Source organism: Erithacus rubecula, assembly GCF_903797595.1.
Source record: "Erithacus rubecula genome assembly, chromosome: 5".
In the NCBI taxonomy this organism is placed as follows: Eukaryota; Metazoa; Chordata; class Aves; order Passeriformes; family Muscicapidae; genus Erithacus; species Erithacus rubecula.
In genome coordinates, this window is record NC_136687.1 from 36,956,642 (window position 1) to 37,533,357 (window position 576,716).

General features: G+C 37.4%; 9 protein-coding genes and 1 long non-coding RNA gene across 25 annotated transcripts; 4 read left to right on the forward strand and 6 right to left on the reverse strand.

Moving 5' to 3' along the window:
• Nucleotides 1–241: 241 nt before the first annotated feature.
• MSMO1 (methylsterol monooxygenase 1) lies at nt 242–8,786 on the reverse strand. Of its 2 annotated transcripts, none has more exons than XM_079307469.1 (6): nt 8,668–8,786; nt 6,732–7,041; nt 5,580–5,728; nt 4,560–4,686; nt 2,705–2,859; nt 242–1,199 (listed from the first exon to the last, which is right to left on the reverse strand). In XM_079307469.1, exons 2-6 carry the CDS (start codon nt 6,984–6,986, stop codon nt 992–994), a joined length of 894 nt encoding a protein of 297 aa, XP_079163595.1. In that variant the 5' UTR covers nt 6,987–7,041; nt 8,668–8,786; the 3' UTR covers nt 242–991. The 2 variants fall into 2 exon arrangements, with proteins under 2 accessions (XP_079163595.1, XP_079163596.1); XM_079307470.1 differs by lacking the exon at nt 8,668–8,786 and adding an exon at nt 7,496–7,587.
• A 786-nt stretch (nt 8,787–9,572) lies between these two features.
• KLHL2 (kelch like family member 2) lies at nt 9,573–63,226 on the reverse strand. Of its 7 annotated transcripts, none has more exons than XM_079305715.1 (16): nt 63,017–63,226; nt 62,350–62,457; nt 60,040–60,165; nt 55,730–55,836; nt 51,111–51,232; nt 29,327–29,489; nt 22,427–22,536; nt 20,949–21,065; nt 19,806–19,955; nt 18,792–18,909; nt 17,973–18,170; nt 17,118–17,219; nt 16,033–16,161; nt 11,615–11,755; nt 11,326–11,469; nt 9,573–10,690 (listed from the first exon to the last, which is right to left on the reverse strand). In XM_079305715.1, the coding sequence occupies exons 1-16, from the start codon at nt 63,037–63,039 to the stop codon at nt 10,662–10,664; spliced, it is 1,887 nt and encodes a 628-aa protein (XP_079161841.1). In that variant the 5' UTR covers nt 63,040–63,226; the 3' UTR covers nt 9,573–10,661. The 7 variants fall into 7 exon arrangements, with proteins under 7 accessions (XP_079161841.1, XP_079161842.1, XP_079161840.1 ...); XM_079305713.1 differs by having other exon boundaries at nt 10,396–10,565; nt 63,017–63,181; XM_079305716.1 differs by lacking the exon at nt 62,350–62,457 and having other exon boundaries at nt 9,573–10,565; nt 63,017–63,200.
• A 9,676-nt stretch (nt 63,227–72,902) lies between these two features.
• TMEM192 (transmembrane protein 192) lies at nt 72,903–90,847 on the forward strand. 4 transcript variants are annotated; one of them, XM_079307204.1, is made up of 7 exons: nt 72,903–72,924; nt 73,043–73,131; nt 76,691–76,837; nt 80,783–81,047; nt 82,976–83,110; nt 86,780–86,882; nt 89,237–90,847. In XM_079307204.1, exons 2-7 carry the CDS (start codon nt 73,090–73,092, stop codon nt 89,358–89,360), a joined length of 816 nt encoding a protein of 271 aa, XP_079163330.1. In that variant the 5' UTR covers nt 72,903–72,924; nt 73,043–73,089; the 3' UTR covers nt 89,361–90,847. The 4 variants fall into 4 exon arrangements, with proteins under 4 accessions (XP_079163330.1, XP_079163331.1, XP_079163332.1 ...); XM_079307205.1 differs by lacking the exon at nt 82,976–83,110; XM_079307203.1 differs by lacking the exon at nt 72,903–72,924 and having other exon boundaries at nt 72,978–73,131.
• Nucleotides 90,848–93,580: 2,733 nt separating this feature from the next.
• APELA (apelin receptor early endogenous ligand) lies at nt 93,581–98,653 on the reverse strand. Its single transcript, XM_079307471.1, has 3 exons — nt 98,477–98,653; nt 97,953–98,062; nt 93,581–95,812 (listed from the first exon to the last, which is right to left on the reverse strand). The coding sequence occupies exons 1-2, from the start codon at nt 98,550–98,552 to the stop codon at nt 97,974–97,976; spliced, it is 165 nt and encodes a 54-aa protein (XP_079163597.1). The 5' UTR covers nt 98,553–98,653; the 3' UTR covers nt 93,581–95,812; nt 97,953–97,973.
• Nucleotides 98,654–219,626: 120,973 nt separating this feature from the next.
• MARCHF1 (membrane associated ring-CH-type finger 1) lies at nt 219,627–449,616 on the forward strand. 5 transcript variants are annotated; one of them, XM_079306659.1, is made up of 9 exons: nt 219,627–219,725; nt 294,723–294,801; nt 355,439–355,578; nt 402,321–402,371; nt 414,407–414,486; nt 414,782–415,513; nt 427,055–427,235; nt 443,081–443,228; nt 445,433–449,616. In XM_079306659.1, exons 3-9 carry the CDS (start codon nt 355,477–355,479, stop codon nt 445,732–445,734), a joined length of 1,596 nt encoding a protein of 531 aa, XP_079162785.1. In that variant the 5' UTR covers nt 219,627–219,725; nt 294,723–294,801; nt 355,439–355,476; the 3' UTR covers nt 445,735–449,616. The 5 variants fall into 5 exon arrangements, with proteins under 5 accessions (XP_079162785.1, XP_079162789.1, XP_079162788.1 ...); XM_079306663.1 differs by lacking the exon at nt 414,782–415,513; XM_079306662.1 differs by lacking the exon at nt 355,439–355,578.
• On the reverse strand, nt 445,725–452,515 carry LOC306802429. The gene is made up of 3 exons (XR_013774358.1): nt 451,283–452,515; nt 450,224–450,353; nt 445,725–445,794 (listed from the first exon to the last, which is right to left on the reverse strand). It is a non-coding gene; the product is annotated as an uncharacterized lncRNA (long non-coding RNA).
• A 3,240-nt stretch (nt 452,516–455,755) lies between these two features.
• TMA16 (translation machinery associated 16 homolog) lies at nt 455,756–470,629 on the reverse strand. Its single transcript, XM_079306664.1, has 7 exons — nt 470,577–470,629; nt 469,770–469,882; nt 463,400–463,437; nt 462,662–462,746; nt 462,075–462,223; nt 457,371–457,413; nt 455,756–455,998 (listed from the first exon to the last, which is right to left on the reverse strand). The coding sequence occupies exons 1-7, from the start codon at nt 470,577–470,579 to the stop codon at nt 455,827–455,829; spliced, it is 603 nt and encodes a 200-aa protein (XP_079162790.1). The 5' UTR covers nt 470,580–470,629; the 3' UTR covers nt 455,756–455,826.
• A 25,735-nt stretch (nt 470,630–496,364) lies between these two features.
• Nucleotides 496,365–498,225, reverse strand: NPY5R (neuropeptide Y receptor Y5). Its single transcript, XM_079307512.1, has one exon. It carries the CDS (start codon nt 498,015–498,017, stop codon nt 496,686–496,688), a length of 1,332 nt encoding a protein of 443 aa, XP_079163638.1. The 5' UTR covers nt 498,018–498,225; the 3' UTR covers nt 496,365–496,685.
• An 11,103-nt stretch (nt 498,226–509,328) lies between these two features.
• NPY1R (neuropeptide Y receptor Y1) lies at nt 509,329–514,013 on the forward strand. Of its 2 annotated transcripts, none has more exons than XM_079305721.1 (3): nt 509,329–509,407; nt 512,162–512,993; nt 513,111–514,013. In XM_079305721.1, the coding sequence occupies exons 2-3, from the start codon at nt 512,295–512,297 to the stop codon at nt 513,567–513,569; spliced, it is 1,158 nt and encodes a 385-aa protein (XP_079161847.1). In that variant the 5' UTR covers nt 509,329–509,407; nt 512,162–512,294; the 3' UTR covers nt 513,570–514,013. The 2 variants fall into 2 exon arrangements, with proteins under 2 accessions (XP_079161847.1, XP_079161846.1); XM_079305720.1 differs by lacking the exon at nt 509,329–509,407 and adding an exon at nt 511,880–511,901 and having other exon boundaries at nt 512,063–512,993.
• Nucleotides 514,014–555,417: 41,404 nt separating this feature from the next.
• NAF1 (nuclear assembly factor 1 ribonucleoprotein) lies at nt 555,418–574,961 on the forward strand. The gene is made up of 8 exons (XM_079307167.1): nt 555,418–556,548; nt 558,209–558,341; nt 560,187–560,280; nt 563,217–563,299; nt 564,228–564,388; nt 567,458–567,509; nt 571,734–571,836; nt 574,235–574,961. Exons 1-8 carry the CDS (start codon nt 555,494–555,496, stop codon nt 574,672–574,674), a joined length of 2,121 nt encoding a protein of 706 aa, XP_079163293.1. The 5' UTR covers nt 555,418–555,493; the 3' UTR covers nt 574,675–574,961.
• The last annotated feature ends 1,755 nt before the right edge of the window (nt 574,962–576,716 follow it).

The following is a 576,716-nucleotide window of genomic DNA, read 5'->3' on the forward strand; positions in this document are numbered from 1 at the left end:
TCTTCCAAAAGGTGTTGCTACATTGAGCAGTTATGTATCCAAGTCCTTCAAAACAAAAACAACAGAATTTACATGTTCTCAGTTTCCATTTCTTACTGCCTCTAAGTAGTTTAACAGATGGCACTGCTGCAAACCATCCTAAGAAGTAATACTTCTTCATTAAAGAGATGAAAACCCTATATACTGCATGGTTTTATCACAGCTTTGTGTTTAAAAGCATATGGAAAGTACAATACACACATCAAACCAAACCACGTTTATTTCATCAGTCACAAGTGCAAATATAGCAACAAGTCAGATCAGCAAATTACAACACATAGAGAAGAATGTAATGTAAATGCTAAGTACACTGACAGATCAACTTCAAGAGAGCAGCAAAAACAGTGTCTTCAAATAAAAACTTCTATTCTTTTTACCTGTAATTTAATATAACATAATAAATCTAGATCAGGAATGTCTCTGATAATTCATGTTTAGCCAGGTATTCTGTTATTAACAGTTCACATTATCCAGTGTGCAAAAGACCTGTCCAAGCTTCTTAGTAACAGACATTTTGGTTTTAAGCAACTTTTACCCAATATTTAAATAATACAGTGCTGATGCTTGTTAATAACTTCTGCTATTTCATATTATAAATTTAAGAATATATCTTTAAAAAAACTAAGACCAACTTCAGTGTACATACATAATTCTACCTGGATCCAAAAATGGGCAACGTTATAGATAAACCAATTTTTTTCTTGTCAAAAAAAAAAAAAAAGAAAAGATAGACAGAAGTCATCTCTGTTTTTTCCATCATCTTTAAATCTGTAGTTAAAATATATGCAGTACTTATGTACAAAATAGAAAACATTCCCATTAGAAAGATACTGCAGTTCAATTAGCTGTTTTTTTCCCTTCCTCTTAATAGCCAGGGAACAAGATTTATGCTAAACACCCAATCACTATTTTGCTTTACAGAAAAGCAAAAGTTGACTTTTACACTGGAAATTTAGTTAGCCTTCTTCTTTGCTATGCACTGTTTCTTCTTCTCCTTTTCTTGATAGGCAATGAACTGAGAGTCTGTACCGAAGAGCCTGTCCCACCACGTGAAGGTCGAGGCGTAGTTGCCAATAAAGTTCATGTGATGGAAATCATGGAAACGGGCCCCAGCATAGAAAGGCACCAAATGAAGAGGGTTCAGAGGGACATCGTAGCCACTACAGGGCAGAAAAAAAAAAAAAAAAGTAAAGCCATGTAAGCCAGGGTAAGGGTTTTTCTGAGATATAAACAACAAAATGCAGACACTAAATTGTAATTTCGATGAAAGAAAAATATTATATAGTATTCTAAGGTCCTGGGGTAATCACTGTGATACTGGCTTAACATGAAAACAAGTTCCCTCCACTCCTAGCCAAATGACTCTGTAAATTACCCCACAATGGCTTTGGCAATTGCTTTTCAGCTTAGTTCACCAGGCAATACAAAAAACAAGTTTAAGCAGGTAACTTTAAAAAATCACAGTGACTGCCTTCCTGCTGGCTTAGCAGTTTTAACTAAGAGTGACTTTAGGAAGGAGGAACAAGAAGTAATATTAAATGCAAGCTATGGCCATCAGCACAGCAGCTCATCAGAGAGCATCTAAAATTGACAGTCATTGTATGCCTATTCTTATTTCCAGCTTACTGCAAGTTCTTCAAATATTTAAAATCCAAATATATGATTAAAGTAAGATTAAAAGCAGAACAGGGTGCTCTAGAGGGATTCTAACTCCTTTGCTTCGTGGTGCTGGAAAGCCTCTTACCACCACCTAGTGGGGAGAGTGCAAGCAACTCATTATAAACCCCTCATGAGGGGAACAAACTAAAATGATAATAAGAAAATTGTATTTTGTATCAATGAGTTTATGGTATGTCACAACATACACTTTGGGAAGTATACAAGAAAAACATGACTAAACCTGGAATGCCTTATACCACGAATTTACTGGTAGCTTATATTCCACTGAAACACTTGACACTCAACTTGCAATAAGACACTATTTACAAATACAAGGTCAATGTTAATACTATCATTTCAAAAGAAACCTCTTAGCAGCCCTGCCTCTTGAACACAGGAACTCATTCATTTGTAGATGAACTAAACTAAGCCTATTGGGATTTGCCCTAAGATTTTGGAGCCAAATTTGAAATAAATCAGTTATACCACAGAGACAACAAGTCTCGTCCTTTTTATAAATAAGGCATAAACAAACAAAAAAAAAAAAAACCAAAAGGAATTTATGCATTTATTTTAAAGAGAGTCAGTGCTCACAGAGCATAAAGTTTCTCTTGAGCAAGAAAACAGTATGACAAAATGTTAAACAGAAAGAACCCTTGGCTGGAGTATCACCTTTTGTAATTGATTTTTGGTGTTCCAATATGCATAAGATCACTTGCACACCAAATATCAATAGCCAGACAACCTGATCAGGTGCCTAGCTTCTCCAACCCTCCTTGAGATGCTCTAGCTGATAGTTCACACTATTTTAATCAGCAAGACCTGCTGCTATCACTACCTCAAAACAGAAAAGAGTGGTAACTTCCCAGGTTGTCTCCTTCTTTGTAAAACACAGAAATGCATTTTAGTGCAAAATTAAAAGTACATCTCAGTGACAGGGACAGGTGAATTTGAGACAGACGTAAGGACAAGAGAAAAAATTCTTAAGAAGCACTGAGCATCTCACCTGTGTACATCGATGGTTTCCATCAAGCGACAGATCACCCATGCCCACAGGAGAACCACATGGTTACAGAAAATAACAATGCCAATAAAAAAGCCAGCTCCCAGGATGAGTGTTTCCAGAGGATGAGCATATTCTGCTTGCATTCCAAATGGAGACTAGAAAGAGATAACAGACAGGGAACAGTCACCATTTTCAGTTGTATGTATTCCCAAATCAGAAGCACCATTTTGCAATACTCTCCCTTTCCCAACTTCACAAGACTACAACAGGACAAACAGGACAATGCTGTGGGCAAAGGGAATGGTATGATGGAGAGAGGACCATGACACACATATTTAGCTCCTCTTTGGAAAAACAGTATTCCAAGATCATAAGGATTATCACTCTGTTAGTGATTCCAAACACTTCGCTACTATTTGAAAAATTTAAAACTTTTATTTGGCTTACCATCACCCCAGGTCAAAGCATTATTTCAGGAATATTAAAAGTGTTTGGCAAGCTCCTATCAGCTATACATCCAGTCTTGGAAGCAGAAGAAAGAAGGAAGCCAAAATACTCTCAGAAGCAGGATTCACTTAGAAATTCATTATCAAAATAAAAATTAAAAACCCCTTATCTTTGATCATTTTATAAAATAAATTTGTACTCCTCAAATGTTATTTTGAGATTGATATAAAACACTTTTTCTCGTATACATACACACACACACACCCCAGTCATTCCTACATTTGGTTTAGCAAAAAAAATACATTCCAAAAAGTTTTCAGTCATAGAACACCATGCACAGAGAACAGTTTAAAAAATTTTAACCTAATGCTGAAGGTTATAAATAAGAATCAGAAAAAAAATAAGTCCACTTTCTCTTAAGGGATACTTTAAAAACATTTCTTTTTACTGTCAGGAGAAGTTTTTAGTGAAACAGCCATTAGGCTACAGATCACTTCTGAGAGAGCTGCTAACCACTCTTAAGAATAATGGCCAAAAGCTGCTCCAGCTAGAGACCTGAGGGGCTGCCAAGAGCAAGAGAGCAGCTGCTGCTGCAGATGTCTGTACATATGCATGCATCAATCCATATCAAGCTCCTCTATTGTTGGCAGCATGCATAAAACATCCCTGACCCAGCAGCTTGCAATTTCCTTTTGGCACAGTCTAGGTCATACACAGCAGCACAGAAACACAGAGACTCCTGGGCTCCACAGGCAGTGCCACCTAAACACAGCAATATCATCTACAAAGTGCAGGCACTGCTGGATCCTACCTGGCTCCAGCCAAGTGTGGTTCATTGCCTGCTGTTCAATGCCAGCTCCAACCCCACTAAATGCAGAACCACCCAAAATGTGTGCTCTCCATGTATCTGTGTATTTGAATTCCATAATGGGCCATATTAACTCCAGAGACCCTTACCCAGAGCTGCAATCCCTTCCTTGAATCAAGTACGTGAAGCACACACCCAGGTTGTGCAAGAGCTGCCTGTCTGATCATGTTCTGGGGATTCACATGCTCTGGGTAACAGCCCATGTGGTGGGGAACTGATGGAAAACCAAACCCAGACATCTACTGTTTCCCTTCTCCTAGCAATGAGACCTATATGTGCATTTTAAAAAGTCCACTTCACTTTGCTCATAGATATGATCAAACTTTAGCAAGAGTGTAATCTTTCATTTCACTGAAATGAAATCAAATTACAGGAGATATTTTCAGAAACAAAACCAATGACTGCTCTTGACAAAGGGCATCTAACCACACTGTCAAAGGAATACAAAATTCTTAGGTCTTGCAAACAAAATGCTTAAGTAAGTTCTATGAAACACATACTATAAGCTATTATTAAAGAAAAAAATCAAGTAATACATACAACAAACTCATGGTGAACCTTATGGATATACTTGTATATTCTCTTGTGATGCAGCAATCTATGCAGAAAATAGTGCCAGGCATCCTCAATCACTGCACATCCAAAACACTGGGCAACCAGAACATACCTTCAAAAAGCAGAAGATCTATTAGTTATAGAAAATACTAGCAGACATATGTTCCTTAAAGAGAAAATAGTTTATATGCTAATGATGGTCAGAAATGTTTATACCTATTACTGACTGAACAACAGTCTGCATTTTTAACATGCTAAAAACATTAATTACCAGGTAAAAAGGCTGTGGAGCTCATCAGCTCATCTGTTGGTATGGTGAAGTGAGTTAGCACACATTAACACACTTCAGTTAGTGTTAACTCACAGTTAGTATAACAAGCTGTCATTTCAATATTACAAACACAGTCTACAGAGAGCAACCAGACTGTGTCAGACCTTGATAAAAAACATAGAGCTGTTTCAGCCATCTACACCAGAGAGCAAACAGCTCTCCAAGGAAGATGACCTTCTGTGATAAAAAACTGCTGTTGGTATGGGAGGTGGGGGCACTTGTAGCTAATCCAGCTTTGTTCAAAAACACATCAGCTCAGCGCAAGAAAAGAAGACTGTGAAGGTGATACATTCTCTCTTTTGAGGAACATTCTAGCTCTATGATATAAAACAAGGTGGAAGGTAGAGACACTTAGGAGCAATTTAAAAAATTAGATAAATAAAACCCCCAGAAAGTCCAACATCTGACTCACTCCACCAGGAATCTTGCTTTGCTTCCATAAACTCCCTCCTAATCCCCCTCTCCCCTCAACATTAGGATAGCCTGGGGCCATTTAAAGAAATTTAAAATTTTCTTATTAGCTCTTACAACAGCTAAGCATCAAATGAAGGATGATCAACAGTTTGCATTGTGAAAAAGTTATTTTCTATTAAGAGCTGACAACACTACTTGTCAAATATCCCGCCTCCAGCTGCATGTAACTCAGCATCCCCATATCAGAAAAAGCTACATACCATCTCGGCATCTCTTCCCACCCATATGGGATGTTAAAATATTCCGTGAAGTAATAGGTACCACAAATCAGGGGAAGCTGAATGAAGAAGTGATTGAAGAGGAGGGTTTTGAAACACTTCCACTGCTTTTCCCATGTTTCTGGTTTATCCTAAAATGAAGCAAGAAGAATTGATTGTATTACATGTTTCTATTGCACACAAGTGAAGTGCTCCAAAACTTCACTTTGAGTCAGTTTAATTTCACCTTGGAAGACAGATAACATGCCTTCCACTAATACAGATTAATTCAGGCAACACAAATAACATAGGACTGGATTCAGCTTTATCAAAGCCTCATTCTTCTAAGCTAGTGTTTTAAAATAAGCTGTCTTGTCAGTCACATCCAAACTATTTTTGTTTTTCCAGTGTTTATAGTTAGCAGGAACATTTCATACTCAACAGTTTAACATAACCCATGTTTGCTTTCCTTATTCACACCACAGAATGCATTTCCATTGCTAAAATAATACAAAGAGAGGCTCAAGAGACAAGCTTGTAAAGAAATAATTGTCTTGTAAACATTCAGTTTTTGCAGGAAGATATTCTATTATCTACTGCACTAAATTCAGAAGTTGTTATTAATTTCTAATTCAAATTAAAATGAACTAAGGGAAAACAACGATTTTTAGATACTGGATGTGCCTTTGCCTCCAATTATGAGTGTGCAATCCATCCCAGACTTTCTTTATTGTCAAAATATTTCAAAATGTGAAATAGAGGTACTTTGAAGAAGAGCACTGCTATTAAATAAGCACACCATGTAATTATTTTGTAGAAGATACACTTCTAACACCAGATGCTAGAATTCTATCCACCTTCCCCTGCTGATATAAAAACTATGTATATAAAATTTAAACAGTAAGACTGACACATCCTTTCCCCTCTATAGCACCATGGTGAAAAGCAAAACCCTTCCTCAGGAAAAAAACCTTTTTCTTCCCTAAAATCCACTTGTTTTTCTCTCCTCATAGTAATTTTACTTCATTGTTTCCAGGATGTCCAAGTGACAGATGAAATGGAACCATATACACTGATAACCAGGATACTGTGACTATATGCTCTGCCTGATATGTTCAAAGATAAGTCAGTGTATACTTCATAAATTTCTCTTACCTGTTGAATTTTATACTTCTGCATGTATGGTATAAATTGAAAGATAAATCCTGGTACACAGAGCAAAAAGTATGAAACTTCATGAACTAGAAGTGATCCCCAAGTTGCAATCTGGAACTTTGTGTAGTTATCCAGCATGTAATTCCAGGCATTTTTGAAGGGTTGCTGCAGGGGATTGTCAGGTAAGAAAGAGTCTATATATTCCACTGCCAGATAAGCAGAGCTCAAGATATTAACGCTGTCATTCATGGCCATGGTTCAATCATACAACATCACAATTACAGTTCTTCTGTGGCTGTCTGTAAGCAACCTGTAAATACTGAGAAAAATTCAATAAACAGAAGTTAATCTTCAGGAAAAAAAACCAAAAACATTACGTGATAATAGTAATTTATCTAGTTTTAATGTAAAAGCTGAGAAAGGACAGGAAAGACAGATTCTCTTCATACAGAATAGCCTAAAAGAACAAAGCTTTAGATTGGTGTGAGAGGCAAACCGATTTGAGAGGCAATCAGCTGCTAGGTTTTGAGACCATGTCAAGGGAGCAAAAGGATAACAAAGTATTAATTATTAGCCAAATTTATTTCAAGGCTTTTGCAGGATAATCGCATTCTGTACTAAAAGAGCAATGCAAAAGTTGAAAAATTATTTAACAGATTAATTAATTGTAATTTGATTATCCATTCCCATTTTTCTCATGGCTGTGAATCAAAATCCTTAAAAATTACATCAACATTACATCAAGCTGGCTTGAGGCAATCCACCTTTTCCTGAATAATGGACTTTTCCTCACAGCTCCCAAAACCACAGAGGCTGCATTCCTACAGGTGCCCTGAACTCATACCATTTCCACAGACTAGGCTCTGTGTTGGTTTGGCTTGGAAGGGACCTTTAAACATCATTTACAGTCCAACCCTCTCAGGATGGGCATGGACATTTTTCACAACATCAAGTAGCTCAAAGCACCATTCCACCCGGCCTTCAAACACTTCCAGGGATGGGGCATACACAACTTTTCTGCTCAATCTGCTCCAGTGTCCCAGTACTCTCATTGTAAAAAATATCATTCTTAAGCCTATCTAAATCTAAACCTACCTATTTTTCATTTAAGAATACCACCCTGTACTTTGTCACTACAAGTTTTAGCAAAAACCCCCATTATCTACCACAGTATGGCGTCCCTTGAACCTTCTCCTCTCCAGGCTGCACAGCTCCAACTCTTCCAGCCTCTCCCCTCTGGTGTCCTCTGGCCATTTCCAGTGCCCTCCTCTGGAGCCCTCTGACAGGTCCCTCTTCCACTCTCACACAGGTTTGCGACTCACAGGCCAGAGAACACCGGTCCATGCCCAGCTGGTACACTTGGGCTAAGTCCCACACAAGTCACAGAATCCCGGGCTGGAAAAGAGCTCTGAGATCCTACGACTGTGACCCACCACCACCCTATCAACTAGACCACAGCACCAAGAGGCACATCCAGTCTCTCCTTAAACACCTCCGGGCAGGGTGACTCCATCACCACCCTGGGCAGCCCATTTCCCTGTGCAATTACCCCCACATAGTAATCAGCATACCAAGCCAGTATCCAACAACATCAGCTATCGTTTTTCCTTCTTAGCAACAGCATCGGGATGCTGCCACTTCCTATTAACAGCAAAAGCGCCGCAGCAGACGCCAAGGCAGCTGACAGGCCGAGCTCCTGGGCAGAAGGACGCGCAAGGCAGCTCACCCACCGCCGAACTCCCGGGGAGCCTGGGAGCCAGCGGCCGGGCTGCACCGGGGCTCCTCCGGCCCGCCCGGCCCCGCCAGGCGGCGGAAGCGCCACCCACGCGCGGGGAACGCCACGGAGAGATGGGTTCCCTCGGGGGGCCCGCACCCGGGACCCGCACCCCGGACCGCGCCCGCCCTCACCCCTCGGTCCTCAGCCCTCGCCCCTCACCTGGCGGCGGCAGCGGCGGCAGCGCCTAGTGAGCAACAACAACCCCCGGGCCGCCCGCGCCACCGCGCGCCGCCCATTGGCCGCCGGCGCGGCCCCGCCCGGCGCACTCCCATTGGCCGGCGGGACCAAACGGCGCAGGGTCAGGCGGGCGGGGGGCGGGGCCGCCGCGGCAGCTCCCGCGCGGCCATTGGCTGGAGGGGTGGAGTGAGGATAGTGAGACCCCGGCGCGCGGCCAATGGGGCGGGAGCGCGGCCGGGTGACGCGCACGACGCCATGGGGCGGGGCGCGCGCGGGCGCGGCGCGGCCGGGGCTGGGCAGCGCTGCCGTGCCCCGCGCCCCGTTCGCCGCTCTCCGCCTCCCGCTCCGCGCTCTGAGCGCTCCCCTGCCGGAGCGACGCTGCTGCGGGCGGACCCGCTGGCACCCCTGCAGGTGCCCGTGCCCTCACCCGCTCCCTGTTCCCGCGTTAATGGAAAGAGTGAAGCGCACAGGCGGCGGTGTTGTCATGGCAACAGCGGCCCACAGCCGCATTCACGGGTTGGTGTCATGCGGGTGAAGGTGCACAATTCAAATAAAAGGTTCGCGTTCAAAGCCTCTGCCTCGCCCCACCGTGCGTCACACCGCACACGGAGCTGGGGCACCTACGTGACTCCCAGCCCTGTCACCAATGTCCCAGTCAGGCACCAGGGAAGCCGGTGCGGCCCTTCCTGCACTCAGGGACAGCCGCAGCCTTCAGGAGCAGACCCGCGGCAAAGCAGTGATGATGTTCACGGGACTGGCTCCTAGACCTTAACAACCTCTGCAAAACCAGCTGCTCCCGGCTCCTTCCCGCCGCCACCCCCCCGCTTTATTCGACGGATTTTTTGGTTTGAGACTTGCATTGAGAAACACAAGTTTTAAGCGACCTGTTGGCATTAGTAAACAATGTACAAACTTTTATTTGAAGAAAATGTCTCAAATATGACAGTAACTTTGGTCATGTTAAAAGGAGGCCATCCAAGAACAAATAAAAATGTGCTGCTTTATAAGCATGGCCATACACAGTATATTCAGATATTGGCTAATAGAAGCTGAAATTACACGCATAAATAGGCCTTTGTACCATGCAAGTTCAACGCGATTGCATACATTCACTATAAATTTTCAGTTATTTTCATGCCAAATCACCTTTTGGATAAAAAGGTAAAAAAGAAGTAACATCTAAATGTGACCAAAATTGAACAGGGAAAAAAAAAAACCAAGTAAGTACAGACAACATTTTTATTAAAAAGATACTGAAATTGCACCTGCTCAAGAAGTGTTATGCTGTCTCTGATCTCCTTCAGTGGGAATTAGTGTTAAGCATTGTTACATATCAAAAAATACATCTCTGTTTTACAACATAGTACTGACATATTCAAAGTACTGTGCCATATTATAAATAGTAAAATCAGGTTTTGAAGAGTTTCAAGAGAGAGCAATTTATGCTCACACAAACATATGCACATAGTATAGTTATGTAACAAAAGTTTTATAAAAGGAAACAAATTTACCCCATGCCAGTTTGAATTACTGAGGTGGGATTCAATACCTACAATGAAGACTGACAGTTCATTTCCTTAAATATATTTATTAGTCTCTGGAAAAAATAAGACAAAAATTTACTTTCACCAGAATACACACCATTCTTCACTCACAATCCATTTCTCAGTCATGACTGACAGAATCGTTCCTTATGAAAGTGTTGGGGTGTTTTTGAAGATCTTGCAATAAAAAAAAAAGTCCACCAGACTTCAAAAGTTCAATCAGCTTCTGCTCAACTGCAGAATAATCCTACGAATTGCTTCTACCTCGAATAATCTTCATCATCTGTCATCTGTAATTGTAGACAGTCACATCTTCCACTGTGACTCAAGGTGCAGCTACAAGTAGAGAAGTGCTTAGATACTCAGTCACTTCAAATATGCTTGTAGAAGACTGCTTCTAGTGCATAATCAAGTTGAAAATCCCTTTACTGATCATAATGGTTTGTCAATAACTGTAACACCTAGAGGGAGGGGGGAAAAAGGGATAAATCTTTAGGCAGTATTTTTTTTTAATCAAGAAAAGAATTTAATACAATACATTGCAATTAGCATTTAACTGTGCACCAGCAACAATTAATACATTTTCCCCTAATTTCTTTTGGACACAAAGCTGTCTGAATCAGTGCAAAGTTCTGAAAGTTTCTGTGACTTGGAAAAACCTGCGACGTCTCAAAGTTTAATTTTCCTATCAGAGAAATATATCCTTAACACTCACTTAAATGGCTCATTTAAAAAACTGCAGTTGTTGAAGGAAAAGATTCCTGAAACAGCTCATATTCTAAATATCTCATATTTTTTAGCTCATATTCTAAATCCCAATGAATTTTGAAATTGGACCTCTTAGATTGAGACACATATTTCTTGTTTAAAAAACTGGTCATACCAGAATCATCTTTGTGAGTCACACTTACGTGCTAAATCCTTCTTGAATACACTTTAATCCCCCTTTTTTTAACTTGTAGTGAATAATTTTTTGAAGTCATCATTCAAAATGTGCAATCAGATTCTTCCTACCCATTTTATCATCTTAGGTTTTATCATAGACAAAACTCTGTTATCCTTTAAAAAGTCTATTAAAAATATCTACATGCCTTACCTGCATAGCTCCTTCCTGTACTCATACAAGATGACACAACTGTCCATTTATCAGTTGTTGGATTATAATACTCCACTGTTGATAAATTACAGGAACCGTCATCTCCTCCAACTACATACAAGAGACCATTTACAGCACAAACACCTAAAAAAGGGCAGGAAATCAGAATTAAAATTGGTAATTGACTTACACACTCCCCAAAAAGCATGTTTTTTATGAAAGCAGCAGAAATCCAGATACATGCCATTCACAATTGACATGGGCACAATTTATTCATGGTTGAACATACCTGCATTCCTTCTGCACATGTTCATGTCTGCAACCTGCTTCCAGGTACTGGCAATGGGGTCAAACACTTCAACACTTTTTCTCACCAAAGGACCATCATGTCCACCTACTGCATACAATAAATTGTTTAACACACCAACACCTGTAAACATATGAAAATATGCAGAATTAACCAGAGAACTATTTGAATGATATAAAGGAGAAACAACAAATATGTCAGCTAACATAAATCCTTCATTAAGTCAATGTTGGAAACTATTTCAGAAAACATTTGGGTCAGGATGCATTAAAGCAGAGAGACAGTAACTACAGCAAGACACTGATAAAATGCCTTGCATGCCCATCTACCATATTGCAGCATACAAACACCAGAGCTGTTCTGCAACAGAAGATTTAGAAAATTTTGGACAAAAAATGACGTGCAGGAAAATGAGGCTTGTTAAAATTTAGGACTAATTAGAAGTGACAGTAAATGAGACAATGTTCTCAGCCAGCATAACAGAAATCTGACAAGATGATAAGGTGTAAGTGAACTTTTAGAAAGTAAAAACTGCACAATACAGAGGATAAAAGCTGAATGGATAGACATTATACATAGGGATGTTTCCACTGAAGTGTTGGAATACCTTGTAAACAGATGGAACAGAAGTAAACAGTTAGCAGTGAGTACCTTCTCTGGGATTTGAAGAACACCAAGCGTCTTTGAACCAAGCTTCAGTTATCAAAATATCCAAAAGAATATTAAAGGATGTCCTTTAATCCTAAGGTCTCCTTTACTTTACAACAAAAGTTTATCAATCTGTCAGCTTGGAATAAAGGCGTGAGTAAAGCTATTTCTATCTAGTTTTATTTGGACTGCATATATTGAAAAGATGAAAATGAGGGAAACAGAAAGAAAGGCCTGTTTATTTATTCCTCCCTTTATAATGCATTATTAGAAACCAAACATAATAAATTTCAGAAATGTAGGAGTTTTTTTTGCATTAAAACTTCTGAGTGATGGACCATAAAGACAACTAAAAAAGCACTTCTATGAAAGTATAGTGGGAAATCTAATAAATGCCACATTTAAGACTATGAAATTCAAAGCAGAGATACAGATTTGCAAATACAGCTCATAAAGTATTCCATGGAAAAGGACCACTTTAAATCTTTTTAAAGGAAAACAACAAATATGAATGTGAAAAATCAGATAACTTCCTCAAAGGAAAAAAAAAAAATATTGGAGGGGAAAAAAAAAAGGAGCGAAAAAAAGGGAACCCCAAGACCTTAACAGTCAGCTGAAATATCTTTAAAAACACATCACTAATCTGTATTTAAGAGCCATTTCTATATGTGGAGAGAAATGACTCCTACTGAAATGACTAAACTTTCTTATTAGAGACCAATTTTAATTGTTAAAAGAAGAGAGGAAAGAAACATGGAAGCTAATTAGTACTGTAAATCTGAAAAATAGTTTCTTGATAGGACAGTCTTAGAAATCATGCTATTTAGTGTTTTATCAGTGATATTTACTATTAGCATTTCCCCATATCCTTCCCAGTTAATTTAATTCCTCTTTTACTGCTATTATTTCTAGCTATCATGCCACAGTACAGTATGACAACTTTTCTTTCTCCCACCCCGATCACACTTTGTTAGACAGAATAATATAACAAGCATCTTATGTAGAATTAAACATCACAGAGCTAGAAGGAGGGATATGATTTTCAGTTTAAATATGGGATGTGATATAAATCCCCCCAGCCATGCTTTCAATTGAGTTACTGGCCTTCCTATTCAGTGTGTAGAGCTTTCCCTCTGCTACATTGCCACTTTTTTCTTTCATAGCTCCTTATTTTTAATAATGTCCTCCATTCCTCTATGTTGCTTCATTTTCCCTTAATCCCACACCCAGTTTCCAGGTCCTACCTTATTTCTTGCTCCTTCCGTCTGTATCCTCTTGTTGCCGTCTTCTGACTTCTCCTTTCTTTGTTATTTTTCTTTCCTGCCCATTTTTCAGGACCCTGTCTTATATCTCTCAGCCCTCCCAAATGGCCTATATCTGGATCTGAAGTTCCTCCTCCCAATCTGTTGCTGGAAACAGATCTGTCCCCGCATTGATCAGTGAGAAGCAGTGGGTACTAAAGAAGAGTAACTGAGGGTTAACCTCTGAAAAGCTGCTTTTGAGTGAAGCTGAAGCAGTAGGAACAGAAGAGATGAGCTTAAGTTCTTTGAGATGACTGGACATCCAAAAGTTTAATACAGGAACAAAATTCTCTTTAGTTAGCCCCCATAAGTCCACCAGGACTGATTGCCAGTTGAAACGGTTCTGGTGGGTTTGGCTATTTGGCCTCTACAGCCAAACTCAATCAACAGTCACATTACCACCCACTCCTCTGCCATGCAAAAATATAATTTTTCATGTATTTAATAGAGTGGCACAGAAGAATGTTGATTATTTTACTCAGTTATAAGAATCTCGAATTAGTGGCTACGTTTAGTTTTCCTCTCCATTTTTTTTAATCAGTGGACCGGGTCAAAGGCATAAGAGAGTTGAGTAAGCAAACACAGGGACAACAGAAGAGAGGGGCAGGAAGATCCCAGTAGTTAGTATGCTTAAGGAACTAAATTTCAGAGTTGTAGAAGAAATTCAACATTAAAAAAAAATCTGAAAACATCTACTGTATAAATAGGCTACAAGCACAACAACAGTTTGCAAAAACAGAGTATCAAAAAATAAACCCCAAATGCTGAAACAAAATGCATGTGCAGGCAGACTGCAAAATGAAACTTTGTCATAACCCACCAACACTATCTGTCTTTATAATCATACTTATAACTTGCCCATTTTATTTAAATATTTTCCTGAAAACTTGCCAATATTTGACAGGAATATTTTCCAGTACCCTTGCTGCAACTCTGTCCAGTTTTTAATCCAGAATTTATTTCCAAGAAGCACAGACTAAGTTACTAGAAGTTTCACAAGACAACTGTGTTTTCTTGAGGTACAGTGTATCCTGTTTCCTTCATTAACATCAAAGTTTTAGTTCAGAAATACAATTGAAACATTACTTATAGTAATAAGAATTATCAGCTTGCTGATCTTGCAACGATATGATGGAAGTACCACAGACAATCTTAATTTTAGTAACGAATTTAGTACTTTGATAGATTTCTTTTGAAAATACTTGAATTTAATTTAAGCAGTATTATATAGGTAAAAACTGTTCAGAGTTAACAAAGAATAATGGAAGGTAAGATGAGAGAAGGGGTAATTATTAATCATGTACTGGGCACACTACAAGTCCATTCAGATTTATTTGTAGCAATATCTCTTCCTGTTATGAAGCACATTAATGCAATCATCAGTAGATACTTGAAGGGTATTGCTAAAAACCACCATTAAGTACTTGGCAAAAAAAGTGACTTTACTACTAAAAAATAAATGTAGAAAATAATATCATGGAATTTGACTTGAAAAAGTCCATGGGAACGCATCTAGAGAAATAAAACAACTTCTGCGAGTTGAAAAAACCTGAAATACCAAAAGACAAATAGAGGACAGTGAACAGTAAATGAGATTCAAGTCCATAATATTAATAGATAATGAAAATGCTAAAGTCAATTTGGAGCTGTGGGAGCATCATTTCATTAAACAAAAGTGGAATACCACAGGCACTTTTAAAGATGTCTTTAAAGAGAAATATACACACTCAGAATTGCAAGAAGGGAAAAAGAAATCCACCAAAAAAATATTTTTAAGATTATATAGAAATAAATGGAGATATCTTGGCTAAATTATAAATAAGGATAACATGTAGTAGGCTGTACATGTACAGAGGATGTAAACACCAGGTGATGAGAAGAATTACTGGAATTACTGAAGGTGAAATAAAAGGTACATAAGTGAAAGTAATAGGATGAAACCAGTAATACAAACTTAGGAATGAACAAGGACAAAATTTCCTGCAGTGAATCAGAATGCAGAACAAGTCCTCCAAAGAGATGGAAACCTAGTCACAGTTCACACTGAAAGTCAACCTGAAAATGCTGTTAGAATAATCAGCCCTAACTGGCAAGGAGATCTCTGTAGAAAAGATATTTTTTCATCTTTGCTGTATGGATTTTGATACTTAAGAAATGAGTTGATAGTGATTATTACAATCCATGAGTATTAGTCTGTATGTTAAAAAACATCAGAAATTGTGGGAAAAGGAGGAATATGAAAGTATGAAAAAACAAAGAGAGATTTTACTCTTAACAGACTGAATCTTACTCTGAGAAACAGTTTTGTTTTTATAACCTGCTGAGTATCAGCCATCTAGGACTAGCACATTCCATTAGATTCAGACTTTAGCTTACCTTTCATATTTTAGATACATTTTAAACCTACAAAATTTGCATCTTTGCAAGGACAGCTGACCCGTGTGCACTCACCTGCTCCGCTCCGCCTCGTGCTCATTTCTGCGACATAGCTCCACTCATTGGAATTGGCATCATAGCATTCCACTGAACTAAGGCACTGCCGTGAGGCTCCATCGTAGCCACCAACAGCATACAGCTTCCCTGGGGGGAACCAAAGCACCTGACAATTGCTAATGCACATCGGCAAAGAAAGGCATTGCTCTCCCATTAGCTACTCATCAGCACCTGTCAGTCATTTACTGAGATTCTATACTGCAAACAGGTTAAGTTAGCATGCCACAGCTCCTGTCATTTTTAGGAGGTAGAAGGTACCCAGTATCTAACAACAGTGCAAGTCAAAAGATTTTAAATTGCCTAGCAGAAATACAAAGGTAAGATTTTTAATTAGGCATTGTTCAAAAGCAAGCTATTTCAACTATGTTCAATACTGGAAACAAACAAATAGGCTTCCTAGAAATATCAGAAATTCTGATGAAAATCACTTATACAGTCTTCATGTTCAGATTAGAAACAGCACTGGTCCCTATGCAGTTAAAACACACACCCACCCCCAAAACTATTTTAAAACCCAAGAGCCAGGCCAGACCTTCATTGTGCAAGTGACATCCAGGCTATTCACCGCCAAGCTGACTGGAAAGTCAGCAGTTTTGCTGTCACTGCCCTTGGGATTGTCCCTAGAGTGAAGCCAGCAAGGTCAGTCACAGATAACAGAGCTGACAATACAGCAATGTTACATCACTACAGACCAAATGATAAGGTCATCACATCAGCCCTCTGACTTTGCTGACATACATAACCTAGAGCTTAGCAAGGTTTTCCTCAGTTGGCCTCAGGCACAGCTGAAACTCCAAAAAAATATTTAAAACTACTATACTAAAAACTGGTGAAACCCAAGTAGAATGATTATATATTGTTCATATCATTTGAATTACAACGTTGAGCAAAAACATAAATCTCATTACATATTGTTCATATCATTTGAATTACAACGTTGAGCAAAAACATAAATCTGAAGTATGTTTCCAAAAGTAAGAAAAACTAGTAGGGTAAATGATTGCATTTTCCTCCATTCTTTTTAATGTTATTTGTCAGCTTACCTCCAACAACACCTACACCAACACTACTTCTTCTTGTGTTCATTGGAGCTACATGAAACCACTCATTAGTCTTTAAGTTGTAAACTTCAACTGATGACAAACCTATGAAAACAATATAACATTTTCTCTATAAATCTAGGTGCAACATACTGTCCAGCTTTCAGGAAACTCTTTTTATCTGAAAATTCAAATTATTTCATTTTAAGGATTGTTAAATACTGAACAAAAGCACAGCTTTTTGTCCTTTAGATAAGCATTTACAGTCAACCCATTCTTTATGCCTGAAAATGGGCAAATTACTGAAAACTTTTGTGGAGCTGTGAAAAATTCTTTCCTGGATTTTTTTCTTTCTTTTTAATTAAGTCACATTCTTTCTCCTACATATGCTTCTATAACAGTTATTCAGTAAAAAGATCACTTCTGCACTAACTGTTTAATGTGTCTAAGTAGAGAATGAATGGTGTATGTCTAAAGCCTCCTCAAAGGTCAGAAAAAGCCATTTATAATCTTATTTACACTACATGAAAATGCAGAAATAAATTTCTTATGCAAACAGGACAAAACAGACCAAATAGTTTTTCATCTCGTATCTTCCACAGGTTAAGGACTATGACTATAAAAGGAATACTGGAAGTGAAGTTGTCAAAACTTTACTAGTCTTTAAGCCTGAACTCTTAGGAGCTGTCCACTGTTCAGGTAAGGGGATGTGACAACTTAAGCACATTCCACATCATGAGATGCGAGCTACCCTCATGCTTGTTTTAACCACAAGTACCAGCAAAAAGAGGTATAAAAATTGATACAATTATGTTAAGAGTACTCAAAATTATTCAGAAGTGTCTAAGGCAAACATACCTGTACTCCCATCAAATCCCCCCACAGCATAAAGAAGGCCATTTAATACAGCTGCTCCCAGTGTGCTTCTTCTGTCTTGCATGTTAGCAACACTTGTCCACTGGTCCTTCACTGGATCATAGGAATCTACTGTACGAACTCTCAAAGAGCCATTGAAACCACCAACAGCATAAACCATGCCTCCCATGTACACCATTCCTACAGCAGAGAAATGGGGAGGAAAGATGGGTCTTTCAGTCTCTCTGCCAATTAACTCTATTCTGTACTAAGTAGGCAGATACTTGACACAAATTACAGTATTCACTACATTTGTCATGCTTTTGACAGTCCCCTGGAACCACATTTCATTCAGATTAAGCCCTAAAATTTCTGACACTTTTTGCTCCTAACAGTACAAATTCCTGAATTTGTACCATGCTTGCTGTATTTCTTCTTGCTTAAACCACTCAGCTGCTTTAAGATCGCATGTTCATGTCTTTAATAGTGGATGATCACTTCCTCACATTCTTTATATCATTTAATAATGTTGGGGGATTTTAATAGAAAAATTAGTCATTACTACAATGAATTAATATTTAAATTAATTTATCCCTTGTTTCTGTGGGAGGTAATAAAGCAGTTTATTCTACAGATTGCAAACTGAAGCACCAACTAAGCACAATTGATCAAAGTTATTCCAGATTAGCAAGTAATTCAAATGATCTGTGAAGTCAAGGTTTAGCCCTTCTTAGATAAGTATTTCAAGTACTGTTCCAGAGAACATACAATGCCTAAATTCTGAAACATTAGCAACCACAAGAAAATATTAGGCATCCTTACCTGCTCTACATCTTCTGGAAGGCAATTCAGCTACCTGATGCCAGCGTTCTTCTTTAAAATCATAGCATTCAACACTGCGAATTGCCTTTGGTGCCTGTCCCCCAACTACCATCATCAACTAACAGGGAGATAATAACAATAATAACTGTTAGTTATGTGCATATATGAGAGGACCTGAAAGATCAAAAAAAGTGTTAAAAATAAAGCAAGCTTCTGTACAATAAATAATTAAAGGATGTCTCTCCTACAGAAATTTGAGTCTTGTGAACCAGGCAAAATTATTTGTTGGGTATTTTTTTAAACAAATGTAATTTGTAGTTATTTTGTCCCGAGGAAATGCCAAGGGTAGAAAAGCAGAAAGCAGTCAGAATCTTGGTAAAGTTCCCATGAAAGAGGGAGACCCTGCTGTATCTTCACATCCTACCGTGATCTCAGGTATGAGAATTCACCATCTGTGATGGGTAAGGAAACTGACCATCCATCACGTAACAGCCTTAGCTTGTTCTTCTAAGAAAGATGTGCCAAGTCTGTTGAATTGAATCTCCTATTCCATTATTGCCATTTTCACAACATTACTATAAGAAAACTTCTTCACTTCATTCTAAAGGAGAAAGTATCTAATGTTTGTTTTTTGCTAAAATGAACAAAATATTAAATAAAAAAATCCCAACACAGAAGCTTCAGTCATTCTTTGTTTTGGTTTGGGGTTTTTGTTTTTGTGGTTTGTTTGTTTGTTTGTTTTTAACAGGCCTACTTCTCCATAATTGTATATTTCTCAAAAGCCAAAGCACTTAATAAAAAATGTTTTCTGGGAGGGCAGGAGGGATTCTCTGTGTAGGTAGAAGGCTAAAATATCTGTACCATAAATAGGATGGAGTGTAAAGGTAATAATTTGTTGCATTTTTAGGATAAATAATTTTTTACAGGAATACCCCAAGACACAGTCATGTTCTCATGAAAGCTTTTAAAATGCAGTTTGAAATACTAAACACATTGGAAAAACAAGGCTCTTACTTTTGGAAGGCTAGCAGGTGTTCTCAGTTTTGTCCGTGTGCTTTTCATCAATGCCCGTTGCTCAGTTGGTAGCAAGTGATACTTCATAGCTTCAATGAGGTAATCTTTACAAGCACTGCTGTTCTTAACCAATATTTCCTCTTCAACTCTCTGTTTATTAATAGAAGTTTAACAAGGTCTGAGCACATTAAGGAAGTAAAACAGAAATTATAATCCAAAGTGTAATAAAGCCTATGATCTATCACACAAATGCAGATCAGTCTAACTTTTAAGATTATAATTTAACCAGTAGGACACAAATTTATGTTGGAAAAGTGCAGTCACTAAAAAAATAAAAAATCAAAATATGCTGATTGTTAATTAGCAAGTGAAAAAAAAACAGTGATAGGGAAGGTAAATCACTTTTCTTACAATTAGGCAAATTACTTGAATTTTTTAAATACAGACAGTACAGAATATTTTAAGGCAGGAGTAGCAGAGAATAATTTAACAAACTAGTAAGCCATCCTGCAACAATAAAAACCACAGCAGAACACAACAGCAAAAAAAACCCCAAATCCCCCCCAAAACAACCCACACAAAATTGGAGATTTGTATCACAAAACCAGAATTTTTAAAACAACACCAACCTACTAATACTTACTATCCAATGTTAATACTGTCAATCCTAAATATTTAGCCTGACACCAAAATATCCAAATGAGCTTATAAAATCTGAAAACATGTATTTTATCTGAACCAGGTATAAGAATGCTTCCTTTGTCATTAATTCCTAATTAGCTTAAACAACAGATATAATTCTGAAGTTGAAAATTCACTTATGAGAACAAATCCTTTATCAAAAGATGGTATTACAAATGAAACCTAACCTGATCTAAGTGAATTACATCATTCAGATTCCTGGTGTGGTCATGCAGTGAGCCAAACAGATAAATTACTTATGTAAGTCATCCTCTGCTGTGGCAATCCCTCACCTCAGTCTTTGTGTGTGCACACAAGTATGTGGTAGTGGCTGTTTGTTTACTGTTAATATCACTAACATGCTAATGACTCTGTTGTTGAAATTTAAAATTATCTATCTGGCATTAAAATAATGAACAGAAATATTCACATGCAGAATAATTAGTATTAGTTTTTGCTTACCTGAACTAAATACTCTCGGGAAAGCAAAGGCAGCCGAACATGCTCCATCAGACGTGCCATTAACTCCTGCCTTACATCTTTGTCATGGTTTACCCAGGCTATCACTGCTTCAAATACCTTCCAGAAAACAAACAAATCAAGTGCCTTGACTTACAAGCTCATAAGCATGAAAAAATCAGTCTGCCTCCAAAAAGGAGGAGATGACAGTAAGAGCAGATAACAGTGGTTACAGCTCCCATTATTTCCATATTTATCAACAACAGCATTGTGAAGGTGCATTATGTGGTCTCTTTTTATGTCTACTCCTCTACTGGTGTTTCAAGGATAGCTGTGCTACACTGACAAAATGCACACAGTGACTTCACTGATACTGAAAACTAGGCAAATAAACAATACAGCAGCAGGAATATTACAGTCCTCATACTTTTCTTCCTTTCTTGGAGAACTGACATGCCACATCACCATTCAAATGACTTATCATCACTGAGTCTTAGCAGGACAAATGATCCCAATCCTGGTTTTGCCTCCATTGCACAGTAGCTCATCATTCACTAAAGCATTAAAACCTTAATTATACTCCACAAAAGAAGCATCACGTGTATTTAAGTGATAGATCCAGACCTTCAGGGTATTACAGGAACAATAACATAGCTTTGCTAGCTGCTGTTTAAGCAGATAGTTCTTAGATTCAAAGTTTCAAAAAGATTTGAACATAATTTAGTCTCATTTGAGTACAACTATAAACTTCCAGAAAAAAGAAAACCAATATATTTCAAATAGATCATAACTGAATTTAAAAAGCTCAAAATGAATAAATCCACAACCAGAAAACCATCAGAGGTTTACAGAGACAGCCTGGGCTCACTGAAGAACACTGTTTCAAAAATGGCTTTAAAAGATTGAGATCTAGGCTAAAGGTGAGCTAACACTCATTAAACTCTGGTTAGGTAATACCAAGCTGCCATGTCACCTCTTGTGCAACCCACATGTGTTCAGTTAGGCTAAACAGTTCACTTATACACACACAGCTTTAATGCCTTTGTGGGACTGCTGATGTTAAAGTTAGTAAATGGCATATAATTGCTCTTCAAACTTGGAATTATTTATCTCTTGGTAAACCAAACTCCTGTGGATGTGACTCAGCATGTGTTCTGATTGTTCTGCTTGAAAATGAGAAGAAATTGCCATTTAATGAAGTTTTGTCTTTTGGTTTTTTTCCCCAAAGGACAAAGAATAATGTGATTTATTATAGCTTTAGGATTTTTAAGAGTTAAGACTAATTTTCAACACCAGACTGACAACACTTTTGGGAAAAGTCCTTTAAACCTGAGCACAATACCTGCCTAATTTCTCTAAGGAAACACAGAACACATCCAAAAAAGTGCACAAATCAGTAGGAGCAAGCTCGCTTTTTCATAAAAGGATATATATCCTCTTATAAAAGGATAAAAAGAATAATGGGATATAGATTGTCTTACCTTCTCCTCTGAGGCAATTGTGAGTTTGTCACTGGATATCAGACTGCACACTTGCTCTACACCAAGATTGAGGTATTCTTCACTAAGTACAACATCAGAAAAGTGCTGTTCTGTTTGGAGCAAAAGAAATTCAATAACATAGAGTGCAACGCATCTCCACATATATAACAAGCATTAAAGCAGCTAGATGTAATACATTGACTTAAAACCTCTTCTATAGGTTAAAGTTTGGTCTCACAAATGGCTTTTATATTTAAAGATTCTTTAACTGAAATATTAAAACACATTATAGTAAAAGCATTGTAGCAATTTTCAGTTGCTTGCTTCATCTCAGGACTTGTCCTTGAGAATTACCTAAGTCTCATTTTGCTAAATTTGTACACAAAAATACAGAAAAAAGACTCCAGAGTCTGCATACTCTGTATGTCATTGACAAGCATATTTTATATTTATAGTTTGACAAGAACATTGGTTGATTCTTTAGACCCAATCAGCAATGTCACACATGTCCTGTAGAATCTTTCAGAGCTTCTCCAAGATCATAAAATATTGCATATTGCAATCCCTACAATGTGCAGAAGGTATGTAGTTTTTCCTAACTTTTTTTTAAACCTCAACTTAAATAAAATTGAAAAAGTTTAATATTTCCAAGTTGTAATTCAGTTATTCAGTTGTCTCTTCCCTTCCTTAAAACTGATTTTTATGGCATTTTTTTGCTTTAAACGTAGTTCAATTCAGCTAAATTTTTTTCCCTTCTTCTACTATTCTTAACAAAATTTAGAAGGGACAACTGTTACTAAGAACTTAAGAATTCTCTCAAAATTACAGTAAATAAAAAGAGGCCAGCAAATATGGCAAAGAATATTTTATAGCCCTTTCAATCACTTTATTACTGCTGTAATAGACTGCTGTAACTAAGACTCCATATTTGAGAAAGTTGTCCAAGCTGTAAAAAAAATTAAAGAATGCTGAAGGCTTAAGCTGAAGAAGTTTGATTTTTCAGTTCAGCTTTGCAGGGTACAAGAAAACAGCTGTTTTAGATGTAATCATCATTGGTACAAGTCGATCTAATTCTGCAGCATTCTCTTATGATGGACAGGTAGTATTTTCTGCAGTACTTCAGGCAATGGGAAAGAAAAGATGAGAGGAAATACTATTGATTTTTATAACATCCCCATTACTTTTCCACTCTACAAATCTTCTTGTATCTGTTTGCTTTTCAGACAAGTATGCAATTTCTCAAGATAAGTATCTGATGGGTTTTATTGTTTGCAAATAGAAATTGAGAAAGGTAATTTGTATAGATTATTTTTACAATAAACTCCAAATTACAGGTGACAGTGACACAAATCAGTGTGCCTCACTCTACTGAGAAGCTGAGTTCAGAAGCAAGCAGAAAGGGGAAGCAACATGCATCCAACTCTCAAACAAATCTGAGGTTTTAAAGCACTGTTCATCTTTCCTTGAAAAATAAAATGCAACAGTGGATCACATCCAACAGGATATATTTCACAAATTAGAAATAGCTGGTTGTTTTTATAGACTCACATACAAAAGTCTTGCTTTTTAAAAGTTTAGATTTATGTCATGTACTAAGTAGGAAGAGATCCACCCTCTAAACCAGGAGAGATGAAAGTTGAGAATTTGCAAAGTAATACAATAAATGTGAGGCTGTCTCCTGTTTTCATGCTAAACATAAGAACATAGAAGACAGTCCAAAAAAAATCAATGCTTGAACAAACACTGTTTTACTGGATGTCAGCCTCTTAAAGCATAAAACATGGCACAGTCAAGAGAAGGAGTGAAAAAAGAAGAAACACTAAACAAAACTACTCAATCAACAGCTACAGATCCTCAGGTGAATGAATTATGGACAAAAAAGAAATAGAGGAGACTTCTACATAAATTTTAGTTGTCAAAAAAGAGGTAAGATGAAATAACTAGTCTCATGAGAATCAGATCACTTGTTGTCTAGGAGACCATGGTATCTGATTGATAGATAACATTTGGGAAGAAGCCAATTGCAAGAATAGCTACATGGATTATTTAAAATAATTAAAAACTGAAGAAGAACAAGGAAATATAAAATCAATTAAATCCACCAATAGCAATTTATATAATACTAGTGAAGTGTTGAAGACAGAAGGCTTCATTATATATAAAAATTACACTTAGGAAATTCAAACTTTTTTCATCCTTTTAGCAAGAAGGATATCAGCATCTCCAAAATAACATGATTCAGTACTTAAATTTCAAGAAATCACACTTAGATCCTCTTTCCCCAATAACAATGAAAATAGTACTGGAAATGTGTGGATTTTTTTGCCTTCTGGATTCAGATTTGTATTATCTCATATTACTGCTCCCATCCTGAAAGCTTTGATAAAATCTCAAATTATCTTGGTTTTTATTTATTGCATTAGGGAACATGCTTCTTTCTTTATGAACATCTCTTAGAGAAGCAAAGAGAGAACTACCCAGATGGAAGTTTCCATGAGAGAATAAAATAATTATTTTTTCCCAAATCAGAATTTTCCACACAGTATGCATCTTTGACAAATTTGTACTGGAATCCTGTCCCACTTCTTCCCTCTTTACCCAGAAACTGAAGCCAGCTGGCTCCAGTGTCTGGCAGCCTGGAAACAAGCTGGCTTAGGACCTGCAGAGGCTTGGGTTCTAAATTCCCACTTCCTAAGCAAGTAGAGTCCTACTTCTTTATTATCAAGACTAAACTCTGTCTTAAAAAAAAAAAAAAAAAAAAAAAAAAATCCATTTTACGGCATTTCTAAAATATCTGTTCCAATTGCATTTGAAAAACAGATTTTCACATTTTTGCAACTGAGTCATTTTCTATCTGAATAGCTAAAGATCTGTCCTTGTCTGCCCTGTGGCAGTAGGGTAAGAAAAAAGGAAGTCTTTACCAACATGAAAGGGGCTAGTAACAAAAATGTATGGAAGTATAAAAAACAATGCCAGAGTGCAGAGCATAGGAAGAAAATAGGAGCTGTAAATATACTGCTTTTTAGTATGTGTTGTTCTGAGTCTGAAGCTATGTATCATACATGCATATGCAGCAAAAAGCACTTGATACATCTATCCAAAAGTCATACAAGTCTAAGCTATACAGATATTGACATTAACTTTATATTTTCCAATTACATAGGAAGAAAAGCTACATCTGAAACCTGTACAGGACATTTTATGCCTTAAAATTTTATGCATTCATTCACAATGTCACATAGATTTTTTTTTTTTTTTTTTTGGCTTGCTACAAAGGGCTTTTGCTAATGGCTATTTTAAGGCACTGGTCAAACAGGAACCTCAGCTTTGTTGCAGAGGGATAGACACAAGCTCTGCCAGTTGAAGAACCAGCAGAAGTTTAAACTGCAGAATAACATTTTTTAAAAAAAAACCTGCTTTATTTGTCAATTTTATGCTTAAATAACTGTTTTTTAGAACACCATGAAATTCTGAACAGCCAAGGCAACAGCAGCATAGCAACAGACGTTGCTACTCAGAATAGAATCATAGGAATGATTCTGACAGCCCCATCCTTTCCATGCCAGGCATACGGATGTACACAAGAACAGTCTACAGAAGACTTGCATGCTTCCAAGTCTTGCCAGGGCTCAAGTTTTAGACTAAGAGCACCAGAAGTAAGTATACTGTTATCCCACAGTCAAATACAATGCAGCAATTTTTGCAGCACAACATAACTAGGATTCCCTAACAAAAGAATCTTCAACAACTCAGCACAGTGCTTAAAGCCAAAAAGGTTCATGTGCCAAGCCTCAAAGGACACCTCTGCCAGAGGTCTCCCAAAGTTTCCAATGCCCTATGCAGTGGGTAAAATACATTATTATTCTCTGATTAAAACTAAGAAATGTGTCAGGACATAAGCACTGAGCAAGGTTCTCTCAGGTCCAAGATGGCACACCCCTCTTAATTAAAAGGCTTCACTAAATTATCTCAAGTTGCACAAAACATTAAATCACCCACATAATTCCCTGCTTTCTCAGGAGAAATTGCTATTTTGTGAACATCCTTTAACATTATGTAAGATACACCCCAGACCAAAACTGAGGACAGACTAGCACTAGTGTTCATGCCACAGTCTCTGACTGTGAAAGTGTAACAAGACCCAGAGCAGGATTGCTTTCTGGAACATCAGGTGGCATCTCCAAGTTCAATTGCAACACAAGCTCATTCCAAGTAACCTGTACCAATTGTCTACTATTTTCAGATCACAGGTGCATATAAATGACTCCCCTAGAAATCTTGCTCTCTGCACAAAGGGCCAACACACCACAGGAATACAGAACTCCAATTTTAATGGAAGTTGTGTTTTCATTCCCACTGGAAGGAAGTTCTGGAGGTTTCATTTTTCTAATAACTTCTGATCCATTGGCATCCATTTGTTTTTATATTATCATTGTCTATGAACAGAAGTATCTTGCTTTTTTTTCCCTAAATCTAAAATAGCAAGTGTAACAAAATCAAGATTGGGAGAAGTTACAAAATAAAATATTTTTCATTTTCTCTAGCAGGGAAATATTTTCACTTCTTTTTTAAATCTAATAATCCTTTTCTGTACTCATTCTAATTTCTGAAGCCTTAATCCCAAAATATGTGCTCTGGGAGTTAAGCTGCCTGTGCTACAAAGCTTAACTCTGAAATGGCACAGCCATGTATTTTTGACTCAGACTTTTGAGAATCTTTTTCATTTGTAAGAAAGCTGTGACAGAGTACAAAGAGCCATTTGAGATAAGAATAGGGGGGGAAAAGAAGCTATGATGGCTGAGATACAGACAGTAAGTAGCCTGAAAATTCAAGAAGAAAAACACTGACCTGAAAAGGTATAGAACTGTAAGAAAGGAAATCAGGGAGTCAGCAGACAGAAATTCAGCAAGACTGATGATCAGCCAGTTCCAAGGAGAAACGAAGGCAAATGCTTCCTCTCTGAATCCTTTTATCAGGAGTACTGAGTATTCTGGTGCTCAGCCTAGTATCTTTCATGTCCCAACTGGAATCAACAAATAGCTTCCCTCCCCTTTTCACTTGTCTGTGTTCTGCTTGCAGACACTCTCTGAGCACAGCAAAGGATGCCTGAACAAAACTATCCAGGGAAGGAGAGTTAACAGGTGGACACAATTCCTGTGCTCTCAAAACACATTTAAGCAATACTGCACTCGAGGTCTTGACAGGATCTTAGAATTTGTATTTCTAGAAAGTAATCTATATAAATATTAGCTTCAACTACTAAACTGAGCAAAGATTGTTTAGAAGTAACTGAAGTAGTTTATAGGTTTAATTTAGAAGTAAGGCCCAGTCAGAACAGAAGTTGGAAAAAATAAATTAAAATTCAAAATTAAGTAACAGCTGTATCAAAACAGGTTCCCTAAAACAGTAAATATCTGAATATTAATTACAGTTAATAAATGTAGGACTAGTTTCAGATTGCACAAAAGGTCAAAAATGTAATAGCTTTTTGGATTTGATATTGTAATACTCAAAGACAAAAGGATTTAATTAAAACCTTTTGCATAGATGTCTAAATAGAAATATCACAGAGTCAGTCATGTACACATCACAACTTCTGAGTAAAGTAGGCATCACAAAAGCTAGTACTTTCAAAAACAATCTGAAAAGCTTTTGAATTTTTAAAATTGATATATCAATCATTCTTGATAGAAATACTATAATCTTCTGTAAGTTTAAAATAAAAAACTATACCACAAACCAGGATTTCTAGGAATGAAGACAACTGAAAGATTCATCAAAGTCCTTCCCTTTCTGAGATCTAAATTTATTCAAGGCAATAAAAAGAGTACTATTTGGACCTGAGTTGAAGCACTTAGTGCTCTATTTCAGGAAAATCCTCAATTTTAACTCTGTACTAATTGTTAATTATGTTAATTGCTCACTGTACATTTTAGGAAAGTTATGAAAAGCAATGCAGTCATATGTATTTTTTTCTACAGCCTTATCAGGCAATTTAATTTTTAATTCTCTTTTTTGTATTGCACTTGTTCTACGCCTGACAGTGCTAGGAGGAGAAAGGCAGAGCAGAGAGAGGACCTGACTGTGCACCCTGACTATATACAGCATATTTATCTCAAAAGTAAGAACAGACTGTGCATTGCTCTAAAATCCACCCCACAGACACAGAAAATACACAGTAGGAGTTGAGCTGGCAGCTTGTCATAAAGGCCAGCAGTAGTCCAAGAATATGATGACAATAAGGGAAGCTTTTGGGGGGAATGGAAGGTGGTTTGGTTACAGAGAAAATGCAAGGTTAGTACCAAGCATAAGAAAATAGGAGAGCTGGAGAGACAGATTAAATACAAGATTCAAGTGGATGAGACTATAGGTACCCTCTATAGTAGGAAACTTCAAGTCTTTGGCTAGATGAGCAGGATTTTTAGAAGATAAGTTGATAACATAATACCCAACATGACATTTCTTGCTTCTTCACTAGTGCAGTGGAGGACTACCCCTTCTCCCAATAACTTTTTATTTCTTCCCCTATGTAATTCCTACATACTTTGACTTGTGGTAGTTGTCAGAAGTTTAGTTCTTCTTTCCTGATTTCTTCCTCTAAGTGAGAGTGCAAAATTTTAAACAGGAAGCTAGCTTCTTTCTGGATTAAAAATGGCTTGGACCCTGCAGACTCAGAATAGTCTGTGAAGATGATGATCCATTCAGCTTACATATAACTGTGGGCCAGCCAGCACATTTTATTTCTCTTGAAGACATTCAGATCAAATGTAGTTTTCCTTAGGAGATGCATGCCTGCAATAACGAGGATAAAACTCGGGTTCCTCTGGGTGGGGTTGGGTGGCATGGAACCCACCCACACTGACAGATCCCAAGCTGCATGCTCTGCTAATGATAACTTGCCTGCATATGTGTTGGCCTTGCTCAAGAGGTCTGTGCATGCGTGCATGTCAGCAAAAGCACGAATCCCCAGGCAGTTGATAGGATGAAGCTGGGATTCCAAAAATTCACAGCAAGTCCTCTTCACATCCTGCAGTTGCAAGAGACCAGCTGCTGGTAGCAGTACCTGAAAGGAAAAGTAACAGCTGGTTAATGTCCCAATTCAATTCTGATGTTATACAAGAGTATTGTCAATATTAAGAAAACAAAATAAACTATTTAAAAACCAAGATTAAAAGAAAGAAGAAGATTTCAGCATTATGCAACTGAAGAAGTTAAAACCCAGCACGAGCACGATTTTACCTTCCTACAGATACCATTTAGAATAACAAGCAACATCTCTACCATTGTGTTCACTGGGGAAGTCATTCCACAAACTGTAATTCATGCTCTATTTAAATTCTTCCCAATACTCATTCACAAGTTCCCTTCCAGCATTTCATAATTACATCTCATTTCCAAGCCTTCAGTGTTGGATATTTTTAAAAGGAAGTTTCCTAGACCATGATAGAACATGTAAATTTTATTTGCATGCAAGTACTGGACACTGTACCAGTTTTTTGTTAGCATCAAAAACAAACGTATTTATGCAAGAGATTCCAGTAAGGACAGAATTCAGCTTCCCCAGAAGTCTGTGACCTTCTTGGAAGAATGAAAATTCAAGACTGCCTAGCAATCAATATAGGCAGGAAAAATGAAGGATCATATATTTAACAAATGTTTGATTTGAATACCAACTGTTAAGGAAAGAGAAATTAAGAAAAAACACAAATGTGATTGCACTGAGATACACAGACTATTGCTAAGTAAAATACTTTAAAAATAGTTTAAATCTTAGATAATTCTCAAAAATATTTAATAAGTCTAACAAAGCAAGTGGAAAAGATGTAGTAAGCATAAAATTCAATGTCACACAATTCAAAACAACTTTAGTAAGCTTAAGGGTTATTAATTACAAGGTTAAAGCAGTACAGTGAAATCATTTTACTTTAGCATATGGTTAAGTAAATGTTAGATAATATTACTAATACAATTTGTATTACCAAAACACAGTATGATTAGTTATAAGAGTGAGTAGATAAATTCATTTGATAGTTAATTCTATGATAAGATATAATCATTAACTTACATTGCAAAAATCAATGCTAGAAATCTACTACAAGTATTTATTTACACAACTTGTACCAATGAAGCAAGCATTTCATACTTGTTCACAAACTCGGTAACTAATTCAAGGACAGTTCTAGATAATTTTAGACATATTATAAGTATAGTTGAGCAAATAATCTGAGAACAAGCCTTGATTGCATAAATGGGTGCAGTAGAAAAATATGTAAAATCATCATCAAATCAGAATACAAAATGGAAAGGTGAAATCTGAGAATGGTGTGGAGAAAATAATTTCATATTTGTATGCACAGTTACCCTGGCAGACTTATATGAACAGTAAAGGAATGTACAAGAACCAGATCACTCTTCATTATGGGAAATTTACATCAGTTCTGAGATCACTGTAACTTGAGCTTGCAAAGTTAAAGATTTCAATACATTTTAGTAATCAGAAAACAAAACATTCAAGTCTGAACGTATTTTACATTCTGCTGCTAAAAAGGAAAAGAGAGGTAAAGTGCATCAAATTTATCTTGCTGAATTACACATTGGGCTTTGGTTACTAGGCAACAAGAGCAGTGATAACATCTAGCTATTTTCATTTGTACCTATAGAACTGTTGGTCTGAAAGCCAGAACAACCTGCATTCAAAAATACAATTCCATCACAGTCAGATTTACTCTGTTGAAGCCAGTGACAGAACTAAAGGGGGAAAAAATACTAAAACAACCCAAACTCCTCTCAAATCCATAAGAAAAAAAGAAGAGAAAAAAGGAAACTACATTAAAATTGTGGTACAGATTAACTGCTGCTGACTCTAAATTGGTCAGTTATAGCTCAGATTTATTTCAAAAATAGCCAGTAGAGGGTATCATAACTTTCCTTTAAAAACCAAAAATACCGTAATGCGCATACTGCTTTGTACTGCAAGAAATGCAGAGCTGAAAAAACAAATCTCAGATTTCTTGTTGTATGAAAATACATTCTCATCATGGCTATCCTTCTTAGATAAAAGAAAACTGAATAAATTATTATTACAGATGGCAAATAAGAAATTATGTTTTCTCTATTTTTGTGTCAAAAATGTGGTGACATATCTCAGAATGACTGCTAGATTTCCGAGAGCAAATGATTTAACCCTTATGAGCCTATAAGGCTCTTCCCTGGTTATCTCCTTTTGGTTCTCCTTCCCACAGTGACATGCCTATTCACAAAACTCTGTGCACATATCATGCCAAATACATCTTTCCAACCCCATTGAGACAAAGAGGTCTGTGACCAGGCGCAAGTATTTGTTTTAAAATCCACCTGCAATGTCACCTGCATAGTCAGGAGGGATCCGCTTAAGGCCTGGAACCCGCGTCCATGTTCTCACTGGAGTAAGTTCAAGCCCTTCACAACTCAACTAGATCATCAACCTGCAAATGAGGCTGCTGCCCTCTCTTGGGGCCCTTCAGGTAGCTGCCTGGAGTATGTCAGGGGCTGAGGGTACTAATGATGCAGGCAGCTGTTCTCCCTCATTTTTTCCAACAGCATTATGACTCTGTTCATCTTTGTGCAGCTGGACATGTTCACCTCACATGACTGGAGCAGCTGGTACAGGCAGACATCTCTCCAGGTTCTCACAAGCCCACCAGCTCACCAGAAACACATTTACAGCAATCCCAAAGATATACAGCTTGCCTGACTGGTGAACAAACCTCTACAAGGAAAAAAGACTCAGGAGATGGGCAAGGGTGATGAACTCGTGGAAGAAATGCAAGAATGAGCATCTGGTGGCATAAAGAAAATCCACATAAGGGGGACTGGAGGGTGACTTTAGATATATGGCTGTACCAGTAAGTCATCAAGTTATGCAAACAGCCTTTTCTAAAAGAATTACTAGCATATAAATTCTCCCCCAGCTAGCCAGGCCAGCAGGGGGAGAACTAACTATGTGTCAGGGCTCAGTCCCACAAAAAGTGTGAAATCAAATTACCAACAGAAGGAGCTCTCAAGAGAGCAGTAGTCTTGAGAGGGCTTTAGCCCACATATTCCATCCTGGTGAACTGGAGATGCCCACCATCCTGACAGTGGGCATATATAGATCAATAATGGGCATCACTTTTGCATGTTGATCTAAATGTATATTTCAACTGCTATGTCATGCTTGTGTTGTGATTTCAGCATATTGCAGTATGTCTCTACTAAATCAAAACATAACAGCACGTAGTACAAGTATCTTCACAACAGTAAAATTCATGGCAAACATTAAACCCCCTCATGAACTAGCTAGAAGCAGCTGGTCAGAGCAGCTGCCCTGGAGTGCCTCCATACTAGACAAGAGTGTTCATCCTGCCTGAGGGCTGCCAGATGCCCTGAGAGGCACAGCCCTTTGATTGGTACCCCTTCTTGGTCACAAGGTTTTAGTTACTGCCCTGCTAGTGGAGAATGGGGGAACAAGTCCAGTGGAAGGAGCCACCAGGATGATCAGAGAGCTGGAGCATGTGATATTACAAGGAAAAGCTAAGAAAACTGAGTTTGTTCAGCCATAAAAGACAAAAAGGGAGACCTTATTACAGTGCACAGCTATCTAAGTGAGGGTAGAGAAGAGTGAGCCAGACTGTTCTTTAAGATGCATAGCCATAGCACAAGGAAAAATAAGAGCACAGCAAAATCTAATCAGAAAAAAAAGGAGTTAGGTTCCTTTCTCTGTTTTACGTTGTGCTTTGTTGGATATTTTTTTTAAATTATGAGGCTGGTTAAATCCCAGAATAGGGTGCCCCAACCAGCTGCAGATCTCCATTCCTGGGAGATATTAAAAATTCAGGGAACAGGCCTCTCAACATACTTTTTAAAAGCTGAATAAAAAGTAAAATTTAATTTATTAAAGCTTTCTGCCTGTTAATTTAAATCAATTTGATCCAGTAATTTTATATCCATCCAAGCTGTCCTCTTTGCACTCCCTTCTGTACCGTGAGGTTCTCCTAGACAGACCATGTTTTGACACATAACATATGAAGATGCTTAAGACAATATTTTCTTCTCTACTACTTTCAAATTTTCTGTAATTATCTTAAAATTTCTGCCAGGAATATTTGCTCAAATTCAAATTGATATTCACCAAAACCACATTAAGGATCAGTAAAATGTCAATAGGAAAATAGTGAAAGATCATATTGCAGGTTTTAAAAACAAGATCCAGTAACATAAACAAACCCAACATTTCTCAGAACACTGAAGCACTTTTCAAGCAAATAAGTCAATAAAAATCAGAGCAGTCTATGCCAAGAGAATTGAATAATGTGCTGTCTAAAATAGAAAAACTCCGTCCTTTATTGCATGGAAGGAAAGAAAACAGATCTGAAACATTAGGAAAGACACTCATCTAGGAAAGTAGATGCATGAGAATCCAAACACACAATACAACATAGAAACATTGGAATCATAGCAAGTTCCATTCTTGCCAATCACAGATATTTCATATTTTCACTTACAACATTAAAATGAAATAAATTTCAGAGAACAGCAGTTATGTTAGTGCCTGTAATAAAGAAATCTTGAGGAAATAGATTAAGGTTTAACATTTATTTCTAAGTTTTAAATAACCATTTCAGTAAACCAAGCTCCTTCATTTGCTGTTTACATTATCATAGCAAGGGGAAGAAGGAAATTAACATAGTGGTTAAATATACCCCAAATTATCTTATTTTTTTATTCTCATCTACATGCATCTGTGCCATAATTAAAACTGTGATTTGTAACTGAAGTGTAGTCTAAATTCTAGTGAAATCCTTCAGCATGGCATTGAAATTATGCTATCTGGGAGTATGCATACAAAAACACTAAAATAGACACAAATATTTTAAGGCATCTGTGGGATAAAATGTGGAAGTTTCAATTTTGGAAAATTCAACCCTGCTTGAATTTCTGTACGAACAACATGTGCATATTAAGGTGGTGTTCCAGTGTTAAAATATAAAAATAAGAGGCTGCACTGGAATTAAAGATGTGCATAAGCTGCAAGTTTAGAACACAATGTCATGCAGCCTATAAAATATACCTTCTGGATATCTTAACATCCTCAAGGCTATTGCACAATGAAGACAGGGATGTATTAATTTTTCCTTTAGCTTAATGAGCCCCTTGCAACCAAAAATTAGATGCGGGTGGCAGTTTCATAGTATCACAGGAAGGAATCAGATCACAAAACAGTCCTATTCCTTCACATTCCCCTTGTACTACATGCAAATTGGTAAAGCAGCACTTCAGTAGAAAATGATTGAATGAAAATGTAGTATTTTAAATTATTGACATGATCTACAAAATACTGAGCAGCTCCCAGCTTGGAAATCAGTGTGATAAATTAAAATGGAAAAAGTAACTGTTTTACATATCTGCTTTTTAACTTGCATCATAATCTGTACTTAAGAGTCCACTTCAGTGAGTGACATGCAATTGATAGGGAGTAACCAATTTCCTCAAAAAGCAGCTTTTGAAGACAGCACCTTAGAAGATTATTCTGAATGGACTACAAATTATTAATAAAAATGCTAGGCATGGAGGTGGGTTTTCTATTGTTTTCTTGAAGTTTTTCTGAAGGGGATAGTTGTGGAAGTTTTCAGAGGGATTTGGGATGCAGTTAATGATTGCTGAAGTGCAGAAACAAGATTCATGAAGCAAATTAAATTACAGAAGAGTCACTTATTTAAATAATACACCATAATGAGGGGCATCCATCTGATCTACAAGGGAGAACCATGCAGCCTTGCTTGGCTTCAGGCTACATCTTGGCTACATCTTCTCTATCAGAACAGTGCCTTAATCACCACACAAAAGTGCATTTTGGCATAAGCTTTCACACAAGAGAGACAGATTGATTTCCTAGTCTGATGGTTATTTTTGTTAACAGTCATAAGCTTGTAGACATTTTTATTTTATAGGAACAAAGTTCTTGATCTGAAGTTTGGCCACTGAATTTAAGTATGTGTATAGTAAGTAACCTAAAATGAAAGCTCAGAATCCTTCATCATACTTTAATTAATTCAGTGTTTTGAAGATTACACAGCTGCATAAAAACACCATCATATTTTCTTAGGGACAGCATAATTTAAGGGAGACTAACTCAGGTCTGAACAAAGCTACTTCTGATATTGTGTCATTCAGGAACCGGACAATTTGTTCTTTAATTATGGCACTAGAAATGCTCCCCAGTCAAATCACATAAATAGCTACCCTGCCAAAGGATTAGAAGAAGCTGAAAAGATTAAGAAGGCAGGATAACATAACTCACACTACATGGTCTGTTTTCCTCCTGTAAAGGCTGACCCACATAAAGAATTGCTGCATCAGCTGCTGCTCTGAGCTGTCAGTGAGCCTCAGCATGGGACTGAACTGCAGCATCTCAGCCTCCAGCACCAGACCACCCTCAGCTCAGACCCCACTGACACACACAGTCACTTTGGGTATACCAAAGATTACTGTGATAGAAACGTTTTCAAAAGATTGCCTAAAACTGAAGATGTAAAGGGTTGACCCAAAACCAAAAATGTTCATCTGATGTTTCCTGAAGTATACAAAAAACCTTTGAAGAGGCATGGAGAAGGGATGGAAAGAATTGTTGGTCTGCTGGGGTTTTTTGTACATTACAGACTGACTTGTGACAAACAAGGTTTGTTCTCCTAATACAACTGAGCATTTTCTGGGAATTTAAAAGAGAGGGCTTGAAAAGCCATTTTCAAACCCCTAAACCTGGGCAGGAAACAAACAGAAGCATAACTGGGATAGTAGATTGTGAACCTTTTTTTGCTCTATTATTTCATTCTCTGGTACAGAAGATGCATCTATACTGTCAAGTCTTAAAGTAACAGAAAACTAAGAACTAAGGATAACAGAAATAGCATGAAGTAGAAATTATTTCTGTGCATGGTGTTTATCTTCAATACAAAAATTATATCAAGATTAACATCTAATATGTAGTAAATGGTCCTTCAGTGGACTCAAAACACATTTGATTACTTCAAGCCTTTCCCATAATTATGTTTTTGTAGTTTATTAACATAATCTTTTACTTATCATCCAGTTTCCTGCAACAGACCATAATTATATTCTAGAAATGTCACAGAGGATTTCTTAAAAAAAAAAAATTAGGCTTAGTGACAAATTTCATAAATGCTTTAATCTAGATGTTGTGCTTGAAAAATTCAGGTATGTGGAGACAAAATTCCCAAAATAAATAGCATCTACTGCTTCCCATTTGACTTTTCTTTGCAGATGCAGGTTTAGTACACACATTTCATGATTTAAAGCACAACCAATATCAAGAAAACAGGAGCATTTCAAAGAAAGCCTTTATGCAGCTTCCAAAAATTTGCCTTATGTGTCAGCATATCCTAAACCTACTTGCAAGTAGAGTCTCTTTAAGTGACTTAATTTACTGATAATAAGCACCTTGAATTTTGCAGGGAGGCAGACATGCACACATGCATTCATTTGAGCAAATGACCTCTACACTTCAAGTTGTCAAGTACTACTTTTCAGGTTTTGCCACAGGTAGCTTTATGGTCATACAAAGAAAGAAAGACATGGATGTTCACAGTATAGGTTGTAGCTGAGACAAAAGTAGCTGCTTTCATCCAGCTTGACATAGAAGCATATCTAGCACTGCCTAGCAGTGTGATGATTTAAAAGGCTCAGAAAAGTTGTACAAACTTTTGATCTGAGAAGGCAGTTTACACACCTTCAATATTAATGTTTAGCTAAAGGGCAACCACATCCTAGCAATGCAAAATGAAGGCATCAAGTTCTAGAATAATAAAACTTGTGTTTTCTCCTTATTACTTCTGATTTACCCAATGGTCACAATATCTGACACTTTTTTTTTCTTTTTTTTTTTCCCCTCTTTTTTTAAGAATCATAGAATGACCTAGGTTGAAAGGGACCTTTAAGATCAGCTAGCTCCAACCCCCCTAGTACAGGCAGGGACACTTTCTATTAGACCCAGCTGCTCAGAGTCCCATATAACCTGGCCTTAAACACTTTCAGGGACAGGGCAGCCACAGGTTCTTTGGACAAATATTCTATTCAAGTCTGTAGACTCTTTTAGGCCACACCATACTGAAAGCTTCTTGTAATACTGCTCAATGAAATCCCTATCCCAGGTGACCCATAAAACAAAGAGTTAAAAATATTTTCCAGGCTAGTCAAGAACTTCACCATTTTCCAGAAAAATGTTAAAATAATAGGTAAAATCCAGGCCTTCTAAAAAGAAAAACCAACACATCTCCCTAGTCAACTGCATGAGAAGAAGACAAATCTAGAGGAATAAGAGAAACCTAGGATGGAGAAGATTAGAACAGGTGACTCAGCACAGATCTGGACCTCATATGGTCTCACCTAGCTAGGGATGTAAACCTTAACTGGTGAAAATACCTGCTTTGAAACACTATTCTAATCTTTGCTTTGCCTGATGCTTTGAAAGTCTTCTATCTAATGGTAAAGAGGTATCATTTTCAAGGTTCACAGGCAATCATTTCCAAACCAACCAGCACTAGAAAGCAGCACTGCTCACCTTGGGCATCCTAGGCAGCTGCACTCATGTGTTTTGCAGCAAGGTGTCCTATTCATTTAGGCACTCACCTTAAGAATAGTAACATGTAACACCTACATGGTAATATGTACATGGATGTACACATATGTTTTTGTGCACTTCTCTTCAGGTATTCTAAAGAAAACTTTGTTATCTTTCAGCATAAATTAGTAACTCACCCTTTTACCCTTTACAAATGTATGTAGAGTTTTTGAAACAAATAGAGATTGGAAGAAAGAGTCCTATTTTAGTCAGCTCACAGTTAAACTAGAAAAAGGCCTGAATTCCCTTCCTCTCTCAAATGACAGTTTTTCCATGCCTTTAATGGCTTTAAGCCTTCCCCCAAAGCATGCTATTCCTGTCATATTTTAGATCATCCAACAGTGTTCCAGCTGATAATGCAGATTTCTACAATGACACACAGATACTGCTGTGCCATTTTTTATGTTCCATTTTAAAGACACTATTTTACAATAGCAGGTTTTTCTAAGGTGACTACAGTATGTTATTCTATACTAGGAAAAGCTGTTAATGTAAAACATAGCAATATGTAGGAGCAATTCAATTTTTTTTCTTTTCATGCATTACTTTACACTTTCGAACATTAATTCTGGTCTGTGGTCATGATAGCCTGACATCTAGCTTAGCTAGAAAGCAGAGAGATTTTCCATTTTTGTCTGATCTTGAAAAAAACTACTTAAACCAGTTCTTCACCTACATCTTTTGCTACCTACTTTTCAAAACTAAAGGAAATAGGTCCTTTGGAAGCCTGAGACACATTATAATCACTTTGATACAGCAAAACCCAACTACTTATTCCTATTTGTTCCTTTCCTCCCTAGGGATTTTTGATCTATTTATTACTCATCATGTGACAATTTAGGAGGGACTATAACTAACCTGACTCTCACAAGCCTTTGATATGGTTATTTCTGGACCACTTTAAGAATTAGAAGAGGATTTTACCAGCTAGGCAAAAGTCATAAATATAATTCTAAAACATATGGGAAGTTTGCACTTTCCTTATCTCACCTGCCTCTATCAAAAACCAAATCCTTGATACTCTCTATAATGCTCAGGATCACTAATGACATTGTGGTGATTTACTAAAACATGAGCTGAAATTCCAAGGAATAACCAGCTGGAGAACATAACATTTTTATACAGTCTCAGTCACCTCACTTCCAAAGTTCATTTTCTGTGGGTATGCAAGGATTATTTTTAGAAAAATATGTCTATAAAATCCTATTTGCTCTAGGGATCGGATGTTTTCATTCATTTGCTTTTGCACTTCATCTTTTGACCCTCTCTCTAAGCCTGTCCTTGATCTGTGAGAGGATGCACCTTGCACAGTCTGTTGGCATAACTGGGACTTTCTACCTTAATTAGTTTTTGGCACCTTTCTCATGCATGGCTCTGACAGCCCACACGTTCTTCTAAATCACTCATTAAAGAAACAATATGCAGGAAACGAATAGATGTTATATTTAGAGCTGCAGTGCTGAGTAAAAGTGTTTTATTCTTTTTATCATTTAAATTAAACATGCCTGTTTAAATCCCTCGGTGACTTCCCATTCACCTCCCACAGTAATCAGAATCACATGCTTCTGAAGTACAGGATTACAGATCAGTATCTCTTCTGTAACACACTCCTTCCTCAACCCCACTTCTCTCTCACCCCATCACCTCCTCCAAGAGTTTCTGATTCATTCCTTGGCTCTTGCTTAGACCATGCTGACATATCCAAGCTACAAGCCTCTTCACCGCCTTTGCCCACAAGTCTCTTCCAAATAAGCAGAAACAAGTGGTTTCATAAACCTCAACCCACATTCCCCCTCCCACAAAGAAAAAATAAATCAAAACCAAAACACAAAAACCAGAACACCCAAACATCTTCTGAAGGTAGAGATTTTGAGACAGGGGAAATCTGATTCAGTCCACAAGACAACAGTGTCTCTCTGGAAGAAGTATGACTCTCTGCCTCCTACACACACTGGCACTTGATAGTCCAAGACAGTCTTTTACAGCCTTGGGACATTTTTAATTCACTCCTCATACCTTTTGGTCCACATTTTAGATTAATTTTCTCTCTGTTACTCATCCTCAGTTCTGTTTTTCCCTTATATATTTCTCTTTGGCACCTTCAATCCAGTGTACAACAGCTCAAATGTCCATGCAGGTTCATCTTTTTATTCTTAAAAGGCTCATACCCTTCTGCCTACTCAATTTGCTTTTTGAACAAAGTTCTTGGATCCCCATTCAGCTAGCCAAAAAAAAAAAAAATTAAAAAACATCATTGGAGATAATCTTTTGGAGAGCAGAGAGAAAAGCAGTAAGGTATCTGCAGAAGAGAAAGAGGGGAAAAAAAAAAAAAAAAAGAAAAAAAAAAAGCCAGGAACATAAAAACGTGAATACCTCAGGAGAAAGTATTTGCCATATCTGTGCAACATCTGCTTCTTCTGGTTCTGGTGGTCCTGCCACCATTTTTCCCTCTGCCTTAACAACAGCTATAGCTGTACAGGCACAGCAATTGCTTTCTCTGCAAACTCCTTTTGCTACTTACCTCATGAACTTCACCGTGCTCTGTAATCCAGGAGAGGACATGGGAAAGACTTTTATCCCTAAATGAAGTACTATGAATTGCATTTATTCAGTTCATCTTAACAATACAAAAGATAATGAATAGACACATCCAAGAGACTCCTTAGAAAGACAGCCCAGATCAAGAGAGAATCGACATCAGATGAGTGTTTCTGCCCACATTGATCTGTGGGGCTGGCAGTATGTAGTGTACACATGTGATTGTGCATGTACCTGCTGCAAAACATGCCCAGCTCACTACCAGCCTGGAGCTTGGAGATATGGAGCTGCAGCCACCTAGTTGTTATCAGGCTACCAGTTTCAGCAATGAATGCTTAATGCTTTCCTCATGCTGAGCACACATTGTGATTTCCTCCTGTCACACCAAGGAAGCCAGATTAGAAACAGAATTCCTTTAAGAGAGCATCAAACATCTATCAAAAAAGTGTGAGGCTTTGGAATACATTTTCAGCCACATCAAAAGGCCAGTTCCTCAATTAAAAACAAACATAGGGGAGTGACAATACAGCAACCATAGCTGTTCTGCAGTGCACATAATAATAATGCACTCCCAAAAACCAAGCAGTTCCACTTTGCACATATATAATAGCTTAAATCACAAAACATAGGCTATAAAAAAAAAGAGAGAAAAATACATTTTAAATTGTCAGAGAACAAAATATTAAATTTTCCGGCAATGCTGTTTGCTTAGTATTTTGGTCAGCAGCTCTTAGGTGAAGCTTACTCATTTAAAGTGCAAATTAATGAAGTTTATATTTGTCATAAAATACGTCTGTAAAAAGATCGTGCTCCTCTTTTCTCTTCCCTCCTACACTTGTTCTCCTGACAGGCAGGCATATATAAGCAAATGAAGAATGCCTACTAGGATTATTTCACTGGAAAAAATGAGATCATTTACTGTTGCCTGACATGTCTTACAATGCATATTAATTCAAGGAGTGTGCCACTGTCTCTCCTCCAGCTATGCCACATATTAGTTGTGCCCTCATATTATTAAAATCCTTAAAGCTGTTGTCATAAATACAAAAATAGGTCAAAAGGAGGTAAGCAGATGGTTGCTTGAAGCCTTAAGTATAAATTACATGCAAATAGCAAAATACAGTGGTAGTCTTTCTGCACACAGCCAAAGAGTACATTCTAAGGCTGTTTAGTCCAACATTAAGTTCTTGCCCAGTAAGACCTAAACAGGTTTTTATGAATAGGGTTTGTAATGAAATTCATGTCAGCTTGGATTTAAGTACCTCTCTGCAGTGTCAGCAAACCCCTAATATTATTAGAACTGTGCTGTCATAAAAGAATAAAAGTGAAAGTTTGATTACCATGTGGTTTTAACACACATCAGAATTTAAAAACATCAGTTAATCCTGTTTTAATCATTAACTCATTATGATGCACCAGCTTTATAAAGCATTTTAAAATGAATGACTCTGAATGCAACTTCCAAATTTGCCAAAGCTTTCAGAATTTAGTATCTATGCCACCACAGCCACAATGGAGATGAGCAGAAAGGCCAAAGGCTTGTTTATTTTTAAGGCTTTATAAGATCATCCAATAAAGAATTTCATCTCCTCCTTAAGCTTTAATAATATTTGTGCCAGGGAAATAAGATCACCAACCGCCAATAGTGTCTGACACTCCAACAGCACGATTACATAAAACATTTTTTGAAAAAGAAAAGGCTTTCAAGAACTTGTGCAGTTGTCTGAAACCTATTAAGAAAAAAAGAAGTGAGTTTATGGACAGAACATTTAAGGTCTTCATGAAGGCAAAGCAAAAAGTGATGGTAAAATGAAATATGATGGTGGAAATATGGTGGTTTCAAGATTAATCTGAGTCTAGAAAAAGCCAGGATATGGAAGATAAGGGAACCAAAACCCATGAAAAATACTTTAATTATCTCAGAAACAAGCAGGATTTTAACCTGTTACCTCAGGGCTCAATAATTAGCACATTACTTATGATATATTTAAAGCAGGAAGCCAAATCTGTCCAAAATTTTATAGGAGATCATTTGGGAATCAGAATTCAGTATCAGTGCATTAAAAAAGCAACAACAACCAACAAAAAAACCCCTCACATCTATATGAACAGCTTAAAACACAGCTGTACAATTTTAATAAAGATTTGGTCTGTCTAAAATTACATATGCTACACTGGGATACTTTGCTGAGAGTTTCTGGCAAGTTAAATTTAAGTCACTGAAAGAAATTCACAGATTTCACCTCTAAAGATACTATAATCTAAGTTTATGTTAAAGTAAAAGCTATTTTAATTTTTTAAAAAAATCTACTGCAGCTATTGACAGGGAAAACAGTGCAACAGTGCTTCACTTTTTAGGAACAGTAAGAGAAACAACTTACACTCATGTACCTAAAAAAAAATTATCTCTAGAAAGGGAAAAAACCAAACCACAATCCTGTTATATTCAACAGGATTGGTATTATCTGACCTAACTGCATTCTTCTTTAGAAGCATGCAGACTTTAGCAATAAATCAGTTCAGAGGAATACTCACATGGTCCAATACTCTGTCCCTAGTACCTAACATGTAAGCAGCCATGTACTGCAGGAAGAACTTTGGAAGCTAAACCAAGATGGAGTGACTGTCTAGGCACTGTGGAGATGCAAGAGGAAACCTGCACAAAGAATCGGTGGGGATGGGGGATGCCTTAATGACAACCCACTGACTTAAACATACCTCAAAAATCTATTCCATTAATAAATAATATAGTGATGATTTTTAAATGTTTTTATCAGGAAACTGTGGTTAGTAAATAGAGGAAAATGCAAGTAAATAAAAGGCCTTTATCAACAACCAGTCAGCAAACTTCAGACATGCCAACCTGATTAGCTTGTGGTACAGCAGTAACAGTTTTATAAAGTTACTTGCATCTGCTAGAATGCTATGACTGCTTCTAGCTAGAAAAACTGCTATCATGACCCATGCTGTCATCACCAAACTGCACTGTCTAGAACATCATCTTCCATTTGAAAACAATTCAGCGATTGCTGCTAATTTAGAATAAACTCTTCTTTAGGAGCTCTGCATTTTAGTAGAGTGCACTACTTGGGACATACAGGACCTATATTAAGTATCTGTTGGTGTCTTGGTGACATGCAAGGCGTTAATCATGACCAGTAGGGATGTAATTGCCTAGATCCAGCCTACCAGCACCCACTCTTCTCAAGATATACATCTATTTAAGCTGTTTCACTTTCCCTGATCACCAAAAGCTTTTCAAAGAAGAGGTAGCTAGAGGCACATCTGTCAATGCATCAAGATCAGACTTACTCCCTTCCTTCCCCTTTTAGGTTTCTAAGTGTGGCATCTTTTTCCACACATCTTTTTCTTAGGCTCCCTGGAGGAGAACAGCCAATTCCCATAGAAGCAATTTCAGCACTACCTTCTCTCAAACCAGTTTCATATATAAAATATGTATTTTATATTTGAAACAGAACCTACTGCATTATAAGATTCAGTGAAAGCTTCACAGGATTCAGTTCAGTTGAATAAATATTTCTTTTATCTCTTCCACCCACTTACACAGCAGCAGGCATACTTCCAGGACACAGAATGCATATCTCTGTTCAAGTACTGAATTCAACTCCCTTCTCTTACAATGCCCAATCAAACACTTGTAAAGAACCTTTGCAAAGTCAGCCTTGGATTCTAAAAGGGAAAAATCTACCCCAATTAACATGGAAAACTTCCTATATTCATAAAGAAAATATACCCCTTTGGATATAGTCTTTGAAAGGGAGGGACATCTTTTTGATCCAATAAGGGAAAAGAGAAGTTCTGTAGGGTTTGAAGGTATACTTTATTGGCAGGCCTCACAAACTTTTGAGAAACATTCCAAGCTAGAGATCTAAAATGTAACTAGTTCCAAAAAACATGCTTTATGCTTTTCACACATCACAGTGTTGCTAACTCATTAAAGACACTCAGTTTAGTCACCTGTTCACATACACAGAACACTTGTTTTCAAGGATAAAGTTTGACAAGTATCACAATATTCCTAGGAGTATTTTGACTCTCAGCTCAGATACAAAGACAGTATGGCCCTGAAGAGTACTGGAATATAAACTCTGTTAATTTGATCATGGAAATGCTCAAAGACTGTGGCAAATATTAAGTAAAGAGAAGAGTCTTATAAACTGGCTTATATTCAGTCATTCAGTATTTTCTTCAAGCTAAAAGCATGCACAACTAGCTGCTGTTGTTCAGTTGATGTGCAATGGTAAGTTGTTAAAATGGATATTCTCTCATGATCCTGAACTCTCTTTTTAATTAAACTCCTGCAAGCTGGTGTACCTTACCCTTCATAGAAAGGGTACTGAAGGAGAGAATCTGAGACCATCATAAGACAAAGGTGTGAAGGAAAAAAAAAACTCCATTATCAAATCTGACATTCTGGTTATGCAAGTTTCACAACAAACTCAAAGCCCCTAAACAGGTAATTTCATATCCTAACTACATAAAACTGCATAGGGTTCATGATAAACACACCAATTCTAAGTATAGTACAACAATTTATTCTGCATATTTTTATCTGAGTTTATTCTAGTGCTTAGCAGAAGAGCAAATAAGGAATGTTTCATGCTGCACAGAATTTTTTTTTTGCCCTTAAATTAGTATCCAGTGAAGATTAGGCATGGTAAATGCAGACCCTATATTTGCATGGACTTCATCTTACTGATCATACATAGTTTTCTACATTTTATTGAAATTAGTATCTACTCCTTGCTGTCATGTTGGAGGATTTTATCCTCCTCAACACACACAAGTCTGGATTGTTCATTATTTTGCATTCGATTTTGTGCAATGCTCTCTTCTACGTTTTTCTTTCCGTTTTAAAATGACTTGTACATATCTTGCTTCTCTCTTGCCCTTCCACCTCTAAAACAGATATAATTTCACAAGGTTTTCAGTAGGCTATTTTTTCTGTTATTGGTGAATTTTAAAATATAATTAAACATTTCTCCAAAATGAAAATAATTAATTTCTTTTTTTTTTTTTTTTCTTTTTATAAAACCAATTTTAACACGTGGTTGTAGTCTGGAAACAGACTTGCAAATTAGCATCTCTCCCTAACAGAAGATTTCTGGTGTGAACCTGAAGTCTTGCCCACTAAACTTACTGAAATACATTCTACTACTATTAAATCAGATGATGACTTCCACTGGTTGCAGTTTTGGTTGATTAGAAGTATTATGCTAATAGGCATAAATGTTTAAATCAACAAATCCTTCAAAATGGCTTTTACCAAAATGAAGAGGTGCCACAATTTCTTTCTCCCACTCTATGATGACCATTTTAATGTTCTCATTCTTACTGTCTCTACCAGCACAATCATATAGTGACTACTAGAAAAAATGTCTCGTTACCAGAAAAATTGATGACATAAAGAATCAAACGCTGTATTTTTTATTCACAAAATAATAGTTTCACTCTTGTCTGCAGTAACAAGGCCTTAATGGACCAATTTGGTCATTGCATGTCAGATATGTAGATATAGGCAAAATGGAAAGAGTCTAGAAGAGCAAGAAGAATGATAAAAGATTTAGAAACTATTGTCTCCAAAGAACAGTCTATGATGTTCAGCCTAAAGAAAAAAATTCAAGTTTATGAATAAGAACAGTCATTCAATACATGAGATTTTTGCACCAAAACAGCAACAGGTAATTCTACAAGATGACAGAAGGAATTAATTAGTCTAATATAGACCAGGAACATTTAAGTCAGATACTACCAACCTTTTGAAGTAGAAAAAAATATTAAAGCAAATGGAATAAACCACCTAAGGATTATTATCCAGTTTTCATTGTTAGATTAAATCTGTTCTGCCAAGTCTTGATACAGTCACTGTTTCACTTTAGAGAGCTCTGTAGCAATTTTCTTTCACCCTATTCCCTGTAACATCACATTCCTCCTCCTTTGTGCTCCTTGAACATACCCTCAGACCAACTTGTGGCATGATCCAATGCTTGTAGGTCATTCCACAAATAAAATTCAGAAGCTGACCATCTTAAAAAGCACACATCTGTTTTCTGAAGCTGTGGGACTTCCCTGGGTTTTGGTGTGAAGTACAGGCTCATTTTCAACCTTGAGGATTTTTCAGGATCCAACAACACTGCACCACTGATCAGCTAGAGGGGATGAGGTGCAGCATGAATAGTCAAAGCCCATACTACCAAACATGGTATTGTAGAATGTCTGCCTTAGTAAACAGCTAGGACAACATTAGGAACCTTTATTTTGAGGATTTCTTGGGGAAATCAGCTGCTTTTTTGGACCTTGTTTTGACAGCACCTTAAATCAAATGTGCTGTCAACTCTTATGCCCACATCCCATGACACCATACAAATAGAAGCATCTCTGTTGTACTTCTAATGGCAATTTGTGTGAACTGTAAGAGTTACAAAGAAAAAATACATACATATTACTGTTCATAACAAGTAAAATGCAATGTAAACACTGTTCTTGAATGATTTCAGAAAATGAGCAGAAAAAATATACTTCTGGAAAATGACCCTATTCAGGATTCTGGACTTCATGTTTGTCCCAACAAAATTCTTTTAAGGAAGAAATATGGTAGGACCCAGCTATACAATTGTAAAAATACAATTTTTTGCAATCTTCTCTTCTACTATCTCTCTCATGCACTCTTCTTGTCCAAAAGTAAGACAGCAGTAGCAGCAAAGTGAAACTACATGTAATGTTTGCCCCAGGCTGCAGGGAAACATCTGCTCCCAACACTCGTGCAAGTTCCTACACTTCAATACACTAACCTCAAGTATTGGGTTAAAACAACTGATAGGGCTGTGATCCAAGTTAAGAGTAACTCAAAAATCCCCCAAAAACCATGTGAGGTGGAAGTGAAGATACAGAGTGTTATGTTGCCAGATGTTTTTTTGAGTTCAGTGATCTGCTTTATAAAAGACTCCAACAAATAGTTGTACCAGCACAACAGACACCTGTAGGAACAGAGACCTGTAGCGGGGAATCAGAAAGGAACCCGATCACCTAACTTGTGTCCATTCAAACAAATCACGTTTCACTCAGCCTGTATCAGCCTGACCTCTAAAGCCCATAACATATCCACAGCCTGCCAACAACAGCAGGAATTTGTCCCCCAGTACATTTGTGCTCAGGAGAGGCCCGAGGTGCACAGCTGACTAAAAAGGGACTGCGATGCATGTGCAGGGTGTGGGAGTTACTCACGCATGAGCTTCTTATAGTAACCAACGCTCCCACATTGTGCACTGCATGTAGCTAATACCTAGATGGATATCGAAAAATTTAATATGCAAGAAAGTTGATTTGCCTTCTGAAAACATTAACTTGAGAAAGATATTTCTTTCTTAAAATATGAGATATTGCACTAAGTCTGATATCTAATTTCATTTAAAAAAAAAAAAAACAAAAAAAAAAAAAAAAAAAAAAAAAAACAATAACCCAAAGGGAAAAGTAAAGAGTTAAGAATGCAGAAAAATGTGACATGATATGTAAATACAGCAGAAACATTGGTATGGCATTATGCAAAGTGAGTACCACTAGAGATGAATTACAAAATAACTTGTTCTAAATGATGGACAAACACTAAAGCAATGTACACATTCATATACCAGCTGTCTTATTGTTGCAGGCTGGGGGGAACCTATTGAACCAAGAACTGAAGAAAAGAGCAAGTGTTCTTTTGTATTTAACTAATGTGGTGATAACATCCAGAGTTGAGGTCCTCTCATGCTGATAGTTTATGGGCTAAATGAATGTGGTTTTCTCCACAATCACTGACTTACATTTGATTTTTCTACCTCTACACCTGCCAAAACCATGCATAAGGTGAGAACACAACAGTGGGGAGAAAAAAAAATGGACAGCTCTCACTGAGAAGCCACAAAGGCACAGTCAGGAAGCACTCTTCTGTCCACATCTAGATCAAGTAAGATTCTAGGGAAAGAGGCTCAAAATTAACCTGCCCCTTGAGAAAGGCCGATGAGCTGGGCTACGATTATGCATTCCTTTATAATTACTTTTCATAAATATACAATGCAGCTATTTTAATACCAAGAACTACTTAGTAATTCTACATTACTTAAACATGAAGCTTGCACATCCTCTTCAAACATTGTATCACGTATTAGAAATTAATTCAATACCTATTCTTACTATGTATAACCTGAAAAGATGGAATGATACACTTGAAATCCCATAAAGGGTATCAGAATAAGATTCGTAAGCAGCTGCCTAGAAGCTGATCTCCATTTCAACACATTAATACAAATATAAAATGTCATCTTGGGTTTTCAGGCTTCTGTATTCCTACAAGATAAATTCCTAACCACTACCAACATTTCACAATATCTTCTAGGTCATATAGACAAGAAATTGAGAGCTAGAATTAATCTCAATAGCATGCAACATGCTTATGGAGAGAACACATTTTTAACTAAAGCCTGAAAATCTGAACTAGGTTTCTAGGTTTCCAGAAAGTCGCAGAAACATTTTGGCTTTCAAAGCTTAAGGAAAAGAATTTGCATCAGCATATTTATTTTTATCCACAGTGTTTATTTCTGTTGTAATGCAAATAAACTCTACATATTTAGTAATAATAATGCAAAAAGGATGAAAGCGACAAAGTAAGAACAAATTCACAATCAATACAATCATATTACAAGTATATTCACCATCAGAGTGCAACTATACTGGGAAAAAAACAAAACCCAACTTAGAAGTCTGACTTTCTTCTCTCAGTACTCAAGTAACCACAAACTTGTAATCCAAGCCACATTATTTATATTAACATGCCCAGGATCATCAGATATCTATCTTCAGACAGATACCCTAGAGTCAAGAAAATTAAAGCCTATCAGACTCATGAGTGTTAAACCTGTGGATTTCTGGCTTTCAGTGATTCCTGTATGAGGAAGACATTTAAGCTTTTCGTCCCCATTAACATGGAAAGGTTAGAATTGCCAAGGGTGTGCAATAATGCCTCCTACTAGGCAGCACCTACAGCCAAAATAGAGTAGGACTGCCTGTTAAGTCCATTCCAAGGTTATGGATTGAATGTATAAGATTAGGGCCATTAAGCTCTGTCAGCAAGACAGAATATTCTACATTAAGGATGAAAAGTCAAGCAGCAAGAGGTTTGTTAGGGAATCTCTCACATCTCTGGACTTGCTCAAGGTCTTCCACAGTGATACAGAGATTTGGGCAACCATCAGAATGGTAAAATACAACAGAATTTCAGCCATTTTTTTTCACTATGTACATTCATCATCAGGCCAGAACAATTCCTTAAACAGGAAGATTCTTAAGTATCAAGTCATTAAGAAAGACAAGAAATTAGTTTTGCAGAATGACTTATGAAATTACCTAGGATATGGAAGTCTAAGCAGCAGGATAATTTGTTTCAAGTATTCCTCATTTTGGGAAGTATTCAATCAAGCATGGCTAAAACAAGCAGCATCCCCACTGGATTCAGCAGCCAATAAAATGCTACAAATTTCAGCCTAATGCCCAGTAAAAGCAAGCAATTTCAGAATACATAGTTGCAACAGAAGTTTTCAACACCAAATACAGCAACATGGTTTTGCACCCTGCTAAAGCAGAGAAATAACTGCTAATAACCAGTTATTTGGCATTGGGCAAGAGTAGAAAGAAGGGCATAGGAGTATGAAGAAAAACATGAGAATTAAATGTATCGCCCCTTGTGCAACTAGTTTTAAACTTATCAAGCCTCTAGAATAAATCTCAAAAGACACTGGAAGGAAAATCTACCCTGTCCATCTTAAGTCATCTGCATTTAGAAAATATTAAATACAGGAGGCTACATTTTCTAAGCTTGTGTTTGTTCTACTCTACTTGAAGCTTCATAATAATGTACAGTCAATTGGAAAAACTTATTAACTCTGTGTGGGATGGACAAAACCTTCATGATAGATACGGGTTGACTTAAAAAAAAAAAAAAGTAGCTAAAAATTTCTGCACAGTTGGTTACTGGAAAGTTACAAATACTGAGCAGGAAGAAGTACTTTATTGTGCAGATTAACAGGGAAAAAATAAACAGGACAGCTTAGTTGGACAACATGCTTTGTAGGATGTTGTTGATGCATGTAGGAATAAATCTAAGTTGCTTATTTAAATTTCACTTAAATATTAGAGAAGGGGTGGTAGAGGTGGCTGACAGCATTAATTTTAGGCAGAGTAGACCATCTATTTTATTGCATTACATAAGGTTTGGTTGCAAAGCCCACTAAAGTCAACCAACTATTCAGCTACTTAAATTGTCTTTGAATTTGACCCAGAATTTGACCAGCATGACTACTTGCTTTGCAAGCACAAAGTCTGAAAAAATTCCAGTTTACAGATGAGATTTCCCATGTTGGAGTTGAACCACAATGATAAAATAAATGACACTGCACATTGCATCTCATTTGTTGCAGAAAAAATTCTCACTCTTACCTGTACATTTTCTTCTGTAACTTGAATTTCAGCAGTGTAAATATAATCAATAAGCATCCTTAGGGTCCAGCCATCAACTTCCTTTATTCGTACTTTCTTTGCTCGGCTTTCACTCATCTCACCTACAAACACAGTTTATCAGTCAAGTAAGTAAGACAGAAATACAGCACAAAAGTAGAAGTTTAATAGAAGCAACAATTCTGTGTATTAACAGTTGTGATAGTAGAAAAACTTCAATATTAATAATATAATTTCTTTCTTTCCTTCCCTCCTCCAGTAAGGAAGGAAGATTTTGTTGTTACCATCATGTAAATGCTATCTGGATTAATACTTTTAGTGCAGGTGACCTATTTTTTCAGTATCAGGAAAATATTGTTATTAGACTTAAATGACACACTTCAAATGCATACAAAAATATTTAGCTGGGAAAGCAAGATATTAAAATAGTCTAGCTTTATTAACTTCTTAATTCAAGGAGCATACCAAACACAGTCTGGAGTAAATTTATTTAGGTAAGAAAAGTTATATCTCCACAGAAGAATTAACATACATATTTCTTTGCTTGCCTACTTATTATTCCCTTAGTAATTTCACCTCTTTTACAGACCCAATTTAACAGCTCAAACTCAAGCTAAGACAAAATGGTAAGCAAGGGAAAACTTGTTGGATCTCATTTTGTGGAGGCTGACACGTTGGCCATATGCCACAACCAATCTTCACAGAAAGGCATGCAAAATAATTTCCACCTTCCAAAACATTATATTTCTCAAAGTGCAGTATTTTCTTAATGGGTGAAATGATTAACCAAATATATATTTTGAAGTAATGACTATGACCCTCTTCATGACTTTCAGATCAGGTCATCTCAGACCTTTAAAACCTCTTGCACTGACTTTCACTGAAGAACAAAACATGAACTACAAAAGTTGAGTTGGAAGATATATAAAATTTTACTTTGAAAGAGTATACCCCAATCTCTGAGTACATTATTTTCTTATTCTTCTGTGTTGGTTATAATTTCTTTTTCTTAGGCATAGGCATCTAGAGATAAGGGTATTGATGATATAATAAACTGAATGTATACAACAAAAAAGCAGAAGTGAACAAGAACATGCTAGCCATTGCTGATACTTACTTATGAAGTCATACACATTTTTATTGGTTGTTACCCTCTGGTCTCTAGGGTTAGTGTCAAATAATGCATTTTACCCAGTGCTTTCAGCAAAGGGATCATCACTGAAAAATCTGTTACCATTATTCATTGCACCATACCTGGTTTTGAGCTGAAGGGTAAAGAATGGCATTGTAAATCAGCCCTTTAAGTGGAAGGTGGTTCAAAAGACCATCTACCCACATAAAAACCAGCAAAATTCAGGCCCCATAGAACTTCATGTTCTCACCAGCACTTCTGAAACATTCCCCTACACCTTTGAAGGATGAGTGGAGCACGTTCCCTGCAGGGCCCTCTGTATTCCAATTTTCTACTTCTAGTTTGACACAGATTAAACCTATTGATCTTCAGAGCATGTAAGCTGCAACTTATTTATTATGCAAGCTGCTGTGGAGGTGGTCCTCTGGGAAAATTGTGTGTGTGGGAGAGCAGATTTTGATATTCTGCAAGCACATTAGATTTGTTTTCAGATTTTGTGTCAAGGCTTTTGAGTCATGGATAGGCACCTTCTCTGTTTAAAAACCAAGCCCCAAATATAAAAATAAAAGAACTTAAATAAGAAAAAAACCAAACAAAACACCCCACATCCAAACAACAAGAACAAGAAAACACCAAACAAAAATAACCCAATAAATACTTGCTTCCAACTTTTACATGAACTACACATGCAACCTTACTTAAAATCTAGACCAACCCATATCTGTTTGATAGATCATACAGTGGAAACCACAAATGCATTCAGCAGGCAGTCTCAGTCTAGAATTCAACTTGCTGAAGAACTCTGTTTATGACTGAGAAGCAGCACCACCATGTCTCCACAGAGTTCTCAGTGACAGAAAAGTATATTGTGAACAGAAAGAAAGCACTGAGCTGATCCAAACTCCCAAACAGCAGAAGCAAAGCACCAGCTGAGTTGAAGATACTGAAGGGGCTACCTAAAAAGGTTACATGGTTCCTCACAAAATAATGCAGAGAAGGCTTTTTCTTCTTTTTTAACCCAAGAATTTTACAAACTGAGAAAGGAAGTGAAGAAAGCAGGTAAATTCCTAAGAGTAACTGTCATTGCAGAAAAGAAAACTAAACTCAGGTCACCCTTGTCTGAACTCAGATGCTACAGCCACTGAAGAGTCCCTTCTCTGATCTTTTATAATCAATTTGTCTAAACATTTAGGGAGATTTAAATAATATTTTTAAATAATTCCACTGTATAAGAAGAAAGAAATATTCCTATTAACATAAATTAAATAGCAGGGACTTTCTTCCCTCCTCTTCTCATTGGGCAATTGTTACTAATTTACCATATTTTATAACTTTAAAAGACAGCAACTTTTTCTTTCTTGATAATTATTAGGGCTACCATTACATGTATAAATGGGTAAAAGGAAAGGAAAAAAAACAAGCAGAGAGTTTGAACCCAGTTAATGCCATATCCCAGCCTGCACTGCAGTAATATTTAATGACTCAGAGAACAATGGAATCAACCTGAAAACACATGTCTGAATATAAGCTTCTAATTTCTAATCAAAAAGTAACACTAAAGCATAAGAGTGCAATTTTTTTTTTACTGTCTTTTCAGTCTGTGTTTTATTCTGGATAGAAGAAGATACTTTGTTTGGTTGTGGATGGTTAAGGGATCAAATTTGCTTATTTGAACTTGCAGATTACTGGATGAGAATAAAAATCCACCAAAGAAGTGTGGATTCCAGGCTTCATGGAGAGAAAGAAATTCAGGATTTTTTGTGGGGCATGGCTGAAATGCACCAATACCACAGCTGGGCCATGCTGTAAGCAAGCTATAAGCCTGCTATAAAACCTGCTGATAACTCAAAGCCACAGCTGAATTCTATTAAAGCTCCCACCTATTTGGCTCATCAGCTACACAAACCTTGCCACAGATCTATTAGTTAAACACTTCACACCCATTACTCAAGTGGGCATTCCCACCTCCTGCACCACTGGGGTTAAAGAACATCTACATTTAAAGACATAAAACTAACAAAATAATTTAAAAGGGGCAGAAGCAAAGGAAGAGAAGATTTCAGTAACTCTATCTGGAGAGCAGCTACAGCTACTGCTACACTGGCACTCTGAATGGGTAATAAACTTCCTCACAGAAATGGCAGTCAGGGCAAGCAGAGATGTCTTAATCACAGAGAACATAATAAAAAGCTATACTCTGAGTAAATGTGATAGTCAACAACAGAGCTAACATAAGAGGCTTGCATTTCTCTGCTACTAAGGTGATAAAAAGGAACTGTAGAAGCAGCTTTTTCAATTCTAATTTTATAGACAGCAGTAAAAATTAAGAAAGAATTTATCAGTCACCCAGAATGTTTGTCTCAACCACAAATTCAAACATAAAGAACTGCTTGAGGAAGAGATATTTCATTCTACAAGCAATTTTAAAACACTGTAGAAGTTACTCTACCTCTGGCCTTGAATATGTCAAAATATTTGCCTATAAAATCAAGAATGATCAGCTGCTTTCCCAGAACACAACAGGATTTCAAATTTCATCCATCTCATTGCATACAATTAAAATTATTAAAACACCAATCTGTTTGTATATGGGCAGGCCAAGAGTCACATTTCTATCTCCATCTGAGCTGGTGATCAGAAGCAATGGATTACAGAGAAATCTTTTAATTTCAGACAGTTGGTATTAACTATAAAGCTTGAACAAGACTTGAGGAAGAACATACAAAACATCAGAAGTTAATTTTAACTTACATTTAGTAGCATTCTTACTTTGGCAATGAATTTCACATTATTTCAATATGCTTTACAACCATGATGAAATTAAACCCACAGCACAGGAATTTCAGCTGGAGGCTCCTATGAACCTGAACCTATATTAGCCTTGCAAGCCCTCCTCATTCCTACTCTAGCAGTAAAGGAATAACTTGGCCAGCATGGGGTGAGCAGAAGTAGAATCAAGCCTGTACAGAAGAGTAGAGGCAATGATGCAGAGTACATATGTCATGGAGAATGACCCTAAAAATGCTGAAACATGCACTCCAGCTATAGGCTGCCAAAGCCACAGAAAGCTTTCATATCTACTAGCAGCCTAGAGCACTCATGGGATGAAGAATGTAGCAACAGTAGTTGTGAAAGGATATAATTTACTCCAAAATTCACATGAAAGTTATTGTAACCTTCTTCTGGACAAGTGAGATTACTAGAGGCTTAAAGTGTATAACAACTTGACTATTGCTGGCTTACTTAACATCTAATTTGTTTTTTAGTTAAGGAGACTTCTTTAAGCATTCATCATGCTAACAAAGGCTAAGTTGACAGTATATACTTAGACTGCAAAAAAAAAAAAAAAAATCATTAAGAATCCCCAATGTTCTTATTGGCTTTAGATCCTAAAAGCAAAAGCAATGCAATTTTATTCTTTATACAGTTAGACTGGATAACAAAACAGTAAGTATTGAAATATTGGTACCTGTAAACATGGCATGGAAGTACGGGCTGCAGGCGGCTAACACAACTCTATGCGCTGCAATTTCCATGTCTTCAGCTACTATCGTCACATCACACAGCAAGTTTTGACTATTTAGAAATATCAGAGAAGGCAATTTCACATAAGTGAACTACAACAGAAAAGTATATATGATATCACACACAATTTCTTTTCCCATGCCATCAAAAGAGGCAGGCAGACAATGTTGATGAAGCATTGTTTTTAAATGTGTTACACAACCACATGGCTTTTACTCAATCAGATTACGGATGGTTCTTGGGTACACAAAGCTATCTAAAAATCAAACAACTGAATTGTGACTCATTGCACAGAAGTTTTCTGCATTGAATAACCACAATTTGTACCAGCCCAATTTATAAACATTATCTCTGGAATTCTGGACCCCTTTGTGCAACCATAACAGAAAAAAAAAAAAAAAGAATTTAATATACACAAGCATTAAAAAAAAAAAACCAACCCAAAAAAAAAAAACCCCAAACTTCAACTGAGAAGCCTCTGTAATATGACACTGGAAAGTGGTGCCTACTTAATTGTTCAAACCTACTACTCAATCTTCTCTATATTTACTGTTTTCCAAGTACTTTTTCATATTCAGCCCATGCAGACAATAGCACTTTTTTCCAACCTGAGCAGTTTAGAATTTATTATGGTTAACTTCATATCTTGACTGACTTTGTATCTTCATTACATTCATTTACATTCTTGTTCTTTGTGACTGTAACATATTTCCTCCCTGTTCAGTTGCAATAAAGTATCATCTCATTCATAACAATTCCTAACATAGGTGTTTCTAACAATTTACAGCTATTGGCTATAGTTCTTCCACTTAAACCCATACCATGTGTACTCTTCATAATACAATTTTCCAGATTGAAAGAGGAGGGAGGGGGAAAAAAAGGAAATACATCACCAAAAGGCTGCAATTTCACAGCATCTAAATAGCCATAGTTACAGTCACCTTTTATTTCCTGTTTATGCTAGCACTGTCCCTGTGGAGGTAGTATGGAATCCACAAAACTCAGAGCCAAGGCAACAGAGGGAAGAGGGAAAAGTATGACTTAAAAGAACATATTCCTTAGGGATTGAGCTAGAGCTGTACACGAATCCAGTGATTTCTATTCTCAGTACTTTCAAAAAGAGAATTTTTTCTTACCATTCCTGAATACATATTAAAGATTTTCAGGCAGTTTGCAACTACCACACTGAGTTGTAGCAAAGACAGGTGAGCAGTTGCATTTTGCTTGGAAAGAACTAGAGCTCTCAGCAAAACTGCTCATATATTCACCTCAGTCCAAGAGAAAACTCTGATCTCTCAGTTCTGCAATAATCCAGTTTTTAAGAGCCCAGTCTCAAGTAAAGTGGCTTTGCAGAGGTCACACACCAAAAATTTTGGTGTCCACAACTAACCTTAGGGGCAATACTGCAATCCTCATATAATATCATCTTTCTGCTTTCAGCCCTTAATACCTACAGCAACTATGTAAATCTTGTAAGTTTAGCTTGCAATATGGTTATTATCAAATAATACATACAGTGTAAGGTAATGACTGTACCAGACGAAACACACAATTCAAAGGATCTTGAAACAACCATTACATTTATTATTTTAAAAATGGAAACAGAAAGCTTCACATTAAAAATGGAAACAGAAAGCTTCACATAAAAGGGCGTCAGATACCCAGCTTTAGCAGACACCTGCATTTATCCTGGTAACTGGAACAAAAAGTTTTATACTTAGTTGCACAGGAATACTAAAGGTAACAATGAAGCCAGAAGGAACAGAATTGTATCAGTGCAGGACTAGGATTAACCAATTACATTGCACATACAATAGACATAGTAACACCTCTACTCTGGAACTGCATCAGGGGAATGAATATGCTCTGCATTACTACAGAGCTGACAAGCTAAAGAAATTACTGAAGAAACGAGCTTAAAAACTTAATCATGTACTCTGCTGCAAGCACCTTGTGGCTTCCACAGCAACTCAGCACCTTCATTTCATGAGGGCACATCAATTTATTTCAGAAAGGGTTGTGTTTTGAAATTTGCTTATCTAGAGTGACTGAATGAATAGAATTGTGGGGGATACACCATAATGGTACAGAAAATGAGAAGAAGGAGTAAGAAAGTATGCATTTAAGAATAACTGAGGAACTGTTCACCAGCTTGCAGGCTGGTAAATATTCTTCATAGGTTCATACAGAGAAAGTTCATTAGACCCATCTTCAGAAGGTGTTGATGAAGTCTTGTTTGTAAGAATGAGAATTTTAATAAATACAGGTAACATCAAATTCCATTGTGATAAAAGCAAATTACAATAAAGTGAAAAGATAGGCATCAGAGTGTAATTTTGTCATATGTCAAGAACTAATTAGCTACCCTAATGAGCTTTCTACTCAGTGTTGAGGTGATGGTGAGCAATGAAATGACAAAAAATACAAAGGACAAAATTGTTAAAATTTGTCAAAATTTGAAGGCACATAAAAACTCATTAAAAAGCTACTAGAGCCAGACAACTTGACAGCAGCCAAAAATTTAACATAAGCACACAGACTCAAGCATTCAAACCAAATGTATTTAGATGCATAAGCAAATGATTTATTCACTACTATTCACTTCCTGGAGAATATACCTCTGGCAAATATCTGTTTTGCTACATTAATGAAAAGCACTGACATTCACTACATTTTTAAAGTTGTTTCTAAATGAAAAATATCATTTACTGGATTAATATTACATCTTTGTTTAGAGCAATGAAGTCTGAAACATTTTTAAGATTTTGTGTTTATTATTTCAAATGAATGAAACTAGAAATGTTTATATTTTATTTAATTACCACTTACCATCTTAAAAGCTGTACTCCGCTTAAATTGCAAATACTGTTGCATCAACTACCTTATTAAATGAGAACTAGTTAAGGTTATATGGCACAGCTCCTGTTCAAACTTTAAGTATTTATACATGCAAGGCAAAATTGCTCAAATTGCTTCTACAGCAATTTGAATTTAGGTAACCATGGAAACTAAAGTATATTCTGAAAATAATCCATGAGCTTCAAAAATGCACTCTGTTGGAAGATGATGAATCTTTTACCTGCAACGCAACAAAATGCAGGTCAGGTTTCTGACTTCTGAAACTATTGTTAAGATTAATTCTGGGAAGCTTTCTCCATGTAAAATCTTGCTCATCCATAGGAATTCATTGCTACTGGCTCTAGTCAGGCTCCATTATGCTCCTTGAGACGCTGCACCTAGTTACTGGGACACTTGAAAAAGCCAAGGGCATAACTTAGGTAAAGCAACAAGTGTCAGTCTATCCAGCACAGAGTTTTAAAGGTTTTACCTATGGAACAGCAAAGGTCAAAGGCAGAGGCATACTTTAAAAAGGTATCAGTTGTTGTATTTCTTTTTGGTGAAGCTTCTCCAATCTTTAATTTTATATGGGAAATAACAAAGAACTACAGAATTTTCACAGCCTCTGGTACTCTCTCTGCTAGAGAATATTTTTATTTATTTAATTTCTCCACTGTTGCTGTAAGTTATAGCACTAAATTACTATCAGTGATAGCTGTGAGTCCTGATTTCCAGAGCTCAGTTGTGAGCTCTAATTACCAGCTGTCACAGTTTTCAACATCACTTCACCTACTCATATGTAAAATATCAATCAATATGGATGCTAAGAACACCATTAGCACCAGACTCCCAGTTACACCGAAACTGATGATATTATCCCTAAAAGTCTTACAGAACTTTATTAATAAAAGTTACCTTCAACATTTTATTTGGGAGTTCATCAATTTTTCCCAGGGACAAGCAAATGATAGCTAAAAAATGTACAGTTGCTCTATACTGTGACCTATGTCCCCAGACTAGAAAATTTTAACATTTTTCTGGTTCACAGCCTACCACAAAAATCAACAGCAGGCACACAAAGAGCCTAAGGCTAAACCAGAGTTACTTTTCATCTATCCAGGATCAACTACGTACAAGAGAGGATCAGTAGCTGTAACTCCTTAAGTACAACCTGCATGTCTCAGAAAACTAGTTTTGTCTAATTTACAAGGCACAAAAACATACTGCATACATTACAGCTACATCTCAAGGCTATCATTCAGCCATCAATTCATTGTATATTTAATCCTTCTCCTCAGCTATACTTCGGAAATCACATGTTCTTAATAAACAAACTATTATTATTAACTTAACAAATGCAAATGAAAGTAAAAATAAACTATGGACTCCAGGCAGGTGTATACAGTGAAGTAATACCTTCTTAATTCATTCATAACTTTAAAAGCTTTCTTCATGTGCCATGGATTTACTGTAATAGGACAGTGAATTTCAGTGTTATCATCTTTCAGATCCAAGGGCTTCTGATGGCAAAGTTTGGTACATCTGGAAAGAAAGGGGAAAATAATAAAGTTAATACTTCTGTCTAATCTCCAGTGCTGTCATTTATTTTGTTCACCTTCATCTTGGGGAGAATAAGAAGATTCGTACTTGAAACTTCTTTACTCCAAGCAATTTTGGTTCCCCTATTACCAAAGGTGTAAAGGAATAGGTAGAATTCCCATGGAAGTAGTAAGTTGGTGACTAATGCTAGTGACATTGACAGAGGCTAACAATAATCTCCACTAAAGAAAACATGAAGATGTTTTGTGAATATTATTTAGTGGAGAAATATTCTAGAACATTTCCAATAAGCTCCAAAGTGAGGGCAGAATTAGAGTGTTGGGAACTTTTCACCTAGTGCCCATACAGATCAATGGCAGAAGGCAGCAAGTCTCTTAATGTCTTTGCTCCCTGACAGGTAAGAGCTCCTCTCTGCATTTCTACCAGGACCTTAGTTACTGTTTCACACAGCTCCTAGTTCTCATCTGACAGGAAGGAGTGTACAGTGTACAATGACTACTGTAATTATCCAGGCTTTCCCTAGTTGCAGCATAAGACACAAGTGACAGAAAAATTGTCTAGTTTTGTAGATTCACTCAATGTTTTGAAAACCATAATGTACTTAAGTGACCAGCCTCTAATTTTTCTTACTCTGAAAACTCCACTCCAAACAGCAAGAGAAGAACTAGGCAGTGTGAAAAATCATCACCTCTAGCTGTAATTAATTCTTTCTGTAAAACATACCCAAGTTCTATAGACACTAACTTCTGTAAAAAATTATTATATACACTACTCAGTCACTCAGACTGTCCAAACAGGAGGCAGACTTTCCAGGCCAAACCAAATCAATGAGTTTCCTGTTGACAGTCACAATGTTGTTCTTACAAAGCAAACTGTGTTGCTGTAGCACTTAGAAAATGCTTAGCATCAGTGATGCTTTATTCTACAGTATTGTAACTGTATTCCTGAACCTCTAAGCTGAAAATAAGCAAAGGCATTGAAGTAATTTGGTGAGGCCACAAACCCTGGTACATCAACCATCTGATTTCAAATGAAAATTCAACCTTACTAGCATTAGGTAAGCACAGTCAAACTGAACATACACAGTGATTCACATAATTGCAACCTCTCTTGTACTATACCTGAAACTTTTTAATTGGGCATGTCTAATAAAGCCTAAAACAAAAATCCAACAGTAATTTACGATTTTAACCTAGAACTCTTGAGTTCTGTGTACTAAATAGTGCAAAACCAAGAAGCTGACTTTTTTTTTCATTATCCCAAACCTAGCTACAAAATTTCGGAGCAAAGCAATACAAACTTGCATCAAGCAACAAAGGAACATAAGAAGTCTCTGTAAAATGGACCAAGTAACACTCATCCAAAGAACCCTAACTATTACCAACTTACTACAGTGTACCATGAAACTGATATGAACAAAAAGTTTCCTATCAATTTTGAAAATTATGCAATTCATTGCTGAGAAAGGACAAATAGCAGACAGAAATTCCATATCAATCAAAAAAACCTACAAATAATTTATATGCTAGTCAGCATACACATATGATACTTCTTAGAGAAAAATAAAAAAAAGGCATTCTATTTTGTAAGCTCCTTTAGACTGAAGGTTACTTTTCTACATTATGCGACATACATGGTAATCAGAATTACAAAAAACTATAGACAGAAATCAATGACTGCAGTTAACATTCAATACACCAAAGACCTATAAGGACCCAACTTTTAATTATACTACTGACCTATCAAGTCCAAGATAAAACACTTCCATTGCAACTTTCTACACCCCAAAGCAATGCATCAGATACTGATGCCTATTTATCTGCATGCATATACAGGCTATGTACACATCAAATACAGCTATGCAAGGGAAAAAAAGGGATCAAGTTGTCCATAAAGAGCTGCTAAGCAACCTGGATTAGATGAAGGAATTCACATGAAGGGCAAATTAAGTTGCTTAAGTCTCATTAATTTGTCACAAAGGGTGACTTTGTTTTAGGGCAATGAACCCTACAAAACCATATGCCTTCTGTTTTGGGAAGCGCCAATCTGCCTGAAGTACTGGAATCTCTCCTACCATTTCACCAGTTGGGTCAGAGCACTCTGCAACTGGTTTCCTTCGGTTTGTTCTCAAGAACCTCACCCACAGCGTGCCCAAAATCTACCTACCGAAGGCAAAGGATGAAGTTGCACTGAACCGGAGCCTGTGAAAGGACTGAGGCCAGCTGAGGTGCAGCTGGAGATGGTTGCCTGGTGTGCATTGCCTGGGCACAGTCGCTAAAAAAGATGCTTAACTAAATAACCAGAAAACCGGGAGTGAGATAAGCACGACTGCTGAGTCAAACAAGGAGTAATTTGGGACCACATATGGAGGAAGCAGAAGGAGTGAGGGGGAGGAGGGAGAAAAAGCCCGCCTGTGCCCGCAAGCTGGAAGGCGCAGGGAAGGCGGCGGGGCGGGGGTGCCGGCAGCGCTGCCCGCCCGCGGGAGCCCCGCGCCCGCTCCCCGCCACACGGTGCCCGCACCCGCGGCGGCACGGCCGGGCACCTCCGAGCGGGGCAGCGCCGGCCCGCGAGGCACCGGCTCCGCACCAGGTCATCGCCGCGACCCTCCCGCCGGCGCTGCCCCGCGGCCGCTCCCGAGCGTCCCCCGGCCGCCGGCGCCGCTCCCCACGCTGCCGAGGGCCCGCCGCGGCATCTCCGCTCGCTGCGGCGCGGCCGGGCCCGCCCGCCGCCCCAGCCCACGGACCGCACAGCGCGGCGCTCCGCACCGCCGGCCCGGCGGGCTCCGGGCGCACGGCTGCCTCCCCGCCCGCCCCGCCGCCGCCGCCGCACTCACACGGGCGGCAGCAGCATCTCCATCGCGGTGCAGCTCGGGCTTCCTCCGTGCAACGCGGGCGCGGCGAGCAGCCGCCAGCACCATGCCAGCTGCGCTGCCCCGCCGCTGGTGCGGGGAGCGGCTGCGCCCGCCCGGCCGAGCCCCCGCCGCCGCCGGGAGCCGCCGGCGCTGCCGCTTCCGGGTGCCCGCCCGCGGAGGGCGCGGCGGGGACGGGCCGCTGTGCGCAGGCGCGGCGGGGCCCGGCGCGGCCCGTGCGGTACGTCCTGCGGGGATGGCCGGGCTCCGCGACCTGCGCTGGGCAGCGGCGCCTCGGCGGTGCCTTCCGCCCTGGAGGTGGGACAGCCTCGGCCCAGGGACTTAGGAAGAGGAGGCTGAGACGCCGCCGCCCTTGGTGGAAGAAGCGTGGCCTCCGATTGGGATGAGCCAGGGTCTGGCGCCCAAGTGCGCGTCTCCCGCTTCCCAGGGAAGCGGTGGCTCAGGGCAGGGCCGGGAGCGCCCGGGTCAGCGCAGCCTGAGCGCCAGCGAGCATGGCTTGGGGCGATCGCGTGGGTACACACAGGCGCTCTGTCTCACGGAAAAAAAAAAAAAAAAAATTAATTAGAGTGGTCCCAGGCGTCCTTAGTGAGGAAATCCACCAGCACGTACACGCCATGAGGTACATGGGCACTTCTTGGCAGGCCGCCAAGGAGCTGGCCCGACACCAGTTCATGCAGGTGGTTCCTGCTCGAGCCGGGGCCGAAGGGAAGAGCAAAAGTGCATCGGGACGGAGGAGCTGAACAGGCTCTAGCTCGCTCTGAGATGCTGGATCTCGTCGGTTTTTATTTGATCAAGTCCAGCAGGAACCCTACCTCTGAAACAGCTGGCCACCTGTGTTTTGCAGACGTTCCTGACTCATTAAGTACTTGAGTTGTGTTTTAATATTTGCTGAAGTAACCTCTGTGATGCAAAATGGGGAAAAGAAAAATGAACAGGGATCTATTTCAAACGTGCCTTTGTAAGCAACACTAATTCAAGTAATGATCAAGAATACATTTAGCAACTTCAGACTTGGGGCACTATAGAAGATTTTACTGTATTTAAACCTCTCTAAATTACTTCCAAATCACTGAAGATTGTGTAGTGGAAAATTAGTTTAGCAGGCTGAATACAATTCAGGTATTTGTGATTGTGTCTGTGAAATTAAAATGCTTCTTCATTGGAGTAAAAGATTTTAAATTGGAATAGTATGTCTAAACTAGTAAATCTACTAATATCTGACCAATACTATTTTTCTCATAGTAAGAAGAGTTTGAGGGCAGTATATTTCCAGTAAGACAGAAAAAATGGCAGTGTTTTGGGTGAAGACTGTTATAGATGAATACTGAAAGCCTTCACCAGTGTTTCTAATAAAATCACTGGCTATTAAAACTAAATGTATTTTAATCTGTTATTTTCATTTTTGCTAATCTCCGATAATATTTCTCACTTGGAAAATGCCATTTTAGTTTTCTCAGTTTACCAATCCTCTTTCACTACTGTGATGTTTGATTTGGGAGCACTTCAAAATTTTTTTAAGTGAGTTACCACTGGAGGTTTTTCTAAATTAAATAATCACAATTGGCAGTGCCTGTTTTTATGAAGTCTGTGCTTTGTAACTACTGAATTTGTCTCTTCTCATGAGACAGCTAGATTTGCCTCTGGGTTGTATTGGAGAAGACAAGGTACTTGCTAAAGATTTAAATACACAACAAAGCCTGTTTGCTGGGAAGTCTGCTGCAAAGGAGCCAGCCAGAAATAATGCTCTCTGAAGTGGTGGTTTAAAATTCAGCTGGCTCCTTCATGACCCAGGTCTGAGTTCATAAGCAGATGTGGCTGGGTAGATCCGAGAGTGGATGATGACTGTCATATCACACTTCCAGGTTTCTGTAATTTGGAGTAAACTCCTGGACATGTCACTTTATAAGATAAAGATTCCAACTTCAACTGATCTGAAAGACCTAAGTGAATTCTACTGTTTTGTGTTTAAGGGTCCACATGAGACCCTTGTAAACTGGTGAGCTAGTCTGGAATCTGAGGGGCTTTGTGCAGTCTTTGCATACAGATCCTGCAAGTAGATAGGCAGCTGCAGATTCTGCAGATTCTGCTCCATGCTAACACGGCAGAACTGTTCAGCAATGTTGTTGTGGTTTAACCCCAGCCAGCAGCCAAGCCCCAGGCAACCACTCGCTCACTCCCCTAGCAGCAGGACTGACAAAATCAGAAGGCTACAAGGTAGAGAACTCGTGGGACAGTTTAGTGGAGAAAGCAAAAGCCACACACAAAAGCAAAGCAAATCAAGGAATTAATTCACTGCTTCCCATGGGCAGACAGGTGTTCAGCCATCTCCAGGAGAGCAGGGTCCCATCACATGCAGGGGTTACTTAGGCAAACACATCACTCCATATATCCTCCCCTTCCTCCTTCCCCCCACTTTATACACTGTCATGATGTCACACGGTGTGGGAATGTCCCTTTGGTCAGCTGGGGTCGCCTGTCCTGGCTGTGTCTCCTCCCAGCCTGGCCATATGAAAAGCAGAAATGGCCTTGGCTCTGAGCAAGCCTTGCCCAGCAATAACAAGAACATCTCTATATTATCACCATTGTATTCAGCACAAATTCAAAACACAGCTTCATACCAGCCACTGTGAAGAAAATTAACTCTACCCCAGCCTAAACCAGCACAAACATTTATTCTTAAGTGAACATCAAGCATTTCCAACCTGAGATTTCCCTCATTTTCTTGCAGTGTTGCAAGTGGCAAAGTGGCTTCAGAGACAAATGTTCAACATCAGTTCAGTTAACTTCTTTGATGCAGAGCATTAGAAAGAAATGAATAGGGTATTCCTTTAGGTAGAGTAAAATTCAATAATTTTTTCTGAAAATTGTATCTTTGCAATTCAGTAATTTCAAGAGGAATCAAAGGAAAAGCTGCTTCATCCAAAATACATTATGTGGTTATGGCAAAATAACTTGTATCTCTAACCACAAGAAAACACATCCTTTAAATTCAATGCCTAGATTTTTATGGGATTTTGTTTGATCCAATACCTCTTCTTAGGAAAGAACTTTCAGAGAAAAACTTATTTATATATGTCTGTGGGTGTATGTATGTAGTTTGGAAAGGAAATGGGCTATGTATTTTATCTATGATGAAACAGCTGTCATTTTTGTTTATGGTGCAGCAATTCAAATTACTGCATTTACTGAGAAAATTCCCTGACATGTTTCAGGCTGTCCCTATAATAACTCTTAGCGCTTTCCCACTTGTTTTAGTGAGCTACAAAGGAACGTGGCCAGCACTTACTTAGGATCACACAGTTCTTCAGATCTATTGACACTAGAAATACTTTACTGATATAGAAACCCCAATACTATCCATCAGTGAATTGCATCCAGTGAAAATGAAGTTATGCTAGCAGAGCTCTGGTTGCTAGCAGGATAGTCCCACAAGTTACATAGTCCTACAAATAGAATAACTATGTACTTTTATGTTCTTTTGCCTAAGACACTAGCACTAATATCAGCATTAATCCAGCATTGCCTAATCTTAAAAGGCTTCACTCTAGTGGAAGAGACTCTTTTTCTTGCTTCAGAAGCATGAAATATTTAAGATTTCAGAGAACCATTGAGCTAAGGACATGAATGCAGTTGAGAAGAGTTACACTGAAAAGTAATGTGGAAAGGAAATGCAAGAAAGTGCATGCAGCAGACTAAGAAAGGGACCAGATTGCAGAGGAATATGTACTGGAGAGTAGGCAAAGAGAGAAAAAATAAAACATGTAAATTGGGACTGTGAAATAAGGAATAGCAAAGCAGCTGCTATCAAAGAGAAATTGTACTGTGACTAAAATCAGTTAAATACAATTAAGCATGGATTAAAATATTTAGTCTTTTCTAGCATTTGTTCTCCTGTGTGAACAATTGCTGAAGCACTAAGAATGACATGTACTTAATGAAAATAGGTGAAGGGAGAAGATTTATTCTGAAAAAATTCATGGACCTTATAATGATGATGATGAAAATTAGTAACTATGAACTGTTTTTTCAGTGTTCAAAACCAGATATAGTTTAATTTCCAAAAGGACTTGATATGATACACAATCTAGTAAACAGACTTTGAGTACTCTAATCCTGTTTCTGGAAAAGAACAGCGGCATAAAAAGAAAATGGTTTTGAATTCTGCTTGATGGAGAAACCAGGTCCCTGTGCTTAGTGATGTGTTCCTTCTAGATTACAGCTTCCAAAAGGAAGTCCTAGCTGAAGAGTTATGAGTGGAAGCAAATGTAGGTCATAGCCATGACTCATATTTGTACTGCAAACTACCATGCTGCAAAGTAGAGATCTTGTTGAGGAGATCTAAAGCCCAGTGCTGCAAAGGCTGGGATTTCACATATGCTGAAATGACAGTGAAAGAGGTGGACTGGCTCCTGCTCTCATACCTGCAGACTTGTGTTGCTCCTGTACACTGAATAAGGCAGTCACGTCTCTATACTGAGTGGGTTCCATTCACCAAACCAGAAGAAAGCCCATAAAAAATTACCAGATTTCACCTTGTAGCCGTGTTACCACTTAGACGGGATGCCAAGGAAGCAGCAGAAACCTGCAGCGAGGATGTCTTGAGAAATGTTGGACCATCCCAAACAGGAATGTGCAAAGCTGATGAGGAGTTTCACCCTTAACACAGAATTATACATCATTGAAATAAGTTATGCACTGTTTTTGTGTACAGCCTACACTAGTGAAAAAAATACTTTTCTGCAACATTTAGTTTTTAGCAAACAATTCATCATAAGCAGTCATTGGGGATTTTTCCTGATTATTTTACTTTATAAGAGTGTAGAAAAGACTTTTGTTTATTGTTGTGTTCTGTCATTGTTTAACTTATCAAAACACTGTTTTATTGAAAATGAAGCAAAAGTCATTTTCTTCATAAATAATAACCATAAGGTACCTATTATATGCAAGCCCATCAAAGTCTGTGTAGTTCTCCTCCATCATATTCCCCTCTCTAACACAGTATTGTGACATAGTCCTAATCAGGTCAATCAACCAACATGTCCCTTTCTCAGAAGAAAACGGCTACGGCACATTAATTAAAATTACATTTAAACAATTGATGTACTGCCATCTAGTGCTGCCTGAATGCACGGCAAGACAGAGAGATGGACTTGTTTAGGTAGTTCTGAGTATCCAGGATTGGCCTGTTGCAAACCAACAGTTAAAATCATCCATTTCCTCTAGTCATGCCTCATTGTGAGCTTACCTGAAAACAGCAACTGGCAGCAATTTACACTGTGAAAAGTGACATAGTATGCTAAAGTAATCAAACTGAATATTTGCTGTTTCATATGCATATAAACAAGACAGGAGAAATAGTATTTGCAGTGTCTACATTACTTGAGGGGACATTCAGAGAAAATTAAAAATGCTGTAGACTGGGAAAAAGCAAGTGGGATATACCCCACACATTGCACAGATTATTTTGTTGTACAAAGAGGCAATGAAACAAAGACATTAAAATATTAAAATGTTGTATTCAGGGAGGCATAGCAATAGCAATCTCATAGGTCTAGTTACTGCCTGTAATTTTGCAAAGAGGTTGTTCATAGAATGGGACAAGCATATCATGCTGGTGTTCCAAAACTGAGTTAATCTTCATTTGAAATAGCCTTTTCTGTATGTGTAAGAAAGACTAGAAATACTACAAACTCATTGTTTAATAAAATAGCTCAGGATCAGTACTTGTAGCTATGCAGAGTGTCTGTTAAAATTGGACTCATAGTAAACTGGAAAAAAAAAAATTAAAAGGAAATTTAAATTAAAGATAAAGGCATGAAAAGGTTTAGTCCACTAATTCTGGTACAAGCAGGTGCTCACAGAACGAGTAGTTTATTATGGTGTTCCTGGAGTGGAATTTTCACTAATATCAAGGAAAGTCCCTTGCCAATATGTCTATGCAAATAAAAATTGGAATCTGGGCTAATATACTCAGGTAAAAAAAAAATAGATAACTTCATAATTTAAAATATTCAGAAGAATATTTGTTGGAATGTTAATATTTAACCATACAGCCTAAAAGTTAGTTTATGCAAACTAGTTCTTAACAAGTTCATTTTAAGATTTTCAGACAAAGTATTCAGAAAACTGAGAGAGAAAAAAAATCAACTGATTTTTCCTTGAAATTCAATCTTCTGTCTTTATTTCAATTTTATCAGTAGTTTTCCCAAGGTGATTATCTCAAACATTTCTCTTTTTTAGAAAGTCACCCGAGAAAGTATGTAATCAAAACTCAAATACTTTCAGAAAAAGCTCTGTGTATCCCTTTATACAGTTCAAATAAATGCTTATCATATTGTGGCAGCTTTATGACAGAATGTAAACAGAAATGTGATTTTGAAAAATCAGAAGAAAGTGAAAAAAATTACTCTGAGAGCAAGTACTTTTCATACTGCAAATTAGGCATTTGCTTAAGTGCTAAACCACTTAAAACACAAACTCATTTTTAGCACAATTAGGATACATTGCAATACTTAATTCTGAACTTTTATACTTCTAGTGTATATTTTTAAAACTAGATATGAAATTGAAAAGTTGCATCCTTTCTTCAACCTCAATGTATTTGCTTTTCAATATATCTAGGAAATCAGTAAAAATTTCTAAAGTAATCAAGAGTGCCCATTCTGGTTTTCACACTTTCTCTTTGCTATTATTTTGCTCTTTGTCTCATCTGTATAAAGCAGTCCAAATTTTCTCCCTACAGCCATATTATCTACCCATTTTCATCAGTCCGATCTCTGGACTTTATTATGGACATGTAAGACATTTTGTCAAATGATTTGTACTAATAGATTAGCTGAAGTAACCCATGGTCACACTAAGCCTCCAGCATTCAAATTTGTAAATTAATCACTGAAAGACTGAAAGAGTTTTTAGCAATACCAATGTAATGCTCTTCTGTTTTTAACAGCTTGCATTTAAAGGCCACAGAATTTTAAATGGGCATTGTACCTAGGAAGCCACATCTGCATAGCAAGTGGCAGGTTTTGATTACATGATTACCATGCATAAATAGCCACATGCTGCTCAACACAAAAAGTTGACACTCACATGATGTGAAAATCTCAAACTATACATGGAGTGAAAGGTTCCTTTGTATTAAACATATTTAGCAGTGAACTGTTTAACCTTTTAAAAGTTAACCTTGTTAACTTTTTAACCTCCACAGGATTTAAAAAATTTACAGGAGCTTGAAATAAAACAAGTGATTCTGAAGTGTCTGTATGAGTCTAGAACAGAGGCTGCACTTACTATGGTATGGCGTTCAGGATTATTACAACCAATTCATGCAAATAAAATTTTCTACTCTTATTTTTACCTTTTCACTTCCTATTTGTATTTTAAGTAATGCTGGGATCTGTCACAACCCCATATTCTCAGAGCAGAGACTGTATTCCTTGCATAGAGCTGAATATAGCTTAAGTACTAATTGTACTTGTAGTATGAAAAAGAAACAGTAATGATAATTATATCTTATAGCTGAATGTGAAAAAGTTTGTGAGCCCAATCCTGTTTCCATTCATGCCAAATTTTAAATGAAACTGAGAGGAGGAAAAGTAGATATTACGCCTCTTTGTGAGGATACAATTGTGACAACTAGTCCCCACATATTATAATCATTACTGATATGGCAAAGGTAATGCCTACTCTTCTGTATCTATGTCTAAATAGCTTTCCCTGAGGGCAGCATAGCATTGTTGGGCCATGCCACATCTTTTTATCTTACCCTTATCAGATACCTTCATCGTTACTGATGGAGTTGCAGTGGAAATAAGAACAGGCCATATCTTTATCTGTTTTAGACTGCCCAGCATTAGGTCATCCTTCAGGAGCCAGACTTTCAAGTTTGTGTGTACTAAAATGACAATGGAAAATTTGATGGAAGATGGAACAGGAATTGAGCAGAAGAGAATGTTACTTTATTAAAACCTATCTGCATCACTAAAACCTCTCACTATAAAAAATACTGTGGATCTAGTAATTAAAATGATATATAAAAACCAAAACAAAGACTGAGTGGTCTAGTAAGAACAAGAGTAGACTAGTACTATAAAGATTACATACAAGTTTTACATAAACCAGTTGAAACTGGCAATCACATACTTATATATATGTTGACTGGTGTTGTATGCAGTTAAGTGTTTATGCATTTCAAATATTTAAACTTGTAATTTTTTCCCTAACTGCATTCTTCAGTAATCCACTGAGAACTCTTCGTCTTCCATTCAGTAGAAACAAGGTTTACAATTATATATAAAATTAGAGCTATTTAAATGAGTGCTAATAAATGTAAATTTACTGTGACTTTAGGATTTTAAAATTACAGTTAGAAGAACGTGTTATTTTGATTTTATCTTAAACACTTGTCTAATGGCATGTCTCACACACACTGCACATATGTATGCAAATTATGGTCTTCAATGTCACTGAAAACTTTTGTGATCTGCTTGCTAATCAGTAGGATTTATGTTCTTGTCAGCAATTAAAAAAAAAAAAAAAGCACAACGAGGAGGAGCAAAAAGGAACATTTAGGCTGAGAAACTGGAAGAGAGCACGCTCTTATCACAGGAGCTGGACTTTTATCTGAGGCAAACCAGCAAGTCTAAGGCTTCTTTTTAATTTAAGATAGTTGTCCAGTTCATTAAATGTGTGCATCTATCTGTATTAAACAACAACAAATGAATGCAAGTGATGAATGTAAATACTCTGGGTGGGAGGTTTCAGTTGAGTATTTTTTCTAGAAAAAGATAGCCAGGAAAAGTCACAAAAACTGAGATAAAAAATTTGTAACTTCTCTGAAGAAGCTCTTACCTCAAGAACAGTTTTCACCGCTTGGCACTTCAAGATGCTTTCAAGAGAGACAGAGTCACTGCAGCCATTCCGGGTGACAGTCCTGGCTTCTCATAAATAATAGGACTATAACAATTACAACCTGGAGAGGATACAATCTTACTTGTCTTTCAGACCTCCCTTACAGTTTGATGCTCCTCGGAGTCCTCACTAGCATTGAAGGTTAATGAATGTTTATATAGAACGAGCAGTAGGCTAACAAACACTAGCAGTTGAACAGGGCACATAACAGATAATAAATGTGATGCTTTGGATATTGACACTTTGCACATGCTTGAAAAGTGTGTCATTCTGATCCTTCTAATTTCAGAGACGTTATAGCTGAAAAATGTAAGAGAGGCTAACAAAAGTAACCAAATAATAACTAAGCATAGTTTTTGTGATTGACGACTTTCCAGAACACACAAGGCTGCCGATGTCAATAAGACAGAGGTCCGTAAGGGAGAGGTCTGGACACTGTGAGTGGCCGCATTGTGATCACAAAGGGTTAGAAAATGAAATCACCAAGCACACGTTTTAAAGAAAACGTGTTTCTTCCCAAAATATACAACAGGGCCAGAAATATCTTGGGAAATGTATAAAGTGCTTCATAAATGCTAAAACTTTTCGTGATCTGAAGGGGCGACCAGAACCACTGGAAACAGCAACTGGTTCCCTAGACTCCACCCTTTCCTAAATAAGTTCCTGCAAGACCAATTGGAGGTCAGAGATTAGTCTGCATGCAAGCTGACACCAACACTGGCTGCCTTTACCCCGCACCTTGGCTAACCTGCTGCTGGGGTACTTTCCCCTGGCAGCGCTGCCTCCCGAGCCACCAGCCGGCTCTAAGTGGTCTCGGCTTTGAATTCAGTGGCGGGATGCCCAGAGACCTGCACCGAGCATGGCCCGGCGGGACGCGGGGCTCGGGCCCCGGCCCGGCCTCAGCCCCGGGCTCGGGCTCAGCCCCGGCCCCGGCCCCGGCCCCTCGCCGGCAGGGCCGCGCCCCAGGGCGGCGCTGGCGCGGCGCGGGCCCAATGGCGGCCGGGGGCGCTGCCGGTGGGGCGGAGCGGAGCGGGGCGGCGGCGCTGCCCGTGGCCAGCCCGTGGCGGCGGGGCCGCGCCGGGGGCACCCATTAAACGCCGCCGGGGCGGCTGTGGCGGGAGGCGGCGATGGCGCTGACGGCGGGGAGGCAGCGGCAGGACCTGGACAACGTGAGCGCGGCGGGCGGGAGCGGGGCCGCGGCCGGGCTGCCGCTGAGGGCGGGCGCCGCCGGGCGAGTGCCTCGTGTTCCGTCTCTTCCTTCCGCCTCTTCCCGTCTGTTTTTCCGTCCCGGGCGCCCGAGGTTTTATCTGCCTCTTCCGGGGGGACCCGCCGGCCGCAGCGCCTCCCCGATGGCCCTCTCCGCAGCGAGGAGGCCGCCGCGGCCCCGCGCTGCCCTTCCCCAGCCGGGCTTGAAATATCTCCGAGGCATTTGGGCCTGGGCTTGTTTTTAATCGAGATTATTAGCCTCTAATCGGGGCTGCTCGTGTGGTTCCTTCAGTTTTTTCGGGGCTATTTTCCCTGTCTGTGCCATCTCTGTATTGCGTGCTGTTCGCTGGCATGACCGCGGCGTTTTTGTGTTTGTTTGAATGTTTCTCCCCGCCCCGGCTGGAAGCCTGCGGGGGCGAGGCTTGCTGGCGATGGCTTGTTCGTGCTTGCCCTCCTCCTCCTCCTCCTCCTAGCGCTGGGCTGCTGTGCCTGCGGTCACATGCTGGAAATGGATCAGGGAGCCAAGAGGCTGAAGCTTTAACCTGTGCTCAGCAGCAGTGCCAAACAAGGCTGGATTTAAGGCATTTGGGCTTTTGACAGCTGTGGTTGTGGCTCATCTCAATGAAATTAAACTAGTGTTTGCTCCAGTTGGAGCACTTACTGGATTTTCCTTATGTCCGATTGATTGCATGGGATCACCATGTCCCATGTTTTAATTCCCGTCCTCTCCATGTTGTCTGTAATGAAATCTATCTGAGGAGATTATGTCATCTAGTGCTTCCTAATGCTAGTTGTATTTTAGGATGCAAAGATGGACTGTAGCCAGTCTTGTGAGAAAGTAGCATGGTCAAAGCTCTGATAAAGCTTTGTGAAGGAGTGCCCTGACCCCTCATGGTATTGCAGAAATGGTGACTCGTTTGTTCCCATGAGACGAAGGAGATTTTCCTAAGGAGAATTGTTGTGCTTGTGGGAGATGTGAGCTGTTAAACCGTTATTGATTCTGTGATCATGGAATGGTTTGGGTTGAAAGTTTTTTAAAGATCTATTCCTAATACCTCCCTGCCATGGGCAGGAACACTTTCCACTAGACTGGCTTGCTCAAAACCCCAGCCAGCCTGGCCTTGAACACTTCCAGGAATGGGACATCTGTAGCTTCACTGGGCAACCTGTTCCAGTGTATCTTCACCCTCACAGTAATGAATGTTTTACTGATGTGTAAGCTAAAGAATAAGGTGAGATGCCTTGGCTGCTAGAGTGTTGGTCCTTGCTTTCAGAGCTTAAAATTACACCTGGCCCATGAAAACAGGCAAACAAGGGAGAGAGGCCATCTTTGCTCTCAAGGTTCTGAATTTTATATCAGTGACATAGGAGGAGTGTCATTTGTAAACATTTAGGTGTAGCGTGAAAGGTAATCTTACCAGGCAGTTATTTCAGTAATGGTCATTTACAGTCAAAGACTGGGTTAATTAAAATATATATAATATAAAATATATAATATATACTATGCATATATATATTAATATATATCAAGTAGCTGAGGTGGTCTGTTCACAGACCTTCTGTGATAGGGCAAGTGTAGTGTACATGGTTCTAAAATAAAACTGATCATTGACTGAAATAACCCTTGATGGCTATTTCCTTCACTGTAGGCAGTTGTCTGCAGGTGAAGTGACACTGGGGAGACAATCTACCTTGTACTCATTGGCCTGAAGTATAGATTTGGGTCTAATCCCTCTCTTCCTGTGCTAGTATCTAGAATAGCATGCCTCATTTGTCTTCGGTCTAATGCTGATTTCCCTCATGGCAGAGAAGTCTTCAGTTTGTAAAACAGTTAATAGCCTGGTGAACCCTGGCATGACTGAATCGTTAGAAGTTTGGAGTGGGATGGGCTCTGCTTTTGTCTTCTTGTTCTGAGCTGTGGTTGGTATCACGAAGGAGAAGAGCAGTCAAAACATGAGTGGAAATCTTGAGCTGCTTTATCTTCTGAGGCAAGGGATGTAACAGGATGCTAAGAGAGAAATTAGCAGTTTTCACCATCACAGTGCCTGTGTATGTGTATTGAGTTATGTGTATTGAATGACCTTGTCTTGGCCTCAAAGGAGCAGGGATGCACAGCTGTGGGCAAGTTCCTTGTCCGAGGCTTTTCCCTTCATCCATACTTAGTTTTGCCTCCTACTTAGTAAAAGACACTACATTTGAGCTGAATGTGAAGTCAAAGACCTAATACTTGGCTCCAGCATGACAAGAGGGCAGGCTGCTTTCTCTCTAGTGTAGGGAGAGAATGTGTTGTTCAGACTTGGTAGCATCTTCTTCCCTCTGAACTGCTGCTTCTTTCCTGCCCGAGTTCAGCTCTAGTTACTGCTGCAGATGTTTTGACATGTCAGTAGTATGAGAAGCTGAATACTCAGAACTGTTACTGTTGCACTGCAGCTTTGTTGTTGCCTCCAACAGTAGTTGGACAAAAGTAAGAATAACAACAAAGAGTTTTGCAGCACCTGTATAAAGCATGTGAGAGACTTTGGTGCTTTTCCTTGTAAATACAGGCTTCTGTGAGATGCTTCTGGCATCTCTCAGGGTTGAAGCTCAGATACTGTAATACATTTTAAGTTCCTGAAGGCTTAGTGTGATTCAAGGAAGTAGATGAGTGTTGGATTCCTTAGGGGGTGAGTTCTGACATAAAGATGTGATGAAAGTTTACCTATAGTTTAAGAGCTTGCTCAAGATATTAACCTAGTGGGATTTTTCCCCTGTCCTGCTTTAGGGGAAATTTGGGAGAAAACCCTCTGAATGAGGTCTCTTTAGGAAACAGATTCAAGCGGTCCCTCCCCCAGCTGGTTCAGGAAAATATTTCTTTGGAGAGAATTGGAAAAAAGCCCTGTTTATTTAACAAGCAAAGCACTTCCCAGTACAGAAATGAACAATACTATACAGCAAAACCTCTTGTCGCTCCAAAGAGATGACAAATTCAGAAGAGTCCCTTCTGTGGGTTGCAGCTTGGCTCACTCAGGCTGTTCTCAGTCCCTCCAGTGCTGGGAATGCCATGGCCCAGGCCAGGCCTGGTGGGCCACTGGTGCAAGCTCCTGGTATTCTTCTGGGTTTTCAGTCCAGAGCAGGTTTAAACAATTTCAAGAAAAAGAAAAAAAAACAACCACAAAACAACACAGTCCAGAGAGCTTCTCTGTCTCAGCTAGCCAAAAACTAACCAAAAGCAAAGGAGAGCTCTCTTCTGCTATCCACTGCAGACAACACAGTGTCTTTTCTGTGTAAAAGGTGGGGGAGCAAGGGCATTCTCTGATAATAAACTCTGCACCTCTTCTTTCTCCCTTCACTCCTGGAACCAGTGTTAAAGCTGCAGAACTCAATATCCAACACAGAACAGAAGATTGGGGATACAAGTATCATAAAGTCACACCAGGACATCCCCCGTTGAGGCTTGATTTGATAACAGAAAAGTCCTAAACTTTTCTACTTTACTTTTAGAGCTTACCTGCTGCTATTGTATGACCTCTTCTTCTGTTCCAGGGTTCCTTGGAAATAACACAGAGTTTGGAAGATGATCCTCTGCTGGATGCACCACTCATTTCTTCTCATACATTGCATTCCCAGCTGAGGCCAAGATTTCATGCTATCCCAGCAGTTCTCCTTGCCAATTTCCTGTTGCTAATACATGTAAGTTTAAGAAGCATAATTTCCCTAAGAAAACTTGCTATCTTTCCTCTGAATCCTTCAGAATCCACTGTTCATGTGACAGAATTCTGTGATATGATAGTGAATTGCATGCACTGGCTGCTGTTCCGAACCAGTGAGGTGCCCTTTGCCAGTACATTTTGGTAGGGTATATGCTATCAGATACTGGCTGCTTTCTCATTCTGGTTGTTGGTGCTGTGATGCATCTTTTTAGGAGGAAGAGCATTTTAAGTAGTAGTTCTTCTATGCTGTTGGACATGTACCTTAAAAATAATATTATTGCCATAGAAGTTCTGTACTAGTTATAGAGGGCTGAGATAATTTTGATGCCATGCTTTCTGATTGCAGATAGAAGGTAACTAAACAAGTAAAGCTGGATGTGCTATGGGGCTGTTGCATGGTAGTAGATAAAGAGAAATTAATCCAAATGTTCCTGCTCTCATTTCTGGAGGCTAAGAGCAAACAGCACAAATACAGAACAGTATCTAGGCATTTATGGGGGCTGGTAGACAGAAGCAGAGAGAGTCCTGCCTAGTTACGAGTTTTTCCTTGATAAGCTGAATAAGCTCGTTGTTGCTTGTGAGTATGTGGCAACCAGATATGAAGAAGGAAGGCTGAAGAGCTCCGAGCCTAAGATGTCTGAAATGGCACTTTCATGTCATGTGGTGGGTGTGGTAGTGTTAAGTAAAGGGGGGACTTGGTCATCCTAAGGGTCTTTTCCGATCTAGATTCTATGATTCTATAGTACCAGTGGCATGAGCTGTTTTAGAACTTCATTTGATCTCAAACAAAAAATACAGTGCCCAGTGCTCCTGAAAACATGCTCTCTGCCAGGACTTTAAAAGCACACACCAACCTCTAAGGTTTCTCTTTGGGCAACTGCATAAAGTTGTTAAGTGTGCTTTAGCCCTCTAATTTTAGGAGTAGGTGCTTTGTGGGCCTTGTAGTAGCATCAAGAAATGCCTCTCTGGCTGTCAAGAAAGACCTCTGCTGAGTAGACTGCCAAAATTCCCAATGGAAACTGTGTGTCCAGCCTTATTCTCTTCCCCTACCAGAAGAACTATGCCATTCCCTTATAGAAGGCACTTGAAGTGTGCTATGGGTAATAGAGCAGTGACTTTTTCTGCCAAGCCTTGGGGCTTTGCTATCTTCTACCATAACTGATGCAGCTAAATGTCAGTCACCCAGATCCTAGGAAACTGCTGCCTATTCTCCTTCCACCTTTTCCTCTCTCTTGCTAATGGAGAAAAGTGTGGATAAGTGAAATGGGAAAACTTCTGTGGCATCTGTCAACACGACATTTTCACAGGTTAAGTCTCATTGCTATTTCTAAACCTGCTTCAGTGACCAGTTGGTCCTTGGAGCAAAATGGAGAAGTTTCCTTTTTGGTTGGCAAAACAGCATTATAATTGCTACCTTGAGTGGCACTGTCTCTCTCACTGAGCAGATGGATGGGGAAAACAAACTTAGTGGATTTCCTTCCCCTGTGCTTCTGCAAACGTACATTAACTTGTGGAATGTGGAGAGAGGCCAGGTTAGCTTCTGATGCACAGCCTGCCAAAGGGGTAAATGTCCTGGAGAAGTTAAGCCATCATAGTATTATGCAGTAAAGCTGTAATGTATCTCTAAAGCAATTTGTGTGTAACTTGGAGTATTTCTTCTCCACCTTCCTGTGCCAAGAAATGGAGTTAGGTAGCAAAATAGCTGCTGTGGTGCAGCTACCTAGTTACATACAATTCTGGAAACTGTGTAGGATATGCTGGACTGTGGTGGGACTAGGTTTTTGAGTGCCTTTTCTTTTGCCAAGCCTTACTTTTCTGAAGGCCTCCCATCAGGAGGTTGGAGAGCAATGTGAAGAGTACAGGCTAGAAGTAATTTTTTCATATTAATCCTGTCTTTCCTTAATTCCCTCTGTGTGCACATACACAAAATTGAACTGAAGTACTACTCTTTATAAGAATAACTCTTTGTATGTAAAAATATGTGGGGGGTGAAACACTTATTGTTGTACTACCCAACAATGCAAGCAAAACATATTTAATAAATACCACTCTAAATGCCAGCTTCCTGTTTCCTCTTGTATACACTGCTGGTGTAGTTTAATAGAGATGCAATGCTAGGTCATTCCTTCTTGCATCAGTTTAATATAGCCATTTCTGCATTCCTAACACTTGGAAGGAGTAGAACTAATTGTATCACTATTGTAAAATGCAAACTAAGCACTAAACAGGTCAAATAAAATACCTGAATTATTCTTAGTTTTGTAAGAAAAGGAGGTGGTAAAATAATAGATTAAATGAATGATAAACCTTCCTCTTATTAACTGCTTAATCTAGCAATTTAATCTATCTCAAGATAATATGATATGTAATTTGTATTTGAAGTAATAGCTTTTATGGATGATGTGGGGTATACTCCTAATTTAGTTTGTGTTTCTTTCCTTCAGCTTTATGCCATCTGTTATCTGTAATGTCTTTTTTAGGTATTCACAATTGTATGAACGTTATTCCCCTTTCTTGCTCCCTCACCAGTTACCTAACTCTGGTCACAACCAGAGTAAGCTAAGGGCAGTTTGTCTCAAAAGTAATCAAGTGGTTCTGAAAAGTTAATGTCTATGAAGTGTGCTGCTTGCGAAAGTAAAAAATAGGAAATATAAGTTCAAGAGGGTGGAAAGGGGGTGATGGGATCTTAAATACTCATAAAACTAAGTATAGAAACAAAGGCAGCAAATGAAAATTGGGTACTGTCCCCTATGTTCAGTTCTGATGTGCTGTTTCTATCAGTTATGACATGCAGAACATCTGACACCTTTTTTGAGCTAAATGTATTAGAACTCATTTGTAGACTTGAGGCAAACTGATTTTTATTTTTTTTATGTTCTGTCTATTAGTAGCTTTCCATTTATTTCTGTATTGGTGGGAGTTGCTTTTCTTTACAGTTCTGTTTTTAAAATATTCCTGTTCTATAGAATGAACCAGGATGAGAAAGTATAATATCGTTCTTGTTCACCGAATGAACACAATAGAGAAAATATTTTCTCTAACAAAACTCTATAAATATTGAAAACCCTGTATATTATAAATATGCTACAGGTAATATGCATCCACAGCCTTGCTTTCTAGTTGGCCACAAGATTGGTCACTGTTGATAGAGAAAAAAATTGAAGAAGTGTCTAGAAGTAGGCAGTAGTCTGAAAGGATAAGTATATATACAATCTGACTATACATGCAATCTAACTGACAATCTGTATGTTTTTTCTGACATAGTAAAAAGGAAAAATCTCATGGTAAATATACTAAAAAATGATTACCAATTGGCAAAGATGCCTACCCAGTGTTAATAATTCACTTTAAGTTACTATGATGATTCACTTTTCTAATGTCAGCCTGGAGATGATCTTCAGTGGCTGTAGGAAAGTGTTGATTTTCACTTAGGAAATGTCAATTTAAGGGAACATAGACTGTACCAATAAGATAAGAGCCTATCCCACAGAGCAGCATTAAGTGGAATTGAATGAGTCTAAAAGATGTGATTTCTCTTTTATAGGAGCATAAATCAAGTTTTCCTTAAAGTAAAAAAGCATAGTAAGGAGAGTCCAGAAATGAAATAAATTCTCTATGAAGACTCGAGGAATGGTGAAATTGATTTAGTAGAAATTCTGGGAATGGTGACAATTATTAGCTCTGTTCTGCTAGGTGGCTGGTTGCTTTCCTGGAAATCAATCTTGCTACTAAGCAATTTCGGTCATCTTTGTGTTTCTAGAGTGACAGGTGGTAGTTGTAGCAAGTTTCTAATGTTTTATATGTTACTTCAGCTCTAATAAAATCAATTCAGTAAGTAATGCGTAATGAATTAACTACATAATCCTGGTTTTGTGTTTTGTGAATATTGACTTCAAAGATTTTTCTCCCTTCCTTTCTCTTCCAGGTTGCTTTTGTTGTTCTGGCATTTTTAGCAGCTATGTTTTGTTCTTACCCCAATCCAAACCAAGATAAGTGCCCTGGAAACTACACTCACCCACTTAAAGTACAAACTGTCATAATAATTGCAAAAGTAATCCTGTGGGTTCTGCATATCTTTTTTGAACGATATGTCCAGTACCACCACAGCAGAGTCAGAAGAGGAGGTTACTTCTCCATATATCGATCAACAAGGCATCTGAAAAGGCTTCCACTGCTCATACATGCCACAGGTGAAGTGAACTTGGGGATTTTTTTCCATCTAAAGCTTTAAACTGTGACACAATAAAAGAATGATCAGTTTATCTATAATTGTGTATTATAAATTACAAACTTTTACAAACCTGCCTATGAGTCCTTACAAATTATACTTCAGTCAGAAGTCTGTACAGTTCTTTCTGGTCTGCCAGGTGCAGATTGTAAGGAATTGTTTGTAGTGCAAAAATGCTCATGACTGTACTTGAGTAAAACATTTAGTCTTCAGCCATGAAGTATTAAGTCAGCAAAGTCTGTGTTTGACTGCTAGTGATCTTGATTTGCATATTCATTTGTCTGGTTGGATGTGTGGTAAGATTGCTAGTCCTTCCAGGAAGCGTGCTGCTCTTCTCTTTTCAAGCTCTGCAATCCACATAGGAATAGATTAATTTCTTGTTGCTCAATAGCTGTCTGAATTCAGTGAAGTAATCAATTTTCTGACCTCATTGAGGATTTGTAGCATGCAGCTCTATATCTGACTGCCCTTTTCTACTTCCTGTGGGCAAAAGGTAGTGTATAGGAGTGATTTAACTGTATTTTTAAGTTGTATCTCTGGCCTTACAGTTTAGCTGTGAAGTGTTGGTGCAATTAACTGGTGAAGCTTTTCTACAGATCACTTTAAACTGAAATCCCATCTAATTTAAGGGGATTTTCCACACAAATAGCAGTGGAAAAGCGCAGACCAATGGCTTTTATAGTATTTTTGCCTCTTATAATCTTGCCTTCCTCCTGGAGTAGATCTTTTTTTTCACCAGAATAAGTGAAATGTTCCTGTTCTATATAAAAACCTAGCTTTCTTTCCACTCAGTCCCTAAAAGAGCTAGTCAGCTCTTTTTGATAAATGTGCAACACTTCAGGCTCTGGCCACTAGATAGAGCTCTGAAGATGTAGGAGTGTTTGGAGTGCAGTGACAAAAGCAGGCTACGGGAGGCTAAATGATGTAAAAGGATTATTTCTGCCTGTTACAGTGTAATCAGCAATACTTTGCCCTGTCTTCAGTCTTGGATAGAGCTCACTTCTCCCCTACTAGACAAACCCTGGGCATTTGTGAGTGTTCAGATGCAATCAGGTGTGTTCTGTAGAATTTTGATCATCTGCTGTTCAGAAGGTAGTTCTTCCATTTCTGCAAGCTTCCTGCCATGGTAATGAGTGCTGATGCCACTTCCTTCACTTGACTGACACAGTAGGAAAGAGAACTGCACAGTTCCCTAGCTGCGTTAATGGTCTTTTTTTTTAGTTCTCTATCCAGACACTGGTTATAACATTTTTGCAGGAAGGACCACTTCATACTTGGTATCAGGAAAGATTTTTAGGCCTGTAACTCAGTATTTTTTCTCCTTGACTAGTTGTACTAATTTCAATTAAACTTTTAATAATGTTCAAGTACTAAGATAATAGCTGGGCAAGTGGAAGCCTATGCAAGTAGGCTTTGAAAAGACAGTGTTTAGGTTTTTTTTGCTTTGTTAGCCTCATTTTAATATATTTAATATATTTTAAATCCACTACTTGAAGGAAAATACCACCTCATTTTCAGATGACTTATGTGATCTCTTAGGAATTGAAAGATGGCTAAGATGGATAGCATCAACAAAGCCACAAACTGTTTAAGCTCACGTAGCTATTTTAGGTATTTCTGGTGTGTTTCTTTCACTCTTGTTTTTTAAGTCTTAAGAATCTATAAGGAAACTCATAACTGTCTACCATTACAGGCATATGCTGAAATGAAACCAGCAGGTATAAGCTTGCACATTAAGGAAATTAGCTGTAGGGGAAGCATGATATGAAATGGAAAAGCATTACTGAAGTGTTGCAGCCTAATGCAGATACTGGGGATGAGAAAGTATTAATTTATTTTAAGTAGCTAATAAAATTAGTAAATCTGTAAAATATAACATTTGTTTTCTAGGTAATACAGCCCTGCTCTTGATTCTGTCAGTGCAGCATTCCTTTCCTGATCACAGCAAAGTGTACCTGTATCTTATCCTGGGAGTCCTGAGTCTGGAGATGATCAGTTCCCTGACATGCCTAGTGATTTACACAGGTGAGAGAGGCAGGCTTTGCCTTCTTGTGTGACATTCATTATAGCTGGTACTCAACTGTTTTGTTTGCCCTCACAGGAGTTCACTTGAGGTACCCCAAGGCGTTTAACTACCATTAAATACAAATATAAATACAAAATGATTCTGTGCTTGTAGAAGGAGAGCTAAGGCAAATAAAAAACAAATTGGGAAAGGCTTGATTTGCTTCCAAGGGCTGCTAAATGAAAGCTCCATGTTATCTCAAAGCTGTTAATCCAGTGAAGTGGCAATAAATGCCTAATTGTTTCAAAAAGCGTTGTGAACAGGTTTGTCTGTTTATCAGTGTTTCTCAAATGCATGCACCACAAGCTGTGAAGCAGTAGGAGCTGGCTGGCTTAGTCAGAACTGCCTCTGGGATTTACATGTGGGGTTTGCATACCTGATAGTGCCTTATCCAGCCTCTTCCTCTTTCCCTGGTCCTACCCCAAAGACTTCAGTTTCACTTGGACACTAAAATGGAATATTCCTTCTAATGAATATTTAAAACATCCATGGTTTTGGAAGCTGTGATCATATCAAAACACTGTAGTTCTTTATAAAACTCTGAGGCTTTGCTTTGTACTATCACTATTGGTTTTCAAGGTTGTCTGCTTTAGGTTCGATGTAACTTTTGAAGACTTGCAACTTTGCAAAACTGTCTAAAATGTTGATAAATGCTTAAAAGAAAACTTTGGAGTGCTCATAGTAATGCAATGGCACACAGAGAAATACTGCCAAGTAGCTAGTTCATCTAGGAAATAAAACCTATTCTTTACTCACCTGCAACAGCATCAAAAATGCAACAAGAAATAAGGTCCAAGCCCTAAACTATGTGTTTGTCTTACAAGTGTGCAGAAGCCTGAATGCTGCAGGCTTGTCAGGCTTTCCCCTCAAAGGCCCAGCATGGCTCAAGTAGACTGACTGTCCCCTGGAAGAAAAAAGGCAGTGAATGAGGGAATGCAATCATGGCAGTCCTAGAAAAGTATTCCAGGAATGCTAGAGATCATCCCTTCTTTGCATACGCATACTTACTTTCCTAGGAAACTCAGGGAAATTAGAGATAAATTGTAAAACTTTAATAGAATGTCAGGAATTCCAGAGGAAATGCTATTTCTAGCCCTCAGGCCTGCTGGAGCTCAGAAAGCTACATAGTTTGATGCTTACCTTGACCAAAAAGATTAAGTGCAAGAAAGATGACTGGCATAGTAGTAAGGTCTGAGCCAGTACTTCTGTAAGAACTCTCAAACTATTTTTCTGCTTATTTGTCACCAAAAGGGTATTGTTTCCTGACTTGAACTATGCTGGTTCCTGTGACCTTCAAATTCATTAACCAATGTACACAAGGAAATTGTAGAGTGCCGTGTTCTGCTTTCCAGCTCAAAGTGGCTTGAGGAAGGGTCCAGTGAATCCCCTGGGAAGAGGAAGAGTTACATTGCTAGGAAGGAGTAAGGCAATGTGTTCTACCAAGCTACCTTGTCTTCTGAGCAGCCCCAAATCAAAAATTCTTTCTCTAAAGTGTACAAAAAAAGGTTTTAGTTTTTATGTGACTTTACACCTGCTGCAAGATGAGGAAGACTTCCAGTCACCCTAAGCTGCTTTTTCCAGTGGGTAGTGTAATTTGTTTTCTTTGTTTTAATCCCAATGCTTGTTGAGGTAAGCTGAGAGACTGTTTGCATGTCTGTCTTACCTGTAGTGGTGGGTTTTAAGGTTTTTCAACATTTTAATATCAAATTAAGGCTGTACTGAGGTAAGCAAAATGTATTTAGCCAATTTTGAAAATACCTTGAGAATCTGTAGTAATAATAACATTCAGATGGGTTTTTTCTCTCAGACACAGAAGAGTATGTGGGTGAGTGGAACCATGAAGCTTTTTCAATAGGTTAGTTTTAAGGGCAGCCTTCTGCTGAGTTTTAGAATTTAGAATTCCCTTCTTCAAGGTAAACACTTAGCGGCACACTGCTAAGATAGTATCATCTCAGCAACAATGGGGAGACAAAGGTAAATTTTCACTAAAAACTGCTGGTCCACCCTTTTTTGTATTAGCATGTCATTCCTGTATTGGAGAGAAGGCAGCACCAATTCACATATTGTTTCTTCACAGTGAAATAATTATTTAACTATTAGAATGAGACATAAATGCTTATCTGTAGAAAGTTTATGTACCTGACTTATTTTCTGTAAAATAATTCTGTCTCAAAATCAGGAATATCTGATTGTAATTTTAAATGCTTCCTCTTGCTTGTTGGAGCTGTTTATGGATTGTATGATAGACAATGTCCTGTGAAGGACTACTGCCTTCCTTAAAATTATCTCCATGCAGCAGTGTGTGTATACAGCTGTAGGATGCAGAGGCAGAGATTCAGAAATCTGCAAGGAATTGCTGTGATTGACCTATAATAGACTTGACATATATAAATCCTTCAAATGAGGTAAAAGTGCATGGAATGAAGTATGATACAGACAGCTCTAAATGTCAGCTTACTATTCTAAGTTTTTTACTGCTAGAATTGGGAGTAAAGCTTTAAAAGATTTACTAAATATATGTATTTAATTACTTTCTCACGTACTTCTAATATCACTTGAATAAAAGATCTACATTCCCACAAACAACGTATGTTGAGAATTCCACATCCATTCCTTTGTGGTTTTATTTGTAGAGAAATACCATCATAGAAATAACTAACCTTTGAGCCTTACTCTTGTTAACCTCTGGAGGGTCTTGGCATTGTTTTAGCAGGATGGCCTGTAATAAACCCCATCATAGTACTTATGTGTAAGGACACTCCCTCTCTGCAGTAGTGTGGATTTCTCACAGAGCTGCACTGTAATGTTTTTTGTGGCATTAGATGTATTGTTTCACAAGCAGCCTTAACTGCAGAGTCCAGAATGCATACTCTGGATATTTTGATATTTTCTCTGAATCAGGATCTGAAATTGAATGGCTTTAAATATTTTCAGCTTCCTTTTCGAAATAATGCAGAGGGTGCCTACAACTTTTCCCACCCATCCCCATTTTATGTCTGTTAAATTTAGCCTTAAAACTTTATTCACAGGTGCCCAGGAATGACTTCTGGGTTTGATAGCCAAGACTGCTTGGTTCACAGTGGCTTTCTGTAGCAAGTCTGCCCTAGTCTGAGCAAGCAAACAAGTCTAGTTAAACTAGTATTTATTGAAGAGCTTAAGCTAGAAGTTCTGAACCAGCTACCAGTACAAAACTTCTTAAAATTTTTTTATGTCACATTGCTTAGTTTTGCCTGAACTTGCAGACTGAATCTTGGTACTCTGTAAAAGGCAACTAAGGTTTCACCCACTTAGGTGGCAGATTAAAATTTGCAGATACTAAACTTTGCAGTATGTTCAAGCTTCCTGATTCAGGTCTTTTAAACAGCAGGATTGAGGGGAATAGAAAAAGCGAACCAGCAAATAAATCAACTTGCTAAATTATCACTGACTTATAATCAAAGCAATTACAGGAATGAGTAGAAGTAGATTCTGCTTTTGTTTTTCCATTTCTCAGATTCCTTTATTGTCTTTTCCATCTTCTATCCTAAGGTAATCTTAGGATCATCTGTTACAGTTTTTTTATAACTTGGACTCTGGTATTAAAACTTTTTTTTTTTCCATTTTTCAACTAATTTATAAATTTCTTGTAGTGAAAATAAGCAACTTCAATCGTGCCAAACCAAGACCTGATATAATTGAAGAAGAAAAGATGTATGCCTACCCTACTCACATTACCTCAGAAGTTGGATTCAGGTAAGAATTCTGCATTCATTTTTTTCCATGTTTAAACCATGGTGTATAGGTAACACAAATGAAACTGTGCTATTTCCTGGAGACTTCCATGCGATCTCAAACCTGTCAGCTAAACCAGAGGTGGGAATAACAGCTCTGAAGGAACTATGCATAAGCCTCCCATTTTAGATGCACAGATGAGATGCAGCAGTCTTGTACTTTCTCCATAGTAAATGACAATTTACTATAATACAGAAATCCTCAGACATAAGGATGGAGATGATTTGACCATTTATGGCTGGTTACATGAATCTTCAATAAAAATAACCGTGTTTAATCTAGTTTAATTAATTTTATATTGGGTTTGAGCAAAACTTTTGTCTTACACTGTTATTTAAAGTAGGCCTACAGAAGCCTAGCTGTTTCAGACAGTTTTTTTCAGGGAAGGAAATATATTATGGGTGTTGATAGACAAAGAAGAAAACTTAGTAGCTCTGTTCTGTACCAGCAGTTGGACATGAGATTCTAGCAATGGATTTGGAATGTGTTTCAAGTTTGGGAAGGAACTTTTAAGGTGTGGAGGGCACTTGAGGGGTAAGTAATGTCTCAGTGAGGGTTGAAGCTGTCCAACAGTAACTGAAACTTTCACATGCACTAAGACTTATTTTTCGTTTGTTTTTTGTGTACTTGCCAACTGCTCAAACATTGTCCAGTTGCTGAAAACAGTTTGATATGACTTAATAAAAACTAGTAATTGCAAGTAACATGGATTTCTGTGTAAGAATTGAATTAGAGATTTTCTAATATACTGTGACTTGCTCCTATATGTGCTGCCTTCAGCAAAGGTTGACTAATGAGAGATGACTAATACTTTGGGACTTCCCCTGGTATCACAAATGCAACATGCACGTGCTTTTATAAAACTTGGAAGTAGATGTCCAGGATACAGGAAGGATTTAGAGTTGTCTTGAATTTTGATACTGTGTCTGACTTCCATTTTGATATAAAAACCATGATGATTGCATGGTGAACCTCATTTTTTTTCTCGTTCATCTTCTCCCCTGAGAAATTCTCAAATGCCCAGGGAATGTGTCTGCAACAATGACCAGCTGAGGAAAAGACTCTGCTTATTTTTGATTAAAGAGTGCAAACTTCCTGTGAGAACTGATTGCAAAATCGTTATTTTAATTTAGCTCTATACAACTCTGACTCTCTTTCCCTTGGGAGTTAAGGTCTATTGAAAAGTGAATCCTGTCAGCCCTTCAGTTGACCTTGTTATAAGAATGGTTTTTGAACATCATGACCTCTGCAACCTAAGGTAGTGATCAGGAGCCTTAAGTTGGTAGTGCAGGTTACTGGTTAAGGTTGCAAGTTTTCTGTTTACAAAACTTGTGTTCTTTATTTTCCCCAGTTTAGCTACAGTAGGTTTTTAATTGGAGCTAAGCTTTTTTTCCACTCAATGTCCTTCTCAGGACTTTCTAAGAACTATGAAATAGGAAGTGTTCCTCTACAAAATGCTGTAAGACTGAGGAACAACTTTCTCAGAACTGAGATGCTCACAAGTGTACTAAGAGAGCAGATTCCCAAATCAGCTGAGGAGAAATAATTACATGAGGAGAAAGACTTACATATAGAAAATAATATGTAAGTACACTACACTCTTGAGCATTGGCACTTCATCTTGCTGTACCTTAAAAATTCCTAATTAGATTTGACAAAATTCTGTACTTTTTTTTTTCCTCAATTAAGTGAGCATTGTTTAAATGTTGCAGTGTTAGTATTGGAGTTAAAATGAGAGATATCTGAAAGCTGGATATGTTTTATGGGAGAAAGGGTAGTTGTACATGAGACTGTAGATCTGAAATAGCACAACACTTTGGTACTGATGTTGCTGACAGATATTGCTGTTTATAGTAGCATATAATGTATGCTACTACAGGTTTATCAAGAGATTTGTCTTAAACAGCTTATGATCTCCCACAGCTGAACACCGATATTATGCCTGCTCAAAACAAGCTTCCTAATGTGTGTGGGAAAGGTTCCATGGCTCTTACTACAATTCCAGCATGTTGTCTGTCTTGGTTTCTTAAACAGTAAGGTCCTCACTCTTAACTGTCTAGCAGGAAATATGTAGCTCAGTTCTGTATACATGGCATGAAGTTCAGCCAAATTTTCTCTTCCTACCTTCGCATGCAAAATGAAGTTAGACATACAGGTGTTGTAGATTGCTTCTTCCATCAACAATTAGTTGATCCCAGCAAAAGTGAAACTAAAGGAAATAACTGTTTAAATATGTGTTAATTAGCTCTGACATTTCACATATTAGAAGGCTACTGTCATTTACTGGATCTCATATTTACTTTTGTTACTTCAAGGGAAAATTCCAGTTTAGAAGAGATAGTTGAGAAGCAAGGAGATGTAATAGAGTATCTTCAGCGACACAATGCACTGCTCAGCAAGAGACTGTTGGCGTTAACATCTCAGCAAATCAAAACTTAACAGCATTTGGAAAACTCTGGAGCTCTGGAAGGGAACATGAAGTAATGTAATATCCAGACTGATTTGTACAGATGTGACTCTTCAATCATCTTTCATGTTTTGAAATAGAAGTTAAGTTGGAAGGATAAGCTCTGCATACACTGTAAACCTATTACAACTGGACACTCTGGCTCTCTTCAAATCATCAGTTCTGGAAAAAAGTTCTGCAGCTTCAAGGATTTTTAATTCCTCCTAAGTTAAAGTTGGACCTGAGTTAATGGTTTAACTTTGCCCAGTTGTTTCTATTACTTTGTACTGCTGTGTAACCTTTAAGCTTTAGGCTACCAAAGTATTTTATATTTCTGGAATACAAATTTGTTCTCTAGCAAAATCTGACTTTCCAAGGGATGTATATGCAGTTCCTATTGCTGAAGCTGAGACTAGATGTGTTCTGTCACTGATTCCCTTTATTTCCAGTTATAGAGGTGGTGTACTTCAGTTATCCAATACAGATACTTGATTTCTAGATGTCTCCTTTTCTCCTTGGTCACATAAGTGGAGAAATTTGGCATCTAATTTAGGATTATAAAAAAGTGGTGGATGCCCTAAAACTGTAAATCTCACATACAAATTTGTGGTACAAAAACCATGCCATGATAAGATATTGTTCAGAATCCTTTTAAAATTCTTGAGAGATCCTCAGGGCTGATGACTACCCGGTTACTAGGAGTTTGTGTTAGTAACAAGACTCCTGCTCTGCCAACTGAACTAACAAAGCAAAAATACTTGAGCATAAGCTTTTCCATTGATCTGGTAACTAACTTCTGTTGAATGCTTTTAAAGCTGCTGTCAAAATTGCCTCTTACATACTTGCTGTTCATTTTGGCCCTTCAAAAAAGTCAACATTTTGATTCAAAAGCTGAAATGGTGTATGTGGGGAAGTGGAAAACAGCAGAAGACAGAAAGATGTTTTAGAAGTTGAAGAAACAAGAATTCTTGGTTTTAATTTATGGTGAATTAAGGCTGGTGAAAGAAACGTTTTGTTCTGGGTACTATTTTGTCTACCAGTGTAGACAAATAATTATTTTAGAAGCCAATACCTCTGTGGGGATAAGGTAATCACAAATCAAAACTGGGAAGAAGACTCTCAAGAAGAGTGGTCTTATAGTTGAATATAAGAAAGGAAAATTAATTCATCCTACTTTGGTGTTAGGGCACAACTTGAGAAGTACTTAGATAGTTTAGTGTGCAACAAATATGGGGTTGTCTCATTCCAAGGAAAGCAATAAATATTGGAGGTTTTGCTGCTATCGAACACTAGACTGTTCTCCTTAACTGTTGTTTCTTGAAAATGCAGCCAGAATTTTATAGTATACATGTAAGAAATAAAGTTATTTGTTTTTAGAACTCAGGTTTTGATGTGATTGCGTACGTCAATTTATATCATTTGTATGAAAAGCAGTAAAATGTGACTGTGAAATTCATGCACAATAAATGCAACCAAGGAAGAGTGTGAATTCAGTTATTTCCAAGCTCATCTGGTTCCAAAAGTCAGTCTGTGCAGATTTTTCTGTTATGCTGCAGTTGTCACAGCACTGTTGGCACTTAAAACTAGCCAAACAAGGATAGCTGTGCAGCTGTTTTGAAGCTTTAAGTTTAGTTTTAGTCCCATTTCTGGGTAATGTTTTTTTCTGTCATGCTTCAGACTTCCTCTGCCACTTGTGTTTCTTTCCAAAATTGAGAAGGAAGCTGCATAGTGTAGTAGAACAGCTTTCCTTTGTTTTGGGGTCATTACTCAAACCTTCCTCTTCTCTCTGACTGCTCAAGGTAAACCTTGAGTGTTGCTTTCTGTGGAACATGGTAGCTGGAAAGAAAAGCAAGTCTGGCTTGCTGTGTGCACATATGTACATCTTCTGCCCTTTAACTGTTACCTTTCCTAAATACACCAGTGATAACAAAAGATAATTTAACAACCATTGCCCCAGTTTTGTCTTTATCATGCTTGCAACTCTATTTTGTTTTCTTAGTATCTTTAAGCTGGTTTGTTTTTTGTTTTTTGTTTTTTTTTGGTCAGGGTGGAGGCTTGTCCCATTTGTATGGACTCCAAGCAGAAGCTGGTAGTCTTTATTCCTCACCCTGAGCACTTGAACCTCTGGCCACGGTAGAGCTACAGTGAATTGTCAACTAGAAGCTGCTGCTTCTAGTGTGTGTGGCATCCCCAACCCCTTGTCTTCAGCAGATGGGCCAAGGCCAGCCTTGTTTGGAGGCAGAAATACTTCCCAGCTGTGTCCTGCTTATTGGACACCTCTGCTGCTGCAGGGTTGGGTGCTGGGGTGGCCAGTGCTGTCCATCCCAGTGCTGCAGCCTGGGTGCTTGTCCCTGCAGTGCCAGCACCTGCTCACAGGCTGGATTGTACTGCCTGAAGTAAAATCCATGGTGTGCTGTGCATGCAGTAAGCACTGGAGCATTAGGTCCAAGTTTCACAGGGAGAAAAGTGATGTTTTGTGAGCACAGGGTTTGCACGTGCTCTGCTGCAAAGCTGTGCTTTGCTAACCACCAACACAGCCCTGCTCTGGTGAGGTGTGGCAAACCACAAATCCCACAAACCTCTTACTATGAACAGATGAAGTGATACCCTTTATGTAACTACAGCTGCTGAAATGAATCGGTATTTGCAGGTCTTGGCAAGATCTGCTTGATTGCTGCTGGGGCAACAAGAAGATAACAAATGTGAAGGAATGCTTCCTAATATGTGTTATAACTGTACCTCAAAATAAAAATTAAAATAATGTATTATTATTTTATCCTCTTCTTTTATTATTCAGTCCTTACCCAGTAGTTTTTTATTTCTGTAGAAAATCAATATGTATGTTTTTTAGGTCTGAGAAAATAAGTATTTTGTACCACCTGTGGAATATATTGGGTTGCCTGAGAAATGTTCATAGTGTGGGCTTGTAATAATTTTTAGATGAAATGCTGAACTGTGCTAAATATGCTTTACACATGAAAACATGTGATGATCTCTTGTGAATGTACATCTTACACGAGGGAAAACTGAGTATTCCTGTTTTGTCTTTCCAAATAAATCATAGTGGATGTTCTGTATAAACTCTTCAGTATTTCACTCCACCAGGGAAATCACTTAATTGTGAAAAATTTTGACAGGATTTTCCTGCTTTAAGGTTCTACACTAACAGGTAAGTAACTAACATGGAGTTAAGCAGGCCTACTCTACTGGAAGTCAATCTACAAAACAAGGTGGCAGCAAGGACCACAGACTTGGGCCAACAACAGTCAGAACAGGTAACTGGAGATCTGAACAAGCAGCTTCAGCCTTGGAATGAGGTAGGCTTATAGGTTTTCTTTGTAAAAGTCATGTTGCCTTGTTTGTGTGGTTGGAGTGTTTCCTGCTTTGCCCAAATATTTTGCAGCTGATTAATAGCAAGAAAGAGAAAGCCAGTGGAAGAGCAAGTAGTGAGAGATCAGTGGGCTAATTATTCTGATAGTCAAACATTTGAAACTTATTTGCCATACTAGTGTTTCTCCTGATTGATGCAAATTTAAAGCTTAGTGACCCTTAGTAAAATTCGGCTTTGTGTAGACACTGAGATATTTATAGCATATGTATGTGGCATAAGGGAAATATTTCCAGTCTTTATTCTCTTATAATTTCCTTTTTTCCATTCTGGAAAGGGAAGAGGTGAATTGTTTGTTATCCTTTGGGAACATGCTAAACTGCTGTTTCTCACCAAAGCCTTGCATTTACCTCCGTTTCCTGCTGACCTGCTGTTGCAGGACTTAATGAAACGTACTTCCAAATTAAGTTCTCATTTTTCCCATATTACAACTATGTACAAAACACAGAGTTAATTCAGTGTTTTAGAAACTCACATTTTGCCTTCCAGAATTTGAGGTCTTAATCTGTCTTGGGGATCAAGTCATGTTAGATTGCATCCATGCAAACATGAATTCTGACTTTGAGTAGAAGCAATTTGTACTTGTGCAAGCTGCCTTTAAATGTACCTGGGGCATGCACAGGGAGAGCTCAATCAGTTTGGTTGTTGCAGCACCCTGTCCAAATACTTCACATACATAGATGTGATCACACTGTTATCATGCAAAGCTAGTTTTTACCACAAGCCTTATGTTATGCACATCAAATGGAAACAAATGGTTTCAACAAAGTCAAATGCAAATCTGACTTGAATCAGAATTTTGCAATTTTAGAAAGACAGAAAATATCAGGGAAATTTTGTCATTTATTTGTGTCAGAAATTGAATAAAAAATTTCAAACACTGGTTCTATACGAATCCACAGGGAAAACAGGCAAGTTCTCAATTTTCTTTAGATGCATTGCTTTTGACAGCTGAAGAATACAGCCTTTGAGAAGTGTACAAAATTTATTTCAAATAAGATGTTATTTGAAATGCATACTATCTTTTTACAAAATATACAATTAACCAGCTAGTTGATAAACATTTCTATCGAAGTTTACAATCAATGCCTTTTTCAAAGCAGATCTTAGAGTATCAGAATGCCTTTGAAGAACAGATATTTAGAATCTGACAGAGGGCTTCCTAGGATGCTGGTTTATTTTTACTTCAGTGAAGGACCATGCATTTATAGCTTTCTGATAGACACATTATGTATTTTTTACTATTTTATCAAAGTTAATTGAATAACTGTGGTTATATAAAAGATCCAGTGCCACAATAGATCCATATACTCATTCATAAGACATAACTGTTAAATAGCTACTCTTCACCTTTCTTGCTTTCCCACATTCTATACCTGTACTTCTAAACAGAGATAGCCAAGGTTATATATCAAAGCCAAGTTAAATAAATAACTTTTAAAAATATATATGTGGTAGAATACCTCTTTGGGAAGCTGCTTTTTTTTTTTTTTTTACACAACTCCAGAACTGGTTCTGATGTTGCACTTTAACTTTTTTCCATTTGTAACTCCTGTTAAACTCTGCCAGTATTAATTCAAGTAAGATTTCAGGTTCTAAAAGATAAGGGGTTACATATGCACACAGATTAGAAAGTTTAAGCTATCCAGTTGTTTTGATTGCTGTTCTTTCATTAGAGACTGTGTTGTAAAAAAAAAAAAAATGTAATGCCAGATTTAAACCACAACACTTCTGATCTTTGATTGTCTTTATATAATTTATAAAAAATGCTGACATTTCAAGTCTAGTGCAATGATTTAAAAATCTGGGTATATTTTGTTTTCAGGTTGTTTTTTTTATGCTAATCAACGAGCTACCACATTTTCCTTCATATGCAGGTAGATAATTTCTGCTGATATAAAAGGCATATGTGAAGCATGTATTTTTAAGAACAAACCTCAGACTGTAAGCTCAAGGTATTCTTGACCTCCAGTGCTGAAAAGAACAGCCTGTTTTCTGTTTGAAGTCTTCATTCATTGTAGTGCTAGGTTCAAATATCCCATTCATTTAAATGACAGGAATAGAGTGCTCGGGCAGACCAAACAAAGGTTTCTTTTCAATGGTCTATTTTTATGCTCTATTTATAATACTGTAGCAGGTATTTTAGGAAAACTACTATTAAGCAAATAGCTCTATAGTACTGAATTTTCATGCTAGTTTTAACTGTCTGGTTTGGCAGCCCAGTTTAAGAAAACAAATGATAGACTTTGCAGTAACAGCTCATTAGACAGGAGGATGGGCTTGACCTTAAGGCCTGGCTTGAGAGATCTGAGTTACCAGTTTTGCATGACCCTTGGCTAATCTCTTATCTCTGTGTGCTTCAATTCTCTATCTATAGAATGAGGGATAACACTCTCTTTGCTTTCTGATATTGTAAACTCCTACTATGCTTACTACACATGAAGCCAGTGGGACCACTAGTGTGGTGATGACTTTGGTACTATTATAGTAATGCATTCTATGTTATTATTAAGGTAATACCATAAAGATGTAATGTTAGATGTTAGAGCATATGTATATATTATTAATATATAAAATTATAAACAAAAAATAGGACTTTCATAATTCCTTTCTGGAGTCTGATACTATTTCATCCTAAACACTGTCTCATACACAGCCTGAACTGGGTAGTCAACAGCACTTTCAATTTCACTCAGTTTGAACATTATATAGCATCAAGAGTGCCCTTGGACAGATCCTTCTTTCTTAGTGCCCCTGGAAATCTAGCTCAGATCAATATCTACCTGATGTTTGATTTGATCTTTAACTTTCACTACTAATTGTGAGATCCAAATAATTTGCAGGTAAGTTCATGTACATTGCCTGTCACCACAGTTCTTGCCCCCACCACAACTGGGTGTGAGACAGCAGCCTTTAGTCCAGGTCCAGTAGAATGTGACAGACAGGACTGCTGAGGATGGGACTGTGGTGGCTATCAGGTCAGCTGTTGTTGATCTGGACTTTTGACAAACTCCTCTTATTAGTTTAACTGTTGCTCCTTCAAAACACTGAAAAGTCCTGTATGAAGTTGGGGAAAAAAAGAAAATGAGTGAAATATTAATGAGAGATTGAGTAGTCTAAATAAGTCTCATACAAAACAGAATACATTATTTATGAAACGTGGATGAAATTTGGAATATTATTTCTTAATTCGGAAATTTCAGCTACAAAGTTGGAGGAAAAAAGACAAAAGCAAGAATGCTGCTAATATAAAATTTTCTGCCTTTTTTTTTGTCCCATGTTTTGTGTATGGAACTGATGAAAAGTCAAACTCAATCTTCTCATTTCAAATGCTGCAAGAGGCTGCTGTGCTCATTGTAGTTTCCAACCACTAGTTGAAATTCAGGCTTAAGGGTGCATCCTGTTTGCATCTGCAAATGGCTTTATCCATATGTACAACTCCACTGAGACCAATAAGATACTCATGTGAGTCAAGCAACCCAGGCATGTAAATATTTGCTGAATTTGAACTAAAACTGGAAGGGAATGTAAACGTAGGTGGTAAATCCTACTTAAGATAAAGGATAGCACCCACAATGAATGAAGTTAAGAAAGTTAGTTCAGGTGCCTGTCTCCCCTTACACCCTTGTAGAGGTTTACTGAGTTCTAAACAGCCTTATAAAGCAGAAGGATCTTTAACTAAATATCTACAAAATGTATTGAGAATTTGTAAGTTCACTGTTTTGTTTGGTCATTGACTTTCCTTACAAGAAATCAGCTCCCCAAAGAAAAGGAGATAACTCTGAAAATATCTTGATATTCTGTGGGAAAAGGAATTCCAGTATAAATGCACATGTATAATGCAGCTACTGCAGTCTCAAGCAAAATACATTAGTTATATCAGGCTTCAGAGCACATTACAGAAAATGTAGATGCTTTCTACACAATTTCCAGGCATGGATGCTGAATGGGATGGAAAGGGGTTAAATGTACTCTTTTTAGGAACTGAAGCAAATAATTCAGAATTTATTCACAAAGCCACTGGGTCTAAATTCCTCTAAATTCCTCTCTCCATTCATTCTCTGCCTGCTGAGTTAATCGATCCAATTGTTTATCTTTTTAGGTTTATGCTTAAATTGATGATGGAATATAATTTAATCTGTCTCTTGTTTAAATGTAGCAGTGAGGAGACATGGCATTCAGTAGTAAAGCATTCCTCTGGCATGTCTCTCTTTCTACTTGCATCTCAATTCTGCCAATCAGTATGCAGCCTGAGATTCAGTTTAAGATATGACAATCTTTTTTTTTCAACCTCACAAACTTGCCAGTTTACCATCCCATACGCACTGACAAGATTCTTGGTATAGGGTTGTTAAAAGTTTTACTTTAGTCTCCTTTTCACTGTTAACCACTTAGTAAATCAAAATATCTTGGTTCCACAGAGTGTAGATTCTACCACCATTTATTTAGGATCCAGTCATGCCTGGGGCTATAACATTAATTTTAATATATAATGAGTTTCAAAGATGCAAAACTACTGACTGCATGTTTTATTCATTCTTAAATTGCAAAGAGCACCAGGTTTCCTTTTGATGCCTACCATATTAGCATATGCTACCTGTGTGCTTCTGCAGTCACTTAGTATTTGAATGTATCTGCCCTCATCAGCTATAAAGCATTAATGTTTTGCACTTGTATAGCCTTTTATGCAAGGAGCTGAAAGTCTTTTGCTGACAATGATTAAGAATTACAGTCCCCTTTGAAGTGGGTGAGTGCAGCTACCTCCATGTTACTGACGGGCAGAGCGAGGTGACTTCGCCCTGCATCCAAGGCGAGGGAAGTGCCAGCGCTTGCAGCCCGGAGCATCCCCTGCCAGCGCCGCTCTGTCCAGCCTCTGCACGAAGGCCTCTCTCTGCCCCGCAGCTTTGCCAACCGCCTCGGAGGGCAGCGTTCGGCCCGCTAGCGGGCTCAGGTGTTATTCACGGCCGCACGGAGGCATTTGGCGGCGGGGGTGGCCTGGAAGGGGGACAAGGCGGGACCCGCGCCCCAGCTCCGGGCCAGCGACCGTGCCGCCGTGCGCAGCTCCAGGGCGCTGTTCCCAAACCGGACGAGGGGAGCCCGGGTGCAGCCATGCCTCGCGCACTGTTCCAAAGGCAGGCGTGAATTTCCAGAGGTGCTCCCTGCGCCCCGCGGGCCCGGCCCACACGCGCGGATTTACCTGTCGGCCCTGCGCCGGGGCTCAGGGGAAGGGCACCCTGGAGTGCAGCGGCATGCAGCGCCGGTGGGAGCAGCCGTGCCGGTGGAGCTTCCTGCGCAGGGCCAGGTTGGCTGCGGAGAGACAGAGAGGGAGGGAAGCGCGGTGAGAGGGGCTCCGGCAGCGCCTCTCCCGGGACGGGCCGGCCCCGACGCTCCCGAAGCTGCCGGTGCCCCCCCGTGCCGCCGGGGCTTGCCGGCAACAAGTCTGCGACAGCTGCCCGCCTTGGGTCCCTATCTATTCCTGCGCTTCCCCGCCTCCCCGAAGTTGCCAGACTCCTGGGATAGGCAAAGCATCCTGTCCCGCTGCCGCTGAAGTAGGCATGAAGCGCGCAGATGGATGCGCCGGGTGCAGACCCGTCCCGGAGGGCACAAACCGCGTGTCGGACGCGGCCACACGAACGCGCGGAGGTGCCCACGGCAGGCACGACACCCCGGCTCCCGCCCCGGCACAAGCACCACCCCGGCACAAGCTGAGACATCGCCTACCTGGCCGCTGTCCGTAGGCTGGGAGGAGGCTAGCCAGGAGCACAGCCACGATCCAAAGCAGCAGCTGGAGTCTCATGTCTGCAGCGAAGGCGGAGGCGCGCTCTGGGGTGTGTGTGTGTGTCCCGGCGAGGAAATGGGTGCCCAGCCGCCCGTGAGGGGCTGTGGGGGCTGTGAGGGGCCGTGGGGGCTGTGAGGGGCCGTGGGGGCTGTGAGAGCTGTGAGGGGCCGTGGGGGCCGTGGGGGCTGTGGGGGCCGGCAGCGCCCGCAGCCGCGGCCCGCTCACACGGGAGCCCGGGCCGGCCGCCTCCACCAGCCGGGTCAGTGATCAGGCAGGGCCACGGCTCAGGGGCTGCGCGGCTGTCCGGGCCTCCCTCCCTTCCCTTCTCCCTTTCTCTCTTTTTCTGTCACTCCCCCTTATTTTCCATAAGCAAACAGCGCAGGAATGAAAAGCCCGTGTAAACAGCAGCTCCTGTCAATGCGTAGGGGCAAGGAGCCTCTCGAACAATGCGGCCACTGCACTTTAAATTCAACCCGGCCAGGAAAAAAACATATGTAAAACAAGCCCCGATGTTCCCTCCCCCATTTGCAACTGTTTAAACTTTGCATTGCCCATATTGGTCCCACATGCAGACACCAATGGCAGGGGCAGGAAATGCCCCCCCGACCTTTGTTCCCCCCAAGGCGGGGGCAGGGAAGCCCCCCAAGCATGGCCCTTGTCCCAGCTCAAATGCTTTCTCTCTTCTCCAAACTAGCCGCGAAGTTGTGGCTATTCAAAGTGAAACTGGCAGTGCTTAAGGCTAATGAGTGTCTTTTGTACCGTCAACTATTTTAAAATGATCGGAATATTCAGGAATTAAATGGTGAGCTTTTTTTACTGTGTCGGGTAAAATAGATATATCTGTTCCAGCGGTGCCAGTTTGAGGGCAGCAGTTTTGGATGGGACATCTATTTGCATAACCCACCTGTACATTGCAATATATTTATACTTGACTATGATGAGATCTCGTTTTAACAAACCACGCTGAAACCAACTGATGCAGATACCCAAGCCTGAGGAGAAAAAAGGCAAAACCTATGGAATTTGGGAGCAGCAGTGGTGGCTTTGAAATCCAGTGATATACTAGCAGCAGTTGAAATTCTACTGGTCCTTTTGTTTTTTCCAACTTGCTGATTTCTTGTGATGAATTAGCACCTAGTCATTTGCAAAAAAAAAAAAAAAAAAATTTGTTAATTTTTGGGAAAAAATCTGTTCTAAAACCTGTGGGAAAGAGTACATTTCTATATAAGTTACACAATACTACTATTACTAGGTAACTATTATAGAAAGTTGGATAAAGTTGTTATTTGCCTGTTTCCTATTTGCCCATTTCCTGTTTCCTGAAAGAGTGGAATATATAACTGGTTTGTTGAGAGTTTTTGGGTGTTTTTTTTTGTTTTTTTGTTTGGTTTTTTTTTTTTTTAATTCAGTTGCCCCTGTATCATTTTCCCTTATTGTGAGCTTTCCCATCATGTTTAAATGCCTGTTTAATTCAATAGTGCACACTAGTCCCTCCTCGTAGAGTTGTACATCATTACTTGTTTACCTGATTTGTCTAGGTAGAGTATGCCCATAATTGCAGCTTGAATATATGGAGGAAAATTATTTTTGGTATTGATTTGGTATAATTTTAAAATTATACCAAGACTGCTGAGGAAGGTGTCTCAGACAAAACAGTAACAGAGGAAATCCTCTGCTGGTTGATCAGATTTGACTGTCATAACAAGGAGATGTCCCTGTGTTCTTCTTTGCAGCTTGGTGGTCATCACGTTTTCTCTATGTGATTTCTGGCCTTTGAAGTGAACTTTTTAAAACATTATTGCTACTAGTTCAGCTGAAATCAGGGTCCCATGGTGGCAGTGACAGAATTTTCTTAAGGGTATTATAAATTCAAATACAAATGAGGTGGAGTAGGAGAGGAGTGCTGTGACCAGATAACTCAATGAGTTTGTAACAGAGCCAGGATTGCATCCTCAATATCCAAAATGTCACTCTGGCTCCACTAGGAAAAGTGTAGGGTTGTGTTCTCCTGTTCACCATGAATGAGAGCACTCTGGCCCCCTCATTCATACAGCCCTGCAAATGACCATCACTTTCATTCAGCAGGTAAGGTTCAGGCTCATAACCTTAAGGTGGAAAGTAGTACAGACTTCAAAGTGATAGGGACTCTGCAAAAAGCTAAAAGGCAGAAAGAATGCATGGACCATCACCAGTCCCTCCGGCTATCTAGGCCTCTTCTGCACCTGAATGTGGTGAAGTTTACCCACATTCTGAGGTGACTTTAAGTTTAAGGGACTTGAGTAAGATGCTATAATTAAGTGCAATATTTATTGGGGTTTTTTCCAGTTTGTTGATTCCACTGTTAATTCTATGCCAAAGTTTACAAATGTTTATTTATCAAATAAAATCCAAGTCACTATAACCTGCGTATAGAGTTGTTATACTTTTCATGTAAGATACAGTAATAATTCTATGCTTCCCCACTGAAAAAATTTCTAAACTGTAATACAGCCCCACTCTAAAGTTTGTAGTTCTTTTGCAAGCAGCTTTCCTTCAGGTACTTACTTTTATGTGGTGTTGAGCCGCTTGAAATTAGGCACATAACAACTCAGTAGAATGTAGTGATGTAATAGTTCTGCCTTTTTCACTGTTAGCTGGTGGGTTTTGTGCTGGCTTAAGAGGAAAAGGAATGTAAAGTGAGTAGGAAAGCTGGAAGGCTGTAGATAATGGTTTATGAGCTAGAAGAATTGCTTCTTTGAATCAAAAGCTTTCCTTCTCTCATAATCTAAAAGGAACATAATAAAGCAATGAGGATTGCAGCATTTATTACCTATATCATTGCTACTTCTCCAACAGACATTCTCTTCCCTTTTTCCTCCTTGATAGGATCAAATAGTCAGTTATCAGTTTACATCCAGAAAGTGAAAAAAATAGGTAGTATATTGGAGAAATAAAGTGTTGAATAGGAAATGCCTTTCCTGAATATCAAACATTAACTGTAAGTAACACGTGACATCATCTTTTGCTTAACACATTTCAGTAAGTACTGTATCACTTCACTGGTTATTAAAAATTGTTCTGGGTGATTTCAGTACAGTGACTGCTTCAATTTGATTTGGGGAAAAAAAATTGAAAACATGTTGCCATTTCTAATAATAAATTTGGAAGAAATAAGCAAAAAGTGTCTGAGGGAATATCATATCATTTCATTCATATATATTCATATCATATCATTTTTTAGAAGAAAAAAATTTATCTTGATAAATGAAAAACAAGTTACTGGAAGAACAAAATGTGAACTAATGTGAGGAAGCAGTAAAATGCATGGTATTAAAAAACAGAAAAAGCAGAGTTAGATTATTACAATAGCAGAGAAAAATAATTGGGTACCTCCTAGTATGAAGTAAGAGATTAATTTGCACTCCCTATTGCTCTGCTAGTCAGAAATTGAATACTACCTTTGATTTGAAGGCCAACACATAATTATAAACAACTCTAGTCTTTATCATTAATATTTGAAGAAAACTTTCAAATGCCATCAGTATCAAATGTTAAATGAAGCTTCTAAAGTACAGGAATTAATTGTTATATATAGCAATGCTAGTTTTAATCCTGATATCTCAGATGTCCTTTGGATAATAGCACTTCCCTTCTCAGAAGCCTGTAAAAGTACATAGAACATTGTGGATCCCTCCTGTTTCATAAGAAACCATGCTGAATGCTCAGCAGTGATAGTAAGTGATAATAAGAGAAAATTTTTGTTTATTTTGACTTGAAAGTGTCAGATAAGATATAATACCAGAGTTTCTACTCACATTTTCTAACTTTGTTTTTCTGAAATTAGTCCATCCTGATCCAGAGTAATTATTTCACTAACCAGACAAGATTTGTGATAAACATGATTACTGATCAAAAGAATTTTGTGAAGCACATCTTTGAGTCAAATTGCAAACGCCACTAGGGAAAGTTCTCAGCTGTTCCTTGTTCTGTTCCTTCCTGTTACATTGCAAGATGGTAAGTGTGATGTGCACAAACAGAAATTTTAAAAAAGTGCAAAATGATCATGTGAGTAACCGCTTGAAATGAAGAAATTGGCCAAGAAATGCTCAAAGGGATAAATGTTGAAATGTTGTTTAGGTGTCTGTGATTTTTTTTTTTTTTTTTTTTTTTTACCACAAATTTCTCTGGGATTATTATCTCATGGTTTTATAGGGTCTATGTGCCTGCCATGAATATAAAGGATGTTTTCTCTTCAGCCCAGGATACAGCACCAGATGCCAAATAAAATGTTTGCCTTCTTCGTCAACTATAATCATGAAGACTACTTTTGCTAGGCAAAACTCATTACCTTGAAAATTATGATTTTAGGAGAAAATTATGCACTCTATCCTGATTTTTATCTGTGCTTGGAATTGAAAACCTACCCAGAAACCCTGTTTGCCATTTTATTTTTTTCTCTGGAGGAAAAAAAATTCCACTTCCCTGCCTATTAGTGCTCAGCTGCCTTTCCTGCCTGGAGGGACACAGTGCTCCGGAAGAAAATGGTAGTCAGCAAGCAGAAGGAATGTGCACTAGTAACATGACACTGGAGACAGATGTGCTCAAGGAAAGGAAATGGGGATGGATCAGACCAGGCTAAATCTTGTATAATTTTTTTTAATGTTTTCTACGTGTGTTGCAGAGATGCATAACCTAGAAAGTACATTTTCTTTAATTTCAATCTGGGAAGAAAGTATTCTGTGTTCCTGCCATCGTGTCCAGGTTCTCACTGCAATACAAGTCATAACTACAATTATTAGAATAATGATAGAAAGGTAAAACATGTTCTGATAGACTTAATCTGTCTTACTTCTGTGTCCCTACAATCTGTGCTGTTGATTTTTTTAAAATGCAATGAAATACCAGACCTGCTCCTGAATAATAAATTTTGAAGTCCTTCTTAGACAAGCACAATTTCATCAGTTACTCATGGAACTGTATTGCTGAATTTCCTTTTTTACTTAAGGAAAATACATTTACATGGGTTCCAAGGTGCTCTTATTTCTCTGTTTCCTTCCATTCCTTAGTAACAAATTTAATTCTAAGATTAGTCTAGGAAATACATACACATATTTCTTCTTAATAGGAAAACAAAGAGGTGAACTCTGGAGCAGCAGTGCCTGTGGTCCCCACCAGTGCAACCACATGTTCCATTTCAGGCAACCTATTTGGGGTCAGATTCTTCTCTGGCACTGGTCATAATTTCAGAGCTTTTTAAATTTTAATAGTCATTTATATTGTCTTGAATAAATGGTGTTCAAGAAAAATCCCACAATTCTTGCAAAACACAAGTCTCTATAATAAATTTTTATTTGCTGGTTAACTTTCAAATATGTAACTCCCTTACACATCCAGACCCTTCATGCCCTAGGTTTCAACAGGGAAAGTATTTTTAAAAGTATGTTTTTCACGTTATGAAGAAAAGTCTCATAAGTTATCACGTAAATAAGGCAAACATATTTGTACCTTTCTGCTGCATCTTTAACACACACATTTCTGTAAGCTTTTCAGACAGACAGAGTTAACTTCCTGGAGATAATTTTCTACATAACTGATCTTCTGTTTTGGATTTGGGCAGCCACTAGCCACAGTAAAATTTTAATGCAGGAGGTGTTAGGACAGGCTTGGCAAGCTCTGTAACAATTGGCTGAGTGAATACTTGAGCAAGAATTTCAAATTAACCTCCAGCTCTTTGCATATTTATATGTTTGACTTCAGGTAGTAAATTTGGGTTGCGCCTTCAGTAAATCCTTTTTGTGTGTTGCTTGTATGTTACCACTAGAGATATGGTGTCTCATGAAACAGCTCTGTAGCAAGAGTGAGCACAAGTGCCCATCAGGGAGTCTAGTGTGATGTAAAGTTTTAGTATTCCAAATAGCTCTCACCATTAATGTTAACACTCTGCAAGCATGGTCACCATCATGCAAACAGGTGAAATGTGTGCTTTAGGTAAGGGTTTTCTTACAAGACTTTGGACCTGTATAGTACAGGAATGAAGTCTCCTGGCAGAAAGCTTGCAGATCTGCCTTGCTCTTCATCAATGTCTGGGCTGTGATACTGCCTTTTCAATGTTTCCTCCCTGAATTATTTCTTTATCTGGTGTGATCAGGAAGGTCAGCCTTGCTGTGGTCAACACAGCTGGTGAGAGGTGCAAAAGAAGGTAACTATGATTTCTCTGCTTCTCTGATTATCAGACAGATTGAAAAGAAGGAACTGCAAGCTTGCATTCAAATAGAATATATGAACACAAGAAGAATGGAAGCAAGAAAGTCAAGCTTATATTTCTCATTGAATTCTTATATTGTTTGTGTGGGAAAGGCTAATGTTTTCTGGTTGCATTATATATAGTTTTGTTTATTTGAAAAAGTTTGTGGTGTTTACTCTTAGGATAACAGCAACTACATGATAACTAGCCTTTTTGCTAGCTGTTGTACATGTTGCATTCTTCTAACTAATAACAGATTTTTTAAGGTATAAGATTCACATTGTAGACTTCTGAGATCTTTCTATGCCTGCACCTTCTTTTTTTTTTTTTTTTTTTTTAATATAATTGCATATGCTGGATGATTGTGTAATGTGTGGTCACAAATGTGTATAACAAAGTCTGCCAAATTGAAGAGATTGCCTTGGAGAAGCCCTCAGTGCTTTAACCCAGCTCTTGCTGGGTGACAGCTGTGATCAATGCTTGCTTTGGATCTCACACACTAATGGTCTTACCATTTCTCCCCATTGAAACTGCACTGATAGGAAAGATGGGAAATTTTGAGTAAAAAAGCTTAATAATTAGTCTGTACAACACTTATAGCTACACAAAATAAGATCCTGGAAGTGGGTTTTTTTTGTTTGTTTGTTTGTTTGTTTGTTTGTTTTGGGGTTTTTTGTTTGTTTTTTAGTATAAAAGTTCTTTATTGATGGGAAGACCAAAGACTAAATTAGAAGGGATGATGAAATATTCACAAAGCCTGACAGTAGGACAGGATACAGAGAAGTAATATCCTGCAGAAGCTGAAGCAGCAAAGCATTGGTCTTGCTTCTGCAATACCAATTAATGTTAAATAGTAATAATGTCCAAGATAAATAAAAGGTACAAAGCAAAGCTCAAAAGTGGATTTTGTTGATCTAAATGTTCCCCACAAGAATTATTCTGCTAAACTCTCGAAGAACATCTTGAGACTCCAGACTCATCAAAGTTTTGTAATGGATACTGTACTCCCTCAAAAATAGTTGAATCCAGGAAACAAAACAGCAGCCCAAACCATCAACCCTCAGACAAAATACATGCTTCATGGAAGAGAGGTTACATTAGGTTATGTGCAGAACTTAGCTGTTGTCAGGAAATGCAGTTCATGAAATGTGTTGCATCATTGCCTTAGAAACCCTCAGTTGAAACTGGCGGTGTTTTTGTTTGCTTTTGAGGCTAGTAAATATTTTTAGCTTGCAAATTTCTACAAAATAGTAATAAATGTCTGTTACCAGATACCCTGACGAACTTTTCTTTTGAAATGTGCTCTTTAACAAAATATGTTGTTCTGTCTCTATTCAATTTAATTCTCATTGCAGCATTTGAATATGTTGAAAATACAAAGAAAATACCATTCTAGATGCAGAGGTGAATATGCTAATATATCAGGTCTGCAAAATTTCATTCATTTTGAACATTTCTTTTATTAGGTAATAATTGTTACTTTTTTTCTCCTGTGTTGTTGTTGTTTTGATGGAAGTTTTGTTTGTTTGGGTTTGTTATTGTTTGTTTTATAGTATTTTGGGTTTTTTGTTTGGTTGGTTTTTTTGCTGGTTGGGGTTTCTTAATTTTTTTTCTTTTTTTTTTTTTAATGAGCCACTAAGGTGAGTAGCAGATAACTAGCACTGGACTTAACAGGATATACTTGGAGCCAAAGTGATTTGTACCTTTTTAATTGAATAAATTGTTTTAATGATTTTCTGGATGATACATGCAGAATGGAAAAACCACAGCATGAATGTCATGGTTCAAGTGTATATATGATGCTGATAGGAAGTAAGTCACAGTTTTTAGTTTTCACAAAATATAATACAAAACTTCCTTTGGCCAGTCCATAGTCCTTCCCAGCACAGCAGCATGTGGTAGCATGTGGTTGTCAGAGCTCTGTGGGGCTCCTTTAGCCTAAGTGGCCACAGTGTGTGCCACCACTGTCCAGGCATCTCGTGCAGCCTTTTCCTAGTTGTCTTCACTATTGGGAAGGACCAGGAGAATACTAGCTGAACTAATTGGTTTTCTGTCAGCAGTCTTGATTCTGCTGTCTTTCCTGAGAGGCCCTTTGCTTTTGCATCTGTTGTATGGTAGTTGTACAGTTTTCACAAGGTGTGGAATGGGTGTCCTGGCCTGAAGGTTGGGAGAAGCTGAGAACAGGCTACAAGCTCCATAGCTTGTTCTGGCAGACAGAAAATGTCATGTAGGCTGTAGCTTGGATAACTTGCAAGTGGCATTTCAACTGGAAATCCCAGACTTTTATCACTGCAGGGGCTTACCTATAGCAGGTTTCAATGTTGCAGTTCAGGTAACCATGGCAGTGTAACAGTGAAATAACCATGCTCCTGAGTGTTTGCTCACATCCTTTGATGAGTTTACGACTGTCGGTAGGGCTGTGCTGCCATGGTGACAGGGGTAGCCTTCCTGAGCTAACTGATTTGAGGCCATCATTCAGCTGGTACTAATTTCAGCATCAAACCCCAAAATTAAATACCATGTACTTAGAGAAATTTAAAAAATAGTGTGAGGAATAGCTATATTCATGTATAAATGCATTCACTTGAAGATCAGCTGCCTACATCTGCTGTCCATCACTGGCATATAGCAAAATAAATAGATCATAATCTATCCTTGTATGTTACATTTCTTTATACCAACAGCAGGGTTTTGTGGTTCTACAGACTTACAATAAGCATATAAAAAAGTGTTTCAGAACTCAAGCAGAAATTAATTGCAATCACCTTTGGAAAGCACATTTGTTATTCTTTGTCCAGTTTTTCAAAGGATTAATGTGTATATACTTGGACCTTTATCATGGTATAATCCCAGATGTCCACTAAGCCCCATACCACAGCTCCCTCACACTCCCATGGTGGGATAGGAGAGAGGATTAAAAGAGTAAAAGTGAGAGAATTCATAGATTAAGACAGTTTAATAGGTAAAGCAAAAGCTGGGCATGCAAGCAAAGCAAAATAAGGAATTCATTCACCCCTTCCCATGGACAGGCAGGTGTTCAGTCACTCCCAGGAAAGCTGAGTTCCATCACATGTAATGGTTATTTGGGAATGCAAATATCATTACTACAAGTGCCCCCCTGTCCTTCTTCTTCCCTCAGCTGTATACACTGAGCATGATGCTGTATCTATGTCTGGAATATCCCTTTGGTCACTGGGGGTCAGCTGTCCTGGCTGTGTCCCCTCCCAGCTCCTTGAGCACCTCCAGCCTCCTCTCTGGTGGGGTGGGGTGAGGGGCAGGAAGGGCCTTGGATCTGTGCTAGCCCTGCTCAGAAATAACAAAAACATGCCTGAATTATCAACATTGTGTTCAGCACAAATCCAAAACACAGCCCCATACCAGCTAGTGTGAAGAAAATTAACTCTGCAACAGCCTAAACAAGTCCAATCTTTTATTTGAATCTCAAAAGCAGCAAATTTCGTTCACAATTTTATAGATAAAGAAAACACTGTATAATTTTTTCAATGTGTGTCAGTATTAATCCCAGGTAATGGTAAGATAAGGTAACCTTTTTACTGCAGATATATTTTTTCCTGTTTTGTTTGTATAAGAAGACCTGAGAAGAACACAAATAAAAATTCAAGGTTTATTAAACTCTAAATTGCACTTAAATTATTTACAATGTCATATTTATAGAACTGTGACAACACTTTTTATATAGAATTTTTGTAGAGATTTTAAATAGATCTCAGAGATTTACAGCTGTCTTCTTGAAATACATTATTTTCAGGGTTTGTTGCAGTTGTTACACATTAACTTACAGTGTGCTAACAGCTAAGTAAATGTTTGGCAACTGATCAGAAGTCCTAAATGAGGTCATAACATATGGAGAGGTGCTGAGAGGTTACAATTCCTGTGTATCTCAATTAATATTGTAGCTAGTAAGCATTCTTTGCAGCTCATAGGCTCTGATCCAACAGTGTGCTGGCATGGAAGTGTATATTTAAGCCAACAACCCAATAAGTAGATCTGTCAGCTCCACTAAGGGTGCTCATATGTTTAGAAATATGTTCAGGAATGAATACTTGGTTGGGTCAACTTATCTTGGAATAAATAAATATTTGTTGGGAAAGTTTCAGTACAACAGGCTGAAAAACTTGAAAAACATCTTTTTCCTGAATGCTAGTTGAGAATCCATCGATGCATGTGAGCAGCAATAGATTTCCTTTATGAAAAGTGCTATTTCTATGTGATTGCAGCTCATTTAAGCATAAACACATTAATATACTCTTGCTTTTTCCTTGCCTAGAAGCTATCATTGTAGCTGACATGATGGAAGCAGAACTGTAGAAGTAATGACTTTAAGCTAATAGGCATATTCCTTATGATGTCAGGCTTTATTGAAAGGCAGTTATTCAGCCCAGTATTTCAGAGGGATTAGTTTATTTTCCTTTCACATCATCTCTCACTGTTTTGATACCATTTGGATCGATGGATTGACTGTATTGCAGTGGCTGCTAACTGACATGATAAGCACAAATGCATAAAGAAGGAAGCACCTTCATTTATTTTTATAAAATAATTTTTATATAAAATAAATTTTATATAAAATACCTGGATATTCTATAGGAAAATATTGCCTGAACGATTTCACTGTAAGTAGAGAATATCTCAGTCTTTGCAGTTTACAGTGGAAAGCTGGTGACCAATTATTTAGACTGAGCAAACCTAAGAGAAATGAAAATGTGAGTTATTTGGACATTTGTATGAGCTACCTCTTTGACTCTGTTGTAGATACAGCAAAAAAATACTGTTAAGAAACAAAGAAAAGGAGAAGTATTTTCTTGAATTTTTCCTGACATACTATCAGTTTATTTAGAGTTTCATTATCTCTTCTGTTATCAATTAGGAAATCCTTTCTTTGCTTTTACTGCCCCTGAAAGGTAGTCTTATCAGCCAGCCATTCTTCACATGTGGCTCCCCAAAGTTTCTTCCACTTCTCGTATCTCACAGAGCAATTAGCTCTGATAGAAGCATGCAGAACTAGCCTGTGTTTAGCACTTGTACACACCACTGGATATTTTATTTGTGTGAAGACAGAAGAGATTAGTCCTGACTCACTGAGGCTGATTAAAATAGTGGCCTGATTTTCAGTTTGTTCAGGATCTCACTTACTGAAAATATAATCATTACTCAGAGGGGATCTTGTCTTCAGAGAGGCCAGAAACAGTGTTTAATACTATCAGTTTTATTGTAGTGATATACCAATGGTATTATTAGTTGCACAAAACCTACTTACCTGAAGTTACACATCTTGACCTGTAATGATTTTGAGAATATGGTCAGTTTTTTGTTGAGTTTTGAGTTTGGCTTGGGGATTCTTTCCAGTGGTGGTGGTTTTCTTGAGGTGGTGTCTTTTCGGTGGACAAAAAAATTGTCTTAAATTTAGGACACTCTTTGAGTCCCTGTTTTCACAGATCTTATTCCAACTGAGATTTTGTCTTGTCATGGAGATCCAGAATATGTTTTGAGGTTTTTTTGTATTGTTGGTTTTTTTAAATGAAACAAGAAAATTTCCATTGACTTTAAAAGTGATTTTTTTTTCAACAACATAATTTAAATGAAAATCCCAGTAACCTTTATTCATAACTAAATTCTCCCAGGATCAATCCATGGATATAATCCCACACTAAACAGCAACTGTGAGCAGTGCAGACTTGAAGGATGAAAATGAAGCTAAATCCTCATAATAATTTTGTCAGGGGCTTTAACAGGTAATGCTCATATTTTTTACTTGTTTTTAGCTCCCTTATTCATGTAGAAAGGCCAGCAGGAATAGAAAATCAGTCAAATGTGAGGTAGATCTTGTACTCATTGACTTCTTTAAGACTCCCACTTTACCTGAAGGAATATGTGCTATTGTGATTTTACCAATAAATACATATTTTACTTTACACTTGAAAATTGCAAAGTACCTTATTTGGGTAAGAGGGCATAGTTGTGCACCCATTGACTTGGCATTTAGAAGCTAGCTTGTTCAGTTTTCAAACAAACAGCAAAGCTTCAATTATTTTCCTGATTTCCCCCACTCTCCTTGGTGTTCTCCTTGTCTATCCATAAGCCCAGTGGGTATATTTAGATAGCATAACAAGTTTGCTTCTGTTTTCAGTTTATCCTGTAGATGTTTCCAGGTGATGAAAGCAGACTTCTTGAAAATTGCATGTTCCTTTCTTTTTTGTGAAGTGATGAAAAGCACACCATGATGCTGACAGAGGCTGCTTTTGTCCCGTTGACATGTATGCATAATTTATACAGCCTTATAAATCTTGGCTTTATGGGACCGTGTGTCTTAAATGAGATGAAGGGTGTCCCTTTCACAGTGGATTTGTTAAAGCTGAGAGAGGGGTGTTCTCTCCCTCTAAACTCTTGGCCACCCCCTGGTAAAATAGCATAGGTTTAGAGTTAATTGGCTAATTGCATGTACAGCAAACATCTTCATTTTCAAAGTCAGTGCAAGCTGATACCTGTATTCTCCTGTATTAAAAATAAAGTGGTATTTCAGAGAAAATAAATGGGGGAAAAAAGGTTGGTAGGGCAACTTATACAGGAAAACACAATATGCTCAACAGAGCAAACTTTGAAAGGCCTTTTGAAAGGTCTATGTTCATATCTGTTATCATAGTAACAGATGATTATGGGTGTAGTAGATATGAGACAATTATATTCCTTCTAAATTATTTAATAACTTTTTATAAATGTTTCCATTTCTTGATAATTTTTAAAGTTTTTATAAAGGGTAGCTTTGAACCCTAGTATTTTGGAACTATTCTTCCCCAAACTAGCTATAATATTTTAATTTTTATTTTACTCAGACCAATTTAGACCAATTTAACAAGCATTCTCTGAGGAGACAAAATTTTCCCAGATGACAACATATTTTTCCCCTCTATTTTTGTTGAAAACTGAAAGAACTCAGGTATCCATTCATTTTAATATTTCACAGTTTTTTGGGTTTTTTTTTTTTGTTTTTTTTTTTTTTTGTCCAGAATTGTCTTTGACAAAATTGGGGGATCCCAGCACAGCATATTGAGGAGAATATTCCAGCTGCTGAAAGAAAACTGTTTTAAATTCAAAATGCGTACATTTATTTTTTGTTACAAAGGATTTAACATTTATAGGTTAAATTTCTCTCTAAACACCTACGAACTAAAAAACCTAGTAAAAGACCTTTCCAATACTCTTTAGTAAATCATCAAAAACTGCTAGAGGTGAGCTACCTCCAAAAGAGTAAACATAAGTGAATATTTGATGTCCTGTGTAAATAGAAAGTTAGAAAGAAACAAAAATGTTAAACACAAGTTCTATTGAGAAAAAAAATACTCAAAACCCAACTAAGTAATCAAATTCTAATTATGTATTAAAGGTTAAGATTCATTGGAAAAAAGACACTTTGATTCCTTTTTCTCTATCACTTTTAAAAAAATGAGTTTGCTACAGTACTGCTTCAATTGGTTTTAATTGCTCACACACAGCTAGAGAATATGTTCATTTACTGTGATCCTTGTTTATATGCAGGAATTGTGCTGATTTAATTCATTTAGATTCTGCTGTAAATTGTCACTGCTTCTTTTATAACAATAACAGATAATTCAATGTTTTCTCATAACATCTTAATGCCAATTAGCTACTAAATTCTTAATGCTATTCCATGTGTTTAGCATTAGATTAGGCTTTGATTTTTTGTCATAGTTATTGGACCTTGACTACACAAACCCAAAAGATTTTGTTTTTAGAAGGTGTAACAAAATCTGTAAGAACCCTACCTCTTGACAGCATTGGTCCATCTAGTCCTAAATTCATCAAAAGTTTATCCTTAATCTGGAAGGTGAATAAGTAGGAAAGAGGTGATTGATGAAAAAGATGTATGAAAAGTACAGTATATACAGAATATACAGAAAATATTCAGTGTGCATCAGGAACATACTTGCTCTGGTGTAGCAGTTATGCAAGCTGGGACAAAGACAGGTGAAGAGGTTTTTATACTGTGATAAAACCTCATTCAAAACAAGAGCTCCCATCAAGGTCAAAATTTCTGATGTTTAGCAACCTAATACCTCTTCTGCTTAATATTTTCTGACTGGCTATTGAAATGTGGCTCCTAACCCCTTGAATGGCATGCAGTGCTGATCTCTAAGTAAATGAGATAATAAGGACTAATGCAGCTGCACACAGCCAAGGCACACGAGTGCCTGCCTGGCCCTTCCTGCGGTTCATCTGGGGCTGCTTACTGCCGAGCCACCGGCTAGAAGTGCCCTCAGGGGAAGGGGTAAAGGAGTTCAAACTTCTCTGGCTTCCAGACAAGTGCATTCTCTTTGAATAGATAAGGCCTCTTCCTAATCTGTCCTCACTATCTCTAATTCATGTCTCTCCTGTTACAGATTTTTCACAAAGTACTCTTGGCTGCCTCCTTGTTTTCCTTTTTGCTTGCTCCTTCTGAACTGCTCCAGATAGCAGTAAGATAACAGTAAAATGTGGGCATTGGCAAATTTTTGCAGTACCTGCTGAACACTTTTCTGTACAGCTCCTGCAAAGTGGTTTCTAAGCACTTCAGATATTAAAAATTAGGGGGGAAGCTACTCTATAAAGCAGCCCTGCCAATATTGCCATAGTCCATGCCAATATGTAAAATGCTTTCTTTGAAATAATTTTTCAAGTAGGGTAGGAATTGCTGGCTGTGTCATGAACTTTTCACATGTGTCTGACTGGATACTTTAAACTTTGGATTTTCAGTCTAAGCATTTTTTTGGTGGTGGTTGGCAAATAAGAAAAAAAAATAATTGTTAGAACAAATTGTGTATACAGTGTTTTAGACTTTTAGTTACCCAGACAAAATTACAATAATTCTGTATTCTGTCTTTTCTATATTTTATCTGACTGGAGATAGGGCTGAAATGTTCTAGATGCTTTTATTCCTACTCCACACAACTGGTATGTATTGAAGAACGCAGATTAATATAGAGATACATGAGACTGTTGGTAAGCAAAGAATTGGGATTGGAGCTTGTTGTTATGCAAATGGATAGAAAAACTAAATTTTTCCCACCAAGTAGTTTTGAATATATTTCATATATGCTTGAGAAGTCAGAGAAATAGTGACACATGCGAAAAAAGACCCAAACATTTGTAATGTCAGTCTGAAAAACATTATACATGAGTATAATGACTGGATATTTTAAAGTAATGAAAAATGTTAAAATGCACAGCCTGAAGGGCAGAGCAGAATTAAAGCTGCTGTTTCACAATAATATATGATAATTTGTTCAGGAATAACTGGACATAAAAGTTAGAGTCCAGCAGTTGTGGTCTTTAAGACAGAAAACATGGCCTTTTTCAGCTTGTGGTATGCAAACAAAGGAAAAGATGTTTGAAATACTGTAAAACAAAGGATAAAACCAGTCAATAAGCTGTATTAGAATTCTAGGAGAAGGAGTGACATTACTTAGAGGTCCCCAGCCATGTAAAAAAATCCAACCAAACAAAAAACCTGAGCTGTGAAAGAGTATTATTAGTGAGAAAATAAAGACACCCTGATGTGTGGAAGTCTACAATTTCAAGTCTATGTACACCAGCACACCAGAATAATCTAGAAAGTCAAGGGCAGGATTCTAGTTTATTCCTTTTTTGGTTACTGCTTCATCATGAGTTGCTGTATTCTCACCATTGAGGTGACTGAAGGCATCAAAGCAACACACTATAACCTAACTCATTTTTGCTGTTTCTGAGCACTGTGATTGTCTTAGATTCCTCTTTAAAATATTGTTAATAATTCCCATAAGCAATTCATATGTATAATTTGTGAATATAAATGGAATCAATGTCTTTATCCTGAAATTCTTGGTCTGTTGCAACTAGAAGCTGCAGTTCAACATATTCAAAAATCCTATGTCTTTAAAGCAATCCTTAAAAACCTAAGGTTCACAAATCAATGACTCTTTGAACTCAATGTTTGCAAATGGAAGAAGTTTAAAATAACCTGTTCCTAGCAAACAGAAGTAGAGCTTGACTAAAAGTAAAATGCATACACTTCCAAAAGTATCTCAGTAAGTGTTCAGGTACTGAACTTTATTTTGTCATTGCATGTAGCATCACATTTTGGTGATGGCCACTGCATTAAATTTTTTAAAATATAATTGTGTATTCTCTCTTTTGCAATCTACTGAACTTTTTTTGGTTGATTGTGTTTGTTGGTAGTTTATAGGTTTTGGGTTTTTTTTAATGTTCAACATAGACAATCAGTTCAGACAAAAAATACTAGCAGATGAAAGTCATGGCACTTCAAAAAGAGTCTAAAGGTAGAAAAACAATTTCAACCAAGAAAGTTTACCATTGAAAATCTAAGACTTCTGGAAATCACCACAATTTCAGTTTAGAGATGCAATATTGTCATTGCCATAGGAAGTGTCCAGCATGAGTTGAATTATGATTGCTCTCAGCCTCCTTTCAGTGAGCTGTCCTTGCTCTGTAAGACACCTGCTTAACACCTGTCCTGTGTGAAGACTTTCAGTCTGGGTCTACATTTACTTGATCTTGGTAAGGTTTTGGCCAGTCCTAATTCCCTCTGGTGGCAAAGTTAAGGAGGCATCCTATGAACTTGTTAAAATCAAATAGATGACACAGGTTCTTGTGGAAGACCCCTTAAGGTCTGTGCACCTGTCAGGTTGTCACTCTCCTGGTTAGTAATGCTTTCAAGTAAGGGAATAGGGTTCTGTGAAGAAAAACAGTGACACAGGAGCTTAAATTGGAAAAGTCATATCACAGACTGCATGAGACTAAACTCCTGTTCAGTATATTTGTTATCTACAGCCAGTGAAGCTCAGCAAATAAATACTCATGCTTTAGTGGGACCACCTGTCAGCAAAAGCTATCTTCCTGAAATAGTACTGATTTTTAGATAACCACCTGAACAAAACCAAATACTTTAAAAGCAAACCACACACGAATATGAATTGCTCACAGCAGGAGGTGTGGACAACCACTTTCCATACAACATTGGCACTGGTAAAGACACATAATGTAGGAAAACTAGTTGAGAATTTCCATTTATATTCCTCCTGCACTTTTTATGTCCTTTCCCACTAACAAAATCAATATAAGATACTTGGGAGGAGGAAGAGAAGTGTAAGGAAGAGATGTTTTGAATGGAAAAGACAAAATAATTGATGAAAGGAGGTAACTAAACAACACAGAGGTGCCTTTTTATTTTTTTCCCAAAAGAAGAGGGAAATAATTAACTAACTAAATAAATAAATGTATAAGAAATTTAGATAATTTGGTCAGTACTACAGAATGAGAGGATGTTTTACTTTCTTACTTTCTTCAAGTACTGAACTTTCTGCTCTATGAACAAGCCGCAGTGTATGTTGATGCTTACACCAGCTTTTCCTGAGCACGTAGAATGTGTCCATAAATTGCTTTTCAGGAGGGATATATTATCTTCTTCTGCCTATATTTCTCTTTCTTTTTATAATGATTTTTTTTTTCTATGCTAGAATTCTTCCTCCATGTTTTTTAGTACTGCTGAGTGTGTGTTCTTGGACTTGTTTGGCTGTGTTCATGTGACAAAAAAAATTGTACTTGGTACTATTGTACTTGCCTGTTGTGCCTTCTGGCAGTGTTGGGAAGGAAATGTTATGCCTGTCTGAAACTGACTTATGAAAAGCAAACCAAAATAGCACAAAATTTTTCTGCTACATGTATTTAAGGGCAACTGTTTTGTTAAGGATGGTTGTACAGATATATCATTGAAGCCTTTAACAAAAAAAAAGAATTCTAAGGGTCTAGGGATACAGACTAACAGACAAGTTGGAAAGAAAAAGTCTTAAATATCCAAAAGTCATTTGAGTGATGCAATTTGGAAGGTAGTCCTTTTACTAAACAATTACAAGTACTTAAATATAACAGCTGCTTTTTAATGCAAGATCAGGAGTAACTGATTAAAAAGGGAGACAATTGAGTAAAATCTGTTCAAAATCTATTTATTTCTTGCTTTTCTGCTTTTTTCTTCATTGTGTATTTTTCTTCCTTTCCTAATCTCTCTATCCATAATTATTTTTATATTTTTCTCTTACTCTTACCCTTCCTCTGTTTTCCTCATTTTGTGCCCCAAACTCTCATCCTGCTTCCAGACCCCATTCTTTTAGTAGTGCCCTTGTTTTCTTACAGTTTTCTGTAACTGGTTCTAGTGTGCCAAGGCCACAGAAACTACAGTGTTAGCAGCTTATGTCATCTCCAGTAATCAGCCTCAGGTTTTAAGAGGAGAAGTAAACCCAAATCTGTAACTCTGTGTCACTTTTGGGCATGTGGCTACGCAGAGTTTGGTTCTTCATTTGGTGTTCATTTTTTAAGTTCAAGTGTTATCATTCAAAGATAAGCAGTGTTATATTTGTCAAGTAGGAGGGGAGCTTAAAGAATGTTCAGGAGGAGCCAGCTTTGGATTTTTTGTTTTGAATTCAAGTCATCTTTGACTTTTTGTTTTCAAATTTACAACTAAAGAGCACTCAAACATAAAAATTAGTTTAAATCAAATAAATGCTGACTGAATGCAAGTTACTTGAATTTCAATAAGTTTTCTTCTAAATAATAAATTTATCAGATGTAATTTATTACAATTTGAAACATTTTAATAAATACAGTAGTTGTAACAACTCTAAAACTTACTATTTTTTTCTTGTACAAAAATACATAAATTAATTTGCTTTCACTACCTGTTTGGATCTTAAAAGGATAAGATTGAGTTACCCTTTACTATCATTCAAGCTATTCAACCAGTGTTAACTCGGGGATCTGGATGCTTTTCTGAGGCATCGGTAGAAGAAAAAATAAAAACAAAATACTGTTAAAAGAGGGAAGTATTTTCCCGAAGTTAGAGATTCATAGGTGGTCACAGAGCCTGTGAGTGGGATTGAGATGGGTAGCTTTGACTTCTACAAGTACAAATGTATCTGACTGAAGACTTCAGGCCTGAAAAGGAATTTCTGCATATGCATGCATAAGTGGTTCAGCAGATTATAATGTCAATAGAGGTGTTTTAAACAGGTGGTAATGGGCAATTTTAGGAGGAGCTAGATGTTCTAGCATGGTAAATGTGCAGTATAGAAAAAAGCATGTGTATTTGATGTAGAGAAATCTTTGTTTCAAATACCACATTTAAGCAGAAATTCTAAGATGCAAAATGATAAAGGTGGCATACAGCAATTCAAAGAATGGCAAGAAAATCCACACTTTTTACTTATGAATTCTAAAAAAGTACATTTGCAAGACTAGAGTAGCAATTAAAGGCTGATAAAGTTATATAAAGGGTCATCTTGGCAAAGTTAATATTTTCTATTAAATATATAACAAAGCAAAAAAAACACTGCAGTTTTTCTAATAAGCTTTGTGAATAGTGAAAATTTTAGTAAATTATAAATAAGATGAATCCCTGTTGATTGGAAGAGGAGGACAAGCAAAGAGTGGAAAGCAAGAGGAAGAGGAGGAGACAATTTATGGGGTGCCCAAAAGCACCTACCCCTACCCACATCATGACCCTTAATACCTTTGTAAATGTGGTTTTGTTTCCTTCATGTTCCTTGCAAGCAGATCCCAGCATTCTGTGCTGTGCCATTAGCGTTGTACTTTCATCTCTATGGGCCTGGAGCAACAACATCACAGAATTTATTATATCTGTATCTTTGTCCCTCAGGTCTGCTAATCTTCCTCAACAGGGCTGTAAATAGCATCACTCAGATTCCCTTTCAAATAAAAAACTCAATGAAAAAGAGAGAGGGAAGATCTGCAAATAACTCCTCCCAAGGCCATGACCTCCTCCATCTATCAGAACCAGAGCAGGTAGATAAGGAGGTTTGATATGAAAGCATCCTTTCTGAGAGACCACATGTTAAATCAACCTGCAGATGGAGCTTTGACAGCTGCTGATAGGAAGGGCTGGCAGACCCCACGTGAGAACTGTGTGCTACTTATCCATTGTTTTCCTGCTTCCCAAGGGTATTCGGAGAAAGCAGAAAAGATGAAAATCTCCCATCTCTGTAAGAAGTTCTTCACTCCTCTCTCACTAAGGTCTGTGCAGCTCTTCTGAACCATAATATTGTTCTGAAGCCATATTTCACTCCAAATCTTTTGCTTGAGAAAAGAGAGACACAGGGACATACAGCTAACATCTGAAGAGCTATGTTTTCATCAATTGTAATTCTGGTTGTTACTTTGGGCTTGCATCCAAATGTAAATTGCTAACATTTTATGTAGTTTCCACATTTACAGATAGTTAAATGTTACATCTAATAAATCAAAGATAAATTTATTAAATTCATAAGAGCTTTTCTTTGATATACAGTACAAAATTTTCTACGCTTATTTTTTTCTGGTATATTGAACCAATATGACCTTTACCACAGTCATCATCCCATTATTGAAATGAGCAAACACGGGTAGTAATAAAAGAAATTCCTTATCAACAAACCCTGCCACCCAGAAAAAAAAGTCACGTTTTACATCTGTTTTGCTCAGTTGAAGGGACCATACCTTGGAATCTGATATATTATGTCTTTGTAGAAAACTTTTATGAGGAACCTTATGGGTAGACTGAAAGAAAAAAAAAAAAGAAAATATACATCAGAGAGTAATCTTAAAGTTTATATCCGCAGTAGTGGGTAAATTGAATATGTTCCAAATGGAATATGCAAATAGAGTTTTAAGTTTCCAGCATGACTGCTTCCAGGACTAATTTGAATTCAATGCTTTAGAGTCAGAATATGTGAAACAGAGTAAAATGTCAAATTTTAGGGCTGAGTACTTTGCCTGAATTCCAACAAAGCAAGTCAAGATATTAAATTTCAAGTTTTTGTGCCACAACACTATTATGTGCATTCATAAAATCACACCCTGTCCAGGTGCTTGCTCAATTTGGGATTTATATCAGTAGTGCACTTTTACAGTGGATATCCCAGTCATTCCCAACTACTGTACTGTACTTGGTGTCATTAAGCGGTGTCAGAAATTGCTAACTGCCTTCTTTGTGACCTAATTGTGGATTGAAGATGAGCACAATAGATGCAGTCCAACTGTTAAGGGACGTTCAATGCACAGGAGCTGATTATCAACTAGTCTGAGTAAACACACCTGAAACAAATGGAGTTTGGGTGTTGCATTCTTGGTACCTACAGGTTTGCTCTACAAGTTTTCTCCCATGAGGCTGAAAAACTTGCTTATGCAAGTCTTCTGAGTTAGAACTTTGTCTTTTTGCAGTCAGCCTGCAGGCTGTTGGGATTGAAGGATAAAAGTGGGCATACTCCCTTGTAGTCCACGGCAGGTGAAAAGTGAGCCTCAAATAAAATTAGAAATAACAAAGAACCCAAGTACATTATAGGATAAGAAAATCCCAGACAGGGTATATATGTTATTTTGTTTTTTATGCAATACTCTTTTTGTGATTGGTCAATCTTGGACAACCTCAAAAAATTGTACAGGTTGTAAAGTTTGAGCTAATGACCCATATGTGCATATGTGCACATGTGCATATATTGCATGGCTTCAATATCTGTACTTTGTGTGTTACTAGGAAATGAATGAGAATATATCCTGAATTCTTTAATTTAAAAAATAGGTGAATGCTATTTTTAGCACTTTTATATGACCTTTTTTTAGAATATGTAACCATATAGTCCAAATTTACATCTGTCAATTACCTTTTAATAAATACAAGATGTACATGTAATATCTAAAATGGAGAAAAAGGCTAGAGTGTGTACCTACATCTTCCAAATAATTTGCTCAGATCAACACACAAGGTTTGGTTCTTAGCTGAGCTAGATATACAATTTATGTCTTTATGCTATCTTCTTTTGTGGCTTTTCCTTCTGTGTTCAGTTACAATGTCATCTTTGAAGACATTATTGCTGGAATTAATTACTTTGCCATATACCAGAGCAGTGGCATCCTGAATTTGTTACATCAAAGGATATTGGCTGAGAAGACAAATAATTAAATGACCCGTAACACAGGTAAATGATACTCCTGGGATCAAAGGGATGCCCTAGGAATACTGTGTGCTCCTCCAGCTCAGCCAGTCATGGAAAATGTTGTTGCAAGGGCTGTAGGCAGCTTTTGTCAGTCCTTCAAAGTAAGGGGTTTCCAAACACAATCTTCCTGTTTGTTTTCCTTGTTTGCAAATTGTTCAGAAAATACGAAGATGAATGTAAGACTTGGGCAAATACCAATTCATATGATGTGAGTACTTTAGTTCTTGGGGGCCAGCCTTCTGAGCCCTTTCCAGTGAAAGAGAAGACAGTCAACAGTAGTCTGTCATGGAAATGAATGTAGATGGCTAACTAAGAATTTGCTGTTGCAAAAGGTATTACCTTCAAAACTTAAATTAAACCAAGACCATTATTTTTAGTCCTATAAATTCTATACTTCTGTAACGATAATCTGGAATGATCAATTCTTTATGCAATCTCATGTAAAACAGTATTCACACAAGTTTTTTTATTTTTCTTTCTTAGTGTTCTTTTTATTACCTCAATACCTCATTTTTATTTCCTCTAAGCTTATGTCTTAGATCCACACTTTTGGTGAGGTACTTTCCATTGCTTTCTAAAACTAACTTTCTAAACTAATCATACTCTTTCTTTTCTGCTTCTCACTACTAATAACCTGCTAGAACTTAGTAAGGAGGAAAACAATCAAAAGGAACTAGACTTCTCTGTCAGTGCAGAAATAGTACATTTTATGAATTCAACTAAGGAGCAGTAGCCACTAAATATCACAACAAGAAAATAATTACTTCACCTCTGTGGTGTCTCTTGGAAAGGATTGCTTGCCCTATGGGGAAGTCACTCTAATGGGAAATTTTAATAAAATATTAATTTACTTCAGCTCTGAGGATGTGGCCATTAAGCTGGACAAGACACTTCCAAAATTACAGATCTTCTTCCCTAACTTGTGCCATGAGCAGGAATGGGCTAATTTTCTGACTTCAACAAAATCAGATTCACATTATAAGAGAGACTTAAGCTAGGATTTTTGTTAGGGTTTACTACAGCTGGAAAACTTTGCCATGTGTCACATAAGAAATGGTTTTAACATGGCAGGAGAAGGAAGAAGAAATTGTCTGCAGGGAAGTTTACAGCTTCAGTATGGTAGGTGATGTATTTCCATTTTGTTCTTAGAGAACAAAATGAAGCATATTTAGAACAGTGTCTTCAAATTGTGCATAGTGACACAAGACAGGACAGAATTTTAATCTGAGAAAGTACAACTGTATTTTGCTAGTAAAACATCTGCCTCTTTACTGTGTATGAATAGCTGCTTCCTGTTTCTTAATGTTAGACAAGTAATTAGGTGAGGATTCTATGATACATTCAGTGTTCCAATGTTTATACCTACAAATCATTAAAATTTGGTTTGTTGTGAGTGGGTAATAATGTAAGAAGTGATTTTGTCTCCATATTTGGGATTTGCCAATGTGTCTGTGAAAGACTCATCTTTGCCTGTATAAGAAGGCTGAGTTGATTTATTGTGAAAAGTTTTTAAAGTAATACAACTCCTGTGTGGACATTCTTATTTCAAAGTAATTTCTGCACAGTTCGTCTTAAATGGGTTTGCAATCAGATTCTTAACTAAGTGTATGATGATCTGTTCAGAGGGTCTCCTCATTTGGGAAGAAATTTATTTGTAGTATTTAATCCTACTTTTTGTCTTAAGAGAGTCTCTGAAAAATCATCTCCACCTAATGATAGCTTCTATTTGCAATAGCAGTTTAGTAATAAGAAGAGTATTTTTTTCACACTTATAACCCTTTTCATTATATCTATGTCCCTATATACTGTCCCCTTTCAAAGTGGGATTTTACATCTTCTTAAAGCCATGATTCACTTAGCATGTAAAATAGGAACACAGGCCACTGAAAACATGGATTGAGATTTAAAAAAAAAAGGAATGCTGTAATTTAATTAGTACACATGACAGTTTCTAATACATTTACTGTACTGTGCAGTTGGTCCTGTACATGTTTTATTGGTTAAAAGAAAGTTCTCTTTATTTTTGCCCAGAATGTATGCAAAAACTTGAACTGTAATTCCCAAGAAGGACTTCATGCTTCCAAGCCACAATTCTGAGTTAAGCACCTTCTTATCTTGTGTCAATGCTGAAGTTTTTTTCCTGATGTATCTCCCTACAAACATGAGTTGTTTTGAATGAGAACATTGGATGAGAAACAGTGGTTTCTTTTTAATTGAAATAACAAATTTGTAGATTAAATGTCATCAAAACAGTAATAAAAATTAATTGAACTCCGAATAAACTAAGTTTACAAAGAAATACACTTTGTTTTTGCTCTGAAATAAAAATAATTGGAATATGTATTAGTATATGTGTTAGGTTCATTCATCCTGGAATGACTTGCAATCAGCTCATGGCAAATGCCTATTAGAGCACTTTCTCTTAGAAAGCTTTGTTTACATAGAGATCTCCCATTAAATATGGTTATATGACACCTTTTTGAAGATAAAAAGAATTATTTCTTCTGTTATGTTTTATGTCCATGCTTACTGAAGTAGTTTTGGGTTGAAGGAAATTAGTAAAAGGGTGGGCTTTTAAAATACAATTCGCCTGGTCTATGGGTGGTTTATTCACTATATTGTTTATGTTCTCTGAATACATATTTGCAAAAATAATTTGCTGTTTACACAAGGCAGACAGTATTTGCAGAAAACACTATTTCAATAATCTTTAAATTTTGCTACTTTTTAAACTTCATATTTTATTTTTTCACTAGTTGGGCCATGTTTTCAAATACCAGTAACATTTAATGAGCTCTAGGAAAACTAAACCAAAACTAAAAAAAAAAAAAGCTAAACCAAAAATAATGAAGACCAACCCCTGAACTTCTCTTAACAATTGTGTGTATGCTAATGGAGACAGTTTCAGGGATTTTTGTTACCAAGACATTTAACACAATGTGAAGTACATTTTATTTTTTTTTTAATTGAGAGAACTTGGCTAGAATAAAGTGGATTATTATCTCAACTGCTATTTAGGCTATAGAAAAAGGATTAAAATACAAAGCTCTACAAGCTACTTCCCTTGAAAGGCAGTGCCTTCCAGTGAGGTCCTGCACATGCCACAGGCATTTCCATGTGCAAGAGTGGAGTCACTTCTGAATGGTGATTTTCTTCCAGTTCAGAGTTAAAGAGGCGCCTGCTTCTGAGATGTGCTTGCTTAATACAAAAACAGGGGAATAATGTATTTTTCTATGGGAGGCTTTGACAAGGGCTATGTTGGACAAAGATTCCTGGAGTTGTCTATTATTACCAAAAAGCAAATGTAACTCGGATATGAATTTTAATAATGAATTTATTTGCTTTGGGAAAATCATTTTTGTGCTAGCACTGTATGCACAGCAGTATTCTTCCAGCAATGGCTCTAACATTTACTTGGTCATGGATTAATATGCAGATTGACTATTTTTAAAATTACTGGTTAATATCAGAAGAAGGCATCCATTTTCCTGAAGAACACTGACTGTCTGAAAGCAGTGCATTGTAATTAGGCTGCTCAGCTATCACCATCTGAAGTTTTGTGATACAACAGGATAAATGTCATGATATTTTTATTCATGTCACTGTGGTGAGGAAAAAAATTACTTTTTTCCTCTGCATATTACATCTTGTAGGCCAGTCTTGAGCTCTTCCAGTTGTATTCTAGTATGCAAAGGGGAGTTTTCTAACAATTAGTCTATGAGTTTGTCCTTCCCTTTGCTGCTTTTTACTTGTGGAGAAAAGCAGCAGTGTGGGTGTAGCACTGGTTGAGACCTAAGGGAATGAATAGGATCCAAAAACTGCAGAAGTGCTTTGTCCATAAGGCAAGAAAGATCAGTTCCAACCTCAGCCTTAGAAGTTCAGAAGATCTGCTGGGCTTCAAGGAGGAAGAGGTATTGCTTCATTAGTTATATCTTCTCTGTGAAGAAACTGAAGATTTCAGTATCCAGACTGAGTGAGGCACTCTGCAAAAGCAGCAAATCAACCTGATTTTAAAGCACACTATTTCTAAATACTTGAAATCAAAGGCAATACTTGGATATACATGCCATGGTACTGGAGAAATAAAAAAACCCTACATTTGCCTGATAGTTTTCAGTCAGCCTCAGCAGCTTATTAATGCTAATGAAAATTAAATAACTATTAGAATAATATTGTTTTATTGTAAGAAAAATGTATCTTCCAGTTCTGGTATTCTGTTGATTGAACATGTAGAAAAGTAAATACATTGCTGTTAAATATTTATAAATTACTGAAAAGTAGTGAAGAAACTAAAAATAGCTTCTGAATATAAAGTATCTCCTTTGGGAATTTAGAGCAGATGTGCCCTGTAAAATAAGCCCTGGTGCTTTTATGAAGGCCATGAAGAGGGGCTATAAAAAGGTGCTGAAGCAGCTTCATGGGTCGTGGTTCATTAACTCTAATTGTCACGTCTGGATTCCATCTGATGGATGACCAGGTCCTTCCTTTCTCACATCTGTTTTCTCACTGTCTTCAGGTGACCAGCTTCCAGGGATACCTCTTTCAGAAGTGTTTCCAACAGTGGTCTTGGGTAATACTCTAAACCACTTCAGTTGTATTTGAATGCTTTTTTTTCTTGTTGGATTTTCTCCTTTTCTTGTGTTCTTCCTGCGTGTAGCTTTTCTCTGGAGAGAATAAAGCCATCATTAATGAAAAGCATTTTAGATTTTGAGGGAATATGTTACAGATAGGTTTTCCTAATTGACGAGACTTATTTTTGAAGATCACAAAATTTTCACCCACATTAAAAATGGAAAATGTAAAAAGCCTCATCAAGCAGCATTTCAGGCTTGCTGTAAGGGAGTGAAGAAGCAATGTTTTACATACCAACCTCATAAGACAGCCACATAATTTATAGTACGGGGCCATCTGTGTGTTTCCCAAGTTCTTGGTTTTTTATTAGAATTAGCTCTGAGCCAAAAGCAGAACATTAACTCTAAGGGAGAGGGAAAGATGTGAAATAAGTAAAGAATGTTCCTCCCTTTATTTCAGGCTATTTGTGACTGAAAGTTGTATCATGATTGTTTAGAAGAGGAAGGAAAATCAGTTAACTGAGTTAATGAAATTAACTGAAGTAATTAATGCTTTCAGACAAATGTCAAACAGCATTTCTCTTCTTAGCAGAGAATGTATTTCATATGTACATAAAACTATCTGGTTTTCCCACTAAAAATAGTAAAAAATTTCAGAACTTGGTAAATTTTTGGCAAGTGCAATTCCAAAGCATAACCAAAACCTCATATCATGGTAACCGAAAGAATAATCTTTCATTATTATGGAAGATTACAATTTGATTGGTTTTCATCATAGTTTAAGAACTTTTCTGTGAAAAAATTAAATAAATGATGTTGTGGTTTTAAGGAATAATTTCATTAGCATGATTTGTAGAAGGGAATTTTCTGAAATCAAGAAAAATAAGATCTGTAAATCTGAACACATTTTCTGAGTTTACAAAATTAAAGTCTAACATTTCAGATTGTACTTTCTTGGCTGCTAATATTGTCATAAATATTCAAACCATCTTTAGTTTTATATCCCTGCTATGCTGTGCCAAAAAAACCCCCAAAAAACTCCAAGCATGATAAACAGTTGCAATATTTAATGTATAACTTTTAAATGTATCAAAAACATTTATATATATATGCATATATATACATATATATGTAGCTAAAGTCTTGAAAAAAATTCTTACAAATCCACTTCACAATTAATGGCACACTGATAACTTTCTAGAACTTCCAATATTAAATATCTGTAAGTGTATTTATTTTTACTTTTTTTCCAAGTATGACTTTTGTTAATGATTTTTTTTCCCTCAGAATGTCACCATCCTAGGGCATATCTATCAGAATTGTCTCATATGATTTCTCAAAATCCTTTCAGCATTTATATTTCTTTTAAAGTGTTTTCTGTATTTTAAAATAGGAAGAAATATCACTGATAAACTGACTATCCAACTTCCTACTTCTGTTAACTTGTTAAAAGCTCACTTTAGGTATTGATAAATGCACTTGCTGTATGAGGAATTTATCAGTGCAACCACAGTATTATCCAATTTTTAGGGGTGCATTACCTGAGCAGAGTTTTAATATTTTTAGTTTCAATTCTAAAGCAATACAACATGCATAACAATTAAAACCAGCCTCTCTTATGTTTCAATATGTCTTGTGACTTTTAGTAAAAGAACCTTCCTGTTTTCTAAAACAGTCTGGTTCCACTCTACGGCATGAAGTCACTACTTCATTCTGGCCTCTATATATTTATTTAATTATTTTACAGCTCCCACTTTTCATTATTTATTACAAGTTGGGATCAAACTAATCCTGGTTCAGCCATGGCATACTAAACTCATTAATTTTTAAGTCCACAGTGTTCTCCGAAGTGTCCATGTGCCAGAGGGCATTAAGCAGAGATGAAAGCTGGTGGCTTATTCAATAGCATCTCTGGTCTTTAGTTTGAGCAACTTTTGTATTTTTATTGCTTGAAAATTGGCTTTTTTTTTCTCCTGCTTTTTACCTATAGGTAAGGAGCTCACTGACTGTTTTGTTTTCACACTGCAATATTAAAACTCAGCCTGTTGTGGGCCCTTTTGAATTTTCTCTAATAACAGAAGGAAATGAGAGGTGCTTAAATGTACACATAAACCATTTTTATGCAGACCTCTCATTTCTTCAATCTCCAGTGTTAACTTTTTTCTTTGGTTTCCACTTTTCCTTTGGGAAGCTCTACTACTTTTACTGTTTCATATGCATCCCAGTCTATGTTTTCAGATGTTTGACCTTTATTAGCTGTATAAAAAAGAACATAGTTTCTGCTTTGATAGCATTCAAATCCTGAAATTTATCATTAGGGAGTTACTCCATTTCCAGCTCTTTTCTTTTGAACCACCTCTACTGCGGTCTTTGAATAAGCTTAACATACTTTGATATCTGCTCTATACAATCTGCTATCAAAGAAAACAAGGCAAATATATATATTTGACCTGTTGCAAAAATTTGCAGCAAGGAAAAATATTGTATTTCCTGAGAAGACTGCTGGTGCTTTTAGATATTGTGACGTCCGGTTTGAATTTCTTTCTTTTCTCTTTTTTGTTATTCTCTCCTCTCCATCTATTCCTCCATACTTCCTCCATAGCTAATTGATCCTGAAGTCCAGGCATCTGTGTTCTTACCTTTAAAATACATACTTTTATTTTTGCAGCCTTCCAAAGAAAAGTTATTCAATACTTAAAGTATTTGTCAAACCTGCTCTTTAACTATGTTCTCCTGTATTTTAACTGTTACTAGATGGAGGTCTTTGCTCTGGTTTTGGTAATTGGCTCTTTAGAACTAGCTCAGGCTCTCTAGGATTTTTCTCTCAATATGGACTCGTGAGACTCACTGGTCTTAAGCTGTGGCCTGAATCAAGCACAGCAAAGCAAGCTCCAGATGAGCCATCCTACCTGCCCATGTAGAAGGGGATTGCTTGGGATAACCTAATCTCTACTAATTTCTAAGGACTTTGTTGTTAATTGTCCCACATTGTTTCCATTTTTTATAAATATTTTTGTTATGAACAGGTTGCTGAAAAACAGCTACTCTTTCACCTTAAATTTGATTTTGCATATTTACTTTTAATCCTGCCTCACCGGGAGCTAGTATTTCCTCTTTCTCCTTCACCTCCTGATCCTTAGGTTATCTTCCATTGAAATTACAATAGCAATCTCTTAGTGTTGTTGTTGGTTTGGGTTTTTTTAGAATTCTGCCCTGTTCCATCACATTGAAAAGTATTTTTGAGGTTCTGGAAGTCAGGAGCATCCTTTTACATGAAGCAGAGAGTAGAGAAATCTTTAAGTTACAGGTTAGTAGACTCCTCTCTGTATTTCAGTGAAAGTTGCACGAAATTCAATCACAATGAATATATTGCTTTATATCTTAAAATACTTTTATATTTTTAAAACATCTTCTGTAAGTAATTTTTTCTGCTTAACCTTAGGTATCAGTCTTAGTAATGAAAATATCTAGAGAGGAGGAGATTTTATTTTTAAGCAATGCAACAAAACTTATCTTTGTTAAACCCAGTTTGAAGATAGAATCATCACTTTTTTGCAAAAATCTGCTCCCACCCTTTCTTCCCACTCCACCAGCTACAAACAAAATGTCTATCAAATTCAAGGCTATATGGTGAAGAATACAAAATACTAATTAAAACAATTTTATTTTGAGATATATTTGCAAGATTCCAGCCAGGTCAGGCAAAAGCCTGGCTAAGGTCACTCATCCATGTTTCTACAGTTGCTGGTCTGCTTCACAGGTGCAGCCAAGCACCAGCCTGAGAGAGCTGAGTGGGGTCAGTGCAGACAGAGGCAGAGTAAGAGCTCAGAGGAGCAGAGAAGAGCACAGGGGAGCCAAGCAGAAGCATGAACTAATTTCAAATTTCACTCGCCCTTTATTTCTATATTTTTTTAGATAATGAATTCTCCCGCAGACAGAGAACTACTTGCAAAACACAGTCCTCAAAAAGTCTTTCCTAGGGGTGTAAGAGTATCATATTTTTAAGGGGAAAATAGAATTAGAGAACGGGAGCTGGTGGAGTAATCTTATTTATTGCCTTCTTTGAACCCGAACTGTTATTTTTTTAATCTGGGAAGGACTACTTAACCTCTCTGGCACTTACTTTGTTTTATATATGTGTATATCTGTATCAGCAATGTTTACCTCCCAGGGAAAGAAAAACTGTTGCCTACTTCTGAGTTTACTAAGAATGTCATCCAACTCATGAGTGTTACTCAACATTTCAAAAGCAATCCTATGACAGCAATAAGAACTGAATTTAGTCCTAAAATAATATATGCTGGCTCCTTAGGGATTCCTGGGAAAGTCTTACTGTTCAACTCCAACTCCCACATTATTACTTTGAAAACACAGGGCTGTTTTTTTTCTTTCTTTTTTATCCTCCCCTGTAGGGCTTTTCAAAGGTGACTTATTTTCCCTAAGTTTTGCCACTGAAGGGAGTTATTGAACTTTAAACTTTATATGACGGGAGGCAAAGGAGTGACAGGAAAGCACCCTGGGTAGTGTTTTTGTATGTGGGAAGACTTGCTGTAGGCCTATTAGGTTTCTCAAAAAAACTACAAAAACCAAGACAATAAAACTATCTTGCTCATAAGGACCTAGACCCCTTGAATTCAGTATTTGAGGTCGATACTACTATCTGTCAATACCTCAGCTTCATTCTGATCAGCACATGGCATCTCATGGTCCACTCATCATGCCTTTTTTGAGTCCAAATAATGACTTCAATCTGCACTTGATGGAGTAGGAGCAGATATTTATGAATGAAAGTATCTCCCTGGTCCTTACACTGAGTGAAAGGGAGGCAGGGAATAAAAGCACTTGTTCCTAAGGGGTTTTCTTCTTGCCAGCCAAATTATAGAACTTTCACTCTCATCCACCTCTTCTTTTTCTGGCTTCTAGACTATTCATTTTTGCACTCCTAGCAACTAAAATTGTTTATGAAATACTTTCAGACAAAGGTATGGGATGAAGACTATAAAAGACTATGCCTATTTCAGATTAAATACATTATTTTGTTTTATTATTCAGCAACTACCTGCAAGTTTTCACCTCTAAGACCATGCCTCTGTTGCCACACAGATGGTTGCACTTCATCATTTCTTGTAGTTCCATCCAGCCAAGGTGCTACTGTCACTAAATCTCTACAACAGAGGGCAGCTCTATACATACTCTGATTTTTTAAATCAGAGTAAAAGGCCCTAGATTTTCATTATGCAGTGGTAGTCTGGCTTTAGTCATACATCTGCAAATTCTGCTGTAAGCTATAATCTTTTCCCAAAACCTCCACGACCTTTAAGAGAAATTTTTATATGTGCAAATACATACAGTACAGAGAAAAATATGAAACACAAAAATTGTCCCACAACAGCGGGTCTCATTATCTATAATTTTCAAATATTTAATAATGAAATTCAATGAAATAATGAAATTCAAAACAGAATTACAGCATCATCTTTTACTTTCATGTCTTCAAAGAGTTAAATATTTGAGTTGCTTAAATTTTGAGAATGTCCTGATCTTGCATTGGTCTTCTATTAGGTGTAACACTGGTCTTAAGTACTTTTGCTATTTTGGCTTTAGGGCTACAAGTTGTTTTTTTGAGCATGAATCACATACAGTTTTATTACAGTTTGTAAAAGGAGCATTCAGATCAACATAAGCTGTCTCTCAACTTGAGAAATTGTAAAATGCATCCCAGGCTTTAAAAAACTTATTCAGAGGGAAATCCATAAGGAATCTCTAAATTATAAAGGAAGAAATGAGGAAAAGCTGGAATGGACCCACATCCTCATATATATATCTAAGGATGTCATAGCTATTTTCTTGTGCTCTGATAATATTCTTAAGTGACACATGCTATGATTGTGGTCAGGCATAAACATGGTTCTGAATGGATCCTGATTCTGAAACCCAAGTGACTCTTTCCCACTGCAAACCTCATTGTTAAGAATTGCAAGCAGCAAAAGGAACATATGGCACATACCGAGGGGTCTTAAATGTTGTGGTGATTTCATTAAATTTAAAAACCATGATTAAAATATCTGCTGTGACACCCAATATTTCTGAGGTCCATAATGCAGTATAAAAAGCAGCAGAATTTAAAGCAGTTATAGAATAATACCTTTCTTATTTTACTATTATCAGGCACGATGCTAAGGAGCTCACAATAATGGTTGATTTAAAACAAGGAATATAAATTCAAAATTCTCTTAATTTCTTTAAATTAATTGGAATTTTACTCAAATTAACTATAATCTCACTTAAGCAGGTAGGATACTTCTGAATAATTTATAGCACACGTAAATTTTGCCCTCTTATTGGAGAGATACACAAAGCATTTTGAACAGTATTCACACAGGGCAAGATCAAACACTAATGACAGAAGGAACACAGGTGTTAAAAAGAAGTGCTGATTGTAGCAAAGCCTGAAAAATACTAATTACATTATTCTAAGCAGTGACACAATCTTTAATAAGATGTGAAAGCAGCCTGAAAAGAGTTAGGCAGCAGAGAAAAAAAAGCACATTAAGTGATTGCAATCTCACAGTCTTTAATGTTATTAATTATGCCAACCCAAGGGGTGAACATGAAGTCCCAAACTAAAGAGCCTAAACCTGATGATTTTGCTGGTTTAGAGTTTGAAAATACTGACCTCTAGAGCAGAATGCACTAAGTGTGTGAATTGTACTATTGCACCTTCTGATGGAATGAAACTGATACTAAATTATCAAATCAATGCTGGTCACTAAGAATTGTCCCCAAGATGGTGAAAAGTGTCCCTTTGTGACTAAGGGAAGATTAAACATTTATCCTCCAGGTTTCCTCCTGCAGATCTAACCCTGTTGTTTGTTCTTTAGTTTTCCCTAATAAGAACAGGTGCATAGCCAAGGCTCTTTATTCCTGAAATTGTATTTTCTAGCTAGCATACAGGTGAAGATTGATTCAGCTGGGATGAAAATGTGTAGAAAACTTTATCATGTCATGCAAAGTTTTTTATTCAAATTACAGGAATTCCTAGAAACCAGTTACAAAAAATTGTGTTGCATGATTACATATTTCTTTTTTTTATGGTATTTTGTTCTCCAGTGTAATTAGATTTATTGACTAGCAGGGAGCAATGTTACTCTCTTTCTAGCAATATTCTTGAAGTGGCCCATACACATTTCATTCTGTGAAATAGCTGATATACAACCTTTATTGTTCCCTTTGGCTTGTTTTAAAATTTTAGCTGATGTAATTTTTATAGATATAATCTGTTCTTTGTAAACATGTAGTCATTAATTTTGCTTGAGCCTTTCTTTTGTATAAGAAAAAGAAATAGAAGGGGTTTTGTTTGAAGATTTGTGTGTTTGCAGTATTCTGTATGACTCCATGGCCTCACAAAGCTACCAGCAGTTTGTGATCAAAAGAAAATATCTTCAGAGAAGTTATGGAACTATTAAACTTTCCTAATATACAACATATTAAAAATATTAGAAGTCTTTTAAACATCAGAGGATGCAAGCTCTTGAGTGCACTTACTGTTTGTACTTATCATTGCTCAGTGTGTCAGTGAAAGACACAAGAAAACTTCAAAGTGATCAGCTCAGACACCTCAGTTTTTAGGGTCACTATTCTTAAACATGGAAAAATTTAAGCAAGTAAATATTTAAAATACTGGTTTAGTGTAGGCAACCCTTCCTTTATTCCCACTATAGTTTGTGGGATTTTTTTCCTGTAAAAAAGAATATAGATAAGGAGAAACAAATGTTCTGGGTATCTTCCTTGCTGTCTTACCATTTGGATTATGCTGTGTAAGTGGAACAATAAATTTCTTCCACTGAAATTCAATTTAGTGCATATGAAATCAAGTTTCCCTGAGGCAAAAATCTGCTAAGTAAATAGAGGAACTCCCTTGCCTGCACCTGTGTTTGGAATAGCTTGTCATGCAATGGAGATATGAATGGCAAAACAGGCATTTTAAACATCAGACTTGAGATTTCAATTCTAGCAGACAATGTTGAAAGCAAAGCTTTGAGGGATTCAAGTGCTGTTTCTGGTCTTTGGAAGATAATTCTTCTCCAAGTACCAGAGCTAGTGGCTCACGGTGACTAGACATCTCCCTCCAGTGGGAGATTGATTGCATAGACTCTGCTTGGAACTCTTCTAATGACTGTCTGTTCTTGGCAGCAAATACATCACAAGTCCTTAAAATCTTAAAATCTCACTCTCTTTTACCTTTTTACAATAAATCTGTCATCTTTTATATTCCTTAGAACAAAACTCTATGAAGCACATTGCACTTTGCCTCAAGGAGCTGTTGTTTGGTTCCTGACAGGGGTACTGGTCAAACAGTAAAAGGAATTAAAGTCAAGGCTTATGAGCTACACATAAGAAAGAATCCTACAAAATCAGAAGACTGCTTCCTCACAGTTATTCCTTATATAAAAGAGCAACATGAAAATGATGTTTAATAGACGTTGTGACAGTGGGTTTAACCTCTTCTAAAAGGGCAGCAGGAAACACGTGTTGCAGCCTCCTTCAGAACATCACACCACTACAGATTTCCAAACTTCTGCTCTAATCCATGTCCTGCAGTTTGTGCCAGACACTATCCTGTTGGTATCTAACTGCAAAGAACAAAATGTAATGCCAGCAAAACAGGTTTTATATAACAGGCGATGAGTATATTCTTGATTTTACATTTAGGTTTTCTGTAGGCTTCTGTACTTATGCATAATGATACATGCCTATTTTAAATTTAGCTTTCTGAGCTAAGATTCCTCATGACAAATCTAGTGAAACATTTCTGTGTTTTTCAGTAGTGTTCTACTTGTTCAGTGCCCTTCCTCAAATATCTCAGTTGTCACGTTATCAGGAGTTTCTCTCACTTCCACCACAATTAATGAATAAATGCTCTCAGATTTCTTATTTTTCTTCCTTGAACAAGGGAACATTATTCCAAATATTCTGCTTCTCTTCTTCAGGTAGATACAGACTTTTGAAGGATGACATTCTTTACATTTGCATGAATCATTGCATTTGCTCAAATGTAGAATAATCTTACAGAACATACCCTAATTTTTTCTGAGGGAGGAAAATGCTTATCTTTTAGTAGAAGGTAAGCATACTCCTCCTCACTTCCTAATTACTCTATTTGATTTGTCTAGTTTGCCACACTTGGCCATACACACTCTTCTCTCCCTGTCCCTTTCCTCCACTGAAGTGGCAAATCTGAACACTTTTTTTGAGCTGGAACTGGAACAACTTTGCATTGTATCCTCTGCTATACACTACCATGGTAAAATACTGTATTATGCCGTGAGATTGTTTTTTTAGAACAGTTTCCCTCAAAACTTGCCTTAGAAGCTTGAGAAATACAGGATACTGTTTCAATTTCTCATTTCCTTAATCTAAATAAGTATCTGAAAAATACACACTGTGTTCTGTGTTGTGGGAAAAGCAAATGATGAACAAACTTTCTGGCCACAAGAGAAAATAAAACAGGCACAGTCATATTCCCACAAAAAAGTACAATTACCTCCTCTTAAGTAACTGAACCTAAATAACTGGAATATAAATCAGAATCCCCCTGTAGCCCTCCTTTTGTGTTCAGATAACTTACAAGAGGGCAATCAAAGGATACTTCTTCCAAATGTGAGTAGAATGTACTGACCCAGTGTTGTATGAGTGTGTTATAAGAGCAATGAATGACAGCACCCCACATAAACATTTCACTTAACTTTTCTAACCAAACATCTGCCAATGTTAGTGCAAAGAGGGTGTATGGTTTTAATTCTCCTGTTGCCATTGTAACTTAGACAGCAGGCTTTTTATACATTCCCTGCTTGCTGGTCTTCCCTCTAAATGCAGAATTTAAAAAAACATCATAGGAGAAAGGCATAAACATGGTTACAAAGCTCTGTTATTGCAGAGGGTTGTTGCCTGAATTCAGAGTTATTTAACTAGAATAGTAAGCATAATTTGTTCTCACAAATTTTCTGTGCAAAATCAATGCATACAAAGTTCTTTGAATGTAATTCTAATTAGGAATGTGACAACTAGGCCTGCTGAGGACACACCAAGGTTTTTGAGATATTTGGCACTGATGAACTTTTAAATCAAGATTCTGCTCTCATATAGTACTCAGCACATTTAGCTTTCACTTTGCAAACTGAAGTGTGGTTGTGGTGTTATAAACAGGACAAGTGAGTCCTCATGCAGTTTTTGACACTAAAGAGATGCTGTCAGAAGTAGCCACCCCACAACTCTGCTGTGAGTTACTGTGACAGCCATAAGTTTAAAATCAATACAATTCTATTAAATTTCCTTTTTGATCTCATAAACATATCTCAGGTATAGACTGGTGAAACAGTGTCTCATTTCCAAGTTCCTGCTTATGCAAAATTTGGTTGCCACCAGGATTGCACACCTTACAGCACATGCTTCCCCCATCCTCCCCAAAACATGAGGAGTGGCTGTCCTTGCCATGTCAGTACAACAGACTTCTCCCAGGAAAAACTGCTTGTGTCCACAATGTCTGAATGAGGTCAGTTCTCATAGCAACCACATTTGGTCACACAAATGTGCATTGTTTTCAGGCACTTTCCCCTTCTGTCTAGAAATGATGTAAAATCTGAGAAGAGCAAGAAAGAAACTTAACTGACATGCAAGCAGGAAGAGCTGCCTTATCTTTCATGCTATTATCTGTTGTTTGACAAATTATTAGGCAGGCCAGAGTTTTACTATATGAGACATACGTTCAGAGCACTCCATTAGGGATGCTCATAAATAGTCCATAAAATAAGTATCTTATTTTAGACAGAAATCAAGGTAACACAGGATTCGTTTCAATCAGATATGGCAGAAACCAACAGCTCTATTGCTGTGTGCCTCAGGAGTTTATTTCAGTCTCTTTCTCCCTTTCTCCTTTCCTCCCCCCCTTCTCCAGTTTGAGGAAGCTTAGCAGGGGGAGGGTGATCCCAGGGGAAGCTGGGAAGAAGAGAGGAACTCCTTTATTGGTAGGGATGGCCAGAGCTCCCTCCTCCCACTCCACTCCAGTAGCCTGGATGATACTCCTGTCAGCAAGAGATTAGATGGCATGAGGGTGGCTGTGACAGCACTACTGTAACACTGGTGAATTCACTGCTGATGGTGTAAGGTTATGTTAAATCTCCTTTGTAGAACCAGCAGGGGATCTGGTTGGGGTTTTTTCCAGTTTTCAAAATCTTTTGAATGGGAGAAAGACACTGTCCCGTGCTTTTAATGGCATTTTCACTTTCTTAAAAGCAGCAGATTCTTGGCTTCAGCCTGATGAAAACAAACATTTACCTCGATTACAAGAACATCCTCAGCTTTGCCAGCCTAAGCACTTTATAACTGCTCAGACCATGAAACAGAACTGCTGCCAGGGGAAAATCCTCCCCTACCGAGAACAGAGGGTGCTCACAGTGCTGATCTCAGCTCTGTGGCACAGCTCCTACCGAGGGCACAGACCCAGCTCTAAAAGGTCTCGTTCTCACACCTTACACAATTTCTACACTTGCGACTTTTACTGATGCCTTAACTTATTACCCTCTGCCCCATCGTATGGTATTCCTAGGGCTGGCGTCAGGTGCTGTAAGACTATCGGCAAGAAAAATCGCACAACATGTAATTAGAGTATTAGTTAGTAAAACCTGTAAAGTACTACATTTATTTCAGATCATTACCTTCTTTGTTGTCATGGGAGTCACTGTAGATAGAAGCCAGGGTAAACAAGGTGAAAATGACAAAAGCCAGCAAGATGAAAGCTACTTCAAGGTTTGTGAAGGGCAGCTCCATGAACTGCTACTGCTTCTCCTAGGAAAAAGGGTAAGCGTTTATTCATCGGGCTGGCTGTGGAAAAGGACTGCTCTCGATAGAGTGGTTAAGGCTTTACTCAGGAGGATGCTAGATCCTGGTCAAACTGGTTAAGTAACTTTGGTGGTTAGGAGGGAAACAATGCTGCTGGCTCATGCAAGAATGCAAACTCAAACCCTTTTTACCGAGGAGTCAGAATGTGCTGTTGCTCTAGAAGACACTTAGAGCAGGTGTTTAAGCAAAATTGCACTTAACCCAATGTGCAAATACGTCTATATGCTATATTTATTTCATATGTTTATATATTTATTTTATATGTGCAATGCATTTAATGACAGAAACATACTTGGACTCTAAAAGAGTAATAAAAACACACTTATTAAAAATAAAATTATCTATAATGATCTGGAAAGCAAAGATTTTTCTTAAAAGAAAAACTGCTAGAATATAAAATCCCCTGCCTTCTCTGTAGTGGAAAGCCTGAACATTACCACCAAATTGCTAATCAAATTCCAGTCAATAGTCCAGGAATTTTGAAGTCAGTGGAAGTTTAAAGTGTTCAGTTGCCCAAAGGATTTAGCTTTCAAAAGCACTTCCCCAGAAATCTCAAAACCAAGGCGTCCAATGGATTTCTAAGGAGTTTTGTGGGGAGAAAAAAAGAAAAAAAAAAAAAAAAAAAAAAAAAAAAAGAGGAAAAAAGGAAGTAAGTAAAGAAAAGCTTGCACTTACGGATTGCCAGCGATTTGTGCACATATTCCATTGGGTTTCCTTCAGAAGCTCCCAGTTCTATGAAATGGGCTGAGTTAACCACCCAAAGCTGGAAGGATCTAACATGACGTGATTCCCTGGTGCTTTCCAGCTGCTGCCTTGCTCTTAGCAGGTCCAGTCCACGTCAGACCCGCGGGTGCTGAAAGTGGCACAGCCCAACTCGTGTTTCTCCTGTACCTGCCTGCAGGATGCTGGCATGTGAAAGCAAACTGAAGGCACAGAATTTGTAGCAATGCCTTTGGGGCAGTCAAGACTGAAGTTTGCACCTTGTCAATCGTGTTGAATTTTAAGCCCTAGCGAAATATTAACATGATTGTAAACAAGAATAACAAGTATAAGAAGGAAATCCAGCTCAGAAAAAAAAAGAGCTTTGAAATGTAGGTCCATAGTGATATAAGCAATAATTGTTAGAATGATATCATGGCATCAGCAAAAATAAAACCTGTATAGGTGCAACTTATTTGGAGTAAAGATCCTTTTGAAGGACCTTTCTGATCCATTTGTGAGGTTTTTTCCCTGCTGAGACTTGAAGAACACAAACAGCATTTATACAAACTAAAGCATCAGCCACCTTGGATTGCATTAGCTACATGTTAATTAAAAGGGATCTCTAAATTATATTTTTAAGTATTCTGATTATTCTCTTACTTTAAAATATAAAATATTTTGAAATTGCTATTTCTGATCTTCTGTATCTCAGCAGGAATATTTACACAGCAGGCAAAAGAATTATGCTTTTGAAACCTCATGTCAATACATAAAAAGAGAATACATAAAATAGAAACACTCTTAAATTAGGAGAATATGGACATGATTTGAACATTGTCACATCCAATGTATCTTTTGCTAGATCACCTTTGCAACAAATATTTCATCAGTAGCTATTAAAAATCTCTCTTTATGACTTCTGGGAGTGAAAAGATAGTAACACATACCTCAACTTCTCTGTCTATACGATGTACTGGTTGCCCCATTTTATTAAATGAACTAATCATTACCTGTTCTAGTCAGAGGAAATTTTCATCTGTGTATACATTGAAAAATCTTTGATTGACTGTATTTATGCTTTCTTTTTCTTTGCATCAGATATTTATATAACTGCCTGAAGTTAGATGTGAATTCAAGACTTACAGCTTTTCCTATAAAGAGAACTAAATTCTTCCACTTCCCTTATCTCAATAAAGCTGCTGAATCTTTCACGCTCTGCTTAACTAATAGAAATAAATTTATGTGCAGATAAAGAAAGGACCTGTTTCCTGAAATCATGCTACAGTTGATGAGAGGTTCTTTATATAATAGCCTGCAATTTCTTTAAGCAAAACTGATGTATTTTGTATTGCTAGGCATATGTGTCGTACATTCATTTATATAAATGGGTATTTCACATATACATCATTAAATAGTTAAATATCAGTCTGTCCTGGTTTAACCCTAGCCAGCAGCCAAGCCCCAAGTAATTGCTTGCTCACTCCACCACCAGTGGGATTGGGAAAAGAACAGTAAAAGGAAAAAAATTTGTGGGCTGAGATAGAGTTTAACAGGAAAAGAGCTGCACACACAAGCCAAGCAAAACAAGGAATTAATTCACTGCTTCCACAGCAGACAGGAGAGCAGGGGCCCATCACAGGTAATGGTGACTTTGGAAGACAAACAACATCATTCCACATATCCTTTCCTTCCCCCTTCTTCCCTCCACTTTATACACTGAGCATGATGTCACAGTGTGGGAATGTCCCTTTGGTCACCTCGAGCCTGTCACCTGTCCTGGCTGTTGTAAATTAGTGTCATTTGATAACTTAGAGCTGCTGGAGGACCTGACGAGCAGCTTCTTCAGTGAATTATAACCTGATCAGTCACGTGCTGTGGAAATAAAGGATCTCCTCTAAGTGATTGAAAACTTCTTAGCTATTTATGCAGCATATATATGTGCCTGCTCGTTAGCTCAAGAGTGTACTGAAATAGAAAAAATTAATGAGATATTGTGAAAAATGTAAGAGAAGTGCTGTGGAAGAAACAGCCAGGGAAGTACCAGAAGAAAAAAAATTCACAAATCAATAAATGACAGCATGTATAGAGTGTATATACCAAAGAGAACATAGCCTTTGGACTTACATATCTGTATCTTCCTAGTTATCTCAGTATATCTTAAGTTCATAATGAGTATGTTCTAGATTCTTGTTTGTTGAATCTGCTCATTTATTCAAGACATTTTAATCTTATCAAGGCATAACTTAAGTATGTTAGCTGTTCGAAATGCAATAAGGTATAACTTTAATATGGTATACTGAAAAATAACCAGTCCCATGTAAAGACATCTATTCACTTCATAGGATCTATCCTTATTAACAATTACGTAAAATTATATTATATTATAGAGATAAATTTGACTTTCTCCCTAGGCCTTGCTGCTCCTGTGGTTAATGATTGGGGAAGCTAGACTGAGAGCATACATCCTTCTTTGTTATCTCAGTAAGGAAGTGAGACAACAGTGCTAGTGAGTCAGCAAGGAACATAAAAAAGCTCTTGCTAAACAGTAATAATAAAAATGGCAGTTGTATTGTTATAATGCTTTTACAAAAAATGTTGACATTTCTCTAAGTCTATCTTTTTCTTGCCTATGTCTGCAGCAAGACCATTTTCAGTTCAGGGGCATTTTCTAACTGCAGAAATTAGAAAAAAAAGTAGTTTTCCTAGCTACCCTTTTGTGAGGCTTTTTGGGTCGGTTTGTTGGTTTCCTTTTTGTTTTGTGCTTTGTTCTTGCTGTTGTTGTTTTGGTTGGTTGGTTGGTTGGTTGGTTGGTTGGTTGGTTGGTTGGTTGGTTGGTTTATTTGGGCTTTTTGTTCTCCGGATGTCATGGCCAATGTCTGATGTAAAATTAACCTATGTGACTTTAACTTTGCTCTTCACATGTTCCATGCTTTTACCCACCTAAGAAACTAGCACAGATTGAAAAGTGAAAGATTCTGCTGTATTTTGTACTTATTTCTGTGATATTGATGGGTTAATAATAGCAGTGGGATGATATTTTGTTTGAAAAACTGAACCTAACATTGCTGATGTAAAGAAACAATTCTAAATATGAGTGATTATTTTTGTGATTTCTTGTTAATAACAGCTTGAAATTCTCATAGGTCAGAATGCAGACGAGTTCAATGTAAAACTTGATTGCTTTTGTCCTGGCTCATATTATAGCTGTACAGGTAGTGCTAAGCAAAACTTTATAATTTATTTCATAATACTTGAAGACATTTTCTGTGCAAGAATATGATGATAAATAATTAATACGTATTCTATTACAAAGAAAAGGCTTGTTCAGTGAAATGTGATCATGTAGCAGAACTTCTGGAGTGGGAGCAGGGCTTTCCTCTAACCAACATAGGCTTGAAATTGCTGGGGTTTAAGCCATTTGAAAGAAAAGATTTGTCAAAATGGAATTTTCTATATGCCAGTGACAGTCACATATTGCATAAAATTTTGGGAGGGGCTTCTACAAGCAGAGGATGGATCAGCTCAGGGCACCTCAGCTCTGCAGGCCAGGAAGGTGCAGCCCATCCCTGTGCATTTCTTTCCAGAAATTGTGGTAAACCAGTGCCGAGTCCAGGCTGTCATCATAGCCTGGGATGTTTAGCTGGTTTTACTCCAGGAAGAATTCTGAAAGCTCTACAACAAATACGTGTGAAGGGGGAAAGAGAGGATTTTTCTGTCCTCTGTAACAAATAAAATTGCAATTTTGTAATAATACATGCTTTAACCAAAGTGAAGAGTGGGACTGTTACTTTGTGTGCAGTTATATTGAATTCATATGGAGTGGTATTTCCAAAAGTATATATACCAAACATTCTTTCTTTTAAAATACTATGAACAAAATAGCAGACAGAAGACATCTCTTTCAGGGAAACTTTACCTTTCAAACTTAACTAGGCTTAATTGGTCAGAGTTTTCCCAATTTTTTTCTTTTTTGGCACTAGCAATACGGATATATAAATAATCGTATTATTTAGCAAAATAGTAACTTTAGATTAAATGAATTATCAGGAAAGAACGGATTCAATATGTTCATCAAAATGCTAATTAATATACAATATTTTGTCTTCATTCACAATCTCGACTTAAAAAGAAAAAAGTGATTAAAATGTTTTTAAAATCTCTTGGTTTTATCTTATTTCTTTTTCCTTTTTAGCAATTATTAGAAAAACTCTCTGCCCATGTGTCTAAGCATCTGGATGGCTCTACTTCAGTGACTCACACAGCCTTTCTAAGAGAAGATTGATGATTTTTAATAAGCTATGTGTAAATTGTGGGATGCAGGATATACCAACAACTGAAACCCAGCAATTTGCCAATTGTGAAATTTACAGTTGTGATATTGTTGAAGTGTCCTCTCTCCAGTGTCCATTTATTTGGTCCAGCTTTTTTTAGGGTGTATGTATCATTCCTTATCACAGTACATTAGTCATGTGCTTTCCACTGAACAGCAGGACTGCAGCACATCCTCTGCCCCTCCCTTGATTAGAGGTGAATTACAGGTCAGCAGAGCCTGGGTAGGACTTTGGTTTGTCCCTTTTCTCTGTAGACATATTAGAAAATATGTATTAAGTACATGATTCTAGATTGTTCCTTGGGCAAAAAAAATTGATAAGCTGTAGGGAAGTACACTTGATCTCTTCAACTTACAGAGAGACTAAACTGAAAATTTTGCAAATGTATAAGGACAGCTTTCTGAAATCCCTTCAAGATCCTATGTGTTGGGTTTTTAGGTTTTTCTTTTATTTTAATAGAGACAGAGAACTGAGGCCATATCAGAAAGTATTCATATTCTATCTTGTGAGATATTAGAAGCCATAAAGGGGAAATACAAAATTTTCTATTCCAAGTCACTGCTAACAGCTCAATCCTTTCAATATGAAAGTTAAAGAATATAGAATTATTACCTCATTTCTCAGTGTAGGACACTTCTTGCTTAAGCTGTATGAAATGAGGCTGTGGTGAGGTGGGCAATTGGCCTTGTCTACCAGGCAACTAGCAACAGGCCAAGGGGAAATGGCCTCAAGCTGCACCACGGGAAGTTCAAGTTGGTGTTTAGGAAATTTTTTTCACTGGAAGAGTGATCAAATATTGAAACAAGCTCTCCAGGGAAGTGGTGGAGTCACCATCTCCGGAAGTGCTCAAAACTATGAGTAGACATAGCACTTCATTACATGGTTTAGTGGCCGTGGTGGTGCTTGGCAAAGGTTGGGCTCGATGGCCTTGGAGGTCCTTTCCAACCACAGTGATTCTGTGAATCTATAATAAGAGCTGGTGCTCATCACTTTATGGGAAGCATGACTCACTTTCCAGTAAAAAAGTTTTTTCAACATAACTCATCTGGATATGAAGTTTTATGGCCTGTACTATCAACAGATAATCTTTACTTTGAACAGATAATCTTTGCTTTGCTGAACCAGGTGACTGCCTCTCTGCTGACATGACTAGGAAGATTATGTTTAATTTCCCATGGCCAGATTATTTATTTGTGTGGGATGTGAGATTATAATTGTTAAGGTTGTTAAGGTTTGTGTTTTACCAGAAGGTCTTGTAGGAAGGCACAGCTGCAGGCTGGATGGTTGGAAGCTGGTTGGTGGGTGAGAGATAGTCATGACTTGTGGACAGCAGACTGCAGCTGAGCCAGCCAGTGCCCTTCTTCTTTTATGTTTTGGTTTTGTCTGGTTGAGCTAAAGGTCTAAAAGGGGGGAGGGTGATTTCTGTAATAAAGTGATCTCCTTCGGGTGCATCAAGGGGGTTGTGTCTCTTTGTTCCCCGTTGCTGCAGTTTGTGCAGCACCTCTTGTCTGCAGAGCAGTTTCCTGTTTGAAGCCACAGATAAAATGAAGTTGTGACTTGAAAACAGCAAGTTGCACTTGGGTTCCTTTTTTCCCTTCTCTGTTTTCTCACAGTTGTCTAGAATTTGATTTTCTCTCACTGAGATTTGGAACTGAGAACACTTCACAGCATGGAGAACTCTGCAAGTTTTTAACCACTTTGAATACATAGCATTTACAGCTACATTTTTGTATTCACAAGCATATCCATATGCAATACAAGTGATGTGTGTGTAGTACATAAAAGCAGTATTTGAGTTAGTAAGAAATGTGTGTCAGCTTTAAAGCTCGTTGTATCACTAAAATGATAAGGTAAAAAAAAAGCCTGGAAGGTAAATTTTCTTCAGAATGACAGAGGTTCAGTTTGACTCATCTGCTTATCTCAGGGGTGTGGAAAAGATATAAAGTAGCTGGATATGGCCAGTAGTGAACACTTCTATGCTGTCAAAAGGCAGTGGAAAGAACATACTGCTTCCATTATTTCAATAACCAATAATGGGATATGCATGCTGATATGATCTTACAGTTCCACAAATATTTCTTCAGTTGAATCCTCCCTTTTATAAAAAATTGTTCAACCTGCCAACACTTTGATGTCTTATAACCAGCTCCAGTTCTGTTAAAGCTTAAAGGAGAAATTTTGGAAACTTGTTTAATGCCTTGCACTACATGGATTATGTAGATTTTACCTTTCTGACTATTTTAATTTTGCTGGTAAATAAATATGAAGGGGGCATTATGATTTATCTGCTTCTCTGGATGCTTAAAATATACAAGGATGTGAATCAACATGCTGGATTATCTACTCTCCTTCATTTACTGCCATTATCCTAGGAACAATAGGTAAAGTAATAGTTGACATAAACATATGCTTCATAGTTTTCTCATAATGTTAAAGAAGCCTGTAATCCTTGGTATAATTCAGTCTTGTGTTTTTATATATATTTTGGTATCTCAAAAGGAAGTCAGTCTGCCATTTCCCTCAACTGAATGTTTTAAAAGTTCTCTCCTATATTAATTTATGGTACTTTAATACAAATACATGGTATTTGTTTTCAAGGAGTTTGGAAAAGCCTATCAATTTGGGCTCATTGATAAGCAAAGCATCCCAAAGTTAATGTATGCATCGAAATAAGTGAAATAAAAATAGAAGCAGCACCAACTATTTTCATATCCTGTGTCCCTTTCTTACCTCTTTATATTGCATATAGCAATATGTTGTGACCAAAATGCTTGTTCCTGGACTGAAACTTTGCAGCCATAAGAAACTTGGTTGAGATAGCTGAGACTTCAGATTGGCTCCAGTTTTAGCTCAGCTGCTGAATCTCAGATGGCAGATTTGTTTGGAGGTGCTGATCTCTTTCTTTTTCGTATCCGACTGAATAGATCCTACATACATTGTACAAAAATACATAGCTGGTGATGCTTTTATGGGAAAATTACTACAGGCAAGTACACTTCCAAGGTATTTTTTAGAAAAATCTGTCTCCATTTGACCCAGTGATACCAAATAAGCTACAAGAAGGAGTGGTAGTAGGATATATATGTTGGAGAAATAAACACCTTCATATTTCTGTTGTGAGAAATAACTATCTAGATCTGATGAAAACCATTCTTTTCCTTGAAGACAGGATAATACCAATGTTAGCTCATTTGAAGGAGGCAGATCAATAATGACACAGTGTAAGAACTACATTTCATGCAGCCAGTTTAGATATTATTTAAAAAAATCTGTGGTATGCAAAGCTTCTTGACACTGACCAATTCATCCAAGTTGCTCTGAGCTGTCTGTATGTATCCTTTCAGTTTAGTTTTTGTGCTAATACCTTAGAGTTCATACCATATGCATATAAACCTGTATTTGCATATAGACATATATGCAGCTATAATTGCAAGTGACCAAACCAAAATGGAAAGGAGTAGTAAACCTTGTATTCCTACAGTTACTGATTTTGTTTTCCATTATCTTTACTTAGGGAATTAAATTATCTTAAACAAATATAGTGATATTTTTCTATTTGCTGAAATCAGAGAATGGAATTTAAATTAGTTTTAAAAGTTAAAGAGACAATTTGTTATTAATTAAAGGATGTATTTATTGCAAACTTAGTAGAAATAAGTAAGTGCAAGTGGTAAGTGCATGAAAAGATAATTGAATTGAAATAGAAGCAGTTGTTTAAAAGCTCTTTCCATATATAAGCACTTTGGAAAAAATTCCAAACAAAGATATTGTCATTAATAAACCCTCATAACTACAATTTTATGTATTTATTAAAATGTAACATTCGTGTTATTGATAGCAGGCTGACCTTACTGATTGATTTTTATTTTGTGTATTGGATAATTGTTTTATAAATGTATAGGACTCTTCTCAATTCTTGCAAAAATCCATGCTTATGTGAACAGTCATGTCATTGCATGTGTTTTTCTTCCTAACTTCCAGATTCTCTGAATTTTTGAACAGTTAGGACAATTGTACACATCTCCAACTTCCAGGACACAATCCACCTGACATTCCCTGTGTGCTTAGTGAAGCATTTGCTCATAAAATAAGGGTCCTGTCTAATGCCTCTAAATGAATCCTAATTCAGTACAATATCACAAGAGGGAGCCCTTGTTAACACCAACAATTTGCTATCTGATTTTATAGAGCTGTATGAATTATTTTCCAAGTGAAATGTGGATTCTGTGCATTTGCAGTGAAAGTAGTTTCACACTACAAGAGAACCTTCTAAGACAGGTTATATACAAATTGATTTCTTACATGGGAAAAAGGACAAGAAATTATGGTTGAGCATTTGAATAAATTTGAATTATGATTTTTAAATTACTGCTTTTTCTATTTTTGGGTAGGAAGGGATATGAAGCTAGAGCATTATCACATTTGTTTTTAAGAATGTTACTTTTATTCCTGTGAAAATTCAATGTTACCTGTGAGTTGCAAATTATGAATGGAAATTTAATCTTCATCAGTTTAAGGGATTAATACATTCTGAATTATGTTTCTTAAGAAATTTTATTTAATTTTTTTTCCTATTTTAGCCACTTCTTTGCAGGGGAAAATATTCAGAATAGTTAAAGTTTAATTCATTTGCTTTAAGTGAGAAAATTACAGGTCTTACAGTGTTAATGGTGCTATCATAGTGAAATTCTAGGTGATGTTGACTGCAGAATAACCTGAAAATAGAAAACAAAAGTTTTAATTTGAAGGTTTCTTAAATATGTGCATCCAACCACTTTAATAAAAGATTTATATTATATTATACTTTATATTTATATTATATATATTATATTATATATTATATATATTATATATAATATATATATTATATATATAAATATATAATATATTATATTATATATTATTATATATATTATTATATATATTATATATATTATATATATTATATATTATATATATTATATATATTTATATTATACTTTATATTAAAGATTTCAGATAGATTCCAAGTATTTTACTGAAAGTCAGAGAATTTCCAGACTAAATTATTAATGATTCTGTGTGTCCTCTCTCTGTCAGTAATGTTTCTTCACCATTAAATGCTATTTTTCTTCAGGAAATTAAGGTGAGGTTCCTAAAGAAAACAGTGCTTCATCTTTCTGAATATTTTATTGCACTCTCTGTGTAAAAATTAACAAAATTGAAGGGAAAAAAGGAAATGCTCTCCCGAAGTCCAGAGTTTTAGTTGTTTTTGTTGTTTGCTTGCCTGTTTTTTAAAAATAATGTTTCATTTAAGGTATCTGATGGAATTTTCTCACCTAGACATGCTTCAAAATCACAGTAATGGTGAGTGGATGAAAATGTTGGTGCAAAAATCATTGACAATGGAAGGCAGTGGCATAGAGTGAAACTGATGCATTGCAGCAGCTCCTGAGAAGACATTATGCTGCTTTCTTCTCTGTTTGAGGAAATGATGATGCTATATGGTTACAACCTACAACGTAAATTTAAATAATTTGAAGTGTTACTCTGTATATACAGTAGAAAATTTAGTTTAAAAACATTGATTACAGGGCAACTTCATTCTCCTTTTCACACTTTCACACAATACAGGCAAGTTTAGAGAGATGACTTTAGTATTAAATATTCATTCTGAGGTAAGGAGATTTAGTTTTCTTTTGCTATTTATGGGAGATTATGTGGTTAACCCCTGTTCAGGTGTCACAATTAATTTACTTTTGTGTTTCTGAAAGGATCATTTTTAGTCTAGGAGAGTTAAAGACTACAATTCATTTAATTGAAAAGAGAAAGAATTACAAGTGACTTCACTTGGAGATAAAAAACATTTGGAGAAAAAATTGTTTTGACATTCTCAAAGAAATGCTGAAGCCAAGTAAATAAATAATAGACCATTTTAGCTAAGCTTCTTGTGTGCAATTTTATATTTTCTCCTTCTTTTTCAGAAAATATGTTATCAGTTTTTTAAGGTAGGACTGTTCAGATGTAGAATCTGATTCTTGCAGGTGATTGAGGTTGAATTGCAACATTAAAATTCTTTCACCTATTTTTAAAAAAATTGTCCTCAATGGCAAATTTATTACAAAGATGTAGAGCAGAGACAGATATGGAATAGGCAGCTATTGGTAAATCTTTTGCTTCTTCCCTCCCTTTCCCAGGCATGGATTTAATAATGTGCATGGCTTTTAGGCATGGCTGAAGATTTGCATGCTTTGGAACCCAAACATTACCTAAGTGTCTAATTTCCTGCTTTCAGATGGGATAAAGTAAATTTTCTTTCTAGTAGCTGGCACAGTGCTGAGTTTTGGATATAGGATGAGAATAATGGTGATAACACACTGCTGTTCTGGTGGGCACTGAGCAGTGCTTATTCTAAGTCAAGGTTTTTTCAGCTTTTCATGCTGCCCTGCCAGCAGAGAGGGTGGGGAGCACAAGAAGCTGGGAGGGGACACAGCCAAGACAATTGACCCCCACTGACCAAAGGGATATTCTGCATCATGTGTCATTGTTCTGAATGATAAAACTGGGGGGAATTGGCCAGGGGTTGGCAGCTGCCTGGACATTGGTCAGCAGGTGGTAAGAAATTGTGTTGTGTATCACTTATTTTGTATATTCTTTCATCACTTGTATTATTTTAATATCCTTTTCTGTCCTGCTACACTGCCTTTCTCTGAATGCACAAGTTTTCCAGTTCTTTCCCACCTTGCACTGTGGGGAGAGAGTGAGCAGCTGTGTGATGATTGACTCCCTGCTGGATTAAACTGCAGCAGCAGACTCAGCAGAGTTGTAGGTTGGCTTTTAGCTGTATTTCGTGTCTTCCTGCCAAGAGGGACAGAGCCTGCCCTAACTCCATGGGAGTGCCATATTTATCAGACATGGTTTGCTCATAGCACAGGCTGCATGGAACAGGGACATTTCCTCAGCACCAGGTCCCTGGGAGCAGCTCTGCCACCAAGCAGAGCAGTCACTGGGGGCTCATTGAAGAAGTGGGTCTCAGTCATCCTCAGTTTGGCTCAAAATCTTGCTTAGAAACAAGACTGGGCCTTCTGGTGGAAGTTTATGATTGAAGAATACATATGAGGGAAACTGGCTCTGTGTGCTCAAATCGAGCTCATGATCTCAGAAGCTGGGATCCTGCAGATCTTCCTCTAGTGTGGAAGAGCAGAGCTGTTTGCCCTGCTCACTGGATCTTGATGGGGTACATGCAGAAGAGCAGGGGGACTCACACAATCTGTGCCATTGTCTCAGTTCCACTAAAGAAATGTTTGCTTTGAGCAGTGAGAATCAAGAGCTTGAGCTGATAACTTCAAAGCTGCCTAAGGTCTCCACTTGTCTCTTTACTCCCACACATCATGATAGTATTTAAAGAAACAGAGGTCTACACCTTGCTCTTAAAAATTACCAGTTTTTTTCATGAAGAGTACAAATTTTTCATTTGCTGCAATTGGTGGAGTAATGATATTCTGCTATCATATGTGCACCAAAAACACAGAGAAGGAAAAGTGGTGAAGTTCCTAACAGAAATATTTTATATTTCTTCTTTATATATGTGTCTCTGTGGAGGAATTTTGCATGTGTGGGAGATGACAGAAATATAATATAGATGTTCAGCTGAAGGGCCACGACCAAACAAAAGGAACATCACAGAAATAAAATAAAAAGATTAATAGTAGCAGAAGGATGGAAAGGTCTAACCATTGTTATTGTAGTTAAACATGAAACATTTTTCTCTCAGGTTTCTGTTTTCTGAAGACAGGGATGGTAACTCATTCCCTAGCCACTGTCACACTGGATAAAATGTTCTTTTTATCAACTTCAGATTCAGCCAGTATATCTCTTGTAAACTTGCTTCTTGTTTGTGCTCTGCACAAAATTATTTTCCAAAAGAATGACTTCTGGGAAGATCAAGTGGGAGTTGCTTTTTTGCAAGCCAGGATCAATTCAGCCATCTTTTGGTGAGCTAATTCAAAGTCATACTGTGAAAAACATCCCTTTAGAAAATGTAATTTTTCTTTGGACAAAGACTTAGTTAAAATTTTAAATGAGATGTCTTGTTCAGACTTACAAAGTACTTGTCAGAAAAAGGCAGAATTAACTACATTGTGGGCCACCCTTCCATTTGATTACATTTGTGAATTCCATGTTGTGTATTTACCCAAAATGAGGGAGTAAGTTGGATTTGTCCCAAAAGCTGTTGATTAAAACTCTTGCAAAATACATACATATAAACCACATGTATCCATTTATTTTTGGAAAATTGTTTCCAGTTTTATAAGCACATCAACTACAATAAACGAGCCTGAATAATGTCTCATTATTCCTATGTAAATCAAAACGTTATGTCACTAAATTCTATCATTTGCCTATGGTAGCTGGTAAAATAACTAAGATTGAATGAATTTTTTACTTTTCTTAAATTTTTTCTTGGTTTTACTAATATAGGTTTTGCAACTTATCTAATTTTTACTATTACACAAAGACATGAAATTTCTTTAACACTAATGAATTTAATTGAAGAATTACAACCACTTTAGGCACCAGAGAGAGATTTCAATCTCTTAAAATCTTTGGATGCTTAGTTCTGTTTGGTTTTCTGATCTCTACCACTGCAATACCATTCACATCCCATATTACTATAGTTCCAATTATCTGACTAATTTTGTCAAAAGACAAAAGGGGGATTTTAGTAGCTGTGGGTGAATCTCTGAACTTTATGAATAGAAAAGTAAATTTAAATTTTTTTATGCCGCCACTTCAGTTGTATTTTCACTGTAGATTCCAAGTGTAGCAAGGCAACAATTTTAATCACAGTAAAGATAATGGCTGCCATTTGTAGTCAATATGAGGCAAACCTATAGTCTTTTGAAAAATGAGAACTAAAAATGGTGTTTACTGTATAATTTTTGCCTTTTTAAAAAATATTTAGAGATATTCACAAAAATTAGAAGTGGTACCTAAGCTTTTATATTAATCTCCAATGATAAATGTAAGCTAGATCTTAAATGGCTGGGTGCACACATATATACCTCAGGGTATATAGAACTTCAAGAAATTATTTTAATACACTCCTCTGGCACTAAAATATGGGTCTCTAAATTATATATGAGTCTCTAAAACTCCTCTCAAAATGACCTGAACATCTGACTGTACTCACCATCTACTAGTGGAGCAGAGATACATTGTATAGCCAGGCTTAGTTATTAAAAGAAATTAATATGATAGAACAGAATACAATTTCTTTCCTTTGATTCTCCCCAAATCGTGACTGGTAGTAATGCAGAACCTTTTCTTCTAATGAGCATGCTCAAATGTTTCCAGGTTCCAAAGAATTGTTTTAAAAATAAATAGTAAGGGAAAGAAAAGGAATAAAGATCTGTTGAGTAAGACATGAAACAAAAAATGATTGAGGATAAATTTCCCTGCCCACTGAGTCCTTGCAAGTTGGTACCTGTCCTCAGTCCAGCAGCTTTTCATGAGCTGCACAACCCTCACACAATAGGTCCTACAAAGAGCTCCTTTATGCTGATTCTGGTCTGTGAGTTTTCCCATGCCAAAATTAAGCTATTTCCTGTCAGGAGGATCCTAAGCCCAATTCCTGTTGCAGGTACCCATTTATCTTTGCTCCACATTCCAGAAGTGTCTCCAAGATGTGTATACTCTTTGTTTGGTTGTCTTGTTGAGTTATCCTGTTAATACATTTGGTTTATCAATGAACTGTTGGGCAATCAATTGAACTATTGCACAACAAGATGGATTTTGTAGACTCTGATCCTGAAGTGAGATTCTAAAAAGACATTTAGAAAACTGTATATTCAATTACTCCATGTCCTGTGCTTACATAGAAAGGAAGGTACACAGATTAGGTAGGTTAAGGCCAAATAAATGGTGGAAGTATCAAATCCCTTAACTGAGGTAATATCTTAGCCACTGTCTTCTATATGTGCAAGGAAGGGCTGATAAATATAGCACCTTTGGCAATTGAAAAGGAATTATTTATTCCTTAACAGCCAAATCATAGAAGGAAATAATGCTTTCCAGTAGAGGACAAAGTGCTTCAGAGAAACAAATACAGAACATAGTCCAGATTCCTTCCAATTATTCAAAAAAGGACAAGAGTCTCTGTAAGAGAGAAACTTGCAGTACTATATTCTCTTTCTAAGAAAGTACTATATTCTCTTTCTAAGGGAAAGGGAGTATGTATGACCTTCCCCTTTCAGCTGTTCCTTTGCTGTTTGTGTCAAATCATTAAAAGAAGCAGAAAAAACCCCATGAGAAACACCTTTCAGAAAGAAAGACACCTTAAATCTCTTATTGTGATGATTGTTTTCCTTGATTTACTTTTCTTATTTGCCTCTAAAGGTTTGAGACAATGATCCTAGCATGTTAGAAGTCAACTTTGGAAACATTTTTAACTCTAATGCACATGGATGCTCTTTATTACCATGGAAGCAGATAAAACCATTGATTGAGAATATCAGCAGTTACCAGTGCAGCTACCAGCCCAACAAGAGAGTCAGATAAAGTAGCCAATGGAACCAAAGAGCAGTGGTGCATGATGCTGCAATAACTGGTGTCTGATTTATCCCCTTTTTCTCAGTTGCTCTAACAGATTTCAGGGAGTTTTCTCCAAAAGAAGAATTATCTTTTGCAAAGTCAGTTGTTATAAGTAATGGGCCTTTGCTCCTGAGGACATATGTCTTCCATAGGAACTCTTGATTCCTGATTGTAGCCTGGATGATAGAATCTGAGGTTAGATTAAAGGAGCAGTGAAGATGTTGCTGCTGTACCATATGGATACCTCCAGAATCCTTCTTGAGTTCTTGTCAGTGTTGAAGTGCTAAACAAAACAGATGTGTGAGGTGTTGGGGTTGGGATATCTGAGGCTAGGTAAATACATATTTTGTAAGAAAACAGGTTTAGATTGTATTGTGTACATTTACAGGCAAATGTGACCCAAGTCACACAGACACTATGGTTAACATAAACATCTAGTTTTGAGAGGTAAAAATATTTTATTAAGATTAGTGATGGTTTTCAGGGTTTTTCAGGGCAGGAATCCAAGGTAGGCACATCTGGATTTCTGCATTAAATCCTGAGTGAGGTTAGTGCTAGAAGGTCATTATGGTGTGCCATAACTTACATTTTAGTATGACTTTGCTTCTTGAATGCTTAATTAAAAATTTATCAGTAAAAAAAATCTCTGAAGGAGGTAATAATGGAAAGAGGAAATTGAACAAAGTAGAATAAGAGAAGTTTGAATTTTAAATAAAGACAGATTCTCATACTGCTGTCCTAGCTTCTCATTTCTTGTTTGTAAGATAATGAAGATGTCAAAACTTTTCCTTGAAGACAAAATGTTCTTTCTTCCCCATGGAAGTTATAAAAATGTCAAGAAAATCAGAAACTGCTCAGAGCCCATAAAATAGGACTGATATAAACTCCTTGACACATTTATGAAGATAATTATTTATTTAAAATATTTATTTTGGCTCTAACAGTCCGGTTTTCACTCCACATGTGATATTACAGCCATTTTTTGACAATTTCTGCCTTAGCCTCAAACAGTAAGGTCCAGAAAAGCAGTTACCTTTTATCAATGGGCAGCTTTTGGAAATGGGAATTCAGTGGCCTGGGTAGGTCAGGATCTCATATCACAACATGCTGCTAACATGGTAATGGTACAATGCAAAATGAGATTTCCCCCAGCTGCAGAATCAACCCCTAAATTATTCTCCAACTGGGTTGACTCTTGTACTGGGTTGGAGCACAGCTGGATGCCAGGATGCCCACCACATCTGTTCTGTCATTCCCCTCTCCAGCTGGACAAGGGAATAAAAGGCACAATGAAAGGCTCATGGGTTAAGGGCACTCATCAATTACTGTCATGACCAAAGCAGACTTGACTTGAGGAAATAAGGTCAATTTATTACCAACCAATTCAGAGCAGGGTAATGAGAAAGGAAAGCCAATCTAACAAACACTTTCCCCCCAGCCATCTTTTCTTCCAAGGTCTAACTTCACTCAATTTTCTCTATCTCCTCCCCGTCAGTGGTGCAGGGGGACAGGGAATGGGGCTGCAGTCAGCTTATCACACATTGTCTGCCCTGTTCCTTCCTCCTCAAGGAAAGGACTCCTCATATTCTCACCCTGTTCCAGCTCCCACAGGAGACAGTTCCCTACAAACCTCTCAAACTCAAGTAATTCCCACAGCATGCAATTCTCCATGGATTGCTCCAGCATTGATCTCTTCCACAGGGTTCAGTCCTTCAAGAACAGGCTGCTCCAGAGTGTAACCCACGGGATCCCAGATCCTACCAGCCTTCTCCAGCATGTGCTACTCTCTCCATGGCTCCACAGTCCCACAGGAGCCTGCTCCAGTGCAGGCTTCCCACAGGGTCGTGCTCCTTTGGGCATCCATCTGCTCCAGCATGTGAACACCCATGGGCTGCCTCACCCGGGGCTGCAGAGGAACCTCTGCCCTGGAGCCTGGGACTCCTCCTGCCTCTCCTTATCTGCTGACCTCAGTGTCTGCAGGGCTCCTCTCTCACTTACTCACTCCTCTTTTCACTGCCTCGAAGTGCCATTTGTGCAGCTTGCTTTCCTCTTCTCAGATCTGTGATCCCATGGTGGGCTCTGCCCTGGCCAGCACTGGCTCCACCTTGGAACTGGCTGCTGTTGGCTCTGTCAGATGTGGGAGAAGCTTCTGGCAGCTTTTCACAGAAGCCACCCCTGCAGACCCTGTGCTACCAATATCCTGCCACATAAACCCCATACAATCCTTTAGGTTTTAAACCAGCCAGCTTATATCCCTTGAGCTGTTTGGTTTCTCACTTAGCTGGATTTCATTAATGGGGTCTCAACACGTGTGGGAGAGTGTATTCTGTTCTGAGATCATCACTTTTAATTGTTTGTGACATGTAAGTGGAACATCAGTGACATCCTGTGGCAGCACATAGACAAGCTATGTTCTGGACACCTTGAGGGATGAGTTTCATGAATTTGTCTCTGTTTTCTTATGGTTTGGCTCAAGGTCTGCTCTGGAGAGCTCAGGCATATTTTAGCAGAATTATGTTTTCTGCCTTAATAGTAGGTGAGCAAGGTCTTCCTACAGAATAATTTAACAAATAGTAAAGGATAAACAAGATTAATCTCAAATATCAGATGCCAACTCAAAGAATAAGTAATCTCATATACAGTGTTGTGTCATCATTTTTTAATACTTTTTTAATACTTGAGCAGAATTTACCAGAATTGTTCAGCAATAAAGAAATTAGTTTCATGGAGTGTGTAGGAAAGCTGGTGAACTATGTAAGAGCTAAAGCATTTTTTGGCAATACCATTTTCACAAAATGTTTTATTTTTTTAAGGTGACAGAACTTAGAAAATTGAATGCAGAGTATAGCAGCGTGCTATTTGAAAAATCTGTATTACTTTAAGAAACAAATTTGTATGTACTTTACCAGACCATGGAGGCCACTGTAAACATTGCAAATCAGTAATTTAAATTATCTTCTAAAATAAGAAAGCCACAAAAAATCTGTCATTGAGCATTTAGGTATGTACCCTGTTGTGTCTGCCTTTGGAGAAGAGCTGATTATCTACATGCAACTAAAATGCAGTGATGCTGTCCTGTTTTCATAAGGAGATGTCCATAGTGCAGGTAGCAAGTCAGGACTATCACATTTTCCTTCTCAATAATTTAATCTGAATATTGTCACTAGGACTGGACTTGTCTACTTTCATTATGAATTATTTAAAATTATTTTTGATTCCACTAGAGTAAGTGAAAATAATGTGGAATATGCCTAGTAATTCGTGGTTATTTTGCTCCTAAATTTTTCTATTTTCAGCAAATAGGGAAATATAACACATTCATTGTACTATGAAATACTTTATTTTCAGTTTTTATAACTACATATGTGTCACAGCAAGTTCAGACATATTAAGATTACTGATTTTTTTTTTTTTTTAGTTGATGTCAGGAAAGAACACCTACTGTTCTCTTGAGTCAATGCAAGTTTTTTGATATCAGTGTAAACAAGCAGAAATCCTATGACACCAGCATTAGATTAATGAAAATGAGACAGCTAGAAGAAAACAGAGAATACTATTTAACTAACATAAATTTTTCTCCAGGAACTGTGCTCCAACTCAGCAACAATTTGTCCAACAGAAAAGATCAGGAGATATTTCTGGTACCTAGAGGCTGTTTCTCTTCTCAGTGATGGAAAATAGTCTCCACCCTTCATTCACTGAATATTCTCTTTACAGGGGCGACTCAAAAATTCAAAGTTTTTGCTGTTCCAGTTGGGAGGAAAAAATAAAAATGACAGTTTTACAATGATTAAAAAAATGGGTAAACTAGACTATTTTTATGTTGCCAGAACCTTTTGCTGATTCTAAAATAACTTGCAAGGTACTTCATAGGTTAATAAAACATTTAGAATAAATGGTGCTGTGTTGGCCAAAAAACCTGTTTGGCTGACATTTTTCTTGCTGTGCTTGCACGTGGCAATGATGCAGGCAGCGACCAAATCACAAATTTCAAGGGAAAAAAGATCAAATTGGTGAATTGAATATAAATTAGCATCTTTTTAGATATCAGGGTAGAGATAAAGGAAAAATGCCTAGAAAGAAAAGTCAGAGTAAAAATTAAACACCATATGTTTTTTCTGTTTGCTGTTTATATGGCAAAAATAAGTAGAAGGCAAATCTAAGAAACCAGCTCCATTTTGCTAGAGATACAAGCTGATACAAAGGATGGCTGCAGTGTGTAAGATAAGGTGAATGAATGAATGACCACAAAAATGGACAGAATAGTTTTATAATATTTTAATTTTTATCTGAGCCAACACCCTAAAGGAAATAAGCCCATGAAAGTTAATTTCTGATTTCTAAAGAGAATTCATGGTCAGATTTGTTCCATGTGTGAAGATAAATTCCATTTTTCTGTGACAAATTACTGTTTCTGTTTATAGGAAAGGAAGATGGAGTCAGAAGAAAAATTCTGTTATAGCTGTATTTGACAGGCTCCTTGTTTAACTCAGATTTATTTGAAAGAGTGGGGAAATAATGCCTGATAAATCCATACAAATATGATATTATGCAAGGATCCAGACAAAAAATCCAAACCAAACCCCCAAGCAACAGCCAAGTATGATGCAGAGTGTAGCAGAAGTTTCTTTCAGGGAGTAGGGAGTTCATGAAAATATTTACTAAAATCATTATCCATCGTATTTATTTCACTAAACCAAGGAAATACCTTTTCATTTTCTTGCATGTAAGGAGAAAATCTTTGAAACACACTTGACACATCTACTCTTCTAACTGATTCATAGCTTTTACTATAAATGTCTAGCATCTTATATAGTAAATTTTACACTGTCACTGTGATTTCCCTGCTTATTTCCACCACCCTCTGCTGAATCAACCTATATATATATATATATATATATATATATATATATATAAAAATAATTTTGAAGGGTTCATTATTGGTACAACTTAGTTGCTCACTATATAAGAATTCAACTTCTAGAATTTGCATCTCCTATTTTGCCAGAGTGATTGCCCAGAGACATTGTGGACTCCACATCCCTGAAGGAGTTCAAGGCCAGACTGGATGAGTCTCTGAGAAACTTAGTCTAGTAAAAGGTGTTCTTGGCCATGCCAGGGTGGTTGGAACTACAGGATATTTAAGTCACTTTAAAACAAAGCCATTCTGTGATTATGTAATTTTGTTGGGTTTTTTTCAGATTCCTATAATTTTTTTAGTTCAGAGCATGACTTGCAAAATCCATTTTTGAGCCTTTTAAAACACTTTGTTTCTGCAGCCATGAGCTCCTTTGGACCTTGTGACCCAAGGGGAAAAGGCTGATATTGGTCATTTCTTCATGGAAAGCATTCAACCTCCTTACTCACACAGCAGAACTGAATTCCCTACATTTTCCTAGGTGAAGACAAGCAATACCTTTTACAGCTGTTACAAATAAGGGCACCTGACTACATTGGTGAAGAACAAGTGGAAACCACATTTTAACTCCTTGCTCTTTTTTTAGGTGTAAATCCCATTTGAATCTTCTTATGCCATGTCTTAAGTAAACAAACATCACACCTGGAATGTAGGAACATTTTGCTTCCTGTAGGTGCTCTTCAGGCAGGAAAAATACCACCTCTGGATGCTTAATAGCACAGTGTCATGGGATTTTTGTATTACCCAGGTTCTGCCCCCATGTTTAGACATAGGCTGTTAAAGTTATTTTATAAGCTTGAAGTATAGTACAGGCAAATATGTGCACTTCGTAAAAATAATGACAGATGCTCTTTATTCTGAAAATTGGAAAATATTCCTTAAATATACAAATTCCAGCTTCTGAGATGTTGTGAACTATTTATGGTTTTTTTGAGTGACAATAGAGTCTCCCTGTAGGTAAAAGAAAATACTTTTGTTAGCAAATAGTCAACCATAAACTGAAAAACAGAGGTCAGAGTGAACTAAAAATCAATTATAAATCCTTTGGGAAATATCTTAATTTATACTTGATTGTAGCTCTTTTCTTTCAAAGACTTAAGTAAAGAATTGATTGGAGAACTTGTTTTCATTTTAATCCACCTAGCCTCCATCTGTCTGTAGATATTTTTAGTAAAAGATGGTTTCTTTGCATGAATCTGTAAAACTACTGGTCTGCTGTATTTCATAAGCCTGACATTTAAGATATTATTCTGCAACTTACTGTCTTCCTTCTAATGTTAAGTTTTTTAAAAATAGCCTTTTAGTCAAAAATAACTTTTTGAAATGTATTCAAGATGTGTTTAATGTTAGGTGTATGATTGCTGATAGTGAGCAAGCTCTTGTTCAAGAATGTAGGTGCTGAGCAATATTTCTGTCAAAGTTGTTTCTGCTGACAACTGTAGCAAATCATGTTACTGAACACTTAAAAACAAGGAGGTGTGTTCCCTGCTTTTATTCATCTCCTTAAATCTTGCTAGAGAAAAGGCCCTTTTATCATACTGCCATAAGGAAGAAAAGAGCAAAACGGGTGAGAAGAAAGGTTTATACTGACAAAAACACCATAGGATGTTAATGGCTTAGTGCAAAACAGGTCCTGTGAGTAGCCTGTGCTAGGAAGAGAAGAGCTGAGATGTTTGGGTTTGGAAGCAGGAATAGGAGAAGCTGTATGTCCTGATTCAGAGATGGAAATGAGAGATGTTGAGACTGGAGTAAGGAATCAGCAAAGGAAAAAATGTTCAGAAAGGGCAGAGTCTGGGTTAAAAGCAGCAGAAAGGCTCATTACTGCATCCAGTATTCACATCCAAAACCTGTGTGTAGCCTGAATTTTCAGTTGTTATTTCTTCACTCCAAGAAAGTATTTTATTGTATAGAGAAGTAGTTCCTCATCTTTTTATGACTGGTTTACAGTAAATAGTCTAGTACTGTAAAACCAATAAAATTTGCTACTGTTATATGTTGTTTTATCTGATCAAGTAGGAAAGATCTGTGCAGTGGTTTTAAAAGTTACATACATAATATTGTAATGAAACATGAAATAATCTGAACTTTCAATATAGTGTTTTGTAACATATATGACAGAATACAAACTTCATTTAAAGAACTGTTAAGACTGTTAAGGCAAACATTGGAAAGCTTTGAAATGCAGAACTCAGCATAAATGTTTATTTTCCTCTCCCACTTTAATTATAATTACATAGCTCCTCCTCAGGTCTCCTTCTTTCCTTTACTGGCAGGAAGATGAGTCTGATCATAATTCATAACTGACTTTGTGAAAAGAAAATGTTCACTGAATCACACATTTATTGCAGAAAAGGTAGGGAAGAGCCCCTCCCTTAATATTTCTTAATTTTACTGATAATGAGGAGACAGAAAACATGTGTGGTAAAAAACCCCAGCTTTTCTGATTCAGCAGATCATGCTCCTCCTCATTCAGGACAGCCAGTGCAGTGTTTAAGTGACCAGTATATTCCAGCACTGCCTTAAGTAGTTCATCCTACAGAAGACACAGACTGCAATGTTTTGCCCGTGTCACTGAACACAAGAGTATATGTCTGGATTATTTTTCCTGATTTCAACCCATAAGATTATTCAGAAACCTAGCCTAGATTCAAAGCCTTCATGTTCTGGGGCTGACACAGAAACTTGACTTTCCTGACCTCTTCTTATGCAGATGAATGATGTTCCTTATTTACCTCGCCCTCTGCAAGAAGGTATTTCTAAAGGCACACCTCTTGGACTCCAGTGTTTCAGAATGTGACATACACAAGCTTCCTTGTAGTTAAAATTTGCTATAAAATATTAGAGTTTAAATTTGAAACAACCCTAAAAGATTTAAAATAACTTTCTTCTGCTTACCATGAGCCCTATTCTAGTCCCATCAAAGCATGGCAAAGTGTCAACGATTTCAGTGTCATCAAGAGTGAGATCTGCATTGGCTTTAAAAACCATATTAGTGCTATCTTGCACCTATATGGCATAAAGATCCCTCAGATCCCACAGGGCTTCTCTGAAAGAAACTTGTTTTAAATACAGGTGTGAACAGGGCAATATGATACATAACCTGCAGAGCTGAATAGAACAGATCTGAGCAGAACATGCCAGTACAATGGTGCTCACAGCTTGCAATTTGCAGCAGATACTGCTACTCCCATCGAGAAACACTGTGGCTTTCTCTTCAGAGAGCACAACACCAGCACAGAACAGGAGGCTGCCACACAGTCCTCCTGCAAGATGAGGGGACAGTGGCACTGAATAAAGCCAGGAGCCACAGGAACCTCAGCAGTCATGCTGTGAGCAGCAGCACTGCCTCTCAGCCATGGATCTACACCTTCCATCAACTCCTTGGGAACCATAGCACATTTGAAGGGTCATGATTTTGTGGTGCAATATATTCAGAGAAGATGAAAATTCCTAATCCTAATTCAAAACTTCGAGGAGTATGGATGTGGTGACTTTCACTGAGAGAGACAGGTTTTATCTCAACTGAAATAAAATGGTGAAAAGTAATGGAAAAATCTCATAGAGAAGAAATCTCCAAAGTTTAATAGTTTTTCAGTATAAATAGAATTTTGGGGAGATTGCAGAAGGGAAGTGTAGATATCTCAAACTTTCTAGTATATCAACACTCCACTTTTTTTCTTATATGTCCATCACATGAAGTGATGAAATACAGTTATGCTAACCCAGCCACTTTATAAATGCATAAAATTTTTTAAAAAAGTAAAAAACCAAACAAAAAAAAAAAAGTATATACATATGTCACTTCTATAAGTGACTTATATAATCTATAATTCACTTCTATAATTCACACAAGGTGAATTAATGATTACTTGATAACTAATACTGCAGCCAGTTCCAACAATATGTATTCAGAATATTTTACAGGCCAAGTATTAAGTTAAAGTTTGATATAGTGTGAAATCATAAATAAGGGACAAAATAGAAAGTAGCAGATCAAAATATTAATTCAATAACTTTGGTTGTTTACATCACCCATGAAAACACATTCAGGGCTAAAATTTCTGCATTCAGGTTAGAACTCCTCCTCTGCTATCATTTTGTTTTGTTCTGTAGCAGATTTTCCAAACTCAGAGTATTGAAGCAGAAATGGATGATTGTCTGTACTGGTGACTTGGACCTATCAAGGTACAGACACAGGGATTTCCTATGGGATGAACCTGACAGATAAAAACTGTTTCAGTTACTGCTGCAGGCTCTTTTTCAGGGAATTGTAATGACTTTGCAATGGCAGGGACTTTGGATAGAGTTTTCAGAACAAAGCATTATTTATTGATCTTTAGGAACATAATAAGCCTGAAAGATGGTTAAGTAACAAAAGCAGATATTTGTGTTGTCTTAATTAAATTGTAGCAGAATGGCTTATCTTAAATATATTTGAGCAACCAATAGTGGGACTTAGAGGTGCATTTTCCTCTGCTGCATGTTCTTTTCAAGACTGACTTCTTATTTGGAGCTTTGATAAAGCCATCCCTTTTGAACATGTTTTATCTATCTCAAGCTCTTTGCCAGAAGGTTTTCTAAGGTCCTGATGATTTTTTAAAGCTGGTCAGACTGTTTTACACAATTGATTCAGATGGGATATAAAAATCTCACGGTATTAAATCTTCTTTTTGGCAACTTGGATAGCACACTCTTTAAATAGCCACTGCTAGTTTTCTGCATAATCTAATCTTCAGATTAAATTCTGGAGTGTAACATTTGGATTCACAGAGCTAGCTGAACAGAGACATTCATTGCACTAGTTTGGATTTAAACCATCTTCTAAAAAAAAAATAATAGCAACTATTCACTCAGAATCCTAATCATGTTCCTCACTGGGCTGAGACACAGCCCTGAATAAAATTCTTCATAGAATCCATGAGAGAAGACCTGCTTATATTATTGCTTTGGTGGATCTTTCTGAATCAGTTGTCTGCATGGCACCAGTCTGCCTAACTAATGCCATTGCAGTCTGGCTTTGCATCCTGCTTCCTTAGGAAGCTGGGAACACTTTTCACTGCAGCAGCATATTTCTGAGCCTGAGAAGGAGGCAGATACATCAACTTTAAAGTAAGAATTAGTTTGGACAAATTAAGTCTCATATCTTAATGGGTTTTAGCATCAAAATCTTATTAAAGATTGAATACTGAGACATGCAGTTCACAGATTAACTTGAAATTACCTAGGTAAGGCAAATAATTTTTTTTGCTCTTTGTTGAGAGAGAATCCCCACCATGCAAAAGCCAAAACTAAGAACAGACTAGTTAAGCAGCAGTTAAAATTTTCCTTAGAAAAAACGTGACAGAAACTTACCCTAAAAACAAATATTGCTGTTGGCTCAAACTTGTCCCAGAGGGCTCTGGCTAAAATAACAGAGCTGTTTAATTATTCTGAAATTGATTTATACACAGATTTATGCAGCTGGGAATTTTGCAGGGCTCTGCACCATGACAAGCAGTTGAATTCTGAGTAATTACTTCTCTATAACTAGCATTCTGAAAGAATTGGGTTAATTTCTCCTCAGTCTTAAATGAATGTTTATACAAGTATATCTAATATTTGAGATAAAATTCCCATTTTTAAAATGGAATACCAGAAAAATAAAATTCACATGGCAAAAAAAGTATCTTTCAAAAACTGAATTACATGGAGAAGCTCATTGCACTTTTTAAATTTACATAATTTTAAGTATACTGGATAGATATTGTAATTTCTGATAAAAGGTTTGCCTGGTGTTATATTGGTGTGTATTGGTTGGGTATTAGTAAAAGCTTCTCCATGAAGTGGGGATTTGGGCACTGGAACAGGCTTCCCAAGGATGTGGTCACAGCCCCAAGCCTGACAGAGTTCAAGAAGCATTTGGAAAATGCTTTCAGCCGCATGGTGTGACCCTTGGATTATCCTGAACAGAGTTGGATTTGATGTGAGTCCCTTCCAACTCAGCACATTCTGTGACCAGAACCAAATCAAATTTGAAGAGTGGAAGTCCTTTATTTTTGATTGTATTACTGCAGTGAGCTATACTTCATCCCTAAAGTTAAAACAGAAATATGTTTTCACCATATTAATTATAAACTAGGATAGAATATAATTGTTACATGTAACATGAGTCTTACATATAACATATCCAGCAATAGATTACCATCAAAACCCATAAAAATTAGTTTGTAATAAAGAAGCAGCTTTGATTCCACAAATAGATTAATTCTAAGTGTATGCATATACTGATCAATAGTCTCTGCATGCCTACATAGCCAAAACACCCAACACTTAAGTGTGTTAAGTTCAACACACACTTTAGCAGCAGTTTGTTTAAAAATGCACAGGTGGAAGACAGACCAACAAAGGTCAAATGAATTGAAGCACTTCAAGTGAGGAGTTAAGGACAAGAAAACAAATGTTGCTTTTCAATATGACCATACAGCAAAGCAATGTAGGGAATCCAAGATTATCCAAAAGGGCACCTGCTCTTATGTCAGTGTGTAGCTCATTTTTACATTAAACTTAGCTGAAAAATAACAAAAGACCACTTACAAACTATTACAGTGCATTTAATGGATTGTATGATGCTGAAAACACTAATTTTGCATACTAAAAATAGATAGATAAAAATTCTATAAATACTACAACACTGTTTAAGTAAATTTCAGGGACAACATTTTAATTATTTTAATTAAAAATAAAAAGAACACTTGGCTATCTTGAGAAATGGATAAGCTTATGGTTTGACTTGTATAATCATAACTAATTGTTTTGACAACCCATAATGCCATTATAGGAACACAGTATTTTTATGCTCATCACATTAAATAGATGAAGATGTATGTGGTCATTTATTTGGATTATAATTTTCCCAAGTAGCACCTAAATTTGACACATACAGACTTTGAAAGTGCAGATCTGTGGTAGTGAATTTTGTTTATATGAAAGTCACAGAAGGTGAGTTTGGTTTAAATACTGGGCACATTACCTGAACAACCCCAGGACACATTAAAAGAGTATTTAACAGAAACATGGTTTGGTAAGCAGAGTAGAATCTGCCTTGTCTCTTCCCTCTCCTTTTGAATGTAGAGAACAGTTTGTTCTAACAAAATTTGAAATATCTAAATCTTGGCACACTGTTGCAGAAAAAGGAATCATTCACTGTGCATTTGATAGAAGTAGCCCTCCTGTTATCTCTCATGTGAAATCCCTTCTATTCACTCAGATATAAACACATTGGTTTAGTCTGCATCTATCCTGCTAGACTGGGAAAAGGTGACAACAAAAAGAAAAAAAAAAAAAAAGAAGGCAACAGAGAAGGTACAGAAGTCTAGAGCAAAATCTGAAATTGAGCTGAAGTTCATCCTACTCTATCTGTTACCTCCAGCATTTTTAGTAGTCCCCTACATACTCTTCCTCTTTCTTTATTTTTTTTTCCCCTTGACTGCTCCCTTTGGTATCTATTACCCTTCCATAGTCTCTGCATCTCTATCCTGCCTTCTGTACCCATTTTGGTTCTTGCTCCTCTCTCACTGATATCACTAACCCATACTGCCCACTCTACTTTCAACTGCTCTTTTCTGTTGCCTCTCAGTTTTCTCATTTCCTTTTTCTTCCTGGACTTTTGCTCTCTTCCTCGCTCTGATTTTTCATTCTCTGTTTTTTGTATTGTGTCCTTATTGCTTGTCTAACTTCTTCATCAAGTTTCTGCCTGTTACCTTCCTTTTATCTCCTTTATCAACACTTTTTGTTTTTATTCCCTGTTGCCCTACCATTCTCTACCAGTAACCACGTTGCTTGCTATCATCTTTTCCCTGTTATCTTCATTCTTCAGTAGAAAACATCATTGAAATATAGGGCAGATTTTATCAGCACAGTTATGTTGCAGACCTGGTCCCCTCTGTTAAATAGTAATTTCCATTTCAGTGTATGTAGCCTTTTACTACTGAATCCTTTGAAGTGTGAAATCTATTGTTCTGCTAAAATACTGGAGTAATGCATTGTGGGGGAAAAAAACTATCTTTAATGAAATTTTAACTCTCTAAATCAACATCACAATGTCAGACAGGTATGTAAATAATGAGTTATTTATACTACCTGTCACTCTATCTTATCTAGAAAATAATTCAGTAGTTCTTACACACAATCATGCCTGGTATGTATTTTGATGTGTGATAACTGTAAAACATTATCAGTGTCAGGAACTGTGCATATTCACATCGTTTTTCACTTTAATGGAGCTGAAAATGCTGAGAACAAAGCCTCACAACTGATGCAAATCTTGATTAACACGAAGTTTGAAGGATGTTGTGCATGAGAGAGTCTGGCCAGCCTTGTTTCTGTAAGCATCTGAAAATGAAAAGGGAAAAATATCTTTAGTGTTTTGGAATTGATTAGGCCTGTATCCAACTGATTGCAGGTATTCTTTGTGTGCATTAAAACTGAGCATTGAGAGGATGGTAAGTATACTTCAGCACTTTGCTAAATATTTTTTGTTTACATTTTCTTTCCTTCTATTTAAAAAAACCCACCCTAATCTAGACATTCTGACTCATTTTTAATATTTGTAGAGACTAAAAGGTTCCTGCATTCTTGGAACATATGCTCAAACAGTTTTATCATCTACCCCTGGTTTTCTTCTTTCCCATGTCCATTTGATTACAAAAGTTGCCCACACTAGGGAAGCACAAGGAGACCTCTATTAAACAGGCCATGGAAAATGATAATATCAACTTTCAAACTGTGACTGCATATGCAGGAAGAGATCTTTATGTTTGCCAGTGCAAAGAATACAGGCTATCTTGGCTCATTTTGCCTTTGCACAAGAGATGAGGTAACCAGGAGAGCAGTTTGTGCTGTGGAAGGATGTGCTGGATGAGTTCCACATCCACTTTCTGGTATGAGCTGCAAAGCCTGCTCCACATTTCCTCTGCTCCATGCTAGCTGAGATGCTGTCACTTTTCTCCAACAAGCACCCATAAGAAACAGGCTGATCAGGATGTGAAGAGCTAATGCAACAACATCAGGGCTGCAGGTTTCTGCTAAAATTTAACAGTGAGCTGAATGTTGAGTGGAATGGCAGAATGGAATTCCCATGAGCTGTTGTCTGGTGCAGGTCTTCTCTTCTTGCACTGCCCATTTAGAAATATCCAAATGCCATACTATCGACATAGAATCTTAGGAATTTTGTGTATCTCAGGGGATATATGGCACACATGCAGAACCTTGGGAATGCTACATATCCCAGGGGACAGGATGGAGCTGGTCCAGAGTGCTCTGAATCCCGTGAGGTTTTCTGGATGCATTCTAACATCGATTTATAGAGGTAAGAACTTTACACAAAGTAAAGGTTTTTATTTAAAGTAATTTATTTAAAGTATTTTAGGCATCCTGGTTGGATCTCTTCTGTGACCCCAACTACTGTGCTAAGATTGTAATCAAGCCAAAGAATATAACCAGGAAAAAGATAATAGACAAGATATTAAAATTATAATTCTCTTGAACAGCAACAGAAATTTTTGGCTTCAGTATGACAATTTAATCCCCACTTCTTATTTTGAAACACACTTCTAAGCTTGTTTGGGGCTTTCACTTACAAAAGTTGAAGTATTTATTCAATGAAGAATTGTTTTTCTCTTAAACTTTCTATTATAATGGGAATGACACAGGAACTTGTGTCAACCCTCTACAGAGGTGTATTAAAATGAAGTTTTCTGATATGTGAAGCATTTTTGAGATTTTGAAAACTTGTTGATTTGCCTTCATGTTTTTTCTCAAGAGATGAATGAAAGAAGAATGTCATTTTAGATTAATGCAATTAGTGGCATGGCAGGTTCCCACTATCTCAGCTACCTATGGAAGAATCAGGTAGGGCAGAGATAAAAGATTTACAAGAATGCACTAAAACACATTTGGTTCTTTAGTGTGAGGGCAGCTTGTGAACAAACAAGAGAAGTGCAGCTACATTCAATGGAACTATAAAAAAAAAATTAATATTTTGTTTCCCAAGGTCTAGTCTTGATTCTAGCCTGCCTTCTCTTGAGTAGGTGTGTAATCCTTTTCATGTAGGTATGTGTCCTGGTTTGGGAAAAAATGAGGGGAAAAAATCCTGCATGGCCCACGAGAGTGAGCAACTTACAGAGTGCACAGGGTCGTTCTTCTTTCCCTTTAAGTATCTTGTGTCTTTTTTTGCCTCCAGTCTAACAAATCTCCATGATAATACTTCTATAGATAACTACTGTAAGTTTGTGTGTCATTGTTTTAATTCTCCCAAGCTGGGCTTTTTCAAAACATACGTAAGTCAGATCTTTCTCACACCATTTTCACACTCATGCAGCAAAATTAAACAGTCACAAAATGTTTTTCTGCCTTCTCTGCTCTGAAATGGAGAACTACATCTATTTCTCCTTTCATCTGTTGCGAAGATGCAAAATACCCTGAGGTTCAACACAGAGATTTAAACCCATAAGGAGTTTCTTGTGAGCTCAGAAATGGCTCTATGTGTATGAATGTATATATGCATGTGTGTAGGTGCATCCTGTGAGAAATGAACCTGAAGGAAAAAGCTTAGCATGGGATTTTCTGGGTTAGCATCTGTTTTGCACAAAAGGGCAGCTTTTTGCACCATTTCTTGTTTTACCCAGATGCCTGTATGAATTCCCATGCTCCCTATGGAACAAGGTCGTGATGACAGTCAGCTCCTTGTCAGTAAATCTCATCACTTCACATTTTCACCTTCTTCTGCAATACTGCCCTGGTGTTTTCCAAGTGCCTTCTGCTATGCACTAGATAACACACAGCATTAAAGGCAATAATTTTGAACTCAATGGCTTCTTCCTACCATTTCATTCTGCTTGAGATAGGAGAGAGAACTGTTTTCATATTCTCCTGACTTATTGTCAGCTGAAGTTGAAGTTATTATTGGCACCTCAATGAATGTACAAATGTCACTGCTGTATTCTCCCTGTTCATATGAAGTACCAAAACCTAGATATCCTGGGAGCACTACTTTTGTTTGTTCATATTTAGAGTGATGCAGAATTAGCATGATTGGCTTAAGTAACACTTATTAGGAAATATGTGTGTGAAAAGTCATCTACTGTTTTCTTCATCTGTGCAGGATGAACTCTGCTTTCCATGATGAATCATGATGTTGGTTTGCAGTTTTTTCCCCATATCTCACAAGATCCCACGCAAGCTTTAAAAAACTCACCAACAAGAAAAAGAAAAGCCAATTTAAATAACATACCCAAGGCTTATTTTCCTCCTCCATTTGCAATGAAATCCCAGGAAAGAAATTATGTATGAGCAGTTTTCTATAAATCTAATGCTAACTAGCTGTTAAACAAGAGGATGAGATTCCTAAGGATGAGAATATGCAAATACCCTAAAGAAACTACTTTGTTCTGAGGGATCTTATATAGTTCAAGAAAACTTTTCTAAAGTTCCCAAGTACTTTGAGACAGAATATCTTCTTGAAGTGTCCATGCTGCTGCTAGGCAGCAATCATAAATTGCAGAAGGCATAGATTTTCAGTTCTCACACCATTTTTATGTCTGACAGAATAACTCTATCTGTTATATCTTGTTGCTACCCAAGAAGATTTACTGAGGTGAAAAGTATTGTATCCTTACTGAAAGAATACAGAATACACTTACTATATATATGCCCTATCTAAAGCAGTTTATATTTTTGCAGGAGGCTTACACAGTGTATTTTTTCCTGACTTGAGTGATAAATTTTTGAGAGTTCCCAGGAATAATGAACTAGAAAATGTATTTTCCCCACAAGGCTCTAATATTTTTTTTAGCAGGTGTTTTCAGGATTCTATAAATAATACACATTTTTAGCAGGTATAAAGCATTTTTGGAGACTGACTGCTAATGGCAAGCTAATCCATGCACCAAAAGAAGAGGTAAAAAAACCCAACATATTTTTCCTAAATTTTTAGTATTGTAATATTTTGTAGAGGGTCTGAAAACACAATGCCTTAGAATATTACCAGGGAAATGTGCCTTAGATAATAGTAAATTTGATGACAGTAATCTGCACCAACAATATAAGTTTCTATGAAAGAAATGGTTAATCCTCTTGTGCATTACAATATGCAGTGAATAAATCATTGTTCACAGCTGTACCTATTCCTGCCCTTTCCTGTCCCAATAAAGGTGACTAGAACTATACATTTTGGGAAGTCAAAATAACTAAAACTAACTTTTGATTAAAATGTACAGTATATAGCTTGTGCTGGTGTTGAGGTGGTAAATACAGTTAAGTGACAAATAAGAGCTGTGACTTTTTTGATTAAACTGTTTTATTTTAAAAATGAAGGGAAATATTTCCCCACATTTTGCAACTTCTCCTACTGTCTTTTCAAAGCAAATATACTTCTCTGGTCTAGGAGCAAACCCTCTTGTGAAGCAGCTATTTAGCATAAACTAAAAAAAAAAAAATAGAGAAAAGTAATTGAACAAGAAAAATTAATATTTCTTAGTTTTACCACAGTTGTCTTAGCTATTAATGTAGATTTGCCACCATCCCTGGAGGTATTTAAAAGTTGTGTAGAGCTGGTGCTTAGGGACAATATAGTGGTGGTCCTGGCAATGTTGTTTATGGTTGTACTTGATCTCCAAGGTCTGTTCCAACCTAAATAATCCTATGTATCCTCCTGTTTAGAACTTATTTACTTTTTTTTTGTTGTTTTTCCTCTGTGCACACCCTAAAAATCCCCCAGCTGTTGGGCAGCATTTTAAATTTTATGTCTTCTTCAAGACCTGCTTGCTCTCATTGCTAAGGTACAGATTTTGTTATATAAAGCATAGTTTTATAGGAAATACTTAAAAAATTAAGTGACAAAATGGTCTTGAAGGGATGACAGTTTTTCAACTCGACAAATGTGCTTTCTGCATTTTTCCATCTACCTCTCTGATGGAAAATGAGTGTTAAAAAGCAGTAAGAAAAAAGCCATATGGAATAGCTGCCTTGAGAATTATTCTTGAAGAGTTTTGTCCTGATGAGGTATTTCTTCAGTGTATCCAAAAAATGCATTTTCTCTGATATAGTTGCTTTTCACCAAATGCTGCATTCCAGGAAGTACCTCTGTTTGGTTGCAGCTGAATGATTTGGGGAGTAGGATGTTAGTAGATAGGCTACAGAATTCTCCAGATTTAATTTTTATAAATATGGTTGATAAGAAGGCAACTTTTTGAATTTCAGACACAGTCCAAGAAAAAGCATATAAAAATTTAGATGATCAAACCATTTTTTCATATTTACAAAGCCACACTCGGCATACATTACTCCAAAATAAGTTATAGTGAGATGAAGTCAAAGACAGATCTTTACAAGCCAGTTATTGCTTGAAGAATGATTTGAAATATTAACTGAAAAAAAAAATCCTACCTGGCCTTTTAAATATTTTATAATCAAAACATAAATAGATTTTAATACTTTAGGTAAAACTGAGGCTGCATTTCAAATGGCATATTATACTGTGTCCCAAAAGAGGCTCTGGCTGACTGAGGTAATTAATACAGATTTGCTCAAAGCAACCTGATGTACTACTGATGTTTTAATTTAGTAATGTCTTACTTTTATAGCACAAACCAGAAGCAATGTTTCGTGCTATAAAATTACTTTACTTACAATCAATTATTTACAATTAATCTCTTTTTGATTTCTCATGCTTTCCTTCTTCTATATTCACACTTTTCCCCTTACAGCTCTACTGCCTTTTCCACCAAATTAATGCCAATCCTATCCCAGGCATGACCTCTGTTTCCTATTTTCCTAGCAATTCCACCTTCCTGTATGCAGCTAGAAATTCCCACATGATATTAAAACATGTACTTAAGGACTGTCAGGAAATGAACTTTCTTGGTTTAGAGGATTAGTTTATCAAACAAAGATGCTTGATTAGTCTGTCACAATACAGCAATGAAAAAGTGATAAAATATTTAATCCTTTTTTCCTATTTACTTTTGTATCTAAAATTAATGTTGCTCCACACAATATATCTAAGACTTGTCTCTTACTAAGGTCACATTACAAGATGTGCAGCAGTCTGGATCACAATTTCTTTTTTCAGCTCAAATTTCTGTGCTTGTTGTTCATTAATTCTGTACCTGATTTGGTAGATTTATTATTAGCCTTAATAGGTGATTTAAAATTATATTAGATTAATTTATCATTGTGAGATGGAGAGTCTATTGTATAGTCAGGAGACTTAAAATCCTCTTCAGTTTGATTTTACTATATGATAACTTTGTTTTCAGTATTATTAAATTATTTCCCCTTGCGCCTTTGACACCCCATTGGACACCACAATCCTTATAAAAAATTGATACAAAGTTTTCATTTCAATCCAAATCATAAAGTGTCACAGCACAGCTTGTCTGTAGCTGGGCAATTAATTCAGCCATAAATAAGAAACCCAGCTGGGTTAGCCTGGATCGACAAACAGGTGCCTGGTGAGCAATCACAGGTTAAATCTGAATTAAACAGAGACCTCACCCAGTGGTGCTCATTCCCCCAGTGGTAAGACCCACCCAAACACCTGTCTAGCCTGGCAGTTTTGAACCCCAGTCAGGAGGCTGCCATAACAAACCCTTGCTGCTGTCACAAGGACCTCTGAGAATTTGTGTGGTTTCTGTCTCCAGACAACCACCCCATCATAACAATAAACCTCAATTAACTTCAGGTTCTAGGCTGTCTTTACTGAAAAAATGCCCCAGTTCTTTTTTTCTTGTTATTTTCTTTAGTAAGTTGAACACTTTCTTTCAGCTTCTCTCACACAGTCCAGTTTGAGCTTGTTCTATAGTTATTTTCACTTTTCATGTTCAGACTTCATGGCACACCCCTTTGAAATTTTTTAGTATTTTTTTCCATTTCACTGTCCGTTTGTTGAGATTTTCAGACTTCATTTAAACAATTTTTGATTTTTAAAATATATGCTTTGCAAATGTAGATGTTCAATTGATGATTTTTTTTCCATTCTTTATTGTGTATATAAGAGTCAAGGAACAAAATGTTTGTATATTTTCAGGTAGGAATGTAAAACAAATAACTGAAGAATGTGTATTTTCCAGATGCATAGTAGATGGCAAAGGTATTAAAATAATGAAGAATCACTTTTTCTTCTTTTCCTAGTAACTGTTTGCTTTTGTTCCCCCATGAATTATATATTTATGATACTTTGACACCATCATGGGAGAAAAAATTCAAACGCTTTAGATCTATAAAATTTGTTTTGTTCTATATGTATCCTGAAAAGTATTAGCACTGTGTGCTATTATTACTCTGCATGTAGACACTAGGAATCTTTTACCTCCCCTAGGTCCAAACAACTTACAAATAATGTAATGAAATTAATTAATCACTTGCCACTGAAATAAAGATAATGGAGACACACCTGGGAATTTTTAGTATTAATATCTGGGCTTGGATCAGGACTGTGTTTTGAAACACATCTCTTGCTCATTCTCCTCTATTAAGCCTTGGCTTACATCTCAGAGGAACCTTGGACCACATGCAGTGAACCTCTTTGGGATAAAATTAAACTGGAAGTTGTGATCTATGAGTCCATGTAATGCACTCCAGCTACAACTGGGCATGCAATTCATTGCATGATGTCCAAGATAAAGCAGCTCTGGTGTGCAGAGCACAGAGCTCATCTCTTCAGCTCCATTGCTCTCTTCCTGCTGGCCTGCATTACCAGCTAAGGTAGACAGAGCTGCTGGTCCTTCTGAAATCAGAAGTACAAAGCTTACTTTAAAAAATTCATGAAGACATTTTATAGGAGACTAAAGTGTTCAGTCAACCTTGTGGCCATATTTCTGTTCTTCCAGAACACTAAGCTGCTTTCTAAGGAGTGCTATAGGGCTTTCAGAATTATTATTTTAATTCTGGTCTTGTTCGAAAAAAATGGAACTTTCCCAATTCTGTTGAACAAAAATATTGGCAAGTGAGGTACTTAGCTGATACCAGTAGTATTTTCTGCATTAGGTTTAATGGGAACCAGTATTTAATTTTATGCTCTTAAAGCAAAAATGCTTTTTCAGATTCTTCAGGTCAGAGAAAGTGCAGGAGTGAGTAGAAGAAGGAAAACAAAATCTGTAAGTGATATGTTTAAAACAATCCCTGCATTCTAAAATCTCTGTATCAACATATTACTTTAAAAATGGAATCTAAGAAGCTTTTTAATAATAAAATTAAATTAGTTAATTTAATTAAATGCATGTTAGTCTAGTTATAAATGGATGAAGACCAGAACCATTCCCTCTGAAAGGTATTTGAAGCCAGAATACAAATGTTTGTAGTTCTGAATTAACAGAAGTGTGAGATAAGTACAAAAAACCAGTAAAAACATAATCAAGAAGAGATTTTTTTTTATACATAAGATCTTTTCTAGATTGCCAGCTTTGTTATTTTCCAAATGAAGGATTGGCAGCTAGAGAGTACTGCCTGAACTTGAAAGAGATTCTATCATGGCCTAGGTAAAATCTTGATTATATTGCTATTTATTCACATTATATGCCTATGTCTGTATCAGTGGCAGGCATGCTGTGAGAAAAAAAATCTTCACAGACTAGAACTGTAACCTGCTGCAGGCAATAGATTGCTTTCTGGATTTTTGAGATGTAATATTTTAGGGCATTTCTATAACATTATTGACTGAACTTCTGTAGGACTACTGAGCAATGTACTGCAAGATCAAAGCAACTTTTTATATTGATTGAAGTTTTTAATTCTTCAGAGTAATTTGTCCTTTGATTGTGAGTTGTGCTTTTCTTTCTGTCATGGGTTTCACATGTTTACTAGTAATGGCTGAAGAAGTCTACAAAAACCCCTTGTAAAGTTGCAGTGATTATTTGTAACATAAAATCTTCAGCGATTATTTACAGTCTTCAATTGTTCAAATGTGCACAAAGTGTATTATTTATTATTTCTGTTGCTCTTCTGAGTGCTCAATGGTCTTCCTTACTGACCACCATCTATCAATGATCCTGCACTTTATTTTCACCACCTTCTAGATGATGAAAAGGATAACTGACAGCACAATCAAGGCCTGCCACTGCCACTTTGGGCAGAGGTGAGGGGGTCAGCATGCCATGGAGCTGCCCAGGCAGGGAGCAGCTGCCAGAGGGCGTGGGGAGGGATGGGAATCTTTGTGGAAAGGGAGGACGGCTGGCATAGCTGGAGGGTCAGTGAGAGACTGGGGGCATGTGGAGGAAGCCTGGAGACGTGTGACTTCTGATCAACAGAGGAGCTGCTTGTCTGCCTGCAGACCTGTGGCTGCAGGATGGGCTCAGGGAAAGGTCCAGGGTGCAGGAAAGGCTGCAGGCTTGGGCTGCCCAGATTGGAGCCATGCACCAACACAGGGAGCCCTCCCTCCTGGTGATGGGGCTGGGACCTGGACCTGCAGGGACTCTGCAGGCCTGACCATCCAGACAGCCAGGGCGGGAGGATCTGAGATAAGATTGTAAGCTGAAATGCAAGACTTGGATGGAACAGATAGAAAACCTTTCCCTTCATGGTGAAAAGTCAAGCACTGGAATTGGTTGCCCATAGAGGTTGTGTTCTCTGCACTGAGGTTCTCAAGACCAGAATGTGTAAGGAAAGCCCTGTGCAAACTTGTCTGACCATGTAGTTCACTCTTTCTGAGCACAAGATTGAGGTCCTGAGGTCCCTTCTAGCCTGCAAGCCTAGGAGTGAATCATGATCCTTTGTACTGTGTAGGAGTAGTTAAAATAAAATCTCTGAAGTGCAACAGGATAGAGATGATCTGGCATGCCAAGTGCTGTTAGCTTAATCTGTCATGTGTTGTCATATCACAATGAGCCATAAATAATATGACTAAAGCAATCCAAAGGTATCTACAATTTGCCTCACAAAGTGATAGATTTGAAGAAAAGTATTAAACGTGACTGGTTTTCTGCAAAGTGGAAAGCATCTGTAAAAAGCATCATCTATGTTAACACTTTAAAAACAGATTTACTGTAATAAGAGAAACCCCTGTAAGCCTTTGTATTTTCTGCAGGATTTAAGTTGCAGCCCTCCCCAGTGTAATAGTGCTGGTGGACCTTCTGTCATAAAAAAATTCTGCTCAAATATTAAGGATGTTTTCAGCTGAATGTTTTTTTTTTTTTTTCTGACAGGAAAAAAGAAACACTTATCACAAAATAAAAGGTTTCTCCTAACTCTGTGAGCAAAGCATTACATAGGTTAATATTTGGGCTTCTGTTGCGAAAAAAAAGCTTAGCCCAATTTAACTGGTTTCACAGGAATAGTTTTTTAGTTTTTTTCTTTTAATGTTCCTGTTGAATCAACATTGCTCTGTCACCAGAGTTGTAAAGAGCAGACCTAGTACACCACCCGAAAGTTACCATAAATGTGTAGTATTGAAAAATTATTTCTTTCTTGCACTAAATAAATGTCAAGGTGATGAGTTCAGGTTCTACATTAATGTTTAATTTTGTTTTGTTTGGGGAAGTGAAATCCTGACCAATTCAGTAAAGTCTGTTTGGATCAATGAGGACCAGTTTAGGACCAAGGCATGGAATTTTGACCTATGGATGATTTCAGCTTTCCTATAGATAGACCAGAGTCCTCATACCTGCCTAAATGATAAATTCAACAGCTGCAAACCAGCTGGCCAGTTACACTGTGCACTCACAGCATGCCCACCCTCTTCTTTTCATTAAATGAATAGGAGAGGCTTTGGCATCTGAATGAGGTAAAGATCTTCTGTGCCTGTCCCTTATAGGCAATGGAAATTGAAATTTTGTGCATTCTTGGATGAGTAAAGGGCTAGTCAAAATATTCCATGGTCTTGAGTGTTTCTAGATGGTAGAATGAACTAACTGAAGTTGCTATGAGTTATAATAACATGGAACTTGCCTCAGCAAGTTTTACTTCTTTTTGTGATGGTGGATGGATGTGTATATCACCTGCATATTGTAACTTAGATATAATAATTGCCCAGATAAGATTATGCATACAGTAGTCAGACTTATCTGTTTTTTCAGGAAACAGCTTTTATGATTCAGAGAATCAATGGGTCCTATATAGGTCTGCTCTAACCCATGCTCTCAGAGGTTTAGTCCACAGTCTTAGCTAAAACAATTAGTCTATGCATTAATTTTCTTGTGTTTATGAGCAGAAGATAGTATAAGAGTCCTGGAAGTTTCCAAAGCTATTTGTGCTCAGAATTTTATTTATTCTTTACTGATTCCACTGTACATACTTTAACACTCAAGGCAGGAACTTGTAGTAATCTCCTCTGATTTTTAGATTTCTAGAGACCACCTCACTCAGTAATTCAGACTGGATTTAGCAAGAGCATGCCATATACTGTATATGGTGTGTGATATATGTTTTTTTATTTATTATAATTCCAGCTGTCTCACACAATTCTTTGACAATCTCAGAGCACCCACTCACCCTTTCACAAAACCACATACAAACATTATTAGTCAGTAGCTGTTTAGTGTAACCACCAGAAATATTAATCCTTCCTTCTTTGCTAGATACCTGTAACATGCTAGGAAGACCAGTTATTTCCATGATTTGAATGACTAAACTGTCTGAATCATTATTAAAATGTAAGGTGACCAAAGACTGCACTTCTATGTTTCTCCTTCAGTTAGACATGCATTTATTTTTCAAAGAGTTGCTAAGAAACAATATGTGCTTATTGATTCAGAAGACTTTATTTTAATATTTATACAAATACACTGACAGGTTCACATAATATTATTAAGAGAAACAGATAACTTGGCATTTGTTTTACTCAATTGGAGAAGCTATTTAGAGAATTGCTTAAAACTTTTTTGTTACCATCCACGGGACTTCAAGTGCTGGGTTAAAAATATTTTCCTAGTGCTGGGTATATATGAAGGAAAATTTCAGGAACAGCATGACTGATATATGCATATATACATTATTATGGCAGATACAGTTACTAAGGCATAGGTGTGATGCTTTTGTCAGTACTTCACATAGCGATCAGCTGGAAAATCAGAATGTGGTGCAGCTTGTGGCTAAAAGAATATGCCACATTATGGGAATTTCTGCTGAAGTCCCTTGTTCATTTAGAGCAACAGCTCTGTCCTGTCCTGCTGGTGAGTGGCACAAGGCAAAAATGGTTCTCCTACAGTTGTGCTCTCCACTGTGATGCACAGAAATAGGAATCTGAAAAAAGTGCAAGACTACAGGGATATAAAGCAGCAAATCTCCCCTAGGGTGCATTATCAATTTTTTCCTCTCATCCCTGTTCTCTCTTTCAGTACTGATCAGACCAGAATGCTTTTAAATCACTCTGTCAATCCTGGCAAATACTAGAGTTGGTCTCTCAATGTTAACATTGACTGGGGAAGTGTTTGATGTCATGAACACTAGTTCTTTTTAGAATATACAATCAGGAAAGATTTTTCCGAAACAGTGTATTCACATTAGTGAACATAAAGTGTTCTGATTAAAGCCAGTTTAGAACAACACTGAAGAAATACCTTCAAAGAACCCTGGAAACATTGGACATGCTTTTGTTATGACACTGGAAAGGGAAATTTAATTCTCTCATAAAACTTCCTGAATACATGCAAATCTTGATACAGAGTTACATGATTATTAACAACTTGAAAACTGAAGGCCATTGTTAAAGTTTGTATTTGGAAAGCATTAGGGGAGGAGAATTTTGCATGTTCTTGAGGCAGGATATGAAGTTCGTTCAGTAGATGTTGTAATTATTATGAAAGAGAGTGTGAGAGTTTAATCACCAAAATTCCTGAACAATCTAGTTGAAAACTGTGAAGAGGAGGGTCATTCAGAAAGACAAAATACTGTGGGACATTTGTAGAAGGTCACTGTATGAAATATTTTCTGTAACACTAAAAACATGGTATTTATCAACTTTTCTACTTCTAATTCCCCTAGTCCATGAAAGCACCATATTAACCTTGAGTTAATTAGATATTTTAATATCTTATTTGTGATCGATTTTAAGTCCTAACAAATTGTAAGATTTGCTTTACTAGAAAGTTACATCATGTGATGGAAAGAAACAAGGCTGAAGTCTCAATTTAACTGTAAAATCCAAAAGTATTTGCAAAAGAATCTGTCAGAAATACATCTTCACATTTTTTTTCTTTTTACAAAACAAACAGGAAATATATGTGGGTGTTTAATTGGAGGATTTCTCAGGATTTACTTTTTAGTTAAAAGCAGAACAAGGACCTCAGGGAACAAATAACTACTAGGATGCCTACACAAGGATTACTAGAGTCAAGGTAAGATATTCTGAATAAACATTTTGAGAATAAATTTCCCATTTTTCAGATAAGTGTGGTTATCATATTGTCTAGTTGGCTTTTTTCCTAATGAAGGAGTTTTGGAAGGACACTCTTATTTTGGTGTGGAACAAATTGTAAATCAACTCAGCTGAACTTAAAAAAACAGTTCTGTATCTTCTCCCCCTGAGTATAACTCCTCACTGAAAAACACCCAGTGCTGGAGCTGCCCCTGTGCACCCTGGCTGCCTTTCAGCACACCTTGACTCAGATGTTTCCAGCACTTTTCTTTTTCCCTTCAGCCCACACCTGAGGTGCTGGGAGTCCCCTGCCTGCATGTTCCCTGTGCTGTTACTGGGGAGAGCTGGGCTGTGAAACCTGTGCTCTGGCTAGTGGCAATCAGCCCAGCCAGGGCTCATGCAGTGGCACCTCTGGACCTGATGAAATTTGAATGTGACTGGTCAGTGGATTTAACAAGCTTGTGGATTTTTAATAAAAACATTGCTGGGATGTTTCTAAGCAAAATGTTTGGAATCAAGTAAGACATCTTTGCCAATGGAGATGATCAGGGGATTGGAGCATCTCTGTTATGAGGACAGGCTGAGGGTGCTGGGCCTGTTCAGCCTCAAAAGGAGACAACTGACAGGGGACCTCATCACTGTCTATCAGTATCTAAAGGGGGGTACCACAGGGATGTTTCCAGGCTCTGCTCAGTGGTGCTGGGCAATAGGACAAGAGGCAGTGGGTGAAACTGATGTGCAGGAACTTCCACCTCAACTTGAGGAAGAACTTCTTTACTGTGTGGGTGAGTGAGCAGTGGAACAGATTGTCCAGAAAGGTGGTGGAGTCTCTCTCACTGGAGATAGCCAAGAACTGTGTGGACACAATTCTGTGCCATATGCTCTGGGATGACCCTGCTGGGCAGAGGGGCTGGACCAGACTGACCCACTGTGGTCCCTTCAAACCCAACCCATTCTGTAATTCCATGATCCTGCCTCCTGTTTATGCCAACAGTAAATGGGGAATGGTCAGAGCTGAAGAACAGATGAAAGAGCAGGCATGGTTCTTTACACACATGTGCACTAACATTCAGTTTATGGGGGAAGCTTGCTGTGTTGGGAGGAGGAAAGAGGAAGTGGTGTTTTCCAGTGTAGGCTTGTAGCAGGTGAACAGCAACAGTTTATTGTAATGGGCAATTCAATGGACCTGCTCTGGAGCAGTAGCCATGGCAACCCCTTTTCACTGGACCAGTAGCTCTAAAAACTGTGAGAGCTGAATGAATTTATACAGGACATTTGTATGCATTTGCTAAATACAAGAAGATTTCATTTCATGTTTCAAAATTAAGTTTCTAGTATTAGTATTTAAACACAGTCAACCATATAAATATAAGGACATTATGTATTTTTAATCTTATTAATCTAGCTCTAACACTTTTTCCCAGCAATCTATAGTCTGGTATTTGTTAAGTTGGACTCTGTTATTAACTGATTTTGCATTCAATCTGTCAAGCAATTGAAAAAGAAATACAACTTGTAATTTTCTGAACCCACCTCTCTGTGTATGACTCCTTGTGAATCCTTGTCTCAGAATGTCACTTACTGGCAGCCACCATTCAGTATTGTCCACGACTTCTGTCATGTGAAATCCTTATTTGTCCTTATGATCCCCTGCCACACGAAAAGAAAATTACATTAGTGTTGATGCATGCAACCAACCTACATAAAATCTGCCTTGTTCCTGATTGCTAGAGCTGTCATTAAAAGAGAAGCCCTGAAGTGAATGAACAGAAAGTAGTTTTATTTTTCCTGCTGTTGTAAATGTAGTGTGAACAAGGGACTTGTAATTTTCTGAATGTATTAGTTCTGATAATCCATTTCTTTTACATTATCTTCCTAGTGTTTTCTGTTTTGTGCAGGAGGTAATCAGCAAAAACACTTCTGTATTTTATTTAATACTGACAATTACCACTGAAGGAAAAAAAAAATTGGTGTCCATTGAAAACATCCCCATTTCACTCCAAAGACAATCCTTGAGGTAGGATTTTATTTTTATGAGACATATTCCATCTTTTATTCTCCTAGAGTCAAAGAATCTTCAACACACAATAATCTTTGTCACACAGAAGTAATTTATATTTAACAGGAATATTTAGTTACTTTATTGCTTAAAAAATAAAACCCCAAATCAAATATAGTGATTTATGCCTAATCTGCCTGGAAATTTTGCTCATTCCCTATTATGAGCTAGAGAACAACCACTGTTTGAAATTCTTAGTTTCTAGTTCATTTTTTATTTTTCTAATATTCTTCAATGGTTTCTACTGCAATCAAGAAATGCAAAACAATTGAAAATATTTAATAGTGGAAACTCCTGTAGTTTCCTAGGTAAAAAAATGGAACTTTCAGAATCCTTCATCTTGCCTCTGAAGTAAATATACAACAAAGTTTTTAGTTTACGATTATTTTTCTATACTTATGCAATATCTCATTTATATTTTTATTTTACTTCCATAGAAATTTAGATGTTTTGCCTTCAGAAAGGTGCATTCCTCACTCATGCATTCAAGTGATAGCTGTATGGAGCGCCTGATTTGGAAATGTAAGATCTCAGCAGTTGCCAGCAGAAATAAAAGGTCACCTTTCATTTTGTGAAGCAGGATTTTGAGGGCTAAAAATGTCTGTGGTGGATATCAGGCTGTGTTTCCTTGTTTGTTAGAGCTTATGTAATGTGAAATCACTTGCTTTGACTGTTCCTAACATGTTCTGTGTGATGTTGATCACAAAACCTTCCAGGATATATAGGGGAAGAGAATGGGTGGGGAGACATGCAGAAAGCTTCTGCTGATTGTGCACCTTCACCAGTCAGCATCTGTTAAAAATAAACCAGCCCCAAAAAAAAGCAAACTTGAAATGGGATTCTAACTCATAAACAAACTAATCTGTTCGTGTGTGCTCATGTGCATATCAAGTAGGGATACCAAGTTCTTCTTGAATCTGAAAAACACCATGAATTGGCATGCAAAGGAAGATGACAACTAATTAGTTTAGTTGATATTTGTCTTACAATCGCATAGAAGACTCCCACATAGGAGTTACTGACAGATAATACAATGGAATTCCTATCCAAGTATTTTATGGATTAAGTACCAGCTTGTGGGATAGCTCCATAGCTCCTGAATTAGAAATTCAGCATAGAAAGCTTTGTGCTATTAAAAAAGCATATGCACACAGGGTCCATGGCTTTTTCATGTGATAAAAGTCAAATCCATCCTCCATGTCACACTTTTATATCAGGGCCTCACAGGATTGTCCTGCAGGACCACCAACATGGCATGTTTTGATCATTTGCTTCAAATTTGTAACAGCTCCTGTGGCCACAGTAGCTACTGCCTTTATTTTGAAGTTTAGTTGCAGGAAGCTGCACTACACTTCAGAGTATATTGTAGTAATGCAAGTCACATTTTCTTAGCATCAAAATTATTTACGCATTCCTTTTTGACCTAACCTGGTTTTGTTTTTTATTGCATGTGAATGAAACATTCTGATTTGTTATAAACCATGGTAATACATTGGAGAGACTATGCTGAATAAACTATTTTACACAGAGTTAAACCCCAGCAGGTTTAAAGCTTTTGTCACTTTGGTTTTGATAAAAAATAATTATGTATGTCTTCCTTGATTTTTCTGTCACAATGAAGAACTTGGATCTTGAATTTGCTAGCTGGACCCTTTAGTCAGACTGTGTCAAGGATTGTATTTGCCACTGTGATTGAAAACTCTTTCTTTTCTGCCTCAGGGCTTCTATGCATAATTTTGACAACTTGCTCTTTATCAAACAAATTGTGTCAATCTTTAAAACTGCTGTTTTCCTTACTTACTTGCAAGGTTTGAATATCCAGCTCCAAGAGGAAAGGAAAAGCCACATGAAAGAAAAATGTCAAGGTAATTTAAAACCAAAGGGAGGAGGTTTATACTTTTCAGGTCTTTACAAGCTTTGCTCTGCACTCCTGTTTTGCTTTTCAGTTACAACCCTTTGTGTTTTCTTTGGGCTGTGCTGATGCAATATTCTCAGCACTCTACCTCGTGTTTCATTTGGTTCCACCAAAGCAAGAGGAAATCATTACCGTGTTTCATATGCATATAATCTCAAATCCATCATATAAACTCCTTATTTAGTGGGTTTTCTCACCAGCCTCCTTGCTTAGGACTCATTGACTGCCTCATTACAAAGGTTCCAGTGAAGCTAAGAGTAATATTTTTGATCTTAAATATCTTACTTGATCTGGAACCCCATGCACAGTGGTGTAATTAATGCTGCCAGTTTGTAATTAATGAGTAACTGGCTGGATATTCTGTGGTGGTAACTGAGAAAAAAGGTGTATAATGGTCCTTAAGTTGAGATCTTTGAGAAAGCATTGATTTATGCACTGAACTTTCATGGATTGTATTGGAGAATTTCCTTTTGAAGTTAGGATTTGTTCCTGAATCAGAGTGACTCCTGTTCTGAAATTGTTCAAGATCTGGCAACCTGTGGCATCAATGATATGCTGATTTCTCTATAAAAAAAAAAAGACAGCTTGCCAACCACAAGTATTCTCAGTCATAAATTAACCATGGCTTGTATGAGTTAATTCACTGTGTATTTCAGAGCACAAGCATTGCATAGTAAATTAGCTTGTATGGAAACCTAATCTGCCACAGACTAACTGGTTTTGATGCCCAAACTTGTGGTTTAGGAATGCTCCTTATAAGTCCTTGACCTTCAAGCTGTACTTCAAAAGCAACTTAATGGGAAGGCATTTGTGGGAGACCAAAATGCAGAAGTTTTCTTCAAGGAAGCAGTTGGGTGTCTTCATTTTTGCATCCTTTTGGTAGTGTTCCTGTCTTATGAAAGATCTGAAATAACATTGCATGGTGATTGGATTTGGTTTTGTAGCTAGGAATTTATTTCAACAGATGTCAGATCACTCTAGGAATTTTAAACATAAATTTAAAACATAAATAAAACTGAAATCATTATAAGGGAGAACAGACAGTTAAATGGTAGCAACTTTTCTTTGTTTATTGGAGTAACTCTAGAAAGTATATAATGAATTTTATATACATCCAGAACTAGCAACGTCAAAGATTATTCTGTATATGAATTACACAGTCCTTGTATATGAACAAATATATAGTCCTTGTTGTAAAAATGCATAAGTAAGTGCATAAGGCAGCTGTAGAAATAGTGCAACTCTTTTTCCCTTTGCCAAGCAACAATGGAAACTCAAGAGACTGACTCAAAGGCAAATACTTGAAGAGAGTGATACTGCTAATGAAACTTTTTAAAGTCTGTATTTAAAATTTCCACATTCCCTTAGGCATGTACTCATCAAATTCTAAATCTGTTGAGGAGTATATTATAAACTAATAAAAACCTGTAGTTCTCTTTCATTTTTGCAGTTTTTCCCTAAAACTAAATTTTTTATAAAGACTAAATATATAATACATATAATTCATACAGACTAAAACTAATATCTTAAAACTAATAAAAACTATATATTTTTCTGTTGAAGGAGAAGGGATAGGAAAGAAAAAGAAGGTATCAGTGGTACTAAGAACAATCTTAGAGAAACTTATTTTAAGTTTAACCACTTTTAAAGTATCATCAAATTAGACCCCATATCTTGATGTCGATACCATAAACCAAAACATCCTTGCATCATCAGAGTGATATCAGAAAGCTCTAGAATTTTCTGCAATCTGAGTCTGCTCATGCAGTTGTGTTCAGATGTTTCCTTATTTCTCTTTGTGTCTGAGTGTGTGTGCATGCCCATGAATGTTTCTGGGTTTTTCACACTAGTGTCAGCTCTAAGAAGAAGAGCTAATACCTGCTCTCCTGGAAAAGAAAGCTTTTTTTTTTTTTTTTTTTCCCGCTTTTTGTGATTCAATTAAAAAATTCACATTAATATTAAATGAAATTCTGAATATGTTGTTTTATTTTACTTAGCTCTTTTCATAGTCACTATTTAGTACCCCCTGCATTATCTAACTGCATGCACTGAATCTTCTCATTGGTATTTATCACTGTTGATTTATTAGAAGGAATTCAAGGTTAGCCATTAGCAAACACTAGCCATACTATCTTGCTGATACAGTGTGCAGTTTTCAGCAGAGGGAGGAAAACTCCCTGACAGAATTGTCTGCTCTTCAAATGCTGCCCATAGAGAGGCAAGAGGGGGAGAGAGATTCTCTGAACAAAAGAAGCGAATCTGCTTTGACAGCTGCCAGTGTGGCAGTGTAGACCAGAGCACTTCAAAGCCGTGATGCTCCCTCCCATCAGCATCACTATCAGTGCTGCTGGGCATTCTCTGGTCACTCCACAGGGAGTGGATAAGCACCTGAATTCTCAAGTATTTTCTACTATTCTCACTTCCTCCTGGCTCAGGTGAAGACATGGTGCAGAACTGTTATCTGCAGTCCTCCTCCACTGACACAGGCAGGTAAATTTTTAAGCCTGGTCTGTTAGCTAGTGATAAAGACTGTCTCTGGGCAGTCAAATAAATGACAGGTCCAGGACATAAACACTAATAATGCAAACATTTTTAACCAATATAGCTGATGTCAATAATAATCTATATTCAGCTACCTAATAGAAAACATTATTTTTACTGTGAAATAGTTGTAATTTCTGTTGTTCTCTTTTCTTTATTATGTCAGGAGAAAAAATGTTTACTGGCAATTAATTCTTTGAGTGACTCTCCCAGTCTTCATAGCTGTGTAAGGTAAGAAACTACAATGCAAGCTGCCAAAATTGTGCACTGAGCCATGTCTACTGGCTTTTTAAATCCTTGTAGTGAAGTTATCAAGGCAGAAGTGAAAAACAACATAATGTCTTCTGAGGAGCAAACACTGCAATGAGTTCATATTACGTCACTGTCATGTTTATGAAATATAAGAGAGACACAGAGCATTTGTCTCTTCCATCAACTAACTCAGCTCTCAACATTATTGGTGGCATGAAAGCAGGTTGAAAAAAAAAAGAATAACTGCGACTGAATTTTAACTATCTGTGTGGCTGAGCCTATTCCTGATTTTTGTCAGGCCTGAGTACTTTCCAGTATAATTTTTCAGTATTTTAAACTCCATTGTGAATAGGTTGGCCACCCCAGAAAAAGGAGATCGATATGGAGGGGCAAAAATAAGGGAGGGAATGGCTCTGATCCAGAGTTTGTTATTACTAAGAATACATATGCAAAAGTGGGGTAAGTTTAACTGGCATATTACTCAGATTGTGGAGGGCAAAAATGTCCCTCATTCATTTAGTGGCAATAGCTGAGAAAATCCAAGGTGATCTGAATTCCCTTCTGTGAGATATGCCAGTAAGTAGATTAAATATTTAAAAAACCACATATCACTGCATGCAATATAAACACAGAATCCTAGAACATTTTGGGTTGGAAGGGACCTTTAAAGGCCATCTCTAGTCTAATATCCCTACAATGAGCAGGAACATCTTCAACTAGAACAGGTTGTTCAGAGCTCCATCCAGCCTGACCTTGAAGTAAATATGAATAATGTGAACAGCCTGAAACTGTCAGTACCTGGTGTCTTCCACTTTAGTGAAGGACTGCATAGCATGCCTCTTCTGCTTGGTGCTTATCATACTATCAGAAATTTAGGTTTGTAAGTCTCCCTATATCAGCTTGCACTGGATCCACCCTTGGGTGGAGCAGTATATCCTGGTTTTCCATGTAGGCTTGAGTATGCCTGCACCATGTTCCTCCTGCCCTTTCAGTTCTAGTGTTAATGACAACACCTTCTGTCTCTGTGCATACTAAATCAATATATGTCTCTACAACCAAGCTGCTGACAGGAAAATGTAACTACACTTGACAGAGCCTTCCTGTGTTCCAGTGCTCAGAGGTTTTACTTGGAATATGGATTACAGTTACTTTTTTGTTTGATGTTAATAATGACTTGGAAATAAATTGTCACATGCAGTTTATTATAAATAAAAATGTATTTCCCAGTATTCAGTATTACCCATGTTTTCTAGATCATTAATATTGGAAAAAATGTTTGATAAGGAAGAAGAGAGTGATTTCCTGTAGAAAAAAAGGAATATCTAAGGAAAAGTTTTTTCTTAGCATGACTGGAGGGGTACAGTGCTGTTTGTTTCTGTATAAAATGGTTATGTTTGTATTGTGGTTTAAATGTGTTTTGAATTGAGTTTAATGCATCACATTCTGTTTGGAGTTGTGCTGTGTGTAATAGCAAAGTGACCTGTCTGTGCAGGAATACTGCCTGGGATTCTCTTGGGGCTTATGAAATATTCTGAGTTTCTGAATTTATTCTTTTAAGCAAGCTAGCATTTTTCTGCACTTTGCATGCTTACAATGTGTAGAAAGAATATTTGACATTTGACGTGTAACATAAATAACCTGTTAGTAGATGTCAGAATAGTGTGATACCGAGTACAATGGAAACTGAAAAGGTACAACTTGGTGATCCTTTTTTTGGCTTAGGATTCAGGAGATGTAGGTAATCTTGGGGTTTTCTGTTTGGGCTTTTGTTTCTCTGTTTGTTTTGTATTTCATATATTATCTGTGTGCCTGACTGCTGCTTTTGAATCCAGGACTTGTTTTAATACCACCAAGATAAATGCAAGTGTTCATGTTACCCTGGCAGGGCTTTGTGCTTAAGCCTTTTATCTGTGAAACAAAGATGCTGAATAATGGCTCACCTTGTAGGCATTCTAAGGACAAATTCTCCAGCCTTTGTGAGGTAGAGGTACAGGGATAACTTCAGGTTTTGGTTGTGAAGTATTTTTCAATGTTATGTATAATGAAAAGTTGTTTGTCTTAAACGCCATTATTTGGGGAAAAAACATTAGTGGTTAAGAGCACAGAGTTAATCTTAATTTACATCACCCTTGTATTCAAATCTAAAGAAATCTGCAGCTACAAAGTGTAACATGGTTATTTATGGTGCTGTGACCAAAACATAGACTTGGGACCAGGCATAGAGGATGAGCTGCTGGGTGTATGGTTAAACACAGGAACAGAGGGGGGTAGGTCTGAATTGCCTCTGGTCAGCTGTAATCAGGAACAACTCAGAGTCCTTTCCTAAACACAGTTACCTGTGCTACCTCTTTCTTGGGACCATAGAGGGACAATGGATTGTTTCAGCTTCAGCAGATGGGCCCTGCAAAGCTCCCCACTGGTGACTACACTACATGATTCAGACTGCATTTCCAGCTGTGTGCTCTGATTGCTATTGACTGAATCACAAACCTCACCTGGTTAGTGGCTGAGGCAGGTTTACCATAGAAATTGATAAACTGTGGATTATGCCCCACAGTACAGACACAAGTAAACCCTCTCTTCACCCCCACCAGACGTGCAATTTTCACAAATACATATTTTTATCTTTCTAGAATTCTTACATCTTGACATATGAAGAGAGAACATCAATCTCATCTCTGAAAATTGTATGCCAAGAGAAACAGCAACACACAACCTCCTGTTCCTAGCCCGAGTTTGCCATGATTGTTTCAAAACATCAAATTCACCCAGAAACCAAAATATATGTCTATTTTGTGAGGAAAAGAAAACATAATCCAGTTTTCTTTCAAAGCAAAGGAAACTGGTCTAAGTCATGATGGCATTTTCTTACTTTTTTAGACTTTCATTTTCACTATTTATGTATCCAAATTCTAGTTGTGGCTGTAGTACAATTAATCAGTAGCTGGAGACAAAAGAAATTGCATTTTTCTGATTTTCCCAATTTGTTAGAGCACTTTTGGCAGTTACTGTTAGCTGAGCAAGAACTGTATTCTCAAAAATTATTCACTGGAGTATATTCCAGTTACAAAGATGAAGTCCTGGGTCATCTAAAGGGTGTGCTGAAATGAAGTGAGGGAAGCTTATAAAAGTTGCTGCTGAAAAATAAACTTACTGTACCAGAATTAATGTGGTGTTCAGAAGAAGGTTTTTTAATGTCTAACTTTAAACATTACTTTCCCATGGATCAATGACTGCTTTAACAATATAACATGAAATAACATCAGCTATTTTTTATTACTTAATGAAAAAAAATATTTCATAGAAAGACTGAAATTAATTTTAAGGCACCAAATTTTTTTTTAATTTGTAAACTTTACTGATCAATATTGCTATTAAAATTATACAAACTAAATTTTATTAATCTACTAAACTGTGGAGGCCATCTCTCTTATTTGTGTAAAAAAATATATTAATTATCAGTAAGATTTTGCCATGAATTTGATGACATGTAATAGGTGTATATATCAAAGCATGGAAATCCTCCAGAGAAAGAATCTATGAACTTTACTTTCTGGGTCTTTTTGATTGTTTTGGTTTTTTTTCACTGGATCCTCCTTTGAATTTTTCAGAGTTAGAATTAATTGATAACTTTTAGGGCTGGATTTTTAGTAGTACAAGAGTCTAGAAATCTTTCCTTTTAAGAATATGACGGCAGAAAGACTTAAAATTTCCTACAAAAAAATTCTATACTGTGTAAATAATTCTGACTGCATGTTTACAAAAGGAGAACCACAATAAACTTGAATTTCTTTCACTTTGCAGTCTATTTTCGTTGCTGAAACTTGTTGCTAACTGCCTTTGTGTGCCAACATTTCATTTTGTGCTGCAGGAAGAAAATAATTTGCTACAATTGAAAAGCACCTTAATACATTGTACAAACTTCCAGCTTCAGGTGGAACTCTGTGCATTAAACAGTTACATCACATTTTAATCTTTGTCCCTTGCCCATGACTTCTGAAGAAATTGCAATAATTCATGCCCAGTTTGCCATGGAATACAGAATATTTGATAAATTCTCTTTCTGCATCCAGCACAGATATATTCTGAATAGATGTTGCAGTAAGATTAGTGGTCTAATTATTGCAATCCACACATGATGATTGCTGTACTTCCTTTTTCTGTAGAGCTGTCCACAATTTTCACAAGTTCTTTGGAAGTGCCTGAATATGGTGCAATATTCATGAAGTAAGGCAATTTTAGTCACTACATCTGTAGTACGAAAGAGAAGTTCTTTATTTGGAGAGCTAAAAACTGGTGTTTGTGTTGGGCAAGAAGATGTTTTCATCAAAGAAGTTTGATTTCAATCTCAGTATCCTAAAACAAGTGTCTGGGATCTTGAGGTGATTCACAAAGTCTCACTCAACAACCTCTTGTTGAGGAAATAAATATCAATTCCAAAGCAGGAGATGAAAACTTGTAAGGAAAATGTGAGTGGGGTATTGCACAGATTAGAAAGCACTCAATGCAAGCACAGAATCTGGAGGACTCTAAATTTCAGTAATCATGTGAATCCTTTTGTTCAAAAATAAGTAGCTCCTGCTGCAGTTTGTGGATCAGCATACCTTGCTGATCTGTATTATTTTGCCTTAAACCACACAAAAAGAAACAGATTCTAAAACTAGAATGTTTTGAAGTAATGCTCTAATGTGTAGACAAAAATCAGCTTTGCTGGCTGAAGCTCCTCAGTCTTACTTTTGATATGAATACTTGGAAAAAGTAAGATCCTTGTTATAGTATCATTTTTTCTTTCAGATCCTAAAGATTTATAGACAAATGTTATTACATCTATCAAAATTTTGTGTTTTCACATGTGCAAGGCCTTTATGTGCTTGTTGCATTTAAAAGCCATGGACAATAGAAAGGTATTTGAAGATATTTCATATTAGGTTGATTTTACAGCCTCTAATGCTATTCTGAAGGTTTGTCTTTGACAGAACTTTTGCTAAGTCTTTTTGCTGGTTTTTTTTGCCCCATGTGGCTATCACATTCAGATTTGCTCAAAGCAGTCTTTTCTCCCCTTCATTTACACTGAGTGAATTTACAGGTTTTGTAACTTGGCTTTAATAAAGGCAGTAACATCTGGCCATATTTATTACCACTGTTGGCCTGTCTAGGAATTTTGGAAGCAAAACTTCGTGCATATATTTCTGTCTAACTTATATTTTTACATAGATTTCCTTTCACTTTGGAGGGAAGAATATTCTTGTAAAGTTTCAGGGAATCCCTGGCTCTGCTATAAGCTTTGCCTTTAAATTCATTAAAGAAATATTACTGAACAAACTTAAATTAGTCTATATGGATGAAATACAACTGACAGCTTCCAACAAGATCTAAGATATATGCTAATTATGCAGTATATTTTAGCCAGTAATAATAAGGCTGTATATCTTAGTAAGTTTTGTAAGAGGAATAATAAGATCAAGTCATTTCTTTATGGCCCAAAGCAGGGAAAAAAAAATAAAATTCTTAAATATAAATATTATATTCTTCTTCATTTCTGCAAGATAAATGTTCTTATTTTTTCATAAATAAGAACAAAAATGGGGTTTTTTTGGTAAATATCTGGTGTCCTAAAGGTACTTTTGAAATTAGCTACCAGATTACCATATAACATAAAAAGTCAAGTTTATTTAAACTAGCAAAGCAAGTCATCACAGTAAGAAAGAATGATTGTAGGGAATATTAAAAACAAGACAATTTTCAAAACAACCTTTATGAAAAGTTCATACTAAGAGCACATTACATCTGGATTCCCTGGATGCTGTAGAACTGATCAAGACAACTTGGATACTAAAAAGGAATGAGATTTTTTTTTTTCTCTCTGGTGTAATGGATGGATAGAAACAAAGGAGAGAGAAGAGGCTTACAAGGCAGGAAGCATTCCTTCTTGACAGGAGTCAGGCTGTCTGGGAGCCAGCATTCAGGCTTCTATCTTCAATGCCCTGGTGTCTTGGGAATGCAAAACGTGGCAAAACCTGGCGTTTCCTCTGTTCTTCTGTTCTCACAGATAAGACACTCTTCTGTGAGGAATTCTATCTCCTGTATATTTCCTACTTGGAGATATGATCTTAATGTATGTACAAAAATTAAGTACTGTAGACATCCACAGGCACTGAATGCACAAGATGAACTGGAATAATTTTTTAAACTAATCTAGGCTAAAGTCTGGACATTTTTGTATCTGTTCTGCTAAAGGCTTTTAGAGTTTAAAGCAATGGTTTTGATTTTGTTCACATTTGTTGTTTGTCACACTGGGCTCATGACACCCTGTGCATGGACATGACAATCAGTTAACAAAATTGCATTCTTACAGAGATGTAACATAGTTCAATCTTCATTTTCACTGTCGCATTTTTAAGGGATGATCTATCCCTGTGCTGATTCTGTTATCTGAAGGCACCTGTGTGAGGTCATTATGGATGGCAATTTTGCTTTTACCTGTTGAATCAAGTCCTTCTCTAGCCATATTAGTAGGAAAATCACAGACAGAACTCGGAGCAACAAACTATAGCAAGTAATTTAGTAACAAAGCCAGAAAGGAATTTCAGTAATTAAAGCTAGAAGTATACAACACTAAAACCCTCTACAAATCCACAGGAAAACCTCACTTGGCTCTTCAACCTACTGAAAAGCAGACTAATATTTCACCTGTCTTTGTCAAGAAATTAAAATATTTATCTTTATTTATTTGGATATTAATGGACATAGGGCACTGACAAAATACCTCTATCTCTTAGATTCTTGAAATTCTTACAGATTACAGATCATGAAGTGCATTCCCTTGGTGTGTAGATTTATGGTAAGAAAAACACATAAATGATTCATTACATGGCTAGTGTTTTCTTTTTTTCTTTCTTTTTGAAAGCACCTACACTACTTAATGTCTTTTACTTTTCAACTCTTTTTTAGGTTAACATTTCTTGGAACAACCACACTTAGACTGTTGGCATCTACACTCTAAGTTCCATGTAGCATGGGTGAATAGGTTTCAGCTACTGTTTAGGTAATTTTTTTTTTTTTACCTGCCAAATGGTCTTACATTCATTTCAGTTAGCTATTTGGCAGACAGATTTGATCAGCTATGAACCTACCATCATTGCTTGTGTCAGTATTGAAAGGCTTGCCAGGGCTTTAATACCACTGATTCCTGTATTTTAGAATTTACTGGATGGCAGCTGTCCTAAAGAACGTTCCAGAATCTTGCAAGGGAATTGTTTTGATTTACCATCTTGGCTTAGTGCAGATGATGCTTACTATGTGGGAACTGGCAGATGTATGTGAGAAGGGACAACTTGGCTTGCCAAACAAGAGTTTAGAGCTCTTTACTGGGTAGGGATACAGTAGGTCTGTGTGTGTGCCACCCAGCCCAGAAACCAGGCTAGATACGACATAATGCCCTTAGGAACAGTCTAGGTATGACACAAGTGGGTTTCATTCAGATAAACCTTTTGTTCATTTCAAAAAACAATAGTGAATTTTTAGTATCAGTTTTCATTCCTGGATTAAAATGGAATTACCAGAGAGTTTGCAGTAGGATGGATTTATTACAAATGCTTTTGTTGTTAATTTAGGATGGTGAGAGATTTCAAATCCAAAGGGGAGCTAAACATCTCTTAGTGAGAATGACAAGATTTCCAGAATCTGATGTTATCAAGTTAGTTTCCAGATTCTTGGGTACACTTGGGCTATGAGTTTTCTCATATTATGAGCAATTTAAGGTAGAAATCCCTTCTGGTAAAGTTCTTACAAGTGTTTAATATTTAAATACACACCCTCCAGCCTATATAACAACTTTGCAAGCTAGTGGGCCAGAGAGTTCCATCCAGGGGTCCCTTCCTTGTGTGCAAATGCCTGGTAGTACTGCAAACTGCATCACCATGAAACAGTTTTGGCTGCAATGAGCCAATCTGTAACCATGTCATTAGACAGCATTTTTGTCTCAAATTCTGGGGAACTAATCCTACATATTGGATTGGGGGCTAAGATTTTAGTCTACATGACTTGGGCAGAAGTGAAGGAAGGGTGTTATTAGCAGTGCTGCTATCAACTACCACATCCTGGTGCTTTGATCTGCACTATTGTTTAGGCCAAATCTATCTGGAAACAGGTTCAGCTTTGGCAGATGGAAGCTGATGCATTCTCAACTCTGCTGCACATACTCAACATTGCTGCACATTGTGGGAATTTAATCCTTGACCAAATATTTGTCAAAAACAGTCCGGCAAAAAATTCCTATGATTTTGGGAATGGGGATGGAATGGAATGGAATGTAAAATTTATAACCAAATGCACACTTGGTTTTTCATTTTAGCAGCCATGCATGGTAGCACTGCAATTTAATATTGCAGTCACCAATTATTAAGTTTGAAATTGATAACCAGAAATAAACACTAAACACTCTTGGGTTACATGCAGACTGCTATCAAAGAAGCTATTTATGCAAATACACATTTTATTAATTCTTTAAGAGTGACCATATGAGACAGGGCATACCTTCCAACATTCCCTATTGCTTGAGTTTTTCATACAGCTGAAGTAGAAAGCTTTTCCCTATTCTCAAAAGAATACAAAACTCAAATTTCTGAAGTGTTCCAAGAGAAGTGAACCACAGGAACAATAGTTATTTTGTATAAATTTGATATGTTATTACTTTAAAATCACTTTAAAATTAATATTCTTGCAGGAGTGACTTTTATTTTGAGATCAGATAGAATAGCTGCTTCATGAAAGTTTCATTTGGTTTTGCATGTAGCATTGTGTTTCACATGTAGCATTTTTAAAACCTTCTACACTAATAGAATGGAGTTATAAAATGCTTGAAAACAAAAGTGATCCCTGAACTTGTAAACAGCTCTACTGTCAAAATGGTTTGAAGATTGTGAAGTGAATCACCTCACTTGATTTAACAATTGAACTCAAGATTGAACTTAAGCCCATCATGGGTTTGTAAGACATAAAATATAGTACAAGGTACAAAAGTTTGCTTTTAGAGGACTTAACTTATAGGTCAACAGCTGAAGGTCTGAAGTTATTGGAGGACAGAAATAATCTGTGTTCTTGGGTTATAAAGCCATAGTAGTACTCTTCTTTTCTTGGGTGCTTACTAATAATTTGGCACGCAGTACCACTAGTCAGTGCTCTGGCCTGTAATTTTTTTGTCAACTTGCATAAAGAGAACCCATGGAAAAGCTTCTCTTCCACCAGCTGCAATGTGCATTGGGTTAATGAATTTTTGTCCTCGTAAAGATGTGTGGTGGTGCCTATAAAACTTGGCAATGTTATGTGAGTTAGACCATTGCTTTTAACAGATGCAGCATCTGCCTTCTTTTGCCTTGGATAAGAGCTTTCAACGACTGAGTTTTCTAGTTGTGAATTTTTATTTTTGGGAGGGGTACTTAAAGATAGTTTGTATTTCCCAAGATGATCTGTACCATCAGATCACAGAAAACCAACTGTCAGTATTGATCCTAATTCTGGTGGGTTTTGTTGTGTTGGTGGCTTTTTTTAAATTTTTTTAATTCTGATAAAATGTCAACAGTGATGCATATCCTGAGTAAGTTGGCTGTATGAGTATAGGCACCTATGCACCTGTTTCTCTCAAGAATGTTGTGCAAGAAAAAGATTTTCTGTCATCTGTGGTTGCTCAGCAAAATTGTCAGAGTGTTGTGCAAAGTTGGTTACAAATTACTCCAAAGTAAATGATATAAAGGTTGCAGAATCCAATCAGTAAATGTCAAAACCTAAGGACCAGTTTGAAATGAGATAAATAAAGTTAATTACCAACCTCATTTATTCAGGTGATTTTAGGAGGATTGTCTCCATGGCAATGCAGTTTGTGAATAATTATAATGATTAATAGATTTGATGAAAATACAATGTTACAATGTTTTGCCTACCTTTTATTGGCTACTGCAACAGTGATTGGTGCCAGTCTGTGGTTTTAAATTGATCTGTGGATTAACCATCAAGCAATTAATAATTCTGTTAGGTATCTATCACTTTTATTAGATTCAAGACCATTAAATGAAAACAAAAGATCATCAGTTTCAAGGGAAAAGAAGGTAGTACAAAACTTTTGCCATGGCATCCATTGAGTTTTCAAATCATGGGTAACATGACAGGGAGAACTGAGATGCATGTTGAGGAGTAGCAGGACTGTGGTTGATATGAAATACAGCTGAATTACTGTCACATGGTTGACAATCTGATGGGTTGGTTTAGGATTTTTCTAGTTACCTTGATATCCTCTTTATTCTTTTCATTACTGCCTGAAATCCTAGTTCTGGCTGTATCAAAAGCATAGGATGCTAACCTTGTGTGCCTGTGCTTTGGGGATAAAGCTTGTTGTACTTCAGCAAGAAATCCAGTAATGATGGCCTCACTGTGCAGACTGGCAGAGTGTCTGTCTGTCCTTCTGTGACCTTCTGCCTTCTCTTTGAATGACAGCCCTTTGTTCCTCCTCTTTGCTAGATTCATTCCTGAGGGAAAACACTCACACGCTCACACCCACACTATTGTGAGCGAAAAAAGGGAAGAATGGGGAAAGAGCAGTAGCCCCAAGAGCCTTGTCCCATCACCTGATTATGTGACTATGCTAGGAGGGGAAAAAGAAGTATTAAATGTGATTCTGCAGCCAAAATGATCCTTCTCCTCCTCCATACCATCTGCATCATCTGAGAGCCAGGATGTTTTGAGTTACAGAAATTTGAATTAACTATCTCAGATAGTGCTTGTTTTGAGCCTTCTGAATTGTGACAAAATTTCTCACTTTAGCAGGCAAAAATGATAAAAAGAAGCACAAAAATCTGGCTTCCAAAATGTCAGAAAAAGGGAGCAAATACTCTGCCAGGATTTCAGTCGGTTGAAGAGGAAATAGTAAATCCATTGGAGTAGTCAATATTGTTATGTAGGATTTTTTTCACAGACCATGTATTTGACTCACTCAGTTCTGGTCAGTAAAAGTAAACAAGAGGATATGAAGTCATTTGTCCAGATGGGGATAATATTAGCTCAATGTTCACTCAATCTTTTGAGTGAACCACCAGCAGTAGCTACCTGTATGTATGCATTTTCCTTGTTTAAAAAGAAGAGAATATGGCTACACATTTTAACACATTTAATGTGGTTTTGGGTTTTTGGTGGGGTTGGTTTTATTTTGTTTGTTTTTATATTGCCAGAAATTTAAACTGGCTGGCCTGACTGTGGCTTCTTTCCAGGTGTTGGGGCTGTTGTGGCTATTTACAGCCTTTGGGAATCCTCTCTCCTTTCCCTCCTCATAGCATTGCCCATCCCCCACAAACAGGCTCAATGCCAGTCATTGTATTTTTATGTATGTTATATCTGCATACAAAAAGATGAAGCCACAGATCTGTGAAATGGTACTGTGAAATTTCTTCTTGATATTTTTATTCCTGAAAAATGCCATTAAAATAAGCATTTTTAAAAGGTTTTATCTTGCCCAGTTCCAATCTCAGTAACTATCTTGTGGTGGAAAATATTTTGGGAGATTATCACAAGATGAGCATTCAAACAAGAATTTTGTGCAGGTGTCCTCCCATACTAGTGGAAATTCATAAAGTCATGATTAGTCCCATGTTAGAACACACATTTAGTTTGCTGTCATATGTTGCAGAGATTTGAATATAAAAAGGAATTGTTTTTTTAACAAATCATAAGTGCCCATGACAGTAGCCATGTGCAAGACAAATCGAGCATAAATGAATATAAGTGAGGTTTATAATGGCAGTGGTACTGGTCACTGATAAGAATTTGAAAGTAATAGTTGCTTTTCACATTACTAAATGCAAAAGGTGCCCCTAAAACTATATATAGGCAATGGCAGTCCTTAAAATACCTTTGTCTAAGAGGTATTCAGAAGCAGAGATATTTCTATCCATGTGGCAGTAACTATCAGGCCTAGACTATATAGTCCAGGAAGGAAAAATAAATCCTATGAAATTTTCCCCAGGGAACTCTGAGTTAGAAAATGTTATCTAAAGAGAATGACTAAGGAAAAGAGACTAGTTTGACATAGGGCCCTCTGTAATCCCCTATACAGTGGACTTCCACATATAATAGTGTGTAGTAAATAAGGGAAATGGAGCATGTAGTATATTGATTCTTTTACTAAAGTAACACCTTGAAAAATTAAAGTTCCCTCTGTGATACTTGGAGTACTTTCATGAAAGGTATCTAGCAGATAGGTAGGTAGATGCAAACTCTGTATGTCATAGGCTGTAATATACACCAGAAGGGTGCTAAAGACTAACCAGAAGTCTGATGTATCCTAAATTTTTTTATGACAAGATAAATCATCCCTAGTTTCCCTGTAAGATGCAACTATCCTAATTAGGCAATTTAATACAAGAAACTAAATCTATTCACATCTGGTTCAGCTGCTAAAAATGTAACTGGTAAATTCTGCAGATCTTCTGACAACTAGGGAAATATTCTGACTGTTAACAGGAGGATCTGATTCATTTCAGGCTCTCAAAAACATAAATACTTTTTGAATACAGGAAACATCACAACTTCATCCTGTGTCTAGAAAATTTGAATCAGTGTCTAAAAATTAGGTTAAGCAGTATAATTAAAAATGTGCTAATTACCAAGTGGATGCTATGCAAAAATATGAAGTGAATTTTTCTGCAGGAGAAGGTGAACTGTAGCTTCAGTTGAAGCCTTACAGAGTGTTTAACTGAATGGTGAGGTGCATCCCCTATACAATGAAAGCTACAGCTGGAGATCATGTTAACATTTCTGCTGGTCTTTAATCCTTTTCTCTTGCAATTGTCTGTGTTATGCTGTGATACAAATTAGTTACAAATCAAAGTTAAATCTGAAAATTCATGTTTGTGTGTGTGCACACATGGTTTAGGTACCAAGTGGACTGCACTGCTATGATGACATTCATTGCACCATGGAACTGAAGCACAGTGTGGAAGACAGGCAAATATGCTGTAACTCTTGACATATTTTCATCTGGGTAGAAGCAGCCAAGGAAAAAAGTTGAAAGACTATTTTAGCATCTATGTCTCTCTTCCCACACTTCTTCAAAATGTTGGGTAGAGAGCCACAGTGTTGGAAAAGTAATCTCTGCAATGCCGAGGTACAAACCTTTGCACATATCAAAATCCTGCAGTACAACATTCTGATCTGTAGTGGAATAAAAATTTTCATTGGTACAAATATTTGGCAGAGTACAAGATGTTTATAACACTAAAAAAGTTAAAAATTCAGCAAATTGTGTTCTTAAGTACAAGGTGGTATGATGATATAAGCATTTGACATAATAAGCAAAAATAAAGTGCCTGTAGGATTAACAATCCAGAAACTCTGTAACAGAAATCCAGGAAATATAACAATATTCTAAAATAAAGTTTATTATATTTATTAGATAAAAATCTATTAATATGCCTATATACTGATATTTATGCATATTTAACAATAATGTATTTATATTCATAATTGATTTTTATCTCTAGATGAGAACACCTTAATTAAAATCTGTAACACAGGAAAACATCTGAAAATGAAACATGCTACAAAAAGCTTTTGTTGAATCCAGAAACAGTAAAGGAAAGTGGAATTTAATAATCTCAAAATCATGTTATTTTCCACCTATTATGTTCTTCAAAATGACTGTGATGAGCAACTATAATATTCCAATGTCCAGAAGCCAGTCTGAGCAGACTGGATTTATCCATCATCATTTTGTGGTTCATTAGATTTTTATATACTGTAGCAGCCAATAAGGAAGCATTGGGAACTCTTCCAGGAGTTATATCAGTGCTTCATTGGTTTTAAGGCCACCTTTCAGCCTCATGCTTACTTGTAAAAATAAAAAAAAAAAAATCCTTATTTTTTGTGGAGTAATGAAAGAAAAAAGCCTCTTATCTTTACAAGGTTGTATTTTTTATTTTTATCCAGTAATATATTATCTTCTGAGATGAAACATACAGAAAATTGTGGCTGGTTGGAATTCTGTGTGTCCAGGTTATGGCCTTAAATATAATGACCATTAATGTAATTGAGGTGTTGTTATGAAACTATCAAAACAAACTTCCATCCAGAAATGGCAGTGGCATTATAATAGTCACTATTCTTGATGCACAGTTAATGGTATTGCAACTTACTGAGAGAACATGCACAACTGAGAAAATCACTGTCTGTGAGCACCGTGCACACTTCCATTGGGAAAGAAATTAATGACTCTCCTTCAGCAATACACAGTGAGGTGCATGGTCCTCCCCACTTCCCCCTTCTCTATCTCTGGCCTGCCCTGCACCTCCTCTACAGTTTCAATAATCTGTTATCAGGTGCAGGAGCTTGGTGGTGAAGGGTGCCTTGGTCGTACTGGGAGCTCCTGCAAGGCTGAGGCACCAGCAGCACTGACAGTACCAGGAGAGCAGCATGTGCAGCACAGACAAGATGGGACAGGAGAGCAGGAATGGCAAGAGTCATCCCCTGATAGCTTTGGAACATTCCTTTTCTTAATTGGAAGGGACCACAGTGGGTCATCTGGTCCAGCCTCCCTGCCCAAGCAGGGTCATCCCAGAGCACATGGCACAGGGTTGGGTCCAGACAACTCTTGGCTATCTCCAGTGAGGGAGACTCCATAACTCCCTGGACAATCTGTTCCACTGCTCACTCAACCACACAGTAAAGAAGTTCTTCCTCAAGTTCAGGTTGAACTTCCTGTGCATCAGTTTCTGCCCACTGCCTCTTGTCCTATTGCCCAGCACCACTGAGCAGAGCCTGGCACTGTCCTCTTGTCAGCCACTCTTCAGATAGTGGCAGACATCAACGAAGTGCCCCCCTCAGTTGTCTCTTCTTGAGGCTGAACAGGCCCTGTTCCCTCAGCCAGTTCCACAGCCATCTTCATTGCCCTCCCTGGACCTGCTCCAGGAGCTCCCTGTCTCTCTTTTTAGGAGCCCAGAAGTGCACACAGCACTCCAGATGCGGCTCTATGCCACTATGTCACTATGGCTGAGTAGAGTGGGATCCCTTGACTGATCAGTGCCCTGAGGGCAGCACTATGTCTTAGAATGAACTCTGGCTCAGAGGCTTTCAAATTCTGAATAGGCACTGCCTCCCTCCAACTCCTAAGGATGTGACAAAGTCCACCAACATTTGTTAAAAACAATTTTGAACAAGAAATAACTAATCTGAGATCCCCCTTCCCTAGTTTTTTTCCCTAATGTTTTGGAGCAAGAAAATCTGCACTAAGAATTCCCTTCATTCTAGGGAAAATTTTGAAAAAAAACCCCAGGCAGCAAATATAAAGGCTTTATCTATTGAGTTCTGCACTGAAACCCAAATATCAGAGTAAAAACTCTGAAGAACATAAGTTTCCACCCAGTACATCCCCAGCAATTTTTTGCCCTTAAAATTCACCTCAATTTTGCAAGCATAATTAAATGGTATTGTCTCTCTGAAAAAGATAATCTTTATACTTTTGTTAAAGTTTACTTAAATTGTCACTGACCTAGTGCTGAAATATTTAAATAAGGCAGTCAGGGTTTTGCACACATGCCTCACAGTATATTCTATCAAACAAGAGAAAGGTAATCATGACGATTAGGCATGTCTGGGTAGAGCACTTTTCTGATAGCTAATAGTGTCAGAAATATTTCACCATGACATGAGTATAACTGTCAACTATAATTTTCCATTTTGTTTAATGTATTTGGCTCTGAAACAGTGATGTAACCATTTCAGAAAGATGCTGTCTTTATTTGGCCAGCTATGTGCAGAACCCTCATGGATACCAAGAGGCTGTGTATCACAAAGTGCTGTAAATTCATCTTTGCATCCACAGAGTGAAGGTCATTCTGGTGGCAGATAAAAATAACATTGTTCTGATCTTTTTCTCCTACAAATATATGAAAAGTTGTTCTCTTTACTTCACTGCAGTTCACCTCTTTAACTGAGTTTCACTTGAAAAATTATGAAGAGCAGCACACAAACCTCCAAGTTTTCACAGAAATAGTTAGCATACAGTGTAATAGTCTTCAGCTTCTTTGATATGGGCTCTGTCTCACTGCCAACATACAGGCTCATAAGTCTTATTCATTCATATGTGTCTTGCCTATTCTGTCAGGGAATTTTTTCCTATGGTGCTCATTTTAACCTCCTGAACTTATCTTTCTAGCCAACAAAGGTATCACATTTTATTCCAGGTGAGTTTTCACATCTTTTGATTTTGCTGAAAGCCCGTGTACAATTAAAGCCAAAGGTACCATTTAATTCGTCTTTAAAAACACACACATGTACACCCCAGGTTTTTGCTTTATGGGGGAAGATTTTCTTTCCCTTTGACAAGAGGTTTTCTTACTTATTTTGCTGCTTTTTATTCAGAAGCTAGTACTTAATACTGATAGTTTAGATACTGTAATTCTGGATAATGTCTGTTTTCTTGGTGAGATGGGTCATATTCAGCAGGCCTGTGCATGGGTTGCTGTTGACTATAGAATATAGCTGCTTACCCACCTATGCCTGTCAAAGAACTAGTGAATATTTAATACTGTTTTAATAGACTATTACAGGTGTGAAATGTTCTGTAAAACAACCCCTTCAATTGTCTGTGTTCAATGGCTTCAGACCCCACTGATGATTTTATTTGCCTTCTCCCAGTCCCTTTTTTTACCACAGATTTTAGCCCCCTTTTTGGCCTCAGCTCCTGCTTCTCCTGTGTTTATCACTAATGGAGCAGTATCTTACAAAAATTGAAACATAATTGAAATATTATGTATATATATATAGATATATATGATGGATGTGGGGCAACTGACACTTCAGACTATTTCCTGTGCCAAGACAATGCTACTTTTCAGGAATTCAGCCTACTTTTTGAGATTATGCTCAAGAATATTCCTGGTTGCATTCTCATTCTCTGAGCCACATCTTCCCAATTTTCCTAGATACCTTATCTTCTTCCTGTAAGTAAACAATCTTCTCTGGCAAATGACATTTATAGTATTATATGCAGACCATTATACAGCCTTGTAAACAAAAACTGGCAAATTTGTAGCATTTAAAGGGATTTACATTTAACACAATTGAAAACTAGGCTCCTACAATGCCCACATACCAGTTAACTTATAAGACTCAGCACCTAAGTAGAATAAATAATACAAATTGCCCCACTTTTAATCTTCAGAAAACAATTTAATGAAAAATGTAGTTCAAAAAGAATGTGAGGTGCCTCTGGTTTTCTCTCTAAATGTTTTAGATTTTCTTGTTTTCAAAGATAGAGTATGCTTTTTATTTCAAAGTAAAACTTAGGAATGTAAATTTGTCTATGTGCTGCATATCAAACAGCAATGTAACACTTGCTAATTTCTCAAATGTTGGGAGATTTATACAGTTTTTCACTGCTCTTAAGTTGCAAGTATTTGCATTACAAATAATGGACTGAAAGCACACTAAGCAAGAGTTTCTCAGAACAGATGCCCTGCAAAATGCAGTTGTACAAAGGGAATGAATTGGTTTTGTTGCTACTGTGTTCTACAAGGTGAAGGCACATTGCTAGAGTGGATTGTAAGGGGCAAGGAAGTTTTTCTTCACAGGCAAAGCGTTAAGCTCCTCTGACCATAAAGATGCTTTTCTTATTGATAAGATTTAATCCAGATCTTCAGGTGGCAGTTTTGGTTTAATTTAACATGAGATATTTGAAATCACTTCCTAGAAAATAACCGTGGTATGGTAATTACATAGAGGAGTGAAAAGACAGTTGCTGCCTCTGTAATTGAACCAATATAGTCTTTGTCAATTTTCATGCTTTTAACTGCTTTCTTTTTAGATCTGCAAAAGGGAGGATCATGTTTTTCAAAATGTGGCCTTGAATTATGCACATGTTAATTCTGAAATAGACTAACTTGAATTGTTCCCTGTGGTGTCATCTCTTTGTGCAATTTACTGAAAGCAAGTAGTTTGTTTCTATAGATTTTATTGTTTATATTTACAAAAAATAAAAGCTTCAAACAAACAAAAGTGCAAATATTTTAAAGAATGTTATTCACATACAATTACATGCCAGTTCTTTTTGAAAAATATGTCTTTTATGAGGTAGTGTTACTTTTCAGCACCAGTCATTTCTGAACCTATTTAATAGATAATATATACTCCACTCAAAAAATATAGAAAAGTGTCCAGTTAAAGGAAAATATTATCAGATTTTTTTCCTCAGGTTTCTTAAACAGAAGAGAAATAGCATAATATCTAAATTTAATAAATGATTGACCTAAATGTTTACAAGATAGAAATTTCATGCTGTGTGTTCACTCATTCCTATAACCCCCTGGTCTTTTTAATCAATACATGGCATGGCCATTAGGAATCCAAGGAGATTTCTTGATTTAGATTTGCAGTTCAGCTTTTTATATCTACCACTTGTGATAATTCTGGTTTATTCAGGCACGTTTAGATAGCATTTGGCAAAGTGAGAAATGTGTGCAGCACATAAGGTGTCTCTCAGACACAGTAAGTACAACTGGTTTCTGGACCTCCTGTGGTAAATTTTCAGACGTGTTGTAGGGCTGCCTTAAGCTGGTGGTAAATTGATCAGGCTGACAGAGAAAACCACGAGCTGGACCCCTCAGTTATCTTGTACCTGGCTCAAGAAAGGCTGGACAATGGAATGTGGAGGTCTCAGTGTTGGTTCAGTTGAGGCACAGAGGAACACCCACAGCTCTGTACCAACCATTGGCCTTGTTCTTCCTTCATCCTTAAATACAAGACTTGTTCCAAATCTGGTCCTTTAAGAAGACAGGGATGTGCACAAAGGTTCTGGCAAGGCAGTTTTTACTGCTGTCTCAGTGGATGGAGGAGGACCAAAGTGTTTATTTTACCTCTTATATAAACTGTAAATTCAGACTGAATGTAACCAAGACAGTCATTAAGGCCTATTTGCATATTACATTTAACACCCTTCACAGTGCAAACAAGGAATAAAATGAGACATATAAAACATGTTTGACTAAAGTCACCAAACCCCACCTATAAGATGTGGTTGCTCAATCCAGTTGGGAAGGGCCAAAAAAATCTATAGTAGGAAAAGAAGGGAGGTTGCAGGGCAAAAAGTGAGTTTTCTCTGAATCAGTCAGTGGACTGTGTCTGTCCTCCTCCACTGTAGGAATGCCTTCAGGTGAGCTTTGCATACCCAATGGCACTGGAGCAGACCTGGGAATATCCATTTATACATATATAGATGTCTGTTGCTATACCTCCTGCTGCAATGCATATTAACACTCTTTAGCTAGCACATTTATCACTAGCAATCCTGAATCTGCTCTCCTGTTCCTTCAATAAACCATCCTTTTTGTGAATCTAGAGTGAGTAAGTTCTGACTGAATTTAGCCAGACCAGTGACAGATTGGCAAGATGCAGGTGCAGGTTTTGGCTGGGGTAGGGGTAATTTTCTTCACAGTAGCTGCTTAGGGGCTGTGTTTTGGATTTGTGATAGTATATGGATGCTTTTAGTTTTGCTGAGCAGGGCTCTTTCTGCCTCTTGTACTGTCCACCAGCAGGGACTTGGGCTGCACAAGATGATGGGAGAGGACACATACAGGACAATTGACCCCATCTGACCAAAGGGATATTCCAGGATATATTCAGGATATAAGAGAGGAAAAGAAGGAAGAAGAGGGAGATGTTCAAAATTATGGTGTTTGTCCTCTCCAGTAGTCATTACACAATGGGAAATGGAGAATGAATTGCTTGTTTTGTTTTGCTTTCATGCCCAGCTTTTGCTTTATCTATTAAATTGCCTTTATCTCAACCCATGGGTTTTCCTCCTTTCCAGGTCTCTCTCCCATCCCACTGGTGGGAGAGTAAGCAAATGTTTGCATGCTGGGGTTGAGCCACACCACCACACTCTTTGTCAAACAGTGCTTGAGCAAGTTCTTATTGAACTCAGGACGATAAAGTCAAATTGACCATAATTAGAAATTAAGCCAAGCTACATGCAGCTCCTCTCATGTCTGAATGCAGTTGGAATGCTCAGGGATTTATTTTCTGCCAAAATTCAATAGCCTTAATGCAACAGCTCCCCTGGGTGCACTTTGGAGGGTCTGTTGCAACAGAGGGACTACTGGGCTACGTGAACTGCTGTGGCCCATCCTGCACAGAGGGACTGCTCATGTTTCCCATCACCCAAGTCTTTTCCTCAGGATTTATGGCTTCAGTTATTCAGAGATTTTGAAACGTGAAATGCAAAGCATTAGGAAAACTGCTTATGCCTAGTCTAAGCACTATTTCCTCAGCCCAAGAGCAAAAAAAAAACAAATAACAACCAGTATTTGTTTAAAAAAACAAAAAAAAGAGAAAAAAATTAACAATTAGGACAGGATACAAAAGAATCCTTTCCTGTAAATGAAGGAATCTGATTGACAAATATGAGTAGTGTAATCAGAAGATAAATGAGTTTATCATCTCAGACACTCTACAGAATGAAAATACCCCTGATATTTTGTAATGAAGGGTTTGTTAAACCTCTGGTGTTTCTTTTTAATATTAGTGCTCATGTTGTTATATTATGGTATCTCAGTGCTGTTTCTGACAAATGTAGGGGGTGCAAATTGATAATAACATTGTAAGTTAATAACAATTTAGTTGGAAGGTAGATAAATGAATTGGCTAAGAAAAAAAAATAAAAAGACAGCTAACGTTAACTTTTCAAAAGAAAAAAATGTTCAGCTTGGGTTTGAATCAAGTTTGAAACAGTTCTTATATTTTAAAAAACAACTGTTTTCTATTCACCAGTTTTGCACAAAAGGGAAAAAGATTTTCTGTGATGAAATATAGAAAATCTTCCATATTATTAATTGAATTTATAGCACATTAAAAGGAAGATGTTCTAATGAAAATCATTTATTTGCTTTGAAGCTACTGTTCAAGCTGATACTGGAAATAGATGGTAATAAACAGGGAAAACTTATCACTTTATCACTTTATTCATGAAAGAACTAATTTATCTTAGCAATTAGTAATTTCAGGGGGTGGCTGTAACTCATATAACTTAAAAATAGTTTTATTTAAATATAAATTGGTTGGAGGGAGATAAGAGTATTTTTCTCCACACTATTATATCCCTTATTCATAGTCAATATACAAAGCAAACATAGGAATTTGGTTTTTTCTTTCTTTCTGAGAAGACTGTTGTGAATTGATCCCAGCCATCAGCTGGGCACCCCTGTTCACTCCACAGCTGTTCACTCCCCCCACCCCAGCAGTAGTTGGGGAGACTGAAGAGTAAACTCAATAAAACTCCTGGGTTAAAATACAGCCAGTTTAATAAAACTTTACCAAGAGTTTTAAGTTCTTCCTAACAAGAATGTGGTGATGGTCCCTAGCTGAGTATAAAATGACTGTGCTCTGAAGTTTTGTGTGACGGCTGTACTATCATTCCCAAATTTTTAAAACTTGAAAAGTATTATAAGTGATAAAACAGCCCTTGATTTTAGATGTAGATTAGACAAGCCATTTATTTTGATGTTGTTTTCCATAAGGGGGCAAGAGAGAGTTTCTATAGGCTTGTAAGACAGCATATGAAGTGGGGGCTGGATATGAAATGCTGTATATTGCTTGTATGCTATACATTTTCCAAGTGAAATGCGAAGTTAACTGGCACTTCTGACATTAATCTTTTTTCCTCATCACATACCTCATAGAATGGAGCAGCATGAATGTGCTTCTAGCAAAATTTAGCATAAAGAACAAAGACAAACATATGGAATAAAGTCTAGAACCATTAGTCAAAGCACTTCTCTCCTTCTCATGCCCCTTAAACTTTGATTCTATAAGTGTTTGCCTTTTTTTTCTACTTTTAAGACCATAGGCTGAAAAGAATATCACCCCACTCAAAACAATTTGCCTTACCTTCAACAAAGATCATGACAGTAAGTGGCCCTCTTACAGGAGTGTTGATATAGGTCATCCTTTTCAACACAAATGCTATGAGTGAGGAATTATTTTAAGTGGAAAGGAGGGCCTGGGGTAAAAGACTTGCCCCCTAATACAATTCTAATTTGCTTTTCAACACAGTCAGAGGCAACCTTGGACTGAGATGCTTCCCAGCACTGGATCTGAAGTACAGCAATTCTCTAGTCTCTTGTTGGGGGACAATGAAATCCCACACTGTGACTTCTGCTTCTACGGTAGTTTTATGTATCATGAAAAAAATTTGTGCTTGAGCCTGCCATCAGGATTGTGTGGTTTGCAGCAGTTTGGTAATCAGATGACTCATGTCAGCATTTGTTTCATTTCTAAATCTCTGTTGTTTTGTTTAATTGTAGATCTGTTGAGTTTTGATTTTAAGTTTTTCATCCAAGACTCAGTTTCATTATAGGTCAGTTTAAAATCAACAATAAAACTCCATTTGCTGACAGGAGATGCAGGAATTTCTTTTGAACAAGCTATGTTCTGGCCAGGCTGCACAACAACTGTCTTACTCCTGTTTGGATTTGAACCGTAGTTGTCATGCTGGAGCTCCTAATCAAATGGTTTTCAAAGACAAAATGAACCCTGTCCTCAGGAATGTCTTTGGAGCAGGCAAATGTACAGCAAAAAAAGGTACATGTTTCACCTTTGCTTGTGAAAATGAAGTTCTCCCTCTGCCCATTATCTGAACAAAAAGATCTCATTTCTTGGGCTATTATATACTACACAGGTTAAGCATGGAAATGCATTATTACCAGCCTTCATTGTATATATGGAGAGCAGTTTTACTTTTGCACCTTGATAGAAAACAAAGGAGATTGACCAAAAATACAGTACTGCATGAATAATTCTTATTTTATCCATGTGCATTGTTTCAATTTTGTAGTGTTTTCTCCAAAAGGACTGTGGTATTAAATGCTACCCAAAGTAAGTACAGATTTGAGAAAATAACACTGGAATATAGTTCATCTGAAAAGTTCCCACATAGTTTAACTGTTTTTTTTTTTTTTAATTACTTTAAAAGCCTCCCACTCATTGTAAAATGCTTTTTACATTAATTATGGGGTCTGTTAGACAACTGATTTCCCCCATACCAAAACAAAAGGAATACTTCTGAGAACATGAGACAGTTTCTAAAAATCAGTATCTGTGCGTATCACTTGCCATGCAAACTAGTACTATTGTACTCTGGCAAAATCAACAGGTAATTAACTAATTAGTGTTTGCTTCTCAATATGCATGAAGCACATGCATAGGAAGAAAACTGGCTACAAAACATTCATAGTAGCATGTGCAATGTAATAGAAAACAAGCTTTGAAAAGTTTACTAGTCCAGAGAAAGAAAAATGCTTTAATTCATGCCATGACTGTAAGTCTTTTAGGGTTGTTTCTACACAGACCTTTTCTAGAGAAAAACTGACTTTATTAATCCTTCTGTCATTAACTCTTTATATCTTTTGTCATAATGTTATTGGCATATCAGTTGTTCTCTCATGTATTTTCAGTACTTCATTTTTAATTCTCCAAGATGGAGCTTCATTTTGTTGCATATGCTTCAGGCAATAATGAAAGTAATTATACTTAAATTAGACTATATTAATTGTACATTATATTAAGTATAATTTAATTAGATTCCTCAATCAAATAAGACATTTAGATCTCATTGGTAAGAATGGTATGCATTACCTACATGGAGACAACTTGCTGTCAGAGAGTAACTATATTTCTGTTCATCAGTAATATATTTGCAGGTAATAAGATTCAAAATCCTCTCTACACGCATAGGGGATGGCTTGGCATGACTTCTAAATTAAAGTTCTGCTGGGCATAGGCTCTGTTTTGCATGCCCAAGAGTAATTACATGTAAACACCCACCACAGTGAAATTGTGAACACAGAAACACGATGAATACTAACAAGTGAACACATTATATAGTTTTTAAAAGTTTTAACCTTGTAGTAAGCAACACAGAACCATGAGATATGAACTGGATCCAATATGCTTTCATATTAAACAAAAAAAAAAAACAACTAAAAAAAACCCAAAAAGAAAATAATTATGGAAAAGTTTAGATGCAGTGATACATCTTTTAATTGATACGCATAAATTCTAGTTCCCTTTGAATCAACTGGAAAAAAAGAAAAGTTCTGGTTCCAAGAGGCATAAATTATGTCTCTGCATCTTTTGAGTTGACTCTGCTGTTTCTTTATAAAATGTATCCTTTAATGAATTTCTGAATTATCACTACTGCATTAAGAAAACCTGTAAAACTTTAAACTGTGTCTAACTGTGGATCCCATTAAAAACCATATCTTTGGGCCTGAACCCTATTTCCTAGAAAATGTAACAGTGCTCCTTCCCACAATTCTGCAGGATGGGTAATATCTCTGCTTACATCACTTTTTTGCAACCTGCTGTGCACAATACCTGCCACATCATTAATTTCAACAAGTTTTTGGGACCTGGATTCTGGAGCAGGTTCCCTTCTAAGGAGCCTTACTGTGATGAGTAAATAAGATAAAAGATCTCAGTGTATTCCAAAATATTTTTGACTAGGGAAGGAAAGGTTGAAGAAAATGTTTCCTCCAAAGCCATAACACACATCCTTTAGTAATTTCTAATTATTGGAATGAAAAAGAAAATGGACATTGTACACAGTGAGGATATTTTTTGTGTTCTCTGCATGAATTATTTTGTGTTCTCTGCATGAATTATTAACTAAAAAGATATTTCTAAGAATACCTTCGACATTGCCACAATCACAATAAAAATGCCTTACCAAAGAAGCTACAAAATTGGACAGTGAAATATTTATTTGGGGATAGTTGCTCTAGCTTTCAAAGAATTGAATGCAAACCAATTCAAGTATCTGAAAAATTCAACATCTTCCCAGTGGTCTTCAATAAAATTCAGGTGTAGTAGACCAAGAGACTGAACAATGAAGGTGCTACTCACATGATCTTTATTCCATTCTTTTTGAGTATTCCTTTCTGTGTCCAGAACTGTTACAGTCTCCCAATCTTTGATTTACAGAGACAAAAAACACCTTTGAAGGAGTAAAATACAATAGCCATTCCTCAAATGGCTCTGTTCACGCTTTTCCACCTAAACCTTCTGCTTACCCCTCAAACCCTAAGGACTTTCACCATTGCTGGAACACCATTGAATAGCCATTGAGTAACTTTTCTCTCAACTACTGAGGTTATCTGTTTCCATGTGGGTATTGAAATGGTGTGAGGATTGATGTGTTCTACTTAAGAAGGTGGTTTTGGTTGTTTGTTTATTTTTAATGAATTGTTGAAGTCGGCAAAGCTGAACACTACAGAGCAGTAATTTTTCTGAGGGTTTTCACTTTCCCTTTGATTGAACTGTCATTGTGTATTGAAATAACATGTATTTGCAGTGGCTAACAGTGGGACTGTTGAGAAAGAACACTCACACAGCTTCTTTTCTAAAACCTGAAATCTTCTTATGTGATATTTGCATTACCTAGAAGATGCTGTGTGTCTGCGTATAATTAGACCTGAAACCAGGAAGAGAACTTTTTTTTTTAATCAGCCATGTATCTAAAGGCACTAGAACTCCTGGGCACTTAGTGAACAAAATTTTTTCCTAAGTACAAACACCCTCCAAGCTTTAGCTTTGTTTTAGGACTTTGGGGAGAAGGAAGATTGCAAAAGATTGGGGATCCGTGTTAACTAGTTTACATGATAACAAACAGTTACTAACTTATTCCTGAAAACTCTAAGGTAATGATAATAGCAATTATGAAGTCATCAAGAGCATCAGAAGTGACAACAACAGCAAAATTGTTTTGAAAGCTAACTTGTTTTTAACTAGGTAATTTAGTACATGGTTATCCCTATAAACAAAGCCTGATATATGAAGGTTGGTTTGTGGGTATCCAAAGCCACAGATGCCATATTTAGACTTTGTGAAATAACTCCTGCTTTGATGTATAGGGTGATACCATAGCATTTATTCTTCAGCATGAGCATATGTAGCTTCCTAGAGTTGCTTGTGTGAGTGATATTACAGCAATCAAAGCAATGAATGTGTGGCAGGTTCACTCTTCAGATAAATTGTTATTATAGATTTTTTTATAGGTTTCATTGTGGTTTGAAAATGATTGTCTTCCACTGCCTAAACAGTGGATGAGTCTTGTCAAGTGTGGGAAGAAAACTGATCTTTACACACTAGTGCTCACTACAGGCAGACCTAAATGAAAATACACATCTGAGCATATTTGAACGAGTTATTGACTGACCTTTCCTTTCTTTTCTGTATCTTGCAAACTTTGGCAGGGAGTTCTTTTTCATGTAGTATTGTGTTGTCAGTCTTGGTTACATTTTCACCAGCAGGTAAAGATAGATGCTATAGTTTTTAAATTAAGAATTGTACCTCAATTATCTTTAATCAATTCAGAATAAATTGATTAATTGATTTTCCAAGACCCTCATTCATAGATTATCCTGAATTAGAAGGGATCCCAAAGATCATCAAGTCCAGCTCCTGATGAAGGACATGCAATATCTTCTTAGTTATATCTAAATTAGTCATAGTAACATGAAACAAAAAGTGATTCTGGCTATATCTTTCAGTTCTGGAGTTGTGAGCAAGTCAGATTTATGATTTCTGGGTGATAGGCTATTAGGCTTCAATAAGGCATGTAAGTTACTAGGCTTCAATTATTACCTTTCTTAAAATGAAATGAGAACAAGGTGTAAAGGAAAATATTACTTAAGTTACCTCATCAGCAAGACACATATACAAGAAAGACTGAAGGGGTTTCTGTTGCCAAAACAATCCTTTTAATTGAGGAAAACAAATCTAACGAGAATCCAGTGATTTCAAGTATAGAATCATAATGAAATGCAGTAAATGTCACAAATTGGCTCCTGTAGATCTAGTAATATTCAAGTCAATAGAAAGGAAAGCATCACAAACTGTGAATGCAGTAACAGCATTCAACAGTCTAAATAAGAACAGCTCACTCCCAGAGTTGATAAAATATCTGCTTTAGGGGACATTTATGCATCTTCAGCTCAAGTACAAATGTGAAAACTAGAAACCAACCAAGTGAAATACACAGAGATATGTAGCCCATCTGTGCACAGGACAGTAATTCCAAATTAAAGTTCAGTGGCCAGAGTTTTAAAGTAGAATTGATCTTCCACATCTGAATGAATGGGAAACTGGAGTATCCAAATAAAGAGACTTAATCCTGATAATGCAAGTGCCTGAGAGAACAAGGTAGATGTGACATTTGCAGATGAAATTTGGGCATGCAAGCATTTAGCATCTCCAGCATAATGACAGCCAATGAAGGTCTTGTAGAGCATTAATTTATTGTTTCAACAAAAGGACTGCTGTTGATGAATTCATGAATAAGATGTGGTTGTAAAATACACTTTTTATAGGGACTGAAACTACTTGGTCTGATTTAATATGAAGAATGAAACCAATACAGCTGCTGTGGTAGTCTCCAGTTATACACTAGAGAATATACAAACTGCCACATCTTTGGTAGTCAGGGAGTGGAGCAGTGCCTCCTTAGAGGAGACATCCTCCTCCATGCATGGATGGCATATATAATTATACGATCCATATATGATTGTAAATCTTTCTCTCTTTCCCCATGAACAGTGGAGTCCAGGGCCTTCTGAGCTATTGTGCACAGCAGTGTATTGCACAACAGGAACCCCCCTTGAGCAGGAATGACTCTCAAGGTGATCCCTGAGGCTGAGGGATTCCTTGCTGCAACAGTCTTAGTAAGTGATTAATAACATGCTAAACTTCTTTGAAATCTTAAAAAGGATCAATTTTGCATATATAATTTTACAGTCATAAGTCACTGACCAAGCCTGGGACTAGCAGTGGATCTGTCTGCACATAGACTCCTCCCTAAGAAGGAGTTTGGAACTCAAGGGACTCCTTTCTGAACCTCATTACTCAGCAGAAGGGACTCAGTTTTGTCCGACCCTGTCCCCTATACAGTAAATAATCAAGCTTGCTGTTGAATCTTCATAAACCACTGCCGCATTTACCACTAAATTTTGTTTTACATCAATGTGTTCAGAAATCTTGATAATTAAAACTCTCTACTTATACAAAAAATAACACGACTGACTAGACAATACACTTCAATCTGTTACATTAATTGAAGCCACTCCTCTGAATCATAGTTTAATTCTTCCCCTTAAGCTGCTAAATACGATGTAGAGGACAAACAACTCCCTGGGTAAAAATCAGTACAGCATACTGGATATCTACCTTACCAGGAAACCAAGAAATGAAAGCACTTACTAGTAGCTTTGGTAATGCCTAGCTTATCCTTTCTATTACATCATAAGTGTTGCTCAGGAGCAGAACATTCATCCTGGATTGTCATGATAACTATTTCTTTTTTCAGTTTTGTAAAATCTGTTCCTTTTTTTTTTTTTTTTTTTTCTGTTTATTTTCTTTGTGAAGAAAATGCACATTATGGAGTGAAAGTTCAGAAGAGGGAAAACAGTAGAAGTACCAAAGTGTGCTTACCTTATAGCATTGTTTTGTTCAATATCTTTTATTTTAAAAAAATGAAATTATTGCTTGTTTTTGGTGATAAGTAGCTTTTTTATACCTTTTTGTTGAAATGTTCAGTGTTTTATAGAGTTGGTCACCTTGAGTGAGCTACCAAAACACCATTATATTTGCAATCCTTGAGCAAAAGCTCAGAGAAGAACACACTTGGTGCAATATTGGTGATGTGAATTCTGGTATGAGAGCAGAGAACAAACTGGCAGCAGGAATAGCCTGAGGGACAAGGAGGTCTCATGCCTTCTTAAATGTGAGTAACAGAAATTCCACACACTTGTTAGTGGGGAACCAGTGCAACATCTTCACATGGTGCATAGAACATGAAGATATGCAGGTCTGAGCTAAAATTGTATGAGAAGCAATTTGAAGTGCAGTGCTTGTTGCCACGGTATTTCAAGGATGAAAGAGGAGGGCAGCTAGCAGTAGACATGATATTTCACACTCATGACTCTAAATTACCAAGATGGTTTTCCTGTCAGAAAATCCTTACATATGTGGGTTTACGTGTGCTGTGTTCCAGTAGTACATTAACATTCATACTGTATCTTCTTATTGACATGCTTTTCAAATTGCTAATTAGGACACTTCAGCAGGTAACATCTTCACCTACAGAACTGCATAAGGTACAGATTTTATATTAGCACAACAAAGATGACTCAGTCCTCTTCAGAGCAGACCTTGAATTACTACACATAGCAAATATTTCCTTACAGCCATATATCCTCTAGTCCTCAGTTTGAAGTGATTTATTTCACAGCAAAACAATGTTTTTCGCATTTTGGCCCTTAGGGTCTCAGCAGACATTTGTAAAGTGAGGGAAAACAAATGTCTGGCTTATACAAAGTTAATAAAACCAGATGCTATTAAGAGCTCACTGTATCAGTATTCCATGCACCAACATAAGCACTGGTTTATATTGTTTCAAGAAGAAGAAAAGGAAAGAGCTAGTGTTAGGACGGAATGGAACAAAATGCATAAGTGGGCATAAAATTTAGAAGGTTTATTTAGGAAAAAGATAAAAAATTATTTATTTGTATTAAAAACACTTTGTGTAGAGCTGTCTCTATTCCAAGAAGCACTGTGAAGAAACCCATCAATCCTTCACAGGCACAGGACTATGATGGTGATCACATACATGAGGACATCACCTGCATAATTTGTCAAAATAAAACTGGCTCATTAATGATCAGTAATCAAGGTCAAAGTGAGAAACCAGAGCTATGCCTTAATATTATCATCCAGATAATTGGACATTCTCTGTTAACATGGTGAGTTCAGGCAGTGGGCAATTTGCTTTTCTGATGTTGAATGCATAGCAGGAAACATGACATGAATTTGGTAGAGTTCTCAATTTGGCAGAGTTTTTACTCAGAGGAGGGAGAAGACCAAAGAAAGCAGCCTGTGTCTTTCCCCTGTAGACCCTCTGTGGCCATTCTTTGTGATGTGCAATAGCTCAACCTTTCTGCCTTCTCTCTTCCTTCTTCTTCTTCTGAATACATGTAAACTCAGGCTTTAAACCGACCAGCATGGCACACAGCAGGCTAGGGCAGCAATCCAGAAAAGTTGGAATAAATGGCTGGCTTTTAGGTTGAGGGTTTTGGTTTAACAAACACCTTTTATAAGTTGTATACTTACCCCTTTTATAGGGATATGTATTACCACCACTGTTTCACTGCGCTTAGCTTTTACCCAAAGTCCAGTCAGACCTTCAACGTGAACAAATGACATAATTTCTATCTCATCTTGAAGAAAATCTTCAATGTAAAAGTAATTACAATCGAAACGCGACATTATTTTTCTAAACGCACAAATTGAAAAGTAATGAAAATTATGATGTTGCAAAGTTCTTGTAGATTCACTAAATGTCAGGACAACTTTTTTCTCTCTTTTTACCTGTCACCTCTGTGACTAACATGCTTGTCCAGTGTAAACCTTAAACTTAAATTCCTTTTCCTGCCTGAAGGGATTAAAAGCTGTGTTCCTCATTTTAGCCTAACTACCAGGGTGTGGTCAGCTCTAAGACAGCACTGGCTTAGTCCTTCCCGTTTTGAGACATTCTCTGGGAAAGCAGACATGGTTACCAAGATAACTGTTTTCAACTTAGTGAAACAAGGAGAAACAGAAATCAAGAGAACTCTAAATCTTTGCCAGTGGGGTAGCTGCTTCACTGTATGTGAAGCTGTATTGCAGCTGCCTTGAGTTAGTATTGCCATACCTCTGCTGGAAGGTTTCCCCCTCTTTTTTTCTCCTCCAGACTGAGCTGAGCTCCTGCTACTCTTGTGAGGACACCAGTGATTGGTGACAGCTGGAGAAGGGGGTATACATATAAATTTATAGACCATCTAGATCTGTTTGCAGTCTAATAGGTAAACTGATCTTGCTCACCACTGTAATAAATACAGTTATGTATTTATTAATGCTTATACTGGGAGGCTTGGGAATACCTGAAAGAAAAGAGGAGTTACTTTTGGTCAGCACATCTTATTGAGGTGTGAACTGGCAGCATACCACGTTCTGGCTGTATGGCAACAGCTCTTACCATGATGTTTGTTACCTTTGCATCAAGGAGTATGTTAGTTTTTAATAGAATTTTTTTTTTTTTTTTTTTGCTGTCTTCATTTCATGAACCAAGCCTGCAAAATCTGATTCAAATTTATCACTATCTTTGGGAAAGTTAATGTCATATTGTTATGTAAATTTGAATTTTATTTTAAAAAAATATAATTAACTACTCATTGTAACTTTTCCTACTTTAATTCTGTAATTGTATATTTTTCCTTAAATAATGTGCATACCATAATTTATTCTTTCTTCTCTTTTGCTTGCCATGTCCTCCATGTTAAATGTGGTTTTATGTATCTGTTCTCAAGCTGAGAATTTCACAAAGAATAGTTGTGACATGTAACTGTAGATATTTGTTGCTCACATAGAAAATGTTTGTAAATACAATATTAATTTTTGACATTTAATTTTGACATTTTGACATTTGACATAAGCCAGAAAAGTTTACTCTTGTATTTAAATTCTGTGGTTCTGAACTCATAGAGCTGCTTTCAGAAGCTTATTCATCACAAACTCTTCCTCAGCTTTAAAACTCTAAATATACTAGCTGCAAATAGACTGGATATTGATGTCCAAATAAAAAATTCCAGTAGGGTAAGTAAAGAACTCAGATGTGTTTGGGCATAATAAATTACTCTGGTGTGTGGTTCTTGGTTGTGTTAGCCATGTGGAATCACAGCAGCTGTAGTTACAGAGTTGTTAACATCCTTAAGATGTAAAAGAATCTAAAAATTTTGCTATAGAAAGATGCAGCACCTGTGAAAAAGTATTTCTACTGGTGCCTAGTGATACAGGAGCAGCATTGTAACTTGTCTTTCCCACTGACACACTGATGCTCTGCTCTCCTGAGGCATTCACTCTGAAAAAATTGCTCTGCAATGGCAAACTGAACTCATTTTTTTATATTAACTCCTCTGAATTAATTGCCTACTCTGCATCTTCTCTTTAGTGCACATCTTTTTCCCAGTTAAACATTACTGTTCAAATGTCAGCCTGCCCCTTGGTTTTTGTTGGTAGCAGCCTCATTATTCACTCAGTATCAATTATCCGTGTAAGTCTGAGGCGTTTTTTTGTGTTTTCAATTTTGTGTTCCACTGGACTCATGAGGTCAGTAGCCTTTACTAGACCCTGGTGATTAGCCCACTTAAGCAGAGCAATGAGCAAAGGTTTCATATTACCTGCCCCTGCCTGGGACTTCAGGATCCTAGGTGGGTTGAAGAGTTTTGTGGAAGGACAGTCTTCATTCCTGCATGTGTGTTCTTACTGATCCATTTTATGAAAAATAATTTCGCAGATAACAAGAAACCACACCCAAATACCTTCTTTGAAAGGGAGGAAGGGATGTATTTTGATGTGGTGAGCAGTCATGAAAGTGTGTTAAGATGGTGAGGCAAAACAGCAATTATTGAGGCTGCTGTAGCTGCATTTTCAATTTTGCATTCAGGGTAAAGAAAATTGTGTTAGAAGCCTGAATAGGTGAAATCTCAATAAGAAAAAATAAAAAAGATTAATAAGGCAAGATAAAAATTGCAATGAGTGAATGTACCTGTGTATAGCTGAGACTTAAGAGAATTTTTAAACTAGTGCCAGAAGGTGAGAGAATTTTGAGCAGCTTTATTTCCTTTTAATTATTTATCAGAAAAAGAGAAGAAATATATAACAAGCAGATATAACTTTAGAAAACCTCTCCCATTTTGATCTTCAGGTCACACACCACGACCCAGAAAAAGAAAAAATAGTTTAATCTGCTTGAGTGAGCTCCATAATACAGAGATATGTGCTTAATGTTTTGATCGTGGTGAAGGTGATGCTTGTTTAGACACTTGCCCTTATGGAAAGACTTGATGGTCTTCAATCTTTACAGTGCACCTGTCTGGAGGGGCCTGAGGCTTGTGCTACCACTCCCTCCAACTGCAGCTCAGGCTCATGTTTTCTTTAATTTCAAGACCTGGCAATTAAGCACAACTAGTTAAAAAAAAAAAAAAAAAAAAAGTCTGTATGTCCTCTTTCTGCTCTTAAGACATTGAGGCATTATTTAAATCAACCTGGCATGGTTTATTCTGGTCATGAAGCCTGTATCAAGATAGGTAAATAGCAGATGTACTGTGGAAATTTGGTCTAATGCTTGTTTCATTTTGTTTTGTCAATCTCACTCTGGACCGCTGCCTCAGGACCTTAGTTTGTTAAGCTGTCTATGGCGCTCAAACTCAGACTGGATTTCAAACATGAAACGAGAATCGGGGCACAACGCGGATTCCAAGCAATGGAGATACACGTTGCCTGTGCCCCCTCCGTCCCCCGCCCCATTCTCCGCGCTGCACTAAAGGCTGACAGATGCCATTCCCGCACAGCTCTCCGGGCGGAACGGGAGAATCCGGGACACCCCTCCGCTTTTCAATGCGGGGAGAAATAAACGCGCGAATAAGCGGCCCGCCCCTCCTCGCCCGGGGATTCCACGCTCGGGCTCTACACTTGAAACAAATGGATTTTTAAGACTGTTCCACGGGAAAGGCAGCAGGCAGGGGAGCGGAGAGCGTGGACGGGGCCGCGCCTCCGCCGCGGCTACCCGCGCTGTGACGTCATGGGGCGTGGCGGGGGCGTGCCGCGGCGGCGGAGCCGCGCCGGGCGGGCGCGGGATGGGGCGGGGGCGCGGCCGGACCCGCCGCCCCGGCTGCCGGCTCCGTGAGACGCTCGGACCGCACCGCCGCTGGTGAGTGCGCGGGGGGCGGCAGCCCTGTCCCGGTGGGGATGGGTGATGCCTTTTATTAGATTTTTATCTTTTATTTATTTTTTTTTTTTTCCGGTGGGGAGGAGCGCGGGTTGGGTTTGGTTGTTCGGCTGGTTGTTTCGGGGTTTTTCGGGGGAGAAGCGCCTCAGGGCGCCCGCCCGCTTGGGCTGGCGCTGCCGCCGCCGCTGCCTCGGCCGGAGCCGGGCACAGGGTGAAGGCTCCCGTCCGCTCCCAGGGGCCGGCGTTTGCCCGCGTCTCGGCGGTTCGCGCCCTCCCTCGCTGAGCGCCGCCGCCAGTGCCGCTCCTGCAGCGAGCAGCGGTTTCCGAGTGACTGTGGCGTGTCGCGACAAGGGGGAATCCGGGATAGAAAACCCTGGCGTGGGAACGCAGGCGAACTTGGCCTTTGTGTGTAATCATGTTTTAGGTAATTTCTTCCGTAGTTGATGCTCTGTGTAGTTAGAAGGTAGTTAGAGGCACCAGTCCTTACAGAACGAGACAGTAAAAGCTGTGGAAATGTGAACGAAGTTGTTCAGGTTCCCGCTGCTGCCGGCGTGTCTCTCTGACCCTGTCTGGCCAAGGTTTCTCCTCACCTGGCAGTTCTCGCTTCTCCTCTATCCCATGCATTTTGTCCAGACCTCCTGAAAGCACAAGCGTCAAATACCTTCTCTCACTTCTTACCCGTCTTCTTCTTTCTTGTATTTGCAAACTGTGGGCAGGAATGAATCAAAAATAAGGAAACATAACCTTATACTTTAATGCAATTTAAATTGTCTTCATTGCCTACTAGAAAGGTCATGAACTGCCTTGTATTTCTCCTCCTCATTTCGAAATACTGCAAAGTTCATTTATCTTGTGTGTATGGAGATGTGTAAATCTGATTGTTACTCTTGTATCTTTTCTTAAATCCCTCTGACGGTGCATAGATTGAATTAAGTAGACAAACTGATGTACTACCTGAGAGAATGAGTTTATCTTGCAGAGCATTTCCTTTTCAATACTGAACAGCTAATATGTACTCTGCCATAGTACTTCATTAGAAAGTTGGGTGCTAATTAGCTGTTTCTTACAGCTACAGTTCCCGATTTTAATTGGAGTTCCTGTCTTTAAGTTTAAACTGATTAAAGCAGTGCCAAAGCCATTCTGGTTATTTTCAATGTTTGTTTTAAAAAAAGAGGGGAAAATGAGTAATTTTAAACTCTTTGTACTTCATGTTGAAAAACAAACACTTCTGTTTGGGGTTCTGTCCCTGATTCTGTTGGATGGAGGGTGAGATGATAATTTTTATCTTGTATTAGAGTGAGGAAGGAAACTAACTAATGGCACTGAAACCTACATGCTTGTCGCTCAAGGGCTATTGATTTAAATGGGAAAAATCACAATTTGAGAAGGAAAACTAGAATGTGTTAACTAACAAAAGTGTGGATGAAGAGGGTAACCTGTGAGCACTCAGGTGGATTTCGCAGTGCTCAGACCATGTATAGGGGTCTCTTTCGAGACACAGTGATGGCGATTCCTGTAATGGTGAAAGCTCTGCTGCTGTCTAATATTATGGACCAAAAGTCTCATCCAAACTTACATAAAGCTGTCATGGTTGTTAAATATTACCCTCCATTATGTCTTCTATTAATCTCATGTGTATACTTCAGACTTCATTCTGCTGAAGAACAGTTACTTGCATTAGACTTAAAAAAAAAGGGGCAATCTATGGTTTATGGGCTTATTCCTTGCTATATTTTAAACTACATTTTAAACCCTGTTAGGGGTTTGAGAGATTTGCAAATTGATAATTCCTGAGGGAGTTGTTACGCTGATAAGACTTACAGTGTCTTTATTCTGAATATTTCACAGCACTCTTGACACTCTTTATGGGAAGAGTTCAATGTTTGTTGCACACTGCTAAGCGCTTGTGACAAGAATTAGCAATTGGCGCTTTTAAGTACAAAAGCTGAAGTTTTGGAAAATGCACTGCTAAATGAATGGCACCCTTTTAAGGTGTATGGATGGGACTAACTAGCAGTGCTTGAAGCTCTCTTGTAGACTAACAGCTGACCTTGACTTTCTATGAACTTGTTTGCTTTCGGTATTTGACCAAGTCAGCACTGTGATAATACTCATGACAGAAAGTTTTCTTGTCTTTTCTGACATTTAAAGGATATTGCTGTTTGTATTATTTCATTGGGACTGAATTATTTGCCAAAAAACTTATTTGCAAAACCTTTGGTGTTAATTGGCCATCACTAGATATTTGCATTCAGTGTGCTTGGGTGCCCTGTTGTCAGGTATGCTGCCATTGAAACCTGTATAGTCAGATCTCTAAGTAATCGTGACTAATTTTTCCATACTATGATTTTCCATATGTTTGGTAACTGCAGAGCACATTAATTAATATGATGCCAGCATGGATAATGAGGTAAATCATCATCTGTTTTTATGTTTTTATATTTGATGTGGGATGTTGATATGTGACTGCTGCAATTTTTTATATTCTTGGAATAACTGTCTTAGACAACTGGGTTTTCTCTTGTGGGGGAAGCAAGCTTGCATACTAGGAATACCTATGTGCAAAAATTAAAGCATTAAGTAGATACTTAGAAGGAAGACTTCACTGGTGAGGCAGTTGTCTATATGACCTAAGAGCAAAATGTCCCAAACATGTATTGTTATATAGAAGTCTGGAATCATGGAGTAATTTGGGTCGGATGGGAGCTTATGGACCATCTAGTTTAAAACCCTCTGCCATGGTGAAGGACATAATGGGAATTGGAAGTGTCTGTTTAGTCTGTGGATTGTTACTGAAGTGGTCCAGCTAGGAGTAGATACGTCTGCTGGTAGCCTTTTCCCAAGTCATATCCATCTCCTTGTAATTTTGGTCCTGTTCTCCTTTTTCAGTTCTTTCTGGTTTCTAGTGCCACAGCTATGCTGCTGCCAGATGCCTTTTTGCTGTTTTTGCTGCCTTTTTGCATTGCTGCCTTACCCCTTCTAGTTTTTCAGTTTTGGTTTTGTTTGTTTTTTTTTTTTTTTTTTTTTTTTTTTTGTATATATGTAACATATTTTTTAATCCAGTAGATGTGCTAATTGTGTCCCTGCCCATGGCATGTGGTTGGAACTAGAGGATCTGTGTCCCTTCCAACCTAACTCATTCTATGATACAGGGTACCATACAAGACAATGAAATTATATGCTTTGACTTGAAAAAAAAATTAGGATCTTTAAAGAGAAACATCTTGTTATATGAAATTAAACCCAGAATAGTCTCATCATCTTAATAGCAGTGCAAATTCAAATAATGACTTAATAAAGGAACTTAAACCTTTAATGTGATGAGAATAACCTTGTTAATTATCAGGGTTAATGAGGTGCATTTCTTTAAAGTGAACAGAGTGATCACAGGCCAGAAAAAAGGATCTCTCTTCTGCTGGGTAATAATTTTCCAATTCATTGGTAATTGAAAAGGAGATTTTGTTCCATGCAAGTGTGTGATAATACAGCAACTTATATTGGATTCTTCAGAAAAGAGGAATAAACACCTATCTAAAAAGTAGACTTAATGATACAGTTGAAGCAATAATAAGTAGTAAGCTAACATTTTTTGTTGTTTTCTGTGCCATTTTGATGCTTCAATGCCTTTTTTTTCCCCAAAAAATTTGTTGGAAATAGGCATACACTGAACCTTAAATCTCATAGATTAGAGTTTCATGATTTGGAATTAGTAGGGAGCTTGATAGTATTGCATTAATCAGTGTAATTTCACTGCTTCTTTGGGTACTTCTGTACGGCTTCTAAATTTTCTTTATGGAACTATTTTTGAGATACAGAGGCACTAAAGGTGCTTTGGGTGATTGTACTGCCACAGTCCTGTCCTGTTGGTTTTAGGACAGGTGTCTTGTATTGTGAGAGGCTTTTGCAGCACAAAGGTATGGACGGCTGTAAAGTAAATTTCAGACTAGATGACTGTTGAAAGACAAAGTTTCTGATTTTACAGCGAAGATGATATTATATTTATGGCTTTTTTATAATCTTATAAAATGAATGTTTTTTCATGAGGTGTGTGTCTTTCAAGGTGTTGAAAGCTTTTCTGCTACCTTGTGTTTAGGAAGAGTTCTAGCATTCCTGCCTGGATTTTGTCCCATTAACTTTGCTTGTCCATTATGACATTTCTTTACAAGAATGACTTCCAGAATTGTCTATACCTGTCCCTCTGGCATTGAGCATGCCTGCTTTGGGACAGTGGTGGGAAGTACAGCACAGTGGGAAACCTCAGCTTGTTAGCTGCTACCCTGTACTGGCTTGGCTGAGCCCTTAAGTGAGGTAGAACTTAGTCACAACTGAGTGCATTTTTGCAAAGGCAAACTTCATGATATCAAGTTGACTCTTTCATTGGTAGCAGCATGGTTGTGCATTGTAGACAAAGAATGATAGTACAAACCCTCAGATTTCAATAGAATAAAATATATAACTTGAGTCTGGAAGGTCAAGAAGGATATGATATACTGGGACTATTTCTACAGTTGCCCACCAGCAACTGAAATCCAAGTTTGGTCTGTTTGTACCTCCAAGTTGACTTCCACATAGACAAAATTAAATGTCAAACGTGATTTCTGCAAAAATGTTATGTTCAATTTGACTGTATTAAAATTGTGGGCAATTTACTTTAAAAACTACTTTAAACCAATGAAAAGTTTCATTACTTCTAATCTATTCAGTAGGTGAGTTTCACAGTCTGAAAACCAGAGGCTTGTTTCATTTGTGATTTAGAACAACGTTCATCCTTGCCTGTTTATCTTCATTGCAGAATGAAGTTCTTTAAACAAGGTAATGATCACTGACTAATTTTCTGTAAGGCTTTTTATTTTTCTTATAGGAACAGTTTCTCTATTTTTTTAACATCTTCAGAAGTATTGCAATTAACTGCTCCCTTGTATTGTGTTATATTTTTCACTCCAGCTTACACAGCTGTAGGGGGGACACACTGCAGGAGGGAAATGGCACCATGGTTCTGCAGGAACTTGTGGAAATATAATCATTGTGGCATTGTACAGTTGGGTGTGCCAGTGAGGAAATGCGGGGAGCAGCTTCTGTGCATGTCAGAGTTGTTTTGGTTATGCTGGGTCATTGAGTGAAAATGGTTTTTGAGGTCAGTAGCTTACTAATCCCAGTTTTCCAGTTTGTGCCTGTTAGCTCTCTAAAGCAGAGAAGACATTCCAAGCAAGAGCACAATGAGGGAAAGCCAGGCCATCTTTGGTGTCATGGGAGCAGCTTCCTTGACCCCCATGGAGTGTGGTTTACATTTTGATGGCTTGATGACTGTGGGTCTCATAGAAGATAGGTTTCTCTCTCCCTTCCCCAAGGTCATCTTCTCTGAAGTCTTTTCCAGAAGGGAAAAAAAAAGTGATGTTAAGGAACAAAGGGATTTGTTTAGCATGGAGGAAAAGTTCAAAGCAGAAATTATTAATATTTCGCTTCAGAAGTGGAACTGATGTAACGTGAGCCAAGTTAAATACATGCCTAACCTAAGGGACAAAATTTTGGCATGAGATAAAGTAGTAATAAAACAGGGCCTTTAAGATTTCTGGCCAGTGGTGATATGAACTTTTGGAGTTACCTTCTGCCAGGATAGGGGTATGCCTTTGTTTCTAAAACTTCATTATAGGAAGCAGAGGGAGGGTCAGGCATTGATCTCTTCTCTTTGGTGACCAGTGACAGGACCTGAAGGAACAGCTTACAGCTGTGTGAAGGGAGGTTTAGGTTGGATATTAGGAGAAGATTTTTTTTCACCCAGATGGTGGCTGGTCACTGTAGTAGGCTTTCTAGGAAAGCAGTCACAGCACCAAGTCTACCAGTGCTCTTAGGCACATGGTGTGGTTCTTGGGGCATCCTGTGCAGAGGCAGAAGTTACTTGATGATCTCTAGGGATCCCTTCCAACTCAGGATATTCTATGTGGTCAAAGTTTTGTTTGGTAGAAGACATTGTAGGACTTAATAAGTGTGATGAAAGGAGACTGGGAGAATAACATGGAATGCAGCATTCATCATGGTGTATTGATGGAAACCATGAGCTGATACCCTTTTCTGTAGCAAAAGGACATGGGGTGAGCTCCAGATCTCTGATTTTTGGAGTTGGCTGAGTACAGAGGCAGCCATCAAATGGAGTAAGGAAATGAGGAAAAACCCTTGCTCAGAGGTAGGCTGAAGAGTGAAAGTTCTGCATCCTAGCACAAAGCAGTGTGTAACAGGATGAAATCTAATCATGCTTCCCTGGTCTTGGGTCATCATAAGAAAAGGATGATTATGGTTCTCAAGGGAAGACCTTTGTACTTCAACATTTCTAATATGTGAAACTGGCATCAGTCCTTGCTGTGTGATCTATGAATGCAGCCACATTGCTCTCCTGTACTGTGGTGAAAAATGTGCTGCTTTACCTCATTGCTGCTTTAGGTTCAGAGGGTCTGTGCTGCTCCTTTGGAGAGAAAACTAAAGCATAACTTCTGAGTGCCAGCTTCAAAAGATGTCCACTGCTTCCTCACAGTGGTGTGATCTATTTAAGGTCTGTCTGCCAAGTGCAGCCAAGCATGGGTCAGCTAATGTGACTGACTTGTTTCTCTGGTGAGTACTAATAATTTCAGTGTCTTGTAGAAAATTTATTTATGTAATGACAGTATCAAATTGTCCTTGTCTGTGCCATTAGAGAGCCAGCTGATGGGTATGGGTTTTTGTGGAGACAGATGCTTTTCCATAAAGTTGATAAACATAACTCTAGAGGATTGAAAATGTTTGCTGTGAAATTTCCTTGTTTGTGTTAAATATCAAACAGTAACATCAGTGCCTTAGGTTTGTGGAAGTCCTAACAGATATGTGGTGTTGGCTGGAAGATGACTGACCTGCAAAAAGGCCAAATTAATTCCATCTCTACATGCCTCTCAAATGCTGGTCTTCACAGCTAATGGGATGCAGTATGCTATGGAGTTGGGAGGAAGGGACCGACTGTCCACTGGAGGCAAAATGCATCAAAAGGGTAAAAGTCTTTGATAAACTCTTGTTAGAGTGAAGAACTGAATTCAACTCTGCAATTTTATGAAGGATATGCTGAAGTTGATAAGGTGGATGACTTAAGGTGGAGCAAAGCCTGAGAAATTAAATTCTATCAAATTCTGTTCTCCAACTTCACAGAGTGGAGGAGGAGACAGGATATAGACAAATTGAGTGTTTTCTTGGTAATTTTGTTACATGAACAGTCCCTTGCACTTTGTGAGTAACTTTTTTTCCATTTTTGGTGCCTTTTTGAGCAGCATTCGTAGTAATAGTCTGCTGGTTTTATTCTGGCTTCCTGTTCCGTCTGTGTTTGAAACACAGACTTTTATTTAACTATGAACAAGAGGACTTCAAATGCATGTGTTTTGCTTTGAAAGAGTGCAAGGCACTGTTACAAAGAAAGAGTTTTGGCAAGCGGAAAAATGCTGAAGAGAAGTGACAGGTAGTGTAAGGAGCAGTTTTTATCCCTACTGAAAGGGTGATTGAGGAATTTAAAGAAGAAAGGATAAAAAAAATTGTGGAGGGGAAGATAGAGGTAAGGTTTTTGGAAATGGAGAAAGGTCTGAGCAAGGTAAAGGAAAGCAAACTGCTAAAATCTGTGATGGTATGGGGTAGAAGCAAAAAGGAGGAGAGAAAATATTTATAAGAGAAGATTGATAGAAGTGAGTGAAATTACCAGAGTGGAAAAAGGAATAGAATGAAAACATAGAATGAAGGATGATGATCAATGTGTATGCAACAGGAAAAGAAAATTTTTATTTTTTTTTAAACATGTGCTGTGTTGAAATTTTCATCAGAAATCTTTTTTTCCCGTGTGCTAAGGGAAAATGTTGGGCCAGTTTTGGCATCTGGGAGTGGTGAGACTGCCACAGGCCCATGCCCCAGTTCCAGCCAGCAGCCAGGCAGGGCACATCCTCCCAGCACAGTGGCACAGTGATTGTGCTCCCACACCTGCTCCACGTGCTGCACTGCACACAGGTGTTCCCATGGCCCAGCTCAGGCCGACACTTTCACCCCTGTCTCTCTGGTGCTTGGCAGTCAGAGTTGCTGCTCTCAGACCCCTGTGCACACATGCAGAATGAGCAGAGCCACTCAGCCAGAAAAGAGCTGGAAAGGGTTTAATAGGCATATAGGACAGACTAAGCTGATCAGGGCAGCACACGACCAGGCAAGTGAGCCAACCACCAAAATATTTGCATGCAATTGGCCCTTTTTATCCACTTACTCCTCTGTTACCTCATGCTTGTTCTTTCCGAAATCCAGTAAATCCATTCCTGCCTTTGGTTTCCCCTGTAAACATCGCAGAACAAGTCCTGTGCAGTCCCCAAATGCCCCTCCCTTACACCCCATAGTATGTCCTACATCTGTGAGCAGTTGTGATGGGTTTCAAAACTGAACAGTTGTCATGGTGTGACTTGGATTTGCCAATTTTAATATATTTAGTTTCCTTTAGAAATAAGATTCAGGAGCAGAGGCAAAGCAGGCTTAAAATTTAAAAGGATATAAACAGAAATTTATTAATAACACAAAAAGAATTTAGAATAAGATTCCTAGATTGTTTCCTCCTCCCCCTCCCTTCATTCCACATTTCTTAACAACAACATACAGAAAACACTTCAGTCAGTTATCTACTTAAATAATCATTTCACTTTACTCTAGAGAAAAAAGTCCTGTTTTTGATTTAGGCTTAGGGGGTGTCTTCATCTTCACAATTTGCATCTGCCCGGGCCTACAAAACCATGAATTTCCTCCCATTCCCACAGTCCTTCCAGAGCTGTGCTGTGGGTTATGATGCACACGTGGGGTACTACTTTTAGAGGCAGGCTGCTGAAAAACAAAATTATCTTCATCTCCTTCTCTATCGAATCATATTCTAGTCCCAAAACAGACAGCTCAATTTCCCCGAGGCAAAAAGTCTTCTCAAGCACCAAAACCTCCCCAAGTATATTTCACAGTTTAAAGGAATTTTAATGTAGTCACAGCCCACAAAAAAGGTTTTCAGCTACTCGTCAGTTGCATCTTTTCAATCTCTTCCCATCAGGAACTTTATCTTCATTCCACTGACTTCTGTAGACTCCATGCTTTATTTCTTCTCATTCAGGTGAGCTCAGGAGATCGAGAATCTTATCCAGGCATTAAAAGAGTTAAAATTGCATCCAGAAAGTGAAGAAGCCTCGTGGTCAGCTGGAGGCCTCTCCTGTCAGAGCAGAGGGAAGGGAGAGCCTTTGGTGGGGCCAGCAGAGCCGGGGCCGCCCGGTGCTGGAGCGGAGCCGAGGCCACCCAGGGATGGACCCCGGGGGTTGGCTTGGCCTTGCGGCCGGAAGGCCGAAGAAGACAAATTAGCCTTAGCAGTGTGATTTGTGAAAGCAAAATAACTTTTCATTGGCCACCTGGGATAGCAGCCACCGGATCAGCCCTCTGCCTGGTCCCTGCATTCCACAGGGAAGCTCCCAGAGACGGGACAGCCCCTCTGTCCCCCCGGCGGCTCCATCCCCCAATCCTCCCACCTGCAGCCAGCTCAACAGTGCGACTGGGGTGTCTCGGGACTGCCCTGAGAAGAGTCTGGATGGGGCCTCCCCTCCTCCCTTAATCTGTGGCCCTACTTTCTTCCATACTTTTCTGTCCTCTAATTTGTGCCATTCTGCAGCCCTGTGGTCTTCTGGCCTTGGGACCCCCTTAATGGGCTGATTGCTCTTGGGTTGGTCCTGGAAGAAGATAGGCAAGGTATAATTTGCCACTGTCTCTCTGTGCTCGGTTGTTGGGGTGCAAGCGAGCTATTATCATATAGTCTCAACCATATAAAACCATCTTAATTTGCTATGGAAATTTTAAAGAGTAAAATTGTGATTAAATTACTTTGTTAAATAATATGTAGGAATGAAAAATATTTAATTGTTATGAAGCACATGCTTCTTGCTTCCTTGTTTGGCTTTATGCGATGGAATATTAAATACAATGTATGACCTGTGAAATCTAGTCAAGTTAAATGTTTGTTTTGCTTGAAAGGGTATATTGTTCAGCTTAAGGACTAGTTGGTAGCAATAAGCTACAGCACAGGTTACAACACTATTTAAGCATCTGTGAGGAACCCAGGTAATGGTAATTGTTACAAAACAAAAACTGAGGGAGTGCTTTGATTGCCTGTGGTGATGTTGTACCTAATGGAATAGAACTAATTTTTTTCCCAGAATTGCCACCAGCATTTCTGTATATGCCTTTCAGAACTTAAGACAACTTACAAAGGCTGTAACCACTATAATTACTTCTTTTTAAACCACAATTAAACATATGTGTGTTCTGAAAAGCTGCCATTAAGATACCTTTGAATTCATGAAAGAATGATTGTGTTCATCATTGCAACTGGGTTTTTCAGTGCCTTAGGACTGAAGACAGGTTCCTGCACAGAGAAACTATCAAGCTGAGTTAGACCCTGCAGAAGATGTTGGAGGCAGGAGCACAAAGTTAATCAGAGATGTTTCCAAGAATGGGAATGGGAAACACTAAAATTCTAGGTTTGTTTAAAAACTTCATCAAGTGCCATGTTTTACCCAAGTGATCCAGTTGCCTTCAGGAAAAGGAATAGAAGTATGGAAATTGAAATTAACATGGAACTTGAGTGCAGATTGGCTGTCAAGTGAGGTGTCTAGCTAATTAGGCATTAACAGGACAGTGTGCTTTTTTATTTTTAAGGGGCAAAAACTAATCCAAGGAACTGCAGGATTGTGGTTTTGACGTCAGTGCTAATCAAGTTCTTAAACTGCTTTTGTAGGAAGGGATATTTCTGTGCAAAATGGTAAAAGAATATTAGAAAAACGGGCGTTAGGAATTTACCAAGGAGAGTAGCAGTGCAAGGAAATGTGACAGGTCAAAGGTGCCTTTGCCTCAGCTGTGCTTACAGAGCTGTTTTCATCACTAAACTCTACGTAAGAAAATTTTTGTTTTTAAGGAACAAAACAACCTTTTTTGACTTGAACCATGTGGTTACTTGGAAGCTTACCTTTTTCAGCAAGATGAATTTTATAGAGTAAGTGATCTGTAAATGTGTACGGATTATCATTAGGAAAGTATTACCTGGAGTAAGACAATGCTGATAGGAGAGCAAATAACTATGGTGGCAGTGTATAAATTTATTCTAGAAATAGAGTATGGTTTCTAATCAATAGAATAACCTCCCAGTTGAAGGAATTTTATATCAAGCCATATCTTACTGCATTGAAATAGTGTCTAAGAGATTTCTGAAGAAGGTTCCATAAAGATAATGAGATACCTGTCAGAGCAAGAAACTGAATTCATGGAGCATGGGCACTATTTTCTATAGTAATCTCCTAAAACAATGTTCAAAAAGAAGTGAATGCAACGATACCATAAACGTATATTTGACAGCAGATGCTTGTCTCTGTCCATGGTGGTACGGAGAAGGGTTTTTCCAATAGAAGCAGCAACTTTCAACAACTACAGCAAAATGAAAACAATTTTGCCCGAACATTTTCCCTATACAAGTTATTTCAACATGTAGAAATTTTAAATTGCTAAAAAAAGCTAGAAAGGAGTTTTATTGGGTAAAAGTGCTGAAATAGATAGTTGAAATCATAGTTGAAGAGTGTGATGTGATAAATTATGAATACCCTTCTTTTACCCTCATCATCTATTTAAAGTCAGCTCCTCTTGATATATGACTTTGGTCATTGTTACTTACACCTTTTGCTGGGCTTTAAACTCGCTGTATGATGTCTTCCAGTCTTTTGAGTAGAAATTTTTGAAGGTTTCAGCAAGGTTAGAGAGCAGAGCTGGCGAACAGAAGATAACTGTCAAATGCTTTTGCAAACTCACGGACACCGCTGCTTCAGTATAGGGGCCTTGAAATAAAATAGATTGATTCTCATCCAAGGATGGATTTTTTTCCCCTTCCTCAGAAGATTTATTTGCTTGGGAAAAATAGCAGACCTCAAAACCACCTGTTTTTATGCTAGGAAGAGTTATATTTTATTGGCTAAAGCCTCTGTAACATTTAATGGCTGGGCCAAAAGAGGATTACTCTGAAATCACAAAAGTGAGTCATTAGGATTGTGGGACATGAGGGTGTGAGCAGCTGAACTGGCACTGCCCAGGAGCTCGGGGAGAGAAAGCTGCTTAGAAGTGAACGTCCTGAGGAAGCAAAACAAGGAGGAGAAAATGATACAGGAGGGAACAAACTCCAGGAGATGAATGCTTCAAACCTGAGAAGTCAGATTGTACAATGGGGAGGAGATATTTAGAGTCTAGGCTAGAAAAGTGACTTTCTAAAAATTAAAATAAGAATTTGTCTGGTAGGACGTGATTGAGATGAGGATACTGACGAGAGAGGGTGTCAAGGAGCTAGTTAAGAACAACACTGCTGTTTTTTGAGATGTGAATGCAAGTGTGCCCAACTGAAGCCAAGTCGAGGTGCTAGCGTGACAACAGTATAGACAAAATGTAAATAGATTTGAATTACTGATCACAGGGGTAGTAACACCTTAGCACTCTTACCTGCTTTGGCTATTACTGCAGACCCCAGTTACTCCACAGGTTTCTTTGGTGTATGTATGTCTTACAGCTGCATATAGTACCTTTTTCCATACTTTTCTGTCCTCTTTCTGTAGAACCATTGCTCAAAATTCTGATGTGCTGGGGATAAATCAGAGCTGTATGACATTTTTATCTATAGAGCTCTAACCTCATTTTATAGTGTATGCTGAATACACAATAGGGGAAAAACGTTTTTTGTAGTTAGGCAGCTAAATGTTACCCTGGAGATATGGCTGATATGGCTTATGGCTTCTTTACCTACATAGATCCTGTTTGAAGCTAGAGCTTTTGTGGGTTTTTTTGTTTGTTTGTTTGGTTTATTTTTTTTAGAATTTTTTTATTTGCAGGTGTATTTTTGTTACTTTATTTTGTTATTCTCTCCTTTTCTGCGCGCCCTATCTCAAAATCAGGATCTCATCTGTAGAAGAATTGAAGAATTAGATGATTGCCTCTGAAGCCAAATTTAGTGCTTTAGCAATTTTAGTGCTTGCTTGCTTGCTTGCTGTAGAAGCTGTACTAGCTCTACCTGCTAGTGTCTGGAGATATTTCTGAACCAGGTATCCTGTCTATATTTAGCAGCATTCAGTATTATTCAGAAAATGATATTATAATAAGTACCTTTTTTGTTTGGCAAGTTCATAAGAGAGAATTCTGCTCTTACTTGTAATATTTTAGTCTCAGACCTAACTTCCTACTTAAATATTACTGGGGAGCAGTGCAAAGCTTACTCCAGTTCCCTTTCTACTTTACTGCATGGTGTTGTGGTCTGCATAGGACTGCAGCTGTGTGAGTTTTGTTTTTATTCCCTTGAAAGAGTCATTCTAGAGCTGGAAGTTTGTCCATGCTTTACTGCTGTATTGGCTGTGCAGTTCCATGGTGGTGCTTCATGCTTTACAGTGGCTGTAATTCCTTCTGCAAGCATCACAGTTCTTGCTGCATCACTTTAAATGCACAGAGAGAATGCAGATGCTTTACTGGAAACAGAAGAATTAATCTACATTTTTTTCTTCAGATATTACTTTTCCATTTCACCTTTAGTTAAATAAGAATTGAAGCCTGTTTTGGATCTCTAAATTACAACTTTATTCCTCTACAATAATACTGTTGAAGTGAAGAAAACTGTTATTGCAAGGCCAGTGAATTACACTCTTCTGTGCTGACAAACTAGTAAGAATTGTGATAGGCCGTGTTGCTTTTTAGGCTAATAAGAGGATAGTTTCATTATTTCGTGAAGGAACAAATAAGAGACATCTGAGAACATGATCATTAATATTCTCTGAGGGAAAGGCTTCCTTTCTCGATGTTAAAAAAATAAAAATGGGAATGAAAATACTGTTCAAAGTATAATTAATATCCTGTGTGTTATTTGCATCTTAGGATGATTTAGATCACTTGCCAAGGGGGAATGCCAAGAAATAAAACAGATGATGGCTTACAAAATTGGCAGAGAAAGCAGGCAACTTCTGGTAGTGTTTAAGTGGTAGTATTCTGAGAGAGCAACAGTGAACCTAATGGGATCCCTCAACTTCACAGATATTCAGATGGAGTGACTGTTAACATCTCAACAGCTAAAGCCTGCTCATTGTTCAGACCTTTTATGTCTATTGCATTGCAATGCAAAGAGATTAATAATCTTTTGTGATGACAAAATATGCTGTAGAAATAACGTAATTTATGGTAAGATGTTGTGGAAAAACATATTCTGTACTTTCTTAAGCTACTTATAATTTTTTCAGGGAAGATTTTTGAAAATAATTAAATTACATTATAAGAAAGAGAATATAGGGATAATGTGAGTTTATTTGCCTCGGCTATAAGATGATGAGATGAAACAAAATGTATGTTCCCAAATCAGGCACATTTAACTTAGAATTCATATTCTTTTTTCCTTTTGACACCCCCCCCCCCAACTGCAATTATTCACATATCATGCATCTTTTTCCCTCCCCTTGGTTGAATGATTTCTGCAGTGTGTGTTGCATAGGCAATGCTTATTTATAAGCCAGGAAGTTTAATGAAATATTTACATGAACACTTAACTAACAGACATAACTTTTAAGATTTAACAGACCACCTGCTCAGCAACTGAAATAGAGCAGTGCTGTTTTCAAAACTAGTTAGTTATTCATGGCCAAGGAAATATCCTGGTAGAGCTCCCAGAAAGCTGTTTTCTCATCTCATTAATTCTTTTAAGAATTAAAAAACCCAACCAAACAACAAATAAACCCAAGAAAAACTTGACAAATCACAAGGCTAGGAGAGAAAAAAAAAAGAATGGAGGTAGGGAGAAGAAAGAGGAACAGAAACTGGTGAAGAAATGCAGTTTTAACATCCAAGAGTGCTTTCTCTTAACAAGGTCAAATCTTTCAAATCTCTGCCTTATTTTAGTACCTGGCTAGTTTAACATGTAATCCTTTTCCCCATATCAGAGCTGTCTGTGCTCTGCCTTCAGTCCAGAAGCTATATAATGCTCTGTTACTGTAAGCATTGCTTAATTTGTTGGTTCTTTTTCACAGGCTTGATTAGATAGAGCCCAGTTAGTGCTGATTCTGGAGCAGTTTGTGTGCACTTCTCTATGCAGATGTCTTTTGGGTACTGGAGGGGCACGTGCTAAACTGAAGTAAGTCTCAGCCATTGCTGAGATCAGAAATATAGTAATTTTTCTCTCAGCTGTAGAAATCTAGGAGTAGACAGGTATATCAAAATATTTGTGACTATATCTGTTCTAGCATGGACTTTATCAGAGTGAAATAGACACATCTTTCAAGTATAAAATCAGATAGCAATTAAATGCAACATTTTGCCTTGCAGGGGTGAGGGTTCCTTGTCAGACACAGTTGCTGTGCTTCCATTTTTGCAATTTAAGTGGTTATCGAGTTTGTTCAGTCTGTGACAGTGGTATAGCCAATCCTCTGTGCTTGTGTCTAGAATGAGATCAGATACATGGACTTGGAAGTCAGTGCTGTTTCCACAGCTTTTCCACAGCATATGCCTATTTCTGTATTATTTATTTATTTATTTATAATTTATTATTTATTTCACCTTCTCAGACAGGCAGAGAAGAGAAGACAAAACTGTAGAGGAGCTTCAAAATCTGTATAGTCAAATGAGTTGAAGGAATCCAAAGAATTAAATATCCAGGTATACACCCTTGACAAATTTACTGTTAAACAGTAGGTGTGGAATTTATTTTTTTTTTTTTCTGGCAAACAGAAAGTGATTGTTATTAACTAGACCTGAGAGGGTTGGTCTTTCTCATAGGCAAGAACTGTAAAATAACTTCATGGCAGTTAAATTTTTTAAAATGCTGAATCAACAGAGAACATGTTCTCCATTTTTTTTTTAAATGGAGATACCTAATTGAAAAACTGGTTATCTCTTCTGTCATATAGCTACCATAGCAGTACCACATATAACAGAAATTATGTGAAAGTAGGGACAAGGGTGTCATTCTCCACAGGAGCCTACAAGTCTCAGTCAGTGCTAACAAGTGGTTGCTTTTCCTCTTAGTGGACACGTGTAGCATTCTCACCAGACAATCACCTACCTCAGCTTTAAGTCTGGAATAAACAGGCATGAGCACTATGCTTCTTCCAGGACATGATTTGAATGTTTCCTATCTTGGACTTCATGATGCTAGAAAGGGAATATTCTGCCACAGCGCTCATTGGAATGCAAGCAGAATTTGGTTTTGACAGTGTTAAAGTTGAGCTGACTGCTTATTTTTCACACAATATTCAGACTGTTAGAAATCAAGCCATTTTCTCTGGCATTTTAAGCTTAGGCTTTGTGTTTTGTCCTGTGACAAATGTTATAAGGATTGCAGAACTGCTGGTACTGCAAATACTTGGAAATAACAGAGGTCATTTCAGGTCGCAAAACATTTCACAATTGTGAGCATTTCTGCCTGGAAATGCTGCTCAATTCCCATTAGGGAATGTTCTGTAACAAAAAGAAATAGCTTTATGTTTAGTTGGAAATTGCTTGATTGACACCGTACCTTGTAAAGAAAGTAATAACAAATGGTTAACTTAAGACTTTTTTGAAAGGCCACACTAGTGGTAGTGGTCTGACCCGCTTTCTGCACATCAGCGTTTATTTGCTTATGAGAGGATTTTAGAATCAGTTTGATGTTCATTGAGACTTGCCTACTTTTGCCTTCATTCTCTATTTCATCTTTCTCCAGTTACTTTGTCTTAGCAAACGTTCTCCTTCATATTAGGTCCTCTTTCCTAATTTTGTTAGTTTGTGTACTGTATAGTAGAGAATGATATTTGTTGAAAACTTGATTTCTCAGTGGAAAGCGTTAAGTGTGAAGCTTCTTAGCTGTTGGAAGTATGTGCAGTTAATAAACAGATGTTGCACATGTGCCAAAACCATTTTCTTTATAGAAGAGGGTTCCCTGCCTGCATATCTGTATTGGTATTGCGGAAAGCACTGAGCACATGGTGTGATCTCTGGTCCATTGCCAAAATCAAGACAGCGGAGACAAATGCTGTAAAGGCAGGAAGTAAAACTATTATGATGAAAATTTTCCTTTATGAGGAAAAATGTAAGCTGTTATCCATAAAGATACTATATGTTGGTATTTAATTATCCCTTGGAAACCTCCCCATATGATACCTTATCATCATGAAAGACTAAAACCTATGATTTATGGGATAATGGGAATAATCTTTGCGGATGGACATTTAGAAAACAGAGTTTAAACAAACCTGCACACCATGTACCTGAGAGTAGTGTCCAGATGCTTTTGATGCTCGTCAGTTTTTGGCTTCTTTGCTTTTATTTCCAGGAATGACAGTTGCAGCTCTTTGTGATGACTTGGCTTAACTTTGTTAACCTTTTCTAGAAAGCTGTAACAGAAATATTAGGGGGGTATGAATGAAGCAGAAATGGGGTCTTTAACCACCAGAAACAGCAGAAAGGTTAAAAGAAAGGCCTGTGATAATGAAGAACAGCTCTTCAAGAATGCAGCTCAGAGGATACTATTGTCATGGGTAAGACTGAGGAATGCTTCTGTCAAGACCAGGATGCCTGCTGTCTGAAAGAGAAGATGATTTGTCAATGAAAGCTTATTATGTATACTAATACTTTTCCTAATTGCCCAGTAAATTAAGGAAAACATCCTGGCTTGAGATTTATGGAGACTAAGACAAGAAAGGTTCTGGTATGGAGGGCCAGCCCACAATGGCTCCTAAAAGCTATTAAGGTCTGTCCAAGAAGTAGTTTATTGTTGCCAGTTGAGAAAAAACCCAGAAACTCCAATAGAAGAAAGCCAGTCCTCTAATAGTGAGGACTTGGTAGCTGGTACCTCTTGTCCATTTTGTCACATACAAATTCTGGCAAGACTACTTGGACAGATGTGTCACTTGTGTGTAGATGAGCTTGAGATTGTGAGTGAATGAAATCTCTGGAAGGATGAGTGTCATATTTTCAAATTAATATCTTCCCCTTTTATGAGATCTGATGTAGATTTTTGCTGCAGTAACTTTTCCTATTACCAGTTTCATGCTGCCATGAAAACACTGTCCAGTTATAGACTGGAACAGCCTTCAATTTTGTGAGAACCAACGTGAGAACTGTTGGTAGTGTTAGAAGGTGTCAAGGAAAGAAACATCTTGAACTAATTTACAGTTTAGAAGAATCTCTGTATCACCCAAGTTCCAAAATTTAAACCATAAATGAAGAATGGGTCAGAGGGGAAGAAAAAAGACTGGGCAGTGTTCATTACTAAATATCATGTATTAGACATTTTTTTAAATATAACTATGGTTTTGTTTTTATCACATACATACATCTCAACATTATCAATTATAGTAAATTAAGAAAAACTAATTTTAATACAAGCACTTTTGAATGGGTTAACAGGATCTCTAAAGGTACCAGCATCTTCTGATGTCATTATAAAATCTTGGGAGTGCAGGAGGCAGTTTGACCTTTTTTATCCTCGGCTATTTTAGCACCAATGTGTGGCATTATCACTGTTGGATTTCCTTTTTTCTTAAAAGGTGTGTTATCACTGCTGTTACCTTCAGGGGAGATAATAAGTAGAAAATACAGAGAACAAATGGGAGGCAGCAAGAGGAAACTATTTTTATAGAGTTCAGGCAGTTACATCAGGAACAAGCTTGATAAGCAAGAGGTATTTTGCAAGCTCCAGAAGAATACCCGTGTGGTACATGCTGTAATTTTGGGAACTGCCTTTTCAGACTGACAAATGTAGGCATCAAGATAAACATTTGTAGTTCTGTACTTGAACATGCATTATATTTGGTGTATGATGGAGTGTATGCAGCAAACCAGTGGGAAAGACTGCGTAGGGGACAGGCAGGTTTAGCTGTCTAGCAGTTTTGTTCAGGTTATTTGTAGGATGTTCAGTTTCTATCTTTTTTTGAGGTTCAGTAGACTGTAACTTTTTGTACTTTTTTTGTGCCTGGAACTGTGTTGTTTTCTAGGGCCTTGTATGTAGTGTAATTAACTCCCTAGAGTGAAGGGGGGAGGAAATTTTTGGATGTGCTACTTGGTAAGAGCTATGCAGACCTGTAGGAAGAGTAGAAGGAGAAACAGCAAAGTACCTGATTGCTTCCAGGTCTCCCTACAGCTTTGCTAGGGAAGAACAATGCCTTTAAAACAAACCTCCAAAATTCCCTTACCTTTTTCTCCTGTAAGGCTTTAAAGTAATGATGATGTTTTGTTTTGGTTTTTGAAAAAAAAAAAAATCATGATTCATTAAACTTCATGGATAATGATACTGGGTTACTCAGTGTCTTTTAAGATGTCTTTTCCTACATGTTCATGTAGCAAACCTTTGGCTTGTTTTGCGTGTTCTCTTTGAAGATGCACAACTGGAGGCTGTGAAGTAATTTCACTATATTAATACTTTTTAAATTTTTATTTGGTATAGAGATGATTTGGATTTCTAAGTGGGAGTGCACCTGAATCAATGAGCTGGAAGTAGCAAGGGAATGATGCCTTATTTCATGCTTGTAGAAGTGGTGCCTCAGGTGAAACCCTTGTCTTTAATTTGCCTATTGAAAGAAGTGGTGTGTTAGAAGCCTTGACCTTTGACTTAAACCTAAAACTGAAGTCTGTATAATGAAAAAGCTGTCAGAAATGAAAAGTTGTACAAAATGTGATGAATTTTTGAGCTCTTCAAGAATGGGTACTCTAATTCCCTGCTGATTTGCCTAGCCAAAGCAGCATTGCTGTCACTGTTCACTGAACACCATTATGCTTTTACTCAGCTCCATGCAAATACAAAAAATCTAAGCAGAATATGGAAACAGTCCAGCCTAAACAAACTGTATATTTGATTCCTTAGGAAATACATCAAATTGGGTCAAAAAATTTATCAGACTGGATCAATTCAGTAATAGCTGACCTTGCCTATATGATTTTTCTTCCTGTTTCTTAGCAACAGGAAACTTTTCTGCAGAATGTTGTTAACATCCTAATCTGTTTTACAAGCTTTTATACCTAAAGAGGAACAGATGGTCTAAGGAAATATTATTTGTAACAATCGAGATAGGGAATACCCATGAATTCTTTTTTTCCTCGTTTTATTGTCCTGTACTTATAATTATATAGTATTTCTTTGATGGTTGAAAAAAAACAAACTTCTTTTACCATCAAAGAGTAGAAGAAAGTCTTCAGAATCCTACAGGTTTCTTTTTTTTTGGTGCATGATGCAGGAAAGTATCTTTGTGCATTTCTAACACAAAGTGAGAGAATTTCCATAATTATGTTCTGTAAGTGTTGAATTATACCTGAATGAATGAATAAAGCACTATCTACAATATGGTTTTGTTCACTGGCATTTGCTTCCTCACTTACTCTTAAAAATCTATCATGTGAATTGGCTTCCTTTCTCCTTTTTGATAGAGTCCAAAGGTTCTTTATATTTCAGTGTGAAGAATCTTTTTTGAAAGGTTACTTCTATATGACTTAGTGTTCACATAAATATAGTGAATCTGTAGCTTTCAAATAATTATATTGGGACTACCAAGGGCCTAATGAAGAAATAATATGGTTTGTTTTTCCATGGTGTCAAATTCCTTACTTCCCAAGAAGCAGGTTGTATGCTTGTAGGAGATTGGCTAATCTTGATATTTTCTGCATTAATTTAAAATTATTACAGAAGCCTTGATTATGAAGCCTTGATTACAGCCATCTGTAAAGGATACAATAACAAGACCTCTCCTCTTCTAATTCTTTCCCAAAGTGATGTGTATACCTTTCCTTCCTTGTTCCTGAAGGATCTCATGCAATTAGAAGTGCACCATGTAATTGCTGTCTTAAGAACCATCCTGCAATGATGCTCATTAATGCCTGACAATGAAGATGGCTGATTTTCTGGGATTTTGGTTTCTCCTGGAGATACTTTTGACATTCAAATTCCAGTTAGAAAGGAGAGTGCTTTTAGCTGCAAGGTGGAATATGACGTTCTCCCATCATGAAAACTCTTGCCATCTTGTTGCCCCTATTGTCATATTTTTATGTTTTTGTCCTAGTTCTCCTCCAGATCAGTGGGAGGGGGCATGGCTAAGTGTTAGACAATACATTGTGGTTAGGGGTGGGGAAAAGCAAGGAAAGGCATGGTTTCTGGTGGGAAGCCAACATGGTGATTGGAGTGGTTGGTGGGGGGTGCTGCCAGCTGTCATCATGTCAGGTCAGATTTTGGTGAACTTGTTTGCATGTGACCAGAGACTCACCTGACTGGCAGCTGGAACCTTTTTGGCCATCTTGGAGCTCTGGGATTGAAGTTGAGATTTGAAGACCAAAAGGGTAAAGACTACAGTTTGAAATAACAATTTATTGAAAACAAACAGCAACAGTACAATGAGCAAAAGTGTACAAAGAGAGGAAGATTTATATGCACAAATGCTCACCAAAGCCTGACGTGATGTGTGTGTCCACAGCCAGCAGCACTGGCACTTGCTCCCAGCTGGAAACCTTAACCAATCTTCCCTTTCCCTTGCCTCCAGCCATAATGTAAGATGGCATCGAATACCACAGTGATTTGGCCATGCCCCCTCCCACTGATTTGAGCTGCCACTAGGACACTGGAGTGCTTCCTTTTCAAAGAGCTAAGACTATTTCTACTTGCAGCTTTTCCTTGTTGCAAGAAAAGACAATGTCATCTTTGTTTAGTTGCAGTTAAGCTTTTCTGACTTCACAGATTTTCACATGAAGTATTTAGAAATGAAACTGAAGAGTGGAACTTAACTATCTTTTTCACCTTCAGAGAGGAGCTCTTCCATTTTGTTTTCCATTTATTTTACTGTTTTTTAAATTAATTGGTTGTGCTGAATGAAAACTGGAGGTTTATGTTTTGTCACATTCACCCCCATCCATTCCCTTACTCCCAGATTTGACATAAAAACTAATTTGAAGGCTAGAACAGGCTTGCTCTCTAAAAATATCAAAACTCTTTACTTAGGAATGTTTTGTGTTTCCCAGTGAATCCTTCCAAGTAGTAAGACTTCTCTAAGTTATACATCTGGATGGCATGCTCAGTCCAGAGAAGAAAGAGGTATGTTGTGATAAATCCTTATGATAACTGCAGGGAGTTTCCTAGGAGAAGCATGAAAGAAAGCAAGACAAGGTGAAAGTTAGAAATATTTTGTTTTCTTTTTTTTCTTCTTTCTGTCATATTTCCCATTACCTTTTAGAAGGAATGATAGAAAAAGAGAAGAGAGCATGACTTTTAATACGTATCTAATCTAATGTTAAAAATAAGTTTTGGTTCCTGAAATCTTTCATGGAAAATGATCCTTTGTAGCTGCCTGGATATGTGAAATGCCTATTACATTATCTCGCTTTTCTGTGGTTTTTGTCTTTCTGAGAATTTGCTCTTTAATGAGAGAAAAGGTAGTGAGTCTCTAGACTCTGTTACTATATCTGACTATTTTATGCAGAAATTACAGCCCTTCATCAACAAATGATTGGTATGTTTTGGTCTTTGTATAGCTAGGAAGATTGGCCTAGGAAGGAAGAACTCTTCAGTCTTAATGGAGTATTGTCACAAAGCAATACAAGCAACTTGTGAAATTGGAAGGGCTGAAGAAGTAAAAGTTAGAAGTAAAATTTCTTTTAGAGAAATTATTTTTTGCTTTTCTTCAGGATAAAAAGCCTCCCCGATTTTTTTTTTTCCTACTTAAAGCTGTTTATGAATGTTTTATTGTGTAGTACTTAACATATCTGTGTAGTGGAAATGACAGAGAATGCCTGCTCATCTGTGATATTCATTAATAGACTTCCATATTGTTTAACTAAATCTCAGTAGTTGCTGAAGGAGTTTAGGATTTTGAGTGGCTCAAGTCACATATTAGTTGAAAATTTAATTTGATCTCAATGAGCATTGCTAGAACTACCTACTAATGAAATGAAGTCTGTAATTGTCTTTTTCAAAAAGGATTTATTGCTGGGGCAGATGTAGTGGAGTTTGTTTTTTTTCTAATTTTTAAGTAAGGCAGCAAATTTGAGCCATTTTGAAAGACTTGACAAAAGGTGTGAGTGAACTCAAGTTCTGAGCTATGTAGGAGAACAATCACATCACTGAAACTGTCCAACACAGATTGCTTCTTACTCTTGCATCCATCTCTAGTTGTGTGTCTGTTTCTGAGGCACAAGTCTTTTATTGGCACGGGGTCATCATTTCACTGTGGCAAGTGATGCATAGACTCTGACCTGCTGGCCCTGAATTTTTTTGTTCCTCCTTTTCCTGGTCTTGCTGAGTCAATTAAAAAAAACAACCAGAAAAGCCCAAACAACAAGCAAACAAAAAAAACCCCAACCCCCACCCCTCAAATGGAACACAACCAACCAAGTAGAACTCTCTATAACAAAAGAAATAAAACCTTAGGAGCTTTTTAAAAGTTTTGCCATTTAGTATTATGACAAATTCAAAATTAAGGGAGCTATTGCATTACATTTACAGTTTATGTCAATGCATAAACTCAAGAAAACCCAAATCAAAATGCTAAAGTAAGGGAGAACATGAATTGATGTCACAATCTAGAGCACACTAGTATCTAGTAGTAGTATCTAGAGCACAGTAATTTTCTTTTCATGCATTATATTTCTCTTTTTAAACCTATGAATTCCTAAGGTGACCCATTCTTACTTTAGATTTCTTAATAAGGAATGTAACCTACTCCCACTGCCCTCTATAAAAATAGCCTGGTGGTGTCACAGTTCACTTTAATTTGAAAAGCTGAATACCATATGTAATCCATTGTAATATAACTCATCTGTTACATTCACTCTGACTAACATACCTTGGCATCTGTTAACTGGGTCCTGGTAGATATAATTAATGAAATTTAGGATTCTTAATTCATGTTTCATTTTTCTGTAACAAGCAGACAAAGCTTAGGTTGGTTTTGTCGGGTGTTTTGTCTAGAAGAGGAGATCTAATAATAGTAATATCAATAACAATAATGGAAAAAGGACCCACTTTATTGATGCAGGTAATTTTTTTCTGAATTTGTATTAGTGGTTTGCCTTAAAAGCCACATGTGGCAATGTAAATCTGCAAGCATTTGATTTTCTGCAGATGTCTATGAGCAAGGCTGTCAGGTATTGAGAAGCAGTATTTCCTGCAATAAGATTAGATCATAATGTTGATAGCATATGGTGATCTGTTGGAGAGAAATTTTATAATCCAAGAGCCCCAAAAGCCTGTCTGGAGAATGTTTCAAGTTAAGTAAATGTACCTGTGTTTTCCATTGCTGCCTATAATTTCCAACCTTCTGCAGCTCACAAATGTGAACGCAACATGCCTGTCAAACTTTGTAAAATAAACATGCTTGTTAAAGTTCTTTTTTTTTTTTTTTTTCGTTTTCACACATCCTATTTTAGGTCTCAGAAAACTGTCTGAGGCATTTGTAGCAGCTCATTAGGCTTTTCAGAACCAATGAGACACTGCACACCCTTGTTTTCACCCCTGCATAAGATAAAATAGGTGGTTGACTATAAATAACTAATAGGGGAAAAGAGTCACCACAATTCTCCCAATCTAAACCAGAATCTTAAACCCTGAATCTTAATCATCAAACCTTATGATTTACCTTAGTGGCTTATTCTTCAATTACTTGCCTTGAGGTTTTTTTTTCTTCCTTGGAAGTGCAGAAAATCCAGTGCATCTGACAACTTTTTTTATTTCAGTTTTTATATTACAACAGTTGCTCAGCTATCTTCTGTGAACTCCCACAACAGTAAAAATGCTTTAAATTTTTAAAATATGTCAGAATTCACACATACCCACGTAGAAACTTGGAGTGTGGTGTGTCTAATCATTCTCAGTTTTGCTGCATCTTCCTAAGGACTGTTTCTCTCTCCTTTCACTTTTGAGTGGATATTGATGGGAGAGATAGGAAGATAAATGTATAAATTCTTGACTTATAGCAGTTGATCTGTGGCTTTCCTGGGATATTAGCCAATACTTTATTTGTCATAGTTTTCACTTAAAATCCCAGAAGAATCCAAACAAATCTTGAGAAAATTTGGAACAGTCCAAAATTTTAACAACTTTCTCACAGCATTATGAAGTGCTTTTTGACACCTATAGCATATATGAGAAACACATACGAGGAAATAACATAAAATCATTGAAGTTGAAGGGCATCCAACAGTCAAACTCCACCCCCAGCATCTTGCTCACTCCCATCTTTGGGAGAAAATAGAAGGATGGGTTGAGATAATGACAGTTTAACAGGAAAAGCAAAAGCATGATGCTTAAGCAAAGCGAAAAAAACCCCTAAAACATCAACTGACTAATTTGTGTAGTCAGATGTCCAACTGCTTCCTGGGAAGCAGGGTTTCTGCATGCATTGTGAGTGCCATGGCTATGTTTGTTCTCCCTCTTTCCTCCTTCTCCTGAGCTTTTATATCTGAGCATGACTTTATATGGGATTGTCTGTGTGTGACAGCTGTCCTGCTTGTGTCCTCTCTCAGCCTTTAGCTTACCCTTAGCTGGCTGACTGTGCTGGCACAGTTCAGCAATAGGTAGAACACTGGCATGTTACCAACACCATTTCAGCCACAAATGAAAGCCAGAACATCATAAGGGCTGCTCTGAAAAGAACTAATCCAGCCAGACCCAATGCCAGCCCTTATTCCATACCATTTCTATGTCTTCTGGAAGTGATCTGTCTTACTGCCTGCTTGGAAATGGGATGGCTTTGAAGGTATGTGTGCTACTCTGGGCCTTGTCTGCTTGTTCTGGCTATTTTCAGGAGTGAATATTCCTCAGCCTTTCTGAGGAACCTGTTTTGGGTTTTGATTGGCTTTACTATGAACGGGTTTTTTTTTTCCTTTTAACTGATCTGAATTTCTCTTGATTCAGTTTACATTCGTTGCCTCTTCTCTTTTTGCTGTGCATTTTCCAGCAAGTCTGGCTCTATTTTTAAGCAGTTGAGTATAGTGCTATGATCTCCCCTTAGCATTCTCAGGTAGAGATTGAACAGACACAGTTCTCTCAGCTGCTCCTTGTACAGCCCATACTCCAGCCCCAAACCATCTTGTTGGCTTTCCATGTCATATACCAGGGAGCATAAAATGAAATACAGCTCTCAAGATGTAGTCTGGCATGTGTGGGTTAGAATAATAATTTCCCTTTACTTGCTGGTTCTGCTGTAGTGAGTGCAGTCTAGTGTGCCCTTAGCATTCTGTTTCTGCAAGGGTGCATTTTTGACTTATATTCAAATTGTCCATCAGACCCTGCATGTCCTCTTGTGCAGAGCTGATTTCTGCTCTGTTAGCTCTCATGCTGGACTGATGCATGTAGCTTTTCTGTTGCAGTTACAGTATTTTGCATTGTTTTTTGCTGTTTTTTCTCAAGATTTGGCAGCCCATTTCTCAAGTCAGTTGTGATCTCTCTGAAGCACAGCCATTTACTGTAGTGTGTGAACCTCTCCCCTCAATCACCAGTGAACTTGATGAGGTGCATTCATCCCATCATCCAGGCCATTATGAAGGTCTAAAACTAAACCATATGACTGTGACACTTTTATATGCTTCTTGAGCTCTACCAGGCTTGGTGCCCTGGAGAGCTTGTTGCAGTGTCTGATCACCCACTCAGTGAACCTTTTCCTAATGTCCAGACTGAAGGGACCCTGTTGCTGCTTCATCCTATTTCTTCGTGTCCTGTCACTACTCACGAGCGAGGAGGTGGTTTAAGGACACTGCTCATCTTGTGCTCAGTAGGGTCAACAAGTTGAAGAGCCTGTGGGGAAGTTGATTGTTGAGGCCTGTAGACTCTAAATTGTGTTGTTGCTAGAATGCAGTCTGTTAGAAAGCAAAGGGTGACTTAAAGTTTTAAATGTCCCTTGGGTTTCATTTGTAATCCTATGGTTAAGACTTCTGAGTTGTCAGTACTTACTCTTTTAGTAGATATTGAATGATGGGGAAAGGGCCAAATGATAGTAATATGGATACTAGTAGGAGGGAAAAGAGGACTGTGAAAACCTGACAACAGTGTAACGTTTCCCTGGAACGAAGGAATGTTTTAAACTTTTGGATATATTTTTCATTTGTTACCTCAGCTTTGGCAAAGCTCTGTGTTTAGAATAGTTCTGTTGCATTTATTTTAATAATTTTGTCCAGAAGGACAAGTTTTTCTGCAAAATACATAGGCTTTACCTAAATAGATTGAATGTATACCTGGATAAGATAACCAGAGATAGCACTTGTTTTGCTGATTCTCAGTAAAACAATAGAATAAGATGGTTACAGCAAAATACTTGTAAGTTTTTATTTCCTAAATGTTATATCAATTTCAGTCTAATCACTGGCAAAATCAACTAAGCTTTGGGTATGCTCTTTTAAGTGCTACTTTTTGTTTTGCATTCTGGTTTTTTTTCCTTTTTGCTTACATTTATATACCAGTACACATAAAATATTGTTTGAAATTTCTCCAGTGTTTTTATTATACTGTATGTAAGTGTTTTTCCTTCTGTAAGTTCTGTGTCACTTACGGAACATTTTGCACTAGTGTTGGATGTGTTTAATGACTTAGCTGGTCTTTGAAATAACAAGTAAAACAAAGAATTTGATCTGTAGAGAGGTGGTATTTCTTTATTCAGAGAATTGGTTATTGTATATTTTAACACTTTTTCATTTAAAGTTTGTGTTTATTTGCCTCATTCCCTTTTTGTAATTATGGTTCCTAAAGCAGAGACTGGTTTTTTTTTGCTTAGTTGTTCAAATAGAGTTTTTCAGTGGATTTGCTCTTCTTTCAGACTCTTGGAGATCCTTACTCAAGGCACCGAGAGAGAGATTTTTTCAGAACTACCAGTGATGAATAAAAACAGGCAGTGTAAAATTGATGGGTATTTTCCTGAATCAAGATAATTTTGATGCTCATTTGACTTCTGTTGCTGATACATAGCTGAAAATTCTGCGAAGACTTGGTTAGCATAAGTGCTGTATAATGAGTGGAATTCATGAGCAGAATTAATACTGGTAGATATTTAATAGAGTCTGCAAGATTTTTGTAGGAGAAGCTTAACTAAGTGGGAAGTGATGAAAAGTTTTTCAGCCAAAATACTACCCATAAATGTCTCAATATTTCATTACTTGCTGTTATATACCTTAATGGGGATCTGTTGAATACAGTGTTGCTATTTTTAATTAACTTGACTGTATTTTGCACTCTGAGATAAAAATGCTCATTTTGATTTCAAGTTACATAGCTGTAATATGTGAAATTCCTGTCCCTGGGGATATTTTGCTTTCCCTACAAATGGTTTAGTATCTCAACACTGTCATAATTGGCCTGATGAGTTCTTTCATTGCTGCCATGGAACAAATGGGTGGGAAGAGCACACGTTGGCTTTGACGTCACCCCACTTGAGCAAAGCTTGAGGAACATCTGCTGTTAAGGCTCTTGATTGCTGTGACATGACACTTCATTGAAAGATTGAGAACTTTTTTGTCTCCGCCGTATTTTTAAACTAGAAATGACTTCCTAAAGCTACAAATTATCACGTTGTAGCAATAGTATTAAGTTGCTCTATATGTATGCCGTTCATTTTAGATATTTGATTTTTTGAATGGTTGGTCAGTGAATACTGTAATCATGTTTCAAATGCTTGGTAAGTGATCAGAAACTTTTGTGTCTCCCTTTCATATGCTTCCTAAATTATTAAGTTAATCTCTTTCTGATCCATCTGTTTGCTAAATGACTACTGAATCTGAGAATTCAGAATTTAGCAGAAATGTACATAACAAATAATGATACTGTGTATTTTTATTTTATAATTAATTTTTGACTCAAAAAACTAGCAGCTCTTCCGAAGTCTTGTAAATTGGATGTAAACTTTGTTTTCTGGAAGCTTGTCACAATCTTTTGTTGTTTCTCTGTATTGCCACTGTCTTCTCTTTAAATACCTAAGTTGGGAAAGGAAAACCCCTACAACCTCATGATAAAGAAAACCTGCAAAGAAGCTTGCCAGGTCTAGTTAGGGTTTTTTTTTTTTTTTTTGTCTTTGTTCCCTACTTATTTCTTTTCTTCCATGCTTCCAGAAGTGAACACTACTGTACTTTATATTTTTCTTTCCTTTCTATCTTCAGTCTCTATGTTGTAGTCTGCAAAGTGACAGTCCAAGTGTGTTTCCTCATACTATTATTTCCTTTCCTGAACATTTTATTGGCTTTTCATTGATAGTATTAGGTTTTATTTCACTTTCTTCTGTGTTTGTTTCTCAGAATTGGGTAATTTTCTTTTATTTATTAAAAGTAATTTGATGCCTTTAGTTATGAAACCATACATCTTTTGTTCAGTAAACGTACCAAATATTTTTCTGGTGTGGAAACTTTTTTTTTTCTTTATGCTTAATTTATGGTGGGATTTTCTGCCATGAAAATTATTTCTTGTTTGTTCTTTGCCTGTTGGGAAACATTTCAATGACTCCCTTCGCACTTCCTAGCTTTCTGAGCACTTGTGCCAAGGCCTGCTGTAATTTTCTGTGAAGAGCAATATTTGAATAGAGAGAGTTGTCAAACGTGACTAATCTTTGCTTGCAACATTTCTGTTGTGTCTTGGCATTCAGACAGACTTCATTTCATAAGCATCTAATGCTATATATCCAAGTCTGCAGTATTGTTAATTAGCAACCTAGGTTTTGGAATAGTTTTGATTTTCTGTTTGTAAAGCTCATAACACAATTGTCTGACTTCTATTGTTTGTTTTGGTTTGGTTTGTTTCTTTTTTTTTGTGTTTTATTTTGTTTTGTTTTGGGGTTTTTTTGTTTGGTGTTTTTTGGGTTTTTTTTTTTTTTTTTGGGTTTTTTTTTTGTTTTTTTGTTTTGTTTTGTTTTTTTGGGTTTTTTTGGGGTTTTTTTAGGTTTTTTTTGCCTCCCAGGTAACTTTAGCAAAGTACAGTTTCCCAAAACCATGATGTTGCACTTTGTACCTGGACGTGAAATGAAATAAGTATACTCCAGTATTTACCAGAATGATTCCACCAGATGTGGGAAAAGAGTAGGGCTTTGAAGAAAGTTTCCTGTCTTTGGGATTGCAAAAGAAGTTGGCAGATGCTCATGTGAATGGAAGATGCCCATTTACCTTCCCAGCTACAAACTCCTGAACTTATTAATATATACTGCTAGAAAATACTGATGTAATACCTGAAGAACCCCAGCTTTTTCAGCCTCTCCCAAAATGAGTATGCCTTAAACCAGTCCTGTCAGGTTTTAAGGTAATCTTAGACTAACTCCACAGTAGTGACTCAGAGAGTTATGGAGGAAAGGAGATATGACCCTTAATTTGGGTGATGGGAGGATATGAAGGTGTGATGTGTAAACATAGGCAGGACTTTTGAGAAGATGCTCTGCTACTGTATGTGCTGACTTTTCTGCAGTTCAGCCTAGACTGTGCTTGAGTTCTGTAGTATGTAAATAAATTCACGTAAGAATTTGAGCAAAAGGTTGCGCTCTTTTTGTTAAGTTACAGTTGAAGATGTTTGAAATGGAGGAAAATATAATCTGGTATTTATGGGACTAGTTTATTTACTTCAAAGCAGGAAAACAAAGAATAAAAATTGGTCCATCCAGCTCTTTTTTTAAAATTGTCTGTGTTTTTATTTCAAGCATGCATTTTTACCCCCCACTGTGTATTTGTTTTTTTCTTTGTTCTATGAGTGACTTGTATTTTTTAATTTAATGTAGTTTCTGGTTAGATAACAGGCTGCCTTTTGGCTTTGGTTAAAAGTTGCTTAAAATTCCAGTCTGAAATGACCGCTTCTAATGTACATAACAGGCAAACTGCACTGTATCCATTTCCCATCCTTTTGTGAATGACTTCTTTAGGGTTTCTTTTTAGTCACTGTATTCATGAGGTTTGACTTCTTCATTCAATTCCCAAATAGCATTGGAAAACTGATCTTTATTTATACTCTAAAGCATTAGAGTTTCTTGGCAATGCTAATACAGTGAGAATCAAATGGAAGTCCTCTGCCTTTCTGCACTTACTGGTGTTTTCTAAGCAGCTACATTTTGGGGAAGATAGAGTTTATATTTGACACTATACCTTGCTGCATGACAGTCCCTATTTCTGTAATGCTTTCTGGTAAATAGTGTATTGATTTTACCTCTTGGGACCAAAGTGCCTCTACATGAATGGCTGTAGAGGGATTCAGCCCTGCCCCATATGAACATCTCTTCTGAAACACAATCTGTTGGAAAATACTGCAGTTATGGGTGAGCTTCTATATACTGTCCAAGAAGAGGTCAAAACCTCTTTAGTCTTTCTTTTTGTGCTGCAATAAATCAATTTATTGATTTCATAAACATTGAATTTTTTTTTTATTTGCCATTTTCCTTTCTTTTTTCTCTTTTCCCTCCCCCTCACATCTTCCCTGTCAATGTTTAAAGATAAAGAACATAAAGATATTGAAATTTAGGTGGGTGATGGAGTGGAGGGTAAGATTACACACAAGGGTGCATCAATAGTAGCAAGTTGTCTGTCCTGTCCCAAAGTTTGTTATAAACTTGACCTGAAGTGTGTTTGTCTGTGTCAGGTGTCTTGAAAAACACACTTTCATGTTCTCAAGACTCCAATAATATCTGGAAATCGTTCTGTACATTATGTGCATGGAGGTACCTTGCCTGATTCTTGGTCATGTTTAACCAAAAAAACCCACTAATCTCTTTGATTGCTTTGCTGTTGAAAGGAAGCTTAGGGTTGAGGAAGATGGCAGTGCTTTCTGCCAAAGAGTAATTTTATATTTTCTGTTACAGACGGTGATTCCCTTAGAGTTTAGAGAGAGACTCTTTAAAACTGTTCTGTGGGTAGAGCAAACTAAGGAGATGAAATAATGCACTCTTGCCCTTTAATATAATCTAACAAGAAACTCTCTGCAGGCAGTATATTTCGTTCATATAATCAATGCGTGGAGCTGTGGAAGAATAAATTGATGTCTGATTACCTAATTCCACAGAAGGAGAACATGAAGAGCTTATTCTTCTAATTTACCTTGTGGTTTTGAATGGGAAACCTGCTGTACTTGTTACCAGTACGTGATAGTGCAGAACAGAGGAAAATTCTCTTGGTCTGATGACTTGTTGCTATCCACTAGTTAATTCAAAATGGGAAATTTTTAGAGGTCAATGAACTGTCAGGGAAAATATGCTTTTTAAGGGTATAATTGTGTTGAGTAGTTGTTGTTTGCCACGAAATCTATGTTCAGCGATTTTTTTTATTCTAGTCAGTCCTGTTCCAATTTATTTTGTTTTGCCACACTGCTTTCCACAAAGAAACTGTTTCCTTGTTGAAGGAAGGAATAATTTATAGAGAACATCTGAAGCTCCAGAAGCTGCTGAAAAGACCCACAGCATAAGTGGAAAGTCCCCTATGTAGCTAAGCAGCTTTTTCAATATCCAAGTGCTTTTTACATCTCGAAGTGTGATTAGCTTTTTTCTTGTAATGTCTATGACTTTGTATTTTTGAATTGCTCTTTTGGGTGAAAGAAATTCTTAGCAATTGTTTTCTAAAAATTTTTTAAGAACTAAAATTAGAGGCCTTCTTGTATATTTGTAAATTAGATTTCAAGTTGTTTTCAAGCTGGTGTATAGTTTTCAGGCGATGAAGCAGTAATATTTTTCAAAAGTTTTTAATATTAATGGGTTAGAAGAATTCATATATCTAGCTTTGGTATTTAATTAGAATTTGTCTTTTTTGCAGATTTTTATGCTAATGGACAGTCTCATTCAAAAATTAATTCAGAGCAGGCACTTAGGTCTAAACTTAAGGTCTGCAAAGAGCATGTCTTTCAATTCTTTATATGCAGATGAGTTATTTCTGGCTGTTCTCTGCATCACTGTGAGGAAAATCAAGTGTCTGATTCCCTCAAGTGGAGGGAGGGAGGGGGAAGAGGCAAAAGCACTGTGAACACTGTGGATATTGGTAGTTGGGTGGGTAGCAGAAACTACCTGAGGCAGCCCTCACAGCTGATGATTCCCACAAAAATGTAGAGTGGCAGGTGCTTCTGGAGTGCCCAAGTCCAGCCTCATGTTCAACATGGTATAGGCCAGAGATTTTCACTTCCAGGCAAGTTTTGCATGTCCTTTTTGGATAGAGTTATGGAGCCTCCCTGTGAAACCTGTTTTATAAACTCTCAGCTGTCTGGCAAGGAGAAGGTTAACTAGTACTAGCAGTCAGATTTGCAGCAAAAACAAAAAACAGTGTGATTTGCTCCACTGTATTTAGCCTTGAAGGGCTGCTTAGAAGGAGAAGTTAATTTTCACTATGTTAACTGTTGCATTTTCTAGAAAAGACCAAGTAATTACATGGAAGAGTAACTTGATCATAGCGGTTTCTCTGGACATAATAAAATAGCTGTTCTGCTGCTTTGCTTTTGTTATGTTTGTAGTCTTCTGTACTTTTTGGTCGGCATTCCTAGCTTAGAGTGACAGAGCTTGTCCTATTCCAAGTTATTTCCACTAGCTGGTGATGACTGGTAAGATTCCAGTCTCCATATAGTTCTTATTCTGCCTTACACAAGTCATGTACACTCAGATAATAAATTCAGTCACAACTAGTGCGTAGATGACTCCTGATTTCTTGGCATAATAAATAACATGGGTTAGAACTTGCTGTCAGGAGCCTCTGTTACGTGAAATGGTTGTGTAAATAAAGTTAGAGCACTTCACAGCTGTTGTGTGTACTGGTAGAATAGTGTTCTTGCTGTGTTCAATAATAAAGCAGGAAAAGTCAGGCACACGTGACTGCACGAATCAGCTACAGCACAGTTGTGTGCACAGATAAAACTTTGTACAACGACGTGTCAGCCCAGAGTGGAGCACTTCAAGGGCTCAATAAATCTACATGGCTTAGTGGCTTTGATAAACCAGCATGATGGTTACTTCAGTTCAGATCTTTTGAGCTGAGTTGCCCAGTTTTTTTGCCTATTTCAGAGACATCAGTGTGTGCCTCCTATTGAAACTCTACTTGAAAGGTAGTAAATTCTCTGGAACAGAAAATGCCAAGTGTTTCAGGTTGCTGCTTAATGTAACATTGGCAAAAACTTTTTCTTATTGTACGTGAACTGTTAGAATTGTTGATCTATATATCTGCATTATCTACATATATAGATATCTATATTATCTACATATCACTATCTACATACTACAGGTTTTTTTTGGTTTGGGATTTTCTTCTGGTTTCTTGGGATTTGTCATATATGTGCAAGTCAGCTCTCAATGGAATTCTTGCAGCCTATTTGTGGAGTGGTTTGCCTTAATTAAGTTTATTAGAGCACTGTAATCAGCTGTTCTGTTCAGCTGGCTGAAGTGTTAATAGGAATTGTCTGGCCTATTTTAATTTGCTTACTGGTAGGAACTGTCTGGTTTACCTATTAAACAAATATGTGCAGACTTAGAAGTTGCAGAACTTAGAAGTGGATGCCTTAGAAGTCTCTAGGTACCCACTAGTTATTCCTCTTTAGGATATGTAAGCAAATATTCTCTTAAGAATAAAAATATTGGGGGGAAGGATTGAGAAGACACTTTTTAATCTTACTTTCTGGATAGCTACATTTAAGATGCTGGTGAAAAAAGGAAAAAGCTTTAGTCTATTATTCCATCTTCCTTTTTGGGCAGCCTTTAACAATGGAAAGGTGTGGCTTTTTTTTTTTTTTTTTTTAATAGAAAAAACAAAGCTAGAGGTCTCTCTCTCTTTTCAGAAGTATCTAACATGTCTTAAGTTTCAATTTCCTTTCTTCTCCACTGATAAATTTTATTCAAAGAATTGGTGTTTTCTGAGACAACAAAGGTCCTGTGAAATAGGTGCTTGTAGCCTTGATTACTCCATCAGCCCTGTTATTCATCTCTGAAACATGTTGAGATGGATTCTGTAGCTAGCTCCATATTCAACTGAAACTCTTTCCTGTCCTGTCTCCTGCTGTTCTTCATGGGCATTGTTGTTTCCTCAAAATGTCACAAATCCCCTGTTTCAGTCACTAGGGAAAAATAATATATTTATGGAAAATTCCAGTGACTTTTCAGAGGCTTCAGATTTATAGTCAGTTTTAGACAATATTCCTAGGAACTGAATTGCGTCCTTTCTCTTTGTTTGTTCTTGGCAGGCAGGGGCAGGTAGCACTAGTATTAATCTAGCAGCATTTCAGATGTATGTACTGCAATTTGAAGTGCCACACAGTAGTGTTAGGACATGCATAGACTCATTGAGAAGACTTACAGCTGTAAGCCACAAATTCTTTAGCATAATTATATTTTGTCTAGAATTATTCTGTTTCTTGGAAACAGTCCAAAGTAACGATAATGTATTGGTCTTTGTAAAATTCATTGTAATAATCCAGTTTGCTGTTAAAATTGGAGTGTTAAAAAGAAAAAAAAAAAAAAAAAACAGTATCCAAAATGAATTGGAAACTGGAGGGACTATTTTGGGACTGAAAATGTTCCAATAATTTAGTTGTGTTTTATTCCAAATTAATGTGATTTTTTTAATCACATGAGAATAAGATTCTGAGGAATATGGCTTTAGAGATGTTGATTTTGACATGTCCAAATCAAATCAGTAAGTTGGCTGACACTCTAGTCTACCCTGTGGAGGTAGCAGCAGCTAGAAGCCCTTGGAGTCTCATTTTAAAGTATGCTTTAGGGATGTTGTGCAGTGAGAAAAATGTAACAGGATTATACCACAGAAATGCATTTGTTATCTCCTTGGACTGAGTGTGGAAAGTGGATGGCAGACAAGGCAAGCAAATGAAAAACTTCTAAAAAATATAGCTGGGGAAGCAGCTGAAGGGAGGAGTTTTAGATGAAGCAGGGAAAGCAAACCAGGTGGAAAATGTCTTTTTCAGGCTGACAGAGGGATGAGTATTGTAGCAGAAAAATGACCAAGGAGGATAGACTTAAAAGACAGAAGCAGTAGAGTCTAGTGAGAGTATTTGCAGGGGAAGAAAGAAAGGTGATGAAAGATGAGACAGCTTGAGGAATTGGGTAGTGCTGTCATGGAAGATGGCAGAATTGCCTCCAGAGAATGTGTAGATGGAAATATTTAAGATTTCAAATAAATATTACATGCTTAGGCAGCTGAGAGAAATCCCTGGTTTTTATTTTTGGCACTACTGCCTCTGGGGAAGACTGCTAAAAAGTTCATGCTGTGCATTCTCTAGATGAACTGTGGTGCAGAAAGATGCTGGTAAACTTTCCAGCTTCTGACCTATAACTGAGCACAGATACTCTTCTGAAGCTGTTTTTCAGACCATTTCAGTCAGTGGGGGAGCTGGTTCTTCTGGCATTTCAACTGCATGTGCTAAAAATACTAACTCTGTTTCTATACAGTTCAGCCGCTAGAATCAAAACAGTAATGAAATCAGATCCAAGGTAAATATGGTTTGTTTGTACCACTGGAAGCAGTAGAGTGACTTGAAGTTGCAGGGTTATCTGGTCCTATTCTTCTTGACAGTTCCTTATATCCATAGATATTCCTACTCCTTGTAGATAGATAGTCTTTCTTTGTGTCTGGTTTTACTTGTCTGTTGTGCCTGAATCTTTTCGCTCTACGTTGTTATGTATAGAATACAGTGGAAGTGTACAGTAAGAAACCAATATGTGTTTATCACCTTGCAAAAAGTCAGTTTTGTTTTCTCCATTACTAAAATTATACATTAACCCCAGTTAGCATTTGTAAGTTTTATTAGTATTTCTGAGCTAGATACTTTGTCACCAGAGGCTTCAAAATTCTAAGAATAGGCTTGGTCATCTATTTAAAAACAGCTGTAGAGAGCTGAGCAATTTGCATACCTGTCTGGATGTTCTGTGGAAGAAAAATGAGAAGCAAATAATGCTACAAAAATTAAATCAGGAAAACTGTTTCTTGAATATTACGAAATGAAAACTGGTAGTTTTCAGAGAGAAAATTGTATAGCCTTCTAAATTTAAGTGTGATAGTTTTTAAATAAAGAAATAAGTTTGACGTGGTTAACTGATATATAAAGTTTATAATGCACACAATATTTATTTGGGGCAGTGACTTGCAATTTGTTTCAGATGTTTTGTTTTTTGAAAATCTCTACACTGTTATGCAAAAGTTTCTGATAGAAGTCCTTGTGAAAATATGCTTAAATAATAACAACTGAATCTGAGCATACATACTGCAAGTTAATCAGTTATTTTCATCAATAAAAATAGGGGGAAGAAGGGAACCTGCATCCCAGTCATGAATTCTGTTATTTTTTAAAGGTCCTGCAACTGGCAGCATCTGCCATTTTCAAATTCTGTAAAAATGTGCTGTTTGAATTCCTGGTGCTTGATAAATTCCATTTGTATATTTTCTATATATCCTCATGTAATGAAGATTGTATTTAAAGCATTGCAAAATTGGAAGCTCTAATGAAGATTAAGAAAGTAAAAATGTGTGTAATTGTGATTTTAAACTTTCTGTACGCAATTCAAACTGTTGCAAGTTCAGTTGTAATATCAGTCTAATTCAAATAGAGTAGGGTAATATTAGTAAATGTTGCATCAAGGAATAATGCCAAAGGAATGACTGAAGTTGCAAATTGGAAATGTGGGCTGTTAATTACTGATTGTCTGGTTCCTGAGGTGAACATTAAGTATGTATTGAAAAAATGTATTTGTGAGTCTATCCCAGAGCAAAAATAACTCAAAATTGAGGCTGTTTCTTTTCAAATTAGGCAACTTACATTCTTGAATCTTCTGCTTTGTGAAATATTTATGAATGCTTCTTAAAAACGGGCATCAAAATTTTGCTTTTGTTCTAGCTAGTTAACCTTGATAACGCCCTCAGGCACGTGGTGTGATCCTGTGTAGGGCCAGGAGTTGGACTTAATGATCCTGCTAGGTCCCTTCTAACTCAGCATATTCTGTGATTCTAAGGAAAAAACCTGGATATTTACATGCCTTTTTAACCTAAAGTATTCAAGTGACAGAGACTTTTTGATAACAAGAGGGCTAATAAAAAAGATATTGATACAAACAGAAGGCTGTAGTGTATTTCAGGAAGCATGTATTAGCATATGTTTTAGGGGTAAAACAATGCAAAATAAGCTAGAAGAATGTTACATCATGTAATTTTTTAAATAGTGAAAGTGATGAATTTATATACTGTAGAAAGTGGTATATTTGAAGAATGTTTGACTTTCCAAAATTGCATTCAGTGACTCATTAAACATAGAAAACCCCTGAGCTTTTCCTGTGAGAATATTAAATATCTATGAATTTTTCTGCATAAACTATGATTACCAAGATTGCCATTCTAAAATAATGATAATTGCATATGTAAATCTGGATGACCCTTGGATTAAGGTTCAAACAGATGACTTTTTCAAGACAGCTACAATTTGAATTTTGTTTCATCTATGTATCAAGCCATTGCTTTAATGGAAATTTCACTTGGCTGAGATGCTTAATCAGATCTAGTACTGAGATGCTTGTTTCAAAAAACAAAGTGGTTTGTCTTTTAAAGACATTCCAGTGTGAGTTGAATATTGGTTACTATGAGGCACATTATGTATATGTCTATAATTTAATTTGCAGAAGTATATTCAAAACTTTTGAATTTTCAGGTAGTTGAACTGAGGTGGGAAATTTTTCCAAGCATGCTCTACTAATCATTTGGCTTCCTAGGAAAACCTCACATTTAATATAGTTAATATTGTATTGAAGTAAATTCCTGTTCCATCTTCCTTTTGCGTGTCTGTGTCCATAAAACATTAAAGCCTTCTGAGTGTTATAAATGGCCTTTCTGATAAGGATACTATCTATGACTTCTTTGAGAATAAATTACAATGTTTGTAAAATTGATGGGGGACTGAATGCTGGTGTACTTGTAGATTAACTGAAATATATGTTTGGCTGCTTTTTCATTACTGAGCTTTGTTGTGTTTTATTTGGTGGGCCTTCAACTCATTTAAGATTACAGTAATGAAAACAAATCACAGTAAACCTTCATATATGCAATCTCCTAAATTTACACTGAAAAGTAGAGCTAAATTATCCAGATGTTTTGAAGGTAATGAAGTTAGTGTGTGGTCTCATTCATATTAGTATTATAATGAGAAGCTATTTACATTCACAGAAGGAAAACAGCAGTATAAATACTTACAGCAACACTATCACTTTCAACTTTATGCTCTAGCTCGAATTGTTTAGTTTTTTTCTCTGAAGGAAATGAATTCAATTGCTGGTCCATAATGGTTCTATTTCATTTGTAGGTAAGGTCTTGAGAAGACACAAGAAATTACCTTGGCATATGGGACTGTATTTTGATTTCACTAACAAAAGAGTGATACTTTTTAGCCTCTGGAGGGAAAAACATTATACGACAATAAATATTTCAGTCATTGAGCAATGTTGTTGTAATAGAGTTTTAACTTTTTATGTCATACTTTGCAGAGTAACTTAAAACCTGCTCATGTCTGTATTGCCAAGATAAGCGTCTTCAAGATAACCTAAATTTTAAAAGGGTGTTTGGTATTTTTCCCAGGGACATTACCAGCCATAGAAAATAATGGGTTGCTTAAGAGCTTAAATAAATTGTGTCTGAAAAGTGTTCTGTGTTTCTCAGATATTAAGAGATGGCTAATTTCAGTAATGGAAATTTATGAGATAGAATTTTGAGTTGGTTGTTGCTGTCATGCCTCTAAGCCCAGCAACTTTTATCTATACTGTGTATTGCACACATTCACAGCCCCTCCTCCTGCAGTACAGAAATGGAGTACATGTGTTCATTTGTTTCTTTAACTCACAGCATGCAGTGCAAATCTTTGCTATTAAGAAGTGAGGGCACAGCACAGAGGAACGTACCACAGTAGCACTGGGTATGCTGGCAATGTAGCTGGCACAATACAAACCTCAGTAAAGTAGTTTGCCCAGTGTTGTTGGTTGAGGGAACCTCTGATCTGGGCTTAGGGTAGGAATTATTACTGCTTTATGATTTGTGTTCTTGTAGCACAAAAGCTTTGAAGAAAAATGATTTTTTAAAATCAGGACAGAACACCTGTAGTGTGGTTTTAGGATGGTTAGGATGCTGTGAATGAATTGTGAAGGGCTTGAAAATATTTTTCCGTTTTTTCCTTGTGCTAATTTCTTCTGGGGAGTTGCTGATGCACCTTCAAAGTAGGATGGCTGCACTGTAGGGTATTTTAGGAATGGCTGACAGGTGTGCAGGAGAACTACCAGAAAGGGGCTTTTGCTTCTGGCATATGATGAAGTCATGGCAAACTGGGATATAGTGGGTCTTTTAAACACATGGGCAACTATGTGTATTTTAAATGGAATACACATAATGTTATGACAAATTCTGTTTCAAGATTCATAGTATCACATACCTAATGAATTGCTTTAAGTGCAGTTAAAATATGTAAAAATCTGTGACCTGATATTTGAAGAAAAGTATGACTTGGAGGAATAAAATGGGATAAAGTAGGTAGCAAAAGGCTAGTTTTTGCATGGTAGCATTAAATGTCAAATATTTTATCTGTCTGTCAAAGATTTTCATGAGTATAGAATCAATATTAAGTTTTGTCAATTTGTTAGATTGGAAATTGTGAAGGAAACAAGAAGGATGAATCAAAAAACTCACTGTGCCCAAGAAATGATCTCTTTTAACATCAGCAGTAGTCTACTTAGGATCCTGTTTTACTTCATTCTCTTGAACATAATGTGCATATGAAGTGAGTCTCCATTAATGGTTTATTTGGGTACTTTGTCAGATCAGCTGGTTTTCATGGTAGCACTGTAGGCATATTCTCCACATGTGCAAAGCTTGTGTTGCTCAACCAGAAAGAGTAAACAGATTTTAAATTCTTACCAAGGAAATAAAAGTATGAGACATTATGAATACTGGTGTATTAATGATTTAGGTTCTCTGGTTTTGTTATTTTCTTGCACAGTCATGCTTTCTTCATCCTTTATAGCAGTTCTGAATTTTGAATTGAAGTACACTGAACTTAAGCCTGTGTGTTGGCTTCGTTTGTATAATAATATAAAAGTTCTCAATCATCTATGATTTAGAAGCATCTTCCAGCTTGTAAAATATTTCTTCCCAGAAGTTTAGATGTCAGGTGAGTTAACACACATGGAATTGAATTACATCTGCCATAGTACCTTTATTAAGTTCATTTGACTTCACAGAGATGTGTAGGAGAGGTTTGGTTCTGCAGTTATGAGTAGTTGCTCCGTAGAGGTTTTGTAAGGATTAGTGAGGTACTTTTATTTGAGTTGGCTGAAGGTAAAAGTGTTAAATAAAATCACATAAAGGGAATTAAACTTTTCTACTGTAATTAATAGTCCAACCCATGAAACAGAAATTTCTGCTCTTCCAATGCATAGGCTTAGAGAAGCTGTCTCCAAAGAGTATAAAACCAGAGGAAATGTCCATACTATCCTCTTGCTGGAGCGTGTGCCTTAATGATTCTGCCTCCATTTGTCATTTGGTCCCAGGGGGACTGACATCCATAGCATTCACAGCAGGGCTGTGAATTAAAGTTTCTGACCACCTGCTCTCCGTAATTTTTATCTCTGTGTGGTTCCCAGGCTGTGTGCAGGATGAAACAGGACTTGAACAAAGAACTGAAGCAGATTTTTGGGCCATGCAGTTTTAATGTAAGGGGAGACTTTCCTGAAGACCCTCATAGCTGTACCAGATTATGGAATGCTTTAAAACTAGAAAACTGGATAGAAATTTTAATTATTGACCATTACTCAAGCATTCCAACTTGATTTACATGTAAATATGACATTTGGTATCAAACAAGAAAAATGCTTAAAAACAATGGAGATGAAAAATCCCATTCTGTCATGAATAACCTACATATAAAATCTTATTAAAATGGTAAATTTCCTTTCCATATGAAAATGATATTTAAAAAAATTAACTTCAGCTTATGTAGACTAATTTTTTAGCTAACCTGACTCAAAACATTTTTCTAATATTTTGTATTATTAAAACTGACCTAAGGTTAGAATGTCAGATTTTTGTTTTGTTAGTTTTTTTTTTGCTTGATGTTCCTACTCAGAGTATATTCAACAATATTCCTATCCTTAAAAGGTTTTACAGTATTTTATAAATGTATGTCTGTCAGTATCTGAAGGGAGGTGCCAAGAGGACAGTGCCAGGCTCTGCTCAGTGGTGCTGAGCAATAGGACAAGAGGCAGTGAGCAGAAACTGAGGCACAGGAAGTTCAACCTGAACTTGAGGAAGAACTTCTTTACTGTGTGGGTGAGTGAGCAGTGGAACAGAGTGTCCAGGGAGTTATGGAGTCTCCCTCACTGGAGATAGCCAAGAGCTGTCTGGACCCAACTCTGTGCCATGTGCTCTGGGATGACCCTGCTTGGGCAGGGAGGCTGGACCAAGTGAACCCTTGTGCTTGCTTTCAGCACTACCCATTCTGTAATTCTGTGACTTGCACAGTTTTCTGACAGTGATGCATTTTGGAAAGAGGAGGAAAGCATAAAGTTTCATCTTTCCCCATAAAAATGTATTCTGGAAGATCAGTAGATTGTTCATCTTCTACTTCAGTTTCTAAAATGTTGAGAAGTCTTGCTGCTACTAACATTTCTAATAAGTTCTGTGTAAAATAATTATCTCAGCCCTCAATTTTGCGAAGGTGGCAATTCATGGCTAGCAGGAATAGCATATTATCATCTCTCTAATCACATTTTCTCTTTTTTTGTGAAGAATGTTTCTTGATTCATATTCACCAAGCTGTTTGTTATGTTTCAAACATGAAAATTGTTAGTGGGTGGCATACTCTCTATTGTGCATGTGTATCAGAAATCATCTGTCATCTGATTTAAACTTCAATTTAGTGAGGAGAGCATCTCAATTTGGAGAAAATTGGACTTCGTTATAAAGCACAATTGTGATAGGATTATGTTTTTATGGTAATGCATGTAATTTGTTGCTCTTATTATCATGCAACAGATTGTAGAGCAATGTTTTGACTTACTCTTTAAAAATGCTTTGGAACATGCATTATAACATTACTCTTACGTGGTATATTTTCTTTTTTTTTTTTCTTTAAAACTTTAGAGAGATGTACATTAGCCTGACTTTTATGGATAACATTATAAAGAATTTTCAAAATGTATTTGGTACTATGAGACAAGTAAACAAGGGATACAATATTTGAGGAAAAGATGGCAAAGGTGTTTATTCAAGAGTGAAATGAAGATCTTTTAATTAAGTTACGGAGTTCCAGCAGGTTTTATTTACCATAATCTTGTATTTTGCCTCATGCACTTGGGTGATATCTTGTCTCTGAGCAGATTAAGTGCTAAACTTGTGAATACACAGTTGTTAAATCAAACAATCTTCCTTTCCTGGGAGGAACTTCATAACACTTTTGCAAATATTGAGCTATAACAGAAATTCCAGTTTCATAAAAACTTCTAATTGAACCTACTGGCCAAGTTCATGTAATCCCCAGGAGGCTGCATTCTGTCATTTTGGATTTTCTCGTCTTTCTTGAAACACAAGGACTCATGCTGGTCAGCAAGCTCTTCTGTTCCACAAGTGTAAGGTCTGAATCTCTTGTGGCTATTGGTCAGCTTACAACTTCCCTGCAAAATGGACAGCTTCTCTCCATCCAGAAATGTGCTTGATAAGGGATGGAAATCCTATGAGACCTCTCTGCTATTTGTAATTATAAATTTTAATTTATATGCTCAATCTATTCTATGATTAGAATATGAGAAATATTCACATACTCAAAATTGCATGTGGCTTAGGTTTAATTTTAAGGAACATGGGAACAGTATGCATTGGTTTCCTGGCAGAAGAAAAAGAATATTGTGTTTTTGCAAGTGCTTTTTACTTTGCATCACTCTCTCCTGAGTGCAGTTATTCATTTGACAGCTATGAAGTGTGTGTGTGTATAGGCCAAGCACATACATTCAGAGTCACCCCCTGTTTTCATTTGTTTTTGTTTTATTACAATGGGATACAGTCCAGACTAGGTATCTTTCAAATCTAAAAATATAATGTTTAGTGTGATTTGTAAGTGCTTTATTCTCAATACTGTTACTAGAAGATAATCAGGTAATTTCAAATTATTAAAAAAATTATTCGAGCCACTGACAAATTTGCTTTTTCTTCTATATATGAGAAGCAGGGGGAACTTCAGGAGTTATGTATGAGTAAAACTTAAATCTGATTTATGCAAATTCATTCATAAAATTATATGTTAATTATTTGCCATTGTTGTTGGTTGTTTGGCACCCTAAGAGTTGTTGCTGATATTCATGCAGTTCTGTGCATGGTCCTAGGTTGGTGGATGAATGACTAAAAAATGTGAAATGTTGCATGGTCCTAGGTTGGTGGATGAATGACTAAAAAATGTGAAATGTTGTGTTCTTGAATCTTCATAGAGCAAAATCTGTGATGTTATTGGTAAAGCTATTAATTTATTTGGAGGAGCTTTTTTCATTATGTGGAGTAGTTCAAGCAACAGGTTTGCACATGAGCTCTGCTCATCCTGAAGGGCAGTGCTGCTTTGTCACTCTGCTTTTGTCATCACCTTGTGAAGGTGGGAGATCAGATAGGACACTTGAGAAGTGTACATTTTGATGGTAACACGGTAGATGGGGGCATTGTCAAGTTGTTTTTTTTTAATGTTAGCATTTTATTAATTAATTTACAGACAAAAAGGGAAGCTACTGCTAAACTGTTCCTCAGAATAGGTTTTATTTTCTTTATTCTAAACTTTAAATTCCGGTTTAATCACTTTCCTGATTGTTTTAAAGTATGTCTTCTTGATATATGCTTTTCAGAATACAGTCCCAGAGAAAGCCTTTGGTAGGGATTTAGTATTGTTGTTGTCCTTCCCTTTACAATCCACAAGTATGTCTGCATTTTTCCGCTTATCTCAGAATTAATATTACTTTTTCTGCTTATAGATTGCTTATTCTCTCAAAAATGCTTCATTCTGTTCTTTGCTATAATAAATGTTGTTTCTGCAGATAGCAAAGTAAATGGACACAGGGAGTGAGATCTTTACTGAGATAGCTAAAATTAATTTTAAGTAACAGAGGTGAGCCTCATAATGGGGTGCAGTGCATGCCTTTTGCCCTGTAGTAAAGCATATGGACAGTACAATGTTGGAGCCATTTTTTTGCTCAGTAATTTACCTAATTATGAAGTCTCTCCTTCCTTAAGAAAAGGAAACTTTGATTTTCTTTGCCAGTCTTTTTTGTATTAGTTTGCAATTAATTAAATTTATACAGGTTGTTTTATTCAGATCCTCTGCCTTTTTTGTAAGTCCAATTATTTATCGCTTCATTGCTTCGCAAGTTTTTTCCTGCTGTAAGCATTTTTCCCAAACAAGGAGATGTAACTACAGCTTTAATAATGTCCTTCAGTGTAATGGATTATAAAAGATTTGGAAGAAATTGGTACAAGCAAAGTTATAATTCTTGGTGCTGTTTTTCTTTGCTTATCTAATGACAGCTCTTTCTGCAGAATAGACAAGCTTTTATGTCTCTCTACAGCTTTATCATGTGCCTTACTATGAGCATATTTCTTGATAAATTCTCAATATTAGGGAACAGCCTTTGGTCTAGAATAAAGGTCTAAAGACTGCATAAATGGCAAGCCAATTTACTGAAGATTTTTCTTTGTCTGCATCCTGCCTTTTTAACCCAAATGTGAATTTTTTCTTGTCATAGGCATTTCATTTTGGGGTTTTAAATTTAATTCTTCTGAGGCTTATCAGCTTTCGTGATGCCAAGACCATAGAAAAAGAAAGGTGTAGAAAACTGATGTAAAGCAGCAGTAGCAACAACACAAATGAAGCAGGAACAGAGAAAGTTTTCTGCCTGAAAACTTTGCGAACTAAATGAAAGACAAATTGATAAATACAGACAGATAAGGATGAGCAAAGACAGGATGAAAATATTGATATAAAAGTAAAGAGGGAGTCAAAAATTGGTTCGGTTGTTTGTTGCATCCTCTCACGTTCTCATATTCTTGTGTGGTTTCATTTACTCAGTAAAGCATGTGGCATTAAGTGAAATCTATTTTGCATTTACACCAGAGAGATCTGGTGTTTACAGGAAAAAATATCTCCCAAGGGAAGGACTGTATCCTCAAACCTTTTGATTTTCCTCCTGAGATCATATCATTCATAGTTAGCTTGTGTTCAAAACATTCTAATGTCACTTTCTTCTTCATTTCACGTGTTCTTTGGAGAATATGGATCAAGGTAAATCATTGATCATTGTGATCATACAAACTGTGATAATGAGGAGGAATAAACCTGAACTGAGAATGAGGCATCCATGAAAGTGGTGCCTGACTATGAATCATAGGCATCATTTATTTTAATTTATTGAATCATAGGAAATCAAAGTCTGTTGGAAAGAGTTTCAGGGGTTATCCAGCCTAAACTTTGGGCAGAGCTGGGCTGTGGCCATCCCTAGGTCAGATCTTGCAGGACTCTGGTCTGGACACTTTCAAGGAAGCGGAGATTCCATAGCCTCTGTGGGCAACAAATCAAGAGCAACATTACTTTCCTAGAGAAGTGTTGACTCACTAATGTTCAGCCTGAAGCTCTCAAATGTCAGTTTGTGGCTGTTTCCCCTTGCTTAGCTGCCAGCCACTGCTGAGAATTTGGGTTCCTTGTCTTTGTGGTTCCCCTTCCCATCTAGCCAGCCAATCATCAGACTGAATAAGATCAACATCCTCAACCTCTCCTCATGTGTCTTGGGATCTGGTCCCCAGACCATTGTGAGAGTCCTCTGCTGGAATCTTCACATGCTCTTGTGAGGCTGCAAAAACTGGCTCTGTAGGATGCTGGTGTCCTCACTGCAAAGTGTAGCATGGCAATAAATTGTTCTTTGGGCCTTGTTTAATGATGCTCGGGGTGCAGTTTGCCTCATTCATGACAAGAGGGCACTGCTGGCTGTCCTTTAACTTGGCATCCCCTCTAAGTGCTGAGGCCTTGTTGACTGCTGCCCCACACTGCACTTACAGTGCTGAAGGTGTAAAACTTTGTACTTGTCAGAGTTGAACTTCATGAGGTACACGATGCCCAGTCCTCAAGTTTGCTGAGATTTCTCTTGGTTGAAGTTCTGCAGTTTATGTCAGCCACTTCTGCTTCAGTGTCAACTGCAGGTTTGCTAAGGATTCACTCCAGGTAGATCTGCAAAGTGTTATACAATGATTAGAAAGGATGTAAGAGATTAGCAAGAGCAAAAGGATGATAATTTTGGCATTAATAGCATGAATATGACCTTGAGACCTGCCAAGGTCATCTTTTGAATGTGCAGGAGAATAATTACTGCTACTTTTTTCCAGACATTGAACTTTTGAAAAACTAGCTTGAGTCTGCTTAAGACAATGTTTATTGTAGGCAAGAAGCTAAAGATCTTGATTCCTATCCACAGATTCTGATATGATTTATTGTGTTTCAGAGAAACACAAACTCGGTCTTGAGCAAATATGCCTTAGTGAGGTCTGTCCCAAAGAGCTCACTAATCTTAAGAACAACTCATAAGTCCTGCTTTCTCTGATTTATGCTCTACCCAGTCTAGATGGCCATTTCCTTGCTGTTCTGCCTGAATTTCCTTTTTTTTTTTTTTTTCTTTTTTTTTTTTTTTTTAAACTCTTAGCATTTCCAGAAACTTGATGAGTAACATAATGTGAAGGATGTGATTAACATGGACTTACTCTTCTTAAGTTCAGGAGGCAGTTAAACATTCTCTTGCAAGCCAGACAGATTGTCCTGCCAAGTTGTTGTGTGAAGTGAGGGTAGTGTCTTCTGTCCTCAGTCTTCTAGTAGTTTTAAAAACGGGAGTGGTTGCCCCTATTCAACAGATTGGATTCATGGGCACATAAAGCCACTCCCTGCACTCTTGAGGAAAGTGCCTACATTTGTAGAAGATAAGATTTAAAACTGCACTCCTGCCCCTCTTGAACTTGTAAAATCAGTGAGTTAAGTGAATTAAGAATTATGTTGAAATTATTTTATAATTGCAGATATAGGAAGTCTGTTAAATTTTTCCAGACTTGGTTGGCTGGCCTTGAGTTTGCGTTATGTTCTCATATGTTCTTCCATTAAAAAGTATTAAAACTCACAGCTGGCCTAAAATTTAGCAGTTATCATGTAGGTAAGAATCTTGTTTTCAAGCTTAAATTTTAAACCTGTGAAAACTCAAGGAAATAAGTAATCATCTGAGAAGTAATCTCAATATTTTAGCCCTGTTTCTGAGGGGAGGCTATTTTGTGATGGTCTGTAAAGTAACCAATATGCATTTGCACCATAATTGTTGAAATGCAAGAACTTTTTCTGTTGTATATCATTGAAGCATTTAGCTCTCAGTGGAGGGGAATTAATAGCTAGTTGTGTACCAGAAGTACTACTTTGATTGCCAGACTACTTGTGAAACAAGCCCATGTTTGACATCTTTTCTGAGAAAGGAGATGCCATCAGAGTAGATGATGATTGGAGTACTTTTGTTATAAAAATTGAAATTCTGGTGTTAACTACCCAGATGATTATCTTCCTCAGAAACTTTAATTATTATTTTCTGTTCCTGTGTAGCCTTAAACGTTTGTAAATTAACCATTTACACTTTTCTTCTAGTGAGATACTGTCATTTTTTCTCTTTTTCTAATGCAGAGCATATGTGCCAGAAATTTCTCTGCAGCCTCATTTGCTATTAGCTGGTTTAACAAAAATGTACTCTCCAAGCTTTTCCTCTTTAAAAATCATATTACTTGTTTTTCTATGGTAGTGATTCAGTGGCATTATAATATTTGTTGTAGTGCCACAGCAGACAGTGGGAAGATGCAAGTTTTGTGTGTGTGCAGTTAATTAGATGAAATGTATTTTGACAGACACCTAGTAATTAGATTTAAAATTTACTTTGTTTTTGCATTTAATTATGTTTTATTTCAGCTCTTTGCTGAGAAGCTTTTTATTAGCTGGTAGGAGTTTGTGTTTCTGAATTTCATGAAGCGATGTTAAGTCATTGTGAGCTTATATGTGCAGAGCTGTCATTGTGTTTTTTTGAAATTATTTCTGATCTTAGGATGCTACATGTTTATGTGTTTTAAGAGCCAATTTAAGCACAGGGAATAAATTTGGATTACATGTGTAGCTAACCATGCTGCTCTACTATGATTTATGCTGCCCGTGCTACCTGGCACATGACTTGGGTTGAAATAAACAAAGAAATATAGTAAATGTTTTACTACATCCACCTAAGGTTAGAGTAAACCCTTTCACTAAAGTGTAATACTTAAATGTATTTTCTCAGTTTGACAAAGTTGTTTCATAGAAGAGATCAATAATCTTACATTGTTGCTGTTCCTTGTCTTTCCCAAACTCCTGTTTTGTGAATTTGGTACTGAAGCTGTTCAGTTACACTCGTGACATAATTTTTCCTGTTTAATGCACTTTATTTGAAACCAAAAACCTCTACTGCATGTAGGACTTGTTCTTCTTCTCTGCTTTCCCTTAAGTCCTGACATGAAAGTTACCTATGTGATGACTATTTTTACTCTGAAAGGATTTCTAAGATTGTTCTCACACAATGTATATCTTCCATGTTGTTCCCCAGAGGGTGTTGTGAGGTGTTTGTCTTAACTTCCTCTCTTAAGCTGTAGCATAGCTTTTGGGAATGTGGGTTTTCTTCTGTGAGCACACACTGTGTAATATTTTACCATATTGATGGATAAATGAGAGAGACAAAATAAGAGATATGTAGCAAAGCTTTTAACCTTGAACTCCTTCCTCGACACACCAAGTTTTCTTGCACACTTACTCTGTCATGATTATTAAACTCACCTGTATGGTTATGCCTGACTTTATGCTTTTGTGAACACTAAACATGAATGGAAATTTGATGACTAATGGACTAAAAAAAAGATAAGGAGCTACACTGTAAGCAGCCCCCTTCCCATTTTCTCTCTCCACTTGGCTTTGGAGCACTTGAGTGCTCTTGAGACCTGTCTCTTGTGCCACGGGCTCTTGTGTTAGATCAGCTGGCTTTCTTGCTGTGATACAAATCTTTTTATCATCTCTTTCATGTGTACAGATTTTTTTTTAATTTGTTGATCAGAAATCATGGTAATTAGAGTATGTAATGAATTTAAGATTTGAGATAATTGCAAAAACTTTTTACTCTAGAAGCTCTTAGACCAAAACAAAACAAATATGCCTGTAAATGCACAGTATTTCTTTTGAGTTACTTGTGGGAACTGAGTGTAAGGACTGGTAAAGAGCAGTGCTGGCAGAGAAACAGCTCTTCTGGGGAGTGAAAATAATGCTAGGCTTTGCTTAAAAAGCTGTCTGAAAATCTTTCCTGAGATTTTTGCAGTGACCTTGTCCTGAATAAGCTGAATCAGTGGAACTGGAAGAATCCTCATCATGTTTCTACTTCTAAGGAAGAATGAACACAGAGTATATTGTCTGGGCCCTAATGCCTGCATGGAGGGAAAAAATATTTTAAAAATATCCCAATACACAGATTTGAGGGTTAGTACTGCTCTTAATATTGGGAAGGCAGTTTTTTTGTTTGTTTGTTTGTTTTTGGTTTTGGTTTTTTTTTTTGGTTGGAGTTTTTTGTTTGGGTTCTTTGTTTCTTCTGGAATCCCAAGTAATTTATTTATGTGAAGTGCTCATTTTGAGAGTTTTGGTTGGTTATTTCTGTTTTTTTCTTGTTGTTGGGGTTTTTTTCTCTGACAGTTATTTCTTTCTGTAACTTTTATCAGACACAAAACCAGTATAGAAATGAGAGATACTTCTATGTGTACATAGCCTTACATTTGTTTCTTCTTTATTTTTTCACCATTTTTGACTCTGTCACAGAACCAAATAAAGGAAGTGCACCCAAAACATATTTCATTTTACTCTTAGAAATCAGCAACTTGTTTGTAACAGACATTTTATGAACACTAGGACTGCATCTACATCAGAGTTTCTTGAGATACCATCCTTGCTGGCATATCTTAGTTCTAAAAGGAGAGAGGGAATTGAGATGTAGCCATTGAAAAATAGGGCACAGTTGATGACATCATAGTGTTTGTTGTTATAACCAATATGCATTTACAACATTTAATTGGTAAACCCTCAGTTTGTATAGGTCAACACTGTTATTTTTATATAAAAATGCAAAGTAGAAAAATGCAACTATGAAAATAATAAAACCATAGCTAACTACAGGAGACTTTGTTATCTGATAGTAAATACTCACATGACTGTAAGGGTAAAATAGGTGTGTGATTTAGGTTATACCCTTAGATGTCAAATTTTACCAGTTTTTGTTGTAACAGGAATAGAAAGACATGACAAAATCACTAGAAAGCTGGCAACCACACAATGCTGACATAAATGTTCATTTGTCAAGCAGAATAGTCTTTGAAGGAAGACACCAATGTAAGCAATTTTGCACTTGCTTTTCTTTAAAACAAAAGAAAAATTTCTACCCTCAGCATTGAGACAGTTTGTTTGTACTTTCTGCATAAACACAGTTTTACAGTTAGCCATATTTCTTCATTAGATTTTAGAACTAAGATTTTTGCCAGCCACTCCTGTTTTCACATTCTGTTTCAGCAAAGGAAGGTACTGTTTGAATTTTAGCTGACAAATCTTTTCAAGAGTAAAACCAGAAGAAGCTACTCTATGTCTTGATAGGTAACATTTAGGAATGTGAAAAAATAACAAAAAATATGGTTCTAACAGAAAAAACTCTGCCTAGCTCTGGATGGAATTGCATTTAGTATTTACCTTTGAGTTACTACTCAGAGTTTTTTCTTTACCTGTTTTTATGTTTTTTTAATCCACCAAGGTGTATGATTCTTTTTACCTTAATCTGGGATTAACTTTTCAACAAATGAAGTTTTTGTTGTTTTGTTGTTCCTGAAAGCTTCTCTTAGCCTGTTTCTCCATGCCAGTTTCCTTTTAACTTTTAATCAATTATTTCTTGAAAAGTGATGTCTGTTGGCACTATTTTCAGTGTGGTCTCTTTCAGTGAGGGACATGATTGTCTCTAGGATTTGATTCTTTTAGCAGTTCCATCTTCTTTTTAATAGGCTACCTCATTTCTGTGTAATTTTCCTTTTGGAAGTTAAGTACAGCTGTGGTGGATTTTCTGGCTTTTGTAACTCCTGTAGGGATATTGAGTCAGAATGCATTATTAGTGTGCCTTTCAATAGAAGAAGAATTGAACAAGATCCTGCACACACTCTGGGACTGCGTCTCTAATGATTTCCCTAACCAGCTCTCCATGAAATGATTATTGTAGTGCTAAAAGTTTCATCTCTGGTTTGTGTCCCAGTGTGATGCTTGCCTGATACTCATGGGTATCTGCCATTGCAATTGTATTTCCTTCCCTCATTGCCTCTCTGATTTCTCTTAGTGGATCATTGGAGGTCAGAGCTATCAGTCCAGGAAGGTAGTTGCTAATACAAAGCTGCCTTGAGCTCTTACTTTTGGTTCAGGAGCACTGAAATCTTCTTTCTTACAAAAATTTAGTCAAAGCCAAAGTACTACCCTGGACTCTGACTCTGGACACCTGAGAGCTGAGGCTTTCTGCTTTTAGAAAACTTCATTCTAATTCCCTGTTGCCATTCTATTGAGAGAGAAATGTATCAAGCTCCAAGCCTTTTGTAACTGGTCCACAAGATCTGGCATTTCACAGAAACAGGACATAATTACAGAATACTTCAAGTGTGTAGTTTTGCCATCACAATTGATTATCCCTTTTTCTGAACATGAACTCCTGCTTTGGTGGGGAAAAAGGTACACACTGTGGACATCTCCACAGCTCTTCTCTACTGTAATCATGTATTTGTTGGTTTTCATCGTCATGCTGGAATAGTACAGATATCCAAAGGGTGTACAAGGTAAGAGTGAATTGCATCACTAATTGAAATTAACAGGAATCCCTGGCTCTTTTTATTCAGCCATCTGTTGGCCTCCATGCTCTGGTTAACTCTGAATGTATTTGTTCAAAGTGTTGTCCATTCAGATTGCTGTAGTACAGCTAGTAATAATTGACTGCTATTTTAATGCTAATCTGCACTATTCAGCTCCTGGGTCCAATTGCTCTTTGTTGAGCACATAGAGAATCAATGGTGATTTTTCTCCACCTCTCGCCTGGATTATACTTAATAGCTACATTGTAGTTATTTAAGTTAAATGCACAGTTCCAAGAATATGATGCTATTATTGTGCTGTTGGCTGCTGATGTTTAATATAGAGTTTTTGTGATGGAAAAGAAGACTTTTTTTGAAGCACGGTACTTTTCATTGATTGTGTTGTTTAGCCTCAGTTTAAAGTGATAGTATTTGTAGTTACAGCAAAAAAAAATCAAATAAGATATTTTGCTAAGAACCTTTCATCTTTCATAGAACGGTAGAATTGTTTTGCTTTCTTCCATGGGGGAAAAGTAACCTTAAAATAAGACAGGGAAATACTGTCTTTATGTATGGGATCTATGAGTCTTGGTTATATGATAAATGAAAACAGTAATACTTGGCTTTTGTGTGGTCCTTAACTTTATCAGTAGTTTTGGTAACAAGGAGGTTTATTTATTAAGTGATTATAATAACATAATCGAGTGTAGGCATAGCCATAGATGGAAGTACCCTAGTTAGAGTGAGAAGAGCTGGGTGGGGCAGAGGGAGGAAGGGAAATTTCAGTGTTTTGTCAGTAGACTGCGTAATATTAAATACACTTCTGTATTTGCATCTTTATTCCATGTAATTGCATGGCCAAATTTTTACTTCGTAGCTCTAAAGTATATTATTCCCAGCAGATTAAGAGAATGCTAGGAATAAAGAATGCAAGAAAGCAGCAGTAAGTTCTGTGAGGAACAGTGACAAGGTAGGCTTATTTTTACAAAAATGTTGTGAAACTGAAGTCTTGGCTTTACAAATAGTTATGGAGTGGGAAAATTTGTTAAAGGTGCATGGATATATGGTGAAACTTTTACAAGCTAAACTGGTCTTAGAAAGATGAACAACTAATTCTTCATTTTACAGTTATATTCTGGTACTGCTGTTATTATGGAATATCTGTTTTATGCACCTGAAACTTGTACAGTCAGAAGAAAAATTTCTGGAGCTAAAACTAAAGTTGGAACTTCTATTTTTTATATTTAAAATCTTTGCAGTTACTTTTATAATAATTAGGTAATTTTATTTTCAAAAGGATAACACATACTGTTATTGGACTGTTTCAAATGCTGAAATTCTGCCAGAGCAGTATGCATTTGAGAATAAGTGTTCCTGCATTTTCCCAGGGCATGTATGTTATTCATACATCTTTGAATACTGAGGAGCAAAATACAGATTTATTATTTTATGGAATAAGGAAATATTTTGGTTATTTTCTTTTCAAATATGTACTTCAGCAAAAAATGATGGAATGAATAATAGATATTAGAGGTGGAAAATAAACTTATTAAGCTTTAATTTGCACTTTCATGAATATGACGTAAAAGTACCTTGTATATTTGTCTGCTTTGTTACTCTGTAAATTCCTTGCTCTTTAAGCTATGTACTTTTTTCCAGGTTTTTTAATAGCCTAATAAATATCAAAATATGAAAGTTTTCCTTGGCATCCCATTTATTCTTTGTACTAACCTCAGGCTGTTATTTCTAATAATTGTTATGTCCTGAATAACACACTACGTTTCTTTGTATATATCATATGGGAATAATAATTTTTTTCTATAATCATATTATTTCTCTTCTTTAGGATTGGGTTGCATCTTTGGGCTGCTTCCTGAAACTTTTCTGTTTTTCTGATGACTAAAAAAACTAAGTTTTAGCTTCATTTATTAATAAGAGAAACTCTGAGAAGCAAAGATACATAATATGTCTGTCCATTACTGCAGGCTTCTGGGGGCTCCTGTTGGATGTGTTGGTTGTTTGGTGCTGGATTCACCCAGTTTGCAGTTCAAGCTGCAATTGTGAAATAGAAAGCTTTTGAAAGGTGTATCCTATGTAAAGAGGATCTTCTGTTTGTGAATATACTACTGTTAAAAAAAATTGGAAATTGTGGACTGACAATAGTAATAATTTGTCCATGAATCATTGGGCTGATCACATACATGCAATGATTTTGGATGCTGGTACAATAACATTTGTGGAAGAGTAGAATTTTCATTGGCAAAACTTGAATTTTTTCATAATTATATGTCTCTTCAGGGAAATTTTTTCACTATTTGAAAAACAGCTTAGATCTCCCCTAGCCTAGGTGCTTTGTAGAAGCCTGAATGTCAGGGCTAAAGGAACTTTGGATCATGAACTTTCCATTTACTGCAAGAAAGCAGATTTTTTTTTTCTGAATGAGCCCTTTGCCTTAAACCTTTAAAGAACCCTCAGCACTTTAATAACCTAAGCAACAAGCTCCCTCAGCAGGTTGATCTCTTACCAATTTGACATGATTGTTACGAAATAATATAACCACATAACCATATAGCCTTTCTTTTATTCTGAAATCTAAAGTCAAAATCTACATCACAAAACTGAGAATATTTCTTAGCATAAAAATTATTTTTTTTCTTTAGTTGATAAGTGCAATGGTAAATATGTGAGTAAAGTGATAGGCTACCATTATTTTAGAAAGCAGTTTAAAAAAAAGTGTCTTTTACTCTTCTGTGAACATTGTAATACTCTATTGAAACCAAAAAGCATAACTTCTCCCTGAAACACCACACAAGATTTGTGATTACTTTGAGAACTATTGATTTTAAAGTTCTTGAAGAGTGCCTGTAATCAGCATAGCTGATGATTTCCTAATTAGACTAGTCCTGTGAGAATTTGGCTCCCCATACAGTATGTTTATGAATCTAATCAACCAGGCAGTGAAAAAAACAATTATAGATACTATCTTTATTTTTTAACTCACAAAGGAGCAAGAATTGCAACACTGGAGCTCTTGGTTCTGTGATAATTAAAACATGGAACTGAATGAATAGAAATATAAAAATTAAAAAAAATAGTGCTGTGAAGAAGTTGATTCACCACAAAGCGACAGCTTTAGAAGCAAGAGAAGGACATAAGGAACTCTTGGACTTGCCATAAAATCCATGCTACCTGCTGGACTAATGTGCATCAAATTTGATTTTTTTTCTTTGGGGATTTCTCAAGGTACAACAGGTCATATATGAGAGTTTTTGGTTTTGTTGTGGCAGGTCAGTCAGTCTGTTGTCTAGATTAAAAGAGGAAAACAAGTATTGTCTTATATCAATGTATGTCCTTGGCTTTGTCTTGTTTCTTATTGACTTATTCTCATGTGTTATGAAATTGTCATTAGTTGTTCTTTGAGTATAAAGTGATTTGTAGTGAAAACAGCTAGAAACAGTAATTAGATTCAAAGTTACTCAGACTTGCTATTTCTTCCATTTGGTTTTTCAATAGGTTAGTTGATCATTCACCATCCATTTTTGACTCCCCAGATCTCAAGATCTGTTCTTGCTATTCCAGCTTTGTTGGCAGTTGAACGGTGTGTTGTATTCTGTGAACACCTCACTCTAGTAGTTGTGGATGTTAGTCTGCCTGGTGACTAGCATCTGTCTGTGGTTTAGTTATTGCCTTTTCTTTCCTTAGGGAAGAGGTTTGTGCATAGATTTTTTCCTTGTCTTTGATAGAAAAGACTTGGGTTTTGGTTTTGCACTACGGTTATGTTCATTAAATGCTGTGAGAGGATTCTGATAAACCTAGGCAGGTCAGGAGCTAGAGGCTTTTACAACTAGAAAACTTTGGTTTTGCACAAGTATATCTATCCCATGGGGCAGGCAATTCTACTTCACTTTTGGAGTGAAGTTGTTATGTTATTTTTTCCAGCCTGTTTTCCAGCCTTGGAGCTGTCTTTAAGCTAGACCACTCACTGGTAGCCTTAAGCTGTGGCCTGAAACCTGGCACTCAGTAATATTCTGCTAGGTACAGAGCAGTAGAGACAAAATTTACAGTCTTACAAACATCATTTACCTTAGGGTATAATACCCATAATCCACCTATGAATCTTGCCTATGAGTGGTTTTCAATTATGTGTGTATGTACATATATATATATATATATATATATATATATATATATATATATATATAAACATCACTGAATCAGTAGAAAGCAGAGCAGTAGGAATTGATGCCAGAAGGCCACCTGGGACTTTCAAAGCTGAATGCATTTATTACTTTTTTCCCTGGTTTACATCTTTAGGTTTCCCTTTCCTGATTCTACAGTGATTTTTGTGAGGGACTATTGGCAGTAGTGGGACAGGTGACTTACTGGGTCTTTTGGGAAGGGCCCATCAGAACAACAGTTATGGCTGTATTAAATTCTGCCATATTCAAAGCAGTTTAATAGTTACATGTTGTCATACATTTTCTTGATGACAAGAAAAGACTTTGGGTAAAATAAGGATATTCCTCCCAACAGTTGGAGAGAGACTTCAGAATTCCAAACAAAATAGTTGGTTACTGTGAGCAAAAGTGCAAAAGTGTTCAGGGTTAACTAAAAGACACCTGATGGCAGCTCTGAGAATTACAGGTATTTTCTTAATTTGACAAGGTCTATGATGTTAGGCAAGATGTAGCCATGAAAACTACATCCATAAGGGCATGATTCCCTGCCATGCTTGCTCTCTGCCTGTTGACTGGACTCTGTCTTGGAGGGCAGCAGCATCTTTTTGTGCACAGACTGTACATAGACTGATTGGCATTCTGGGTAGCTTTGCTTTAGTGCTAACTATGTTAGTAGGTAGGGGTTCTTTTTCATTTGCTGGGTTTGGTTGTTGGTTTTGTTTTCCTTCTCTTAAGGATCTAATTTTTTTTTTTCTGTGAGGTTTTGCATCTCAGCAGGGATCTGGAAGATGATGATAATTTTCTTTCTCAATTCAGTTCCATTTCAAGTGAACTGTAATAGAAGGACAATTTTCAACCTCTACAAATGACGTGGAAAATATGCTTGATGATGTATCTTGGGGATATTTACTTAAGTGCAGTACAGTGATTGAGATTTGAGATTATGAGCTTTGAGTTGCAGAACTTGATGCCTGAAGTAATTAATGACAAAAAAATGGGATCCTTAAGTGCATTTTAGCCAGCATGTAGTGCTTCAGTGAAGCAGAGTGTATTGGAAAAACATGCATCAGCAGCAGAGAACAAATGCTGTTTTGATAATGAGAAGGAATTCTACAGAAATACATGTTTCTCATAAAAAATTTGCCTCAATTCCAAATTTACACATCTCTAGAGATGTCATCTACCTAATCACTTAAGAATCTGCATAGATGTGTGATGTTTGCTCTGTGCAATTTGTTTGCAGTTTATTACCTGCTCTGTATCTGGTTTTGCTGAAAGAGACATAGCTAGAGCATTCTAGAAGAGGGCTGCCATCCTTGAGATGCTAAGAAATGTTTTTTGGTAGAAATCATGGTGATGAAGAGGTGACTGTTCCTTGGCAGCAAGCAGCTCCCCATTTTTGCCTGGGGAATGGCTTTGGTAGGCTGGGTGCAGCAGGTAGCCAGAGACTCTCTCAGCTGCTAGAAAGGCTTAAAACAGGCAGTAAGATGGGTTTTTGAGGAGCAGTCTGGCTTCTCTGAGTTCAGTTTTTCAAGATGGTTAGAAAGATTCCAGAAGATTGAAAAAGAGCTGCCTGGGGTTTATTACAAACCAGACTCTTGTCAGAACCAATTTCCTTATTCCAAGATTTCATTTTTCATGGAAACTTATTTTCCAGAAAAAGGTGCTGCATCAATTTATCAGATTTTACTGTAATTGGTGACTTCAATTAATAACTAAAGTAGTAGTGTGGGTAAATCCACTGAATGGATTTTGGATTCTGGTAAAGCCATTTATTTAAATTACAGAGCTTTCCTTTACTCCCCCCCCCTTTTTTTTTTTTTTTTTTTTTTTTTTTTTTTCCTTCCTTTTTCTTTCTTTCCCCTTAACACCCTTTTTCAATTCTAGTGAAGCTCTCTTGGTCTTCAAAAGTCAGCTACTGGAAAAAATTTAGAAACAAACTGATGATTGTGTTTTCATGTTTTCAGTGGCCAAATTGCATCTTGAATTTATGAAGTGTAGAATAGCTCCATGTAGCAGTGGTCGAAGTGCTGGTATTCCTTGAGTATTTACTTATTTACTGGGAAAAGTTCTGAGAAAGTATATCTTGCTTGTGCAGAAGTAAAATGGAGCTGTGTTTGGTTTGCTTGGTTTATTTTTGGTTTTGTTTTTTTCCTGAGAAATGTAAAAAGAAAAGTTTCAGCTAAAAATGCTTTTGGTCCTGTGGCAGTTTTTTATTACAATTTTTCTTAACACTGGCCATTCACTTTAGGAATTTAAAGTATACACCTTGTCTTGAAACAGGTACATTGCACAATTTTTCTAGAGCAATTATAGTATTGTGGTTTGGTTTAATGAATGTAAAGGCATAATAATGCATCATCTCAGCAGAGAAAAGTTATGCAGTGGAGATTTTGTGACTATAGTATACAGAATTGTGGACTGAAAATGTTAAGTGAGTGAGGCTGGTACTGGTCAGACAGTGCCTTGAGTGTCCAGAATTTGGATTGCTTGAGGTGTGAACTTAAATGTTTTTCTCCAATTTTAGGACAATATTTTCATTATATTGCATCTGAAATATGTAGGAACTGCAGGTATGTCCCAGTCTGGGGTTTCTCCTTTTCCCCGAGATCACCCCAGAGGGACATGAAGTGGTTCAAACCCTGGTTTTCTCTGAAGGAGCAGAAGAGAGATTGCTGGAGATGGTTTTCTCTTTTCCCAAGGACTGTTTATTATTTCTTATCTCTGGGAGACTTTGCCTGGCCAGCAGTGGTCTGCTCAGCCTGGCATCCATGGTGGAATCTGCCTGGTGAAGGCAGGGCTCATCTTATATAGTTAGTACTATGTATTACATGTTTACAAAATTTTCCCAATACAATACAATTTTATTAAATGGTCCAGCCCTGACCCCATCCAATCCAAGAGTGCCAACGTGTCACCCAACATGGATGACAGGGAGAAGAAGGAGGAAAAGGTGTCCACCCCCCAAATTCTCCATCTTGGCCACGTGTCCCTTATCATAAACATTCCAAAAAACCCTATTTATCTACGTTCTGAAGGTCTAATTTACACTTCACTAATTTTGGTAGCTTATTTCCATTCTCTTTATGCTGACAGTTTCCCCCAGGGGTCAGAACTCAGCACCTGTGACACCAGGGTCTCACTCAGAGGTCTTTGAGACCCTCGCCAGGGGGGTTTTGAGACCCCCAAGGAGGCCAGGGGTACACCCTGGGCTCCCACACAGATATACTTCCATTAGCTTGTTAAGTAAGACTGTCAATTTAGCAGAGGCACACTAGGAGAGGCAGTCACCTAAATGCTGCTTCCAGGTGGCACCATCAGGGATAGCAGATCTTATTTCCTCTTGGCAGAAATCATAGTGGAGAAGCTAAAGGCTGTGTTATGACACCTCTCTGTCTTCTAAGTCATCCTCAGTGCATTTTCTTGTCATGAGGAAACAAGTCACAGATTCTCTGTGACCTAGTGAATTTTAGGCACCCTGTCACTGGTTATGTGTCCTTCACCATTATCCTTTCTTTTGGTTTCTGCAGATGTCTATTCATAAACAGTTCCAACTCGGTAATACCTTAAAAATCCTCCTATTTATTTCTTTCTGCTTTTACTTCTTTCGTTGATTTGAGAAAAAGGATCATTTGAGCAGCCTCCTGTTAAGTCAGCTTGGAAGGCACCTAGGTTTAAATGAACTCAGAAAAAAACCCCAAAAACTTGTAATGGTTTTAATTGAGAAAAATTCTAGCTGGATTCAGAGATGGACAAAAGTATTTCAGGGAGAGGTAGAATGGCTCCCTATTGCTGTGTTAGGAATTAAGGTCTCTGATAGCCACCAGCATTTGGGGACAGGAAGGTATGTGTAGTACTTCTTCCTCATGACAGCTTGCTGAATATCACTTGACAACTAGGAACTATGAATTCTCAAATTCATGAACTGAGAGAACTGAGTTGTCTTCAATTAAATATTAATTTTAATGATAGATTAATATTCTCTTCAATTGAAATAGAACATAAAAGAGGTTATGGATGAGTTGACATAACATTTAAATTGTAAAACAGTCGTCCAATAGGTAGAAAATGCAAAATGAGAGCTACAGCTCGCTTCATAGAGAATTTCAAACTTTGAGAATTTTTTTTTGTATTTTGAGTGATATGCAATGCCTGTTTTGTATAGTAAGTGAGGATGGCAGGGATTGAGATTTATGAATGGCAAATTCTATGAGGACTTGAAAAACAGACAGTACTTTGAAAAATCTACACAATAAAATCCAAGTGTTCACATTATGAAAAAATTATAGTGTAAGGCAATTGGAAAAAAAAATCACAGAATGCTCATTCCTATAAATACTTTTTCTTAGTTTATTTGTGTATTTTAGGATTTTTTTCAAAATAATTGACCACTGATGTTCCTGATGAATATGAGAATAATTACTTTCAAATCAACAGACAGACATAATGAGAATATAGTGGTTCGGTTCCTCATGAAGTTGACTCTATGCAAGAACAGTGGGCCATAACAAACTACTGTGTTGACACTTCAATTCTCAGTGTAGGTAAGAAGCCTCACCTGGGTTCCCTATTTTAAAAGCAGACATGTTCATTCTTAAGAGAATCACAGAATAGTTGAGGTTGGTAGGGACTTCTGGCAACTGTCCAGCACAGCCTCCCTGTAGGCTGCACAGGGCTGTATTGAGTAATTTTTTGAGCTTGTGCAAGGGTGAAGACTCTGCAATCGCCCTTGGTGATGTTTTCTGATGTTTGCCCAGTCTGGCAATAAGAAAGTCTTCCCTGATAACTGCACCTTCCTGTATTTCAGTTTGTGTCCATCTCCCTCTGTCCTGTGACTGGTTACCATTGGCCAAGTGGCAATCTTCAAATTTCTTTAATGCTTCCCATCCCTGAGTTTTCTCTTCACCATGCTGAATGCCTTTCTCTCTCTCTCTTTCCCTTAATCATCTTTGTTGCCCTTCACTGAGCTTCCTTCACTGTGCTCTCTTGTGCTGGGGAGCTTGAGGCTGGAGTCAGCTCTCCAATGTTTCTCACTAGTACTGAAAAGAGGGAAAGAAGCACTCCTTTTCACCTCCTGGAAGGTCAAGTTGCTCTGAGCCATCTTTGATGTCAGGGCTCACTGCTGGCTCATGGTCAGCTTGTCTACCAGGACTGTCAGGTCCCACTTGGCAAAGCTGCTTCCCTGCAATTTGGCCCCCAGCCCATACTGGTGGCTGGTGTTCCTCCACAGGAACAGGAGTTTGCTTCCTCTTAGTTGCATTCCATGTCTTTTGCTCTTTTCTCAGCCTGTCAAGGTTCCTCTTAATAGCAGCACAACCCTGTGGTGTATTGACTACTGGTTTTGCACAGTCTGTAACTTGCTAGAGGTGCACTCTGTCTCACCTTGCGAGTTATTGATGGAGGTATTGAACAATATTGGCTCTCATATTGACTCCTGGGGTGTGTCTGATAACTGGCTTACAGCTGCTCTTTGTGCTTCTGATCCACAATGCTTGGAGTTCAACACCGGGGACAGTTGTCATTGTTGATTGCTCTTGATTTTAGATGGAAAACTTGTTGGTGTGAGCAAGGATTTTTAAATACACATGGGAATGCGGTAGTCTGTGCATAGACACCATTATATTTTGCAGAAAGCAATAATGTGTTAACATGATTCACCTAAAAAGCCAATCAACAAGTAGAGAAATCTGTTTTCCTTTTTTCTGAGGCTCATGGGAAGCATTAACATCTACTTCATCTGGCTTTAGATAATCCACTGCTTTTCCAGTGTCCTCTTGTTTTCATGCCAGGCCAGGATGGAAAGACAAGAACCATTCTGGTTGCTCTGTCTGCATGGAGAAACCTGAGATCAGCAGGGTTAGTGTCATCAGAAGAGTAACGTAAAAAGTTTGGCAGCATGAAAGTGAGAAAGATGCCAAAGATACCAAACAGGGGAATAAATGCATCTATGGCAAGGTGCTGGGCTGTCACAGATGGCTTTTAGTCATTGTTAGTCTAAGGTTAAAACCAATGCAGAATCTTCAAGTATGTTCATGTATGAGTGCCATTTTGAGAGCTAAGGAACAGGGTGATGCTGCTTTGCATGTGAAAGATCACAGGATGAATATAAAAATAACCTTCTCTCACATTTGATCCTTTGTGTTAACTGTTGGGCTAGGGATGCTCTGTGACAAAAAATTCTGATTTACAGTTTTTATGTATGCTAATAAGTGGATGGATATGATGTTTTCATAATTCCATTAGGTCCCTTTCCCTGTTCACATAATTTTTTTTGTAATCCAGATGGGTTGTTGTCATCTCGTCCTGTTCTCTTTTCATTTGGGGTGTAGGAAATACAAAAGTTGAGTGGCATGTATGGCATCTGATCTAACAGAATAAAACAAACTGTATGGGATGTAGTTCATTCTAATTTATTGAAAGATAATATTTCAAGTTGTTCAGTCTTTACCTTATATTTCTTGTGACAATCACATATTTGGAACGTAGAACAGTTTCTGTAATCATGTGTATGCTTTTCAAATGCAGGAAAAGTAGGGAGAAGAGTTTCTTTGGAAACTTCTAGCAGGGTCCAAGTATCCAACACTGCATTCAGTAAATGTAGATTCATTTCTAGAAATTCTGCTTCTTTAAGAGATGTAATGTGTGCCTGAATTTTATGTATCAGTCAATAATAATCTGTATTGCATTAAAGATTTCAAACACAGTCCAGAATTCCTCCAAGCAGAATTCTTTATATTCCCTATTCCTTAAGAGCTATGCTCTGAAACCTCATCCAGAAATCCAATATATCTACTTTTTTAAATTATGAGGCTGAAGTTAAAGGACTTATCTGTTATGGTTATGACACCTGACTTAAAAATTGTCATCACAGTGATTTGTTGTTGCCATCTGTCAAGCTCAGGAGAAAGATTTCTGGTTGTGTCTTTTGTGCTCATGATAGCTGTGATGAAGGCATCTATGAGAGATCAATGTGTAAATGCTGTAATTTGGGTCGTGCTTACTAACTTGTGGTTTAGGAATTTTTGAGGATTGTTTTTTGTCATTTTTGGAATTTGAGAAGAGGAAACGTGATTCCACTTGGGTCACCTTCTTTATTTAAAACTGCATCGTAGTGAAAATTGCATGTTGAAATTCTTAGGATGTATTTGGTGATGTGTGCTGTGATTCCTGCTCCGATACCTTCATTCTCTTCCTATAGTGTCATTGTGGCTGAGAGTTTGCAGTTCAGCAAGTAAACATCCAGTCTTCAAAAGAGACATTTGTTTGAATGTGCCTTGGCACCTCCAGTCCTTCAGTGAAAATTCGTGGCAAAATTTCTGCAGACATCTTGAAATATTTTGCAAACTTTGAGCCTTTGGGGATTTATTGGGTGTGAGGTCACCACACACAGTATGGTCATTGGAAATGGTAACTATAGCAACTGCAGAATACTGGAATGGAGAGCCAGCAGGGACGTTTATCTGAAAGAAGTAATATCCTTGGACATAGAAAACATCCTTAGAGAGCCTTCTCAGACAAAGGTGTTGTATGGGCATTTTTTAGTGTGAAGTTCTTTTGTTTTGTAATTCCAAGCAAAATAAAACTTAAGACAATTAGTTCTCTTCCAAGTTTATTTTAATTGGTACTTCATGTTTTAAAGATAGGTTTAGCTTGTATTCCCTCAAAATTGAAAACTTGTGGATTATTTGTAGGTCTTTAAAGGCATTAACACCTTAGAGTTAAATCCGGGAAAAACCAAAGTTATGAAAATATGCATCCTAAAATTTTGGCGTCTCTCTTAGTTTGATGATAAAAAGAAGGAAAAAAGAGCATTTGAATTTTGACAAAAAAAATTGTGGTATAACTAGGTGAATATTCAAGTTACCTAAACAGGCATGGACATAGGCAATGCTGTGCAATATTTTGATTTAAAGCCTGTGGGAACAGAAAACTATTGGTGTTTTTCAAGGCATTCTAAGCTATGTTACTTGCAAAAGCTCTTACTGAATTCTGCAACACTTGCAAGCCTGTTGGGAGCACCTACACCTCTTTAAAGTCTATAAAATCTCCTGTCTTTCTGATTTGTTATAGTTGGAGTTTTGTTTTTTTTTTTGTTTGTTTGTTTTTTTTTTTTGTTTTTGGTTTTTTTTTTTTTTTTTTTTTTTGTTGGTTTTTGGTTTTTTAAAAATCTATTTTTCTGAATACTATTAAGGGCTGGATTTGATTTCCTGTGATTTTTACCATCCATACTGCGTCCTGTTACGAGTTTTTTGCATCAGGAAGACTGGGTGAAAAAAGGAAAGGACCTGTATATTTTCTACTAAGATTTTGGTTCTTAGAGTATTCTATCAATATGTACAGAAGTACTTTGTTCTATAGCTGATTGGATGAAATTATGCAGTCACCGCTAATGACAAAGGGTGTCTTGTCAAAATGTTCTGTTAAGAACATCCCTGCCTTCCTCAATATGCTCACAGTGTTTTGAAGTAAAGGTTCTGTCAGTTCTTGTTTGAAAGGCAGAACCAAGAGTACTTGGAAAGAAGCATTTTGTGCATCTTTCTTGGAGAGCTGAACTTCCAGAAACTGTTGGTGTGCTTTACACTGTGACTTCTAAAATGTGCTGTCATTCTGATTTAGACCAGGGCCAAGCTGATGATCACAGAATCATTGGACAAGCCAGGTGTAGGAGCTGTGATGACATGACTTAGTGCTCTGCTGTGGTGACAGAGAGAGCAAGACCTTTAATCCTCTCTTTTGTCATCCTTGTCATTAAATATACATAGGGTGAAATCCTTGCCCTGCTGAAGGTTGTGGCAGTTTTGCTGTTAACTTCAGTGAAGTCAGGGCCTTACAAGTTGTGTTTTATAGAGAAAGAGGAGGTTTAGATTCAGGTAACTCATGAAGTTTTGGATTTTTTTTTATTATTCTATTGAATGCAAGTATGAGTTCATTTTGCAATTTCTATGGTCTCCTAAAAATAATCCTGCAGGCTTTCTTTGCCCTATACAACCACAGCCTTTCCATTCTTTCTTGTTGCTTGTTACAAGAAGGGCTATGGCAGGATAAAGAGCTAGAATGCAGAAATAAAATCTCAGTATGGATAATTTTCTCTTATTAGGGGATGTCCTCCCCTTCCCCCAGCCCAAATATGCACTCTTCTTGCCATGGCAGTTATTTTATCTTTGAATCATGTTTAATTCTAATATAAGAAAGAAGCAAATAGAATTTGAAAAATCAACAGAGATTGAACTAACAGTTAAATAGCTGAGGAGGCAATGAAAATTTTCAGTTAAGGAATATGGTATCCAGTACAAAGACTCAAGGAATTAATTTTAAAATTAATGGTTAGTGGAATATATTCCTACACTTTCAGATTCCAGCTCTGGAGTACATACCAATTGCTTGCAAAAATGTGCCACCTCCTAGTTACCAGGTGTACCTTCTTGTAATTAGGATTCAAACAAACAGTGGCAATGTTATTTGGTTTAGTTTATCTGTAACCAGTGTCAGGACAGGGATAGCATTTGAAGTTGTTTAGTGCTGTTGTGACTAAAAACAACACCCAAATAGGATGGAGGATAGAGATTATCCTAGTCTTCTGAATTATCTGCCATGTTTCAAAATTGTCAGTATGGATAAGATTCCAAGATTTTCCATTTCTTGTTGACAAAATCCTTTTCCAGTAGAGATTCGATTGATTATTTGTAGTCTGTCTGTATTGTCACACAACAGATAGTGTAGGAAGAAAGGTTATTTTTATCTTTTGTGTGGTCTTTTCCAAATCACAGTGCAAGTGCTGGTCTTCCTTTCTAATATACTTGCACCCTAGTCTGGTGTCAGAAAGGCAGGGAGATGGCAAGGCTGAAAGCTGGTCTGCTGTGCTGTTTCACTGATGGCCAACCAGCAGCACTGACTGACTTAATGCAAATGAGAGCTGGTTTTGCTCAGAGATACAGTTTGAGGTAGTAGTGTGTAATTCCTGATGGCAACCTAGTTTTAAAATTGTTTTTGAATTTATCTTTTGATGTGCTATTAACCTTTTGATTTCTTTTGCTGTTATGTATAAAGCATAGATATGCAGAAATTGCTTTTAAAAGAAATGCTTGTCACTAACAATCTTTTTCTTAATCACAATTTTAAAAAAATCTTTGGCTTTGATTATGGTAGTATTGAATCCCAGATTGAAACCAGCTAATGGATTTTGCAGAGAAAAAGCATAGTTACTATGGCTACACAGCACCCTGAAAGCTTAAAAGGACAAAGCATAAATGAACACGGTCCTGGATGCTTAGCCATTTGCAGAATAGATTGTAATAACTTAAAATCTTTATAGCCTTTCAGATTTTCAGAAAAAGCAGGATGTTAGTCCTGTAAGAATTTATATTTTATTTTTAGATTAAATCATAACTTTTGAAGTAGCGTATTTGAAAAATATTTTTCAAAACATGCTGTGCTTGTAGCCAGTTCATCTCACATGTATCACAGGCAGTAGCATGTGAAGAAATTTACTATTATGTTCATTTCATCACTGATGTTTTTACTGTAGTATTTTAAAATTGGTCAAAATCAAGTCCTCCAATGGACTGGTAAACACAAAGTCACATGTGGTTTAATGCACACTTAAAGTAACATTATTTTTATAGCTTTCACTGTAATTTTGGCTGAAATATTTTTGACTTTGATTTTCTTACAAACCAAGAAAATCAACCTACATATTTAAGAGAAACACTTCATATACAGTAAAGAATAACAATAAATAAAAACACATTCATGGTTAGGCTCATACAATTAAGGTTGCATTAGCAGTTTTTAGGATGACCCTAATGACTGATGGAATCACTGCTACTAGCTGTCTTTGCTTGAAAAATAAAATGCATTAGAATAATAAACATGCCACTCACAAATTCACAGGTTTATTTTAATGGCCTATTAAAAATGCAGAATAGAAGTTTTTAGAGTGCAATGATAAAATGCATCTATTGTTCCTCACAAATAATTAGAAGTTCTGTCCACAGATAACTGTAGGCTTTGTACTTTGGCTGATGGGTAGTAAACCACAGAAAAGGTAGCAGGTGAGCACACAGGTAGTTTTCTAAAGACATATTTGTGTGCTCTTATTTTCAGGTAGAGGGCTCTTATATTTGTATTTTGGATTTATCTCTCTAGCAATGCTTACATATATTCATAAAGTGAAGTGACTTGCTGTGTACAAAACAGACCAGTTGAGTTGTCCTCTTATTGTATATCTGCCCTGTCCTCTGTAGAAATGCCATATTTTGCTTCATTAGTCCATCGTGTCATTTATGTCTAAAAGATGTAAAGAGGCCTTTCTAACTAAAACTGGCAGAATCATTGTACAGAATTTCACCATAGAGACCAAAAATTGAGACTAATCTTCAAACTGTGTTTGGGCCAAATTCCAAGGTGAGCAGATGAGTGTGCCTGGGAAAACCAAAGAACAACCCAAGAAAATTATAGGAAAAAGTAGGGTGGTTTAATCCCAGCTGGCAACTGAGTATCAACTCACCCACTCCCTGCCTCTACTCTCTGGTGGGGAGGAGAATCAGAAAAAAAAAAAGGTTTATGGATTAAGAGTTTGTGGGTTTAATAATCAAAGTAAAATAAAATATAGTAATACTAATTATAATCGTAATATTAGTAATGAAAAGGAGGGAGAGGATTTTGTGAATAAAACCCAGGAGAAACAAGTAATGCAAATACAGCTTCTCACCCTCTGCTCATGGATGCCTGGCCCTTCTGAATGTAGTGATCAGCCCCTTCCAGCCAGTTTCCCCCTGTTTATATGTTGGGTGTGCCATTCTGTGGTATGGAATATCCCTTTGTTCAGCTGGGATCAGCTGTCCCAGCTGTGCTCCCTCATGGCTTCATGTGCACCTCCTCACTGGCAGAGCACGAGATGGTGAAAAGTCCTCGATTTGGGATAAGCACTGCTGAGCAGCAGCCAAAACAGGAGCATGTTATAAACATTATTCTTGTGTTGAATCCACAGCACAGCGCTGTGCCAGCTACTAAAAACACTATTGACTTTATCCCAGCCATAACCAGGTCAGGAGGGGATGCTGATGGAAATTGTGGGAATTTAATCCTGTTTATTATGTATCTGAGATTGCTAAATTATACTAGTTCTTAAGGTAGCTATAGGATATAAACTACCATAAACTAAAGTATGGTGGTGTAGGAGTGACCTGGAATGTTTGATTATCTTCCAGATCTCTACAGGCTTGTTCCTAGCTGATTTTGGTTTTGGTCAGACAAATCTAAACTAGAAGATATCAAGCTTTGAGATTTGTAGGCTGGTTTTTCTAAGTGCAAACATTTCTTCTTTAATGTACATCTTGAACAACGCTTCTGTTGCAATTTCACACAGAATCAGTGTGCTCAGGGTGGTATTTACTGAAGAGGTTGGGATTTTTTAATGCTTACTTTAGGAGAGTTTTTCACAACTTCACTTAAAAATGTGTGTTTCCACTATGTCTTAATTTAGGGAGAAGGGATTCTCAAGATAGAATTTCATGTAATAAGGAGTTACTTTCATGAAATCAGTGTTATTAGTTTATCTGGAATGAAAATGTATTGAGAAATGTTCCTCTTATGTACATTTCTTTGATCATTATAAATATGAGGATATAAAAATTAGAGGGGCTGACTAGTAATAATTTGTAGGTGATGGTGTCTATCAGAAGTTGTCCCATAGTAAACAGTCATTGTGGTCTTTTCATTCCAAAAGTTACTTTTCAACATATTATTTGCTTATTCTTTAAAACTTATGCACTATTTGTTTTGCTACATGCAACATAATGATTTTGAAATTTTAATCAAGTAAAAACTACTGTCAGATTGACAGGGTTTTTAAATAACATATATCTCCCACCTCACCTTAGATGATTTAAATGAAATTCTCTTGAAAAATGAAGTTATAAAAACAATAAAACATATATGCCTGAAGAGAGGGGCTTATTCAGGGTATTTATTTCATTGATGTGGATTTTTTTTTTTCTTGAATAAATACTGCATTTATTATTTACTTAAATACAGCAGAAAAAATATGCTGTTTGAAATTCAGGAGTGGATCAGTTAGAAGGGCTTTGACAGAAGACTGAGACTATGTGATATTTAGTGTTGCCATGGGAAACTGCTTTGCATGAACATTTGCAGAGCAGATGGACCAAGATAAATAAAACAGATACAGGTATTGAATAGAGATTGTTTAATGTTTGTGAAAAAACAGGAAAACAGGAACGAGGATCTATATAACACAGTTCTTTGATTCACCCCCTTTTTAATGGATATGCTGTTTGATATGAGCAGTTCCATAGTGAAAGTTTCCTATAAATTTTGTTTCCAAGAAATCAAAGAAAATGCCGGGCTTATCTGCCTCATCTTCTGTTTAATGCAAAATCCATAGTGTCCTTACTTTATACCCTAATCTACTGCCTTTTTGGGCAAGTCTCTGAAGTTACATTTAAGTACACAAACACTATGAAATTAAAAATCTTAAATTTAAAAATTTAAGATGTTATAATTTTGTTAGCTTCACATGCTCTTGACTACTGGCAGCTCTTTTACAACTTTATAAACCAGCTTTTTTCAAATTAAAAAATAAAGAAGACAAGACTCTCACCCTGTTTAAGAGCTAGAATGTCTTTGTAATCATGTTTGATTAGACAGAAGTTTGTTTCCATAGCAACATGAACACAAAATATGTCCATGCAACTATCTACAGGTGCCTTTGTATGAATAGCTGTGTGCAGAAATGCATTGCATTTCTGTTGAACATGTGTTCTTTGTTCTGCCTGGCAACAAATAAAATAGACTGTTTACTTTTTCTCTAAGGAAACAGGTAATTAGAAAATTTAAAATATAATTTGTCATACCTTCTCAGCAACTCAAATTCAAACTTACAGAAAGGAAAAGCTTATGGAAAAATAAAAGCTTTATCAGCTTCCTTGAAGATGTGTGATTTCAATTGCTAAATGATGTTTTTTCCTCTAAGTAATATGCTAGTTACAAATATTTCTTTGGATTTTCTATAGTCTAATTGTGCTTCTGTTCTTCATGACTTACAAAACCTATTCCACAGGTTGATGTCTCCACGTGAGTGGAACAATTTTTTGGGAGATGCTGTCATAAACCCATGAATGCTTACATAAGTGTTGGTGTTTTCATTTAGTATAAAATGCCATGAAATTCCATTCCACTGAGCACCATGCAGGTGACTCACATTTTTAGTGCATGTTATCTGACTTTTTTGAGTGGTCAGAGCAATGTTTGTTTGGTTTTTAAGTATATTTTTCCATTATAAAAGGAAATACATTTGATGTATTTGTTATTAATCTATTTTAATAGCAGATGTGAATACCTGCCTGAAGTTCTGTGTTTATTTATCTTCTGCTTTGTCATGGGAAACTAGGAGCATTAGCAGCAGGAATTATTGAGGAAAATTTTTACCTTTCACAATGACAGAATCACAGAATTGTTAGGGTTGAAAGTGACCTCTGGATCATCTGGTCCAGCTCCTCTGCCAAGGCAGGGTCAGCTAGAGCAGGTTACATAGGAACATGTCCAGCTGGGTTTTGAATATCTCCAGAGAGTGAGACAATTAATTGGATCAGAATATCTGAATTTCTCCTGTTGCTTTTAATGTGTGGTTTTAAAATCTTGCCATTAATATCCAGGAGTCCGAAAGACATATTGACATTTAATAGGGTCAGGGTTACTATATGTTTCTAGCTTTTAGCTGTAACCTTTTAAAGCCTTTTACACTAGCTAAAGCACAATAAAGTTGATTGTACGTTTTTCCCATGTGTTGTGGAGAAGAGATTTCATGAGTGATTAATTTTTTTCTATTTATTTTAATAGACCAGTTAAATAAAACATAGAATCATGGAATTGTTGCAGTTGGAAGGGACCTCTGGAGACTGGTTTGCTCTTTGATCAGAGCAGGGGCACAGGATGCAAGGATGCATCTGCAAGGATGGAGATGTATCCTGGGCAAGCCGTGCCATTAGTTGGCCACCCTCATAGAAAAAAAATGAAATCATTATGTTAAAATGGAATCTCTTGTGTTTAATTTGTGTCTGTTGTGTCTTGTCCTTTCACTTGATACCACCAAAAATGTTCTGCCTTCCTTATTCTTCCACTGACCAGGTATTTATAAGTATAGGACAGATCCCACTGAGCCTTCTCTTCTCGAGGTCCTCACCTCTCTCCATGCAAAAAGTGCTCCAATCCTTTACTTACCTCCACAAACTTTAGCTGGCCTTGTTGCAGCAACTCTTGGGCCCACTACATCATTCAGGGTGTCTCTCCAGAGCTGAGCAGAGAGGAGGGATGGCCTCTCTCAGCGTGCTGGTGATGCTCTTCCTCAAGCAGTGTGGGTTGCTGTGAGGGCACACTGCTGGCTCATGGCCAGCTTGTTGTCCCTGTGGTCCTGTTCTGACAACATTCTTGGGATTATTCCTGCCAAGTGCAGCACTTCACTTTTCTCTGCATTGAACATCATGAGGTTACTGTTGGCCCATTTCTCAGCCTGTCAAGGTTTTTCTGAATGGCAGGAAAACCCTTTGATGTATCAGCTTCTCTTAGTTTTGTACAATGTGTGCATTCTGTCTCAACTTGGAAGTTATTGATGAGTTGCTGAGCAGTATTGGCTTTTGTATTGACACCTGGTGTGTGCCTTCGATGGCTGGCTGCTGATCCACAACATTTTTTGACCGGCAGTACAGTTTTCCATTTGTCTTATTCTCCATTCATCTATTTTGTGTTTCATCAGTTTGTCAGGGAGGAGACAATGCAAGGCTGTGACGGAAACATTATTAAAGTCAAGATAAACAATGTTCAGTGTTCTGTGCTTGTCCACTGGGTCAGCATGCTCATTGTGAAAGGCTATCAGGTTGGTCAGGCACAATTTCTCCTCCATGTATTCATGCTTACCATGCCCAAATGCATTCTTATCCCTCCTCTGTTTGGCAATGGCTTTCAGGTTTATTTTCTCCATTCCTTTCCTAGGAGTCGAGGTGAGGCTGGGACTGAATTTCTTGCAAGTAGAGATGATATTTATTCTCTTCCAGTCCTCAGAGTTTCTTCCCCTTACCTTGATCTCTGTTATCCTTTTTGATCTTTCAGTGATTGAATGCTCTCAAAATGACATCAGCCAACCCTCAATGTGTGTGGTGCATCTCATTACAGCCAATGGATCTGTGTGTGTATCCAGTTTATTTAAATGCTTCCTAACCTGACCTTCCTTCACTGAAAAGAAATCTGCCTTGCTCCAGGCTTTCATATGGTTTTCAGGGACCTAGGATAGGTGAGGGAAGGTTTTATCCATGAAGAGTGAGATGAAGAGGGCATTCAATGTATTGGCCTTCTTCATATCTTTTGTGACAGGTCTCCATCAGGAGATATCTTTAGATTCATATCTTGTGACAGGGAGACCATTTTCCATAGCCTTCCTTATGCTGCACAGCACCAGTAGAAACTTTTACTGTTCACATTATGCATCTACGCATGTCTGTGATCCCAGAGAATTTGAAATTCTCCAACTGCATGCAGACCTCTTAACTTGTCCTGTTTGCTTTGCTGTGTGCATTAGCAAACAGGCTATTTGAAAAGGCACAAAAGCATGCTGTTTTTCTAGGAAAGATTGAGTACTTTTAGCATAATTCTGCCTGGTAGGCATTTCCCTATGTACATGTACACAGTTTTGGTGGAACCCTTACAGCCCTGGTTTTTTGCTTACAAATTTCCCCCTGTTGACATTGCTCCATACTCTTTGCTTGCCTACCTGGTCCTTTACTTCATCTCTTGATTGTTGGTCATGTTCTCCTACTCCTGTTATTCCTAGTTTGAATTCTCATTACTGGATTGGCCAGTCTGTTGGCAAAATGGTTTTTTCCACTTATACGGACAGCATCTCTGCTAAACCATTCTCTGTCCTTGTAGAACATCCTGTGATCATTAAAAATCTAAAACCCCATAGCTCATACCAGCTACACAACAAATTCTTATGGGATCTGTTACTCCCTTTTTCACCCTTCTGCCTTTCTGAAAGGATTGAGGAGAAAACTGCCTGGGGTCTCCATGCACTTGACCCCCCCCCCCCTCATAATTGGCTACATAATCTGTGCTCAATGCTTTCTTCCTTGCCTCTGGCATCATCTCCAGTGCTCCTATGGAAGAGCAGCAGAGGGTCATAGTATGCAGCAGCTTTTTGCAGTGTCGTGATCTGAATCTCCAGCAGGCTGCAAACCCCCCAACAGCAGCTGTGGGATTCACTCCCCTCCAGCAGGCAGTTTGCTGCTGCTAATACTGAGGTACCTGTGCAGCTCCATTCTTTAGCTGGCCCTTGCAGGAGAGAGCTTGTGTTTGCTGTTCTTATGACATAACTATTTCAGTTAAGTGTTTTATGTATTTCACTCTTTGTTTTGTGAACAGATATGTATAAAAACTTTACTGGGAAACTAATCAGTGTATTGGCTATTTTTTGTTTTAGTAAGCTTTGTTTACTTTTGAATGTTGTCCTGCCAATGCCGTAAGGGTTAGCTGGCTGTGCAAAGACTTTTTGTGCTACTGTGATTGATAGAGGGAGAATCATGTGCAGTTTTCCTGTGCTCAGGGAGGTCAAGGAGTAATCTCAAATCAATCTGAAAGTCTACAGAAAGATTAATGGATATCAGTATCTGGTACAGGATTTTATAAAAATTATTTAAGATTACCTTTCAAATCTGGAGTTTTTACTTTAGGTTATGCTGTTTGGAGGACACAGCTTAAAAAATTTTGCCAAACCTCATGTCATCTATTTAAAGGCAATTAAATAGATGCTCTTTTATCATTTCAACTCTTTTCATGTGTGTCTTGTTTCTATTTCTTCTAGGAGATGAACTCAGGAAGTAATGTGAAAGGTCATGTGAAGCTCTGTCATAGCAGAAATTTTCTAAAAGATTACTTTACCTGTAAGTTTTTCTTTTCTGTTGTTAAATATTAAGTTTTATTGTACTGTGACAGGAAAAAAAGACTATATTTTGGCATTTTGACTTTCAGCTTAGTTGTGAAGAAAACCTTTCCAAGTGCATTATGTGGTAACACGTGCTTTTATTCACTTTCTATATTTTAGTAAAGCCCAAACAAACATTTTCCCTCTAAATAAATAACTAAAACTAACGTTTTCCCTAGAACCTCTTAAAGTTTTGAATCCAAAGAGCAATATTTTCATGCTGTTTCATTACAGACTATACATCCAGTGTGATGCCTGCTAAACTGCAATTACTTGTTTTTCAGAAATTAGTTTAGAAGTGAAGGGCAAAAATTATCCAAACTTGTATGAGAGTGTGGAACTACCACTAAAAGCTCTTTGTAAAGATTTCATGTGCAGGTGCCTGCTGTGACAGAGACATCTTTGGGATTCAGATTTATTAAATTATCTGATAGTGCCCTTTACAATTGTGTCTCTTGTGGCAAAGAATTTTCTTCAAGCTAAAATGAACTCATTTAATTTTGTATATATCTCACAATAAACTCCCCGTATGAATTTTAACTGTGGCTTTCATCTTGAGTCTAATTGTCTACATCAAAATGCTTATTGGAGATATGAACTTGCTCTCCTAGCAAAGTTGCAAGAAAATTATCAAAAGATCCATTTTACAGAAGGAACAAAAACCATTAGGCTTGATTTCATCAGATTCATGTGAGTGGTGGCAGACCTTAAGACACAATACAGAAATTCTTAGTCCCTATCAAAGGATATCATATGAAAATATGTAAATATGCCAAAAAAGTATACCCTGAAGGAGGCTGGGAGTTTGCAAGCTACAATTTCATCAGTATGGTAATTTTTTCCCTTTTGTGTGTGATTATCATAGTTCAACTACATGTCACCTAGATGGGAAGTTCTTAAAAATTATGAGGGGAAAAGCACTATGGAAAAATGTTTCAAAACTGATAGTAGGTATTTAATAATTTAAAGGTAATAATTACAGAATTTTTTGTTATCTGGCACTTTGTTTTGAAGTAGCAGTGTAGGTAATTCACTTTGACATAAAATCTTCAACCAAATAAAAACTTGCAAACACTAGCACTCCACATTTCAAGCTCTCTATGAAGTTTCAGAAAATCTCCTGATATTTATTTGATTTTCTTTAAAATATGCTTGTCTCAGCATTTCTTTATTACTCTGATGTAACTTAAGATAACCATAAATTAAGCAATACAACCAATTACGATTAATCAATACAAGCAAATCTGTTAGAAATTAAAAATCTTAATTCTGCACTTTGAGTTGTGAAGTAGAAACTGAATGTTACTGTCTTTATTTTATAAATATTCGCACAGTACTGGTGCAACTTCAGCAATTGTCCTGTGTTATCCTAAGTGTATTAAAACTGCTCCAACATTGCAGCATTTCATTTGGTTTTATCAAAGAATCTGGATGGGCTATTTCAGGATAATTCAAAGAGACTTTTACAGTTAGTCAAGGAGGAGAGAAGAAAAAGTGCTGCTCTGATAATCCTGTCTTAATAACCGAATTAGTCAGATTTTCAGTATTATTTGATAGGTTTAATTACTTAGTACCAGTCAGGTGGATTTCCAGTATCATAACAGTAGCCTAAAAAGAACACAAAGATAACAGTTAAGATTGAGTTATGATGGGCTAATTTATTTCAATTTTGTTTTCTCTTTCAGTTAATTGCTCTGTTATTTTCTTCATGTCTCCCTGAGAGATCCTAGTATTTTATTTGTGTGCACATGTATACATACATATGTGTGTGGGTGGGTGTGTATCCATTAGAGATATTTATATTCAGTGAAGATAAGACATTTGGGACAGAATTACAGAAGTGAATTGGAAAAATCATAGGTGAGAACATGGAGAAAAGTCCCTGACAGGATGCAAACTCTGAGTGTTGTATTGCACACTGAGCAATAAAGAACATTTACAGTCTCCCAGACAACAAATGCATTATTTGGAATCCTGCAAACACGCTGATTTTAATAGCATGACTACATTTGAGGACAAAATAACAAAAAATTATTTTTTTCCCGATCTAAAATGTTTGAAACATTGTCTGTTACTATATAGTTATAGACAATTCTGAAGTCTGGATAAAGAGCTAGAAATATCCAATAATATTTCTTACTCTAGACTGCAATTTATTTTATAATTCCCATATTCAACCATTATATTGCTATAAACAGAAAAATCAACATAGGGAGGGAAAGCATGTTGTTATTACTACTATTATTTTATGCATACAGGTTGCTACAAGATAGAGAAATCTAATATTTTTAATCGATACATAGTTCCAACTTATTTGTGGTTTTGCTAGATATAATTCCATACTGCTAATTTTTATATTGATTAGAAACTTTTCTGTTATGCTAGTATTCTTAATATATTAGTATTATAAAACTGGCTGTCGTGATACACAGAGAAGCAACAACATAATTCATTGAGGTTTGTAGATTGTGGCAGCTATTGGTTATGATCAGTTTTGTAGTTGTTATATTTTTCTTTCCAAAGGAGTTTCCATGTATTGTTAATATTAGCTGGTTAACAAATCATAGCATCATAAAGTCTTTAGGTTGGAAGGGAACATAAAGACCATCTTGTTCCAACATCCCCTGCCATGGGCAGGGACAGCTTCCACTGGACCAGATTTCTCAGAGCCCCATCCAACCTGGGCTTGAACACCTCCAGGGATGGGGAGTCCACAACTTCTCTGGGCAACCTGTTCCCATGCCTTCCTACCCTCTGAATAAAGAATTCTTCCTAACATCCAATCTAAATCTCCCCCCCTTTAGCTTAAAACCCTTCCTTACATAATGTCTTATCATTATCCACTTGTGTAAAAAGTTATTCTACCTCTCTTTTGTAAGCTCCCTTTAAGCACTGAAAGGCCACAAGTAAGAAAATAAGAATCTTTTTCTACTTTCCCCCCATCTAGGTTGTTCTGTGTTCTTCTAGTCACTATCAAAATAGTATCTCAGTTCAGTGTTTATAAAAGATCAAAATTTTACCCATCATAGTATGTTCTGTGTAAAATAGGGAGAAGCACAAAGTCTACTGCTGTATGTTTTTAAAAGAATCAGAAGTTCTAAATATGAACCAGAAGTTCTTGATATGATAGCTATTCACCTTGATAGAAATTTAAGAGCAGAAATGTTCTGTTTACACCCTAAATTATTCCTGTTTAGGAAAGGCATGTTTGCTGATACACAGCAAGTGTTCCTAATTTTTTTGAATAATTCCCTTTCTGGATCTTCAAGAGCTCAGCTTTTTCTCCTATTCTTCTCACACCATCTGGAAAAAAAATGATTTTGAATACCTTTTCTTGATTCACAGCTATAGGATTGGGTCAGTTACTTGGAGATCCCAGTGAGAGTCCAGTGGAAGCGTGGCAAAAAAGAAGACTAGCCAAGTTAAAAAAACAACAACACACTACCAAAATCAGTAGTAAGAATTGAAGTAGTATCTATGGGAACTGGTGAACACTAACACAGGTTTTTTTTAGTGTAGAAAATTCCCATACCCTAAGAGCATGGTAATTTTGAACAAGTGTCATGCACAGCTCTAATTAAGGTTTCACTGATCACTGAGGATTGAGTCTTCACTGCTCTCCCCATGCCTGCCTCTTGTCTTTCTGAACTGAACTTGGACTTGAATTTTAATATCAGGTGTTACCTGGCATATATTTTCATGTCAGCTTCTGTCAATATATTCAGGGGAATACAAGTTTTAATTGTAGCATTTCTGCATACTGTAAGCATCTTCCTGATCATAAATTTGTACAAACCTAAATTGTGGAGTAAGGAGAATAGAATTATTGCAAAGGTCTTTCATGCTTTGCTTCATTACTTATTATGTAGATTTTTTTTTTTTAATAAGAGGTATACTGAGGGATGTAAATAGATGTATCTGAACTGATGACAGCAAGAAATACAACAGCTGTCCCTGTTGTTGCTTGTTAATTTGCTGTGCTGAGGTGTAATTTCATGCTTTATTAAAATCAGACATATTAACTGTGATTTGCTGAAGGTGAAATAAGGGGACAGGCTCCATGAAATTTCTTTGTTTTAAAAAATATGTGGAACCTAATATTCACTGAAAGTAATGGTCTGGGAAAGGCGTCCTATAAATTAAATAGGTTGACATAGTAAAGAGCATCAATGAAACTGAATCAAAATATTTTGTTCTTTACAGTCAGTATGCAGCTAATATTTTCTCTGGCATAAACTTCCTAAATCTCAGGTAGTGTCACAATGCATGTGTGGATATCAAGAAGGTGCTAGGCAACAGGTGCACAGCATTCATAGTCCACCAGGCATGGCTTCATTAGCTACTGAAAATAAGGAAAGCTGGAGAATTCTGTGAGATGTCTTAAAAATTAAGAGCTTGATAGGTCCTCATGACCTAAGCAGTGATAAAGTTGAAAAAGAGCTGATGGGAAGAAAAAAGACACAAACAAAAGGAAAACTATTGCAAAAATTCTCAGGAGCTGAAGGTAAGATATTTTTTCAATGTCAAAAAACTGAGGTCCAATGAGAGAGAAGAAAGGGATTGATACAAGCAGTGAGTACCTTTGAACACTAGTTGTTATTTTTGATTAGTCTAAAGTTTTTCAAATTCAGCAGAATTAACTTCTTCGTTTATTTGCAGTGTTGTGAAAATATACATTAATTCTATATATTTTTGTCATTAATAAGCCTCTGGTTAATTATGTGTAGGTTTAGAGAATGTATGGGTAAAATTGTAAATGTTTTCATTCCCTCATTTAGCACAGCGTGGTTACGGTGTATGCTTCCAAATAGTGCAGCAAGATTTGGCTTCACAGCCTCTCTCAAAATTGAATTTGCATCTGTTCCTCTTGACTATCTTGTCCATGCTACAGAAGTACTTTGGGAGTGAAGGAATGAGCATTGGTGTGTAGCCTCTCATTTTTACTTCACCTCATTGGATATTATTCCACAGTTAGTCCATTGACAGGAAAGGTTACCTGGGATTAAGAGCCAGTGAATTTTTTTTTTTTATTTTTGTGGAGTCTGTTTGCAAATAGTTGCTTGTCCTGCAAATAAGAGTAATGCACTTTAGAGTGAGAGTCATCTTGATATTAGACAAAGTATAAAGAAAATTCATTATGGTCTAATTCAAACCATTTAACAGATACACCAATTTTGGGTGAGATATGGTATCATGTGGTATGTTTACTGCTTATATTTATCTGGCTTCAAGCAGAAGACTTTGTTTCAGCTTCCCAGCAGACAAAAGGTTCAACTCCAGTACCAATAATTTACAGTGTGGAAGGATTGTGTTGTCATAGAGGTACAAGGAGGGCATCAGGATCTCCAGAGTGCCCACACATGCACACTTCTCTCTGGGGAGCTTCTTTGGACCCACTGACAGCAGAACACTGCTGAGAAACCTCACATTGGTAAAGAAGCAACTTCCATTTTTTTCCTTCATGCTGCCTAGAAGTTGATGTGTCACTGAGCATTGCGTCTCCCTCCTCTGAAGGCAGGTTTTTGGAGATGGTTCCAAGAAATATCATTCTGCAGGATTACTTTTGCTGTAGTCTACTGATAGAGTCTGATTGTGGCCTTGTTGTGACTTCCACAGAGCTAAAGAGGATAATTATTGATTAATGTAATGAACAAAAGACAGCAGTGTTTTTGTGGGCAGATTATGTGAGAATGGTCTAAACATTCACTGTCTCCTGGGAAAAAATGTATAAACTCTTGCCTCTAAACTTGAATGGGAGAGAAAAATTCATACTTCTGTAATTACTTTGATTGCAGTTTCTTCTTGTAGTCTATTTCAGGTAAACCTACACTGCATGAATCATAAGAAATTGCTAGCTAGAAAACAGTTAGAATGTCAAGAGGTGCTTTTGCTCCTGAATTAACTAGTTTAGCATTAATGTCAGGTCTGTGTAGCTGTAAGATTGGGGTTGTTTTTATATCCTTTTTTAAAATCGTGTGTATTGTGAGATCATTGCCTTTCAGCTATGCAGTAATCTCTTATAGCTTGTTTGTGGTTTTAGATTTTGTATGAACTTTTGTACCCTTCACTCTTCAAGATATCCTCTTTCCACAGTTTTGGTTTGTGGCTGTGACTATTAGCAAAGGTTTATTTAACAGAAAACAATTGAAAGAGTGACATTGGAAATTAGTGTCAGACAGACAGGAAGGCAGTAGGAATACTGATGTGTTTCTCCTTTTGTGATTAATCAGTAAAAGAAGTCTGTATTCTAAAAGTACGTAAACAAGCAAAACATGTTTGCTTGTGCTGCTGTCTGCAGCTTTCTGATGGCCAGGAGCTGGGAAGTATCAGCAGCTTGTGGGTTTTTTTGATAGAATAGCCCAGCAGTGTACATAGTTTACATCATACAGAGCTGAGTAGATAATCTTGAGAAAACAAGATTTTGTGCACTATTGCCACTTTCATTGCTAGCATTACGTAGGTGTTGCTGCAATCCTTGGCCTTTCCAGATTGAATTGTCTTGTTATTAGTGGTAAAATTGGAAAAGTAGCCCTGATAGGTGGTATTTTTTGCATTTAAATAGCTAAACAACATAGTTGTAACTGTAGTTAAAGCTAGAATTTCTTAGCAGGTACACCATGCAACATGCCTTGGTCATCTTGTTCTGTGGTTGGCGACCTGGCTGGACCAGAGGTGTGTGTGATTCCTCCTGTGAGTGAGGGTTTCCTGCTGAGGCATCTGGCACTTGCATAGGTCAGAGAGGAATGATGGGAATTAATGTTGTATTCATTTAGAAGATACCATTCCTGGAATGTTTACTATTTCCCCAGTGTATATCCATCAAAGAGACAGGATTGCAACATCTTCCACTTTGAAATAACTTGGCATTCGTATTGAAATGACGTGTTGAAGGAGCACAGCTGTGACGCTGGAGCTGAGGAGGGGCTGTGCAAGGCTCTGCCCTCCCTGACTTGGCAGCAGCAGGTTTGTGAGCAGGACTGGAGCTGTCTTTGTGTGAGGTGATATAATGAAGACATTTCCTGAGAGCTGACAAAATGTAACTGCATTGCTCACAAGGAGAGATTGAAAGCTGATGTTCAGTTCTTGAGAAAGCAAAATGACAGCAGTTCTTTACTGACCATAGACCGAGGTTTTTTATTTTGGAAAAGATAGAGTGTCTTTCATTTTAAATTATGTTGGGGTTTTTTCCCCCCTAAGTAAATCACACTGTATTTTAATGGAGCTAAATATAAAAAATAAAGAAGACCTATGCACAACCAGAATTATAAGACAAAAAGATATAAAAGGAAGCTGTTTTTTCCCCTGGAAGATTTCTCTGAATTGCAATGTTTTTAATAGTCCACATAAATTAATTTTCAAACATGTCACCATGAATAAGAATTTTGTTACATTTGAGAAATGTGTTTAAGTGCAACTATACTATTACTACTATTAGTATTGTTATTATTAAGTGGAATGATGGCATGTTGAACACTTTGAAGCAGGCAGATGTAAACTCATCTGGAGAGATGTATTCTTAACCAATAGCAATTAAAAATTATCTTATTAGCTCTTATAAGTCTCATCTGAGACCTAAATTTGAATTTTGCTAATATATACTTTAAACAGTTCTGTCAACAAAGCATCTAATCATCTTCTGATTCTTAATGTAATTACGACTTTAACTACAAACTGTAACTGAATTATTTAGGCTGATTTTATATTATGAGAATGCCAGCCTTTTACAATTCATGAAATTTATTCCATACAATTTTATTTAATAGGCTCTTTCTTTCTGTTTCTGACCTGCTTCTTCTGTTCATTTTTTATTATTTTGTTCACTTTTTTCTTCATCATTCATATTCTCCTGCTGGATGATCTGTCCTTTTCATCAATATTTCTGCAGGTGTAAGTTTTTTGGATTTCATACTGTTTAAGTGAACCTGATGGGGTGCTAGTGTCAGTGAATGTTTATGACCTTCCAGTAATTGTTTCTGTGAAAATGGTGCAAATTTCCACAAAAGAAATGAAGAGCAAATACAGTAACTGTTTTGATTTTGTTTTGGAGTTTTTTTCCTACTTTTTTATGTTGGCTATCCAAGGTTTTAATTTGATCCTGGTAGGCTGCACCTGTATAAGCATATATATCAGCTTACTTGATGTTAGAATAAGTCATAGCAATAGTCTCCTTTGTTTGTTGCAAGAAAAATTACCCCAATACCCATGCTTAGTTGTTTTCAGAATTGGGATCTCTGAATGGATGAATTTACAGACATATATTGAGCACTTATTATTGCAAGGAGTATGAGGTGGGAAGGGTTGCAATGATTCTTTGAAATCACAGAATTGTTATCCTTTTTGTTGTTTTTAATAAATGTAATTTTACATCAATATAGCCTAAAAGTTCTGATTTTATTAAGACTGGGTTTCTAATTTTCTAGACATACCACATATATAAAGAAATATTTTTTTCCTGTAGGAGTGCCTAACATCTAAATATACAAAGAACACATGGGTTGAAAATAGAGTTTTATAGTAGTAGCTTTTCTCTTTAAACACAGCTTAGCTGTTCTATCCTTTATCCCCTTTTTTCTGGTTGAAAGAAAGTTGCTTGTTAAGAAGCTTACAAGGAAAGTTGTAATGAAGTGTTAAAAAAAAAAAGGGTATTGTTTAAGTGAAGAAATTTTACCCACAGCTGAGCAGACAGCATAGAGGGAGATGCTCGTGTGTGCATCAGTCATGCTCGCAGTCATCTGCTGCGTTGAGTAAACTGGGCTGTGCAATCCAGAAAAGGGCAACTCGCAGCTTTTTGTTACTCATGTTCTACCAGGGACTTGTGCTCAGGCAACAGTGGGAAATTTCAACGCTTTTCTAAAGCAAACAGTTCCTAAAATTGCAACTGTAGGGCACTTGATCTAAAAACAGATTTGTACCTGCTATTAATCAGATCCTGGGTGGGCTGCACAGCGTGCAGCAGTAAGGGAAAATTTTGCCTTTGCGTCACAAATGCAATGAAATTCTTGACCCAGTGCCACTAATAGCTGTGGTTTAGTTGACACAGTCTTGTAGCTTTTTTAAGCTAGTGGGAGTGCAACAGCTCAGGTCTGTGGTAAGTGTTTCATTCTTAGCTGAGTAATAGGGGAGAACAAAGCTGCTTCATTCATTGTTTTGTGTCTTAAAGACAACAGCTTTTTAGTCTTTCTGGTAAATGCATGTTACAGTGTTATTATAGGTATTATTCTGTTTTGTGTCACTTCAGTTTTCCTTACTGCCAGTGAGGGAAAAACATCTAGCAAGGGGACTGCATTTTCTATCTGAAATGAGAATTTCAGTGAGATAAGAAAGCTCTGGGTTTTCGATTAAGTTGGTTTAAGTTTACTACTTATGCTGGAAAAGTCCAGTGGGATGAGATTTAGGTGATAAAATACCATGTCAGGCAACTGAAGAATATTTGAGAGAGGGAGCAGAGCCAAGTAGGAGGAAATTTTACAATCTATTTATGAGCTGGAATATTATTATGAAGTAAATGATTCTTAAAATATTAGCATCTACAAAGTGTTTATCAATGAATGATGTTAGAAAAAAGTAGTAGTTGAACAAGATGTACCTCAGTAGTTTTTGTGACTTTTTTAAGGTGCAGACTTTGTTCAAGGTACTTTGAAACTCATCCTTCTGAGAAACATGGAAATGTTATCTTTGCAAACTTTCCTAAAGGAATTTTAGAAATCTACCCCAAAAAACGTTTGGCTGAAATGGAGATTTTGCTAACTTCAGAAAATACTCAGTTTCTGCTTCAGAAATAGTTTCTGTTTCTAGATTTCTCTTAGTTTGGCCTGAACCAGTTCATTAATGTCATGATGCATGTTTGTTATCTGGTGTGTCTTTTTTTTCAGGTAAGACTCACATTTTACTAAATTATCTTTGCAGAAAACAAAGGCCAAGTCAAGAAAAATTTTCAAAGATATTCAGTGTAGATGAAATTCATCACTAGAGTGAAAAGGATAGTTTTTTTAATAGGATCATAGTGGATTTTTTAAGGAATTTGTTGTCAAATCATGTTTGAAATTTAGTGACACAAGGCTTTTAACTTATGTAGTAACTTGTTTTCAGAAAATCCAAAGCCTAATCCCAGTTTAAGTGACTAAATAAGTAGCACCCAGAGTAGAGGATCTTTAGGTTCTGAATTTAGAAATACTCTTATGAAAAATCTGAATTTTGTATTTTAGATAATTTTATTCTTTTTTTTTTTTTTTTTTTTTTACTTTTCAAATAATATTTTCACTAATGTGCCTATTAAACTGACATGGTATAGTTGAGTAGTCATATTGTCACCCAGTGGCAGCATCATTTTAAGGAGGACCTTTGTTGGATAAGAAGCATGTGATGCTTACACCAAGACTGATTTCGCTTGTGTATTTAATGGTAGCTTTTAAATCCCAGAAGCAGATAGATGGGACTGGTTTCACATCTTGGAGGTGTTCCAGTGTAATCCTATCTTTCAGATCTGGGATATCTGTGCTGCTCAGAAAATGGGAGATGAAGACTCTTATTTTCATAAAACTGAGCTTTATAAAATTGGGGGTTTTTTTGCAGAGTATAAATGGTGTGTGAGCTGTTGCTAGTGTTTGGAAGTCACTGCTAGAGAGCCTTAAACTATTGTGTTATAAAATCATGTGACAATTGATGATGTAATGGTAATCAGTATGACACTCAACAGTGCAAAGTAAACTTTAAATCAGTATGTCATGCGAGAATTAGATATATTTATAGCGCAGGGAGGGTGGGTAGTAAATCTTATTTCAATCCTGAAAATGAATTTATTAGCTGTTTTTAATCAGGAGATTGACAAATCTGACCCTTTCTTAATTTAGGCTCTTAATATCCTCTTCTGACTCTTGAAAAAGGTGCAGTTTTCCAGTGAGAAAAACAAGAAAAAGCTTACTTGTGTCTGAAAATATTCCTGGAAAAGATGACTGCAGAAAGTGTACTGAAGAGCAATTTAAACTTTTTTCCTGATTGTTTCTGATTGCTATGGACAAATGATGAAAAATCATGTTCACCAAAGGTGAAATAGCTGTATGGAGGCGGTGGGCACTCTGAAGTGCTTAGTGGAGCTTAAAAGAACTGTAACTGGTATCGGATCTTCTTAGGCTGGATTTTCTTCCAGTGCTTAAGTGGGAGTGTTATTACAGAACAAGTGCTTTTCGTAGTATCCTCACATTGCACAGGAGTTAACTCCAAAAAGTACTACTTTTATGTGGTATTTGTGAGAATTCAGTTTTTCATTGAAGCCTGAAAGAAGAGATAAATGAAATAGCACATTACATTTAATCTTATCTTCCAAAGCAAAGCATGCAGGTAGAGGTAAGATAAAAGTATGATCAAATTAATCTTGCAGTGTTTAGAATGGTGGTAATGCAAGGAAATATATAATGAAATCTGTGGAAGAGGTGTGTTAATTTGGAAGGAATATTTAAGACCCATAATCTTCAGAAATACATAGGGAGAGTTGCAATGAGAGGCCTGGGAGTTTATGTTGGAGGGTGGTTTTCCTTAAGGAAATAATTTTATTGTCTTTCTTCTCCTGCATGCCTCCCTGCTGAATTACCATTATTAGATGCTAAGATCCATAGAAAGGTAACAGACAAAATAACCTCCTGTATAGGCTCTTGGTCTAGATTCCTTGGCCAATAAGCAACACACAAAAATCTGAATAATTTTTATTTTGGTATTGCTTTTCAAAGGCTGTTCACATGTTTGAAAGTAACCATTGGATCCTTAAGAACAACAGCTCTAGGGATTTGTTTTCTGAACCTTGGTATGCTGCAGTTTAAAATGTGAAGGCTGTATTGTGATAATAAACTCAAACTTAGTATGACTGTGTCCATCTAAGTGTAATAACTAGTCACAGAATTAGGTAAATCCCATAATACCAAGTTGTATTGGATTAGAAGTGAAAATCTTTGTACTAGTCACTAGTGACTTTGCTTGTGGTATACTTCACAAAAATCTTTGTACTAGTACTAGTGACTTTGCTTGTGGTATACTTCACAATTTTAAGATCAAATTCCAAACATAATACCCTTTTTTTGTCTTGTTTTGGTCTTGTAGTTTAATAACACTTTGAAATTCTTTTTATCAGAAGTTAAAGAGCAATGAAGAAAAGTTTTGTGCTTGTTTAGAAGAATGCTGTCCCACAGATTTCGAAACTTATTTATCTTTATTTAATCAGAAATACATTCCATGTTTGTTAAAGAAATAGCTTTTTTGTGATTTCATTAGCTTCTCAGGTATGTAGAGTTTCAGCCAGGGAACGTGCTTTATTTTGAACTCAGTCAGTGACCCCTGTAAAAATGTTTAATTAACTTTTGCCAATGTCAAAATAGTTCTATTGTACTCAGCAGGCTGGATGAGCTTCCTCTGGTGGCTCATTTACACTGAGGGTCTGTTCTTCATATCTGTTTACTCAGGCAAATAAGGCTGCTGACCCCAGGTATCAGTCAGGCATCAGTTCCTTCTGGGCTTACACTTTAATTGAAAAACATAAATAATTTCCTTACAGAATAAAACAAAAGCATTTAAATTCACAGGAGATTCAGTTTGTTAGCAAAATAAATAAAGAGCTACTGGGTAACAAAGTAAGCAAATACAACCAAATTACTTCCTTCTAAGTCAAAATCACACAGTAGGTGGAGGGCCATGATTTATCAGTGTCACCCACTTACAATAGTGCTTATTTTTAAACTTAGGAAATATTTGGATATTAAACCAAAATATTTGGGCCTTGACCATGAAATTGTGGAGTTTACTATCAGCAGGGAGGAAGTAGAGTAGCAAGTAAGATTACGAACATGGGCTTCAGGAGAGCAAATTTTGGCATCTTAAGGGATATTCTTGGAAGAACCCCATGAGAACAGGCCCTGCAGGGAAAAGGAATACAACAGAGTTGGTTGATATTCAAGGATTTCTTCCTCTAGGCTCAAGAATGATGCATCCCAATGAGTAAGAAATTGAGCATAGGCAGCAAGAGATTTGTGTGGATGAATTACTCCTGTCATTGCTCAAGCCTAACCAGGAAACACACAAGCGATGGAAGCATGGTCAGAGAAGTTGCCAAAGTAAAAATGAGCCAAGGAAGGTCAAGAGCCATCTGGAATTAAATCTGGCCAAGGATATCAGGGAAAGCAAAAAAGGCTTATTCAAATACATCAGTAATAAAAGCAAAAATAAGGGTAATGTGGACCTGTCACTAAATGGAGGGGGGACCATGGTAACAGAGGACACAGAGAAGGCTGAGTTGCAGAATGCCACCTTTCCATGGGTCTCCACTGGCAAGACCAGCCCTCAGGAATCTCCAGCTCAGGAGACCAGGATAAAGGAATGTTGTAAGAAAGATTTTCCCTTAGTCAAGGAGGATTGGGTTAGAGAACACCCAGTGGTGAAGATTTGACATCCCAGATTCCATGGGCCCTGATGGTATGCATCCGTGAGTTCTGAGGGAACTGGACTGCATAGCTAGACTGCTCTTGATTGTCTTTGAAAGGTCTTGGAGATGAGGAGAGGACTAGAAGAAAACAAATGTCACCCCAGTCTTTCCAGAGGGCAAGAAGCAGGATCCAAGGAACTAGGCCAGGCAGCCCCACCTCAGACTCTGATAACGTGATGGAACGTCTCATCCTGGGGTCCATCTCTTTGCACAAGGAAGACAAGGAGGTGGTCAGGAGAGTCAGCATGGATTCACTAGAGGTAAATCAACAAAGATGATGGAGGGACTGGAGCATCTCTCTTATGAGGGAGCTGGGCCTGTTCAGCTTCAACGAGACACAGCTGAGAGGGCATCAGTGCCTGTCCATGTCTGAAGGGAGGTGCCAAGAGAGTGGAGCCAGGCTCTGCTCAGTGCTGCTGAGCAACAGGGCAAGAGGAAATGGGCAGAAACTGAGGCACAGAAAGTTTCATCTGAGCATGACAAAGAGCTTTTTTCTGTATGAGTGACTGGAACAGGTTGCCCAGAGAAGGTGTAGACTCTCCCTCATTGAAGATACTCAAGAACTGTCTGGACACATATTGATGACCCTGCTTGAGCAGGGAGATTGGACCTGTTCTGGTAATACTCTAAAGAAAATGATTCAAGAATGTGAAATTTGTGGTTTTAATGTGAGTTAATCCTGTAGATGAACTACAGTATTAATTAAAATTAATCTTGAAGTTATTGTCGGTAAAGTAGAGTACAAGAATAAATTATTAAAAATTAGAGAAATTACAGTTTTTGGAATATGAGTATTTAGACAAAGATAAAATTTTGCTTGGAGAAGGAGAATGGGGGTCACAGCAGATGAGATTAGGAGGGAAATAGCAGTGTTTGTAAGATGATCAGATGCCCATAAATAAAAATAGAAGGAAAAATAGAGTATAATCAACAATAGACACCTGTAGGAAGTTGAGAAGAAATATCTTTTAAAAAGTGGTTTGAATGAATATTTGTTTACTTGTTTAACTTATGTCTTGCATTTTTTCATGTTCCTTAAACATTCTAGCAGCAGAGATTCACGAAACAACGCTTAGCAAGCATGGCGAATCTCTAAATTGAAAGTTTGTAAGCTTTCAATATTCACACCAAAGGACCTGTTATTTTCTGATCACAGACTGTTCATTTTTCTTCATCAAACAACAATTGAGAACGCAGTTCATAGCATAATACTGGGTACCTGAATATCTGCATTAAAAATAAACAGTCTTGGTCTTCCAGTATAATTATATGTAACAGAAGCTGGTGGGTTATCAAATATTTTTTTTTAATGCAGGTTTTTTTAGAACAGTTTCCTACTGTGTTCAAGTTCAGAATCTCTTTGATGTTGGTGATCAGGCTATGAGAAAAAATAAGTCTAGCATTTGAGGAAATTACTGGTGTACTTTGTTCAGGACAAAGAAGAATTGGAAATAACTTAGTTGGTGCACCCTGGGACTATGTTTACATTTTTGCAGCTGATGATAAGTAGCATTTTCCAGTCATCCTTTCTTAAAGGAATGCACTGATCCAGACTGATCCTTTAATTAGTCTTTCCTCCTGTCTGCTGTCCAGTTTCTTTTTCCTGTTCTACCAGAGCTGTAACAGCTGTAACTGTTGAACTTCATCCTGTTTCTCGTGCTTTCACCTAGGAAATTGTCCTAGTCTTTGAGGATTGTGCCCTTATCCTCCTGTGTTGACTGACATCTTTGAAATTTGGCCAAGAACTTGAGTACATTCTTACCAAGCAGTGCTGGAACCCTTTAAGATTAATGGATTCAGGTTTGCAGCTTTTAACCCAAAATTAAGCAGGTAGATTCCACTGCTTGCTAAATTTTGATGCTTCTATCATAAAGACTGTCAACCACTTTATGTATATCATTTAGAAATAACACTTTGTGTGGCAATGTCTTTATTTACCTTTTACTCTGAAGAGGCACATGGACAACACCCTTTAAATTTTCTGTGTGGGTGGAAATGAGCATCTAGGCAGCATGACATGCAGATTACTTCCACCACTACAAATGCAGGAACAAAATTCTGTATGTTATAAATATATATTGTTATGGAGTGATACTGTCTTTACATTGCCAAAGGTCAGCAACATTTGTAAGCAGAGGAGTGCTTGAGAGTTCATTATGTTCCTCATACCTGAACTACAGAGGTTATAGGATCTCTTAGTACTTGTGGGCATACACAAAAGTTGGGTATTGCAAATTAGAATAAACATAGTAGGAGTCCTGTCTTTGTACTGAGTAGCTAAGTGTCACTGTAGTATTAATAATTTCTTCAGTAAACACTTTAACAGCATAATTTTAGTTCTTTTTTAGTGTAAATTGGTTAAATACATAGTCTGTCCATTCTGCCTAAAAGTGGTAATTGACTTTTTCGGATTGTTTTTATAAGTTTTAGTTGCATTTAAACAAAAATTCTAAATTCTAAACAAGTTGTTCAAGTTACTGGCAGTTTTTTGAACAAGTCTTTCCTTGTTCTCTGTTTCATGGGGACACTGTATCATGATGAGGGAATAGTATGCATGGTTTAATTTAAATAAAGTAAACTTAGTGCAAACACTACACTGGAGGCATCCATGAGGGTCTTTGTGTTTGGCAGTGAAAATCAGTTTGGTTTAATTCTTTTTGCTGGGAAATAAAAAAGATAATTGGTTTTAATAGCTGGGGGCAATGTATCTCAGTTATCACCATTCTGTCATTTCATATCTCACTTTTATCAATCTAAGTTTTGGCTAGGTAAACTTTTACTTGAGGTACCAGTTGTGTTTTAATTCAGTCTGAGCTATTACTTTTTGATTTTTAACTTGCTTTTTGACTTGTAACATTCTGTGACCTTGGATTTTCAGATGTTCTAAGATATTCTACTTAGGTAATATATCTATCTGCACAAAATATACAAATGGCAAATAGGTTCCTCTGTGTTTGCACTGACTTGTGTTAGTCTCTCAGTGGAGGGGAAGATTACCTGTGCTTTGTAATGCTGTTGATGAAATTATGTGTTATAAAGTACAATATCCTGTGAATGGCAACACAGAAAAATATCCAAATGCATTAGTTCAAAATATTCAGTTGATTGCCTCTTTAATACCTCTGATACACCTCTGTTGCTCTGATGCACCATATTACATTACGTGGTACTTTTCAGCAGTTCAGTCAACTGCAAATCTGAAGGAGGCAAGGAAAAAAGCTGCCAAAACCTCCCTGAGGATCTAGTAACATGATGGCTGCATTCAACTCTATACCAACTTCATGAGCATTTAAAAAGCAACTTCTAATATGATATCTCAAAGCCATTCATTCTTATCAGTGACAAATGCAAATTTGATTCAAGTTTTTAAAATAACTTAAATTTTGCTTCTGCTAAGGACTTACTTGAACATGAATTCTGCTGAAAACTTGCATTCCTGATGCTTCTGTATTTGAAGCCAACCCACAGTGCAGAACAGTATTAGGACGTACTCATTCTGATGGCAGAGAACAACAGGTTTTCCCCTTCCCATCTTGAATCTGCTGCTTAGGAGTATTTGTGTTTGGCTAAAGATGTCATTCATATTTGCCCTAATTTCATGACTAACTCAGTCATGGAGCTCCTGTAGGCTTAAGGGTTGGGAGAAAATCTAAAGGAATTTTTCATTTATCTGAAAACTTAATTTGGTTCTAGTGTCAGCTTCAGGATGCTGTGGAAGCCCAGGGGATTGGTTTACAGCAGTCCTGTTTGGTCTGCTAGTTGGACTACTGCTAGTTATACTTTTAATTTAGGTGTTTGGACCTTCTGCTAGATAAAGTGACTGTACTCATCCCACTTGATGATTACCTAGTACAAATATCTGTTTTCTTCCTCAGCTGCTATAGAGTTGAGACTTTTGTCTCTGTACCTAAGTTGTGATTACAATAGAAGCAATGCCTGGTATATAGTAAAGGGAGCATAGCATGTACAGTGTTCATAACTCTTCTGTTTAATTTTTGAGGAAAGTGAGTCATTGCTATATGTCTATACCTTTTTGTATATGGTGTATTCATAGCCAGTATGTCTTTTTGATAATAAGGTGGAGTCCAAGCAACCAACTTGTGTTTTATGTCCACAATGATTTTTTTTTTTTAACTTCAATATAGCTTTAGGCTGAAAGATCATATAAAAGCTGCAGCACATCTTATCTAAAGATGATTTTATGTACATAAGAAAGAGCTAGAATTACCTGTTTCTGATAGGGTTATTTATGTAGGTAATTTTTTTTCAGTTCAAGAGTCTTGTATAAATCTCTCTGTAAGTGATAGCAGAGCTGTTACATGTATGCTGCCAGTGAGTTGTCAGTACACTAGCACATTGGCTCCAATTGTGTTATGAAAGAATTGTATTGCTGTTTTTCATTTTCTTATTGGCACTTGCACCACCATGTTGAACCATTAACCACAGCAGATCAGATTGTCTTCATAGTTCAAAGCAGTAGTCTCGTGTAAATGGGTATGCTGAGAAGATGATGTTCTCCTTATTAAATTAAACTGAAAACACAGGGTATGTGTATGTAGGGTTATAATTCTGATCCCTTTTTGCTGTCACATTCTTATGGAAGAGCACCTGGGGATGCTTTGTGCAGGGAGTGTATGTATCCTGAGTGTGAGAGAGGACACTGTTCCCTTGGAGCCATGTGTGGAGGGAATAGATGAAAAGATTTCATGTGTTGCAGGTGAGAGCAGACTCACAGGGTACACAGCTAGGGAGCAGACCTACATTGTGCAACACCAGAAAATTATTCCTTTTGTCTTAGTTTCCTTCATGGTCACCAAGGTCTGACTGGTACTCTTCATAATGTATGTACCAAGGGGAATGTGCTGGATGGCTGAAAATAAAGTTGGATTCCTTGGTTTATCCAAGTTGGGATTAGTATGGTTTCAAGTAATAAGCAAGAGGAGGGAGGAGTGGTACTTCTCTTCTGTAGTTACTTGCTTCAAGAACTGTGAATTATATTAATGTAAATCAATTAATTCCTACCCAATACATACTCCTTTTCTCTGCCAATGTAATTTTCACCTGCTCCAGGTGACCAGTTCTCTTTTGTTATTGTTATCCTCCTGAGATTGAAACCCTATCATGGTGCTTCACACAGCAGCTTCATACTTCACCAAGCAGCTGTCACACTGTCCTTCAGGTGAGGTATGGCTCTGAAATTATGACTCTTTGGGTGGTACATTTGCCAAATTAGCATTCTTTGAATAGGACACCACAGCCTGTTAACCATGGAGGATGAGTGGAAGTATATACATTTTTTAAAAAGGAGGGTTGTGTGTGTATATATGAAATCACTTTGTTTGCAACTTTGGGACTCTGTAAATTGAAATCAATAGTTTTGTTTCTTTAAGATGTGCTCTGGTGTTCTGAGATCATAGGTTTACGATTTATAATTCTGTCACAGTAAACTTGTAAAAGCAAAGATGGAAAACTAAATTGAATTATAATGAAAAATTACCCCAACCACACCTCTACCACTGATTTTTACAATGTCCATCTGAATATATCCTGTGTTTTCTAACAGCTTCCTTACCATGGAGCAGGGATGAACTCTATTTCTAGGTATAGCAGTATGAGGCTTGGTTGTTCTGCTTCTTGTTTTGGCACTTAGGCTGAGAAGAGCCATGTTCACCATGTGTACAGGCAAGGCAATTGCACATTAATTTGAAGTCTCCACATGATGAAGAAATGTAATTAGTGAAATAGTTAAGCAGAATGCAAGCATGGACCTACCTAATGTTAAAATACAGCCCTTGTATGGAGCTAGGGCTTTTTGCAATATACATATTAATGTTATAGGTTCACTGTGGGGAGGGAAAGGGGCTGTGCATAATTTTAAAAAGAGCTAAGCACATCACACCCTGTAAGATCTTTCTTCTGGCTAAAACAGACATAGATGGGATTAAAGAGATTACTGGTTAACCTAGAAATCTCTGATTTAAATCTCAAGTTCATATGATTTCAAATGCAGAATTATTGGCACAGTATCAAAAGGCAGGTTGACTTTTTTAAGCTTAACTAGACATGAAAGCACATTTACAGGAAGGTTCCATTTTATATACCACAAATCCTCTACTTTTCTATCAATAGTTTTATCAAAGAGGTGAGTGATTATTATCATGACAAAGCAGAGTCAGGTTTAGGAATTCTTAATCTGATTGGGCCTCAGAGTAATTAAAAAAGTTCTTCCTGTAGCTTTAAAACATTCTATTGAACTAAAAAGGAATTTCCTTTACATTATAATCAAGTTTAAGATTAGCAGTTAAACTTTACTAGCCTGGTATATGACATTTCTTGTGTTTGAATATTTCTGAAATAAATTTTTTATTTACCACTCTCTTGGTAGAGCTGGAGCTTGTGGTTTTTTCCTTTATTTATATTCAAAATTCAGGAAAATCTTCCTGTGTACACTGGAAGTTATTCAAACTTACATTCAAACTGATTCTGGAATATTGGAAATGAAAAATGAAATTAGCATGTAAAACATAGCTAAAAACGTGTAAAAGGAACTCTGTAAATGGCAATGGACTTAATTTTATTCTTTGTAAATCTGTTCCATGCCTATAGATATATAGAATATATAAGTTATAAATATATGAACATAAAGATGTGCACGTATACACAAGTCCTGCAGCATCTCTTACTATTATGTTATCTCTTATTATTATAGATTATTTTTCTTTGTTAATGCATTTATAAACTCTTCTATTACAGCCAGTCAACATACCTTAGTTTAGATGAGTGACATAAAACCAGGATTGCAACCTGAACCAGATCTCAATTTATCTCAGGCTAGTCTCTTGTAAGCTCTATTAACTCAGACTGAGAAATAGTAACGAAAGTAGTGAATCAACAGTATTTTAAATCCTCCCCACTGGCTTTGTAAGAGAATCCAGGCTGTTTATAATGCTATTATTTCTTGTCAGAATTCTAAGTGCCAATCTGTATAGCTGGAAATAAAGATGATATATTTCAGGGCTAGGGTAAATTTTTTTTTCTGTAATCGGCAGCAGATTAAAATGTTGTTTCTTGGTGTGAGATTTTTTTTTTCATTCTCTCATTATTTATACAGAATAATTTATGCAGCTAAGAATTTGACTTCTGATGTAATAATTATTATTTTTAATCAAAATCAGTTTTGCTGGCATTCCTAATACTTCTCTAGAATTATATTTTTTTTAGAGAACTATAAATGATAGGATTTCCTTCTTTGTATATATTGTGTAGTTCAACACCCAGGACTTTCTTCCGTTGTTTGCATTTTTAGGGAGGGGAGGTGCTGGCGCAGTTTCCCGAGTGTTTCGCGCCGCGGTGGCAGAGCACTGGAGCTGTTGGCAGAGAGCTCACCTGAGAGCCATTCCCAAAATGTGTGTGCCTGCTCTAAAGGCACCTGTGCCTCTGCCTGTGCCTCTGGAAAGGGTTAACTTTTTACTATCAACCTCAGGAAGGCACATTTGCAATCCCTCCCAGTCTTGTCTTCCTTTTTACACCTCGTTTGCTGCTCACCGCCGCTCCTCATTTCAAGGCAGATCCCTTGACCTAAGCAGATTATGCTTGAAGGACACAGCGAGCTATCCTGTGCTTTTAAAGGAGGAGATTTTGGCTCCAAAATAGGACACTAAGCTTTTCAGCCCGCCGCTGTACCTAGCGGGCGCGGGGCGGTGTCTGGGGGTGCTTAGCGCTCCGTGGAGTCGGATGGGAACAAAGGCACAAGTGGCAGCTGCTGGAGCGCGGGAGCCGGCGGCGGCCGCGGGGAGCGACCGCTGCTCGGGGCCGGAGAGACCTGGCTCTCCTTGGTTTCCATGACAGTTCTTAGGTAACAGAGATGGAATTGGCTGCTACGGTGCTGCTGGGGGATAGCGGTATGGCGGGGTGCTCCAGGGACACTCATCACTGGAAGCATGTGAAACTCCCTGGATTGTTGTGCCTTACTTACTTCTTTGTTTGCTCTGTCTCGCGTGTGCTTGCAATTTGCTCTGCTTTGTTGATTTTTTTTCTTCTTTTGATGGAAGACCCTGGCTACACCGTTTCTCAAATAATATTTTCCCCTTTTTATTTAGAGCTGAGCTTGGCAAAGAGAGGATATGAACAATTATACAGGTGGGCTACTCGGGGGGAGTGAAGATGTAAGGCATCCAAACAGGTACTGGCAACCTGCAGCTCTGTAAAAATGCCCCTCCAGCAAATTTCTGTAGTTCCAGCGCGGGAGACTACCAGCAATGGGAGAAGTTCACTGGGCACAAACAAAGAGAAGAGCAAGGAAGCGGAGGTAAGGGGAAGCTCTGGGTTCGCTGGCCAGGGTGAGTGGGTGCCTTTGGCAGGCAGCGGGATGCGGCTGGAGCGCTGCAGGGCGCAGGGGTGCAGTTCTGGCACTGCGGGAGATGCCGAGAGCAGCGAGAGAGGCACGGGGACAAGGAGCTGCTGCAAAAGTGGAATAACTAACTGGGGGAAGTTACAGACTGCGGCAGGGACTTGTAGCAGTTGGTTTAAATGAGTGCAGCCTGCTGGTATTGGCTGTCATTATAAGCTGTCAAGTGGCAGTGTCTCTACAATAGGTTGGATGAAAAAGTAGTTTAAGTAAAATTCCTGTCTTTGTTAAAAACCAACAAAAATACTGTACGAAAGCCTGTCTTTCTAATGTGTGTGTGCTATAGGCATAAGGTCTATAACTTAGTCTTTTTGCCATTTAAAAGGCATCAGTGTTTTGTTTATTATCTCTTGACTTTGGTTCATAAACATACAGAAATGTTGTTTCATCAGTAAATACTGTATCCTATTGTCTCTCGGTTAAGATGAAACTGTAGATTCATATTACATTAATGGTTAGTACAAAAGAATTCAGAAAACCTGTGCAATTTTAATGGTGATTTTACCTGTAAGAATCTCTTCTGCTGTGTATAGATTAAACATGTATTGTGCAAGACCAAAAAGAAGAGCATCCCTTCCAAACCCAAAACACAAGTAGTCTGTTGATAGGTATAGCAGTAAATGTATGTAACATAGACATCTGCTTTTTCAGACATGTTTTTGGTTTCTGTGCTTTTATTTTCCTCTTGCTGTATGGAAACCAAGGAACTATTGGGAAAACAAACATGATGTCTTTTAAGTATTGTCTGAGAGACGGTGACAAACTGCATCCCTGTGGATTGTGTAACGTAGTTTTCAGGAAATTAAGTTCAACAGATGGTTGATATTCATAACAGGTCTGTGTGACTGTGGAAAAGTATTGCATGGGGTTCTTTAATCTTTAAATTTAAGACAGTATTTTTGCTCAATATTTGGCTATGACAAGTTCACTGAAAAGGATTATTATGTTTTTCATTTGAGCACTTTGAGTGTAAGTAGCATCCTTCTCTCAAAGTAGTCTCCAGTTGTTAACTGGTAGCACAGTCCTAAGAGTCATAATATTTCGGGATTTCTGTCCTGAAATAGAAAATTTTGGTTTGGTTTTATTCTTCCATTAATTGGTTAAAGGTGAAGGTTCGGGTGAAAGCTGTTTTTTGTACTAAGGCTCAAGGCATGAAAAGCAGAAGTATATAATGTTATCTGGCTTAAATTGTTCTCTGACATTCTTGTTTTAAGTTGATCATCAGAGTCAACTGAAGAATGCATGCAATAGTCACACAGGAATCAGATAAATGTGAGACTTAATTTAGAGGGGTGGGGGAAGTGTGGACGTTCTGAGCTGTAAGAATCTTCTAATGCACTTTTCTGTTTTGGGTTTGTTTTTTTTCCCCTGTGAGGGTTGGGTTGCCTCATTTCAGCAAGACTCCAGTGTCTCAGAAAGTTTCTTCTTAAATGTTGTAGAAGTTATATATAAGAAAAGAGCAAAATGACATGGATAACTAAGTTTATTAAAGTTCTCTTCTAAGCTTAGTATAAAAAGTACCTAACACCAACCCTACAAAACTCCCAACCAAAGTTAAAGTACATGGTATTCATTGAATTGTATTTGCCAAATTGCTCTCTGCTGGTCAGAGCCTATTAATTCTGTTCAAATTTCTGCTTATCCTAAAAGGCAGATGGCTGGAATTTATACAGTGTAAAAACTCTCTAGTGCTATTGGTGGGGATAGTAGGCCAAGCAGTAAAGACTGCTTTTCCCATTTACCTGTTTAGGTAGATTATGATGATGTTCAGGTTTGTTTTGTGGATGTAATTTGGGAGTAGTAAACCAGCCTTTTTATTGTCAAGTCAAGACAGATTGCTCAGGTTTATGTAGACGGTGGTCTACCCCTGCAAATCCTGCACAGTATGCTTCTCGCAAAGGGAAACTTCCCTAGCTGGTACTCAGTGTTTATCTTGGTGAGGATATTCTGACATCGTTTCTGCAAGTATCTGGTTCCTCTGCCTTTCCATTAGCAGGATTTTTGAGGTGAAAGCTAAATAAAGTAGTTAAATGGGTTCTAGCTGAGAGCGTCAAGCTGGTTCAGGAACACGTGAAAAAAGGAAATGTCCAAAAGGTCTTCCTAGTTGCTAGGGATAACAATTGTTAGGATTGTATGCCAAATCCTATTATTGCTAAAGAATTTTCCGTTACATTCATACAACAGCATTAAAATTTATGGAGAAGAGTTCATCTTCTGTCTAACTGCAGAGCAGGATGCAGTGAACTGTTTTCAAGTTCATGGTCAATTCGTAAATCTGCCTTAGTCATACACAACTGAGGTTCTTAATGATGGAACTCATTCTATAATGCTTTTCTGTGATATTTAGATGCTGATACATGTTTATCTGAAGGCTTTAATATCTGTCTGTACACAGATAGAGATGATTACCTAACACTGATCTGTCACTAAGGATGTTAAGTGCAGTATATCTGCAGAGCCCCAAGTGCCCATAGTGGACCTCTGGACAATTCTTAAGTAGAGGTGTGATAACAATGGCTACAGGGAGTGTTTCAGGTAGTCTTTCTATGCAGTGTCCTTTGCGGGAGTCAAACTTTTGTGCAGGCTATTCCTGCAATTTTTCAGCAGTTCACCTCAATAATGAGCGGAAGTTGTGGCTGACAATGGAATTTACATGAAATTTAGCTATAGAGCCTCTTTGAATGTAGCCTAAAGATGAAGTAGATTTTTTCCATAAGGAAGCAATGAAGATGCTTAGGTGTTGAATAACCTGTTGTAGCAGCTCTACACAACATTTCCATACACAGGTAAAACCTTCTGCTAGTTTGTTTCACTGATTTGAGGAGAGCTTACCAGTCATTAATGCTTCTGCTTTTGCCCCAAACATTTAAATGTACAAGCTGTCTTTCTTACTGTTTTAGTACTGAAGTTGGAAAAGTTTGTGGCAGAAATTAACACTAAAGTGCATTCACAACATGATGTGGCTTTTTTTTTAATTAAGTGATTAATTCAACTTTCTTTTTGAGAAATATCATGAGTTTATAGTGAAGTGTGAAACTGGGTTTCTGTGACACAGGAAAACTCTTGGGCATCTATTTCCAGATTTACTAATACAACTCTTGTTTACAGTGAATTAAGTCAGTAACCTAAAGATCAAATTATGCCATCAGGGCTCCAAAATTGGTTAGTTTTTTTAATACATAGACTTTAGTGCCTTGGGACCAATGTCATCATAATATATGACACCCATTTTATATGTATATAATATTTCAACAGTTACATTGAACTTCTGGTTGATTTTCTCTACTGTTATAAAAAAAGATAAAAGAAATATGTTTGATTCCTGAAAAACTAAAGTCCTGAAAATGGCTGATGAAATGCCTACTCTGGCTCATAATTTTATCATTTAGTTTTGAACATACACTCTGAAGTTCATAAAATAGCCTTACTTTATGTGTGAACATGAATTATTTTTCTAAAGTAAGTTCAGTACAGAAAGAAGATTTCATCCAGTGAGAAAATTGAACAGGGCAGATGAGTGAACGTCAGCAAAAACACTAACACTGTCCAAGAGTTTGCAAGGGTCATGGAATAAACTGCCATGACTACTGTGGAAAGCCAGATTTGAATGCTGTACACTTAGAATGGTAGGAGCAAGTTTGTAAAAGCTGAAAATTTTCATTATATGGTAGAGAAAACATTCCTTAGTGCCAAACTAAATGTGTAGATACTACACCTTTTCAGCTTAACCAGTTTTCAATACATGGTACTGGAAAATTTATGTGTTGCCTGAAAGTAAAAATTTCAGAGTAGAAGATAACCTTAATGAAAAAAGCAGGGGCAAACATCAGTGAATCTTGATTTGGTTACTTTGCAGGACTTTGAAAAAAAATAGAACCCCAACCAAATAACCTTTGTCATATGGATTTTGGACACATTCATATGCTAGTGTGTTTGTTACAGTGATGAGTCTTTCTCTGTTGCCCCAAAACCCAACCCAATATCCTAAAGATGTTACAAACTTTGATATTCTCTAGGTAGCAAGTAACAAATTAGCCACGTTATTGTTGCTATATTTGTAGTTTTGATTATTTCCTCGTAACTCATTTCCCGTTGCTCAGATAAATGGTTTTCTTCTTATGCCTATTGTGTTTCTCTGGGCTTAGTATTCTGGCAGAGGTGATGGTGACTCTTAGTTTCCTTTACAGAACACGGAATGCAATAAATTGCAAGGAGGAATCCTCACTCCACTCTGTATTGTACTTTGAAATTTAGCTCTGCGGCCTGCACAGTTCTGTTCTGTTCTGTGAAGGAAGCTTCAGACCTCTGTTTCCTTCAGCAATGTTTTCATGTTCTGCCTTCTCAAAAGCAGTAAGAATGAGACCTGTAACTTTGAGGCTTTAAATCTTAAATACTAGGAAATTATGAAAGAGTATAGTAAATTGGATTTGGACTTGGTGGGTTTTTTGTACAGTTTTTACCTAGAAGAAAAAAATACAAGAATATGTTACTCAAAATGATGTATGCTCATTTCTTTTGTAGAGCATATATTTTTTTTATAAAGAGATCTTCAAGTCAGAATTGAGACTGAAACCTAAGGGGTCTTCTAAATGGCGCTTTTGAGTAGCTGCTAATGTTTATTTTAAGTACCAGATAGAGTAACTGCTAATGTTTGCCTTAAAGCTTGTAAGTAGTTTAGGAGGAATTGATGTGTTTTTTTAAAGGAGGAAGCAGTAGCTAAATGTTATTGATGAGAATGAATTGTTTTACATTCATCTGTGTTATCTTACTTGTTGCCTACTTAATTTTAAATTAAATAAGTCTATTAAATACATCTACTATTTTTAAATAGATATAGTGATAGATGAAATATTTTTAAAGACTTAGACTTCCTTATATGCTACAAAGAAAGTGCTTTTCCATTCCTGTTAAATTATTTTCATGGCAGTTGTGAGGTACATACAGAGATATTTGATACTAGAAGCATCTGTAATTAAGGATAAAAGATAAAGGCTTTACATGTTGATGTTGTTTTATTGCCTTACAACTTTAAGTCAAATTATTGGGTTTTATTGTGGGTTTTTTGTCTGGCTGTTTTATTTTTGGGGTTGTCTGTGTGTGTTTTCTTTGGGTTTGGTTTGGTTTTTGCTTTTACATGGGGAGGCATAATGTTTAGTGTAGTTAAATTTGTTAGTGGCTTTGATCACTTTAACAAAGGTTGAAAATAGTGTAACTCTTAATATATGAAAATTGCACTTACACACAGTGCTAATAAAATGTCTTAAGGCATATAATGCGAGGAATAAAACTCTTAGAATTGCAGGTTATAGGTGAAATAGTTCATAAGCCAGATAGATGGTTTTGGTTTATGACTGATTATCTCATATTCTAAAAATTTCTTAGATAGAATTTAACAGATAAATAGGTATGGTCATTTATTACCTAAAATACACTGAGATTTTGTTTCTGCAGGAAGGTTAAGGATGTTTCTTATCAATGACAGCTGCCTGGGGAGAGTCATGTAATTACAGTCTTTTTAGGAGATTTTTTATTCAGTAAGAGATGTGGGGGTGGGAGAATGGGGAGGGGAAGCTCTAGCATATGAATCAGATTACTGATATACTCTGACATATATTGCTTTCCCTTCATAGTTTTTCTTAATGTAAGGCTGATGTTGAACATGATGTCACACACAATTTATGGCAAAATCTCTGTTTATCATCAATATTGTATGGTATCTTTTCTTTTCTTGACATGACCATTGTTTGGACTTCAGTGTTATGTTTGTATGGAAATCCAACTGCATCTGCAGTTTCAGACTCTTCCTAGTGAAATTTTTCTGTATTTTTGTGGTGATAGATTGCTCCTGTGATCAATGGTTGAAGTGCTCCCAAAGTACACCCATAAATCAGCCTGTGGCATGCTTAGTTATCTTTAAGATGCTTTAGAAAATTAATTTCTTTATCAGTAAGTCTTCTGCTCCCTGTTTGGGAACTATTATTATTTTGGTCTACCAATGCTTATGACAATGATTATGACAAGCAGTTTCATGACATTAAGAGAGAAATGGGAAATGTTAACGTGATGGGTTTGTTATAATTTTGAAACATTGTTTCTTATATTTCTGTGAATAAAAACACTACTGTGCTACCAGTAAGAAAATAAGAGATTCCTTGCTGTGCTTTTATTAGCATGCATTGGGATAATGCAATTCCTTATAGGCTGCTTTTCCTGATAAGATTATGCAAAGGCTACTGCCTGCATGGTAGTTTTTTCTTGGTCAGGCTTGTTATGAAAAGTCTGTGAAAGCATATCTCTCCGATTTGCTGTGTATTGACTAAGCATCCAATACCAATATTGATTTTAAAATTGATTTTTTCACTGATAAAGGATTTGAACCTCAAGATTCCATATCTCAGTAGCCTTCTGCCTCTTTATGTTTGTAGCCAGTGCTTACAATCTGCTGGCATATGTCTTTGTTGCTGCTGAGGTCTGACTACAAGTCTCATGAAGAAAGATTTTATTATTCCTTTTATATCTGGAATTCCCAGTTCCAATAAATTGAATTGGGCTTATGTGTGTAGTTTTCCCTCCTACTGTAAAATGCCTCTGAGTTTAAAATATTAGGCTTCAGATTTCACTTAATTTGGATTTCTCTCTAAAGTTAATCTGAGGTTTTACAGAGGAAGAGTTTCTGTATTAAAATTAATTGTAGAATTTTCCTGCTAAATTGTGTTTTTTAAAAATAAAGGGAAAACCCCAGCGAACCAAAACCATGAACACAAAAGTTTTCCATCTTTAATTGATGGTTTTTTGTCTTGTCTTCAGGTATAAGCTTCTATACTTTAGTTTTATGACTTACTTGAGTCCTGAATTGTATTGAAGCAATGTCTGTAATTGAGACAGTTTGCAGAATGTGCTGTAGTGCCTAAACCTGGTAGCTGAATAGGTACCAGGGGCTGGATACAGTTCAGGAAGCTGAAAATCAGATTATTTACTCTAGGTACCTTTCTCACTGATTTCCATTATGAGAACAGTGTTCTGTGAGCTGTTTGCCCTGGTGGAGATGGTTTTCTTCTGGGGCATTGGCATGTTACAAATAAAGTTCAAATACAAGTTATCGAAGGCAGAACTTTGGCATCAGCAAAGCCTGTGTCCCAAGACTCATTTTTAACAATTATTTTTGAATCTAGTCAGCATTTTTTAAAGTAGCTTCCATGGTCACATATACCCCACCATATCTTGTTCTGTTTAAAGACAACTCTCAGCAGTGAAATCTTGTTGTTGACAACTATTTGATTAGTTAAGAAACAAATGTAATAGAGGCTCAAATTGCTTGAATATACTGACAGCTTTCCAAAACTGTTGCTAGCCTGATAGGTTTCACCAGTTTTGTCTGAATCTAGCTATCTGAACAAGAAATTTTAAAATCCTGTGTATTCAGGCATATCCAATTATATAAAATAATTGCTATTAATACTAAAATTGTTATTATTGACAGTGATATTTAATTCTTCTTCATGACCATGAAGAAAATAATGCTGAGTTTGGTATGATTTTTTTTTTCCTAAGGCAGAGAACAGTTGCCCAACTTGAGGGTCTTTCTCAAAGACACAGTGAATGTTTCTCAGTGTTACCATGAAAGTGAAAGAGTATTTTCTGTCTAGTGGAGACAACACTGTCAGCTCATATAACCAGCTTTGGAAGCTTCCTGGCTTCAGAGAATTTTCATAAGTGTATTAGAAATGCATTTCTAGTTTCTGCAGTGTGCACATGTGTAAACTACTCAAATTGCATGAGACTTCTTGATTCTTGTCCTTTAAAATGAGGTGGTTATTACAGCTCTGCTGAATTCTGTGCTTAGTGATGAAAGCATTGTTCCACCACAACTGAGATCACTTGGGTCTGTCACAGCCCCTCTCCCCTCTGCTGCAGAGGCTTTTCTTGTGTCTAGAAACAATTTTTTAAAAATACTCATATCTCTTAGGCTCCTATTTATATGTACATTTGCAACTTCATTATTTGAGGTTTTTTTAACTTGTTTTTTGGTTTTGTTTTTATTTTCAAGAAAAGGGCAAGATTTTGTATTAGAGAGTGTAATTTGACAACAGTGTAACCTTACTTTTAATGGGAATACAAACATCAGGAGTATTTTACATTCCAGGGTGGAATGATTTGACTTTAATAAGAAGATGGAGGATGGCTCTCAGCCTGCTTTGATCTTTCAACTCTTCTTAGACTTTGAATACATGAGATTCAGGACTTCATTTCCCTATCAGTGCTGCCTTTTAAAATTGTGGCAGCAGGAAACAGTATGTGTAGACTGTGGAAGCATTTCCTTGTTCAGAATATGTTTCTTAAGACTATCTGTGTTGTGGAATGAAACTTTTCAGTTGTTAGCATGTCTATACCTTCATTTATCTCAGTTATTAGCCAAGCATGTCCAGCTATGTAGTCATAGGATTATGTAAGTATAAAAGGTTAAATTACTTCAGTGTCAATAATAAGGTAACTCTCTCCTGGAGTGATTAGGTGTATGTCAACCTCCTGATATGTGATCCTAAGGAAACCCTTTTAGTTTACTCACTAGATATATTTGAGATATAGCTGCATTTTACAGTAACATCATGCTGAAACAGTGAAAAATAAGACAGTGATGTCTTATTGCTTTTAAAGAAATGCTTGTCTTATTAGAGAGATTTGTTGTCTAGTGGCAGCCCAAATAGAAAACCCCCACACTGTCATTTCTCTTAAAATGTCATGCTTGCAGATGCTTAAAAGGAGGCTTTTCCATCCTGTACTCTACCATTACTGTAGTAGTCTGTTGCAATGGCTTTGTTGAGAGGGGTAAAGATACAGCAAGCACTTTGCCCTCTTAGTACTCCCTGTGCTTCTGGGCAAGAAATCAGTAACCTTCATTTCAGTGTAGGGTATAAATGTCAAGTATTCCATGCAAGAACAAAATGAAGGGAGAGTAAGAGTCAGGCAGCAATGCCCTGTTAGTATTTCTAAGTTTTAGCTATATTTAGCTATTCCTTCCATTGACTTCAGACACTCTGAGAGGAAACCAAAATCCTTCTGATCACTTGACTTCTCCAGTGGCAGGCAAGACTTTACTACAGGGCAAATGGTTAACTGGTCAAACCTTGTGAAACCTTTCACTATTGTGAAAACAGTGCACTGTGCTGGTGAAATAGGTGTTTGCCTTTCTGGCAGTGAGCCCTGCAGTAGTGGTGAGTGGGCACCAGGATGTCGGAGCATGTTGTATCACATACTGGGTGCAGCTAGAGAGAGCTGTGTGTGGTTAGACAGTGTTCATGGCCCAGAGAGGAGTCAGTCTGGGAGGTGTGAATGCTGTGTGCCTGGAAGGACACTGTATCTCCACTTTTCTAACCACTTCCAGACTTTGGCTCTGAATACAAGAGCTCAGACACAGGTGGCAATGTGAATTGCTGAACCATCTGAGAGTGCTGTCTCAGACTGTTACAGATGGGCAGCAACAGGAATGCCTGTTAAGACCCTCTAATGCTGCTGCAGTCTCCTCCAGTGAGGAAAGGAGGTCACAGCATGCACAGGGCAGTGCTGCTGTGAGCTCAGCCTATCCACATGCTGTGCCTGAAATGTGCTTCAAGTCTCATTAGTGAGGAATGCACACTGCAGATAGTGTGGTTTGGCCCTCTTGAGCCACAGTGAGAGCACTAAATGCTGGTTTGCTGATGGTTCTCTTTGCAGAACAACCATTATATCGTTGAACCATTTAATGCATGAAAATAGTGTTATTTTTGATGGAAGTTTTTCTGCTGTATTTCTTCCTGCTCCCTCTATATCTATGAATTCTGTTCTTTGACAATTTGATGGAATACATTTGATGGACACCTTGCAGTTCTCTTACTTTGGTTCTAATTGTAATGTAATTTTCTATGCTTTCCTTTTTCTCCTCTGAAGTAAGTGTGGCACTGCTCCTTCTGATTTCACAGAACATTATGAAATCCCCCAGTGAAGTCCATTTAATAAAGGATGTGGATGTGTTGTGCTGTTTCCTGTGGGTGGATCCTATAGGTAAAAAGTTTCCATGGAAACAATAAACTCTTACACTTTTATTGTTCCCACATAATCATAGAAGTTCTGTGCATATGGTACAGTTTGGATCAACCTATTTCTCATGTGGAGACTCCAAGTTTTTTGCCATCTTAAGCTTTGTTTAAAATACAAATGTTAGTCACTTTTCTCTTGTAGATGTATTGAGTGTGGTTAAGAATTTGGACTACTTGTTTCACTGCCCATTTAAAATTTTCTGCATATTAACAGATAAAAACTAAGATCATAAATTATAAAAAAAAATTGAAGACTAATAGAGTTTGATGTCTTTTATTTGGTTGAGTGTTTGAGGATTTTTTAAATTCAACAATACAGTCTTTATTTTCTGTGATTTATGTGTTCATAAATCATGTTACTGTTCTTCTGTGGCTTTAGCAGATAGGTAGAAGGGCAGTTTAACATTTTCATAAGTTATTTCAAGATTCTTGTGTTCTAGTCAGGCTCACAGTTCATATTTCTGATAACATAAAACACTTGGTAGACTGGTTATGAAAGTGCTGTCAAACCAAATGTACAAGGAGTTAAAAAGAATCACCATTTGAAAAGATGGTGGGCTGAAAGATCATCATTCAGAATTGGCTGCTTCAAAACATTTCAAACTAAAGAAAAAGTCAAACCATTCAGAATAGGTTATGCATATTTTCACAGATTGTGTTATCAAGCTTTTTTCCTTGTAATCTTGAATGCAAGGCAATGGCTTGTAAGAGAGATTTGGCATTCTTGCTTAATAATACAGCTCTAAGAATGTGCATTGCTTTTTTTACTTCCAGAGGTTTCATGGTTTCAGCATCTGCTGCCAGCTAACCTGAACAGAGGATTTTGAATTAAGATCTTAATACAGAACTCTCTGCTTTTGAATCGCTGCTGTCCAAGTGTTTTAGGAGAAATATGACAGAATCAGTTTTCTCTCTGAAGCTAATGTAACCTTTATTGTCAGACAGCTAAACTTAAACAAGTGAATTATGGCGTGACTGGGAATAGCTACTCTGCTCCACACTTGACAATGCTGCCATAACAAAAGTGACTGACATGTTCTTTAAAACTTGGAAGTATCACTTTTGTGTCTGATCTGAAAAAAATGGTTAGCCTCCAGCGTTTTACTAGACTCAATTTACCCTGAATTAGGGGAAAATTTAAACATTCAATAATCGGGTTATTGATTCATATAGTGGTTTTTGCTAAAATGATTGCCACAATTAATATAGATATCTCTGCAAGGAAACCTGATGTACAGGTAAGTTGAGTACAGGTGAAATGTGTCTGGCTGATGTTAAACTAAGCTCTTCAATGTGACCTCTATTTTGTTATTTGTTCTTTCCCTTGGAAGCCCTACATTAAGACTTGATACTTTCTGGTGTGCAGAATCATATTCTCTCTGCTATTCACTTTCTGGCAGAATAGTGTTTGGCACTGAGTAGAATCAGAGGGGTGGAACATTTAAGATTCAAATGTTGTACCCCTTCTACCAGTGAAGTATTACTCTGTTCAAAATAAAACAGTCAAACTCTGTTAATGTTCTAGCTCTTCTATCAGATAATTCGTCAAAGTAGACATGGCCTTGAAATCAAACATTTTGACTGCAGAATAGCTTTTATGTCTCCTTACATTACTGATAATGAAAATTTTGGTGATACTGAAAGTAATAATGTAATGTTATGTATCACATAAGTTTAGGTGGCATTATAAGACATAATAGTGTGTCTGAGTTCTCATGTCTGCAGTGCAAATACCTATTCCCAATTTTATGCTACTTCAGTTTAATGAGAGAAAAGCTAGATGGTATTTGTTTGGTCTTTATTCTGCCTGATTGGTGCTAAAATGTTTAATGGTGAACTACCAATTCAGATGTAATTTGTAGAAACAGATCCACTTACTGTCCTTCCCATGATGAAGAAGACAAAACAACTTTTATCACCATTCATCTGTATGTTTTCTTTCATTACTTGCTTTGCATGTTGGTCTATGTACTGGGGGCTTCTCAGTCATTGATTGTGCTGTCTTTTGTGGTCTAGGTTGGCTGCTGAAGCTATGTTCAAATATATTATCTGAATAATTAGCCATTTTTTAAACAAAGTTTTTTTTGAAGTGGTGTGGTATTTGGGTTTTGTTTTGTTTTGGTTGGTTTGGTTTTCGGGATTTTTGATGGTTTTTTTCCACATGATGGGCTTTGGCTGTTTTATATCCATGGTATCTTTGCTTTATCTAATGAGCTTGATTATTTATGCTCATTGAGTGCTCCATGTAGGAGTCATTTTAGTTAAAAAGCTGGTTTTATAAGGAATAATAAGTCTATTCTATGCCAGGGGTTCTATGCTGGTGTATGGATTGTTTTTCTGTCTTTTCCAACAATGTGTAGGGTGTTGTTTTTCATGACAGTTCCAAAGGGAATTTTTTATGCCTCGTAAAGCTACCTGTGATACAATTTCACAGAAATTGTAACAAATTGAGGCCATCAGATATGGGCTAAAAGCACCTTTATGATAATCATGAGAAGTATTTACTCGTGACTGCCAGAGAATAAAGTTTTGAAAAACTTGAACCTTGAGCAAAGACTTGCCCAAATTTACTCCTTTGATGAAAAGGGCTGTTTTTGGCAAACACAGAGGAAGGATGGCAGTTTCAGGGTAAAAAACACATCTATTTTATGCACAAAGCAACAGGGAACCTTTGCAGGTGTCCTCATGAAGTCAGCTACATTAGGTATAATGTACCAAAAACCACATTATGAAACATTAGCCTTCATTTCTGCACCTGAAAATACATGTCTGAATAGCAATTATTTGTCATGCATGTACAGTTGTGGATAGAAAAACAGCAGAGTGTGTCACTGGGAAAATCAATTCTGTACACTTTGTGAACTGAGTAGATGCTCTATAAAATTTGTCTTGCACAAAAGGAAATAAATGCACAGGCTGTAAAGAGTGTGCAGCAGAAATGCCAACTGTAATTTTGTGGATTTTTTTTTTCTGTGTAAAAACTAAAGGTTTAAAAGAAAAAAGCTATCAAGAAATCTCCACTTTGCAGAGCTGAGCAGCTGGTAGAAGGTGCCTCTTGACAAAGCTAGGCACACTGATCCTGCTATTAGTATGAATTTGTGCAACTTTCATGACTGTTGGAGAGCAACAGTCTGCAACCTGAAGATGCCAGGTGTATGTGCCTGCAAGTCTACCTTCTGTGTGCAGAAATCTGGCCTGTGTCAGAGGATATAGTAGTTCTCTGACATAATTACTTTTTCCCAGTGTAAAGGGCATCTGAAGCTATTTCTGTAATTACATTTGCACTTTTTTGGGGTTTTGTTTATTTTAATAGGAAACTTTCTTGAAGAAAGCCTGAAATTATGCATAAAAGATGAAGCAGTAACTCATTAAATAATTGAAAATAGATTGAAAACTCCCATTTCAAACAGAAAAAAAATATTGAAGCTCGTGATCAAGCATTTAGAATATCTGTATTATTTTTACCTAATGTAAGTGGAATTGATGAGTGGGAAATTATTTTCAAATATTTCTCAACATCAATAATTAATCTTTGTGCATTCTCCTTAAGTATTGTCCATGACTACATAAAGTCAATACCTCTCTTCCTATATGACATTTAGAAATGAAGTCTAATGATACCTATTGTGTTTTTAGCTTTCAGATTTGGAGTAGTTGCTAAATGCAGAGTTGTATAACAGTATGAGGTGTTCACAGGATTTTCACTTAATGCTAAATACCACTTAATAAATCAGATAAGTTTTAATTTTCACGACTTTAAATAAGAAACACTATCTTAATTTAATAAAGAAACATATTATTTTAATATTTGATGGTAGTTAGTTCCCACCTCTCAGTAATACGTTAAAAATGTGGTGATGGCAAAATGAATTTAACCTGAGTGATTTTTGAAGTGCGTGTTATTGCATTTTGAGGTCCCCCGAGTGCAAATTCAATTGCTATTCCTTAGCAATATTATTGTGGATTTAATGTGGGAAAGTTCTGCACATAAAATAGAACCTTCTAGAGGGGAAAAAAAATGTTTTCTCAGGGGAATATAGGTTGGTACCTGCAAGAACTGGAGCACAGCATGGCATAGAAGTATTTGGTAAAAAAACATTGCCAACCAGAATGGTAGAGTGGGTTGACAGCAATTTCTGTAGTAAGATTTCTTTTCTATGAGATTGGCAGGTGCTGTGAGGATGCACACACTGAGCAAGTCCCCTTCCCCCTTGGGCCAGTTGAGTGGCTCCATAGGCTGGGGGCAGCTGCTCCAAAGGGTCCATGTGTCATCTGTTCCACATCAGACTCAGCCTTCTGCATGGTCTGTGGCACTCATAGAGGGTTTCTCATTGGCAGGCACCTATCTCCACTCTTTATTGGTTCCTGACATGGGTGCTCAGATTAACATGCCAATTACTTCATTGTTGTCTGGCCCCCAACTAATCTCTGATTTTTTCCCATTCATAGTTGTTTCCTGGGTTGCTATGACCCTCTGGCCTCTCACCGTGAAGACATGAAAACAACCAAGTTATATGACTGCTCTATTTTCTCTCCTTGTATAGCTGGGAAATGAGATAGACCCTCTCATTTGACAGAGATTTTGAGTCTCACGCCCATTTACATTTGTTTTCAGGGACAATTATATTTGTTTTTCAAATTGTCATCTGATTGGTGAGCATACCTATGGTTCAGGCCCTGTTTTATATGAAGTAAGCTTCAAGTAAGTTTCACCCCATGACACACATGTATGTGTGAATGTACAAGTGTTTTTTCAGGAAGCTTGCTAAGATAACAAATTAGCAGTATTCATAGTTAATGTTGTTCAACACTTTTCATTATGGAGGTGTTTTTTCTTGCTAAAAGTCTTGCTGAACTTTAACTCTTTGGCCAAAATGCTTTGTGCTGTCTCTCAGTTGAAAAGATTCAGCAGACATGGTGCAGGTATGTCCCTGAATAAAACTAGGAAATTTACTTGCTTTGATAGTGTTAAAATTTAAAATGAAAATATAATTGAAGTTCCTAGTCTTTGCTTACATTTTGTTGGTAGTATTTGCTAAATAAACCAGCTTAAACAACAACAAAAAATTACTGCAATAAAAGTTACTGGTTTTTCCTCTGAAAGTATTAATTAAAAAAAAAACCACCTTTCAGAATATCTTAAGAATACACTCTAAGTATGGCTTAAGAGTTTTTTTGGTTTTTTTTTAGTTTCATCATAGAGTTCCAAAAAAATTAATTCTGAAGTTAGTTATAATATGATTTTTCTTGTGGTTTGAAGTTTCCTAAATGACAAATAGGCAAGATGAATTTATATAATAAACAGCTCAAGGTGTATTTTCTTCACTTTTTTTTTTCTCCCAGTATGATTTCTGCAACTTCTGGCATTCGTCTTTTTGATTCTTTTGCCAAACATTCAAATTTGGTAGTTGTCTTTTTGCCACAATTTTACACTGAAATAAGTTGTGTTTGACATGTAGTGACTGACAACTGTTAAGGTGGTTTAAGTTGTTTAAATTGTTGCATGAGCTAGAAACTCTTGAGTAATTTATGTGCTATCCCTTTACTTCCTTCCATTTGATAACTGTGCTAAGTCACATAGGAAAGTTTGGTCTGTCTTTAAAAGTTCCTCTCCTTGATTCCTGGTTTAATTTCATTGTATTGGCTGTTCTGATAGTGCAGATAGTGCTGTTAAATCAAAATGGCGATATTTACTGTGTGAACTATATATTACTGCTCAATAAAGCAGCACCCATCTACCTGTAATGGGTTTATGGATAGACATTAGTTGCATAAGTTTCCTGACATAGTTCTCTCATTTGAACTCCTCTTATAACCAACTGTAGTTTCACAGCTTTTGTTTCTGCAGTGAGGCCCTTCATTTTCTGTTTTGTCTGATGTTGCAGTTTAATACTGGTTTCTAACACAGAGCAGTTTAAGAATTTGTCTGACCAAATAACACAAGAGCATCAGTTTAATGGAATTTTGAGGGTTGGTGCTTCAAATTTCTAGCTTCTGGGAGATACAAAAGATGTTGAACTAGCATAAATTGTGTGATTCCCCTATCCTTTCTCTCCTTTCTTCTGTTAGAAGAGACTGCAGCAGAAGGCTAAAAGCCAGCTAACATTTGGTGTTATACACATTTTATTTATTTATTTGTCTTAGTAAAATCAGATGAAGATGTAATAAATCAAGCCCATTAAATTTCTAAGCGTGCGGATCATTGCTCAGGTTTTGTTTTTCTTTCAACAGAAACCCTGTTATTTTACACAAAAGTGTACAGTATTTTATATTCTTGGATAGTCATTTGGAAATACTGTATGAGTTTAAATTTGTTTCAGTATCACTAGTTGTAAAATTCCTGTCTTGCTCTCTGCAGTTGGTTATTCAAAAGCTTTGAATATTGTCTGCTTCCAAAATGCAAAAGACCATGATGCCATTTACAAGTGAACAATAAAAATATAGTTGGGCAGGTAAACCAGCAAAATTATAGCCCTAATAAACCACGACACATTTGAGAGGCTGATACAGATTTTTATTGTCTTGCACTAGGAATGTAATACTGTAATCCTTACAGCAGTTCCTCACCATGAATCACAATTGCAATAAATGAAGACAGAATACAGTTTCTGTAGTTTTGAGTGCTGTTAAATATTATTTGTTAAATACAAAACTGATAGTTCTCTAGAAAGCTTTGAGTCTTTAAACTAGATAAATAATGAACTTTCTGCTCATCCTAGATCTCTGCACAGTATAGTTTCCAAGGTCCCTTGAGTCCTTTTTCCATATATTTGGTTACAAATATGACAATGTTGATCCTACAAACATTATCGTTGTATTCCTTTTTTCACAATCACTTTTCATAGCTACAGTGACACAAAGATAAATATAAACATGTCTTGGTCAGAAACATAGAAGAAATTAATGAAGAATAAGGGAAAAAGCAGTGAAATGAAAAAAAAAATTGGGAAAGTGAATCTGTTAGTGCAGGCCAATTTTACAATTTTATATATCTTCATTTTAGAAAGATCTATTATTTCTTCTTACATGTGGATGAGTATTTATATGAAGACAATAATTCTTTATACTAAGCAGAGGGAGTGAATTTGTTGCTTGTACCTGTTCTTTATAAGGATTTTTATTTTCTATTAAAAATCCAAATGCACTTATTCATCAAGGTGTAAGTCAAGCCATGTTACTACTAAAACATTCACTGTCTTAATTAAAAGGATTAAAACCTTACAAGTTCACTGTTTGTCAAATTAATGTGTTTCAGCTGAGAAAAATAATGGTTTCAAGTTCAAGAATACTATGTTTCTTCACAAAAGGTTGAAGTCATGTTATGAAACAATTGTTAAAAAAGGTGTATCATAATTAGCTCTTTTGAAAAGTGGTGAATCCTAAAACAATTTACAGGATTCCTTTCTTTCCTCCTGCACGTAAAGGAGTAAGTTTGTTGATCAGTGTCTTTGGGAATCAATGGCAGCAAGAATGCCTTCATTTGCCTGCTGATAATTTTAGTGAAGCAGATGAAGGGAATCTTCAGTAATTCCTGAAGTAAGCAGTGTAAGCAATCAGCAGAAATCAGGGAAAAAACATTCCTTAATTTTTGTTGTTGCTGCTGTTTGGGTTTCATTAGTTTCATTTTGAATTGGTACTTTTAATACACAGTAATTTTTTTCTCATTAATATCCCATCTTCAGTAAATGCTAATTAAAATATAGCAATTGCTATGTTACTGTCACGTTAAATATAGCAAGTATGGCAGATTTTTGTTAACAGCTTTGTTATTGTGCCTTGAGCATTCCTTCTTATACAGTGCACTTTTACCCATGTTTCATCATCCTTCATGGGACTGTGTCATTATTCATTGTTGCTTCTAATGTACCCGTGAAAGCAGCTCATTTTTTCTGCTCAAAATGAAGTGTATGGCTGTATGTGATGGTGTGAACACAGAGTCAACATGGAATGAAGTAACAGGGAAGAAAATGCTTGTCCAGCCTGTACAGAATGCAGCTTCTGTGGCCTTACCAGGATCACCAAAGTCCAGACTTGGAAAATCTGAACTTTTGGCCAGAGTTGTGACAGTTATTTTGCCACCTTTTATCTGGGATTTGACGCAATCCCAAAATTTAGACCCAAGTTAAGATAATATAATAACACAAATAAGAGGAGTAAATAGGACCTGCAGTAATGAAGATGAAAGGGTGTAATTTGAATGTGCATTGCTAAATTAAGCCACTGCACTAATTTTCAGAAACTGATGAGGGTTAAGCTCAAATGAGCCAAATATTTTGGTGCCAATACACCTTTAAGTTCTATGAGAGGAACTTAGGTACTAAATCCCTTTCAAAGTCTGAGGTTTTGGCACAGTGATAGTTATTTGGTGAGGCTTCTATTGCTATGTAAAGGCATGACTTGTAGTTGTGTTTTCTTTCCCTTTTAGAAAGTAATGATTTAGAATAATTTAGAAAAAATTTAGCAGACAAGTTCTCCAAGCCTAACAGCGTTCAAGATTATATATACTTCTCTTCATGTTTGCTATAATTTAACAGCCAGAAGGTGTGAACAAAGTGAATAATGAGGGAAAGAAAAATGCTTAAAAGGATATTAAGTTCTCCATTTCAAGGTTACTCTAAAATACATTTGCCTCTTTGTTGAAGAAGTAGTTAGGAATGTAGATTGTGTATTGAAGGGATTTTTAATAAGCAGGAAAATCAGGGAGAATCTACTCTAATTGGTCTGTGGTAGTATATTTCCAAGAAACTAGATTAGATATAATTATCTTGGGAGGTTAGGCAACCCTCTTATCCCCATTAGTGTATTACATAATATATGTTTTAATACCATCTGACAGTAAGGCTACTGGTAAACCATAGGAGATATGCAGATTTCCAGTGTGGCCTTTTCTTTCTCAGAGGCACAGAACAGATATCACTGTTCCTGGAGATACGGTTTTCTTTCTTGTCCTCTTTTTGATATAACTTATTATGGGCATTTTAAATTTTCCAACCAGCTTGGCCTTGAGTGTTTGTTTGTTCTAAAGGAAAGAAGAAGGTGATTTTTGAACAGCTGAATGTTTCTCCATTCCTTGGAAGAATGTTGTTCAACTGATGATACCTGGTGGATTTGATGGTAGAAATCAGCAGTAGGAGGAGGAGATTCCTGATTTTATGGTTTTTTTCAATAGTGAAGGAAGGTGAACTGCTGTGAAAACTTGATATGCCTGGGAGTGGTATTGAATGTGTAAAGTTCCATGCTAATTTAAAATTTCTGTATGATGTTACCATTGTAATGGTATAAATATTGTTATTGATGTAAACATATTAGTAAAAGAGCCCATTAGGTTTTAGGATTCAAGAAACTCTTCATTTAATCCTATCCAACCTTACTAGATGTTTAAAAAAGGAAAACATTTTCTCCATGCCCCCATGCATGGAGAAACACTCTCAGAAATGTGTGAACTTCTTGAAATATCTTCCAGAGGCTCAGTGGAAGATTTTTCTTCTATTTTTATTTCTCTATGGTTGAACACTGTCAGTTCTAGTGATCTGACAAACATGAGGACGTTGCAAGTGCTGTCTCCCTTTGTTTCAGCTTTCTTGCTCGGATATAATCTATTTAGAAGCTTCTGTTTCAGTTTTTCTTTCCCTTTTTTGTCTTGGGTTTTGTTTTTTTTCATGTTCAAATCATGAATCAAATTTCTTGTGTAAAATAAGCTTTTTATTTATAAGAACCACTGCACAAAACTGAAATAAAAAAAAATATGGCATTCAGATTTAGAAATTCTTTGTTTCTTGTACTGTTTGAGATTTGAATATTTTCCTGTAAGATATACATTTACTGATATGTCCAATGTCCAAAATAGTGATAAAGAGGCTATTAGGATTAATTGTGTTGATCTGATGAGGGCTAACTGATAAAAACAGGTTTGATTTAAAAAGTAGCTACAACAAAGTCCCCAACAACAATCACAAAAATAAACAAGAATTAACAAAAACAGCTATGTTTTTTGAAAAGCAATTCTTGGACATGCAGCCTTCTGTGATGGGTACTTTCAGTACGTACTTAGTTTAGAGAAGGTTTTCTCCCCTACTCTCTGTGAGCTGAAGTTATTTTGAGCAGTCTGGATTGGCACAAGGTAAATCATTAATATTAATGCCTTTACAACTTTTGCATTTACAGCTTCATGGATCCTTCTGGGGAGAAGTGCTGAAATCCAAGATTTCTATTTTACCATGATAATCTTGAGCTTTGCATTTGTTACAGATTGTGTGTGCTTATTTAGGAAGCAGGCAAATTCTTGCAGAGTTGGACTGAACTTTTTAGACCATCTTGCTTTCTGAACTGCTCTGACAGTCATAGTGTAGACAAATCCTAGTGATAGCAACATCTGCTGGTGGTCCTAGGAATTAGGAGAACTGCTTCATGTCACTACCTTTGCCAAAAAGGGCTGTCCTCTTTAGATACACAGAACTGTATGAGAGTTAACCAAAGATTATGCAAACAAAAATAAACCTCAAAGGGGGTTGCATTTTTGGTCAGTTTGTCTAATTTCACTCTGTGGGACCTTTTGTTTGACAAACACCTGGATTTTGTGTTCAATTCCAAATTGTGGCTTTATTAAAAAACACTTCCTTTTTTTCAAACCAGAAATCCAGATACTAGTGTATCAAGTTTTCTGTGTTTGGAGCTACTGCATTTAATGCTTCAAATACAGTACTTTGCATTTCTGTGTGTACATTTGAAGCTCTCAGACAACCTTCCAAATAAAACTTTTGGTACACTGCTGGAAAGATTTAATATGAACATTGCTTCCCTTGGTTTCACTATCTGCTTTGCTTTTAAAACATATTTTAAAAAAATCAGAAACAGTATGGGATGTGATCTTAAGGAAATCATTCACCAGTGCATCTGTTTTTTGAGGGTTTGGAGTTTTATAAAAGGCAGGTTGAAGTTGTCAAATATGGTAGATGATTTAAGTAATATTTTTGGTTGTTTTCAGTAATGGTAAGATCACAAGAATAGAATCACAGAGTGGCCTTGGTTGGAAGGGATCATAAAGACCATCTTGTTCCAACATCCCCTGCCATGGGCAGGGACAGCTTCCACTGGACCAGGTTTCTCAGAGCCCCATCCAACCTGGGCTTGAACACCTCCAGGGATGGGGAGTCCACAACTTCTCTGGGCAACCTGTGTCAGTGCTTCACCATCCTCACAGGAGAAAATTTCTTTCTAATACCTAATCTAAGCCCACTTTTTTTCACTCCCCCTTGTCCTGTCACTGTAGATAACCTCTCTCCACCTTTTCTCTAGAAGGTACTGGAAGGCTGCAGTTAGGACACCCGGAAGCCTTCATTTTGCCAGGCTGAACAATTCCAGTTCTCTTAGACTTTTGCCGTACAATTTCTGGTGGATTAGATTTTGAGAAGAGGGGCAAGATAATATTAAAGGCGTATATGATCTGAAGAATTTTTTTAATAACTTTTTTAGGAATTTATTTGCAGCCATAGGTTTTGCTTTTTTGCTTGAATGAATAAACTGTATAGCAGTTATGATGGTGATAATTTTATCTTTTTTTTGTCATCTTTAATTCCCTCCATTGGCATTCATTACTGTGTGAAAGCAATATAGAATTATCCTGTTGTAAATAGAGATCATACAAAACAACCTATAGAAATGTGTGAAAATTTTACTCTAAATAGTTAAAGTACTACAGTGCTTTCACTAAAGTGAAACAGTTTACAGTACTTGCTGTGCCTCTCAGCCAGTTGCTTAGCTTTTCCTATGAGGCCAGTATGGATAGGAACAACTTCACACAAGTCAGCTGCAGAGCTCACCTGCAATTGTTCTGCATGTATAGAGATGATTGCATTGATAGATTTTCCAATCTGTACTTGACTTTGCCCTTACCTATCACCCATGATGCAATCTATCACACAATCATTTATTGTTATTTCACAAATGTCTCATTTCAGCCCCAAGTGTTATTTAATTGGACTGAGTTTTGCACTTACACCCAAGTTAATTTTTATTCATGTCTAATTACTTTTAATTGCACAATAAAAACAGGAGATGGTGCAAAGAAACAGACTGCAGTCTGATTTTACTGTGCAATTATTATTTCTTTATTAAATTCCAAACACTTTTATCTGTGGGAAAAGAGTGGAGTTGCAAAGATATGAAGAGAGAGCATTCTGTAATGTGCTGTGTATTTTTGGATAAAAGATGAAATGCCTAGGAGTTTCTTTTCAAAGCCTAGGCTGATTTGTCAACATCTGCATTTGGAAAATTTATGTAGTGCTCAACATTTCATAGCAAACATTGAAAAAGAAGTGCTGAACCTGCAGCACCATTTTTATTGCCTCTAATCAGAAACAAATTGCAGTGTAACTGAACTTTGTACTTCTATTTTGTGATATGTAACTAGCAACTTGCCATCTGAATGCTTTCAGTAGTGAACTATCTCAAGGGGAGGAAGTACGAGATTTTTAAAAGTCACTTTCACTATGGGATTGGCTTGCTGCTGTCAGGATGCCAAATTTGAAACCAGATTGAAAGTTGTGTGTTACAGATCCTATTTTCAGCAAACTTCATCTGCTGGTGAGAAAATATGAAATAAATCCTGTCTAGAGAGCAATAGAGGAACACCGTGGAAGGCATCCACAAAATTGAAAACTAAATGAAAAAGCACACACCTCTGCTTTTTTGGACAAGTTTTGTAGCTTCCTCCTCAGTTCAGTATTACTCCATTCTTTACAAGATGTTTGATAACATTTTATCCATCTGTAAATCCCTGAAGTGCTAAAGTGCATTTATAATTCAGGTATTTATAAAAATTTGCCTTACAGAAGTGAGTATACTATTGCTAAATGTGCCTGGTAAGCAGGGTTCTCTTTAGTCCCAGTTATTTTTTCTTCAAACAGTTATCTGTCACTGTGCACCAACAGAAATATTACATCTTTTTTCCCTTTGTCTCTGTGCTGTGCCCACCCAGAAGACTTGATTTCTTCCTTCCTAGCATATGTGTGGACATAGTCAGGACTGTAAGGAAGGACATAGTTTATTCAAAAGGGAGAAATAGGTCTGATCATACATACTATTCCTGATCATTCCTCATTCTTTTACAGCTGGGCCTGTTGGCAAAGTAGGTATTTTCCAGGCCAGATTTCAACTTGTTGTTTATTTCTAATCTAAGTTTGTCCTCACCAAAGATGTGCTTTCCTGCAGAATCTCACCCCCCCTCCACTGGTTTTGAATTTATTAAAAAAATATACCTCAATAAACTGTATTTTGTTACTTTATGGGTTTAAAAGTTAAAAGGAGTTAAAAAGAATTTCAAGAGAAAAATGTGTAGGTATTGAGTATCAGCTCAAAAGCTACATGTTTCAAAAAATCTCTCTTAAAAAAGAGAGACATTTACAATTAAATGCTTTCTGAATTGCAGCTTTAGCTAATAATTTCATTATGATGCTGTCTGGATTATCTCACAAGAGGTGTTATATTTTAGATTGTTTGTTGATTTCTGATGTTCCATATTTCAGAGATTTTGTATCAGCAATGGTGTGGCCAGCAGGACCAGGGCACTGATCATCACCCTGCACTCGGCACTGGTGAGGCCACACCTGGAATCCTGTGTTCAGTTTTGGGACCCTCACTACAGGAAAGACACTGAGGTGTTGGAGTGTCCCCAGGGAAGGGCAATGGAGCTGAGGAAGGATCTGGAGCACAAATCTTAGGAGGAACAACTGAGGGAGCTGGGGTTGTTTAGTCTGGAGAAAAAGAGGCTCAGGGGGGATCCTGGAAAGAAGTTGTAATGAGGTGAAGGTCAAGCTCTTCTCCCAAGTAACACAGGAGAAACTGCCTCAAGTTGCTCCAGGGGAGGTTTAGATTGGATATTCAGAGAAACTTCTTTACTGAAAGGCTAACCAAACACTGGAACAGGCTGCCCAACAAAGGGGTTGAGCCACCATCCCTGGAGGTATTTAAAGGACAGACATGTAGATGTGGTACTTGGGGATGTGTTTCGTGGTGGACTCGGCAGTGCTGGGTTAATGGTTGCACTTTATGATCTCAGAGGGTTTTCCAACCTAAACAATTCTATGATTCTGTGACTGTCAAGCCACATCACAACACCTAAGACTGATGAGCATATCGAATTGTTTGCTCAAAAGTGTGATGAGGCAAGAAGTTTAGTGTCCCCTTGTGATACAAGTTTCTTTAAATTCTTTAACATACTTTACCTAAATGAAATTATTTATTGTGTTAAAATTTGTGATTCTTCAAATGCCATTGAAATGAGCTCTTGATTGCCATTATGGTGGAGAGGCCACGTAACTTTTAAAAATCAGCATTATCTATTTTTGATGTTGAAGTAAAGAAGGTATGTCAAATGTGAGGCTATCAAGTTGACCCATTCATGGCTGAAACACTTGTAGAAATGCCAATTCACACAAAATTATGAATGCGATCATTTTCCCTTAAAAAGATTGAGTGATTGAAAATACTGTTTTTAAAATGAGCTGAAACTGAGTGTAATGACAGAAGAAGGTACTATAATGTCTTTGAGTCTTTTATGTTCTTTTCTTTTTTTTTTGTTTCAGTACAGAACACTAAATTTTCTTAAAAAGTACTGGGTATTGCTGGTCTTTAAGAGTTATTGATCCTCGAGACTATTCAGATTTGTTACTGGATTCATTTCTCCTGCTAAACTGAGAAATATCTTGATGAACTTTACTGTGGGGATTTTTTTCCTTCCTTTTTTAAAATTTCTGGAGCAGATGTTTGTCTTCTATGTGAGACATAAATTGTAGGATGTGGTAAAGGCGATGAAGTTTACACTTGCCATTGCCTTCAAAAGTTGCTGTAAAATCACAGCTGTGTTCCCATGGGTTTATCAGTCAAATGCCCTACTCATGCAGTCCGTGAAATTCAGGGAATGACAGATTTCACTGAGTCGGTTCTTGAAACAAATAATTTATTTTTGCTTAATTAGGTGAAATATAATCTTTAAATATGAGATTTCTGTTTTTTTTCCAAACTCTAAGAAATCCTTGAATAATTAAGCCCATATGTTCCTTACTCTGTGCAAAACTGTTCAGAGAGAACAAAGCCAGTTAAAAATTCAGGGCTCTAGTGCAACTAGATAGCTGAGGAAGATACATAATGTTAAGGGTTGTCACCAAGTTTTCCACCTAGATTAACAGGATTTGAAAGCCACAAAACCTTAAACTTTTATTGGTGAATGAAGGATTCCTGACAGCTTGGTCAGATCTTTCAATGACACATTGTATACTGGCAAGGGCAAAGCTGTTGGCACATAAAACTCCAGGTCTGTCAGCCCCCTTAAGATCTGTAAATTATATGTAGTGTAGCACTGCTTTAGCCTCTGGTTATGGTAAGATTGGAAAGATATGAATGTTATTGTGAGGCAGATTTTATTCTTCTTCCTATAAAATACCATGTGTTGCAGAGGTGAAAAACAAAGCCACATATCTATGAAAGACCTCACAAATTAAGTTTATGGATGTCACAAGTTTAAAATGAGTGCTTAACATTAATGAAAAAGTCATAAAAGAATAAATGTCAATATATTTTTTCCAGTAAAAGAGCCAAAGAGGGAGAATACTTTCGGGAGGAAATTTTCCTTCCTAATTCTCATTCCATCCAGACCCAGTAAAGGTTGCTCATTGCATAAATCCTGAAGAAGTAATTATTCGCAGCATTTTTCCTTAAAAGGTGTACTGGAATGGAAACAGGTAGGCACCTTATTTCACAAGAATCAGAACAATAAGAGAAGCTTAATTCTGAGCTGTCACTTAAAAGATTTCTGTGAAGTTTTAAAACTAATGTATGCTAACTTAGATGGGTAGCAATCAGTTTTTCATTGGAATAAAAACACAGCTACAGGGATGCTCGGGCTCCTTTCACAAAATCTTCTGGTGACACAGGTTTCAGATATGTTTTGCTCAGGTGCAGTGTGGCCCCAGCTGCCTTCACGTGCTGCTGCTGTGGCTTTGCTAACAAGCCTTTGCAGGCTGTGGCTCCTGAGAAGGGCAATGCTCCTGTGGCTTTTCAGAAGTCAGCTTGGATGTGCTGTTAGTTAATGACCATTTCACACCTAAATGCTTCCAGGCCTTGAACCTCTGTCTGCAGTCCTACCATCCATCAGCAAAGTAGGTGTTTGGAGCCAGGCTGTCTCTGTCACCAGCTCTGTGACTGTGTCAGAGGCACAAGTAATTTGTAATCTGTATGCTGAGGAACATATGAGTAAAGAAGAGTTTTCTGAATGTTAATTAATGCCATACTGAAACCTGTGAGGAAATAAAAATTCATCTTTGGAAGAAGGATCTGGACAGTATAGTAAACATGGTTTCATGTAATGTGGTTTTTTTCCTGCTCTCTGTGATTATTCTCCACTCTGAGTATGAAGTAATACAAAGAAAAGCAGCACATGATCCTATCAATGAACTTATAGTGTATGTACAATAATCTGTTATAATTTTGGTGGTTTTCTCTACTTATTATTTGCTTTGTCAGCTTCAGCAACTTTCCTCAAACAAGAATTCCTAATGTTCAAAATAGGAAAGCCCTAGTGTAAAACCCTGAACACCTCTTCACAACAGAAATAGCTCATATATTCCTTTCAGCCTAGTGTTGCTCAGCTGACACACATTTTTGTCTGACACAGAACTTTGCCTAATGCCTATGATTACTTACTTAAATATCTTCTTCAGGAAAGTGTGACCTAAAGTTCTTTGAGAATCCAGGTAAATAGTAATTTCTATTCTTTGTTCATTTTACTGTTGACTTTCCACCAAGACCTGTAAGAGGTCAAAGTAGCAGGATTTTAATTTTTAGTATTCTGCCCACACTTTCCTTATGGAAAGTGGTTCCTTATGGTTATCTGTTTCATTTTGGATGTACCTCATTCTGAAGGTCCCTGGCTTAATTATTCTGAAGATGGTTAATGCTGTTTCTTCTAAAGGTGGTGACAGCACAAATTGCTTAGGCGACCTTTACTTCTTGTGTGATGCCAAAGACTCAAGGCTAGATTTCATCTCTGTGTTGAGTTCTAACTGATCAAAACCCTATGATAGGTTTTGGCAATAGACCAGAATAATTTACGACTTACTTGTAGCTTTTGTTCATTGTGGATATAGTTATGCCTCACTATTAGCAAACAGTACTATCAAGCAAAACTATTTCAAGTGTTCAAAGTGAAACCAAAGTGTTAATTTGAGATTCCCCACTATATAAAACAAACAGTAAGCAGAGTTTGATATCTTAATATCAACAGACTTCTGAAAAACTAGATTTTGCAGCTATTTAGATATACTGTATTTTCAGATTTGTCTATGTCTGAAATTTAGATTTGTGACAACAATAGGTCTGTGATGCCTCATTATATAATATTTTAATCATAATTATTTTGTTAGGATTATGTAGTTCAGCAGTTCTTGATATAAAGTTCAAGAAGTGTTTGGACAATACTCAGGCACATGGTGTGAGTTGGGGATGTTCCTGTGCAGGGCTGGGAGTTGGACTCCATAATCCTTGATCCCTTCCAAATCAGCATATTCTGTGATATGATTCTGTGATATGATTAGTGCAAAATCTACTGGACAGATTTTTAGTGATAACAATGTATTACTGCTCTAAGTAGCTTGAAAATGTCTAAAAGATCCTAATAGATTTCTCTCCACTAACTACTTTTTTTAGCTGAACAGTCACAAACTAGAAGAATAGGGAAATGGCAAAAAAGTCAGTGGGACACAGTTGATGGGAATAAGGATCTAGTATCTTGCTTGTCACCTACCAGGCAGTCTGGGTTTGGTTTTTACCAATCTCTGAATATGAAAAGTGTACATTCTAGTACTCCAGCATGGGAGCACTTCAGTTGCAAATGAAAAACAAATGTGTAATTTTCACACTTTTGATACCATGCCTCTTTGTAGCTGTACTGAGCTTACATGAAGCAAAATGTGTTTTAATTCCCAGTATTGTTTCTGTTCCAAGACTTCTTTGATACTTTTGTAAATTTAAGGACTGCAGGGTCCTTTCTGTAAAACTGTATGGAAATCCTTCTATAGTAAAGCTTCTGCTCTGCTGAAAATCAGTTTTGAGCTGGCACCTTCATTCTATATTGCAGTAGTATATTGCTTTTACTTGCTGGAAAAAATTACTTTTTGGGATGAAGTTTTACATAGATAATAACAGAAAGATGTATTTCTTTCTGTCTTATGATGGAACTTGTATTTAAATGTCATTTTTAAAGAGAAGCAAAAAATTGAAACTGTATGTTTTACTTGATGTTATGATCTAGACATCAGCTGGAGGTATATTTTTGTTAAAATATTTTTTTATTACAGTTCAGGAAACATAAGGCATAAAAATGCATAATGTTTGTATTAGCAACAACTGATGATTCTCTATGCAAACTGGAGTCCCATAGGTTGTCAGTAAAGAGTTAGGTAAATACTTGTGCAAGGAATTCATATATTTTGTGTCTGAGAATAGTCTGCCCCATCCTGGCCACACCATATTGTAGTGCTTTGTGTTGGCACAGAGAAATAGATTGTCACTGCAAACATGGCAGTGCATCTCTTCTGATGGTCTGGGGACATCCTGATGCTTCAAAACGTGACATAGCTTCAGCATGGACATGAGGTTAACAAGACTGTCCTTCACCAGGTGCTGGGCTATAAGATTCCTAAGGTGCTTTGCTTTATTGCATGCTCAGTGCATGTTTTATTTTTCCAGTTTTCACACCACAGATCAGTGTGTCTTACTCTACTGTTTGAGTATCTTGTTTGCACTTTGCTATTTATCTTTTGCTTCTTCCTGCTGACTTCTACCCAATTATCAGGGGCCTGTCCTGGATTTGCTATATCCCAGATATTGACTAAGCTGAAAGGGAGGTTGGGCTTTTCCTTTTATGCTTGGAGTCTCTTAAAATGAGGCAACAACAATAGTCTGTATGTAATAGCTTTCACCACTACATTTCTTTTCCCCTTACAAACTTCTTGAAATGCACTCTATTTGTGGGTGGCTGGCCTGTGGTTAAACACAGTTTTTACTTCCCAAGTTAGTTTTTTTCTGCTTAGCTTTCTAATTAAGTGTTTAAGTTGAATATAGGCCAAGTACCTACCTGAGCTTTTGCATTCATCTCTGTTTTCCATTATTTTGCATTTCCTAGAGCATGCTTATTTTCTGTGGAGCTATATATAGAAAAAGGTCCTTAATAAAATCTTATCCACTGAGCTAGTGCTTGCTAAGTGTGTGTTCTCAATCCACTCATGCATTTGAGAAAGAGAATGAAATGGCTTTGGGAACTCCAGCTATTTGGTGAGCCTTATAGCATGGCATCTATTTCAAAATTGTGAACAAATCCTGTGATAATGTAGTGAAAATTATTTGTTCAAGTTGTATGATTTTGTCGATGTGCTTTTCTAAATGCTTACTTAATGTTGTAAGTGTGTACTATCTTGCCAGAATTTTATTGGTGAAATTTTTATTTATTAACGCTTTCAAAAAATATTTTACTAGTTTACTTATTTTTGTGAAGATAATAAAAAAACCCAAGCACTAGAATGGAAGGTTACTTGCTTGTTTACTTCATATGAGAAAGATTCATGTAAAAACATTGTGATTATAAAGATGTACAATATATGAAAATAAACGGTATAACAGGGAGCTAAGTGTCAAAATAATACAAAATTTAATAGAACCTTAAAGAAATAAAAATGTCTGAATTCAGTGTAAAGCACCTAAATGTCTGAATGAATAAAATTTGGACTTCAATGAACTGAGAAGGCATAGAAAGGAGATATAGCCTATGTATGAGCTCAAGAAACTATATTGGAGAAATGCTATATATTCTAGTGATTTAAACTGAAAGTATACATTGATTAGTGCTGAAGGCACAAGAATCCAGAGTTGGTAAATGAAAAGAGATAAATTTTCAGAAAATAGGGAGAATAATAGTGCCTTGGAGGGAAAAAAAAAAGGCTGAAAAGACAGCCAGCCAGGGCAAGTACTTATACACAAGACAGATTCTATGTCAGTGAATCGGGGCCATGGAGGGTTTTGATTACAGATCTTGTTGATTCAAAAACACGGTTACCCTTGAGGAGGCGTTTAGTACAGGTCACAGAATACCAGAATGCTTTGGGTTGGAAGGGACCTTAAAGATCACCCTACTTCCAGCCTCCCTGCCACAGGCAGGAAATCTTCCTCTGGACCAGATTACTGAGAGCCTTATACAAGCTGGCCTTCAACACTCCCAGGGACAGGACATCACAACCTCTCCAGACATCTGGTTCCAGTGCCTCACCACTCCCACAGCAGAGATTTTGTCTAATAGCTAATCCAGACCTACCCTTCTTCAGCTTAAGGCCATTTCCCTTTGTCATATCAGTAAATGCTCTTTTAAAAAGTCCCTCTCCAGCTGCCTTGTAGGTTCCCATTAGGTACTGGAAAGTTGCTCCAAGATGTATCTCCTTTGAGGCTTCTCTAGGCTGAACAGCCCCAGCTCTCTGAGCCAGTCTTCATAGGAGAGGTGCTCCAGCCCTGTGATTATCTTGTTCTAACAGGCACACATCCCTGACTTGGAGGCTCCCAGGCTGGATGCAGCCCTCCAGGTGGGTCTCACAAGGGCAGACAGAGGGGCAGGATCCCCTCCCTTGGCCTGCTGGCCATGCTGCTCTGGATGCAGCCCAGGATGTGGCTGCTTTCTGCCCCGCCACTGCACTTTACCAGGTCGTGTTGAGCTTTGTGTCCACCAGCAGCCCCAAGCCCTTTTCTCTAGGGTTTCTCTCAATCCATTCTCTGCTCAACCTGTGTTTTTGCTTGAGAATGTCCCAACACAGGTGCAGGACCTTGCACTTGACCTTGTTGAACATGAGGTTTACACAGGTCCACCTCAAGCCTGATAAACTCCCTCTGGATACCATCCCTTCTCTCCAGCGTCTTGACAGACTTACACACCTTGGTGGTGTTGGCAAACTTGTGAGGTTGCCTTCAGTTCCAGTGGCCATGTCTGGACTATGTGTTGCAATTGCATTGTCATCAGTGGTGTAAGGTATCTTGGGAAAGCTAAGGTTGTGTCTGTTATGTCCCAGCTGTAGAAGGGACAAATGATTGAAAGCTGTTATGAGGGCAAGGCTTGTGGCTTAGCCATGGAGCTGCTCTTCAGTACAGCAGGTTTTGGAACAGGGCCTTTGTATGAGACTGCATGAATGGGTGTTGCACAGGTGTGCCAGACCCTTTGCACACCTGCATGGGCATCTCTGTGCCATGCTGTGCTGCACACTCTTGTCTTAGTTTCAGCACCTGGGCTCAGTGTAACCTAGTAGAAAGCAGCATGAGTGGTAGCAAAGTCAGAGGAGGGTTGTCAGAGCTGGAGATCAGGATGAGACTCAGCTGCCTGATCTGCTGTACCACAGCTACCACAGAGTTAGAAATCTTTGTGCTCACCCAGTCACTAAAGGGAGCCAGGGAGCAATGCTGTGCCATCAAGCATTATGTTTGTTTTCTGCTGTACACTCAAGATTTCAGTTTTATAATTTTATATTTTGTCAGTATCCTTGCCAATGTCATCTTTCTTCAAGGTTCTTTGGAAAGACTTGCAAGAGTGTGGATACTTACAGTGTGCTTTGTGTTATTTTTAAATAGAAGAGAGAAATTAATGCTGTGTCTAGTTTTATACTTTAATTAGCAAGCACAACAAATACTGCATCTTTAATTTTTTAAAAATGGTTTGTGAGGAATGGCATATTATAATTGACGTGCATATGGTGTGTGTGAATCTTAGCTTGCTGACAGCTGTGTGAGTTGTGGTTTTAACTGCATGTACTGCATTGCTTTCATCTCACAAAGAAACAAACCCCAATTTTCTCTATGGAAAACAATTAGTAAACCATTATGGTCTGGCATTGTAATAAATTAGGTTCAGGCTTAATTTGAAACTATTGGAAGGCACTTTTAAGAATCCCATTAACTTAAGTTTAGAGGGCCATACTGATAGTTACCCAGTCTTCTTGTGCATCTCCATATTTATAATCTATTCAGCAAAACTTTTCTGTTTATTTACCAGCTACAAATATGAAAACTAGAAGGGCTACATAATCCTTCAACTTCTTTTTTCCCTATTTAATTTCTCCACTTTATTTTTTGACAGCAACCAGAGCAACAAGAATAATTGTTTGCAATAATTAGGCCACCATCATTATTGTCTAATGGGAACCCCATTTGAAAAAAATTATTTCAGCTATTTGAGTCATACTTTTGTTCCCATGTATTCACTTCTAAGTCCTACATTTATATTTATTTTTTTTTGGAAATTTTGATTAAAATTATCAAAGTGATATTATTCAAGTGCTTATTCACATAATTATTAGCTTTTAGGTTAATGTAATCTTTACTTATGTAAGAGACTAGTTATTTAAGCTGTTACCAGTAACTGCAGCATTAGGCCAGTAGGTCAGTAATTATTTATAACTTAAATCCGTTTATCCTGAAAAAACCTGAATAGGCCATCTGTCATGGTTTTCTACTAGCAAAGGTCAGGTCATAAGTCAGATCATTAGTCATAGTCACAATTTCCACTAAAAGGGGTGGTATGAGAAAGAAGTACTTGCAATAGTATATTTCAGCTAGTTTAGTGGTGAACAACTATTTAATGGGCTTATTTAATCTTTACTAAAAAGGATTCTAAATATTCTCCTTTGGTAAATTGGTCAGAAGTTTTCATTACACATTTGGCACTTCTGTCAACTCATCAGGTGCTATACCCTCGATGACAACAAAAGTCTTATTCAAAATATTTACCAGAATTTTCTTTATTGTAATGCATACAACTTAATTTCAGTAAGTGTTCTAAATACCTTCCAACAGAATATCAAATTTGACCTTCTAACTAATTAGAATTCAAGTCTTTAGTTTTTAGAAGAAAATAGCTGCACCTCATTTTCCAGAGGTCACCCTGAATTTTCTACCAACTAGCATTTAAAGATGTTCAATATCATTAATATTGAATTATATTGATGGTCACAGAATACTTACAGATTTCTATTGGTGGATATAGCTATAATTCTCACTAATCACAGAATGGTTTGAGTTGGAAGGGACCTTAAAGATCATCTAGATTGCACACTTTTAGGGATGGGACATCTGCAGCTTATCTGAGAAGCCTGTTCCAGTGCCCCACCATCCTCACAGTAAAGAGTTCTCTTAATGTCTGCTTTAAACCTGCTCTTGTTCCATTTGAAGCTATTCTGCCTTGTTCTGTAACTATATGTACTTGTAAAAAAACCCTCTCTGTTTTTCTTGTAGGCTCCCTGTAGGTACTGGAAGACTGCAATTAGGTCACCCTAACCAGGAGTAAATTTCTTGCAAACACTTATTATTAAAAATAAGCATTAGTTACTTGCAGCCAGAAACCAGCAGTTATGTTTTATATAATTATATACTAGAATATGAGGGCAAATGACTAATGCTAGCGGTGTCTACTCACCCTAAAAGAGATTCTGAAAACTATCTGAAGTGAGGTAAGAAAAATTGAAGAGACCAGCAAAGATAAAGTAGCAGTGGCCTGTCCTGCCCTGGAGTTGTTACAGGTTGTGTTACAAAGAGCAGTGATATCTAAGCAAGAGGATAAGCCCTTCTTTCCAGCAGTGATACCCCTGTCTAGTGTGGGTTCTGCATGGCTGACCTCTCACAGGAGCAGTATCTGAACTGCTCACAAGCAAGAGCTTTCTATGTTTAGGGTTGTCAGCAGAAGATGGTTTATGTCTGTCCAGAACATTGTATTTGACAGAAATTCTGTTAAAAATGCTTCTCTGACAAAGGAGAGATACTTCTCTTGGATCAAACATGATCTTAAGCACATTTTGGTGTATATACTTCTAGTATTTCAATTAAATTTGATTTTCTCTTTGTTCTTAAAAGCTAACTTAAATTCAGTATTAATTATCTGTCCTTTTATACAGTGGTGTTTAATGGTTAAATTATGTCTTTGGGGTATTTAACCTTTATTGGGCTTTCAAAAAACTTTTCTTCTGTCTTTGTCTTCTTATTGTATTTCAGTAGTGAGCTCTGCCTGATTCAAAGCGGATTTGATTTACAGCATAAATATATGCTTCTTCTGTAAATAAACCACATAAGAATGGGAAAAACATTAAGAAATAACTTTTAATTTTGCATAAGCAGAAGAAAGTCCATTAAAGACTTACTTTAACTTCTTATGCCCTGTTCATTTGGATAATTCATGCATAACTTCATGAGGTTGTTAATGCTTTAGCTTCAGGTGGATTTTTGAATTTTAACATTTTCTGCTGTTTCTGTATCTTCCCTAAAGAGTTTTCATCTGCCAAGTGGTGGGTATGGTTTATCAGGTGCATTTGCTAGTCATGTCTTTATTGTTGATTGAAGCTTTGATTTAAGCTGCTTGGCAGTCATGTATGGCTAAATGTATGCAAACTCACAAAGCAAAACCACGTACTTTGTTTTGTTCTCAACTCCATCTTCGTATCAAGGGTGTTGTCCTTTCTGCTTGGGAGTCTGGTGCATCTGGAATTTACATGGGAGAGGGGTTAGGCAGCCTTTCATTGCTCTCCTGTAGCAGTAGCACAAAAAGTTGCATTGCTTTTTGAAGGTCTGAGAGGAATTCAACAGAGATGGATAAGCAAAGCATTCCCTTTAAGAGTAGCTATGATATTAGCAGAGAGAGCCTTTTAGAAAGTCATATTTGAGGATGGAATAGAGATAGCTTATGGAAATAGTTCAAAAACTGCATCAGCAAATACAGACATTTATACACTATCTAAATGTATAAAGATGGTGGTTTTTTAAAATATTAAATCAGCTGCCATAAATATACATTTCTCAACATTTTCTTCTTGAAGTCTTCACAAATGCAAAATGGCATAGTTACAATGCTAAAAATTTACCGTAGGGAAAAAACACTATTGGTGTTTTTCTAAAGAGCCTTGAGTGATTTGAAATTGCTTTCTGCTTTGCAAAAGAGATAGTCTTCCTTGTAGGGGGTAAAAAGCAAGTATGAAGGCAAACATACCCTCAAATTTTATATCATTAGTAACCCAAGAGGCTATTTCCTTTGAAAACTTTCAGAGCTTTCTTGTCGTGCTTTGGGCATAGTAGTTCTGGAGTGGTCAAACAAAACAGTATTAGATGCAATAATTTTTGTACCAATCATCTTAAATTTATTTATTTTAAGTGATTGAATAGCTTGAATTAATAAGTGAAATTTGCATCCTTAGTTGTGACAAAAAAAGAATCAAAGTCTAAAAGGACTAAGGACAATTTAAAATACATATTAGCAGTATAAGAGAAAACAACAAATCAACAAAGGCTGGAAATAATTATATGTTTAATTATGGTACAGGACCATCAAAAGTAATTTCTGAAAATGTATTTGATAATATAGGTATTAATTTAAGAATATAATGTCTAATGCTCTAGAGAGGGCGCTGATTCTGCAATGGTGTTTTGAAAGAGCTGCATAGCTAAGTTAAATGTCAACTCTATTTTGTCTTTACAGGTGGGGAAAGGCATTTAGATTTGCATAATTGGGTTTACTCTTCCAACAGTGCCCTAGAAGCTCTTCTGAAAGCAGTCATTAATAAACATGACGTGTTTAAATTCAGAATCTTCCATATACTTAATGCAGAGGTGTTTGCTTGTGTATATCTAGTAGCTATACAAGAAATCTGGTACTATTTTAGTCTTGATTGGTGCCATTCTGGGTGTCAACTTAATAATTTTTGTGCCTGTGTTCTTGTTTTCTGTTGGTCTCTGCATTGTTTTTAATGAGGCTAGAGCACTAGGTATTTTATTAGCTTTTATACAGGTACTTTAGTTGGTTGCTGCAGGTATCAGTCACGAAGATAAGACTTCTTTAGCTTGATGGCTTTTCATGCTATTTTAATTCAATGCTGGACTCAGAAAATTAGTCCTGTGTTTGGAGGGGCAGAAGCACTCAGCGTTTCTTATGATATAAAATTTTACAGGTTATAATCACATTTTTATGTGGAAAGTATTTTTTTTCCCTGACATGAAAGAACCACTAGTGAACCACCATAGCAGTGAGATACTACTGTATATTTACAGCTGTTGACACAATCACATACATTCTCATATGAATTTATTTTTTAATGTAGAAGTTATTTTAAAACCTAAGGTTGAGCTTCTTATTTATAGAAAGTTTTAGTGTCATTATGTTGTTATGCTATGACTACACCGAATTGTCCTTGTGAAACACAGCAGTCATAGGAAAATAACTGTTTAAGAAAAGCCAATGACTTATTGTGGCACAGAAATAGCAGAAGCTGTCAGAGATTTCTATTGCTTACAGCCCATCAATTTGTGGTTTTATTCAAATTAAAATAATTGATTAGAAGTCAGTGCTTGATAAGACTCAGACAAGAGATACATAATGAGTAACAGTGACTGTATTTGTCTTAGCAGAGCTCAGCACTGAAGGCTATTTGTATTTCAGTATTCCTGTAGCTCTGCTCCTGGAATATTTTGATGGTCTGCCAAATCATGCAGTGAACAAATATCATCACTTTGATTGTTGCTGGAAATCTTTGAACACAGAGAACAAAACTTAGCTTAGATAAAGAACAGCGTGTTTTGTGTTCAATTTCCTGCTGTTCTGTGATAGCAGTTAGATTGTGGTAAGGATTGAAAAAACATAGCCTTTGTTACCTGAATCTGATTATGCTCCTGAATTAAGCATATAAATTCTTTTCTCTTGCTAGATTTATGAACTTTTTATAGAGATATTATGCTTTTATTTCATACAACTGGCTAATTTTTTTTTTAATACATCATCCTTAAGCCCCCATAATGCCCCCCTTTTTTAGCATTGATAATGTCTAAGATTAACAATAATTGTGTGTTTCTTTGCTTGGCTAAAATGTAAGTAAAATTTTTCTCACCTTAAAAATATTATTAAAGTAATTCTTCTATTTTTTTTTAACAAATCTAGAGATGATTAATTAAGAATGTTTACAGGAAATTTATTTGTGTTGGTTCTTCGGGTGTATGAGCAAGTGCAAAGTCCTTCTTTCAGTTGTGATCTGGGCAGTGGCAGTAATTTTGATTGCTCAGGGCAAAAAAAAAGAATTGCAAATCTTCCAAAGGGTTCTGCACACCAAGAACACCAGAATAGGATTGTGCCTTTATTCAGATGATCTCTTGTCTTCTCAGGTACAGAAAGTATAGAAAGGATTGATTGCTTACTGAGCCTGATTTTGTATCTCAGGTGAAGACTTCAAGAGACCAAAAAATTGTAAAAATCAGTTAATCTGTTGTTTCACTCACCTAATCATCTCAAGTGCAATAAAGCTAAGGCTGATTTCCACTTATTCCTATCAATTCCATGAGGTTATGTAGGGAATACAGCTTTGTGCATTTCATCCTTTGAAAACTATAATGGTTAAGTGTGAAGATGGTAGAGCTGTTGTTATTCAGGAAGGGGTTGTAGTTTGTCAGACTCAGAACCTGGAAAGATGCAATCTTTCTGTTGTAAATATAAGATTTATGCTGTAAATATATGCATAATTTGTGTCCTGCATGAAGATGTGTTGCAGAAAAATAAACTTCAGTTACAAGTGCATAATATTCAATGATGCTGCATAGTGCCATGGGAGGTCTTTAGCATTATTTTATTTATGTTCCAGTTTTATTCGGGGTAGTGCTACCTTTATTTGGAGTACTAGGCACTCAATCTGGTAGGTTAATCTTTCTGTTTACTGTGTTTCATGATTCTACAGAATAACACATTTTAAATTGCAATATGTTATAAACAACCAGATTAGAAATTGCTTCCAATGATGAGAATGAAATTGCTCAAAGTTGTTTTTTGTAATTAATTAGAAAAGTTTTGGACTGAATACCTCCATTGCCAAAAAAAAAAAAAAATAGATTGCAAAATTTTAAACATACTTATGAAGGTTTCTTATGCTTAATAGCATGCTTTACTAGTGCTGCACTTCGAGTATGTGGTAGTGCTACTTTAAAGGTATTTTGTTATTGTTACAAACCAAATGTAAATTCAGAGGCAATTTGCAGTTGGCACATAGCATTTATTTCTGATGTGCCTACATTAGTTTTTGCTATTTACAGCACATCCTAGCGTAGCACTGCAAGATGAGCCAGGTGTTCTGGGCATGGGTACATACAGGTTTGTGTGTTTTCACACTATTTATTTGTATCTAGGATCTGCTACTGCTTTAGGGCTGTTTCTACTTGTTTCAGTGAATGTGGGGGTTTGTATCCAACTGTTATATAGCTTTTGAGATGATGCTAATGTCAGAGGTATTCTGTAATAAAATCTCTTTAAAAGAACACTTTTTAAAGTAAAATTACAACTTGAGGAAAATTTAACGTGGAGAGAAGGCACTGTGTTTTCTGACACTAAAATAGTATTAATGCATGTAAGGTGTGCTGAAAGTGCATGACTCTTTTCTAACTTTTATGGTTTAGCAGTTTGTGGAATACTTTGGAAAAACATGTTCTATTAAAAATATATTTATTAGCTTGTTCAGCTATAACTTAAAAAGCAGTTTTTAAAGGCATGTATCCAGAGACATGCACACAATGAATTCATAGTGTCAATGTTTCAGGGAATCTAAATTATTTTCAGAATTTCAGAAATTGAGAAGGGATAAGTGGAAGGAGAAAATGTTGGGCTGGTGCCAAGCGATAGCTCGTAACCCTCACAGACTTCCAAACAGCACAAGAACACCCGAGGTCTCAGGTGATACTTCACATAACTCTACTTTGGTGAGTGAAAAGTTGCATTTCGTGATGGTGGCATGCTCAGATGAACTTAAGAGGTGTTATATTTATTTCTAAAACTGTACTGTTTGCCATTGCTTGCATTTCCTCTGTGTGTAAAACACTTTGATATGACATCTGTTTACTCTTTCCTTTTGCTTTGGTCTTTTATGTTATGCATGGTTTATTCTGACTTGCATGCTGTGTCTATAAATCAGTATTGATGTTCTGTGAATGGTAAAGTCTTTAAGCAGGAGATGTCCAAATATGGATCACTTACAGTCTTTGTGATTTTAATCAGTGCAATGGCATTTGGCCCCTGATGAATGCAGCTGGGCATTATCTAAAGGCACCTCATTTGCCCTTTGTTCCTGCCTCTTAACAGGAACAGAGTATCATGTGTCTAGCCTTGTGTTAGACAGCTGGATTTTCAAATTATCTTCATATATTAAACATGCTATTGCAAGAGATGGTTGAATTTCTGCATGCAAAGCTATTGATAATAGATGATAGTAGTGTAAAGTTGACAGTTTACATGGTGGAGTTAAAATGTATCATATGGAACTGAATAAAGTTATTCATTGATAAGAATTTTAATCCCACAGTTTTGTTTATTGAAATAAAGCCACTTACATCAGTAGACCTGGCCAGGTGAGTAAGAACTGAAGCTTGAATGCAACAGCTTCCAACTGCCCTGTCTCTAAGCAAAAATTGTCTACTTTTCTGCTCGTTTTAATTCAACTGACATTTTCAGGCTACAGCAGGACTGAATATTTGAAACATATCCAGTACAATGTGCCTGCTCCAATTTCATTAATGAGTGTTAAATAGGCACTATATTTCCCTCCCCCTAAGAAACATGAGGGATCAGGAGATACTGCCCTGCAGCTGTTGAAACAGGGACAGGATGACATCTAAGCTGAAAGGTGAATAAATGTTCCTAACCACTGAAGAAATGTGGTAGTCCAGATGAAGAGACAGTGGTCTGCTTGAAAGCTGTTGCAATTTTGGTGAAATAAAACCCCTACTTAATGGGGCAAAATTATCATGTTCAGTGGTAAATTACATAGAATGTAAGTTTCTGCTACAGAAGAGAATACAAAAAGGCAACATTAAAAGCTGCAAATTTTATAGTTTATTATATATATCCTAGAATATTGTTATGAATCATTTTCATCTAGAATACTTTCAGAGAAATAAAACAAAATTTAAAATCAATGATTCTATGAAAAAAAGTCAAGTGTATTATCCCCACATTTAATTATATTGCTATTTTATTCTTAAATTTTATGTAATTGCTTTTTCTATTTAGTTATTAATAGTAAGAAGAGGTAGTTAGTAAGGAATTGGGATATGTGGAAATTTGCATACTTTGATTTCTGCTTGACTGCTGTTCAACATTTAATTTGGTTTGAAATTCATGAGATAAGCATTCCAATCTACCAGATGGGATTTAGAAATGAACTGGAAATACAGTTCAGAACTGGTGAATCCATAGACTTAGCATCTTTTAACCCTATTAATATTAAAACTTGTTCAAAAATAAGTTTGCATGCAGAATGCTGCTTACTTGATGAAGTGAGTAAGAAAGCCAGATAAATGAACTACTGGGGAGGATACTGTGTGTCATTTAATACTATGATTGGCTGCAGAACAATCATCTTCACAACAGGAAATAAAACACTAATGTCTCTTGAGGCCTGCCAAGCTTTCCTTTTCATTTTCTTTGCTTCTCACTCTCTCAACCATGACTTTTTCTATCTCTCACATCTAAAGAAAATAATATTCAGTATAAGCTTTTGCTAGCAATATCTTTCCAACTTGCAGGATGTTGACTGAAAATCCTTATTTCACTTGTGAACATTTTTAGTCTTAAATTTCTTTTGAAATCAATTTGGATTTTGCTTAGTTGTTGTTGCCTTTTTAATACTGAAACATTTTCTGGCTGGGCTTGAGTGAAGATACAGAGTTTAGCACTGGAAGCTGAAAAATAATGAAACAGCAGAAAATAAAGAATATAGCAAATTATTTGTTCTAAGTGTACAAAGCCACTTCTGATGAGCTATTCAAGTCCTTTCTGAATTAAACTTCATTTTCAGTACTTTGCAGCTCCTCTGTGGACCTGATTCCCTTAGTATGGATTTATTTGGTGAGCCTTGTGCCCATGTGAGTCTGTCATGAAGGGACAGCTCTTTGCTTCCTTATTCTGTAGGTGACAAATCTGGGTTTGGAAGGAAGCAAAGTGGAGTATAGACTGCATCTTTTTTTGACCTCTGCCATATGCTTTTGTGTACACTTCTGATTCAGCAGAATGTCTTCTTTATCTCAGAACTTCCGCTAAGGCATTAAAAAATACTCTCCATTTAAAATTAAACCCCAAAGTGGTCATTTCACCATGCCACTTTTCTGAAAGAAAATTACCTTAGAATTGCAAGCAAGTCTCATTAATCTATCACAAAATCATACCAGGATAGAAGGAATCTGAAGGATCATCTGGACCAACCTGTCTTGGCATGAGGACCATATAGACAAGATGGTACAGCACCTTGTCCTGCTCAGTCTTAAAAATATCCAGTGTTGGGGAATCCTTCACCTTTCCTTCAGAGATTATTTCAATGATTCATTGTTCTCATTGCAAAACATTTTCCTCTTGTATCTAATCAGAGTTTGCCCAACTTGTACCCATCACTTATTGCCCTTTTCCTTGTAACTTGTTATAAAAGGGAGTGTTCATCTTTGTAGCCTCCCACAAAATACTGGAACATGATGATAATGTCTCCCCTAAGCTCAGTTCTCCCAGCCTTTCCTCATGTGGCAGGTTTCCCAGTCCATTTTTATGGAAAGAAATATTTTTCTCTCAGTGAAAAACAGAAGGAAGCTTACAGAGCAGGAAGCAGGTTATGATCATTTAAGAAATTGCTTTTTTCATTAAGCAGTAAATGGAATACTGAAAAGCACTGGAGGAAAAAAATAAAATAATTAAGCTCATGAAAACATTGGAATGTATTTAAAGAGTTTAATAAAATCAGTTGCACCATTTCATTTTATTTGATGTTAAGATGTTCTAGCTCCATTGAAATCAAATAAATTCTGAAATATTTTAGCAGAACTCGACTAAGGATCCTTTGAAACATTTTTCCATTATTTTTGTCAACTTAATTATAATAATATCGTCAAACTTTATCACCTTAGTCTACTTTACTTGAAGATTAAAACCTTTGCGTTCAGTTTTAGGTGACACTCTGACTTCTTGGTTCTGAGAATACCTTTAAAGTTTTGAATCATTCTGTCATCAAAGGAGGCATAAGTTATCAAAAAGTGTAGTTTAATATTGCAGTTTATGGGATTTGGGGGTTTATATTGATACAGTGAGTAAACCTTTATATTTATAGTGAATAATTTTTTTTTTATACTCAAAACAATTTCATATAGTCAATTAACTTGGTGTAGTGGAACATAAAGATGGAATTGACTTTGCTTCTGTGATAACTAGAAATCATGTATTTATCAAGCTAAATTTATTGTTTCTGTGTACATTGTTTCTAAACTTTGAAGATTCATCCCTTGTAGCGTTTATCGTATTTTGAGAGATCTGTAATACAACTTTCCATTTTTGTCATAGCTTCCATGTTCCCATGAGTATCTTAAAAGGTCTTGTCTATTCCTGTTCCACTTTGAACAGGAATAACCAGTTTTCCACAGTATTCCAGATCAAGCGTTCTGCGTAGATTTAGAATCACTTTATTGATATCTTTTTGTAGCTGCTATTTTAGCTTTGAGACCAAACCTCTGGGTTATGTTGACTTTTAAAACATGAAGACTGTATCAATTCAAATTATTAATGCTCTTCTATACTTTTCACCGGGCAATATGCAAATTTATATCTTTTACATTTTTCCCTTTCTCTGATATTTTCTAGAATTGGGGAAATAATAGTAATGTTTTTTCCTTTGCTTGAAACAAACCTAGATCTTGAAAACTCATGATTTTATGCAATAGTATTTACAGGGTTTTTGTCTTCTGAAAAGATAATGAATATAATTGAAAGTAAGAAATTTAAAATTATTTCTTCATTAATCAGTCTGTGCTAACAGTATCTATTTATACTGTGATTCTGTGTATATTTGGTGAGTTCAAATGATTTTGATGGGAATATGTAAATATGGAAGCAGTTCTGAGTCTATCTTTGCAGAGTGCCTAATGTTTCTCTGGGTCCTAATTCAAAACTTGAGTATTATTATAATCTATGTTCCCAATTGTTATTTGTAGCCTCTTCTGCATAGGACATGGACTGGTCCTTAATGCAGAACATCACATGAAACACATGAAGCTAATGGCACAAGAGCACATACTTAGTGCTGAAATGTAGTCATTAGTGTAAACCACTTTTCCCTGTTTTATTCCCACCCAGAATTATAGGTAAATGTATGTGGAAGTATAGTCAAGTGAGTAACTAGACAATTTGTGTTTCTATATGCAAATTAAATGTAGAAGTCATGACAAATAATCAAACATCTAATTTAAGGAAGTATTTCTTTTTATGGGAGCAAATGATGCCATCTGCTTCTCTAAAAATAAAATGTGATTATGAATGATCTGTTTGCTATAGGTAGATCCCATGTTGCCACATGAGATTTTTGACTGAGCAAGATAATAATAGTCGATGGGCATTTCAAAATATAATTAAACAAACAAGGAAAGGTGGGGGTTGCTAGGGCTTTTTTGCAGTTCACCCTGACAGACAGCTCAGCCCCCCACAGCTGCTTTCTCGGTCAGTGGGATGGGAAATAGAAGCAGAGGGGAAAGGTGAGAAAAATCATGGGTTGAGATACAACAGACAGTTTAATTGACAAGGCAAAAGCCACAAATGAAAGCAAAGTAAGGGATTTATCCACTGCTTCCAGTGGGCAGCCAGGTGTCCAGTGATCTCTAGGAAAGCTGAGTTTCCATCATGTGAAACGGTTGCTTGGGAAGAAAAATGCCACTCTGAATGTTTCTGCTTCCTTCTTTTCCTCCTTTCAGATTTATGTGCTGAGTATGGCACCATAGAATATGATTTATCCCTTTGGTCAGTTGGGATCAGCCCTCCTGGCTATGTCCCCTCCCAGCTCCTTGTGCACCCCAGTCTGCTCACTGGTGGGGTGGGGTGAGGAGCAGAAAAGTTCTTGATGCAAGCCTTGCTTAGCAAAAGTTGAAACAACCCTGAGTTATTAACACTGTTTCCAGCAAAAATCTAAAACACAGCCCCATGCAAGCTACCATTATGAAATTTAATTCTATTCCAGCCAAAACCAGTACAGCTTTTCCTCCAGTGGTGGTAAAGTGAGTATCTGGGATTTAACTGTAAGTTATGCTAACTGTGTGAGAGTTCTAATAATACAAGAATAATTTATCACTAGATAGTCTTTAAAGGTCCCATCTAACCCTAACCATTCTTTAAATCTGGAATCTTTATCTGAACACCCAAACCTAATTTCAGAACAAGAAAGATTTCTTCATCTGAGTTTGAAGTGTTTGGCTGCCTGAGTTTTATCAAGATAATGTAATCCTTTGATGAAAATCCTGTGAAATAGGGTGCATCTAGGTTTCCTTTTATACTGCAAGCCTTGAACTGTTAATCTGACAGGGAGTGATGGAATGTTTAAGATCTGTATTTTAATTTGTTATAAGAAAACCATGTAATTTAAAACTCAAAAACTAAATGTGAAAAAAGAGTAATTATCTAAGGATACAGAGTTGGTTTCTTCTGAATTATCATCTTATTTGTATAACCATTAAGTAGATGTTATGAGTGAGGCTGCAGAACCAGCTAGGAGATCCACAATGCCATGCCTACAAAAGTTTCTATAGACACCATTTAAAAAAATATAATAGTAACTTTAATATAATAGCCAAACAAAGTGTGTATGTGAGTAAAACTATGGAAGAGAGATTATACAGAGGAATGTAATTTTAAAAGGTGCGGAATTGTTCACCAGTATAATAAATTTCCTAATTTCCCTAAGTGTCTGTTCATGTTAAAGTTATGAAAACTGCTCCTTGTACTGTAGGTGTTTCACATCCTTCTGCACAGTGCAGCATGTTGCCCAACAGGACAATTGTTTTAACAATGTGTTGCTTTACAATTTACAGGATCAGCCTAAGCTGCAGTGGCCTCAGGAGCCATGCTACCCCAGGCCAATCTTGTTGATTTTCCTTATATTTAAAGCCAATTAGCAGTGGTAACCTTGGTTACCATCACCTTCTGCATTCTCACCATGAATGTGTTAATAAGGATGTAAGGTTGTTAACAGTTCATTTGTGTTCCTTTTCTATGCATGCATAAACAATTAGAGCAGGGTAGATGTAGGCCAAAGCTTTTGGTATGTCTCCCCCAGTGTCATTTAATTATTTAAGAGTGAGGAAGATATGGTCAAGTTTTTACATATTTGACCAGTGATTTCACTTAGACTTTGCTTGGGCAGGCTTAAAGTGACAGTCCTCACTTAAAGAATTTTAATTTTGCTTTCTTCTACCCAAAAATGGAGGCTACATAAAAAATTAATAGTACCTTGAGTTTGTATGCACAAAAATAGCTTTAATATAGGAGGAAAACAAAAATCTTACCTCTATGCTGGATTCAATAAGTCAATAAGGTTTTAATATTGTCATTATCATTGTTTAGTATGTTAATATTATGCTGTCATGTTTTATTTAGCTTTATACCTCAAATTATATTTCAGGTTTTTAGCTGTTAGGTTTCTGCATTTATTATGAGTGAAATTTGCAGTAAGATAATTTTTTCTAGATAAAATTACTATAAGAAGACATTGACATAAAAAATGTGTTAAGTATCTGTGTAACTGTTTGAATAGGTTGTATCCAACCCTTTATTTTCCCCATAACATTTTATGCATTTTGTGTCTCACAGCAAAATGTGCTCACAAGATTGGTTCAAAACTATTTCATATAAATTATTCATAATTTGTTTTCTTCTTGTATAGTTGAACCTCTTATTAATCTTTCACTTGGGGAAAAAGAGCATCATTTCAATGCAGAATTTAACACCTATTAATTTTTTTAGTTTTGAAGACAAGAGCTATGTCTGACTACATTAGATTTGGTCACATAACTTTTTACTGAAAGTTCAATAAATTATTTTTCTAGCAATTTTTCATATATTCATAAAAATCTTATATTTAGTTTAAAGTATGTAATACTCCAGGTCATGTGAGAGTATAGGGTTACAGATACTGAAACAAGAGGGAATTGCCAAATCACCATTTAGTTTCTATCTGCCAAATGAATTCTTGAAAGTGAGAAAATCAGACAGGGCCAAGTAATTAACCTGTTTTTTATAAGGTGAAATGGGTTATTTTCATTCTAGCTCAGTGAAGCCTTCAGTTCCATCATTAACTGAACATGTAGTGGAGAAGTCAAGATGATAGGAAGTATCAAAGGAATGTCTCTGCTCATTCTTTTATTGCCAGAGTAATACCAGCAAGGGAAGTTATGAAAGCACATTGTGTTACAAAAAGGTAGTGGTAGAAGATGATAATGCAACTTTAACTTGCTAAAAATCTCAAGGTAATACATACTAAATGTCTAAGTTAAATTGCAAGTTTATTTATATTCCCATTTCTGAGGTTCCCTAGTTATTTATATGGTATTTTGCTGTCCTATACTACTTGAATTACAAGATCCAGAAACAGTTTAAGGATAAGCTCTCTACTGTGCTGACTACTGCAGTTTGTGTAACTCAGTCCTGTAAACAGAAATATGTATGCATAATTTGTTTGAATAGTCTATACTGATGCCATTTGCATCCTTGCAAATATTTAAATATGTACATGTAAGTTTGTGTAGTGTACATATTTTTTTTTCACCCTGGTTGTTTAAATTTTACTTAATCATGTAAGTTTATACAGTTTCTGCAACAGGATTCATTCTCACTTTTAAGTGGTTTGCGAAGTAATGATTAGTGCAAAATATATTCCAAAGTGTGTTCCTAAGAGGAAAATAGAGTTGTACATGCACAACTAAAAGCCATTTCATGCATTCATATTAGTACAAAAGTTTTGTTACGGACAGGATTGGAAGAAGAAGAAAGTAGCCAAGCTTCAGGGAGCTGTGTATGTCCCTAGATGCATCCCTAATGCATTCCTCAGCAAAAGTATTCCCAGCAGCACAATTGACGTGGTGTTGGTTTTGTGTCCCAGGAGGCTACACAGTGCAGCACATTCCTGCAGCTGCATTTCCACTGCAGTGCTGTGCCAAAGTGTCGTGGATCCACTTCAGCACACACTCAGCCCTGTGTTCTCCCCAGGCTTGGGCTGGCTTTCCTGCAGATAATGAGCCTGCACAAATCTGGGCTGTCACACGAGCACCTAGCCTGGGTAGAGACAGCTTGAGCCCTCGTTGCAGCTCTCTGTCATTCTTCCTTTTGTCTAATAGAGGCATAGAAGATTAAGTAGGGCCTCTTGAAATCTGCAGCATGAATGATTTCCCTTTTTATGCCATTTTGATGGAGAACTGAGGTGGAATAGGGTCTGGGGAGATACCAGACCTTAAAATGAAAGATAACCTTTGTAAGCAGATTCTTTTAAAAATATGGTCTGGGAAGTCTCTGAAATCTACTGTCTCTGTTTTGTGTTGTCAGTATCACTGAATACTTGACATTGCAGCTGGAATTGTGGTGTTCCCTTTAAACAAATATTGGCAACAGAAAGTGGGGGAGCAGAAAAGGAATCATAATTGTTGTGTAGGTTAAAGCACTGACTTGTGCTGTATGTAACTTCCATGTAATTTTGTGAAAGTAATTTCTACTATTTTATTTCAGCCTCATTAATATGAACTAATGAACACTTGAGATGAAATCTCACTCAAAACAGTAAGGTGCTTCAATTCTCTAGAGACAAACGTGTTAGACTTAACCTGGTTGATGGTGGAAGGATTTAATAACTATGGATAATTAATACAAGGAAGGAGGAGAAAATATAGCAGATCCAGTTTTTTTGTCAAGATGAATCAACAGACAGGCTGCAGTTTAGTGTTTGTTCCACAGGAGGTGGAGATAACTGGCTGAACCAGGCACTCTGCTGCAATTTCAGAGGTTCAAGTATTTAGTCTTGGAAAATGCCAGTTCTATCAATTTCATTAAAATGAGTACATGGTCAAATATAGCCATGTGTGGATGCTGACCATAATCACTTGTGTTGACTCTGCTGACTGAGAAAGAAAACTGCTTGTGACCTTGTTAGGCTAATTACCTCTGGGGTTAATCTGTTATTCCCTCCCCCTGGCCCTTCCATAAAGTATGAGATGGGAGTAATAGGATAAGGTTAAGAAGGGGAAATTTAAACTGAAGGTGAAGAGCATAATCTTGCCAGTAACATGCCTTAGGTTGCTGTGTGATTTTGTGTTCGGTGTTACAGAAATCCCATGTCCATGATCCTTGAAATTTGGAATGGAAATGGAAATATTTGATATGATATTTTTGTTAGTTTTTTTCTATCTCTGATTTTCTGCGCATGTAGGCTTTTTTCCTCTTTCTAAAGGAAATGCACTCTAACTTTTCTTGCCCTAATTCTTTAGAAGAAATCAGTGGTATGAGGTACAACTTCTGTACTAGATCAGTTGACTATGATTTCTCTAATAACTAAGCATTGTTTAAATAGAAGTATTTGGATGTCATCCTTTGTGAAGATCTATTTTTTCTGATAAAGTTTCAGTTTTCTATTTCTGTGCTCAATATTTCAATTTTTTAGTCTTTTTCAATCTGCATTGACTGACAATATTTACATCTTAACCCTGTAGGCTGCAATGTAACTGAGGTATTGGTTTCTGTAAGATACTTTAAATAGCACACATTACAGTGAGAAGAGAGAGATACACCAGCTGTAGCTTTCAGCATTTTTATACCCAAATGTTAAACACTAGTTCTCTTTCATGATGGATGGGGAGAAAAAAAAAGTGATTTTTTTTTTTCTTATGGCAGTTTTTTCTGTTGTTTTGGAGAAACAAAATTTTATGACGTACAGCATAATCATTATCTGACAGAAAAAGATAAAAAGCATGATAAAAATTGAGTTCATAGATGCATTGGTATTACAAAGAGAATGTCTGGTTTTCCATTTATCTTCTATTTATGAACAAATGATACAGTTAAATTTTGAGAAGTGCTTGCTGTTCTTAGCTTTAACATAGTATTTATTTCATGTAAAAGAATCATGTTTCAAACTACAGCAAAATATGCTCACATGTGTATTCTGCACTTCTATTATTCAGGCTGTAAATGCCTCATTCTACCAGTATTTCAATGTGATAATAAATGTATTTTGAGTTTTATTACTAAATTGGAATGTTGCACCTTTTTTTCTCCACTGTAAAAGAGAAGAAAGATTTTAATTCTACACATATGTTGGATTTTTTTTCATTTAGAGTTACACAATCATTTAGATTGGAAAAGATCTTCCCAAAACAACTAATTTCCCTGTCAGTTTGAGCTATTCTTCTTTGATATTTGCTAGGATACTAAACAGTACTACTGGAAAAACTTGGTTTTGTTTACTTTAAGGTTAGGATTTTAAAATGTGTATGGAAAAGCCACGTTAAAATTTCTTGTTTGCAAATGTAGTTGGTTATAAAATATTTGAATTGAAAATGACAGATTATTCTTTTTTTCTATGAATTTGTATTCCTTCCACAGAAATTGATTTGGTAGCCTATAGAAATTTTGCCTCCCATTGTTTCCTGCATTAAAGAAAGAGAAAAAAAAAGTAAAAAATGTGAAGAAACAAATACTGGAGGTAAAAATAAAATTGAAGGATGTAGAAAGTTGTATTTATTCCATTTTACTCTTCCTGGATATTATTTGGCTCCTCACATTGTCTCGAGTCCCAGAGAAGAATCTGTTCCAGTGCTATCTTTACTGCCAATCAGTCCATAATTGGTGTTTTCAGTATAATCATTGGAAGAAATATGTAAATAAGGGGGAAAGGTGTATTCTGGGAGAAAAAGTGGTTGTAGATAAAGCTCATTTGCTGCATATACCATTTATTTGAACTTGTGTTTCTCCCTAGATGAAGAACTTCCCAAACAAGAAAACAAAAGAAAAAAACCATGAACCTGAAATATCTGCAGACTTGTTACTCTTTGTATTTCATAGAGAAGCTCTTGAGTACATGCTCTGGCTTGTGTAAGTTCCAAAGCAGGCAGAATAAATGTAGTGTAGTGAAATTTATGGTAATGAGGTCATTGAGCAGAGGTGCATTGATGCTGCTCCATCTAATTACAAACTCACGGTAGGGAAAGACAACAGCAGCACTGCAGGTGCTTCTGAGAGCTCCCAAGGTGCTCTGCTGGCAGTGGGGTGCATCAAAACTGTATATATTATATATATAATGTTTTACCTATTTGATGCCAAAATAATTGAATTTTTTTTTTTTAATGGAAACTTGTGTTTATTGAATCATGTTTGATGTTTGTTTTCTCTGGGTAATAATATTTCAGAATGTGTTAATTGCTTTATGTGATCTTTGTAATCTATGAATATTAATGCTTATGAAATGTTAATAAGAGCTGATAAAATGCAGAAAAATGAGCTATTCAATTAATCAATTTAAATTATAATTGCATGAATAATTACTAAATTGTCAAAACATCAATAATTATATGCATTGAACTACAGTAGTGTGGGATAGGTTGAGTATTTTATGCACACTAAGTATGATTTCCCTTCAGTTTTGTTGCTGTTGTGGGTTAAGGCCATTTTATTTAGAACTGAGATTATAAAATGCTGAAGGCATCATCTTGTGAATAGGCAGTTCAAGACACTCTTGTCATTTTAAAAGAGGTGTTAATGTCCCAGTACTTTAGATGTACACTGGTGTTCCCTATCTGAAAATCCTAGTCTCTAATCAAAAGGGGTGTTTTCAGACACGTGAAGATAAATTTTGAATCTAAGTCATTGTTTTGGGATTTCAGTAAAAATGCTCTGATTTTCAGGGAACCAATAGAAGTTAAATGTTTAGAATATCTGAAGTGATGCATCTGAGAGTTGGTGTTACTGATGTCAAGGTCCTACAGTGGAAATTTTTGGAATAATGAGAAGGTGATTCAGACAGGAATTTTAAATTTTTATTATTATATAAAGGAGAAAGAAAATGGAATAAGGAAGATAATGGAGGGAAAAAGGTGAATGGTGTATAAATGCAGATGTCAATTCCACTTCAATAAGTATCATGAACAGCTCTGACTTCACTTGTTCTCAAAAGAAAATTTGTTTTCTTCCAAATGCTTTATCACACCATATTTCCAGTTCACCTTCACTCTGTAGTAAGCAGTATTAATTAGCTGAATATTCACAGTGTTGACACTTCCAGCTAAGTGCAGTTTTAATGTTCTGTGGCACATACCCTTTTGGCATGCAAGTATGTTTAAAATGCAGTGTAAAAATTTTTTGAGATATCTATCACTAATCTGTTGTTTTTGAAGGTCTGTTCTAAGGAAAGGGGAGATTTTATGTGCACCATCATTGACAGGAATCACAAACAGTCATATTGCTCTATGGTAGTCATTAGAACATTCATTTTTTCCTGCTTGATATTGAATGTTGATCATGTTTCTTTCTCAAAATAGACATAGAGAACATACAGTATGACATAATTAATGCAAACGTGCTTTTTGGAAACCTTTTTCCCGTGGATCCACAAAGTGATTAAATACAAAAAATTCTGCAAAATGCAAAATTAAAGCTTTTCTTTAATGCTATAAGCGACCTAAAAGCTTGTTGTTTAACACAGACACAAAGTTTTCATGTAATACATCTCCATTTATAAGGTTGAATCAAGAAATGCCAACTACGGTATCATCTTGAAAGTATGGTCTCTTCTTCTTTAAAAGAAAAAAAACAACATCTTTTTATATGAGTTTTCTTAGTGAGTTCAGATATGAAAGATTTTTAATCTCAGTGCTTAGATCTTGAAGAACCATTTGCAAAGAGATAAGTTTTTAACAATCTGGGTTACAGTAACATGGGTTAATGCCTTGGTCAGTCAGTGCCTGACATGGAAAATGTACTGCTTATCAACTTCTCAGATGCACAAGATGTGCAATTACTGTAGCAATTTTGTATATTTATTCTCAGTTCAAAGTTGTTAGTAAAGCAATTGGTTTCTTGCAGGTAAAAATAAATAATTGAATGCAACTTGGTTTTGTACATGAGAAAATTCAATATCGTTTGGCTGTGTATTTATTTTTGGGGCGCTATTAACCATGTGAAGGCCAATCAGAATGGGGTCTGGGCACACCTACACATTCATGCATCCCAGAGTGACTAGCAAATTGTTTGCATCAAAAATGATGTTTGGAGTCAGCATGTACTTTAATTAAACAGCATCTTAGAAAATTCACTACAAGGGAAGAGCCTCTTTTGGTTTTTGAATCTTTTATAATTTGTCATCTGGAGATCATATAATTAGGAATTTTGCTTGTAGAGGCCATTGTTTGGAGACTTTGTGTTCTATTTTCTTTTTTTTTTTTTTTTTTTTAATGGCATGGTACAGGTGAACTCTTTTTTTACCAGAGTATGTATAAATGCGGAAGAATATCTGAGAATTTTGTTCTCTGTTACTTCATAGGGGATCAGACCAAGTTCACTAGTGACTTTTTCGCATTTGAAACAATGTAATGGATTGGATGAGACCTGACCTTTATTGTTTTTGTTCTAAATTGAGAGGTTACTAACCTATATATGAATTTTTCTGATTACCAGTTTTTAATTTGCATTAATACAGATTATTTCTCCTGCAGAGAAATAAGCTAAAAGGCATTCTAACATGCTTGCAGACTTGCAGCAGTAGCCCTCTGGTAAAGTAAATATAATTTTTTAATCTGTTAAAATTTTTTAATCTCTTAAAAACCTAATGTATTTATTCGAATTAAATGAAGTAACGCACCTTTGAGTATTTTTCTGCAATATTTTATTAGATACAGTTTAAAACCAAAGATAAATGGATTAGCTTCATGGGTAGGCATCTATTGTGGCTCTATGTAAAATAGTAAGCAAAATATATTTCTTTTAATTCAATATTTCCAAAAACAAAACAAGACCGTTCTCCAATGCAGCTTAATAGCTTCTGGTTTTCCCTGCAGGTAGTAGAGTGTCTGCTTTGATTCACAGCATTTTATTTTTTTCCCAAATAACTCAAACAGCTTACCTACAAAATAACATCTGTGTTACCACAGAGTTGTCAGTGGTAGTGTAGACATCCTTATTCAAATATGCTGAGCACTTCTTTAGGGCTTTCTGCACACTACCACAGTTTAATACTTTGATCCCTTGGAATCTGAAAAATGATAAAAACAAAAACGTGTCATAAGAAAGCTGAGAATCAGTGACCTTGTGGCACACAGGAATAATGTAAAATTTTGCAGTTTCTGTTTTAGTTATTTCATAAACCTTTAATTTGCCTTGGACTGATTCAGACACCAAAAAATGTAACTGCTTCAAGATTTGTTGGCTGAGTGTTTACATTTTTTCATTAGCCATCTTAAGCTGCTACAAGGACATTACTACTGCTAGTATTACTGTTGTTATTACTATGACAATTATTTACAGAAAAAAGAAATCAGAACATTTGAATTATTTTTTCAATAATATTAAATTTATAAGTACTTTGGGAAAGGACAAATATTTCCGTATCAGACATGAGAATTAAATTACTGCTAAGTTTTCTGTGCCATGAGAAAGAATGAGGCAAGAAAACACATTTTACTGGTTTTTTTCTAAATGGGGTGTGTGAGGAGAATTATATATGTGATACTGAAAACCAAGGGGTTTGCATGTTCACTCCTTTCTCCTTCAGACCCAATACTAAATGAAGCTCAAGACCCAAGACAAAGAAATTACAGCTTTTAAAATACATTATTTAGAAAGCTGAGAGTGAAAATTTAATGTATTCTCGTGCATTTGACCCGTAGGTTATCTTTAAAACTAAAAAAAATTAGATTCAGCAGGTTGTCTGTGAATAAAATGTCTGCTGAAGAAAGCTTATTAGTTTTCTCTAATAGCCTTTCAGTCACTTCCTCTGGATTTGGATGTCCTGAGATTGTTATATTAATGGAAACAGTGTAGTTGAAGCTGCTTTATAATCCTCACTAAAACCTATGCTGTCAAGAGATATCTGTGAAGAAAATTTCCACAGTCATGCAGCTGTTTTTAACATTCATGCAAATGTTTTTTCCTTGGAAACATGTATTTTGTATTGTGTTCTGTAAGGCTCACTTTTTGAACAGAACTATAGATTTTGCTTTGTCTTGTAAGAAGTAAATTTATTTTAATAGAAGTCGAGTAATTGTTGAAATCCTTTGCTTAGAAAAGTTTTTTAAAAAAATTGTTCAAGTCCAAGTTTAATTTAAGTTTTCAGAATCTTTTAAACTCTTTTTTTAAATAGTAAAAACTACAACCTTTCAAACATTTTGACCTTGAAAATCTCATTCAGAATATGGTACATTCCCATCATTTCCCACCCAGTCTCTGATGTGCACATCTGTTTTCCCCAGATCTAAAGGGCCTTTCAGTTAGGAGGGAATTATTGTAGGATTTGGTTTTTCAAATTTCAAAGCCTCAGTAATGGACAGCACAGGTATCTGGGGGGAGTGGGAACAGGAGAAAATACTGAACACAATTTTCTACTAATTTACCTTTCATTTTATCAACTGTGTATAGTTTTTCAATATAATTCATGTCCCAGATAAGATGTTTTTAGGAGGAATGCATTTTTAAATTAGTCTCAGTTTTAATCAATGCTTAAATACTAAACATTAGAAATATTTGTTCTGATTTGAAAAATCTTGTCTTAATTTTCAGATTAGAATATATTTGGGCAAAACCACTATGTGTGAAAATCCACCATAGAAGGTCAGTGTCCTGGTTTGAAAGGACAGGTGTCTGCCAGTAAGGGCAGAAGTTTCCCTTTGAAATAAAGACTTTGGTTCCACTCCCCCCAGGTATTATAATTGTTTGAATCAAGGACTCTGAGGCAGAGGTAAGGGGGTGGGAATAACAGCTCTTTTACTAATATATCTAACCGTACAAACAGAAACAACAGCAGTTGTTAAAATTGCTCACAGAACAGAATAGATAACTCGGTGTCAGTCCCTTTAGATGCAAGCACGCTGTCTCTGTGCTTAGTCCCAGCCCGGAGCTGCCGAGGGGCAGGTGGGAGCGGAGGTGGGAGGGGGCGGCAGCGGGCACCGGTCTCGGCGGGAACGGGCTGGAGCGGCGGCTCCTCGCTCACCGTGTGTGTCCGGGTGATCAGCTGTGTCCGCAGAGGCAGGAGGCTGGAACGGGACAGATGCAGGGCAGGTGATCGCAGAGGGTCTGGCTCTGCTGTGCTCGGCCGCGTGGGCTGACGATCCCGGGCATCCTCCTCCCAGCTCGCCAGAAACGCGAGTGCCCTCCTGGAAGCCTCAGAGGCCCTTCTGGGAGCCGTTCCCACCCACCCCTTTTGTCTGGACTCATCAGAGACCCTGGGTGTAACCCGGCCAGCTCCACTGGCATGATAATGGGAAAAATTCTTTAAATTGACACAGTAATAGAAAAACACTCAACCCCCAACATTATCCACCCCGAATTTTTCCATGCCATCATGCTACATCATATTGAAACCTTTAAATTATATACATACTTGTAGTTACAGGCACAGTATCATATATAGTTCACCCTAGAACAAGGTCCCCTTGGGGTATGCATCGGGTCTCTCCATCCTTTTGCATCACCCACCAAGTGCAAAAACCACCCCATGAACAGGATTGTCTTTGCTGGAAGCAGAGTTCACCCAAACAGTTTTTCCTAACATGCCTCTCAGGTGTACTACTGGAACCTTATCTCCATCTGGTGCTCCCAAGGGCTCTGACTGGGCAGGGCCTGCTAGGTTAGTGGAACCTCGGGTATTCACTAACCATGTGGCCTTTGGTAGATTGATCTCTCAGTTCTTGAAAGTCCCCCCACCAAGTGCCTTTAAGGTGGTTTTAAGCGGACCATTGCACCGTTCGACTTTCCCAGCCGCTGGTGCATGGTAGGGAATATGGTACACCCACTCGATGCCATGTTCTTTAGCCCAGGTGTTTATAAGGCTATTTTTGAAATTAGTTCCGTTGTCTGACTCAATTCTCTCAGGGGTGCCATGCCTCCAGAGGACTTGCTTTTCCAGGCCCAGGATGGTGTTCCGAGCAGTAGCATGGGGCACAGGGTAGGTCTCCAACCATCTGGTGGTGGCTTCCACCATGGTCAGCACGTAGCGCTTGCCTTGGCGGGTCTGAGACAGTGTGATATAGTCAATCTGCCAGGCCTCTCCGTACTTATATTTGGACCATCGCCCCCCATACCAGAGGGGCTTCACCCACTTGGCCTGTTTGATGGCAGTGCAAGTGTCACAGTCATGAATAACCTGAGAGATGCTGTCCATGGTTAGATCCACCCCTCGGTCTCGTGCCTACTTATAGGTGGCGTCTCTGCCCTGATGGCCTGAGGCATCGTGGGCCCATCGAGCCAGGAACAGTTCTCCCTTGTGTTCCCAATCTAAGTCTATCTTTGAGACCTCTATCTGAGCAGCCTGATCTACGTGCTCGTTGTGCCTGTGTTCTTCATTAGCCCGACTCTTGGGAACATGGGCATCCACATGACGGACTTTCACGGGGAGCTTCTCTACCCGAGTGGCAATGTCTTTCCACTCATCAGCAGCCCAGATTGGTTTTCCTCTACGTTGCCAGTAAGCCTTTTTCCACCTTTCCAGCCAACCCCACAGAGCATTGGCTACCATCCATGAATCAGTGTAAAGGAAGAGCTTTGGCCATTTCTCTCTCTCAGCAATGTCCAAGGCCAGCTGAACAGCTTTGAGTTCAGCAAGTTGACTCGATCCACCTTCTCCTTCGGTAGCTTGTGCAACCTGTCGTGTGGGGCTCCATACGGCAGCTTTCCACTTCTGGTTCATCCCCACAATGCGTCAGGAACCGTCGGTGAAAAGGGCGTAGCGTGTTTCATCTGCTGGCAGCTGGTTGTACGGTGGAGCTTCTTCAGCCCAGGTCACTTGCTTCTGCTCCTCTTCATCAGCGAGACCAAAATCTTCACCTTCTGGCCAGTTCGTAATTATCTCCAAAATCCCAGGGCGATTCGGGTTGCCAATATGGGCGCGCTGCGTGATGAGGGCAATCCACTTGCTCCATGTGGCGTCGGTGGCGTGGTGGGTAGAGGGAACCTTTCCTTTGAACATCCACCCCAGCACTGGCAGTCGGGGTGCCAGGAGAAGCTGTGCTTCTGTGCCAATCACCTCTGAGGCAGCTTGAACTCCCTCATAGGCAGCCAAGATTTCCTTCTCTGTGTACAAACTTCTCTCTCACACTCATTAAAAGCCTGTCCCAGAGGGAAAGGAGGCCTTGCTCCCTTACGAATATCTGGTCCACACCTGAATCCTGGGCCAAGGATCCCAAATTCCTGGCCTCAGTTCCATCCAGTTGTACACCTGTTCCCGTAAGGTCCCAGACCCGGAGTAACCAAGTTGTAAAAGGCTCACGGCCCCGCCGAGCAATGTCTTTACGCAGGTTACGGAGACTATCGTATGAGAGAGACTTGGTGACAATCTCAACCTCTGGCTCCCTTGCTGGTTGTGAGGACCCTCCTTGCTGATCCCCATTATCTAAGTGCCTCGTTTTAATCTTAGATTTCCTAGTTTCCACAGGAGCAACTGCTGCTGGCTGTGGCTGCTCCTGTGATCCAGCTGGAACCTGGACAGATACAACATCTACAGGTTCCACTGCAGCACCATCTGACTCTCCCTCTTTAGGGCAAGGGGAGGGTTTCTCACCAGCTGGAGAAAAATGCTCCATCATCTGGCTGTGCCCTTTAAACATCTGGCTATGCTCCTTCAACATCTGGCTTTGCTCCTTCAACATTTGGCTTATATCCTTCACTAGAGCCCCCAACCACTCTGGGTGGCTCATTTCTGCGGTGGGCTGTGGGGCAGGGTTAGGCTCTGGGGCAGCATTCCTAGTCCCTGGGGCAGAGGCAGCTTATGGGACAGCATCCCTAGTCCCTGGGGCAGAGGCAGGTTCTGGGGCAACGTCCCTAGTCCCAGGAGCAGGCTCTGGGGCAATATCCCTAGTCTCTGGGGCAGGTATCAGAGTTGTTGTCCAAGCCAATATTCCCTTGTTTCTGAATGCTAAGTAAAACAGGCCTATCAGCAACACCAGCCACTGATTAATAACACTAGCAATTAAAGCAGATCTGAAATCCTTGAGAACCGGTGGGGTAGCCTCAAAAAACTGGGTGGTGGGTTGGGAGAAAATTTCCCTTGCACTCGTTATCTCACAGTAAGTACCATTACTGAAATAACCCCAGAAACACGCAGTTAGAGTACGATAGCTTCGGATCCATGCGGCTGCTTCCCAGAAAAAATTAAAAACCCATGAATTCCTGACATAATCAATCCACCAAACCAATCGAATAATAGCTACAGTAACTTTGGTGAGGGGGCCCATATTCAAATAAGGGCTTGCAAATAGGAGGGAGATGGCTGTGACCACATGGAACACAAACCAGATTAAACCAGACAACATATTGCCAGTTAAGAGAGCTGTTATTCCTGTCTTAACTCTCAACTCAGTGCCCTCTGCCCCACGTTGGGCGCCAGAATCTGTCCTGGTTTGAAAGGACAGGTGTCTGCCAGTAAGGGCAGAAGTTTCCCTTTGAAATAAAGACTTTGGTTCCACTCCCCCCAAGTATTATAATTGTTTGAATCAAGGACTCTGAGGCAGAGGTAAGGGGGTGGGAATAACAGCTCTTTTACTAATATATCTAACCGTACAAACAGAAACAACAGCAGTTGTTAAAATTGCTCACAGAACAGAATAGATAACTCGGTGTCAGTCCCTTTAGATGCAAGCACGCTGTCTCTGTGCCTAGTCCCAGCCCGGAGCTGCCGAGGGGCAGGTGGGAGCGGAGGCAGGAGGGGGCGGCAGCGGGCGCCGGTCTCGGGCGGGAACGGGCTGGAGCGGCGGCTCCTCGCTCACCGTGTGTGTCCGGGTGATCAGCTGTGTCCGCAGAGGCAGGAGGCTGGAACGGGGCAGATGCAGGGCAGGTGGTCGCAGAGGGTCTGGCTCTCCTGTGCTCGGCCGCGTGGCTGAACGATCCCAGGCGTCCTCCTCCCAGCTCGCTGGAAACGCGAGTGCCCTCCCGGAAGCCTCAGAGGCCCCTCCGGGAGCCGTTCCCACCCACCCCCTTTGTCTGGATCCATCAGGGACCCTGGGTGTAGCCTGGCCAGCTCCATTGGCATGATAATGGGAAAAATTCTTTCAATTGACACAGTAACAGAAAAACACTCAACCCCCAACAGTCAGTAACTAAAGATAGAGTACTGATTTTGATAGAGCACCCAACTCTTTCTTACCTGAGTAGTCTTCTTGGTTGCAAGATGGTAATAATATTAATACTTGGTGAGATAAGATTAGAAATCTAACCAAATGTGAGTTTTAGTTCTGTAGAAGGGCATCTTTCTCAATGGATAAGTATGTGAACAAGTTCATAACAGTACTCCTTAGCCATATTTTGTTTAAAGTGTGTCCTAAAACACGGATGTGCGTGTGAATTAAGGGATGAGAAAAGCTAAATATACTTGGACTCGCTGGAAGCACTTTAATATTTTTTTTAAATTTTTAAATTCATTTTCCCTATTCCCTTTATCTCACTCTATGCAGTAGCAATGAGCACATTAACAAAGGAAATGAACTTTTCATACTGCCATGAGCTGTGATCTTGTCAGATTTTGTGGAATAAGTCAGCCTGGGCCTAACCAGTATTTTAGAGATCTGCAAGGAGCAAAAGTGCAGGTCTGAAAAATAGATTGCTCCTCTGTTAAGATTTCTTTTTTTTTTTTTTTTTCCTAGTAGATTATATTATTGCGTAGTTTTTAATTTATCTTTTCCAGGTGCCTTGTTTTGAAAATGCAAATCATGAAACCTCACCATTCGTCACTCAATTCCTGGACAGCAGTAAAATTACTTTACCTGTTGTTATACTGATTAGTGAATAGAGCTTTCAAATAAACTAGTCAGAGTATAAAATATAAAGTAGCATACAAATATGTTTGTAATTCATGTTAAGTTTACTTTTTGCTATAGCTACAAGTGTAATATCTTTATATGAAGCTGAATATGATACTAAATAAGGCATACATTGTATTTTTGTATTAAAAGATGCTTCAATATGGCAGATATTGTCCCAGTCTGGGGTTCCTCCTCTGCCCCGAGATCACCCCAGAGGGACACGAAGGTGGTTCAAAACCTGGTTTTCCCCGAAGCCGCCGAAGAGAGATTGCCAGAGACAGTTTTCTCTTTTTCCAAGGACAGTTTATTGTTTCTTATCTTTGGGACATTTTGCCTGGCCAGCAGCGGTCTGCTCAGCCTGGCATCCATGGTGGAATCTGCCTGGTTAAGGCAGGGCTTATCTTATATAGTTAGTACTACGTATTACATGTTTACAAAATTTTACCAATACAATACAATTTTATTAAATGGTCCAGCCCTGACCCCAACCAATCCAAGAGGCCAACGTGTCACCCAACATGGATGACATGGAGAAGAAGGAGGAAAAGGTGTCCACCCCCCAAATTCTCCATCTTGGCCACGTGTCCCTTATCATAAACATTCAAGAAAACCTATTTATCTACATTCTAACATTCTAATTTACACTCTACTCATCATTATTTTCTGTGTCTCTTCTCTCAATGTGGGCACATTCTCCCGAGGAGCCAAATCCAGCCCCTGCAGCTCCTGGGCAGCACTCAGGGGTCTCTGAGGGGTCTGCCAGGGGGGTTTTTGCACCCCCAAAGGAGCCAGGGAAAAACCCTGGACTCCCACAGATATGATATTATTCACTGTGTTCTTAAAAATGAAATGTTGTGCTCCTGTTGGAATTGCTGTGTTGTCCAAGTGTTGAACAATGAGAGATAATGAAATTTAAATGTGAGACTTTGCATCTCTCTCCGCCTAAAAGCGATGGACATAAAAATAATCACCTCTCCTTCTAAATCAGCTGTTGTCTTTAGAAGAATACAAAACTCATTATTTCTGTGACATGCTTCCCAAAACTGAGGAGGGGATAACATAGGGCATTTAACAGCCTCTGATAAAAGTATTTACTTTCATTATTTTCATCAGTTGCATTCCTTTTAGTATCTGTAGAACATTAAGTTTTAAAATTTGCTAATTTCTCTGGCAGAATTCTGGATTTAATTACTGGATTGTGTAAAGAACTACTGCTTGTTATTGTTAATTAAATCCCTGGGCTCCTATTGAGATGCATATTGGAAAAAATTGTCAAATCTTATATGGATTTAGAAAGAGTGCCCTTTATGCCTCTTTCATAGGCCATATTAAAAAATTGCACGAGTCCCTGAGGCCTTGCTTTTTCTGTGCAATTTTGAGGTTACTGTGTAAATTTTTCAAAGGAAAAAATCATTGTTACTTCCTGATACTATCTCCAAAATAATGCCTTCTACCCCTTTGACAGTCAAAAGTAAAGAAATTAAACTCAAGAGTCTTTGAAACACCTGGTTTTTGGGCGGAAGAATGTGAAGTAGTTTCAAAAGAATTTCAAACAGAGTGCTACTCCTAATTTCAGGTTTCCCTGCAATGGATTCTCAAATAACCATAGCAGGATGAAATCTGTCAGTACATTCATGGATGCTGAAAATCCAGTTGAATGTAAGAGTAGAAGGTGGCATAAACTACTCCATTGTGGCAGATCCCACTGTTCAGTGCAGCCTTGGTGCCATGCCTGGCCATTTCAGGAATGAGAGGCAAGGATATGATGAGTAGTCAGAATGCTCATTTTGAATTCCCACCCAGGCATGTGTGTGTTCAACCTTCATAGAGGTTGCACTTGTGTCACTTCCACCACTCTTTGGGGGGAACAGAGCAGCAGCTTTTCCTGTGCTGCTGACGTGATGGTTGAGGGATTTGAGGAAGGAGATGGAGGTTCAATGTAAATAAAAACTGTTTTGTTTTGTTTTTTGTAGTATGAAATATGTTTGTGGGATGATTGTGGATTAAAGTTTAACCAGGACTCTGGTTTTTGAAAATGCTTAGGCAGAAAGGTTCTTGGAATTATAGTTATCACTTCTTGTAAACCTTTCCCTGAATAAGTGCAGGAAGAAGTTAAATTCATAATTTTGTTCCCAGGTTATTTCTTTTGGCAGTAGGGTTTCTCGCATCAGGGATAATCAAAGGCAAAACTAAAACGTTCTTGATTCTATTTGAAGACACATCTATGATATGATGGTACAAAAAGCATCACTAAAAGACTGATCCTGTCTCTTCTTGTATCTCTGAATAGAGCAGGCAGAATAGTTAAATGTTTCAGAAGTAATTGATGTGCCTCACATAACTTGATTTTGAGATGCCTCAGCGTTGTATATTGCTTGCACAGGATTAGATTCTTTGGCATTGCCCTTAGCTAAAAGTCAAATTTTAATTTTAGTATGGGACAGAATATTTTATGCAAACCCTCTGCAATACCTATGCACTGTAACACTTCCTGGGAATTTAGCTTCCCAAAGACTGATCTAAATCTTAGTTTCATTTCAAAGTAGTTATTTTTATAGCTTACATATTTATATGGGAAGTAGTCTTTCATCTGTCTTCATGATTTAGGTGAACAGGTGATTTACCATGCTAACGTGGAAAAGGCTTTATATTCAAAGGCTTTACTGGAGTCACATGCTGTCATTGAAAGCTTTCTCACTGGAAAACAATAATTAACATTTTTGATGTGATTTTAATGTGATAAAAAGCTGAAAGGGTGGAGATCATGATGTGCAGCTGTGCAGGGAGAAAGGATTGAATGCAGGCAGCATGTGAAAGCAGCAGAGTATTGTCAGACTGCTTCTGAATCCAGGGCTGCAGGTGTCCTGTTTAGTTTACATACTTTTTAACTTAATTATTCCTTACTTAGAGGCATGATTTTTTTTTTTTTTTTTCTCGTTTGGTAAACTTGCATAGGCAATTCATATAATATCACAGGGAAGAGTTTTTCTGTCATTCCATGTCTTATGTTGTTTTTTCTCCTTCTTCTTACTTGTGGAGCCATTTAATTAGTATACTTGCACATAAAAGCATATTTTTTATTTATGCCTTCCATTATTTGTATGAATATTATTTTGTTGTCTTTTAACACCAGCCTCAGAATATTTTAAAACTAAGGATTTTAAGTGGGATAATGAGATGCTTGGGTTTTGTCACTGAGTGTTCAAGCACTTTTGAAACATTCAACCTGTTTTCAAATTGGGGCTTGATGGATTAGGAGAAATGTTAGATATGCTTTTTGCTGTTCTCTGTCACACAGGCACTAGGATGCATAAATGCAAGTACTTAATTTTTAAAAAAATATGGGTTTTAATAATTTTATACTTAAGTAATAATTCCTTGTTCCATTGTAGGCTTCCTATGCTGAAGTGTGCTAGGTTTCATAACTTCCAAGTTAAGATGTTGAGATTCTTGTTAACCATAATGGTATTTCTTTCAGGTATGCAGTAAGGTATTATATTGTAAGAAACTATTAATTCCAGTAATTTGGTGGGCTAAAAAAAAAACATTAAGTTCCTGATAGGTTGCTAAATATGAACATATGCTGTGTTGTTTGTGTATGTTAAAATGTCAACACTGAATTATAAGTAATGCTACATCCAGCCATATGATCAAATACTTGAAGTTAATGTAGTAATGTAATGGCTTAAAAATAGCACCCAAAAATATATATATTTGGGTATACATTGCTTCTCTTTTCTACTACTCAAGTAGTTGAAAATAAACTAAGATACAAATTTTACATTGCTTACATCTAGTGGGAAATTTGCAATTCTCCCATCAGCAAGATCATCTATCCCAAATTCCTAAATTTATCCATGAAAATAAGAAATAATTTTGCCATATTGCATCTTGCTTTTTAAAGCTCAGTCAGCACAGGAATTTAAGTGATGTAAGTACATTTTTGGAAAAAAAGGCAGTTATGTAGAAATAAAAATTATTGGTTTGCGTGAAGATAATCAAAACCTTTTACAAGAAAACCCACCAAAACTAGGAAAAATAAAGATTCAATTTACTAGGGAAATAAAAATTACCTTGTAAAATTACTACTCTTACTTCAGTAGCTCTAAGCATGCTTGTTAGAAGGAGTTGGAGTATGTTCAGGGTCGCTATTTTTTTTTCTTAAATGAAAATTGACGTAAAAATATATCTCAGAGTTTTCAGGTCGAGTTCCAGCCTTCTGACAGTGGGCTGGTACAGGACTCATTATGAACACTGGTAGCAGCATTCACCAGGAGCATGAGTGTGTCATCAGGTATTTTATATTGTTTTGTGTATTTCCAGTATTCCAATGTCTTCATTACAATTTTATGGCTGTCTAGCCATGCCCATGTGTTGCCCGGCTCAGTTTACTGGTGAAATAAAGAAACCAGTGATAAGCAGTTCACATCATTCAAGCTGAGGCTTTACACTCCATGTGTAGATTTGCATTAGAGCTTTTGATGTTGTTACCGAAATGAAAGGGAATTTGAAATGTTATTTTCTGTATTGTAAGTCAAGCCTGAATGAATCACGGGTGGCACCATTGCATTTGGTTGATAAGATAAGCAGAATGCTGAGCATGGACAGGACATAATGCACTAACAGACAAATCTTCACGTGCCCTGCATGGCAACCTGCACCATAACAAGGCCATATGCATCAGCAGAGCCAGTTCCAGTGCTGCAGATGTGTAACCAAGATTCTCTTAAAAAAGGAAAAAAAATCAGCCTTTCTCAATCTCCTTCATTTAGGGAAGAATAACTTTTTTCTTTGTTTTTATTTTTTTAAAAATTTCTTACCTCCTAACGTGCTGCAGGATCATTGCAATTTCACATCAGCTGTGGGTATTCAAGCACATAACATTAGCTGAACTTGTTTATTTGTCAGAGACTGTAATTTTGGAATTCTGCTGGGTTAAAGAAGTGCTATGCTTTGGCCACTGGATATGGTTTGATTTGGAAGGTAAAATTAACTTTGCTGCTTATAACATTGCTCTGGTATCACAAGTTAACTGTGTTTCCCATTTCATTTCTGGTTTAGGTTGGGGGCAATCAGAGTTCTAATAGCTTGGCACATTTCAATTTTTTTAATTGAGTACTTATCATCCAACCCAAATCAAATGAGGAAATCCAATGTTATAGGTCTTATTACCAGAGTTGAATAGAATAAACAGAGATTAGAGTTTAGATATTCACCAGTATCCTAAGGTACAGGGTTTATGGCATAGCTTGAAACTTCGTATATTTTGTATTAATATACTGGTGAAATGCATGGTGTTACAAAATCAAAGCAGATGTATTTTGGTGTTTGCATCCTTTCTGAAATTTGAATATAAAATGCTAGAGATTTTGGAACAGTTTGTGTTTATGGTTTTCATGTCAACTGAGTTGACAGTTGGGGAATCATCTGTGAAGTACAGAAATACTGAGGGGAAGAAGAAACTTTCCCCATAAATAAAATACATCTTTTTTATTATTGAATTAATTGTACTGTAGTGAAGTCTCCTTTAAGGGGACTTTGCTGCCTAGTTTCTCATATAGGTTGGGTTGAAATTTTTGCTCCTTCAAAGTATTGAAGTAATAGCAAGATGTGAAATTCATTGAAAAAATTTGGGAGTCAGTCCAGTTGGTCATATTTACTCTAATGGCAGTATTTAATATAAATATTATATGTATATATGTGTGTATATATATATATATATATATATATATAAAATAGATATATAGATATCTATATTATATATATATATATATATATATATAATAAATATAATGTTAATATAAAATAGCAGCCCAGAATTAAGTTTATTTTTATACCTTTTAATAAAGGCTTCTTAGAGTAAAATTTAAGTAATGGAATTAATTGTCATTTTCAAAAGAAGAGGGAATCAAGGATTCATAGCATTATAAAATTTTAATGGAAACATGTTGCAAGATGCTAATGTTGTGTCATAACTGGGGATAATAGTTTATTGGCATAGGGAGTATTTTGAATAAAATTGTTTATCTTTATAAGAATGGTTTCATTTACAACTATTCTGAGAAAAACTTGACAAAATGCATATTTGTTACAAATACTAGTAATAAGTTTTAAAATTTAACAGGAAATTGCTGTACAAGGCAGTAAATATTTAGGCAGCTAAAGTAGCTAAACTCTCAATGTTCATTTCAGTGAGTATTCAAAAATACAGTTTTGTTGGGGTGTTTAGTATATGAAAGACAGAATGAAAAGTTACAAATGTGTTTGAGAAAGAAAAGGTAACAAGGAATGTAAATAGCCTTTGGAGCAACAAAAGGAAATGCCAGATTAAAGAAGCCAAATCCTTTCTGTGGCTAATAAGGTCCTTGAGCTGTTTTGGAAGCACTGAAGAGATACAGAGTGAAGGATTATGTGTTGGTTAATTATTTTGAAACTGGCTGACTAAAAAAAAAAGGTTAATTTCTGTTGATACTGAAGGATTATTCTGTGTTCAGGAAATAATAAATTATAAAAGAATTAACTATTAATCTCAGGTTTGATTTAATATGAGATTTCCATCTTGGATACAGTTTGTAATTTTTCATCATGTTTCTGAAGAATCCTCTAAACAAAAAGTACCTAGTGTTAAAAAATGTGTGTTTCTTGCTGAAAAATGAGCTTTTCTGCCCAGTTAAACAAAAACATGTGTCTAAGCTTTCAGTTGGAAATGGAGCTTCTGTATTTGAAGCAGGGGAACATAGAGCCAGGTGTTTTATATTCATGGTAGTTGCTTCAATTGCCTTACTTACCCTGTATTTTGCATGTTACATCCACAAAATCTATAATAAGCTGTCTTAATAGAATATGTAGTTTGAGGTCTGAGTGGTTGTACTTCCACAGTTGCTTGAGAGCAGAAGACAGTAAAGTGCTTGTGCCATTTTGTGCTTCATATGAATTTCAAACCGAAAACCTGGGTAATTTTTACATTGGAAGCATTGCTCAGGCCATTCATTATTCTACATATTGGTCAATTTTGAAACAAAATTTTTCGTTTTGTTGGTGTTAGTAAATTGAAGTTTTAAAAAAACATATTTCTAGTGGAAAGCAGATTGTTAGAAAGAAAAAAATTCTTAGTAAGAAGCAATTTTGATGAAAATTAATCACTCTCTAATGAAAGCTACAAAATATTCTTTCCAAAATAAAATACATGTTTAGAGGTGACCTACTCCATCATGGAGTCCAGTCATGTGCTGTTAAAATTTTCATGTTATTCTTTGATTTGTTGTTAACAGTTATATTTTTTCTCCTTTTACTGGGAAATTGTTCTTTTAGCAATTAAAAATATTTTTTGTCCTAAATTTACTCTGTAGATATTTTAAAACCATTTATTTTATGCAAACTGTGGCTTACCTTAAATTTTCCCACCCCTAGTTACCTATTCCAGCTAGACCTTTATACGTATCAGCTGTCTCATTTTAGCCATAATTTTGGTAATCTAAAACAGTCAAACTCCTTAAGTCTTTTTAGGAGTGTTGTCTTTCTCTAGTGATTATACTGCCTTTGTACCCCCAGTCCAGTTTCAATTAATCTTTCTTATGTTTTTGTCCTTGCACAGGCTATTACAGATGTGATCTCATCAATGCCTAGCACAATGATAATATTTCCCTGATAATTTTCAGAAAGGATGCATATTTCTTTTGATGTCAGTTAATAAAAGGCTTATAATGAAACCTATTATTGAAGAATTTGGATTAAAAATTGTTATATATGAAATATTGTGCTAAACCACGTGTCATGTAATAAGAATAGCAATTACCATTTTAATCTTGAAAAGAAGGAATTGTTCAGGCAAGTAAAGAAGTAAAGTTTTCAGTCAGAAATCAGTTGCTTTCGAAGGTACTGAAGCTGAAAGTTCAAGAAGGAGCTTCCATGAGCTTTACATGATACAAAAAACTTTACATTATATAAAAAGTAAAAAAAAAAAACCCTAGTACAAAGCTAGTTAGGTTTTTGTTTGTTTCTTTGTTTCACCATTGTAAATACTGTTATCTAACTGAAAGTTAGATATGGCAATTTAAAATAGGTTTTATAGCATCCAAAATTAACACTTTCAGAAAAGTGATCAGTGTGCTGTTGTGCATTTCTCAGGAGAATTTTTCCCAGGATTAAAATCTATGTTCTTTGAAACTGTAATTGTGAGAACTGGTAAATATAAGAGTAAATCACAGGAGTGAGACCATGTAAATCAATATTAAGTCCTAGACAAAAATTCTAGAACACTATACATTTGTCCAGATTTCAGTAATTCTGACTCAAAAATATTTAGATTATATCTTGAGACTTGAACCTAATCTTCAAGGCCTGGGGAAAAAAAAGGAAGGAAGAAGAAGTAGCAAAATTGGAAACAGCATTCATCTCAGGGAAAGATAAGGATAGATTACTTGAGCAGCAAGGGAAGAACATGCACATACTGGATGTCATAGCAGACTGGTTTAGGAGTATTTTAACTTTCTCATAATGCAGGAATGTCAAGATGCTACTCTCCTGGGGTAGGGATGGAAAAACTTAGAGTTCCAGGTTGACTAATGAGCTATAATTCAGTTCCCAGAAGAACAAGTTGTGAGGTACTGTATAGAGTGTGATTTAATTTCTGGTTGGGCTAAATAATCATTTTGTCAGTACCAAAATGCGAAGGTCTTTCCTTGCTTTATGTGGAGTTAATCTTCTCTTTCTTTCCCACAAAGTTAGACTTGGGGGCAAGAGGCTAAAAAGACAATTAATATTTGTCCATATTGTTGATAGTTCCCTTTCTTTTCCCAATGCTCCTGAGACTGTATGTCCTTCCTTAAATGTTCCCTCTGAAATCTTTTTTCATCTTAAGGGCTTGTGAGGCTATGAATTAAGTCTCTAGGACCAACAGAGGTCTTTAGGACTAATAAAGATCAGCATTTTCTTTTATTTGTATTTTATCTTGTTCTTATTTCTTGCTCGTTCATTCAGTTCCTTCCAGTTTTCTGTACAATACTGAGTGTAGCGTTTAATGAAATTTTATAGCACTGATCTACTCATCAGGGTTTTCAGAATAATTATTCTCTGGAGTCACAACATGAAGCATGCATAGCATAACTCTTCTTCCCCTCCCCTCCATCCTTCTTTGCTAGTATCATATAAAATTATATTCCCATGTTGCTATTTAGCATCTGGTTTCATTTATCAAACTGAATCTGGAAATCTTTACTAAGTTCACCAAAGATCTTTATAAAAAAGAAGTTGAAGTATTCAAATTAAGTTTTTTGAAACTTTTGTTAGATGAGCTAAGGACATTCAGAAAGGAAGTAACTAGTTGCTAGGAAGTTTTTAGTATGCTATATACTACCTTTCTCTGAATGTAAAGTAGAATGAGAATGAGAACTACTATTCTTGACTATCGTGCCCACTAGCAAGAAACTTATTAAGTGGATATAGTTTCTGATGATGATGATTCTCCTTTATTTCATGCAGAAGTGATGTCTAAATTTGTAGCTGTTTTTTAGGGTTGGGTGTTTTCCAACCCCGGGGTCTGCAGCCCTGAGTCCAGGTACTTCTGAACCCCGGATGCAGAGCCCCCAGCTACTCACTAGCGAAGAACAAAGGCTTGAGACCGCCCAGCAAAATTCTGAGAATAACTTTATTGTCCTCCAAGGGGATGCTGGCAACGGTCTAATTATATCAGATAACAAAACACTTTATATAGGTTTCCAAAGGATTGAGTTTCTAACCAATAAAAACTACAACTTACAAACTAACCAATTATCTTAAAACTAAGTGAAAAAAGAACCAATTAACTTGTGACTTTAAGAGCCAATAGAAATCCTAAGAGATAACGGGGTTTTCGGTAAGGTAGGGGGGGTTTCGTTTGAAGGAATTTCTTTGTTTCATGGGATGGCATCCCAGGGGTATGCTTTGGGGAGTGTAACATCTTCTACATAAATTCAGGTTAGTTCAGAACTATACTGAGTTTTTAGCAAAGTTTTTCAAAGCATACTATGGTGAAAAAAAAACCATCTCACCTCCAACAACAACAAAAGTAATTCTGTTCGGAATAGGATGCAACTAGGATTTTCTTGATTAACTTAACTGATAAACTGTTTCACAGGAAGCTTAGAGCATAATAGAGGAAAAGGCAACAGATGGTTAATGGTAGCCAGAAAATAGTTTTTCGTGGTGGCCAAGGTGAATTTGCAAAAGACTAGGGGAAAGGCAAAGAACCTTTGAGAGGAAAGCACCTTTTTTTTTTTTTTTTAAATTTTGTCTACCCTAAGTAAAAAGTATATTGTATAGTGGAATATATGTACAGCAGTTGTTACAGCAGAGCTGACAGATTACAGTACATTTTAAGTGTATATTTAATAAATGTGAGTCTTGTCATAATTAATTTATTTAAATAATTGAAACACGTTTTAATGCTGGTTCTATTTTGTGTTATTTTTGTCATTAAAAGTCTCATTAGTCATTTATGGTATTTGCCGTTATTTACTCTTTATCCTTTTTAAAGTACCTAAGAGTAAAAGAGGAGAATAAATTTACCTTAATCTACCAGAGTTTTTTTAGTTGCCAAATATGCAAGCTTCTCATCATGGAGATCAGTGCACAACTCAGGTGCCTGATTTGGTGCTGCTAAAGGGAGCATCTAAGTGAATTATCAGGTAAATGTTTCACTCTATTAAATAGGTAAATAAGCTACAGGTGTTAGAACACATTTATTTTAGTGTCAGGGGAAGTTACGAATATCCCAATATTCATTCTCTAATTCCAGTACTTGTTAAAATGCAGCTTTGCATTTACTACTCCAATTCCATGTAACAGATTCTTAGTATCACAAAAGAGATTGTAGCAATTGGAGAAGCACACTGTCAAACTGAACTGAGAAGCTGATGTAAATATGAGCTCAAAGCTGCATCCACGAGAGGACTCCAAAAGCAGGAGTGCATTGCAGAAGTGATTTGGAGTGGTGTAAAAGTATCTCTTTTTTTTTTTATGTTGAAAGTGGAACAATAGATTCTTGGTACTGATTGAGAATCTCAGAGGCAAGATGGGGGTTTCTTCCTCGAATCTTTCGCATCCTGTAGCTGATTTGCGCTCCTGGTGCTAATTTTTGACATGACACAAGGGGGACAGAGAACAAGGCCATGTTAAGTGGTGTTTTTTTTAAATTATAAGTATTTTCTAACATTTCTGCAATTAGGAGCAAAACTCACTCTCTCCTTATATTGTGGAGATTCTTACTGTGCAGCTCAAATACAGACTTGAGAAGAAGATTCAGCTGTGCTATTTCTTCTTTCCAGTTACTTGCCAGTTGCACCATGAGAACATATCATAGTCAGAGAGTGACCCCAGGGAGATGGTGTTATCTGTTGTAAGAGGAGAGCTGGGATGTTTATATACATGACTTCTCTCCCACATGGATCTCTTTACACAAAGAGCTGTTATTCTTTGCCTTGTGGATCCTTTGCATCACAGAGGCTTAAAGTATTTTACCTGTGTAGCACTTAATCTTCTGCTTTTATCTCAGCCTTCTGAGCATATCTTAATCCAATTTCCCTGAAGCATAATGCAGGGAAGGAAGTGATCTCACTTCAAACTTGCTGAGAGAATTTAATGGCTGAGATGTTCATATTCACAGGGACTGTAGTTGTGACTGTGTTTTGGCATATAATGGGAAGGGGAAGGGGCTTCCACTGTCCTGTCCAACTAGACCATGTATGCATGAATTTTAAAAGAGAAATCATATCAGAGCTGTTATTGGGTATTATATTTTCATCTTTTATCACTAGTAAAGTTTCTCCATGTAATCACAGTATGAGGTTATATTCATCATCCTGCTAATTGGCACCATTTTCAGAAGTTCTGTCAGTTTGTCCTTATCTTTCCTCCTTAGTTTGTCTCTAATATGGATGAGTAAGCTGAGTTATGTGCTGTAGTGCTTGGATATATCACAGTTCAGTGGTTTTAGTACATCTATTTTCTTTGAATGCAAAAGGTTAATTTCATTTCAGTGTAGGTTCAATCTGGGTACTGACCTTTACAACTGGAAAAACAGATAGAATCATAGTTTAATTAACCTTCCAACTAGGACAGATATTTGAAGCATACTCAAGAAGCTGTATGTTTTAAATACTGCTGGGAGTCACACTGGAGTAGTGGATCATTGGCATCCAGAAACATCATCACTGTCCTGAATTAGACAAAAGGAGAAGTTTATTAGTGACATGGTGAGGCACTCAGCTGAGCTTGGAAAGAACTAAGGTAACCTGAAAACAGAATATTGAAATTACATTCTTCATACTTTGTCTTTATTGTGAAATAGGAACAGCAGAGAAGATACTGAAACTGTCTGATTCTCTATTGGCATTTTCTCTAACCTGTCCTATTTTTCAACTCGTTGTAGTTTTCCATGGCTCTTACCAGTTAAAGCAAAAACATATGTTTTGGAATTAGATTTTGTTGCTATTTTTTAAGAAACTCAGCTCTGGAAGCAAGTAAAGGAAAAAAAATAGATTTAGTCCCTTTACTTTGTTTCCTGCTTGATCACTCATAATTTCTAATCAGTTGAATGCTTAGTGTAAGTATCAGGACCTAAATTTGAATCCTTAATCCTTCCTCTGAGGCTCTTTATAATAATTTATTCTCTTGAATCTCACATTGTGAAAGCCTTGTTTTGCTTGTTTGTAGTAAAAATTGACAAGATTACTCTTTCTGTACAAGGGAAAGAAGTTCGTTTGGAACTAAAGATGGTTTTTTACACCTAAAATAGAATCTACTGAATGTCATCTGCATTTTTATATATGTATAAGCCAATGTTTGCCAGCACTGGAAGGTGAGGTTTCCAAAAATCTGGTAGGTAACATGTTGCTGAGGATGTTGTATAAGCATCACATTGCAAATTGTGGACCATTACCTGAGGTGAATGAGGTAATGGACAAGTCTCCATTTGACTCTTAGTAAGTCACCAGTTAAATACCTGCTTCAGATACAAGTGGCAGAGTATTGTATATTTTCTTAAAATGGTATAACCATGCTTGAACACTGACTGCAGGAAATCTGGAAATGTACTGCAGACTGAAAATCTAGAGCATTTATTACAGTGAGATCTATTGAAATGTGAGGAAGTATGGCATTTATTATTATTATATTTAGAAAATGACGCTAGAGATTTGGGTGTAATGTTATTTCACTTTGTGTAGTGACTAAGCAAGGCAGGATTCTTTGGTGAGAAAGCACAGAAAATAATAGAATGTCATCACACATGCTTCATTATCGCCTGTGGTAATGGAAAAAATGAAGAGCATAAGGTAGTAATTAAAATGTTTCATGAATAAGAGACTGGATAATTTCACTGGTGTTTATAGCAGCTACAGCCTTGAAGACAAACATATAAATGCATAGAATATTGTGGGCAAATACTCAAGTCAATTACAGTGTCAGGATGTTGCTCCCAACACATTTGTCTAAATTCTGTGCAGTAATTAACAGATATTAATAAAATAAATGTAGTCTCTTCCATATTCTGGTAAGTAGTTATTTATAGCCACCCTGAGAAAGTTTGAATTATTGTCTGTCCTAATTGCACCGTGGACTTTTTATTAGGCATGAAGATCTGATTGGGAGGAATTAATAACTGCCTGCAAAGTCTCTGCATTACACTTAATCAGATATCTTGGCAGAGCTGCTTCTTATATTTTGTTCTTATTTTTCTGTTCATTCATTTGTCCCATCTAGAATCAGAAATCGTGCTCTCAATGGTAAAATCTTCTCTCGCTAGTGTAACATTTTGTCTACACCAGGATGGTGTCATTATTATCTGCTTTTCCCAACCTTCCTCCTCCTTACCCCCTTGGTGATCCTCTTTACATCTAAGAGATTTCTGTTTATAACACAAAGTCTGCTAAATCTGTGTATGCTGTGCCCATCTCTCAACACATCTTTGAGTGTAAATGTAGGTCACGTCTGTCTGTAGAAACCTTCTCTCATGAATATGTATAACTTACTTGGCAAGTTTGCTAACAATAGGTGTATTCTGAGTTCCTCACTTCTTTTTACTTGCATTATTCTATGTGGAAAATAGAACCAATTTTCAGCATTTTAATTAAACATTAAGGTAGCTATAAAGAAAAAGAACCAAAAAAAGTCTTTTTTTCTAAGTTTCCTTCCATGCTCTGACTGAATAAATGAATATATGGTATTGTTTAGAGCTTGTGAGTCCTAAGAATAAGCCAAATATAGGTGTAATTTCCACAGCATCCTTCCATTAATGCATATAATATATATTTCAGAAAGCAGAGAGGAAAAAAAAATGCTGTCCTAAAATAATCCAGAGGTAACTGAAGCAAGGATCAAGCATTAGAACAGGCTGTCCAGGGAAGTGTTTGAGTCACCATGGAGTTACTTAAAGGCAAGCTGGTGTGGTGCTTGTGGTATGTGGTTTAGTGGCAGTGCTGGGTTAACTGTTCACTTGGTGAGTTTAGAGATAATTTCAAACCTAAACAATTCTATGATTCTGTGTTTTATGGAGAATGGATTGAGGTACATGGAAAGCATGCTAGGGTTAGGGGTTAGGGTTATATTTGAGTTATGGGTTCTAAAGCAGAGAATTGACTGTAGAGACACATTTTAACTTGAAGCTGTGTTTTTTCAAGTTTTCTACACCTTTTACTGTGAATACATATATTGTTCCAGGGGCTCTCATACAGAGAGGTTTGAAATAATTGTATAGAAATTTTATCATTCAGGCCCTAAAGTTTATATTTTGCTTTGATGGTTAAAGAGACATGAGTTGCAATGTTCACATTTATGTTGAAAATTACAAACTACATAACAACTAAACTAATTATATTGAATGATAAGCCAAAATCTGCTTAAATATTTATTAATGTGATCTCCCATTAGGATAAATTTGGGAATTTCCAGAAGAAACAGGAAAGTTTCTAATAATTATATCTATGGAATCTATGTACATCTTGGATTCCACTGGCATAAAATTTCCTCATGTTCTTGCATTTTTTATTTTCAGCTTGTGATTGCAAGGTTTCAGACATGCTAAGCCCATAGCACCAAGATTTACAGGGCCTGCTGGTAAAAAATAAATTACTCAGCTGGTAACAGTTATGGTTTTATGTCCGCCTTCAGAAGTGGAAATCCTGGCCACCAACGTACAGCATAAAGACATAAAACTTTAATTAGATAGGAGATATGAAAGGGGTGATATTGAACATACAGAACATAATCAAGTAATGTTTTATAACTCTATTGTAATTGAGGCACTTTGTGTATTTAATTAAACTTTTATCCTTTGATGAAGACTCGCCTGCTAGAAAACTTCTTGACCACTAAGAGGCTTTCATCTCTGCTACTAATTGATAGGAATCCAGGAGGTCACAAAAACACAGACAGCAAACTGATCCCTGAATTCCAGCTTCTGAAATGTGTTAGTTGGTCTTTTCAATTTAAAAAATCTGCATATTTTTATGCTTAGCAAAGATAAATTGGAATGCATACCATACTATGAAATAAAATCAAATTACATGGTCCACGCACCACGTCTACTTTCTTGTAAAGAAATTTATACTGGTCACCAAGAGTGTTCTTAAAATTGAGAACTGCAGATACCAGATGTTTGGGAGCGTTCAGACTGACAATGGAACAAACATCAGTTCAGCATGGCAATGAAAAGCCTTCTCTTCAGATTCACTGAGTCTTATGGTAAAGCGAAGTTGCATCTTGTACTGGGAGGTTGGGAAAATAAATGCATTGCCTAGAGAATGTAGGAGATGGGAGGAACCAGGTGGGAAGTGCCTTATTCCATTAGAATGGTCTAAAGTTTGCAAGAAAAAGTTGTTTTGAACCTCCTGAGAATTTCCTTGTTTGTCCTGTGCAATTCCCATATTAAATCCAGCTACTTCCCACCAAATCCACTGAGCAGATTAGGGATTGCAGTTACTAAAGTACTGTCATGTTGTACAAGACAGAATGAAAGAACAGATCTTTATTAATTAAGGATGGAAATGCCTAAATACATCATCTGTAAATGATAGTAAAATGTAAATAATAGGCACATTCAATTTAAGAGTGCTACAGTGAAATTTATTGTTGCATTTCTGTTCATCCCAGAGAAAGACAAAATGTTAGCTTGATGTCAAAGTAAGGAGGGTTCTATTTCACTTTCTTGTTATGTATGTCAAACCCATTTAAGAAGGGTAATATGGTGTGAAAATAAGTGATAATTAAAGACTTGCTTTATTTCATATCTGAAACAAAGTTATGTAGAGTGACATGGTTGGCATATGGTGACACCTAACACCTGTCCAGCAGTAATAAAATTTAAACTGGGCTGCTAGTCTTACATTAGAAAAACAGATTGGGAAATTAAATCCTGCAGGCTGTTCATTGTATTTGTATTTTAGAGGGGAAACAAAAGGCTGAGAAATAGCTGAGAAATGTCAAGAAAAAGAAGTATAAAACATTTTCAGTTTTTCAAGGTAAAGTGTCTTTATCAACCACACCCAATCCCAAAATCCCTGTAGCATATTTCCAGTATTAAATAAATGTAAATCAAGTGTTGGTGCAATCATGCAGGTTGTTTATAATTGCCAGGTAATTTAATAATGAGCAAACAAGTAGCAGAGGGTGGTTTTGACATGTGGAAATCTATCTCAAATTCTATGGCTTACCTGTTTTCGCTAAAGTGCTCTGATTAACATAGTGAGATGGTAGAAATTAAACCTGGTGCAGCTAGACATCAATACAATAATAATTTAGAGGCAAATAGCAGTGGAAAAGAAAAACCTTAATGAGATGTTTGGAGGCCAAGCTGTGTTTCCAAATGGGATAAGTAGATGTACAGACACTATGTGCCAGAGAAGTTGGAGCCTCGTATTGAGTGTCAGTAAGTGCACAGTTCTCTGGTGAAAAACTTAACAGTGATGAATACATGCAATTGCTCATCCTCCCTGTAGATTTCTTTTTTGTATTTAAGCACAAGCTTTTTAAAATGCTCTAATGCATAGAGAAAATGTTTGTAAGAGAAGTAGAGGAAACTCTTTATATAGTTCCATATTTTGACAAAACAGGGGAAATATTTTTCCATGTTTATTTTTCATTTCATCTCTTTTCCCTTATATTTGCCTCTTCCTTTTCTTTTATTAATTTATTTTAATAATATTTTCTTCACTTGTAATTGAAGTTATACCTCTGTATTTCTATTTAGTATCCTTTGCAAATAGTATTCCATACATCTTGGTAGTACTAGGGTATATCATTAGAGTGCTGACTAGCAATTTATTGATTTTCAAGTTACTTTTAAGCGGTTTATTGGTTTTTAAGTCTTCCTTGCTTTTGCTCTGTGATTTTTTAGTTAAAAAACTAATGGCAAGTTTCACTTGTCCAGTATCTGTCTTTGCAGATTTTAATTTTTAGCTATATGGATAAAACAGGCATCCAAGCTGTAGTCTGAAGAGCATGGGCAGCAAGTTTTACTAAATTTTTCATGCAGTGCTATGCTTAATGCATGGTGTTCACCACACAGTTCCTGAGTCAACAAGGGCAGATACTATTTTAGATGTCTTTTTGCTTACTAAGTATTTTAGAATACCTAATCTTAGAGAACAACCTTGGGTTAGATGGTTGTGATTTTTCTTAAGGTTGAAATACTGTCAGTCAGCTGATGGATTCAGTGAGTGAAACTAGCAGCGTATGAAAATTTGACATTTATTTAAAGAGTGAAAACAATTGTGAAACTATGGGGGGTTTTGAGTATGTTAACCTAAAAACTGGTTAGGATATTGTTGTTTGTAGTCTCTGATAGATTATGTCACTTGAAAGTGAGCTGGTATAAGATGGGGGATTTTTGAAAAGAGAAGTGCCACATGCTTCTCTGTCAGTAGGTTCAGTCTGATGTACTGCCCTAGACCAAGGAAGCAGAAAGATCCACTGTGACCAGGCTGTTACCACCCAGCAGTTTACTGCTCATTGCCCAAGTCTATCCTTAGAAACAGAGTTTCACCTCCTACTAGAGCTAAGTGGAGACACTTGTCAGATTGGGATGGATTGTATTAAATAATGCAAACGCTGGTACTTCTTATTGACACTTGTTCCTATGAGCAACCAAAATGTACCTGAATTACAACACTGATTCCAGCACATTCCAAAACACAGTCCCATACCAGCTACTGTGAAGGAAAATTATCCCAGGCAAAACCAGCACAAACCTCATTCTCATTTAATAGGCACTGCCAAAAATAATTTTCCAGTAAAAGCCTCTGACTAGATTCTTACCTCAGGATCAGTGAAGAGCAATGTGACACATATTGTCTGTTAACTGATTTGTGTTGAACAAATTCCCAGCTTCATGGTTATTTCATCTGTAATTCTGGCGAGGATTTCGAGGAATTTTTCGGTTTTGCTCCACATGGTAGAACAAATTAAAATCTGGCCCTTTTTTGTGGTCTAAGAAAGGGGATTTCACTTACAGCAGGTGAGTGTTTAGTACAGTGTTTCCTGACTGTATTCTGTCCATGCCTGTGCTTTGTTTCAAGGCTGATTCAATGCTGCATTTTTCTTTTTTTTCTTTTTTTATTTTTTTGTAATGGTGCATTTGTTCCCATTTGAAAATAGCTTTGACCTTGAATATCTGTGCAACATAGAGAAAGTAACTGAATGTTGTAACATGGAAGATATGCATGTAATTGCAGGTAAAAGCACCACTGTGAAAGCCCTAACAGGAAGAATGCTATTGACTCATCTGTGATGGAAAGTGCCCTGAGCCTCATTAAAATGTAATTAGCATTTTCAACTCAAAAGGATGGTGGATCAGATTCTGATGTATTTATCATGCATATTAGCAGCTTACACGGAAAAACACCCTGACACACTGAGACTGATATGGAGATAGGAGTCTAGCACACTAGAGATACCAGGGCAAGAAGCAGCCATAGGTAACACAGCAATATGTCTGTGCCATGCAGTTGGTGGCATTGCAAATTTTTTAGAGGATAAAATACTGAAAAAGAAGATAACTTCTTAAAATGTTTTACTCCAAACCTTATTACAGTACCAATGTAAAATTTTTATGGATCTTCTGTGCTGCAAATTCTGGCAACAGGCATTTCTTAGTTGCACAATAAGTGACAGGATCTGTGGCAAGTAAAACACCTGTACATTATCCTTAAGTAAGGTTACCCAATAGGCCATGAACAGGTAGGTTCCTTGATCATAGCTATGTACTCTCCTACCCATATTTAAATGTGGCAAATATACAGCTTCTTAAGTAATTAAACTAACTTTGTATGCCACACTGGAATATGAAGTCTGTTTCCACAGATAACAATCAGAATGGCATTTTGAAATGCTTCAGCATCCTCAGAACCCTTTTTGTGATAATTAGCTGGTTTTGCACAGTTGTGCTTTACAGCAGAGACCTTCAGTCTGTTTAGATTCATCTCCTTCTGCCTTTCCCCTAGTGACCTTGTAGGTGATTTGACATTAATGTTGAACTTCTTAGTGAAGTTAAAATGTCTTAGAATAAGCAAGTTATTTGTTTACAAAGAAGGGAGATGATAGATTTTCTTACATTTTCAAGTATAGATTTGACTACCAATAGTTTTATATTTGGTGATTTAGTGGTATGATTCATTTATAAGAAGAATTATATGTCTTACTGTTTAATATTTGAAAGTATGAAAAAATGGATAAAATATGTAGCAGCACAGAGAATAATTGCATGAAAGATAACTGTCAGCTGATTATAGGCTTTTTTCTCAGTATTATTTTAGAGGTAAAATCTACTTTGGCTTCCTTTCTGAACATGAATTCCTCACATCAAACCTGTTTAGGAATTGCTGGTTACTGTGAATTTGTTAGGATGTTATCAGCAGCAACTGATTTCCCCCACTCTTCTTTCCCATGGAGACTAGGCTATCCAGGTCCAAACTGGCCAACAGGCAGGGTGTATTCTCTGTCATTATTAACATTGTCATTATCTTCTTGGCATAAATAAACAGTATTATGCTTGTATTTGTTTTAAAAACACAGATCCCCAACATAAAAAACTGAAGTAGTTTTTTATTAGTGTAGCAATAGCCATGGAGAGACAGTGTTATCCTGGCTCTGGCTATTTGCAGCCACAGAGAACTGGTAGACAGTTAATACATTTACACATCTAATCATAAAAAAACAAATCAAGAGATAGTTATGTGGTTTTAGATGTTTTATTTATACATATGTGATACAGTATGAATAATACGAATTATAATATTCTGTGTATTTTGTTGATATTTAATTTTATTAAGTCACTGTTGTCTCTCCTTGGTTCTTTTAATTAAAGGTTGCATCTGTATTACAGTCTTTAATATTTGCAGTGAGCTTTTTTCCTGTAACTTGGCACTTTGAATCTAGCAGTTCTGTCATACTGAAAAAATTCTGGATTCCAGTAGAATTATGCATAATGCCCAGTAATTACAGTGTGTTTATGTCTTAGATAATTATGGGCAATGGAGTTTTTGTTTAACAGTGAAAGCAAATGTTGCCTGGTTCGTGATTTTTTGCTTTCCGTTTTCATGTTGAGATATTGACATAAGTGTATCCAGTCTGTACATCAATTTTAATAATGCCAGTTCCTGCTCTTTCAGCAGCTGATGTTCCTACTTGAGATCATCTATGTATGTGATACCTTGGGCCATAAAGGGAAAGCAGTTTCTGCTCATATTAAGAATTCTAGAAGGGAAAAGGTGCTGAGAGGAGGCACTCTGTTGAAAAGCACTTCAGGCAGGCAAAACTGTGTTTGTTTGGCCTGTGTTGTGCCTACATTTAGGAGACACTTATTTTTGTGACATGTTGTGACATGACTTACAGACAGACATCTGTCAGTACAGTCATGTGGGGAACTCCAAGGCTGAGGACTGAGCACGGAGGTGTGAAGCAGCACATGGCCACCACTGGGATGCAAAAATTAAAGTCCACAAAAAAGAAAACTACGACAATATATTTTGTAAAATGATTTTCCTAGGAGGTGGGTTGGTTGTATTTGTGTGGCAAAAGCTGTTGCTTAAGATTCTCCTGTGAACTCAGATATTCTGATTAATTCTTGATGCTTTCGTCCTCACTTCAGGGAGATGAAGTGCAATTCATTAGCAAGGTTGCTTGGGTCAGCTGGAGTGATCCTCAAAGCCAGAGAAAAACAAAGGGCAGCTAAGGAAAGAAACCAGACAAATGGATTAGTTTAAAATGTGCTGTGCTGCCCAGCAAGACTTAAAATCATTAACTGTGTGTATGAATATTTATATATGAGCCAGAGAGCAACTAGCTAATTTCCTATTTTCCTCTTTATAATAAGAGCCTGAACTGTTCACAGCAGTATTTCAGAAATTTGTTATTACTAACCTCTTCCTCTGCCCAGTCGGGGTTTTATTCTTGTGCTTTAAAAACAAAAATCTGTTTTTAAGCAGTGCAAGTAGCATTTCCAAATGGGAAAAAAAAAAAAAAAAAAAAAAAAAAAAGCTGTATCTAATTATTAGAAAGCTTAATGGGTTTAGATTTAAGATGATCCCTGAAAATAATATCACTTCAAAAACCCAGTCTTGGGCTGAAATTAAGTTTTGGGAGGTAGCTTACTATTTAGCAGGGAAAGGGATTCTACACTTATTTTTAATAATTTTAATTACTAAATGCATACAAAATATTTTTGTTATTTTTAAAATTTTCATTATATGATGGGACAGGTGCATGCTCCCAAAACACTTTCATGAACATGTCATACCCTGAAATTTTGTGGTACTGTTTCTCCTTTGTCTTTCTCCCAGAATTTATATTGAAGGCTGAATTACAGTTTCAATTATGTCCTTGTAAGTGATCTTAGTAAAACCTAATTCTTAGGAAATTTGCAAACACTGACTGATTTTTCTTGATATTCAAGGAGAATAATTCGAGAAACTTACTTTTCTGCTATCATATCTTTTCTAAGATACCTGATGAATGTTTGCAGGATGTGTCCTAGGATAGAAGAGATGAGATATTGGTGGTATAGGACATCTGGTAAGGAGAGGCATTTCAGTGTAGTCTTCATAAAAGAACCTAAAAAACTCATGCCTGTCCAGGAGGAGTCTTGGGAGGAACTGTTTTACTATTCTGTTGACTAGATGAAAACACAGTTGAAGAATTTTATTGAGAGCTGTCTGTGAATATCTTGTTTTCACTTTTCTCAAGGGCTGGGAGTCTGTGTGTGTGTAAATTTAGAAAATTCAGTCATGGAGGTAAAAAAACCTCTTCATAGACATTAAATAATTCCTGCTGAGAAGTATAATTCTAACAGGTGAATGCTTTTTCTTTGAAATTATCTGATTTGAAGATTAAGAAAATTTTATCTAATTTCCTTGATGCACAAAAATATGTATAGATATTTGAATATATATGTCTTTGGTTAAATCCTTTGGTTATGTGCTTCCTCTACTCTGCAGTGCTGTGGTCTCACCTTGAGTCCTGTGTGCAGTTTTGGGGACCACAATATAAAAAAGATATTAAGGCATTAGGGAGTGTCCAAGGAGAGACCCAAGGATGGGAAGGGCCTTGAAGTGAAGCCATGTGAGGAATGGCTGAGGTCACTTGGTCTGTTCAGCCTGGAGGAGGCTGAGGGGAGACCCCACTGCAGTTACAGCTTCCTCCCAAGGGGCACAGGAGGGGCAGGCACTGATCTCACCTGTGGGGACAGTGACAGGACCTGAGGGAATGGCCTGATGCTGCATCAGGGCAGGGATGTGTTGGATATCAGAGAAAGGTTCACCCAGGGGGTGATTGGGCACTGGAATAGGCTCCAGGGAAATGGTCACAGCACCACTGGTCTCACTCACAGCCTTAGAGCTCAAGAAGAGTTTGGACAATGCTCTCAAGCACTTGGTGTGACTCTTGGGGTGTCCTCTGCAGGGTCAGGAGTTGGAGTCCATGGTCCCGGTGGGTCCCTTCCAACTCAGCATAGTTTATGTTTCATTGTTAACTTTTAAAATGTAAATTAGTATTGAATCTGTTCAAAAATAAAAAAAACTTACTGTTTCTTAAGCTTGTAGGGAAAGCATTCTGCAATAAAGTTCCTCTTCCCTTAGTTATAACAAAAATCAATTATTCTTAACAATGTGAGTACTTTGTAAAAATAAATCACTAAAGTAGAAGCACACAGACACTCTTTAATGACGCATCTCAAAAGTGATTTTGCCATTACTTTTCTATTCTGTTCTTTTGTTGTATGAGTAGTCATGCATGTTGAATAGTGAAGAATTCTATATTTAATTTATGTATTATAATTTAGTGCAACACTTTTTGTTCTATTTATACTGTGGTTTCAGGATAAGTCACCATGAAATATCTAAACCTAGTAATGATGATTACATTTATTTCCTTGTTTTTCAAAAAAACTGTTGAGACAGCATTCTTTCTCTCAGTTTAGACAATTCAGTATGTGAGCAGTACTTTGCAGACTGTGGATGCTATGAATTTTCAGTTGGAGAGTCAGAATCTTCTTGTAACACAAATGAAGGAGATAATGTGCCAGAGAGAGAAGAATGAATCATGTAAAAAGCCTGGAGAGCTGTAGTCAAGAAACAGATTTTGAAAATGAATCTTGAATGATGGATTTTTGAAGGAAAAGAAGTTATAGTCTCAGGTTCAGTATGCTGTCAGAAAATACAATACATTTTTTTTAGTCCAAGGGATGGACAATAAAGGCTGCATGCTTTTAGCAGGGAGTTTCTCTGCTGTGATCACTGTTCGTAATTTCTAACCACAAAATGGGAACTAATTTCATGGGTCCATAACTTCTATTATTTTGAGGTCAAAGCAGAGCTCCTCCAAATTATGTACCCAGAATATCCAAAGTGTATTTTCCATAGATATAAATGTGGACATTCAAAGCTATATATATTTAATGTCATTGAGAAAGGATAAGCAATTACAAATTTATTACCAGAACTACAGTGGATAATATACTACAGAAGTAATATTTGAATCTCAGGTTACTTCAGGTCAGAAAGGATCATCTACTCCACATCCCTGTTCAAAGTGTGCCCAGCCTCAAGGACAAATGTAAAAAATAAGTGCATAACTTAAAGAATTTTTTTTTTCTAAATTGTTCTTAAAAAAAAAAAAAAAAGAGTGACAAACCTGAAGGAGGTCAAGTCTTGAGGTTTAGTTTCTATGATAGAATAAGTTTAGAGTGCTGTGTGGTCAGTGCTCAGTGATGCTTGATTTTGATGACAAGTATCTATTGTGCTACTTAGTGCTGGTGAAGACAAAGTAGAAAGAGAGATAGAAACATAAGTCACCTACAGTCTGGAGAAAGATACATAGGTATATGAAACGATGTAGTTTTAAAACTATTTTTTCATATGGATGTACTTACTGGGATTGAGAAAAGTGACTTTTTAAGTGCAAAATATAAAAGTGGAGTTTTTTTCTAAATGTTTGCTGGCAAATTGGTCATTTTTGGTCATTTTTGGTATCACAAAACTTTTCTGAGCCAGAAAGTATTGGGGAAATACTAATTTCTAGACTAGAGATGCATTAATGGAGGAGGAAATTTAGCCTTTGGCAGCTGGCACCTTCTGTATTTTTCTGTAGTTTTATTGAATACAGGTTCAGAAGAGGGGTCATAGACTAGTTGAAAACCTCTTGTGGACATGTGTGCATGTATGTGTTTGCATGATGCATGAATTGCAGATGATGCTGCAGAAGTGAAAGCTCTGCTTTGGGTTTCAACACTCTCTTCCTCCAAATAGGTTATCTAACAAATTTACACACATGATATCTAATTCAACTCCCAGGTAAAAATCAGTCTTGTTGATGTGAATGTTTCACTTGAGTGTTTGAACCTGCATTCTCAAGAGCTGAGAAAAATATTTTCATTATTCTCTTAAGATATGTGCATTTACTCTGTTTCTGAAATACCTTTTCAGAGTAAATGAAACTGAATCAATTGCCAGGGAAGTGTCAAATACTGAACAAATTTTTGAACCCCTTCTCTGTTCCCTCCTTTGGATGTTGGAAAAAAACCTCACAATGACCATGTGCTGTAGAAATGTAGCTCTTTGACATAGACTTTATTAATTAATGCACTTCAGCCTGTGGTGCTGGTTTGTGTTTATGTGTTGTTTGCAAGAGTAAGAGGGGATGGAGGAGTAGATGTTAAATGGAATTACATCTCTGCATGATCACAATTCGGTTTTTTTGGAAGATATCTGTCCAGGAAATCATCTAGTACAGCTAATTTTCCTAGAGCATGAATTGTACTTTTTTTAAAGCAGGAATATGTTCAGTGTGACTGGGAAGTTTTTGTAATTGAACATTTGCTTTCCTACATAGGTTTTCATGAGAAGCTCTGATGATTTATTGATCTTTGACTCGAAATGTTTTTTCTAAAAAACTGCAAAATAAGCTGACAGTAATTAAATGTTATCATTAATTTCTTACAGAATTTAAAAAAAAACCCCAACATTTACTTGTGTAATTTGCAAGATTACTGTAATGGTTTATTTCTTGAACTGTCTTCCACTATATAGTTTGTAGACAAACTGAAGAAAAATAGAGGAGAATCTCTATGCAGTCACAATCACAGAAAAGATTAGGTAAAATCCAAATGACATAACTTTTTTTAATCTTTTAATTTTGTTTTCCAGAATGACAAATCCCCAGGGCGTTCCACAAGTCGATCAAGTAATATTTCAAAGGTATGTCAAATTTATTTCCTTTTTCTAGAATTTAAAGAAAAACTAGGTAATTAAATATGAAACAGTACTTTAATGGATTTTATTTCTTATATAGTACTTATGAGAATCAGATTTTGAAGTTTTGCTGCTGAACATTATGGTTACACTGTAAACTCCATCATAAATATACAATTACTCATTACTGTAAAATTTGTAATAATAAGCAGCTAACACATGCACTTGTTTTCGCCTGTTCTCCCCAAGTGTTTAATGCTACCCTAGCACTTTGGTTTAAGATAAATTTGCTACTTGGTTTTTCTCCTCCTGAACTACCCAAATAATAACAGCTGTAATGTGCAAAACTATGAAAACTGCCTTCATTCCAGATGGAATTCTGAAATCCTTTTACAGGCAGATATGGTTCACTGAAACCAGGATTTTACATCTAGATGCTTTTTGGTTTTTAGGAAACAGAAGGGAAATTTTAGGAAAGGAAAAATGTGATTTTTACTGAAGTTCTTTGGCTTTAACCCCCTTTTTCTGTATTTTTGGTTCACGTGTGGCTTGGCTGAAATTTCTGCCAAAAAAGCCAGAATATACAGGAGGTAAAAGATAAAACCTCAATTTTTTTGGGTTTTTTTTTTTTTAACCAAGCCTAAACATCTGCCAAGTATTATGTTGGGTTCTAAATATTTTGCATTTAGGGCAAGCACAGTATCCTTAAACCTCTTCCCAAAGTATTTTTGTCTTTGGAGTACCCATTGTAAAACTTTCTTCTTCTCAGAACATAAAACAAAAAAAGACAACAAACTCCAACTGTGATTTTAAGTTAAAATACTAGTTCTTTGTTAGGTTCTCTTCTCTTACATAAAGAAGGGAAAAAGAAAGGCAGGGGAAACGATGTAGAATATATGCAGCCTGCTGTAGGACATGGCTGAAACCCTTCTAGGTTTACTGCCTATCCTTAGAAATGATATAGTTATATATTTACAAACTTGATCACTGGGAATTGTATTAATTATTTTAATTAAGAGTTTTAAGTGCATGTCTCTAGCTATAGTTACTGTAAATCTATTATGAATTGATATTACTTTTTCTGCTTTTTTTAAAGACAGGTGCATGGGTTGCACTGTGACACAGCATAAATATATTATATATATATAAAAATTATATTCACTGACATGAGAAACATGCCAGTGACTAACATTTATTTTGAAGTGGTTTATGCAGAAATCAGTAGAGTTGTTTATTAGAAAGTGATATTTGCACTGGTTTTAGTTGCAAGCTAAAAACTCAGGTTTTCAGTCATGCACTTAGTATTTTTCTGATGTATAGCATGATGAATTGTTTTGGATTAATTTTTCTATGTGAAGCTACCTGCCAGTGAAGTTTTTCAAATCTTGAAAGACATTTGATTGGAATTCCAGTTTCATTTGCTGTCTGACTTACTTTTTTTGTAAAACAGATTTTTATATGTGTGTGTATACATAGAAAAGCAAACATCTGACTTTGCAGATTAATATTGCATGGCAGAAAGTGATGGCAAAAAATATTCCACCTCAAAACAAGGTTGAAAGCTTCTAGGGCAGATAAACTACATGCCAAAGCCGAGAGCTGTGTTCTGTGCAGTTTCAGATCTTGCACACAATGAAAATTTCAATGGGCAGGAAAATTAGATAGTCTTTATGTAAAACTATAAAATAGTGTCATCAAAACATTGTCTTTCACTGTTTTCATTTGCCTGTATGTGCAAGTTAAAAAGGGTCAAATGGAAGTATATTTTAATAGTTACCATGTGTTGTGTATTCCACTCTTGATTGGATGTAGAGCTCCTACCCCAGAGCAGAGTAGACACCACTGGGTTTTGTACCAGCCTACTTGTGAAATGAAATACAGCATAGATTCTGTAAATACGGATTCATATTTCATAATGCTCTTAAATTGTTTATTTGGAGAGAACACCTGAGATTTGCTATGTATGCTTGGGCAATTTTGCATGCTAGGTACATGGATTTTAAGTCTGAATTTTGTGGTAATACAGATTAAACTGAATTATTGAACACTGAACATGTCTTATCTAGTTATAATGAGAAGGAATCATTTTGATTTGGTATTTTCCAGATACTAGTTAGTATATACCTATTCAATACAGAGATTTTTCACTCACACATTCCCAAGGTGGGTGAATGTGTGTGTGTGTGGAAATCAACACCTCAATTTTACCATTGACTTTTGCTTTCTGTTGAGAGTGTAGAAGTTTAGCATGTTGAAAGGAATTGTATTGCATGTAATTTTCTGCCAAGAATTTCCGTAACGGACTATTTAGGGCAAATGAAAGACCAAAACTTAAAATATTTGATTGACAGCTGTGGCTGTCTTCAGTGAACAGCAACCTGGGAATCCGTTCATTCACCTCAGCCTTTTATTTATTTATATCAAGAGAAATGCCCTGGAACTCCAAAAGCAATTGCATCTGTTAGTTTTCCAATCAGAGACAATTAGGAAAATGTATCAGTGACTGATTTTTCCTGAGCTTCTGGTAATAACATAGATTTTTTCTGTCTAATAAATAAATCAATAAACAATCTTTTTGCATTATGCCCTGCTAGCACTTAATTACATATGATTAATGATATAATAATTAAATTATTAAGTCATATTTTGAACTGATCAGTATTTCACAGTAGTGACAAAGTGCAGTCCTAGTTAGTAGTTATGGCTTTCAAAACCTATCTAAAGAAACTTATACACATAAAGAAAAATATAAAGTATTTTTGGAAATGTGAGTTACAAACCAGCCTTGATGATTCTAAATTATTAATGGTTTTTTAAGCATTAGCCTTTTTTCCCCACCTATTTTCTATGTTGCTGGCAGCAGAAGGGACTTAATTATTCTTTGTAAGAGATAGTATTGTGCAGTGTTCTGGATTTCAGAATTGAAATTATCCTATCTGCATGTGTTTAAAATCTAAGTAGATTAAAAACTTGATCTTGTTCATCACCTATATGCCATTGCTTAGTTTTCTTTGCACTGTAGCTTCTTTCATTAAAAGTCTTATAATTTCCTATATATATGTATAATTGAAGAGGAAAGCTAGTCAGAGAAGGATCTGGTGGATACATTGTTTTCTATTGTGGTTAACCAGTGGAACAAATTTTGTGTCTGAATTACAGTCTGTAGACTTTATGCTCTCTATGTGCTTCTGAGGCTGCCTGGTTATGTTAAAATGCTTTCTGGAAGAAATGTTTCTAAAACATTGTAATTATCTTTCTGTATGTTAATTATGATTCAAGAGCTCATTAGAGAAGGATGCTGTCTCAGTAGCAAGATCTGAAAATCTCTGGTGGGAACCTTGGGCTTATTTTTCAGTGCAGAGAAAATCAGGCTAGGAGCAAATTGCCTGAATTTTGTTTTGCCTCAATTACTTTTCAAAAGCCTGGAGCAGGTGTTAGAACACATTTTATTTACAAGTCTCTGAAGCAGCCATCTAATAAAAGACTCTGTTGAGTTATATCAGGAAGTGAGGTGCTTGTTTTGGAATATTCTGTGATAATATCCACATGTCGAATTTAGAATATGAATAATAATAGAGGAAGGAAAGATGGAAATAATTGTTTTTAGTATATGTTAGCAATTTCTTATTTCTTGTGTCGGGTGGGGTTTCTCTCAATAAGTTACAAATGAAAACCAAAAGGCAACCAGGATGCCAAAGTAATGTTCTGAAGTTTTAGATGAAAAATTTATCATTGCCAATTAATTGTGGATTTGAACCACCCAGTTTGTGACTCTGAAATAAATTTCACAACCTGGGTATCAAATTCTGTAATAAGTAATACAATATTTATCCTTTAGAATTATAAATTACCATTTAATCTCTTTCATTAAAATTGAATAATTTTTCACATGAGTTTTGATATTCTCAAATTTTTCATCCTCTCTTAGTACAAGGTGAATGTGTGAAAAGTCCTGCATGGCAGTTTGGGTAGTTTACCCAGCTTGAAGCAGAACTCACTATTGCACCCTTTGTTTGTAATGGCCAAACATCACCATGTCTTAGGCAGTGACACCAACAGAGAGCACATAATATCTCCATATAGGTTTTATGGTAAAAAAAACCCATGAAGGAGCTTAAGTGTTCTTTTTAAAGTTCTTCCCCTGGACTTTGTTTGCCAGAACCAGGACTGCAGCACTTCCAAGATAACCTGTTGCATGTCTGAATCCTAAAGACCAGTTGTGTGACCCTTTGTGTTTTGAAACAGGCAGCTAGGATGCTACAAGGTGATCCATAGTTCTTAGTGTTCTTTGCCAATTTCACACTAATCACAAGTGAAAATTCTCTTCCAGGTTGGTGGTTGCTTTTTATTCAAGGAACCACGTAGCTCCATCCCTTCTAAGTGTAGGTTATAGATTACTGGAGTGGGCAACTGAGAAAAAACTTAGGGCTTTTGAAAAAGAAAACAAATCAAGAAATAAAATAAGTCCTTGCTCTTGTAAAGCATAAAATGTCAACCTTCATGAGTGCTTTTACAATAAGATAATACCATGTATACAAAACTGGCATTAAAATATGAGTATGAATGTTATATTAGTCATCAAATCATTCTTCTGCCTCATAAACAGAATCATTATTATGAAAGTTGAAGACTAACCTAGCACTTAGCTCTCATTTACTGAAAACAACAGTGCAAAGTAAACAAGTTAGTTGAAAGATTTTGTTCATCAAAACAGAATTTGTTTTCAATGCAAAAAAAAGGCAGAAAATCAGAAACTAGAACTAGATCCATTGTATAGTAACAGTTTCTGCAGTTTTTAAAACTATGAATGTTTGATTTCTGAGTATAGAGAATGCTTTGTGGTTTGTCCATACAATTTATTTTTTGTTTACAATAAGCTTTAAAAAAGGCATGACAGCAGAATTTACCTAAGTCTGTCCAAAAATTGAACTTCTGAATAAAATTGCATGAATATATGACAGTACTAAATATATGGGGACAGCCATCAGAAAATAATTCAATTTCAGTTTGCACTTTTTTTTTGGACCTGTTTTAAACTGGCATTTTAATGAGAGGGAATGCATAAAAATGTGTGATTGTATGTGTACAAGAATGGGTACAATTTTACAGATTCTGATTTATTCAATCACAGTTCTTACTATTTGGAGTGTACCTAAATGTGTCACATTGATATATCCCTATAAAACTGCATATATGTATGGAATGGGTTGTGCCATAATTGTAATATTTTTATACAAGCTCACTAAGTGTGTAATGCCTGTATATGACTTTAATTTCTATTATCACAGAATCCAGTCCTATCTTGTAATAGCTAATACCATACAGAAGCAACTTTGATTTGTGTTCAGTTAATGGAGCATGCAAGTTATTACATAAGCTTTTGTTTTTATAATTATTTTAACTATTTCTACAATTATAAATAATAATTATGATCTGTAACATACCTGTTACAGAGGTACAGATATACATATGTACTCTGGAAATCTTTGCATGGCATTTGTTTTTTCACCAAGGCACTCAGAAGCATATTTTGTGTATTTTTCCTGAAAACAGTTCAAGTAAGCAAACTTTGTGGCGAAAAATTGGGGGGGGGGGGGGGGGGGGGAGGGAAATAATGCAGTTTTTATCTCCTGGTTTTTGCAAGGATGCATTCTCAGAGTTTCACTTCTTTTAATTTAGTCATTTCAGTATTCCTGCAACTCTTTTGCCTTGGCACATTTAGGCTTCCCTCTTCCCTTAGGGCTGGAATAAATAGCCATCAAATACACATCAGAATGGAGTTGTTCAAGTGTAACAGTGATATCCTCACAGATGGGATTTTATCCAGTCTGTCTCCTGCACAGTCCACCAGACCAAGGAAGAACATGGTGGGTGTGTGCACTCACATGCATATGCACTTGTGAGAGCATGGCAGGAACATCATTGAGTGGAAGCTGTTCAGGTTATAGGAATGTTTTGAGGGTTTCAGTCTTGCAGATTAGAGGGATGTGTGAAAACAGATGCCCTCTTTGGAACAGAAGTTCTGAATGGTTCTCTCAGTACTGCCCACCTTTAGAAATATATCCAGTAACAAAGAAAATACAGGTTTTGTACTTCACCTTTCCTATAGGCTAAATTTCCATTTAGCTCCCTTCAGATAGTCAAAGGCTGCTGGTCTCGTAGCTCTGCACCTTTTGTGTAAATCCAACATTCTTTGCTCCAATTGCCTAAGTTTTTTAAAAGAAGTATGAAACATTTTTATTAAGAAAGTGACAATGACTAGAAAGATGCATCCTTGAAGAGAATCATGAATGAAAAGTACTGTGTTGCTACGATACAAGGACTTTTGCATACTCTAATCTATCTGATAATTCAGAGCTTAGCTAGCAGTGCTTCTGTACCTTGAAAATAAAGATTAACATAGATCAGTAAGGCAGGAGGAAACAAACAAGCTGATTGAATCTACAGTTAAAGCTGTAATTACTCATTTGCTTATTTTTAAATGATAGTATGGATTTGCCATTTGCAATTTTGATTTTAGATTTCAAGCCACTTTATAACATGATCATACTGACTTTCAAAGGTGCTAAATGATATTTTTGGCAGAATCCTAAGGATTCTTCTACTCCTTCCTTGTGTGTTACTTTTCCCTTAATTCCTTCTCTTCAGAGGTAGGTGAAAGGAGGGGAAGGAGGAAATGAGAGGAAGCAAAGGTTTGGAGAAGAATTGTGCAAGGAATAATTTGCAAAAAATGAAAATCTGTGAAAGATAATTCAGCAGAAATTCAGTTACCAATTAATGTAACAGTTCCTGTAAAGGAAGGCATCAGTCAGATTAAAACAACTTTGAAATCCGAGCACAAACCAGGAACTCTATCATATAAAAACAAATAAAGTGAAAAAAAAAAACCCAACAAAAAAAAAAAAACCAGCCAAAAAACAAAACCCTATCCCCTAAACCCATTCACACAAATTTCAGCTGCAATCAAGACTGAGCTTGTAAAATAACACGGAGTTTGGGTCACCTTCATCATGTTTTGGAACTTTGTAGACCTGAGGAAATGTCCACATAAAAGTTCATAGAGGTGGATGTTTTCCACAGAATGTTGTGTTGTTTGCAATGCAGAAATTTTCAGGTTAAAATGCACAGACTGGGTATCCTGCTGAGCTTATTGCCATACAAACTACTCTAATCTTCTCAGGTTTCCATTCCTTTGTGTGCTGTTTTTAAATAGGATAGAGTTTCAGCTTTTTAACTAATGGCTGGTGGGATCTAGAGTATTCTTTGATGCATCACTGCTATTAGAGCAAACTCAGTAGGAGAATAAAAGTATTAGACATTTTCCCTGTCTGCCCTATCACCTGTCAATTGTCTGCAGCTTTCTACTTCAGCAGTGTTGTAAGTTGACCAGCTTTTGGAAATGCCTCTATTCAGAACAGAGACAGGAGAGGATTCATTAGCTTTTCTGGTGACAGCTGTGAGGCCCTTTTATATAAGCTGTCCATTTCATCATCTGGTTTATTAATTTAAAGGTTCACTCCCTTCCTATGTTCTTCCTTTGCACTTCTGGAATCTGCTTTTACTCAGCTTTTCTGTTAGGCCAAAGCCCCTCTCTGTTCTTAAGAAGATCACAACTTGACTCATGTTCTTGCACTAGTTTAAGTGTGCAGGCTTAGCAATAGATGCCTCTAAGGACTTTTTTTTTTTTTTCTATTTTATTTTTCTTTTTAAAATTTATTTTTATCCGGAAACTTCTATCAGATCCTGAACATGTAAGTAAAGGCAGTCTTGATTTGAAATTCTTACTGTTTTCTCCAGTTGAATTTATTTCTTTCCCCCACATCTGTCTTTGCTGGTTTTCTAACATGGACAAATGTGTGTGACACTGAAGTCCCCTTGTGTTGGGTGAGTGATTCTCTTCACACTTACCCTGAAAACTCTGCTTGAAAAGCACACTATCAACAACCCAAAAATAATTATGGATGAGTGCTTTGTCATCTCTGTTAATTGAATTGCATATCCCTGACAAGAGAGTTCATCTAAACTGGCCGAGACAGCAGAAGGTAGTGACTGGGGAATCTCTCTCTAACAGTACTTTTGAAATGCCAAACCTAATCAGCTGGAGTTGGCATTATCCCTTAGACCTCTTCCTTGTATTGATAGCATAGAGAAATGAGCTGCCTTGCTTATAAATTAATTGTGAGACAGCTTTATTTTGAATTAACACAATTAATTCTGCTACTGATGTAATTGTTTATGATAAAATTTGTACAGTGCTTGTTTAGTTTTCTCATTCCAGTGAGCTATACAATATACATGTCTGAAGAAGACATTAATTCAAGGAATACTATTTTAAAAAATTCTTGGTTTTCAACCTGCCAGGTGGAATTGGGTCCTCAGCATCAATGTGATCCCTCTATTCACTAACTACAGTATCTCAAAATATTCAGTGTGCTGCATAGCAATATAGCAATGTGACAGCAATTATAACAATAAGATCTGTCTGCTTTAGACTGCTTCCAACATCTGTTGCATATACATTCCCAAAAGAGCTGGACTGATAAGATGTGAGCAGAATATATTCAAATTATCATGTTCTGGTTTGTCAGATATGCCTTGAAAATGCACAATTCTCTCTGTAAATACACTATCCAAGTAAATGCCCCTTTAGGTGTATATGCTGTCAGACTGGATTCAAGAGATGTAATTATTTAAATTTTTAAAATTAGTTTAGAATGTATGACTTGCAGAAGAGATGGCAAAGAGGGAATATTGCCAAAAGAATTGGAATAGACCTAGAGTCAGTGCTGGTAGCAGAAAGCAGATATAGTTACTGCTGTCAGAACAAGGTGATGAAAGAATGAAAAAGTAAAGGGGTTTGGGGACAGAGGTCTGGACTAGGTATCCAGCTGAGCTGAAATTTACAGTTTCCTAAAAACAGCTCATCTAGCTGTGAATTATTATATTCATATGACTTGTGGTAGCAAGGACAGATCTGACATTAGCAGGTCCTTCCACTCCCATTTAATTTACAAAGACTGGACCTATTTACTAAATAAGGGCCTCCATTTCCTGTGAGGTACACAAATCAACATCAGAAAATTAATGTCAGAAACACTAACCTTTTTGATTTTTAAAATCACTTCATCCATTCACTTTTTTCCTCACAAAGTCAAACACTTAAGATTCAGGTGGAAAGGGTAATGGGACATATTGTCCACACTGTGCTTTTGCCAAGAAAGGTTAGACTAGGTGATCTTTGAGCCCTATCCAAGCTAGTATTCTATGAACCTATGATTTTACCATGAAAAGCTAGTTTAATGTAGCTAAATGTATATAAATTAAGGTAATATGTTACAAAATTGTAGAAATCAAATGAATTATATTTGATCACAGGTAGGAATCTATTTCTTTTGTGTAACTTGTCATGCTGTGTTTTTGAAGAATTAAGTGATGCATTGGCATTTTGCCTGCCAGTTGTCATGTTGGCTCCAATAGGGCTTAGACAAACCAGCAAAAAGCATTCATTTTGTAAAAGATATTTATATAAAATGGTTTTGAAGGAAATAAACTTTTCTCTGAGTTATGTACAACTAAACATAGCGTCATGCCTGCACAGGGGAACTAGAAAGTAAATTTGACTGAGCAGGGCTGAAACAGTCCAGACTTCTTGATAGTTGAAAGTGAAATGTAAGATTTAAGTAGTCAAACTGATAATGTATTTTTTATCTTAAAATAATTAGATTTACACCATCTGCAGTTCAAAATCTTAAGTGTAAAAGCTTTTCAATGAGTTTGTTTAGTTTTTGGCTTTATTTCAACTCTCTTAAGAACTGTCTAGCTGGCTTCCTGCTTTAATAGCTCCTGAAAGTGTCTTGAACTTGTGCAGACTATGAATGTATGGTTGATGGGCCAGCTTAGCCAATCTCCTTATCCCTTCAAAGGGTACTGCTTGTGGCAAGGTGATGTAAAAATTTCTTTTACTGCATGGAGATGATCTGACCACCATTTAAGACCAGACCAAACCCCTCTATTACAGAGATCCTGAAAGAAGCAATGGTGACAGTCCTGAAGCTGGGAGGGGAGAGAAGAAATGAGCTCATCATGAGGGATGAATTCAGGATTCCACCCTTGACTCTGGGGCTGGATTTCTTCGCCAGTCCTTCTTCTGGGGCTTAGTCTGGAGGGATTTTTTTTCATGTAGCAGCAGCATGTAGCCCAATAACATTAGTTACTGCTGCTGATGTCTGCATCTTTTCTCATTAAGTAGCTTAAAATATGCCGAATTACTTAATACTAATCTCAGAGGCTGAGATGCAGAAGATTATGTACCCAACCATGCATCTAACATATGTTCCTAATATCTATGTACAAAAAACTCATACTCTGACACAATGCACATAATTGAAATATCCCTTTGGTAGAAAAGGAGATGTAGAATACAATTTCTCTTGTCCTTTTCTTCCAGCAGGACACTGCATGTAGACACACTGATGTTCCTCCTTTGACTGGTAAATCCAGACATGGCAAAAACTTAGAACACAGGGATTGTGTCAATGAATTTATCAATTGCTTTATCAATTTAGTTTCTTATTTTGGCTTGTTGTATCTCTGAGTTTTGTTCATGGAACTAGAAGTAAAGAATTAGTAATGTTGTTGGTGGGTTTGGTGTATTTTTGCAATATTAATCAACAGATAAAAGTGGTTACTTGAATTCCAGGAGCTAGAAAATTGTTTTCATGCAAAAGCACTATTCCTAAGTCTCAGCTGGTGTCCATATAAAAGAAAAAAATCTACATAGTGTTGACTGATGTTTCCAAAATATGTGTGCATTAAATAGAATGGATATTGAGAACCTTGGGTAAAAATGAAGTGTTGGCAGGTACTTGCTGTTTGTAATTATTTTTGCTTGTACTACTAATTTTCAAATACCTTTTTAATACCACGGAAATGTCTGTGAAAGTTGAGCTAGAAATAATTTCAATTATCTGACTGAATTTGATTTGCTAGTACAAAAGATTTGGATAACAGGCTTTACATCTTTGTATGATTTGTATTCTTTGTATTCGTACTTAATAGTCATCCTTCCCTTGCATCTGATGGGCAATCTTGTGGAATTCTGAGGCTTGTAGAATTTTGTCTGCATTTGGAAGGGGTGATCACTGTGGGGTGGATGGGGTTGCATTCTACAAGCTAATACCCCAGATCAGCTACAGGAAGGTCATAGCCTTATGAATGGTTTGTAGTGAACCCACTTCCCACAATACCCTGTCTTGTGAGAGATCCTGAAGAATCACAATGCCTTGGAGTTTCATTTGGATTCCATACAGTTCTGCTACTAGATAGCAAGGCAGATTGAAATGGTTTGCTGTTAACACCATCAAAATATGTTTTCAGTGAAAGTATTGGGTAACTGAATCTGCAGTTTGTAGCAACAACCTTATGAGCAAAATGTCACATACTAAACATGTTTTATATCTTTTCTGCTGTTTGAGAATGTGATCAGCTCTGTAGAGATACAGCCTGCACTTTGAATTTTTCAGGCTCATCTCAGTTTAACATTTTCAGCTCTTCCAGAGGATCTGATTGCCTTGAAAACCTTTTAAAACACACTCTAATCTTCCTGTTGTTTCATCAGTCCACTCAACCTAAGTTAGCTTTGGGTTTTTCATCACTCAGTGTATTGCAAATGCATTTCACATGATTTGGAAAGGAATCCTCATGTTTGCTTGAGTGCACAAAAGAAAAGCAGTGCTTTTCCCCTTCAGACATTTACGGTAGAGCCAAGTGAATATTCAGATGCTGAAAGCTGCTTCCTCAAACAGTGACAGAAAGCAGTCATGAGCAAATGAGAGCTCAAACACTTCAGTCGTACTTAGTTCCACAAATAGGTTTCACTTTTGTTCAAACTTCCTGTATTTTGTGAGCTTCTGTGTGTTCAACAGTGCGCTATGAACAGCAGAAACAGTTATTTTAATTTTGTAATAATGTGGCAAAGCAGTAAAATATCTGCAATGTATTTCTTGGACAAAGATTCCAAACTGTCTAACTTATTTCAACAGGCAAGCAGTCCTACAACAGGAACAGCTCCCAGGAGTCAGTCTCGGTTGTCTGTCTGCCCCTCCACTCAGGACATTTGTAGGTATGTGCTGAGAAAAATATACTCTCATCTGGCTGATACTTGTTAGTTGTTTTTATTAAATATTATGTAGCTCTTGCTTCTGCTTAACTTTATCCATAATTGACATAGACTTTAGTTTTCTTTTTATCTCTCTTTATTTTGGTTTTGTTTTTGCATTTTAGTTTCATGGTTTTCTATTAAAATTCATGTTCTCATTCTCTTTTTTTTTTTTTTTTTTTTTTTGTGTGCGTGTGATTTCTCTTTCCACTCATCCTTACCATTTCCATCCCTTTCCTTTGCTTACTGCTTTGTCTAGATCTACTACCTTGCATGATTTGTCAGAAGATGAGCTTGAACATGCAACCCCTGTCATGGTGCTGGCCCCTTCTAATAGGGAGCCTGGTGGTAAGAAACACATAAAACGAAGGTTTAGGCGGAAAAGAGAGACTGGAGACAATGGTGAGCACACAGAAAAGCCAGGAAAGGGGAGAAACTGTAAATTGCATCCTGAGCCTCCAAGATCCAGCTGGAACACATCTGATTCATCATCATCTTCAGATGAGAGTCAGTGGGCTCAGGCTAGGAGGAGAGCAAGAGAAAAGGCCAGGATGGCCAGGAGAGGGAGAAGAAGCAATAGATCATGCAGTAACCAGGATGAGTCCTCAAACAATAATGCTTTTGAACTTGTCACCTTGGGGACAAAGGGAAAAGAGAAACAAGAGATGTCTGACCCTGAGAACCCTACATTAAACCACCGCCGGAGGATTCCAAGACATAAGGAATCCCAGTCTTCAGCATCATCTCAGGAAGCAAGGATTTCCTCAAGAAAATGTGGGAAAAGCAAAGGGAAAAGCTACCAGAGAGATCGGCAGCCGGCACCTTTCCTTAGACACACCAAGGACTCCTTTGCAGAGGCAGGCTCTGGCAGCGATGCCCTGGCAGTCCCAGATCATGGAGCCCCTGCTGGGGCAGGGACCACTGTGCCTCATGCTGCTCAGAAGCCTCCAGTGCTCTATGATGACTGGTCTGATGATGTAGAAGTGTGCAGGTTAGTCCCTAATAAGAAGGGTTTAGCATTCTTAAGAGGAGTTTCTCCCTGCCACAGTCTGAGTGTCTTTCCCTTGGTTGCTTTCTGTCACTATTTCTCAGCAATAAACTGCTAGACAGGCCACAGGAAATAACACAAGAACCTTTGCTGCAGAGAAGTTAGCATATCTCAGTCTGAAGAGATACTTCTGATATTTAAAAAGAGTAATCCTACAAAGGAGCCAAATGTTTGTCTTTGCTCCATGAAGATGGTCCCACTCTGTCCTCTAGCAGAGTATTGTTTTTTGTTTTTTTTTTAATCTCCAGGCAGAGGCAGAGAATAAAGCAGAGTGCCAGATAGCTCAATACAATGGGATATAGAGCTTTTCCTCCTTGGGTGATCAGTTCAAACACAGCTTTCGTCCCTCTATGTAATTTTTCAATGACTTATATAAATATAAATAAATTGATAGTCTTGATTCAGTGTTCCTTAGAGATGCCATTACCTCAGGAATCCAGTGGATGGTGCCTGGGGAACATTGTCTCTAGTGGGGCATAATTTGTCTGTGATTTTGCACTGCTGAACACCTCCACACTGGGAATTTGTATGGGCTGTTAGCTCAGTCACCCTCACAAGTATTGGAATGATACAGAAGGGTGGTTGGGCAGAATTAGCAACACCAAGAGTTCCCTTTAGTTCAGAAGTTCAGGCCTCTGACAATTTGATGCCCTTGGTGTGAAGCATGCAAGCCAAAGGTGAGCATTTTACCCTGGAAATGAGATGGAGCTAGCCACTTCAGGGCTAACATCCAAATTTGGAGTACACAGCTGGGAATGCTTGAGTTACTCAGTTCAGTGGTAAATGAAAATCATCATCCCATAAGTCTAACAGAACTGAAACAAGTATTTCCTTTTTTCTCCCTCACCAGACTTGTGAGCCAGCATTGGCTCTCATCTGCAAAGTGTTGGTCAGGCTTAGTTTCTTCATATGGTTACCCAAAACTTCTCACTTTTCTTTGCTGGGAAGAATTTGCGTGGAAATGTAAACAGAGGATGAGGAAGTTCATGATGCCACATCATGCAGTTTCACAGTATGCTGTAACCTGGTGAAACACTGCAAATATCTTATTTCTAATAATAAGAAAGGTAATATGCAGGTATTTTGTGGGATTTTTTCAGCAGAAGATGCAAGCCATGACTAACACAACTAGTGCTATATACTCCTTTTTTTATACTGACCAAGAAAAACTGCACATTTCCACTTGTCTGACCATTGTCTGTCATAATCATTTAAGGTTCTTCAAAGTCCAGCTGGTTTGTGCATGAACTTATATGTTAGCACCAGACTTGGGTTCTCTCTGCCTTACAGAAATACAAAGACACAGCAACAGTGGTAAATCATGTTATTGAAATGTATTTACAGGGCATAATGCAGAGGTGTGCACAGATAACTACAACAGCTTCAGAGTTGTCTTATATTTCTGAACTACCCAACCTGCATGTATTGAAAATCCAGTGTAGTACATGCAATACATATATAACAGGTCATTTAATAATTGTTAAGAATATGAGCTACCCAAAATCTGAAAATAAAAAAGCTTCAGCATGAGTCTTCATACGGGCTTCACTATATTGTAGTAAAAAATATACAAATAAATAAATGTGTGTGTGTATATATATATACACACACATACTATATATATATATGTATAAAAAATAAAGTTCTATAAATCCTTATGTAGATTAGTCCTAACTGTTGCCCAAGTCACTAAATTTAGAATTTGCTTTCAGATGAAAAGTGTATCTCAGTCTTTATTAGTCTTCTCAACCCACTGAATTTTATTATAATTTTTCAGGTGCTTTTTGTGAGACTTGAAGCTTGGTTCAAGGATGGACCTTTTTGAATGCATGCAAACTTTTCAGCCAGGCTCTTATTTAGTTCAGGAAAGATGAAAAATTTTGATAGGTTGTGCCCTAAGGCTCAGTATTAGTGGAGATGTTCTTTGAACAACCAGCATTAAACTTAATATGGTTGATAACAAGACCTGTTTTGCAAAATTTCTCAAGCCAGTCAAAAATGCATTTTTCTATATGGCAGGGATAATGCTATTTTGTTTGTTTTTCTCATTATCACATGTATCATAGTGACTGTAATACATCTAGGAAAAACGTAGCAAAATCAAAAGCCTGTTATTTTTCATAGCTAAAACGTTGTCTTACTTAATCAGTTTGCAGACAGCTGAGGAAAAAGGAAGACATGTTTTTACTACCAGTTCAGAACAGACTGTAGTTTCTATTTCTCAGGACAGGTCCATGCACTGCACTGATTTGTGAACTGTGATATGTTTTGTTTTTAAAATTTAAAAGCAAAATCCAAATAAATAATTGCATGTCAGTGTAGTTGTGCACATATGCACCATTTTTCTGCATGAGAAATAGAAAAAGGAGGGTGGTTGTCTCATGTTTATGCTAAGACTGGGTTAGCATATCTGGTTATGATGTGGAAAATTTGTTTTCCTGTGGTGTTTCTTCAAGCTTTTCATCCTGGCTGTTCATGTCTTTAAGTTGATATGACAGCACTGGCTGAGAGGAATGTCCCTCACCTGAATGGTATTGTGTGGAAATAGCAGAGGAACTGGGATCATAAACATCTTGTGGCAACAGTTCTTTAAGTCCTTAAGTTTCTGGGTCGGCAAGTTTTTTCCTTCATTTCCTCATGGATGGACAATTCAGTCTGCATTTAGCAGCATGAGCAGGAATGTGACAGGGCACACTCAATTCCAGCATAAGCACATTCATCAGATAAAGTGCAGTACCATTGTGCAATATGTTCTAGTCTAAGGGGGGCCTCTTGGTCACTTCAGTGAATCATTTGCCCTTCTAGTGTCACTGATTCTTTCCAAAATGATGAAAAAATGTCATGGCATCAATGCTGACCTTTACAGTCTCTTCCCTAAACAACTGATTTCTCCTGGAATCCATTAGGAGACAAGGTTTCTTCTTCTGAGATACAACATAAGTTCTAAGTTGTTTTGGCACCTAATTTAATTTATTTTTGTTAGAAGATTCACAGGATAGGCTTTCCAAATCATACAGGTGGATCCCCCTTTTCTTAAGCTGCCCTGTGCCTGAGATTCTTTTCATATAGACTTTATCCTGGAGCTTGCCATGGCTCGAGGCATGGCCTCAGAAATAGCTTTCTTTGTTCTGCATGTGGTTAATCTCCATAAATCATGGATTTTCACATGGAAATCACTAAGAAAAGAAAATTGGGTGGTTGACATTACCACTGGTGGATCATAAGTGTTTTATATTGATTCTGAATATATCTTGTGGTATTTTTATTATTGATGATGTAGTTGAAATGTATTTCTGTTTAACTAGTTAGGCTTTTGGTATAAAATCTTTTTGTAGTGGTGATTCAGTCATTTCAGCAAAAACAGATGCACTTGAATAAAGTGGATTTTCTCACTGAACAAAAGATGCTTATTGGAAGTCAAATTTTGATTTTGTTGATCTCTGAATGACTGCAGTCAGGTAATGTCAAGCCCTTATTTGAGGAGTAGGGCATGTGAGGAAGCAAGCAGGGAAGGGGAGAAGTAAAGGAGATGATGAAGTTGATTAATGAGATCTGCAGAGTATATTTTTAAAAAGCAGTTTTCAAAATCTTGTGTTTTAATTTAAAGGCCACTATAAACTTAGGAATAGACTAATGCATTTCTGTGTGTTAGCACAATTCCAGATGGGAAGAAATAGTGTATGTTGTACATGACAAGAGGCAATATGATTATGTAGTTTCTGTCTGTGAAATCAAGCCCTTCAGCAGGTTTGGTTGTTTTATTTATATTTAGTAGGACCTGCAAAAAAAAAAAAATCTTTCATGAAATTACTTACATTCTGAAATATTCAGGTAGAAGAGTGCTCATGAAATCAGCAGACAGGTGGTTGGTAGGAAACAAGTCCTTGAAGAAAAAAAAGAAAGTTGAACAGAAGATAGATATATAGATATATATAGGTTCAACTTCTACCACTGAATTTTAACACCCATTCTAAATACTTGTGCTGAAACCTTGATGTTGGACCCAGTGAAAAAACTGTAATGAAGAATATGTAGACTTGAAATACCCTCCAGAGCCCTCTAAAATCACCATTAGATGGAAGGTGCTGTACTTCCAGACTGTGGTGTTTAGCTGGAGGGTTTTTAACCTGTTTCTCCCTGGGATATTAGTGTGTATCTTGTGATTTCAGGATGACATGGTAGGAGCTGAGTCTCTGAATCTTGTCCTGCATGTTGATTCCTCACCCCTTGCTTGAACAGAACTGTGACTGCTGCTTGCTTTCCTGTTCAGAGCTTTATGTTTTGCAAAGTGACTTTTTGATAGGAATCTCTTGCTTTTTGAGGAATCTCCTCCTCTGCTTGATGGTCTGATGGTTCATCAGTCTTTGAAGCAGTATGAAATTCTGGTTGATTCTATTATCTGCCTGATGGTTCAAATCCTCATCTGTCACCTCTCCAGCCATCTGGTTGTGCAGTGTCTTTTGGAAGCTCTCCATGCTTCACAAGGATGCAGGGAGAGCCAAAGTGAGGCAGGCATGTCTCTGCAATTAGGCTCACTCATCTGCAGGGAACTGAGTCCTGGTTTCTGCTTGTTTCTCTCAGAACTTATTTTTCATGGAAATAAGTGAAATGACACAGCTTCCTGTTAGAAAGTTACCCTTTGTTTTAAGGGTCTCTCTATGGAATACTTTAAGCTTGCATATTTTGTGTGTGGAGTTTAGTTCCTTAAAACTTTGACTTTCACTAGGTGGGTGGAAGGAAATCTGTATCCATATCTTTATCTGTTTTGAGATGCAAGTTCTTTGAACTTGTTCAGTGCAGTAAATCTTGTCAGACATGTATCTTGCACTAACAATGCATCTGAGGCAGCAATTACTTGTAGCTCTTTAGATATCCTATTTATCACCCATAAAGGAAGATTAATAGGATGACAAGAAATGTCAACAAAACAAAATATGTATGTGCTTTTGCTAATGTTGTTTGCTCTTGGGGCTCTTACAAATTCTGATCACTTTTGCAGAATTGAAGAGAAAGCTTTACAAACTAGGCCCTTATGAAATTCCACTGCTGTAGTGCACCATTTTAAAAATGGTTTTTCCTCTAGTCAGGAAAAGACAACTGACTGTATAGCATAATGGAAGGGCAGGAGTGTCAGGGAAGAGATATACAAATGGATTACATTTGGTGTGCAGAATTAATATGCCTCATTCACACCATGTTTAAATGGAGAGGAAGACCAATTTGTCATTTAGATTTCTTAGTGATTTAAAAGTGGAAAGAATGGAAATGAGATTTAAAACAAGAAAAGCCTGTAAAATGACAGTAAGAGAAACATGGCACTCTGAAGCTTATTGCAGGGTGACATGTTCAGTGAATTTAACCTTTTTTTTTTTTCCCCAAGTGATAAACTATGCATGAGCAGTTTGATATTTTTGTGGATTCTTTTTATGAATGACAATTACTCACTGTGAGTTGTTCATAGAGTTGTTTAATTTTAGATTCTAACTATCTAAAATTACTGTAAGCACTTTATAAATTGGCAAAAGAGAAAATTACCTTTTTTGGGGCAGAATAGTTTTCCTAAGAAAAAAATCAAACAGTAGCGACAGCAATTCTGTTCATCCTTTTGCAGCCCTGGGGAATTGGATCCTTTTGGTCCAATTAAGATAACCTAGGAGCTCATAGCATTTCATGCTGGCAGCTAATAATCCTCACAGCCAAAAATCAAATCCAGGGATTCACTTGTTCCAACGTTTTTCAGCTCAGCTGTTTCTTCCTGACTAAGCTCCCTTTAGCAGCAGTGAGATACAGTGATGAGATGTACTCACCAAACAAAAGTAAAAATTTTTCATTGCATAGCCATTATGTGTTCATATGTGCTTTCCAGTGAAGGGCATGATTTAACTGCCTTTTCAGTAATTTCTCACCAAAACCAATATTTCTGGAATAGGCATTGTCTTCTTTGAGCATATTTATATGGAGAAAATAATTTCCCTCTTTTTTAAGGAAATCTGTTAAAAGTTCAAAAGTATTTCTCTTGTACTAGTATTCTGCATCTTCAAGGAAATGACAGTGTGGTTATTAGGCATCTGTGTTAATTTAGTTCAGTTTGCCTGTGTATAAATGGCATCACAGTTGGTGCAAACATGCCATAGTCACAAGGCTGTAGCTCCTGCTAATTTGGTGGGTGAAGGAGCCTCCATCAGTGCTTTTGCTCAGATAAGGAGCCTGCTTTTGAAGCACATCTGATCAACACTACTTTTGCCGTGTTTTAGACGACATTGAGAATTTGTCCTAGGGTTCTCCTGTATTTACTGTATTTCCTTTGGGTGTATTCCTGGTCCAGTCTAAAATCAGTTTCAAATCAAAGAAATGCCCACCAAGATGGGTCTGGTGTAGATACCCCAAGTTTTAGCACTAGCTTTTTTTTTTTTTTCAACAGATTTGTTGCAATTTCACTGTAATACTTGTCAGCATGGACATAGAGAAGTAAGGAACAATACAGGTTTTATATAATTAAATCATTTATAGCCCTTAAGCATTATTGTAAGTATTATGTATAGTAATGTCCATGTCCCCATATACATTTCTGGTTTTTTGGAGCCTCAGAGGTATTTCCCTACATTTTACACTTGTTAATGAGGGTAAAATTCAACCTGGTGTATTTTCAAGGAAATCTATAAAAGCTTCTGTAGCTAAACCCTTGGTCTATGTGTAATGACCAAAGATTCTTAACAGTTTTGCCAGGTACTGAGGTAGAAGGACAATTGCAAATTTGGGATCCATATTTGGATCCATATCTGGATCACAGAAAGAGTTTTGGTGATGCAGAATTACTGCAAACACTTTTCCACCAGCGCTGCTTCCTAGTGACAAGGGTTCTCAATGTGGCTTGCAGCAGAAGAAGGGACATGCTGATTGATTCCTGTTCTTCATCACTTTCCTTTGGCAGTAGTCATCCATGGGAATCAGCTGGGTAGATGCTTCCCCAGAGGAGCACTTTGCTGGAAGGAGTGGAGCACTAAATCTCACAGGACTCCTGCAGAATAAGTGTGTTTTCCACTTCACTACAGAGGCACAGGGATCAGCCTATTTTCTTAATTTCCAAAGAGTTAGGTGGATTAGTGAAAGACAGGTTAGGGAAACTGCTGGGATTCCAATGAGGCTGGAGATTAGCAGCTATTCTCTTTAATGGAAGCAAAACTGTTAACTCCATGTGAAAAAAAAAAGCTACAAATCTGTTGGAATCTGCCTGTATCTTTTGCAATAAGCAGCTTAGATGATAACCATCTAGATTGCAATTTCAATTACCATGATTTTGCCAGAATAAATATCTGTTGGGAAAACCTGAAAGCTTTCCAAGTGATCTCCTTGTTCCATACTGATCATAGACATTTTAAACTGAGATTTATGGAATGTATAGAAAATGGAAATTTTTGTAAATTTGTGGGAAAAAAAAGTTTTAATTTGATGACAAGTGAAGATCAGTCATCCAAAATAACTCTTGCTGTTTTTTTGAAAATCAGACAAAATTCAATGATTTTGGGAATGCCTGCAAGTTGTAGACTGGTTTCACACATTCCCTTTCTGCCTTTTATCTTTTGCAATGAACAGGAAATCAATGGAAAACATGGGAAAGCAATTCACAGTTATGAAATTTAAGACAGTATGACAACAGTAAATTCTGAAGATGCCTCACTTCTAAGTGCTTTCTTTAGCTATATCTCACTATTTTGATCTGATAAGAAATTCCTTTTGTTTATATATGTGTGGTGGCAGTATGTTTTGTAAGGAACATACAAGACCTGTGCAATAGTTTTTACATGAATTATGAAAAATCTTTCACAAATACTGATGTTTTAAGTTTTAACAGTATGGGTTTTCTTTTCCTGAAAAATATTTTTCTTAATTTGTTGCATTATGTATGTGAACCTGCTGTTTAAGAACATCCTTCAAAGAATTTTTGTGCTTTTTTTTCCTTTTCATCTCATGTATGCACAGTGTTAGCATTAATTTCTGTATTTGGTACATGTGTTTGCTGAAAGTTGTTGAAAAAATTTTGTGCTAGAAAAATATGTGCTGGGTAATTTAAATACTGGCATATAAAACAAAAACTTATGCACATGGATGACAGCACTGTCAGAGTATTTTTTCATAAGAATTCACAGTGAGTTTTATTTAAAGAAATAGAGATATTCTGTGATCTCAGTGTGTAGGGATATGTTTGTAGGTATAATGGAGAGGTAAAATTTTGTATATCTGAATCAGAAGGTCATCTGATGGCTTATATATCCTGTGTTGTCCAGTGTACATATGATTCATAGAGCAAAAGTTCCTTTGGACTCTTGTGCTCATCTTTTCCCTGGAAAAGAAAGGTCCTGTTCATAGATAGGAGTGCTTAAAGCACTAAGCTGTCAAAAAACAAAATAGTCAAAGGTATTCCTATATAATGAAGGCCATTTATCATTTATCTACTAAAGGGCTAAAATGTTGAGAAAAGCTGACTTTGTAAATTCTGCAGGTGTGTCTGAGCAGCCAAAACTGTAGCTATTAACAATGATCCGTGCTGTACTACAACTTGTAAATAAATCAGTATCGATACAGCAAATTATATATATTTTTTTCTTTCTCATAGAGATTGATTTGGGTTTTTTTTTTCCCATTCAGTTACTTTCTAAATTATTCTAACAAGTTTTACTCTCAGGACAAGTTCAGCTAAATAGTCAATCTGATGCATGACAGTTTCAAACAGTTGTGATCATTTAACAACAGGAAACTGGAATTAAATTTCTCCACCTCCAACTTGGTTTAGACATGGTTCAGGTATGTCTGTGCTTTGTATCCCCACATCCATTCTGTTTGCACAACAATCTTCCCAAAATCATCATTAACAATTTACTTTCTATAATTTGTGATAATTATGATGTAAGTTATAGATGAACAAAGAGCAAAGTCACACAAAATTGGGGTTCAATTCTAATGGCTGAGGAAGACAGAGCAAGTTATCTGTTCCAAGTCTTTAAAAGATATTTAAGCATTTAGCAGGCAGTCTGTTACCACAGGTGTTGGGTACCAAAAGGTCTTTACACTGTCACTATGAGTTTAGGTACACAGTAGTCTCTTAAGCTAATTTCTTCTGGTTAAACAAATAACAAAGAGTTACATTTCACCAAAGAGACCAAAGGGCATTCAAGCTAATGAAAGCCATGCCTTTGGTTATTTTCTCTGGACTTTAATTCCTATTGAAGTTTATTTAAGTTCTCATAATATATTTAATGGTTATAAAGCTAGAGTAGGCTGTTAGAGTATTTAGTTGGAGCTTATTCATGGTGTAAGTTCTTAGTGTCACCCTGTTGTTTATACAATTGGCTCATGACTTATGTACAAGGAAAGCTGAAATAGAATGTATAATGCATATAGAGTTTTTCTGTAGAAGTATTTCTACTAAGGATTATTTCTATTCATTTCAAACTTGCAGTGTCACTTCATTTGAAGATCCCAGTGGAGTTTTAGACTTTTATACTTTTATTTTAGCTCTGAAAATAATTTTAAACAATCTTGGCAGTAGTAGGAAAAAAAGGCTATTGGGTATATAGCTTAGTTGTCTAATATCTAAATAGTTTAAATACTAAGGCTGTAAAATAAATTATGTGTAGCTTGAATTTAAATGAACAGAGAATGCTGGTCTTCCTTTGGGGAATAGCTTTAATTTAAAAAGAAAATTAAGTTTTTTATGTAACTCTCAGTTGGGAATGCATTTGTTAGAAAAATAAATATTCAGTGTTTTGAAAATATAGTTCTGTTTAAGCTAGAGGCTCAGTAAGAAATCACTATGTAGGCAATTCCCATCTAAGAACTAAGCTACTGATGCACCTAACTCAGCTGGATTAGTAAAGACAAGACTGTAAATTGAGTTCCTGTAAAATGTGTCTCAAAAAATGAACATGTTCAAGAAGGAAGTTGTGAGTAATTTGTTATCTTCACTGTTGGGGGGCATGAAATCCTGTACGAGCACTACTGCAGAAATTGAAACGTGGCTTTTGTGGACCAGGTATTCAGAGCTTCATTTATCTGCTGGATTTTTTTGGTCTCTTTATTTCTGTATGTCCAGCAGAGCAGCTTTGTTCTGCTTTCCTATTATTATAGATTGATTTTCTCATGGCTCTGGGGCTACACCATGGAAGAGTAGTGGAGCTGCCAGTTTTGATCTGTAGATCTTTCATGTAGACATTGGAATTTCCTCCTCACCTGCTTATAGGCTGGGCAGCCTCAGAGTGCAGCAGCCAGTCCATCCTGGGACAGCTTTGCCTTCTGACATACATCAGCAGCTCCTGCTCTAGAAAGGTCACCCATCTTCCCAGAAGGAAGACAGCCTCATCCTGAGGCTCTCCTACCCCTTTTCCTGCCCTAGAGGTGGAGCAGTCACAGTTTTCTCTGTACAAGGGTGTTGTTCCTGAGATGTGTTCAGATGCTTCTGCATCTGCGCTGTCTGAGGGTGCCCTTCCTAGGTACTAAGCTTCTAAGGCCCAAGTTTCATTTGTGTGACAACAGGATCTGTGCTGTTATTGCTACTTCTTCATTTTGAAATAGCATTTCTCGGACTTCAGTTTTTTGGGGGATTTTGGTTTGTTTTTATTTTTTCTTTTTTTTCTGCTTTATTTTTTTTTTTTTTTTCTCTTGCATGCCAGCTTGACCCTTCAGACACTCATTAGACCTCAGCTGTTTTGTTGTGTTTTTGTAGGTTGGGGATGGAGGGAATTACTCTTCATTTAGGTGAACCTCCTTAACTTAGGTGTTTGGTTAAGCCTTCTGCTCTCTGTAGAGCTTTCTCTGCCTTCAAAGAGATGCTTGCCAATAAATCTGACATTGGTTTTGGTGGGTGAATGTTTTCCTGATGTGACCAGGAGACTGTTTGGAAGAGGGGAAAATCAGCAGGACACTTGGACATGTGTCACAGAAGAAGGCCTGTAGATGATCATGTTAGAACACTGATCACTTTATGCAAAACCAGAACATGAAAAGCTCTGTATCCCATCATAAGGTAAAACAGTTCTGGGACCAGCCTCTATCTTAGGGTCTGTTTACAGAGCAGTTTTCGTTTTCCCAGATAATGCAGCTGTCTGCTTAAAAGGGACAGTGAGGAATAAAAAAAAATGACCATGATTTTTCAATACCCGCCTCCTAAAAAGTATGCATGTGCCACATGCATGACTCCAGAGTACTCAAAACTGCTCTCTGATTCTTTTAACTGTGTAACTCCAAACAGATATCCTAGGAACTTTTTGTACTTCATATGCTGGATATTTTCAGCTTGGGTTAGATTTCTCTACCTTTGAGGGTTTTATTGGCATTACTTACAGACCAAGAACTATTCTGCTCTGGTATTTATCTGAAAGGTTTTGCCATGTGATTTCTATTGATTCACCTTCAGAGCATGTAGCGAATTCAAAGGGAAATAACTAATGAGGAGAAGCTGTCTGACGGGGTGTTGCTGTCCCCTGGCAGGATCTGTCACTGTGAGGGAGATGAGGAGAGCCCCCTCATCACGCCGTGCCGCTGCACGGGCACGCTGCGCTTCGTGCACCAGGCCTGCCTGCACCAGTGGATCAAGAGCTCGGACACGCGCTGCTGCGAGCTCTGCAAGTACGACTTCATCATGGAGACCAAGCTCAAGCCTCTCCGCAAGGTGGGTGCTCCAGGGGACACACCCCCAGGGACAGAGCTCCAGGGGGCTCTGGGAATTGCAGGCACTGTTAGACACATCTGTCCAGAATGGCTTTGTGTGTGCTGGGGTTAATCAGTCACGGTGATTTTGTCCTTGCGTTGATTAGTTTTCAGCAGCAGAGAATTTGACTCAAGACTCTCTTTCATCACACATACAGTATAAATGCACAAACAATAGTCTTTTGGTTTAGACTTTTTATCTTCAGCTTTTTGTTATGGGTTCATCTGCCTGATTTTAAGCCAGAAAGAAATCTTTTCATGTTTTGCTCCTGAGTCACACGGTTCACCCAGCAATTTTTACCTGAAGCCCATAACTTTTGGTTGAGAATGATGCTGATACCCATGTGGAGACAGCAGTTATGAAGTAACACAGTCAATTTAGCTGCATCTGTTGTAGCTGTGACGCTCATGGGCAAATTAATCACTTCTGCTTTAAAATTAGTTAATGGGATTTAAAAGACAGGGTGACTTTGCATCCTGAATGTCAAATGTTTGTTATCTGCACTCATCTGTTTTCTAAGATAAATCAATAAAATGCTACACAGACTGTCAGTATAGGGAAGGTGAAGAGTTTATTAAACATATGTGGATTCTGTTTTCTTTGGAGTGGATAATTTCTCTTAAAATTTTTATTTTAAAACACTCTCATCCTTTTGGAGTTCTGTTGAATCTTTCAAGTTTGAGTTAATCTGGAACTGGGCAAGTTATGATTTAAAATAAATTTCTGCATGAAAATCATGTAGAAACTATTGCTTATGACTATCATATGCCTATATAGTAGTGTTTTAATGGCAAAAGACATTTTGCTTTTGTTGGCCTTACAAAGGTAGCAGTAGTTCAGAGAAGGGAGAATCAATGGAATTCCTTTACACTTCCCATTCAGAGGAATTTTCTAGTAAGTCCATAGTGATAAACCACTTCTGAAGTGAGAGTCTGGGCTAATTTGGCAAGCAAAGCTTGTGATAGGGAAAGTTCTCCAACACCAGGCATATCTGGCCATGTATGCTAGAAATGGAAACAGATATAGAAATATAAAAAAAAAGATGGCTAAAAACAATTATATTGACTTCAGTTTTATTAATTGCAGAAAAAATATAACTAATGTGACAGGATGAGATAATTGTATAAAAAACCCCTACCTGATGCATATCTTCGGGGGATTTTTTCAGTTTATATGTTTCTGTTTTCAAACCAAATTGCTTTAACATCTAACATGTACCAAGTACTCTCACAACAGTTACTTTTCTCAAGAGAATACACAGATATTGGTATTTTTAACAAAAGCCCTTTCCTAATTTTGTTAGATAAAATAGCATCTTTTATAAAAGGGAAACAAAATTTATAGCAACCAAGGAGAAAAGGAAGTAAAATGTGCATAACTTGATATCAGAGGTACTTTTAACTCTGTGCGTGGTCAGTGCCAATCTCCTCCCCCTTTTAGAGTGGTAATACAATTCCTACAAGTCTGTAATGTCTTAATTGAATGATTCCCATCTTATTCAGCTTATCATTGGTTCTCAGGTATGGTTTAGATTTCTGACATAGAAAAGATTTACCTCTTCTTTCAGGCAGGGTATGTTTGTTTCTGCTCAAAGCACTACTCAAAAGTAGTTTATCTGCCTGGCAGTCTGTGCTGGCAACATTCCTCCCTTCAAATGCAATGCTAGCAAATACTTGTTTGTGTAGAATGGACCCAGCATCTAACTGTAAATCTTTTAAGTCACACCCATTTCAGAAACCAGAGCTTCCAAAGAATTTTCAAAGTTAAAATTAGTTGTCCTTTGGCATTATAGCATTCAACTGACACCTTTCATGTGTTGCATTTAATTAAACATGTGATCCTTACTAAGTGTGAGCACTATCATCACTATCATTTGCAAGTTTATGAAACACTAAAATGTATGAGAAGCTGTTTTGCAAACCAAGTATTTTGACAGCTGCAGCAAAGCCAAGGTAAAGGAGGAAAGAGTGATCATGAGACCTGCCATATGAGTAGAGCTGACTGGTAAATTTCCACCCGAACATCCTTTATAAAAATCACTGAAGCTGTTTTGTTCAGGATTTTTTTTTTTTTTTTGTCACAATGCATATATTTTGCAAAAGTGGAAAGTCCCAATGAAACACTGTCAAATTTCTTGGCAGCTTTTATGAAGCCCAGAACCTCAGTTTTGGGGTATTCCTTTGCAGTCTGTGTTTTCAAAAGACTGACACAAAGGGTGGTTATCAGGGGCAAAAGTACTGTGGGACAGGCAGCTCCTGACACTGAAGCTCTCTGCAATCCAGTCTCCTTGATGCAGGATGTGAAAAACACTACTGTCTGGGATTTCCAGGCCTTGAAAGCTTTGGGTTTTGCTAAAGTTTGGTTCTGTACTAGACCTGAAGAGCCTTCAGTCCCCAGCACTAAGTCTGGCCTGTCAGCAGCGGATCACAATTTCCGAAATTTTGAAATTCTCTTGGCATGATGGCAGGGACATTATGTATCTGAAAACAATGCAATTCTTGTCAATTTTGTTGGATGCTGACTGGAACAGCAAAATTGACCCAAAAAAGATTACTAATTTTGCTAATAAGCTTTGAGGAATTATGAAAACAGATTTCTTTTCTATGTTTCCTAAACAGAAGACACATCTTTTTTTCCCAGAAAGGAGTGCCTGTTCATTTCCATAAGAAACTAATTTATCAAAAAAACAAAGGCAATTATTTCCCCTAATGTAAAAGTTTCTGTCCAGCTCCAGATGATGCAATTTCCACTAGATCTGGCTTTAAAGTAACATTCTACAAGTGCAAGGGTCACATCTCTTAACCAGTCCTGATTTTTGATTTTTAATCTCTTTCATCTCTCAATATACAAGATTCTAAGTTTGGTTCTGACCGTGCATTGTTTCATTATGGTGAATTTTATCATAATGTCTTTGTAAAATTCCTACTGCTGGTCTCCTGAAGGGGAAAAATTAAAGACTATAGTTTTGCATTTTGCAGAATCACATGATTTAAATAGAAAACAAACTATTTAATTCAATAATGAATTGCCATCTTTATATATGCATCAGTCTTTCATGCACCCTTAATGTTTCATGACAGATTTTTTATCAAAGTCCAAGGTTTTATAGCACAATCATTTTAGAATATCATGCCATATCTCTTAGCACCCATAAGTGACAATGTAGAACATACTAAATTAACATAAATTAAGATAATCACTATTAAATCAATAGGTTTGTGCCAACGTGCAACAGTTATTTAATTAGAGAATCCCTGAAAGCACCAGACATCAAATAAAATTCAGTTTAATCATTTTAGTGAGGCTTTGCATTGAGGTAATCCTTTTAAGCATTGATCAACAGACATTGCAAGTGTTTCATATATTTGGACAGGTCTAATTACTCAGCTCAAGATAAATATAGAAATTAAATATTAAGCATTGCTTAGTGTTTCTGGTTTATTTCTCATGGTCTCTATTACATCTGTCTTTCATTATAAATAATACAGTTGCATTTGTAGCTTTGCCTCTCAGCATCTGCAATCCATGTTGCAGAATTTAAAAGGTGGCTTTATCACAGAAGGAATTAGAAAGTGGTAAGAAGCTTGTGTGAGTTCCTTATTGAGCTCTCTCAGGTAATAGCTTAAACCTGAGAAAAACATTTCTTTTTTTTAAAAAAGATACAATCTTAGGTATAACACCTGTGTTTCATATCTCTTGAATTTGGTGCTTGAAGACTAGTAGAAATGGGAATTGAATGAAAATACAGTGAGTATGAAATGGATTAAAGTGTCAAATTAAAAGGAGCTTTAAACACAAAAATGTCTTTAAACTGAGATTCTCAACAGTGTCTTGCTATACTTCAAAATGCTTTTCATATTTAAATTTTGCTATCTATTTAAGATATCTGGTATCTGATGTCTTACTTTGATGCATCATCCCAACAGATTATGGTGTGGTGTCAGAGATACCTATTTTCTCTCCCAATTCTATTTTTGAAATGATTTACAAAAAAAGTCTTATTTATGTGAAGCATAAGCAATACTGCACATTGTTACCACGTGGTTACTTATGGTCATTAAGGAAGAGCAAGTAATTTAATTTCATTTTTTTTTCAGAAGCATTATGCAATTTTCCTTCTAATAGAAAGGATATCTGAATTCATGCCTTTAAAAAAATAGAGGACTGGGAATGTTCTCTTAGTACAGAGTGATATGTTTCTATTAAATTAAACAGAAGCAAAGAAAATACTGATCATGAAATAAACTTATTTATTTTGAATGTGTACATATATCTTCTCAGCGTTTACCCCTCTTGTATTCTGTATTTGCTTATATGCTGCCATTAAAAAAAATCCCTTAGCATGCCTGAAACATTCAGTGATGGCAAAATATGTTAAGGCTGTTTTTCATTTTTGATTCAATGGTAGCTTGAATGGTAGTATTTACATCTCTTTTTTAAGAGCATGGTGATCACTGCCAAAAGTCATAGAACCTACAGAGAAATTTCTGTGATATACCATTATGAAATCAAAAGTGCTTTCCATTAGAAACTACTTCTGCCAGAGTAAATTCTCAGATCCAGACGTGACCAGAAGAGTCTTACAGGAGAAAATCCCAAACTTTTGGGCAGTGATTACCATGCTGCTTGCTTACAGTGCTTACTGCCCTGTGCTGTGAGGTATGAACCACCTGGCATTGTCATCAGCTTTCTAATAATGCTCATGATAAGGAGTGATATCAAATATTGCATAGGACTTGCTGTGGGATTAGTTCCCTTTTGACCCAACGTGATGAATATTTTGCAGTCCTCAACATAGAAGGAGTTCCTGCATTTTTGTTTGATTTCTGGTGCAGCTACATAGTGTTGTCAAGGCAACCTGCTCCAGTGTTATCTTTCTTCCAGTAAACTGTCTCAAAACATCAGTAGCCTCAAATAATTGCCTGCAATATGTGGGGTCAGGCACTTCACCAGTATGCACAAAGGCACAAAGCTATTACTTTCTCGTTGGCTATCATGTCATTATAACAAATAACTTTGGGCTCAAGGGACAATGTGTATATTAAAGCTTGTGAAGTAAAAATGATTCTATAGCATTTATATCCTATTGTGATATTTCAGGGATGCAAGGGACTCCTTTGTTCAGACAGTTGTATTTTTAATTTTTGAGGATAATTGAGCATTACTGCTAATTTATCTGTATGTAGACAGCATGCTGTAGTTCACAGAATAATGCTGTCTGGCATTTTCTGCCACAAGAACAATATTAGAATTTAGCTTTCTTGTGGTGGTAGAATTTGTGCCAGCCTTCATATGTTTTTCTCTTCCATTCAGAACACAGCCTAAGTCTCACAGATGTTCCAGTTCCTATGGACTTCTGACAAAAGATTCTTGTGCCTTGAAACCATCATAACATACCCTTAGACTTGCTAAAAGCCAACTTACTGTGACACTTTGCTGGAACACCTCCACGTGCAGCATCCTTCCTGAAGGCAGAGCAAGATGTTTGTGCAGTCATTGCTTTGAACTTTCATTCTTTTAAGAAGAAAATTAAAAATATTATACCAGAAAATTAAATGATAACTGTGTCCTTTTCTAATTAGATGCCAGTAACCAAATTGGCTACTTCTGCTCAGTAGCATTTACAAAAGCAAGGGGAATTTGGGAGATTGTTCAGCTCTGGCTATTGGTAGTGTTTAATCACACAGACCCATGAACATGAGCTCTGGGAGGTACAAACCTTCTGTGCTTTCTGAGGCTGAAATAAACAGTCTGAGTCGTTTTACAGATGCAACTTGCATCAAAAGATTCAATTCCCATTTTAGTTAGAGAGCCCTACTCCATCCTGCAGTTCATCAGCCTCTCTCTTATCTTTTAAGAGCTTGGGGTGTGCTTTTCATGTTTTTATTTCAGCCCTTGCAGTGTTTTGTTTTATACCTTGACCTCATCAATAATTATAACAGAGGAAGGACTGGGAAGTTGGAGCATTGAAAATAATTAAGAGAATCTCTGGCTTTTCAAATAAAGAAAGTTTAAATGGAATGCTGACACAAAATGTGTAGCTAGTAATATGAAATTAAAAGAGCATAATCAACCCAAGCATTGACCTAAACTAGTCGTTATTTGTAAAGTTTTTTAAAAAATGCTATTTTTACAGTTTAATTTTGAAGTTAGGAACTTTACCAGCTCCCATGGGAGGGGGCTGCTATTCATGAATCTGATTAATGTAGGTAATTAGCTGTCACATAATTAACACATACAATTTTACATTGTTATTTGCCTCAAATTTATTTTGCCTGAGACCTTTTGATGTGAGAATGATCTGTTCACAGGTTGATGCTTGCTTGTTGGTGGAATGCATGCTAAAAATCACTTTTCTTTAAAACAGTGATTTATTTTTTTTTTTAACATAAATTCCAGTAATAGATGTAAATTATGATCAAATGGGATAACTTTTACTTTACTCTGGTTTGGTGGGTTTTGTTAATAAAATTTTATTCCTGTAGCATTTTATTAAAGTTTTTGGGAAAAAAAATTAAAATTTCTTCTTTTTTTTCCCAGAATGAATAGCTTCCCTCAGCTCTTTACTAGAGCACTGAGCTGCAGTTAATTACTATAGCTTTCCTCAGCTTTCCTCTGTCTTATTTTTATTTAATTGGATCAAAAGAATCTCGCTTGTGGGAAAATTAAAAGACAGAGAAGGCAGCTGTAGCTACAAGTCAGTGTTCTTCCTAAAGCCATATTTATAGATAATTAAATGCATCAGCTCCTTTTTTTAATCTTTGTTATGTGGCAATTCAGACATATGTGTAGATACTGTGTATATAGCTGCAAGAAAAGAATATGTCTAGGTATGTTTAAACAACAATCTATTTAAAAATACCAAGGTTTTGGCAAACAAAGACATTTAAACCAAACCACATCTTTGTAACAATTTGAACTGATTCTCAGCAGGTTGGACAATTTGAAATAGAAGAAGTTAAGCACTGTGATGAATACTGGAGAGAAGCAAATTGAAGTAAAGACTAACAAAGCTGTGATCATATTCTACAACTTGTTTTAGGTGCTTAAAGATCTTCATAGAAATTTCCTTCAGCTGGGCATGACTGAGGAAGTAGAGAGGCATACAAAACTATGTGATAGGATGTTGGTCTCCAGCATGTTGCTATATCAGTTTTTCTAATTTCTCTCCTTTTCCAATTTCTAACATCTATCTATCTATAGATAGACATCTATTAGAGCCTTCTGTCCAAGTCCATTATACTATAAACACTGATGTGCAAAGGGAACCCACCCTACTTGGTATTTAAAGAGAGACTCAGGCAAAGACTGTTGGGAGATGGTTTGTTGTGGCTCCTATAGTGGAAAAAGGACTTGTGGTTGCATTGACCCCAGTGAAATCCATCACAAATCCACCACTGAGCCTATGTCATGGCTGCTTTTATATTGCTTAGAGAATACATACCACAAAATGCAGCAGCCCTACCTGCTCTGGTCAGAAAGGGAAATCTCAGCATAACTGGTCTTGCAGCAGAATTATGGTCTATGCTCTTGTAGTATGGCAGTTGTACTGATTGATTTTTTTGTGGTTTTCTTTGTGTGTGAATGTGTCTCAAGTTGTTTGAGAACTGGACTGTGATTTAAAGGTATTTGCTACTTAGTGATTGGAGCAAATGCCATGCCTTCAATTAGATATGATGCTCTTTTGGAAATACAGAGTAGACAGAGACAGGAGTTGACAACTGCAAAGAGAACAAAAGTGACAAACCAGTTCCTTTTGATAGAATGATCATAGAAATACTTTAGGGAGAGAAGACAACAGTAGCATCTGTTTCTGTTCTTGACTAACTGTGATAAAAGTTAATGCAGACATAGATTCTACCCCTTTTATCCCTGTCTCTTTATGGTTACCAACATGTAGCTTCTTATTTGATTTTTGCTTCAGGCCCAGGTACCTGAAATAAATATTTTCTAGAGTTCTAGATGTGTAGCTCTTGTTCTTAGTACCAGATATTCCCCATGGTTTTGCATCATGGTGGTAGTTCACTCCTGATCAGTGTTTTAATGTTCTGCAGTTTCTCTGTCAGGATTATTTTTTAGATAAGGTAGCTGGAGTGTACTGCTCTTGGAGATAATGATCTTTTTCTTAGAGGTCTTACAAGGCAAGAAAAGAAAAACAAATTGTGAAAGAGGAGTTCATGATAGCACTGAAGACTCTATTGAACAAAAGATTGCTTAATGTCTTTCCAGCATTCGAAGAAGATACTTGGAAAGTAAGCACTTTGTTGAGCACTTCTGCATTCTATATATTGATGTAAAGCAATTTCTAGCAGATGGGAGCTAGAAAGAGGCTCCTAGCATGGAGAGATTATGCTATAATTGTTTGACACAGGTTTCTTGCACATCTCTGCAAAGCATCAGGTGTTGGCCTCTGTTTGAGACAGAGCATTGGATGAGAGGGACATGAGATCCTGTAGTTCCAAAGCATTGGGTTTTTGTTTGGTTTTTTTTGAGGTGGTTTGGTGGTTTTTTGGATTTTTTTGTTTTGTTTTTGTTTAGTTGGGTTTGGTTTGGGATTTGGGGGGGGTTTTTGGTTGTTTTTTTTTTTTTTTTTTGGTTGGTTGGTTTGTTTGTTTGTTGTTTGGTTTGGTTTGTTTTTTTGTTTAGTCTGTGTTGGGATGATTAGGATGCAGGCAGTGAAGTTCTGTTGGTAAATGACAAGTATTCAATCCCACCTTCATGTTGCAAAAATAATTCATTTTAGAAATTATATTCTTGAATTACTTAATTTTTGAATTTTTTAATTTCTACCCTTCTTTACCTTTTTTAAGGGTTTGCTAGTTGATGTCATGCACAGCTAAAAATTGCATAACCTTGTGAAAAGTGCATACTGATTAAATCACTTAAGTCCAGCTGTTTTGTCACTTTAAAAAGAAATAACGTGCCATCTTGGTTGTTATAAAACTGAATTATTAGTTCTTTGCAGATGATAATCTTAAGGTGTTTATCAAAGTGAGGTTTTTCATTATGTATTTCTTTTATTACTCTAGGTATTCATATCACACAAAAGTGAATTAAAGTGTGTTTGTCTTTAGAAATGCACCCATTTCTGGTTCAGTTCAAAAATGTTAATAGGTTTTTTAAATTCACTACAGACATTCTTTTGAATTCTAGCCAGGTTTGTTTAATATCTCCTAGGGACAGAAATAGATTTTGAACAAACCTCAGGCAGGTTTGCCAGACAATGATCTGTACTAGAACATCTAATGAGGTAACTAGATTGAGGAAAGGTTGTGCATATATAGGGCCATATGATCCACCAGGTGACACGGAATTTTAAAAATTCATTTTATTTCCCTATTCAGCAATTAATTGAGCAGGGGTCTAATTCTGGCCTTCTATTCTTGATCCTTACAAGAGTTTCTTCTCTGGGATACATCTTTTGAAAAAAGGCAATGACAAATATGTTTTCTGTATTTTCTCTGAACCTGCTCAGTTCTCCCTTGTCTCTGGATGTGTTTGGGGAAGAGAACACAGTTGTGGGTGTTTCCATGATCCTTCTCTTGTCAGCCATCAGACCTGGCTCATTCTGTTGGACTGCCTGAGGGGCACTTCTCAGGTTTGGAGCAGGATGTGGGGACACACTGCTTGTCCTTTAAGACACAGTCCCCATGGCACAGGCTGTAACCACATGTTGTTTGGATGGCACAGAGAGGCCCAGAATGCTTTTATTCAAATAACAAGGTTTGAAGTCTCATCTCTTATGAACACTTCAAATTTCTGCGAGGCTATTTTACTCTCCCAACATAAGTGAAGCCCTGTTGTCCTTTATTACTATTATTTTTTTTCCTCTTCCACCCACTGCACAATTCCATTCTGCAAACTACCATGGCAGCTGCTTTCCTCCAGCTGGTAGGTTGATAACAGTGAGCAGCTCACTGTGGAGCCTGAGCCAATTAGTATTGCAACAGGTGACCAGAAAACCCTCCCTAATATAAATAACTCTGAGCTACATGTTCAGACTGTTGATACAGCTTCACTGCTCAGCTCATTTCAGCATACACTGCACCAGTTCTTTTTCAAAAGTTCTTTGGGTTGAGTTTCAGATAAAAAAGATCTTTTTCTGTGTGATTTTTAATCTGTGTGCAGAGTGCAGTTTCTACAACAGCCTCCAATAAGTAATTTTAGCCTTTATTTTGCAGGCATAATTACTTTAAGATGAAGGTTGGCTGAAAGTATTTCTTCAAACTGTAGAAAGAATTCAGAAAATATTGCATCATGACTGTAGCTCTAGGTGAGGGCAGAAATCCTTCCAGCTCTGAGTGTTGTTTACATTATATACATAGTAATTTTTTCTGCTAAATGATGGATAGGGATAAAATGTAATGAAAAAAAATATTATTTGCAATGTCACACCAATATCAAATTCCCCTGTCAGACCTCCTTACATGCAATTTTTAAAACAGGGTTCCTGAAAATGCCCAGGAGTTAAAAAGTCCAGGCATTCATCACATATTGCACAGCAGCCCATTAACTTCCCCTGCAATGTTTGGCATGCTCAGTGCTGAGTCCCTGTGGGGGAGAGACCTGTGGAGGTGTGAATCTGCAAACCCACAGCAGAACTGCAGCTGCCTGGGGACACCTCTGCAGACAAGAGCCTGTGCCCAGTGTGGCAGAACATTGCTGTGAGCAGGAGGCAGCACACAGGGGTGGAGGGGAGCAGGCAGGCAGCAGATCTGCAGTGCAAAGGTGGGGGTGAAGAAGCACCAGCAGCAGAGCTTGCTGGTGTGGGGACAGTTCTGTGCCAGCAGCCCCAGATTTGGGTTCCACTTTGCACAGAGTGTAATCTGTGAGGGAAATCAAATTGCACATTTGCTTCTGTTAAGCACAGAGGCTGTGCTGGAATGTAGGGTGTGAAGCAGCATCCCCACACTTTTGTGGTTTCAGAAGATACTAAAGAAAATATCCGTAATTATTTGTCACATAGTGATTAATCAAGCCTTTATTAGAAGTGACGTGTAGGGAGGCAGATTTTTGTCCTTTAAAATAAATATGAGAGATTTTCTCAAACTATGTTACAGGAAAGGGAAGTGGTTGGCTACATACCATTTAAAGTTCCCTGTATGTTTTAGGGTTTGTTGTTATTTTCTTTATTTTTTTATTTCCCCAGAAGACTCGTGACTACATTTTGTGATTACAAGATGGGATGTGAAATCAGTAACCATTCTCTTAAAGTTTCTGAGTGAAATTTTCTTTCAGAAACAAAAGCAAAACACGAGGTAGAAACCTAGAATAGGGCACAGTTTTACAGCTGCTGCTTTGGGGATTATTCCAAACTTCTCTGGCAGTAAAGCATAGGAATTCCAACTGAGGTGCACGCAGTGTCTGAGAAGCAGCTGTAAGTAGTAGTTGGGGTGGGACGAGTGTTCCTGATCACCTTCACAATCCAGCTTCTTTCCATTCTCGGTAGGAGCCTGTGAGTCAGTCTCCTACCACCCTCCAGTGGTTTTCAGAGCACAGTGCAAGCGACGTGTTCAGAACGCTTATTCAGAAAATAAAAAGGAGCTGGGGATATTCCAGGCTTTCTGCTGGGGACACATACTGTTACTTTGGATTTGTTTGGTGACTTATGTAAAAGGTCTTTTTGTTCTGGTTAGATGTTAAAAAGTGTTCTAGCACACCTGTTCTCTGAAGCATTATGATATTCATTTGGTTGCTTCATTTCCAGGGCACTAAAGCATCTGCACTGATGATCTCCAGTCTGTGTTTGTATTGCTGCCAGGATTACAGAACCTGTGGGTGTGACAGTTGGATACACAACAGTGAAGAGATGTTTTGTAGGGGGCTGGGAAAAAGCTACAGGTTTTTCTATGAATTTAGTCATAATTTGCAGGTCATTATAAAGGTCTCCTCTGGCTGTAGTCTTCCATTTCTCTCACTACAGTCTCTAGAGCACCTTTAACAGCTAAGAATATCAACAGCTAAGTTTCCAAGGAAAATTGAATCTGTGTACTTAAATTTGTGCTGTTTTTCTGTCCTTGGTAGGATCCGGTATTCTATCCATGGAATGTCACAGTGTCATCAAAGCCAATTGCTGTATTTTCTTGGAGATCACTGATCAAACTAATAAAACATGACAAAATTTATTTTTATCTTGCTATTATGAATGTGGAAAGCCATGAAAACTGCAGAAGCTTCAAAACACAGCAGGGATGAATTTATCAGAGGTTAAAGAGGCATTAATGCACTGTGTAACATGAAAGGTAGCACCTGCCAAACTTCCCACACAACCTTAGGCTGTATCAAGTCCTGGACTATAAAGCACAAGTAAAAGGGGCTGATGCTTTCATTGCTCATTGTATATTGTTGTCTCATCCTTTATTACAGATTTTCAAGCAGTTTTTATTTCACATAACCAGGCAAGTCTGTGCTAAAACTAAGCTAATTTTTTTATATAAGCCTATTGAAAAAATCCTAAAATAGGGAGTGGCACTTTTCTGCTCCAGGATGACATAAATTGCTGGCTCATCTACTAACATCACTCATCTAGTAGAGATAAGTGACATGACAGTAGTCACAAAGTACTCTCTGTTCAACCAACCTAAAATATGTGAGTAGGATGGAGAACTTACGTCAGCTACCACTGGGATCACCAGAAGTACAGCACAAAGTTTAATTGTGCTTTCCCTTCTAAATTCAGCCCATCATCATCATAGTTGACAGAATTGTAACTGCAGCAAGGGCAGGGCAAAACAAAATAGCAGCTTTGGGGCACACTAGGACCTGTAAAATGATCCCAGATATCTGTCCATGACAGATAGAGTCTCTCCTTGGACTTCATTCCTTTCCTGTATCCCAAACTGGGAGTACGAGATATTCTGCAGAGTCTTCCAGTCCCATAATCACCTCTGCCCTGGTGACCTCTCCCAGTGTCTTGGCAGCCACTTTCTGTCTGGTGTGGATGGAATAGGCAGATAGACAGGCAAGGCAGGCTGTCTTGTGGGAAGGGAAAAGGGGACAGCTGGAGGAAGCAGAGTCCAGTAGGACTTGGCTTGCCTCTGGCTGGATTTGACCATGGACGGTAGCAAAAAGCCCTGCTTCAGCCAATTTCTGCTGGCTTCCTCTCCTGAGATACCTTTATTGTAAATCTCAGCAGAATTCTGTGAGCTTGAACCTTTATTTACCTATTCTGCCTGTTGGCTGGTTGATTTTGTCTGGGTTTTTTCCACCTACAAAATGTTTACATTTAGACTGACAGGACCAGCATTTGTCTTTGACTGGGCATTCAGATTACACAAAGGCTTTTGAGTATGTAACAGAGTAAAATCACTATAAAGAGACTGCACACGTACATGACAATGAAAATTCTGCAGTCTTCTCTCCAACACACCAGATGGTATAGCATCAAAGTTGAGATAGCAGACAAAATCTGTTCCAGAACAAATCATTCTTCATTATGTTCTATGTTGATCTCTCACAAAGCATCCACAGGTAAGTGAAGGTTTAAGGTAAAACCCTTTCTGTCATCTGGAAAAAGACAAGGTTTCTTTCCTTGGAAAGAAAGTGTGTTAAAATACTTAAATTGAATTTTCACTGCAAAAAGAAGGAAAGTCTCCAGGTCAAAGGCTGTGTAACTTGATGACTGTAATGTTATAAAACTCTGATAATGCCACATACTGTCTGGTCTGACCACTGAATATTATCTACATGAACTATAATGAATATAGAGTTGTGGGGTTTTATTACTTAAAAGAAAATCAAACAAACCTTTTTTTTTTTTTAAATCTCCCATTATTCCAGGCTGCCATAAAAAATCCAGAAAGCTTAGTTTTCACTCAAAAATAGATACATCAGAAACTGAAATGAAGTCTCAGCTAATAAAGAAGCCAATAGCTCTGACTCTTTGTATATCACTTCAGAAATATTTACATTTTTCTAAACAGCTGTTTATGCTTTGTGTCCATGAAGTGTAGAAGTGATTCTTGAGATATCCCACCAGGACTGCTGCATCCACCTCTGGGGTGCCCACACAGATCATGTTGGAGAGAATCCATAAGAGGACACAAGTGATCAGAGGGCCAGAGCACCTCTCCTATGAGGAAAAGCTGACAGCTGGGATTGCTCAGCCTGGAGAAAAGAAGCCTCTGAGACTTGATTGTGGCCTTCCAGTACCTAATCAGGCCTGTAATGGATAATGGATGATGGAGCAAACTTTCTAGCAGGGCTTGTTACAGTAGTACAAGGGATGATGATTTTAAACAAACTAACTAACTAAAAAAAAGGTGTATTTAGACTACATTTAGAATAAACTTCTTATGGTGAGGATGGTGAAGCAGTGGAACAGGTTGCCCAGGGAACTGTAGGTGCCCCATCCTGGGGCATTATGGTCAGGTTGGACAGGGCTCTGAGCAAGCTGGTGTAATTGCAGATGTGCCTGCTCACTGCAGATTGGGTTTTGAGGCAACAGCTCTGAAACATTCAAGATTTAGCTGCCATTAAAGACTGAAGTTAGTCTGGCCTGCTGTCCTAGTTTAGGATGTTCTGCAAGCAGGAAGAAGTATTTTTGCTAGTTATTCCCATTGGTGACTGGGCACTGACCCTCCTCAGGTTTTACTGCAGTTGTTCTCCTTCAAGATGTAATGTGACAGCAAAGAGTGTTCAGAGTAGAATAGCTATGTTGGTTCAGGTTAAAGGCTAAACATCTAGCCTGGATGGCATCTCCAGCCCTAGCCTTAAGGAATTCAGAAAAAATTGTCATTTCCCAGCAACAACATTTTTAAAAAGGCCAAAGAGTGGAAACAGCTAATAAAACCAAAGCAATCCAAAAGCCTAAACAAGGAAAACCAAGACAAACTGACAGCTTGGCAGTACATGGACAGCATGGCAGTGCTCTGCAGGGGCAGGCGTTGCTGTCCTAGCTGTAGCAGGTGGCAGCAGTGCTGTGGCACTGAGCTGAGAGCAGCTCAGTCCAGTGTTCACAGGGCCACAAGGAGGTGGCACTCACATCTCATGCTTTTTGTACTGCTTTCCTGCCTCAGATGCCGGTACTGACTGCAAGATTATCCATCAGAATTGAGGCATTTTTCTTTAAAGTGATCTATTCTTTCATCTGTTTTCAAGGGCAAATGTTTTAGGAGAGAAGGGTTTTGTTTTGAAGAAGTGCTGGGAAAAAAACCCATGTCAGAAGTGAGATTTTAAAAAATATCCTCAAGGGCTGCATTGTTCAATTGCAGAGAATAGCATATTTCATATTAAAATAGCCTTAACGTAAGCCAGGATTTAGCACCATAATTCACAAACACATGCCTGGAAGAACCTCCTTGCATTACTGAGGCTATTTGGCTGCTATCATAAATGATCATTTCCATGTAATCATCTTTTGAAGTATTTATGCAGTTGCATTTCCTGTGCTTTTATTTTGTAGGAAGACTGTTACATAACTGCATTCCTATAATTAATACATATTACAAACAAATGTTTGGGCTTTTTCTTCTCTCACCACCAGAAATGCAAATTTAAAGTCAATATTAATATTTTTACCTATTAACATGTTATGGCTGTACTGTAATGAAATTACTAAGGTATCGTTCACAAGCTGACAGAAATAGAACAATGTTCTTCATTCCTCTGAATCTGTGAAAATGAGATCATTGTGAATTTTACAGAGACAATACACACACTCCTGTAATGCATATTACCAAAACTAAAGGATTTGTTAATTTTATTACAGCTTGCGTTTTTAATAGAAAGAGCCACAATGGCCTCATCAGCTTTATGCAAAATTGTACAAGTCAGATTTTTTAATTACTTTTTTTTTTTTATTTCAGTGGGAGAAATTACAGATGACAACAAGTGAGAGGAGAAAAATTGTGTGTTCAGTCACATTCCATATAATTGCAATTACCTGTGTTGTTTGGTCACTGTATGTTTTAATTGACAGAACCGCTGAAGAAATTAAACAAGGCAATGATAACGGTAAGTTTCTTTTTCCTTCTTCAGTGCTGCTGATAATGCAGTGCCTGTCTTTGACAGGCAGCTCTGTAACCAGTCACATTCTGTTCTTAAATAACAGCTCACGTGCCCACAGCAAAGGCGTTAATGCAGAAGTTCTGCATGCGTCAGTATGAAAATCTTACCTTGTGCCCCAGCAGAGATCTGTACTTTGTGTAATCATTGCAACAGCTTAACTAGCCTGCTGGTTCTTCCTGGGTTAATCTCCCATTATCTAGGTAATTCTAAAGCTCAGGCAAAAAGATGAGTCAAGTTCAAACAGCTCAGTGCAAGTTCAGCTCCTTAAATAGCAATTTATTTATATTAATCACTCAAACCTTGATAGGAAGTACAGTACAATAGAGCCTCTTCATTAACAACCCTCCTAATACAAACTTCCAAGAGACTGTTTTCCAGTTGTGTTAGTCCTTCATGTGAGATGTGAGTAGCATGGAAAGCCATTCCTGTATCCTTTCAAATACAATTTCAGAGTGAATGTCCATGTCCCAGCTGTATTTATTCTCTGGAACAGAGAAGTCATGGAGTCTCCATCTGCAGAGATACTGAAAATCCAACTGGACGTGTGTAACAAAATGCACGCTTAATGTCAGTAGGAGCCATACTTAGCATATGTGAAAAATATACCCTAAATTTAACTACTCCATTCCATTTCAAATCTCATTTTATTTGGTCTTAAATTTAGTCTTAAATGTGATCATGATGATAAAAAGCTTTTGAGTTTTGATCTGAATTGAATTTAAGCACCCTAGAGGAACAAAGGTCTCCAGCTTTGTTATATTCATGGAAAACAAAACAGGTGGAGCTTTGTGCCTTGCTAGTTAGACAAATATTTGATGATACTCCTCATGCTTGCCTTTCTTGCCTCAGAGAGGAAAATAAGCAACAAGCCTCAGTAAGTCACAGATGAATACACACTACAAAGTCTTGTTTTGCATTCTTTCAAAATGGGTAACCTTGTTTTTTTATCTCAAAAAACCTGGCCCAGAGGACAGGACTAGGAATGGCTTTGAACTTCTAAGTACAACTACATCACTCTACTCATTACAAGCGGGAGGCTATTTCTGTAGATTAGCTGAATTTAAATAACTAAACAGCTAACAGGGGTTTTTGTTGTTAAACATAATGCAAAAGTCATGTTAATTATTCCTGGTAGGCTCAAAAAGTATTTATGATTTGTATAGCATTCAGTATTTGCCAAATGTAATGTCTGACACTAAAAAATGGACAAAGAGATGCCCTGGAGTTACTTACAGCATGCAGAAGTGTGAAGAGGATGCTTTTACCCCAAAATTTGCTTGTTGCAGGGGAGAATACTTGTACAAAAATGAGTATTTGTGGGGAGTAAGAAGGACATATATATATATGGTTTCCTTTCTTCTCCATTTTCTCTCTTCAAATGGGAATTGCCAAGACAAAGACAGTAAGCACTGGAAAAAAAAATACTCTATAAACATATTTTGAGAAGGAGAAAAATTAAAAGTCCTGAATAATAGTAGTATTGTTTGTTAATATTCTGAGTTTTAAAATCCCATTTTAAATGGATGTCTCAAATTAAAGTGTTGGGATTTTTTCTATTTAGGGAAATATATGATGCAAACTCTTTAATTGCTAAATCTGGCACTGGTTTATAGAAAAGCCAATTCTAAATATTCTAGAATTTATGTGGCACCAGCAGTAGGGAATCAAGTTTTACATAAATTTATTCTGCTTGAAGAAACAGGTCTAGGTTCAACTGACCTTTCTTCTTCTGGTAAGTCTCAAGTCTGAAAAACATGGCAATCCTGGAAAAAAATGAAAGATACAAAACTGTCTGCCCCATACCAGTTAATAAAAAAAAAAAAAAAAGACTTCCTGTATTGCTACAACAGCAGCAGCAGCTTATCTTTAATGTTAAAAGGTGGAAGAAATCTTGAAAGCTTTTGAGAGTGGAATGGAGTTTTTTATTTGGCCAAATGGTGGCTAAATCAATTAAAAGTGGGAAGTAGTTTCTTATTCCATTCCTATTCCAGTTTCTTGGCCTGTTCATGGAATAGAAAACCTATTTTCTAGAGCCACAACTGCTCTAATAGCGTGTATATACCCAGGCACTCTTAGCAAGTGGCTTCTTTTCAATATACATTACTGAAACTCCGTCCTCAATATATAACATATTTTTTTCTCTTTCAAAGGTGTCCTTGAATGGCCATTTTGGACAAAACTCGTTGTGGTGGCCATTGGATTCACAGGAGGCCTGGTCTTCATGTATGTGCAGTGTAAGGTTTACGTGCAGCTCTGGCGCAGGTTGAAAGCCTACAACAGAGTGATCTTTGTTCAGAACTGCCCAGACACCATGAAAAAACTGGAGGAGAAGAGCTCTCCATGCACTCAGCCCTCAGAGGTGAAGGATGCAGTGGTGGTGCCAGTAGCACAGACAGGTACAAACTCTCAGCTGGTGGCGGAAGAGGCGACATCGGAGGTCATGCCAGTTTGACACGGACACTATTGCTTCTTCCTTGCAGAGTAAGCCGTAGTGTTTGCCACACTACAAATGCTACAAGAAAGTAGAAATGACTGTGCATTTTTTCAGTTAAAAAAGACACCAACTGGACAGCAACAACAAAAAAACAACCCCATACAAAAACCAAAACCGTACATGGAAAATGGATCCAGCAAAGCAGCTTGTTACTGTATGGAATGTGACCATTCGTGACGTAGTTTTGCAACTAGTCAGCAAGTGTAGTGAAAGTGGAAGTGTAGAAAGTGCAATAGAGAACAGGTTTAACAGACAATGCCAAACCAATGTGACAATGTACTTTTTTTTTCTCCCCTCTGACCGGGCTGGCTAGGAAAGTAGGAAACAGAAGTGATACAATGATTTTGTTTACAGAAGACACAAAACCTTTCATCTGTTTACTACTAAAACTTGCATTTGCTATTTACCTTTTCAAAGATACACTTCAAAGGGTACCAATCCAAGTTATATGCATTAACAGAATCAAATAACAGAGAGCTGTACTGCAGCACTCCCTCTAAGCCTCGTATGGTAACGCCTTCATGTGACTGGAGCGGAGCCTGAATGTTTGGGCAGCTGTGTCAACTATGGATAGTTGAACCAGTTGTTTTTAACTATGGCTGGATTTTTGAAAAGTAAGCAGTTCCAACCAGTATAAACTCATGCCTCCATAAGCTACAGATACTTTTTTTAGATGTCAGGGAAGTAAGTACAGGAAGGAAAGAATATGTAGATATGCACTTAGGAAAGCAGCTCTGCTATTTATTTTACTTTATAGGAGTGAGTTAGGCATAAATTGGATACACAAAGTATTGAGGCAGAATTGTAAATGAAAAAAACAGTTTACTGCAGAATTACAAAGAAGTAAATTGTCTAGTATCAAAGGTCTGAAAAAGGTTGATACATACTGAAGGTGGAAGCTACTTTCGGTTTTATTTTTTAAGATTCATGATGCAGAAAGGTAGATGTAAGACAACATACTTATCTACATATCTTAAAACATTAGTTTTTATCTCCTTGTTCTAAAAAGCTAGTTTATATCTTCCTGACTGAAAAACAAGTCAACGGTTTCCTTCTGTACAGGTAAACTTAAGGTATTAGAGATTCAACAGTTCAGTTATTAATTTCATGTTTTGAGCACTGGAATATAAAAATGAAGTGTGGATAGCATTAAAAGGTGCAATAGATAAATGAATGTAGATATAATACTGTGTCCAACAAGGTGAATTATATATAAAGAACCAATTTTGTGATTCACTTTGCAAAACTATGGTATTTACTACAAGGACACAAGAGCAAGTACTGACTCAGAGTAGTTATGTACTGGCGTGGACAAATCTGAGGCCTGAACATAATGTGTATTTTAAAAAGAAGTTGAAAGTTCTTTTTTTAAATCTTGTATTTAGTAAAGGAGGAAAAGCAAAAAAGCAAATAAAGTAATGATGACAGGAAAGTAGAGATTCACTTAAAGCAGTGGCATCTCCCACAATTACAAATGAACTAGAGTTCTACAAAGCCTTGAAGTTTCTCCTGGTAAATTTTCTCTTTATACGCTCAAATATTTACACTGAGGTAACAGAATCATCCCATTCTTGGAAATATCCAGGCTGCTAGGCCTAAGATGTATTGGAATTTATATACTAGGTATTCCTTTGTGAATGTTTACTGGCTTAAGGCTCAGGGAATACTAGAAGTAGCAGTGTTAGCAAGAGATGTCTTTAATCAGATCATTATATACTTTTGTATTGGAATTGCTCTTGTAATTTGGCTGTGACTAAGTGATTGTTATCTGGCTAGACAGGAAACAAAACCTTGGTGCTCGAATGGGTCCTTAATACACGTCAGTATTTGCTGTAAGTTACTCCAGGTGAGTTGGATTAATGTTGAAGTTTTTTCGTGTAATGGCACACACTTTTTATATAAAACAATTTCCCTACTATACAAGTGTAGTTTCCAATTGTAGCAGCTTCTTATTTGAAACGACATGCAACAGAAACCAAATCATTTCTCCATTGAAAACTGTGGAGGAGATTTCAGAAGGTATTCAGAGCATGATGACATGACTAAGGAATGTCTCGTAATTGCACGTGCTTAAGATAGTCTGCAAGGGCATGGTTTTCAAAAAGCTACTTGTTAAAAGGTAAATCTCATGATAGCTGACATCAGACACCTAGAATTACTAACTGCATCTGAATGTTTGGAAGGATGTTTACAATAAACCTGTGGAATCAGCAAAATGTACTGACACAGAACGTTATTCTGAAGGATAATTTAGAGCTTTCTGAAATAATAGTTTCTTACTAAGTGAAAGTAACCCTGCTTCTTCAGCCAGCTTGTTCTTTGACTGCAGTAGCATCATGACCCCCCCCTCATTGAAAGGACTTTATCCCCTATTTTGTCAGTTTCCTGGAGAGTAATTCACATTGGGTTTTTTTTCCTTGAAAAAGTGTAAAATTCACCTCAAAGAAGAGAATACCTGAAGATTCTTAAAGCAGAACTGTAGCATTCAACAAGGTTTTACATTTTTTAAAAACTCACTGAAGAGTCAGCAACAGGAAAGACAATGTGAAAACTTTTATACCAATGCCTTCAACTTCAAACACTGTTCTGGCACTCAACCATATATGCAACTAAGTTTACAGCTAATTAAATAAAAGAAAGTAGAAAGACTTCAGTTGAAATTCCTCCTCTCCCTTGGAAATATTAAATGTAGACAGCAGGAAAAGGAGCAAAAGGGGATGCTGTCTGCTGAGATAGACAATGAGACAGGTCACCATCAAGGGAGATTTCAGCTGGCTTGAAGCAGCCTTTAACCTTTTAAACATTACAGCTTGTGCATCCCTTTCTTTTCTTAGATGCACTGGATTTTCCTAGAGTTTTCAGGGATTTCATGCAGGATTGGAATTTGTTTCTGAAGCAGGGCACAACCTCTTCAAGGGGGCAAGGAGCTATTCATACCACCATGCCTTGGATTCTGGTCCTCAGTAATAAGGAAAGTACACTGATAGAGAAACTAGACAGATCCTTATCAACCAATACTTTTTCATTGCCACACAAAGTACAATTTTAAGTATTTATTAACCACAGTATTCTATCCTAAAATAAAACCAAAAAACAACCTAAACAGAACAGTATACTGAAGGTTTTAAGATGAAGTATAAAGACTTTTTAATGAAGATGCCATTTCAAATAAAGAACCCCTGTGTAGCCACAGTGCAGCTCTGGCAAATATGCTGACAGTAGAAATTGGCCTGGCTAAACCCACAAGGGCAAAACCTGGCTCTGAGCTGCCATTAGCAAGAACAGCTTAATCTGTATTCTTGTTTAAACCAAGTTTTAATAAAGGTATGTAGAAGTAATTTGGTGTCAGGTCAGATCTGGAAGTTTAAACAAGATACTCCTGTATTCACTCCTGTGAAAAAGCACATCTCTTTTTCTGTTTTTAAGTTACAAGCATTATAAACTTTATTTCAAACTGGGATAAGCATACCACTTTTGACTATTGGTAGCATTACAGAGATTCTTGACTAGTCCAACTGTGCCATTCACACACTGCTCTAGCTGAAGGTAGTGTTTATTTTTGTTGTGTAGAAAAAACAGTAATTCCTGTCTCCAGAACAAATAGTTTATCATTTCCAATAATGCAATGAAACTTACACTTTGATGAAAATATTTTACTGTGTATAATATTTGGAACTACAAGTTTGTGTTGTTTGTTTAACTCCCTCTCTTTTGAAAAAAAAAAAGTATATGTTTTTGTGGGTGAATGTGTACTGGAAGACAGAAGGTAAGGGACTCAAAAATAATGTATCTGCTTAATGTTGTGGAAAAATGTATTTGTATTAAACAAATTACTCAAAGAACTGCAGTATTCTACATCTGTCACCTTGTTACCTAGGGCATCACATGTTGAACATGAACTGGCAACACCACACTCTTGAAAGAACAGTGAACAATGTATTATACTGAGTTGCTTAATACTAATAAACTGCAAGGGACTACTTTTGGGTACCCCACCATGGCAGAATGCTCAGGAAAATTCCTTATAATACAAAAACACTTGAAAAGACTTATAGTTGTTTAACTTGCAGGCTTCAACCCTAAAAAGAAGCCTAGAAAGCAACTGGTTCTGCATCCATAGAAGAATGGACAACTAGTACTGGTTTCAACTACAGGGAGGCAAGAGGGTGAAAGCTCCTTAAGAAAGCAGTGCCTTGGTAAAAACTGTTACAGTGATTTTGGAATGTCCAACACAAAAACTTTACATAGGACTGGTCAGTTAAACACTTTAAAGCTAATCAGATTGTCAGCATGGATCCTGTTCCTTTTTGTATTATTTTATACTTCAACTTGGTGAGGTTTGCCCCATGTTGAAAACCCTAAAGACAATTTTTTTCAAGAAAAGAAATTTGCATTATAAAAAAAGCTGGTGAATTTGTGAAGTGTAAAACCAAAGAAAATATTTTACCTTGACTAAAACAGAATATTCCAACCAAGGTCAAAACGCAGTTTTCTACAAATCCACCTACCCTCTATCTTTCTCCTAGAAGGGCAGATGGGGAGAGAGTGGGCTGCATTTCAAAACACCACAATTCCTGCTGGAATAAGTCATCATCGTACGGCTGATGACTGGTAAGAATCTATGTTCACAACACAGAAGTAATGTTCTAACAAATTTCATTCTGTGTATCCAAGGCCAGCCACTTGTTCATTTTCTTAAAATTGCACTAACTAGCTCACTATGTAAATCCAAATGGATTCACAAATCCCTGCAAGATACAGAAGAAACGGCATAACCAAAAAAGTTATAGTAGTGAAGATATATTAATTTCCATTTACCAGCATATGGAAAAGTGGAGCCAAATTTGGTTTCATAATTAAGAGAGTAGAGGTATTGGTCCTCAGCCTTTTTGCTTTGGACACAAGAGTTTGAATCTCTTGATGAAGGGTATACCATTAGAACACAAAGCCTGTTTCCGTTTAGTTTGATGTCTGTGTACACATATCCCAGCCAATAAAATATTAAGACTGTTCTGCACAAGCTTTCCTAAAAAAGTCGAAGAAATTGTCAAAGAACTTGTCAAAAACACTGGTGTACTGACTGAGAACAGAATGATTCCATTCTGCTGGAGAACATGGATCCTGGGACAAACTTATCCTTTTGCTACTTGCAAATACCTATAACTGATACTAACTGAATCGCAGGACTTTTTTAACACATAGAAGATAATATATATAAAAATACAGTATTTGGCACTATTTCATATAAAAACCAAAGAAGATAGGTCACAGTAATTTTTAAGTGTTTCAAGTAAATAACTAATAATTTGAGGAGATACTTCTGTAATTAAACAAGGATTATTACATCTGTGTATGCACATGACTGGGAATATGTGCAACAAGCTTTAATAATGGCTCACAAACAGCATAGAAAAGTAAACTAGCAGGATTCATATGGGGTCTTATTAAACTCAGAAAAGAACAAACTCAAGTGTTAATGGCTTGCAGAAGAAAGACTGCTACTTACTGGAGCCCAGAAGATACAGTAAAAAGAACAAATCAGTCTAGAAGTTCAGGCAAAGGCTTTAATGAATCTTCAAGTGCCACTTTACCTCTAGGTTTGCTACCAAATTTCGAGAGCTGGGGAAAAAAGAATATTTCATTTAAAAAGTGTGGATAAGATTTTTTGAGCACTTTGTATCATAGCAATGGGCATCATGACTTCATTAGTTTTTCAAATCAGTATGGTACTGTCTTGGTTAATTGTGTGAACTTGAGTAAGAGCTGACATTAGTAGGATACTTCAATTTTTATTTAGCAATATTGTTATTGCTAAATTCATTATTTAGCAATTCTGTTTTTAAAGTAATGCTGCCATTTTAGTCTAATAACTTGATTAGTTTCATTTTTCCTTTTTAACAGGTAACTAGTTACATATTAAACCCTCCATTTTAATAAAATTGGACAATACTTGCAATCAAGCAGTCAAGGCTTAGGGAACTTGATTACAGGAACATTATGGCAAGTGTCTCACCATCAGCTTATTTTCAGTTTCAATAAAGAACTCCACACAGAACCTTGGACAGTAATTTTAAGACAGCAGTCTAAACTCCAGAGCATAAATCACAACACCTTGTTACCAAAGTCTCTTGCCTTCATGAAACTTACTTCTTTTGGGGAAATCTGGAAATCAATTCTAATGAATTTTTGCTCTGGAAAGAGCTAGAAAATAGGAAGATAATATATGCATTGTGCCATGCTGAGCTTGACCAAACAAGTAAATTTCATGTAATTCTGTAGTGCAAGTATTTTATTGCCCTTTATTAGAAAACTAACCTAGAAGATTCCTTACATGACAGTGGACTCACAATTAAGGCAAGCAGCAGTCCCTTATTATCTTAAAAAACTTTCATACCTTTCTGTCTGTAAACCTCCCACAGACAGCTCCACACAACACTGACTCTTTCTCTCTTCCTGCTGCAGGACTGTCAGTAACTCTCTCCTGTCCCTGTCACTACTGCCTGACCCTGTCTGTCCCTCATACATTTTACCCTTTCAGTGCCTTGCACCTCACCCTTCCTCCTCACAGCACAGCCAGCAGCCTCCAATCAGCCCTTAACCAGCAAACTCACTCTTTTATAACACCCATCCTCCTTGGACATAGCTGGGACCTATTAAGGGGCAAGGCTGTTCCCACTCCTTGGCAATTAGTACAGCTGCAATTTATCAGGGACAAGATTGCCTTCCCACCATCTGTACTCTCTTATAATCCATCCTCCTACAGTTAACCAGAGAACATTTTCTACTGACATAAAGGGTTTGTTTGTTTTTTTTTTTTTACTCCCCTTTCATATCTGCTAGGTATCTAGCAAACCTGAGTTTCAAAAAAAGTTAAACTCAAATATACACATTTTTGTATATGTCCTCACATACAGATGAGTAAGTATGCTACTACATTGAAAGACAAACAAGCAAACAAAAAAATCATTATACTCTATATCCCCTTACAAATGGCTTAATTTGTTTCCAATACTAAGAAATAGTGAATTTATTAATTAATTTGCATTTACTGTACACAAGCAGCTTTGAGAACACAAGCATCTTCTGGTTGGTTTTTCTTTTTTTTTTTAAATCGCATTTGCTTTGTTTAGATGAAAGAAAAAAAAACATTATTTCTACTGGACTTAAAATCAGCTGGTTCTTTCCAGCTGAGACTTTCAATAGGGTAAGTTTCACAAGTCAGCTGCTACTGAAATTCTGAATGTAATTCAGCCAGTTCCTTAGAAAACCCTTCGTTCTCCAAGGCAGGATGAAGTGAAAGTATAACATAGTAAGAACGTTGCAATAAACTGAAAAGGACAGTACACTAAAAAAACCCTAAGTTCTTCTATGAAAATGAATTTATGTGTAAAAGTATTAATTTTTGTTTGAAACATTGTATATTTAATAGGAGCCCTGATAATTAATGAAATAATAATTTTAACTATTACAGCTTTGAGTTGAAAGCTAAAAAACCAGGAACATTGCAAAACAGTATTTGACAAGTTAAAATGAAAGAAATTTTCCCTAAAATTAATCCTTTATCAGAGAAAAAAAAAAGCCCTGTAAGAGAATTGTAACAGAGGATTTAACATTAAAATCTGAAATCCTTAGCTATAAAAGAACAAAATTTCAAGGTATTCCCCACAGCAAGTTTGTAAGAACAGAGAAAAATCACATAATTATTTCCCATTTCCACTGTTACCAGCATCTACTTTCTAGATTTTAAAGAAACAGAATAACAACTAAGAACTCCTGAGAGCTTTGTCTTTTTTCCACCTGTAGGGAAGAAATTTATCAACATACTGTACTGTACTTTAGTGTGTTGGGATAGCCAGTTATAAAGCATGATTGGTCATAAAATTAATTTAAGAGTTTCCAGCAGCTTGTCTCAGTAACAAAGTGAGGCACAAAAACTCACTCTAAATCCACCCCCAGTCCAGGCCTGTCAGGACAAAAAACTCTCAGCACAGAAATTATAAGTAAGTAAATAAATAAATAAGTAAATGTTTTGAGGGGTTTTGCTGTTGTTCTTTCCCACTGCCATGTTCATATTCTGCAACAACTCACCTGATAAATTGGTCTTGCACATCATCAGTTTAAACCTAGATTATTTTCAATTCATATATGAATACCTGACAGCTACATATGATTTTTTCTGATAATTCAATGTAAAAAGTTCCCATGCAGACACTGTTCTTTTTTCATTACTTGTGCAGTAGGTTAACAAGACAGTTTAAAAGCCAGCTAAACAAGCAATGAATATATGGTCTTCAAGGAAGAAAATTCAAAAAGTCAGTAAGGTCTGATCTATAAATATGTTGTAGTCTGAAAAATGTTTAAAATGTCTGAAAAATGTTTAAAAAATACGTATTTCCACATATTTAACTATCACATTAACCAGATTTTTAAAATGTCTTATTATTGGATTGTTTCAAGGAATATAGTGCATCTCATCCTTCATAACTGTCCATGACATGACAATCTTTTTGATTCACTCACTAGGATGTCAGCCTAATATACTGTAATTACTATGACACCTTCCAGTTATCAAGTTACCAGCTAATTTGCCTTCCATATTTTACATAGTGTCATGGGAAAGTGACTCAATGTTTCTACTTGTAATTTCAAACATCAGACTTTGTATACAAGCAGAAATTCAAAATGAACTTCCAGAAGGCTGTCAAAGCACTGAAACAACCACATACACAAATTTAGTTCAATCCAATTACCCTGGCTCAGCTTCTACCACAGTTTAACACCTCAAGTTTATAAATCAAAACAAGATAAATTCCACCACACAGCTCAATTTAACAAATATATAAAAATATCAAGCACTGATCTCTCACAGGAACACAAAGTTATTCAGGTTTCTTCTTTAGAATCATTTAAGGAGGACAGTTTTTAGTTCTATATAACCTAAACAGATTGATTTCCTGTAATGTGAAAGGACAGCACAAGCCTATCTGTAAAGAGAGAAGAACTTTATAGACACATTAACAGACTTAACACTCAGCAGGTAACTCTTGCTGCACAGCTATGAAAATACACATCTGTAAAAGAAATTGGGAAACCCACATAATTATTTACTATGACAACGACTTGATTGTTTAGCATACAGAAGTGTACTCGGGGTCACGTACTAGAAAGATCATCCACCAGGAACAATTATTTCCACATAATTAACATACATCTGAGCTTTGACTACTACCATGTGCACAAAGAGTTCAGCTGAACTGTGACTTCTGTGCCCAGACAACCTAATATGCACTGAGATGTCCTACTTAATACCTGCTGTCAAATTATCCCTAGTTTTGCCCTTAGCCTTTTTTCCTCTTTTTTTTTAAATTTATTTCACAGTTTTTAAAGGGGTAATTTGCTAAGAACTTTCCTGAAAGTTCTTTTAAAAGCATCTAAAGGGCTGCTTCATAAAGCAAGCCTGCTATTGAAAAGTCCTGAGTGGCTTCAATTCAACTCTCAACAGAAGGGTTAGGAAAAAAAATGTATGGACTAAAACCAGACTTTTGTCAAAGCAGGGACTTTGATCAGCTTTTTATCTGAATTCTGCAATACACATTGCTAAGGACAGTGACTTTCAAATTCTCTTGACAAAACATAAAATACTCAGTATCTTATTGAAGCATTTCCAGCTCTCTATGATCCCGGCACAAACTCTCAAAGAAAAGAAGGTGTAAGAGGAGAGTTCCTCATGTTTAACAGATTAGTGCAACTACCCTGAAAAGGTAAGGATTTCTGACCACAAAGTCTTCCAGTCTGAATCTGGACACAAAAGCTACTCAGCTAGTTGGGATTTCAAGACATAAACTCACATGATAAAGATTTTAAGTATTTAAAATTTAAGTATAGTAAAAAAAAAATTATCCAGTAATATACAGCTTTACCCAGTAATATTGTTTACTCTTTACCATAGGCACACAGATAATAAAAAAGCAACTAAGTCTTTAGAAATATAGTTAAATTTTATTTTTGTTTCCAGTGAAAATTAAAATAAGTTTCTTACAATTTCCTTCACTATTTCAGCTCTTGAATTAGCTGGTGCTCGTCAGGGCCCACCTCTTCCTCTTCATTCAAGTCTTCTTTTGCTTCTGCATCTGTCACCTCGGGGTGACTGCAGGCAGCATCCCTAGCTGACAGCTTTTTCATTTTGATGTTTGGCAGTTTCCTCAGATCACCATCCCATTCTCTTAATGAGAAAAAATAAGTAACAAAAACCAATTACCAATAGAAAGGCAGGAATGGCAGAGTTAATTCACATTTCCTCAGAAGATGTTAACTCAAGTGAGGCTGCTGTTCTAAGTTATTCTCTGTCCCACTATGGTATGAATAAACACCAAAGACTTCACCTAATTTTGTACACTACAGGAGATGTAATTTCTCTATGAAGAAAGAAGTTCTTTCAGATGTGAGATTTTGAAATGGAAGTATATTATTCCCTTTATTCACACAGACTTAGTGTACCCTCACTATATTTTTGGCCATCTGCTTTTAGGTTTGTCTCATTCAACTTGCAGTCTGGTAAGCAACAGAGAAATAGGTCAGAAGAGTTTCTTCCTCTGGATACTTGATTTGCATATGTAACATCACATGTACCTAAGTCCCTCGTGATTTATGGTAAATGTTAACGTTGTATGACTGACTTCAAGAGAGCACAAGGGGTTAGTAATCATTAATTCACGGTGAGTGTATTATTTCAAAAGGCTGCTTGAAGGAGAAGGGGTTGTTTTAAATATAAGTCAAGCCCAGTACTCAATAGAATGCTTTCTTGATATAATAAGTGCACTGCATGGATGATTTTTCTCAAGGGTAAAGACAGTATTTGCCAATCATAAGATACTTTTTCATTTAGCAAGGCAACAACACTTCTATCTGATGTCCCTGTTCAAGAAATCAATTGCATATGTATAAATACAGCAGTCTCTCTTGTTTGGGATTTCTGGCTTTATTCCAACATCCTCTAAGTATGACTTCTGGCTACATACCATCCTTGTGAAATAACATTCCTTGCAGCATAAGCATTCCTAAGTTAGTTTGGTTTTTTTTTTTCCTTTAAAGTATTTCATTTGATACAGCTGTCAGCAAAAATGTTCACTCAATCTACTACCAGGACATACCAACATGCTGGCCCAGATAAGCCAGCAGCAAGTTTCACAGCTCCCAGATATTTTAACTGGATGCAAGTTGTAAATTCATTTAAGATTTTCAACTAGTATATACACACATCCCAACACTACTGTGAAAAGCCAAAGTCAGCATTTTAGTCAAAATCTTATCTAAGAATATTGAGGAAAAAAGTTACTGAAGTTACAGAAATGGCATTCTAACTGCTGAAATTAAATCTTCCAATGTTTTAATTAAAAACTGGAACAGGTGTTCAGCTTGTAACAGCTAAGAAATGCAAAAATAACAGTGCCATACCTACTCTGCTTTTTCAAATGACAAAATCCTTGGCAGTTTTGTGTAAATTCCTTTTTTTTATGACAAAAATATATGCGACAGGCTAACTTAAGAAACACTATTTTGCATAAACAGATTATTAGTGATAATAAAAAACATACCTGAAAAATTTAAGATGCTTTCTGTTCATAATGTCTGGGATTTCTAAGAGGAAAGAAATTAAATTCTATTAGATGTGTTACATTATTCAAGTGAGTCTTATTTTAAAGGAAAAAAATGTGAGCTAAATGGCCTCTAACCAAAATGGCTACATATTTTTCTACTGCAACCAAACTGTTCTAAAAGAAACTTGCCATACATATACACAAATTAATAATAATAATAATAATAATAATAATAATAATAATAATAATAATAATAATATTACAAAAGAACAAAACAGGAATACAAATCTGTATTACCTTTGCTAGTAAAAAGCAAGGCAAGTATTTTGCATTGACACCTGTGGAACAGATAATTTTGCTTTTCTTCCCCTGGAATAGCCAACACCTTCCTACTACAGTGTAAGTTATAAATTTAGGCAGATTTTTACATAGGATGCCAAAGCTGCTTTCCCTTGATTCAGTGTCATTCTTTTCTTGGTCAGTCCTGCAGTATTACAAGCAGCCTGTGTTTAACATCACCACTAATTTATGGAGATTTATACTGCAGGAGCCTTGATATCTTCCCACAGTATAAAACACCTCATTACTGCCTATGAACTACACAGATTTCACAGCCAGCAGGCTTCTCAACAAGACAGATGTTTTCTACCTCTGTAACATTAAATCCACTTTAGCTCTTATTGTAACATTTCAGCAACTTTTATATTGTCCATGAACAAAGAGTCCTGCCTCTGTTCATCTATCAATTTCCTCAAGTTTTACAGTAATAAATGAGATCATGCTGTCAGTGCAGGATTATATATGATTTTGCTACTAAAAAACGTAGGATGATGATACCTGTGCCATTTATCTTTGTGACCAGACAGTCCTTACTATTCAGAAAACTATTCCTTCCTTTCACACTTGGTTATTAAGTTAAGAACTGAAGAACAGTAATATATGCAAAATGTTTTGATAACAAGTACAGTGATTCTACAGACTGCTCCTTGGTAAACATATGAGGTGACACTGCTCACAGCTGAGCAAGGCAAGGCAAAGAAACATTTACCTAATGCTTTTTTGGTCTGCTGATTCCTTGGTTGCACACTGCATTAGGTCTGTCCTTCCCAATAAAGCCGTGAAACAAAGCCATGGCTGCTCTTGCTTTCTTTGCAGTCCCTGAAGTGCACTCATGGCAGCATAGTGCCAAATGCTGGAACATCCCACCTCCCACAGGGGAAATAAGTTCTTCCCTTCTCCCATGTAATTTACAAGAAACCATCAATGCTACTCCATTTGGCTCAAGTAGTGCATGTAGTGATATAAATAGTGGGTTTGACAGAAGTGACATCATGCTGAGATTTGTATTTGGTCCTTTTATCAAAGCACTGATTCAACCAGGACTAAATGACAAGACTTTCAAATGAAGCTCTTTCATTTGCCTTTTTTTTTAACATTTAAGGGCTTTAAGTTATGCAGACCTCTTCCAAAGAGAATATTCTAATAGTTTTATCTAGTCCATCATCCAGGGTTCACCAACATCATGAGAAAGAAGGCACTCTGAAGAGAGAAGATTTTGTGACAAACCAAAATTTGGCACTGAATTCACCTTTACTGCTTTGGCAGTGGCAAAATTTGTAAGCACACAAGTAAGCATAGCTTACAATATGTTACACAATAAAAACTACTGAGTTGTCAGATTAAGAATAGAACTGTGTGCAGAAATGAAGCAATTCTATACTGCACAGTAACTGATTTTCTAAATTATGCTGAATTAGTAATACTTGTCTAACTTATTTGCATCTCCTTAGCATGCACCAATGTCATGGTTTTTGCTGCTGCTTGTGAACTCCTTAATTTCCTTTAAAATGTTAAGTCACAGAGCATGTTTTTCTGGACTAAAGATAAAAAAAATTGTAAGAAATGTAAAGAAATGTAAGGAGTTAGTAGGAAAGAAATTAAGACAGTATTTTGTGGAGTAATTATTGTCTGGCATTTCTAAGACAAAGTATTCAACAATTTATGTGTGGAGCAAAACAGCAGTGAAAGATTTAAGTAAACATTTTTTAATGTTTCTGACCCTTTCAGATAGTTTTTCTTCTTTCCTTTGGGGAAGAACAAAGAGCCTATTAAAAAGAAGGAAACTGTAGATGCTCTTTAGGCAAAAAATTATTCAGTTATACAATGACAATCACTACAGAAAACAGCAGCTAACTAATAGTACAGAAGTTACATTAGCAGATACATGGAAATTATACAGCTTTCATCTGAATTAAATTCATTATCCTGTAATGTGAAGCCTCCAGAACTAATTAATAAAACTAGTGTATTTAGTTTTAAAAGCCACTTTCCCCAAAGATTAATATTATGCATCTAAGAGAACATGCAAGGTAATTAAAAGCAAATTATCAAAAATGGATGATGTTCAGATGAAATAATTATGATGGTTTTCCACTGAAAGCATGGTACCTCTGGGTTACAAATAAATAAATAAGTATCCAGCATTGCCTTTCAATAGCTTTGCTATAAACATGTAAACAAGATTAAACAAAACCCCAAATACACAAAAATGAAAACAAGAGGAGTAAAACTACTGTAGATATATTTAAGGAGTAAGTGACAAGGAGTTGCTAACTCTCAACATTACTGATAATGTTCCCTGTAACAGTATAGCTACTCTTTGTTTAGAAAATACTAAAATTTACTATATTTTGGGATGTCTACCAGTTTTGTAAACAAATTTTTATATTTTGTAAAGGATTTGTTTTTCCTTTACATATATTCTTCACAGGACAAGAGGAAATGCCCTCAAGCTACACCCAGGGAAGATTCATATCAGATTGGATATCATCAGGACAGATGATTTTCCACTAAAATGGTGGTTAAGCATTGGAATGAGCTGCCCAAGGAAGTGATAGAGGAATCAGCAGCCCAGGAAGTGTTCAAGAAATGACTGGATGTGGCACTTAATGCCATGGTATAGTTGACATGGTGGTGTTTGTTCACAGGTTGCACTTACTGATCTTGGAAGACTTTTTCAACCTAATTGATTCTGTGATATAAATAGACAGCATCAAATTTTAGTAGAATTCCCTAAATGCAAATACATATTATTCAGTCTCTTCATAGCAAATGCACATGCATACAAGAAATAATTGAGTTCAAGAACAGGAGGGGAAAAAGCCCAACAAATCTAAGTCACTTACAAAAGCTCCACTCACTACAGCATCTAGGATTAATAATGAGCTAGAGGCATAAAAGCACTCTTTCCAGCTGATTTCCATTTATGCCCAGTCTCTAATTACAGTATTTAGTTGCTATAGTACTTAGCAGCAACTATTTTCTCTGAATGAACACTGTTCTAGACAGAGAGCAAAACCTGCAGCAGCTGTGATAACAAATAATGAATGATTTGAAAGTGTATTTAATATGTGAAGTTGCACTGTGCTCTGAATGCTTTACTTACTAATTCTATAATAACCTCAAATTTTGCCTATTAGCTTTGCCTTTCTAGCTTCTTCATCACTTTAATGTCGTGCTTGTGAATTTGACATCTTTTTCTCTCGCCCTACTGCCTTTTTCTGTCAGCTTTCCACAAAGCAGTAAGGAAAAAATAACTAAAATTTAAAAGCAAAACCCAAAAATCATACTTTCTACAATTGAGCTGTTTGATGACAATCACAGAATTTATTTTCCTATTATATTTTCCCCCTCCTTCTAAGACATCAAAGATTACACATGAAGCAATAGAGATATTCCCAAATTCCTCTGCCTCTGCAGGCTGCACTGGCAAAATTATAAAACCATTAATTTTCTTGATTTGTACAATACATATCAGGGTGTGCTGATTTTGGCTAGGGTAGAATTAATTTTCTTCATAGTAGCTAGTACAGGGCTGTGTTTTGGATTAGCTGGAAACAGTGTTGATGAAAATAGGACATTTTCATTATTCCTGAGCTGGGTTTGCACAGATCCAAGGCCCTTTCTGCTCCTCACCCCAGCCCACCAGCACAGAGGCTGAGGGTGCACAAGGAGCTGGGAGGGGACCCAGCTGGGACAGCTGACCAGGGAATATGACACACAACCCAAAACTGTTGTGCTTTGTATCCTAACTACATAATAATGTAGATTTTTTCATGTTTTCCACAATATATTTTACTATTAGAAGGAACAATTATGTCTGGATAATAGCATTAAAGTCAAGTTCACCACTCAGCTTCAACATGCATATTATTGGTTAAAGCAAAATACAAACACTTCACTGCTTATCTTGACTATCCCCAAACAACTCTTTGCTTTTTGCACTTTCATTTTGCTTTTGTCTCTCCTCCTTATTTCACCGAGCTATTGCTGCAGCCTTTCAGCCTTGTTCCAGCTATCAAATGAAGGTCCAAACAAGCTGCTGAACAGAATTTGTATTCAAGGCAGGTGCATTAAAAGCCCCTGAGTTTTAAACATAGACTACATATGCCTGCACTGAAAGCACAGTACTAATGAAGATACACAAAGGCAAAAGTAGAATAAATGAGTCAGATCTCCATCACCTTTTTTTCTCCTTTTCTTCTCTGTAGCCCTCCTCTAAAATAACTCTGCAAGGCATGCACCTAGCACTTAGGTAATTTCTTTAAAGAGAAAAATAAGGACAATGCCTAGAAGGTTTGCTCAGATTCTGGCCTTGTGAGCAGGTGTGAGAACTGAATTCTTCCTAATGCTTTCACATACCTATTCCATAGCCCTCATAGAGCTGTCTTTCACGTTCTATGGTCTGCTTGATGACAGATTCCCGTGAGCCATGCTGTCTTCCTTGTCTGCCTTTAATACTGTTTTGTAATTCAATCTGCTCCAATTCAGCATCGAATCGACACATATAACTGAAAGAAACAAAATGCATAAAAGCTAGATGCAGTAATACAAAAAAACTGCAAAACAGAATTACTCTGATAAATTATTTTACTAATTGTATTTATTTTTTAATTTATTTCCTTTATTTATTGGAGACTCAAGGAGTAAGTGGTACAAAATCTGCATGTTCAGATATTACAGAATAACCCAACAAGCAAGTGTATGTGATTATTACTGTCCAAATCATTTCAAGTCCTCCACACACTACAGACTATATATACTCAAATAATTTTTCAAAAAAATACTGCAACACAACTTATTTGAATAATTCTCAATATTCATCAGTGGCAACAAAATCAACTACCTGATATTAATAGCAATATATAAAAGTCCTCCTCTGAGTCAGCATCACATTATTTTTAAAGACGAGTCAAGCTTTTTCATCTTGTTTTTAACACCAATCTTACTTTTCAATTAGTTCACCAGCTTCCTTCTTCGTGTACTCGATTTTACTGGGGTCAAGATGACTTTGAAACCATTGCAGTTTTTCTCCTACAAGAATAAACTTAACATTAATGGTTACACCACCACTGCAACATCAATACAGATTTAAATTTCTCGAAGTTTTTTAAATGCCCCCTCCCCGCCCCCCCCCCTCCCCCCCATTTTTCAAGATTTTGAATGTCACCTCAGACTCTGATACTGTGGGTACCAGGTATGAAGGCAGCTGTAACAGAAATATTTCCAGATAATTTCAGATTTATTTTATTAAACTGAAAAGGTGCAGGATCAATCATATGGACGAGAAAAATATTCCAGGTTGTGTCTCAAAGTTTAGAATTGACTTGCTAACACAATGTGTCTTTTAACCTACATATATCATCTTCTTTTAAAAGCAATTACAAAAAGCATGGAGACCAAATACAACAAATACCAGTACAGATGTACAAAACACTCATTTGGTCTATACTGCCCTGTTGTTGTGCACAAGGACTAAAGATTAGCTATGCTCAGCCCCATATTCAATCCTGTATATATTAAGTGGACATATCAGGTATTTCAGTATTTCAACCAAATCTATTTGAAGATTGCAGAATCAGATTATAGAAAAAGAAACTCTAGTTGGACATCTAAAAAGTTGATAAAACTTAGAATCTCTACCAATAAACTGAACACTGTACTCAGTAACAGAAGTTTCTGCTTACCAATAATACTTAAACGCAAAGCTTTGTCAGTCTTCAACCTAGCAGAAAAAAAAACCAGATATGTTAGCCAGGAATGATTACCATATAAATAATGACCTTGATTTTATTCTCAGAAAGTTGGGTTTTTTCCAGTCACAATAAAAGTCAGGGTAAAATTTCTAACAATAATATTTTACAAATTCCAAACAATGTAAAACTTCTTTTTCCATCCGATCTACTTTCTCGTAGAACTAGCTGAAATTTGTCCAGTTTACCTATTAAGCTAAAGAGTTTCTTGGAAGAAAAAAAGATGCAACATTTTTCTCTGAGTGCAGCAAAAGGCATTTCAAAGAAGAGCTGCATTGTCACAATTTCTTACAGTATTTCTGATATTCTTCTGGTATGTTTAATGAGTTGGGAGATTTCACTGCACTGCATTCTTGCAAATCAAGCATGCAATGTGAAAAATCCCATTCCATTACCTTAAAACGTGTAATAATTAAAGTTTGTGCTTAGCAAACCCTAAGTCAATGTGTTGGGAAACCAAAATTAACAACTTCATTAAAGAAGATGAAAAAACCCCCAACTCTATTTCACAGTACTTTTAAGTCCACTTTAATCTCTGGCAAGATACTCAAAAGCCTTCTGTATTCTGGGGGATGTGGGCACACACTTCTACTTGGGATTAATTTTCATTCTAATTAGGAGTTCTCAAAAAAGACAAGTTCTCTAACAAAATCCTGTGCCTTATGTTCTTTTGTCTTCAAGGTGTCAGTTTCGATCTGCATCAAACAATGTTGCAATGTTCTGTTGTTTCCAGAAAGGAAATAAGACATTTTTGGGGAAGTATGAAGTTTGTCACTGGAAAAAATACCCTAGCCATGCATATTCAGTGTATATATTAAAGAATCTCTGCTAAAATTGACTTTTTATCATTATTAATAAATAGGAAAATTGGTAATAGAGTAAGTAAATCATAAAGGCTATAATTGACAAAGAATAAATAATGCTGAAATACATCACTGTTCAAAGCTATTGTGCTCCTTTATTAATTTCCTTTTACTCTGTAAAATTTAATAAGAATTTTAGAGCTAACTGAAGTAACTCAGAGCACAGAAGTCTGTCGCCTACCACAAAAACTGGGATCAAAAGATAAACCCTTACTTTCCAGAGACAAACATACTCGTGTCACTTGTCCACAAACCTACATTATTAAATAAAGATTTGATCTTTCAAGCATTTCATCTTCTGAAGACTGTCTAAAAGCCATGTACAAGCAAATGCATAGCAAATGTGAGCTGTTAAGAATTCCACTAACATAGTAAAGAAATTTTTACTTCTATGGATAATCCAGCATGTGGAGAAGCCTTCAATAAAAGCTGGGCAGGCTCTTATCCTCAGAGAACTTACAGCAGGGAGCTTTGGATGGTAACAGCATCCAAGAAAAGGACACTGCACTCAATGGAACTCTACACCAACAATCCTTTCTGAGAGCCCTGCAAGACAACACTACCAGACAAGCCTGTCTGCAAAGCTTTGCCATGGAGAAAACTACAATGGCATCTAGGAAAGCTGCCTAAACAGAATGTTGTCACACATCCACGTTCTAAAACACTACAAACTGCCATTTGCACCTGCTAAGGCAAATAAATCATTTATTTATCAAATCAGTGAAGTACAGAACCATTTTCTTCTGGAAGAAAGCCCTTCAGTCTCCTGGTACACACAACTAATTTCAGTATGAGATATAATGAGTTATAGGCTCGGATGTTGCCTTATTGTACCTCTCATGAAAACCTCACCTCAGTGACTGCTAGGAGACAATAGCATTAGCAGGGAAGCTAATGAAATCAGGTGAGTCAAAGAAACTTGTTCTCCTTCCACACAATGAGTAATAGCTTCTGCTTAGGGGAAGGAGAAGGTAAGCTAGGGATACAATCTTGTGGCAGGCTGCTGTTTCTTGATGATTTTCTTCATCAGTATTTTTCCCCAAAAATATCCACACATACAAATGCCACCTATGGCTCTGAAAATTAAAAAAGGATTTTCAAAATAAATAATCTTAAAAGCTAACAGCTTTTCAATTCCTCAAGAAGAATATGCAAAAGCATGTCACAAAGTATCATTGCCACAAGCAATGCAAGTAGAAGCATAGTGGGTCAAGAGAAATTAGGTTAGACAGGGGAAAACCTCAGAAAAAGCAAACACAGTTCTACCAGGAGACATTTTAAGGTTGCTTACTTGCAAGAGGAGACTTCACGCTCCATCACTGTAAAAACTCCTTAGCTCTCATATCTCAGTGCATGCCAGTATTACACTGGCTATTTTTAATGAAAATGCACTGACTCCTAAGAAATTTATCATGCATGCACAATAGGAAGGGTCTGTTTTGACTCAGGAGAGGAAACAGCAGAAATAAAAAATGCATGCTAGATTACCTTTAGCTACCAAAATCAGATAGGTATTTCTGCACTTGCAGGATAACAACTGGTGTTAGTACATCACTACTAGGGAAGTTTCATGAATTTCTCACTATGGTCTGGTTTCCTAAAGCATAGAAAAATCAGTGTTCTACTATTGCTAGTGAAGCAGCTATTGTTGTCTCATAAAAACATCCATGTAATTATTTAACAGAACAATCTGCCTAAAGGAATAAGGATTCACATGTAGATTAAGAGAGAAGAAACTGGTAGTAATACACTGGAAGTTGTTGCTGCTCATTAGACCTCGAAGAGAACTGAGGGGAGAGGGATGCAGCAAGAAAAAGACGTTCTTTAAGTGAACAAGATTTAAGATTGTAGCCTGTTTTCTAAAAGCAATTGGTCTGTCTTCTCTTATTATGCTTTAAGATTGATCTTGTAGTGCAGTCACAGTTTCTGGACACTAAACTTAAAACTGCTGTCATATTTCATTATGAATGCTCGCAGTGAAGAGTGGACAATGCAGCACATAAAAGACTTCTGCAACTTAATGCAGAGTTTCTCCCTTCTTTTTCCCAGTGCTGCATTTTAAATATTGAAATTCCTTGTGGATAATGTCTACACTTTTTTACTATCTTGTTTGGGCAAAAAGATACTGGAATATGCACCTTATAACTTAATGCAATTTTCCTTCCTGTATAACATAAACAGGAACATTCACAGTAGTTATTTTGTTACGTCCATTCTACAGGAAAGCTAATAAGCAAATAGAAGCCTAAACTGTCTCCAGTCCTGAATCCTGTCTCCAGAAAAGTACCAAAGGAAAAAAAAACCCAAACCACCAAAACCCAAATTAACTAAAACAAGCAAAACAAAACAAACAAACAACACAAACCCAAAAACATTGACTGAGACTTCTAAAAAAGATATTCTCACCTTCCAATAACATGCCATTCAAGGACTTCCTATACCCTACACCCTTGTACGAAACAGTAATCAACAGATAAAATGTACCTATGCTCAAAAGTATTACCGCACAAATTTAGCCAACCAAAATTAGAGCATCCTCTGGCTTAATAAAAATAGTACAGACAAATTCTATGGACTTGCTACATTCACAGACTAGACTAATCCAGTTTTTCCATTCTGCAGAGGTGCACTGGCCTGTACAGAGAAATTATCCCCTTTACTCAGGCCTGGTGAGATCACATTGAGAATTCTCTTTCTAGTTTTGGGCCCTATTCATACTTCAGACAACTTAATTCTACACAATAACAAGCATGGTCAAAAAAGTGCCAGATTCATAGATGTGACTAAGGAACAAAATTCTGTAGAGATTACAAGGCAGCTTCTCCTACTTACCACCAAAAGATGTATTAACTTTCCACCAGAAAACAGGGCTGTCATTCAATAGAAGCAATTTGAAAAATTGTTTAAAGACATTTAATAGACCTGCAGAACCAATGCAGGAGAACAAAACTGGTGTGAGCTATTTCTTTTTCCCAAGACTGTAGGAGTGGAAAGCTTCCTTCTATTCACAGCATCAGAAATTTGTCTTTTTCAGAGCTATGCAAAATGAATCCTCATAATTTTATTACAGAAACTGAAAGTTAAGTAATTACAATAAAAAGTTCAACACATATTTAATTACCAGTATTTTTTTTAAATCCTGAGAATTTACAAAGCTGAAATTGGAATGCTTAGCAAGTCTTTTAAAAACACTAAAGGGGAAAAAATATCAACATTATTCATGTCTTTCAAATTAAATTGCTCTTCAAGCCAAGACAACACAGAAAATAAACACAGACAATTGGAGGATGTTTTTAACGCAACTAATTTTTAGAAAACCGAAAACGAAAGTGATCTACAAAGTACAGAATTTTAGTTAACTATTCAGGCCCCAGAAGCACTAAGATGTAGAAATCTCATTTATAAGGCATAAAGATATAAAATATAAGATCCATTTTGCTATCACAAAATGCTGTGGATGGTCAAAAGTGAAATGTTATTCTTGGTGGAATGGTTTCCCTATGCAAAATGAAAGGTTACATCTTTTACAATCAGCCTAGATGGAAACAGCAGGTTCAAACACATCAGTGATACAAAGGAAAACTAAGGTTGATGTGGGCCTCTTCCTGAATTGAGAGGGACCCTGGCAAAGGACACAGAAGGCAGAAATACCGAATGCCTACTTTGCATGACCTTCACTGCCAAGAGCAGCCCTCAGGAATCTCTGACCAGGGTTAAGGAACGTCAGAAGGAAAACTTTCTCTTGGCCAAGCAGGACTGGGCTAGAGAACACCCAGGCAAACCTGACATCCACAAAGCCATGGACCCTGACAGATGCATCTATGAGTGCCAAGGAAGCTGGCAGACATCATGGCTAAACCATTCACAAATATCTTTGAAACGTCATGGAGATGAGGAGAGGAGCCTGAGGACTGGAAGAAATGTCACCCTGGTCTTCCAAGATGGCAAGGAGAACCCAGGGAACTAGTGGCCAGTCAGTCCCACCTAAATCACTGCAAAGGCAATAGAGCAGCTCGTTCTGGAGGCCATCTCTATATTGCCTTCTATGATGAAACAACTGCCTGGATGGATGAGAGCAGTGGATTTTTCTATCTCAGTTTCAGCAGGGTCTTTCAGCTTTTTGCTGTTGCAAGAGGAAGAAAAAGTAGCACTCCAAGAAGAATCATCAGCACTGGTGTCCTATGAGTGTAACTCTAACCACTAAAGACTGTCACTTAAAAGATCTGAGTGTGCCATGACATAACAAATAATCAGTAAGCATCACTGCCTTACTAAGTTTTCTTAGGCATGTTTTTCTGCATGATAAAGTCACAAATGCAAGCATTAAGAATCAAGTAAGAGAAAGTCATCTTTTGTGATTAAAAGCTGTGAGTGGCTGTTATGACACAAGGTGACAGAGCTAAGGGATAAAGCAGTCAATTTAGCAGTAGGAAAATAAACTGCAATAAAAATTTACAATCAACACTTAGAGAGCACAGAAAAAAACATGAAACAGCAGGGGAAACCTCTTGCACACTAAGAAACTGCCCAATCCTCAACATCTGCTACTTGTGAATTCTTGCAGCATCCCTGCTGGAGGCCACATGACCCCCACTGTGGCAGCAAAGGCCTCCCTTCTAGTGAAAGTAACAGTGCAACTGCTGTGGATAAGGTTGTACATCCATCCCAACAATAACAATGCAGAGTCTCTGGACCAGGAGTTTCCAATTTAACACCTTTAGACAAATGAGTATTTGGGCTCAGCTCACATGGTCCATCCATACACTCCAATTTATAGAGACACAAATTATATCACTTATATAGTGCTGTACTATGCTTGGACCAAAAATGCTTTAGGCATTTTTTAAGCATCCTAAATAAACATATTTACGTGTAACAATGATCAAGCTGAGACAAGGTAAACTAAAGGCCACTCTTCACCAGCTGTCTTTTCCCTCTGTTGGAGGGGGAAGTAAAACTTAAAAGTACAAAAACAAACTTGCCATGGAAGAGAAAAAAACACCAAAGAGGAGTTAACTATTAACTTTTCTTCAGAAGTCTGTGTTCTGCAGGAAGGTTTCTGGGTCTTTTTTTCTATTAACTCAACACTTTAGCAGAAGCAGCTAGGCCCCAAGAATTCTTACTGAACTTGGTAATTAGGTGACTAGTTACTAGCCAAACTAGGTAACTCACCTTCATGTGAAATCACCAGCATCATGCTATTCAGCTTATCAAAGGCAAGAAACCTAACTTGTAAGGACAACCCAACAGCAGAACTACACACTTTGTACAACCTGATTTAATGCATGCAAACTTGTCACTTCACATGTATTAAGTTATACAGGCCTTTCTGTTATCTTATGGTTACATCAGCATAACAGTTCATGTCCACTACCACAAATATAAAGTATCCTTTGTGATGCTATTCTTTAGTCTGTACAGAGGTTTTGCAGTCAACTTACTTTTCTTTCTTTTCCTGTTTGTGTACTTCCCTTGCAAGCTGTGCAGCTTTTCTGCTGTAGGGATGGATAGCTTTTTTCTCCTGCTTCCCTCCTTGAGGTTTTCGTAACTTTGGCTGAAAAGAAATCAAAGATACTATGTGATAATAAGGCTGAGTAAAACATGAAAGGGAAGGCAGAAGTCCACATCATGGTGAAGACTTAAAAAGTCATGCACTGATAGCTAAGAAAGCCCTTAACCTTCAGTAACCCATTATCAATTTTACCCACTTCAATAACAAAACTACTTGAAGCCAGTACATGCTGTAACAAAACCCCTGGAGCACAAGAAATGCTGTAAGAAATCTTAGTGACTGCTGTCAAAATACCTACTTTAGAACTCTGCTGCTAGAAAACAAAGATTAGCTCTCTGTAGCTTTGCAGAAAAATGTCCCCATTCAAGTTTCTATCTGGCCTTCTGACAAAAGTCGCATGAAATTTGTACAAGGTAATGAAAGTGATTTTCTTGTTCCTCCCAAGAGATCACTGGAATGCCTCACACCAGGGAGCAGCCAGAGGTTTTCCTTCTCTACCCGTTCATACTGCACAGACAGGGAGTATGCCTCGCGAATTTCGCCACAGGGCCCGCAGACTCCCGAGGCCTCTCCAGGGACGCGGTGGGGCCGCTCCCGGCGGAAAAGAAGGGGTCGAGAGCACCGCCATCCTCAGAAGGGCGACTTCGGGAACCGAACCGTGTCCGTGTCCCTGTCCCCGTCCCCACTCCTGCCCCCACTCCTGTCCCCGTCCCCATCCGCACCGCGCCACACGCACCATGACGAGCGAGCCTTCTTCCGGCGCCGCGTGCAGCAGCCTCAGCGCTCCGGGCGGGCGCGCGGCCGGCGCGGGGGGGGTTCCGCCGCCGCCACCGTTCCGCGGCGCCGCTCGGGCCGGGCCGGGGCTCCGCAGTGCCGGTGTGAGGGTAAAGGGGCGGCCACACGGCACAGCGGAATGAAACGTGGCCAAGTACTGGGTAATATCTTGGCAGCAGCTAAAGCGACTGCTTTGGCACTGAAATGAATGGGGATGCTGCTACCTGTGAGCGTGGGATAAAAGAAAAAGTAGAAGTAGTCCTAGAATCTGGTGATCACTATGATGGAGAAATTCCACAGCTGGTACCTGTGCAAAGAAGGAGTCTTGCTGAGCTGAAGAAGATGGAACAAAGTCAAGAAAAACGTGGCAACCTGTGTGAGAAAACAAGCCTTTCCTTTGGTAAGAGAAAAGAACAACCTCTGGAAAGTCCAAAATTAAAACTTCAAGTTACGGAAATGTGTAACTCTGAGACTTGCAGACATCACCGAAACAGAAAAGAAAACCCCTCTCTGGAGCAGTGCTCCTGTGACACTTGAGAGCAGATCAGCAGTGGAAAAGCAGTGGTGACTGTTCAGCAAGCCCCCAAGTCTGTCACTAAAATATCTATAAGGAAAGTGGGATTGTCTAAAACAAAGTCTTCGTTCAGCTTGCATTGGAACATGACTTGCTTGTGCACTTGCAATAAAACTTCCATAGATTTGCAGAACTGAAGGCAGTGACAGTAGCAATTTTGGTTTTTAATCTAATAGTTTAGGATGTAGCAGTCACAGACAGGAAACTGAGCATGGAATTTTAAATAGTCCATTCAAGTAAATAGATTTAGAGTTATGCTGTCATAGTAGCATATGGGAATGGAATCATAGTAGCAAACTGGGGAATAGCTCTGCTTTAATCCTGTTGAAATCTGCTTGTGAGTCTAGCAACTCACATTTAAAACATTTAAGGGATGCTGAAGGAAGTCAGGTAATAAGGTGCAATGGCAGTGAAAACAATTTGTCTGTGGGGCCCACTCATTAATACAAATGAAAAATGGAAAAAGTAATTTGTAGATTCTTTCTTCATTTGGATGAACAGCTTGGAGGCTTTAGAGCATGCATGTTTGGGAATGTCAATAGTTGTGCCCCTCCCATCAAAATACAGAGAAACTGCTGTAGTCTCCATCTAGTTTTTGTTTCACAGAGAAGTGCTAGGTGGGAAGCAGATATATAATTGGCTTTACTTCTGAGCTGCAGGAAGTGGTTGGGGCAGAAGTTGGAGTGGAAAGGTACCCACAGTAAATTTTTAATTGGAACTGTAAGAGAGAAACACAGACTCAGTAGACACACTTAATGGGCAGCTCCAAGGGGCCTTTCAGCTGGTCTTCTGCCAGTGACTGTAATGAGACCCCTGGGTGATGATGCATTTAATCTGATGACCTCGTTACAAACCAAAAGTATTCAGTCTAAATGTGCATTGCTTTCTAGTCTAGTCTTTAAATAGTTTGTAATCTGAAATTTTTATTTTGCTTTTTAGTACTTCACTGTCTCCATCTACAAAGGATCTTTACAAAATGTCTTGACAGCTGTGTGGAGTAATTGCTGTGTAAGTTCTCCTAAGTCATGTATTTATCCTGGGGGGGAGGCAGCTGACACAAAAATCCAAATCTGGCATGTTAATAACTGGATCTTAATTTGCATTTTTGCATTAATTTTACTGATGCTGTTACAAATGCATAAATTAAAATAAAGGGATATCTGCTATGACAATCTTTCTTACAGTGTTCAGTGATGTAAAATAAAGTAGATTTACCAAGTACAACTTAATTCTTTCCTCCTTGAATGGATTTGCTATTAAATTCTATTACTATGAGATATTATGTTAAATATTATAAAGCAGTGGCTACAGTGTGGTACTTAGGATACAGTAGCCCTACAATTCTAAGAAGGAGGCCCCATTATAATGATAATAGCATATATCAGCTTTTCAGAAATTCTGACATTTACATGTCATGAATTAGACTAATTGACATAAGATTTAGACTGACTTCTGAATATTCTTTAAAATCTCATTTACAATGTTATAACTGCATTAAGAAGAATGGAATTTAAAACTGTGTTTAGGTTAGTTGTAGTACAATACAAATTTCCTGAGTTCAGGGGAATCAGCTAAAGGTTAAAGCAATTAACAGCTACATTTAGAAATGAGAAAAAAAAGTAATGAGCAAGGGAAACTATATCAGTGTGGGGACAGTGGGCAGTCAGTCTCAGGATCTGCCATAGTCTGAATGCATCTGTAGTAGGGCTTTAGTGGAGACACACATGTAGAGTTTCTTGAGTATATTCCATGTTATCAATAAGAGCAAGCAGTACAGTAGAAATAGAAAATTGCAGCTACACTTGCAGTTGTTTAGTGGATTTTTTTAAGCTAATCTCTCTTAAACTGGTGATTTTTGCACGTGCTATTATTTTAATGAATAAAGGATATAGCCCCCTGGTTCATTTAATGTATATTTATTGTTAACTTCATCATTAATTATATGTTCCTAGGAATCCCAGTCTCTTTCTACATATGCAGAGGTCAGATCTTCCCAAGTAGTGGTGGTATGAAGGAACCTGTATTGTAAATAGATTGGGTAGGAATTATAAAGTACTGAAACTGATACATAATTGGTATTATTTTTAAATCAACCTTTAGGAGAATAATTCAGCTTACAATTGAGCTCACTGTTGTCACAGTTAGGTGACTGACTGAGCTTCAGCAAATCTGAGGGTGCATTCATTGGTTTAAAGACAGACCTTAATATTTGCTGTGTCCTGAGTTCATAAATAGAATGCCATTTGCTTTTAATGTAGTTAGGCTTATGCTTTGACATTAAATTCCTGTCAATTCAATGCCATTGTTTATATCTACAGTTTACAGTCCACATGCACGGCTGAGATAGTATTTCTACAAATTCAACTTAAATTAGTCAAGACAGCTTTAAATATAGCCAGGTATTAAAACCTGTGATCCAGATTTTCTAGTATTTGTCTGAAATTTTCTTTACATTTCTTATATTCAGTAAATTTGGTTTTACTTGTGCCATTGATACTGATATTTTGCACTGATATTTCTTCTGCTGGCAAACGAAGAAAAGGTATGATAGTAGTACCTATTTATATAACTCACTCTTTTCTACATGGTTTATGATAATTTCTAATCTATATTGCACAAGAAACTACTAAAAACACCTACTGTATTCTCCTTTGATTATGCTGCAGGCTACCTATTTCTGCTCTTCCTATTTTTTTCTAAATGCTTCTACTATTGTATTTCTTTTAATCTCTCCATTCTAATTACAGTCAAGCTCTTCCTAATGGATTCCTGCTGCTAATCAGAACATCAGAAGACCACTTATTCCCTTTGACAGGGCCTCCCTTTATCCATCTCTTTAACCTTTTAAAATGGAGGCTCTGGCTGCTTCATATGTTTAGATTTTGAAGAGGCTCTCTGGTGCCCTGTACCCTTAAAATGCTTCACCTTTTGCAAGTCCGTGGTAACACAGAAGCTATGTAGCATATTCTGCAAGTTTCCAGTTTCAAGATATCAGCTGTAGAAGTATCTACCTTTAAAACTTTCTGAGGAAAAGAACCAGAAATGGGGCTACAGACTAGCAGTATAACATGCTGTCACCATATAGCATGGCAGCTTCAGCAAATAAAAGAAAATCTTTTGTGCTAGATCCTTTAGATGCTCTGTTTTGCAGATACCTTTCTGGGCCAAATTATTCCAGTCAGGGTGCACACAAATGTGTCAATACACAGGGATTTTCAACAGATTCTCTGAAACCCACAGTTTCATTGGAGCCTGTGGGGTGCCCAGTGGCTTAATGCTCAGATGAAGTGATCAAAAGTTCAGTGTGGGGGCAGGTATATCTGGGCAACATGCCTGAAGCTTAGAGAAGGAACTTTTCTGCCTATGCATAGACTTCTGTTTAGCCTGTCTGGGCATCCATTTGAAGAATTCATCCTTATAACCATTCAGATATACCCATTTGTGAAGTTGCAACCAAAAATCACGATTCTATTCTTGTGTAACTTTATTGTGATTTTTTTATTTGAATTGAATCTAATCTCTAGTAAATTCATCAGACCTTTAGGCTATCTTCACTATAAATACATTAAGAATGGAAAAATAAGGATAAAATTCTCCAACAATTCCAATATGGGTACTGAATTAGACAAAAAAAAAAATCATTGTTCTGTATGAAACAGAAAAGCATGAAAAGATTGAAATCTCAGTACTTTCATTAAAGTTTGAGTGACAGCATGTAATTTTTTAATCTATATGTCTTGTTTGAGTGGTCTCTTTCCTTATTGTCCTTTTCAATCTTCAGGCCCTTTAGCTGCAGCAGTTGAGGCTATTACAGGAACATATTGTAAAATATTTTAGATGAGCTGACTCCAGAAATTCAGTCTTGTCTGGGATTTCATCAGGTCTCAGGAGGTTTTTCCTCAGCTCCTCTAGCAAGCATATTGTGGTGTCAGGTGCCTGTAAAGCTACAAATAATTGCTGATTTTGTTGTTCATACTAATTTTTAATTCATATATTCTGCATGCTTTTGAGTTTCAAACTGAATCTGTGAGAGTGATCTGGGCATAGTCTGGATAAACATCTTCAGGCTCACTGTTATACATCTGTATCAGAAACTACATTATTTTATATTTTGTTTGACTTATTTGGCTGATTGCCTAGCTTTCCTGACTAAATAAATATAACTTCTCCTTGTAAACCTTCTACAATCCTAATAATTCTGGTTATCTCCTTGGTCCCTTTAATGTTTTTTTTTTCTTTTTTCTTCCTGTGATTTCATTAGTGCCTATTTAAAGGAATTAACCTTTCAGAAAGAGAGGAAAATAAGGATGGGCTTGGATTGTTTTTAGCATTTGGTGTGTGTAATTCGTAGAGTTTGAATCATGTCATCCTCTGCAAACTGTAAAAAGTCCCTAAAATCACTTAGACTGAGAAGTACCACAACCAATATTCAGTAGTGTATTTATTCCTTAAAAAAATCATACTCTACTAAGTAGTAATATTTGTTTTGATGGAGGAGCTTGAATCATGAAAATGGGGAACTGGTAGCTCCTTATTAATAATATTTAGAAAAGGAAAATTATCATATTATTATTGATTATATTGTGAGAAGCACTGGCAGCACAGACTTAACAATTAGTGTAATTTAAATCATTACTGAATGTGATTAGTGTAAAAGCCATCCCTGTGTGCCACAGTGACTGCTGTGTAATGGAATTCTGTTGTGTGAAACTAAAATTGTCTCAAGGCAAAGACCTTCAATGACCTCTGTGTAGTTTAATGGCACTGAATCATGGGGATGAAATCCTGTAAAACTCTGCCTCCATGTGCAGAGCTGTTCCTGAATAGCTGTGAAGTGGTATAACTGCACCCATCCAGCAAAGGCAATTTTCCCACTAGCTATGACCTGACACAGCAAATGTGATGACATCTTTTGCAAGGTGGGTACCATACACTTTGGATGTTAAAAATTACTTTGGAAAAAAAATCTCTCAGTAGACTTTAAATTGTTGTGTTGCTTCTGGTATTTAAAACAAGATGAAAATAAATTATATTTGAGTATAAACACTTTTACAGTATTACAAGACAGCTGTACTATGTGATATGCCTAATGATCTGGCTCTGATCTCTGGGTATTATTATTATTAATCATTAGTTCCCTTCCCTTCCCTGTGAAATTATGAATCTGAAACCAAAACAAAAACTTTCTGGAATAAAAAGTAGGAAAAGATATTTATTTACAAAATAAAGAAAGTTATTTATAAAAACAATTTTGAAATAATTTAAACTTGTTTCCATAGAAGGTCTTTGTATTAATTAACATTACATTCATCACTCTGATGCTTGCCACACAAATCAGGCCTCTGAGTCTTCCTCACTGCTGCAGAGAAGAAGCTATTTTGGAGACTGTTGGAAGCTATTTTTGGAAGCTATTTTGGTGGGATTCTGGAAAAATCATGTTCCCTGCCCCAGTGTCCCTGTTGCAGTGCTCATGAGCAAACCTGTCTCCAGCACATATTTCCTGCCATGGTAAATAAAAGGTTACTTTTTGGTGGTTTGTTGTTTTGGTTTTTTCCTGGCTAAATAGCCTTCCAGGCTGCAAGGTCAGAACCATTCACATCAGTACTGAATTACACATTATACCAATTGTAATCTACATGTCGGGGCCAGGAACCCAGAAGTTCTTGGTTTGACTGGTCAAAAAAAGAGGCAAAACATTGCAACAGAAAATCTGCTCCAAAAAGCTCTCCAGCAAGACTTTCAGCCTTTAAAAGCTGGTACTTCTGTGTGTGGAATAGGATTTAACATTACTTTTTCTTAGGGACAGCATTCATTCAAGCCAGTATTTCAAGTTACAGCTCCTGAGGATTCAGATCTTTATTATTTGTATATTATTTATTATGCATGGGAAACATAATTCTGCTGCTTGGGCTAAATCAAAATGAAAAGCCCCATTATTTTTAAAATTAAGTACCACTGCATAAAACTGTACAGAAATAGCCAAATAATTTCTGCATTTTCTAGTGATTCAAAATGTCTTGAGTTTTAAACAAACTAAAGGCAGCTACTGGTGACAGTGTTTCTTGAGGGAATATAATTATGGTTTCAAGATGCTAGTTTCTCTACCTTGACTTTTGCTTTTGAATGACTGGAGAGGAAAAAAATAATTAAAACTGGCGATAAGAAACAACTAAAGCAATGTTGACTGAAATAGCATGATAGGCACTTACATATCTAGACTACAGAACCATTTTTGCATGTCATTGTCACTGGCAGAGCACAGGAAACTGAAAAGTCCTTGATTAAAGTAAGCACTACTTAGCAACAACTGAAACATCAGTATGTCCTCAATATTTTTCTCATATGAACTATAAAACACAGACTGTACCAGCTACTAGGAATAAAATTAACTCTATCCTAAATGAATCCAGGATGATGTCCACTCCTCATTCCATACCATTTACATCATGCCCATGTCCCACACTTCCCAGTGCATCCCAGTTAACCACCATCATCTTTATGGTCATTTGAGAGACCTATATCTATATATCTGTATCTATCTATATCTGTGTATCAATCTATCTAAACAGATATCATGCCTTTTGTCTATGGACCTTCCCTATAAAGGTCCATTGACTTTGTTTAGTCTGTGACTTTGAGTTCCATCTTCCATAACAGCATTTCAGGGCAGAAAACCTGGTGTGTTGTGTTGGATTGTTGCACGCTGAAGCCAGTTCTGGTTCCAACCCTACTTGTCCAGTGCTTGTCCAGTTGCACCAAAATTCATTCTTCTGGGTCACTGTGATGTGAATTTGTGAAATTGAATGACATCTTTTGGAGCTGTGCAAAAATGTTACTGAATATTGCTGCATTATATCACAGTGTGATACAAGTGGAAATTACAAGCAATTATGTAATGCTGCATCTGGAGCCACCTTCAGCAAAACTCTTATTTCTTCCCATATACAACATCCTGCCCCTGACCATATTTAAAACCCAGTCATGTGTAGGTGTTTCCCAGTGTTTGGATCACAGAGAGTTGTTTTCTATGGCTGACAGAATGCTGTCCAGTAGCAACATATATAGAAATAGAGGGCTTTGGGAAACTGAAAGGGTCAAGTTCATCCCATTCTGAAATCTTAATGCCCCACGTGGTGATCACCTGTAATCTATTTTAAATATGACCATGTGTCTTCATGAGGTTGAATGGAAAGGGTCCATAGGTACCATCCTTTGTAAGTCTCCTTACATCAGGCAGCTATGGGAGACTGTATCTGAGGGTGCTGGCAGTTTACCCAAGGATTCCAGGGTCTGCTGCTATCAGGTAGAAACAATCCAAAGACAGGCCCTACAGTAAATTTGCCAGAAGATGTGCAAATAATCTAATAACTCCCTGCAAATGATGTTTGTCTTGCAATTAAATTCATGCCCGGAAACTTGTAGCTGAAATTTGTTATTTGTTTACAGCAAACACTTACTTAAAACCACGTTGTCTGCTTGATTCTATTTGATTCTAGTGTATCAAGAAAACAGAAAACACATATCTTCAAACTATATTTGCTTTCTATTTTTCCCATTTAAGAACCTTGACTCCCATGAATCTAGCTGGATTGCTAAGCATTACAATTACCTAAGTTAAAGCTGTAGCATAAGTCTGGCTTGAAACTGTCAGCTTTGAAATTCATCACACCCATCTTGGAGTGTCCACCATTCAATGGCTGAGTTGTATAGTCACTTAGCTGTGCTCTTGTCCCCAAGAAATCCTGAATACTTCATCATGCTGGGCATCATAATTTTCTTTGCTTTACTGACAAATGAACAGAGGCAGTAGTCTTCAATTAGTTTTTCACACCATCAGTTTAATATCATATTCAGAATAAAAATCAGAACTCCTGAGAAAGAGAAGCATTTATTGTGAAATCTGCCTTGTGTGTCCAAATGTCTCCCAAACACAAGTTTTTTGTGAAACATATTAATTGGTGATTTTTCATGAAAACAACCAGATCTGGTAGTTTGACTCAGTGTTCTGTGTCTACTTAGGTATGTGAATTGCACAATCTTCTCAAGTCACACTAATTATTAAATATTGTTGTTCAATAATGAATTTTGTGGGCAAGTGTAGACATACATAGATGAATATGAATTTGAATTTAATTTTTTTTTCTCCCCCCAATTAGTAAGGCTAGTTACCTTGGCTGACTCTTCCCTCCTTTAGTGTATAGACAGCTATTACTCCTAATGAGCTTTTGGAAAGAATTTCATTGTATAGGCAGAGAAGCAAACCAGATCAATTAGTCAGACTGTACATTTGGTATTACAAAAAATAAGAAAAAGCAGTTAATCTGATTTTTTTTTTTTTAATTATTTTCCAGAGATAATTGGAAGAGTTTAAAAATTGCATGTGTCATACCACAGTCTCAATTAGTTTATAGTGCAACACTGCCAAAGCAGGAAGATACAGTTTTATTACATGGCATCATGTGGAATCTAGGAGCTAAAGTAACTTGCTATTCTTGTTTCTAATTATTTTTTAAAAAAACAACAACACAATAGAATTTGAGTGATTTCAAAAGGAGTGTTTCTTTGCTTTCTGATGCTCCAATGTTATATCCTACTGCATGCATTTCACTTCTGTATGCCTGAGAAGGTCATGGAACAGATCCTTCTAGAAGCTGTGCTTAGGCCCATGGAAGACAGGGAGGTGATTTGAGGCAGCCAGCATGGCCTCACCAAGGGACTGGTTCTCTCTGTCTGGCTTTCAGCTTGATTCTGCTTTCACCTTCAGCTACTCCTAACTTAGCACTTGCTGAATAGAAATATTCAGTACAGAGGACTCATGATGGACTGCATGGATATTACTGCTTGTTGTACACATGTAAGCAGAATATCTTGTGGGCTTTGTGTGTGCAGCTCCTGGCTTTCAAAGAGTCAGAACGGCCCATGGGAAATGTGCAGAGAGGCTCTTCTCTGGATTTAGCTCCTTGGTCAAAGTGTTCATTAGATTTGGCATTTATATTACTGAAAAACTTATTTATGCATACATTTCTCTGAAATATGGTCAGGAGAAGCATTTGCTTAGGTCATGAGAACCATGTTTCATAGAAAACAGGGAGGTGACATCTCTGCAGGCAGAGTTGTTAGAAGGAGATAGACAAAAGCTTTTTTTTATAAGAGAGGAATACCATTTTAAAACTCAGGCTAACTTGAAAGAAATTTTGTCCTATTTGCCAGGAGAAGGAGGTCATATTTTGTTGCATCTGTTAAACAAAATCCTGTTGAAACAACTTAGCAGCATAACTTCAGGAGTTTCTGCAGATAATAATGAGCATAAAAGTATTGCAGGTGTTCTACTCTAGAGAGAAAACATAACTTTATCATCTTAGAAAAGAATTCCCCTCATGTTTGACACAATGCTATGTAAGTTCAATAATTGCCTAAAAATTTTTTGTTTTTTCATATTTTGCCTTCTTTCAAAAAATTATAGTTCAAAAATAGGGATATTTGGGAAGGTGTTAGTTTTATCATCTCTGATAGATCACAGTGTTTTCATTTTCAGACTTTATAAAGAAAGCCTATTCCTAAATGTGACAAGAAAAATTGGTTTAGTTTGTAGAAGTCTGATGTACTGAAAACCATTTTTCTACTTTGTGGGCTTTCACTATGAAATTTTTCTTTCTGCTCATCTAACACTTCAAATGATAACCCATTTATCCACAGCTATAACCATCCATTGTTGCAACAGAAAAATTTAAGAAGGGTTACCTAAGGATAGGGTAAAAGTAGGCACTTTAAAAGAAAAGCTTTAATGGATGCTGTGAGCTACATTTTGGGGTTGTAATTTTTGTGAACTAATAACAAGCAGATTTTGAACGATTAGAATATTAATAATATTATTATCATTCTATTATTATAATAATAGAATATTAAATAATTTTCAGATGTGGTAGAGGGGAAGTGTGAAAGTCCATAATAAAGTGGATTTTTAAAATGAGTACTAACCAAAGTAGGAACATGAGAGGAAGGTAGCACTGAATGCTCACAAAGGTGTGAGAAGGAGAGAGCAAGCTGGACAGCTGGACCAAGATTGGTGTTGTAGCATACTGGTGAGTGCAAGGAGGCAGGAAAGCTTTATGGCTTCCATGAATCACCAAGGAATACCTGTCACAATAAATTGTAAGTGAAAAGGCACTTCCATGCCCACTATGACTTGCCTCAGCTTGGTTCTTGATGCTTTGTTGAGCAATTCAGTTAGACAGATGCATTGCTGGCCAGGTAGATACATTACACTGAGGCTCTCTCTAATGTTAGTTGATGCTTCTCACAGGGGTGCTGTAATTAGAAGAACTGTTTGAAATGCCTGTCCACTAAGAAGTGAAGGTCATGGTATAAAGAAATCATCATCTACTGCAAGAGGCTCACTCTTTGAAAAGCTGTTTTCTTTTTGTTTGTGCTATTTTTCTTCTGTAATGAATCAATTTTGTAGAAACATTGAGCTGTCTTGTCTCATTCAGACTTGACTGCTGTTGTGTGAACTTTCAAAACTATGTTTTAGCAGGATCTTTGATAAGGATTTTTTTTCTGCTCCACTTCCATGTAGATTTAAGTTAAGATTTTTAGTGGTTAGTGACAGATCTAAAATTCCTTCAGAAATACCCAAGGGAACTATTCACATTACTTCTATTGAAAAGTCTGGGTTACAGTGCCTAATGTTTTCTAAAATATAATTGCTGGACATTAAACTTCAAATGTTTTGAATTAGAAGGGAAATACCTCAATCTAAATCAGAAATAGACTGGTGATAGAAATGAGAATTTTTTTCTTAATTCTTTTATCCAGTTCTTGCACAGGCATCCAGTTATACTGGTTTCTACAAGACAAAGAAGCTCTTAATGATACACTTTTGTGCCCTGTTTTACTCTAGAAATAGAATTATTTTAGTGAATTAAATTTTAAATCCTTGGGAAGACCTCGTTAGGCAGGTACCATGAGCATCATAACTGTTTGTTGATGATAGTATCTGCATAATTGTTGTCTTAAGTTAATTGGTTCAGAGGAACTCAGCTGGTAAATGCACACAGAAATAATTCATTATCACCACTTCAGTTTTTGTTTTGATAATTTTTCATCAGCTAGTTTTTGTTTTGATAATTTTTCATCAGCTTTTTGTAAATATTGCATCAGAAAGCATTAGACATGGTGGGGAGTTAACGTGTTGGCTTAAAACTTCAGCTGTTTCTGATGGAATTTTGTAGTCATTTATAAACATATCAGACCAGGAACTGTGTGGCTTAGAACCTCCAAGTGGCAGTCAGACAATATTTTATTTATGCATTAGGCTTTTTAATACTAATTTACAACTGAGGCTGTGATCTCATGATTAAGTACTTTTATCACTTAGCAGGTGTAAAAAGGGGTTTGTGAAAAAGTGCTTTTGTGTTGTCATTAAGTGATGCAGTTCACAAAGATTTTGACCTTTGCAATACTTTTGACAATAAATTTACAGATTATGTGTTGTATTAACAGCTTGCCTTTACAGTCTGCAGTTTCTGTTTATGTGAGAGCCCATTTCTGTAGGTATCATTCAAGGGATAATTAGGGATTTCTACTAATTTTCAAGTAACACTGTCTTTTTATGCAGTTCACCAACTTACCTTTTTCACCAGCAATGTATTTATTAACTAGAGATCATCTTCCCTTCTCCTCTGTATAAATTCAGATGATCAGCATGATCCATGTAGATCAAAGCATACCATTATTTTAAAGGACTGCATGGCACAATAGATTTGCCACACCTTAATTGATTAAAATAATCATCTCATATAATCTCTTCTCAAATAACACACCTCATTAGTTTACTGACAGTTATGAGTTTACTGAATTAGAGAAGGAACTAAGTCTCTTTTTTTTTCTTTTTTCTTTTTTTTTTTTTTTTTTTTTTTTTATCTGCTACCTAGGTGAGCTGGTGCTTCCACTGATTTACCCAAAATAATTTCACTAGATTAAATAAACTGGATTTGAATTAGGTTTCTTGGCTGTAATTAGAGATGGTACCTTAGGTATCTGAGGAGTCATATCTTGTGTCTTGTTCTCTGTTATTCTGTATCACCTTCCATACTCCAGACTCTTGTGGTCTGGTATGACAAGAAGGTGAGCTCAAACCTGGGAAATGCTCTCAGGTATTTCCATTTAGATGTAGTACAGCAACAGAGAGAAAGAGGGACATAACTTCTACTACAAAAAGTTGTATTTAATTTCTCCAGGGCCTCAAAAAATTGGAGAAATGGAAGTTCACACGTGCACCCTGCTTTACCTGCCTCTGAGGCATGTGAGTCAGAACTGTAAGCACAACTGCAAAAAAGCAAGTGGCAGAGCCCTCCTCTTTCTTCTCAACACCTCAGTGGAGGTCAACAAGAAACGTTCATTTTTTGAGGTTTCTCTATGCTTTCTTTTGCCCCTCATTACAGGGATGTCTGCAGAGCATTTACCACTTCTGAAAACTCGCCCCAACTTAGATGTATTAATTTAGCGTCCTCAGGGCTCCTATGATAATTTGGGAATTATTGTGTATTATCAGTGATGTTTCTGTTATGTTTTGATGCAAAGCTGGTTAATGGCTGAGGGCAAGTTCTTGAGTTCTTCTACTTAGTGATACAAGTCCTCAGACTGATCTTTTTAGCTTTGCACAATACATGTTCCAGTTTCCATCTTAGACTACAAATGCTGTGAGGTGGTTTGCTTTGTACAGCATTTCACTGCAATTACTCGGTTCCAGACAAGCTATGAGCCCTCTATCTACTGTGTAGGTAGGTGTCATTTGAGCTAACCCTTAATAACACATAATTTCAAAGACAAAAATATATTTGTTTCTTCTACTAGGGTAGAAAAAAAAAAAAAAAAAAGGGCAGTGAAAAATGAATCAAAAAAACATCACCCTGTCTTTTTCATAGAGAAGTGGTTTTCCTAGCTGTCAGTTTGAATCTTTACATCACATTTCAGCCATAGCATCAAATTGGCTAGCACTAGTCTGCCTCAAACATTACTTCTCCCAGTTGACATCTATGTCTTGTTGCTGCACTGGATTCTATCTTACAGCTGAAGCTAGAAATAGCAGGTTTAATGTGCTTTTCTGCTCTAAAAGAGAGATGAGATCTTGTATTAGATCATCTGAAATGGGAATCTAAGCTACATATTTATATAAAAGCATTTCCTTTTTAGTAAGAAAGCCTTACTGTATTTCAGCTCCTTTGAGCTCTACAGAAGATAACAGTGCTAGTGCAAGCTGAACTGGGGAATGCTTGTCTCTGAAATCATGGAAGGCTGTTACACATAATAACTCACTGCTCATGTTTTCCTTCTTGCTGAGGAAAACAACTGTGTGCTAGCTAAAAATTAGAACTTCCATTTTCAAGCAGAAAAATTTACACTGTGAAACACTTGTTTTTATAACTGATTGAAAATTGCCTATCATAAAAGTTATCCAGTGTGTAATAGTTTCAGTATATACAGCTTTTCTGACTCGCTACACTGATTACACACCACACCTTAACCAACCATGTGTCAACATTAAGAGCAAAGTACATATATTAAACTCCTTGTTTTCTGAACATTTCTTCCACTAGCAGTTGCTACACAGCCAACTTCTGCCATCTCCATGCAAACTCTTCAGATAAGGCAACACAATTTATGTTAGTGCACAGAAAGATAGGCCCATAAACCTCTCTGGGTTACTTTCAACCTGGATAAAGCTCAGCTTTCAGCTGAGATGATTTCAATGCAAATGATCATTGAGTTCATTTTAGGCCTTCTGGGCCATCAATGCTCTCCAGAAACACACTTGTGAAACTGCTATGTGGAGTCCTCTGCTCCCTGAGATGTGGGGTGTGATCACTGCTCTAATGCTTTGCTCCCACAGCAATGGAAGGGTGTTTGTTGCCTCTGCATATTCTGAAGCTCTCGAACTAGGAACTTTTCTTGATGCATTCTTACTGTGTCAACATTACTTAAACTGCCTTTGCCTCTGAATGAGATGCTGTCTAGACACTAAGCTGGACTCAAGCATCTCTGGTAGTTTCTTGACTTAGTCTGATTTGAACTTAAAATTGTTTGAACTGAAAATTCTTTTAAGGCCTCAAAAGTGATGGGATAGAGAGACACAGAATCCTTAATACAGTAAATCAGACCAAGAAGATAAGGAGAAGAAATAATTCTAGTGAAAGCGATAGTGTTTCAACCTAAATTGAGTGCTTGCTACAGGAAAAGGGGAGATCACAACAGGAGAATAAGCCAAATTGATGTTACAAGTATAGGTATTAAGGAAAGTGCAAAATTTAATAACAGCCATGGGAACTATAGACAGGGAAAGGATATTGTGTTTAATATATCTCCTCCTCTTTCTGAACTAAGTGGGCAGGCTACCTCATACATGTGCTAGGAGTGAAGGGGAATGCCTAGAAAAATATTCTGTTTTGGTGGCATGAAAGAATAACTTGTGCACCCAGCACGGGCTGTCTCTGCTTGGTTATGCAGGAGAAAGAAAAATTTGCTGTGGGCTAGAATTTCCTCTCCACTGCCCATCTCAGAGGGTCCCAGGGCTCCCTTTAGATGCCTCAGGGTTTTCAGACTTTGCTCACCGATTCTTTCTCTGTCTGGGAAGTGACTCTGCACACAACCTTCTCAATACCTATCACTAACAAACAAATCTTTAAAGAAGTTTTATTTAAAACATTCCATGTGAGTGTCAGCCTTAGCCATGCAAAATTTTACAGGTGTGAAAGTTTATTGAAAGTAGTATTTCTTTGCAGATAACCATTTTTTGAGAAGTATTTTCCTTGACTTTCTGCTTCACTTTATAAGGTGGTACTTGGAAAATAAAGTTTTTGTTTTGTGACTTTTTAAACTTAATAAAAGTATTAATAAATAAAAAACATTAAGTGTACGTTATAAGTGCTGTATCTCAGAATCTCTGGTTGACAAGCAGCAGCTGGAGAGAAATAAATTTTGTTCACCAGGAGAGGGCTCTCACAGTCTTCTGTTATTACTGAACTTGGGAGCAGAAAGACCAGAAGGTGAAGATACAGAAAAAGTCATGCAAGACCTGCTCAAATCAGGTTATGTCCACTAGTGTGCTATAAATACCATAAATGTTAATCTTACATAAATAAGACTGATTATACTTAAATGCGGGGGTTTTTTTTTGTTTTTTTTGTTTTTTTTAAACTGAAAAATAAGGATGCTGTTGCAGCTTAGCTCTTTTTTTTCCTTGGTAAGGCTATTGTTAAGAAGCACAAAAATATTATAGAAATCCACTTTCTGTACAGCACCACCAACATGCAGATTAACACTACTATTGGCTTTGTCAAAGAGATCCCAGAGATGTATCAGGACCCTTCCTTTTGGGGTACTTAGTATGGTTTAAAAACTGTTATGAAAATAGAAATTAATGTTTCAGAGAGGACATGTTCTTTTTTCATTTTGTTTATTACTTTTTTGCTATCCTGCAAATAATATGTATAATGAAGAATAAATTCATAAAGTGATAAAAACATAGAATCAGCCTGGCTGTGTATCTGCTTACTATATCTCTTATTTGTTAGAAATGAATGTATAATATCTTTATATGAATGCTATTGCATAAAAAGACTAACAAATGCTGTCTTCATTTCTGTTGTAAACAATCAACAGCAAGGTTATTTGCATTTCTAGCAATAGTTGAATGAACTCTGCTTTTTAGTTCTTGTTTACCATTGTAAATTACAGGTTTACTGTAAGCATTATCTCATGAAATCCATGCGTGGCAAGTATAAATCAGTTTGCTACAGTGCTTGCATTAAGTACTGTAGCCAAAGAAAATAAAGCATTTTCAATTTATTTTGTGTTCTTTACATGAAAGCTTTTTCCAGCCTTTTGTTTGTTTGTTTGTTTTTAGTTGTTTTTGTTTAGTTGTTTTTAGCTTTTTGTTCATTTGGGGTTTTTCTCGGTAAAAAAATTCAGAGTGTAGCCTTGCCTTTTATAGATATTCCTACTTAAGGGCACAGGCTGGGAGTTGTATTTCAGCAAAAACAACCATTGAAGTATGGAAAAGAAACCTTTACCTTTCAGATATTTAAACAAGTGCCAATATGTTGCAGTATTGCCATAGCTTTTTAGGGATATCTTGATCTAGCCAACCTCTCAATTTTGACAGATGTAAAAAATTTTTTCTAGTTCTATCCTCTTAAATCATTTTCATGGTAGTAATTCAACAGAATCTTTAATCAGGATCAGACCTGTTGTGCCATGTAATGGAATATGCTGGATTTGGCTGAAGTAGAGTTAATTTTCTTTCCAGTGGCTGGTATGGGGCTGTGTTTTGGATTTGTGCTGAACACAGTGGTGATAACATAGAGATGTTCTTGTTATTGCTGAGCAGGGCTTGCTCAGAGCCAAGGCCATTTCTGCTTTTCATATGGCCAGGCTGGGAGGAGACACAGCCAGGACAGGCGACCCCAGCTGACCAAAGGGACATTCCCACACCGTGTGACATCATGACAGTGTATAAAGTGGGGGGAAGGAGGAAGGGGAGGATATTTGGAGTGATGTGTTTGCCTGCCCAAGTAACCCTTGCATGTGATGGGGCCCTGCTCTACTGGCCAAACACCTGTCTGCCCATGGGAAGCAGTGAATTAATTCCTTGATTTGCTTTGCTTGTGTTTGTGGCTTTTGCTTTCCATATTAATAGGTCTTCATCTCTGCCTGTGAGTTTTCTACCCTTCTGTCTACTCCCCAGTTCCACTGGTGTGGGAGTGAGCAGCAGCTGTGTGGCATTTGGCTGCTGGCTGGGGTTAAACTTCTCCATGGAACAATAAAGATTGAGTGAATAGCTTAAAAGTAGAGGATAGTTTGGTGCTCAAGCTGTGTTACAAGGTGAAGTTGCTTCAGTCAGAGCACATATCAGATATGTATATCTGATATATAGGACTCCAAGGACTTAAAATAAATTTATCTTAAAATAATCAAAACTGCATATCCAAATATCTACTCTTTAAAAAATCATTATTTTCCCATACAATTAGTATGACTCTAGGATCCTGAATTAATACTGTGTTGAATTAATTATCTAGTTCTGCACAGACAAATTTCTTCATTCCACTTCATCTCTGTGAAGTGATTCCTTATTCCCTTGCTAGCAGTCTCACACAGGTGTCTTCCACAACTTTCTGGAAGGTCTCCAATCTTAGACTATTTCAGATCAAGAGGAAAAACAAGTACCACAGAGTTTTCAGTCTCATTCACTGCTTTTTTCATACTTCTCTGCTGTGAAAGGAACAACATTTGAGGGCCCCTGCTGACTGCAGGTGTGATGATGTGCAATCTCCATTGGTGTTACATGTTCCTGAGAGCTCCTGGGAACTAACTAATTTTTCTGAACATAAAGGGCCTTGCAGCAGCTTTTCTGAGGAACAGAATCCCACAAAACCAGTAAGATACAAGCTGTGCCCTGAATAAACTTCACTCCCTGAATGGTCTTAAGGAGCAATCTCAAGCATACTGCAGTTTAGTGCTGCAGAAGGAATGTTCTGAATTTCACCCATTGTGATTTGTAGTGAGGGTCAGATGAGGCTATACTATCTAAAATGTGCTCTCATACTCCAGGATATTAATTGAGAGAATGTACCATCGAGGCTTCAGACAATTACCTTTATGAGATGTGCCTTGGAACTGAGGGAGTCTCAAGAAATACGTAATTATTTAGCCTGGTTTTGGTCCCAGTAGTTATATAAAAGTAAGTTTAATTTTCCTGCAGTAAACAGCTTTCACTTTTCCCAGTTGTGCTAACATCACCAAAAGGAAAGGGAAAAGGGAAAAGGGGAAAGGGGAGGGGAAGGGGAAAGGGGAAAGGGGAAAGGGGAAAGGGGAAAGGGGAAAGGGAAAGGGGAAGGGGAAGGGAAGGGGAAGGGAAGGGAAGGGGAAGGGGAAGGGGAAGGGGAAGGGGAAGGGGAAGGGGAAGGGGAAAGGTAAGGGGAAAGGTAAGGGGAAAGGTAAGGGGAAAGGTAAGGGGAAAGGTAAGGGGAAGGGGAAGGGGAAGGGAAGGAAGGGGAAGGGGAAGGGAAGGGGAAGGGGAAGGGAAGGGGAAGGGGAAGGGGAAGGGGAAGGGGAGGGGAAGGGGAGGGGGAAGGGGAAGGGGAGGGGAAGGGGAAGGGGAAGGGGAAGGGAAGGGGAAGGGAAGGGAAGGGAAGGGAAGGGAAGGGGAAGGGAAGGGGAAGGGAAGGGAAGGGAAGGGGAAGGGAAGGGAAGGGGAAGGGAAGGGAGGGAAGGGAAGGGGAAGGGAAGGGAAGGGAAGGGAAGGGAGAGAAGGGAAGGGAAGGAAGGGGAAGGGGAAGGGAGGAAGGGAAGGGGAAGGGAAGGGAAGGGAAGGGAAGGGAAGGGAAGGGAAGGGAAGGAAGGAAAGGAAGGAAAGGAAAGGAAGGAAAGGAAAGGAAAGGAAAGGAAAGGAAAGGAAAGGAAAGGAAAGGAAAGGAAAGGAAAGGAAAGGAAAGGAAAGGAAAGGAAAAGGAAAAGGAAAGGAAAGGAAAGGAAAGGAAAGGAAGGAAAGGAAAGGAAAGGAAAGGAAAGGAAAGGAAAGGAAAGGAAAGGAAAGGAAAGGAAAGGAAAGGAAAAAAACCAACACAATGCCAGCAGAAAGTAAAAATTTAGCTTATATTCTGACTCCTTGTGCAGATTCTTAATCCTTTGGCCAAGAGGTCAAAATACTTATGAATGCTAAGTGAGCCCCAGTTTGGTGAAAAGCCTCATACATCCAAGTGAATGACTAGGAGTTAACACCAGAGTAAGATTAACACCTTGTTCAACATAAGAAAATCTGAATGAAAATCAAATTAAAATCTGGTAGAAAGAGGTACTAAAATTACTTGTAGTAGGGATGGTTTTATTTATCTCCTAGCTTATCTATTTTTTCTCTCAATAAAAAAAAATAGATTTATAGTTAAAATTATAATTAACAGTCTTGTGGTCTGTCATAGGATGTGCTTTGTGTCTTTGTGGTTCCAACTGTGTCTGAAGAGATGAACAACTGCTTGAGTATCACAAAGTTACTCTGGAAAAATGACCAGAAATGTCTTTAAAATAATTTTGTTCACAGGGTCAGTAATAAATGTTTCCTGCTCCAAAAATATCCAATTAACCTCCAAGTGATACAGATATGAGCCTTCTTCTGCTAAGACAAAGTAAATATTTAGTGAACTGAATGTAAGAGCAGGGTCAACCTGCTTTAGTCTCAAATGTCAAATCATTATTCTAATAACTTCCCATAGGATTATTTTTAAGCCTTATTATTAAAAGGATCATCTTAATGTGACTACAAGGGCAAAATGAAGCATTCATACTTGTTCAAATGAATGAAATTTGGATTGTAGCAATATTTTGTTTTATGATGTTTCCTAGGATTAGCATGTAATGAAGTAATATAATAACTTTTAAAATGCTTACAAAATTTTCTCTTCAAAAGGAAACAAGATTAATAAAAGTCTCACTTGTATAGTTATATTAGATTTGTAACAATTGTGCCAGTTGTGGTCTTAATGCATAGCTTGACTTCTAGAAACACTCTGTGACCACATCTTCCTGCCTGCAGTTATTGCCTTTCTGAGGAAATCAGGATTTAAGACTCCCAAGGACAAGCTGTATCAGGCTTTTTTTTTTTTTTAACTGAGATGAAGTTTAATAAAGGAGCCAGGAGATCATGGTAACCTGGTAAGGCAAATATTTCTAGTATCCCTGGGCTTGAGAGATTTAAAAATAGATGCTGTTCTAAGATTCACTGGCCCAAGTGTATGCTCTAGTGTGATGACACAGATTGTCTTAATGGCACAGCATGATGCACTCTGAGTGATCTCAGCAAACCTATCTTTATCAAATGGTTGGGAAGAAAATGCTTTTGCATTAAAGGAAAATTCAGAGAGGGGTAATTTTGTAGGCACTTAAACCCATACTTACTTATTAGCTGCTACTTCCTGAGACTCAAAAATTTACAATAGGCTTCCAGGTCACCTGTGGGATCAGTAATGTTCAGTGGTACTGTTACACAATCACTGTTCATGGCAGGTGCTTGAGAAGGGTCTGGCTTTGATGCATTCCTTTGATGGCAGAATGTGGGTAAATAAGGTGGTAGTGTTGGTGTGGATCTGCTTTTAGTTCTCTTTCTCTCTTTTGTTTCTCTTCCTGTGAAAAGTTACTTCAACTGAAAATGAACATTAACAACAGCTCTACCTACACTCAGTGTAAGGGCAACTTTCAAGCAATATACCTTTAACAAAGGTGTATATATTTTTTGATCAAAATCAGAGTCTTCATTACATATTGCATGTAAAAGGCCCCAGGGAAAAAAAAAAAAAAAAAAAAAAAGTTTTGTATTTAACTGTACATTAAAAACCCCATGAAATAGAAGAACAAGAAACCTGACCTCAGAGACCACATATAGTCAAAAACAGTTCAAAAATTTACTTAATTGTCTTAAAAATCATGAAGATCAAGATTTTATACTATTATTCCAGTTCATATGGGAGCAAAAGGAAGTGACATGCCTAGGACAAGAGTCCTGCCACTACCCTAAGACAGTTCCAGATTGTACTAATGTATTTTCTGGCACGGACTTTTAAATACAAATAGTACAGGCATCCTTTAGCTTCCAATGCAATAAAAGGCTACGTTCCTGGACCCAACAGTATTTATGAAAAACATCTTTCTAGAGACTATGATGTTTAATACTGTTTGTCTTGTATGCTGCAGAGAGATATTGGGACTACTGGGAATATCTATTGATATATTTTTACTTTTTTTTTTTCAAAAGTGCAATAATAGCTGACAGACCCCTAGGGATAACAGAACAGGTTTTTAAATTTGTTAATATTTTTGTACAGCAGAACTGGATCCTATCTCAGCATGATTGGAAGTAAACACTTTTCTTCCTGACCACAGTCCTCTTTTTGGTTCTTACACATCTGCAGATCAATGGATTGTTTTTTCCCCTTTTCTCAGATGTTTATATGTCTGAGAAGGAAACATTTGGTCATGAGAGCTTCCAGGCTCCAGGAACAGGGCAGTCAGCTGCCAGTACAGCAGCAATATGGGTTTCCTGTGCAGTGTGTCCCTGCAAGCTTCCCAGTCCCCACAGCCCTTCACAGAGCTATCCCACTAGGAACCTGCCTGTTCCCCTACAAGGACTCTGTGCTGCCTGCTGAGGCTGCAGCTGCTTGGACCCATGGCAGCCATGCACAGCTCTTCCAGACTCTGCTGCCAGAGTGTGGGGAACCACCAAGGCTCCAATCCCTTCACCACAACCTCACTAAATACACTCCAATGTCAGCCTGTGCAGACCTCCTATCAGCCACGGTCATCACCTGGCTGGCTCAGGAGTGACCTGCACATGCCAGGCCATCTGTTTCTTCTCCACTGACACAGAACGGGCCAAGGGGGATTTTGATCTTTGACATTTGCAAAAATCAATTTTGTCAACGATATTTTGTAGAACTAGAAAAAACAATTTATGTTATGTAAGTCTTCTTAATTTTAACATTCATCATACACAAAGACCAGCAGTGTGAGAGCCTTTTTAAAAATATATATATATAAATTGAGAAGAATTACTCTACCATTACAATCCATTCTTCCAGCTCAAACGGATACATGGCTCTGCAGCTGCTCTTTCCTGATTTAGTGGATGCTATCAAAAGAAAACTCCTATCTTCCTGTGTATTTAGATTTTCAGTTACAGAAGGGGTAGACTTTAGCTAACTGAAGGACTTATGAAGGGTTATATGTGCTACTTGAAAATTCATTTTAATGTGCCTTGTTTTCTAGGAAGTGTTCATTATCTCTACCAGTACCTGAACACATACTTGTCTACATATAAGAATGATAAAATATCATTGGATACTGTGGTGAGAGAACATTTTCCTAACACATATTGGAAACAGAACCAGTCACTGTTGGACATGAAGCCACAGGAACATCTACAGCAGTTCAGACCAGATAAGGCCTAATAAAGAAGCAGGGGAAAATATCCTTGTGTTTAGATATTTTTTGGTTTTGTTTTTGTTTTTGTTTTTAATGTTCAAGACTGGGAAAATGTTAAATGAACGGTTCAGTTGTTTCTCATCCCTTTCATAGAAGTCACTTCTTTGGGAATTGCCTAATGCCTGATTTCACTTGCCACTGCTCCTGTCTGCTTCATATGTATTCCTTGCTGATACTGGGACCAAGCTACACTGGCTGTTGAAGTAAAGTGGAAGGTAGAAAGGTTGTTTTATTTTTATTTAACATTTCAGAGGAAAGACAGGGATATTTTGGAAATTTCCAAATAATAATGATTGCTTTATAAATAAAAAGAAAATACGCATTCTCCTACTATTGATTGACTTAAAAAAAGATGACAGATTTATATGGCACAGACTAAAGAAGTTCAATAGCTGCCTTGATTTAATTCTCTATTGCCAAATTACAATTTGTTGTGCTTTGATCAGTGTAAAGAGCAGGGAGCACAGTTATTGACTTCATTGAGACAAATAGAAATAAATATAAAATCTCCAGTGTACAGACTAATCTTTGTGCAACTCAGAAACTATAGGAAGGCCTTGTTACAGTCCTAGCATGATTCTGGTTGCAATACAGGGTGAGTAGAATTTGATCTGGGAAGAGTAATTACTAAATAAACATTTAATTTATATATAAATAACAACCAACAAAGTAGGAGCTAAAAGCAGTTAAAATTCTGAAAGAATAGAAGGAATAGAAAATAAACAGCAAGTATTTGGCTATATCACATGGTATAAATAAGATTACATATTGCAATGATGCAAAAATGTGTGGACAGAAAGAGGGCAAGAGCTACAATAATTTCTATAGGACTACATAATTGTGTTCTCATTGTAGATTTAGTTAACTTTTTCTAAATTTATATACTAAGATTAGTTAGAAATATTTATTAAGTATTTAAAACACTTAAAAAGCTATTTTATTATCTATTGTTCCAGCAGTATCTATTCTGTCCCATTTTTACTCTATTAAGTGACATATTATAGGGTTTTAGAAGATAATAATCTGCAAAATGCAATAGTCAATGTCCAGGGAGAAACTATTAAAGTATATCACTACTGAAAACAAAGAACCATGGGTTACTGGTAACTAGATGTTAAAAACATTCTTTAAGGAGAGAAGCTGTTACCCACTGGCATGCAATAAACTCTTTAGCAGATAATGGCATGGGGAGGAAAGGTCTCAGAATTATAGCACTTTGATAAAAAATAAGTTGATGATTCTTCAAAATAAAAGAACTGCTTTCGCTTTAAAGACTATCTGAAAAGGACATATCTTGAGGGAAAAAAAAGCACAGTGGTTGTTTCCAACCACCCATTTATAAAAATAGTAACTTTATTTCTCAGTCTGTAGAAGCTATATACAAAAGCCTATTGGATAAAAAAAATCTTAGTGGAGAAATGGAAATAATCACCAGCTATAACTTATAGCTTAAAACTCAAAGCAAAGGCTTTGTATATTTACTGAATCCTTAGGGCAGAGATGGATTATTAAATTAAAGTAATCTGGGGCAGGTGTGTGTATATATATATATATATATGCTTTGCATTTGTGCTATGAAATGTAATATGACTTAGGGAAGATACCCAAGATTTAAATTTGGAATGAAAAGTACTGGTTAAAAAGGAGAAAAGGAGAGAGGGGAGATGCAGAAAACGTGTGTGTGTGTGTGTGTGTGTGTGTGTGTGTCTATTTGTGTGTTTGCACATGTGTTTACACACATAGAATGACAGAATGGGTTAGGTTGGAAAGAACCACAGAGCACATCTGGTCCAGCCTCCCTGCCCAAGCAGGGTCATCCCAGAGCACATGGCACAGGATTGCATCCAGACAGCTCCTGACTATCTCCAGTAAGGGAGAATCCACACCCTCACTGGACAACCTGTCCCAGTGTGTGGTCACCCACACAGTAAAAAAATTCTTCCTCATATTCAGGTAGAACTTTCGGTGCATCAGTTACTGTTTCTTGTCCTATTGTTCTGCACCACCAAGCAGAGCCTGGAAACATCCCTGTGGCACCCCCTTTTCAGACACTGACAGACATGGAGGATGTCCTCTCTCAGTGTCTCTTTTCATGGCTGAACAGGCACAGCTCCTTCAGCCTGTCCTCATAAGAGAGATGCTCCAGTCTGTTCATCGTTGTTGTTGTGCTCCACTGGATCCATCCCACAAACTCCATGTCTCTTTTGTCCTGAGGAGCCCAGCATTGGACACAGCACTCCAGATGTGGCCTCAACAGAGCTGAGCAGAGGGGCAGGATCACCTCCCTTGCCCTGCTGGAATGCTCTTCCTTATGCACCCCAGGTCACCATTGGCCTCTTGGCCACAAGGACGCTGCTGGCTCATGGACAGCTTGGTGTCCACCAGGACCTCCAGGTCCTTCTCTGCAGAGCTGCTCTCCAGCAGCTCAGCCCCCAGCCTGTCCTGGTTATTCCTCCCCAGGGGCAGGACCCTATACTTGCCTTTGCTGAATTTAAAAATAATCCATTCTGCCCCTCCCCCCATCTGTCAAGGCATACATGCACATGTTTATTTGAAAGCTGTTGCACCTTTCCAAAGCAAGTGGGTCAGATGTAATGAAGTGAAATAAACTTTTGCATTTTGGTAAAGGAAGAGAAAAATTCCTGATGTCTTTTCATTTTCTTTCTCTTTCTACTATCATTTCCTTAGATAATGAAGGCTTACTCTGATCAGAAATGTGTTGCATGTTCAGGGGTGTCATCACTGTGAAAATAAAGACATAACTATAGATAAATTCAGGCTGGATGAAAATTACATAAAATGACAGGCCAGAGTGAAAATTGGATGAGGAAATCAGAGATAGGTTGTACTGGATAAATACAGTGAGATGGAAACAATCAAGACAAGAACAATGACCCTCAAACCCGTTCCAGGGAATAAGGCAACCTATTAATCAGCAACAAAGCATCTTGTAAAGATCCTGCAAACTATGAGTCAAAGAGCTAAGGAAAAATGTTTTCCTAATCACATCCAGAAAGAGAGATTTAATTACATTAGAAAACAGTCAAAGTTGACATTAAAATAGTCTCAACAATAATTATTTAGTAAATGATATGAATTTTATTGTAGTTTTATGACAGTTAATACTGATAAGTCTAAGTAGTCTGTCTCACATTTATTACTCATTATATATTCTGTGTAATTCCAAAGTACAGGTTGCCAATAATTTGGGTAATGGAGATGGCATTCTGGTTTTGTACACTGGGCATGATTTCGTACATGTAACAGATAAAAGAATACTATAGCATATGCATATATTTCTGCCCAATGTAAGAAATACATGCAGCTGTATCCATCCACAAAAAAATGCTACTAATCACAACGAAGTCAGACTAACTAAACTAAACTAATTTAGCTTTTACAGCTATACACACCACTAGGTTTGAAAGCCATAGCTGTTTGTTTTACTTTATCTTGGGGCACATAAAATCATGGTATTTGGCAGCATGGAATAAGGGACATTAAATCAGCTTTTATGCTGTTGTTAAGAAACCCATAGAGAATGGGATTCAAGCAGCAGGACATCATACCCAACAAATGGCATATGCAATATACTAATTTAAAGTGCCTGTTGGAAATGAGAGTGGCATTAAAATCTGTCACAATGTGGAAAAGGTGAAGAGGCATCCAGCTGAAGCCAAAAACTAGTATTAGAACTGTCAGTCTGCAAAAAACCCTCCTCGATCTTGTCTTAATTCTGATGATGGACTGAGATACTGTAATCATGTTCTGGATCTCTGTATTTTCTTCTGGTTTCATTTCAAAACAGATAGGGATCCCAGGAATGAATTTACTGGAGGAAAAGAGCTGGCTTTTTTCTGTGTCAGAGGTTTCTGGGAGATCTCTGGAATGAGTATCCTGATGATGCCTTGAAATCGCTGGCATCACACTTGAAGTCTTTCTACTGTATCTTCTGTGGTGCCTTCTGCCAAAGGCACGGCTCCACCTGGAATATCTGGAGGGCTGAACCTGCGTGCCAGTGCTCTTAGAGGGATGAAGGGTTAGGTTTATCATCTCCTTTTCTTCAAACCTGTTTTCCTTGTTTGACAGCCTAGCCCCTATGCTCCTGCAGACGCTGGTGTGGCTGGCGGTCAGGCACGCCAGCGGCAGGATGTACTGCATGAGCAGCAGAGCTATGGTGAAGGCGATCCTGTAGGAATCAGAGGGCCATGCCTCGATGCACAACAGCCTGTTCTCCAGTCCCTCCAAATTGAGAGTTTTGCTGAGGTCCACGGTTTTGTGGAAAACTGGCAGAGGGGAGCAAATTGTGAAGCCAAAGGCCCAAATGATCACTATTAAGAAATGGCCTTGTTTTGCTGTGAGATTGCTAGAGAGAGGGTACTTTATCATACGGTACCTGACTGCAGCAATAGATATTAACATCAAAGTTGAAACTAGGACTGATGCACATTGGAGGAAGGGCATTACATGGCACATGACAGTGCCAAACATCCACTGGTCGAGCAGGACGGATGTCAGTGTGAAAGGTGAACAAAACAGCACAACCAAGATGTCAGAAAAGGCCAAGTTTCCAATGAGAATGTTTATTACTGTCTTCTGCTTGCACTTAAGTAGGGCTGTAAGTATAAGCAGATTTCCCACAAAGCCAGCCAGACTTATAAGTGTGTACAGCCCAATAAGAAAGTACTGCATGTCATCAACACTACTCCTATAGTCTTCCCAGGCTGAAAAGTTCTTTGTTGCAGCAGAGGTATTCTTGGTATGTGTCCTGTTGTTATGGTCTTTGAATCCTAAATCCATTTTACAGTCCTGCTTAGAACAAGAAAGGCATTAATTAGTATCTAAACAAATTATGATACTGCTGTTAATCAGAATGTAAAAATACATAAATTGACAGTGTATCACCTCAATGCAAATAAATTACTAGTGATGTTAGTCTGCTGTGAGGCAGATCCTACATAACTTCAGGTCAACATGAATTAGCTAAGTAGGTTTTATCATTTGGTGTTCAGCACTCCTAGGCCTCCTACCTAGATGCTCACGTGGGAGAATGGCAATTTACAGGTCTGCATTATGATGCTGCCTTTTAACTGTGCTTTGCTACAGAACATATTGTCAGGCTTTCCACGAGGGAGCAGTGAGCTACAAAAGCAATACACCTCAAGTTGGTGAGTTTACTCATGTGAGTAACAGCCATCGATATGACTAAGGAAATCACAGTCACCATCTGGGCAGATGCCTAATTATTATATCATTGCAAATTATAAAGAAGGCACCTGAAACTGCATATGCTAACAACTGCAGCAGTATTTCTTACCTTGCTTGTAGAGAACTAACACAAAATAGGTGAGACTTTTAAAAAGGATCACAAAATCCACTGTCAGTAATCCAAGATTGAATTCCTAATGTGGTGTGTGTGGAAAACATCTTCTCTTAGTGCTGAATATAGTTCAACTATGCTGAAGCAGTAAGGAAAACTAAAAAACACCTAAAGTAATTGGATGTAATATAGAGAGGACAGTATTCACTGGAAGCAAACTCCACACAGCCATTTAGAAATTCAGTGAACTGCTACTTACTCAGCACAGAATCATCTAGTGTTAAACCTAGCTCAGCATAAAGTTATTCTGCCTACTGAATCTTCATATATTAGTCTTCACTTCAGAACAAACAGAAAAACATGAGAATTCAGTTTAAACCTCCATTTCTCTTAAACACTTGTGTGTGCTAGAGTTCCAGAGTTCCCAAGTGCCAATGTCCTGTACAAAACTGCTTAATGTTTAAAATCTTACATAAGAAAAAAAAAAAAAAATTTACAAACCCAAAGTATACATAGAGCAGAGGGCTATATCTATCACCTAAAAAAAGCAAGGCTCTTCAAAACTGTAGCAATCCTCAGTGAGCTGTATCATGCTGACATTTTCAAAGTGCAATGATATTATTTGCTTCCCTCCACACACACAAATGTGCTCCTTCCTTCATATACTGTGTTCCTACTGTTATGGTTTGAGCCAAAGGGAAGCTCAAACCATAAAACCTGAGAATATTCAATAACTGTATTGTGATGTGAAGGTCCTCCAAGTAAGAATAGAAATATATATATATACAGTGTGCATATGAGCAGAGAGGCATTAATGCATTATTATATCTGTTCAGTTTCTTCTAGTATTTAATGAAATGGTAGAAAACCATATAATAGACAAACAATGCTATCTGAGACTACATTTGCCTCTAGACAAACTTTAAAGGAGCAGATTAGAGATTCTGTCAGTGATCTAATCTCTCTATTCCTACAATGACACTACAAGAAGTTCTCATTTTGGTCGGTTTCTCTTTATACAATTCTTAGCTGGTGAAGTAAATAGTTTTTTACTTAATTTTTCTGAGCTAATTTCTGAGTTGCTAGTAACCAACTGAAAATTGTATGATCTGTGCACCACAGTGACTTCCCAAATCTGCTGAAATTTCTTTCTATTTCCTAAATGTAACTCTACATAGCGTTTTCTACATAACCTTTGCCCTGGATAAGGTAATATAATGCTAAGAATAGGACCTAGGAACAAAAGTTTACGGAATATAATATTGAAATATATTTAATAAATTAATGTTTATTGAATTCTTCTTGAAGGTTTAAGTGAAAGATTGTTGCCAGGTTCTGTGGATTTCTACATCTCCACATAAAGCTCTTGCAGTATGGATTTAGCAGAAGGGTTTATTGTGGTTTTAATAAAATTCTTTAAAGCCAAAAAGCAAATATTCTGGTTTTCTGAAGTAGACATATTTTGTTGAGATGCATGAATACTGAAGAAGTTTGGCAGGAGTGCTTCTGAAGTCCAGCATGGCTTTCCAGCTCCATTCCTTCTGTGCTATGGCTGCCCTCTGCCTCGGGTGGGAGAGGAGCTCTTCCCTACCACGTGTGGTTTCCACGGGGAAGGAGCCCTTTAAGAAGCCACAACATGATCTCTTCAGACCCTGGCTGGACACCCAGGGCACCATAAAAGTCTGTGGTGCACAGAAACCTCTTCTGCACCATCTTCCTATAGTCACAGAGTGAGAGAATGGCAGAGAGGGAAGGAGTAACAGTATAATCTGTTGGTTTAAACAGACAACTGCTCTGCTGATACAAGTTCCCTTTGCAAAATGCCCAAAGATAATTTTATTTTAATTTTGGATCTGTAAAAAGAAAGCAGACTATCCTCCCTAATTTCAAAACATGCCAAGTGGATCTCTTGCTCTCTGAGCTTTCTGCCCTGCTCAAAAAGAAACCAGTTGCTGTAAGTCTGAGTGTCAGCAGCAGCAAAGATGCAAACAAGTTTTCCTCCTGCATCATTGATCTCTAGTCCCCAAACTCAAAGTTAGCATGCCACTGATTTCACAGGGCTGTGTGCACTTTTTGGCATTTATCTTTCTGCTTTGTTTTAACAGCTGCTTCTATTCTCAGAGATTTGCTCACCCTCCCTCATGTTGGTTGGTCAATCCTGGTGCAGCATGGGGCCATAACTTTCAGGAAAATAGAAATTCTTGAAAATCCCATTGTAGAACACAGAATTAAGTAATACAGTCTCTTTTCAAAACCTTCACCCCATATTTGAAGTGTATTTATAAACTAAATGCATGATAGTGCCAGGGTGTTCTTGCACCTATTTTCAAAGCTCAGATTTAGTCAATCTGCAGGTACCTGCTGAAGGTTTTCTAGCTATCTGCTTCCAAAAGTCGGATCACTTTCACCTCCTGAGCTATCAGTCAAACAAACGAGGTCCCCGTTCTGTATGCTGGGCTTCACACTGCACATTCCTGACTGTGCTCAGCTGCACCTCTGGGAGCTCACATCCGTGAGCTCGCAGTGGGCTTGCCTAGGTCTCCTCTAGTTTCAGTGGAATGCCTGAGGCAGGAGACTATGCTGCACAAGGCAGTAGAGACTGGAGTTTTGTGGCAGGATCCAAGGTAATTTGAATATTTACTGTAAGAGTCAAACGATTGCAGTTAACATTTAGCTGAGTTAGAGGCACCAGATAACCTGTGCTAATTTAACATGTTTAATATCTTATTCTTAACATAATTTTTTCACTTAAATCTATCACTTAAATTACAAAATCCTTAAATCATAATTTAGAGCAGTTAATAGTCTGGATATTTCTATTTATCTATGTATTTAAAGGGAAGTTTTCAAGAACAGAGAAGTCAGGCAGGCAACTATCATCCTCTAAAGGCAATTGTTTTTTCAGGAAATGTTCCTTTAATTAGATGAGATACTTACATATTAAGGTTTATTCAAGGATAAGAGCTTATATCCAACAATATTAATACCTATTAAGTTATCTCTGACTGGCTGGTCCTTGTACAGTCCAGTCAGTTCAATCCTTGCAATAGGGCAATTAATCTTTATAGTTGTGAATGATTTACAGTCTAGGATTACCTTTCTCTATGTTAAAAGAAATAAAAAACAGCCAAAAGCCACCTGCAAAAAAATTAAAAAACAAAACAACAACAACAACAAAAAAATGCCCCACATCCCACAGTGAACACATACAGGGAGCAAGCACATTGTATAAATTTGAAAGTACAACCTTTCTGCCCTGGAGAAGTATCAAGACTGCACAGAAAAAGTCAGAAGGTTTTTAAGCATCTACACAGATGTAAATAGTTAATGAGTGGCTGCTACTGCACGACCACCAAAGCTTTAGGAAAGCTGTGTTGTTACAAGGTGAGAAATAATGCCCTCACATCAATACACTGAGACTGAGATAACATCAGAAACAAAATCTGAAACCACTGAAGTGTTGCATTCACCACACAAGCTAAAGATGAAAAGCTGCTGATTGTCATGCTCTTGTTCAAAATGTGCAACGGCAAACACTAGCCTGAGAACCTGGAAGAATTCAACAGATTGAAATTACTTCAGAAGTCCAGAAAAAAGGGGGGTTTTGCACATTAATGCTATGCCTATTTCTCTGTCTCACCAAAAGCACTGCAACATTATCCCGGAAAACAAGAATACAACTTCTCAAATTATGCCAAAGCCGACTAAGAAGATTGTATGTCCAGCTCCAAGGAAAAGCTATGGAACATAACGGGCTATTTGCTGGCCAAACAGAAAACTTGAAACGCATGTACATTTTTTTCCCAGGGAGCACAGCAAAAGCTGGCTCGCAAAAGCACCGAACCACCCCAAAAGGGGAACGATGTTATTTTTGCCCTTCCACGCCTCCCTTGGGAACCACCCCGCACCGCCCGCGCCCGAACCGCGCGCCCGTTCTCATCCCGAGCCCCGCGGCCGCCGGGACCCCAGCGCCGCCGGGCTCAGCGCTCCCCTGCCCCGCGCACCTGCCTGGCGGAACCCCGCGCCAGCCTCCGCGGAGCCCCGCCACGGGAGGGGAGGGGAGCTGGGCAGAACCGACCTGAGCTGAGCCGAGCCGAGCCGAGCTCGCCGCGGCGGCTCCGCGCCCGCCCCGCGTTCCCTGCGCGCGTGTCCCGCTGCGGGCAGCCCGAGGGCAGGAGGGGCCGAGGGCGCGGCGAGGCGGCGGCTCCGGTCCGCGCTCAGGGCTCTGATCCGCGCTTAGGGCTCCTCCGGTCCGCGCTCACAGCTCCGGTCCGCGCTCACTCTCGGCCCCGGCACGGGCGGGCGGAGCGCGGCTCCGCGGGGGCAGGAGAGGCGCGCAGCCCCCGGCTGGCAGCGCATCTTAGGCGGGCGCTGCGCCGGTGCTCGCCCGCGGCCGAGGGCCGGGCCCCGGGGCTGGCGGTGCCGCCCTCGCCGCCCGCTCGGCGGGGCCGGGGCTGCGGGCGCATTTCGGGAGGCCGCTCCAGGGAGCCCTGGAGCCCGGTATTTCATTGAACGGTGTGACAATCAGGGTTTCCATGGAAATACAGCGACACGGTAAATACACCCCGCGCTCGGCGGTGCTTGCGGGGTGCTCTCAGCGCCGCGCCCGCCGCTCCGGGCACGGCGTTTGGCCGGGGTGAAACGCGCTGCGCGTCTCGGGACGTGGCAAGGTGCGAACACGGACGGGCGATCAGAGCTCCCCTCGTTTCGGCTGGAGCGGAGATCCGGGGGTTTTTATCCCTGCTGGTCAAATACCCTTTATTTTTTATTTTAGAACAGGTGGAAGGCGATGGATCTCCCCCAGACAATTTTCCTTGCTGCGCTGCGTTTGGTTCTTATAGAGCAAAATATCTGAAGGATGGTTTTAATTTGATCTGAACAATCAGTGGGAAAGCAGGGCATTTTCTTATGTGAGCAATATTTTAAAGCCTAAAAATTGTGGGGTATGTCCTAGTACAAAGCATAAAAAGACAAACTCGGCTACTCTCGCCAGCTGTTATCTTCTAGCACAAGAAGAGTCATTGATCATAGTCCTGTTACAGTGCTACGGGAGAACTCAGTGACATTCGGGTCCCTGGGAGCACAAGTGGCAGAATCTGACACAGAAATGTAATGACTTTCCCATTTGCCAAGGTGCTACTTTGACAGTTGATATTAACACAGCACTGCAGAAAAGCTGTCCGTATAATTAGCTTGTGAAAGACTGTACCACATAAAGCCAAAACAACTGGATCAATCATATTGTAAAATAACCTTTGAAAAGTCCAGGTAGTTTCTTTGTTTATCTTGAGTATTGGCAACATACTCATTGAGCCGTCCAGGAACAAGTAATCTTCAGCAGATTAGCTCAGGATGGCAAAGAAGATTTCATCCTATCTTCTTTTGAAGATTTCATCCCATCTTCTTTTGCCTGCTTCTGCATAATTCACCACCCACCACTGGTGAATCACTGCATGTGCCAGTGGAGCACAGGGAGCTGCCAGGTGGAAGTGACGTGCCAATCCATCTCATCGTATTAACACAACTCTCCTGTTAGTCACAATGGGGAACAGAATTAATCCTTTTTAGGCCTGAGCAGCTGCTCTTAGCCTTTTTGACCATCTTCCTACCTAACACCGATCCTTTTGAAGCTTTTCACACAAATTTTTGACCTATAGATTGAACCCCACTATGGCTCTAACATGTGATAGGGGCAATTAAGACTTTCCCTACTTCTCTTGTTCCAGGAGAGCTTCTCACATTGCTGGCCCCACTGCTTCAAGTGGAAGGTCTCTTCTGGAAAAAGTGAAGTTTTAAAGACACTTCATCTTTCTATGGAAACTGCTGGCTGCAGCAGACTGATACTGTCTTTAAAAAGAAATCTAAATTTGCTGCTAGAGCCCAGTGGGAAATTAAAGTTTCTTACATTGCACAAGTGTGATTTATGTGGGATGCCATTGTACCTTCATAAAGGTACAAATAGCCTACCATCATGTTAAGCCATTTCTAAGGTCATCTAATACAGCTTCCCAAGCAGCCTCCAGAAAATATGTGCTTCTTAGCAGGAGCAGTCAGTAATACAAGTATTCCTTCCTCAAAGCAATTCTGTCTAAGAATAAAGTACTGTACTTTTTTTTTGTTGGTTGTCTTATTTCAATAGGGTTCATCAGCCCTGTATTGGCAGGTGTGAGATTGTTTGATTGTTTTATTCCCCACAGACCTGTAAATAACACCACATTTTTCTCAACTGTATCTGTGTTTCTTTCATCCCTGATACTTGCACATATCAGAGACAATTACTACAAAGACCCTTACAATTCTTTCCTTTTCACTGTTTGTGTACTTCTTTCTTGCCAGTAATACCACTGAATAATTAAATCAGTGGTCTAGAGATAGAAAAGGTATGGCCAGCACAAATGTCAGGAGTGAAAGCAGATCATAGTACAAGTTCCCAAGAAACCAGCTACCAGGGTTGTTGAAACCACAGAGGAGTCCTCAAGAAAGTAAGGGATGGTGATGATGAAAGATACCTCCTTTTGGAGTTGGGGGAAAAATGGTTCATCAGAGAGAGAAGGCTGGGATTCTTGAGTTGGAAGGACACAACAGAAAATACAAGAGAAAACTCTGTGTCTATATGGATACAAATTAATTTTGTCATGTTTCTTACCACAGTCCCAAGTGTATCTTTCTTTTGGGAGAATCATTCCAATCTCTTAGAAAATTTAGCCTCTGAAGGCAAACTGCAGAAGATATGAAGACTCAAAGCTGTAATGGAAATCCGTGAGAACTGTTAATTTCCACAAAACCAAAGGTCTAAAGCACCGAATGTCTAATCCCTCAGCATGCAGTCAATCACCAAAGTCAATTTGCCATGAAACAAAGTCTAATGTTATTGGTTCATCTGCCCCTAATGGAGCAGCTATCCATGGGTATCCATTTGTGTTGGTTAAAATTCTTTATCCAACCACTTCATGCCCAGAAAAATTTAAAAAAACACTATTGTAAGTACCACTAATGTCTGGCCTCTGTATGGTCTATCCCTTCCACAGATTCATAGCTTGCATAAAGCAGCAAGCCTTGGACTTCTGAGAAGGTGGCAGTGGTTCAGATGTCTTTGCACTGAAAGGCAGGACACCTGATGGTCAGCTAATAAAATACTTCCGAGGGTGAATCTGTAATTAGTAAGTTTTGTTCCCTACTGTGTCATCACTTTTTTTGGCTGGTGTTATACACATTGACCTATCTGGATGTTTGTGTGAGGCCAATTTCTGCTTCCTCTGAAGCCTGATGAGAGGTTGTGTATGAGTGTACAGAAGCTTGAATCCTGAATGAACACAGTGGGGTGACCATAGCAGAAAACATGACTTAGTATTTCAGCCAGATGGACATAATCTAGATTATAGCTCAAGCCTTTAATCAATATTTCATGCGATCAGGATAGATTTAGACTAGTCAGCTTGGCTGTATTGTTGAAAAGGGAACTGTAGCAGCAAAACTATGAGCTGAGATGAACCCGTAATTGTTCATGCACCTTTTTTGGGTTTGTGACATTAGCAGTCACATGAAGTGGTGTTATGTTTTGTGTCAAATGCAGTTATGTCAGAATAAACATGTTCTTAGCTAAAGAGAGAATTTGCTGCAATTCAAATTATACTCAACAGCAAAAGACTTATTTAATCTACTGATGACAGACTTTTGCCCCAAGGACCATGAGTTCCCTTATCTTTTAACACAGTAATGTGAAATGCAAGTATTTCAATGGCACTGATGTTCATTATTAGAATATAAAAGCAATAAATAATAAAGTTAAAAAAACCTTCAGATAGTGTTTCCATTCATTTCCATAGTGGTGACATCAGTTTGTTTTTTACGGAGCAGAAAATACAAATGACCATTCTGGTGTTCTTTCACTCACTGGATTTTAAATTTTAAGGAGGGATTGGATTGCCTGAACACGTGAAAATACATGGCAGTGAAAGCAACAGCCTCGTTTTATGAACTCTTTTCTATTTTTAAGTTTTGCAATGAGAAAGAATTTTAATGGATTTATGTCTTTGTCTATTTTTTCTACATGTTTTTAAAAAATTATCTCATTTACTTCTCAATGCTTTTGCTTCAAAGCATTTCTGTATTCTTTTTTCAGGCTGTTCTATTTCCTTCGTTGAAATACTTGTGTTCTGTTTATTGTACTTACTCTCTTTTTGCAATGTCACGCCTTCACACAAACAAACATGCACACAAGCAGTCTTCCAGTCCAGGTGCATTTGATGTACTGAAAAATTTATTCCCTGGAAGAGGATAATCTTTACCACAATGGCTGTTTTACTACTCCAGTGTTCTCAAGTTGTGACAATCATCAATAAAATATGAGTTATGTGGAATTATTTGACATCTTTGTGAGCTTGGTGCTCCAGATGGAGACCATAAACTTAGTGTAGAGACTGGAGATGCACAGAATAGCCAGGAAGTGCTAATGCCTTATTTTCCTATGGACCACAAATATCTGATGCACAAAATGTATTTTTTATAATGGAAAGTTTAAAAATAGACAGTGTCTGTTTATTAGAGTTATTATTTTTCAGTGTTCACATGTGTTAGTGCTCACATGTATGTGAAATGCTTCAGAGAAGACTGATGTAGCTCCAACTGATTAGTCATCTGAGGTGGACACATAACAGTATGGTGAAGCAGAAAGCTTGTTGCAGGGCTGGGGTTACAACATGTGCACACACACAAACATATATACATATATATATATATGTATGTGTGTGTGTATTTATGTATATACAATTATATGTGGCACATATGTTTGAAAGACTCAGGGACTGAGGTAGTCCTTTCCATTGCTCCACTACATTGTTCAAAGCCTGACCTTGCATCTGTCTGCAGTATGAATAATCCAATGAATTCTTGTTATCACTGTGAATTCAGGTCACTGAGTGACACGTAGGCTCTATCTTTGATCTTTTGTAGTAATTATTATATTTGCATGGTATAACAGAGACATTGTCAGGTTTGCTTTGCGCATGTTTATGCAGTGTTTGAAATTCATGTATGTATTAACCATTAAAAAGTGAATTATTATGAATCACTTTGTTTGCTGCTGGATATCTGCTCCACCATGGTCCTGCATGGGCTACAGGGGAGCAACTTGTGTCACCATGGTTCTCACCACAGGCAGCAGATAGGGAATCTGCTCTGGCCAGCAGTGGGTTCATTTTGGAGTCACATGAAAATGATTCTGTTCAACCTTCTCACAGAAGTCACCCCCACACTCCCCAACTTGCCGTGTAAACTCAAGTCTCTTATTCTGAACTGGTCTTAAAAATGTATCTCTGCCTTGGATACGTGTTGGCAGAGTACAACAATTCTGTATCACAGAATGCTTGTTTTAATTTTTTAAATAGATGTCTTGACCATATGGGTAAGAGCATTACAGGGAAGTAGTGGGAACATCCTGGCACAACAAAAAGGCTTTTTCTCTGCCTGACAATACATCTATTGCCCTTAAAAATATCTTCATTGGACAACTATTCTTTTTGTAGTGTGGATGAATCATTCCACGTCTGTATGTGAGCAGTGAGACATCTCAGTTGTACATGTCCAGGAGTGTCACTGCTTCAGACATAAAAACACTCTTTATGAGACCTGCAGCTTGGATCCCTGCCTAGGCATACCTACTTTTGCCCTGCTCAAAGACAGACGCATGCTAATGACCCACATAGGGCTGAAGTTCTTGAGAGGCATTATATACAGCCGGCACTCTCCTTCTGGCTGCTGCTCTTAAAATGCCAGCAGCACCACTGGTTTATAGCAGCCGTGCAGTGTGCCTGCTGTTTTCTTTCTGGCATTGAGGACTGCATTACAATGCAGTTGAGTCGAGCTCCTGTAAACACAGTCTAAACATCAGCCTTATTCTGAGTACTGAGATCTTCCTGTGCGGCTCCTTCTACAAAAAATGTCACAATCATTCGCTCTGTGCAACTAATTTTTTAGCTATAATTAACCTGGTTTCTCAATTGAGAGTTATTCATGACACAACAGTGCAGACATAATAGGTGCATGCCTGAGGGTAAGAATGTAAGAGCATGCAACTCCTTACACAGGAAAATTCATCTGGAACCTGGATGAGTTAGGGAACTTCTGTTTACAAGAAATACAAACACCTATTGCAGTCTGCAAGTTTTGTCAAGGCATTTTCAAAGTGTTGCTTATGTTTATCTGGGTAATTTCTCACAGACTTGCTAGCTTTCTGTGTCTTTTATGCCCATTGATGTAGATCAGGGCAGTGCATTTTGTGTGACAGCAAGATTTTTCAGCAACTTGACATTTCTATTGGTCCAGTCATAGCTATTCATGATAAATGCAGACCAGAAACTAGCTGTACTGGTTTAAAAAGCTGAACCCAAACTTTGTAACTTGCTCCTTATGCTTAAAATCGCTCCCTTGTCCCCTTTCCATTTCTATTTCCATCTTTAGTTTGGCCACAAGATGGCAATAACTTGCAGACAAAATGAAACAGGCAGACCGATTTCAAACTGTCTCCCTTCCTGAGCTTTCCCCTGCACTCTGCCCCCAGCCCCCCTCTTTTGTTTCAGCATTTAATTGCATTTCTTTTGGAATTACTAGGCAACCCACCCCCAGATGTGCAGTTTAAAGGTGATGTGCTTGCAGTGTGATTTTCAGGATCTACTCCGTAGAGCACCATCATGTGATACTGGGGTAAGGTGGAGTTCAGCTTTAAGAGGGGGGAGTCTCCAGCCTTCTTCACCAATCTCTAGGATCTGACTGGAGAAACACCAAAGGATCCTTCTCCTTTTCCTGCTCCTTCTCCATCCAGCTCCTGGGCCAGCCCCTGAGCAGACCAAAGACGGGGCAGAGCAGTTGCAAGGTGAGTTTCTCCCGTGGTTGCTTTTCCATGACTCTGGGTGGTTGTGTGCCAGTTAGGCTGGTGTTTGCTTGCTGTCTTAGGTGCAGGTGACAAAATCCAGGGCAGGGTTAGGCTCTAGGTAGAACTTCTGAGAAGCTGGGTGAACCATCAGCTTGGGTTGACAGCATTTAATTCTTGTTTTGGAACAGCTCCGATAGCTTTACTGTGCATTTCCATTCTCCTTACAGCATATTATTTCAGCCTTTTTGTCGTTGGGTGCTAAACTTTTGACCAAAATCTCTCACACAGAGAGGGGACACTCTGCAATCATCCAGAGGGGTCTGCAGAGCTATCGGCTTTCACCATGCCAAGCCATCACTCAGAGTGGGGAGGGATCTCCTTCCTGACTCAGGAGCTGGGGATTTAGGAGAAAAGAAACAGTGCAGCTGTCTGGGAGACTGAACTTCATGCCTCTCTGTTTTCTGGTCCATTTTGCAGAAGGACAGGAAGGAAGGACTCCTCATCACTTGACAGCAGTGCTGTGGTTCTGGGCTGGTTCCTAGATATGCTCTTGCACAGATCAGAGAGGTTGCATCTCTGCTATGGGAAAGATGAGGGAAGAAGGAGCAATGGCATTTTCTGGTTTAGAGTTTGATATTTAATAAATAAGCAAGAGCAGAGCTTGGCTAAGGGAGTAGAAAAACCAAGAGCATGAAACCATGGACACCTTATTGCTGGGGGCAGTTTGGCCCCGGCTGGCGAAAGAACCTGCCCAGTTCCCTCCTTGCAGGACATGGCTCCTTGCCTGCTCTTGCCATTATTTCATCAACTCACAGAGCTGAAGTGCCCACCTCGTGCTATACAAGTGATAGTAGAGTCCATGATTAAGTCCAGATGTTGATTTCAGACTATGATGAAGTTACACTGTGAGAATTGAGGAGCCCCAGCTCTCCAAATCAGCCACACACTTTACATTTGGGTAAAGCTCCTACTTCTGACTGTGACAGAGTGATGTTTCATGGGATCTTGGGGGTGGAAATTTCTTTATTGGACCCTAAAACAGATTTGATGGACTAGAAGATCTGGTAAATTTAGTTAGCAGAGGCAGAAGGTCTGAGACATAATACCCAGGCTCATACCTAGATCACTTGGAAGTTGGAGTAGTCAGACCTCAGACAGAGAAGCCTTTTGTCTGAAATCATTGCTGTCAACTCTCACAGTAAAATGTCACTCGGAGGCAAGCTACATTGCCTGTTGGAGTTTTGTGTAGCCTTGTGGTGACAAGAAGGAGCCAGCAGAGGCAGCTGGGGTTAGCTCCTGACAGCAGTGAGGGGCATGGCATTGGCATGTGATGGCCACTGGCTGACCCTCAGGAGGAGCTGGAGCTGCAAGCCCAGCCCTCACACTGGCTCTGCCCTAGGGAGGAGGAAGCTCTGGTGCCCAGCATGTGACTGGTTAAAAGGGTGTCTGTCATGAGTAAGAGACAAAAGCAATTCTTCTCCAGAGACCTACATTATACAGAGATTTATATAAAGTATCATTTAAGAACAAAAGCTCCCCTATTCAGGGTGACTTCTAATGAAGTACGTTTTAGCGGGCAATGTTTTTACAGCTTTTGTGATAAATGCTGTATGAAGTCGCATTTGAAACCCACTTGTGTGAATTTTAAGTGGCATTACTTTCATTACCATAACCTAAGGTTAAGTGAGCAATAAATTTAGCTCATGGGAGTGGGCAGAGAGAAAGTTCCACATTCAGTGTGGAATGCAGTGCCACTAATGATGCCCAGATTCAGTGCCACTAATGGCAAGTTGAAGTGAAGGTGTGTGAGGTTATCGATTGTTTTTTAACTGTTTATCAATTAATTTTATTTTATTTTAAAATTTGCCTTCTGAACACATATGCTTGAGTTTCAGATTTTTAAAATCCAAGGCCTTGCAAAGGGATGGTTATTTAAGCATGCCTATTTCCCTTGCATGGCAAAAAAAAAATTCTGCAGTGTTTAAAATTTGCCAATTTTTGTCTTTTGTCCTGTACTCTTCTTTCTTTGCTGCACAGCCCTGCTAGCTAAGATTAAGGTGTTCAGAGTTCCTGATTTACCTTTGACTCGGTGCCAGTGCTGCTGAGGGCACCTGCCACTCAACATCAAGTGTATGCGTTACAGAAAAAAAAAAAAAAAAGCAGCAATTGAGTCATTTTTCCACCCGTCACATTAGTCAGATGGGCTTCCCCCCCCACCATGTGATGCCTGGATATAGTTTCACTTAGAGCAGTTTGAGAAAGCAGACGTTTGCAGATTACACTTGTGAAAAGGAGATGTAAAACATCAAGCGGAGGCTACGCTGGTGGAAGGCTCAAATTGCTTCGCGGCTCGCTATTTCGTGCGACTTGTGCCGGCGGGAACGGGCCGGGCTGGGCTGGTGTCCCCGCTTGCCGTGCGTCCCGCGGCTCGGTGCTGCCTGCGGCGGGAGCGGAGGAGCGCCCGGGGCCGGCGGGAGCGGCGGGAGTGTCGGGAGTGGCGGGAGCGGCCGGGAGTGTCGGGAGTGGCGGGAGCGGAGGAGCTGCGGGAGTGTCAGGAGTGTCGGGAGCGGAGGAGCTGCGGGAGTGTCGGGAGCGGAGGAGCGGCCGGAACGGAGGAGCGGCGGGAGCGGCCGGGAGCGGAGAAGCGGCCGGGAGTGTCAGGAGCGACAGGCGCGGGCGGCTCCGCTGCCGCGGGACGCGGGGCAGGCTCCGTGCCCGGCGGTGACCGGCCCCGCTGCTCTCCCCTTTCCGCAGGTGCTGCGAGGGACATGCGGCACGGACGAGCGGGCTCGGCCCGGGCTCCGCTGCGGGGCTGACGGGCGCGTCCTGAACTCGGAGCGGTCTGGATGAACGCGGCGGCGAAAGTCGGCGGCGAGTTGGAAACAACATGAATACCTCGGTTCTCTCTCCACTGGGAAATATTTCCGGTCATCTGAATTTTTCGGAGATGAACTCGCAGATCTTGCAGTTTGAGGATGAAGATTGCCATGTGCCTTTAGCCATGATCTTCACTTTGGCCTTGGCTTATGGGACTGTGATAATTCTGGGAGTCTCGGGGAATCTGGCCTTGATTGTCATTATTTTAAAACAAAAGGAGATGCGCAATGTCACCAACATCCTCATTGTCAACCTGTCGTTTTCTGACCTCTTAGTGACCATCATGTGTCTTCCCTTTACCTTTGTGTACACTTTAATGGACCACTGGATTTTTGGGGAGGCCATGTGCAAGCTGAACCCTTTCGTGCAATGTGCTTCCATCACCGTCTCCGTCTTTTCTTTAGTCCTCATTGCTATTGAGCGCCATCAGCTGATCATAAATCCCCGCGGCTGGAGGCCAAACAACAGACATGCCTACATGGGGATTGCTGCCATATGGATTTTAGCCACAGCTTCCTCTTTGCCTTTCCTGATTTACCACGTATTAACAGATGAGCCCTTCAGAAATGTAACGTTTGATGAATATAAGAACAAATATGTGTGCTTGGACCTGTTTCCCTTGGACACTGCCAGGCTTTCTTACACCACAACGCTTTTGGTGATTCAGTACTTTGGGCCACTTTGTTTTATATTTATTTGCTACCTGAAGGTAAGATAGAATCCTCTTGCAATATGTAATTCATTCTATCTGATGTTTGTTAACCCTTGCAAAGATGACAGTGGTAGGTTAATTTATCCCATGTGTTTCTCTTTGAATTTCCTGCAGATATACATACGGTTAAAAAAAAGGAACAACATGATGGACAAGATGAGAGACAGTAAGTACAGATCCTCTGAAACCAAAAGGATCAACATCATGCTGATTTCAATAGTGGTCGCATTTGCAGTTTGCTGGCTGCCTCTCACCATCTTCAATATCGTGTTTGATTGGAATCATGAAATTCTGCCTGTTGCTACCTGCAGCCACAACCTGTTGTTCCTGATTTGCCACCTCACTGCCATGATCTCCACCTGTGTGAATCCCATCTTCTACGGGTTTCTCAATAAGAACTTCCAAAGGGACCTTCAGTTTTTTTTTCATTTTTGTCATTTCCACTCCCGTGAGGAGGATTATGAGACTATAGCCATGTCTACCATGCACACAGATGTCTCAAAAACCTCTTTAAAGCAGGCAAGCCCCATCACATTTAAAAAAATAAATAGTGATGATGATGAAAAAGTATAAAGAAGTAATAAAAGTTCTACATCAAACTGCAAGAAGTGTGATTGCAGGTGAAGTTTGTCCAAGGACAAGCACAATTGCATAACGAGTACAAAAAGGGTAATGTTTTTCTTCCTTTTCCAAGGAACTTTGATTGTTGTTGCTTTGAAATTATGTGCTGTGCATTTCTGACCCTTTTACTGCTTTAGTATAGAAGTTATATCTGAATTTTATTGTAAGATATAGTCAGACCTGCTACTACCTATGGTTTTCATCAGCTGTTTTTGTTCTGTTTTCTTTGTACAGTTCTGTGCTTCAGCACAAAGGTTTACTTATTGATTTTTTTTTTCAAAGAAGTAGTCTTCAGGAGTGTCCATTTAAGACCATTAGAAAAAATATGAACCACAGGGACACTGTCATTACAGAGGATATCCACCAAATAATAAAATTAGAAAATTCTGATTTGAATTTATTTTTTAAATTCATCTTTTGATTGATGCTAAAATCCTGTAAAATCAGTTTAGGTATGCAAAAAAAAGAATTATGTAAAACCTGTAGAATATGTTTAAATGGGGACATACAGTTGTCTCATTCAAAGAGGCAATTTGGGCTGTAATCACTTAGTTTCAAAGACAGGATTAAGAAATTCTGTTCTCATTTACAATAATGAAACCCTACAGTAATTCCACAGAGAACAATGGGATAACTGATGCTTCAGCACAGCAAATGAAAACATAAATGGGGCTTCAGTCCCAAATGATTACAAGTGGTTTTAATAACACAGGCTTTTTAATTTAAAAAATCCAAACCCCATCTTCATCTGGCATCACTAAGAGGAGTTATTGGGATGAAATGCATCATCTGCTCTGAGCCTGTGAACCATGTAAATTCTCCTTAAGCCCTGTGTCCAGAATCTAGAGGGAGATGGGACTGTTTGCTGTCTGGACAAGGTGCAATTTCATCCTCACAGGTGACAGAGAAATTCAGGTCTAGTATTAAAAAATTAAGATTGGGCTACCTGAGTCTTTTCATAGTAATTAGTGTTGACCTATATAAATTATGTATAGCCTCATAATACTTTATGTTCAGGTGCAATGGCATAAACCTGGATAATCTCCAAGACAAAGGATAGTTTAATGAAGACCTGCAAAATTTATAAGAAGGATATGAATATAGTTTGGGTATAATTGGTATATTTAACTTTCAAACTCACAGTTCCCACAGTTGGTTGAAGTGTGGAAACATTTGCCAAATATACACAATAGATCTCTGTTACTGCTTAAAATATGTATCCTCTAATTACACGAAATATTCATGGCTAGATCCCAGTTGAGGGAAAGCATATAACTTGACTGCTATAAATGAAATTACAACAATACCAGCCAGCTGAGGTTCTGTGTCATGCAGTGTACTTTGCTATATCATCATGTCTTTTTGAATAATCAGCTTTTTAAAATACTATATAAGACCCTACTTTCTTTCAGCAGGGTCACTTTAAATCATTCTGGCAGACAAGAGGGTCTTTAAAATGGATATAAATGTAAATGCAACACAAACGGAAGTCCAATGTGATAAATTTCTGAGCAAAAATATCTCAGGATACGAGATGTTATGGTGAATTTAATGTGTTCTAAATTTGACATAGATAAATGCCTAAGAAATTAAAATTATTTGGGTTGCAAGCATTTAAAAGTGAAACACTGTGCCTTGTGCTGTCTTATAAATAGTGTAGAATATTAAAGTAGCAATGTGTTCTTGTGCATTATAATTCCATGTATTTCTCTACTGTGAGATAATTTAATTTAAAAGCAGTTTTCTGTGCTTGAGAACAGAGGCAGAATGTAGAAAATTAATTATAAGACAGAAGGTTCTTTCAGAGCTTTGCCTTTTGTATTTTATGAGATTTCCTTTTTCTTTGTGCTTCTCCATGGAATGTGCTGTTAATAACTTGACAAGGGTTTCCTGAATTTACTTCTCTCTCACTTTGCAACAATTTTCATATTTCAAAGGATATGTATTTCCACAATGAGATACAATGTACAAAAACAGCCATGGGTTTTTTATTAAGAATATCACAGGGTTTTTTTTCCATTACAAAATGTCACTGTTTATTTTATGGCTTTTTTATTATTTTTCTTTTTATTTTAAAAAACCACTTTTTTCAATGTAGTGCAAAAAGAAAATTGGCTCAGTTGAGAAACTTTCCAGTTTGTTTGCTGCAAATTTTGGACGAAGCTGAATTAGGTGCTTATACAGAGATGTAGAGAAGGTTAAAGGAGCCTGATGGTGCTCAGGGACCTGAACCAGGTGTGTCCTAAGATTTGGAGGTCTCCAGTGGGATAGCAAAATAATTCTTCCTATGTCAGCATTTCTCCTGCTTGAGGTACAGTCTCAAATCATGCAGCCCATCTGACTGTGTCATGCTGTCTCCTGAGAATGCATGTCAGGTGTTTTTTGCCCACCAGCACCTAATAAGCAGGGCAAACTGTAAATGGGAGCATTCCTCCTGCTCAGCTTTGTTAAGCTCAGGACCCTCTGCACTGCTCTCCTAGGATCAAACTTCTTGTGTTTCCTCACTCCCCTGCAAGAAGCCTTTCTGCTAAGGATGCAGTTTAGTGCTTTGTCACACAAATAGCACAGGGCACTCTACCTGTAATGACAGTGGAAATGAACACTGTGAAGACTGTTCTGCAGGAAAATGCATTTGGAGAATTTCAGAGGCGAAAGCAGGGTTTTTCTGAATAATTTTTTATGAAGACAGGGATAAAAGTAGTCTCTCTGAGGTGCTGACCTCACATCTTCAGGGCGTAGCTCAGATCTATGGAGAGCAGTGTTTTTGTCTTTGGTTTCATGACTTGATGCTGGAGTTCTCCAAAGCTATCCCTTCCCAACAGCCAGCTACAGTACCGATCCTCTTTTGCATTTTCAGAGTCCCAGCATGGCTTCTCCTCTATATGCTAAATTTCTTTACACGGTAAGCTGACAGGTTTCATGTTTCACTATAATTTTTCAATCATTCTTGATTGATATTTATTTCTTCCACACGCTGTTTTGTCAAACATCCCACACTTCAGCACATGTTGATTCCTGTCTCAAAAGCCTGAAGATCCCTTTTATTCTTTCAGAGTTGTAGAAAAGTTTTACTGACAGAAAACAGAACAGTGAGTGATCTATAATGTATCTTATTATTTATGTGTCATACATTTAATGTCAAATCTCCAGCCTTAAATGACAAATATAACTATTTAATAAGCATCAGTATTTGCTCCATTTGTCAGTTATTTTAGCATCTTAAACGTCACTTTGATCGACCACAAACATTTACCATTTCTACATAATCTAAATAAACTAGCATATTTGTATATCATGTTAATAAATACCTCTGTATTCCTATTTTGCTTTTTTCCCCAAAAAATGGTTGTGTCATTGTTACTATGTACAATAATTCATGACTTTCACATCAACATTAAAAAGGATAATAAGAAAGGAAGTGATTAATTGACAATAAAACCTGCCTTTGATAGGCTAAGGAGAGAACTGGAAATTTGAAAATGTATATCTCTATGTATGTAATCTACCCTGTCTTTATGACCACATAAAGAGAAAAGATTTAAACCAGGAATAGAAATCAACATGACAGAACCCCCAAGGGACTTGAGCTGATGCTGACTGCATCTCATCACTGATGAAGGTGTGAAGGGCTGACTCTGTGGTCTTGCACTACAGTACCAGCTATTATTAATGCATCCTAAAGGGAAAATTTGATTCTGATTCATATTCAGACTGTAAATCAGTAAGTGTTTCAATCCAGGCCTGTATATCAAATTCTCATTTTGACCTCAGAGAAATAGATCAATGAAACAGAGAATTTTGTTCAAGTTAACCGTTTACCTATAGGCATTCTACTGAATAAAACTGCATTGCTGGCTGGCAGTTCACTCTTTCCTAAAATCAGATTTTAGATAATAGCTTTTTACAGAAATAAGTTAATGACATATTGTTATTTGGCTTTGCTATTTTTTTTTCTGGGCCTCATAATGCTTCAGTTTAAAGCTTTCCTTCCTACTTGTTTGTATCAAAGAATTTACCAAAGCAGTGCATAGAGAATGAAGAAAATAAGGAGATTTTCCATCTTCTCTTCTTATTTTTAAAGCATACAAAACAGTAGGAAACACAAGCTTAAATAACATCTCTGTCTGCCACAGATTAAATTCATTCACTTGAGTGGAAAGGGGAGAGGAGTAATAATTATAACCAAATGATTAATTTTGTTTACAGTCATTTCTCAGTTGAAAGATATACACAGTTGCAAGATATAGCATGCCCACTTCATTCTTGTGTTCTTTAATATGTGGTATCTGCTTCCCTGAGTTATTACTAATTAGCCTAGTAATTACTAAAGTTGACGCGAAAGAAAATTCTTCTATACAGGTCTTCCAGAATTTCAAATGCTTTAGTATAAGATGAAAAAATGTGATCATCTTTGGCTCTTACACTTTAATTAATCTGTGGTCAGGAACCACTTTTATTCAGTATTTATGCCCATGCATAGCAGTGTTAATGGTCTGACTGAAGTTGATATTTCAAACTCGGGAGTGCATTCACAAAGAAGCAAGCCAAGGGCACTCACACCTGCACTACTCTGGTGCTATGCATTGCCAAAATGTCTTTCCCTCAGTTGTCTGTATAGCTGCTAAGTGGCAGGACTGCCATCTTCCAGGGCAGCACTAGGCTTGGTGACTGCTGCCTGCCTTCCTCCATCTGCCGTGGTGCTTCTGCTCTCGTTTGTATTTCACCCCTTGCTAGCTGCTTTCTGAGGAAGCTGGTGAAATTTGTACTCTGATTTTATAAAGTGCCTGAGTATGTGATAAAATTCAGCTCTGTTCAGGACAGTCCTTTAAATAGTTTCTTTCAATGAAATTATCTTCCAGCAAGTGTCTTATAGGCAAGATTCTCAAAATTTAGAAATAAATAATTTACAACCTGTGTAGGGAATATGTCCATACAGAACATCCAGCTCATTGCAGCAAAACTGACAGCACACACTGTCTTGTGTTTTCCAAATAGCTGAATTGATCTGGTAATTTATCATAGGTCAGGCTTAGTTACAAGAATGTGCCCCAGGTGAAAACATGTCTGAAAGTGCTGTACAGGAGATATTCTGCATGATTAACTAACTTGCTACAAATTATGCAACATTTCAGATATACAGGGAAATAGAGTTTGGAAGAGAGACAAAAAGCAGATCTAGATGAAGTCTTGATGCCTTCTGTCAGACACAAAAAACTCAATGGAAGAATCAGATATTAATTTATTTTGGGGAGTTAACAGACTGACAGGTAAATGTTTTTGAGCAAAGTGGTGCTCAAAGAAGTATGTATGATAAAGAGGTTCTCTGCTCCCATTTCCAGAAAAAGAATATGGATCTCTATAAATTACTCTGAAAATATATTTTTAAATACTCTTTACCTTGGATTAATCTAAATTTATTTTTGAAACAAAGGAAATAAAGTGGTTTTGGCATAGTGGAAAAACAACAGCTTTTCATTGCACCCACCCAGTGCACGAGTCCATTTGCTTCTTCTGCACAGCACGGAGAAGGTTTGTTTATGGCAGCAGGAGTAACCTGCTCAACAAAGCCCTCCTTGTCTCTCTTGGCTCATATCCACACTGATACAGTGCTGTTGTTTTTCCCTTTGCAATCTTCCCTCCTGCCCCAGCCTCTCCCAAGCTATGAAACACTCCCAAGTTTTTATTATGCTGTTTGTGTTGTTTCTTAATAAAAACTGTCTGTGAAAACATGTCCTTGAAAGATCCTATTCAGTGTGTGCTTAAACATATGGGTGAGTAGCCATAGAGGGCTTGTAGAAATGTGACTGACAATGTGAAAATGTTTCAGGCAATAGAGAAGTTTAAAATATAATTGTTGCATACTCTTATTCAGCCCTTTTAATTTAAAGGTGTTTCTATAATTTTAATTCATGTAATCTAAATGTCAGCTTAGTTTACACATCTAGAGTAAACTTCCTTTTGGTGATCAGCCACCAGAAACATTCAGCTAGAGGAGACACTGGGTAACTCACTTTGTATCCTTACCTTTACAGCCTCTCACTTGCCTATAAGCTTTGTTTGTACTATACGTGAACATATATATGGAAAAGTCTTCACTTCTTTCTCTTGAACACTAGTAAAAGTTGTATAATTGTGTAAGAGACAGGACTGGATTGCCTTTTCTGATTTTTATTTCCATTTTTATTATGAATGTAAGGTTTGAGGGTCTTCAATTAAGCTTTGATTTCTTATAATTTTGGGCACAGCAGTAGTCATCTGGATGTCAGTCACTGACATGCCTGTAGTTAGGTGACGAGTGACAGCCTTAGAGCCTCACCTAGAACACTGGAGGGTTAATGAAAAGCTTCCCATTGACTTCAGTGAGCTTTGAGTGAGGTACTTGTTTTAAGTGACACTAAGGTGAAGTACATGTCTGAACATCTGCATTTGTCCAAGGGACAAATTAAAAAGTCAACTGCATCTGGCTCTTCCAGTACAGTTATCCTCTTAAGTTCTTCTGTGAGTTTTACTCTGATGCATTTTCTTGACACAATTACAAGTTCAATGTATCTGAAGAGCTGCCTGGCTTACTGATTTAAACCAATTTGCTTCACAGAAAATTGAAGAGGGTACTAGCAATTTATCACTAGCAAAAGTGTGGGCTTTTTTTTTTTTTTTTGTGGTAGTGATGATGATGATGATTACTACTACTGCTGCTTTTTTACTACTGCTGCTTTTTTTACTTTATTAAAAAAAAAAAAAAAGAAGATGACTAACAACCAGACAGTGTAGACTAGTTTAAATTTGAAATTCACTTCAGGCAGTAAGGAATTTCAGTCTGCAGGACAGGCTCTGCATTTACCTGCTAGAGGTGCACCTTTACCAGCAATCATGAAAAACCACTGCAAGCTGTTGCTTAAAAACAAGTATCTTCAGAATTAGATAAGGGCACATTAAAGTCAGCATACAGAAACTTGAATTCAAATATTAATGGTTTTTGTAGTGGAATTCATACATTCAGATAACCAAGTGACTTCACAATATTATAAAGCTTGAGGCTGGTCTCATTCATTATAGTCAAATGCTGCAGAAACATCTCTGATATTGTTCAGAATTTTATGGTATGCATGAAGCAGGTAAATTAGATCAATCTCTGAAGCTGTCAGATTGGTTTTTTAGACTCACAGATTCTATCTTGCCTAGGATTAGGGTAACATAAGGAAATGAAATACCTTGGCTTTTGAATTCCTTGATGATTTTCATTCAGTCTTGACAAATTTGCTGAAGCTTTCTGACAGTGAAATGGTATTGGATAAGCTGAGTACCTGTTATTTTAATAAGGTTATTCTTTTAAGGAGGACATACACATTATAGGTGTTAACATCCAAAGTCTTAAATTCTACACAGTAGAATATAGATAAATATATTTGCTATCATTTATAGAGCTTGTTAAAATTTTCACGTCAAATAAATTTTATAAATTTACATAAAACCGTTAACTTTAGCAGTTCTTATGTGTAGACCATGTTGTTAGAATAAACAAATTAAGCAGTCTTGACTATGGAATTTGTTTTAGTGAGAGAGTTTTGGTTTCTCTTCCCCTGGGACCCTGTCTGAGCCCCAGTACCTGCATGGGAGACATGGGATGTACCTCACTAGGTGAGGCCAAGGTATCTGTGCCAGCAGGACATTGATTTCCTAAGAAGGGCTTTAAACAGGGAGTGATGTTAAATTCAGACCAGTGCCAGCAACCTGTGAGACACTGAGGAACAGAGCTGTACAGCAAAAGGCCTAGAGTGGTGTGAATGAATGCAAACACAAAAAAACACAATAAAGAGCTTAAATGGTCTTAAGCATTTTCAGAAAGCAAAGAAGTGCCTACAAGACACCAATCTGAGAAAAATTCCCCAATCCTTTCTGGGAAATTACATGTCCGAATGTCTCTGAAGTGCCTGCACACAAACATGTGCAGCATAGGGAATAAATGTGAGCAAGCAGAGAAATGCATGGGATTGCAGGGATCATGGCAATGTAGTGGGATGGCTCCCATGACTGCAGCAATGAAGGAGGGATACAGGCCCTTTAGGAAGGACAGGAGAGGAAGACAAAGAGCTGGAGTTGCCCTTAAGGGCTCCCTTTTGGGAGAGAGCAGTTAGAGTATGGGGAGCCCTTCTTTAATGGGAGAGAGTTGAACAACAAACCAGTATGGATGACACTGTAGGGAGTGTCTGCTACAGGCTGCCTGCTCAGGGAAGCAGTAGATGATGCCAGAAGAAACCTCATGTTCACAGACAGGCCCTGGTCCTTGTGGTGGACTTTAACCACCCTGATAACTGCAAGGCATTTAGAAATCCAGGAAGTTCCTGGAAAGCACTGATGAAAATTTCCTGATGGAGACGACAGAGAAATCAGTGAGAAGATCTGATAAATCTCATACTTGCAAATAAGGAAAGCTTGTGAGGGATGTGAAGACTGAAGGGAGTGTTGGCTTCAGTGACAGTGGAGTTTAGACTCTTAAAAGAATAGAGCAAGGCAAACAGCAAGATCACAGCCCTGAGTATTAGGAGAGCAGATTTTGACCTCTTCCTGGGTCTGCCTGAAAGAGTCCCATAGGATCAGACTATGGAGGGAAGAGGGGACCAGGTTGGCTGTTTGATATTCAAGGATCATCTCTTTGAAGCTAAGAACAGTCCATCCCAATGAGCAGGAAATTAAGCAGTGATACCACAAGGTCTGTGTGGATGAACAACAAGCTTCTAGGAAAACTCAACCATGAGAAGAAGACATACAGAAAGGGGAAAAAAGTGGTAGGTAACAGAAGAGGAACATAGAAACAATTCTTGAGGATGCAATGATAGGATTAGGAAGGGCAAAGGTCAACAGTAGTTTAGTCTGGTGAGGGAATGAGGCAACAAGAAAGGCAACAGAATGGGCTTCTGTAAGTACAGAAGCAGCAAAATATGCAGGTCTGCCTCTGGGTGGTGTATGGGCCCAGTGTCACAGGACACTGAAGAGGCCGAGGTACTGAATTCTTCCTTTCCTGTGTCTTCATTAGTATGACCAGCTTTCAGAAGTCCCAGGACCTGGAGACCAGAGGGAAAAGCAAGAACAAGGAAAGCATACCCTTGAGAAGAGTCAGTTAGGGAATACTTAAACTACTTGACATAAATAAATCAATTGGATCTGGATGCAGGCTTCCTTGACAGTTATTGAACAACAGATCCTGAAAATCACTAATTCTGAAACCCATTTCCAGGTTCATGAAGGACAGGAAGGTGATCAGGAGTGGTCAGCATGGGTTCTTAAATGGGAAGTCGTACTTAACCAACCTGATAGCCTTCTATGAAGATGATTATTGTACCAAGCAAACTGCTGGCATGGTAGATGAGGGGACAGCAGTGGGTTGTCTACCTTGACTTCAGTAAGTGCATACCAAAGTTTGAACAGCAGCCCCAGTCTCTGGAAAAGCCTTTATACTTTGCAAATGTTTCAATGCTGACATGTTGTCACATATTGCTTTTATTAATATATTAAGGAGGATCTTTCATATAGAAGTATAGCCACTTCACTCTGCTGACAAATTTGGTGTAAGAAGCTTTTAGAAAGACCTTTTAAACTAAATTGGAGTTACACCAGCACTGTTAGAAAAGCACTGAATATAAGAGTAGCTTGGTGCAGTTGTACTCCTACAAGTTTGGGGAAGATTGGGAGCTATGCAGGTAAAAGCATTTTTATCAATGCTCAAGGAAGGAAAAGAATGGGAGAACCACACTTGCCTGCTACATTTGGCAGCAGCCATCCAACCAAATTCTCAATAGATAGAGCAACAAGTATACTCTTATGTCTGGGTTGGGCAGTGCAATGTGGGAAGTAGGACCATGGAGCCCAACACAACCAGGAATTGTGGTAGTGCAGTTTTATTCTCTGTGGATATATGGGGGGAGAGTTGAGGCACATTTGGTGGGCCAAGAACAGGCCATGGAGACATGGAATCTGAATATTGATAATTTTGGTATTTAGAATAACTTGTAGTAGGAAATGTATGGCAATTATCAGTTCCTAGGCTAAGCTTTACTACATGTGTTTGTCAAAGTTTGTGTTTGGGACATTTTTATTTTTTAAATAAACCAGAATAATTTGAATAGTAAAATTCAGTTTGGCATGGTTTCTGCGTTGGAGAGACAACTTGTTATTGAAAGTGCTGACAGTACAAATTATTCCTTTGCAACTTTAGAGCTGGATTAATTTGAAAGAGTTCTGATTGCTCGAAAACACTTCTTTGCTTACTAGGTATGATACTATATATATTAAAAAAAAAAAGCTACAGATAAAGCAATGATTCTGATGAGGATATATGCCATGCTACTGGTTTTAAATTAAGGACACAAGTGTTATTCATACATTTGAGCTAAAATTGGTGCTAGTCCTGTCACAGAGGGCTTTACCATTTAATTTCTTGGGTGGTTTTCTTAGAAATGCAGTTCTGTTTATACAATGACTATGATTACAGTTAGGCAAAATAAAGAGCCATACAAAACCTCTCTGCTCAGAACATATATTTTTATATGATTTCTTAAACCATATTCTCTCTCCATTAGACACCACTCCAACCTGTGTTTTGAGTTCAGGGTAGCACAGAGACAAAACCTCACTGAAGGCTTCATTCTTCTTCTGCCATTACTGATCCAATCTGAAAGCTATGCTGATTTTTCAGTTCTCTCTGGAGCACTTAATTATACCTAAGTAACAGGAGTATTTAATTATACCTCAAACTATTCTGCTACTGTGCCCTATAGTTAGCCAGAATTCGAGATCAGATGAAGCTGCTTTGATCAGACAGAAACTGAGATAAACATGTTCTTTATGCAATTCTATTAAAAAACACCTTTTATGCAGTGCTGTTTCCAGAACAACAGGAAGACAAGTTCCAAGTGAGCCTGGGTTTAAGAAGCTCAATCTCTGCTTCCTTTAAGTGTTCTGTTTGCAGCTCTTTACCCTGATTCTCTGTATTCACATTGCAAGCAGCCACTGCTGGGACCACTGAAATGGCAATCACACAGACCTCTTGCAGGTATGGTGCAGGATTAAGCAATCTCTCTCCCCACCTTTCTCTCTTCCCACACCTATGCATCACAAGCACTTGTCAGACTAAAAGGTAAACTAAGATGTGGCATACATCCAGCTTAAGAACAATAAACCTAACAATAAAAAAGGGATTTGAATGGGGGAATTGGTCCTATTTGTCAGCTGGTTACACAAACACTTGTTCTGGTGTGAGGGCAGAGGTTGGTGGGAGGAATGAGTGAATGTCTAAAGATGGGAATACATAGTGCTTGGGCTGGCATGGCCATGTAAATATATTAATCAAACCTAACTTTTTAATAGGGAAAATACTTCTTAATCCATCAGTGTTAGCTCTGACCTGCTGTGAGGTCAACTGGTTTAGGGGCCCCCATTGTGTGAGCCACTGGTTTTGCCAAACAAAAAGGCTTACTTGGACTTCATCTAGAGCCTGAGTACTTGCTGCTTTAAAGCAGCCTTCTCCTGTCTTGGGATTTAAGCTTTGCATTCTGACAACCATTTTTGCTTTTCCATATGGAAACACCTTTCATGCATACTGTGCTGCAGAAACTGTTAACTCTTTTCCAAGAAATATAATAATCATGGAAGTATGCTTTTTCTAGTAAACTCTACAACTCTAGTGAGTCTTTGGATTCCAAAACCTAGTATTTCTTGTTTTGTTTTTTTTCCTTTTCTTCACCTGAAAACTGTGTGGGAGAGACAGTTGCAGGGCTATATCCAATGAAAAAAGAAAGAGTTATGCAATTGAGTCAAAACTGAGTTCAAGAAACTGTTGTGATCAAGATTCTGTTGATTCTGTGTTTCTATGACTAGGCTAAGCAGTGTCACTAGCCCTGATATTTTAGTTTTCTCCAAGCATATTCTGCTATGCCAGTAGGTTCTAACTGTCTTGCTAAAATCAATCACTTTTACTAGCAATTAATGTGTTGAATCATTGTAAACTTCAATTTTAAACTCACTTTCGAAGTTTTAACTTAGAAGGAATTGCTTTGATTCAGCTGAGCTTGACTTATGAAATCATATATGACTCAGCTTGTATCATCCCTTATAAAGTGCTCAGAGACTGTGATACTCATAAATTGAGAGAGCTTATTTACTGTGTTCACTGAAGCTCGTTTGTGTCAAATATTTACGTTTGAGCAGCAGCATTTTTTGGAAGAGAGAAATAATAACTAAGATCTGAAATGTGGAATTGTTTAAACTGAGGTTCAGTCCAGTCCCTAAGATATAGATCTGCACTTTAGATTAATATCCAGTCTGAAGATCTTTTATCTGAATGTATTAGCATATAATTTCAAGGACATATATCTGGTTTACACATTACAATGTTTGCATATAAATGTTTAATAAATGCATATAAGCCCATTGTTAGACATATTGGAAAGATTACTTTGAATAAAGTAATTGAATTAAAAATCTAGAGATTTTTAGAATATTTTAACTTCTTGAATTTTCCAAACTTTTGAAGTATAATATAATTTGACTTTGACATAGTGTATAGACATGGCTATAGCCTGGTATTTTGACTAACAGCCTTTTTCTCAGTAAGTTCTCATTCATAAGATGGATATAAAATCTAGGAGATCAAAATGGAGCTCCTCTCTGTGTTCACTAAAAATTTTGCCAGAGGAAAGGGTAGTAGCTGATTTTCCTTTATGTTCCAGGCCAGTTGGTATTTGGCTAACACTGGCATACTCCTGGGTGTTCTCATTCTATTCTGTGAAGCTTGTTTCACATTTTCCTTCTGCTCTGTTCCTTTCTAAAAATTATATTACTCTTTCTGGCCAGCCCTTCAGATGATCTTACCTGCTCTCTCACTTAAAACATGCAAAAAATTTGATGGCCAGTGTTCTAAAATCTGAGATTTTCATAATGTATGGTAATGTACAGGTAAGTGTGTCTGAATCATATATGAAATGAACTCAACCTACTATAAAATAACTTTTTAACAGAGGAAATTGATGATCATCAGTAGCTATTCATATCATTGTCTTAGGTTTTTCCCTGCTGATCTTCTTTGGCAGCTTCTTAGAACTGCTTTGAATTTATAATTTGTGATGCTGGGAGTTTTCAATGTAATACTACATTACATTTGATCAACTCAGTATTAAATATCAAGGCTCTGCTGTGAGCCTACAGAAATCCATAGGAAGAAACTTTATTTGCAATATAATATGTACATTCTTAACTGCATGGAAGATTCATGGAGTTGCTGCATATGAGCTGTGCATTTTCGTGTGTCCTGATTATTTCAGAAAACATGGTCAGAATTTTGCTGTGGCCTTTCAGTGACAATTAGTGCACAGCCCTGCAGATTCCTGGATTCAGGGTTTTGGAAGAAATCCTCGGCTGCCTTCCCCTAGACAAAAGTGGGAAGCTGGGAAGGCTGAATCTGCTGAGAAAGATAAGAGATAATTCCAACTGCTGAAAAAGCTGTTTGAGAGACTCATAGGTCTAACCTGAAGAATTATTTATTTATTTACTTATTTATTCATGTTGTAATGGACAGAACAGACAGAACAGTTCTCCAAGGGACAGGGTATCTACACAGATAGCCTGCCTTTGAAGTAATGGCTCTTTTGGAAAATCTTTCCTCATGAACATGAAAGAAATACTTCTATATCCAAGTATGATGAGTAAGGTCAATCTGCCAGGGTAAGTGCTCAAACCATGAAGTCCCATTACAACAATTCTGTCCAAAGGAAGGCAAAAAAAACTTAAAAGTCAATGATGGTGGAAAACAATAAGAAGCTGGTAGAGCACTGAGGATAAAAAAAAGTAGCTTTGGCAACAAATTCTGATTTAGTGCCAATGTTCTTTTTGACTATGGGTTAGAGATAGAAACGACATTTGCAGCTATCTCCCTCCAGGCACCAGATTGTTAAGAGAGGCAACAAAGCTTGCAAATGCATTGGTAAAGTTCCAGTGTGGTGAATGGATGAGGAAAATATGTAGCAGCTTCACTGAACGCTGAAATTTCAGTAGAAATAATAGCCTATCTTTTTTTTTCTCCCAAGATTAAAAAGAAAATTTAATTCAACGATATACATGGTTTGAGTTGTATGTGAATACCAGTTTTGGACTTCGTAAAAAAAAATTATACTGTTCAGGTTTATAGAAAGTTTTAAAACATTTTTTTCTCATAATCTTGATAAAATTTGGTGTAAAATGCTGTTGTGAGATGAGAAAATTACATTCTGCTATTAAATGTTAAAAATTAGTTGTTTCAGTTTATTTTTAAATAAAGCATAACATTTTGATAAAAGTATGAAATGAAGCACTAAGAGGCATATAAAATCCTCTGCTCCCCTCTGGGAAAAAAACTCTCATGTTGGTTGAAAAAAGCCAAATTTTATCCATAACATTGTTCCAAATAAATGACATTTTTTGAGGTTTTGGTACTTTATAAAGATACACTGATAGAACTTCTCCAGTTCTTACACGCTCTCAGAACATGACTTCACAATAAATTACAGCCCTTTTTATTGTCTTCTTCCATAATTTTGTAAGGTCCTTTTACAATAATTCTATAGAGAATGGGACTGGAGAATTAGAAAAGGATATGGAGTGGCTGTAACAACTTCTTACTTTCTCTTCCTAAAGGAGATAGTAACTCAGGTGAAAAACTGCATAACTGGAGTCACTGCAAAGGAAAAATAGAATGGAAGCTTGGGAACATAACTTTTAGACCAGATTCATTTTAAAAACTGTAATAACGTTTGTTGATTTAAAAAGGGAATTAGCAAATTGCCTGAGATCAATATGACTTCCAAAAATGTGAAAAAAGAAGTCATATATTTTCACTTTTTAAAAACATAAGATTAATATAGAAATTCATTAATCCCTTGCAACTGATATTTCTCTTTTCAGTAAGTTGACTCCTACCTTTGTTCATTTTTCCACATTCTCACCACACACAGAGGTCACATTATTTTCTGTGAATTTTTTTCACAAAAACACCAAAGTACAGTGTCTACTGTGCTTATTCTCTGGTACTATGTGTATTAGAATGTTTATTTGAGGAAGACTAAGCAGAGAGATGTGTGGGTGACAGTGTTGTTATTGTAGAAAGACTAAGCTTGAGAAATAAGCAGTAGTCACTATGGCAATGAACTTAAACTCACCATGTACCAATGTGAGGTTTTTAAAATTCAATTTTTTTTTTCTTTTTTTTTATTTTTTTAATTAGATGTAACAAACAATGAAGGAACAAGTGAATGTTGATTTACAGTCCAATTCTTCTAACTATATCAAGCTCAATGCACAGATCCTGGGGTGCTAGAAAATGAGGAAAAACTGAAACAGAAGGGGCAAGAGAAAAAAAATGAGAGGAAGGAATGAGAAGGAATAAATGCATAATAATTTATCAGTCTTTCTTCACCATAGTACTGTTACCTTGCTATAAGTTTTAAATTATATTTTTTCAGCAGATACTTAACAACTGACTTTGCAGAAATTAAATGAACTTTTCTACTCATGGCTTAGTTTCAGGCATATGACTGAATGTCATAACTCATCCACTGCAAACTGGGAGAGTCTCTTTGGGCTGTTCATAGGGCTATTGGTGAGCTTTCAGCTGTTTAATAAAGTATTTGGTTGGATGAAAGGAACTGACAGGATGTACAAAAACCATGTTTTGTCTTTATTAGCAAAATAAAGGTGATTAAATGATTTTATGTATCTTCATATGTGCATATATATAAGTGAGTGGATATAGACAAAAATTAGCTATAGATATAGGCAGATATACATGCACACAGTGTTATGGAAGAGGGTTTTTTGGGGTTTTTTTTACATTAATAACCATAAATGTATAACCCTGTAATGCAGTGCTGTACACAGATACTCTCTGATTGATTACACTGCCATTGTAAAAATTTCCCAAGATCGATTTTCAAACCACAACTATTCTCATCACTTACTCTTCTAGGAAAATTAATGCACTTCAGATCCAAGGCTAGTTTACTGCATCTCATTTAAATTTCACCATACCTATTGCTAGCATTTATATTTGTTAAACAGTGAAAAAATAGCAATGTAAGATTCATAAAAATGCAGCTTCCCAAGCTGTTTTTCTTTCCTTCTGGCTCTTTTGGGGCATACAATACCAGAAAAGACTACCTGGGATATCCATTCAATCCTGTGCCATAGCAGAGCTGTTCTTTATTCTGCATGTCAGCCTTCCTGTTGATTCTTAGGAGCAACTTTCGGTGGCTGCTATAAATTGAACAGTTTAGTCAAAAGCACTGGAGGCAATCAAAATTAGCTACAAGATAACAAATTCCTTTTGTATTACCAACAATTTAATTTCTGTATGTCAGTTGAAAAGGAAAAAAAACCCCTAGGGTAAGCATTATGAGCATTGTAGCTCATTCCAACAAGCGACACAAATCCTCAGTTTTACAATTCTGGAAGTTCTTCCTCAATGTTTTTAAAGGAGAGAGAGAACCAGAGTGCTGAATATGTATACGTGTGTGGAATGAAATGTAACAGATTGGAGAAAATACGAACTTTTCAGTCCATTCCTGAAATTCTGATGCTGACAAATGGTGTTTTGTCTTTGTTCCAAATGCAACTCTTACAGCATTTTGCAAGATCAAGCTCTCTAATAAAATATAACATAGCAATTAGGAACCACATTCCCAGTGAGTTGCTGGAAGGCATTTAGATGCCACAGTAATGCTATAATCACCATTCAAAAAGAACCACTATAAAGAATGTATAACTTAGTTAAATTGAGGAAAATGCATATTTTTATAGTATTACTTTCTGCTTAGACTTAAATGATTATTTATAGAATCATAGCCGTCAGTTGCTAAAATAAATCAATGTAACTGGTCCTTTGTCTCCTTTGTTTCCCTGGCTACTGTGTGTGCAGTACGTCAGTAAGGACAGTAATGTCTGTATGTCCAACCTACTGCTTTCTTCCCTCTTACCTCCTTTATTTGTGGACCCACAGGTGATATTTTCCTCTTTTTCCACTGAACTACTGTTTTCATTATACTGACAAGATACCAATAGGTAACAGGGAAGCTGATTGCTGAGTGTGGTGAAAATGATTTGTTGCAAGTCCATCCGCCCCATTAAGGGCAGAAATCATTCCGATTAGGAAATCAATTGTGATTTCTCTGCTTATCACTGCAGAATTCAATATTTAGGCACTCAATTTTTAAAATTGAAAATAAATTATTGATCTGATTATGATCGCCAGGAACTTTTCTGAATTAGAACCCCCCAAATCAATATTTTGCATCAGTTATGAGAGAATGACACAGTTTTTAAAAATACAAGTAAAATAGCCGTTGCTTTCCTTTTAAGGTTACAATTCCTGTTTCTTATTGGGTGCCATAATGACTTAGATAGTTTTCTTACAAATCTTTTACTACTTAAAGGTACCCACACATCCACGAAGCCCTTTGAACTGAAAGCAACAAGCGATTCCTTGCAGGCTGAGTAGCATGAATCTTTTACTGATTATGGTTTTCAGGAAAACAGCTCATGACTGATATGGGAAGTAACAAACTGATAGGCGATCAGGGTTAAAAGAGAAGTTAAGATTTTGATCTAAAAATGCATACTTTTTGGTTTTCCCTAATAAAATGAACATAAATTCCAATTGGTTCAAGTACTCAAATGGTAAATCCAAAATGTTGAATTCTTAAATTCATGAATGTATTAAATAACATTCAGATAGTAAAGGTTAGGAAATTATGCTCTCAGTAATAATGTGAAAAAAACCCAAACCATCCCCCATCAATTCCACAGGGATTTTTCCCTACTTTATGACCTTTCTGAGAGCTTGAATAACTCATAAAAAAGAGGAAAGCATAATTTATGGAATCAATGTAACTGCCTCACCTGTCTCATCATAAATAGATTGCATTCATCTTAGCTTCTCTCTCCTCGATTACATTTCATATTTGAAATTACTATTATCCTAAATTATTTTCTGTTTCAAATACAGATTTTTTAATCCAGTCTGGCATGCATCTCACTGAGGTGCCTAATTACCTTCATACTGGAAAAAATTACTTGAAAAACTTGTGCTTTTTAAACCCAGGCTGGTTCATACATAAAGGACCATCTAGACAAGATTATTTTTCAGTATGTAACACAAGGTATGAAAATGGTAAAAGATCTGAAGACTATAGAATATAGAGTCCTGTTACTCTTGTAGGAAAGGCCTTCTGTATCAGGATCTATATCTAAGTACTCAATATTTCAAAAGAAAAGTAAGGATTTTAGCTGCTCAAAGACTGTGTTTTGCCTGATCACCCCAAGTGGGACTGATGCAGCTGAGGAGCCCACTGGATAAGCCAAGGAAGTCTAAATAGGGGCTATATTGAAATCAAAATTTTTGGTCCAGGACTAAAATATTTATCAAACATTTAGTTCATTTACCTGCTTCCATTCTTCCTCCTGTTGCTGGAAACCAACCACTTTCTATTCAAACTAAATGTCACAATAAATCTCAGTACTACTCACTGTCTTTGCTGTTCTCAGTAATTGGTTATAACAGCATAGCAAAATTAAAATATGCAGCTGTCACCCCTAAGCTAAATATCAGAGAGGGTTAAGGTGCAGCATAACTCAGCCCAGAAGGGGAGTTTGGGAAATTTATGCCTCTGAGGCAACTTTATTTCTTGTTTCCACATGTAGAAGGATCAAAAAACCCAAAGGAGAATGAGTCCAGAGCAATACAGTGTATCTCAGAAAAGGAGCAGCAGCCTTGACACAGGTACATAAGTTTCTTGTACTCTTGTGCAAAGTGTCAGTAGTTCCAAACTCAGTCTTGTGTAAAACCAAGAAAAGTTCTCAGTGATAACTGCCAGATTATCTTTAACTCCTAGCGGGACCTAAATATTTTATTAAACATTGAATATTTTATTAAACACATTAAAATATGTGTTTGTGGAGTCATATGAAATTCCTGATACCTTGCTTTAAAAAGAAAAAAAAAAAAGATTTGTTCTCTAAGCATGTTTGACTTCCCATCAATAAACATTTTTGCACATCTGGTTTCTTATTAGTGTTTCTACCACCCTAGTAAAAAAAAAATGTCATAAGATTGTTTTCTTATGCTAAGCTAGTGTACTGGTTTTGCAGGCTGGGGGATGTTTTCTCAGCAGGGAAATAATTATTTTGAAAACAATGGATTTTTCTTAATGGTATCTTAAACTTTCATGAGATGCCCAGGGCTTCAAGCCAAACCACCCACAGTATGAATTTTACTCTCTTGTCAGTGATTGTGTTGATAATCATGCATTAAAAAGGATCCTTATTCTACTAATAAGTAGAATAATGTATAATAGTAGTATAGAATAAATAATAGTAGAATAAAGTATAATGTATAATTAGATATATCCAAAAGCTAGCACAGTTAGTGTGTTGAAATCAGCCCTTAATGCCCATTTATGTGCTGGTCCCAGCATTTCTCAGGGAGAAAACTTGTGGGATGCTCTGTTGTTGCCTGTTCTAGCAGCTGTGAAGCTTGGCATGGATTAGAGCCATGTCAATCACTTGCACCTTTTTGACTCCATGAGCTGTGCTGCACACCAGGTGATAAAACAAGCCAGAAATTATGATTCTAGGCAACATGCAAACTGTAGCAAAGAGGGACTTTCAATGGTTTCATCTCAATTTTTGTAAATGCAAAGAAATTATGGAAGTCTGTAATACAGCACTTAGCATTTTTCTGTCTGAGAGCTACTTTTGATCTCAGTCCTGCCTCAGTCATTTAGCTTTAGGGTGCTTCAATGCCATTAACTGAAATGAGATAGGTTACATTAGGCAAAAAGATTGCAGCAGTTTTCAGGAAAAAACATGCTAACATTCCATTAACTTGCCAGAATTGAACTTCCCTGTTGAACTCTAACTCTTCAAAGCTTCCTATTGATATGCTTTTACAAATGTAAGTGTCTGGCTATGGTGTTTTAAATAATACTCATTTAGAGTTTTAGATTTAGTTTAAAAGTATTTTATTGGGAATATTTCCATTTATCAGTCATATATTTTACTGCTTAATATGATTATTCAATACAAAATTTCAGAGATGCTACTTACTATAACTTCTGTAAATTCTCTGAATCCAGCTGTTTTCATCACTGCAAACTTCTGCTATTTTTTTATCTCTGAATTTGACTGTTATAGCTGCTGGAATTTATGAACAGAAGCAGGAATATTTTAAATCCTAAATTATGACAATCCATTATTGTAAGAACATTTTTCTGTGTGAGATAAGTATTGCAATAATATTTGTTTGCTTAGGTCGGGAAAGGTCAGGGAATAACTTTGGAGACTCTACTTTGCCAGAAGAAATAACTTGATGGTAAAAATAATTTTAATAATGATTCTTATTTTGTAGAATATCCAGTGCATTGAACGTATCTCCATTTTTATCTATTTTCACTTTCTTAAATAATTCTAATTGATTAGAATAATGCATTTTTTTCTTTAAAAAAATTAAGTATAATTTTTAATTATTTTAAAATTTTATTTGATTTTCCTTATTCTACAAACTTCTGCATTCTTCACTCAACTCCTTTTTCAAGGAAATCTGGGGGACTGTAACTCTTAAAAACATAGTATATGCAAATCTCCTCTGATTTCAGACTGTATTTTGTGTCAAGACTTTTCTACAAGTAGGTGATTATTTTCTTAAAAGAGTCTAAAGTTAATACTTTGATATTGATATGTCCCAAATGTACTGATTATTTTATTAAGAAGAAAAATCAAGAGTGAAATAAATTGTTTTTTAGGCGCCTAATTTGCACAAAGAAATCTTATTTCATGTAAAAGACATGTCCCTGAGTATTTTGATTAACAATGCCCAGATAGGAATCAAAGCAGACCATTAATTTAGTTTATTTTTATTTTAATCATGCCAAATTTACCAAAAAAATACAAATAAATCTGAGATTATTTCTCATTCTTCCATGGTTGCTAAAGTCCACACTTCTCTGATGCAACCAGCACATAGGCAGAAGAATATAAAAGCACCCAATTTTTTTTTTTTTTTTTTAATTTCTTGAGAGCAAGCTGTTGCTTTTAAAAAATTTTAGCCTCGTAGTTTGTGGAAGTCTGAAATTCATTATTAACTTGGCTATGTATCTAGTTAGTTTTGGAAAATTATTTTACACTTTTTTAACATTTTTTACTTTATTTTACATTATTTAGTGTACACTTCTAAGTGGTCAAAAGCAGAAGAGCTTTTAATATTATGTGTAATAGATATCTGTACAAAACTGTAAACTGGACTGTACTGATTACTGATTTTATTTTAATGAGGGTTTTTAAGTATCTGTCATCCCTAAAAGTTGTTGATGTTCTGATGTGTGGCTACAGCAAATGAGAATTTTTCAATACTGTAGAATCTTATTCCTTACTCTGCAGTAATTTATTCAGAGGGAATCCACCTTCTAGATCTGGTCTGAGAAAATTTGTCTGAAGTCATCTGAAACAGTCTAGGCAAGTGTGTGTGGTCAAAGTACCATATAAATAGTAATCTCCATACAGTGAAGAAATTCCTGAGCTGCAGTTGTCTCATTTCTCACTTTCATTTAGTCTTATAGCAGAGATTAAGATACCTCCTCCATCTGTATTTCTGCCAAAGTCTAAGTTTCAGATCTGGTATTGATCGTCACCCATTGAAACTGCTATCTGTCATCATGTGCCCCTAGAAAGTCCCCTTTGTGGTTCTTATCATTATGGTATAAAGTGCAGTAGAAAAACAATGCATGCACAATAGAACAACAAATCATAGTGTTATTGATAGAAAATGTGCAATCAGAACTTTCTGAGGGTTACAAAGAACCTTACAGACACAGCTTGTAGCAAGCAACATAATTTATCATGCAGAAAAGTTCCGTTTTACCCTTCCTGCCTTTATTCATGTTGTAGATTTTTTCCAAGTTGAGTGTCAGTGTAACATTTGGAAGCATTAATCTCTTTGTATTACTTAAATGACCAACAGGTATTGATAGATCCTGGCTGGAGAGGGTTTTCTTGGGCTAGGGGTTTGTTTGCTTGCTCGCTTTGGTTTGGGTTTTTACATGTTTTTATGTATGCTCATAATTTTACAGCAAAGATGCCTCCAGAATAGCTGATAATGTACCCAAGGGATTGTGGTCATATAAGTCTCAAGTGTCAAGCAATGCAATGCTTTGTCTCTAAACAAAGCAGAAATGTTGCATGTAGAGTATTTTCTCCAAACACATCAGGGGAGATTCTCCCAGACGTTGAGATCTTACATCTCAGCAATACTGAATCGTGTCAAGGAGATGCACTGTGAATGCTAATGCTTCAAGTCTTGCTTGTCCTTACAATATGTCATGCTACTCCTTACAGCATCTGCAGTGCAGCAGTCATCTTCAGCAATTAAAAAATGCCCTGTGTCTGGCTTGTAAGTTCCTCAAGCTTAGAAATTAAGAAGCCTTATTCCTTTCTACTTGAAGGTAGTCAACAGGCTTCAAATCCTGCTTAATTAATAGATATCACTTTAAATGAGGCACATCATCTGAAAAATAAAAAATATTCTGAAAAGTTATGCAGCTTATGTCTGTCTGGGAAGGGGAACATTTCTCGCCACTAATCCTTCAAAATGCTTTTCAAGTTTGATGACTGCCATGTCAAAGTTGCACAAAGATCTCTACGGGATGCCCTGATCACCCAGGGATAATGAGACAGACAGCTCACTGCTATTTGTCAAGCACTGCTGACTGATCCGTGCACAGGCTTCTAAGAGCCTTATGTGGACACTGTAGGAAAAACTGACGAAAATAGATCCAGCTAAGAATCTAAAGATCTGACTTTTGAGGAAGAACAGCTTTTGTCTACCTTTACTTTCAGAAAGGAATGCTGCTGGTCAAAAACCAGGTATTTCAGCATGCACCTATTTGAAATGTACGATGAGTTCCCTTGTTTTGTACTTATTTACAGGAACAAGTGCCACGGTTTGAACTCAGAAATTGAATGATAGGCATGTAATGATCAAAGTAATATGAGCATACCTCAGTCTGAAGTGTTATAATGATGAGGGCAGTTTGTGTTAAATTTTATGACACACTGCAAATTGCCATTTTTGATTATGAAAAAGAACACTTAAATAACATGTAGAACATTTTTATTTGTGCAACAAAGTGCCCATTTTGGTTTTTTTAGCATAGCTTTAGAGTGATTATAATTTCAAAGGCTAATTGGATTACATTTAGGTGTGGGGTTTTTTTTGTCCAAGCTCTGTGTAACTAAATTTTTGTCATAAAGACTCCTGTAGCACTGATAGGAAAGTTCACTGATACTGTGAGAAATGGAATAAGACAAAGCACATGTCTTTTCATGCAGAAACCTCAAAACTAGGGACTAATATTTTAAGGTTTGACTTCTCTGATTATTGAATAATGGGAAACAATGGTTTCTGCAGAAGTTCCAATATATCTGCATTTTTTAAAAATTCAGTTTTAGCTCAGTATTTAATAATCTGAAAAAAACCCCAACTTGCTCCACACAGTTCTGATATTAATTTTATAACCCTTATGAAGGAATAAAATTTTGGATCAGTATTCTCTCAATTTAGGACATAATGGAACACAGCTTTCTGTGGCAGTTCATGTTGTTATTATTACCATTGGACACAACCTCAATCTTCTGCCCACTTACACTTATTGCAAGCAATTTAAACTGATTATCTATAAAATATATGTAAGGGAAAAAAACATGCTGCCTTCAAGTATTTCCAAGGCTACAGAAACAAGAAAAGGACAATGGTGACTGCATATCAATGTAACATTTCTCTAAAAAGGGTTTCATCTTAGCTGAAGTGTATGCAGTGTTTCTTATGTAAAAATGAGCCCCATGAGCTAAATCTCAATATCCAAGGCATTCCACAGTTACTTGTGTTTTCCCAGCATCTCTGGTAGCATCCTTCTAGCTTACCTGAATTTTGTTTTTTAACCAGAAATAGGACCAGCTGAATAATACAAATCCTGTCACTCCAGTGGAGGCAATAGCCTCCCTCGAGGAGCATGCAGATGAGGAGGACCAGGTCTTTGTTTATTTGCAGGTACTTTCACTTAACTACCACATTTCTCTTCTTGATGACAGGAAAAGGTGAAGGGAGGGAGTAAGTGTGCTGTGATTTTGAGGAGAGAAGAAACTTCAACCTTGTCCTCACTCCTGACTTTGAGCTCCACAAGGGGGACAAGGCAGACAGAATATCAGAACAGACAAAAGTCCTCCATGCTTCTCTCTCACACAGTGCTGGAGCAGCCAGCAGAATTTCACATTCAGGTAACCCAGCACATTTTCATGTCATGAAAGGAGGAGGCAGGTCCCCTGCAATGGTTACCTAGGTATCACCACTCAACACCATTTTGAAAGAAACCTGAAAATCTGAAAAGTCAACCTAATAAAAGCATTCTGGGAGTGACTGCTGAAAAAATATTTCCTGTCATGTTATCATTAGGATCCAATTTAGTTTATGGGTTATGATACTGTATGCTATAATCACAAACTGATACTACAATCAGTGTATATAATATATTATTGGATGTTATACTTCCCATAAATTTCAGGCTTCATCTAAGTGTTTGAAGTATGATTCCACATCTATGTGTAATTTAGCAATTGATTACGTCCATTGTCTTCTGCTGACATGAAATATCAGTGTCATCAATTCTTAGAATAATACATATATTTATGTTTCCAAGGCTTTGTTTACTTGTTTGTTTCATTAGAAAATCAATATTCTCTTTCACAAGGCCAAAGATCAGTCCTTTTCTCAAGGGCATTCCACGAGTCATTCTACTCAGGAACAATTTCTATGGTATCTAAAATGTCACTCCTTTCTTCTTATCTTTGCTTTGACCATGAGTAAACGACTACAGACTGTCTGTGCACTGTGCAGTGTTAAAAACGTTATAAAAACATTTTTCATCTGGAACAACATGATTCTCTCAGGACACAGCTCCATCAGCAAGGTCTGTTTATAGCCTTGAGTATTCAAAATTTCACAATGAGAGGCAAAGGGCAAGGCTCAGTCATATGTTGTGGCAACTGCATGGAAACCACCAGGTTATACGGTCTCCAGGAATGAGAGGAAGGATGGGGGATATGTCAAAATTGTAGCAATGGATGATTATCTCAGCATTATCCCAGAATTCATGGGACCCTACTTTCTGTTGCCCTAATAGAAAACTAGGATTTGAAAACACATAAATTGTGAGGCATAGCTTTTTGAATACAAGATGACACACAAGACAGAATTATAAGTTTCTTTTGATGAGTGTTATAGGAACCAAGATATTACTGCCTTTGCATACTCTAAAATGAGGAGGAGGGCTCTATCTTTCTTAAATGTCTCTAACCTTCCAGTTTCCATATTGCTTTAGGCCATTACATTAATCTCTCTTTGCAAATACACAGCTAAACCAGCACAAAATGGAAACCTTAGGGGACAAGCATCTGCAACTGTGTCTGGTTAGACTTTATATTAAAGTTTACCGTGCCTGTTACAAACAGGACACCACCCTTGTGCACCTCCTCCCTTCCACCACTCTCCAACCACCTCCTCTCTCCCTATTAAATAAATTTTAATATCAAAGTAAAGAAAAGCACACACTTTTAATTTTTTTTGATGACTTGTGCTAAGTCACGAAAGAAATTTTCTGAATTTAAAACCTCTGTTACATAAAGTAAATTAGGACTTGAGGGATTACAATAAGGTTTTTGTCAGGTCATGAGAAGGAGGTGTTTATTGCATTTTCACTGTAGTTCTACATGAAAAAATGCAACACACCTGTAAAACTTAAAAAAATTATCTCTCTGAATTTGGATTAGCTTCAAATAACAAAAAGCTGAAATAATTTTATATGCTAATTCACAATACATCTAGTGAAATTAAACATTTTGACAGTTTGTGAAATAAACAAGTAGCATGTTTATTCCAGTGAGCTCTAGTCAAGGGAGAATTTGCAATTTTCCAAAAAGAAGTTACAGCTCAAAACTGGATTTTTCTATAATTTGCCTAGGTCCACTGTAGTGTCTTCAGTTTCATGTGGCCCTTCTCAACCCCAAACTTAGGCAGAGGAAAAAGGGCTAAAGCTGCCAGAAAGATGTAAACAGTCTCAGCAACTTTCAAAACTCACCCCATTAGCTTTCCATATCGGTCAGGTTGCACCATACATCTCAGCTTTGCCCCTATGCTGATCTTAAGTGCCCTCTACAAAACTTTATGATTGTTATACATTCATACTATAGACTTTCCATACTGCAGCTGAAAAATGAGCTATTTAAAAATATGATAAAAAACACCAGTCTTACAGAAAAAAACTCCACTGACAGATAATTCCTGAACAGAAACCAAAAAAATTCCTGAGTTGTGCTAGAAACAAACTACTAGCTGGTGACTTCCAAACGAATCGTGAGAAGACAAAGAAAATCTACAGCAGTCAAAAAAGGCCAATAGTGGGGGAAAATTAAATGCAAATGGAAAATGCAGTTTTGATGGCATGAGTTAAAGGAGAGTTGCAAATTGCTTTGCTGTTTGCTAAGGAATGAGTGCTCTTCTTGGAAAAAGATAGGCACATAGGCCATTTTCCTGTGTTTTACATTAATGACAATGTCTGGTACACGTATTGAATGGGAAGTATCTACTGGTTCCTTTAACTTCCACTATTGAAAGGATGAGACAATAGGAACAAGGAATTTCAGTTTCAATTGCTGTCATGCTGAATGGACTCTGAAAAGGACAGCCAGCCAGAGACATAGTTCCAAACCTCCCAGACAGGCTGATGGAGGCCAGAGCTCTCAAGATATTGTCTAAAGAGGTCACTGCTGGGGTTAATGATTATGGCCTGTCCTCCTGGGTATGGGACCAGCAGAAAGCTGATGGGAGAGCAGTGCCTGCCCTCCTCTAGAGGAGCAAGGGCTTGATGTGAGCTCAGGTTTCCCCTCAAGTGAGAGGAGAGGGACTCACACCCTCCTTACAGAGCCATCCCTCTCTCCACATAGCCAAAGGACAAATGTGGCAAATGGCTCCTGAACCTCAAGCCTCTCTTTGTTTACAGGGAGATCATCAGGTCTGAGCAACAAAGATGACCAGTAGGCCCTTCCATGGAGATGCTCATATGGGATTGAAGCCCTATGCTCAGAGCACCTCTCTTCTGCCCTTCTCCACTCTTTCTTATCCTTCCTTCTTCCCTCATTCTCTTCCCCCAGTCCTCCCAGTCATTCTTCCTTCTTTTTGCTTTTCCACAGCCTGTGCCTTTCCTCTCCTACTTCCTTAGCAGTAGCTCTTACTGCTGAGAGCAGAGATACAGCACAGGTTAGCAGTCTATTAACTTGGCTGAGAATCCAGATATATGTTTTAGGGCATGAAACCCTGTAAATAGGGACAGGCAGAAAAAGCACCTCCATGCAGAACTTTGCTCTCGGGGTGTTTAATCACATAGTTTTTTCCCCCCATCCATGGATTGTGCATAGTTTAATTTTTTTTTTTCATAATTCCATTAAGATATAGATTATTTAGTTATCAAATGCATTATATGTCTTATTCCAAAAAACTTTCTGCTTAAAAAGTTGTTTAAAATGTAAAAATCCATGTCCCAAGGACTGTGTATCTGTCATTGAATTTTCTTTTTATAACCTGCTCCAACCTGTATTCATGACTCTCCATTGACTTGTATGGCAGCTTTTCATGTAGAGCAAAAATAATTCCTAAAGCAAAGAGGGTTTTCAAGCATTTCCTGCTAAAATTATAATTCTTTGCTTTTACTTCAGGATATTGTTGCACAGGATTGTTTCCTCACTTACTATCATGTGGAAAGACTCACTCCATTCTCAAGCTCATTCTTATCTCAGCTTTTCCTACGTAATCTCTGACTCATTTTCAGTTGTACCTTTCTCTGGTCCTCTTGTAGTGAGTCAGTCTGCTTTCCCTATGGAACCTCTGAGGATGAAATGAATCTTTTTGAGGGCCCTTTTAGATGTTTTTTTTCAGAACACTTCCAGTTTCCCAGTATATTCTCACTCTCCTTGCCATAGAAGCCATTCTGGGAACTCAGCTACATCTCAGAACTAGGTATTAGCCTACTTCTTTCTTTTTTTTTTAAGAGCTAGTGTACTGCTTCCCAAATCAAACTTCTTTCTTGCTGGATGCTAATGTATGTGTAATCTCAGGTAACTCAACAATTTTCCACAAAGTCAAAGCTAATTTCCCTTAGTCTTCCCCTCCTCAAGTCTCCTGCTGTTTAGGAACCTTGTCCTTTTCCACCTAAACCCCACTGTTACCACTTTAAAGTACTGCTACCCACCTAACTGAAACCCTTCAATGCCCAAATGAGGATAAACCTTATTTTGCTTCTGAAATCCTCCAAAGTTCACCTCTGGGATTCCTCAGCATTTCCCAATAGAACATTCTGCTGTCCCTCAGATGAACTTCAATGCATCCAATCTGTGACTTCATAGCCTCTCCCATGAATTAACTCATCTTTTACTAGCCAAAACTAACAATTCTTCTTTCTGATTCATATTATCACATCTTACCAAATCCTACACTGTTCCATCAGGTATTTGGGGATGATTACCTCACTCCTAAATTTCACTATCCCATTGAGGCATCTCAGCATTTTCTACCCACGTCCCCTTAAAATACTTGGGTCTCCTCTACCCTCAAGAACCTCCAGTATTCCCTCTGAGATACCTCAGGTTTTTTCCTAAAAAATGGTCTGCCACCCTGATGTACCTCAGTGTTTCCTGCCAAAAATCTCCACCACCCAGCTCGTATTGTATTGGCTTGTGTCTTGTCCCTTCCATGCACTGCTCCTTCTGCGGGAAACTTGTGACAAACCTCACTCAAGGCCTCCATCATCACTGCTTGCCCTTCCCACCTAAATTATTCTGGAGTCTCACACCTCTTAAAGGACTCAGTGCTTCTCATAGAACAGCCTCTCCTGTCCCCAGAGACAGTGCAGACAGTGTTCCATCCACCTGAAGCACCTCTGTGCTCCCAAGGTATCTGAGCACTCTCTGCCTCTGAGGTGACTTGGCATTTTGTCCAGCACATTTTACCCAAATACCTCCTCAGTTCCCCTTGGAAACCTCACACAAAAGGGTCTTGTGGACTTACTGAATTTTGAATACTAGAATATAAAGCAAGTCTGTCTGTGGCACTGCAAAATAAATGCCTATTGAGGTACCTCTGCACACCCTGCCCTGTTGTACCTGAGAGGCATGTTGGAACATCTGTATAAAATACAGCCAAGAGTCTAGAGTGGCCAGTAAGATTAACTCTAAAACTTGTTTGCATTCTCTGCAAAAAAAGCCTCAGGACACTTGCTCCAAATTGCCATCTCACCCACTGAGTGGGGTCATGGCTGACCTGAAGTCAATTATATGTGGAGAATTGTTAAAAATTCTGAGAGGCACTGGAGGAAAATCTTTCACTAAAGAAACTTTATCCATAAATTACTCTGCAATAAAATAGGCCTGTAGATGAAAAAAAAGTAAACCAAAGCAAAACCCACCTTCCATTATGAAATACAAAACTCCTTGTTATGATCTGATTATAAGGATTATTAGAGAGATGCCTCTGCCAGAATTAAGGCACAAATGACTCCATATGCCAAAGTCAACAGCAAATGTGAGGTAGAGAGAGACACAGAAAGAAATAGAAAAGAGAGAGGGGAGGAGATAAAGAGAGTCATCATCCCTGTGGATCCAGTGGTGTCCTGTCAGCCCTCTTCTAGTATTCTTGTTGGGGTGTGGTCCCTCAAACCCAAGAGCTCAATAGATTAATAAAGGTTCAGGTATCTGTGGGAATCCTGCAGGGGGAGTTTTACATTGTCTTTGGCAACAGACTCTGGATCTGTTGCAACACTTGGGGATCATGTGCAGTCCTCTTATAGAAGGCCTCAGAAATGAGTCTGATGGGAACCTGGGGCATCTTTGATAGTTTATGACTCTTTGTAAGACATGACAGCTGCCTCTCATGTGACTGTCCTCTGTGAATGTCACCTGCCAGGGGCAGAGGAGTTTTACAGCTGAGCCAACTGAGTTTGTATAAGGGAGGATTCTCTGCAGGGTCTGCTCCTTGTCTGGCCTGTGGCCTCCAGTGATGGGTGTTCACCCCTCTGTCTTATACAGACCAGAGGTTTCATCACCACACACCCAAAAGCTCTCCTCCTTCTCTTCTTGGGGGCAGAGTGTACAAACCCAGCCTCAGAAAATGAATCTCTGAGCTATGGCCAGCCCCAGCTGGACTCAGCCAGAAATAATTTTCAGCACAGCTGCTAGGTTTGGCTTTCCTTATGGCTACACTCTTCTCCCCCAGCTTCATTTACTCCTCCTTAGACCTGAGATAATGGGACAGTATCTTTATCTTATCTCAAGTTCCTGTATCAGGAAGCATATTCAGAGAGGGAGGTGGCTTTGGTGATCACAAAAGAGCAGCTCTTTCTTTGCACAGTTTCCTACAGTGGGGAAAGCACTTTGGGGATTTTAACAATGTTTTTGAGCCATTAACCATTTCAATCTCTCACACTCCTGAATGAAAAAAAGGGTTATGGGGTTAAGCAAGTGCCTTTGATGCATATCAACACTTCTGATGGCAAATACACAAATCTTATTTATGGAGATCAAAATGCTGATTGCATTCTTTAAGGACTCAGAATATAAAATATTAGAATAAATACTAATGTTCTTGGTCTAACCTATTTTCTGTGACACGTCATTGAGGAATATTGAACTTACACAGACAAACAAAATAGGTGAGTTTTCTTACTGTAACACACAGAAAAACTGCTACAGATGTCAGTGAATATAACATTTTGCTGATCTGTTTCTGTGGAAATTCCTAGTATTTATGTTTAGCCTAAGTATGAGTTTTCTGTTGAAAACCAGATCAACCATCAGGACCAATGTATCCCCCCATGCCAGTGTAGAACATCTAGAAGGATTTGGATCTTCTGTTCATATAAGTGATCAAGAGACAACTGGATCTCCAGCCCACAACTAATTGAAAACTTCATGCTGGGCTGTAAGCAGACTAAGAGTTGCTTGCTGACTTCCCTATTACTTGACCTTTTATTTTCAACTGAATGCCAGTGAATATGTGACTGAAGTATATATTTTGATCTGATGGACAGAAAATTTCTTGGCAAGCTTCTGTATGTCTTAAACATAAAACACAGTATTGGAAAAATCTGAAAAGTGTATTAATATATAAATAAATCTTCAAATATGAATAGCTGGTAAAATGTATCTAGGATATATTTAAACTAAATGGAGATCAAGAAATTAAACACTTTATCTGTAAAAATATTTTAATGAGAACAAAAACTATAATTGGTGGAGTTGTCTTCTGAACATGCTTCAGATAGGACTGTACCATCTGGAGTTACCAGCACTTTGATGAAATGCCAAATTTCTAGTTCCGAATTCACTGATACTACTGTAATCTATTTGATATATTCTTTATTTTGTATTCATGACTAACATCACAATGTGCTTTTTGCAGAACAAAAACTGCCTAACAAAAACACCTAGCTATTTCTATTTTTGGTATTCCTATCTTATAATTATGAAGCATCTAGAAATATCAAGCAGAATAATCACTGCATTATCTAAACAAACTCTTTTGCAGCATGGTATTTTGTTAATATTATTAACTATCCTGGTCAGCATCACAAAGAATATCAGTCCCCAGAAATACGGTTTAGTAAATACATAATTCAATACATGTAAATTCATATATGTACAGAGACAAATCACAGAGTAATTGTACTATGCTGTGTAACAATGGATGACAAAGAAGGAATCAAGTGAAGATTACATGAATGTAAAAACAAAGTAGTAAAGCAAAAAAAAAAAAAGTCATGCTTTTTGGTTTAGAAATTGTCTTTCCAAGCACCTCTGAGTTTTATTTTCTTGTTTATGTACAATTTGCTAAGATTAAAATAAATATATGTAATATATATATATAGATAGATTTAGCAATATATTTCAATAAGATAAAAAAAGGGAAAAGATAACTACTTAAATAGACTAGTTGCAAAATTTCTGCTTTATCTTAAAATTTACCTTAGAATTTCTTAATTCAAATTTAGTTAGTCTTGTGGCTAGCTTTGATTTTTAAAATTTGTCACTATTATGGCTATGTGAACCACTAAAAATATTCTACTACTTGATCATTGCATCCTAATACTCTAATATTTCTTCTTTCTGCTGTTGTATGTTATATTTTCCCAAATAGTTTATTAAGTAGCTTAAAGTGAGTTTGTCCACAAATTGGGGTTTCATGTGTCAGTGTGACATACACTGTAATGTCATAGGCTAAATTCCCTTCTCAGTTTCACAGTTACTGCTTCTCTTTCAGGCTTTACCAGTAGCAAGATTTTCACCTCATTACCATGGGCAGTGCCTTTTTCTGCTGTTTGATATTATAGCATCCCAAGTCCGATGTCTTTCTCTACAGAAGGAATTCCCCTTTCACTCTTTCCTTTATATCAATCATTTTAGGTAGAAGATACAAGGAAGCAAGTGAGGAAATGGCTTCATTTGTAAACTTTCCATTCTGAAGTTTCTCTTCCTTTTTTACCTGCAACTGAAAATCCTTCCTCTACCCTGTCACTGAGCAAACAGGACGGTTACCTAAGAAGGATAAAGAGCAGGGACACACAGCTGCCTTTCCTTTGTGTACATCCATATATTCAGAGTATTCGGCTTTGTGGGAATGAGTGGTTTAGATTTTGCCAATTTCAATTTTCACATTTCAAATTTCATTTTCTGCTGTGAGATAGGATTAGGAGCAAAAGCAAGGCAGGCCTAAAACCTAAAGGGTGTAAAGAAAAACTTTATTAACAACATGAAGAAATAATAAATTCAAAATAAAACCTTCAGACCACCCCTCCTCCCCCTCCCACACCCTCTTCTCCTTCTTAACAACAACATACAGAAACACTTCAGTCAGTTACCAAGTTAAAATTAATCTTTTTAATTTCACTCTAGGGAGAGGAGCCTCTCCTTGTCAGACTATAGGGACTTCTCCACAAGAAGAAAAACCAGTCCTCTTCTGGCTTCACTTTCCATGAACCACAGCCACCTGGGAATCTGCAGTTGTGGAAACTCCTCCCATCTTCACAGCCTTCCCAGAGCTGCACTTATGGGCCATGTTAAACTCATGGGGTATTTACTTTTAAGAATGAACTGTTCAAAAGCAAAAGTTCTCTTTCTGTTCATGCTTCATCCCCAGGAACAGAGATCCCCTTTTTCCCTCAGGGAAAAGGGTCCTCAACACAAGTGCTTTTTGCTCATGATCTACCTGGTTGAACACTCCAACCCTCCATGTCTTTCTTCACAGTTTATAGGAATCTTTAGTGTAGTACAGTCCATCCCTATAGCTTACAAAATGATTTTCAGCCCAAATTCAAGGTGTCTCCTCATTCTCCTTTCCATCTGGAATCTGACTCCTACTTCACTGACTTTGGTGTATCCTCTCTGTTCTTTTTCCTCTCACATCTGCCAAATGATGACCTTGGATAGGCGCAGTACACATTGGTTTGCAGTGAACACATTGCTTTTGAGTGGGAGTGACTGAATATCTAGTGAAGCTTTACTTCCTTTTCCACACTCTCCCAGAATCATGTTTCTGATGGAACTATGCCAGCTCATACAGAGGATTTTATCCATGAAATAAGGTAAGATAGTACTGACATCCATGCGGAAGACAAAGTTTTATAATGTCTACATTCACAATAGCAGCTTGATAAAAAACAGAATCTGAAGAAAAAATTGATGGCCTAACCTTCCAGCTGTAGATTTATTGCATGCTAAATGAGAATAAATCTGTTCAGTTGCAACTTTTGCAGCATATGACCTTTTTACTTAGCTTAATCAATAGAGCAACCAATACTAAAGTTTCCTCTGTATCCATTTTTTAACAGCAAAATCTATTTTTCTATGGCATATCTCCAAAATTCAGAAAGCTTACCTCAGATACCAACTGACATGCAGAATTTTGAGATAACTTAATCTAAGCAATAATAATAAAAAATATTATTAAAGGATGTACAATAATTCCTGAAATAAACTTAAATTCAATCTGAATGTAAAGGATGATTTGTCTTGTAGCACACTTTTTTTTCCCCTTTGGTGAGAATCACACACTAATTAATTATCATCATTAAAATACAACAGGGAATTCAAATGCTATGTTCCCTTTTTCAATAAAATTGTTTAGTGTTGTAAGTGCCATTGAAATCACCTTTTGATTAGGAATAGTAAACCATTTCTTAAAAGGATTAATTTATTTTTATTTTTGGATAAGATTCCTGTAGGTCTCACTTAATTCTACACATAAAAAAGAATAAATACTGTGTAGCCACATGTATTATGCGTCTCTCAGGCAATGTCAAGCCAATTGTGTATATATTAATAAGCTGACTGGGAAGTCTCTGAGTGCATACAACAACTGAGAACATCCCTTCTGTATGTCACCTAGTGAACCCAAGCAGATCATCCAGAGAGTTCCCCTGCATTAGCCATTGCTCCAGGAGTCCCATATGTCTTAGGCGAATCAGGAACTACTGCTCTGAGAGAACAAAAACTGTGGAGGCTGATGGGCTGACTAAAAGAGAATCTCCTCCTTGTCCCTGGAGGGAATACCCTTAGATGCTAACTTCTTGGTAATGGTTAGAGAAAATTCCTCCCAACACGCCTCCCTGCTCTAGGCAAATTGTTTGTACTCCATTGTTCCTTCCTCCTTTGCTCCACCCATGAGCCTTCATCGGATTCGCCTCGGTTGTTCCAGTTCTACTGTATCCCTTCTGACATAAGGAATTGCATATGTTATTCAGGATACAGAAGCAATTTATTCTGCAGCACAATATTTTTTTTTGTTCTCTGTTTATTTTTTCTTGTTTTCTTTCTCCTTTTGTCTTTGTCTTTCTCTTTCCCCCCCTTTTTTTTGATTCTTACAGAGCACTCAGATAATGCTTTCATAGATGTATTTATTATAATTGTAAGGTGTTTTCAATATTTATAGTAAGCATCTAAGGATCGATTTTAGTATCTGTAAAGCTCAGACTGTTTTGTCTCATGATTGGTTTTATAAATTTCGTTTCTGGAATTTTCCTTCCTTTTTTCACCCAAGCACTCAGTCTTTCAGTGCTCATTTGCAATTACTCACAGTCACCCATATGTTTACTACTCATATTTGCATAAGGGTTAGCACATTTTGCCACCTTATTGCTTTCCAGATCTCCTGTGACAATAGATAAAACAAAGTTTTCATATGAAGTTTGTCCATGTCCATATGTTTCCATCCTCATTTGAGCTGAGAAGTATCACAGGCAGATTAAGCATGTCAGCTCTTCTACATATTCAAAATTCATTTAAAAAAAATTAATCAGCAAACAGACTAGAGATCTGAATTCAGAAACTCCCACAGAGTTTCTGGACTCATGGTTCAGGATGAAAATAATAATAACAATAGCAATATGGATTACTTTTCACCAGCTTAAATAAGTGGGGACTCAATATTGGCACTGTTGATCCCATTTGCACAGTACCTCCCCTGTTGCCTGGTCAAAAAATTGAGGTAATTTCTGTAACAAATGGTCACTCAGTGCTACAGGGAGAATGGTTTTGATTATTTCTTAAGGTCTGTTTTACTTTCTTTCTGAAGCACTGTAGTAGCATTGCTTTTCATCTTACTGTATAGTTCATCAAACAAAAAGAAATATTTTTTCATTTTGTGATGTGGAGAGTGAATGTTCTTCTAGTCCTTCTGGACCAACCCTGATTCACATGATTGTCTGAGATTGCAGGAGACTGAATATGATGAGCCACATCTCTTCCACAATTGTGTTCCTTGGGTCTCAAAGAGCCAATGAACAACAACAAATTATTGTAACAGAGAAGGATGAAGGGAAAGGGGAAGGGAAAGGATGAAGGGGAAGGGGAAGGGGAAGGATGAAGGGAAAGAGAAAGGGAAAGGGGAAGGGGAAGGATGAAGGGGAAGGATGAAGGGGAAGGGGAAGGGGAAGGATGAAGGGAAAGAGAAAGGGAAAGGGGAAGGGGAAGGATGAACGGGAAGGATGAAGGGGAAGGGGAAGGGGAAGGGGAAGGGGAAGGGGAAGGGGAAGGGGAAGGGGAAGGGGAAGGGGAAGGGGAAGGGGAAGGGGAAGGGGAAGGGGAAGGGGAAGGGGAAGGGGAAGGGGAAGGGGAAGGGGAAGGGACTCCTGGGACAGATGCAGGAGCAGCATGAAACACATTCATTCCCTGAATGGAAAACTGGAATGTAGGAGGAAATGCAGAGACAAGGAATTTAGGAAAGCCCTGCGCAATGTATATTCACTCTAGTTTCTCTCTCCAGTGTTTTTGTATCATTTTGGCCTTTTGAGTACAACTTGCATATGTGATGTGAAATGTTCTTGTTTTTTCTGATGACTACTTTCAGAATACTCATCGAGTAAGTGATCTCAACTGTGTTTGCACCTTATTGGTGATGTTATGAATAGATTCTCTATATAAGATTTTCCATTTTGTCTAAAGACACTGAGCTCACAGGCACTGCCATTTCTCTCAACAAAGTTTTACTTTTTAGATTTGTAACTTGTAGCTCTCATGAGGGACAGTGTGATGCACATCTTACTTATCAGTGAGTAAGTAACAAGAGTGGACCACCAAGGCAATGTGCTTTCAGTAGCCATTTTTGCTAGGCAGACATGTTTGCATTTCCTGAAATATTTTTATTTTTTGCAAGTTTTAGGTGTTGTCTGAGATGTGAAGTGTGCAGAAATCTACACAAAAAATCTGAAAAAAGTGAAAAATATTTTAGATTTAATTATGACATAAGTGGATTAAAAATTGCAATCTTTAATTTGTTCACTGATTTCAGGCTTAATGCCTGTTGTATATTGACACCTCAATGAGTGCCTGTCTACCCAAAACATTATTGCAAGCATGGAAAGAATGCTAGGCTCTGCAGATGAGATGGATTGGCTGAGAGCATATACCAGGACAGAAAGACATTTTCCTGGCTCCAGACAGTTGGTAAAGTCCTCTGAGAGCTACAAAAACTTTACCCAGGGTTGTGGCAGACATGCCTGAATCATGATGATCAGATAAAACCCCAGTTCACTAAAGCTTCTTGTATTTCTTATATAGAGGTAATTGCAGGGAAGCCACTGACTTCAGCTATGCAGACAGTTGAAATTTCTGAGCTGTTTATACATTCCAGACTAAATCACATTTATATATGCAGCTTGGATCCATATAATTATGATTACATTGATATAATTCAATATATTGACTGAAATAAACTAATTTTTCTAATAACTAATTATTCCTTCTAAATTATGGAGTAGACTCCAATGATAAATAGATGTCATTGATAAATGAACTGTATAAACTCTTAGAATAATTGGAGGTGGACTTATCCATTATTCTATGAAGGGATTTGGAATGCTACTGTTGAAATTGGCTGTGGGCAGGTCAGTTATGGGAAGATTATTGGCTATATTTGTAAAAATAAACTAAAATAAGAACATGATAAATAAAATTATACGTTTTCCCATATGTAAAAATATATTTTTTTGGAAAAAAAAATCCTTAGAAGTAATATTTGTTTCTTTGCATCTAGTTATAAACTGCCCAACTCTTTATATGAAGAAAGATCTATGAAATTTGTATAATTTAACTCTGCACAATAACTTTAAGCTTTGAAATGAGTAAAACATTTCATACTGTAGCTATTTTAATCTCGTTTCTGTACAAGATATCTCAGCTGTGCAAGCTACAATATTGATTCATCTGGGTGAAATGAAATATGACTAGCAATAGGGACACAGAAAATTCTGTTGATCTGATTTCCTTTCCCTGCCACTGCTCCTTACCATGAATACCTCAGTTTCCAATAGTCTGGTCAAAGAGTGAAAAAAGCGCCTCTGGGATAAGAGCAACAGTTTCAGAACCATTGCAAGTTTAAGCTCATGATTTCCCTATTGTGGTGGTACAACTCCAGTTCCTCCTCAATGCCACTCTAGAATCTCGCAGAATAGCAAAACAACCTGAGTTGGAGGGAACCCACAAGGATCATTGAACCCAACTCCTGGCTCTGCACAGGGCAGCCTCAAGAGTCACACCTGCCCAAGACCATTGTCTAAATGCTTCTTGAGCTCTGCCAGGCTGGGGCTGTGAACACTTCCCTGCAGAGCCTGTTCCAGTGCCCAACCACCCTTGGGGTGAGGAACCTCTTCCTAATATCCAACCTAAACCTCTCCTGACTCAGCTTCAGGCCATTCCCTCGGGTACTGTCACTGGCCAGCAGAGAGAGAGATCAGTGCCTGCCCCTCTGTCCTCTGCTTGTGAGGAAGCTGTACACCATGATGAGGTCTCCCCTCAGTCTCCTCCAGGCTGAATAGACCAAGTGACCTCAGCTGCTTCTCAGGCAGCTTCATCTCCAGATTCTCCACCATCTTCGCTGCCCTCCTTTGGACATTCTCCAGTTGCTTTATATCCTTCTTATACTGTGGTGGCCAGAGCACTCAGGTGAGGCCACCCCAGTGCAGACCAGAGTAGGAGAATCCTCTCCCTTGCCTGGCTGGCAATGCTGTGCCTGATGTACCCAGGACACACTTGGCCCTACTGGCTGCTGGGGCACTGCTGGCTCATGCTGCCTTGAACTTCCCATCAACCCAGATCCCTTTCCATGGTGCTGCTCTCCAGCCTCTTGTTCCTTAGTTTGTACATACATACAGGGTTTTCCCATACCAGGCACAGAATCTAAAACTTAAGTTTTTTAAATTTCATACAGCTGGTAAATGCCCAGCCCTCTAATTTATCTCTCTGCAGGACCTCTCTGACTTTGAGGGAGTCAGTGGTTTCTCCCATTTTATTATCATGGGCAAACTCAAGAGTCCTTAGAGTCTGGTGCCCAAATTGTCTATGCAGCCATTGAAGACTGCTGAACCTACAGTGGAACCCTGAAGAACCCCTGCAGTGACAGGTGCCAGTCTGGTGTCACCCCATTCACTAAGAACCTTTGCACCCAACTGACCAGCCAGTTGCTCACCCTTTGTATGACATGTTTATCCAGGTGTGAGTTGAACATTTTGTCCAGAGGGATCCTATGAGAGACACCATTGAAACTTTACTGATGTAAAAAAAAAAAACCCTATCAACTGGTTTATAAGCTGCTCATACTGCCTATAGTACAGTGATATAGTGATATCACTGTGTAAAGTCATTAGAATATGGAAGCATAAAATGTATAAATGATAAACATCACTATGTCTAGCATTTGTTTTAATATTAAAATATATATAAAAAACATTACTTCCTTTCTTATTTGTGCCTTTTCCTCATAATAACACATAATAAGCAGCACACTGAAATCTCCCACCTATTTTCCACATTCAAGTCCAGGAGAGATATCATGATGAAACTATTTTTTTCCTCCTTTATTGCATCCAAAGAAATTCAATAAAACATTGCAATAATAGTTTGAATGCCATCGCTAGCTTTAAAGGTGCAATGGGAACAATTATGCACACCTGTCTTAGCAGTGAGGATGAAGAAATAAACACAGGAAACAGCACCTCCAGAGAGCTTCATCAAAGGCCTGGAGGCAGAAAACAGGGCTTACAGTACCTTTTATCCCAGCCTTGACAGATGACGTGATTCCAGTCCAAGCAGTGACATTTCTTAACTGCTCAGACCTTGAAAACATGCGTTGCAACTACTGTGATTCAAGTGTTGATCTCTGAAACATTTCTTTTCCTAGAACACCTCTTAGCTCAGGCTGCTACGCTGCAGATTATTTACTGCGTGCCCTGGCTGAGTGGATGACGCTGTTTACTCTGCATCGAGCCTTTCTATACCCTCATTCTAAGAGCAATGCTGTCTTACATGCTAACGCCACAGCCGCAGCATTCACATGAAATAAAGTATCTTTTTTGTTTGAAAGATGCTACCAGTTCTGCACAAACACAGAGAAAACTGTCATAACACAATCTATGTGCCAGAGTAAAGCTATAAAACTCTTAGTAAAATACTTTAAAAAGCAGGAAAGACATAGTTCATAAGACAGGCAAAGAATTTTACTTGCATAAATGCAACATAGGGACCTCAATATATTTTTATATTTATAAGAGCTGTATGTTTAGCAAATAAAATTAATTTTCATTCAGCTAATTCCATTCTACATTATGGCATTAATTATTTTACCTTTTATTAGGAAAGGTTTTGGCTGATACAAGGGCTTTGTCTGCTTTAAGGAAATTATTGCCTTCCAGTCATACTGATCAACTTTTTCACACAAACTCACAGATCTTATATGTCAGACATATCTGACAAAACAAATGAATAATTTAAAAAAAAAACCCAGACAAATAATAAACTGTCTTTGCTTAGCTTTAAAATGAAACCTGGTTTTGTAGAATTGGATTTTAGCAGAATTCTGCCTCTATTAATTATTTAAATTGATACATATTTCATTTATGTCACTTCCTTAGGGATTAAAATATATTTGCCAGGGAGATTCAACAGAAACCATTTTATAATTGTTCAATATTTAATCTCCAAGCAATTGACAACTAATTTTTGTTGACATTTAATTGCATGATTTTCTAAAGATCTCTTTTGTTAAAGAGCTTGCAGTAGAGGTCAGTAATATTCAGGACAAGCTTCCCACATACACTCATCTCAGGATCCCAGTGCTGTCACTGAAGGTGGAGGTGATTCCTACCCTAGGTGTTCTAGTAATTGTGCAGTGAGAGCTTACTGCTGCTGTTTACACATACAGCCTATACAGGCTGCTTGCTTATGACAATGCAAAACTATAAAATGCCCAGAATGTACCTGCTCTGCTTGACCCATACATAATTTTGAACAAGTGAAAAAAGTATACTGATGAATAAAATTATATGCAAATTTGGACACGTATGACTTTCCTACTAAATAAAATTCTGCTGGTTGCATCTTCTGTGTCATAATGGAGAGTGGAACTACCAGAGAATGAATCTTCCACCTCCAGATGCTCCCTTCAGCCTCTGTGGGGTAGTAATGAAGCACTCTTGTGACAGTTCAATGTTGCCTGGACATTCTAGACACGAGTAAAATGTTTTGGGTGCCATTTGAGCTGTGGAGCACACCGTTCTCTCAAAGCTGGAGGGAAAGGTTGTTACAGGGAGAACAACATCCTCTGCTCTCATCAGATATTCAAGTTCAACTGGAGGCTGGGTTAAAGGACTCGTCACCCTGACAGGGGTCTCCTGATGCGGGCTCTTTGGCACGTCTTTTGGCCTTTCTCAGTGATAAGCAGTGCTAAAGAGAAAGCACGGTGCTTTTTATGCTATGCTCCCCTCGTGAGGAAAAGCTTTATCTGTGTGACACCAAGGAGCCCGAGTCTGTTCTCTCCGAAGGGTCAGGACACCAGGTGTGCCAGATCCTGGGATGCCAAGAGTCCTTTCCCCACCCCCACCGAGTTGTGTGAGACAGACATCACAAAAAACCTCAAGCTCCAACACTGACATCATTTATGGTGAACCCAGAACGCAAATAAGACATTCAGGTTTTGGAGAGCTTGGCATTATTATACAATCACTTTAATTATGGCGTCACTACGTCAGAGTACTACCAATTACTATTAGTATGATAATTTGATATTATATAGCTTCTCTTTATTTTTTTATTTATTTTTAGTTAGGGCCCCGCCCCTCTCCCGGCCCCGCCCCTCTCCCGGCGCACGCGCCCGGGGGCGGCTCGCGGCGGCCGGAAGTGGCGCGTGCCGAGGGCGGTGCCGCGGGCCGCGTGGCGCGGGAATGGAGACGCAGCAGGAGGTGCCGCGGGAGGTGGTGGAGAAGCTGGAGAACCTGGCCGTAGGGCCGGGCGAGCAGCGGGCCGCCGACCGGGAGAAGGTGCCGGGCCCTTTGGAGGGCGGTGGGGAAGCCCAGGCCCCTCTGCCCATAGCGCTCGGTGTCGCTGCGCCCGCTTCGCCCAGCGCGCCCTGTGTCACTTCGCCCGGTACCGCCGTGCCCCCCGAGCCCGCGGTCGCCGTGCCCCCCGAGCCCCTGGTCACCGTGCCCTCCGAGCCCCTGGTCACCGTGCCCCCCGAGCCCACGTTCACCGTGCCCCCCGAGCCCCTGGTCACCGTGCCCCCCGAACCCCTGGTCGCCGTGCCCCCCGAGCCCCTGGTCACCGTGCCCTCCGAGCCCCTGGTCACCGTGCCCTCCGAGCCTACGTTCACCGTGACCCCCGAGCCCTTGGTCACCGTGTCCCCCGAGGCCCTGGTCGCCGTGCCCCCCGAGCCCCTGGTCACCGTGCCCCCCGAGCCCCTGCTCGCCGTGCCCCCCGAGCCCGCGTTCACCGTGCCCCCCGAACCCCTGGTCACCGTGCCCCCCGAGCCCGCGTTCACCGTGCCCCCCGAACCCCTGGTCACCGTGCCCCCCGAGCCCCTGCTCGCCGTGCCCCCCGAGCCCCTGGTCACCGTGCCCCCCGAGCCCGCCTTCACCGTGCCCCCCGAGCCCCTGCTCGCCGTGCCCCCCGAGCCCCTGGTCACCGTGCCCCCCGAGCCCCTGGTCACCGTGCCCCCCGAGCCCCTGGTCACCGTGCCCCCCGAGCCCCTGGTCACCGTGCCCCCCGAGCCCCTGGTCACCGTGCCCCCCGAGCCTCTGATCGCCGTGCCCCCCGAGCCCCTGCTCGCCGTGCCCCCCGAGCCCGCCTTCACCGTGCCCCCCGAGCCTCTGATCGCCGTGTCCCCCGAGCCCGGTACCGCCGTGCCCTCCGAGCCCCTGGTCGCCGTGCCCGCTGCGCCCGCCGTTGTTGTGCCCGCCGTTGCTGTGCCCGCTGCCGCCGTGCTCTCGTCGGACTCGGACAGGTGAGTTCAGCCCGGTGCCCCCCGCGGGTCGCCCTTGCCCTCCGAGGCCTCGGGCGGCGGCTCGGGCCGCTGTCGCTGAGCGCCGCAGAGCCCGGTGTGCCTGCCCGCCGCCTCCCGCCCGGTGTTTCACCCTCTGCAGTTCGCTCCTTCCAGTCACAGGTGTAAATTACATTTTGGTAGAAGCCTGTTAAATTCGGTCTCCAGAGCAGTGCCTGTAAGGGTGTAGGGTTTAACAGAAGCATGAGTCCGGTGGTTGCGGCCTGCAGAGTGTTGGGCCGCCCTGCCGGTTCCGTGGTCCTTCCTCACAGTGTGCACCCTGGCTCTGGGCGGGACACCGCGCTGTTACTGAATAGCTTGAAAGCCTGAAAAGCCTGAAAGTAGGACTCCAGGTGGAGAGTCTGCACACTGTACCACTTGCTCTGCTGTTGGCGCCTTAGTGGAAAAGCTCATTCTCAACCTTGCTTTTTTAATTTATTTTTTTTTAATAGAAGGTTCCGTTTTCTACTTGCTGCCTCTGTGCTTTGTTGTTCGGTGTAGTTGGTGAAAGGTAACTGGGCTCTGTTGCACTGTTAGAAGTCTGCACACTTTGGTTGTTGCAGTGCAGCAAGATGCCAGGTGCTTCTTTTGACTAGAGGTGGCTAAACTAAAGTCTAAGAATCTCCTCTTAAAGTTACCAAGCTTCATTAACAGTTAGTTGATTAAAGTTTGACTTTAGAAGTACTTTGAACTTTTTGGTTGAACTTTTTGACTTGAATGTCATGAAGTGATGGACAGTGAAATTCCTGACTTCCAGGGGCTTCATCTGTGTCTAGTGGTTTTTATTTCCAAAATCTCTTGTGCTGATGAGCCCTAAAGATGAAATTTTCCTAACTTCTATTTATCTGTCTTGTATGTATCTCAGTCTTTGTTTTGTTTTGTTTTTTATTTTTAATTTTTTTAAGTTTTGCTGATATGTCCTTTAGTCTGATTTTTTTTTTTGGCCTTTCTGCTGTATTAATTTTGTTCCAAGTCCATATTTGACTTTTTCAAAAGGCTTATTTGAAGAGGGGCTCTTATTTCTTGTAATTATTATGAGCATTTGTGAGAATAAAGAAATTATCAGTTGAAAACCATCCATTTACTTGGCAATGAGACTGATATTACAAGACTTTAGAAAGGAGTGGGGTTTTTTTCCTTCAGGTGAGAATGGCTATTTTGCATGTCTGCTCATCTCAGTGTATCTTTTGTGTAAGGTTTGTATTGTGTTTCTTCAGTTACTAGGATCAGTTGCTCCACATTTTTTTTTTCCTCCAGCCCTTGAAGAACTTGGACCTTTGCTAAAACAAACATATTGACGTAAATAAGGTCTGGTTACATACTTCACTCTTTACTTGAAATATTAAGAGTCTAAGACAGTAAACATCTCTTACACGTGACAGTGAGAAATACTGAATTATTCTGTGTGAATATTTACTGGGGGATTTGGGCAGGACATTAATTATGAAACGTAATCCCTTTTATTTACAAAAATTAGATTTTTTTTTCCCCCTTTACGGTGCAAGATGCATTGCTTGGAATAAGTATTTTCTTAACTTTCACTCAACTTTATGCTAGTGTTGGGATTTTACAAGAACAATGACTGTGAGAAGGCAGTATTGTAACTCATGTTTTTTTTATTCAGTGATTCAGATTCGGATAGTTCATCAAGTACGTTCTCCTCTTCATCTTCAGCAGTATCTGATGAAGATGATCATCCAAATGAAAAGGATAACAGATCTTACTGTATTAGGACAAAGGATGAGTTGCCTGTTGAGGTAAGTACAAGGTGGTGTTTTTTAAATGCTTTCCTACTACCCCAGCTAAACATTTGTATTTTAAGTCAGTTCTCCTGTGTTAAGATGGGGATAGAATCAGAATAAGAGAAACTCCAAGGCTGAGCTAGACACAGTTTAGTAGGTAAAGCAAAAACCATCCACACAAGCAAAGCGAACCCAAAAATTAATTTACCACATTCCATGGGCAGGCAGGTGTTCTGCCATGCCCAGGAAAGCTGGGCTCCATCATGTGTAACTTGCTTGGCCATACAAACACCATCATTGCAAATGTCCCTCCTGCTCCTTTTTCACCCAGCTTTGTACCCTGAGCATGATGTTAACACGGTATGGAATGTTCCTTTAGTCAGTGCAGATCACCTGTCCTGGCTGTGCTCCTCCAACTCCTTTTGCACCTCCTCACTGATCTTTGTATTATCAGCTATGTTGCCATCACAGATACAAACCACAACCCTGTAACAGCCACTGTGAAGAAAATTGACTTTCCTGCAGTGAAACCCATGACAGTTAATAACAGAGAAACTCATGTTTTCCAGGTATATGTATTAAGGAGTGTTAGTGGAACTGTTTTAGAAACCTCTTGCCTTGAAGCAAGGATTGGTGGATACTGTATTTACTGTGGCAGAAGGTACCATTTTGAGATAGAGGATCAGAATTTTACTTTTCTGCTGGTCATTTGCCTTTGAATTGCTCTTACAAAAGTGACTCAGTTAAGTCTTAGCAGTGAACTTGATTTAATGTTGGAAAAATCACTGGCCAGTACAAGGGTGTGGTTTTTTTGTCTGAATTCATGTCTGCATTTAATGGTACATTTGGGAAAGTCTTGGCCTTTTTGATTTTTGTGTTGCTCTATAAGCCTTTGCCAAATACTTGTTAAGAGTGAACATTATCAGGTGAAATATTGATAAATCAGGTTAAGATTCTTCTGTTTACGTAGGATTTTATTTCTATTTTTATATCTATTTTGTAGCCTTTAAAAGTGCAGTTCAGTGCTAAGATTTGAAGTCTCAGAATTCACAGGGTGTTGAATTTGAAGGTAATGCTTACTCTGGTTGCCTTGTGTTTCCTAAAGTCTTTACTGAATTCACATCCATAGAAATTTTAGTTTATGAGTAAATTGGAGGTAGATGATAACTTGGTGTTAATCTTTGATAGTAGATTTTGATCCTTATATTTGAGGAAAAGGCCTAATTTGAATATTTGTGTAATACTCATTTTTGTATCTGAAGTTTGGCTTTTTGTGTTCTCTCTGATCTCTAGTTATCCTCTTGTACCAAATGCAACTTTCAGCTAAAAATAATTTTCTTTGTATAGGTTGTGATGTTTACATCTTCTATAATGATCCAAGTTGTGATATAAACAGACAGACTCCATTTTGTTAAATCAGGTTATACATATCTGGTGTATTTTATGCTGTATTGCCTATTGCTGTGTCCATTTTTCTTCTAGCATGCATTGAATGTTGTTGCAAGTGGTCTTATTTTTTGATTTCTGATTGTTTAATTTTTGTGATAATGTACATTGAACTTGGATGAAATGCCTGTCAATTGTTGGCTTTTTCCAGTTGAATAAAATTGGCTTCTGCCATAGTTGTGATGGAAATGTGTAGAGTAGTGTTTCTGCAGGAGAGATGTTCTCAAAAGTGGTGGTCCTCCAAAATGAGTTCACTTAGGATGATTCTGAAAGAGGTAAATCAAACTAGATTTTCTAAATATAAAATCTTCAAAATGCTAGGGGATTTTTCCAAACTGTCAGATTTCTGCAGTGACAAAGTGGTAAGTGCCTTCGTGTGATATTATATTTTAGACATTGACTTGATGTTTGCAGGAACTGCCTCCTGTTGAAGACTTATCGATAATTCTTCCAGATAATGTTGAACTGAAGGTGTTTGGGACAGTTTCCAGCATCATTGAGCAGCTAGGTAGGCAAGATGTATTTGCTTTGTTTTTTGTTATAATTTCTATATATCTCTGCATTAATTGAGTTCTTAGCTGTTCCTTCAAAGTGTCAGTCCTGCAATATCATATTTCTGGGTGTAGCAGGTCACTGAATTGGAATTCGAACTAACAGGTGATATTTGTGTTGGATTACCTTTTATTTTGCTTTACATGCATGTGTTTCTATGTGACTTCCATGGTTCATTTTTAAATTAAAACCTCTTTTTTTTTTCTACTGTGTATTATGGTTTTTTATGTTGACACTGGCCACAGTTACTGTGTTCTAAGTGTTTTAAGAAAATCTTCCAGTGGTAGGTGCTATTTTTGAATAATCCCTGAATATATAGGAACTGTATAACTGAAAGCATAGATGCAGTACCAAGTGCTTGCTTCCTAATATATGAGGACAGGAAAATGACTTGCTTCTTCAACAGTGCAAATTCTTTTATTTATTTATTTGTTTGTTTGTTTATGTCCTATTCATATCACTTCTGGCACCTTGAGCAAATGAAAGCTGCCCATGTCAGCAGTAAGAGGATGGTGTGACTGACATGATTTATAGGTGGAGGGTAGGCTTAATGGGATTGAGAGATAGAATATATGTAAGCTTAACTGCAGGCATAGAGATTTAGGGACCTTTTTGGATCTGTGTGGGCCTCAGTATCTGATAAATGAAATTAAAGTTTTGTTAAACCTCATATTGCTAAAACATCCATGGTATGTTTGTATTTAGGCTATTTCATGTGTTCCATTCTGCTTGAACTGCATTCCAAACAATTTGCTTATGAAAGTTCAAAATTAAGTTAAATTTTGAAGTTATAGTATTTATGTTGAATGTAGTACAAAAGAAAGTAAATTAACTTTTGCTATTAATTTTTCTTTTAAAAGACTACAGGCAATACAGGCAATTCCTGTACATTATTTTATTGGAGTGAGATTTAAATTCATTCATTTGCAGGAAGTTGGGTGCAGGGTGTGGAAGGTAGTAATCTGGTTTTTTGTCTACTTTGCCCTTTTTTTGCTTATTGATAGTAATGGTGACTTCAAGAAGGCTTCTTTTAGCTAAAATGGTAGTTAGAAAACAAGTTTTTAAAAAATGTTAAATCATATTTGCTATTTTTGGTTTAAAATGTGAAGCTATAAACAAAACTTTTAAAGGCTACAGTTTTTAAAACCATGCTTAGTTCTAATCCTCATTGGTTAGTATAATCTTTTCAAATACTAGTTCACTGGTAGGTGAATTCTTCAGGCTGCATCCTACTTTATGTAATGTAAATGTATAAAGTGTTGAATTAGATGTGTTGCTGAAAGTTAGAAAACAAGCTAATAATGATAATGAAATAGAACATGTGAATGGCCTAAACGCCCAGGACATCTGTGATTATTTTCTTGATTTTCCTACCTTGCTTTATGACTTCTCCATATTTTAGTTACTTTTCAGTTCTTATGAAAACAGGCCTCATTTTCAGTCAACTTGTGGCTATGTTAGGGATGCCAGCTAACTGGGGATTGTTTTTTGATTTTTGGTCTAAATTGATACCTCTGCATACCAGTTTTGTATCTAGTCTGAGTGGATTTGATTTCTCATTTGGAAGTCACAAATATTTCTTTCTCTGTCACTTTGATGTCCCTCAGAATCTGCTATTCTCTGTAGCAAGCTGCCAAGTTCATTAGTGTAGGTTCATGCTTGCTGTGCAGTAGCTAAAAGCAAAATGACAGTACTTTCTGTGAACTTCTGCTCAGTGTGTCAGAATTGGACAAAACTTTTGCTATGTTTTGCTTCAAGGTACTTAAAGAGAAGAGAAAAATCCACTGTGTGGGTTGGGGCTGGAAAGTAAACAACTTTGGTGTATATGAGAAACTTCCCTGGGGGCTGTACTTTGGGCCCTGCAAGAGTAGAAGCAGATAATTTAGGCTGGGTTGGGGTAGGGGAAGCTGTAAGTCAAATAGGCTGGAGGTGTAATGTTTTTCCTAAGTTTCATGGGACTGGTGAGTTGTACATCTTCAAAATATATTTTACTTAGCCTACTTCAGGCTAGGAGCTACGTGTGGTAAATCAAGTTGAGAATATCTGAGAGTTTTTGGTGTGCTGTTTTTTGTAGGATGTTTTTTTGTTTGGATGTTTGGGGGATTTTGTCTTTTTTGTTTGTTTGTTTTGTTTTGTTTTGGGTTTTTTTTGGTTGTTGTTGTTGTTAAGGTATATTTCTCATGAGATTTAAGCAACCAAACAACATTGGGTACTTTCACTGTATATTTTATCTTAAAGGTAGGCACAAAAGAAATTGATTCCACAAATTCTCTTGAAATTCAGTGTACTGTTAAGCCTGTAATCCTTGTTTGGCACATAAAGGTTTTTGCAGATTGCAGTAGTAGCAGTAATTTTTGATTTGGTGATGTGTTGATTGCTGGAAGTCCTTTTATGTAAATTTAGCAATGATGATCTTGAGCTTTTGTTGTAGTCTGAGTGACTCTGTGTTCTTGAGTGACTTTATTTGCTGGCCAAGAACGCTTAATTGAGCATTCTGTTGTTTTATAGGTAGGGAAGCTTAATCATTGTTAGGCCCAAATGTACTGTGAGACTTCTAGGGCATTAAATTGCAGAATGTAGAAGAGATGGTGTATATGCATATATAAACACCATCAGTTGCTGCTGTGACTGAACTGCCAGACAGCTTTTGTGTTCTGGGACACTCTCTCTTTACCCCTGAGAAAAATAATTCTGTAAACAATGTATTACTACTCATGTATCATTGGAGAAAGGGTGTGTGATTCTGAGTACTTTTATTTGTGTGCAAGAATATTTGGTTGGAGCTTTACAAACTTAAGTAGACAAGGAGCAGTATGGTTTGTTAAGGTTTACTGCAATTAACTACATGCTGTTGAAACATAAAGTTATAATTATTTTTTTCTTTCATTATAGTAATAATTGAATCACTGAAAGGCCTACCTCCGGTAAATGAGGAAAGCATAATTTTTAAAGAAGATAGGCAAGCAGCAGGAAAGGTGGGTGTAAAATAAAAAAAATATTGTTTTTCTAATATAGAATTGGAAGTATTCTGTAGTGCTTGTGGAAAGTAGAAGTTGACTGAATGAAAGACAATGCTTCCTTGATATATAGTTCTTCTTTGTGTCCTTGACTCTTGCTGTATTCATCTGTTTTTTAAATCTTGAGAATTGCTAACCTGGAATTAATTGCATCCTTACAGAATTACAATACCTGGTGAGTTTCCAGTGTTTGATGAGAGTGTTTGTGGAGAGGAAGAGATTGCTTTGAGATGTATGATGTCTTGGAGTAACAGGCTGTGTACTCTTTTACTGCCAGATAGAGGCAGTGGTTAGATTGAAGTTTTATGAAAAATGGGGAATGTTTTCTTCTATGCTGTAGTATTCTGATTTAAGGACAGTGAAAAATGTTTGCTGAGAGGGTTGTTACACTGAATTTTCTGTTTCCTGTAGAAGAAAAGCCATCATCCAGTGGTTACTACTGAAATATCTTTGAATGCTAGATGTGAGTGGAACAAACTTAGCCTGAATTGAAGATGTTCTGTAAAACATGGCAAAATTCTCTGCCCTCCGTAGAATTGGGGAACAAGCAGTAACTGTTTTAAAGGCATCTTGTTAAGACGAACTTTGAGGAAATAATGATCAAGAGATTGTTCCAAGTGTTACAACACTTGAAAGCATAACAGACACACAAAAGGAAGGATTACCAAGGGTGTGAGAACTTACTTTTTCCATAATAACAAATAGTAGTTGGGGAAATACATGGTCAAACAAAATTTGGGAATAAAACTAAAGTCTCAAAGGAACTTTTATTTGTTGCTGCATCTTGAAAGTGTATTTGACTTCCTAAATATCATCATCTGCAATGAAGTTAGCTGCTGCTAATCTGCTTGTTGTTTATTTTAACATTTTAATTTTTTTCTTTCAGATATTTGAGATATTTGGTCCTGTTTCACATCCTTTTTATGTGATAAGGTTTAACAACCCTCAGCATATCAAAGAGAAAGGTATTAATGTGCAAGATAGCATGTATTTTGCTCCATCAGTGGAGGATTTCACCCAGTATATATTTGCAGAGAAACTAAAACAGTGAGTCTCATTTCTTTTCTAATCCGGTTATAATGATTTTTTTATATAGCTAAAAAGGTTGGATTAAAGTTGAGTCTTCAGTGAAGAAGTGAAGAAACTCTAGTACTAAGCTTAATACTAAACTTTGTATTTACTTTAGATATTCTCAACTATGTTTTAATAACAAGACTGTACCATTTTGCCTTTGAGAACAGTAAAGAGAGGCTGTAAACCGCAAGCTTTTAAAGTGATGTAATTACTAAATTTAACCTTCTTATTCAACTTAATATAAACTAAACTTGCTTTCTTTTTATGTTAAGTAAAATACCACAACCAGAAAAGTTCATTGATACTTCCTCCACACCCTCTGACACACATATGCATGAGTATAAAAAAAAGCAGTTTTTCAAGCTGAACTTGCCAGATTTAGTCATTCTTTAGATTCTTGTATAGTTTCAGATCTGATAATAAACTTGTTTACATTCTGAACAAGTTTGTATTGATTTACTGTTTTTTGTTTCATATTATGAGGCCAGAATTGAAATGTAATTACCAGTAAATCTATTATACAGTTGGAGGATAACAATTCTAGGTAAATTCATGCTCTACATTTGCAAGAGAGGAGAGATTTGAGTGACAATGTAGTATGGTGTTCAGAAGCTTTTCAGTAGTGCTTATATATCCCAGTCTGACTGAAAACAGTACCCTGAATAAATAGGATTTGATGCCATTTAGAGGGAAGTGTACTCAAAGACATGGACTAAGAAATAAAATGTAATAAATGACAGTTAGATATCAATGTTCAAATTATTGATGAGCAATCATCTGAAATAACTGGAGGTTAGATATCTTTTGTCCTACAAGTGACTTAGTTTCTGTTTATTAGGATCAGTTCTCAGGAGTTGGTTAAATGTTGGTTAAACTGTGCTAGTATTCATACTGAGTAGTTTTTTTCTTTAGTCAAATGTGTAGCCAGACCTGCAGGAGTCTTTTTTTTTTTTTTTTTATAAATTCCTCATTTCTGTGCAAGCAACAAGCATATTTTCTTCCCTTCAGTGAGGATCAGAATAGATCACTTTCTTGTTCCAGTGCTTGTTTGTTTTTCTGCAGCATTTTGATGCCAGCTGGTCTTTGATTTGCGCTATTAAACTTTGTTGCTTAGCACAGTAAGTGCACAGACTTTAATCATCTGCTTGCTGCATCAATAACTGTGTGCTGTACTCAGCATCTGAGATGGGAGACTTGTGTTTTACTTTGTTTCATACTTAGGAAATAGTTTGGGAAACCATTTTCCATTTGGTAATACTTAATTGTCATAGGTGATAAAAATCTGAAACCTAGGCAAAATACTTCAGACTTCCTTGGCTTACCAGCACAGCTGAACAGTGCTTCAGACATAATTTTTTGTCTTGATTAGGATGAGTAGTGTGTTTTCAGTTATAGTACACCGAAACAATATTTTGTTTCTGGGTTTTGTCAGTACAATTTCTTAAGCTACTGTGAGGCATTTGGTGCTATTGGTTGAAGCTGCCTTTTCACTAAATAGGTTTCATTAAAAACGGATAAAGAATTTCTGATTAGTGCTATAATGCTATATCAAGAAACCTTAATCTCTAAGAATGTGACATGGATAGTAGAAAAGTCAAGCTTTGGTCAGTGATCCACTAGAAGACTTTTGGATTAGTAGACTGTAAATTTGTTAACCAATAATTCTTATTTTCTGCTTTTTGTTAGACTGTGTACAGACCAGACTGTGGAAGTATTACAGGCTTAAAGTTTTAAAACTGCTGTTCATGGTGTGATGGTTCTTTCAAAAAGAAAGGATTTGAGAATTTAAGAAAGAAGCAACTGAGTTTGAAGCTTTTTCTGAAATCTGAAATGCAATCTGCTTGCATTGTACAGAGTTGCAGTGCTATGAATAAGCCTTACACATTATAGAAAACTAAGTGAAAGTGTAATGTAAAACTTTCTGAATGCAAAATAATTTAAATAATTAAAATATTATTAATTAAAATATTAAAATTAAATAATTAAAGATAGGTTTGTGCTGTATTGCCTGAAACCCAGTTTTAAAAAAGCTTATGTATTTTCATGATTCCTCCAAATTACCTTTTGTTAGACTTCAAGACCTTACATAATGTGACTTCACAAATGAGAGAATTACTGTATTGTTCTTTGCAGAATATATTTAATACCTTGAAGCATGAAAAGCATTTTTTGTTTGCTGAAATGAGGAAAGCTTCTTTGGGAAAGTGAGATAAGCTTCCTGACCTTAGAAGGTTTAAAGTTTGCAGAGATGTTACATATTGCTGTATGACCACAGGTCTTGGCAGTTCTTGTATGCTCTGGTATTTCTGGCAGGCATGTGTTGCTCCAAAATAATAAGATGAAAGGAAGAAACAGTTCAGTACATAATAAAAAAAAAATGTTTTCTGCAGCTGACAAATTACTTATATAAAGTCTTTATCTTACATTCCTCCCTGTAATGTATTCTTGTAATTGAACTTCAAAATGTCTTCCTTGCCTTCTCAAAAGGACACGTAGTGGTTGAACTTCAGTTTTATGGTTAGGGATTGAGGCATGATGTACCTCCAGATGACTTGCCAATGCTCTCCTGGGCATGGCTAAGGACCTCTAAAGGCCAGGCTGCTGAAACCAATGGTTATGTAGTTTTTTGTAGTTACTGCTACTTGATTATTGCTGAATAATAATTGATTATTGGTGAATACATAAAAAATGTTTGGTTATTAGAGCATTGGCTGAAGGCATTTCACACTGAACATATCAATTTTTTTAACTGTGTGGTTCCATTTTGCAAGTAAGAATTTTCAGTATTGCACTGTTTCATGCAGTTTTTCTATGTAGATAAGGATTGTACCTTGACATTTCAGACCAAAACACATAAAATTTGAGACCATAATAGAAAAAGCCAAGTAAATACCAAGTAACCAATACTAAAAACCAAGTAACTCTTTAAAAAGAGAAATCTCCTGTTCTAGGAGACCTGATGCTTTATAGAAAGTGTTAGCCTTTCTTTATTTAGATTGTCTAATTTGTGTTTTGTGTTGTTTGTTTCTTTTTTTCTTTTAGGGAAAAAGGTTCAGATGCATCTTGGAAGAATGACCAAGAACCACCACCTGAAGTAACTACAGTGTTTTTTTTGTTTGTTTGTTGTTTTTGATTACACAAGTCATATGTGGAAAAAATTTCTGTGCAGAGCAAGTAATTTTAGCAAGCTTATGTCTTTATGGAGACAAGACTTGAGTGTACCTCTTCATTGAAAGAAAGGATCATACTTGTCTTGGAGATACTGAGTGTAGGGAGTACTTACCTGTCTCTCTCTCTACTTGCTTTTTGCAGTTGGCAGTCCTTCAAGAGCATATTTGACAACCTGGATATTCAACTTTGAGTAGCAATGTTTTTATCTTCTCTAATAATTTTGCTTTTGCTAGGATTTTTGTCCCTGTCATTCCTTCACTGCAACTTTGTCTTCAGTTGGCCACAAGCTATAGTTTGTCTTTAAAGGCTTACTAGTACACTGCAAACTTACTACTTGGATATTTATCTTCAAAATTAACTTGACATCTTTGTTGCATTCTTTGAATGGCTTCTTAGTAAGTTTTCCCTAGTTTGTTTTTATAAAACAATAGTTCTGTGAGAGAAGACAGGCTTCTTCCATAAAGAAGGCTGCCATACAGGGTCATGTAGAATTAGGAGCTCCCTGTGACCATTGACATAATTTGGTATAGGAACTGAAAATAGTTCTTCAACAACTTTCTGTCAGCAGTCCTTAACTCCACTCTAGTTATACAGTTTGTGAGTATTCAATAAGAATCACAAGGCTGGTAGTTTTATTGAGGTGTTGTCATGAGATTTCTTCTGCATCACAACAGCTGAGTCACTTTTCCTTGCAATTTCTACTTTAAGCACATCCAAAGTAGCTGAAATTCCTAGATGCCTTGTGTCTACCATAGTATTCTAAAGAGATCTGTCTGCTTGTTTTGAATCTTCCAAATGCTTGTCTTTTTAGCATAATTCCATGCTATGTAATATATGCTTCTAGCTCTATAATTTGGTAGGAAAGTGTGTTTTGTGAGGTTTGGGGGTTTCTTTGTAGAGGGTGTTGGTGTTTATTTGCTTTTGTTTCTCCAGTGTTCTAACTAATTTTTAGGCGGGTATAGAATAGACTATTTCAGTTGGAGGAAACCTGCAGCAGTCAGGGCTGTCAAGTTCAGGGCTGATACTGAAGCATAAGCTGAAGTGTGTTGTGAAAAGCAGTGTTCAAATGCCTTTTAAATACTGACAAGCTCGGGGTGTCAGCCACCTCTTCAAGAAGTCCCTTTCAGTGTTTGAGCACCCTCCTCATTATTTCCAGTCTGAACCTCTGTGATACAGCTTTGGACCTTCCTACTCGTGCTATTACTGCATACAAGGTAGGAGAGATCAGCACCTCTCTCTCCCCTTCCTCAGGAAGCTGTAGAGAGCAGTGAGGTTACCTCTCAGTCTCCTTTCCACCAAATGAGGCAAGTCCAGACTCCTTAAATGCTCTTCACAGGACATGCCTTCCAGTGCTGTCGCCAGCTTTGTTTCCCTCCTCTGGATGCAGCCAAGGACTTTGACATTCTTGGCATGTGGGGCCCAGAGCTGCACAGAACACTCAGGGTGAGGCCCCCAAGGCTGAATGCAGCAGGACAGTCACCTCTGTTTCTGCTCATGCTGTGCTTGATGCACCCCAGGATGGGGTTTTGCCCTCTGGGTTCCAGGGCACACCTGCTGACCCACACTGAGCTGCTGCTGACCAGCACCCCCACATCCCTCTTGCAGGGTTGCTCTCCAGCCACTTCTCTCCCAGTTTACCCTTGAGCCTGGTGTTACTTCATCCTAGGTGTGCAGCATTTGGACTCATTAGATTTTATGCCATTAATCATTGTCCAGGGCCTCAATCTACCTAGATCTTTCTGCAAGGCCTCCTGTCCCTCAAGAGGGTCAATTGCAGTTTGGTATCATCAGCAGACTTCCTCATGGTCCTTCTAAATGCTGCATCCAGATCATTGATAAATACATTGAACAGTGCCCTTCAGGAACTGTGCCCTTCAGGCAGTGCTTCACTCATTGCCTCAGGTGCCTGCGTGTTCCACTTGTCCAGAAGGATCCTGTTAGGGACAGTATTAAATTTTTCATTCACAGTCCTTATCCCAGGATGATTGTTCTGGCTTGAGGGAGAGATGTTGTGACATGATTTTTTCTGTGCTCAAAGATAGGTCGTGTAATGATGAGTCAATCTGTCAACTTGGTTGCTTTTCCCATTGTAGTGAGTGAGGATGCTGAATTCTGAAATGCTATTTTTGTTCCCTATAGATGAAACTGAGCTGTGCGGTGCTAACTTTTCTCAAAGAGTGCTTGTCTGTCAGTTCTGACTGTAAATTGCTTTGCTTTCTTGTAGAGACATATCTCACAAAGAATCATAGTTTTAGAAGTGTTGTGTAAGAATTGGACTGTACTTTTGGCTAGTCTTAACTTGCTTTCATTCAACAGTTTTCTCATTGTGATGATATCAAATGGACTTACTGGCAAATTGTGAGCTCTTCTGTTTTTTAGTCCTGTTTTAAAAGCTGTTCAGGAAATAAGCTTGTAGATATGTAAACTGAGTTTGTAGGAACCCATTAAATTTTATTGGCCAAGTACAGTCAGTCAAATCTGCAGATACAGATTCATTACCTTTTCCAAAGTTTGTTTTTTTTTTCTTAAAGATTTTTCTTAATTTAAATTTGCTGTACCTCACTATAGGAAAAAAAGTGGTAACAAGGGGGTAGTCTTCTGACTGTGTGATCTGATTGTGTGCTCTGTTTTGGAAAAGAACACATCTAACATCTTGTAATCCTCAATTAGAATAATTTTTGGTTAGTTCTAGCAGCTAGAATTTATACCATGCTGTCCCAAGCTGTGACAGTTGATGAGTTGATAGAAAGTAGCTTTTGCTTTGAAGGTGATAGCTGTTGATAGGTGTGCAAATTAAATTTTGTGCTACTGAGGCTTGAAATTGTCTCTTATGGCCAGACCTTTTTAGAGATCTCAGATTGCAGCTGGTTTCTGGCTCAGCCTCTGTAGTGAACTGTGTGCAGTTGTTGGAGTCACTTCTTTATGTGATATTGTGAAGATTCGTTTTTGTATGAATGTTAAATTAATCCATGGTAGCCTTTCTTGCTTGCTGCTTTTAGTTACATGGTAAACATTCCTTTTTTGGTAGGCTCGTAGCTAGCCCATCGTATTTGTAGAGTCACTGATACAATCTCTCCTATCCTTGTCTTTGGGGTGGGAGGATGATAGAGTGTCATCTGTATGCTGCAAGGCTAGCAGCAGCAGCAAGCTGCAGTTTTTCTGTGGGGTGACTTTTATGGGAAATTATGTGGAAATTAGGTAGCAGTAAAAGGTACCTATTGGTGTTCATTATTTCTGCACTACTGCAGTACGGTGTACTGGAGCTCTTAGAAAAAGCAGGAGTTAGTGGAAGATTTTACTTCATGATATGCATCATCTTGCTGTAGTTCTTATGGCTTTTTTGAGTATGGCATCCAGTTATGTAATGGAGGAAACAGTTGTATTCAGATGTAACTTCCATGAGGCTCTTAAAGCACTGTTTTGGTGCAGTGTTTTTGAGATTCATGCTCTGTGTATGCAATAGAAATACAAGTAACCAGCAAAGCCCTACTTTAGAATTGGGAAGGGGAGGCTGGGAAGAGATCCTACCCCTTTTAAGTTGTAAGAGTGAGTTGTTTTTCAGGGAACTAGTTAATGCTGACAGATTTCTTCCCTGTCGTGATAACTTACCTTCAGTCATATAAGTTAGGATTCAAAAGGTAGCAAAACCTTGTATAACAAGAAGAAAGTGTTGCAGAGACGTTAAATCTGTTGTAAATGACAGCATTCCTCAAAGCTGAAAATTTCTTTGGAATAACATTGCTATTAAAATTCAACAGAAAGTGTTATTAAATATACTACAGAAAATTCCAATTTAGTTACAATTTTGGAGTAGTTATTTTTTAATGTAGTTTTAACTGCTAAATTATGTACTGATTGCCAAATTATTTTTTTATTTATTTTAACTTTTTTTAATTCACTTAATCTGCAGTTGCTCTTTGAAAGCTTTTTCTTGGTAGTAACCAGCCAGCTCCTTCTCTTACTAGTATCTAGGCAGTCAAACATTTGTGTTCAGCACTGGAATGTTGCTCTTTTATGGAAAATGAAAAAGGATAACTGAGTTGTATATCGATTGTGTTATGACAAATTTTTGGAGTGTTAACTTTTTTCTTGTGCAGAGAAGTCAGATGATTTTCTTTTTTTTTTTTTTTTTTTTTTTTTTAACCAGTTTTTGGATTTCAGTGATGATGAAAAAGAAAGAGAGGCAAAAGAGAAGAAAAAGAAGCAAAGTCGGGGAAGAAAGAAAGCCAGATCAGAAACATTTCCATCAAGTGAGTGAATGCTGTATGAATGCTTTTGCCTGTTAATCTAAGTTTGGAATGCCCATTTACAATTATCTTAGTGATTGAGGTTTTTATACAATTAATAGTAATTCTGTACTTTCCAAACTTAGGTTTGAATTTGTGGCTACATTCTGTATTACTATTTTAGAAGAAATATGAAGTTGTGTTCTGTTGAAATGTGGAAGGGAAGTAGTATATCAGGCTCTTACAATAGTGTTGGGTGTCATACACTGAGGATTTTGAACAGAGGCCACCATTTGGGTGGAGTTCAGCTAAAGCCTTTGAGTGCTGGGAAGAGACAGAGGAAGGCCATGTGCAATTTTTGGAAACCCACTTTGTCAATCAAGGGAGGAGACACGGAGAATGTACTCCTCTGTCTAAAAGGAAGCTCTTCTGCACCCATGACATACAAATACTCTTCTAAATAACTCTTACTTGTGTAGCCTGCTGGGAACCTTTCTCTTCACCTAATGCAGTCATTTAATGAACAAAACTGTGTATAGTTTTTCAAAATATGAATAACCTTCTTTACTGTGTCCTGCTGTTGTCACATCTGTTCCAGGTGCATGCTTGGTGCTGTGCTATTTACCATAACCAAATTTTCTCTTACGCCTCTCTACTGACAAAACTTTGCTTTTTTGATTGCCATTTTGGTTGAATAATTCATATTGCATCCCTCTTTTCTGTTCTCACTGGTCTGGTTTGGCTGCATGCTTTTTATACCTCTCCCTTTAGATACAACTCCCATCTCTTAACCTCTACTGCTTACTTACCAGTTTGCTTCAGCTATCTGCAGTGTGGTGCTTTTCCCATTGAATTTCTCAGGCAGTCTCCTGTGAGTTTGCTGCTCTTCCTTTGTAAAGCTGATACACATTGTGGCCCACTGAAACCTTTTTCTCTTGAGAGAAATCAAGCTACTGGGAGATTTAATATGTTTTGTACAGTACAATCCTCCCTTGTATCAATCAGATAAAGCTATGGTCTTTCTTGGTCTGGCTTTTGCCCAAAGTTTTGGCAGGTTTTTTTTCCCCATAGGAGATGGATGAATTGTTGTACTTTCTCCTCATTACTGATGGTTATTTTCTACTGGTTTTTGTTCATCTAGCATATGTGTGTTTTCCACCACATCCTTGTTCTGCTAGCTTATTGCAGACTTGTCTTTGCCTAGGGCTTGCTGAGGCTGTTACTGAACTATGTTCCATAACTTAGAACATTACAGGAGGAAATGTTGCACTCTGTCAAGGGAGATAGGTTTTGATTTACTGTGTTTATTTGTAAATAACCTGGCACAAATTGAAGTTGTGTGCAGTTTGTGTTGGTTGTAGAATGCAACAGCAACGATGTCACAAATTGAGGCACAAAGTTGGTCTCCAATGGAGATTTACATGAGTATATTAAAATTGTCTTTTGTTACAGTATTTGAAAGAAAGAAGGAAAAATACTCATTCAAGTACTTTACTTCAGTTCTTCCAAGAAACTTGCTTGTACCAAGGGAAACTTAACTCCTAATCCACCATGAAAATGAGTAGGAATTCTGGTGTCAAGCTACCTTTCCAGACTTAAAAACATTTTCACCCTTGAGGAGCTATATAGTCTAGTGCCAAGGATGAGGTTCACAGTTTTTAAATTTCAGTTATTTTAAGCAGTGTTTTATTCCTGAATACCTTGTTGCTTCCAGCCATACAATTGTTTTAAGGGTTTGAGTTCTGCAGCTTTTTGAATATCTTAACAGCTTTTTTGGAGCATTTTTAGTATTTCAGTGCTTTTCATTTTGAAGTCTAATACCACTGAAACTTCTGTGACATTTATATTAAAGGGTAGTATATTTGTTATGAACATTAAATATATGCTTAGAGTGAGCTGTACAAGGAAAAATTTGTCTTAAAAAGTGCTGAAAGCTAATTGGCTAGAGTTACAGAATGTCGTTTTTCTGATAGAGTAAGTTAATTTTATTAATTTATTAATTTGATTAATTTCTTGTGTCCTCTGTCTGTGCTCTAATACCAGTTTGGGACTGAAAGCTGGATATCCCTTCAGTCTAATCCAGTGTTGATTTATCTTTAGTTTTAAAATGTGTTGTTTTTAAATCTTGTTTAAAAAAACTTCCAAAGTACTCAAAATTTGCACGCTCCTGAGATCCATTTATGCAAATGGAAAGTCTGGAGGGAAAGAAGATGAAATTTCTTTTTTAAAGACTGAATTTGCAACTCTCAGGATCATTCTTTTTATATTAATCCGATCAATCAAGATTAGTTACTAAACAATGGATTTGCTGTATTACTTTATTCTTCATGTATTAGTTGCCAGCATTATTTGTTAAGATTACTTTTCAGTTTTCCTTGTACAGCTGTTCGTGTGTGGTTTCTTAACTTTGTTTATTCTTTAGGTGAGAATAACGAACTTCTTCAGTTCACTTCAGTGCAACGGCCTGCTTCAAGTTACTCAAGGGGATATTATGGCAGAGGGCTCTCCTTCTCCAGGGATCTGTTTCCTCCTCCATCAGGCCCTCGAGGGTTTTTCAGACCAAATGTGAGACCACCACAACTATACTTTTCAGACAGGAGGATATACCAGGAATCACCAGTGTTTCCACCACCTCACAGAAGAGAAAATCCAATGATGCAACAGTATGCCTTTCCTCCTCCAGATTTTGGTTATGTCAGTGATGCACATCACTTCTACCCTCTGCCTCCAAACATTAATATGATGTGGGGAAGCCCAAACATGTACAATTCATGCTACTCATTTCTGCCACCACCACCACCGCCACCGCCGCCGCCGCCACCTCCTCTAGACAGCCATCCTCCTCACTTCAGGCATTACTGAGATTCCTTACATGTCTGTGTGAGTGCTGCAGTTTGCAGGGAGAAAGAACAGCCTGCCAGGACTGTATTTTCTTATTTTGGAGATGCTTTCTTTTACTGTAGCTGTTGAACAAATGCAGAGTTTTGTGCTTTGTGGGACATCCGTAGAAAATAATTTTTTTTCTACATATGTTTTCTGTTTCCAAAAAGAAATTTATATGAGAAAAGTAACTGAATATTAAGTAATGGTTTATTTTTATAATACATTCTACTTTAAGATGATAAATAAAAGCCCTTTGGAGACTGGTACGTAGTGGTGGATATCTATATTGTAATAAATGTAAATGTTTATATAACTGCTGTTAAGTAGCAATTAAGGTATTTCGCATAGACAATAATTTAATACTTTTAGAATAGTGGTTGCTGTGCTTAAACATTGCTATGCTTAAACATTTTTCTAAATTTCTGCAAATTTTGAAACCTACATGGGAATTGAAAATCTGACATCTAAATTTTGAGCTAGGTTTTCTACTATATGTAAGGTATAAACCACTATCCAGCTTTCAATGCTTCACTAATTTCATATTAACTGAAAGACTGCATATGGGTGGTTCTTTTTTAAAATATCTAGAGTAACTAGATCTGAATTTGGACTAGCAGCTGACTTGCTGTGTCACATTCAGTGTTCTGCAATGGCTGTAGAAGATCAACCTGTTAATGGGATGTTTTGCATTTAATTTAAAATATAAAATCAGCATAATTTTTCTAGCTTGTCTCTAGCTTCTCTAGCTCCTAATGCAGAGATTCTCATAAATACCTAGTAGAGTGTGCAGTCAGCCTTTCTAAGAAGACATCATCAGATCTGTCAGGGAGAGAAAGCCATTTTAGAACTCCATTGTTTGAATTTCTAGATGGAGATGGCACTAGGTTGCTATTTGACTACAGTCTGAACTGTCTCTTCTGAAATTGCAAGGTTTATCAATTCTCCAGTTTGTTTCTGGGATGGAGGTGAAGTTATCAACAAGGATCACTTGGAAGAACCTCCACCTGTCCAAAGTGCCAGTCCTACACTTCCCTAGTCTCTGTGGAAGTGGCTCCGCCTGACTAGGAGGGAAGACCTTACACTGCAAAAATATTTTATAAACAGGAGGAAAAAACTTGTGGGGACAGATATCTTGAAGATTACTTTTTGACTGAAAAGTCATTATTAGTTGTGATGATTTTTGACTCTTTACCGATTGTCACCTTGAACGGATAAAAGTGGGCAGTATGTATTGCTATTCTCAAACTCATTTTGACCTTATTAGTTTAAATATGTAATTAAAGGCTAAGTAAGCTGTGCAGGTGTTGCTTAGACTTTAATTCCAGGTAGCTTTAAGAATAAAGCAAAATTTTAATGCAGAGGAAGGGCCTGCCTTATCAAAATGGTTCATCTGGAATATAACTTAATTTCAGCCTTGAAAGTTTGCTATAATATATTTGTGTGACAATATTCTTGGATTTATCTAGAGCTGTTTCATGAGTGTACAACTGAGAAGGTTATATAGATGTCTATTTATGGCAAGCAGGTGCTCCACAGTGGCAGCAAGTAGTTTCAGAAGAGCAGCATTCCAGACATTCACGTTTAAATCAGTTCTGCAGATTTTTTTTTTTTTTTTGGTAGTAAAAAGAATTCCCAGTTCTAGTTTGTTGTAAATGTTTAAGTTTCAGGGCAAAGAAGGGGCTGAATTTCTGGCTATCTAGACTGTAACCCAGACATGACCGTTCCCAGGAATAAGGGATGGTACAGTAATAGGGATGTTACAAGTGAATTATCAAATGTAAAAATGTTTCAAAGTCAATTATGTGGTAAGGACAAAGAAAGAAACTGTCAACATCACAACTTGGGGTGCCAATGGCTTGCTGTTTGTCCCTGGCACAGACACTATCAGCCTTGAGATCCAAAGGGGCAGTTGAAGAGTTAACACCAAGGAGTGAGATACTAGCAAGTGCAGGTACAACAGTCTCCATTATTACATTATTACTATTGCAACTGGTGGTTTTTTAGGTATGGTAATGTTCACT

What these genes read in the sequence shown, in the direction of transcription:
- MSMO1 (XM_079307469.1), bottom strand. Translation starts at nt 6,986, where the DNA reads ATGGCCATGAATGACAGCGTTAATATCTTGAGCTCTGCTTATCTGGCA. An exon ending in AGAAGTATAAAATTCAACAG is followed by an intron (nt 5,729 to 6,731) that starts GTAAGAGAAATT and finishes GCTTCATTTTAG; the next exon opens with GATAAACCAGAAACATGGGA. An exon ending in TGGGAAGAGATGCCGAGATG is followed by an intron (nt 4,687 to 5,579) that starts GTATGTAGCTTT and finishes TGCTTTTTGAAG; the next exon opens with GTATGTTCTGGTTGCCCAGT.
- KLHL2 (XM_079305715.1), bottom strand. Translation starts at nt 63,039, where the DNA reads ATGGAGATGCTGCTGCCGCCCGT. An exon ending in TTCCAGAAGATGTAGAGCAG is followed by an intron (nt 18,171 to 18,791) that starts GTAAGGATGCCT and finishes TCTCTGCTGTAG; the next exon opens with GAATGGTGTACATGGGAGGC. An exon ending in CACGAGGCGGAGCGGAGCAG is followed by an intron (nt 11,756 to 16,032) that starts GTGAGTGCACAC and finishes ATATGTTTACAG; the next exon opens with GTGTTGGTGTGTTAAACAAT.
- TMEM192 (XM_079307204.1), top strand. Translation starts at nt 73,090, where the DNA reads ATGGCGCTGACGGCGGGGAGGCAGCGGCAGGACCTGGACAAC. An exon ending in ATTTCCTGTTGCTAATACAT is followed by an intron (nt 76,838 to 80,782) that starts GTAAGTTTAAGA and finishes TTTCTCTTCCAG; the next exon opens with GTTGCTTTTGTTGTTCTGGC. An exon ending in ATGCCTAGTGATTTACACAG is followed by an intron (nt 83,111 to 86,779) that starts GTGAGAGAGGCA and finishes AATTTCTTGTAG; the next exon opens with TGAAAATAAGCAACTTCAAT.
- APELA (XM_079307471.1), bottom strand. Translation starts at nt 98,552, where the DNA reads ATGAGACTCCAGCTGCTGCTTTGGATCGTGGCTGTGCTCCTGGCTAGC. An exon ending in AGCCTACGGACAGCGGCCAG is followed by an intron (nt 98,063 to 98,476) that starts GTAGGCGATGTC and finishes GTCTCTCCGCAG; the next exon opens with CCAACCTGGCCCTGCGCAGG.
- MARCHF1 (XM_079306659.1), top strand. Translation starts at nt 355,477, where the DNA reads ATGTTGGGCTGGTGCCAAGCGATAGCTCGTAACCCTCACAGACTTCCA. An exon ending in CTTCACATAACTCTACTTTG is followed by an intron (nt 355,579 to 402,320) that starts GTGAGTGAAAAG and finishes TTTGTTTTCCAG; the next exon opens with AATGACAAATCCCCAGGGCG. An exon ending in GATGATGTAGAAGTGTGCAG is followed by an intron (nt 415,514 to 427,054) that starts GTTAGTCCCTAA and finishes GTCCCCTGGCAG; the next exon opens with GATCTGTCACTGTGAGGGAG.
- TMA16 (XM_079306664.1), bottom strand. An exon ending in TTTGCGTTTAAGTATTATTG is followed by an intron (nt 462,747 to 463,399) that starts GTAAGCAGAAAC and finishes TTATTCTTGTAG; the next exon opens with GAGAAAAACTGCAATGGTTT. An exon ending in GCTGGTGAACTAATTGAAAA is followed by an intron (nt 462,224 to 462,661) that starts GTAAGATTGGTG and finishes TGTTTCTTTCAG; the next exon opens with TTATATGTGTCGATTCGATG.
- NPY5R (XM_079307512.1), bottom strand. Translation starts at nt 498,017, where the DNA reads ATGGATTTAGGATTCAAAGACCATAACAACAGGACACATACCAAGAAT.
- NPY1R (XM_079305721.1), top strand. Translation starts at nt 512,295, where the DNA reads ATGAATACCTCGGTTCTCTCTCCACTGGGAAATATTTCCGGTCATCTG. An exon ending in TATTTATTTGCTACCTGAAG is followed by an intron (nt 512,994 to 513,110) that starts GTAAGATAGAAT and finishes AATTTCCTGCAG; the next exon opens with ATATACATACGGTTAAAAAA.
- NAF1 (XM_079307167.1), top strand. Translation starts at nt 555,494, where the DNA reads ATGGAGACGCAGCAGGAGGTGCCGCGGGAGGTGGTGGAGAAGCTGGAG. An exon ending in TTTGCAGAGAAACTAAAACA is followed by an intron (nt 564,389 to 567,457) that starts GTGAGTCTCATT and finishes TTTTTCTTTTAG; the next exon opens with GGAAAAAGGTTCAGATGCAT. An exon ending in ATCAGAAACATTTCCATCAA is followed by an intron (nt 571,837 to 574,234) that starts GTGAGTGAATGC and finishes TTTATTCTTTAG; the next exon opens with GTGAGAATAACGAACTTCTT.